The sequence below is a fragment of the Triturus cristatus genome, chromosome 9 (assembly GCF_964204655.1).
Source record: "Triturus cristatus chromosome 9, aTriCri1.1, whole genome shotgun sequence".
NCBI lineage: Eukaryota > Metazoa > Chordata > Amphibia > Caudata > Salamandridae > Triturus > Triturus cristatus.
In genome coordinates, this window is record NC_140592.1 from 805,090,466 (window position 1) to 805,667,181 (window position 576,716).

The 576,716-nt window shown below is 44.6% G+C and overlaps 1 protein-coding gene and 1 long non-coding RNA gene across 2 annotated transcripts; one reads left to right on the forward strand and one right to left on the reverse strand.

Annotated features, from left to right (window-relative positions):
• Positions 1 to 14,187: 14,187 nt before the first annotated feature.
• LOC146798872 (uncharacterized) lies at positions 14,188 to 418,613 on the forward strand. The gene is made up of 3 exons (XR_014969209.1): positions 14,188 to 14,535; positions 391,487 to 391,697; positions 416,665 to 418,613. It is a non-coding gene; the product is annotated as an uncharacterized LOC146798872 (long non-coding RNA).
• Positions 418,614 to 500,596: 81,983 nt separating this feature from the next.
• Positions 500,597 to 509,175, reverse strand: LOC146798873 (uncharacterized). The gene is made up of 2 exons (XM_085628011.1): positions 508,830 to 509,175; positions 500,597 to 503,165 (listed from the first exon to the last, which is right to left on the reverse strand). The coding sequence occupies exon 2, from the start codon at positions 502,597 to 502,599 to the stop codon at positions 501,109 to 501,111; it is 1,491 nt and encodes a 496-aa protein (XP_085484137.1). The 5' UTR covers positions 502,600 to 503,165; positions 508,830 to 509,175; the 3' UTR covers positions 500,597 to 501,108.
• Positions 509,176 to 576,716: the final 67,541 nt, after the last annotated feature.

Sequence of the window (576,716 nt, forward strand, 5' to 3'; positions counted from 1 at the left end):
TGGAAAGTTTTGGGGTGATACGTGCAGTGGGGACCGAGGGGCACGAAATAAGGGTGCATTTGTAATGTTAATTCCCATAGGAATGCCTTTTCAAAACTACAGCCCAAACCACTGGACGCAATAACACAACATTTGGTAGAAAGGTAGAGGTTGTTACGCAGATTGTGCTTTTTATTATTTGGTGCAAATCCGTTCAGTAGTTTTTGAGAAATTAAAGCCAAACTATTTGGTGATATCACCGGCCATGTATATTTCATGGAGGTTTCACGATGGTCATGGGTATGTCTCGGCTATGTTGGGGTAAATTGTGAATGCTGTGATTGTCTGGATGCAACCTGAACAGGAACTTGTGGCTGCCATTGTATTGATCGGGAACAGTTCCCAGGGCTGAAAATATCTGTGAAAGCTAACATAAGGGGTCAGGGTGGATGTACTCTGACCTCATGTTTGAGAAATGGGGGTGTTAGTGACAAAAGTTATGTGTCCAAAATGGATATTTTTGTTCACGCAGGATATTCTAGATGACGCCATGACCACCAATGTGGGTCCCCCCGTGTACCATCGCAGGGAGATTGTCGCGAATATTGGTGGAAATATAAAAAAAATATAGATTTGTACATACTTGCCAGTCACAGACTCATGTACGCACTCACAAACTTATTCAGATACTTATACACCCATTCATACACCCACTCACTCACTTATACATCCAGTCACATACCCTGTCAGATACTCATGCACCCACTCACATACCTATTCAGGTACTCATGCACCAACTTACAGACCCACTCAGAAACTCACGCACCTACTGAGAGACCCACTTATGCACACAGTCTCATAACCACTTAGAGACTCTTACACCAACTCACAGACCCCCTCAGAAACTCATGCACCCTCTTACTCACTTCACTCACCCACTTGGACACTCATGTTTCCACTCACAGCCCCAGTCATACAGTCATATAAATATTAACAAATGCAGAAAGGCACTCATGCTCCTACTCACAGATTGACTGAGAGACTCATGCAACCAATCACAGACCCATTGAGACACTGATTCACTCCTCATAGATGCACTGAGGCAGTCACGTAGTTTTTAGAGAACCATTGATAGACTGATGCACTGAAATAGTTATACAGTGAATGAGAGTCTTACTGATACAGTGATGTATGCAGTCAGAGATTCCACGGAAACAGTTATAAACTGTGTTATAGAGATATTAAGGGAGTTATACATGCTATTAAAGAGTCTTTTAGATAGTAATGTGTTTAGTGTGTTGGTTATAATCTATTTTGCAGTAGTAAGTTTTGCATGTGGTGGTGGCTATTAAATGTGTGCTTTTGTTTTGTCATTTCGCAGTGATCTCGGCTGCCGATATCATCACAGCGCTTGGCATCATCGTGAAAATGGAAAATTGGCCTTAAAGATTGTTTACTTGGTAGTTATGTGCTATTTGCGAGTACAGTTGCAAAAAGTTAATTTTTGAAACTGTTGTTTTTTTACAAATGTGTTGGTAAAATAAAGTTACATCAATCTGTTATAAACAGCTAGACTCAAACTTCATGTAAAATATGTCTATACATGTGTATTACTCTTTGTCATTTGTATTTACGACTACTGACGTCATCGCAACCTCCAGTGTAACCGCAAACAATGTCAATGCATTTTAGATGTCGTTTTCTTGAACATTAAATGAATATCTTAATAGCAAGCTAGACTCAAACTGTATGTAAAACAAGTCTATATAATGTGTTTTACACTTTGTCAAAAACACGCGGTATTCACTATGTGTCCTCGGCAATCGCAAAATTGTTGTGAAAACCAAAAATATCTTGAAATATGTTGATTAATGTACTTTGTAAATAAATAGATGACAAATACAACAATAAGTGGTGCACCATGCATATGTACTGTTCAATATCTAATTATGGGAAAACATACAAGGACATTGTAGTTATGAAATACAATTTTAAAAACCTTAGAAATACACTGGAAAAACCAACGGTTACAGGGTCATTATAGTTAGGAATTAACAATGAAAATCTTAGAAATTCAATAAAAAACAAATAAAATTTACAGGGACTTTATAGTTAGAAAATAGAATTAAGACAACTGTAGAAATTCAGTAAACAAAATCAAAGGTTACAGGGACATTATTGTTAGGCTGACATTTCACTTGTACAAAACCAGAGAAATTCAGCAGTTATAGTTACCTAAACTAACTATAACTCGCCCCCCCATGCACTGCTTATGACCTCACATATTACATCACCCATGACATGGTCAGTGACATCACTGATGACATCACTGATAACTTCTCAAATGGCATCACTGATGACATCTGAAAAGCTATCACTGATGACATCGTCCAGAGAAACACTGGCACACCCTCTTATACCCCAGAACACATTTCATAAACCCACTTCCACACAATCACTAACAAACTAATTCACAGAACCCATACAAACATTCACACATCTCGTCATGCATCCACAAAGACAATGGCACCTCAACTCACCCATAGAGCCACTAACGTTATCACAAATTCACATATAAAGCCACTCATGCACCTACTCACTCACCAATACAGCCAGTCTCAGATTCAGATATAGAGACATGGACACACTTACACACCCACTCATACACCCATACAGCTACTGGCACAGTAAATCAGTAAGCCATACACCAACTCACACATCTGCTCAGTCACCCATACAGTCACTCACACAGCAACTAACTCACCCATGCAATTACTTACAAAGCCACTCAGTTACTTATACATTTACTAATACATATATTCACTTACCTACACAGTGACTGAGAGAACCATGTACTTTCCCAAACAATCTCTCTCTCACTCACTCACTCACTCACTTACTCACTCACTCACCCATACACCCACTTACACACCCATTGATTCACCGAGACAGTCACTTATGTACCCTGTCACTCGCCCATACAGACGCTTATGTATCTGCTCAAACACCCATTTAGCCCCTCATGCACCCTCTCATTCACCAGATACAACCACTGATACACCAACTCAGTCAACTATACAGATACTCACACAGCCACTCACTCATACACGCACTGACACACCCACTCGCTCACCTATACAAAAACTCACACACCCACTATCTCATGTATACAGTCTTTTATATACCGAGTCACTCTTCTATACACCAATTACACACCCATTCTGTTACCAATACAGGCACTTCCACAGCGAGTTACCTTAGTATATATGTTTAACACTCAGTCATTTTTAGAAAACATTCACAATCACTGGATAAGGTCATCAGTGATGTCATTTCAGATGTATTCAGTGATGTCACTGACCATATCATGAGTGATGTAATACATAGGGTCATAAGCAGCGCATTGCAGGGGCATGAGTTATAGTTAGCTCAGGTAACTATATCTGCTGAATTTCTCTGGTTTTGAACAAGTGAAATGTCATCCTCACTATAATGTCCCTGCAACCTTTGGCTCTTCCAGTGAAGAAAGAAATATATATCTATATCTTTACACATCTATAGATCTATCTATCTATCTATCTATCTATCTATATATATATATATATATATATATATATATATATATATATAACAAAAGAAAACACACACTCTTCAGTGCATGAAAACAGGTCACACCAACCGTGCTTGATAAAATCCTTTATAGAAAGGCAGAAAAGCATTACACGTTTCGACTCCAACGAGTCTTAATCATATGCAAATAATACATGGGTGGGTTCGTTAGCTTTTAAAGAACGTGACTGAAAACATTGAAGAAGGACCAATGCCCACGTATTCGATTAAAAGAGGCAGTACATGACAATTCATGAAGTTTTAAATAGTTCCATTTTGCAGAGATTAATATTTACTTTTAAATTTCATTCAGATCAGTCCATCAAAAATATAGTATTTTCATACTCTTTCTCTGCACTTTAGAATGTTTCAACAGTCACCTGGACCACCACATCCATAATGCACCATTGCTGCCATTTTCAAACAAATAAATCATTCAATGTTGTTGTTGGCAAAACCTTTCACTTGCTTTCACTCTGTACCAAACACCCCAAATGACGCCTTTAAACGGACAGTTCCATATTGTGGCTGGGTGAAAAGTCACAGTTCATATCGAGGAAAAATTCCGCTACCATCCAGTTATTGTTTAGTTAATTACTTGCCTTCCAAATTCGTATTTGCAAGCACGGAGCACATAGGAAATTCCTTTCGCAGACCCTGGCTGTCAAAGAGTTCAATTTCAAAGTCGAGGCAGGCCTCTCAACGTGGCCCTTCCATCAGTACTCCGTCAGTGACCAATTAAGCAGCCGGCAGGCACTCCATTTTAGCAAATTAGGTCCGAAAAGAAACCTGACAAAGGAGTGCCTCAGCCTCTCGGGTCGGGGCCCATCATAGATGTGTCAGCCATCTTCCGTATTACAAAAGAAAACACGCACTCTTCAGTGCATGAAAACAGGCCACACCAACCGTGCTTGATAAAATCCTTTTTAGAAAGGCAGAAAAGCATTACGCGTTTCGACTCCAATGAGTCTTAATCATATGCAAATAATACATGGGTGGGTTTGTTAGCTTTTAAAGAACGTGACTGAAAACATTGAAGAAGGACCAATGCCCACGTATTCGATTAAAAGAGGCAGTACATGACAATTCATGAAGTTTTAAATAGTTCCATTTTGCAGAGATTAATATTAACTTTTAAATTTCATTCAGATCAGTCCATCAAAAATATAGTATTTTCATACTCTTTTCTCTGCACTTTAGTATGTTTCAACAGTCACCTGGACCACCACATCCATAATGCACCATTGCTGCCATTTTCAAACAAATAAATCATTCAATGTTGTTGTTGGCAAAACCTTTCACTTGCTTTCACTGTGTACCAAACACCTCAAATGACGCCTTTAAACCGACAGTTCCATGTTGTGGCTGGGTGAAAAGTCACAGTGCATATCGAGGAAAAATTCCGTTACCATCCAGTTATTGTTTAGTTAATTACTTGCCTTCCAAATTCGTATTTGCAAGCATGGAGCACATAGGAAATTCCTTTCGCGGACCCAGGCTGTCAAAGAGTTCAATTTCAAAGTCGAGGCGGGCCTCTCAACGTGGCCCTTCCATCAGTACTCCGTCAGTGACCAATTACGCAGCCGGCGGGCACTCCATTTTAGCAAATAAGCTCCGAAAAGAAACATGACAAAGGAGTGCCTCAGCCTCTCGTGTCGGGTCCCATCATAGATGTGTCAACCATCTTCCGTATTACAAAAGAAAACACGCACTCTTCAGTGCATGAAAACAGGCCACACCAACCGTGCTTGATAAAATCCTTTATAGAAAGGCAGAAAAGCATTACGCGTTTCAACTCCAACGAGTCTTAATCATATGCAAATAATACATGGGTAGGTTCGTTAGCTTTTAAAGCACGTGACTGAAAACATTGAAGAAGGACCAATGCCCACGTATTCGATTAAAAGAGGCAGTACATGACAATTCATGAAGTTTTAAATAGTTCCATTTTACAGAGATTAATATTTACTTTTAAATTTCATTCAGATCAGTCCATCAAAAATATAGTATTTTCATACTCTTTCTCTGCACTTTAGTATGTTTCAACAGTCACCTGGACCACCACATCCATAATGCACCATTGCTGCCATTTTCAAAAGAAATAAATCATTCAATGTTGTTGTTGGCAAAACCTTTCACTTGCTTTCACTGTGTACCAAACACCTCAAATGACGCCTTTAAACGGACAGTTCCATGTTGTGGCTGGGTGAAAAGTCACAGTGCATATCGAGGAAAAATTCCGCTACCATCCAGTTATTGTTTAGTTAATTACTTGCCTTCCAAATTTGTATTTGCAAGCACGGAGCACATAGGAAATTCCTTTCACGGACCCAGGCTGTCAAAGAGTTCAATTTCAAAGTCGAGGCGGGCCTCTCAACGTGGCCCTTCCATCAGTACTCCGTCAGTGACCAATTAAGCAGCCGGCCGGCACTCCATTTTAGCAAATAAGCTCCGAAAAGAAACCTGACAAAGGAGTGCCTCAGCCTCTCGGGTCGGGGCCCATCATAGATGTGTCAGCCATCTTCCGTATTACAAAAGAAAACACGCACTCTTCAGTGCATGAAAACAGGCCACACCAACTGTGCTTGATAAAATCCTTTATAGAAAGGCAGAAAAGCATTACGCGTTTCAACTCCAACGAGTCTTAATCATATGCAAATAATACATGGGTGGGTTCGTTAGCTTTTAAAGAACGTGACTGAAAACATTGAAGAAGGACCAATGCCCACGTATTCGATTAAAAGAGGCATATATATATATTCACTGAAAAAACCATAGGTTTCAGGGGCGTTATAGTTAGCTGGACATTTCCCTCGTACAAAACCATTGAAATTCCCCTGTTATAGTTAGTTCAGCTAACTATAACTCGCGCCCCCGCAATGCACTGCTGATGACGTCACATATTACATCACTCATGACATGGTCAGTGACATCACTGATGACATCATTGATGACATCTGAAATGACATCACTGATGACGTCATCCATGTGATTAAATTAGTGCATCTTCTCACACCCTTTGATATACTCAATCAAAATTTCAGACGTCCATTCTCAAAACCATAGATACTCCAATACCAATAACTACATACCCACTCATTGACTCTTAGATCTACACACACATCCACTCACTCACCTGTACAGTCACTCATACTTACAGTCACTCAGTACACGACTATCAAATGCATTTTTACACCTACATAGACACTCACACACCACCAATCATCCATAGAGGTACTCTCACACCTAGTCAGTCATGCAAATAATTAATCACACTCCCATTTACTCACCTATGCAGTTATACACACACAAGTTCACTTACTCATAAAAATAGTACCACATTCTTACGCTCTTATACAATCACTGATACAAGCACACACTCATCCATACAGCCACTCTCACAATCACACACTCTCACGTATACCCACTTATATACTCTTACACACATATATACTGCCTTTCACATATGTAGTTACTCACACATGTACCACTGAGATATACATTCAATCACTAACACACCCATACATACACTCACCCAACCATACAGTCCATCACAGATGCACTCTTAAAACCATGCACCCATAGAATCACCCACTTACACATGTATGCACAAAGTCAGACACACCCCACCCACACAAACACTCAGGCACCCATACAGATACTCAGACAACCAATCAATAACCCATAGAGACACTCATATAGCTATTCACAAAATCATGCAGCCGCTTATACACCAACAGACAGACAGATACAGACATTCACACAGTTTAGTCACTAGTCTGCAGTAAGATACATTTAATGACTCACTTATAGAGTCAGTCACGCACCTACTAAATCATCCATTCACACACCTATACACCCACTCATTCTTCCATAGGTTTTTCCCTATATATATATATTAAACATATTGAAAATTTACAGAAACACACACTCACTGGATAACGTCATCAGTGATGTCATCAGTGATGTAATTTCAGATGTCATCAGTGATGTCATCAGTGATGTCACTGACCATGTCATGAGTGATGTAATATGTAACGTCATCAGCAGTGCATTGCGGGGGCGCGAGTTATAGTTAGCTGAACTAACTATAACGGGGGAATTTCAATGGTTTTGGGAAGTGTCCAGCTAACTATAACGCCCCTGAAACCTATGGTTTTTTCAGTGAATTTCTAAGGTTTTTTAAATGCCAATTCCTAACTATAACTCCTCTGAAACCTTTGTTTTTTTTTAGTGAATTTCAAAGGTTTTTTAAGTGCTAATTCCTAACTATATCAGGCCTGAAACCTATGTTTTTTTCAGTGAATTTCAAAGGTTTTGTAAATGACAATTTTTAATGTATTAATTGTTATACTGATTTTTTTTATACTGATTTATAAACTTTTTTAAACTATTTATTTTTAGATATTTTGTTTTTTAATTACATTATAATTACATTATACATTACAATACAAAATATACTTTCTCAGAATGAATTACTTTAGTTTAAATACTTGGCAAATAGGCAACAGACTTTTAAGTACAGTAGTTACAGTTGTTGCAATGGCCAACCCAATTTCAAACACAAAGCAACATTCAGCTCAATGTGAATTTCTAGTTAAATGCAATTAGTTACTTTATGGATTACTTTTCTAACCACAGGACTGTATCCTAGATTCAGTCCTTGGACATCTCCTGTAAACAGTTGAGTAAAAGCATTTTGGTTACAGTAGTTATTTTCAAGGAATATTATTGTATTTTAAAAGTTGACACTCAGAAATTTTTTGACATACACTCACCTATGTTATCCTATGGCAGAAAATTCACTTAGCAGGTAAGTAGTGTTATCGTTACTTTTTCTTACTCAGTGGTGGATCCTGGATCCAGCACTGGCCAACCTCCTGTAAACAGTTGAAAGAATGTGTTTAAGTCATACAAACGATTTGTAGGAATATTTTTTGTTTGTGAAAATAGACACTTAGAAACTTTTCTGCTGAAAACCACACAATGGATTCCTATGGAAGAAAATACAAGTTACTGGTAAGTACGCTTAGAATTACTTTTCAGAGTCAGTGCTGGGCTAAAAGATGCAGCCCAGGGTTCTCTCCTGATTACAGGTGAGTAAATTGGCATTCGTAGTTTGGCTGATTTTAGAGGAATATTTCTACGTTTCAAAAATGGACACTTAGAACATTTTCTAGTGAAAATCACACAATGGATTCCTACGGAAGGAAATACAAGTTACTGGTAAGTACGCTTAAAATTACTTTTCAGGGTCAGTGCTGGGCTAAAAGATGCAGCCCAGGGTTCTCTCCTTATTACAGGTGAGTAAATCGGAATTCGTAGTTCGGCTGATTTTAGAGGAATATTTATACATTTCAAAAATGGACACTTAGAAAATTTTCTGGTGAAAACCACACAATGGATTCCTATGGAAGGAAATACAAGTTACTGGTAAGTACGCTTAGAATTACTTTTCAGAGTCAGTGCTGGGCTAAAAGATGCAGCCCAGGGTTCTCTCCTGATTACAGGTGAGTAAATCGGAATTCATAGTTCGGCTGATTTTAGAGGAATATTTATACATTTCAAAAATGGACACTTAGAAAATTTTCTGGTGAAAACCACGCAATGGATTCCTATGGAAGGTAATACAAGTTACTGGTTAGTACGTTTAGAATCACTTTTCAGGGTTAGTGCTGGGCTAAAAGATGCAGCCCTGGGTTCTCTCCTGATAACAGGTCAGTAAATCGGAATTCGTAGTTCGGCTGATTTTAGAGGAATATTTTTAGTTTGTGAAAATAGACACTTAGAAACTTTTCCGCTGAAAACCACACAATGGATTCCTATGGACGGAAATACAAGTTACTGGTAAATACGCTTAGATTTACTTTTCAGGGTCAGTGCTGGGCTAAAAGATGCAGCACTGGGTTCTCTCCTGATAACAGGTGAGTAAATCGGATTTCGTAGTTCGGCTGATTTTAGAGGAGTATTTCTACGTTTCAAAAATGGACACTTTGAAAATTTTCTGGTGAAAACCGCACAATGGATTCCTATGGAAGGAAATACAAGTTACTGGTAAGTACCCTTAGAATTACTTTTCAGGGTCAGTGCTGGGCTAAAAGATGCAGCCCAGGGTTCTCTCCTGATTACAGGTGAGTAAATCGAAATTTTAGAGGAATATTTGTACAATGGTGAAGGAAGGGGGCGGGGCCTGAGGTGATATGTGTGCAAACATGCCCTGTGGCGCGTTTTAAGTTGGGGAATTAATTCCTCTTCAATCCTGAGCTCCCCTGGGGGCCAACTATTCCTCCAGGTACCTCCAGTATGCGCCAGGGGGCTGCATTGCAGAGGGGTGTTCAGAGGCCACGCTCCTTTTTACAACACTCTGCAACGCAGCTCCGTGGCGCTTACTGGAGGTATCTGGTGGGCTAGTTGGTCCCCAGGGACCCTCAGGATTGAAGAGGAATTAATTCCCCAACTTAAAACGCGCAACAGGGCGTGTTTGCACACATATCACCTCAAGCCCCGCCCCCTACCTTCACCACTGTGCAAACGCGCCCCGTGGCACGTTTTAAGTTGGGGGATTAAGTTCCCATGAATCATGAGGTCCCCTGGCGGCCAACTAGCCCACCAGGTACCTCCAGTAAGTGCCACGGAGCTGCGTTGCAGAGAGGCCTTGGCCTCATTACACCTCTCTGCAACGCAGCCCCCTGGCGCATACTGGAGGTTCCTGGTGGGCTAGTTGGCCCCCAGGGACCCCCAGTATTGAAGGAGAATTCGTTCCCCCTCGGCAAACGCACCAGGGGGCGCGTTTGCAGAGTGATGAAAGGAGGGGGTGTGGCCTCCTCCCGATCCCGTTTTTTTTTTCCTATTAAGAAGGGGGGCTGTGTAGCTCCCCTTCTTTTTCTTATTTTTTGGCCTTGGGGACCCCATCCCCCAGGGCCTGCCCCCTATTTTTTATTTTTTTTTAAACTGGGGAGGGGGGCCGCGTGGCCCCCCTCCCGAGGCCTTAATTTGCCCCGGGGACCCCATCCCCCGGGGCATGGCCCTTTTTTTTATTTAGATGGGGGCTACTTTGCCCCCCTCCTGTGGCCTCTTTTGGCCCCGGGGACCCCATCCCCCGGGGCAGTTTTTTACATTTTTTTATTTTTTATTTTGGGGAGGGGAGCCGTGTGGCCCCCCTCCGGGGCCACTACTGGCCCCGGGGACACCATCCCCCGGGGCCTGGCCTCCGTTGGGGACCGTGGGGGGTCCCCAATCCCTCCACGGTCCTGCCGGCTCCCCGCCTCCTGCGGGAGCCAGCATTGCTTTTCCACATGGGGAGCAGCTAACATGCTGCTCCCCATGTGGAAAAGCAATCTGCTTTGCTATTTGGAAGAGAGAGCATGTTTCCCTGCTCTCTCTTTCAAATAGCAAAGCAGTTTGCAATGGCAGGGTGGGAGCCGCGAGGCTCCCGCCCTGCCATTGCAAACAGCAGTGTCCCGTGGGTGGGCACCCCGGGACACTGCAGAAGCCGGCCCTGGGGGGTGGCGGTCCCCAGGGCCACGACAAGGCTCCAGGAGGGGGCCCCCCTCCCACTTAAGTTAAAGCCCCGGGGGGTGGTGGTCCCCGGGGCTTGGGGGTCTGTATTGGACCCCCTACTTTAAATATGTAGTTCCCCGGGGAGGTGGCGGTCCCTGGGGCTTGTGGGGGGGCTCGAGACCCCCCACACAGGGTTTTTGAAAAAAAAAAACAAGCCCCGGGGGTTGGCGGTCCCCGGGGCTGCGGGGGGGCCATGAGCCCCCCGCACACATTAAGATAAGTCCCGGGGGTGGTGGTCCCCGGGGCTGGGGGGCCCCTCTGGGCTACCCATAACTATGAAAAATTGCCCCCGGGACTTGGCCCCCGGGGCCTAATTGTAAACAAAGTGTAGGTTTTTTTTCCTCAGTGGGAGGCGCAGACCCTACGTGCATCCCGCGATTTAAAAAAAAAATGCTTGGCCTTGGGGGCTTTTGTGGTACCCCCTGAGCAGGCCTAGGGGGTAAGGGTGTTTCTAGCCTGCCCCCTTTTCGCGTTTTGCGATGTTTTTTATTGGGGCTTCTTGGTTCTACTGAGGCACAAGATGGCTGCCAACACTTCCTGATCTGGAGTGTTGACAGCCAATTAGCATTCAGCTCGTGCACGGCAGGGTGCGCGCTGGGTGCGGGGAGGGTCCGCGGATCCTCCTCGCCCATAGATATCACTAACTTTTAACTCTAATTTTCTCAGGAATTACTGAACGGATTTACACCATTTAAGCAAAAGGCACGAGTCTGAACTGAGGACTACCTCTTTGCCAAATTTGGTGTAATTCCGTTCAGCAGTTCGGGCTGTAGCTGCGACAACAGGTCCTATGGGAAATTGCATGGGGAAAATGCGTTTTGGGACCCCCCTTTTTTCTCGGCCACCGCTTGACGAATCACCTTTCATCACTTGGCGAAACTTTCAGGGTAAGAGCGGAGCGGAGCTGGCCAAAAGTTTGGAAAATTTCGCGAAGATTCGTCAATCGGCGCCAGACATATTGAGAATAGAATGTTGCGGATTTCCTATGGAAAATAGGTCCTAACTATAACTATCTACTGGCGACTGCCAGTAGATAATATATATATATAAAGATATAGATATATACAGATATATATATATGTTTCACCAAATTTCCCACGACTGCTGCAAGTTGAAAAGCGGGACCCGGACACCAGGTAAGTGCACATTTTTTTCTTTATTAGCTGACACTCAGCATGGCAGTAAAGAGCCAGAATATCGATTTGGAAATGGTGACTTTCACTAATATCGAGTGTAAAATATCAAGATACATAAATATTGAATGCAAAAATAGCGTGGTCAAGAATATCGAGTTTAAGGTGAGAAATATAAATATCGAAGTCATTAATATCTTTTGCAAAAATATGGGGGCCCATTAGCATGGTGGGTGGATCACCACCGCCGGTTGGGCAGTGGCGATCCGCCCGCCAACACACCCCACCGGACGGCCTTTTACCCCCTGCCACATTAGCATGGCGGGGGATACCGAGACGGACGGAAAGACTGTCCGCTGCTTTTCGGACGGTAGGCAATGGTCCCCATTGCCTACCGGGTGAAAAAGGCCCATAATATGGTGGCGGTGCGGAAAAGGCCCATAATATGGTGGCGGTGCCTTGCATATGAGTATGTGGCATTTTCAATGCCTTTCCATGGCGGAGACTCTGCAGATTTCGCTTCGGGGGCCCGTTGCGGGCCCCGAGGGGGGTGGGGTGGTAGGGGCTGCATTTGGGGGGTACCTATGGTACCCCCCCAACATTGGCATGGACAAGGTGGCAGGCACCACGCAGTGACTCTCACGTTGTGCATGCCAATGCATAACATGCGTTATTGACATTGCGGCGGGTGCAGCTTACAGCACCGCCCGCTGCAATGTTAATAATGTGGGATGTAACCGCCAGGGTAGCAGTTGCATCCTGATTGCCATGGTGGAACCGCCGCACCTCTTGCGGGCGGTCCAGTTTGTCGTTGCGGTGGCCGGCACACTTTCGTAATGGATGTAAAAAATATTATTTTTTTAGTCAGTGTTATGTATGTGCTCCATTTATTTATCTAAGTATTGCATTGTTTTTTAATATATGTGTTACATTTTAGAAGTTATTAATTTTATTTTAATTAAATTTGGCGTTTTAGTTCCGTAGTGGGTTGTGGGTTTATAGGGGAATAGGGTGGGAAGTAATTTATTTATAATAAATTGAATATGACTTTTTATTTATTAGTATTTATTTATTTTGGATTTCATAGTGTTAATTGTGGGAATTAATTTATAATTAATCAATTAATATTTAGCTGTTAATTTTTATTGATCAATTAATTGGTAAATATGTTAATTGTGTAATTTTTTAGGAGTCGGTTGTGGGTTTATAGGGGAATAGTGTGGGAAGTAATTTAATTACAATTAATGTATTAATATTTTTTATTAATTCATATTTATTTATTGTATATGTTATCGGTAATTGTGAGAGTTATTTTATTATTAATTGTTTATTATTGGTTGTTAATTATTATTAACTAATTGGTAACTATGTTAATTGTCTCATTTTTTAGGAGAGGGCTGTGGGTTGATAAGGGAGTAGTGTAGAAGTAATTTATTTATAATTAATTTATTAATATTCTTTATTCATTAAGATTTATTTATTTTATATTTCATATTGTTAATTGTGGGAATTCATTTATTATTATTTATGTATTAATTAATTGTTCATTATTTTGAATTAATTGGCAATTATGTTAATTGTGTTCATTTTTAGGAGCGGGTTGTGGGTTCATATGGAAATAGGGTGGGAAGTAATTTAATTTTAATATATTTCTTAATATTTTTAATATAATATTTAATTTGTTTTTTATCGTGTTAATTTATTAATAATTATGTATATGTTTCTTGTTAATTACTATTAATTAATTAATTAATTAATTGTTAATTAAATATTTTTAATTGCGTAATGTGTTACGAAATTGGAGGATGTTGTCAGAGTCTATTCTTCTGTGGGAACATGGCGGCCGTAAGCTAAGCGGTCGCGGCGGCTGTTCCCATGTGTCTGTGTCTGGCCTCGAGCAGGTACCCCTCCAGTATGCTATAATTAAGTTATTTGAGTTATTTCCCCCTTTCTAATCCTCCTACCTCATGGCGCTTTGATTCTTTTCTTTTTCGTTTGGATTTTTATTCTGTTTTGCCCGCGCATGGCCCCTGAGCCCCGTGGAAGTGGAGGCGCAGCGGTGTTGCCTGCTTCCGGGTCCGTGTTACGGGCGGCAGAGACAGCACTGGGGATTACTCTAGTCTGAATCCCGGTGGCAATGGCGATGGAGTCGGCGTGACTGAGTCGGCTGAGCCAGTTGAGATAGCTGCTCAGGTAGGGTGCCTGGAGCCTGGTTTCGGTGAGAAGCGTATCACTGCTCTTATTGAACAACAAGGTAAGAGCTTATTTGGAGTTGGACTTTTGCAGGACTTTTATTTGAATCGCATGTGCCCTATCTACTCGAATTTCTTGCAAAGTAGAGGAGATTTCTAAGTGTATGGAGACAAGCGAGCAGCAGCATTTTGACTTTCTACCACCTAAAGCCTGCAGGTATACGCTGCATGCTAGGGCTGCTCAGCTTCACGGCAACATCGAACTCTCTCAAACCTCTCCGCCCTCTAGAGTCTCCCCCCCTGTAGTTGAAGTGCAAGTATCAGATAGACAAGCTAAGACCAAAGGAATCAGTACTGAACATGCTGTTGGTATTAAAGGAAGAGGGAGGGGCAGGGGTAGGAAAATAGCAGCCGTAAAAGTTAAAATAAGCCCCTCTTTAAAATCGTTGTATAAGGTCTTGCCCGCATCCTCTTCCACAACCTTGAGTTCAGATAAGGAAATCCCCAGCAGGTTGCAGCCTGATATTATATTAGATCCCGCCCAGTGCAGCTCTTTTGATATGACTGACTCCTTGTAATCTAACATGCAACCTCCAGATATCCCGAGCTCTCTGTGTGATGTGGTGACGTGCTCTGGGAGCCCCGGGGCCTCTGGACTTTTCAATTTTGCCATACATCCTGCAGTACGCCTTTCAATTAGGTTTACCTAGAAGGTTGGTCAATGGTTAGCGCGGCAGACCTCGATGCAGAGCACTGGTCCGGGACCAGGGTTCGATTCCCGTCGCGGCAGGGTCTCGGGCTATAAATTCCGCGGACCGGATATTCTTGCCTCAGTGCCTATTCTAATCATGGGTCCCACGCTGCAACTCTGGGCAATAGCTTGCTTAATCTCCACAACGGCTCCAACAGCGCTGGGATGCCTGGCCTTCACCATGGGGGTGCCCAGGAGTGGACACCTCACATGGAAAGCCAGGAAGGGTTCCTTCAGCGGTATGAATACAGCGCTGAGATACCCGTAGTGGTGATCGGCGCTATATAAAAAACCAAACATTTACATTTACATTTACATTTACATTTACATTTACCGCCTTAGAGGTTAGCGAGGCCTCTGAGGGCCAACAAGAACCTTTCCTTGTGACTGACGATCCAGTGATTCCTTCAGGTCCAACAGGCTCATTAGCCCCATCAGGTTCTTCTGGCTCGCTGGCAGACATTTTATTGTCTCTAAATGATGAGATGAGAAATAGGTTCACAGTCTCGGAGACAAACCAGACAGCGATCCAAGCCTCCTGCGTGGTATTAGTTCAGAAGTTGGAGGAGGTTTCATCAAGAACTGATGCATTTGAACAGGAGATACCGAAAATTAATGAGGCACTCCATACCTCAACAACGGAAATGGCTAAACTTGCTACTCAGAATAAAGAATTGAAGGAAGATCTCGAGCGTTTAGAGAACCATACCAGGAAGAATAATCTGAGACTTCTTGATGTTCCTGAAGCAATTGAAGGTGCAGATATTAGAGGGTTCATGGTCTCCCTGTTAAAAGAAACAGTGTTAAAAATACTCTCCTAATATAGATCTTACCTAGGATATACAAAGGTTACATCGTAACCCATTTAAAAGAAATCCGGCTAAACAGAAACCTAGGAAAATCTTAATCATTTTTTGAACGTATACTGTTAAGGAAGCAATCCTTTCCTTTAAAGGAAGGTCGTATAACATCAACATCCTTCTCTAGTCCATTTTCTTTTTCAATCAGATCGGATGTATCCCACATTACTGCAATAAAACAGTGGGAACTGGGTAAAAGAATGGAGGTTTTAAATAAACTGGGGGCTAAGGCTCGATTGAAGTTTCCTGCATCTCTGCGTGTCATGTGGAACAACCATATGTATATGTTTTGTTTAGCTGATGAGGTAGATTTGCTTATAGAAAAAATTAAAGGTGGGATGTAAGTTGGAGAAGGCAGTAGGTGGAGTAAGGGGGGCCCCTGGTCAGTGAGACCTGCGATAGAAGTATTAAGTTATTCACTTTTTTCTAAGGCACATGGGACAGAGGATCGAATAGGCTTTGGCCTAATAGAAGGGAGGGTTTCCTGAGGGGAGGGGGGGGTCGCAGAGGGAGTGAGAGGAGAATGGTGGTAGGTAGCACAGGGTGGGGTGCAGTTGGTAAAAATGTAAAAAACTCCTCAATCTCACATTTATTAGTCAGTTGGATATGGGTTCTACCCTCAGATGGCAGGTATCTTCCCCATGAGTAGCGAGGTTAAGTTCATTACATGGAATGTTAATGGGTTAAGGTGTCCCCGTAGACAAAGGTTCCTTCCATTCGTATCAGTCAAGGAGGTGGTTAGTGACCTTATTAGATTTTGGAGGCACAGAGTTAGCATGTGCTTCTTTCTATGGTCCCACTATTGACGACTCGGTGTATATTTGTAAACTACAATCTAATATAAGTAGTATCACACTAATAATTGGAGGCGATTTTAATGTCCTTCTTGACCCCATGAAAGATAGATCGAATCAGAGCCACTACGTGGGGGCTCCTCGAGTACGACGAGCAATGAAAAATATGTTACACGATTTAGATCTTGTGTATGTCTGGAGGATAAAGATGGGTGACAAACAGGTATTTACGTTCCATAGTAAAAAGCATGGCCACTCCTCTAGAATTGATAATGTTCTAATAGACAGGCCTAGTTCGGACAATATTACTGGCATAACTGTTTTGCCTAGTTCTGTCTCAAATCCTATTTCCTTTGTTGGAAAAAGGCATAATTTACATCCCAGGTGAACACTTAAAAGGTCTATGCTGTTAGATGCTGATATAGCTAGGGCTCTTAAATTAGCCATGGTAGACTATTTTAGAACTAATATTGGATCAACCTCAATATATTATGTCTGGGATACTTTTAAAACTAACATAAGGGGCATCCTACACAGTCTTATCTGCTCTAAAAATAGGGCAGATGCTCGGAAGCTCCAGACCCTGGAGGAGAAAATTCTTTCATTGGAGGAGGAGTGGTCTCAGATTCATCATGCAAATACTGATAGGCTCTCACAGGTCAACTGAGACTTGGGAGATGCCCGCCGGGAATATAGGGGAAGGTTAGATCATAGCTGTAGGGCACAGTGGATGTCAAAAAGTATGCAGAACTTTGAGTACGGAGAGAGGACAGGAGCACTCTTGGCGTGGAAAGCAAGAGTAGACCGCACAAAAAACAACATTTATGAATTGATCATTAATGAATGCGGAGAGTAGTCAAGTAGCATGGAGGATATGCAAGCCTGCCTTCTCTCTTTATTCTCAGAACTATATAGGGAAGAGACTGTGCCTAACACTGATACCTTTCGAAGTTGGCTGAAAGGAAAATCCCTGCCAACATTAACTAATGAGTGTCGTGAACACCTAGACACTCCAATCACTGAGAATGAAATCAGAGTCCAAAAAGGCAAGTGTAAGAATGATAAGGCTGCAGGTACCGATGCGCTCCCTAGTGAGGTTTATAAATTACTCACGGATGAATTGGTTCCGATATTGGGTATTCTATTCAACACAGTATATAGTGCGGAAGGTCAAACTCCGAGATCTTGGAAAGAAGCAACTATTGTACTCATTTTGAAACCTGGGAAGGATCCTTTAAAAGAAGATTTCTATAGACCAATCTCTCTGCTGAATGCCGATTATAAAATATTTCTGAGCGTCCTTGCAGGGAGATTCATCAGGTTGGCTCCTCAGCTAATAAATCCTGACCAGAAAGGTTTCATCCCTTGGAGATAAATTCAGGAGCACACACAGCAGTTAATCGGTAATATTGATTTGGCAATGGGGCGATCGGAACCCTTGGCTGTCCTGACATTAGACGCCAAGGCATTCAACAGAGTCTGTTGGGTATATCTCTGGGAGGTACTTTAATAAATTGTTACCAGGGTGCCTCTGCAAACATTTTGCTAAATAGCATGTTAACTTCTAGTTTTAATATCCAAAGAGGAACCAGACAGGGGTGTCCCATCTCCCCATTGTTATTCGACATCTATATAGAGCCATTGGCACAAGCCATAAGACTAGATGATTTGATCTCCCCCTTTAAATCTCAGCAATACTTGAGTAAGTTGGCTCTCGATGCTGATGATGTGTTGCTATATACCGATAATCCAGGGGTGGTTATTCCTAGGGTTGAAGTTGTGTTGGAAGAATTTGGTGCACTATCAGGGTACTTGGCAAATACTGCCAAAACTGAGGTGCTGTGTTGGAATATCGACAGTTGGGATGGCACCATGAGCAATGAGTTATATCTGGGTATTACCATTGTTAAAGATCTGGACAAAATCCCTCAGATTAATCTGAATAAGACCATAAAAGAAATGGACCGTCTATTTGCAAGATGGAAAAATCTTCCACTAACAATCTTTGGTAGGGTCAACTTGGTGAAAATGGTTATTCTACCCAAGTTGACATATTTGTTCAATGCAATCCCCCTTGAATTCCCTATATGTAAAATCCAAAGTAAGATTGGAAGTTTTATTTGGGCAAATAAGGGTGCAAGATTGTCATGGAAAAAGCTTTGACGTAGGCTCCCTAAAGGAGGGTTAGCTCTTACAGTTATTAGTTAGTATTTAGTAGCCTTCCAATTTAAAAATATCAGGATGCTTCTTGTAAAACTGGAAGAGACATCTTGGGGGAGACTACTGGGGGAAATGGTGAAGTCAGAGGGGGATGGCAGAGGCAAAGGTTTTCTCTATAAATTTGGGGCACCTAGGTTCTTCAAAGAGGTTCGTTGGAGAGTACTTAGGACAGCCCTTAGTATTTGGAATAAGGTTAGATGCAGATGGGTGATAGGGTACTATACAGATTTTGCCCCAATCTGGGACACCCTAGGGACTCTCTTATGTCTGAGGGATAGCCTTGCAATCCCAATTAAGAGGGCGGGTATTGCTATTTGTTCTGACCTTCTATCCTTGGATGGAGTGTTTCCTTGGGAGGTTTTAAGAGATAAGGTGGGAAGCGGTCTATCTAGATTTAAATACCTGCAACTAGCCTACTGTATACAGCGGAAAAGGAGGATATAAAAGGAAATTGGGAGACGGAGCAATTATTACAACGAGTATATATCAAAAGAACAGAGGTTTCTATCTGGTATAAGAAGTCTCTACAGATGGAAGATATGAACTATCCCCCGCAGTATGCAGTTTGGCAGCAGTCTGCCTTTGAGCCTGTGATTGGAGAACTGTACGAACCTTCTTTGAAGCTCCTTTATAAATATGTTAAACCGCCCAGCCTGAAAAAGAACCATTTCTTTGTTATTAACAGGCTTTATTATACACATGCAAAGATTGCCAAGTTTGCACCACTTTCCGCCCCCAAATGTCCAAGGTGTAATCTTCTTAATGCTAACGATATTCACATTTTTTATGAATGTCCTGAACGTAGAACTTTCTGGAGGGGGGTGGGGAATGTCTTAAGTGGTATCTTCAAGTTTAAACTCAAGGTTAATGTTTCCTTGGTAATATGTGGAGATGACGGATTGCTTGGGAAGAACCTCCAGCAGGTTCACAGAGGCCTGTTGTTATATTTGGTGTTAATAGCTCGAAGAGAAACATGTATAAAGTGGAAAGATACACGGCCCCCAAGTGTGAGGACTGGTTAAAAGCAGCGTTCGCCATGGCACGTCTGGGCCAGGGGGGAGAGATTGAGAGTAGTGTGAACATCTGACAGACCCGACTATCTTGGGGTAGGGAGCTGAGTCTGGTTCTGGCACAAACAAGTCCTATGATTACACCAAGCTTCCAACAAAGGGGGCTGGCCTGGGTTGACCTAAGCGAACGCAGCAGCCGTGGGGTGCTCAGATACAAATGACGGCTTCGCTTTGAGTATTGCAGATGCTCCTTGGTGAGATGAGGACAAACAAAAAAAGAAATTGGTGGTGGCATTTATAGGGGAACATTTTGGGAGGTGATTTATTTATAGTTAATTAATTATTTGTTAATTAATGATGATTAATTAATTTAAATTTAAATATGAACAATTGTGTAATAATTTTGATGGGTGAGTTGCGTTGTGGGATTTATAGTGGTAAATAGTGGGAAGTAATTGTATTCAAATTAATTAAGGATTTGTTGTTAATTGAAATTAATTTATTATTGTAAAATTAGTTATGGAAATTGTGTAAATATTTTTAGGTGTGTTTTGGTGTTTATTGGGGTAGAGGGTGTAAAGTAACTTAGCTTATATTAATTGATCATTACTTGAATATTAATATTCCTTTATTAATTGGTAATTAAATTAAATAGTGGTCCAGGGCCTCGAGTATAAACTCCCCATATGAAGATTCAATTGAATAAAGGCAATATAATATCCAGTCGTAGGATTCTTGGACCTCGCTTCATTTCTTTTTCCTGACTTTCCCTACTGTTGCACTCATTGGAGTTGGAACAGTAAATTAATACCCTCCGCTATCCAACACTTTCCCTACTGTTGAAGTTATTGGGTTTGAATAGTAATTTGTACCCTTCCGCTATCCAACACTTTTCCTACTGTTGCACTCCCTGGAGTGGGAATATTAATTTTATCAATCACAAAGGAGGGACTCTGGGCTTTTTGGACAGGTCCAGCATACGTGCCCAAACTTAATAAAGATACAGAAAGTATGCTGTTCCCAATTACGAGACATGGGAAAACTAGGGGAAACGATTTTGCATGGTCATGAGAAGTAGGAGGATGGGGATTCCTCCTCTTGGAATTTGGGGCACTTACACACCCGGCTGGGTGTCATGCTTCATGATAGGGCTGCTCCTCGTCAGGTCGGCGCTGCACTACCTGATGGCCTCCCTATGAGGGGCTCTTTGGCAGAGATCTTTTATTCCAAATTGCCGTTTGGTGCCGTGTGAGTGAGGGGCCTAACCAGTTTAGATGAGTGAGTGGAGGTGTGTAACCTGATGGAAGTTTAAAACAGGTTTGTAAGTACCAACGAAAACAATTTTAATCAATAGGTCCCCCTACCTGATTAAAATAAACAAAGACGCATGTCTGAGGTTATGTTTTCAGGTGGGGCGCTCTATTGTGTGGTCAACATGTTTCTCCCCTGGTAGTCGATCAATCTGGTGGCATTTCGTCAGGACCTTCTAAAATCAAATCTATCTACACACGGGTGATTATATGGTGTAACCTACCTCTTTAAACCAGCCTAACATATACTATGTGTAGTACCTAATAGAACATGACCAACCTGGTGAAGGAAGAAAAACACATTTTAAAATCTGAGACTTCAGTATAAACAAAAACTCTTGTGTTCCCTGTGTGACAAGCTCACAGCACACAGTGGTGATGGCTAAAAACATACACAACGTGAGTGCTGTGTAGGTGACTCTCACAGACCTCTTATCGTGAAAATTACACAGGCACCTATGGTGGAACACCACCATGGTTGCAGGAAGAAATGATGAACTCATCCCAGTCGGGTTTCTCATTTTACTTCATCAATACCCGGCAGATATCACACAAGGAATTTCCCTATGTACTTTGTGGGTTGTAGGGTAAAAGAAAAGGAGATTACAGCACAACACGTAAGATGTTGTAGGTGCTTGATTAGGTATATGGAGCAGTGAGGGTTCTTCAAACTATCAACAGTTAACGAGAGGCAGTCGTTAATGTATGTTATGTAAACAGACTCACCCAGATCATATGGTGGTCAAATAGACATGAGCTTGGTGTAAAACTTGTTTGTTAAAGTTGCCTGTGTCCTGTCAGGACAGATATTTGTGTAAATGCCACATGTTAGGTTACAATAGTCTAGAAGCATTTGGTCTGTGGCGGGGGTACTAAAGATTGTTTGGTGTGGTACAACAACTGCATAGATAATGGGTCCCAGCTAGGTGTACAAAAGCTCTTGTTGTCTCGTTAAACTGTGCATAGTGAAAATCAAACTAACGTTAGATGAGCTTGTGTGTTGCAGAGTAACTAAGAAAACCCCACCATTAGGGAGAATTACGAAGGCTCTGAGCAAAGTGTACCCGGAAAAGCACAGCATTATCGGACACAAGGTACTCACGTTTGCTGAATCAGCAACATGCTCTCTGACCTACCCACTTCTGCCGGGATCGGGAGGTACTGGGAAGGATTGTGGACCTGTTTAAATACTGCATGTGACTCAGCCTGGGTTGGCGTGAAACTCCTGATTGGCTCGCAGTGCGCACTAGACTGATAAAAGTGATAGGAGCGATCCCAGTATTCAGTGGGGGCCATCTTGGATGACGTGAAATCCTGATAATGGGAAATGCCATATTGGAGTGGGATAGGGCTTCTCTCGTGATGTGGAGTTGCTATTATGCTCCAACTAAGTCAAGTGGCAATAACTCACGTGTTGCCCTCTATTAACTTAAAATGAAGTTGCAATCCATTAGCCAAACCATATTTAAAGCAGTTAAGTAAAATGATAATAATTTTATAAAGTCATGGGAGGGAAAACGGTATTCAGTGGGGGCCATCTTGGATGACGTGAAATCCTGATCATGGGAACCGCCATGTTGGAGTGGGTCAGGGCTTCTCTCATGATGTGGAGTTGCTAATATGGTCCAGCTAAGTCTAGTGGTGATAACTCACGTGTTGCCCTATATTAAATTAAAACGAAGTTGCAATCCATTAGCCAGGCCATATTTAAAGAGGTTAGGTAAAATGATAATAACAGAGTGCACTTGGTATGTGATTAACCCCCAAGGTGTCATAGGTAGTCATGGAGAGGTTAGGTAAAATGTACCAGGACTCCAAGATAATTCCAGTGGGTTACTGTATGATGATAATAGAGTGCACTCGGTATGTGATAAACCTCCAAGGTGTCATGGTGATCTACGTGGTTGAGGGGTTATCTAACCCTCGCTCATACATGCTAAGATGTTAGTGTGCATGTTATAAAGATGGTGGGGATTCTGCATTATTGGCCTATGGGAGTCTCAAGTATTAGGTGTACTCCAGGGAATTTCCTCATTTAACCCTTGTGTATTGGTTGACAGATGGTAAACCCATCTCTGTTCTTTCATAAACAGGGCCCCCTTACTAATCTTGGGATGTGCCTCTAGTATTACCCATCGTCGGGCGTCAGGTGAATGCTGCAGTAAGTTAAAATGTGTCCACACAGGTCTGGTGGTCATACCTCTATACCTGAGGTCACATGGGCAGGTAATCATATAGATACAATTGGGTGTATTGCAGTTCGTGTGAGCGCGTACTTCTCATGTGAAGGAGCCTGAGAAAGTTATTGTTTTAGTCACTTCGGTAAATGCACATACAGTGCAGGTCCCCCAAGGGAAATGGCCCTGAACTGGCGGCAAGTCCCACAATTGCCGTTGTGAAGTCACTTTCTGTGGCTTAGGTCTCGTATGTATTAGCATATCTTTGAGATTTCTCATGCGCTGAAATACAAATCTGGGACTGTCAAGCTCCAGGGTCCCTGTTTTCAATATACCCCAATGTTTTTGATCACGTTCCTGATTCTGTTGGAATCATGTGTATAGGTGGTCACACATGTGAGAGTGTCTCTTTTTTCTTTTTCTCTAGGTTCGAGTAGAGCGTCTCGTTATTATTCCTAGCTTTTTTGGGAGAGTGCAATGTTGCGTTGAGGGGTATTCACGTCTGCTCAAATAGTTAGCCAGCAGATCTGCCTCAGTTTTATAGTCCTATAAGCTGCTCCAACTTCTTCGCAGCCTTAAAAATTGCCAAAAGGGATCTGAGTCAATTAGATATAGAACTAGTGAACCTCAGGTAAGGGTTCAAGGTATTAATCCAGTTTCAGAATTATTCTCAGGTCCTCATGTCACCTGACCAAAAAATGACAATATCATCACTAAACCTCTTCACACGAGAAGATTAGTGCGGTAGGGGTTCGAGTCATTGAAGATCAAACTCTCTTCAAAAGCTGCTATGTATAAACAGGCTACACTCGGGAAAAGGTACTACCCACAGAAGTACCTTGGGTTTGGTGGTAAAGTTGGCCCTTGAACTCAAAAAAGTTTTCCGTGAGCGCAAGTGTTGCACATTCAAAGACAAAACTGATTGGAGTGGAAGAGTCCCAGTTGGTTCCGTTGAAGACCTCCTCTATCACACCCAAGGTAGCTCACTGGGAGATGTTGCTATAGAGGGCCTCCACATCAAGGGGAACTAACAGGTTGATGTCATTAGTGTGTTGAATCTCTGTAATAAGACGTAAAACATCAACTGTATCCTTCAAGAAGGAGGGGGTTTGTTTGACTAGTGGCTGTAGAAAATAGTGACAAACTTTGGACAATGGTTCAAGTATTGAGTCAATTCCCGTGACTGTGGGTCTGCCTAGGACAGGTGAGGTGCCTTTGTGTATTTTCGTCAAGATGTAAAAATAGGGCACTTTAGGATCTTTTTTAATAAGGAAGTCTGCCTCCTTTTAGCTCAACCAGCCCTGGCCTCCTGCTGTAAAGACCATAGCTGTAATGGTTTTTGTCAGTCGTGTCATTGGGCTACTGGCAATTGGTGTATAGTATTGGCAGTTACTGAGTTGCCTCTGGCATTCCGTGTCATAGTCTAAGGTAGACACGATCATGGTTGCTCCGCCTTTGTCAGCTTGTTTAATAGTGATGGTTGTGTCATTAGCAAGGGAAAGAAGTGTCTTGGGGTGGTGCTCTTTGCTAAGTTCTTTAGTACAGCCTATTCAAAGGTGAGTACCTGTTTAGGAACCATAATACTTTTGGGAGTGAAAGTCGAAGGGTTACATAAACCTGATTCACTTGTCTTGGGCGTTGGTTTATCATGAAAGCAGGCCTTGAGGCGTACTTTGCGGAAGAAACTCTGAATTTCACATTGCTCACGATATTGATCTATTCTGGGGGTTGGTACATAACCGAGGCCTTTCCGTAGAACAATTTTTTTCAATATCTGTCAAAGCCCTTTAAGAAAGATTGACTATTAAATTCTCCTCTTGGTGTGGCTCTGAGTCTCCACAACATTCTGTTGTGGTTCTTCCCATTGTGCTCTTTTTTGTTGCTGGTTGCCTCTTCTTCGCCCGCCCCCTCTGCCCCAGCCTCTGTCTAAAAAAGTTTGGCTATTGCCAGGTGGGTTGAACTGGGGGGCCCTGGGGGAACATTGGATACTGCCAAAAGACCGGTCCCTGGTACTGTGGCACCTGGAACCCTGAGAACCCATCTCTACCTCTCCTTCTTGGGTTGTTCCCGCCCTAGCTCTCAGAACTTGAGTCACTGTTGGTGGATAAGCCCCCCCTTGTGGTGTATGAGCCTTCATCGGAAGAGTTGTTTATTCCAGGCGGAACAAAGTCTGCTTTAAGGTATGGGTACACCTTTTCTTTGTCAAACTTGCGAATATCTTTCTGTAATTTCAAAATTTTTTGCTTCATCAAGTACACCTTGTGCTCAGCAATCTCATTATTTATCTCGGTCAACTTTGATTTGAAAGCAGTGATTTGAATCGTGGTCTTAAGCACGCCTTCCGCTATTTGGATCCTTATTAGCAGGGCATCGGCTATCCTTTTAGCTGTGTTTATTATAAGAATTAATTAGTCCCTAGTGCATTTTCAAGCCACTAGGGACCATTCTTTTTTTAAAACATCATCCTCAAGGAATAGACTTGAGAAGTTTTTTACCAGTAGGTCGCTAGGGGCTATATTAGGCCTTAGATATTCTGTCATCAAGGCACCATGTAGTGTGATTTTTACCCATTCACGTTTCATGGATGTCAGGGATTGCCAGTCTTCCGACTGACTGCCTGTCGCTGAACCACTTTCCGCTCCTAGAAATGAAGGTGCTCTTGATATTTCTGCAACTATTGCATCCCCAAAGCTAACACCTTGGTTCTCCTCCATGGTATACAGGTCAAGACCCAGTGTTCAGGAGAATATCGGTCGTAGTAAGGGTAGGCAAGACCAGCAATTGCTGGGGTGCCAAGTGAGGAGTAAGAGGAAGGTGAAAGTACCTGCCCTCAATTACACGAGTAAAGTCCCAGGGAAGTTGCCCGTGCTTATAACCAATCACATAGGAGGGACTCTGGGCTTTTTGGACAGGTCCCGCACACGTGTCCAAACTTAGTAAAGATACAGAAAGTATGCTGTTCCTAATTACGAGACAAGGGAAAGCTAGGGGAACTGTTTTTGTGTGGCCATGAGAAGTAGGAGAATGGGGATTCCTCCTCTTGGAATTTGGGGCCCTCACACACCCGGCTGGGTGTCATGCTTCCTCATAGAGCTGCTCCTCATCAGGTCGGCGCTGCAATACCCGACGGGCTCCCTATTAGGGGCTCCTTGGCGGAGATCTTTTACTCTAAATTGCCGTTTGGTGCCGTGTGGGTGAGGGGCCTAACCGGTCTAGATGAGTGAGTGGAGGTATGTAACCTGTAGGAAGTTTAAAACAGGTTTGGAAGTACCAACGAAACAATTTTAATCAATAGGGCTCCCAACCTGATTAAAAGAAACAAAGGTGCATTCTGACGTTATGTCCTAGGTGGGGCGCTCTATTGGGTGGTCAACATGTTTCTCACCTGGTAGCCAATCAATCTGGAGGCGATTCGGCAGGACCTTCTTAAATCAAATCTATCTACACATAGGTAGTTATATGGTGTAATCTACCTCTTTAAACCAGCCTAATACATACTATATGTAGTACCTGATAGAACCTGACCAACCTAGTGAAGGAAAAAAAAAAAACGCATACTTTCTGTATCTTTAATAGTAATTTTATCCCCTTTGCTATCCAACACTTTCCCTACTGTTGCACTCATTGGAGTGGGAATAGTAAACTATTCCCCTCCACTATCAAACAGTATCCCTACTGTTGCACTCGCTGGAGTGGGAATAGTAATTTTTACCCCTACGCTATCAGACACTTTCCCTACTGTTGCACTCGCTGGAGTGGGAATAGTAATTTTTATCACTCCGCTATTCAACAGTGTCCCTACTGTTGCACTTGCTGGAGTGGGAATAGTACATCATTTACCCATGCTATCCAACACTTTCCCTACTGTTGCACTCACTGGAATGGGATTAGTAATTTTTACAGCAAAACACACAAGATGATGGACAGAATGTTGCACATTGGCAAAACATTCACCCTCAGTCACAGATCTGGGTTTAATCCATCGTTATTTTGCTCACACCGCCACACCAGTTCAGACATGGCCATATGCAAATCAGTCTTGACCCACGTCTGGGCATACCCTTCCCACATAGGGCGAACAGCAAAACACACAAGATGATGGACGGAATGTTGCACATTGGCAAAACACTCTCCATGCCACTGGAATAAAGCTATCCTGGCTGAAGAGGGGTGAAACCCCGAAACCGGTCCTAGGATGCTTGGTTCCAGTCCAGGGACGACCTGGCTTGTCAGTTTGGGCTGGACTGTTCCCATGAGGCACAGGGTCAAGACTGATTTGCATATGGCTGGTTTCAAACTGGAATGGCATGGTGAGCAAAAAAGCGATGGATTTAGGCCCAGATCTCTGTACTGGGGGGAATGTATGACATTGTTCTGCAGTCTGTCCATCAACTGTTGTTTTTGCATTAGTCACCCCGAGTGGGACGGGTATGCTCAGACGTGAGTCCCGTGCTCTCCATGCCACAGGAATCAAGCTATCCTGGCTGAAGAGGGGTGAAACCCCAAAACTGGTCCTAGGATGCTTGGTTCCAGCCCAGGGAGGACCTGGCTTGGCAGTTTGGGCTGGACTGTTCCCATGAGGCACAGGGTCAAGACTGATTTGCATATGGCTGCGTTCAAACTGGAATGGCATGGTGAGCAAAAAAATGATGGATTTAGGCCCAGATCTCTGTACTGGGGGGAATGTATGACATTGTTCTGCAGTCTGTCCATCAACTGTTGTTTTTGCATTAGTCACCCCGAGCGGGACGGGTATGCCTAGACGTGAGTCCGGTGCTCTCCATGCCACTGGAATCAAGCTATCCTGGCTGAAGAGGGGTGAAACCCCGAAACCGGTCCTAGGATGCTTGGTTCCAGTCCAGGGATGACCTGGCTTGGCAGTTCGGGCTGGACTGTTCCCATGAGGCACAGGGTCAAGACTGATTTGCATATGGCTGGGTTCAAACTGGAATGGCATGGTGAGCAAAAAAACGATGGATTTAGGCCCAGATCTCTGTACTGGGGAGAATGTATGACATTGTTCTGCATTCTGTCCATCAACGGTTGTTTTTGCACTAGTAATTTTTACCCCTATGCTATCCAACACTTTCCCTACTGTTGTACTCGCTGGAATGGTAATAGTACTTTTTATCCCTCCGCTATCCAACACTTTCCCTACTGTTGCACTTGCTGGAGTGGGAATATTATTTTTTTCCCCTCTGCTATCCAACACTTCCATACTGTTACACTCATTGGAGTGGGGATAGGTAATGATTTCCCCCCCCGCTATCCAACACTTTCCTTACTGTTGAACTCATTGGAGTGGGAATAGTAAATTATACCAATCCACTATCCAACATTTTCCCTACTGTTGCACTCGCTGGAGTGGGAATAGTAAATATTACCTTTACGCTACCCAACACTTTCCCTACTGTTGCACTGGCTGGAGTGGGAATAGTAATTTTTATCACTCCACTATCCAACACTTTCCCTGCTGTTGCACTCATTGGAGTGGGAATAGTAAATTATTCCACTCTGCTATCCAACACTTTCCCTACTGTTGAACTCGATGGAGTGGGAATAGTAAATTATTCCCCTCCTCTATCCAACACTTTCCCTACTGTTGCACTCGCTGGAGTGGGAATAGTAATTTTTTACCCTCCGCTATCCATCACTTACCCTACTGTTGCACTAAATGTAGTGTAAAATGTGGGTTTAAAAGATATGACATATTTTAATATTTGTATTTATATTATAATGTTTTTTTCATGTTAGAGGTGTATGTAATATATATTTATCTTTATCTTTCGAACATTTTATAATTAATTAAAATTACTATTTATGAATTATTTTTAAGTAAATATATATATTACATTTTATATGTATGCTTAATTTATTTTTAAATTACAGTTCTTACTTATAATTGTTAAAATTTAAAAATAAATTGAATTTATTTCTTAAGTAAAATGTATTATTAACATTATTTTGTATACATATTAAACAAGCATTGAAATAGCCAATAGGTCTCGCTTTTGGGACCTTCTTAGTATTTAGTTATGCAGCACAATATCCTTGGTGCAACCACATCAACTGTTGCGTAGCTAAACACTTATAAGGTCCCAAATGCGAGATCTATTGGCTATGCCAATGCTTGGTGTGGTTGTGCGTGTGGTAGTGTGTGTGTGGTTGTGTGTGTGTGTGGTTGTGTGTGTGGTTGTGTGTGTGGTTGTGGGTGTGGGTGCGGTTGTGGGTGTGGGTGTGGTTGTGGGTGTGGTGTGGATGTGTGGTTGTGTGTGGTTGTGTGTGTGGCTGTGTGTGTGGTTGTGTGTGTGGTTTTGGTTGTGTGTGTGTGTGGTTGTGTGTGTGTGTTGTTGTGTGTGTGTGTGGTGTGTGTGGTTGTGTGTGTGGTTGTGTGTGGTTGTGTGGTCGTGTGTGTGGTTGTGTGTGGTTGTGTGGTTGTGTGTGGTTGTGTGTGTGATTGTGTGTGTGTGTGGTTGTGTGTGTGGTTGTGTGTGTGTGGTTGTGTGTGTGGTTGTGTCTGTGGTTGTGGGTGTGGGTGCGGTTGTGGGTATGGGTGTGGTTGTGGGTGTGGTGTGGATGTGTTGTTGGGTGTGGTTGTGTGTGTGGCTGTGTGTGTGGTTGTGTGTGTGGTTTTGGTTGTGTGTGTGTGGTTGTGTGTGTGTGTTGTTGTGTGTGTGTGTGGTGTGTGTGGTTGTGTGTGTGGTTGTGTGTGGTTGTGTGGTCGTGTGTGTGGTTGTGTGTGGTTGTGTGGTTGTGTGTGGTTATGTGTGTGATTGTGTGTGTGTGTGGTTGTGTGTGTGGTTGTGTGTGTGTGTTGTGTGTGTGTGTGTTTGGTTGTATGTGTGGTTGTGTGTGTGTATGTGGTTATGTGTGTGTGGTTGTGGTTGTATGTGTGGTTGTGTGTGTGGTTGTGGTTGTGTATATGGTTGTGTGTGGTTGTGGTTTTGTGTGTGTGTGGTTGTGTATGTGTGATTGTGTGTGTGTGTGGTTGTGTGTGTGGTGTGTGTGGTTGTGTGTGTGGTTGTGTGGTTGTGTGTGGTTGTGTGTGTGGTTGTATGGGTGATTGTTTGTGTGTGTTTCGTTGTGTGTGTGTGTGTATGATTGTATGTGTGGTTGTATGGGTGGTTGTGTGTGTGGTTGTGTGTGTGGTTGTGTGTGTGGTTGTGTGCATGGTTGTGGTTGTGTGTATGGTTGTGTGTGGTTGTATGTGTGGTTATGTGTGTGGTTGTGTGTGTATGTGTGTGGTTGTGTGTGTGGTTATGGTTGTGTGTGTGGTTGTGTGTGTGGTTGTGGTTGTGTGTGTGGTTGTGTGTAGTTGCGGTTGTGGGTGTGATTGTGGGTGTGTGTGGATGTGTGGTTGGGTGTGGTTGTGTGTGTGTGTGTGTGTGGTTGTGTGGGTGGTTGTGGTTGTGTGTGTATGGTTGTGTGTGTGGTTGTGTGGGTGTGTGCTTGTGTGTGTTGTGTGTGGTTGTATGTGTGCGGTTGTGTGTGGCTGTGTGTATGTGGGTGTGTGTGTGGTTGTGTGTGTGGTTGTGTGTGTGGTTGTGTGTGTGGTAGTGTGTGTGGTTGTAGTTGTGTGTGTGTGCAGTTACGGGTGCGGGTGTGGTTGTGGGTGTGTGTAGATTTGTGGTTGGGTGTGGTTGTGTGTGTGGTTGTGTGTGGTTGTGGTTGTGTGTGTGTGTGTGGTTGTGTATATGTGTGGTTGTGTGTGTGTGGTTGTGTATGTGGTTGTGTGTATGGTTGTGTGTGTGGTTCTGTGTGTGTGTGTGTGGTTGTGTGTGTGGTTGTGTCAGGGGTTGTGTGTGTGTGTGTGGTTGTGTGTGTCGTTGTATGTGTGGTTGTGTGTGTGGTTGTGTGTGTGTGTGGTTGTGTGTGGTTGTGTGTGTGGTTGTGGTTGTGGTTGTGTGTGTGGTTGTGTGCGTCTGGTTGTGTGTGGTTGTGTATGTGTGTGGTTTTGTTTGTGTGTATGTGTGGTTGTGGTTGTTTGTGTGGTTGTAGTTGTGTGCGTGTGGTTGTGGGTATGGTTGTAGTTGTGTGTTTGTGTGGTTGTGGGTGTAGTTGTGTGGTTGGGTGTGGTTGTGTGTGTGTGGTTGTGTGTGCGGTTGTGGTTGTGTGTGGTTGGGTGTGTGGTTATGTGGTTGTGTGTGGTTGTGTGTGGTTGTGTGTGTGTGTGTGTGTGTGGTTGGGTACTGCCTGGGAAGCTGACTCAGCCTGGGCTGACACACATGACAGGGGGGGTGGGCTGATGCCCTTTGAGCCCTATGGGCATTGCGCGCCTGACTACCACTTGTGTCAGCGCTCAGCAACGAGGCCACATGTGGGCTGCACCAGCGCTTACATTGTTAAAATGTAAGTGCCAGGGCCCGAGGTCTTCACATCAGCTGGCACTACCCACAGTTCCTGCTACCACTGCTGAGGAATGCCAGTGACAACTTTACCTATCATCACACCAAACCAGTGGGAAATTTTGGACAATTTCAGGTCAGCGGGAAGACCTGGAAGTGCTAGTTCTGTATATGTTTTATAGAGTGCATGCATGCCACCCTGTGGTGTAATCTTATAAGTGCTGGTATTGAAAAATAAGTGCAGGCGATTGAGCTTGCTAGAGCCAAGACTCAAAGGGAAGGACATTTTTTAAAAATGCAGCACGAATTTGGAAACTAACGCTTCCAGCATGTGGACCACAGGAAAAAGAAGTGTTTGACTTAGGCTGAAAGAACCTATTGTGGCCTCACCTGTGGCGAGGTGCCACGTCGTATAAAGAAACTCTTATGGAAATATTCAATACAATGCTTACATCCCAGAAATGTCTCTCCCGTTCTGCGCCGTATAGTTGACAACTAACTTTAGATGTTCGAATCTTTCCCTGGAGCTTTGAACTTCATGCAGTGAGTGAGCAGTGAGCTGGCACTTGGAAGCCTTTCTACTCGCTACTCCTGGCATGGATGGTTTATTAGAGCTCTCAAGCGCTTAGATGCCACTCTTTCTTGAAACACGCGATATTAGGGTAATTTTTGAAAGGGCAGTAGGTGTGTTACTGCTAATGCCTAATGGAAAGGTATTTACTGACCCGTCTAAACAGTCACTTCCAATAGTAGTGAAACGACACTCCTATCCTGCAATATGGTGCAGTTCTGTCACTGATACATAACTTTCATAGTTAGCTTCATTTTATTAAATGTGTATGGTGCCTTCTCTAGTGTCACATCGAATAATACAATGTATAAAACTGTGAAGCAACAGCATTGACCTTTAAGATGGAAAGAAAGAAGAGAGATTGGTCCTTTAGGAGGGAACAGTGAGTAAAGAGGCTGAGGGCTGGTGCCTTCATGAGGAGAAGTAAAGCGGCAGCTTCAGTGCCCCCCCCCCCCCCTAGTGCCGGCACCAAGTCACAGGACATGGACAGGAAAATGATTTTACGTTGGTGAATGGGGAGTGCTCCAGCTGGAAAATTCTAATTTGCCTGGAGCTCTGAAATTACTCCTACCATTCCTGCTTGGGGGCAAGCACAGAAAAGAAGAATGTGAGACTTGCCAATAGGTGGACAGCGCGAGACAGGAGAGGCAAGGTGGCGCTGGCACATGGAATGGAGATTACGGGCAAGAGTAAAGGCCCCCAAAACTGAAGACAAGTCATAGCTCAAGAGCACCGGTGCATTTAAATGTGGTGCAGAGGATCCAACAGAGAAGCAAGAGTGGGCGAGGGGGCCAGAGACAAGGAGAAGGAGAAAGGAGTAGCAGGAGGTAAACAGATAAGAATGCCAACAAAATGATAGAACTAGACCTAAGTGTGGCTAGAGAATGAGCAGTGAGTATAAGAATGACGTAACTGTGATATATATGCATTTAATATCAATCCACACCCACACACTTATTGTATCCTTATAACAAGCAGCAACGTAGATGGTCTCGTAGAGGAGCTGGGGCTTTAGGTCTGTTGGTGGGGGGGTGGAGAAACATACACGAGGGCGACAAAGCAAGATTAAGCAACAACGGGGTGGGTGGGGGATTGAGATAATGCCAGTGCCCGGGTTAAAGTGAAAGCAGGCATCCATGTGCTGCCTGCAGTAAGAACAAGCATTGGCTGCGTGAACGAGAACAAGCATCGCGGCACTGGCGCTTTACTTTGAACATTAAAAGTAAAGCGCGGGTGCCGCGATTATAGCAAAAGTAAAGAAATAGATGTTTTTTTCTCATGCTTTACTTTTGCGAAAGTGAAAGTCATCACGGTTCTAATGACCCGTGAAACACTGCTGGCGGCCGGCTGCGCGCGTGCACGCTCGCGTGAACGCAAGTGCTAGGCCAGCCAGCAGCACTTTGAAAACTCATCTACAAAATGTCTCTCTGAGCAGCGCATGCGCGCTGACTCAGCGAGACCTAAAAAACTATATTTTTTAAACTATATTTTTTACTTCGATATTTTTAACAAATATATTTTTTACTCGATATTTTTGTACTTACCATTATGAAGAAAGGAGGTCGATATTTTTGACAATGATAATTATGAACCGATATTTCTGGAGGTCGATATTAGTGTTGTCAGCGCCAGTAGATAGTTATAGTTAGGACCTATTTTCCATAGGAAATCCGCAACATTCTATTCGGAATAACTTTGACGCCGATTGACGAATCTTTGCGAAATTTTCAAAACTTTTGGCCAGCTCCGGTCCACTCCTATCCTGAAAGTCTCGGGATGATTTGTCAAACGGGGGCCGAGAAAAAAGGGGGGTCCCAAAACGTGTTTTCCCCATGCAATTTCCCATAGGACATTTAGCCGCAGCTACAGCCTGATCTGCTGAACGGATTAACACCAAATTTGGCAAAGAGGTAGTCCTTAGTTCAGACTCATGTCTTTTGCTTAAATGGTGTAAATGCGCTCAGTAGTTGCTGAGAAAATCATAGTTAAATATATATATATATTCACTGAAAAAACCATAGGTTTCACACACGTTATAGTTAGGAATTAGCATTTAAAAAACCTTGCAAATTCACTGAAAAAACCATAGGTTTCACACAAGTTATAGTTAGGAATTAGCATTTAAAAACCTTGCAAATTCACTGAAAAAACAATAGGTTTCACACATGTTATAGTTAGCTGGACATTTCACTCGTACAAAACCATTGAAATTCCCCCGTTATAGTTAGTTCAGCTAACTATAACTCGCATGCTTGCAATCCACTGCTGATGACGTCACATCCATTTAGACACTTATTTACCCATTATTTACCCATTTATTCTTCCATTAACCTTTAGATATACATATATTAAAAATATTTATTTTTCAGAAAGACACATATTCACTGGATGATGTCATCAGTGATGTCATCAGTGATGTAATTTGAGATGTCATCAGTGATGTCATGAGTGATGTCACTGACCATGTCATGAGTGATGTAATATGTGACGTCATCAGCAGTGGATTGCGATCGCGCGAGTTATAGTTAGCTGAACTAAGTATAACGGGGGAATTTCAATGGTTTTGTACGAGTGAAATGTCCAGCTAACTATAACATGTGTGAAACCTATGGTTTTTTCAGTGAATTTGCAAGGTTTTTTAAATGCTAATTCCTAAATATAACGTGTGTGAAACCTATGGTTTTTTCAGTGAATTTGCAAGGATTTTTAAATGCTAATTCCTAACTATAACGTGTGTGAAACCTATGGTTTTTTCAGTGAATTTGCAAGGTTTTTTAAATGCTAATTTTTAACTATAACGTGTGTGAAACCTATGTTTTTTTAGTGAATTTGTAAGGTTTTTTAAATGCTAATTTATGTATGCATTATTATATTTTTTATATATTTATTTTACAATAAACTACCTATGTATATAGTTATAGATTGACTGTATCCTTTAATATGGAATGGCTCAGCTCTTTTATTTTGAATTTGGATAAAGTTGAACACCATAGTTAATATCTTCTATAAACTTATAAACAGTTTAAAATGTTTTATTTTTTTTAAGGGTTTTTCACGGTGCGCGCACCGTGCGCGCACCCCGCGATTTTTTGAAAAAAAATTCAATGTTTTTTTCACCCTTCGGGGTCCTTCAGGGACCCCCTGACAAATGCTAGGGGGTCAAGAACTCTCTACCCTGCCCCCTTTTCACGTTCTCCACCTTTCTTTTTCACTGTCACACACAAAATGGCGTCTGACACTTCCTCATTTCGACCGATTGGAATGTTGACTGACATCTAACCACCAATCAGAATTACGCTCGCGGACATGCACCGTGCACGCACGGTGCGCGCATATAGATATTTATGTACTTTTAACTGCAATTTTCTCAGGAACTACTGAACAGATCGACACCATATATGCAAAAGGCACATGCCTGACCTGAGGACTACCTCTTTGCCAAATTTCATGTAATTCTGTTCAGCCGTTCGGGCTGTACCTTCGACTAAAGGTCCTATGGGAAAATCCATGGGGAAAACGCGTTTTGGGACCCCCCTTTTTCTCAGCCCCCGCTTGACGAATCACCCCGAGACTTTCAGGGTAGGAGCTGAGCGGAGCGCCCCGTTAGTTTTGAAAAGTTCACGAAGATAAGTCAACCGGCGGCAAAGTTATTCAGAATAGAATTTTCAGATTTCCTATGGGAACTCGGTCCTAACTATAACTATCTACTGGCGACCGCCAGTAGATAATATATATATATATATATATATTCACTGAAAAAACCATAGGTTTCAGGGGTGTTATAGTTAACTGGACTTTTCACTTGTACAAAACCATTGAAATTCCCCCGTTATAGTTAGTTCAGCTAACTATAACTCTCGCGCCCGCAATGCACTGCTGATGACGTCACATATTACATCACTCATGACATGGTCAGTGACATCACTCATGACATCACTGATGACATCTCAAATGACATCACTGATGACATCACTGATGACATCATCCAGTGAATGTGTGTTTTTCTGAAAATTAAATATGTTTTATATATGTACATCTCAAGGTCGATGGAAGAATAAATGGGTAGATAAGTGTCTAAATGGATGATTTGTTTTTGAAAAATTGATTGTGTAAGTGACTGATTAAGTGTATCATAGTGAATACATGGCTTAGTGAGTAATGTTTAAATATGTAAATATCTGTATCAGTCTCTCACTTTGTGTATAAGTGGCTGCATGGGTTGGTGAGTTGCTACATGGGTGTCTATATAGGTTATTAGTTGGTTTTTTGAGTATCAGTCTGAGTGTCTGCATGGTTCGGTGGGGGGTATTACGTAGTGCATAGTTGCATGAATGAGTGACTCACTGTTTGTATGTGTTGAAGACAGCATGTGTGCAGGACTGTATTGGTGGATGAGTGTGTGTATGGGTGTGTTAGTGAGTGAATGACTGTCTCAATAGTGTCTTTATGAGTAACTACATATGTTTTAAACTAGTATATGTGACTATTGGTGTATATAAGTGAGTATATGTGATAGTGAGAGATTGAAAGAGTTCCTGTCTGAATAAGTATGTGTTTCTATAAGTGAGTGTTTAAAAGACTAAGTATGTGTAAGTTTCCGTAGAAGTAAGTGTGGTGGTGTGTGTATAACTGTATATGCAAGTAAATGTATGTTTGATTCTTTATTAGCATGAGTGACTATGTGTGTGAGTAACTCTATGGATGAGTTGCATTGTGTAACAGGATGTATAGGTGTATGAGTACATATGATGAGTGAGTACATGTATGAGTGACTGTATAGGACTGTTGGTGAATGAGTGGATGTGTATGTGGATCTTAGAATTACTGAAGAGGTTGTTGTAACTGGTATTGGTATGTCCATTGTTTTGAAAATTGTAGTCTCTATTTTTGAATGTGTGTATCAAAGGTTATATTAGGGTGAGAGGAGGTCTGCCACTCTATCACAAGGATGACGTCATCAGTGATGTCATCAGTGATGTCATTTGAGATGTCATCAGTGATGTCATGAGTGATGTCACTGACCATGTCATGAGTGATGTAATATGTGATGTCATCAGCAGTGCATTGCGGGCGCGAGAGTTATAGTTAGCTGAACTAACTATAACGGAGGAATTTCAATGGTTTTGTACAAGTGAAAAGTCCAGCTAACTATAACACCCCTGAAACCTATGGTTTTTTCAGTGAATTTCTGAGGTTTTCTAAATGCTAATTCCTAACTATAACGTGCCTGAAACCTATGGTTTTTTCGGTGAATTTCAAAGGTTTTTTAAATGCTAATTTCTAACTATGCCTACAGAGATAGGACATGTGAAGAAAGAAGCAAAAATGCACAGAAAGATAAAAAAAGAAGTGCAGAAAGAAGCAACAGAAGTCCTCAAAGACGAAGAAAAGTGCAGGAAGAAGGATAACGTGCAGAAAGAACAAAAAGAAGAGCAGAAAGAAGCCTTGTTGAAAAATCATCCTGTACTGTCAACTTTTTCAGACGGATACTGGTGGTAACTGAGTCTGACTAACCAGTCCTAGAGCCAGTGCTATGTTAAAAGACACTTAGAATACAGTGAAAACACCTACATACACTAGGGAACATTATGCGTTGGGGTCCCCCTGTGATTAGCATGACCTCCTCTGTAAGCCCCTAGTATTTAATAGGGCAGGGGGATTAAAACTACCTCTTAAAACAGGCCACAGGGCATTTTTGCACACGTTAACTTAGGCCCCGTCCCCTCCCTTCACCACTGTGTAAACACGCCCTGTGTCCGTTTTTAGTTGGGAGATTAAGTTCATTTGAATCCTGAGGGTCCCTAGGGTCCAACTAGCCCACTAGGTACCTCCAGTAAGTGCCACAGAGCTGCGTTGCAGAGAGGTGTAAAAAGTGGCACGACCTGGACCACCTCTCTGCAATGCAGCTCAGTGACACTTACTGGAAGCACTTGGTGGGCTAGTTAGCCCCCTGGGACCCTCAGTATTGAAGGGAAATTATATCCCCAATTTAAAACGTGCCATAGTGCGTGTTTGCACACGTCACCTCAGGCCCCGTCCCCTCCCTTCACCACTGTGTAAACGCGCCCTGTGGCTGTTCTAAGTTGAGAGATTAAGTCCCCTTGAATCCTAAGGGTCCTTAGGGTCACACTAGACCACTAGGTACCTCCAGTAAGCGCCACAGAGCTGCGTTGCAGAGAGGTGTAAAAAGGGGCTTGGCCTCAGAACACCTGTCTGCAGCGCAGCTCCCTGGCGCATGCTGGAGATGCCTGTTGGGCTAGTTGGCCCTCAGGGACCCTCAGTATTGAAGAGGAATTAATTCCCCAACTTACAACTCGCCAGGGGGCGCGTTTGCAGAGTGTTGCAAGGAGGGGGCGTCGCCTCCGGCACGATGCCGGTCTTTTATTTATTTTAATTTTTTAAGAAGGAGGGCTATTTTTTTGACCTCAATCCCCAGGGCCGGCCACTGTTTTTTATTATTTTAAAAAAATATATATTTATAGACACACCTAGGACATGCTCGACAAACCGTACATACCTATCACCATGACGATTTGCGTGATATTCATTAAAAGGCGACTATGCATACAATGAATCCACGTGGAATGTATTTACACCACTAGTGAAGCTCTGACATGTCTGATGCCCTACCGTGCCTAATCCTGGTAGACACCCTTGTCGTTTATTTATACAAACATGGGTAGCTATTGACGGGCACATTTAATACACATGCACACCAAGCCATTCAAAGGGGATTCGACAAAAATTCGACCAAAACTATGCAAGAAACCCCCCTCACGATTAATAAAACACACATCCACTGCCGGATGTATAATACTTTTTATTTTACTCTCTGGAAAGGGGACGAACATCACTTGAGAGTCACAGCGTGCTCCTGGCAGAGCCCAATGCTGTGTTACACGCACCATTGCCTGCTGAGTGCCACACACCTCTGTGTTGTATTCTACTAGCTAGTGCATATGCTATGACACTCTCTAGCCCATGTGCACTGTGACACCACCCCGTGAATATGTCATGCCACACTTGTCTTCGCACGGGTTATATTGCCCCATCTAACGTGCCTTCCTCGATACCTATGTTATAACGCACAGTGCTATGCCATACATATTACAATCTGGGATCCATATCTTTGTCACAGTGCATATGCAACGTTACACTCCCCAGCACATATTTTATATTACAACTTTAGAGACTAGTTAGGTTACACAACACTGCCCTGTGCATATTACACTCCAATGCGCATATCGCATAGCACGCGCTAGTGCCTGTGCTATCTCACGCTCTCCAATGAATCTGTCATTGCGCACAATGTATTGCATATTATATTTCACGCCCGGTTCATCTTATATCACACTTTTTGGTGCATAGTTTATACCATACACTATATCTAGTTTTCATTTTCAATCGTGCTCTCAGGACTATGTTTTATATAACACTGTGTTCACCTACCATTTTCACGGGCATTACATTTTGCGCTAGGGGGCGGAGGGTCAGGGGGTGTTTCTGCCAAGTGAGCCCGGAGTCACAGTCACAAACGTCCTCTTCTTCCTGAATAAAAGTGAGATTATGCTGCATACTTGTTCATATTTTAAGTAGTTTGTACAGACACACGTTTTAAAAACAATAAAGTTCCTAATACCCGCCTTCTCTGAACAGTTAGCTTGCTGCCCCATCCCCCTCCTCCCTATCCTCTGTTGTGTGAATCCATGGACTAGCCTCCTCCCTCCTGCCATGCATGGTCTGATGTGCTGCCACTGCCCTCAATTTAGTATGATGTACCAGTCCACTCCTCCTGCCCTCCATTGCCCAATTCTATGTCCCATCATTGACCTCCTGCTTAAACTCTGTGCTTAGCTTGCTGCCCCTATTCTCCTTCCCCCTGCCCTCCGATGTCTTTGTGCATGCCCCTGCTCCATCCTTTTTGCCCACCATGTTCCATGGACCTGCCACTCCTATCTACTCTGAGTGTTCTGTTGAGCTGCCACTCCCCTCCCACCTGCCTAGCATTGTCAGATGATTGTAACCTGTCCCTGCCACCTCCACCCTGCCTGTCCACATGCCATGCCCCTATCCTCTTCCTCCTGTCCACATGGTCCATTGTACTGCCACACCCTTCTGCCCTCCCTGGTCTGTTGTGCTGCAACTGCTCCTCCTGCCTGCCCCGTGTGGTCTGTTGTGAGGCCCCTTCCCCTGAACTTTCATGTCTGTGCACAGGTCCTGACCCTCCCTTCTATCCTCCATCGTCCTTTGTGCATGCCCCTGCACCCTCCTTCTTGCCCATCATAGCCATTGTGCTGCCACTAACCCTCCCACTTGCCATGCATGGTCTTCTGTGCTGTCATGGCCCCTCCCACGTTCCCTGTGTGGTCAGTTAGCTGCCCCTGACCGCCTCCCACCTTCCCTCCATGGTCTGTGTGTATGCCATCACAGTCTCACTGTTGCTCTTCATGGTGTGTCTTGCTTCTAGTGCCCATCCTGCCTGACCTCCATGGCTATCTTGCTGCTCCTGCCCTGCCCCCTTGCTCCTAGCCCTCTGTTTACATGTGCAGACCCCTACTCCCTCCCTCCTGGCTTGTCTGTTCCATTGTAATGCCCCTGATCCATCCCTCCTGCCCTTTATGGTCTGTTATGCTGCAGCTTTCTCTCCTGTCTGTCCATTATGGTCAGCTAGCTACCATTGCCTCTTGCCCCTCTGTTCTCTGTTGTCCATGTGCATGGTCCTGTCCCCTCCCTCTTGCTTTCTATGGATTGTTGTGCTGCACTCCCGTCCCGCATGCCCTGTGTGGTGTATTGTGCTGCTGCAAACCCTGATGCCTGCCCTGCAGGGTCAGTTTGGTGCACCTCTCCATGTCCCTCCTATCCTCTGTTATCCAAGTCCATGTCGCTACCCCATTTCCTTCCATGATCCAATGTACCATACTTGCGAACATTTTGAACTTGGTAAGAGGGAGATTTTGAAAAAAAACTGGGGTATTGATTTTCCCCTTTGAGTTACATTGAAAAAGAGGAGATTGTAGACAGGAGACAGATCAAATAAAGCCCATTTGAGCTTAAAAACATTGGACGTTTCCTGGCTGAATCGGGTCTGTTGGCATGTCTACCATTGCCTCTTCCTTCTGCCCACAATGGTCTATTACATTGCCACAGCCTCTCTTGCAAGTCCTGTATTGTTGGTGTGTTGCCCCTGCCCCCCTTTCCACTGCCCTCCATAGTCTGTTGTGCTGCCACGGCCCTTCCTGCCTGCTCAGTGTGGTTAAATTGTTGCCTTTGCACCCTCCTACCTGCCTTCAATTTTCAGAGTCCGTGCCCCTGGCCTCTGCCTCTCAACAGTATCCTAATGAACAACTAGATTGCTAACATTCTATATTTATTACAAAAGTGTGGAACGCCTGACGTCATCTTGATGTAATCAAAACTGTAATACCTGGAGCATTTCCTTTAGAAATTACATATATGAGAGGGTCTTATTGGCATCAAAATTATGGTTAGTGCTCTAAAAGACTAAAATAAGGACATATTTTCTGAGTTTTCAAATAGCGACAAAGCACTTTTAAATTATTTGTTATCTTTATGTTTTTTTATCCAGTTGACCACTTGATTAAATGTTGCACTTAGGGGAGAGGACGTGGTGTTACTTCCAGAACTGCAGACTTTGCAACTGGGGACCAGGTTGAAGTTTCTGCTTCAGGTCGACATTCTGTGATTCTGGTCAAATCACTTAGTCTCCGCATGTCTACAACCAAAATGAATTTGTTCTTGTGTGATGTAACCAATGCTCATGTAAAGCACTCCAATACCTGACAAGTCTGCACTATATAACACTGCAAAAACACAAAATAATAAGTGTTTTGCACACTTCTGTCATTGGGCTATATTTGGGCTACATCTGGGTGATTTTGGGCTACATTTGGGCTCTTTTGTCTCCGGTGGCCATTTTGGGAGATTTATTTGTTATGAAGTTTCCTAATTTCCTCATGTACTGCAGTCTCCTCAGTAGGAAATGCTTTCAGTTTTTTACTTTGATTCCATCATGAAGGTATTCAGATATGTCACACATTTGCCATAAATTCTGAATGTTAGCACTCTAGTTGCTCATTAGATCACTGTAGTAAAACTACTGTTCACCATGTAAGTCTGCTCCTGGTATTAAAAGTGCATGTTTCAGTCTGCATGTCAGAATTTTTTAATGAAATAGAAGAGGATTTGAGAAGTCACTCAAACTGTGCCCTCATTTTCTTTCTTCAGCATTAATCATAATTTCTATGGCAAAATGAACCCCTTCATTGTGTTCCTTTTTAAATTAAATGTTTTAAGTGTTACCAGTTTATTCCAATCAAGATGGCTTCAGGTGTGCCATACTTTTGTCATAATGAAGACAGTAAGCGCTCTAGTTGTTTTTAAGAACACTGTGACATTCTGTCATTGGGATATACTTGGGCTACATCTGGGTGATATTTGGGCTACATTTGGGCTCTTTTGTCTCTGGTGGCCATCTTGGGAGACTTATTTGTTATGAAGTTTCCTAATTTCCTCATTTACTGCAGTCTCCTCAGTAGGAAATACTTTCAGTTTTTTACTTTGATTCCATCAAGAAGGCATTCAGATGTGTCACACATTTGCCATAAATTCAGAATGTTAGCACTCTTTTTGCTCATTAGATCACTGTAGTAAAGATACTGCTCACCAGGGAAAACTGCTGCTGGTATTGAAAGGGCATGTTTCAGTCTGCATGTCAGAATTGTTTAATGAAATAGAAGAGGATTTGAGAAGTCACTCAAAATGTGCCCTAATTTTTCTTTCTGCAGCACTAATCATACTTTTTATGGAAAAATGAACCCCCTCATTTTGTTCCTTTTTAAATTAAATGTTTTAACCTCTTCTATGCCCATGAAGAGATAGTCTCGTCATGGAGCGCGGTTGCGCTGTGCCCATGACGAGACTATCTCGTCATGGACCCCGCCCGCTAATACAATGCCCGGCACAGGAGGGGGAAAGGGCGGGGCACTGAAGGGGTTAAGAGTTACCACTTTAATCCAAGCAAGATGGCTTCAGGTGTGCCATACGTTTATCATAAGTAGGACTCTTAGCGCTCTAGTTGTTCTTTGGAACACTCTGGGAAGCTGCAGTAGAACACAAAGGAATCAACTGACAGTCTCTGCCCTTGTTGGATGTACATGTTTTACTGAGAATGTCAGACTCCATTCTCACATGACTGAGAAAGATAATGTGAATTTACAGAAAATATGCTCTCAGTTTAGCTTATAGATCACCTTCCAAACCTCTGTGGGAAAAGCATGAGAAAATATTTTTCTCTCAATCATGATATCCCAGCAGAAGGCTTTTTCACATGGTGAAATCACCTTAGAACATACCACAATTACTAAAATGAGTATGGTACCATCAACAAATGATTTATAATGTAACTAAAGTCTTAAAACCTTCTATTAACTGCAATACTTTTTAATGAGGTGCTATCATGTATATTGGTCTCAAGATGGCTGCCAACACTTCTTGGATGAAGTGCTAACAGCCAATCAGATCTCAGGATGAGATGTGTGGGTAGGCTCCGCCCACATATATATATGATTTTACTTTTGATTTTCTCAGGAACTACTGAACAGATTGACACCAGACCTGCAAAAGGCACTTCCCTGACCTGAGGACTACCTCTCTGCCAAATTTCAAGTAATTCTGTTCAGCCGTTCGGGCTGCACCTTGGACTAAAGGTCCCTATGGAAAAATGCATGGGGAAAACGCGTTTTGGGACCCCCCCTTTTTCTCAGCCCCCGCTTGACGAATCCCCCCGAGACTTTCAGGGTAGGAGCGGAGCGGAGCGCCCCACCTATTTTGAGAATTTCGCGAGGATTCGTCAATCGGCGCCAAAGTTATTCCAAATAGAATGTTGCGGATTTCCTATGGAAACACGGTCCTAACTATAACTATCTACTAGCGACCGCCAGTAGATAATATATATATATATATTTATAGCAAATTCACTTAAAAAACCATAGGTTTCACACATGTTATAGTTAGCTGGACATTTCCCTCGTAAAAAAACAATGAAATTCCCCCGTTATAGTTAGTGCAGGCAACTATAACTCACGCGACCGCAATCCTCTGCTGATGATGTCAGATATTACATCACTGATTAAATATGTGTCTTTCTGAAAAATAAATATTTGTAATATATGTATAGCTAAAGATTAATGGAAGAAGACATGGGTAAATAGGTGTCTAAATACAGTGATGTAATATCTGACGTCATCAGCAGAGGATTGCGTTCGCGTGAGTTATAGTTGCCTGCACTAACTATAACGGGGGAATTTCATTGTTTTTTTACGAGGGAAATGTCCAGCAAACTATAACATGTGTGAAACCTATGGTTTTTTAAGTGAATTTGAAAGGTTTTTTAAATGCTAATTCCTAACTATAACGTGTGTGAAACCTATGGTTTTTTAAGTGAATTTGTACGTTTTTTTAAATGCTAAGTTATGTATTTATTAATATATATTTTTTTCAGGTTGTTCACCGTGCGCGCACCGTGCACGCACCGTGCGCGCGCTGTGGGTGCTCGGTGCACTTCGCGCACCGAGCACCCACGGTGCGTTGTGCGTGCCGTGCACGCACAGTGCGCGCACCCTGCGCTTTTTCGAAAAAAAAAATGTTTTTTTCATCCTTGGGGGTCCTTCAGTGACCCCGTGACAAAGGCTAGGGGGTCAGGAACTGTCCACCCTGCCCCCTTTTCACATTCTCCACCTTTGTTTTTCACTGCCTCAGACTGCGAGAGACAAAATGGCGGCCGACATTTCCTGATTTCGACCGACTGGAATGTTTACTGTCATGTAACCACCAATCAGAATTACGCTCGCGCACGTCAGCGTGCGCGTACGGTATGCTTACCGTATGCGCACGGTTCGCGCCTATAGGTATATATGTACTTTTAACTGAAATTTTCTCAGGAACTACTGAACAGATTGCCTCCAGATATTCAAAAGGCACATCCCTGACCTAAGGACTTTCTCTTTGCCAAATTTCAAATAATTCTGTTCAGCCGTTCGGGCTGTACCTTGGACTAAAGGTCCCTATGGAAAAATGCATGGGGAAAACGCATTTTGGGACCCCCCTTTTTTCTCAGCCCCCGCTTGAGTAATCACCCCGAGACTTTCAGGGTAGGAGCGGAGCGGAGCGCCCCACCTATTTTGAAAAATTTGCGAGGATTCGTCAACCGGCGCCAAAGTTATTCAAAATAGAATTTTCAGATTTCCTATGGAAACACGGTCCTAACTATAACTATCTACTGGCGACCGCCAGTAGATAATATATATCTATTATCTACTGGCGGTCGCCAGTAGATAGTTATAGTTGGGACCTATTTTCCATAGGAAATCCGCAACATTCTATTCCCAATAAGTCTGGCGCCGGTTGACAAATCCTCGCGACATTTTCCAAACTTTTGGCCAGCTCCGTTCTGCTCCTACCCTGAAAGTTTCATGGTGATTCGTCAAGCGGGGGCCGAGAAAAAAGGGGGGCCCCAAAACGCGTTTTCCCCATGCAATTTCCCATAGGATCTGTTGTCACAGCTACAGCCCGAACCGCTGAACGGAATGACACCAGGTAGTCCTCAGTTCAGACTTGTGCCTTTTGCATAAATGGTGTGAATCCGTTCAGTAGTTCCTGAGAAAATTAGATTTAAAAGTACATAAATATCTATGGCCGGGGGAGGATCTGCGGACCCTACCCGCACCGTTATCGCACCCTCCCCGAACCGAGCGCGCACCCTCCCGATCGCACGCTGAATGCTAATTGGCTGTTGAGTGTCTGTCTACATTCGAAACCATGAACTGTTGGCGGCCATTTTCTGCCTCGGTAGAAGCAAGGCTGAAGAAGCAAGGGGAATAAGTGTGTAAAACATATAAAGGGGTCAGAGTGGAAATACTCTGACCCTCTAGAGGTGCTTATGGGGGGGCCCCCTTTTTTAAAAAAAAAAAAAACGGCGAAATGCGCGCACGGTGCACGCATCCTATCGCGTTGGATGCACGGATTCTCTCGCGGTGGGTTCGCGGATCCAAGGAAAAAAAAAATGAAATTGTTGGGAGATAAAGATTAAGGTTAAGTGTTTTGTTCTTGAGTGGCTCTAAAAAGAGCCGTTGTGTTCATTCAGAGTTTTTGTTACTTATAAGTAAGTACCTATACAGAGTCTATAGTTGTTGAGGAAGACTCTGTTTCCTTCATCAGTAAAGTGTACTCCATCTCTCCTATACATCTCTTGCATATGAAAGCGCAGATTGTTATTGTAAATGGACCCCATTCTGTAGTCTCGGAGAAAAGCAGAAACAGATTTATTCACATGTTTCCTAGCTTTCTCAATCTGTGGACAAAAATGATCGGACCACTTCCATTTCTGCCTTTGGCATATGTTAGAATACACAAAGGCAGTTTTAGGGAAAAGTGAAATCAGTTCTGCAAAGGTGTCCTTCATAAGCATTTCCAGACCTACCCCAGTCAAAGTGCCTAGGTCATTGCCACCACAGTGCACTATTATGAGGTCAGGGTGTTGGATTTGCATGAAGGATTTCACCAATGGCATCAATTGGTGCCCCTTTAACCCTCTCTGTCCAATCCATTTAATGTCTACATTTGGCAAACCTAGGTCTTTGTGAATGCCTTTGTTTTCTGCATACTTTTGGCTCCAGAAAATGTAGCTGTGTCCCACAATCCACACTCTAAGCATCTTGTAAGGAGGTCTGGATGCACTCAGATGGTCTCTGTAAATGAAATAGCAGTTTGGAAAGTAAGATGTTTCTAAAATGGTGGCTAAGATGCAGTTTTGCAAAAAGAAAATAAATGATTGGTTGTTTGACAACATTCTACACTGAAAGGTAGGGTGTATATTTCTGTTTTTTAAACGCATGATTCTTATTGGTTAACAAAAACTGATTGTAAGGAAAATTATATATGTGAAGCTGATATGTTGAGAAGTCAAGCACACTTGCTGTCTTGATTAGCAACATTGTGTGTGCTGAACTTGTGACCTGTATGCTCAGTACATTGTTACATGACCTGTTTCAATGGTAACGGGCAGAAGACAGATTGGGGGAAGGGTGAAGTTTATGTGATTTGGAAAGGGTTGAAATGTTTAACCAATAGAAATGTGTGTTTGCTTTTGAATTTATGTGGGAAGGAATGTGATTTGATGTTTACATGTATATGTGTGGAAAATGAGAGGGAAACTTTGCCATTCTTTGGTTCTGCTGACAGGTGCATAGTGCAGAGATTCTGTATAAGAAAATCTGGTGTGTGACTGATATCTGGTGTGTGACTTATATACTTCTTAATCTACAAAACATCTTGAAAGGTGAGTTGTTTAATTGTGAGGGGATGTCTGTAGACTATTTTTATTTTAATCAGACTGATGTATTTCTTCTGCTAAAGTGTAGGGAGTACTTTTTTTTCTCTACAATCTTATTGACAGTGTGTGTGCATGTAGAAACCATTCTGTGATAAGCATTTGTTTTTTTCATGTGTTTGTAGACAGATAACTATGCAGTTTTTAGATTTTGGTAGAATTAGAAACCAGTCATTGTTTATGAATTTGTGAAATGAGTTAGGTTTCTGCACTAAAATGTAGTACTCCTTGTAGATGAAGAAATGTGTTTTGGTATAGTGCAAGGGATAGTGTTGTTTGTCTAGAATCACAGAGTGAGTCTGTGTGCATTTGGGAACCACTGTGAGAGAAGCATTTGGTAACATCGTGTATTTGCTGACAGATAACTCTTTTAAAACCTATCATGTTGTCAAGTTTTAGTAGCATTAGAAGCCAGTCTTTGCTTATGTGTTGATTAAATGAGTGAGGCGTTGACACAAAAGTGCAGTAGTGATCCTAGACATATTCGGGAGGTACTTCGGATTCCGAGTTAATTGGCAAAAATCACTCATATATGTTCTCCGCGGGAACCCTCCCGAACTACCTCGAGGCTGCCCCATTTCAATAGTGACTGAAGGCTTCAAATACCTCGGTATATTTATCTCCCTTGACCCTGCGACCAGATACACCCGCAACCTGGTCCCTCCCCTACAGAGGCTCAGAAGTGATATCGAGACCTGGAAGCTGCTCCCGATCTCCCTACTGGGCAAGGCAGCCCTCTTTAAAATGATGTCCCTGCCCCTTTTCCTCTATGCATTGCAAAACTCGGCCGATCCTGTCCCCAGCTCCTACTTTAAGGAAATAGAAGGGCTCCAGAGGGACCTGCTTTGGGGTGGGAGACCACGCATAGCCTTAACAAAACTCACACTCAGCTGGTATGATGGTGGAATTGGGCTGCCAGACATACAAAAATACTATTGGGCGGCACATCTCACAGCTATAAATCACAGCACTTACGGTCGCCCCGACGATCCAGGATTCCGTATGGACCGTTGGATCCTGCCCGGAGGGACCTTCACCCGAGCGCTCTATTCCAAACATAATAGGCATCCACTGACGGGCCCCACTAACCACACAGTAAAGCTATGGTTTGTCGCGAACCAATCCCTGGGCTGGACTAACAGGCTAACTCTTGCTACCCCACTGTGGGATTCCCAGCGACTGGGAGACTTGGGTGCTTCCAAAGGATTCGACAAATGGGACCTGATCGGGCTCTCTACTATTGGGGACCTTTGGGAGGCGGGCGGGTAAAACCTTTTAGCACTCTCCAAAAACAATACGCATTGGCGGCTTCTGAGCTTTTTAGATATTACCAGGTCCACCATGCATTGCACTCTGTGTTGCCCCGAGGCGGCTCCCCACCGGCTAGCTCGCCATTGGAGGATAGGCTGCTGGATGGATATCTCCCTGACAGGGCTATCTCTTTAACCTATAAAAAACTTATCAACAACATGAGCGACCCCTTGGTTCAGCTCCGGGAGAAATGGATGGGAGATGGCATTGAGCTAGATGACGAAAGCTGGCAGACTGCGGTCTCCTCCCCCAGGGAGGTCGCTATATCAGCGCGGCTCCAGTTGGTGCAGCTGAAAATCCTTCATAGAACATACATAGCGGGCCCCCAACTGGTACACATGGGTGGTCAGACGGACGGGTCCTGCAAACGGTGGTGTACCCACCGGAGCACCTTCATGCATACTCTATGGCACTGCGGGCCAATCCAAGAATTCTGGCGTAAAACACATGGTTATGAGTGAGGCGCTGGGGGTGGAGATCCAGCACGAGGCGCCCAGATGCCTCCTAAATATATGGGAGCCCACAGACCTTTCTACCGGTGCCTCACAATGGGTCACGCTAGGCTGTATGATAGCCAAAAGAAACATTGCGCAGCTCTGGGGGGCCTCACACACACCTACCATTATGAACTGGAAAAAAGACCTTGATTGGTGCATGCAGAGAGAGAAGTTTGTATACATGGCTCGAGGCTGTCCCCGTAAATGGTCTAAGATATGGTCCCCTTGGAACATATATCGTGGAAACATCTGTGCCCCCCCCTCACATGCCCGACGATGATGTCTCCCTGTCCCCGTGATTTCCATAATGTATGATTACTGTATTACTATGTATATGGAACCTTGCGATACCCCCTGTATTGACTGTCGGATACTATGCCATGTTGTCGAGTTTGTTCAATAAAAAGATTTATAAAAAAAAAAAGTGCAGTAGTGAAATATGTCGATTGTGTGCAGTTCCCTTACCACTTCTACTGTAGTGAATGAGTTTTGGTAAATTCCTAGGGATAGTGGTGCTTGTCTAGAATCACACTGTGAGTCTGTGTGCATTTTGAAACCACTGTGAGAGAAGCCTTTGGTAACATTGTGTATTTTCTGACAGATAACTCTTTTAAAACGTGTCATGTTGTCAAGTTTTAGTAGCATTTGAAGGCAGTCTTTGCTTATGCGTTTATTAAATGAGTCAGGCTTTGACACAAAAGTGCAGTCTTGAAATATGTACATTGTGTGCAGTTCCCTTACCACTTCCATAGTAGTGAATGAGTTTTGGTAAACTCCTAGGGATAGTGTTGTTTGTCTAGTATCACTCTGTGAGTCTGTGTGCATTTGGGAACCACTGTGAGAGAAGTGTTTGGTAACATTGTGTATTTGCTGACAGATAACTATTTTAAAATCTGTCATGTTGTCAGGTTTTAGTAGCATTAGAAGCCAGTCTTTGCTTATGCATTGATTAACCCCTTCTGTGCCTATGAGGAGCTGGACTCGTCATGGAGCACAGTCACGCTGTACCCATGACGAGTCCAGCTCGTCATGAGGCATTCCCTAGGGAATCCCTCTGGTGCGGGCACCAGAGGGATTCCCTTTCAACCAAAATAGCCTCGGGAGCTGGGGAAGAGCTTCCCCAGCTCCCGAGGCCCCCCCCCCTTTCACTGTAATGACGGTCGGCGCGCACGTCGCGCCGACGTCATTACAGTGAAAGTGAAACTGAAATGAGCCAAGAGGCTCATTTCAGGTTTCACTCTGTACGTGCTCAGGGGGCTATCTCAGCCCCCTGAGCAGGTAGAAATACGGGAAAGGTATCGTTGGAAAGGGGAGAATCTCCGCTTTCCAATGGTACCCCTCCCCAGTGGATCCCTGCTTGGGGATCGCCACAGGAGGGCGATCCCCAAGCAGGGATCCACCCACTAGACACCAGGGAGGGGGGAGCGGCCCCTTGGGCAAGGGCCTTTGCTCCCCCATGTAAGTTTGGCCAAACTTAGTCTTTTTGCCCCCCCTGGGGAGCATATGGGGGCATTAGCCCCCAATCTGCCCCCCCGGGGGGGCAAAAAGCCCACTAGACCCCAGGGAAGTTTTTTAGCAATGAAAATAGGGGTGGGGGCTGCCCAAAACGGGCAGGCCCATGCCCCCACCCCACCCCCCCAATTACTACAGTCTTTCTGCCCCCCCCCGGGGGCAGATGGGGCATTGGCCCCTAATCTGCCCCTTCGGGGGAGCAGAAAGCCCACTAACAACCAGGGATTCATTTCTACTTTTTTTTTAGGGTGGGGGCTGCCCGCAAGGGGCACGCCAATGCCCCCACCCACTCTCCACCATTACAGCCTTTCTGTCCCCTTTGGGGGCAGATGGGGCATCGGCCCCCAATCTGCCCCCCGGGGGGCAGAAAGCCCACTAGACCCCTGGGAAGTTTTTTAGCAATAAAAATAGGGATGGGGCTGCCCAAAACAGGCAGGCCCATGCCCCCACCCCACCCCCCCAATTACTACAGCCTTTCTGCCTGCCCGGGGGGCAGATGGGGCATTGGCCCCTAATCTGCCCCTTTGGGGGGCAGAAAGCCCACTAACAACCAGGGATTCGTTTCTACTTTTTTTTTAGGGTGGGGGCTGCCCGCAAGGGGCACGCCAATGCCTCCACCCACCCGCCACCATTACAGCCTTTCTGCCCCCCCTGTGGGGCAGATGGGGCATCGGCCCCCAATCTGCCCCCCCGGGGGGCAGAAAGCCCACTAGACCCCTGGGAAGTTTTTTAGCAATAAAAATAGGGATGGGGGCTGCCCAAAACGGGCAGGCCCATGCCCCCACCCCACCCCCCCAATTACTACAGCCTTTCTGCCCCCCCTGTGGGGCAGATGGGGCATCGGCCCCCAATCTGCCCCCCCGGGGGGCAGAAAGCCCACTAGACCCCAGGGAAGTTTTTTAGCAATGAAAATAGGGGTGGGGGCTGCCCAAAACGGGCAGGCCCATGCCCCCACCCCACCCCCCCAATTACTACAGTCTTTCTACCCCCCGGGGGCAGATGGGGCATTGGCCCCTAATCTGCCCCTTCTGGGGAGCAGAAAGCCCACTAACAACCAGGGATTCATTTCTACTTTTTTTTTAGGGTGGGGGCTGCCCGCAAGGGGCACGCCAATGCCCCCACCCACCCGCCACCATTACAGCCTTTCTGTCCCCTTTGGGGGCAGATGGGGCATCGGCCCCCAATCTGCCCCCCCGGGGGGCAGAAAGCCCACTAAACCCCTGGGAAGTTTTTTAGCAATAAAAATAGGGATGGGGCTGCCCAAAACGGGCAGGCCCATGCCCCCACCCCACCCCCCCAATTACTACAGCCTTTCTGCCCGCCCGGGGGGCAGATGGGGCATTGGCCCCTAATCTGCCCCTTTGGGGGGCAGAAAGCCCAGTAACAACCAGGGATTCGTTTCTACTTTTTTTTTAGGGTGGGGGCTGCCCGCAAGGGGCACGCCAATGCCCCCACCCACCCGCCACTATTACAGCCTTTCTGCCCCCCCTGTGGGGCAGATGGGGCACCGTTTTTATCGGGAGACCCGGGGGAACGCTGGGTGGTAGGAAATTTTTGTCAGCCTGGTGATGCCACAACTTTCCCACACAAAAATGTTTGAAAAATGTGAATTTTTCAGCTAAATTTGAGGTTTGCAGGGCATTCTGGGTAAGGAAACGTTGGGGGATCCACGCAAGCCATACCTCCCTGGAATCCTCCGAGTGTCTAGTTTTCAGAAATGTGTGGGTTTGGTAGGTTTCCCTAGGTGGCCGCCGAGCACCGGGCCAAAAACCCAAGTGACCCCCCTTGCAAAACCAGGTTGTTTGGAGATAGGCAATTTTCATGTCGCCTCACTACGTTTTGGGCCCTTGCCTGTCGCGGGTACTTGGGCCTCCCACACGAGTGAGGCACCGTTTTTATTGGGATACCCGGGGGAACGCTGGGTGGTAGAAAATTTGTGTCAGCCTTTTGATGCCACAACTTTCCCACACAAAAATGTGTGAAAAATGTGATTTTTTCAGCTAAATTTGAGGTTTGCAGGGCATTCTGGGTAAGGAAACGTTGGGGGATCCACGCAAGCCATACCTCCCTGGAACTCCCTGGGTGTCTAGTTTTCAGAAATGTGTGGGTTTGGTAGGTTCCCTAGGTGGCCGCCGAGCACCGGGCCAAAAACCCAAGTGACCCCCCTTGCAAAACCAGGTCGTTTGGAGATAGGCAATTTTCATGTCGCCTCACTACGTTTTGGGCCCTTGCCTGTCGCGGGTACTTGGGCCTCCCACACGAGTGAGGCACCGTTTTTATCGGGAGACCCGGGGGAACGCTGGGTGGTAGGAAATTTGTGTCAGCCCGGTGATGCCACAACTTTCCCACACAAAAATGTGTGAAAAATATGATTTTTTTCAGCTAAATCTGAGGTTTGCAGGTCATTCTGGGTAAGGAAACGTTGGGGGATCCACGCAAGCCATACCTCCCTGGAATCCCCCGGGTGTCTAGTTTTCAGAAATTTGTGGGTTTGGTAGGTTTCCCTAGGTGGCGGCCGAGCACCGGGCCAAAAACCCAAGTGACCCCCCTTGCAAAACCAGGTCGTTTGGAGATAGGCAATTTTCATGTCGCCTCACTACGTTTTGGGCCCTTGCCTGTCGAGGGTACTTGGGCCTCCCACACGAGTGAGGCACCGTTTTTATCGGGATACCCGGGGGAACATTGGGTGGTAGGAAATTTGTGTCAGCCTGGTGATGCCACAACTTTCCCACACAAAAATGTGTAAAAATGTGATTTTTTCAGCTAAAGTTGAGGTTTGCAGGGCATTCTGGGTAAGGAAACGTTGGGGGATCCACGCAAGCCATACCTCCCTGGAATCCCCCGGGAGTCTAGTTTTCAGAAATGTGTGGGTTTGGTAGGTTTCCCTAGGTGGCCGCCGAGCACCGGGCCAAAAACCCAAGTGACCCCCCTTGCAAAACCAGGTCGTTTGGGGATAGGCAATTTTCATTTTGCCTCACTACGTTTTGGGCCCTTGCCTGTCGCGGGTACTTGGGACTCCCACACGAGTGAGGCACCGTTTTTATCGGGAGACCCGGGGGAACGCTGGGTGGTAGGAAATTTGTGTCAGCCCGGTGATGCCACAACTTTCCCACATAAATATGTGTGAAAAAGGTGATTTTTTCAGCTAAATCTTAGGTTTGCAGGGCATTCTGAGTAAGGAACCGTTGGGGGATCCACGCAAGCCATACCTCCCGGGAATCCTCCGGGTGTCTAGTTTTCAGAAATGTGTGGGTTTGGTAGGTTTCCCTAGGTGGCCGCCGAGCACCGGCCCAAAAACCCAAGTGACCCCCCTTGCAAAACCAGGTTGTTTGGAGATAGGCAAATTTCATGTCGCCTCACTTTGTTCTGGGCCCTTGCCTGTCGCGGGTACTTGGGCCTCCCACACGAGTGAGGCACCGTTTTTATTAGGATACCCGGGGGAACGCTGGGTGGTAGGAAATTTGTGTCAGCCTTTTGATGCCACAAATTTCCCACACAAAAATGTGTGAAAAATGTGATTTTTTCAGCTAAATTTGAGGTTTGCAGGGCATTCTGGGTAAGGAAACGTTGGGGGATCCACGCAAGCCATACCTCCCTGGAATTCCCTGTGTGTCTAGTTTTCAGAAATGTGTGGGTTTGGTAGGTTTCCCTAGGTGGCCGCCGAGCACCGGGCCAAAAACCCAAGTGACCCCCCTTGCAAAACCAGGTCGTTTGGAGATAGGCAATTTTCATGTCGCCTCACTACGTTTTGGGCCCTTGCCTGTCGCGGGTACTTGGGCCTCCCACACGAGTGAGGCACCGTTTTTATCGGGAGACCCGGGGGAACGCTGGGTGGTAGGAAATTTGTGTCAGCCCGGTGATGCCACAACTTTCCCACACAAAAATGTGTGAAAAATATGATTTTTTCAGCTAAATCTGAGGTTTGCAGGTCATTCTGGGTAAGGAAACGTTGGGGGATCCACGCAAGCCATACCTCCCTGGAATCCCCCGGGTGTCTAGTTTTCAGAAATTTGTGGGTTTGGTAGGTTTCCCTAGGTGGCCGCCGAGCACCGGGCCAAAAACCCAAGTGACCCCCCTTGCAAAACCAGGTCGTTTGGGGATAGGCAATTTTCATTTTGCCTCACTACGTTTTGGGCCCTTGCCTGTCGCGGGTACTTGGGACTCCCACACGAGTGAGGCACCGTTTTTATCGGGAGACCCGGGGGAACGCTGGGTGGTAGGAAATTTGTGTCAGCCCGGTGATGCCACAACTTTCCCACATAAATATGTGTGAAAAAGGTGATTTTTTCAGCTAAATCTTAGGTTTGCAGGGCATTCTGAGTAAGGAACCGTTGGGGGATCCACGCAAGCCATACCTCCCGGGAATCCTCCGGGTGTCTAGTTTTCAGAAATGTGTGGGTTTGGTAGGTTTCCCTAGGTGGCCGCCGAGCACCGGCCCAAAAACCCAAGTGACCCCCCTTGCAAAACCAGGTTGTTTGGAGATAGGCAAATTTCATGTCGCCTCACTTTGTTCTGGGCCCTTGCCTGTCGCGGGTACTTGGGCCTCCCACACGAGTGAGGCACCGTTTTTATTAGGATACCCGGGAGAACACTGGGTGGTAGGAAATTTGTGTCAGCCTTTTGATGCCACAAATTTCCCACACAAAAATGTGTGAAAAATGTGATTTTTTCAGCTAAATTTGAGGTTTGCAGGGCATTCTGGGTAAGGAAACGTTGGGGGATCCACGCAAGCCATACCTCCCTGGAATTCCCTGTGTGTCTAGTTTTCAGAAATGTGTGGGTTTGGTAGGTTTCCCTAGGTGGCCGCCGAGCACCGGGCCCAAAACCCAAGTGACCCCCCTTGCAAAACCAGGTCGTTTGGAGATAGGCAATTTTCATGTCGCCTCACTACGTTTTGGGCCCTTGCCTGTCGCGGGTACTTGGGCCTCCCACACGAGTGAGGCACCGTTTTTATCGGGAGACCCGGGGGAACGCTGGGTGGTAGGAAATTTGTGTCAGCCCGGTGATGCCACAACTTTCCCACACAAAAATGTGTGAAAAATATGATTTTTTCAGCTAAATCTGAGGTTTGCAGGTCATTCTGGGTAAGGAAACGTTGGGGGATCCACGCAAGCCATACCTCCCTGGAATCCCCCGGGTGTCTAGTTTTCAGAAATTTGTGGGTTTGGTAGGTTTCCCTAGGTGGCCGCCGAGCACCGGGCCAAAAACCCAAGTGACCCCCCTGCAAAACCAGGTCGTTTGGAGATAGGCAAATTTCATGTCGCCTCACTTTGTTTTGGGCCCTTGCCTGTCGCGGGTACTTGGGCCTCCCACACGAGTGAGGCACCATTTTTATCGGGATACCCGGGGGAACTCTGGGTGGTAGGAAATTTGTGTCAGCCTGGTGATGCCACAACTTTCCCACACAAAAATGTGTGAAAAATGTGATTTTTTCAGCTAAATTTGAGGTTTGCAGGACATTCTGGGTAAGGAAACGTTGGGGGATCCACGCAAGCCATACCTCCCTGGAATCCCCCGGGTGTCTAGTTTTCAGAAATGTGTGGGTTTGGTAGGTTTCCCTAGGTGGCCGCCGAGCACCGGGCCAAAAACCCAAGTGACCCCCCTTGCAAAACCAGGTCGTTTGGGGATAGGCAATTTTCATTTCGCCTCACTACGTTTTGGGCCCTTGCCTGTCGCGGGTACTTGGGCCTCCCACACGAGTGAGGCAACGTTTTTATCGGGAGACCCGGGGGAACGCTGGGTGGTAGGAAATTTGTGTCAGCCCGGTGATGCCACAACTTTCCCACACAAAAATGTGTGAAAAAGGTGATTTTTTCAGCTAAATCTTAGGTTTGCAGGGCATTCTGGGTAAGGAAACATTGGGGGATCCACGCAAGCCATACCTCCCTGGCATCCCCCGGGTGTCTAGTTTTCAGAAATGTGTGGGTTTGGTAGGTTTACCTAGGTGGCCGCCGAGCACCGGGCCAAAAACCCAAGTGACCCCCCTTGCAAAACCAGGTCGTTTGGAGATAGGCAATTTTCATGTCGCCTCACTACGTTTTGGGCCCTTGCCTGTCGCGGGTACTTGGGCCTCCCATATGAGTGAGGCACCGTTTTTATCGGGAGACCCGGGGGAACGCTGGGTGGTAGGAAATTTGTGTCAGCCCGGTGATGCCACAACTTTCCCACACAAAAATGTGTGAAAAAGGTGATTTTTTCAGCTAAATTTGAGGTTTGCAGGGCATTCTGGGTAAGGAAACGTTGGGGGATCCACGCAAGCCATACCTCCCTGGAATCCCCCGGGTGTCTAGTTTTCAGAAATGTGTGGGTTTGGTAGGTTTCCCTAGATAGCCGCCAATCCCGGGGCCAAAAACTCATTGGACCCCCTTTGCAAAACCAGGTTGTTTTGTGATAGGTAATTTTGATGTCTTCTCAATTGGTTTTGGGCCCTTGCCTCACGCGGACACTAGGCCTACTCACGCAAGTGAGGTACCATTTTTCTCGTAAGACTTTGGGGAACGCGGGGTGGGTGGAAATTTGTGGATCCACGCAGATTCAGGAACTTTCCACCAGAGAAATGTGGGAAAAATTTGGTTTTTTTGACAATTTTTTAAGTTTGCAAGCGATTCTGGGTAACAGACCCTGGTGGGAGGCAGTCAAATCACCCCATGCTGGATTCCCCTGGGTGTCTAGTTTTCATAAATGTATAGGTTTGCTAGGTTTCCCAAGGTGCCCGCCGAGCTAAGGTTCAAAAACTACAGCTAGACATTTTGCCAAAAAAGGGTCATTTTTCACTGCGAAATTGAGGTGTGACCACGTTGCGTTTTGCACCGTTTCCTGTCGCGGGCACTAGGCCAACCCACAAAGTGAGGTACAGTTTTTCTCGTAAGACTTTGGGGAACGCGGGGTGGGTGGAAATTTGTGGATCCACACAGATTCCGGAACTTTCCACCACAGAAATGTGGGGAAAATGGGGGTTTTTGTCAATTTTTTAGGTTTGCAAGGGATTCTGGGTAACAGACCCTGGTGGGCGGCAGTCAAGTCACCGCATCCTGGATTCCCCTGGGTGTCTAGTTTTCAAAAAGGTATAGGCTTGCTAGGTTTCCCAAGGTGCCCGCAGAGCTAGGGTTCAAAAACTACAGCTAGACATTTTGCCAAAAAAGGGTAAATTTTCACTGCGATATTGAGATGTGACCACGTTGCGTTTTGCGCCGTTTCCTGTCGCGGGCACTATGCCTACCCACACAAGTGAGGTACCATTTTTATCGGGAGACTTAGGGTAATTCAGATTTGTAAAGGAACTGTTATTATCTATTGACTTTGGATGCATTTCTGCCTTCCAAATGAAAGATATTGTGTAAAAAAATAAGTCATTCTAAAAAATGACTGATAATTCTCATGCTAGTATGAGTATTCCCAATTTCAGAAATGTGCAAATATCTATTGTTTCTAAACTCTATATTTTGTTCCCATTTCAGAAATACATAGATGTCTTTCATACCGATTTTTCCATGTACACATTTTTACAGAATAATTTCTATTTACCCGGTACATAAGAAAAAACCATTGCAATTTGCTGTTCAGTTTTTGGCTCTGGGTTCGTCGGGTTCTTGGTGAACCTACAAGTCCTATATATCCCCACAACCAGTAATGTCCAGCGGATGTAATGGTATATTGCTTTCAAAGAGCTGTCATAATTAGACGAAGTTACAGGTGAAAACGTTGACACAAAATGCTGTTTTTTTCAACTAATGTTCAATTTATCCTATATTTAACTGTTAGTTTCTATAAGAAAACCTTGATGGATCTACACAACTGACCCCTTGCTGAATTCAGAATTTTGTCTTCTTTTTGAAAATGTATAGCTTTCCAGGATCCATTATTGCTTTTGTACCCAGTTCTGCCATTAACTGGAAGGAGGTCAAAAGCACAAAAAATAGCAAAAATAGGCTGTGTCCCAGAAAAATGCCAAAACTGTGTAAAAAATGTTGGGTTTCTGACAAAAGTCTGGTATCCCCGAAAAGCTGGGAAAATGGTGATTTCAACCCCACAAACCCTTTTTGATAACATTTGCAGGGAAAAACCCAGATGCTTTCATTTGCAGCCCGTTTTTCCCATTTTTCCAAAAAAAACCCAAATTTTTCTGTATTTTGGCTCATTTCTGTAACCACTCTAGGAGAATCCACAAACCCTGAGTACCTTTAGAATCCCCATGATGTTGGAAGAGAAGGACGCAAATTTGGCGTGGATACCTTATGTGGTCAAAAAGTTACAGGGGCCTCAGCGCGCACTACCCCAAATAGCCAAAAAAGGGCGTGGCACAGGAGAGGAAAAGGCCTGGCAGCGAAAGGGTTAAATGAGTCAGGCATTGACACTAAAGTGTAGTCTTGAAATATGTACATTGTGTGCAGTTTCATTAACACTTCCATAGTAGTGAATCAGTTTTGGTAAACTCCTAGGGATAGTGGTTGTTGTCTAGAATCACACAGTGAGTCTGTGTGCATTTGGGAACCACTGTGAGAGAAGCATTTGGTAACATCGTGTATTTGGTGGCAGATAACTGTATTAAAACCTGTCATATTGTCAAGTTTTAGTAGCATTAGAAGGCAGTCTTTGCTTATGCTTTTATTAAGTGAGTCAGGCTTTGACACAAAAGTGTAGTCCTGAAATATGTAGATTGTGTGCAGTTCCCTTACCACTTCCACAGTAGTAAATGAGTTTTGGTAAACTTCTAGGGATAGTGGTTGTTGTCTAGAATCACATAGTGAGTCTGTGTGCATTTGGGAACCACTGTGAGAGAAACATTTGGTAAGATCGTGTATTTGGTGGCAGATAACTGTTTTAAAACCTGTCATGTTGTCACGTTTTAGTAGCATTTGAAGGCAGTCTTTGCTTATGCTTTGATTAAATGAGTCAGGCTTTGACACAAAAGTGCAGTCCTGAAATATGTAGATTGTGTGCAGTTTCCTTACCACTTCCACTGTAGTGAATGAGTTTTGGTAAACTCCTAGGGATAGTGGTGCTTGTCTAGAATCACACTGTGAGTGTGTGTGCATTTGGGAATCACTGTGAGAGAAGAATTGGGTAACATCGTGTATTTTCTGACAGATAAGTCTTTTAAAACCGGTCATGTGGTCAAGTTTTAGTAGCATTAGAAGCTAGTCTTTGCTTATGCATTGATAACATGAGTCAGGGTTTGACACTAAGGTGCAGTACCATGTACTATTCTCTTCACTGTGGCAGAACTGATAATTTAAAAGTTTTACCCAGGTACTGTCCTAGCAGTAGTCTGATGATTTAGTCAGTTTCCAAGTACTTATGTTGTTAACCATTCATTACCAAATAGACTGCTTCAAATGTCTATGCAGTATGCATATAGTGTTCTAACATACTATACACTTGTCTTTTACACCTTCAATTCCCTAGTCAGTATCCACACACTTGCAGGAAACACCCTGTCACTCCCTTTGCAGTCCTCTATTGAACCATTCAGCACCATGTACTAATCCATTCACTGTGCCAAAACCCAAACACTTATAAATTCCCCAAGACACTCTCTTTCCAGTACTCTAATGATTCAGTCACTGCCTAAGTATTCATGCACTGAGCCAGGCCTTAGCACATGGACTTCTTCAAACCACTATCCACTATGCATGCAGTCTTCTAACCACCTAGACACTTGTCTTTCACACTTTCAATTCCCTAGTCACTATCCATACAGTTCAGCAAACATCCTGTCACTCCCTTTGCACTCTTCTAGTGACCCATTCAGTACCAAGTACTAATCCATTTCCTGCGCCAAAAGCCTACCACTTATAAATTCACCCAGGCACTCTCCTTGCTGTAGTCTAATCATTCAGTCAGTACCCAAGTACTCATGCAGTGAGCCAGGCCTTAGCACATGGACTGCTTTAAATGCCTATCCAGTATGCATTCAGTCCTCTTATCAGCTGCACAGTTGTCTTTCACACCTTCATTTCCCCAGTTAGTATTCAAACACTTCTAGCAAACACCCTGTTACTCACCCAGTGTGTCTCCTTATAGTACTGTAATTATTCAGTCAGTTAGCATGTAGTCTTTTAGTGAGGTATGCTTTAGGGCATGAACTGCTTCAAAGTAGTATGCACTATGCATGTAGTGTTTTAACCATCGCCACACTTGTGGTTCAGGGCTATAGTTTCTTAGTCAGTTTTTATATAAAATGTGTTTGTACAGTAATGGAATAGTGCAAATTTGAAAGTTATTAATATACATTTATTTGTGATTCTTTTTTACAGATACTGTTTTTCAATGTTAAAATAGAGAAATTATGCCAGAAAAAAAAGAAAAAGAAAAGAACAGAGACAGGACGATTATTTGAAGAAACATCAACCACAAGTATTGAATTAACAAGATAATGTGGCTAAAAGGAAAAAATCTTCTGGTAAGATCACGAAGCAATTTATTAAAAATGTTTTTAGGAGCAAACAGAATGTAGATAATGCTGGAACTTCTGAGAATTTTTCAAGTTAGAAAAAAATTCAAAATAAGAGGAAAAGTAAAAAAGCAAATGTTCAATCAAAGGAGATAAAGTATGGTAAAAGAAGGCAAAATCAGTATAAGGAATTACGCAAAAAAAGTAGTGCATAATTTGCTGAAAGATGTGAAGAAATATAAAAAGGGAGCTTTATTTTATAAAAAGAAGAAGCATATTGAAAGCATTGTGGAAAAGGCTTTTGAAGTAAAAAGGAAACTGTTTATTTTAGTGTTAAACAGAATTCGATCACTAGATAAACCAATATATGTAATGAAGGCCAAAAGTAGGAGGAAAAGAGTTATTAATAAAAAAACAAAAAATGTGATTTTTATGGGGAGAATGGAAACACAGTTCTAGTTCAGAGCCTTTTTTTAATGAAGAGAGTTACTCACTGAGCGAAAAATTATTGTATGCAGTTGACACCAGTGGTAGAGGTTATGAGGTTAGTGACGGTTGTCCAATGGAGAAAGAGAAAATGGTTGAAAGAAATGCAGAAGAAGTGATAGCTGATGAAGTTTTAGGGAGACGTGCTAAAAACCCTGTGTACACTTGGGATTGCAGTAGTGTTTGCAGTGTACGACAGGAATCTATTGAAAAATGATGTAGTTTTTGCGAGCCTATACTAAAAAAAGTGTAAAACAAAAGATTACGCTGTTGCAAGGACTAGACCCTTGCAGAGTGAGAAAACATACTGGTTTGCAAGGTCATTCTCTGGCTTGTCTTTCTAGGAAAGTTTATCAAAGTGTTTTTCACCATTTCAGAATGCTGGCAGTACATCATACTCAAATGCGAAAGTTAGTGAGAAGGTTGTATTATGCAAAAAGTCCAGCACTAAAGTTAAGTGAGTTGAACAGTGCTCTTTTGCGTGGGTCAGTATCAGATGTGAAGCAGGTCTGTGAGGATATTGAGTTTTGTTACTTTGGGCCTCAGCAAGAGAGTGAAGAAACTGACACATTAGTAGAACAAAATGTTGAAGACAATGTAGAACCCATAATTATAGAAAAATTTGAGGATGAAATCACAAAGTTTAAGGTAATTTCAGGTGAAAGGCCAAATGTTTCTTGTATTTGTTGTCGGCGAAGTCACTATAAAAATAAGACTAGGGGTGTCAATCTATATTTTAAAAGTGAAATAGAAGATAATGATAAGTGGATGGAATTTGCAACTTATTTGTTGGTAGGGGATTGTTTTGATTTGGGATGTGAGCAGCGTATTTGCAAATATTGTTATAACAAATTAGATGAGAATAAAATGCCTGCTAGAGCTGTTCATAATAATCTAGAGTTGGTTGCTATTCCTCCAGAGCTGATAGATTTAAATACGTATGAGTCTATTCTCATACAATGTGTTCACCCGTTTCAGGCTATTGTTCGTATGGAGTCCAAAACAAGTAAATTACCTCCATCAGAGTTGCAAAGAGGATTGAAAGGAAGAGTTGTGAATTTTCCATTAGATTTAAGGAAAAATATTGAAACTATTGGTGTAGATGATGCAGAAAATTAGCCACTAGTCATTCTAGTTATTGGTGTTCCTACTAAGAATAAGAAAATCTGGCAAGAGTTAGTGGATGTTAGAAAAGTGCAAAAGGCATCATTGTATCTGTTAAAAAATAATGAGTACTATAGAAATGTGTTTGTTGGAGAAGAAGAAATATATTTAGCAGAAGATATTGAAACATTAAGTGGACACATTGAAAAAGTGGACATGTCCAGATGTGAAGAGATCTATGAACATTACAGTGTACATCCACTTCATTCCAAAGAGGTGATGGGGAATACGATTGAGTTGTTACAAATAAAAAAAGCAACAGGAAGTCCCATGAGTGTATGGGAAGAGAGCTTGGAAGCTCGTTGTTTCCAGCAGTTGTTTCCAACAGGAAAAGGTGGACGATATGATGAATGTCCTGTGCAGATTCCTGCATCTGAATATCGGACAACAAGATTATATGCAGAAGATCCAAGATTTCGTCAATGTATCCCTTATATGTTTCATCTTTTGTTTGAAAGTGACTTGTCTGGAGTTTCATATGCAGTAAATCACATTTTAAAAACTGGAATGCATCTTCAAAATGTAACTGCAAAGGATTTTATGGATAAAGTGCATCAGAGATGATCATTTAGAATCTCAGTTGATTAATCTGATGGCATGTCAGCGTGGGACTAATGAATATTGGTACCGTCGACATGGAGAACTGAAATGTATGCTACGGAACTTGGGAACTTCTACATGGTTCGTTACACTAAGCTGTGCTGAGTATGCTTGGGATGATTTACTTGAATTTCTTTGAGAGGCAAATTCCAATATAAAAAATATTGAATACAAGACACCTGGAGAATTGTGCTCTTTGGATCCTGTCAATGTATGCAGATATTTCAATCATAGATTTGAAGCTATGATGTCTTTCATCTGCAATAAAAAGAATCCTCCTCTTGGAGAAGTTGTGGATTTCTTTTGGAGAAAGGAGTATCAAGCAAGAGGTGCTTCTCACATACATATGTTGTTATGGGTCAAGGACGCCCCCAAATTTGGAACAGATTCAGATGAAACTGTTTTGTCTTTCATTGAAGATTATGCTACACGTGCTCTTCCCAATAGCAGAGAAGACAAAAACTTAAAACAACAAGTCTTACGATTTCAAAGCCACAGGTGTGGAAAATACTGTCGACGAAAGTACAAGTCAAAGGATAAGTTCTATACCAAATGCCGTTTTGGATTTCCACGTCCTGTATTATCCAAAGAAAGAGTGAACAGTTTTATGTCAGCTGTACAACATACCATTACAAGAAAGTCTCCGAAAAACACATACAACTTAAGAAGAAGCGAAGAATCAAAATACATAAATGACTACAATCCAGTTATTTTATCCATGTGGAACTCTAACATGGATATTCAGTATGTTGTGGACAATTCCATTGCTGTTGCTCGATATGTAATGTCTTACATTACTAAATCAGAAAAGACTGAATTGAAAGAAATGTGGGAAGAGATTTCTCACGAGGAGACTCTAAGTAAGAAATTATACAGTTTCAGTTTGAAGATGTTATCGCATCGTGAAATTGGAGCATATGAATGTTCAGATAGGTTATCATCTGCAAGTCTATATTCCAAAAGTAAAAGAATCATTTGGGTGAGTCTAGGTCTTGCAGGAATGCGAAATCGGGTACTGAGATCTGTTCAAGAAATTGAATATTTAGCAGAAAATGATCCTGAAAGTACAGATATTTTGAAAACCAATATGTTGGACACACACTATCCAAATAAAAGAACATGTGTCTCTATGAAGTGCTGCAAAACTACACTTTTAAACGAAATACTGCAGAGAACATCAACAATGGAAAATATGCAGTGATTGGTTCCGAGGATGTCTGGTGAAACAAAGGAAAGGAAATGTAATTAATCACAGAAAACTGAGTTGCGACACTGCTGACAAAAGGGAATTTTACTATTTAGCCCTTTTGCAAATTTTCAAACCATGGCGTTCAGAACTGGAATTACTTGGAGATTTTCCCAGCTATGAAGATTCATTGAATGCTTCTAAAGATAGCATACAATGTTGTACTTTCGCAAATAATGTCAAAATGTTGAATGATGAAATTGATCAAGAAGCTATAATTGCAGCTGAGATTGCTAGAGACAGTTCTCAAGACAGTCAAAGTTCAAGATCCACTAGGACAACCAATTGTTGAAAATGAAGCAGCGATTGCAATGAATGCGGTGGAAACAGCAATGTATCAAGCACAAGAAGATGCAATACAGTTAGGAAACTTGGAAGAGCAACTAAATGTTGAACAGAAACAAATATATCAGCAAGTAAAAGAGCAGATTGACCATGGATTACTTCATGAAAAGAGAGGGTGCTCATGTACATCATTTCAACCTATCCGAATGTATGTGAGTGGTCAAGCTGGAACAGGAAAACATTTCTTAATTAAAGTAATTACAAGTTATCTGCAAAAAACAACTGAGTCGCATTTGTCTTGTGTTGTCACTGTTCCAACTGGGTTGGCAGCACATAACATTAAAGGAATTACTTTATATCGTTTACTAATGCTACCAGTAGAGCATGAGAACAAATTGGAATACCACAAGCTATCTGGAGAAGCTTGTTGTGAAGTTTCAAGAGTCCTGAAGAAAATGAAACTTCTCATTATTGATGAGGTGAGCATGGTTTCAAACTTGATGCTTGCCTTTGTGCATTTAAGAATGCAGCAAATTCTTAAAACAGAGTATGACGTGTTATTTGGAGGAAAACATGTCATAGTTTTTGGAGATCTACTGCAACTGACTCCGGTAAAAGGACAACCAGTATTTAAAACACTTGCTCATGAAGATACCAGAAAGTCTCTTGGCAGTGTTGGTAATGTGAACATTTGGAGTAATTTTGAATACAAAGAACTGATAACAAATATGCGACAGGCAAATGATGCTGAATATGGAAGTATTATTCAAGATATAAGAATTGGAATTCTTTCAAAAAAAGGGAAAGAAGCTTTGGAGAGTCGATTACTTTGCAATGTCTTTCCAAATGAAAATGTAGTTCCTGCAAAATTGTACATGGAAATTGCTAAAAATAAGTCAGTGATTTGCTTAATGCCAACACTGCATGAGTGTTCAATATTCAACGAAGAATTATTAAAACTGGAGAATGAAGAAATTGTAAAAATGGAAGCCATTGATAAAATACTGCATGAAGGAATCACTATTATTTGACTGGTAAGTTAGAAAAAAAAATATCCAAAACTGCTGGTTTAGAAAAGACACTATATGCGTGTGTAAACAGTCGGGTAATGTTAAGGCATAATTTGGATGTAGAGAAAGGTTTAGTTAATGGTTCAATGGGCAAAGTGGTGGATTTTGTGAATTATCAGAAAAAAAAAGGAATTGAATTTTTGAAAATTAAATTTGATCAGATTGAAGAAGTTAAAGAAATTGGTTGTTGTTCAGTTCGTTTTTTGCTTGTTAAAGATTTATATGTCCGTAGGAAACAATTTCCATTTTCTCTGGCATATGTAGTGACTATTAATAAATCTCAAGGATTAAGTGTAGACAGTGCATTGGTGAACATTGGATCTACTGCATTTAAAGAGGGTATGGCATATGTTGCTTTGTCGCGAGTCAGAACATTATCTGGTTTGTTTTTGATTGATTTTGATGAGACAAAGGTTACTGCAGATGCAAACTGTGTAGAAGAGTATAATAGGTTAAGAAGGGTGTATGCTCCAAATTTAGGTCAATATCCTGTATTTGAAAAGTGTGTGGTTGGTCGAAAAAGAAGGTTAGAGAATATCTGTTCCGAAGGTGTCAAGAAAAGAAAAGAACAAGATAATGTTGTGATTGCAGGTAAAAAGAAATTGGACACTGTTGGAGAGATTGTTGGTTATCAGTTTGAAAATAGTTCTGGTGTCAACTGCTATGCTAATGTAGTGGTCAATATTGTTTTTTATCTTGAAGGTTTGCAAGAACAAATTATGGACAATCGGCAAAAAAGATTTTGTTCTCTGTTGCATTCTGTTTATGAAAAATTGACAACAGATAGAAGTAAAATACAATCTGTTTCAGATGTTCGTAGTCTTTTGGATGTGTGTTCTGGTTCTACACAATTTACACAAAATATCCAACAAGATGCTCAGGATTTTTTAATGTATATGCTTACCATTTTTGAAAATGAAGGTGTAGAAATAGAAAATATTTCTGGCCTTTCTTACAAATGGGAACATTATTGTGAAAATTGCACGTATACATGTAGCACCAATGTAGACACTGAGAGATTTCTGTATTTAACATTACCAGACTGTAAATCAGTGGCTTTCAATAAATTAGTGAAAGGTGCAATTCAAAACATGGAGTGTAGCCAATGTAAATCAGAAATGTTATCCACATTATTCTTAACAAAATATGGAAAATACATAATTTTAATGATGCAACGTTGTACAGCTGACGGAAGAAAATTGGATACTTAAATAAAACAATTTGTAGCAGCATAACTATCAATATCAGCAAGGACTTTTGTAGCAATTGCAATAATTTTCCATGATGGTCCTTCCACCACATCTGGACATTACACTGCCTATCTAAAATGTGATAAAGGGTGGACACTTTGTAATGATGCCCAGTTGGTTTTCAAACAACGTTTGCCTAGTGAATTACCAAACTCCTACCTAATATTTTTAAAGCCAACGTTTTAGGAAGATAATTCACTCTCTGAGGAATTTTTTATTATAATTTAATAGGACTACCATTGGACAATTTACAGAAAGAAGAAGTGTAAAAATACCATTTGGCCTCAAGGAAAGGTATATTTTTGAATTATGGACTTTTTGGTGGTCATTTATTCGTTGATTAATTTAATACTGCAACATTTACAGTTTTTATAATTTAAAGTTATAACATTTTGTAATCTGTAAGCATTTCATATATGTGTGATTTGTATTTTCTGGTATTTTACTGAGAATAGTATGTTGTTTTTTTTTTTAACAATCTTTCTGATTGTTTTTTTTCCCACTGTTAAGTGATGAATACAATTGAAATCACTATTTTTAGTGAAATACAATATATTCTGAGAACAGCGAAAAAGGCAAACAAATTACTTTGTGGAAATTATGCTGTGTTATAAAAAATTTATTATTACATGTTCTAATCTTTTTTTTCTTTTTTTTCACAGATCCACAATTTTAAACAAGCAATTTATATGAATTTAGATTGCAATGAATATATGAAAAAAATGTATACCATTTTTTATTCCCATTATTGTGAAGGTAAGTTTAAGTAAGTCTCAATATGTAGAATGACGAGGTCTGCAAGAAGCTACAAAGTTGAAACATGTTTCTAAAAACACTCTGTTTATACGTATGTAGTTTTCAAATCTGACCATAATCAGATATCATGTGACCTGCAAAAAAAGAGATTTGAGGGGTTCATAATATTTCCCATTGTACCTATTGAAGGACCGCAATCATTTCAATCATTCTTCTTTGAACATCTTCGGAGACAAAACTCTGTTCTTACCTTCTCTCATTCGCAAGGAATTTTGAAACCGGAAATATGTCACTTTTTGTAACATAGTTATTGCGCAAGACACTTTCATATTTACAAAGAGAGGAAAAGGCACTCCATGTAAATACAACCTCATCATACACACCACTTTGCGTTAAGCAGCCGTGCAGAGAGAAGCATAGATTTGCAACATATTTATGTACATATGTTGCATCCCTGTGCTATGGAAGTACTACAGCACACTGCCGTTAAAGAGGTTACTGTGTGATGCTGCAGCACTTCCTCATAGTTCTGCACTTATAGATTCACCATATGCTACTAATGCATTCATTCAGTCAATTACGTACTACACATACATTCATCTAAACTTTCACACACTAACAAAGAAATTTAGCTCTTTTTTTAAACCAGGAAAGTTAGTTCTTACAAGAACTTTGCTTTTTCTTCTTTCTTCTTTTATTATTTTTTTATTTTTCTGAACAATTTTTAATTTTTTGGGGTTTTTCTGCAAAAAAAAACCCAGGAGAAACTAAACAATGAACTTCAGGGAACAATAAAAAAAAACAAAAAAAAATGAGCAAATGTGACTTGCCGGCGGCAGATCAGATCGATCGACTGCTCACCATAGCACAAAGTCGCACTGCACTTAGTGCAGAGCACTTTTAAAAATTGAAATTGAGGACGGATGTCCAAGGTTTGGGCTGATGGATGAACTCTTGATGTGCTCAGCTGCGATACGGTGGATGGCGCAGGAGTGTTTCTCATCCGTCGGCACTCTTCTTGTGCAAGATTGTTTGGATGAAGGGTCCTCATGTGCTTCATCATACTTGCCGTGCCGCACGAGTATTTCTTATTAGGATCCCCTCGCGACAGGACTCTTTTGCAAATCTTGACCAAGGTGGCATTGGTCTTATTCTGCCCCTCGGTAAAAGTTAAAAATTTCCACACCACTGAAGAAAAACGTTCTTTGGGTGGTGCCTCCGCCAAAAATTCATCCTCAGAAGTATGAGGTGATGCAGGTGATGCCTGCTGCCCTGAAGCCATTTTTGGATTGAAAAAAATTAGAGCTAAGTGTAAACTTAGTCTAAAAAATCTTCTTCTCTCCAAAGAGATGGTGCTCTAAAGAAGGTCAAAGAAGAATGATTGAAATGGGTGGGGTCTTTCAATAGTTAGAAGAGGAAGTGTAATGAACCAATCAAATCTCTTTTTTTGCAGGTCACATGGGATCCGCACGCCCTGCGGTGACGCAGCACGCACCCAGCGCGCATCCGTGAAATTGCATTTAAAAAAATTATAGGATTAGATGTAAAAATCTGTTAGTTTTAAGACTAGTTTAGAGTTTGTCTTCAATTAATATTCACATGAAATACATATATATATGTTTTTTTAAATGTTAAATATTTCACAGGATCCGCGTACCTACCACGTCATAGACGCAGATGACGCATCGCAGAAGCGTGTAAACGTCGCGTTACATACATCGAACGTGTCACGTATAGGCTGGGAGTCGCATACCGGTCGCATTGCGCTCGGTGCGCGGATCCAAAAACAGTGAAGAAAAAAAATATATAAAATAAAGTTTTGAACATATAGTTAAAAAAATATGTTTGAAAAACCCATTAAGTTCAAATAATATTTTTTATTTTTTAAAAGAATTAATTGAAAAAATAAGTTTAAAAAATGGTAATAAAAAAGTATTTTAAAAAAAACGTAATTAATGAAATTGACACACTGAATTTGAAAAATATACAAATCCAATCAAAGTCATTAAACATGATATCTTCAGAGATAAGTTATAGATAGGAATTAGCATTTACAAAACCTTTGAAATTCACTGAAAAAAACATAGGTTTCATGCACGTTATAGTTAGGAATTGGCATTTAAAAAGCCTTTGAAATTCACTGAAAAAATCAAAGGTTTCAGGGGTGTTATAGTTAGGAATTGGCATTTAAAAAACCTTAGAAATTCACTGAAAAAAACATAGGTTTCAGGGGTGTTATAGTTAGCTGGACATTTCCCTCATACAAAACCCTAGAAATTCCCCTGTTATAGTTAGTTCAGTTAACTATAACTCGCGTTCCCGCAATGCACTGCTGATGACGTCACATATTACATCACTCATGACATGGTCAGTGACATCACTCATGACATCACTGATGACATCTCAAATGACATCATTCTGTAGTCTCGGAGAAAAGCAGAAACAGATTTAGTCGCATGTTTCCTAGCTTTCTTAATCTGTGGACAAAAATGATCGGACCAGTTCCATTTCTGCCTTTGGCATATGTTAGAATACACAAAGGCAGTTTTAGGGAAAAGTGAAATCAGTTGTGCAAAGGTGTCCTTCATAAGCATTTCCAGACCTACCCCAGTCAAAGTGCCTAGGTCATTGCCACCACAGTGCACTATTATGAGGTCAGGGTGTTGGATTTGCATGAAGGATTTCACCAATGGCATCAATTGGTGCCACTTTAACCCTCTCTGTCCAATCCATTTAATGTCTACATTTGGCAAACCTAGATCTTTGTGAATGCCTTTGTTTTCTGCATACCTTTGGCTCCAGAAAATGTAGCTGTGTCCCACAATCCACACTGTAAGCATCTTGTAAGGAGGTCTGGATGCACTCAGATGGTCTCTGTAAATGAAATGGCAGTTTGGAAAGTAAGATGTTTCTAAAATGGTGGCTAAGATGCAATTTTGAAAAAAGACAAGAAATCATTGGTTGTTTGACAACCTTCTACACTGAAAGGTAGGGTGCATATTTCTGTTTTTTAAACGCTTGATTCTTATTGGTTAACAAAAACAGATTGTAAGGAACATTATAAGCTGATATGTTTTGAAGTCAAGGACACTTGCTGTTTTGATTAGCAACATTGTGTGTGCTGAACTTGTGACCTGTGTGCTCAGTACAGTGTTCCATGACCTGTTTCTATGGTAACGGGCAGAAGGCAGATTGGGGGAAGGGTTGAAGTTTATGTCATTTGGAAAGGGTTGAAATGTTTAACCAATAGAAATGTGTGTTTGCTTTTGAATTTATGTGGGAAGGAATGTGATTTGATGTTTACATGTATATGTGTGAAAAATGAGAGGAAACTGTTCTTTGGTTTTGCTGACAGGTGCACAGTGCAGAGATTCTGTATAAGAAAATCTGGTGTGTGACTGATATCTGGTGTGTGACTGATATACTTCTTAATCTACAAAACATCTTGAAAGGTGAATTATTTAATTGTGAGGGGATGTATGTAGACTATTTTTATTTTAATCAGACTAATGTATTTTTTCTGCTAAAGTGTAGGGAGTATGTTTTTTTCTCTACAATCTTATTGACAGTGTGTGTGCGTGTAGAAACCATTTTGTGATAAACATTTGTGTTTTTCATGTGTTTGTAGAGAGATAACTGTGCAGTTTTTATATTTTGGTAGAATTAGAAACCAGTCATTGTTTATGAATTTGTGAAATGAGTTATGTTATGTTTCTAAACTAAAATGTAGTACTACTTCTAGATGAAGAAATGTGTTTTGATATAGTGCAAGGGATAGTGTTGTTTGTCTAGAATCACACAGTGACTCTGTGTGCATTTGGGAACCACTGTGAGAGAAGCATTTGGTAATATCCTGTATTTGCTGACAGAAAACTATTTTAAAACTTGTCATGTTGTCAAGTTTTAGTAGCATTAGAAGCCAGTCTTTGCTTACGTGTTGATTAAATGAGTCAGGCATTGACACTAAAGTGCAGTCGTGAAATATGTAGATTGTGTCCAGTTCCCTTATCACTTCCAGTGTAGTGAATGAGTTTTGGTAAACTCCTAGGAATACTGGTGATTGTCTAGAATCACGCTGTGAGTCTGTGTACATTTGGAAACCACTGTCAGAGAAGCGTTTGGTAACATCGTGAATTTGCTGACAGAAAACTGTTTTGAAACCTGTTATGTTGTCAAGTTTTAGTAGCATTATAAGCCAGTCTTTGCTTATATGTTGATTAAATGAGTCAGGCATTGACACTAAAGTGCAGTCGTGAAATATGTAGATTGTGTGCAGTTCCCTTATCACTTCCAGTCTAGTGAATTAGTTTTGGTAAACTCCTAGGAATACTGGTGCTTGTCTAGAATCACACTGTGAGTCTGTGTACATTTGGGAACCACTGTCAGAGAAGCGTTTGGTAACATCGTGAATTTGCTGACAGAAAAATATTTTGAAACCTGTCATGTTGTCAAGTTTTAGTAGCATTAGAAGCCAGTGTTTGCTTATGTGTTGATTAAATGAGTCAGGCATTGACACTAAAGAGCAGTCGTGAAATATGTAGATTGTGTGCAGTTCCCTTATCACTTTCAGTGTAGTGAATGAGTCTAGGTAAACTCCTAGGAATACTGGTGCTTGTCTAGAATCACACTGTGAGTCTTTGTGCATTTGGGAACCACTGTCAGAGAAGCGTTCGGTAACAAACCGTGCATTTGCTGACAGAAAACTTTTTTGAAACCTGTCATGTTGTGAAGTTTTAGTAGCATTAGAAGCCAGTCTTTGCTTATGTGTTGATTAAATGAGTCAGGCATTGACACTAAAGTGCAGTCGTGAAATATGTAGATTGTGTGCAGTTCCCTTATCACTTCCAGTGTAGTGAATGAGTTTTGGTAAACTCCTAGGAATACTGGTGCTTGTCTAGAATCACACTGTGAGTCTGTGTACATTTGGGAACCACTGTCAGAGAAGCGTTTGGTAACATCGTGAATTTGCTGACAGAAAACTGTTTTGAAACCTGTCATGTTGTCAAGTTTTAGTAGCATTAGAAGCCAGTCTTTGCTTATGTGTTGATTAAATGAGTCAGGCATTGACACTAAAGAGCAGTCGTGAAATATGTCGATTGTGTGCAGTTCCCCTTATCACTTTCAGTGTAGTGAATGAGTCTAGGTAAACTCCTAGGAATACTGGTGCTTGTCTAGAATCACACTGTGAGTCTTTGTGCATTTGGGAACCACTGTCAGAGCAGCGTTCGGTAACAAACCGTGCATTTGCTGACAGAAAACTTTTTTGAAACCTGTCATGTTGTGAAGTTTTAGTAGCATTAGAAGCCAGTCTTTGCTTATATGTTGATTAAATGAGTCATGCCTTGACATTGATGTGCTGTACTTAAATATGTAGATTGTGTGCAGTCACCTTACCCCTTCCACAGTAGTAAATGAGTTTTGGTAAAGTCCTAGGATAGTGTTGATTGTCTAAAATCAAACTGTGATTCTGTTTGCATTTGGGTAAGGATTGTGAGAGAAGCATTTGGTAACGTCGTTTATTTACTGACAGATAACTGTTTTAAAACTTGTCAAGTTTTAGTAGCATTAGAAGCTAGTCTTTGCTTATGTGTTGATTAAATGAGTCAGGCATTGACACTAAAGTGCAGTCGTGAAATATGTAGATTGTGTGCAGTTCACTTACCTCTTCCACTGTAGTGAATGAGTTTTGGTAAACTCCTAGGGATAGTGGTGGTTGTCTAGAATCACACTGTGAGTCTGTGTGCATTTGGGAACGACTGTCAGAGAAACGTTTGGTAACATTTTGCATTTGCTGACAGAAAACTGTTTTGAAACCTGTCATGTTTAGTAGCATTAGAAGCCAGTCTTTGCTTATGTGTTGATTAAATGAGTCAGGCATTGACACTAAAGTGTAGTCGTGAAATATGTAGATTGTGTGCAGTTCCCTTATCACTTTCAGTATAGTGAATTAGTTTTGGTAAACTCCTAGGAATACTGGTGCTTGTCTAGAATCACACTGTGAGTCTGTGTGCATTTGGGAACCACTGTCAGAGAAGCGTTTGGTAACATCGTGCATTTGCTGACAGAAAACTGTTTTGAAACCTGTCATGTTGTCAAGTTTTAGTAGCATTAGAAGTTAGTCTTTGCTTATGTGTTGATTAAATGAGTCAGGCATTGACACTAAAGGGTAGTTGTGAAATATGTAGATTGTGTGCAGTTCCCTTACCTCTTCCACTGTAGTGAATGAGTTTTGGTAAACTCCTAGGGATAGTGGTGCTTGTCTAGAATCACACTGTGAGTCTGTGTGCATTTGGGAACCACTGTCAGAGAAGTGTTTGGTAAACATTTTGCATTTGCTGATAGAAAACTGTTTTGAAACCTGTCATGTTGTCAAGTTTTAGTAGCATTAGAAGCCAGTCTTTGCTTATGTGTTGATTAAATGAGTCAGGCATTGACACTAAAGTGTAGTCATGAAATATGTAGATTGTGTGCAGTTCTCATACCTCTTCCACTGTAGTGAATGAGTTTTGGTAAACTCCTAGGGATAGTGGTGCTTGTCTAGAATCACACTGTGAGTCTGTGTGCATTTGGGAACCACTGTCAGAGAAGCGTTTGGTAACATTGGGCATTTGCTGACAGAAAACTGTTTTGAAACCTGTCATGTTATCAAGGTTTAGTAGCATTAGAAGCCAGTCTTTGCTTATGTGTTGATTAAATGAGTCAGGCATTGACACTAAAGTGTAGTCGTGAAATATGTAGATTGTGTGCAGTTCCCTTATCACTTCCACTGTAGTGAATGAGTTTTGGTAAACTCCTAGGGATAGTTGTGCTTGTCTAGAATCACACTGTGAGTCTGTGTGCATTTGGGAACCACTGTCAGAGAAGCGTTTGGTAACATTGTGCATTTGCTGACAGAAAACTGTTTTGAAACCTGCCATGTTGTCAAGTTTTAGTAGCATTAGAAGCCAGTCTTTGCTTATGCGTTGATAAAATGAGTCATGCTTTGACACTAAAGTACAGTACCATGTAGTATTGTCTTTACTGCCCCAGAACTGAAATTTTAATATTTTTACCCAGGCACTGTCCTAGAAGTAGTCTGATGATTTAGTCAGTTTCTAAGTACTTATGTTGTGAACCATTCATTACCAAATAGACTGCTTCAAATGTCCATGCAGTATGCATGTAGTTCTCTAACCACCTAGACAGTTGTTTTTCACACCTTCAATTCTCTAGACAGTTTCCATACACTTCCAGGAAACACCCTATCACTCTCTTTGTAGTATTCTAGTGACCCATTCAGCACCATGTAATAATTCATTCACTGTGCCAAAACCCAAACATTTATAAATTCACCAAGACACTCTCTTTACAGTACTCTAATGATTCAGTTACTGTCTAAGTATTCATGCACTGAGACAGGACTTAGCACATGGATTGCTTCAAACCCTATGCACAATGCATGCAGTCCTTTAACCACCTAGAGATTTCTCTTTTATACTTTCAATTCCCTAGTCAATATCCATATAGTCCAGCAAACATCTTGTCACTCCCTTTGCAGTCTTTTAGTGACCTTTTTAGTACCAAGTACTAATTCATTCCCTTTGCGAAAAGTATACCAGTTATAAATTCATCCAGGCAGTCTCCTTGCTGTAGTCTAATCATTCACTCAGTACCCAAGTACTCATGCAGTGAGCCAGGCCTTAGCACATGGACTGCTTTAAATGCCTATCCAGTATGCATTCAGTTCTCTAATGAGCTACACAGTTGTCTTTCGCAGCTTCAATTCCCCAGTTAGTATTCATACACTTCTAGCAAACACCCTGTTACTCACCCAGTGTGTCTCTTTTTAGTACTGTAATCATTCAGTTAGTTAGCATGTAGTCTTTTTGTGAGGTAGGCTTTAGGGCATGAACTGCTTCAAAGTACTATGCATTATGTATGTAGTGTTTTAATCATCGTCACACTTGTGGTTCAGGGCTATAGTTTTTTAGTCTGTTTTTATATAAAATGTGTTTGTACAGTAATGGAATATTGTAAATTTGAAAGTTATTAATATACATTTATTTGTGACTCTTTTTTGCAGATACTGTTTTTCAACGTTAAAATCGAGAAAGTATGCCAGAAAAAAAAAGAAAAAGAAAAGAACAGAGACAGGAGGATTATTTGAAGAAACATCAACCACAAGTATTGAATGAAAAAGATAATGTGGCTAAAAGGAAAAAATCTTCTGGTAAGATCACGAAGCAATTTATTAAAAATGTTTGTAGGAGCAAACAGAATGTAGAGAATGCTGCAACTTCAAATAATTTTTTGAGTAAGAAAAAAAATCAAAATAAGAGGAAAAGTAAAAAAGCAAATGTACAGTTAAAGGAGATAAAGTATGGTAAAAGAAGACAAAATCAGTATAAGGAATCACACAAAAAAATATTTTACAAGAGAGTAGTGCATAATTTGCTGAAAGATATAAAGAAATATAAAAAGAGAGCTTTATTTTATAAAAAGAAGAAGCATTTTGAAAGCATTGTGGAAAAGGCTTTTGAAGTAAAAAGGAAACTGTTTATTTTAGTGTGAACAGAATTCGATCACTAGATAAATCAATATATGTAATGAAGGCCAAAAGTAGGAGGAAAAGAGTTATTAATAAAAAAAAAATTGTGATGTTTTTTGGGGAGAATGGAAACACAGTTCTAGTTCAGAGCCTTTTTTTAATGAAGAGAGTTATTCACTAAGTGAAAAATTATTGTACGCAGTTGACACCAGTGGTAGAGGTTATGAGGTTAGTGATGGTTGTCCAATGGAGAAAGAGAAAATGGTTGAAAGAAATGCAGAAGAAGTGATAGCTGATGAAGTTTTAGGGAGACGTGCTAAAAACCCTGTGTACACTTGGGATTGCAGTAGTGTTTGTAGTGTATGACAGGAATCTATTGAAAAATCATGTAGTTTTTTACGAGTCTATACTCAAAAAAGTGTAAAACAAAAGATTAAGCTGTTGCAAGGACCAGACCCTTGCAGAGTGAGAAAACATACTGGTTTGCAAGGGCATTCTCTGGCTTGTCTTTCTAGGAAAGTTTGTGAAAGTGTTTTTCACCATTTCAGAATGCTGGCAGTACATCATACTCAAATGCGGAAGTTAGTGAGAAGGTTGTATTATACAAAAAGTCCTGCGCTAAAGTTAAGTGAGTTGAACAGTGCTCTTTTGCGTGGGTCAGTTTCAGATGTGAAGCAGGTCTGTGAGGATATTGAGTTTTGTTACTTTGGGCCTCAGCAAGAGAGAGAAGAACTGACACATTAGTAGAACAAAATGTTGAAGACAATGTAGAACCTGTAATTACAGAAAAATGTGAGGATGAAATGACAAAGTTTAAGGTAATTTCAGGTGAAAGACCAAATGTTTCTTGTATTTGTTGTCGGCGAAGTCACTATAAAAAAAATCAGACTAGGGGTGTCAATCTGCATTTAAAAAGTGAAATAGAAGATAATGATAAGTGGATGGAATTTGCAACTTATTTGTTGATAGAGGATTGTTTTGATTTGGGATGTGAGCAGCGTATTTGCAAATATTGTTATAATAAATTAGATGAGAATAAAATGCCTGCTAGAGCTGTTCATAATAATCTAGAGTTGGTTGCTATTCCTCCAGAGCTGATAGATTTAAATACGTACGAGTCTATTCTGATACAATGTGTTCACCCTTTTCAGGCTATTGTTCGTATGGAGCCCAAAACAAGTAAATTACCTCCATCAGAGTTGCAAAGAGGATTGAAAGGAAGAGTTGTCTATTTACCATTAGATTTAAGGAAAAATGTTGAAACTATTGGTGTAGATCATGCAGAAAATGAGCCACTAGTCATTCTAGTTAATGGTATTCCTACTAAGAATAAGAAAATCTGGCAAGAGTTAGTGGATGTTAGAAAAGTGCAAAAGGCCTCATTGTATCTGATAAAAAATAATGAGTACTATAGAAATGTGTTTGTTGGAGAAGGAGAAATATATTTAGCAGAAGATAGTGAAACATTAAGTGGAAAAATTGAAAAAGTGGGCATGTCCAGATGTGAAGAGATGTATTAACATTACAGTGTACATCCACTTCATTCCAAAGAGGTGATGGGGATTACAATTGAGTTGTTGGAAATGAAAAAAGCAACAGGAAGTCCCATGAGTGTATGGGAAGAGAGTTTGGAAGCTCGTTGTTTCCCGCAGTTGTTTCCAACAGGAAAAGGTGGACGATGTGATGAAATTCCTGCATCTGAATATTGGACAACAAGATTATATGCAGAAGATCCAAGATTTCGACAATGTATCCCTTATATGTTTCAACTTCTGTTTGAAAGTGACGTATCTGGACTTTCATATGCAGTAAATCACATTTTAAAAACTGGAATGCATGTGCAAAATGTAACTGCAAAGGATTTTATGGATAAAGTGCATCAGAGAGATGATCATTTAGAATCTCAGTTGATTAATCTGATGGCATGTCAGCGTGGGACTAATGAATATTGGTACAGTCGATATGGAGAACTGAAATGCATGCTACGGAACTTGGGAACTCCTACATGGTTTGTTACACTAAGCTGTGCTGAGTATGCTTGGGATGATTTACTTGAATTTCTTCGAGAGGCAAATTCCAATATAAATAATATTGAATACAAGACACCTGGAGAATTGTGCTCTTTGGATCCTGTCAATGTATGCAGATATTTCAATCATAGATTTGAAGCTATGATGTCTTTCATCTGCAATAAAAAGAATCCTCCTCTTTGAGAAGTTGTGGATTTCTTTTGGAGAAAGGAGTATCAGGCAAGAGGTGCTCCTCACATACATATGTTGCTATGGGTCAAGGACGCCCCCAAATTTGGAACAGATTCAGATGAATGTGTTTTGTCTTTCATTGAAGATTATGCTACATGTGCTGTACCAAATAGCAGAGAAGACAAAAACTTAAGAGAACAAGTCTTACGATTTCAAAGCCATAGGTGTGGAAAATACTGTCGCCGAAAGTACAAGTCAAAGGATAAGTTCTATACCAAATGTCGTTTTGGATTTCCACGCCCTGTATTAGCCAAAGGAAGAGTGAACAGTTTCATGTCAGCTGTACGACATACCATCACAAGAAAGTCTCCGAAGAAAAACACCTACAACTTAAGAAGAAGCGAAGAATCGAAATACATAAATGACTACAACCCAGTTATTTTATCCATGTGGAACGCTAACATGGATATTCAGTATGTTGCGGACAATTCTATTGCTGTTGCTCGATATGGAACGTCTTACATTACTAAATCAGAAAAGACTGAATTGAAAGAAATGTGGGAAGAGATTTCTCACGAGAAGAGTCTAAGTAAGAAATTATACAGTTTCAGTTTGAAAATGTTATCGCATCGTGAAATTGGAGCATATGAATGTTCAGATCGGTTATCATCTGCAAGTCTATATTCCAAAAGTAGAAGAATCATTTGGGTGAGTCTAGGTCTTGCAGGAATGTGAAATCGGGTACTGAAATCTGTTAAAGAAATTGAATATTTAGCAGAAAATGACCCTGAAAGTACAGATATTTTGAAAACCAATATGTTGGACACATACTATCCACAGAGAAGTCATCATCTTGAGAACATGTGTCTCTATGAAGTGTTGCAAAACTACACTTTTAATCGGAATATTACAGAGAACATCAACGATGGAAAATACGGAGTGATTGGTTCTGAAGGATGTCTGGTGAAACAAAGGAAAGGAAATTTAATTAATCACAGAAAACTGAATTGCGACACTGTTGACAAAAGGGAATTTTACTATTTAGCACTTTTGCAAATGTTCAAAACATGGCGTTCTGAACTGGAATTACTTGGAGATTTTCCCAGCTATGAAGATTCATTTAATGCTTGTAAAGATAGCATACAATGCAGTGCTTTCGCAAATTATGTGAAAATGTTGAATGATGAAATTGATCAAGAAGCTACAATTGCAGCTGAGATTGCTAGAGACAGTTCTCAAGATAGTCAAAGTTCTGCTGCACTGAGTCAAGATCCACTTGGACAACCAATTGTTGAAAATGAAGCAGCGATTGCCATGAATGAGGTGGAAACAGCAATGTATCAAGCACAAGAAGATGCAATACAGTTAGGAAACTTGGAAGAGCAACTAAATGTTGAACAGAATCAAATATATCAACAAGTCAAAAAGCAGATTGACCATGGATTACTTCATGAAAAGAAAGACTGCTCATGTACATCATTTCAACCTATCCGAATGCATGTGAGTGGTCAAGCTGGAACAGGAAAGAGTTTCTTAATTAAAGTGATTACAAGTTATCTGCAAAAAAAAACAGAGTCGCATTTGTCTTGTGTTGTCACTGCTCCAACTGGGTTGGCAGCACATAACATTAAAGGAATTACTTTACATCGTTTACTTATGCTGCCAGTGGAGCATGAGAACAAATTGGAATACTACAAGCTATCTGGAGAAGCTTGTTGTGAAGTTTCAAGAGTCCTGAAGAAAATGAAACTTCTCATTATTGATGAGGTGAGCATGGTCTCAAACTTGATGCTTGCCTTTGTGCATTTAAGAATTCAGCAAATTCTTAAAACAGACTATGACGTGTTATTTGGAGGAAAACACGTCATAGTTTTTGGAGATCTACTGCAACTGACACCGGTAAAAGGACAACCGGTATTTAAAACACTTGCCCATGAAGATACCAGAAAGTCTCTTGGCTGTGTTGGTAATGTGAACATTTGGAGTAATTTTGAATACAAAGAACTGACAACAAATATGTGACAGGCAAATAATGCTGAATATGGAAGTATTCTTCAAGATATAAGAATTGGAATTCTTTCAAAAAAAGGGAAAGAAGCTTTGGAGAGTCGATTACTTTGCGATGTCTTTCCAAATGAAAATGCAGTTGCTGCAAAAATGTACGTGGAAATTGCTAAAAATAAGTCAGTGATTTGCTTAATGCCAACACTGCGTTAGTGTTCAATATTCAACGAAGAATTATTAAAATTGGAAAATGAAGAAATTGTCAAAATGGAAGCCTTCGATAAAATACTACATGAAGGAATCACTATTATTTTAACGGGTAAGTTGAGATCAAAACTAGATTATTTAGAAAAAAAAATATCTAAAACTGCTGGTTTGGAAAATACACTGTATGTGTGTGTAAACTATCGGGTAATTTTAAGGCGTAATTTGGATGTAGAGAAAGGTTTAGTTAATGGTGCGATGGGCAAAGTGGTGGATTTTGTGAATTATCAGAAAAAAGAAGGAATTGAATTTTTAAAAATTAAATTTGATCAGATTGATGAAGTTAAAGAAATTGGTCGTTGTTCAGTTCGTTTTTTGCTTGTTAAAGATTTTTATGTCCGTAGGAAACAATTTCAATTTTCTCTGGCATATGCAGTGACTATTCATAAATCTTAAGGATTAAGTGTAGACAGTGCATTGGTGAACATTGGATCTACTGTATTTAAAGAGGGTATGGCATATGTTGCTTTGTCGCGAGTCAGAACATTATCTGGTTTGTTTTTGATTGATTTTGATGAGACAAAGGTTACTGCAGATGCAAACTGTGTAAAAGAGTATAAAAGGTTAAGAAGGTTGGTCAAAAAAGAAGGTTAGAGAATATCTGTTCTGAAGGTATCAAGAAAAGAAAAGAACAAGATAATGTTGTGATTGCAGGTAAAAAGAAATTGGACACTGTTGAAGAAATTGTTGGTTATCAGTTTGAAAATAGTTCTGGTGTCAGCTGCTATGCTAATGTAGTGGTCAATGTTGTTTTTTATCTTGAAGATTTGCAAGAGCAAATTATGGAGAACCGGCAAAAAAGATTTTGTTCTCTGTTGCACTCTGTTTATGAAAAATTGACAACAGATAGAAGTAAAATACAATCTGTTTCAGATGTTCGTAGTCTTTTGGATGTGTGCTCTGGTTCTACACAATTTACACAAATTATCCAACAAGATGCTCAAGAATTTTTAATGTATATGCTTACCATTTTTAAAATGAAGGTGTAGAAATAGAAAATATTTTTGGCCTTTCTTACAAATGGGAACATCATTGTGAAAATTGCACGTATACATGTGGCACCAATGTAGACACTGAGAGATTTCTGTATTTAACATTACCAGACTGTAAATCAGTGGCTTTCAATAAATTAGTGAAAGGTGCAAATCAAAACATGAAGTGTAGCCAATGTAAATCAGAAATGTTATCCACATTATTGTTAACAAAATATGGAAAATACATAATTTTAATGATACAACGTTGTACAGCTGATGGAAGAAAATTGGATGCTTTAACAAAACAATTTGTAGCAGCACAAATATCAATATCAGGAAGGACTTTTGTAGCAATTGCAATAATTTTCCATGATGGTCCTTCCACCACATCTGGACATTACACTGCCTATCTAAAATGTGACAAAGGCTGGACACTTTGTAATGATGCCCAGTTGGTTTTCAAACAACGTTTGCTTAGGGAATTACAAAATTCCTACCTAATATTTTTGAAGCCAAAGTTTAAGGAAGCTAATTTACTCTCTGAGGAATTTATTATTATAATTTAATAGAACTACCATTGGACAGTTTACATAAAGAAGAAGTGCAAAAATAGCATTTGGCCTCAAGGAAAGGTATATTTTTGAATTTTTGACTTTTTGGTGGTCATTTATTCGGTGATTATTTTAATGTGGCAACATTTACAGTTTTTATAAGTTAAAGTTATAACATTTTGTAATCTGTAAGCATTTCATATGTGTATGATTTGTATTTTCTGGTATTTGACTGAGAATAGTATGTTGGTTTTTTTTTAACAATCTTTCTGATTGTTTTTTTTTTGCCCGCAGTTAAGTGATGAGTACCATTGAAATCACTATTTCGAGTGAAATTCAATATATTCTGAGAACAGCAAAAAAGGCAAACAAATTACTTTGTGGAAATTATGTTGTGTTGTAAAAAATGTATTATTAAGGTGCCGATTCCGATCCGTTAAAAATAATTTGTGTACGACCCGTATCCGTAGTTTTTTTACGTACGAGTCGTACAAGTACCGTACAAACGACCAAGTACGATTCGTACGTGAAAAATAACTACGAATAGCGTCGGGAAAAGTGTACGAAAGTGCGTCGGAAAGTTTTTACGTCCGAATATCGTCGTGAAAAGTGTACGAGAGTGAGCCAGACATTTTCACGTGCAAATCGTAAAATACAAGTCCGAGCGCGCAAGTATGATCCCGACCGTCCGTCCGAATACACAATCACACGTAAAAGGGCCCGTACGGAGCCAACGCAGTAGCACACATGTACATGGGTAAACTTATGCCCGTGTTCGAGCCGTACAGCCCCCCCACCCCCAAATATGTCAGCACCGTACACCACCCTGTCCGCACTGTACTCCAGCCCCGCAACTGTACGCGCCGTACCGCCCATGTACGCGCCATACCCCCCATGTACACGCCTTACCCCCCCTGTCCGCACTGTACCCCAGCCCCGCACCTGTACGTGCCGTACCCTCCCCATGTACGTGCCTTCCCCCCCATGTACGCGCTGTACCCCTGGATGTACGCGCCGAACCCCCCCATGTATGCGCCTTACCCCCGCATGTACGCGCCGTACCCCAGAAACGCATGTGTACGCACCGTACCCCCACCGCATGTACGCACCTTACCCCCCCATGTACGCGCCGTACCTCCGCATATACATGCCGTACCCCAGGGCCGCACGTGTACGCACCGTACGCCCACCGCATGTACGCACCGCACTCCAACACCGTACCCCAGCACCCTTACCCAGCATCGCGTATGTACGGATCGTACCTACGCGAAAAAGACTCTTACAGAACCAGGAGACTGTAAAACAGCACAAGGAGGGTCAATTTGACTCGCACAACACCACAAAACACGTCTACATGACAAAATACATCTCAATGACTGACCTGGCACATCCAAACAGGCAAACAGAGGCTCTAAATCACAACCACCTCTAATAACACACCCACCAAAATTCAAACACAGGCCACACCCAAAAATGGACCAATAAAAAGGGCCCACACACACAACCCATGAGCCTTTGCAACAGACCCACTGCTGCCAGACCCCACAGAGAAACAACTCTGCATTACTCATACCTTCACTACACCTTCACTCACACACCTTCACACAACCTCCTTCACAAACATCCCCCTCTTCACATTCACACACACACACACCGTCACATTCACACCCACACACCCACAACCATCCACACCCACACCCACACCCCACACCATGCCCACAGACAAGAATCCAAAGTTCACAACGGCGGAGCTGGACCTCCTTGTCAACGAAGTCATCAGAGTCGTGCCACAGCTGTTTGGAACATTGGTCAGACAGACCAGCATAGCTGAAAAATCTGCCATGTGGCAGAGGATTGTCGATAAGGTGAATACTGTTCCGCCCATCCGAAGGACCAGGCATGAATGCCAAGCCAGGTGGTACGATCTGCGCAGGGCGGTCAAGAGGAAAATGAACGAAGAATATGCCCAGAGTAACATCACTGGAGGTGGGCCGCCCCGCAGACCCGTACACTACCATCCCTGGGAGGAGAAGGTGATGGCCCTGCTACCGCCGGTGGGAGCACACGGAGTCGAAGGAGTAGCAGAGCCTGGTGAGTACACAAACAACTTACGTAACATGGGGGCAATGGGGTCCACACCACATATACACCAAATGCACGCAACTTCCCCCAAGCACTCACCGCACACAACCACACTCAAAAACCACGCTCATGCCACTAACGTCTCCATGCACCCTTCACAAATCAAGGCAAGGACATGTCCAAGGCTACAACAACCACAAACACAAGCCTGGATGTCCGGGAGGGTGGGCCCCACACAACACATTGTGAAAATGAGACGCAGACACCAATGCCCTCAGCCCATATGGCATAGGTACATACCCATGCACAGTGCACAGGGACTGGCAAAGTACTGACAAGGTAGCTGACACTTGGCCCTGCTGTATGCAGCACAAGGCCCTCCTGGGACCACTGTACACTCAAACACCAACTCCACAAGCACAGGTATCTGGCACAGGAACTCACACTCACTGTCATGCCAGCATGCACCATGAGGGGACAGACACATCACCTGGGAGACCCAATGACAACTCACACTACAAACAACAGCAGGCCCGGCCACAACCGCCCCCACAACACAAGCACACACCCCCGGGGCAGGCAACGGATTTACACACTCCCACAATGGACATGTGACACAACAAGACCATAGCCAAATAAGCATCATAGCCAACAATATACAGGTCAAACACTCAGGAGAACATCCCAATCTGTCCCCCGCAACATGCCCATCCCCAAGTGGACATTGAGAGGAATGCTAGGCACATCCAACTACCTGGAGGAACTGTGTCAACTTGAATATGTATGAAACATAGATGTGGCAATGAACACCATTAACATTGTCTCTCTCTCACACACAGGGCAACGTCGTCGATCTCCCCCCAACACTGGGGGGGAAGAATCACAGTCCCAGGCTCCGCGTGAAGATGATCCCACTGGCAGCGACGACTCTCACCACTCCGTGGATGACCCCGACCAACCTGGACCCTCTGGTGCCCAAGCCCCTGCAGCACCTGCGTCATGTACATCTGTGCCAACCACCCCCCCCCATTCCTGCCACATCTCAGGACACACCCAGGAGCCCTGCTCGCACTGAACAACAGAGCCAGTCTGACCAGGAGGGACAAGGTTCTCCGGGCACCCAGGAGGAGGCAGGCAACCCTGCAAATGCCATCCCTCAGGGGTCCCGTAGACCCGATGTGCCCACAAGGGCAGGCCAGGCTCAAGTGGGCAGGGGTGGTGGGAGTGGAGGCAGGCGGAGGCGAGAACCTGACCAGCCAGCTCAGGACAGCGGTATGTCACACATACGCTACATCTTGGACTCATACCGGCGTGACACCAGCAGCATCAACCAGGTTGTGTCGAGACTCTCAGAGATGCAGGGGTCCCTCGATGAGATAAAGAACCTGCAGGTCGAGCATCATGCCAGTCATCAACAACACCAAGGACGGATGGAGGCAAGACTGGCTGAGCTCCTGGCGGTGCACAGGGATATGAGCCAATCACTCCGTCAGATCGCCCAAAGCATGGGCAACCCGCCCTGTGCCACCAGGCATAGACCAGCACCAGACACAGGGAGGGAGGAGGAGGAGGAGGATTCGTCTGACGGAGCGTCCCAAGCATCGTCAAGGCCTGCATCTGAGGGTCCCCGGAGGAAGGTGGGTCGTCCACGGAAAAGACAGTGAGAGTCAGCGGACCATCCACATCTCCCAGGTCACCTGGCCTTGCACCTGGCCCTCTGGCGCAACAGCAGCACCTCATCCAATGACATTCTCTGCCACATGGACTTGCTGGTCACAGTCTGACCAATGATGACCAACAGTGTGCCCTGGACTCTGATGACTTCCAATGCCAAGGATACCATCTCCCCCTGTGAACTTTGGATTCTATTCCCCCAGTAGAGCACCTAATTTTATCTACCAAAACACGTACCCCACCGCAAATAAATATATTACTTTGGTCATGAGACGTTCCTGTCATTTTGCATTATTCAATGACATATGTGTGTGAAAATGTCAAACTATGCCTGAGTGTTGAACTAACTCCAGCCATCCATACCCTGGGATCAGAGTCTGGTACAGGACACACATGGGTCACAAGGTATCTTTGAATGTAGGCATGGAGCACAACACTCACCTGTGATGGCCTCTGGCTGCTGAGGGGGTGCTTGCTAAACTGTGCGGACAGACCTATTTGGGAGATTATCATCAAGGCGTAGAGGTCATGGCTCATGTGGAGGTTCCCGGGGAGGGAGTCCCAGGTATGTGTGGCCAGGTGGGAGAACAATGTCCTGTATGCCGGAGTACGGTGGATGTGAAGAACGGTGGCCAGGGCAAGGTTGGATGCATGGAGATGGCCCAACGGGATCTAGGATGACAGACGTACAAGGTTGTTATGGGGTCGGGGTTGTGGACTGCCTCCTGAGTGTGGGTGGGAAGTGTGGAGGTCATCCTGCAGCAGACAGTGATCCATTGCAGCTATCTATGGTGGACGGTGAGGTGGCTGGGTCGCAGGGTGTTGAAGCTGAGGTGTGCAGATGCACCCTGGATGTGGACAAGTTTCCTGGGAGTTTGGATGTACTTGCTCCGTAGAGGGCAGGGCAGTATTTGACATGGATGTTGTCATGGACCTGGGGGATGGTCTGTCTTTTCTTGGAGTTGATCTATCTGTGGATCATGTGCATAATGCAGAGGGCGTTGCAGCATGAGGTACAGATGCTGTGGACTAGCATGGCAAATGTGAGCGAGCCAAACATGATGCACACCATCTTGTGTGTTTGGCCACTGGGTGCTTGTGCAGGGCTCTTGCGGGTGGGACACAAACACTTGACCCAGCTGGAAGGGGACAATCCTCAGATGATCACCTCAGTCCTGTACAAGTCCAGCCTCAGGTGGCTCGTGTTCAGCCATTCATCAATGGATCTCATGCATACTTGAATGATGGAACTGCCAATGTCTGTGTCTTTGTTGAGGGTGAGGAGCACCTGGCTGTTAATGGCATACGAGCTGATGATGAGGAGCTGTGCGCATGTGATGGTGGAGAGGGGGGTCCTGGACACTCTGTAGATTGACATGCTGAGAGATGATACCGGTGCCATGTCCCAGACGATGACACCATACTACATGCTGAAGCCTTGAGTCCCACTCCCATGCCCTTGCTGGGCTACAGAGCCGGTGGGGAGTGTTAGGGACATGACCTGGTTGGTGTGACAGGGCCTGGAAGGTGGGGCAGCGCAGTGTAGGCAGTTGGAGTTGCACACTCAGCATGCAAAGGTGTCATGTGTGTGCCCAGGGTATGTCTGACAGCAGGCGTTAGATGTGCAGATGGACATAGCTCGGAGTGTGGCTGCTACATCAGACTGTAGTGTGATGTGGGTTATGCAAGGACAGGATGGTGGTGCAATGTGCACCTTGCATGTGCTGATGGTCCAGCTTTTGGCACCGCGTGGCGGCAACAGTGGCATAGACAAGCTGAGGACAGCCAAATGAATGGGTGGAGGGAGGAAGTGAGGAGCATCTTGGAGGCGTGTGTGTTGCCAAATCTGGATACTCTGTGGGCCCTTGCTGCAGGGACCGCAGCAGCAGGCGGCATCTCCTTGCAAAATGCCAGAATTTGCACACTAAGACTAGGATGTCAGAAGGACAACTGCAACAGGCGCGTGTGTAAAGTAAGGAGTGTCCAGTGTCACATGGCACACCCAGAGACAATGCATGCACAATCACCAAAGAAGCATGACACCGGATCAGGAAACTGAAGGCCGACCTGCGCACAGGAGACACACCCTCAGCAGCTGTTGATGGCCCATTGTGTGGACCAACATGCCAAAAAACATACACAACCATGTACTTCATGCCCAATAGGGAGCCTAATCCATGAGCAACTGCATGCATGTTGCTAAACTACACATGGACTCCTATGCATAATCTTCCACAACTATGCCAGATATGCCACATGCAAAGTGGCAAGAGACCTGCATTGACAGAGATGAGGCACCTTGGAGTGTGACGAACACCTTTATTAATCAGCCTCACACTAAGGGAAATGCATCAATTGGAACAGACTCACAGGTCATTTGGCTGACCATGTGTGACCTACACTGGACACCCCCTTCAACACACAGATGTGGTAAATCCTACTGAGCTGGCACACAAGTTAAGGGGTTGAGCCTAACACCCCTTGCTGCACACGGAGAGTCTGCAATTCCCCATTGAGCCTCATATGGGGATGTCCCACACTATGTCCACCATTAGCATCCCGTATGTTCCTGAGGGACGTTATACACACATTGATGCCTTCATCAGAATCCACAAACCATTAAAGATGACGGTCAGGAAGGGTGACTATCAATTCATGGGAGCAATGCAACATGTCATGTGGCCCATGGTGAGTCGACATGTATGCATGGTAACACAACATGCACAGGAGCATCCCCACATATCACAAACACGTACCACCCACAAAATGCCTTGCTGCACTCCTTACCCAAAATGACTTTTCACCATGTCTGTGCATGTAACGCAGGAGGGCAATGATGACATGAGCAGACGACAGCCGCAAGAACCTGGGGAGGACAGACACACAACAAGTCAGCGAAGAGCTAGTAATCCGCAGACATGTACATGTACTCTACAGGAATGATGTTGTCACCATGCTCTTAATAAATTTAGTGTCCCAGCTAAAATGTGTGGAATGACATCATCACTTGAATGACACATCAGAACACACCTCCAAGTCACTTAGCACACAGTCAGCTGGACACACACATTGCAACACATGCCACACAAGGCTCAAAGCGTGCACACTCAGACACAGGGACTCACCATCATGAGAAGAAGTTGCGGATAAGCTGACTCCGGATGTCCTCATCCTCATCCTCATCCTCACTTGCCCCGTGCCCAAGGCCTTCATCCTCCACGGGTGGATGATCCTGCTCATCCGGATCAAGGATGAGTGGCACGGCCTTCTCCACTGCCATGTTGTGCAACATGCAGCACACAATGAAGATTTTGTAGACCTTCACCGGGGCATATGGGAGGGCACCACCGGTCTTGTGGAGGCACCGGAATCTGCTCTTCAGGAGTCCAAACGTCCTCTCAATCACGCGCCTCGTCTGCCCATGGGTGTCATTGTACCGGTGTTCTGCGGCTGTTCTGGGGTTGCGGAGAGGCGTCATCCGCCATGGCATGTTGGGATAGCCAGAGTCCCCTACATGGAAACATCATGAGAAGAAGTGGGTCAGGAGATGCCGTAAGATACAAAGATAGTGCTAATCACAGGACTAACAGAGTATACCCACCAACAAGATATGCTCGTTCCGCGTGCAGCTGCAGCATCATTTCTGGCACCCTGCTACGCCTCATGATGTATGCATCGTGTGCGGACCCTGGAAAATGGGAACAGACATGGGAAATCAGCATGTTAGCAAGACACACCACAAGGGCATTAATGGTGTGATAATGTTTTCTGTTTCTATAGGCTACCTCCTGTGCCTGTGGTGGTACCAAAGCCACATGTGTCCCATCAATGGCCCCAATTACATGAGGCATCCCTCCCAGGGCATAGAACTCACCCTTGACACCTGTCAACTGCTCACAAGTGGGAAAATGGATGAATTCATCCAGGTGCACCAACATGGCTTCTAAAACATCATGCAGGACACGGCTGAACATTGTCTGGGACATGCCACCAACATCAGCTATGGTCAATTGAAAAGTGCCGGTGGCAAAAAAATGTAGGGCTGCCATCACCTTCATCTTGGGGGTCAGAGCTGTAGGATACCTGTGTTGTTGTTGGAGGTGTGGTGCAAGCCGGCGGGTCAAGTCCTCTATCAACTCTTGAGAGAAGCGATATCTGCGTATGCAGTCATGTTCACGCATGGCATCCAGGTCTGGCATTCGTCTGGGGAGAGGCGGTGCCCTGCAGAGATTTGGAAGGAATAACGAAGAGTGAGTACATTACCACACCAATGTCACTGAGGTGAGCACATGTTCAACAGCTAATACACATCTGCTTAATACAGAGTCTGGGCTGTGCAATACATCCTGGACACATAGGCCAGCCAGGTGATACTCCTACGAGGAGCCAGCCACAATAGTTGCATGGCAATGTTGACGTGACATGCCATTAAAATAGCTATGGGCCAGTGTAAGTGACAAGCCAGACACATTACATGAGTGACAGACATCCACATATCAGCATTTGAAGGATGTCATCTCATACAGACAGCTGGCGGGAGTCTAGACGCACAGGTCACATGTCATCTGAATAAGGACAGATAACACACATTTCCATGAAGGGGTACATGTCAAAAACTGATGACACAGACATTGAGAGAACGCAGATATTGCCTCACGTCAGGAAGTCGTCTTTGAACCATCATGACACATGTAACGTGTGAGTCCACATGTGGCATGGTGTGCGTATATGTTTGTCATGCACATATGCATACAGACACATGTTGGATGCTGCAACAGCAGATGGAGTTGACGGAACACCAACGGCAAGCTCATGGGAACACATGACACACACATGACATAGTCACATCGTGGCACGCTGGTAGTCACATGTCAGCTGTAATTATCCGTGTACCTGGCATCAGGGGACAGTTGCGGGTGTTGCTGACTGTGCCATACCAGTGATGCAGTGCTTGACATGTGTGTCCTACATGCACACATGTGCAAAGTGTGAAGGGGAAGTGTGCCACGTAGTGCCCCATCACACTTGACATGTGTAAACAGCTCATCACACATCTATTGTGCCACAACATGAGGAGAAATGTGCCACATCACTGCCTGACACACCTAGGCCCTGCACATGAAGGACTGCACTGACAATGACTTGATGTCCAGCCTTGTGCGAGTCTGAAACCTCCATTCCTTTCGTGTGCGCCTCCTATCACCAGTGTAAGCTGTGAAACGCAGTACACACGCTCTGAGGGCGTGTGTACGGGCCGTACTCACGCGTGAGTACCTGCCGTACACGCGTGAGTACGTGCCGTATCACTAGGCCCTACGGTACCCCCAACTATAGTGATAGGCATGTACTCACCCGTGTACGGGCCATACACGCGTGAGTACGTGCCGTATCACTAGGCCCTACCGTACCCCCAACTATAGTGATAGGCACGTACTCACGCGTGTACGGGCCGTACACGCGTGAGTACGTGCCGTATCACTAGGCCCTACGGTACCCCCAACTATAGTGATGGGCACGTACTCACGCATGTACGGGCCGTACACGCGTGAGTACGTGCCGTATCACTAGGCCCTACCGTACCCCCAACTACAGTGATAGGCACGTACTCACGCGTGTACGGGCCGTACACGCGTGAGTACGTGCCGTATCACTAGGCCCTACTGTACCCCCAACTATAGTGATATGCACGTACTCACGCGTGCACGGCACGTACACGCGTGAGTACGGCCCGTATCACTGTAATGATGGTGCCCTAGGGGTACGTGTGAAACGCGCCATACCTGTGTGGGGATTTGAGAATTACAATGGGGACACATGAGGGACAAGTATTAGGGACTAAATGCATGCTGGTTGTCATGGATACCGAGTTTCAAGTTCGAAATTTAACATCATGTGGTCTGGAAAAAGCAGTTGGCCACATTGTACATTCTTGCAAAGTGGTTGTTGACTTGACATGATGCTGCAAAATTGAAAGATGCTAAGGCTGTCACTGGTGTATGTTTAAAGGGATTGGAGGAAACGTTGGATGCAAATGAGTCTGACCAATCACTCTGTACTCCTGTAAATGAAATAGGCCAGCAAGGCAGATATAAGGCAGGCAGAAACCATGAGAGGGCACTTGGCTGCACAACATGTCAGTCGATACCACTGCTGCTGTATTATCTCCCTCTGGCACCATGTCAAGGACTGTGGAGAGGGCACAGCCTTTCACCCAGGAGGAGAACGAGGCCCTGCTGGATGTGATCCTCCCACGGTACCCCATGCTGTATGGTCGACCAGGGGAGCAGGTGAGTGCTGACTCCACTACCTTTGCCTGTGCACCTTAATTGTGTCTGTCACTTCTGGCATTGTGTCCAGGTGTGACAGACATGCAATATTGGTTGGAGTGTGTCCCGGGGGGGGTGGATGGCTTATGTCTCTCATGCAGGGCTTGATGTAGTTCATGTGTGCACTCCTCACTTATTGTACTTACTGTGACATTCACTGCATAGTGCATGACACATTCAGCCAGCCTAATCCTCTTGGGCATTCTTGTTCTATTGTCCTGTGGTGATTCAGTGGTCACCCCGGTGTGACAGGTGACTGCACCCACAGATGTGTGTGAGAGTAGTGTGGAGCTGTGGTGAGAGTGGTGAGAGTGTCCAAATGATGTGTACGCCCCCTGGACATTGATGTGTGTGAATGTTTCTTGTCATGTGGGTGAGTGTTTATGTGAAGTGTTGCACCACAGCTGCATGGAGGAGGCAACTGCTCAATCCATGTGATTGACAAACGTGAAAAATATAAAATCAACATCCAAGAATCAATCTAGTGTAGCGGACCAATCCCTGTCCCTAGTGGCTGTAGACACAGCTACTAATTTGGACCAGGGACTTTGCTCTAAAATTGAAGAACTCCTTGCCCTTTCTACTCGCCCTATTTTGGACAGACTGAAGCTCATTGAAGAACGTCTTAAAAAACTTGAACAAATGGCCCTGTCGAACTTGGAACTTAACCAAATGTTTAAATCAGGATTATCAACGGCCCCTACTGTACAGTTCTCATCTCCCAAGAAGCCTGTTATGGCTAAGGGTGGATCTCCTGTACCCTTGGTTCCTATTATTGAAATCCCGAAGGGCCCTTTGAGGAACAAAGGTGTGGATCCATTATATACCAACATTAATTCAGATTCTAATGACCCCAAAGATCCACCTTTGAGAGATAACTCATCTCTAAAATATAGTGCTGTTAATGATAAAGTAACACGTGATAAGACTCAGAATTTTAATGAGATAGAAAATAACCACATGCACAATAATGGGAGAGTTTTTCTGCTACCTAGTTTGGACTTGCCGCCAGAATCCGCCCCCTATGTTATTGTATTAGCGGGGGTCCCCTGTTTGACTAATACTGCCACTGAGACATTTTATGAACTAAAGAATAAAATTATCCATTGGCTTAATTGTAATCATCCACTCCCCCCCTATATACATGGAAAATTTTTGTTTGCTCGGAGAATTAGCTGGGTGGGTAGGGGCATCAAAGACATCCCAGGGGACTGTATAGTTGTGAATTTTAAAGATACCCAGACCGTAGAATATATTCTGCAGGAACGTCTATCTATGCCACACACAAGGATTCGGCCACTCCCCCTTGGGTACTTTTATGGTTTTACTCCTTACCAAATAAATAGGAATAGTTGGGAAAAGGTCGGGAGGGGCAAACTAGTTACTGACACTCAGAGATGTAGGTTGGCCACAGAGGATCGTGGATGGCTAGAGTCCTTTCCGACAAACAACAGATTTAGCGGCCTCGATCTGGTTGATTGACTGTGCCCAAAACCAAATCCCGAATCTATACGGGGGTCGACAACGGATGATAGGAATAAGCAACCTAGTGATTATAACGTTTTTCCTGGCTGCTTGACAATCGACTTGCAACCTAATCTAAAGGACAATTCCACACGTCCTTTCTATCAGTGGAGTGGGGGAGCAAAACAACCATATATCACTGATTGAAAGCCCTAGAGGAGCCTCGGCTATTAGGGACCCCTCTCAAATGTCAAATGTAAGACCACCTAAAGATCTTGATAAAACCTCTGATTTAAAACTCCTTTCCTGGAATGTGGCAGGGCTGTCCGCTAGGCTAGGGGATGCAAATTGCATACCCTTTCTACAACAATTTCCTATTATTGGTCTACAGGAATGTTGGACAGTGGATCCTATCCATACGAATGGTTATCGTACTTTCCATACACCGGCGATTAGTACGTCCAGGGGGAGAAGTAAAGGTGGCCTTTGCACTTATGTATCTAACTGTTTGCAAGATACAAAAATTATTTTTGCCCCAGTCTCGGATTTTTACCAGATTTTGACATTTATGTACGGGGGAAAACAAAATTTAATTGTGATAAATTTTTATAATAACATCCCAAAAGAAAAACGGACATCGACCTTTAATGAACTACATAAGATGCTTAATAACATTGAAGGACAACAAGTTGTTGATACCTGTGTGATCTGGATGGGTGATTTCAACGCGTTTGTATGCCCACACAGCAAACTTAATATCTGCGGGCTGGCTGAGGATGTAGATGTTCCTACAGCACATTTTTCTCATACGTCTTTGGGTAATCTTTTAAACAATTTAACATTTTGTCTGGATATGGGATTTGTTAATGATCTCTGCTCCCCCCCAGTCCCCTTTAACACCACCTTTATAGGTAGGGGCTGTAAATCAGTCATCGACTTTATGTTAATATCTAAAAGCAACTCTAGTTATATCCGCTCTTTCGAATTATGTGAGCTAGTCATGAGCGACCACCTGCCAATCAGTATGTCAATCTCCTCTTTTGGGGGTAGTGGAAAGGCTAATACTGTAGTTCAAAATGTATATAACTATAGGCTGGGTCTTGCCAGGAAGAATGGTTATGCTCTTAAATGGGATAAAGTGGAACCATCTACTTTCCTAAAAAAATTAATTCAGACTAAAGAGAGGGATTTTGATATTTGTCTTTCCGAACACGATGATCCAATTAATGTGCATGACGCTTTTACTAGTATTTCGGAGGAAATAAGAAATCTGCTCTCAAAACCTAAGAAATCAAGAGAGCTTGGAATAAAGAGATGGTTTAATAGGGAGTGCAGCAACACCCATGCCTGCCTAATGACACAGTTAAAACGAGACCCTAGGGATCTGGCTGAAGTTAGATCCGCCAGATCTGCATATCAACGTGCATTAAAAAATAGGAAAAAACTGATAAAACAGGATGCATGGCAGACTTCGCGAGAAGCCTCGCAGTCAAAAGATAATACTGCTTTTTGGAGAGCTGTAAATGCCCCTTTTTTTAAAGATAACTCTGCAGACACTATTGAGACAGCAATTACGGAAGAGGCATGGGTGACCTACTTCGGGGAGCTTTATTTAGCAGAGACCACGGAAGATCCAGGGCAGGGGCTCCATCCACCAGGCCAGGATATCGTCCCATACCCTATAAACATAGTATTCGTATTAAAAGACGTTCTGGCAGCCATTGATAAGAGCGCGGCAGGAAAGGCCCGGGCCCCGATGGGATTCCTGTTGATATCTTCAAGGCTAATACTGCCTTGTGGGCTCCCCTTTTAACAAATGTTCTAAATAGCTTTACCAAAGTAGGATTTCCTCTTACTTGGCAGGAAGCAATTGTGGTTCCGATTTTTAAAAAAGGCGACCGAAATGAGCCCAAGTGTTATAGACCGATTTCTTTACTGGACTCACTTATGAAGATCGCCGAGGAGAGTCTTACTTAATAAATTACAAGCATGGGCTGAAGATAATGGTACTCTCTCAAAGTTTCAATATGGTTTTAGGGAAGGCCTGGGAACAATAGAGCAAGGCTTGAACTTAGCTCTTTTAGTTGCCAAATATGTTGAGGCTAAAAATGAAAGCTTATTTCTAACTTTTGTAGATCTAAGCTCGGCTTTTGATTGCCTCAACCATAACAAACTTTGGTCTATACTGCAGGATATGGGGATAGACCCAAATCTTTTAATCTTTATCCGGGAACTGTATCGAGGGGCAGGCGCTTGTGTTCGTTTTTGGGGAAAAGGGGGAATGTACTTCCAAATTTGCTATAGGGAAGGGTGTGAGACAAGGCTGCATACTAGCTCCATTCTTGTTTAATCTATATATTAATTCGGTAGCCTCTCACCTCTTGGAAGACAAGCAAGATTATCCCAAAATAGGAAACTCCTTTATCCCCATCCTTCTATATGCAGACGATGCAGTGATCATGGCTCGGACCCAAGTGGGACTGCAGAGATCACTAAAAAGATTTTCAGACTATATGGGCATTAGGGGACTAAAGATCTACATAAGTAAGACCTTTAATATGTGCTGCTCCAAAAAGAAGAATACTACCTGTAAAACCGTTTTATTTAATTCGAAAATTGACACGGTAAATATTTTTTCTTACCTAGGTATCAATTTCGAAAAAAGCGGTTCGTGGTCCGTAGCAGGAGAATCAAGAAAATTGGCATTTACACGAGCAATTGGGGCAGTTAAAATTTTTGCCAATAAGGTGGGAGGACGTCCAGTATCTGCCCTACTGGATATTTATAAATCTAAATGCGTGTCTACGGCGTTATATGGCGCAGGGATTTGGGGGATAGCGAAAAATCACAGTCTACAGCTCTGTGAGAATGCTTTTCTTCGCTATCTCCTGGCAGTTCCAGGATCCACCTCCACCTTTGTTTGTCATCAAGAATTAGGCCTACGATATATTGAGGACCTTGTCAAAGTTGATCCGATTTTATTGTGGCACAAAGTGTGGTGCTCAATTGAAACAGGCCTGAATAGGGATATTATCCTGGACTGTTTAGGCCTTGAGGGGGCCTCAAAGATATCCTGGTTTGAGTACATAAAGAATTTTTGGGCGGCTATGGGTCACCAGGAATTCTTTGACGTACCAGATAGCATGGCAGGGATGTCAAGGAGGAAGCTCAAGAAACTATGCTTACATTACTTGGATGACAAACGGTCCCAATTAGAGAAATGTAAGAGCTCTGTTATGGCAAACTGCTTACTTACACAAAATCAAGGCATTCAGCCATACTTGCTGCAAGTTCCCTGTTGTTATTCCCGTATGCTATTGACTCGATTTAGGTTGGACATCTTTTTTAGATTAGTTACTTTCCCGGAGTTGAACTGTTGGTCAAAAGAACTAATTCCCTGCCCATGTGACCTGGTCTCTGTTCAATCCTCACTCCATTGTATTTTCTTTTGTAAATTTTATTCAGGCCCTAGGAAGCGAATATTAATACCTGTATTGAGAGAATGTGGCTTGAGACAATGTAGAGTGGCACTGTTAAGACTGAAAATGCTAGATGATGATCTCCTTATGTTCTCGGTGTCAATGTTTCTTAAAACCATTATTAGATTTAGGTCCTCAATGAATTAATCCTGTTATGTAATTTTAAACAGATATTTAAAGGTTAACCACTTGTAACTGTGATGTATTTATTCTGAAATATTTTAAAATTGAGCTTTTATGGTTTTTGTTTTTAAAATCGAATAAAGCTATTTGAACTTGAACTTGAAGCCGTGCTGTGTGTCTGACTTGCTGAGCTAGCCCCACACCTGTGACCCCCCCCCCCCGGCAAGTGGCACATGTGCAGAGTGAGGTTTGCATCTGCTGTTGCCAATGGCAGGTGATTGATGTGTGCCTGTGTGTGTCTGTGTACTCTGCTGAGGTTTCGTCAGTGGCCTGGGGCATGTGACTGCTTTGCGGTGCTGTCCATCAGCCTTGTGTTGCTTGGGATGCACAGTTTGTGCCATGATCAGGGATTGTTTTGCACCCCTCATGCCACCTGTGTACTTACTATGCCATGTAGTGCATTGGTGCGTCCCCAGTGGAAAAAGTCCCTATGACTAAGGTGCTATTACTTGCCAGCATACTATGCCCTGTCCAACAAATCAAAGATGTTCAAATGTGTGTCTCTGTGACATGGTGCAGGTGTAGTGATGTTGTCCCACTTTGTCATCCACACAGGTAACCGCCTACCAGAAGGGGAAGATCTGGAAGGTGGCCGTCAAGGCCGTTCAATCGGTGGAGGGTCGCAGTCGGCCCCTGCCACAAGTGAGGAAGAGATGGCAGGACATCCGGTGCTGAACCCGGAGGATCGCCCGGGTCATGCTGAAGGAGGAGGCTCCTCACAAGCATGGCGGGCGCCGGCGCCTGACCCACCAGATGAAGCGTGTCCTGGCGGTGGTCTTCCCTGACCTGGATAGGCGGATACAGGAGTTACAGCAGCAGGAAGGGAGTAGGTACATGTGTGTTTGTTGTGTGTCGCCAGCTTTTGTAGCTGCTCAGTCGCCTGGATACACTGCCAGGCTATATATGTGCAGTGCATATCCTGTTCCCCCAGGTCAACCTGTGCTATTCTTCCTCCCTTCCCCTCCTTGACATGTGTTACCTGGTCTGTGTGTTATCACTATTGCACATGGTCATCTAGGCTGCCAGTTTATCAAGGTGCACACTGCTTTCAGCATCATGTGTGGGGGTGGTCTGCCTGTTTCCTGTCCTGTTCAGTCATTTGGGGGTGCATAATTGTTGTCACTGATGCTGAGTCTCAACATAGGAGTGTGAGGGTTCAAATGAACAGACTTGCAGCATGCATTACCAATGTTGTGGCCTCAGACATGATGTGCATGAGTGGGATATATGCATAGTGCCGGGCAGTTGCTCCTGTAACAGTCAGCTCATTCCAGGACCATGGAGCAGTCTGCCCACTACAGTCCCCTGACACAGCCTGCCCTCCTACTGTGTGTCATCCAACACTGTGCACATTCACTGTGGGTTCAGCATGGCTCTGCCTCTGTGGCATTGTTCCCTGCCCTAGGTAGTATTTTTCACATGTGTGATACATTTGTCCACTGGACAGGGATACACCAGTTTGCTTGTGCATACTCACACTGGCCAGTGCCTGTGTGGCTATTCACAGCAATCTGTTGATGTTTGTTTGTGAGCAATATGTTTTGGCAGCCCTACAAGGTGATGTCGTGTTAATGAAGCTAGTTTTCAAGCACAGTTATTGTAACCCTGAATAAGAGGTGTCACTTCTTGATCGGTATCAGTCACATTGACTCAGGTATGGGTGGGTGTGTGCGGGAGGGGCGTACATGTTCAACCCTGATGTTTCATTGCCAGTTCTGACTTGTGTGTGATGATTCACAGTGCAGAAAGTCATCGTGCAGTGCCCCCGTGATGTTGGCCAGTGCTTAATGTTCATGCTTCATAGCGTGTGTCAGTGTTTGACAATCATGCATCCTGCTTGTACATTTTTGGCACCTGTGTGTGGTTCAGATGCTACACAGTTGTGACTTTGTGTGCTGACATCTGTGAGTACATTCTGGCTTGCCATGAGGGGGAACCCACAGTACAGCTAGGCTTTTTTGCTAAACAATTGCAGGCCCATTAGCTTATGCATTGTCCTGGGTGTGGACATGTGTGCCACTCCAGATGACAGTCAGTAGGTCATATGTGTAGCCAACTGTGTGATCAGGAGACAGATAGCGATGTGACAAATGACATTATTCAAGTTGTTACTCAGAGAAAATGTCCATTGGCACTCACTACACCTGTCAACATGTCTCAATGTTTCATGTATGCTTCAATGTATGCTTGACCTTGTTGTTTTGTTGTGAAGGACAATGATGTGCCTGCATGACAGATGTCTCCCAAGGAAGTTCACAAGACACCACCTTTACACTTTCCAGGGACAAGCTGGCACATTTTAAAGTAAGGCACAGTTTGAACAAAACTTGTTTGGAGTTCATACATATACATGTTCCCACAGTGTGGTAGCATTTGGGTTAGTACTTGGTTGTTGCTGATACCAACTTACGAGTGCCAAGTCAATCAGACCACCTTGGTGCCATGTATATGTACTTACTGATACGCCATTTCAGCCTAACAGTGGCTGATTTGAATGAGTCTGGCAGCTCAGACAATGACTGTGTACATGTAGTTTGGTGTGCACCTCCTTGTGTGACTTCTGCTATACAGACACATGTGTGTTGTGTTCACAGAGTGCCACATTCACACATTCTAGACATGTCCATTGTGTAAAGGGTTGTGATTCTCCAGGAGTCACAATGTATTACTTTGGGGTGTCAAAAGTACTCACAGGTCTCTGAGTGTGGGGACACCTTCTGCATTGGCATGTGGTATTTGGCCTTGGGTGCGACAATACTGTTTGGTTCACAGTGAACAAGAGGTGGCATGCCTTCATAGTCTTGCTGTGCTCAACTGATCCCAGACACTAGCTTCTCATGATCTTGTTATTTCAAGTTATTTGCTGTTGTGTCCTAATTTTCATTGTTTCCAAGTGGCATGGTGGGTCAACCAACTGGGGAGTGCAGGGCTTACATATGTGGGGAGTATCCTAGATGTTACTCATGATGCCTTTCCTGATATGCACTGTTGCCTTTTTAGTTTGGACTCATGTGTCAGATGTATACAGGTGACTGATTTTTTCCTGTCTCTTCACCTTGCCCACAGCATCATCGGAGGACACCGAGGGAGACACCGGCACGGACGTGGAGGAGGGATCGAGCAGTGGTGCTACCACTGCTGAGGAGTCGGTGGAATCTAGTGGCACGGAGGGCGAGGGGAGTGAGGCGGAGGACCTGCCCAGTACCAACACTGACTACGAGGCAGACGGGTCCGAGGCTGAGCTCCCAGAGGGGGCGGAGGCTGCTTCCACAGCTGAAAGCAGGGGTACATCTCTCGCCGCCCCCTCCATTCCCATCACCGCCCTCCCACTTGCTTGGGTCCCTTCTGTCCGTGCTAGGCCACACCGTGTCTCCTTCGTGCCAGGCCCGCACCCCCTGCCCCTGTCTCCCCTGCTGCCCTCACTGCCGAGTCTGTGGACATTCAGCGGCAGTTGCAAGTTGGGCAGACATCGATCCTGACTGTCCTCCATGGCCACACCAGACTGCTGACCCAGATGGTGTCGTACATGGAGGGCATGTCATCAGCGATGTCTGACCAACGGATGTTGCTGAGGTCCCTGGACTCGTCACTGACGGCAGTAGTGAGTCACCTGCAGCGCTGCCTCCCCCCCTACCCCGGCCCCATCCACAAGTCCCACACCCATGCCTGTCCCAAGCACACCAAGACATCCACACACACGCACCCCACCAGACACAAGCAGCACACAACCATGTAAGGGCAAGCGCACACCTCCTGACACGCACACTCAGGGGGAAGCAGGCACACCCACTGGGTCTGGGGCACACAGGCAGGCACGCAGCTACAGTCCTCGTCCACATGACTCACTCCCCAGTCCCTCCGATGTCACTTCCCTTGGCTCCCTGCCCCAGATTCGGAGAAGGAGACCTACTTTGCTGGGCTGGGCCTCAGCCCCACTAGTTCACCTGGCCGGAAACGGTCAAGGTACTCCACGGGTAGGGGAGTTAAGTCCCCCAGTCTGTCCACCACCTCCCCCAGTAGCGCTGCAACCCATCCCTCCGACCGCCCCCCCCCTCCTTGGGGCCTGTTGTTTCTCCGGGTGCAGGGGAGACGCTTGAAGAACTGGCAGAAGTGTGCAGCGCCGAGCTCACCTCCACCTTTGGCGCTGCCCCACCCCCTGTGGTGGAGTCGTCTGTCCCTGCACCCACCACACCTACCCTTCCCCCTCCTGTCCCTGCGGTGCCTGGTCCTTCCCCACATGATGCCCCCCCAGTCGCTGAACCAGAGGTTTAGTATGTGCAGGCAAGCTAGGGGAGACGCGTGGCCATGTGTCTCCCCCAAGGACTTCATATCTGGACTGGCCATTGGCCTTTGTACATAGTGTTCTTTACTACATCTTATTATTTCATGCTGAATAAAGCATTTTGTTTTCCGTTTTGAAAAATCTTGCATTTCATGTATTGATGTTGATGCTGAGGCTCCAGGAGTTGGGGTTGTGGGAATGTGTTATGTTTCATGGACATGTTATAGTCTGCATCTCATGGGGTGGAACCTGGTATCTGCGTGCCCTCACAAGGTCTCTGCAAAGAATCTTTGGTCGTGTCTGCTCATTGTCCCTAGGAGTGTTCCTTCCTCTGAGGGATGGGGAGCAAAAGGGATAGTAGTTTTGGTGTTGGGGAAAGCTAGGGGAAGTAGGTATTAGGGGGTGCTGAAGGACATGAGTTTGCGGAGGGTAGGTAACGAGAGTATGGGTAATAATGTAAACTGTTGTGGTTGCACAATATAACAACTATGTACGGGTGAAGGGGAGGGCAAATTATATCTGTGTATTGAATGCAACAAATGTGAGGAAGAAGATGTTGAGATGGAAATGGCAAATAATAAAAAAATTATAAAAAAAAAAGGAGTGTTCCTTCCTCTGTGGCACCTGACATCTCCCCTGCAGAGGGTTGCACAATCGTTGTGTTGTCCTGTGTCTACATTTACTTTGTTGGGGATGGATCCCTTCAACTCTGGCCATGCCTGCTCAGCAATGTCTCCGGCTGCATCGTCTGTGCCATCCTTGGGACTCACTGTACTTGTGTATAGAGTATTTTGCCATGCCTTCATGGAGAAATTGTCCCTTTTCCGTACAATGCATGTGTGTAATCCCAGCCTAGTACACATATAGTACTTGTTCTGCTTGGTATTTGAACACCTGACTCACAATTGTGGCCATTGTATCTGTGGGAACTCCACCCTATTCCTTCCATGACAGACAACATCTTGGTGGCTGGCCCAGCACCTGAACATTCCTATCAGTCCTGGGATGTGCGTGACAGTGTGTGTTCTCTTTGGCTCTCTTAGTTTATTAGGCAGTGACATGACTATACAGTCTTGTGGCATGATCTCAGTGTGTATTGTGCTGCATCTGACAGGGGTGGGTATGCATGTGTTATTTGTCCTCACACCCACATGTGGTGTGTCATGCAGTGGGGGAAAGACATCCATCCTCCTGGGAGTGGGACACTGCTGTCAGTGATGTGTTGTTATGGCACTATCATCATTGTCCAAAGTTAGGGATGCGTACATACACCCATGGAGTTGTGGTCATCTGATAATGATGTACACCCCCCCATGTCTCTATCCACTGCTGAGAGTCCTCTGCACCCACTCATATATGTCTGTCCACTGCTGGTATTCCTCTGCACCCACCCCCATGTCTCTTGCCACTGCTGGGAGTCCTCTGCACCCACCCCCATGTATGTGTCTACTGCTGAGAGTCCTCTGCACCCGCCCCCATGTCTCTGTCCACTGCTGCAGTTGATATGCACCCACCCCCATGTCTCTGTCCACTGCTGGGAGTCCTCTGCACCCACCCCCATGTCTGTGTCCACTGCTGGTATTCCTCTGCACCCACCCCCATGTCTCTGTCCACTGCTGGGAGTCCTCTGCACCCACCCCCATGTCTCTGTCCACTGCTGGGAGTCCTCTGCACCCACCCCCATGTCTGTGTCCACTACTGGAGTTGATATGCACCCATCCCCATGTTTCTGTCCACTGCTGGTATTCCTCTGCACCCACCCCCATGTCTGTGTCCACTGCTGGTATTCCTCTGCACCCACCCCCATGTCTCTGTCCACTGCTGGGAGTCCTCTGCACCCACTCATATATGTCTGTCCACTGCTGGGAGTCCTCTGCACCCACCCCCATGTCTCTGTCCACTGCTGGGAGTGATGGGCATCCACCCCTCACATGTCCCTGTCCACTGCTGGTATTCCTCTGCACCCACCCCCATGTCTCTGTCAACTGCTGGGAGTCCTCTGCACCCACCCCCATGTCTCTGTCCACTGCTGGGAGTCCTCTGCACCCACCCCCATGTCTGTGTCCACTGCTGGAGTTGATATGCACCCACCCCCATGTCTCTGTCCACTGCTGGTATTCCTCTGCACCCACCCCCATGTCTGTGTCCACTGCTGGTATTCCTCTGCACCCACCCCCATGTCTCTGTCCACTGCTGGGAGTCCTCTGCACCCACTCATATATGTCTGTCCACTGCTGGGAGTCCTCTGCACCCACCCCCATGTCTCTGTCCACTGTTGGGAGTACTCTGCACCCACCCCCATGTCTCTGTCCACTGCTGGGAGTGATGGGCACCCACCCCTCACATGTCCCTGTCTACTGCTGGTATTCCTCTGCACCCACCCCCATGTCTCTGTCCACTGCTGGTATTCATCTGCACCCACCCCCATGTCTCTGTCCACTGCTGGTATTCCTCTACACCCAACCCCATGTCTGTGTCCACTGCTGGGAGTCCTCTGCACCCACCCCCATGTCTCTGTCCACTGCTGGGAGTGATGGGCACCCACCCCTCACATGTCCCTGTTCACTGCTGGTATTCCTCTGCACCCACCCCCATGTCTGTGTCCACTGCTGGTATTCCTCTGCACCCACCCCATGTCTCTGTCCACTGCTGGGAGTCCTCTGCACCCACCCCCAAGTCCCTGCCCACTGCTGGTGTTCCTCTGCACCCACCCACCCACTTGCGCCCTTGCTGTGGTACACTGCTGTCCTGGGCATACACCACCCCCAATTTACAGCTGATGTGCTGCACCAAGCCGTACACCTACATCCGTGGTGTGTGTACGCCTTGTATCCATCATGTAATGGGGCTGTAGGGGTACGGGTGGTATGGCCTGTACCCATGCTCTGGGGGTGTGGGTACGGGCCATACCACCATTGTGGTGGTGCCGTAGGGGTACACGTGGTACGGCCCGTACCCATGCTCTGGGGGCATGGGTACGGGCCGTACCACCATATTGGTGGTGACGTAGGGGTATGCGTGGTACAGCCCGTACCCACGCTCTGGGGGATGTGGGTATGGGCCATACCACCATAGTGGCGGTGACGCAGGGGTACGCGTAGTACGGCCCGTACCCACACCCCCCAGAGCGCGGGTACGGGCCGTACCACCATTGTGGCGGTGACGTAGGGGTATGCGTGGTACGGCCCGTACCCACGCTCTGGGGGCGTGGGTACGGGCCATACCACCATTGTGGCGGTGACGTAGGGGTACGCGTGGTATGGCCCGTACCCACGCCCCCCAGAGCGTGGGTACGGGCCGTACCACCATTGTGGCGGTGACGTAGGGGTACGCGTGGTATGGCCCGTACCCACGCTCTGGGGGGCGTGGGTACGGGCCGTACCACCATTGTGGCAGTGATGTAGGGGTACGCGTGGTACAGCCTGTACCCACGCTCTGGGGGGTGTGGGTACAGTCCGTACACGCGTACCCCTACATCACCACTGCAATGGTGGTAAGGACCATACCCACGCTCTGAGGGGCGTGGGTACGTCCTGTACAACCATTGTGGTGGTGATGGGTACGCGTCCACTTCCGTTGTGGCGGGACGTGGGATAGGTGGACACGCCCCCGAAGTGACCAGACCATGGAGGTAATTAATGTGCAGGATATATTTGTTTTTTGTGGGGTGTGGGTTATGTTTCCTGCCCCTTGCACCCCCCCCCCCCCCCTTTGCCCCTGGGGGTTGTTCTGTCCTTCTGCGGCGTCTGTGTCGGTTTCTGAACACGAGGTCATAGGCTATGAGGGCCGGGATGACGCGTAGGTTGGGGTCCATCGTTGTCCGTCGCATACCGGTGCTCCTTCTTCGTGTCATCCTCAATTTCCCGGCAGTTTTTGGCTCCCGTAAAAAATGCTACGTGCGGAGTGACGTAGGCACGAATTGTACTTGCTGGTCCGTAAAATGCTGCCTGACTCCGTCCGGATGTCGCGTATGCGCCGTCCAGATTCAGATTATATGTATTTTTTTGCCGGTCGGTCTTTTGTATGACTCGTACGGAAATGGTATTTCTGTGCGAATCGTACTTGCGAGTTTGTAAGGTGTTTTTCCCGGGTACGAGTCGTACGGAGAAAACGCTCCTTACGGCCATTTGTACCCGGGTTTTACAGGATCGGAATCGGCACCTATAAGTTATAATTTTTATTTTCTTTTCTTTCACAGATTCAAATTTTAAAATGAACAATTTTTAAGAATTTTTATTTGAAAGAAAAATAGGCAAAAGTGAATAACATTTTTTATTCCTATTACTGTGAAGGTAAGTTTAACTAAGTCTCAATATGGAGAATGAAGAGGCCTGCAAGAATCTACAAAGTTGAAACACGTTTCTTAAAACACTTTGTTTATGTAGTTTTGAAATTTGACCATAATCAGATATCAAGTCACCTGCAAAAAAAGAGATTTGATGGGTTCATAATATTTAATCTTTTTAGCTGTTGAAGGACCGCAATTATTTCAATCATTCTTCTTTGAACATCTTTGCAGTCAAAATTCTGTGCTTACCTTCTATCATTCGCAAGGAAATTTAAAAACGGAAATATGTCACTTTTAGTAACATAGTTATTGTGTAAGATATTCTTTCATATTTTCAAAGAGAGGAAAAGGCACTCTGTGCACTTTTTATACACCATGAAAATAAAACTTCATCATGCAGATCACTTTCGGATGAAAGGGTGTTCTATAAGTGTTGTTGTGCATGATTGCACTTAATACTCATAGAACAAGACAGATGTCTAGATTTATTAGAAATCGTAAATCTCGATATGTGTGTGAATGGTGCACCATTCTACAATTGGTGTAGGAAAGCACAACAAGGAGAATTGTTTTAATTTCTCCACATTTTTATTTCTTCAATGCATGCTGAAATGTTCAGCATACATTGAAGGAGAAAAATGCATTTTCTCGTTGTTTTTGTACAGGAAGGTGTGTCTTCCTGTAGAAAAACAAACAGCACATGACACAGATATCCTTGCACTATTGTGCAAGGGTGCCTGTGTCACCACATGTCTGCAGTTTAAGCAGCCGTGCAGAGAGAAGCATAGATTTGCAACATATTTATGTACATATGTTGCATCCCTGTGCTTCGGAAGTACTACAGCACACAGCAGTTAAAGAGGTTACTGTGTGATGCTGCAGCACTTCATTTTAGTTCTGCACTTATACATTCACCACACGCTACTAATGCATTCATTCAGTCAATTACGTACCACACATACATTCATCTAAACTTTCACACACTAACAAAGAAATGTAGCTCTTTTTTTAAACCAGGAAAGTTAGTTCTCAAAAGAACTTTTTTTTTCTTCTTTCTTCTTTTATGTTTTTGGGGGGGGTTTTTGAACAATTTTGTGTTTTTTTTTGTTTTTCTGGAAAAACAAAACAAAAAAAAAATTCAGGAGAAACCAAACAATGAACTTCAGGGAACAGTAAAAAAAAACAAAACAAAAAAAAACTAGCAAATATGACTTTCCTGCTGGCGGCAGATGAGGTCGATTGACTGCTCGCCATAGCACAAAGTCTTATTGCACTTAGTGCAGAGCACTTTTAAAAATTGAAATTGAGGACGGATGTCCAAGGTTGAGTCTGAGGGATGCACTCTTGACATGCTCGGCTGCGATGAGGTGGATGGCGCAGGAGTGTCTCCCATGCGTCGGCACTCTTCACTTGCAAGATTGTTTGGATGAAGGCTCCTCATGTGCTTCATCATACTTGCCGTGCCGCAAGAGTATTTCTTGGTGGGATCCCCTCTCGATAAGACTCTTTTGCAAATCTTACATGTGACCAAGGCGGCATTGGTCTTATTCTGTCCTTCGGGAAAAGTAAAAAATTTCCACACCACTGAAGCAAAACGTTTTTTCTGTGGTTCCTCCGGCAAAAATTCATCCTCAGAGGTTTGAGCTGATGCAGGTGATGCCTGCTGCCCTGAAGCCATTTTTGGTTGCAAAAAGTTAGAACTAAGTGTATACTTAGTCTGAAAAAATCTTCTTCTGTCCAAAGGGATGGTTCTCCAAAGAAGCTCAAAGAAGAATGATTGAAATGGGTGGGGGTCTTTCAGTAGTTAGAACAGGAAGTGTAATGAACCAATCACATCTCTTCTTTTTGCAGGTCACATGGGATCCGTGCACCATGCGCTTATGCAACACGCACCCAGCGTGCATCCGCGAAATTGAATTAAAAACAAATATAGCATTAGATGTCAAAATATATTAGTTTTAAGACTAGTTTAGAGTTTGTCTTCAATTAATATTCACATGCAATACATAAATGTTAAATACTTCGCGGGATCCGCGCACCCATCGCGTCACGGACGCATATGACGTATCGCGGAAGCGCGTAAACGTCGCGTTACGTACATTGAACGTGTCGCGTATAGGCTGGGAGTCGCGTACCGGTCGCATAGCGATCGCGCACTAAACACGTACCCAACGCATACCATGCGTGGATGCTATTGCGTACGGATCATGAACGGTGCGCATAGGGTGCGCGGATCCAAAAATATTTGAAAAAATATATCTCTAAAATAAAGGTTTGCACTTATAGTTGAAAAAATATTTTTAAAAATATAAAAAAATATGTTTGAAAAACACATTAAGTTCAAATAATATTTTTTAATTTTTAAAAGAATTAATTGAAGAAATATGTTTAAAAAGTGATGATTAAAAAGTATTTAAAAAAAAAAGAAAGAAAATGACACACTGAATTTGAAAAATATAGAAATGCAATCAAAATCATTAAACATGATATCTTTAGAGATAAGTTATAGATAGGAATTAGTATTTAAAAAACCTTTGAAATTCACTGAAAAAACCGTAGGTTTCATGCATGTTATAGTTAGGAATTGGCATTTAAAAAACCTTTGAAATTCACTGAAAAAACCAAAGGTTTCAGGGGCGTTATAATTAGGAATTGGCATTTAAAAAACCTTTGAAATTCACTGAAAAAACCATAGGTTTCAGGGGCGTTATAGTTAGGAATTGGCATTTAAAAAACCTTAGAAATTCACTGAAAAAGCCATAGGTTTCAGGGGCGTTATAGTTAGCTGCACATTTCTCTCGTACAAAACCCTAGAAATTCCACTGTTATAGTTAGATCAGCTAACTATAACTCGCGCCCCCGCAATGCACTGCTGTTGCTGTCACATATTACATCACTCATGACATGGTCAGTGACATCACTGATGACATCACTGATGACATCTCAAATGACATCACTGATGACATCACTGATGACATCATCCATGTGATAAATTAGTGCATCTTCTCACACCCTACTATAACCTTTGATACACCGACTCAAAATTTCAGACGGCCATTTTGACAACCATAGATACTCCAATACCAAAAACTACTCACCCACTCATTGACTTTTAGGTCTACATACATCTCCACTCACTCACCTGTACAGTCACTCTGTGCATTTATACACCTATATAGACACTCACACACCGCCAATCATCCATTGAGGTACTGACACATCTAGTCAGTCATGCAAATAATTAATCACAGTAAAATGTACTCACCTATACAGTTAAAAACACTCAAGTTCACGTACTCATAAAAATACTAACAAATTCTGTGTCTTCCTGCAGAAAAACAAACAGCACATGACACAGATATCCTTGCACTATGGTGCATACAGCCACTCCCAAAATCACACACTCTCACATATAGATAGTTATATACTCTTACAGACATATACACTGCGTTTCACATATGTAGTTACTGACACATGTACAACTGAGATATACATTCAATCACTAACACACCCATACATACACTCACCAAACCATACAGTCTATCACAGATGCACTCTTAAAAACATGCACCCACTGAATCACCCACTCACACATCTAGCCAAAGAGTCACACACACCCTACCCACACAAACATTCAGGCACCCATACAGATACTCAGAAAACCAATCAATAACCCATATAGACACTCATATAGCTATTCACAAAACCATGCAGCCACTTAAACACCAAATAACAGACACATACAGACATTCACACAGTTTAGTCACTAGTCTGCAGTAAGATACATTTAATGACTCACTTATAGATTCAGTTACGCACCTAGAAAATCATCCATTCACACACTTGTACACCCACTTATTTTTCAACAGGCCTTTCCCTATATATATTAAACATAATAAAACTGTTCAGAAAAACATACTCAATGGATGATGTCATCAGTGATGTCATCAGTGATGTCATTTGAGATGTCATCAGTGATGTCATCAGTGATGTCACTGACCATGTCATGAGTGATGTAAAATGTGACGTCATCAGCAGTGCATTGCAGGGGTGTGAGTTATAGTTAGCTGAACTAACTATAACAGGGGAATTTCTAGGGTTTTGTACGAGAGAAATGTGCAGCTAACTATAACGCCCCTGAAACCTATGGTTTTTTCAGTGAATTTCTAAGGTTTTTTAAATGCCAATTCCTAACTATAACGCCCCTGAAACCTATGTTTTTTTCAGTGAATATATATATATATTCACTTAAAAAACCATAGGTTTCACACAGGTTATAGTTAGGTGGACATTTCACTCGTAAAAAACCAATGAAATTCCCCCGTTATAGTTAGTTCAGATAACTATAACTCGCGCCCCCGCAATGCACTGCTGATGACGTCACATAGTACATCACTCATGACATGGTCAATGGCATCACTCATGACATCACTGATGACATCATCCTTGTGATAGAGTGGCGGTCGCGCGAGTTATAGTTATCTGAACTAACTATAACGGGGAATTTCATTGTTTTTTTATGAGTGAAATGTCCACCTAACTATAACCTGTGTGAAACCTATGGTTTTTTAAGTGAATTTGCAAGGTTTTTTAAATGCTAATTCCTAACTATAACGTGTGTGAAACCTATGGTTTTTTAAGTGAATTTGTACGTTTTTTTAAATGCTAAGTTATGTATTTATTTATTTATTTTTTTCAAGGTTTTTCACCGTGCGCGCACCCCGCAATTTTTTTCAAAAATAATAAAATGTTTTTTTCACCCTTGGGGGTCCTTCTGTGACCCCCTGGCAAAGGCTAAGGGGTCAGGAACTCTCTTCCCTGCCCCCTTTTCACGTTTTCCACCTTTTTTCCACCTTTCCTTTTCAGTGCGACAGACAAAATGGCGGCCGACACTTCCTGATTTCGACCGATTCGAATGTTTACTGACATCTATCAACCAATCAGAATTTCGCTCGCACACGGCACCAAGCGCGCACCGTGCGCGCACGGTGCGCGCGTATAGATATTTATATGCGTTTAAATGCTATTTTCTCAGGAAATACTGAACAGATTGACACCAGACCTGCAAAAGGCACTTCCCTGACCTGAGGACTACCTCTCTGCCAAATTTCAAGTAATTCTGTTCAGCCGTTCGGGCTGTACCTTCGACTAAAGGTCCTATGAAAAAAGGCATGGGGAAAACGCGTTATGGGACCCCCCTTTTTTCTCGGCCCCCCCTTGACGAATCACCCCGAGACTTTCAGGGTAGGAGCTGAGCGGAGCGCCCCATTAGTTTTGAAATTTTCGCGAGGATTCGTCAACTAGCGCCAAAGTTATTCAAAATAGAATTTTCAGATTTCCTATGGAAACTCGGTCCTAACTATAACTATCTACTGGTGACCGCCAGTAGATAATATATATATATATATTCCCTGAAAAAACCATAGGTTTCAGGCACGTTATAGTTAGGAATTAGCATTTAAAAAACCTTAGAAATTCACTGAAAAAAACATAGGTTTCAGGGACATTATACTTAGCTGGACATTTCACTCATACAAAACCATTGAAATTCCCCCGTTATAGTTAGTTCAGCTAACTATAACTCGCGCAACCGCAATGCACTGCTGATGACGTCACATATTACATCACTCATGACATGGTCAGTGACATCACTCATGACATCACTCATGACATCTCAAATGACATCACTGATGACATCACTGATGACATCATCCAGTGAATGTGTGTTTTTCTGAAAATTACATATGTTTTATATATGTATATCTCAAGGTCGATGGAAGAATAAATGGGTATATAAGTGTCTAAATGGATGATTTGTCTTTGAAAAATTGATTGTATAACTGACTGATTAAGTGTATCTTAGTGAATACATGGCTTAGTGAGTAATGTTTAAATATGTAAATATCTGTATCAGTCTCTCAGTTTGTGTATATGTGGCTGCATGGGTTGGTGAGTAGCTACATGAGTGTCTATATAGGTTATTTGTTGGTTTTTTGAGTATCAGTATGAGTGTCTGAGTGTCTGTATGGTTCAGTGGGGGGTATTACGTAGTGCATAGGTGCATGAATGAGTGACTCACTGTTTGTATGTGTTGAATACAGCATGTGTGCAGGACTGTATGGGTGGATGAGTGTGTGCATGGGTGTGTTAGTGAATAAATGACTGTCTCAATAGTGTCTTTATGACTAACTACATATGTTTTATACTAGTATATGTGACTATTGGTGTATATAAGTGAGTATATGTGAGAGTGAGAGATTGAAAGAGTTCCTGTATGAATAAGTATGTGTTTCTATAAGTGATTGTTTAAAAGACTAAGTATGTGTAAGTTTCTGTAGAAGTAAGTGTGGTGGTGTGTGTATAACTGTATATGCAGGTAAATGGATGTTTGATTCTTTATTAGCATGAGTGACTATGTGTGTGAGTAACTCTATGGATGAGTGGTGTTGTGGAACAGGATGTATATGTGTATGAGTACATATGATGAGTGAGTACATGTATGAGTGACTGTATAGGACTGTTGGTGAATGAGTGGATATGTATGTGGATCTTAGAACTACTGAATAGGTTGTTGTAACTGGTATTGGTATGTCCATTGTTTTGAAAATTTTAGTTTCTATTTTTGAATGTGTGTATCAAAGGTTATATTAGGGGGAGAGGAGGTCTGCCACTCTATAACAAGGATGATGTCATCAGTGAAGTCATCAGAGATGTCATTTGAGATGTCATCAGTGATGTCATGAGTGATATCACTGACCATGTCATGAGTGATGTAATATGTGACGTCATCAGCAGTGCATTGCGGGTACGCGAGTTATAGTTAGCTGAACCAACTATAACGGGGGAATTTCAATGGTTTTGTACGAGTGAAATGTCCAGCTAACTATAAAGCCCCTTAAACCTATGGTTTTTTAAGTGAATTTCTAAGGTTTTTTTAAATGCTAATTCCTAACTATAACGTGCCTGAAGCCTATGGTTTTTTCAGTGAATTTAAAAGGTTTTTAGAATGCAAATTTCTAACTATGCCTACAGAGGTAGGACATGTGAAGAAAGAAGAAAAAATGCACAGAAAGAAAAAAAAGAAGTTCAGAAAGAAGCAACAGAAGTCCTCAAAGACGAAGAAAAGTGCAGGAAGAAGGATAACGTGCAGAAAGAACAAACAGAAGACGAGAAAGAAGCCTTGTTGCAAAATCATCCTGTACCCTCAATTTTTTCAGACGGATACTGGTGGTAACTGAGTCTGACTAACCAGTCCTAGAGCCAGTGCTATGTTAAAAGACACTCAGAATACAGTGAAAACACCTACATACACTAGGGAACACTATGCGTTGGGGTCCCCCTGTGATTAGCATGACCTCCTCTGTAAGCCCCTAGTATATAATAGGGCAGGGGATTAAAACTACCTCTTAAAACGCGCCACAGAGCGTGTTTGCACACGTCACCTCAGGCCCCGTCCCTCCCTTCCCCACTGTGTAAACACGCCCTGTGGCTGTTTTACATTGGGAGATTAAGTCCCCTTGAATCCTGAGGGTCCCTAAGGTCCAACTAGACCACTAGGTACCTCCAGTAAGCGCCACAGAGCTGCGTTGCAGAGAGATGTAAAAAGGGGCATGGCCTAGACCACCTCTCTGCAACGCAGCGCAGTGGCGCTTACTGGAAGCACCTGGTGGGCTAGTTGGCCTCCAGGGTCCCTCAGGATTGAAGGGGAATTATTTCCCCAACTTAAAACGCGCCACAGGGCTTGTTTCAACACGTTAACTCAGGCCCCGTCCCCTCCCTTCACCACTGTGTAAACACGCCCTGTGGCCGTTTTTAGTTGGGAGATTAAGTTCATTTGAATCCTGAGGGTCCCTAGGATCCAACTAGCCGACTAGGTACCTTCAGTAAGTGCCACAGAGCTGCGTTGCAGAGAGATGTAAAAAGTGGCACGGCCTGGACCACCTCTCTGCAACGCAGCTCAGTGGACCTTACTGGAAGCACCTGGTGGGCTAGTTAGCCCCCAGGGGCCCTCAGGATTGAAGGTGAATTATTTCCCCAACTTAAAACGCACCATAGGGTGTGTTTGCGCACGTCACCTCAGGCCCCGTCCCCTTCCTTCCCCACTGTGTAAACATGCCCTGTGGCCGTTTTTTAAGTTGGGAGATTAAGTCCCCTTGAATCCTGAGGGTCCCTAGGGGCAAAATAGCCCACTAGGTACGTCCAGTAAGCACCATTGCAGAGAGGTGTAAAAAGGGGCACGGCTTGCACCACCTCTCTGCAACGCAGCGCAGTGGCGCTTACTGGAAGCACCTGGTGGGCTAGTTGGCCTCCAGGGTCCCTCAGGATTGAAGGGGAATTATTTCCCCAACTTAAAACGCGCCACAGGGCTTGTTTCAACACGTTAACTCAGGCCCCGTCCCCTCCCTTCACCACTGTGTAAACACGCCCTGTGGCCGTTTTTAGTTGGGAGATTAAGTTCATTTGAATCCTGAGGGTCCCTAGGATCCAACTAGCCGACTAGGTACCTTCAGTAAGTGCCACAGAGCTGCGTTGCAGAGAGGTGTAAAAAGTGGCACGGCCTGGACCACCTCTCTGCAACGCAGCTCAGTGGACCTTACTGGAAGCACCTGGTGGGCTAGTTAGCCCCCAGGGGCCCTCAGGATTGAAGGTGAATTATTTCCCCAACTTAAAACGCACCATAGGGTGTGTTTGCGCACGTCACCTCAGGCCCCGTCCCCTTCCTTCCCCACTGTGTAAACATGCCCTGTGGCCGTTTTTTAAGTTGGGAGATTAAGTCCCCTTGAATCCTGAGGGTCCCTAGGGGCAAAATAGCCCACTAGGTACGTCCAGTAAGCACCATTGCAGAGAGGTGTAAAAAGGGGCACGGCTTGCACCACCTCTCTGCAACGCAGAGCAGTGGCGCTTACTGGAAGCACCTGGTGGGCTAGTTAGCCCCCAGGGTCCCTCAGGATTGAAGGGGAATTATTTCCCCAACTTAAAACGCACCACAGGGCATGTTTGCACACGTCACCTCGGGCCCCGTCTCCTCCCTTCACCACTGTGTAAACGCGCCCTGTGGCCGTTCTAAGTTGAGAGATTAAGTCCCCTTGAATCCTAAGGGTCCCTAGGGTTAAGCTAGCCCACTAGGTACCTCCAGTAAGCGCCACAGAGGTGTTGCATAGAGGTGTAAAAAGGGGCGTGGCCTCAGAACACCTGTCTGCAACACAGCTCCCTGGCGCATACTGGAGATACCTGTTGGGCTAGTTGGCCCTCAGGGACCCTCAGTATTGAAGGGGAATGAATTCCCCAACTTACAACTGGCCAGGGGGCGCGTATGCAGAGTGCTGCAAGGAGGGGCCGTGGCCTCCGGCGTGATGCCGGTCTTTTATTTTTTTAATTTATTTAAGAAGAAGGGCTGTGTGGCCCCCCTTCTTTTTCTAATTTATTGGCGCTGGGGACCCCATCCCCCAGGGCCTGCACCCTAATTTTTTTTGTTGAAAAAAATGTATTTAGCCGTCCCAAGGCCTTAATCGGCCCCGGGGACCACAACCCCCGGGGCCGACCTTTGCCTTTTATTATTTTAAAAAAATATATATTTATAGAAACACCTATGACATGCTGGACAAACCGTATGTACCTATCACCATCACGATTTGTGTGATATTCATTAAAAGGCGACTATGCATACAATGAATCCACGTGGAATGTATTGACACCGTTAGTGAAGCTCTGACGTGTCTGACGCCCTACCGTGCCTAATCCCGGCGCCCCCGCCGGTGGGTACTATCGAATTAGACACCCTTGTCGTTTATTTATACAAACATGGGTAGCTATTGACGGAAACATTTAATACACATGTACACCAAGCCATTCAAAGGGGATTCAAGAAAAATTCGACCAAACTATGCAAGGAACCCCCCTCACAGTTAATAAAACACTCATCCACCGCCAGATGTGTAATACTTTTTATTTTACTCTCTGGAAAGGAGACAAACCTCACTTGAGAGTCACAGCGTGCTCCTGGCTGAGCCCAATGCTGTGTTACACCCACCAGTGCCTGCCGAGTGCCACACACCTCTGTGTTGTATTCCACCAGCTAGTGCGTTTGCTATGACACTCTCTAGCCCATGTGCACTGTAACACCACCCCGTGAATATGTAATGTCACACTTGCCTTCGCACGGTTATATTGCCCCATCTAACGTGCCTTCCTCGATGCCTATGTTGTAACGCACAGCGCTATGCCATACATATTACAATCTGGGATCCATATCTTTGTCACAGTGCATATGCAACGTTACACTCCCCAGCACATATTTTATATTACAACTTTAGAGACTAGTTAGGTTACACAACACTGCCCTGTGCATATTACACTCCAAGGCGCATATCGCATAGCAGGCGCTAGTGCCTGTGCTATGTTGCGCTCTCCAATGAATCTGTCCTTGCGCACAATGTATTGCTTATTATATTTCACGCCCCGGTTTATCTTATATCACACTTTTTGGTGCATAGTTTATACCATATACTACATCTAGTTTTCATTTTCAATCGTGCTCTCAGGACTACGTTCTATATAACACTGCATCCATCTACCCTTTTCACGGGTATTACATTTTGCGATGGGGGGTGGAGGGTCAGAGGTGTTTCTGCCAAGTGAGCCCGGAGTCACAGTCTCAAACGTCCTCTTCTTCCTGAATAAAAGTGAGATTATGCTGCATACTTGTTCATATTTTAAGTAGTTCGCACAGACACACATTTTAAAAACAATAAAGTTCCTAATACCCACCTTCTCTGCTGCCCCATCCACCTCCTCTCTATCCTCTGTTGTCTGAATCCATGGACTAGCCTCCTTCCTCCTGCCATGCATGGTCTGATGTGCTGCCACTGCCCTCCATTTAGCATGATGTACCAGTCAACTCCTCCTGCCCTCCATTGCCCAATTCTATGGCCCATCATTGACCTCCTGCTTAGCCTCTGTGCTTAGCTTGCTGCCCCTATTCTCCTTCCACCTGCCCTCCGATGTCTTTGTGCATGCCCCTGCTCCATCCTTTTTGCCCACCATGTTCCATGGACCTGCCACTCCTATCTACTTTGAGTGTTCTGTTGAGCTGCCACTCCCCTCCCACCTGCCTAGCATTGTCAGATGACTGTAACCTGTCCCTGCCACCTCCACCCTGCCTGTCCACATGCCATGCCCCTATCCCCTTCCTCCTGTCCTCCATGGTCCATTTTACTGCCACACCCTTCTGTCCTCCCTGGTCTGTTGTGCTGCAACTGCTCCTCCTACCTGCCCCGCACGGTCTGTTGTGAGGCCCCTTCCCCTGAACTCTCTTGTCTGTGCCCAGGTCCTGACCCTCCCTTCTATCCTCCATAGTACTTTGTGCATGCCCCTGCACCCTCCTTCTTGCCCATCATAGCCATTGTGCTGCCACTAACCCTCCTGTTTGCCATGCATGGTCTTCTGTGCTGCCATGGCCCCTCCCACCTTCCCTGTGTGGTCAGCTAGCTGCCCCTGACCTCCGCCCACCTTCCCTCCATGGTCTGTGTGTATACCATCATAGTCTCATTGTTGCTCTCCATGGTGTGTCTTGTTTCTAGTGCCCATCCTGCCTGACCTCCATGGTTATCTAGCTGCTCCTGCCCTGCCCCCTTGCCCCCTGCCCTCTGTTTCCATGTGCAGACCCTATTCCCTCCCTCCTGGCTTGTCTGTTCCATTGTAATGCCCCTGATCCGTCCCTCCTGCCCTTTATGGTCTGTTATGCTGCAGCTTTCTCTCCTGTCTGTCCATTTTGGTCAGCTAGCTACCATTGCCTCTTTCCCCGCTGTTCTCTGTTGTCCATGTGCATGGTCCTGTCCCCTCCCTATTGCTTTCTATGGATTGTTGTGCTACACTCCCATCCCGCATGCCCTGTGTGGTGTATTGTGCTGCTGCAAACCCTGATGCCTGCCTTGTAGTTTCAGTTTGGTGCACCTCTCCATGTCCCTCCTGTCCTCTGTTATCCGAGTCCATGTCCCTACCCCAATTCCTCCTGCCTATCATGATCCAATGTACCATACTTGCAAACATTTTGAACTTGGTAAGAGGGAGATTTTGAAAAAAAAACTGGGGTATTGATTTTCCCCTTTGAGGTACATTGAAAAAGTGGAGATTGTAGACAGGAGACAGATCAAATAAAGCCCATTTGAGCTTAAACACATTGGACATTTCCTGGCAGAAACAGGTCTGTTGGCATGTATGGTTGTACTACCACTGCCTCTTCCTTCTGCCCACAATGGTCTATTATATTGCCACAGCCTCTCATGCCAGTCCTGTATTGTTGGGTTGTTGCCCCTGCCCCCTTTTCCACTGCCCTCCATAGTCTGTTGTGCTGCCACTGCCCTTCCTGCCTGCCCAGTGTGGTCAAATTGATGTCTCTGCACTCTCCTACCTGCCTTCAATTTTCAGAGTCCGTGCCCCTAGCCTCTGCCTCTCAACAGTATCCCAATGAACAACTAGATTGCTAACATTCTATATTTATTACAAAAGTGTGGAACGCCTGACGTCATCTTGATGTAATCAAAACTGTTATACCTAGAGCATTTCCTTTAGAAATTACATATATGAGAGGGTCTTATTTGCATCAAAATTTTGGTTAGTGCTCTAAAAAACTAAAATGAGGACATATTTTCTGACTTTTCAAATAGCGAAAAAGAACTTTTAAATTATTTGTAATCTTTATGTTTTTTATCCAGTTGACCACTTGATTAAATGTTGCACCTAGGGGAGAGGATGTGGTGTTACTTCCAGAGCTGCAGACTTTGCAACTGGGGAACCAGTTTGGAGTTTCTGCTTCTGCTCAACGTTCTGTGATTCTGGTCAAATCACTTAATCTCCCCATGTCTACATCCAAAATGAATTTGATCTTGTGTGATGTAACCATTGCTCATGTAAAGCACTCCAATACCTGACAAGTCTGCACTATATAAAACTGCAAATGTACAAAAAATAAGTGTTTTGCACACTTCTGTCATTGGGCTACATGTGGGCTACATCTGGGTGATATTTGTGCTGCATTTGGGCTCTTTTGTCTCTGGTGGCCATCTTGGGAGATTTATTTGTTATGAAGTTTCCTAATTTCCTTATTTACTGAAGTCTCCTCAGTAGGAAATGCTTTCAGTTTTTTACTTTGAGTCCATCAAGAAGGTATTCAGATATGTCACACATTTGCCATAAATTCTGAATGTTAGCACTCTAGTTGCTCATTTGATAACTGTAGTAAAGCTACTGCTCACAATGGAAGTCTGCTGCTGGTATTAAAAGTGCATGTTTCAGTCTGCATATCAGAATGTTTTAATGAAATAGAAGAGTATTTGGGAAGTCACTCAAAATGTGCCCTAATTTTTCTTTCTTCAGCAGTAATCATAATTTCTATGGCAAAATGAACCCCCTCATTGTGTTCCTTTTTAAATTAAATGTTTTAAGTGTTACTAGTTTATTCCAAACAAGATGGCTTTAGGTGTGCCATACTTTTGTCATAAGTAAGACAGTAAGCGCTCCAGTTGTTCTTAAGAACACTCTGGGACATTCTGTCATTGGGCTATACTTGGGCTACATCTGGGTGATATTTGGGCTACATTTGGGCTCTTTTGTCATTGGTGGCCATCTTGGGAGATTTATTTGTTATGAAGTTTCCTAATTTACTCATATACTGCAGTCTCCTCAGTAGGAAATACTTTCAGTTTTTTACTTTGGTTCCATCAAGAAGGCATTCAGATGTGTCACACATTTGCCATAAATTCTGAATGTTAGCACTCTAGTTGCTCATTAGATCACTGTAGTAAAGCTACTGCTCACCAGGGAAGTCTGCTGCTGGTATTCAAAGTGCATGTTTCAGTCTGCATGTCAGATTTTTTTGATGAAATAGAAGAGGATTTAAGAAGTCAAAATGTGCCCTAATTTTTCTTTCTGCAGCACTAATCATAATTTCTATGGCAAAAAGAACCCCCTCATTTTGTTCCTCTGTAAATTAAATGTTTTAAGTGTTACCACTTTATTCCAATCAATATGGCTTCAGATGTGCCATACTTTTGTCATAAGTAAGACTGTTAGCGCTCTAGTTGTTCTTAAGAACACTCTGGGACATTCTGTCATTGGGCTATACTTGGGCTACATCTGGGTGATATTTGGGCTACATTTGGGCTCTTTTGTCTCTGGTGGCCATTTTGGAAGACTTATTTGTTATGAAGTTTCCTAATTTCCTCATTTACTACAGTCTCCTCAGTAGGAAATACTTTCAGTTTTTCACTTTGATTCCATCAAGAAGGCATTCAGATGTGTCACATATTTGCCATGAATTCAGAATGTTAGCACTCTAGTTGCTTATTAGATCACTGTAGTAAAGCTGCTGCTCACCAGGGAAGTCTGCTGCTGGTATTGAAAGTGCATGTTTCAGTCTGCATGTCAGAATTTTTTAATGAAATAGAAGAGGATTTGAGAAGTCACTCAAAATGTGCCCTAATTTTTCTTTTTGCAGCACTAATCTTACTTTCTATGGCAAAATGAACCCCCTCATTTTGTTCCTTTTCAAATTAAATGTTTTAAGAGTTACCACTTTTATTCCAATCAAGATGGCTTCAGGTGTGCAATACGTTTGTCATAAGTAGGACTGTTAGCGCTCTAGGAAGCTGCAGTAGAACACAAAAGAATCAACTGACAGTCTCTGCCCTTGTTGGATGTACATGTTTTACTGAGAATGTCAGACTTCATTCTCACATGACTGAGAAAGATAATGTGAAATTACAGTAAATATGCTCTCAGTTTAGCTTATAGATCACCTTCCAAACCTCTGTGGGAAAAGCATGACAAAATAGTTTTCTCTCAAACATGATTCATGATATCACAGCAGAAGGCTTTTTCACATGGTAAAATCACCTTAGAACACACCACAATTCCTAAAATGAGTATGGTACCATCAACAAATGATTTATAATGTAACTAAAGTCTTAAAACCTTCTATTAACTGCAATGCTTTTTAATGAGGTGCTATCATGTATATTGGTCCCAAGATGGCTGCCAACACTTCTTGGATGAAGTACTGACAGCCAATCAGATCTCACGGTGAGATGTGTGGTTATGCTCCGCCCAGATATATCTATCTTTTTATCTCTAATTTTCTCAGGAACTACTGACCGGATTTACACCATTTAAACAAAAGGCACGAGTCTGAACTGAGGACTACCTCTGTGCCAAATTTGGTGTAATTCCGTTCAGCAGTTCGGGCTGTAGCTGCGTCAACAGGTCCTATGGGAAAATGCATAGGGAAAATGCGTTTTGGGACCCCCCTTTTTTCTCGGCCCCCGCTTGACGAATCACCGTGAAATTTTCAGGATAGGATCGGACCAGAGCTGGCCAAAAGTTTGGAAAAGTTAGCGAAGATTCGTCAATCGGCGCCAACGTTATTCCAAATAGAATGTTGCGAATTTCCTATGGAAAATAGGTCCTACCTATAACTACCTACTGGCGACTGTCAGTAGCTAATATATATATATATATATATATATATATATATATATATATATATATATATATATGTATGTATGTATGTATGTATGTATGTATGTATATATATACATATTCAGTGAAAAAACCATGGGTTTCACACACGTTATAGTTAGGAATTAGCATTTAAAAAACCTTGCAAATTCAGTGAAAAAACCATAGGTTTCACACACGTTATAGTTAGCGGACATTTCACTCATAAAAAACCAATGAAATTCCCCCGTTAGTTAGTTAGTATGTGGTGTAGGAGAGTAGAACTCTCCTACACCACACCCACACCCATTCCCCTCATTTCTGCTTGTCATCCCTTAGGAGAAGGAGCTGAGTTGTCTTTGGGATACGATGGCAGACCAGCACTCCTGTGCTGAGAGTGAGGCTAGCAGCACCACCATCAGGCAGAGAAAGAGGAAACAGAAGAGCTCTTTTATATGGGAGTATTTTACTTTTCCTGAGGGCGAGAAAAAAGTCAATGCTGCTTTGGTGACTTGTAAGCTGTGCCAGCGTGTACTTTCTAGAGGTAAGCCTAACAAGAAGTATTCCTTCGGGAATCACTCTATGTTACGACACCTTGAGGATGTACACCCTAGGACACATGCACGACATACTAGAGGAAACCCTTCAGTAAGTCGAGCAAGCACATCCACAGCAGCTCAGCCGAGTCCTTCTTCGGAAGCTCAGCAGAGCCCTTCATCTGTGGGGGCAGATTCACCTTTTTCTGGTCCTGTGGAAACTAACCATCGGTTTGCGAGGGTTACAATGCGGTGCTCATTTTGCCATGGTCTAATTGTTCATAGGGAGACCAGTCTTCCCCTCATTAACAACAAAATAGACCAGCACATTTGTCCTACCAGCTAATGTTCCCATTCTTCCTTTCCTCTGTCCCTGCATGAACACAACGGCTCTTTTAAGAGCCAACCTTACCTCTCAACTTTTTTAAATTTTTTCTTAAAAACTTTATTTTTTTTTTTTTTACCGTACGGTAAGCGTATTTTTTTTTTTTTTTTTTTTAAAACACTAAAAAACAATTACCACATTACAAGGTCCTTGAGGGATTAATAACTAAATACTGAAAATCTGTTTGAGGAGAAGTGGAAGAAAGGGACCATCTAATTTCTGACTTACCTGACCCACCCAACAATTTAATTTTTAATTAAAATTTAATTGAAATTACTTCTAAAAATGTTTTTTTTTTTCGAAAATTTTCTTTCACAATCTGAAAAAAAAGAAAAAAGTATTAATATTTAATAAATCATTATATAATACAGTACACGTATTTACATATTTTCCAAAAACAATTTTTTGCAATTTTTTTGCTGTTTTCAGAATATATTGCATCTCACTATAAATCGTGAAAGCAATTGCATTCATCACTTAACAGCGGGCAAAAAAAAAATAACAATCTCAAAGATTGTTTTAAAAAAGCCCAGAATCTCTTTTCACTTAAACATAACATTATAGAAATGCAAAATATTAAAAAAAAATATCATCTAATAACAATAACTATTTCTTTAAAATACCGTCTGACAATTTTGTTACAGAAGCATAATCACAAAAATAATATATCTCAAATAACTCCACAATACATCTGGTTACATTTCCTTTAGGCCAAATGGTAATTTTAAAATTTTTGATTAAATTTCCAATGGTAATCTAATAAAATTCCAAAATTTAAATTGTACAGATGTTACCGATTCTCTCTAAAATTTTGGTTTCCGAAAGATTAATTAGTTATTAAATAAGTCCACAATACAATTGGTTACCTTTCCTTATGGCCAAATGGTAATTTTTTTAAATCTTTTTTGATTAAATTTCCAATGGTAATCCAATAAAATTCCAAAATTTAAATTGTACAGATGTTACAGATTCTCTCCAAATTTTTGGTTTCTGAAAGATTCATTAGGAATTAAATAAGTCCACAATACAATTGGTTACCTTTCCTTTAGGCCAAATGGTTATTTGAAAAATCTTTTTATTTGAAAATTTCAATGGTAATCCAATAAAATGGTAAAATTGTTTTGTACAGATCTTGCCAATTCTCTCTAAAATTTAGGTTTCAGGAAGATTAGATAGGAATTTGCTAAATCAAAAGGCAAACGTTGCTTGAAAATCAATTGGGAATCATTACACAGTGTCCAGCCTTTTTCACATTTAAGATAAACTGTGTAATGTCCAGAAGTTACAGTAGGTCCTTCATGGAAAATTATTGCAACTGTTACAAAAGTTTTTCCTGAAATGGATAATTGCTGTCCTATAAACTTCTTTATTAAAGTATCCAATTTTGAACCATCAGCTCTACATCGTTGCATCATTAAAATTACATACTGTCCGTATTCCTTTAAAATTAACGTTGAAAACATGTCAGATTTACACTCACCGCATTCCATGCTATGATTAGCATCTTTAACTAATTTAGCAAAAGTGACTGTTTTACTGTCTGGCAATGTTAAATAAATAAACCTTTCAGAATCAACATTAGAGCCACATGTATTGAAACAGATTTCACAACTATGTTCCCATTTATAAGAGACACCAAACATATTTTCAATTTGTACCCCTTCTTCTTCCAGTACCTGAAGAAAATACATCAAGAATTCCTGTGCGTCTTGCTGTACATTTTGAGAAAACTGTGTTCGTCCTGAACATACATCTAAAAGTTTTCTAATTTCAGTAGCACTTTCTATTTGAGTTTTATCATTACTCATCTTTTGAAAAAGGAGACTCAACTCAGAACAGAATCTTTTTCTCTGATTTACTATTATCTGCTCTTGCAAACTTTCCAGATAAAATGCAACATTCAGCACTACATTAGCGTAGCAGTTGACACCAGAGCTATTTTCAAAATGACAACCTACAACCTCTTCAACATTTTCCTTTTTCTTTTTGCTTGCAATTACATCACTCCTCTTTTTTTTTCTCCTCTCTACATCCTCATTACAGATATTCTCAATTCTCCTTTTTCGAGAAACTACACGTTTCTCCAACACAGGATACTGACCTAAATGAGGAGCATAGGTTCTTCTTAATCTATTATACTCCTTTACACAGTTTGTATCAGCACTAACTTTTGAATCATCAAAGTCTATCATGAATAAACCAGATAATGTTTTCACTCGTGACAAAGCTACATAAGCCATACCTTCTTTGAACACAGTTGAACCAATGTTTACAAATGCACAATCTACAGTCAATCCTTGAGACTTGTGAATAGTTACAGCATATGCTAGAGAAAATGGAAACTGTTTCCTACGTACATATAAGTCTTTCACAAGCATGAAATGAACTGTACAACGACAAATGTCTAGACCTTCTTCTATCTGATCAAATTTTATTTTTAAACATTCAATTCCATCTTTTTTCTGGAAATTAATAAAACCCACAACTCTTCCCATAGCTCCATTTACTAAACCTTTTTCAACATCCAAATTTCTCCTTAAAAATACTCTACAGTTCATGCAAACATATAGATTTTCTAATCCAGCAGTTTTTGAAATGTTCTTCTCTAGTGAATCCAATTTATTTTTCAGGTTGCCTGTTAATGTAATAGTAATTCTTTCATGCTGAATTTTGTCCATTGCTTCCAATTTCCTAATCTCTTCCTTTTCCAATTTCAAAAGCTCCTCATTGAATATTGAGCATTTACGTACAGTTGGCATTAAGCAGATGACACTTTTCTTTTCTGCAATGTTCTTGTATATCTTCTCTGCAACTATTTCTTCATTTGGAAATAAATTATGTAGCAACCGACTCTGTAATGCTTTCGTGCCAGCTTCAGTGAGTAGTCCAATTCTGATATCTTTCAGAATACTTCCATATTCTTCATCGTTTGCTTGCCTCATATTAGTAGTAAGTTCCTTGTACTCAAAGAAGGACCAAATATTTGCATTACCAATGCTTCCCAATGACTTCTTTGTGTCTTCATGTGTCACAGTTTTAAACACTGGTTGTCCTTTAACTGGAGTAAGCTGTAGAAGATCCTCAAAAACTATGACATGTTTTCCACCAAATAACACGTCATAGTCTGTCCTTAGAATTTGCTGCATTCTTAAATGCACAAAGGCAAGCATTAAGTTTGATACCATGCTCACCTCATCAATAATGAGAACTTGCATCTTCTTCAATACTCTTGAAACTTCCAAGCATGCTTCTCTAGTTAGCTTGTGGTATTGTATTTTGTTCTCATGCTCCACTGGTAACATTAGCAAACGATGTAAGGTGATTCCTTTCATGTTATATGCTGCTAACCCAGTGGGAGCAGTAACCACACAAGACAAAGTTTAATCCGTTTTTTGCTGTAGGTAGCTTCTGATGACTTTTATTAAGAAACTTTTTCCAGTTCCAGCTTGTCCGCTTACATACATCCTGATTGGTTGAAATGATGTGCATGAGCACTCTTTTTTTTCATGTAGTAATCCGTGATCAATTTTGTTTCTGATCTCTTCATAAATTTGTTGCTGCTCTTCATTCAGTTGTCTTTCCAAATTTGGTAAGTCTATAAATTCTTCTTGAGCTTGATTCATAGCCGTTTCCACTTCAGTCATAGCTATTGCAGCTTCATTTTCAACGATTGGTTGTCCTAGGGGATCTTGACTGAGTGTTCCTGAACTTTGGCTGTCTTGAGAACTGTCTCTAGCTACTTCAGCTGCAATTGTAGTTTCCTGTTCAATTTCTTCATTTAACATTTGCACATAATTTGTGAAAGTACTGCATTCTATGCTGTCTTTGCAAGCATTAAAGGAATCTTCATAGCTTTGAAATTCTCCCAGTAGTTCGTCCTCTGTACGCCATGGTTTAAACAGCTGTAAAAGAGCCAAGTAGTAAAATTCCTTTTTGTCAGTAGTGTCGCAACTCAGCTTCCTGTGATTTATCAAACTTCCTTTTGTTTGCTTCACCAAACATCCTTCCTCACCAATGACTTTATATTTTCCATTGTTGATGTCTTCTGTGGCTTTCCGTAAATAAATGTAGTTCTGCAGCACTTCATAGAGACACATGTTCTCTAGATGAAGACTTCTCTTGGGGTAATATGTGTCCAACATGTTTGATTTCAAAATATCTGTACTTTCTGGGTCATTCTCGGCCAAATATTCAATTTCTCCAACAGATTTCAGTACCCGATTTCTCATTGCTGCAAGGCCTAAACTTGCCCAAATTATTCTTCTTGATTTCGAGTAGAGACTTGCAGAAGATAACCTATCTGAACATTCGTAGGATCCAATTTCTCGATGCGATAACATCTTCAAACTGAAACTGTACAGCTTCTTACTGACAGTCTTCTCGTGAGAAATCTCTTCCCACATTTCTTTCAATTCAGTTTTTTCTGATTTAGTAATGTAAGACGTTACATATCGAGCAACAGCAATGGAATTGTCAGCTACATACTGTATATCCATGTTAGCATTCCACATGGATAAAATGACTGGGTTGTAGTCATTTATATTTTTTGATTCTTCTTTTCTTTTAAGGTTGTAGGTATTCTTAGGTGATTTTCTTGTAATAGTATGTCTCACAGATGACATAAAACTGTTTACTCTTCCATTTGAAATAACAGGTCTAGGAAATACAAATTGACATTTAGTGTAGTATTTATCTTTGCTCTTGTATTTCCGTCGACAGTATTTTCCACACCGATGACTTTGGAAACGTAAAACTTGCTCCTTTAACTTTTTCTCTTCTGTGCTTTTTGGTATAGCACATGTTGCATATTCTTCAATGAAAGATAACACTGCTTCATCAGTATCTGTTCCAAACTTTGGGGCATCCTTGATCCACAACAGCATATGAATATGAGGAGCACCTCTTGCCTGGTACTCTTTTGTCCAAAAGAAATCCACTACTTCTCCAAGAGGTGGATTTTTTTTATTGCAGATGAAGGACATCATAGCCTCAAATCTATGATTGAAATATCTGCAAACATTAACCGGATCCAATGAGCACAGTTCTCCTGCTGTCTTGTATTCGATGTTTTTAATGTTTGAATTTGCCTCTCGTAGAACATCCAGTAAATCATCCCAAGCGTACTCAGCACAACTTAGGGTAAGGAACCATGTTGGTGTTCCTAAATTCCGTAACATGCATTTTAATTCACCATGGCGTCGGTACCAATATTCATTTGTCCCACGCTGACAAGCCATCAGATTGATCAGTTGTGTTTCCAAATGATCATCTCGGTGCTGCACTTTCTCCATAAAATCCTTAGCAGACACATTTTGTAAATGTACTCCACTTTTTAAAATGTGATTTACTGCATATGATAATGCAGACAAGTCGCTTTCAAATAAAAGATGGAACAAATAAGGAAAACTTTGTCGAAATCTGGGATCTTCTGCATATAGTCTTGTAGTTCGATACTCAGAAGCTGGAATCTGTTCTGGACGTTCATCGTATCGTCCTCCTTTTCCTGTAGGAAACAGCTGGGGAAAACATCGAGCTTCCAAGCTCTCCTCCCATACACTCACAGGAGTTCCTTTTGCTTTCTTCATCTGAAACAGATCAATATTGTCTCCGATAACTTCTTTTGAATGAAGAGGATGTATGCTAAAATGTTCATAAATTTCTTCTTCCTTTGACTTGTCCACTTTTTCAATTTGTCCAGTTGGTGTTTCTGTGTCTTCTTGTAAATCTTCTTCTTCTTCTTCTATATAAATTGTTTCATACCATTTGTTATTCCTTTTCAAATACAAATTTGCTCTTTGTACTTTCCGTACATCTACCAGCTCCTGCCAAATCTTCTTATTCTTTGTAGGTACACCATTAACCAGAATAACTAATGGTTCAGTTTCCAAAGTATCTGCATCAATAGTTTCCTTTTTTGTTTTTCAAATCCAAGGGCAAATACACCACTCTACCTTTTAAACCTCTCAGTAAATCTGAAGGAGGTAATTTACCAGTTTTGGGCTCCATACGTACTATGGTCTGGAACGGATGAACACATTGAATAAGTATAGACTCATATGTATTTAATTCAGAAAGTTCGGCAGGAATAGCATCCAATTCTAAATTATTATGTACAGCTCTGGTCGGCATTCTATTTTCTTCTAACTTGTTGTAACAGTATTTACAAATACGCTGATCTTCACCCAATTCAAAACAATTTTCAAGAAATATATATGTGGCAAAATCCTTCCACTTATAATTATCTTCATTTTCACTTTTTCTGTAGAGATCAACATTCCTGGTTTGTTTTCTATAATGAGTTCTGCGGCAACAAATACAAGTAATATTTGGTCTTTCATTTAGAGATTATTGCAAATTTTGTTATGTGATCATTAAATTTCTTACTTACAGAGGGTTCTACATTCTCTTCCACTTCTTCCTCATTTACTGTGTCCTTTTCTGCACTTTCTTGTTCTGGACCAAAGTAACAAAACTGAATTTCATCAGTAACCTTCTCTACATCTGATACCGATCCACGGAACAGAGCCCTATTCAATTCATCTAACTTTATTGCTGGACTTTTAGCAAAATACAATCGTCTCACAAACTTTCTCATTTCAGTATGATGAACAGCCAGCATCCTAAAATGATGAAAAACACTTTTACACACTTTTCTAGATAGACAAGCCAGAGAATGTCCCTGCAAACCAGTATTCTCTCTCACTCTGCATGGATCTAGACTTTGAAGCACCTTAATCTTCTGTTTAACACTTTTTTTACTATATTCTCTTAGAAACTCACCAAATTTATCAATAGATTCCTGACGCACAGTGCAAATACTACTATAATTCCAAGTGTACACTGGGGCTTTAGGACGTCTCCCCATAGCCTCATCCGCCATCACTTGTTCCTCATCTCTTGGAACCATTTTCTCCTTCTCCATTATACAACCATTTTTCACTTCATAAGCACGACCTCTGGTGTCAACTGCATGCACCAAACTATTACTTTGAAAATAACTCTCTTCATTAAAAAAATGTTCACTACTTGAACTATGCATCCATTCTCCTAAAAACACTTTACAAAAGTTTGTTCTTTTCACTAGTCTTTTCCTTTTGCTTTGTGATTTCAGTACATTGACCATTTTATCTAATGTACGCATCCTGTTCAAAATTAAAATGAATAGTTTCCTTTTTAATTCTAAAGCCTTTGCTGCAATGGCTTCAATTTCTTTTTTTCTCTTATAAAATTTAGCTTTTTTCTTATATTTCTTCACATCCTTTATCAAATCGGACATAACTCTTCTCTGAAACATTTTTCTACGAATCTCTTTAAACGCTGTTTTTCTTTTTAAGTTAATCTTTATTGTTTCTGAAGGTATATTTGCATTAACTAAATGCTCAATTTTTTCCTGTTGTTTTCTATTTAAAACATTCTTTCCAGTACAGACATTTTGTACATTTTTCCTTTTTTTGAAGATATTGTTTAAAAAATCTTTTGTCTGCTTACCAGAAGACTTTCTCTTTTTCCCAACATGAGCATCTCCAACTAACTTAGGTCCTCCAGTTGTCTTCAAATATAGATTTTTTTTGTGGTTTTTCCTTAGTCTGGATTTTGTAGGCATCTTAAATTTTGTTCACTGCTCTTCAGCAATATCTGAAAAAAACAAAAAAAAATTCCTTTATTTTATTTAAATATATTACTACATTTTTTATGATCTTTTCAAATCTTAAAATACTATGTACCCCTTTCCTACAAGTGAAAATCACAATAACACCATCACAAATTAAATATCTAAAAACAATTCCTGTGTGCACACAGAGTCATGGTTTGATATTAGTCAGAAAACGAAATTTGTTTGCCAATTGGAAAGCACACTTACTACTCTTTTTTTGGCAAGTGATAAGTACTTTTACAGTCTGACACATTTTCAATCCACTTTTCAGATTCTGAAAACAGCACATGTCCAAACAACTTTTTGAGACCAGCAACATGTGTTACCTGGGTGACTGACTACACTCCAGCAAGGGCAACCAGCCTTAGTGATGCTGAATGTATTTGCATTACTGACTGCAACCTCAAACCCCACTCGGTTGTGAATACTATGCATGATTCTACAGGATAAGCAGCTGGGTGTGTGCTAAGAGTCTGCTTCTGCAGAAAAAATAGCTCCCCCTTTCCTACTAATGCAAATGTAAAATTACCAGAGTAATACGCAATAAATCTCTGTCTATAATTCCTCTTTGCACACAGAGTCATGGTTTGAAATTAGGCAGAAAACGAAATTTCTTTGCCAATTTGAAAGCACACTTACTACTCTTTTTTTGGCAAGTGATAAGTACTTTTACAGTCTGACACATTTTGAATCCACTTTTCAGATTCTGAAAACAGCACATGTCCAAACAGCTTTTTGAGACCAGCAACATGTGTAACCTGGGTGACTGACTACGCTCCAGCAAGGGCAACCAGCCTTAGTGATGCTGAATGTATTTGCATTACTGATTGCAACCTCAAACCCCACTCGGTTGTGAATACTATGCATGATTCTACAGGATAAGCAGCTGGGTGTGTGCTAAGAGTCTGCTTCTGCAGAAAAAATAGCTCCCCCTTTCCTACTAATGCAAATGTAAAATTACCAGAGTAATACGCAATAAATCTCTGTCTATAATTCCTCTTTGCACACAGAGTCATGGTTTGAAATTAGGCAGAAAACGAAATTTCTTTACCAATTTGAAAGCACACTTACTACTCTTTTTTTGGCAAGTGATAATTACTTTTACAGTCTGACACATTTTGAATCCACTTTTCAGATTCTGAAAACAGCACATGTCCAAACAGCTTTTTGAGACCAGCAATATGTGTAACCTGGGTGACTGACTACACTCCAGCAAGGACAACCAGCCTTAGTGATGCTGAATGTATTTGCATTACTGATTGCAACCTCAAACCCCACTCGGTTGTGAATACTATGCATGATTCTACAGGATAAGCAGCTGGGTGTGTGCTAAGAGTCTGCTTCTGCAGAAAAAATAGCTCCCCCTTTCCTACTAATGCAAATGTAAAATTACCAGAGTAATACGCAATAAATCTCTGTCTATAATTCCTCTTTGCACACAGAGTCATGGTTTGAAATTAGGCAGAAAACGAAATTTCTTTACCAATTTGAAAGCACACTTACTACTCTTTTTTTTTGGCAAGTGATAATTACTTTTACAGTCTGACACATTTTGAATCCACTTTTCAGATTCTGAAAACAGCACATGTCCAAACAGCTTTTTGAGACCAGCAACATGTGTAACCTGGGTGACTGACTACACTCCAGCAAGGGCAACCAGCCTTAGTGATGCTGAATGTATTTGCATTACCGATTGCAACCTCAAACCCCACTCGGTTGTGAATACTATGCATGATTCTACAGGATAAGCAGCTGGGTGTGTGCTAAGAGTCTGCTTCTGCAGAAAAAATAGCTCCCCCTTTCCTACTAATGCAAATGTAAAATTACCAGAGTAATACGCAATAAATCTCTGTCTATAATTCCTCTTTGCACACAGAGTCATGGTTTGAAATTAGGCAGAAAACGAAATTTCTTTACCAATTTGAAAGCACACTTACTACTCTTTTTTTGGCCAGTGATAAGTACTTTTACAGTCTGACACATTTTGAATCCACTTTTCAGATTATGAAAACAGCATATGTCCAAACAGCTTTTTGAGACCAGCAACATGTGTTACCTGGGTGACTGACTACACTCCAGCAAGGGCAACCAGCCTTAGTGATGCTGAATGTATTTGCATTACTGACTGCAACCTCAAACCCCACTCGGTTGTGGATACTATGCATGATTCTACAGGATAAGCAGCTGGGTGTGTGCTAAGAGTCTGCTTCTGCAGGAAAAATAGCTCCCCCTTTCCTACTAATGCAAATGTAAAATTACCAGAGTAATACGCAATAAATCTCTGTCTATAATTCCTCTTTGCACACAGAGTCATGGTTTGAAATTAGGCAGAAAACGAAATTTCTTTGCCAATTTGAAAGCACACTTACTACTCTTTTTTTGGCAAGTGATAAGTACTTTTACAGTCTGACACATTTTGAATCCACTTTTCAGATTCTGAAAACAGCACATGTCCAAACAGCTTTTTGAGACCAGCAACATGTGTAACCTGGGTGACTGACTACACTCCAGCAAGGGCAACCAGCCTTAGTGATGCTGAATGTATTTGCATTACTGACTGCAACCTCAAACCCTAAAAGTATTCCTCATTTATACCAGTACACCTTAATTTATGGTGAAAACATAGTCCATATTATTTAACATGTTCCTTACATTTAAATTTCTCCCAAAACACAAAATGATAAACACAACTTCAACAAAAGGAATTCCAATTCTATTATTCATTTCTTAATTTACCATATACATCCCCTCTCAAACTCATAACTCACCTTTAAAATTAGTTAGTTGTGAAAGAAATGTGGCACTCAAACAGCAGATTATCAGAGCCAGGATCTCTGTTCTGTACACCTCTCTCCTCTCAGCAGAACCAGATAATGGCAATGTTTCCCTCTCTTTTTCCACACATATACATGTTAATTTCAAATCACAGTGCTTCCCCCTTTTTTTCAAATGTAATCACACATTTCTATTGGTTGAAAACCAACCCTTTTCCAAAAGTACCCTTCCCCCAACTTGACTTCTGCCGAGTACCCTTCCCCCAACTTGACTTCTGCCTGCTACCATAGCAACAGCTCATGGAACACTGCTGTGTGGAGTTAGGTCAGAAGTTCACCACACAATGTTTCATTTCCAAAGAGCAAGAGTGCTTGACTTTTCTAACCTAACAGCAAATCCATAGTACTGTTCTTTGGTAACACATTTTTCTGTACCAATACAAAACATGCTTCTATAAATTGACACATACAGCCTAGTTTTTAGTGTAGAATGGTATGAAACAGCCAATGAGTTCTTTTTATTTAAAAAAAATATGTATGCCTCCATTTCCAAACTGTGTTTCATTTCTTTTTCCCATTCTACTGAAATACACCTCCTGAGTGCATCCAGATCTCCTTTGAAGATGTTCACAGTGTGGATTGTAGGGCACAGCTATGTCTTCTGGAGTGAAAAGTATGCAGAGAAAACAGGTATGGTGAGAGACCTTGCTTTGCCAAATGTAGACATTAAATGGATTGGTCAGAGAGGGTTAAAGTGGCACCAATTGATGCCATTGGTGAAATCCTTCATGCAAATCCAACACCCTGACCTCATAATAGTGCACTGTGGTGGCAATGACCTAGGCACTTTGACTGGGGTAGGTCTGGAAATGCTTATGAAGGAGACCTTTGCACAACTGTTTTCACTTTTCCCTAAAACTGCCTTTGCGTATTCTAACATATGCCAAAGGCAAAAATGGAACTGGTCCAATCATTTTTGTCCGCAGATTGACAAAGCAAGAAAGCACGTCAACAAATCTGTTTCTGCTTTCCTCCGAGACTATGGTATGGGTTCCATTTACCACAACAACTTGCGTTACGACATGCAAGACATTTATAGAGCAGATGGTGTACACTTCACTGATGAAGGGAACAGAGTCTTCCTCTTGAACCTTAGACTCTGCATCGGTACTTACTTGTAGGTACCGAAAAACACTTCATAAACACAACGGCTCTTTTTAGAGCCCCCTAATATCTAAACACTTAAATCTGAATTTTCTTTCTTTTTTTTTTCTACCGTACGGTAAGCTTACCGTACGCGTACCCGCGATTTTTTTTTTAAATTAATAAATGTTTTTTTTGTACTTTTCTGTCCTTCTTTGACCCCCTTTCAAATGTTAGGGGGTCTGTAACTCTCTTCCTTGCCCCCTTTTCAAGTTATCCACCTTTTTTTTTCTGTGTGAAACACACGAAATGGCGGCCGACACTTCCTGATTTCGTCCGATTCGAATGTTTACAGTCATGTGACAACCAATCAGATTTGAGCTCGCGCACGGCACCGTACGCGTACGGTAAGCTTACGGTAAGCTTACGGTAAGCGCACGGAGCGAGCTTACAGATATATATATTGATTTAAATGCTATTTTCTCAGGAACTACTGAACAGATTTACACCAGACCTACAAAAGGCACTTCCTTGACCTGAGGACTACCTCTCTGCCAAATTACAAGTAATTCTGTTCAGCCGTTCGGGCTGTAGCTGTGTCTAAAGGTCCTATGGAAAAATGCATGGGGAAAATGCGTTTTGGGACCCCCCTTTTTTCTCAGCCCCCGCTTGACGAATCCCCCCGTGACTTTCAGGGTGGGAGCGGAGCGTAGCGCCCCATTAGCGCCCCATTAGTTTTGAAAATTTCGCGAGGATTCGTCGACCGGCGCCAAAGGTATTCCAAATAGAATGTTGCGGTTTTCCTATGGAAACAGGGTCCTAACTATAACTACCTACTGGCGACCGCCAGTAGGTAATATATATATATATATATATATATATATATAGGCTTATCGTTTTGTCCTGATAATCACCTAAACTATGCCCAAACTCGAATTGATCTCTATCAATTCGTACGTAAAGTTAAACTTTACAAACTACATGCATCACGTGGCAAAGTCATTCATACTAATGCCGGCACTTTGTCGCAAGAAGCTAGCTCTAGTGGTAACCAGCGATTAGCCATAGCTGATAGTCCATTTCTTTTAAACATGCAGCACTTACAAAATCCCAATGATAATATCATGAACACACAAAACCCATTTGATCCCAACAGTAATGACATCAATGAACATACACTAGGAATTGAAACCAATGTCCCTAGTCTGACTAACTTCAGAGCCCCCTCCAAATTTGTACCACAGACACCCAAAGACAACATCGACCTATTCCATGAGACGGTCAGTCAAGATCTACTCAAAATTATTGACAAACACCCACAAATCAGGAATATGAGTAAAACACATTGGGAGGCTGTATCCAGCTTACAGCAAGACAATACAATAGTGATCAAATCATCTGACAAAGGGGGGAACATTGTCGTCATGGATAGGGACAAATATATCCAAGAGGCCATGAGACAATTAAACAACCCCACATGCTATGAGAGGGTAGATAAGTCATATCTTGACATACTACTCACTAGATACCATGGGTACCTGAATGAATGGTCTGACCGAAAACTTTTGAGTTGGGATGAAAAGAAATATTTAATGAATGAAACACCCACCACACCCACCTTCTATTTACTACCCAAAGTACACAAGGATCCAATCAACCCACCTGGTCGCCCTATAGTTTCTTCCAAAAATAGCCTTCTTGAGAAAACATCAGTATACATTGACCATTTTTTGTTTCCATATGTCAAAGACCTCAATTCATATCTCAGAGACACCACAGATTTCCTTCAGAAAATTCAGAACCTGCACTGGGAAAAAGAATATTGGATGGTCTGTCTAGATGTAGAGAGCTTATATACGAGCATAAAACATACAGATGGCCTGATGGCTTGCCAATATTTCTTAAAAGCTAGAAACATTGAATTTTTGGAACACACACGGATGCTCCTACAAATGATCGAAATTTGTCTCACTGAAAATGTATTTATGTTTAATGATAAATGGTACAAACAGCTACAGGGCACCTCGATGGGTACCTGCTTCGCCCCCAGCTATGCCAATCTCATGGTTGGCTGGTGGGAGAAGCAGGTACTCTGGAGTGAAGATACTGAGCCATGGTCAAACAATATCGGACTATGGCTCAGATTCATTGATGATATTTTCTTTGTATGGGAAGGCAACGAATTGGATCTGCTTGAATTTGTAAATCATTTGAATTCTAATAACCTGAACCTTAGGTTTACCATGCAACACAGCCAACACAGTATAGATTTCCTTGACATCAAATTAACAATAGAAGATGGCATGTTAACCACTGACTTGTTCAGGAAAAAAACGGCAGGGAATTCTATCCTCCATGCAGCTAGTTGTCACCCACCTAATTTTAGGTGGAGTATACCTTACAGCGAATTTCTAAGAGCTAAACGGAACTGTAGCACCAATACACTGTATGAAAAAAATAAACTTAAAATGATAACTAGATTCAAAAACAGGGGATATCCCAGCAAGATGCTGCAAAGAGGCGCCAAAAAGGCAGATCTTTTAAGCCATAATGATGCCCTATTCTCGCCCCCTAAAAAACTGAATAAACCAGACAATACTGACACACCTGTCCGTTTTATTACAACGTTCAGTACACAGGCAGACGAGTTGAGGAAAATCTTAAAGAAAAGGTGGCATATCCTCACACAGGATCCTCTCCTCCAAACTAAGTTAGGACAGACACCAGCTATTACCTACAGAAAGACTACATCCTTAAAAGATAAACTAGTAGACAGTCATCTACAGCCTCAAAAGAAAAAAACTTGGCTAGATCAGAGAATAGGCTTTCACAAATGCAGCAAATGCAAAGCCTGTAGCCACAGTGTTAACACCAAGGAAATCACACTACCTAGACTCAAAAACAAATGGAAAATCAATAAGTCCATTTCGTGCAGCACTGAATTTGTAGTCTATGCTATTGTCTGCCCGTGTGATAAATGGTATGTAGGATCAACCACATTTCCAGTTAAGAAAAGAATTTTAGAACACTGGCGGGCCATCACCAATCACGACCATAGCTACAGTACAGCGAGACACTTTGATGAGATGCATGGGGGTGACTGGACCAAAGCTAGATACATTGGCTTAGCAACCATCCCAAAACACCCAAGAGGAGGTAATAGAATTCGAGCCCTGCGCCGTCTAGAATCACGACTGATTCTACTAGCTGGCAGCATGTTCCCACTCGGTATGAATAATGACGAAGAACTTTATGTACATTTGTGAAAATTGATATACGCTTCCTGCAACCTAACCATGAGTTTCTTTATGATATCACCCTAACGGGGTGATACAAATTTTAACTTCATTTTTATGGATTACTTTATGTGCTGTTTTGTAACTCTACCTTCTTTTCCAGAATTGTATAGCTGGTGGTACATATACCTTTATATGTGTAGAATGTGGAAATATGTTATTATGTTGAGACAATGTACACAACAAAATGCTGCTTTGATATACCAGAGGATTTATATTTCAATATTAATGATTTATTATTTTTATCTTGACAGATTGGAATACGAGGAACATAGTCACTGATAACTGGTTAAGAGCACACAAGATTCGACAATCTTGTTGAATTTTTCATTTCGACAATATCATGATTATTAAACAAATAGAACTATCACCTGCCTCACTGTTTGTCAGCATTTTAAGGTACTACACCTTCACGCCTTCCTCATTGATTATCCAGGTACTTTACCGATATTCTCCACTTTGGCCAATGCTCAACTGAGGTACTAGACCTTCACCCCTACCTGTATTGCCTGATTGAAATACTTTACTCAATCTCTCCATTTCAATCTATGCCACCTTGAAGAGGGTAAATAAACATGAATTTATTTCCTCAGCTTATATTCTGGATTATGTTTATTTACAAATGAAATAACTATATATTTGTATGTACAAAAACCAAACTTCATTGTATGATCGAACGAACACGCACAAGCCTCTGTATTGATGAATATTTCTTTTATGTTTACTATACACGCTGCGTCGTGTACACTGTACCTTTAAATTGTAAGTGAAACTCACCTAAGGTCATGTGACCAAGATCTCGGCTGAGATCGAAACGCGTCTTGTTGTCTGTCGAATAAACCCGCAGCATTGAGCAAAACCTTTGGACTGGAGTGGCTTGTTTTTCTACCCAACTTGTGGAAAATTGTTCGTGCATATATATATATATATATATATAAATATATATATATTTAGTTTCAACAAGGTCGCACTCAGGGACAGCTGAATCCTGCAGCTTGTGGCAGCATTTTTTCTCCAGACAAACCGGGAATACTCTCTCAAAGTGATGATGGAGGCCATACGCGTTTCGGAGCTGCCTGCTCCTTGTTCACGGGCAAGTGCATGCGATTAGGTGGAAAATGAAAGTAGGTACAAATAATTTGCTTTTATCGCCCCCCTGGTGGGCTTATAATTTTAATGATTTTCACACCAGCATCTGGAACTCGTAGTATCATCCGTCCATAATTAACTCCTCCAGTGGATTCCACCACCTTCGCATGTAATGTTACATCAATAAAAACTCTCCAGTGAGCCTAAGATTAAAAGCACCCCGGTTCCATTTCTTGTAAAACTGTCTCTCTGCACGTGCACAGCTAGTCTATACACAGCAGTCCACATTCCTTTCATGGCGGTGCAAATCCCACCGGCCGGGACGGGCCAGATTACATCATTTCAACAAGGTGTCCCCCTGCATAGACGCACTCAAGGACAGCCGAATTCTGTAGCTTGTGACAGCATTCTTTCGCCAGACAAACCGGGAATACTCTCTCAAAGTGATGATGGAGGCCCTACGCGTTTCGGAGCTGCCTGCTCCTTGTTCACGGGCAAGTGCATGCCATTATGCGGAAAAGGAAAAACGGTACAAATAATTTGCTTTTTTCGCCGCTAGTGGGCCTATGATTTTAATGATTTTCACACCAGCATTCTGGAACTCATAGTCCAATCTGTCCATAAATAACTCCTCCAGTGGATTCTGCCACCTTCGCATGTAATGTTACATCGACTCCTGGTGGGCCTATGATTTTAATGATTTTCACAACAACATTCTGGAACTCGTAGTACCATCTGTCCATAATTAACTCCTCCAGTGGATTCCGCCACCTTCGCATGCGAGTGAGCCTAAGATTAAAAAAACCCCGGTTCCATTTCTTGTAAAACTGTCTCTCCGCGCGTGCACAGCTAGTCTATACACAGCAGTTCACATTCCTTTCATGGCAGTGCAAATTCCCCCGGCCGGGACGGCCCAGATTATGTCATTTCAACAAGGTGTCCCCCTGCAGGGACGCACTCATTGACAGCCGAATCCTGCAGCTTGTGGCAGCATTCTTTCTCCAGACAAACCGGGAATACTCTTTCAAAGTGATGATGGAGGCCCTACGCGTTTCGGAGCTGCCTGCTCCTTGCTCACGGGCAAGTGCATGCGATTAGGCGGAAAAGGAAAGAAGTTACAAATAATTTGCTTTTTTCGCCGTTAGTGGGCCTATGATTTTAATGATTTTCACACCAGCATTCTGGAACTCATAGTCCAATCTGTCCATAAATAACTCCTCCAGTGGATTCTGCCACCTTCGCATGTAATGTTACATCAATGAAAACTCTCCAGTGAGCCTAAGATTAAGAGCATCCCGGTTCCATTTATTGTAAAACTGTCTTTCGCTTTTTGGTGGGGTGAATTGTACTTCCTATGTATAGCTTGGAACACGGACATTCCAAACAACACACTGTGAAGTCTGAATTGCAGTTGAGAAATTGTTTGATAGTTCTTAGAGTTCTAGGATCCCCTGATCTCCCCTTATAACTTGTGACTTTATTTCTATATTTGCATGCTTTACAGTGCATGCATGGATAAAATCCTACTTCAGATATTCTAGTCTTTACCTTCGGTACTGCATCATAATGGCTGTGGATTAAGTGATCTTTAAGAGAATGGCTACGTTTGTATGTAATCAAAGGATAATCTGGAATAAGATTTTTAAGCACATTATCAGTCTTAAGTATGTGCAGTTCTTTTTAAAGATGTGCACGATATCCCCAGATTTGCCATTTTAGTTGGTTATCATCCTAGCAGGTCCTTCCTGTGTGGTAGTATGAATTTTAGCTACTAATAGGTTACTTCTTTCTATTTTATCCACTCAGCCACTTGCTTGTTGTAAGGTAGAGTTAGTATACCCTCTCATTTTAAACCTCCCCAATGCTTCTTTTCTAGCTTGTTGAAAGTCTTGTTGGGTAGAGCAGTTGCGTTTTAAGCGCAAAAGCTCTCCGTATGGAATGTTTCTCATTTGACTTTTGGGGTGATGACTGGCTGCATGTAACACAGCGTTGCCTGCTGTTGGCTTTCTGTATAATCGTGTCTGTAGGGCACTTTGTTCAACTAATACTTCCAGATCTAGATGGTTCACCGATCTTTCACTAATATGAGCTGTAAACTGTAAGTTACATTCATTATTGTTCAGTGAGGTAATCTACTCCTCAGCCGAGGATTGACTCCCCTGCCAAAAATTAAAAGATCATCTATATATCTCGCCCATAATATTTTGTGATCAATCCACTGTTCATGGGGTCCCCCCAGGCCACGTGCTTCCCCCACCAGCCCATGAAGAGATTCCCGTAGCTGGGGGCGAAGCATGTGCCCATGGCGGTCCCGCGTTGTTGTTTTTACAGATTTCCTGCAAACATTTTTTTTTATTATTTAAACAGTAGGTAATCATATGGAGGAGCATCAAGTTATGTTTTTGAAATCCAAGCGATCTTCTGTTGAGGAACCATTCACAGATGTAATCCTGTCTTAGTGGTTTGTGCAGGTGTATAAGCTAGTAATGTCTACGGTAATGAGGAGTATGTCTGTTTCCTAAACAATCCCCTCTATTAACCTCAGAAAGTCCTGATTATCTCCGATGCAGGATGCCAGATCTTTTACAAGGGGAGCAAGGAAGAAATCAATATAAGTCGATGTCTTTTCTAAAAGACTATTGATTGAGGCCACAATGGGTGTTCCTGGAGGATTAGTAGAGTCCTTATGTACTTTTGGAAGTTGGTAAAAGGGTGGAATAACCAGAGATTCGCAATGCAGAAACAGAAATTTATCATGGTCTAACATTCCCTCATCTCTCCAGCCTTGTAAGAGTGCATGATAAACTCTAATGCTTCCCAAATAGTCTGCCCTCTTGACCGGCATATGGTATTCTCTGTGCTCCAGCTATCTCATGGCTTCCTTGTTATAGTGTTACAATGTTGCCTCCTTTATCGGAGGGTTTTATCTCTACAGTTGTGTCTGCTTTCAATGTCTTATGACTTCCCATTGTTTTCTGGGGATGTTATAATGCCAATTCTTTTGTTTTTTCAGTCTGTCCAAATTCCTTAAGATCTGTAAGCACTGCCTCATTGAAAAAGTCGATGGCATCAAAGAAAATGTGGAATCACACGTGATTTCTTCTCAAAGATGCTATGTCCACTAGACTGTACTATTCCCCCTTCTTCAAGTCGGGTTTTCAAGTTATTCATTTCGTCCTGTTGTTCTTTATCGGTATCCAAAGTTTCTAAGGTCATAAGAGCCTCCAGGTCATGGCCAGTTAGAAAATCAGAATCATAGTCCCCCTGATTAGATCCCCCAATCGTTGGTTCTCCTTTGGGATGGAGGGAAAAGATCTTTTGTAATTTCAGTTTTCTTATGTATCTGAACAGATCAACTCTAGTCCGTACAAACTTGTATTCTGACGTGGGGCAAAAGGTTAGGCCAAGTCGTAGGATATACATATACATACATATATATATCCAGATTTCAGGGAAAGTTGTTGTTTGTTTTAAGGGCTATAACGAATTTCAGCAGGGTCACCTGCCTTGTTCTCACAAAGAGCCACATTACGGTATTTCACTTAGGTCAGTTGGTACGGTCACATGGTAGCATAGACATAAACAACACACTTATAAATTTCAATGTTGCCATTTGATTCCTGAAGTTTGACAGTTATTTTACCTTATCCTATACATTTGTATGAACTAATATTGCACAATTTTCCATATTGCTAAATCACACACAAAACATATATATATACACATATAAATGAAATTACTGATTTAAAGATTTTGATCCTCCTAAAGACATACTTTCACATATGTATGTTTTTAAGTTTCATTTCCTTAACTTGTATTGTTTCTCATCCCTATTTTGTATATTTTTTACATAACCCTCCTATTGTTTTTCTTTTTCTTTTATTTTTATATTATTTTGCCTGCTTTATACATATATGCTTAATGCCCCTTGAAGATGTCTCATTATGTTGCACTCACTTTGTGATATGTTGGCAAAGTATTGGAGTTGTTGTGTCTCTATATATTATTGTATTTTAGATTAAACACTTTGCTTAGACTATACAGTTGTGTAGTACTGAGTGTTGAGATGTTACCTACTTAATTAAGTCATTTGCCGTGCGTGTCTATAGGCATCAATTTGTAAAACCGCTTAATGCGTGATGAACGGCAGCCTCCTTTATATTTAATTCTGACGCGATGCAGAAGTATTATTCTAAATGGTGTATGCACCTGTCTAGTGGGTGTAATTTTCCATTAAAGTGCATGGGCATGAATTTGTACCTTACTGCCTGATCTTCCACTCTGGTACTATTGGAAGACTTCAATTTGCACAGATTCGCATTAGAGTGCAGTTTTAACTGTGTAAAACGCTTAATCTCTCAGTATCCAATTGAATTCTCTTGAGTGGAATTTCGCATTTAGAGTGAAAAAATTACATACCCCCACAGTAGATTGAATTTCTCAATTGAGTTTACTCTAGATTCATACGTGCCAGTTCCTATGTGCAAAATATCTCTTGTTTTATAAAGTGCATGTGCCTTAAATACCATCACTCCTGGAGTATCGGTATAAAGTGTAAATGTCTATATATTGATTTGCTCCACTGTTTGCCCATAGCTGCCTGAACAAAAACACTTTAAACATAATATAACACTCTAATAAAAGAATAACTGTGCAATTTGCAAGGCCTCACCATAAATGTTAGGACTCCATCAGGTGCAATTTCCCATAAAAGTGCAAATGCTAATTAATATGATTATAAAAAAAAACACACTAGTTTTAATCTCATTATTCATTCTTCTGGTAATGTGTTATCGTGTAGTATCAGATGTTTCAAAGTGCAAGTGCATCAGTGCAAACCGCAACTCATATAACGCGCAAATGCATTAGCTATAAAATACTATCCGAGTGTCAACATACAGTGCAAATGCTTGTACATAATGCTTATTCAAAAGTTTCAGTGCAGTATATGCAACATCAATCATTCAAGTCCTGTCCAAAACAAAATGACGTATCTGTTCATTATTTAATCTCATAGCCTAATTATGTTACCTTATCAAAGTGCAAATATTGGTGCATGGTCTTAAAAACTAAGGGGTCTATTCCATCATCCCGGGAAATGGGATCGCCTGCTAAGGGTGCGGCGATCCCGCATGGGCAATTAGGATGTGCCTGCCACATTGGTGGGCGCATCACGCATTTTTTACATTGCGTCGGGCAGTGCTGCAAGCAGCACTCGCCTCAAGGTAAAAAATGCATGTTTTGCATTTGAATGCACAACGTGACAGGCACCGCGCGGTGCCTGCCACCTTGTGCATGCAAATGCTGGAGGGTACCATAGGTACCCCCCATGTGCACCCCCCACCCCCCAACTCCCTGGGGCCCACTACGGGCCCCCAACAGCAAAGACCGTGAGCCTTTGGCAGGACCCATCTCCGCCCGCATCATAATATGGATGGCGGTGTCTTGCATGCACCGCCACCATATCAAACATGTTTTCCGCCCAGTCGACGAGTCGACCGGCGGAAAACCGGTGGACGGGCTTTCTGTCCGCCGGGGTCCACCCGCCATCGTAATGTGGCGGGGGTAAATGGGAGGCGGGCGGTAGAGATTGGCGGGCGGATCACCACTGCCATGCGGGCGGTGGCGATCCGCCCGCCAACATAATCGGCCCCTAAGTTGTTTACGTGAAAATACATAACGATTTCATAAAAAGCCTAAAAACATTGATCAGACAGAATAAATCATTATTTCGTTTTCTTCTCATTATGAAAATGGATTAGTCAGGTTTGTGTTTTTCTTACTCAAGATGGACATGCATATCTTCTTCTGAATTCAGACCTTGAGGTGTCTTTCTATCAAACATTAAAATATATCTGGATTCAAGTTGCCTGAGCTTACTCTCACAATACCCACCTTGTCTATTTTTGGGGACTGAATCAATTACATAGTATGACAACTCATCCATATTTCCTCCCTGGGCCTCATTGATGTGACGGGCTACCGGGTATGACTTGTCCCTGTTTTTTACTGCCCTGAGGTGCCGGAGGATCCTAATATGTGCCATGTGGGTTGTACTACCAACGTAGATCTTGGGGCAAGTACACTGTTGGACATACACCACATGGTCACTCCTCCAGTTGAAAAAGCATGGGATTTTCCATGGTTTGTTCATTTATGGTAGCAGGATCTCCCTTTTGTTCACTCCATGCTTGCATGCCTTGCACTTCAAACACTTATTGAAACCTGGATTCACCCTCAACTAACTGGACACACTTACACACCCACTCATACACCCATACAGCTACTGGCACAGTAAATCAGTTAACCATACACCGACTCACACACCTGCTCTGTTACCCATACAGTCACTCACACAGCAACTAACTCACCCATACAATTACTCACACAGCCACTCAGTTACTTATACATATACTAATACATATATTCACACACCTACGCAGAGACTGAGAGAACCATGCACTTTCCCATACAGCCTCTCTCACACTAACTCCCTCACCCATACACCCACTTACACACCCATTGATGCACCAAGACAGGCATTCATGTACCTTGTCACTCGCCCATACAGACACTTATGTATCTGCTCACCCATTTAGCCCCTCATGCACCCTCTCATTCACCAGATACAACCACTGATATACCAACTCAGTCAACTATACAGATACGCACACAGCCACTCACTTACTCATACAAGCATTGACACACCCACTCGCTCACCTATACAAAAACTCACACACCCACTATCTCATGTATAAGTTCTTTTATATACCGAGTCACTCTTCTATACACCACTTACACACCCATTCAGTTACCAATACAGGCACTTCCACAGCGAGTTACCTTAGTATATATGTTTAACACTCAGTAATTTTTAGAAAACACTCACAATGACTGGATGAGGTAATCAGTGATGTCATTTCAGATGTAATCAGTGATGTCATCAGTGATGTCATTTGAGATGTCATCAGTGATGTCACTGACCATATCATGAGTGATATAATACGTGAGGTCATAAGCAGCGCATTGAGGGGCATGAATTATAGTTAGCTCAGGTAACTATATCTGCAGAATTTCTCTGGTTTTGTACAAATGAAATGTCAGCCTAACTATAACATCCCTGTAACCTTTGGTTTTTTCAGTAAAAAAAATATATACATATGTGTGTGTGTGTCCATGTGTGTGTAGGAAAGAACTTTCTTGTGTTGCCAATAACTTTGGCACCATTTGACAAAACTTTCCAAAAAAGGGGGGTCCAAGCAAAAAGCAGGGGTACCAAAACGCAAAATACCCATGCATTTTCCATAGACTTCTTTGGGCAGGGCCACAGCAAAAACTTCTGAACAAAACTAAACCAAATTTGGCAGGAAGCTAGATCTAGCAGGAATGCAGAGTCTGACATTCTCAGTAAAACATGTACCTCCATCAGGAGCAACTGTCAATTGGTTCCCCTACGTTGTACTGCAGCCTCCTAGATTGTTCTAAAGAAAAACTAGAGTGCTAACAGTCTTATATGTCAAAAGTGTGGCACATTCGAATCATCTTGATTGGAACAAACTGGTAAAACTTGGTGCAGCGCAAAACTGCCCACTCTTTACACATCACTATAACTATAATCAGAATGATATCTGACACACAAAATAAATATGCACTTTGCTTGAGAGTTTTATGTGAAACAATGATTTATGCGAACAAGTTCCTCTGACAAAACTATTGCAGAGTGCTTCTATTAAAGAAATGATTTTGATCTCAAATGTAAGAACCATCCACAATTAACAGACAGATTTGATATGAATGATTTGGAAAACAGTCATTTGATTTAATGAAAATAATCATTTTCTCTAAGTTAATGTGCTTTATTACTGACACACAGCATGTGACCTAACAGCTAGAGCGGTCAACCTCGAAGCTAGGGAACCATGTTTGAGTCTCTGCAGGTATGCTCAACATCCTGAGATTCTGGGCAAATCACTTAATCTCCAAGTGCCTAACAAAAAAATTTTTTAAATTAATGTGTCCGTCTGTAATGCAATTAGTGCTCATGTTAAGTGCTCTGATACTTTCGGGTCAAGTTTGCACTATATAGAACAAAAAAAACAATAAAATATTTCTAAACATGTGCTATGATATCTTTATAACCCTTAGTGACCTAGTTATTACTTCTCAGCTATCATAACATGTGTAGAACATGATTGCCAAAGAAAATAAAATGATCATACAATGGATGCTTTTATGTTACATGTAGGTACTTTCAAATTTAGTTTCAGTCATACTTACTGTTGCACAACTCGAGTATTCATTGTATGGTAATGCAATATGAGCTAAAAGTACTAAAGAAATTATATTCGTTTATGTTTAAGTTGTGCACATGCATATTCAATGTGCACCTTTGAGTTAATACTTTAAGTTGACTTTCACTCTAAGGGTCTGTGTTTCACCATGCTGCATTTCATAATAAACTGATTACTGTTTTTGCTAACTCGATAATTCTTGCAGGTATTCTCATGCATTGTTAGTTTAGAATAGATATATTCCTGTATTAGACATTGATGCAAAGGCTGAGAAGAAGACCTTGACGAAAAGGACATGAGAATTGAAATGTTAATGAATGGACGATTTATCCATAACATGGGTGTGTGAAAGAGATGTCACTCCATGTCTAGTGTGGGACGATTGCCGACTGCTGCAGTCCACAGCGTGTATACCCCATGGACAATGGACATTTCAGGATGCTGCAACTGAAAGGGATGTCACCTATGGACTTGTGGACTATAACTTACTGGTTGCCCTGGTGGATTAGCCAGAACTCCTATTTCCAAAAAAGGATTTCAGAACTGTCTGGAGTCTGTCCCCTAACTCTGGTAGAGTTCCTTGTTAAACCCTTTCTGCAGACCTTATGCCTAATTCCCTTGAATCTTTTTACAAACCCCTTTATGATTATCCACTGCCCTTTTAATGGACTTTATGAGGTTTAGAATTCAATGATCCTTTGGCTGATGCTTGTATATTTCTGACCCCCTGAAGACTCTTGACCGAGCTTCTGAGATGCTAAGGCTTGTTTCTCTATAGCTAATGTGATTTAGCTTAGCCTCCTACATGGAACTCTTTGATATTTGAGAAATATCTGAACCAATCAAACCATTTTACCCCTCTCGACTGTGCCTGGGATATTTAGATTGCTAATGTATAGAAGGGAGTACATAAGGTTGTTTTCAGAACATCAGATCCTGATGCTGTTAGCTTGCATTGTGAGTCTAAATTTCTTTAGGAGACCTGGTCTCCCTGTTGTAATCATGTATTCCTATAACATGTTCTTGAGAGTGATCTATTTGAATTTGATTACTAATTTGTAATAAACACCGTTGAAACTTGGCTACTGTTGGAAAGTGCCCCTTTTTTGCATGGTCGCCCCCCCCCCGCTTTTTGACTAATTTTGATTTACTTTGACTGAGTGTGCCCGCTTCCCTGCCAACCAGGTACCCAGGACCTATATTCTTTCCCCAAACTGTATTGTTGCAAAACCCATTTAGCAAATCTCTGGCCGAAAGTAGACACCTGGTAAAATGTATTATAGGTACCAAGGACACTGTGACCAGGGAAGATAGCACATGTTGTGCCGCCCATAGAGGCCCTGTACCTTAACACACACACTCCCATGGCAGGCTGCGTCTTTTTGGTGCAGAACGAAGTGGAGAGTCATCATGGCACACATTCCTGTGTGCCTTACCTACAATCCATTGCCTTGGCATATGTAAGTCACCTCTAGCTGGGTGCACGATACCAGTGGTGAGGGTACAGGCGCAAGAACCATGTACCCCTACATTGTCTAAATCAATTCTTAGACATTGTGAGTGCAGTATTACCGTTAAGAGTATATGGTATGGGAGTCTGTCATTACGAACTCCACAGCACCCTAATAGCTTTACTGGGAAATTTGGTATTTAACTTCTGAACACGTTAAACCCACACTGATGCCAGTGTGGGAGTTAATGAAGAATGCACTCAGAGGGCACCTGAGAGATGCTCCCTAAAAAAATGACCTAACACTAGTGTCCTGGATGAGTGGCTGCTCTCCAGCTGCCACCATCAGACAGGTTTCTGGACTCCTGGGTCAAGATCCTACCGCTCTTGGGGTCTTGAAACAAAGCACATCCTGGTTTCGAGGTGCCAAGCCTCCTTCCCCAGGATGGGCAGGGTCCACGAAGGAAAAGCTTCAAAGGCCTGCCGCCTTTGTGAACTATGCCTGCCATTTGTTGCTCCCAACAACTAGCCTCCACTTTAGGCAGAAGAATCAGTGGGAAAAGCAAGATAAGAAGAGAGGTGTGCCCACCTTTTCCAACCCCCACATCTCAGGAGGAAGAGGCGAGGTGATGCACATCTCTCAGTCCCCGCCATCTTACAGGTGGGGGACCCAGCCAACCAGAGAGAGGCTCATGCCCCCCTCCGCAAGTAAGGGATTCATTGGTCCCGACATGTACCTACCTTTAACGCCACTAAATTTTGTATTTAGGGGCAACCCTGCACCTTGCCTCCTCAGACCAGAGCTGCCAAGAAGAAATCAGAAGACAGAGGACCGAATAGCCATGCTGAAAGAGGAAGAGGAGGACACCCACTGACATGGTGCCAGCCCTACTGGCCTGTCCCAATCTTAGACTCCTCCAGCAGAAACCTCAGTGTGTCCTGCAGCCAGCAGCCCTCAAAACATCGGAGATCGTGCACTGCCTTCGCAGCCAAACATACTCTGCCTCCCGTTAGCACCGGACTTGCTAAAAAAGAACCGACTCTGACTCTGGCCGATTCCATGAGTCTCCATCACTTCACTCCCGGTGCCCGGTGCCCGGAGTCCGAGCCTGAGTGACCAAATGCCCTAGGGAGTTTCCCCCGGCAATCCTAGCCTGGATCTCAGTGACCCCTGAACCTCCATAAGTTCCTAAACCAAACCTGCAGCCAATAACAGAAAGAGCCCTTTAACTGCGACCGAATGCGACACCCTGACCGACTCCGTGATCGAAGCAGTCCAGATGAACCAACCGCGACCGTCTGTCGGACTCCGTATCCGAATGCTGGCAGTCACAAGACGACGACTCCCAAAGACCCCATTCGCCTGGAGCTGCTGACTGACTCTGAAGGACCCTCAACCGAATCTGCAGCCTCAGCCAAGATCGCATCCAACACCCGGCTGCCTCTCTGCTGCTGGTGGTGTAGTTCTGTTGTTGGCCATTGGGCCCTACCGTGCTGATCCCAACCCCAGTCGTTTTTTATTTCCCACACTGGTGGTCTGCTCGGCCCAGCCTTCTTGAATTTCATGGACTTTACACTGGCGACGAGTGACCTGCTTGGGGACAGGAATTGATGCCACCAGTCTCCCCATATCGAACCTACTGCCAAGTGATACTTATTTCAATTTAACTGAATCTGGAATTTCATCGTTTTGTGCACAACACGAATTGATGTCAACTTCTGTATAGAGACATCGAAACTGTACCTGTGTACCTGTTTTCATCGAAGATTGGTATCGTTAAGAGCTGCTCAACAGTCAAGCGAGGTTGTTCACTGTGTTGAGTGCCAGCGCGGAAATTTGTATGGTTCCGGTGCGAGCATACTTTGTTGATATCGACGGGAAGGACTATCGACTTTGCTGATGGATGTCTATTTTGAACTCTGTCCTCAATGAATGACAATGAATGGACATTAACGGCTGCGCTCCTGGTGTTCGCGCTGCCGTACTGTACTCGCATACTGTCGTGAGGGAAGACAGATCTTCAGAGCTGCCGTGCTGTACTCGCGTACTGATGTGAGGGGAGATTGATCTTTAAAACTCTTTAATTTTGCGCTGCAATTTTTGGGCCCTCACCAACGTTGACATTATTTTGAAAGACAATAGCCTCGTGCGCTGGACTCACCTGCACGTGTGCTGCTCTTGATTGTTTGTGGAGTCACGAAAAGCGAGCGGCAGCATCGCTGCAAACCACCCGTTTCACGTTACACCAGAGTCGTGATCGACGTCATTGCTGGCTTTTCGTCGTGTATCAGTGATACACACACTTGGACATCTACTTTGTTCCGCAACGTTTCGTTTTTACACGAATTGGGAGAAGAATATGTTTGTGTATCAGTGATACACACATTATTGGGATAACGCTGAGGACTTACAGTGAAAGTCACACATTGTTGGGATAACGCTGAAAACTTACAGTGAAAGGTTTTTGAACAACGCTAACTTTATGTTTTTATGCAATTTTTGAACAACGCTGTGGTGTTCTTCGGTGGCACGTGGGGGGTATGGGAGGCCTAGGGGCATGGGACGAATAAGGACACGACAGCAGGGGTTACTGTGTGGGCCGAAGACCTCGAGCGGTCTCGCGCCCCTTTATTTATACCGTCGGGCGTGCCCGCCCTCCGGGTGCGTGGATGCGTGAACGGCGTGCTGGAACGGGCCGGGTGGCTCCGTTACCACATCCCTCCAATCTTTCAGATACAGAGATCATTTCTCGCTGGACAGTTCAGTTCTTGCGCACACCACGCAAAGTCTCTCAGTCTCTTACTAGGGGCCGGGTTTGGCCGAAGTCCATACGGCCGACTCCGTGGAACATCTCCTCGGCCATTGGGCGCCTCGGCCTCGGCGGGGGCCCCGCCTTCTCTCTCGTTCGCCCCGGGCAGTGGGGGTGCGTTCTGTGACGGGCTTGCCGGCAATCCTGGTGAGCCGCCCCCCTCCGGGGCCTCAAACTCTTCCTCCTCCTGGTCGGTCTCGGGGACGCCAGATGTTATTCGTTTGAACCAAGACGCATTTCGCGTTACCGTCCGCGTCCCTCTCCTGGCGGACACCATGGTGCCCCGCACTCCGGTCACTTCCCACACCTCCGGTTCGAATGGGGTACGATACTTCCAATTCGGGTACCGGTCCTTCAGGATGACCCTGTCTCCCACCTGGAGACTCCTCCCCCGGGCTCTCCTCTTCAGACTGGCTTTCTCGTTGGAGGTTCGCCTTCTTCCTTGCGCCGCCTCTTGGTCTAGCGGCGTGGGCAGCCACACATGACTCGCCGGGATATTGTCCCTGGGGGCCTTCTTGAACAGAAGGTGCGCTGGCGCACACCTGGTTGTACAGTGGGGGGTCCGCCGGTAGGCACTTAGGAACTGCGAGAGGCACTGATCCGCATCTTCTCCTTGCTCGACTCCAATTCTCAGCGCCCGGTTCATCGTGCGCATGAAACGCTCCACTTCCCCATTCGCCTGGGGCCACTGCGGGGTAATCTTCCTGTGTCTGACCCCTCGAGCCGCAAGGTATTCCTGGAACTCTCGCCCTTGGAACGGGGGCCCGTTGTCCGATCGGACTTCCTCAGGCAGGCCCATCATGGCAAATATGCGATCTAGCGCCGCTCGCACCTGGCTGAACGCCGTCGATGACACTACTTCCACCACCGGGAACTTGGAGTGTGAGTCCACCACCACTAAGGTGTGTCGCCCATCCGGGAACGAACCAAAGTCTATACTCAGCTTGGACCAGGGTTCCAGACAGGGTTCCTCCGTGATCACTGGGTGAGGCGTCGGTTCCCCCCCCGTGATGTTGCACGAGTGACAGCTGCGGATGGCTTCCTCAACCAGCGCGTCCATCCGCGGGAACCACACCTTGCTCCGCAGCCTTGCCTTGGTCTTGGAGATGCCTTGATGCCCTTGATGTGCCAACCTGACCACCTCTCCTTGGAGACTCATCGGAATGACGAGGGTTGCTCCTCTCAGGACCACCCCGTGCGGCCCCTCGCTGAGTTCACTCCGCGCGTTCCACACCTGCTGTCGATATACTTTCTCCTCTTCGGTGAGGGCCTGCACTCCATCCAGGAAGTTCCGCCAGTGGTGGGTCGCCAGCGTGCGCTTCACCTTCACGAGGCAGTCGTCCAGTTCCGTGGCTTTGCCGATGTCTTCCAACGTGAGTGCCACCGGGCATGCAGCTTGCGACACTAGTCGGACGAACTCCTCCGTCTCCGCCTCCTCCGCCTGATCAGGGCGCACCAGCTCCGGGTGGCGGGACAGGAAGTCCGCTGGGTTGCTGGCCCCGGGTCGGAACACGACCTCAAATCGGTACGCTTGTAGCTGGACCGCCCATCTCTCGATCCTCGGGGGCCCTAGCCTCGCCGTGCCAGCGAAGAGCGGAACCAGGGGCTTGTGGTCGGTGACCACCCGAAAGTCGTGCCCATACAGGTAGAGATGGAAATGTTGGCAGGCCCACTTGATGGCCAGCGCCTCCCACTCGATCTGCGCGTACCTCATCTCCGTAGCCGTCAGAGCCCTGCTGGCATACGCGGTCGGGACCCATTCTTTCGCCTCCGTCTCTTGCATCAGGACTGCGCCCAGCCCCACGGGGCTCGCGTCCACCACCACCTCTGTCCGCCGGTGGGGCCTGAAGTACGCCATCACCTTGTCATCGATCAGCGCGTCCTTGACCGCTTGGAACGCCATATCTTCCTTGGCCGTCCAGGTCCACGGATGACCACTCTTCGTGAGAAGCCGGAGCGGCTCCGACAGGGACGCCAGATTGGGAATGAACCGCCCGCAGTAGGTTGCCATCCCCAGGAAGCTCCTGACCTCGGTGGCAGATGTGGGCCTCGGGGCAGCGCGGATCGCTACCGCTTTCTTCGGATCCACTCTCAGGCCTTCCCTCGAGAAGATGTAGCCGAAGAATTCGACCGACTCCTGGTAGAAGGAGCACTTGGCCTCGTGAAGGGTGAGTCCACTATCCGCCAGCCGCTGCAGCGTGTCACGCAGATGTCGATGGTGTTCTTCCAGAGTTCGTGAGAACACTAGAATGTCGTCACTTAGGTTGATGACTCCCTGGAGACCCGAGAGAGTCTCCCGTATGGCGTTTTGGAAAACTTCGGCCGCTGACGAGATTCCGAAGCTCAGCCGCTTATACCTCCGCAGGCCAACGTGGGTGGAGAAGGTGGTAATGTTGCGGCTGTCGGGGTGGAGCTCAAGCTGGTGGTACCCCGCGTTGAGGTCCAATTTTGTGAACCACTGTGCGCCGTTGAGGTCGGCCACAATATCGTCCATGGTGGGCGTGAGGTGTCTTTCGCGCTTGACTGCCTTGTTTGGGAGGCGCATGTCTACACACAGTCGGATGGCGCCGGGCTGCTTGGGTTTGGGCGCCACGACCAGGGGGGACACCCACGGGGTCGGACCCGATACTTTCTCAATCACCCCCAAGTCTTCCAATTTTTGCAACTCCTCTTCTACCTGTGGTCGCAGGAGGAATGGTATTCTCCGGTGACGCAGCGCCATGGGCCGGACCGTCGGGTCCACGTGTAGTCTGAACTGCTTTCCGCGTAGGCATCCTAGACCTTGAAACAGCATCGGAAAGTCCTTCAGTATCTCCCTTGCATGCAGATCGTGCACCTGATTTGCGAAGAATACCAGCGCCAGATCTTCGGCGGTGTGGCAGCTCAGCAGGGTGCCCCTCTTGCCTTCCGCCACGTGGAATGTCGTGGCCAACTTCCGGCCTTCGCTGACGACTTCAACGTCGATCACCCCTCGCAGAGACAGTGGCCGGTCACTGTCGTACGTGAAAATTTGGGCTTTGGAGGGTCTCAGGGGTGGGCGTGGCGACAACCTCTCATACTGGCAACTGTCCATGACGTTCACCGACGCCCCCGTGTCAATGAGAGCACTCACCGGGGACCCGGCCACCATGATGTCACACATGGGCGGCGGTCTTCTCCTCGTGCCTTCTCGGCCTACGAACGACACGAAGAAGACTTCCTCTTCTTCTCCCTCTTCATCGAACTCTGGCTTGGAGTTTTCACGCAGGGCGGCGGATTCCTCCGCGGTCAGTTGGTGTACACGCGCCGTTGCCCCCCGTGGGCCGGAAGCACCACCGCGCCCCCTTCGGCCACCTCTGCAGACCTTCGCAAAGTGGTTCGCTCGGCCACACTTCAGGCATGTCTGTCCCATCGCGACGCACCGGCCGCCAGGTGGGTGACCCAGGCCGCAGTTGCCGCACGCGCTGCCCTGTGGAGCTCTCGCGGCTCCTCGCTGTTGATTCGGTCGCTTCTGCAGCGCGTCCACTCTCTCTTCCTTGACCACTGGCGGTTTCGGGGCAGTCGCCGGCCGATTGAGGGCCGCCTCCATCGCATCCGCCCGAGCATTGGACAGCTCGTGAGACCGGCCTAGGACCAGGATGTTTTCAAGGGTGATACCTGGCTCCCGCAGGATGAGACGTCGCAACGGGACCGACCTGCACCCTTGTATGAGTTGAGCCCGAATCTCTGCCCTCTGGTCCGGCAGCACACAGGACAGCGAGAGTTTCCGCAGGCGTGCATAGAAGACGTCAATGCTTTCGTTTTCTTCCTGTCGCGCCTGGCGAAGCTTAAACCACTCGAAATCGGGGTTCGTTTGGGGATCAAAATGGCGGTTCAGGGCCCTTATGGCGCCCGCATAGTCGTCGTCGTTCCCCCGGTCCGGCAGAGTTTCGAAGAGGTCGTACAGCTCTTCACCCCCGTAGCACATGAGGAGAGATCGTTTGACCGTGTTGTCCGTCTCCCGCACTCCGACAAAATAGTGCTCCAGCCGTCCGATCCATGACCGCCACCGCACTGCCGCCGTGGAGGGGTCCGACAATCCGCTGAATGGCGGCAGCGGGGCCACCGCGCTGTGTCCAGGCGCGGCGGCCGCGGGCTGCGCGGCGGCTGCCGGCGGAGGCTGCTGCGCCGTGCCACTGCCGCTGGGGGCCGGGGTCGTCATGTTCGTCACCCTTCACTGCTCGCGCCCCCAGACCGTCGCTGCGTGGCAGGTGTCCAGGCGAGACCTCTGCTGCTGCTGGTGCTGCGCGTGGGCGAGACCTGCGCTGCTTTGGATGCTGCGCGTAGGCGAGACCTGCCGGGTATTTTTTCCGTGTGATGTGCTTTATTAGTCTCTCTCCCCCTTGGATGCTGCGCGTAGGCGAGACCTGCCGGTTTCCTGTGTTTTTTTTTTTTGTTTTTTTTTTTTCTCCTCTCTGAGATGGGCTTCAGTAGTATCACTCCCCCTCAGGCACCGCTGAGGACGCCTCTGCTGCACACTGCCTTCGGGGCCTTCCCCGGCAGAGCCAGAGCCAGCCACGAGCTCACCTGCAGAGCGCCAGCTGCCCTCCAGCGCGAGGACGCGCGCGGCGAGGTCCTCCACGTTCCGCCTCTGCGGAGTGCGCCGGGCACCCCCCCAGGCAAGTTGTTAGTGCCGGAGAGGCGAGGCGCGGGTAGGCTCCGCCCTCGTCGCCAATGTGGTGTTCTTCGGTGGCACGTGGGGGGTATGGGAGGCCTAGGGGCATGGGACGAATAAGGACACGACAGCAGGGGTTACTGTGTGGGCCGAAGACCTCGAGCGGTCTCGCGCCCCTTTATTTATACCGTCGGGCGTGCCCGCCCTCCGGGTGCGTGGATGCGTGAACGGCGTGCTGGAACGGGCCGGGTGGCTCCGTTACCACAAACGCTAACTTTATATTTCCATGTAAGGGATTATTAACAATTAATTACTTTTTTTTTTTTTTTTTACATGCACATACGTTGTTACTGTTTTTAGTTAGTGTTTGTGCTAGTTTAAAATGGCTGCGTCTAGCATGTCTCAACCGCCTCAATTTTTAAGTGATGTGGGTGACCCCCATGTTACCATGGAAAAGGTGTAATTTTCCATTAAAGTGCATGGGTATGAATTTGTACCTTACTGCCTGATCTTCCACTCTGGTACTATTGGAAGACTTCAATTTGCACAGATTCGCATTAGAGTGCAGTTTTAACTGTGTAAAACGCTTAATCTCTCAGTATCCAATTGAATTCTCTTGAGTGGAATTTCGCATTTAAAGTGAAAAAATTACATACCCCCACAGTAGATTGAATTTCTCAACTGAGTTTACTCTAGATTCATACGTGCCAGTTCATATGTGCAAAATATCTCTTGTTTTATAAAGTGCAAGTGCCTTAAATACCATCACTCCTGGAGTATCGGTATAAAGTGTAAATGTCTATATATTGATTTGCTCCACTGTTTGCCCATAGCTGCCTGAACAAAAACACTTTAAACATAATATAACACTCTCATAAAAGAATAACTGTGCAATTTGCAAGGCCTCACCATAAATGTTAGGACTCCATCAGGTGCAATTTCCCATAAAAGTGCAAATGCTAAATAATATGATTATAAAAAAAACACACTAGTTTTAATCTCATTATTCATTCTTCTGGTAATGTGTTATCGTGTAGTATCAGATGTTTCAAAGTGCAAGTGCATCAGTGCAAACCGCAACTCATATAACGCGCAAATGCATTAGCTATAAAATACTATCCGAGTGTCAACATACAGTGCAAATGCTTGTACATAATGCTTATTCAAAAGTTTCAGTGCAGTATATGCAACATCAATCATTCAAGTCCTGTCCAAAACAAAATGACCTATCTGTTCATTATTTAATCTCATAGCCTAATTATGTTACCTTATCAAGGTGCAAATATTGGTGCCTGGTCTTAAAAACTAAGGGGTCTATTCCATCATCCCGGGAAATGGGATCGCCTGCTAAGGGTGCGGCGATCCCGCATGGGCAATTAGGATGTGCCTGCCACATTGGTGGGCGCATCACGCATTTTTTACATTGCGTCGGGCAGTGCTGCAAGCAGCACTCGCCTCAAGGTAAAAAATGCATGTTGTGTATTTGAATGCACAACGTGACAGGCACCGCGCGGTGCCTGCCACCTTGTGCATGCAAATGCTGGAGAGTACCATAGGTACCCCCCATGTGCACCCCCCACCCCCCAACACCCTGGGGGCCCACTACGGGCCCCCAACAGCAAAGACCGTGAGCCTTTGGCAGGGCCGATCTCCGCCCGCATCAAAATATGGATGGCGGTGTCTTGCATGCACCGCCACCATATCAAACATGTTTTCCGCCCAGTCGACGAGTCGACCGGCGGAAAACCGGTGGACGGGCTTTCTGTCCGCCGGGGTCCACCCGCCATCGTAATGTGGCGGGGGTAAATGGGAGGCGGGCGGTAGAGATTGGCGGGCGGATCACCACTGCCATGCGGGCGGTGGCGATCCGCCCGCCAACATAATCGGCCCCTAAGTTGTTTACGTGAAAATACATAACGATTTCATAAAAAGCCTAAAAACATTGATCAGACAGAATAAATCATTAGTTCGTTTTCTTCTCATTATGAAAATGGATTAGTCAGGTTTGTGTTTTTCTTACTCAAGATGGACATGCATATCTTCTTCTGAATTCAGGCCTTGAGGTGTCTTTCTATCAAACATTAAAATATATCTGGATTCAAGTTGCCTGAGCTTACTCTCACAATACCCACCTTGTCTATTTTTGGGGACTGAATCAATTACATAGTATGACAACTCATCCATATTTCCTCCCTGGGCCTCATTGATGTAACGGGCTACCGGGTATGACTTGTCCCTGTTTTTTACTGCCCTGAGGTGCCGGAGGATCCTAATATGTGCCATGTGGGTTGTACTACCAACGTAGATCTTGGGGCAAGTACACTGTAGGACATACACCACATGGTCACTCCTCCAGTTGAAGAAGCATGGGATTTTCCATGGTTTGTTCATTTATGGTAGCAGGATCTCCCTTTTGTTCACTCCATGCTTGCATGCCTTGCACTTCAAACACTTATTGAAACCTGGATTCACCCTCAACTAACTGGACACACTTACACACCCACTCATACACCCATACAGCTACTGGCACAGTAAATCAGTTAACCATACACCAACTCACACACCTGCTCTGTTACCCATACAGTCACTCACACAGCAACTAACTCACCCATACAATTACTCACACAGCCACTCAGTTACTTATACATATACTAATACATATATTCACACACCTACGCAGAGAATGAGAGAACCATGCACTTTCCCATACAGCCTCTCTCACACTAACTCCCTCACCCATACACCCACTTACACACCCATTGATGCACCGAGACAGCCACTCATGTACCTTGTCACTCGCCCATACAGACACTTATGTATCTGCTCACCCATTTAGCCCCTCATGCACCCTCTCATTCACCAGATACAACCACTGATATACCAACTCAGTCAACTATACAGATACTCACACAGCCACTCACTTACTCATACAAGCATTGACACACCCACTCGCTCACCTATACAAAAACTCACACACCCACTATCTCATGTATAAGTTCTTTTATATACCGAGTCACTCTTCTATACACCACTTACACACCCATTCAGTTACCAATACAGGCACTTCCACAGCGAGTTACCTTAGTATATATGTTTAACACTCAGTAATTTTTAGAAAACACTCACAATGACTGGATGAGGTAATCAGTGATGTCATTTGAGATGTAATCAGTGATGTCATCAGTGATGTCATTTGAGATGTCATCAGTGATGTCACTGACCATATCATGAGTGATATAATACGTGAGGTCATAAGCAGCGCATTGAGGGGCATGAATTATAGTTAGCTCAGGTAACTATATCTGCAGAATTTCTCTGGTTTTGTACAAATGAAATGTCAGCCTAACTATAACATCCCTGTAACCTTTGGTTTTTTCAGTTAAAAAAAATATACATATGTGTGTGTGTGTCCATGTGTGAGTAGGAAATAACTTTCTTGTGTTGCCAATAACTTTGGCACCATTTGACAAAACTTTCCAAAAAAGGGGGGTCCAAGCAAAAAGCAGGGGTACCAAAACGCAAAATACCCATGCATTTTCCATAGACTTCTTTGGGAAGGGCCACAGCAAAAACCTCTGAACAAAACTAAACCAAATTTGGCAGGAAGCTAGATCTAGCAGGAATGCAGAGTCTGACATTCTCAGTAAAACATGTACCTCCATCAGGAGCAACTGTCAATTGGTTCCCCTACGTTGTACTGCAGCCTCCTAGATTGTTCTAAAGAAAAACTAGAGTGCTAACAGTCTTATATGTCAAAAGTGTGGCACATTCGAATCATCTTGTTTGGAACAAACTGGTAAAACTTGGTGCAGCGCAAAACTGAGCAAAAACCAAAGGAAATGATGGACGGAGTGTTGAACATTGCAAGCACTCACCCCCAGTCAACTGATCTGGGTTTAATCCATCACCGTTCTTTAGCCCACTCTGCCACCCCAGTTCAGACATGGCCATATGCAAATCAGTCTGACCCTGTGCCTCATGGGAACAGTCCAGCCCAAACTGCCAAGCCATGTCTTCCCTGGACCGGAAACAAGCTTCCTAGGACCGGTTTCTGGCATTTCAGCCGTCTTCAGCCAGGCTTGCTTGAATCCAGTGGCAAAGTGAGCAAGGGACTCACGTCTGAGCATACCCTGCCAACTTATGGCGAACAAAGCAAAAACCAAAGGAAATGATGGACGGAGTGTTGAACATTGCAAGCACTCACCCCCAGTCAACTGATCTGGGTTTAATCCATCACCGTTCTTTAGCCCACTCTGCCACCCCAGTTCAGACATGGCCATATGCAAATCAGTCTGACCCTGTGCCTCATGGGAACAGTCCAGCCCAAACTGCCAAGCCATGTCTTCCCTGGACCGGAAACAAGCTTCCTAGGACCGGTTTCTGGCATTTCAGCCGTCTTCAGCCAGGCTTGCTTGAATCCAGTGGCAAAGTGAGCAAGGGACTCACGTCTGAGCATACCCTGCCAACTTATGGCGAACAAAGCAAAAACCAAAGGAAATGATGGACGGAGTGTTGAACATTGCAAGCACTCACCCCCAGTCAACTGATCTGGGTTTAATCCATCACCGTTCTTTAGCCCACTCTGCCACCCCAGTTCAGACATGGCCATATGCAAATCAGTCTGACCCTGTGCCTCATGGGAACAGTCCAGCCCAAACTGCCAAGCCATGTCTTCCCTGGACCGGAAACAAGCTTCCTAGGACCGGTTTCTGGCATTTCAGCCGTCTTCAGCCAGGCTTGCTTGAATCCAGTGGCAAAGTGAGCAAGGGACTCACGTCTGAGCATACCCTGCCAACTTATGGCGAACAAAGCAAAAACCAAAGGAAATGATGGACGGAGTGTTGAACATTGCAAGCACTCACCCCCAGTCAACTGATCTGGGTTTAATCCATCACCGTTCTTTAGCCCACTCTGCCACCCCAGTTCAGACATGGCCATATGCAAATCAGTCTGACCCTGTGCCTCATGGGAACAGTCCAGCCCAAACTGCCAAGCCATGTCTTCCCTGGACCGGAAACAAGCTTCCTAGGACCGGTTTCTGGCATTTCAGCCGTCTTCAGCCAGGCTTGCTTGAATCCAGTGGCAAAGTGAGCAAGGGACTCACGTCTGAGCATACCCTGCCAACTTATGGCGAACAAAGCAAAAACCAAAGGAAATGATGGACGGAGTGTTGAACATTGCAAGCACTCACCCCCAGTCAACTGATCTGGGTTTAATCCATCACCGTTCTTTAGCCCACTCTGCCACCCCAGTTCAGACATGGCCATATGCAAATCAGTCTGACCCTGTGCCTCATGGGAACAGTCCAGCCCAAACTGCCAAGCCATGTCTTCCCTGGACCGGAAACAAGCTTCCTAGGACCGGTTTCTGGCATTTCAGCCGTCTTCAGCCAGACTTGCTTGAATCCAGTGGCAAAGTGAGCAAGGGACTCACGTCTGAGCATACCCTGCCAACTTATGGCGAACAAAGCAAAAACCAAAGGAAATGATGGACGGAGTGTTGAACATTGCAAGCACTCACCCCCAGTCAACTGATCTGGGTTTAATCCATCACCGTTCTTTAGCCCACTCTGCCACCCCAGTTCAGACATGGCCATATGCAAATCAGTCTGACCCTGTGCCTCATGGGAACAGTCCAGCCCAAACTGCCAAGCCATGTCTTCCCTGGACCGGAAACAAGCTTCCTAGGACCGGTTTCTGGCATTTCAGCCGTCTTCAGCCAGGCTTGCTTGAATCCAGTGGCAAAGTGAGCAAGGGACTCACGTCTGAGCATACCCTGCCAACTTATGGCGAACAAAGCAAAAACCAAAGGAAATGATGGACGGAGTGTTGAACATTGCAAGCACTCACCCCCAGTCAACTGATCTGGGTTTAATCCATCACCGTTCTTTAGCCCACTCTGCCACCCCAGTTCAGACATGGCCATATGCAAATCAGTCTGACCCTGTGCCTCATGGGAACAGTCCAGCCCAAACTGCCAAGCCATGTCTTCCCTGGACCGGAAACAAGCTTCCTAGGACCGGTTTCTGGCATTTCAGCCGTCTTCAGCCAGGCTTGCTTGAATCCAGTGGCAAAGTGAGCAAGGGACTCACGTCTGAGCATACCCTGCCAACTTATGGCGAACAAAGCAAAAACCAAAGGAAATGATGGACGGAGTGTTGAACATTGCAAGCACTCACCCCCAGTCAACTGATCTGGGTTTAATCCATCACCGTTCTTTAGCCCACTCTGCCACCCCAGTTCAGACATGGCCATATGCAAATCAGTCTGACCCTGTGCCTCATGGGAACAGTCCAGCCCAAACTGCCAAGCCATGTCTTCCCTGGACCGGAAACAAGCTTCCTAGGACCGGTTTCTGGCATTTCAGCCGTCTTCAGCCAGGCTTGCTTGAATCCAGTGGCAAAGTGAGCAAGGGACTCACGTCTGAGCATACCCTGCCAACTTATGGCGAACAAAGCAAAAACCAAAGGAAATGATGGACGGAGTGTTGAACATTGCAAGCACTCACCCCCAGTCAACTGATCTGGGTTTAATCCATCACCGTTCTTTAGCCCACTCTGCCACCCCAGTTCAGACATGGCCATATGCAAATCAGTCTGACCCTGTGCCTCATGGGAACAGTCCAGCCCAAACTGCCAAGCCATGTCTTCCCTGGACCGGAAACAAGCTTCCTAGGACCGGTTTCTGGCATTTCAGCCGTCTTCAGCCAGGCTTGCTTGAATCCAGTGGCAAAGTGAGCAAGGGACTCACGTCTGAGCATACCCTGCCAACTTATGGCGAACAAAGCAAAAACCAAAGGAAATGATGGACGGAGTGTTGAACATTGCAAGCACTCACCCCCAGTCAACTGATCTGGGTTTAATCCATCACCGTTCTTTAGCCCACTCTGCCACCCCAGTTCAGACATGGCCATATGCAAATCAGTCTGACCCTGTGCCTCATGGGAACAGTCCAGCCCAAACTGCCAAGCCATGTCTTCCCTGGACCGGAAACAAGCTTCCTAGGACCGGTTTCTGGCATTTCAGCCGTCTTCAGCCAGGCTTGCTTGAATCCAGTGGCAAAGTGAGCAAGGGACTCACGTCTGAGCATACCCTGCCAACTTATGGCGAACAAAGCAAAAACCAAAGGAAATGATGGACGGAGTGTTGAACATTGCAAGCACTCACCCCCAGTCAACTGATCTGGGTTTAATCCATCACCGTTCTTTAGCCCACTCTGCCACCCCAGTTCAGACATGGCCATATGCAAATCAGTCTGACCCTGTGCCTCATGGGAACAGTCCAGCCCAAACTGCCAAGCCATGTCTTCCCTGGACCGGAAACAAGCTTCCTAGGACCGGTTTCTGGCATTTCAGCCGTCTTCAGCCAGGCTTGCTTGAATCCAGTGGCAAAGTGAGCAAGGGACTCACGTCTGAGCATACCCTGCCAACTTATGGCGAACAAAGCAAAAACCAAAGGAAATGATGGACGGAGTGTTGAACATTGCAAGCACTCACCCCCAGTCAACTGATCTGGGTTTAATCCATCACCGTTCTTTAGCCCACTCTGCCACCCCAGTTCAGACATGGCCATATGCAAATCAGTCTGACCCTGTGCCTCATGGGAACAGTCCAGCCCAAACTGCCAAGCCATGTCTTCCCTGGACCGGAAACAAGCTTCCTAGGACCGGTTTCTGGCATTTCAGCCGTCTTCAGCCAGGCTTGCTTGAATCCAGTGGCAAAGTGAGCAAGGGACTCACGTCTGAGCATACCCTGCCAACTTATGGCGAACAAAGCAAAAACCAAAGGAAATGATGGACGGAGTGTTGAACATTGCAAGCACTCACCCCCAGTCAACTGATCTGGGTTTAATCCATCACCGTTCTTTAGCCCACTCTGCCACCCCAGTTCAGACATGGCCATATGCAAATCAGTCTGACCCTGTGCCTCATGGGAACAGTCCAGCCCAAACTGCCAAGCCATGTCTTCCCTGGACCGGAAACAAGCTTCCTAGGACCGGTTTCTGGCATTTCAGCCGTCTTCAGCCAGGCTTGCTTGAATCCAGTGGCAAAGTGAGCAAGGGACTCACGTCTGAGCATACCCTGCCAACTTATGGCGAACAAAGCAAAAACCAAAGGAAATGATGGACGGAGTGTTGAACATTGCAAGCACTCACCCCCAGTCAACTGATCTGGGTTTAATCCATCACCGTTCTTTAGCCCACTCTGCCACCCCAGTTCAGACATGGCCATATGCAAATCAGTCTGACCCTGTGCCTCATGGGAACAGTCCAGCCCAAACTGCCAAGCCATGTCTTCCCTGGACCGGAAACAAGCTTCCTAGGACCGGTTTCTGGCATTTCAGCCGTCTTCAGCCAGGCTTGCTTGAATCCAATGGCAAAGTGAGCAAGGGACTCACGTCTGAGCATACCCTGCCAACTTATGGCGAACAAAGCAAAAACCAAAGGAAATGATGGACGGAGTGTTGAACATTGCAAGCACTCACCCCCAGTCAACTGATCTGGGTTTAATCCATCACCGTTCTTTAGCCCACTCTGCCACCCCAGTTCAGACATGGCCATATGCAAATCAGTCTGACCCTGTGCCTCATGGGAACAGTCCAGCCCAAACTGCCAAGCCATGTCTTCCCTGGACCGGAAACAAGCTTCCTAGGACCGGTTTCTGGCATTTCAGCCGTCTTCAGCCAGGCTTGCTTGAATCCAGTGGCAAAGTGAGCAAGGGACTCACGTCTGAGCATACCCTGCCAACTTATGGCGAACAAAGCAAAAACCAAAGGAAATGATGGACGGAGTGTTGAACATTGCAAGCACTCACCCCCAGTCAACTGATCTGGGTTTAATCCATCACCGTTCTTTAGCCCACTCTGCCACCCCAGTTCAGACATGGCCATATGCAAATCAGTCTGACCCTGTGCCTCATGGGAACAGTCCAGCCCAAACTGCCAAGCCATGTCTTCCCTGGACCGGAAACAAGCTTCCTAGGACCGGTTTCTGGCATTTCAGCCGTCTTCAGCCAGGCTTGCTTGAATCCAGTGGCAAAGTGAGCAAGGGACTCACGTCTGAGCATACCCTGCCAACTTATGGCGAACAAAGCAAAAACCAAAGGAAATGATGGACGGAGTGTTGAACATTGCAAGCACTCACCCCCAGTCAACTGATCTGGGTTTAATCCATCACCGTTCTTTAGCCCACTCTGCCACCCCAGTTCAGACATGGCCATATGCAAATCAGTCTGACCCTGTGCCTCATGGGAACAGTCCAGCCCAAACTGCCAAGCCATGTCTTCCCTGGACCGGAAACAAGCTTCCTAGGACCGGTTTCTGGCATTTCAGCCGTCTTCAGCCAGGCTTGCTTGAATCCAGTGGCAAAGTGAGCAAGGGACTCACGTCTGAGCATACCCTGCCAACTTATGGCGAACAAAGCAAAAACCAAAGGAAATGATGGACGGAGTGTTGAACATTGCAAGCACTCACCCCCAGTCAACTGATCTGGGTTTAATCCATCACCGTTCTTTAGCCCACTCTGCCACCCCAGTTCAGACATGGCCATATGCAAATCAGTCTGACCCTGTGCCTCATGGGAACAGTCCAGCCCAAACTGCCAAGCCATGTCTTCCCTGGACCGGAAACAAGCTTCCTAGGACCGGTTTCTGGCATTTCAGCCGTCTTCAGCCAGGCTTGCTTGAATCCAGTGGCAAAGTGAGCAAGGGACTCACGTCTGAGCATACCCTGCCAACTTATGGCGAACAAAGCAAAAACCAAAGGAAATGATGGACGGAGTGTTGAACATTGCAAGCACTCACCCCCAGTCAACTGATCTGGGTTTAATCCATCACCGTTCTTTAGCCCACTCTGCCACCCCAGTTCAGACATGGCCATATGCAAATCAGTCTGACCCTGTGCCTCATGGGAACAGTCCAGCCCAAACTGCCAAGCCATGTCTTCCCTGGACCGGAAACAAGCTTCCTAGGACCGGTTTCTGGCATTTCAGCCGTCTTCAGCCAGGCTTGCTTGAATCCAGTGGCAAAGTGAGCAAGGGACTCACGTCTGAGCATACCCTGCCAACTTATGGCGAACAAAGCAAAAACCAAAGGAAATGATGGACGGAGTGTTGAACATTGCAAGCACTCACCCCCAGTCAACTGATCTGGGTTTAATCCATCACCGTTCTTTAGCCCACTCTGCCACCCCAGTTCAGACATGGCCATATGCAAATCAGTCTGACCCTGTGCCTCATGGGAACAGTCCAGCCCAAACTGCCAAGCCATGTCTTCCCTGGACCGGAAACAAGCTTCCTAGGACCGGTTTCTGGCATTTCAGCCGTCTTCAGCCAGGCTTGCTTGAATCCAGTGGCAAAGTGAGCAAGGGACTCACGTCTGAGCATACCCTGCCAACTTATGGCGAACAAAGCAAAAACCAAAGGAAATGATGGACGGAGTGTTGAACATTGCAAGCACTCACCCCCAGTCAACTGATCTGGGTTTAATCCATCACCGTTCTTTAGCCCACTCTGCCACCCCAGTTCAGACATGGCCATATGCAAATCAGTCTGACCCTGTGCCTCATGGGAACAGTCCAGCCCAAACTGCCAAGCCATGTCTTCCCTGGACCGGAAACAAGCTTCCTAGGACCGGTTTCTGGCATTTCAGCCGTCTTCAGCCAGGCTTGCTTGAATCCAGTGGCAAAGTGAGCAAGGGACTCACGTCTGAGCATACCCTGCCAACTTATGGCGAACAAAGCAAAAACCAAAGGAAATGATGGACGGAGTGTTGAACATTGCAAGCACTCACCCCCAGTCAACTGATCTGGGTTTAATCCATCACCGTTCTTTAGCCCACTCTGCCACCCCAGTTCAGACATGGCCATATGCAAATCAGTCTGACCCTGTGCCTCATGGGAACAGTCCAGCCCAAACTGCCAAGCCATGTCTTCCCTGGACCGGAAACAAGCTTCCTAGGACCGGTTTCTGGCATTTCAGCCGTCTTCAGCCAGGCTTGCTTGAATCCAGTGGCAAAGTGAGCAAGGGACTCACGTCTGAGCATACCCTGCCAACTTATGGCGAACAAAGCAAAAACCAAAGGAAATGATGGACGGAGTGTTGAACATTGCAAGCACTCACCCCCAGTCAACTGATCTGGGTTTAATCCATCACCGTTCTTTAGCCCACTCTGCCACCCCAGTTCAGACATGGCCATATGCAAATCAGTCTGACCCTGTGCCTCATGGGAACAGTCCAGCCCAAACTGCCAAGCCATGTCTTCCCTGGACCGGAAACAAGCTTCCTTTGGTTTTTGCTTTGTTCGCCATAAGTTGGCAGGGTATGCTCAGACGTGAGTCCCTTGCTCACTTTGCCACTGGATTCAAGCAAGCCTGGCTGAAGACGGCTGAAATGCCAGAAACCGGTCCTAGGAAGCTTGTTTCCGGTCCAGGGGAGACATGGCTTGTCAGTTCGGGCTGGACTGTTCCCATGAGGCACAGGGTCAGACTGATTTGCATATGGCCATGTCTGAACTGGGGTGGCAGAGTGGGCTAAAGAACGGTGATGGATTAAACCCAGATCAGTTGACTGGGGGTGAGTGCTTGCAATGTTCAACACTCCGTCCATCATTTCCTTTGGTTTTTGCTTTGTTCGCCATAAGTTGGCAGGGTATGCTCAGACGTGAGTCCCTTGCTCACTTTGCCACTGGATTCAAGCAAGCCTGGCTGAAGACGGCTGAAATGCCAGAAACCGGTCCTAGGAAGCTTGTTTCCGGTCCAGGGGAGACATGGCTTGTCAGTTCGGGCTGGACTGTTCCCATGAGGCACAGGGTCAGACTGATTTGCATATGGCCATGTCTGAACTGGGGTGACAGAGTGGGCTAAAGAACGGTGATGGATTAAACCCAGATCAGTTGACTGGGGGTGAGTGCTTGCAATGTTCAACACTCCGTCCATCATTTCCTTTGGTTTTTGCTTTGTTCGCCATAAGTTGGCAGGGTATGCTCAGACGTGAGTCCCTTGCTCACTTTGCCACTGGATTCAAGCAAGCCTGGCTGAAGACGGCTGAAATGCCAGAAACCGGTCCTAGGAAGCTTGTTTCCGGTCCAGGGGAGACATGGCTTGTCAGTTCGGGCTGGACTGTTCCCATGAGGCACAGGGTCAGACTGATTTGCATATGGCCATGTCTGAACTGGGGTGGCAGAGTGGGCTAAAGAACGGTGATGGATTAAACCCAGATCAGTTGACTGGGGGTGAGTGCTTGCAATGTTCAACACTCCGTCCATCATTTCCTTTGGTTTTTGCTTTGTTCGCCATAAGTTGGCAGGGTATGCTCAGACGTGAGTCCCTTGCTCACTTTGCCACTGGATTCAAGCAAGCCTGGCTGAAGACGGCTGAAATGCCAGAAACCGGTCCTAGGAAGCTTGTTTCCGGTCCAGGGGAGACATGGCTTGTCAGTTCGGGCTGGACTGTTCCCATGAGGCACAGGGTCAGACTGATTTGCATATGGCCATGTCTGAACTGGGGTGGCAGAGTGGGCTAAAGAACGGTGATGGATTAAACCCAGATCAGTTGACTGGGGGTGAGTGCTTGCAATGTTCAACACTCCGTCCATCATTTCCTTTGGTTTTTGCTTTGTTCGCCATAAGTTGGCAGGGTATGCTCAGACGTGAGTCCCTTGCTCACTTTGCCACTGGATTCAAGCAAGCCTGGCTGAAGACGGCTGAAATGCCAGAAACCGGTCCTAGGAAGCTTGTTTCCGGTCCAGGGGAGACATGGCTTGTCAGTTCGGGCTGGACTGTTCCCATGAGGCACAGGGTCAGACTGATTTGCATATGGCCATGTCTGAACTGGGGTGGCAGAGTGGGCTAAAGAACGGTGATGGATTAAACCCAGATCAGTTGACTGGGGGTGAGTGCTTGCAATGTTCAACACTCCGTCCATCATTTCCTTTGGTTTTTGCTTTGTTCGCCATAAGTTGGCAGGGTATGCTCAGACGTGAGTCCCTTGCTCACTTTGCCACTGGATTCAAGCAAGCCTGGCTGAAGACGGCTGAAATGCCAGAAACCGGTCCTAGGAAGCTTGTTTCCGGTCCAGGGGAGACATGGCTTGTCAGTTCGGGCTGGACTGTTCCCATGAGGCACAGGGTCAGACTGATTTGCATATGGCCATGTCTGAACTGGGGTGGCAGAGTGGGCTAAAGAACGGTGATGGATTAAACCCAGATCAGTTGACTGGGGGTGAGTGCTTGCAATGTTCAACACTCCGTCCATCATTTCCTTTGGTTTTTGCTTTGTTCGCCATAAGTTGGCAGGGTATGCTCAGACGTGAGTCCCTTGCTCACTTTGCCACTGGATTCAAGCAAGCCTGGCTGAAGACGGCTGAAATGCCAGAAACCGGTCCTAGGAAGCTTGTTTCCGGTCCAGGGGAGACATGGCTTGTCAGTTCGGGCTGGACTGTTCCCATGAGGCACAGGGTCAGACTGATTTGCATATGGCCATGTCTGAACTGGGGTGGCAGAGTGGGCTAAAGAACGGTGATGGATTAAACCCAGATCAGTTGACTGGGGGTGAGTGCTTGCAATGTTCAACACTCCGTCCATCATTTCCTTTGGTTTTTGCTTTGTTCGCCATAAGTTGGCAGGGTATGCTCAGACGTGAGTCCCTTGCTCACTTTGCCACTGGATTCAAGCAAGCCTGGCTGAAGACGGCTGAAATGCCAGAAACCGGTCCTAGGAAGCTTGTTTCCGGTCCAGGGGAGACATGGCTTGTCAGTTCGGGCTGGACTGTTCCCATGAGGCACAGGGTCAGACTGATTTGCATATGGCCATGTCTGAACTGGGGTGGCAGAGTGGGCTAAAGAACGGTGATGGATTAAACCCAGATCAGTTGACTGGGGGTGAGTGCTTGCAATGTTCAACACTCCGTCCATCATTTCCTTTGGTTTTTGCTTTGTTCGCCATAAGTTGGCAGGGTATGCTCAGACGTGAGTCCCTTGCTCACTTTGCCACTGGATTCAAGCAAGCCTGGCTGAAGACGGCTGAAATGCCAGAAACCGGTCCTAGGAAGCTTGTTTCCGGTCCAGGGGAGACATGGCTTGTCAGTTCGGGCTGGACTGTTCCCATGAGGCACAGGGTCAGACTGATTTGCATATGGCCATGTCTGAACTGGGGTGGCAGAGTGGGCTAAAGAACGGTGATGGATTAAACCCAGATCAGTTGACTGGGGGTGAGTGCTTGCAATGTTCAACACTCCGTCCATCATTTCCTTTGGTTTTTGCTTTGTTCGCCATAAGTTGGCAGGGTATGCTCAGACGTGAGTCCCTTGCTCACTTTGCCACTGGATTCAAGCAAGCCTGGCTGAAGACGGCTGAAATGCCAGAAACCGGTCCTAGGAAGCTTGTTTCCGGTCCAGGGGAGACATGGCTTGTCAGTTCGGGCTGGACTGTTCCCATGAGGCACAGGGTCAGACTGATTTGCATATGGCCATGTCTGAACTGGGGTGGCAGAGTGGGCTAAAGAACGGTGATGGATTAAACCCAGATCAGTTGACTGGGGGTGAGTGCTTGCAATGTTCAACACTCCGTCCATCATTTCCTTTGGTTTTTGCTTTGTTCGCCATAAGTTGGCAGGGTATGCTCAGACGTGAGTCCCTTGCTCACTTTGCCACTGGATTCAAGCAAGCCTGGCTGAAGACGGCTGAAATGCCAGAAACCGGTCCTAGGAAGCTTGTTTCCGGTCCAGGGGAGACATGGCTTGTCAGTTCGGGCTGGACTGTTCCCATGAGGCACAGGGTCAGACTGATTTGCATATGGCCATGTCTGAACTGGGGTGGCAGAGTGGGCTAAAGAACGGTGATGGATTAAACCCAGATCAGTTGACTGGGGGTGAGTGCTTGCAATGTTCAACACTCCGTCCATCATTTCCTTTGGTTTTTGCTTTGTTCGCCATAAGTTGGCAGGGTATGCTCAGACGTGAGTCCCTTGCTCACTTTGCCACTGGATTCAAGCAAGCCTGGCTGAAGACGGCTGAAATGCCAGAAACCGGTCCTAGGAAGCTTGTTTCCGGTCCAGGGGAGACATGGCTTGTCAGTTCGGGCTGGACTGTTCCCATGAGGCACAGGGTCAGACTGATTTGCATATGGCCATGTCTGAACTGGGGTGGCAGAGTGGGCTAAAGAACGGTGATGGATTAAACCCAGATCAGTTGACTGGGGGTGAGTGCTTGCAATGTTCAACACTCCGTCCATCATTTCCTTTGGTTTTTGCAGCGCAAAACTGCCCACTCTTTACACATCACTATAACTATAATCAGAATGATATCTGACACACAAAATAAATATGCACTTTGCTCGAGAGTTTTATGTGAAACAATGATTTATGCGAACAAATTCCTCTGACAAAACTATTGCAGAGTGCTTTTATTAAAGAAATGATTTTGATCTCAAATGTAAGAACCATCCACAATTAACAGACAGATTTGATATGAATGATTTGGAAAACACTCATTTGATTTAATGAAAATAATCATTTTCTCTAAGTTAATGTGCTTTATTACTGACACACAGCATGTGACCTAACAGCTAGAGCGGTCAACCTCGAAGCTAGGGAACCATGTTTGAGTCTCTGCAGGTATGCTCAACATCCTGAGATTCTGGGCAAATCACTTAATCTCCAAGTGCCTAACAAAAATTTTTTTTAAACGAATGTGTCCGTCTGTAATGCAATTAGTGCTCATGTTAAGTGCTCTGATACTTTCGGGTCAAGTTTGCACTATATAGAACAAAAAAAACAAAAAAATATTTCTAAACATGTGCTATGATATCTTTATAACCCTTAGTGACCTAGTTATAACTTCTCAGCTATCATAACATGTGTAGAACATGATTGCCAAAGAAAATAAAATGATCATACAATGGATGCTTTTATGTTACATGTAGGTACTTTCAAATTTAGTTTCAGTCATACTTACTGTTGCAAAACTCGAATATTCATTGTATGCTAATACAATATGAGCTAAAAGTACTAAAGAAATGATATTCGTTTATGTTTAAGTTGTGCACATGCATATTCAATGTGCACCTTTGATTTAATACTTTAAGTTGACTTTCACTCTAAGGGTCTGTGTTTCACCATGCTGCATTTCATAATAAACTGATTACTGTTTTTGCTAACTCGATAATTCTTGCAGGTATTCTCATGCATTGTTAGTTTAGAATAGATATATTCCTGTATTAGACATTGATGCAAAGGCTGAGAAGAAGACCTTGACGAAAAGGACATGAGAATTGAAATGTTAATGAATGGACGATTTATCCATAACATGGGTGTGTGAAAGAGATGTCACTCCATGTCTAGTGTGGGACGATTGCCGACTGCTGCAGTCCACAGCGTGTATACCCCATGGACAATGGACATTTCAGGATGCTGCAACTGAAAGGGATGTCACCTATGGACTTGTGGACTATAACTTACTGGTTGCCCTGGTGGATTGGCCAGAACTCCTATTTCCAAAAAAGGATATCAGAACTGTCTGGAGTCTGTCCCCTAACTCTGGCAGAGTTCCTTGCTAAACCCTTTCTGCAGACCTTATGCCTAATTCCCTTGAATCTTTTTACAAACCCCTTTATGATTATCCACTGCCCTTTTAATGGACTTTATGAGGTTTAGAATTCAATGATCCTTTGGCTGATGCTTGCATATTTCTGACCCCCTGAAGACTCTTGACCGAGCTTCTTAGATGCTAAGGCTTGTTTCTCTATAGCTAATGTGATTTAGCTTAGCCTCCTACATGGAACTCTTTGATGTTTGAGAAATATCTGAACCAATCAAATCATTCTACCCCTCTGGACTGTGCCTGGGATATTTAGATTGCTAATGTATAGAAGGGAGTACATAAGGTTGTTTTCAGAACATCAGATCCTGATGCTGTTAGCTTGCATTGCTCTGACTGAACTACGTGTTTGCTTTATATTGGGGAGTCTAAATTTCTTTAGGAGACCTGTTCTCTCTGTTGTAATCATGTAATCCTATAACATGTTCTTGAGAGTGATCTATTTGAATTTGATTACTAATTTGTAATAAACACCGTTGAAACTTGGCTACTGTTGGAAAGTGCCCCTTTTTTGCATGGTCGCCCCCCCCCCGCTTTTTGACTAATTTTGATTTACTTTGATTGAGTGTGCCCGCTTCCCTGCCAACCAGGTACCCAGGACCTATATTATTTCCCCAAACTGTGTTGTTGTAAAACCCAATTAGCAAATCTCTGGCCTAAAGTAGACACCTGGTAAAATGTATCATAGGGACCAAGGGCACTGTGACCAGGGAAGATAGCACATGTTGTGCCACCCATAGAGGCCCTGTACCTTAACACACACACTTCCATGGCAGGCTGCGTCTTTTTGGTGCAGAACGAAGTGGAGAGTCATCATGGCACACATTCCTGTGTGCCTTACCTACAATCCATTGCCTTGGCATATGTAAGTCACCTCTAGCTGGGAGCACTATACCAGTGGTTAGGGTACAGGCGCAAGAACCATGTACCCCTATATTGTCTAAATCAATTCTTAGACATTGTGAGTGCAGTAATACCATGAAGAGTATATGGTATGGGAGTCTGTCATTACGAACTCCACAGCACCCTAATAGCTTTACTGGGAAATTTGGTATTTAACTTCTGAACACATTAAACCCACACTGATGCCAGTGTGGGAGTTAATGAAGAATGCACTCAGAGGGCACCTGAGAGATGCTCCCTAAAAAAATGACCTAACACTAGTGTCCTGGATGAGTGGCTGCTCTCCAGCTGCCACCATCAGACAGGTTTCTGGACTCCTGGGTCGAGAGCCTACCGCTCTTGGGGTCTTGAAACAAAGCACATCCTGGTTTCGAGGTGCCAAGCCTCCTTCCCCAGGATGGGCAGGGTCCACGAAGGAAAAGCTTCAAAGGCCTGCCGTCTTTGTGAACTATGCCAGCCATTTGTTGCTCCCAACAACTAGCCTCCACTTTAGGCACAAGAATCAGTGGGAAAAGCAAGATAAGAAGAGAGGTGTGCCCACCTTTTCCAACCCCCACATCTCAGGAGGAAGAGGCGAGGTGATGCACATCTCTCAGTCCCCGCCATCTTACAGGTGGAGGGACCCAGCCAACCAGAGAGAGGCTCATGCCCCCCTCCTGCTGGAGGGTGGCATAATAGGGGGTGTACCCACCGCAAGTAAGGGATTCATTGGTCCCGACATGTACCTACCTGTAACGCCACTAAATTTTGTATTTATGGGGCAACCCTGCACCTTGCCTCCTCAGACCAGAGCCGCCAAGAAGAAATCAGAAGACAGAGGACCGAATAGCCATGCTGAAAGAGGAAGAGGAGGACACCCACTGACATGGTGCCAGCCCTACTGGCCTGTCCCAATCTTAGACTCCTCCAGCAGAAACCTCAGTGTGTCCTGCAGCCAGCAGCCCTCAAAACATCGGAGATCCTGCACTGCCTTCGCAGCCAAACAGACTCTGCCTCCCGTTAGCACCGGACTTGCTAAAAAAGAACCGACTCTGACTCTGGGCGATTCCATGAGTCTCCATCACTTCACTCCCGGTGCCCGGAGCCCGAGCCTGAGTGACCAAATGCCCTAGGGAGTTTCCCCCGGCAATCCTAGCCTGGATCTCAGTGACCCCTGAACCTCCATAAGTTCCTAAACCAAACCTGCAGCCAATAACAGAAAGAGCCCTTTAACTGCGACCGAATGCGACACCCTGACCGACTCCGTGATCGAAGCAGTCCAGATGAACCAACCGCGACCGTCTGTCGGACTCCGTATCCGAATGCTGGCAGTCACAAGACGACGACTCCCAAAGACCCCATTCGCCTGGAGCTGCTGACTGACTCTGAAGGACCCTCAACCGAATGTGCAGCCTCAGCCAAGATCCCATCCAACACCCGGCTGCCTCTCTGCTGCTGGTGGTGTAGTTCTGTTGTTGGCCATTGGGCCCTACTGTGCTGATCCCAACCCCAGTCGTTTTTTATTTCCCACACTGGTGGTCTGCTCGGCCCAGCCCCCCAGTCCTCGACCGTTCTTAGCCTGTTGGCTAATGTGTAGCACTCTGCACCCAGCCACCTCTGTGCCTCCAGTGCCCATCTGACCAAATCCTGCAAACAGACCCATTAATCCAGTTTTTTTGTGAAAGGAATGAGTGTGTATCGTGAGTAACAGTGTAAACCTGTACTGAGCTTGCAAAACTCATTATCTCCTTTTTTTTCTTCCTTTAAGAAATGCACCAGCCTAGTGTCTAGAAATACCTGAGTGCATAAAAAAAATTACTGAGAAGTAATTCCAACTATTTGCGAGTACAAAGTAATTATTCTGTGACCAAACCATTGCATTCTACTGCATTTCAATTGTGTTCAAATTGCAATTACAGCTGGAGAATGTAATTTCCCCATTGACTTCTATTGATGAAAATGCAATTTCAAGCGGGAGACAGATAAAATAAAGACATTTTTGGCTTGCAAAATCAGGAGTCTCCCACCTGAATCGGGTCTATTGGCATGTATGATACATTCCTTTGGTATAGTATATACAGAGCCATCTTCCTACAGCGACCGATTCCTATTTCTCATGGTGTGGCCAAATGGTGATTTATGAATTGTGCCACCCTAACATCCCTCGGTGCGAAAAGCAAGGTCTGTCGGAGGACCGAGCGTAAGTACCAAATGAGATAAGGCAGAAGAAGTGTGGGCCCAGAAAACATTTCATTTAGAAAGGAACAAAATGAGGCAGTCAATTCTGTCATAGAAATCATGGTTTGTGCTATAGAAAGCAAAATTAGGACACATTTTAATGAGTTCTCAAATATCTTACTCCTCTATTTCATTAAAACCTTCTGACATGCAGACTGAAACATGCACTTTTAACACCATCCGCCAACTGCCAGTTAACTTTCTGATGATCAGCAGCTTTACCACAGTGTTCTATTAATGCCAAAAGTGTGGCACTTCTGAACACCATTAGGATGGAATCAAAGTCGAAAACTGAAAGCATTTTCTACTGAGCATACTGCAGTAAATCAGGAATTAGGACGCTCCATAACAAAAAAGTCTCCCAAGATGGCCACCAGAGAGAAAAAAGAGCCCAAATATAGCACAAAGATCACCTAAATGTAGACCAATCATAGCCCAATGACAGAATTGGGCAAAACGCCTACATTTTGTTTTGCTATTTTATGTAGTGCGGACTTGACCCCAAGGTATTGGAGTACTTTACAGGAGCATCAGTAACATTCCACAAGTTCTGGACTAAGCACTCATTCTGGTTAAGAAGGCCATCATTTCTATCATTTCTAAGCTGGATGTCTGGTCCTAAGAAGCAGTGAAGGGGGGCTGAGCTGGCCTGAGATTGGGGAGCCCCCCCCCTTTTTTTGTTGCTCCCTTGTGTTTGTCTTTGTGACCACCATTGTTGAATATTCCTTAATTTGTATCGTACTGGTTTTACCCTGCTGTCTTATTTTGATTTGTTTATTGTAACGAAAAAATCGTAATAAAAAGATTAAAAAAAAATAACTGTTTCCTTACACAAGGACCCATTCATTTTATTTTTAGGCATGCGCAGATTAAGTAATTTGCTCAGAAACACTGGAACGCCAGGTATGTGGCGTAACCTGGTCCCCCTGTTACGCCACATCCTCTCTCCTAAGTGTAACAAATAATCAAGTGATCAACTGGATACAAAAAACTAAGATAGCAAATGATTTAATACCGCTTTGTTGCTATTTGAGAACTAAGAAAATGTATTCATATTTTAGTTTGCAGAGCACTAACCATAATTTCTATGGGAAAAAGACCCTCTCATTCTTATAATTTCCAAAGAAAATGCTTTAGATATTTCTGGTTTGAGTACATCAAGATGATTTCAGACATGCCACAATTTTGAAATAAATATAGAATGCACACATGCCAACATTTTAAAACAGGAAAGTGCACAGATGCCAACATTTTAGAGCAAGCAAGTGAAAGATTTTTAAAAAATAGCCAGGAGCATATATTTTCCACATTGACTTAGTTTGAAGCAGTGGCAATCTGTCTGAATCAAGCCTATTGGCATGGATAGTGACAATCTGCATTTGTTTTTGGTGGTTTAATAACATAGCTCAAACAAAAACAGAATTCTAAACTCCGATTTTTGTATGCACTATGTCAAACTGCCAAAAATTAAGGACTACATGTACATTTCTGTTCGTGATTTCCTCATAGCAAAATTTTACATTTCGCTATTAGGAAATTGCAAACATCTACATTCAACAATGTGTTTTACACTGTTTGCAATTCCCGGTAGGTCACAATTGACCTACCTCATTAATATTCCTGAAGTAGGTGCCAATTTGCGATACAATCGAAATCACTAAAAAAACAGGGATGGTGGCCAGCTGGGGACGGCAGACCACAATGTCTGTGTTTGCTTTAAATAAATCTAAGTTTTTAATGTTTTTAATGCAGCCTGTCTTCCTTAAAGGAAAATGGGATGATGTTCAAAAAGGAAAATGAAAAGTTTTTGTTACAAAGGAGAACTCCAGACAAACGTACGTTCAGGTGTCTATTTCCAGTCTCCACAGTTCCACCAACCCACCAACTTATGCAGCTACAGGTTCACACAGCCTCAACGATCTCTCTCTAGCTCCTCATGTGAGGATGCACAGCCAACATTGTAAGGCAGTCTCTCGACCAACTGAAGGGAAGTACCAACAGGGAAAAGGAGGAGGGGGGGAGGGAAGAAGGGGCACCAGGATAATAGGCATCCCATATAGTACAATTAGAATAGAATCAGGGAGAAGTAAAACAAGGAGAAACAATATTCGGCAATAGAATATAACTCATCTTCCTCCCCAAAAGCCTAAGGAAGGAAAAGAACTAAGGTAGTTTCATAACAAAGAGCCGGATTGACAAAAGTAATCTGAGACAAAATCCTAACTTTATGACTTTCGGTATTCACAAAATGCATTTGGGACTAGTAAAGTTAGGATTCCTAACTCTAGAACTCCTAAATGGAGACAAAATCCTAACTTTATGACTTTCGGTATTCACAAAAGGCATTTAGCAGTAGGAAAGTTGGGATTCCTAACTTCCTACTCCCAAATGCCTTTTGTGAATACCAATAGTCGTAAAGTTAGGATTTTGTCTCAGATTACTTTTGTCAATCGGGCCCAAAGCCTTTGAGCCATTTAAGTGTGTAACCAGTCTCTTTGTTGTACCTCATCAGTTGACTGAGGAATCTCATGGATCGCTTGCAGGAGAGGTGCTTCCGGGCGGGGTATTGTCCGGACCCAGGTATCTCGCTAGCCTGCCCATGTTCCAATTTTAACCATTCTCAAGCACTACTTTATTGTGCTTGATTTTTACCATCTTCTTGGGATGATGGAATTTGGATTCATTTTCCCCACTGTGCATGGCTCTCTTTATGGATACCAAGTCTCCTTTGGCCCATTTCTGAGGCTTAGACCCATTCTTGCAATTATAGTAAAGTTTGGACTTGGCTTGATGAGAAGTAATCTTGGCTCTCTCCGCACTAAAGTCATGCTCCACCTCTTCCCTCCTACCAATCCAGTTAGGGAAGAATTTGTTGCTGGGTTTCCTTTTTTACGGAGATAACTGTGACTTGGATGGGAGTAATATGGTAAGCCCACAACGTATACTTTAGTGCCCGTTCTACAGGCAAGTGGTTGATGCAAGCAAGTTTGATGTTCTCTTTGTTCATCCTGTTCACTCTTTCGACTAGGCCATTGGCCCGAGTACAGTAAACAGCAGTTTTGAGATGAGTAATGGCTAATTTAGATGAGAAGGTTGTCATGGCTGAAGAAGTGAACTACACCCTATTGTCAGTAAGAATGGTGGATGGAATGCCTTCCGAGGCAAACGTGTCCCGCAGAAAATCTATAATTGTCTCAGTAGTGGTTTGGTTCACCATCCTAACAACCACCCAGTGGGAGAGATAATCAGTTCATACAAAGCAACTCTTTTCATGACACCCTTTCTGTTGATAGGACCAATGATATCCAGTGCTAGTTTTTCCCATGGTTTGTCAGGGATGGAAACTGTGGACAACGGAGCCTTCTGGGTGTGTTTATTTTTGTCATTATTAGCACACACGTGGTAGTTCTTCACTTTAGTTTCTACCAATGAGTCCATGTTAGGAAACCAATAATGTTCCCTGAGACTAGATTTAGTGAAACTTCTTCCTAGGCGACCTTCATGTACGAGATCTACAATCATGTCTCTCAACCCTACTGGAGGTATTATTTTGTTGTTCCTCCAAATGCGGTCATGGTGTAGGTTGATTTCATGCCGAACTTCCCAAAATCGATTTATTTCCTAACTGGCTTCATTTCGTGCTTTAGACCAACCCTGTAAGGTGTAAGCTTTTAGTTGAATCAGGATGGTATCTTGACCTAAGGTTTCAGCCCATTCTGTCGGGCTTATGGTTGAAGAGTGGATTTCCAAGATGGGGTATTCAAGAGTTTCATAATGCTCCTCAAAGTCTAAAGGTGCTCTGGATAGGAAGTCTGCAGCTGAATTTAGATCACCCACAATAATCTCTAGTTTAAAGCAAAATCTTTCCAACCCCAATACTTATCTGGCCACCCTAGGTGTGCTATTGAGAGTACCCTTGGGATTGAACATAAATATGAGAGGCTTGTGGTCAGAATGCATGTGAATTTGATCCCCCATAGATAGAATTTAAAATGCCTGTTCGCCCAGAAACATGCTAGTGCTTCTTTCTCCACCACCGAGTAATTTTTCTCCGAGTTACTAAGGGTGCATGAGGCAAAGGCTGCAATGCGTTCTTTACCACCGATGACTTGCGAAAGCCTGGCACCAAGACCCTTGTTGCTGGCATCGGTGATAAGGATGGTTTCTCTGCAGGGGTCAAAATTGCATAAGTAAGGCACAGAGAGAATGGATCTCTTAGCTTTCTCAAAAGAAAATTGGTGCTCGTTTTGCCATATATATGGTGCATGTTTTTTTTTAAAGTTCCATGAGATTGTTTATTAAGGTGGCAAAGTTCTTCATATGTTTTGTCATGTATTCTGCGAGGTCTAAGAAGGACAGGAGTTCCTGTTTAGAAGTTGGTGCAGGAGCGTCCTCTACCGCGTCAAGTAGGCTCAACTTGGGTTTGAAGCCATCCTTAGAGATTGTGTGCCCAAGATAATCCACTGCTCCCACCCAAATTTGGCATTTTTCTTCTTTTAAGGTTAGGTCCGCCTCCTTGAAATACGAGAGAACTTGTTTTAGAGAGGCATCATACTCCTCAGGGGTGGCACCGTATATTAAAATGCCATCTTGGAAGCATAATGTCATGGATATGCCATCTGAAACATGCTGCATATTTTTTTGAACAACTGCGGAACATGAATGACCCCAGGGATGTAGTGAAGGCAGTCAATTCCCTGGACTCTGGGTGTAACTACACCTGATGGTATGCCATCGAAAGATCTAGGACACTAAAGTACGTTGCCTCCCCCCTGGAACTCAGGATCTTGTGAATGCGAGGCAATGGGTGTCTTACAATGGCGATATTTTAATTAAGATCTCTAATATCAATACATATTCTTATGTCTTCCCCGTGATCTTTCTTAGTGATAACAGCCGGGGCGGCCCACTCAGAGCAACCAATAGGCTGGATGATGCCTAGGTTTTGTAATCTGGATAAACTCTTGCTTGAGAGGTTCCCACATGAGGTGTGGTATGGGATCTTGTTTTGTGGACCACAGGAATGGCATTGGGATTTAGTTGTAACTTGTGCTGGAAGTTTTTTAGAAGGCCTGATTTGGACGTGAACATTTCAAGGAATTGATTGCTCATATCTTTTCCTGCAATGGAGTGGTCAATGGTGAGCACCTGTTCTGGGTTATTGGGGTCAAGTTTAATTCCTAATTCTTTCTGATGCTGCAAGCCAAGGAGATTTGACCCTTCTCCAACCACATAGACTTTACCCTGGGTGATTGGTCCTTGACTGTTATACAAGTTTTGAGCATGCCTCTTTAAAGAAATAGTATCCTTGATGTAACTGCTAGGGGAAATGTCAGCAAACAATACATTTCCTTCTTTAAAAATGTTCATACTCTTGAAATCAGAAACGTTAATAAATGTGAAAGGGGAACATGAATCTGCGTACACTTTAACTAGTTTGCTACTTAGACCAATTTCGCATTGAGGGTACCTAATTTGGTTGATGCCAATAGACTCATGTACTTGGAAAACAATTTTCTTCACAGATTGGGATTTTGCATCTTTGGTATTACCTACAGCATTTTGTTTATTAGAGAAGCTCCAACAAACTCTAGCTAAGTGCCCTTTTTTGTTACATTTTCCGCAAGTAGAGGACCTAGCTTGACAACTGGGATGGTTAGCCAAATGGTTATTACTACAACAGTGGTAACGTTTGAGCTTACTGACTTCCGTGTCATGAACGTGGCTGGCACTCCTTTTCGGTTTTACTTTGCATACAGTATCATCAATCGAAAGGTTGGCAATTACTGATACCTGCTCAGAGTCACTATTGGCAGGGGATTTCATTTCTTTGATGTACGGAGTGGTATGTTCAATGGATTTAGCTAATGCGATAGTGTCATGAAGATTAGGTTGTCTCTGCAAATAACTTTTCTTGTATTTTGGAATTGTTGTGGCACCTTACAAGCTGATCTCTTATGAGGGAGTCATCGAGTTACCCAAATTCACACAGTTTGCTTAACCCCCTTAAAACTGCCAGGTAACCGGTAATACTTTCTTGTTTTCCCTGGATCCTACTGAAAAACTTGTGGCGTATTTTTAATTTAAGTAGGGAGATCTCATATACATCATCTTCATCATCATCATCAGCATTGCAACCGTGTACGGGTTTGGTGAAGTGTTGAAGATTTTCCTGCCATGGGTACCCAGGTTGTGAAGCAAAATATGTATACCATCCTGGTCCCCATTTGGGGAATTTCAAGAGTACTTGAGCTGCCGCAGTTTGTATTACCTGTAGTTTCTTTATGACATAGGCCGGACTGCACATGTAAAGGGAGTTACCGTAGTCCAGGCGGGAAAGTATCAATTCTTGCACCATCATCCTATGACTCTCCAATGGCAGCCACCTCAGCGTTTTTCTCAGTGATCTGATCAGGCCAAAACAGGTCCCTGCTGTTTTCTTGGCATGGGAGTTCATTGTCAAGTCTTTATCCAGTATCATTCCTAGATTCTTTACCTTGTCTTTCGGTATAGGAGGTCCACCTAGCCAAGAAGGCCATGCAATTTGGCCCCAGAGAGATGGATTATTACCCACCACCAACACCTCTGTTTTGTCCCCGTTCAACTTAAGGAAGCTTGCCGCCATCCAGTCAGCAACCTGTTTCAAGCATGTGTTAAGTCTCCTAGGGGTGGAAGGAGTATCTGGAGTCATGGAGACAACAATATGGGAGTCGTCCACATACGACACCATGGTGAAACCATGTGCCCGATTATATCTGACAGTGGTTTCACATAGATATTGAAGAGCATAGGACTCAACGCTGAGCCCTGTGGCACTCCACATTCCACATTCATCTTTTCTGACACAAAAGTGCCTTCACTAACTTGAAAGCTTCTATTTGTTGAGAAGGTAATTAGCCACTTTTTGGCAGGCCCTGAAATCCCTGTTTCTTTCATCCTTTCTCTCTGGAATGAGTGGGAGCCGGTGTTGAGGACTGCTCTCAAGTCTAAAAGGAGTAGCGCAGCCACCACTCTTTGATCTACAGTCATTCTCATTTCTTCCTTTGCCAGTAATAAGGCTGTTTCTGTACTGCACCCAGAGCGAAAGCCCAATTGTGTTTGATGTAGCAGGTTATTGCTGTCCAGGAATTTTGAAATTTTGGGATTAGCAGTCTCTTTTGTCTTCCCCACAAAGTCCTTTAATTGGGCCTTGCGAATTGCCTGATAGTATTGTTTTTTACTTGCTTTATAGGCTTGTTTGTTTTCCTCATCATATTGATCTCTCCATTTCCTTTCTTGTCTCTTACACTCTTTTTTTAACCCCCTTAGCTCTGCAGAAAACCAGCTTACTTTTACTCTATATCGAGAAACTTTTTTGTGGTGTCTAGGTGCCACCTCTTCTCGTGTGGATACTATCCCCTCTCCCCAAAGCTAGGTAGGATGTGCACACATCTCCATCCAATCTTGGGGTGGTTTTACGCAAAGCTGTTTGCCAGCCGCTAATGTCCATTTTCGCCCATTGTCAAGTTTGCTGGGTAAAGGATTTGTTCTGTTTAGGCGGGTCATTTTTGAGGATAGTAAAATTAATTAGCAGATGATCAGACAGTACAGTTTGTAAGGGGTCATATATTTCCAAGGATAGGATGTTTGAAAAGATAGGGTCCAGTATATGGCCCTTGATGTGTGTAGATTGTTTTTCTTATTGTAGCGCTGCTAGATCGCTTTTTAATCCGTTGGCCTGTGCACACAAGCTATCATCAAAATGTATATTTAGATCCCTACCAGTGTGAAATTGGCGGTGGACAACCCATACTCTGCTATTATATCAGGGATCACCTAGACACATTTTGATGCTGGTCCTAGGGGTCGGTATACTAAAAGCCAAAAAAAGTGAAAGAAGATGAAAGTTTAAGTGAGAGGATTAAGTTATCTCTATCTGTAATCTGTAAGGAGTGATTCCAGAAATGGTCAGTTAAAGTGCAGCATACAATACGCTAAGTGAAAATGCTCCCAAATCAACATACATTTAATGTTTGCCCCTTAAAATTCTGTGTCTCAAAATGAGCCTGTCAGTCACATTCAGATGGATGGCATGTCTGCGTCATCGGCCATACTTTATTTGAGTGCACTCACTAGCTGCTAGACTGCTCACCCCGGCTTTACCTCTCTGGCACTGAACACGGCCAGTTAAAGTACAGCGTGCAAATACTTTATGTTAAAATGACTCCAAATCACCATACATTTAATTTTCCCTCCTTAAAATTCTGTGCCTCAAAATGAGCCAGTCATTTCCATCAGACGGACGGTTCGTCCTTGTCATGGCCGTACTTTATTAAGGCATGGTTGCCAACAGCTGGACCGCTCGCCCCGGCTTCACCGCTCTGGCACTGAACACGGCCAGTTAAAATGCAGCGTGAAAGTACTTTAAATTAAAATGCCCTCAGGCGGACTATTCTGATTAAGTACCAAGCCCCGTCAAAATTGAGCTACCTGTAACGGCACTTCATCTGACTATCCAAGAGGTAGCAGATTAATGCTACTGTGTAATAGATTTATAAGCCTAAAGTGCCAGTTCTTGAAGCCTCTTCTAGTTAACTGCCAGTTCCAGTGGTATTGCTCAGCGGGAACAACCAAAGTGCTAGTGCCATACAGAAGGTAAAATGATAATAATGGGGAGGGTGAGCTCTAAGATGCCAGATTTCTCATTTACAGTCCCTCAGAATTAACCTGCAACTATACTAGTGATCTCACGCTCCTCAATCTTCACCAGTGTTTTATTGGGCTGTACAAAAATCGCAAGGTTTTTTTTTTTGTTGCAAGCTTGAATTGCTTAAAAGATTATCTGGTTAAGTACTGGTCCAAAGTGCATTGATCAAAAGAAGAGATAAAATATGTCATTATCATTAGTACTTAAGATAATGAAATTTAAAGGGCGGACTCTAAAATGCCGAATTGCTACTTTACAATCTATCAATTAAGAATACTCTCCATTTGTGTTTGTGGCTGTACTTGTACTTGTGCTATTTGCCTATATAAGAACTGTGATAGGATTGCTCATGCTGTACCTATTTGTAAGTGGCCCAACCTTTGTTGTAGAGATTTCATTGTGAATGATGCTTTACCCTACATGTCCCATCTTGTTACTTAATAAAAGCTGTCCAAATCTGAATCACGTTTTCATATCACAAAGATTCAGAACCCATGCATATATGTTTATTCTCAAGACATCATCTCATATAGAGTCCACATGCTTCCACACAATTGTATGGTTACCTCAAAGGTTCACGTTCAGTTATGCATCCACATTCAGACCCCAGGGTTGCTCTGTTTCCATCAGTATGATCCATTTTAATTCCATTCTCCGCAGGTCCTGTTCTCTATCTCCACCACAGGGTTTCTTTTGGACATTCTGGATACCATAAAAGTGCAAGTTCCTTATATCTCCATAGCTCCCACAGAGGTTTAGCCACAGAGTATGTGAAGTCCCTGTTCTTTATGGCTCTTACATGCTGAAGAATGCTTAATTTAAATGCATTCACTGTGACCTCAACATATCCTTGCCCACCGGAGCACTCCGAAACACATACATAACAAACAGGGTTTCGCTTGTCATCCACTCCTTGATGATACTAAGCTAGCCATGTTGTGTCTCAAACTGGATCTTGCTGCAAGTTAAGGACAAGCTTTGCACCTTTGACACCCTCTAGAACCCCTTCTTATTTTTAGTGAGCCAATTTGCAATTGATGTTCCCCCCATTTTCTCTTCTGGTTGCATGTAACTGCTTGTAAGTCTGTCTCCTACAGAAGTTTTTTTTTCCATGTGATATTAGGGTATTCTGAGATTGAATGTTTCAGGGTATCTTCCATATTTAGGATCTGCCAGTTCTGTTTTAGGAGTTCTCTTATTTCTTGATATGATGAGTTGGATTCCATTATATTCATTATGGGTTCTTCTCCATCATTATTTGTCATGTTTTTAGGTTTAACTACCAGCAGGTCCTCCCTTTTTGTTTTTTGGACTCTCATTAATGCATCATCCAATACCTTTTTTGGGTTTCCCCTTGCTTCAAATTTCTTCTACTTGCGCCTCTAATTCTTCTATTTCAGAGCTATTCCTTCTTGCGTGGTGGAATTTTCAGTAGGGGACACTCCATTTCAGGGTGCATGGATGCCCACTATTGGCATGGAGGATGCTATTGCTGCTGGTAGCTTTCCTATGGCTACATAGTCTGCCATCCTTCAAATACACACTGATGTTGAGGTAGTGTAACTGTGTGTTACTGATCTCAAAGGTGAATTTGAGCTTTTGTGGGTTTGTATTCAGGACTCAGTGAATCCCTCAAAATCCTTTCTTTCACCTTTTCATAGCAGAAATAAGTCATCAATATAGAAGACCCACATAATGACCTGGTCCGCTTTAGCCTTGTTTTGATAATTCCACACAGTCTCTGCCTCCCACCAACCCATGGTGAGATTTGCATAGGTTGGTGCAAAGGATATCCCCATGGCTGTGCCTTCTCTTTGGTGAAAACATTCATTGTTGAATGGAAACATGTTGTGCTGGAGGTACAAATCAATCATTTCCATTATCATTCTGGTATGATATGAAGATGACACTGATCATGACTTCAAGAAATATTCAGAGGCTCTCCAACCATCTGAATTCTGGATGGAGGTGTACAGTGAAATCACATGAACTGTGGCCATCCAATAACTTGATTTCCAGAGTACGCCCTCTATCCTATTTATAAGGTCTGTGAATCCCTGAGATTGGTTCGCAATGTGGTAACATGTTGAATAATGGCAGAGATCTACAACTCTTGAAGTATTTTCAAGGAGGGCTCCAATGGAGCTTACAATGGGTCTCCATGGTGGATAGTTTTTGTCCTCATGGAATTTCTGCAGAAAGTAAATGGTGTGGGTCGTGGATGATCAGTTCTTAAGTACATATATTCATCATTATCCAACAGTTACTTTTTGTGCCAGCTTGACAATTTTTCATGGGATACTTGCATGAACTCCTTTGTGGGATCTCCTGACAGTTTCTGATAGTGCTCCATATTTCTTAATTGCCTGTTGGCTTTTGCAATGTACTGTTTTTTCTTAGGGTGACACTAGTGTCCCCTTCGTCAGAGACTATGATGATGAAACATCCTTTCACAAATCTGTGAGTGTCCACCAAGCATCTTTAGTCATATTGTGGGGTTTCTTCCCTCTTTTCGTAGATCATTTTTGTTGATCCTGCGCAGTTCCTCTATTATTATTTCCTGAAAAATATTGATGTTGTTGCCCAAAGGAAGCTGCAGGCAAAACTTTGATTTGGACTTGCACTTGTTCATGATTGGTTCGTTTGTTGCAATCCCCATAGATTCAGAAATCTGTGAATATACCATGTTTTCTATTCCCTCTTGTGTTGGTTAATCCTTTGCTTCCATAGTGAGGGAGATTACTATCCTCAGATGTGCCACATCATCCGATGTTAGTACAGATATTCTATTTCTTCATCCGTTAGATTTTTCTCTGTTCCCTTGTTTGATATTCTTTTTCTGTGAAAAGTATTTCTTTAACTTCAACTTCCTTGAAAATATGTACAAATCTACCCTGGCAGTTGACATATCCATCCTTGCCAGGGGCCAAAATGTGAGACCTTTATTCAATAAGTTGATATGTTTGTTATTCAAATGTTTGGTTGAGAGGTTTAAAACTATATTCCTGTCTGTTTCCATTATCATGTTCCTTTTACTTTGAATCCTCATCCTTTTCCTGCTCCCATTCTATCTCCTTGCTCTCCGTCTGGTGCTGGAGGATTGCCTCTCAGAGGGGCACCTCGGACTCTTCTTCTTGTTTCCATCTGATACAGCCTCATTCCACAGGAAAAATCCAACCTGGACATGGAGGTTGATGGCCCCCTGTCCGCCAAGCTGATTTCTGAGCTGTCCACATTAGTTTGGGCTGTTTCTGAGAGCATCTTCTTTTCCATGGTATGTCTGTTATACAGGTAGTAAAGTTATCTTGTGAAGGTGTAAATCCTGCCAGTGGTATAATGTGTCGTAAAAAAGTTTTTGCGTTCTTAGTCTCTATTTCCGTCTCATGTTTCTCCAATTTCTTTTCCATTGCAGACAGGGTATTACTGACTTCTTTATCTTTTGAGGGCCCCAATAATTCCTCCAGCTACTTAATGTGCACCATTGCCTTGGAGAGTTTCCTTTCTGCATGAACAATCAGTGTTTTCATTGGCCTTACAGAACATTCTGTGGTGTCCATCTGCCTCTGTTTCAGCAGATCTGGGTCTAGATCATGGGTACTCACAAACTTTCTCTCGGGGCTAAATTTACAGGGTGGTTTGTGGCCAAGGGCCGCACCAGTGGGTGCGGGGTCAGTGGGGGTGAGGGCAGGGCTAGAGCAAAAAGAAACTGTCATCATGAGGTTGAACGCAGGCCCGTGCAGCGGACGCCTTCGTCCACTGAGCCACCAAACCCAGCATACATGCATCTTTCTCTCGCTCTCTCTCTCTCTCTGTCTCCCTCCCTCTCTCTACCTCTCCGTCCCTCTCTCTGTCTCCCTCCCTCTCTCTCTCTGTCTGTCTCCCTCCCTCTCTCTATCTTGCTCTCTCTCTCTCTCTCTCTCTCTCCCTCTCTCCCTCTCTCTCTCTCTCTGTCTCCCTCTGTCTCACTCACTCACTCTGTCTCTCTGTCTCTCTCTCTCTGTCTCCCTCTCTCTCCCTCTGTCTCCCTCCCTCTCTCTCCATCTGTCTCCCTCCCTCTCTCTCCTTCTGTCTCCCTCCCTCTGTCTCCCTCTCTCTGTCTCCGTCTGTCTCCCTCTGTCTGTCTACCTCCCTCTGTCTCTCTCTATCTGTCCCGCTCCCTCTGTCTCCCTCCCTCTGTCTGTCTCTCTTTCTCTCTCTCGCTTTCTCTGTCTCCCTCCATCTGTCTCCCTCTGACTCCCCCTGACTGTCTTCCGCTGCCTCCCTCGGTCTCCCTCTGTCTCCCGCTCTCTCTGTCTTCCTTTGTTTCCCTCTTACTGTCACCCTCTCTCTCTGTCTCCCTCCCTCTCCCTCCCGCTGTCACCCTCTGTCTCCCTCCCTCTGTCTTCCTTCCTCTCCCTACCTCTCTTTCCCTCCATCTCCCTCCCTCCCTCTCCCTCCCTCTCTCTCCCTCTGTCTCCCTCCGTCTCCCTTTCCCTCTCCGGCTCTGTCGCTCTGCCTCTTTGTCTCTGTCTGTCTCAGTCCCTGCCTCTATCAGTATGTCCCTGTCTCTGCCTCTATCTGTCTGTCTGTCCCTGTCTCTGTCTGTACCTGTCTCCCTCTCTCTGTCTCCCTCTCTGTCTCTGTCTGTCTCTGCCGCTCTCTGTCTGCCCCTGTCCATGTCTCTGCCTCTATCTGCCTCTGTTTGTCCCTATCTCTGTCTGTATCTCTGTCTATCTCTGTCTCCCTCTCTCTCTCTCTCTCTCTCTCTCTCTGTGTCCCTCTCTCTTTCTGTCTCCCTCGCTCTCTACCTCTATTTCCCTCTCTCTCCCTCTCTCTCTCTCTCTCTCTCTCTCTCTCCCTCTGTCTCCCTCTGTCTCACTCACTCTCTGTCTCCCTCCCTCTCTGTCTCCTTCCCTCTCCCTCTGTCTCCCTCCCTCTGTCTCCCTCTGTCTGTCTCCGTCTGCCTCCCTCCCTCTGTCTCCCTCTCTCTGTCTAACTTCCTCTGTCTCACTCCTTCTATCTGTCTCTCTCTATCTGTCTACCTCTGTCTGTCTCCCTCCCTCTCCCTCTGTATGATGCACTCTTTCTTTGTCTCCCTCTGTCTCCCTCCCTCTGTCTCCCTCTCTCTCTATCCCTCTGCCTGTCACCCTCTGTCTCCCTCGTCTGTCTCCCTCTCTCTCTATCTCCCTCTCTCTCTGTCTTCCTCTCTCTCTGTCTCCCTCCCTCTCCCTCCCTCTGTCTCCCTTTGTCTCCCTCTGTCTGTCTCCCTCTCCCTGACTCCGTCCCTCTGCCTCACTCTGTCTCCCTCTCTCTCGTCTCCCTCTCTCTCTGTCTCCCTCCCTCTGTCTCCCTCTGTCTCCTCTCCCTCTGTCTCCCTCTCTCTCTGTCTCCCTCCCTTTCCCTCCCTCTGTCACCCTCTATCGGTCTCCCTCCCTCTGTCTGTCTCCCTCCCTCTGTCGCCCTCCTTCCTCTGTCTGTCTCCCTCTGTCTCCCTCTGTCTGTTTCCCTCTGTCTGTCTTGTCTGTCTGTCGCCCTCTGTCTCCCTCTGTCTCCATCCCTCTGTCTCCCTCCATCTGTCTCCCTCCCTCTCCCTCTGTCTGTCTCCCTCTGTCTCCCACCCTCTGTCCCCTCTCTCTCTGTCCCCTTTCTCTCTGTCTCTCTCCCTTCGTCTCCCTCCCTGTCTCCCTCCCTCTGTCTGTCTCCCTCTGTCTGTCACCCTCTGTCACCTCACCCCGAGCGTGTGGCAGACACACAGCTGCACCTGAGTACTTCACAGGTCTTTAGAAGACCATTTACTTGTTAATGAGGCTTTGTTGTATTTCACCTCTTCTTAGCGCCTCTGCATCTCCACTCTGACTACTGCTGGAATCGCCCGGCCCCCATAGAGCAAAGTGTCTCGGAGTCCGCGATGCTGCGGCGGTGTTTGCTGACACTCTTTACAAAAAAAATTAAAAACACACAGGTACAATGTCTGCAAGGTCCGCGGGCCGCCAAGGAAGGCTTGCCCATGGTCTAGATCATTTAATGTGGGAAGGAAAAACGCTTGTTATGTCCGTGTTTGAATTCTTTACTTTCCTTCGTAAACTTTTAGACTTGCATCGAATCACGTTAAACTTTAAATCACAAATTGCCCAGTTCCAGTTTTTGCTATTATCCTGATGACCTATTTCTTTTATGCAACTTTTCTTACCCAGATAGGTAGTCATTCCTTATTACCGCTGTTCTAGGTTATTACGCTACAGTGATCCGAACCTGATTCACTTAACCAATTTTCTTTTTCCCCATGTATCCTATTTCTGGGTTCCGTAACACCATAAGAAATGCAGATTCACATTTGATAATCCTCTTCCTTTGCTCCAGTTGAATGCAGGTAACGAGTGGTAAGGAGAGTTTCAACCATCCCACTGTGTCTCCTCCGAGACTCGAGTAGTTATGTCCTCCCTCCCTTTGCTGCCATGCCCCGCTCACCTTAGGTGTTTTTCATTGACCAGGCACCCTGATGCCCTGCTGATTTCAGGTCCATTATCGGACGGCGTGTTTGTATGCGATAGATGTGGATGTCGTCTGAGGCAGGATTCTTTGTCTCCATCGTTCAGCAGGCCAGAAATTAATCCTGTCTCCCTTTCGGGTACTCGCTTTGTGTGGTCTGGTCACCATATTCACTATGGCAGGAATGCGCTCCCAAATCTCCATCTCTCTTCTCATCTGAGGCCGGGACCCAAATAGACAAGCGGCATGGCTCCGGTATGTTAGCGTTTTTCTTTATTGCAATTTAATTGACATACAAGCTTATGATTGACTGACGCATTTCGGCCACAGCCTTCCACAGGGTCATAGAGTGTGTGTACAGATTGCCCTTTTTAAAGGGTACACCATCATTTCCATACCGTTCAAATTGAAAACAATTAGCAACTAGGCTGCTGACTTTAACAGTAGCTTACATTGTTCGCTGTTGCCATGATATCATTTCTCTTAACATATCTCTCTATATAATTGATTTGAACTGTTTATGAAGTAGAATGTTTAAGAAAGCTTTTCAAACACACACACACATATATGTATATTCACTGAAAAAAACATAGGTTTCACACACGTTATAGTTAGGATTTAGCATTTAAAAAACCTTGCAAATTCAGTGAAAAAACCATAGGTTTCACACACGTTATAGTTAGGGGACATTTCACTCATAAAAAACCATTGAAATTCCCCCGTTATAGTTAGTTAAGCTAACTATAACTCGCGCACCCGCAATCCACTGCTGATGACGTCACATATTACATCACTCATGACATGGTCAGTGACATCACTCATGACATCACTGATGACATCTCAAATGACATCACTGATGACATCATCCTTGTGACAGAGTGGTAGACCTCCTCTCACCCTAATATAACCTATGATACAAACATTCAAAAATAGAGACTGAAATTTTCAAAAAAATGGACATACTAATACCAGTTACAACAACCTCTTCAGTAATTCTAAGAACCACATACACATCCACTCATTCGCCAACAGTCCTGTACAGTCACTCATACATGTACTCACTCATCATATGTACTCATACACCTATACATCCTGTTACACATTGTCACTCATCCATAGAGTTACTCACACACATAGTCACTCATGCTAATAAAGAGTCAAACATCCATTTACTTGCATATTCAGTTATACACACACCTCATCAATTTCTTCTACAGAAACTTACACATACTTACTCTTTTAAATATTCACTATTAAAAAAACATAATTATTCATACAGGAACTGTTTCAATCTCTCACTCTCACACATACTCACTTATATACACCAATAGTCAAATATACTTCTTTAAAACATATTTAGTAACTCATAAAGACACTTTTGAGACAGTCATTCACTCACTAACACACCCATACACACACTCATCCAACCATACAGTCATGCACACATGCTGTCTTCAACACATACAACCAGAGAGCCAATCATACATGCACCTATGCACTACGTAATACCCCCCACCGAACCATGCAGACACTCAGACTGATACTCAAAAAACAACCTTAAATCCAATATAAACACCCATGTAGCTACTCACCAACCCAAGCAGACACTTATACACAAAGTCAGAGACTGATATAGATAATTACATATTTAAACATTACTCACTAAGCCATGTATTCACTAAGATACACTTAATCAGTCAGTAACACAATCAAATTTTCAAAAACAAATCATCCTTTTAGACATATATATTCCCATTTATTTTTCCATCGACCTTGAGATATACATATATACAATATATTTAATTTTCTGAAAAACACACATTCACAGGATGATGTCATCAGTGATGTCATTTGAGATGTCATCAGTGATGTCATGAGTGATGTCACTGACCATGTCATGAGTGATGTAATATGTGACGTCATCAGCAGTGGATTGCGGGTGCGCGAGTTATAGTTAGCTTAACTAACTATAACGGGGGAATTTCAATGGTTTTTTATGAGTGAAATGTCCCCTAACTATAACGTGTGTGAAACCTATGGTTTTTTCACTGAATTTGCAAGGTTTTTTAAATGCTAAATCCTAACTATAACGTGTGTGAAACCTATGGTTTTTTCAGTGAATTTGCAAGGTTTTTTAAATGCTAATTCCTAACTATAACGTGTGTGAAACCCATGGTTTTTTCAGTGAATTTGTATGGTTTTTTAAATGCTAATTCTTACCAATAACATGTGTGATTCCCATGTTTTTTTCATTTTTTTTTTTTACAAATACTTAAATTAAACGTGTTGTTTTTTTTTTTATTTGCAAGTGTTTTTTTTTTGTTTTTGTTTTTTTTTACTTTATATTCTCTTAAAACACTATGCTTAATTTTAAAAAATTCTGCAATATATTAATTTTTCTCATTTTTTTTTTTCCAAACAGGTAAGATATATTAGTATAACATAGAGATTCTTTTTTTCCTTTTTTTTTAAGTGCGCGTACGGTAAGCTTACGGTAAGCGTACGGTTTGCGTAATGTTAGTAAAATTTCTACTCTTTTTGCGTATGGTTACGCAATTTACGTAGCCGTGCGTACTGCGTATGGGGCGCGTAAGCGTGTACGCTACACGCGCACGTTACGCGGAAGTGTTGGGGAGTGCCTGTTATGCGCATGCGCGCGAGCGCGTGTCTTTTTTACGCGCATGCGTACTTTTACCGTAAGCGCACCGTAAGCGCTCCGTAAGCGTAACATACGCGCACGGTGGGTCATGTGATCATGAAACAAAACTTTTGATTGGTTCAAAGTAGTTTCAGTTCTAGAACTCTCCTACATCACACCCATTCCCCTCATTTCTGCTTGTGATCCCTTAGGAGAAGGAGCTGAGTTGTCTTTGGGATACGATGGCAGACCAGCACTCTTCTGCTGAGAGTGAGGCTAGCAGCACCACCATCAGGCAGAGAAAGAGGAAACAGAAGGGCTCTTTTATATGGGAGTATTTTAGTTTTCCAGAGGGTGAGAAAAAAGTCAATGCTGCTTTGGTGACTTGTAAGCTGTGCCAGCGTGTACTTTCAAGAGGTAATCCTAACAAGAAGTATTCCTTCGGGAATCACACAATGTTAAGACACCTTGAGGATGTACACCCTAGGACACATGCACGACATACTAGAGGTAACCCTTTAGTAAGTCGAGCAAGCACATCCACAGCAGCTCAGCCGAGTCCTTCTTCGGAAGCTCAGCAGAGCCCTTCATCTGTGGGGGCAGAATCACCTTTGTCTGATCCTGTGGAAACGAACCATCGGTTTGCGAGGGTTACAATGCGGTGTTCATTTTGCCATGGTCTAATTGTTCATAGGGAGACCAGTCTTCCCCTCATTAACAACAAAATAGACCAGCACATTTGTCCTACCAGCTAATGTTCCCATTCTTCCTTTCCTCTGTCCCTGCATGAACACAAGGGCTCTTTTAAGAGCCAACCTTACCTCTCAACCTCTTTTTATTTTATTTTTTAAAACTTTTTTTTTTTTTTTTACCGTACGCGTATTTTTTTTTTTTTTTAAAAACACAAAAAAACAATTACCACATTTCAAGATACTTGAGAGATTACTAACTAAATAATGTAAATCTGTTTGAGGAGAAGTGGAAGAAAGGGACCATCTAATTTCTGACTTACCTGACCCACCCAACAATTTAATTTTTATTTAAAATTTAAATTAAAATTACTTGTAAAAATGGTTGTTTTTTTTCGAAAATTTTCTTTCACAATCTGAAAAAAAAGAAAAAAGTATTAATATTTAATAAATCATTATATAACACAGTACACGTATTTACATATTTTCCAAAAACACTTTTTTGCCTTTTTTTTGCTGTTTTCAGAATATATTGCATTTCACTATAAATCGTGAAAGCAATTGCATTCATCACTTAACAGCGGGCAAAAAAAAAAATAACAATCTCAAAGATTGTTTTAAAAAAGCCCAGAATCTCTTCTCACTTAAACATAACATTATAGAAATGCAAAATATTCAAAAAAAATATCAACAAATAACAATAACTTTTTCTTTAAAATACCGTCTGACAATTTTGTTACAGAAGCATAATCACAAAAATAATATATCTCAAATAACTCCACAATACTTCTGGTTACCTTTCCTTTAGGCCAAATGGTAATTTTACAATTCTTTTTTGATTAAATTTCCAATGATAATCCAATAAAATTCCAAAATTTAAATTGGACAGATGTTACCGATTCTCCCTAAAATTTTGGTTTCCGAAAGATTAATTAGGAATTAAATAAGTCCACAATACAATTGATTACCTTTCCTTTTGGCCAAATGGTATTTTTAAAAATCTTTTTTGAAAAAATTTCCAATGGTAATCCAATAAAATTCCAAAATTTAAATTGTACAGATGTTACCGATTCTCTCTAAAATTTTTGGTTTCCGAAAGATTAATTAGGAATTAAATAAGTCCACAATACAATTGGTTACCTTTCCTTTAGGCCAAATGGTAATTTGAAAAATCTTTCTATTTGTAAATTCCTATGGTAATCCAATAAAATGGTAAAATTGTTTTGCACAGATCTTGCCAAGTCTCTCTAAAATTTAGGTTTCAGGAAGATTAGATAGGAATTTGCTAAATCAAAAGGCAAACGTTGCTTGAAAATCAATTGGGAATCATTACACAGTGTCCAGCCTTTTTCACATTTAAGATAAACTGTGTAATGTCCAGAAGTTACAGTAGGTCCTTCATGGAAAATTATTGCAACTGTTACAAAAGTTTTTCCTGAAATTGATAATTGCTGTCCTATAAACTTCTTTATTAAAGTATCCAATTTTGAACCATCAGCTTTACATCGTTGCATCATTAAAATTACATACTGTCCGTATTCCTTTAAAATTAATGTTGAAAACATGTCAGATTTACACTCACCGCATTCCATGCTGTGATTAGCATCTTTAACTAATTTAGCAAAAGTGACTGTTTTACTGTCTGGCAATGTTAAATAAATAAACCTTTCTGAATCAACATTAGACCCACATGTATTGAAACAGTTTTCACAACTATGTTCCCATTTATAAGAGACACCAAACATATTTTCAATTGGTACCCCTTCTTCTTCCAGTACCTGAAGAAAATACATCAAGAATTCCTGTGCGTCTTGCTGTACATTTTGAGAAAACTGTGTTCGTCCTGAACATACATCTAAAAGTTTTCTAATTTCAGTAGCACTTTCTATTTGAGTTTTATCATTACTCAGTTTTTGAAAAAGGAGACTCAACTCACAACAGAATCTTTTTCTCTGATTTACTATTATCTGCTCTTGCAAATTTTCCAGATAAAATGCAACATTCAGCACTACATTAGCGTAGCAGTTGACACCAGAGCTATTTTCAAAATGACAACCTACAACCTCTTCAACATTTTCATTTTTCTTTTTGCTTGCAATTACATCACTCCTCTTTTTTTTCCTCCTCTCTACATCCTCATTACAGATATTCTCAATTCTCCTTTTTCGAGAAACTACACGTTTCTCCAACACAGGATACTGACCTAAATGAGGAGCATAGGTTCTTCTTAATCTATTATACTCCTTTACACAGTTTGTATCAGCACTAACTTTTGAATCATCAAAGTCTATCATGAATAAACCAGATAATGTTTTCACTCGTGACAAAGCTACATAAGCCATACCTTCTTTGAACACAGTTGAACCAATGTTTACAAATGCACAATCTACAGTCAATCCTTGAGACTTGTGAATAGTTACAGCATATGCTAGTGAAAACGGAAACTGTTTCCTTTGTACATATAAGTCTTTCACAAGCATGAAACGAACTGTACAACGACAAATGTCTATAACTTCTTCTATCTGATCAAATTTTATTTTTAAACATTCAATTCCATCTTTTTTCTGATAATTAATAAAACCCACAACTTTACCCATAGCTCCATTTACTAAGCCTTTTTCAACATCCAAATTTCTCCTTAAAAATACTCTACAGTTCATGCAAACATATAGATTTTTTTCTAATCCAGCAGTTTTTGAAATGTTCTTCTCTAGTGAATCCAATTTATTTTTCAGTTTGCCTGTTAATGTGATAGTAATTCTTCCATCCTGAATTTTGTCCACTGCTTCCAATTTCCTAATCTCTTCCTTTTCCAATTTCAAAAGCTCCTCATTGAATATTGCGCATTCACGTAGAGTTGGCATTAAGCAGATGACACTTTTCTTTTCTGCAATGTTCTTGTATATCTTCTCAGCAAATATTTCTTCCTTTGGAAATAAATTATGTAGCAACCGACTCTGTAATTCTTTCGTGCCAGCTTCAGTGAGTAGTCCAATTCTGATATCTTTCAGAATACTTCCATATTCTTCATCGTTTGCTTGCCTCATATTAGTAGTAAGTTCCTTGTACTCAAAGAAGGACCAAATATTTGCATTACCAATGCTTCCCAATGACTTATTTGTGTCTTCATGTGTCACAGTATTAAACACTGGTTGTCCTTTAACTGGAGTAAGTTGTAGAAGATCCCCAAAAACTATGACATGTTTTCCACCAAATAACATGTCATAGTCTGTCCTTAGAATTTGCTGCATTCTTAAATGCACAAAGGCAAGCATTAAGTTTGATACCATGCTCACCTCATCAATAATGAGAACTTGCATCTTCTTCAATACTCTTGAAACTTCCAGTTAGCTTGTGGTATTGTATTTTGTTCTCATGCTCCACTGGTAACATTAGCAAACGATGTAAGGTGATTCCTTTTATGTTATATGCTGCTAACCCAGTTGGAGCAGTAACCACACAAGACAAAGTTAAATCCGTTTTTTGCTGTAGGTAGCTTCTGATGACTTTTATTAAGAAACTTTTTCCAGTTCCAGCTTGTCCGCTTACATACATCCTGATTGGATGAAATGATGTGCATGAGCACTCTTTTTTTTCATGTAGTAATCCGTGATCTATTTTGTTTCTGATCTCTTCATAAATTTGTTGCTGCTCTTCATTCAGTTGTCTTTCCAAATTTGGTAAGTCTATAAATTCTTCTTGAGCTTGATTCATAGCCGTTTCCACTTCATTCATGGCTATTGCAGCTTCATTTTCAACAATTGGTTGTCCTAGGGGATCTTGACTGAGTGTTCCTGAACTTTGGCTGTCTTGAGAACTGTCTCTAGCTATTTCAGCTGCAATTGTAGTTTCCTGTTCAATTTCTTCATTTAACATTTGCACATAATTTGTGAAAGTACTGCATTCTATGCTGTCTTTGCAAGCATTAAAGGAATCTTCATAGCTTTGAAATTCTCCCAGTAGTTCATCCTCTGTACGCCATGGTTTAAACAGCTGTAAAAGAGCCAAGTAGTAAAATTCCTTTTTGTCAGTAGTGTCGCAACTCAGCTTCCGGTGATTTATCAAACTTCCTTTTGTTTGCTTCACCAAACATCCTTCCTCACCAATGACTTTATATTTTCCATTGTTGATGTCTTCTGTGGCTTTCCGTGAATAAATGTAGTTCTGCAGCACTTCATAGAGACACATGTTCTCTAGATGAAGACTTCTCTTGGGGTAATATGTGTCCAACATGTTTGATTTCAAAATATCTGTACTTTCTGGGTCATTCTCGGCCAAATATTCAATTTCTCCAACAGATTTCAGTACCCGATTTCTCATTGCTGCAAGGCCTAAACTTGCCCAAATTATTCTTCTTGATTTCGAGTAGAGACTTGCAGAAGATAACCTATCTGAACATTCGTAGGATCCAATTTCTTGATGCGATAACATCTTTAAACTGAAACTGTACAGCTTCTTACTGACAGTCTTCTCGTGAGAAATCTCTTCCCACATTTCTTTCAATTCAGTTTTTTCTGATTTAGTAATGTAAGACGTTACATATCGAGCAACAGCAATGGAATTGTCAGCTACATACTGTATATCCATGTTAGCATTCCACATGGATAAAATGACTGGGTTGTAGTCATTTATATTTTTTGATTCTTCTTTTCTTTTAAGGTTGTAGGTATTCTTAGGTGATTTTCTTGTAATAGTATGTCTCACAGATGACATAAAACTGTTTACTCTTCCATTTGAAAGAACAGGTCTAGGAAATCCAAATCGACATTTAGTGTAGTATTTATCTTTGGTCTTGTACTTCCGTCGACAGTATTTTCCACACCGATGACTTTGGAAACGTAAAACTTGCTCTTTTAACTTTTTCTCTTCTGTGCTTTTTGGTATAGCACATGTTGCATATTCTTCAATGAAAGATAACACTGCTTCATCAGTATCTGTTCCAAACTTTGGGGCATCCTTGATCCACAACAGCATATGAATATGAGGAGCACCTCTTGCCTGGTACTCTTTTCTCCAAAAGAAATCCACTACTTCTCCAAGAGGTGGATTTTTTTTATTGCAGATGAAGGACATCATAGCCTCAAATCTATGATTGAAATATCTGCAAACATTAACCGGATCCAATGAGCACAGTTCTCCTGCTGTCTTGTATTCGATGTTTTTAATGTTTGAATTTGCCTCTCGTGGAAAATCCAGTAAATCATCCCAAGCGTACTCAGCACAGCTTAGGGTAAGGAACCATGTTGGTGTTCCTAAATTCCGTAACATGCATTTTAATTCACCATGGCGTCGGTACCAATATTCATTTGTCCCACGCTGACAAGCCATCAGATTGATCAGTTGTGTTTCCAAATGATCATCTCGTTGCTGCACTTTCTCCATAAAATCCTTAGCAGACACATTTTGTAAATGTACTCCACTTTTTAAAATGTGATTTACTGCATATGATAATGCAGACAAGTCGCTTTCAAATAAAAGATGGAACAAATAAGGAATACTTTGTCGAAATCTGGGATCTTCTGCATATAGTCTTGTAGTTCGATACTCAGAAGCTGGAATCTGTTCTGGGCGTTCATCGTATCGTCCACCTTTTCCTGTAGGAAACAGCTGGGGAAAACATCGAGCTTCCAAGCTCTCCTCCCATACACTCACAGGAGTTCCTTTTGCTTTCTTCATCTGAAACAGATCAATATTGTCTCCCATAACTTCTTTTGAATGAAGAGGATGTATGCTAAAATGTTCATAAATTTCTTCTTCCTTTGACTTATCCACTTTTTCAATTTGTCCAGTTGGTGTTTCAGTGTCTTCTTGTAAATCTTCTTCTTCTTCTTCTATATAAATTGATTCATACCATTTGTTATTCCTTTTCAAATACAAATTTGCTCTTTGTACTTTCCGTACATCTACCAGCTCCTGCCAAATCTTCTTATTCTTTGTAGGTACACCATTAACCAGAATAACTAATGGTTCAGTTTCCAAAGTATCTGCATCAATAGTTTCCATATTTTTTTTCAAATCCAAGGGCAAATACACCACTCTACCTTTTAAACCTCTCAGTAAATCTGAAGGAGGTAATTTACCAGTTTTTGGCTCCATACGTACTATGGTCTGGAACGGATGAACACATTGAATAAGTATAGACTCATATGTATTTAATTCAGAAAGTTCGGCAGGAATAGCATCCAATTGTAAATTATTATGTACAGCTCTGGTAGGCATTCTATTTTCCTCTAACTTGTTGTAACAGTATTTACAAATACGCTGATCTTCACCCAATTCAAAACAATTTTCAAGAAATATATAAGTGGCAAAATCCTTCCACTTATAATTATCTTCATTTTCACTTTTTCTGTAGAGATCAACATTCCTGGTTTGTTTTCTATAATGAGTTCTGCGGCAACAAATACAAGTAATATTTGGTCTTTCATTAGAGATTATTGCAAATTTTGTTATGTGATCATTAAATGCCTTACTTACAGAGGGTTCTACATTCTCTTCCACTTCTTCCTCATTTACTGTGTCCTTTTCTGCACTTTCTTGTTCTGGACCAAAGTAACAAAACTGAATTTCATCAGTAACCTTCTCTACATCTGATACCGATCCACGGAACAGAGCCCTATTTAATTCATCTAACTTTATTGCTGGACTTTTTGCAAAATACAACCGTCTCACAAACTTTCTCATTTCAGTATGATGAACAGCCAGCATCCTAAAATGATGAAAAACACTTTTACACACTTTTCTAGATAGACAAGCCAGAGAATGTCCCTGCAAACCAGTATTCTCTCTCACTCTACATGGATCTAGACTTTGAAGCACCTTAATCTTCTGTTTAACACTTTTTTTACTATATTCTCTAAGAAACTCACGAAATTTATTAATAGATTCCTGACGCACAGTGCAAATACTACTACAATTCCAAGTGTACACTGGGGCTTTAGGACGTCTCCCCATAGCCTCATCCGCCATCACTTGTACCTCATCTCTTGGAACCATTTTCTCCTTCTCCATTATACAACCATTTTTCACTTCATAAGCACGACCTCTGGTGTCAACTGCATGCAGCAAACTATTACTTTGAAAATAACTCTCTTCATTAAAAAAAGGTTCACTACTTGACCTATGCATCCATTCTCCTAAAAACACTTTACAAAAGTTTGTTCTTTTCACTAGTCTTTTCCTTTTGCTTTGCGATTTTAGTACATTGACCATTTTATCTAATGTACGCATCCTATTCAAAATTAAAATGAATAGTTTCCTTTTTAATTCTAAAGCCTTTGCTGCAATGGCTTCAATTTCTTTTTTTCTCTTATAAAATTTAGCTTTTTTCTTATATTTCTTCACATCCTTTATCAAATTGGACATAACTCTTCTCTGAAACATTTTTCTACGAATCTCTTTAAACGCTGTTTTTCTTTTTAAGTCAATCTTTATTGTTTCTGAAGGTACATTTGCATTAACTAAATGCTCAATTTTTTCCTGTTGTTTTCTATTTAAAACATTCTTTCCAGTACAGACATTTTGTACATTTTTCCTTTTTTTGAAGATATTGCTTAAAAAATCTTTTGTCTGCTTACCAGAAGACTTTCTCTTTTTCCCAACATGAGCATCTCCAACTAACTTAGGTCCTCCAGTTGTCTTCAAATATAGTTTTTTTTTGTGGTTTTTCCTTAGTCTGGATTTTGTAGGCATCTTAAATTTTGTTCACTGCTCTTCAGCAATACCTGAAAAAAACTGAAAAAAAATTCCTTTATTTTATTTAAATATATTACTACATTTTTTATGATCTTTTCAAATCTTAAAATACTATGTACCCCTTTTCCTACAAGTGAAAATCACAATAACACCATCACAAATTAAATATCTAAAAACAATTCCTGTGTGCACAAAGAGTCATGGTTTGAAATTAGGCAGAAAACGAAATTTCTTTGCCAATTTGAAAGCACACTTACTACTCTTTTTTTTGGCAAGTGATAAGTACTTTTACAGTCTGACACATTTTGAACCCACTTTTCAGATTCTGACAACAGCACATGTCCAAACTGCTTTTTGAGACCAGCAACATGTGTAACCTGGGTGACTGACTACACTCCAGCAAGGGCAACCAGCCTTAGTGATGCTGAATGTATTTGCATTACTGACTGCAACCTCAAACCCCACTCGGTTGTGAATACTATACATGATTCCAGAGGAAAAGCAGCTGGGTGTGTGCTAAGAGTCTGCTTCTGCAGAAAAAAATAGCTCCCCCTTTCCATCTAATGCAAATGTAAAATTACCAGAGTAATACGCAATAAATCTCTGTCTATAATTCCTCTTTGCACACAGAGTCATGGTTTGATATTAGGCAGAAAACGAAATTTCTTTGCCTATTTGAAAGCACACTTACTACTCTTTTTTTTGGCAAGTGATAAGTACTTTTACAGTCTGACACATTTTGAATGCACTTTTCAGATTCTGACAACAGCACATGTCCAAACTGCTTTTTGAGACCAGCACCATGTGTAACCTGGGTGACTGACTACACTCCAGCAAGGGCAACCAGCCTTAGTGATGCTGAATGTATTTGCATTACTGACTGCAACCTCAAACCCCACTCGGTTGTGAATACTATGCATGATTCTACAGGATAAGCAGCTGGGTGTGTGCTAAGTGTCTGCTTCTGCAGAAAAAATAGCTCCCCCTTTCCAACTAATGCAACTGTAAAATTACCAGAGTAATACGCAATAAATCTCTGCCTATAATTCCTCTTTGCACACAGAGTCATGGTTTGATATTAGTCAGAAAACGAAATTTCTTTGCCAATTAGAAAGCACACTTACTACTCTTTTTTTTGGCAAGTGATAAGTACTTTTACAGTCTGACACATTTTGAATGCACTTTTCAGATTCTGACAACAGCACATGTCCAAACTGCTTTTTGAGACCAGCAACATGTGTAACCTAGGTGACTGACTACACTCCAGCAAGGGCAACCAGCCTTAGTGATGCTGAATGTATTTGCATTACTGACTGCAACCTCAAACCCCACTCGGTTGTGAATACTATGCATGATTCTACAGGATAAGCAGCTGGGTGTGTGCTAAGAGTCTGCTTCTGCAGAAAAAATAGCTCCCCCTTTCCAACTAATGCAACTGTAAAATTACCAGAGTAATACGCAATAAATCTCTGCCTATAATTCCGCTTTGCACACAGAGTCATGGTTTGAAATTAGGCAGAAAACAAATTTCTTTTCCAATTTGACAGCACACTTACTACTCTTTTTTTTGGCAAGTGATAAGTACTTTTACAGTCTGACACATTTTGAATGCACTTTTCAGATTCTGACAACAGCACATGTCCAAACTGCTTTTTGAGACCAGCAACATGTGTAACCTGGGTGACTGACTACACTCCAGCAAGGGCAACCAGCCTTAGTGATGCTGAATGTATTTACATTACTGACTGCAACCTCAAACCCCACTCGGTTGTGAATACTATGCATGATTCTACAGGATAAGCAGCTGGGTGTGTGCTAAGAGTCTGATTCTGCAGAAAAAATAGCTCCCCCTTTCCAACTAATGCAACTGTAAAATTACCAGAGTAATAAGCAATAAATCTCTGCCTATAATTCCCCTTTGCACACAGAGTCATGGTTTGAAATTAGGCAGAAAACAAATTTATTTTCCAATTTGAAAGCACACTTACTACTCTTTTTTTTGGCAAGTGATAAGTACTTTTACAGTCTGACACATTTTGAATGCACTTTTCAGATTCTGACAACAGCACATGTCCAAACTGCTTTTTGAGACCAGCAACATGTGTAACCTGGGTGACTGACTACACTCCAGCAAGGGCAACCAGCCTTAGTGATGCTGAATGTATTTGCATTACTGACTGCAACCTCAATCCCTAAAAGTATTCCTCATTTATACCAGTACACCTTAATTTATGGTGAAAACATAGTCCATATTATTTTACATGTTCCTTACATTTTAATTTCTCCCAAAACACAAAATGATAAACACAACTTCAACAAAAGGAATTCCAAATCTATTATTCATTTCTTAATTTACCATATACATCCCCTCTCAAACTCATAACTCACCTTTAAAATTAGTTAGTTGTGAAATAAATGTGGCATTCAAACAGCAGATTATCAGAGCCAGGATCTCTGTTCTGTACACCTCTCTCATCTCAGCAGAACCAGATAATGGCAATGTTTCCCTCTCTTTTTCCACACATATACATGTAAATTTCAAATCTCAGTGCTTCCCCCTTTTTTTAAAATCTAATCACACATTTCTATTGGTTGAAAACCAACCCTTTTCCAAAAGTACCCTTCCCCCAACTTGACTTCTGCCTGCTACCATAGCAACAGCTCATGGAACACTGCTGTGTAGAGTTAGGTCAGAAGTTCACCACACAATGTTTCATTTCCAAAGAGCAAGAGTGCTTGACTTTTCAAACCTAACAGCAAATCCATAGTACTGTTCTTTGGTAACACATTTTTCTGTACCAATACAAAACATGCTTCTATAAATTGACACATGCAGCCTAGTTTTTAGTGTAGAATGGTATGAAACAGCCAATGATTTCTTTTTATTTTATAAAAATATGTATGCCTCCATTTCCAAACTGTCTTTCATTTCTTTTTCCCATTCTACTGAAATACACCTCCTGAGTGCATCCAGATCTCCTTGGAAGATGTTCACAGTGTGGATTGTAGGGCACAGCTATGTCTTCTGGAGTGAAAAGTATGCAGACAAAACAGGTATGGTGAGAGACCTTGCTTTGCCAAATGTAGACATTAAATGGATTGGTCAGAGAGGGTTAAAGTGGCACCAATTGATGCCTTTGGTGAAATCCTTCATGCAAATCCAACACCCTGACCTCATAATAGTGCACTGTGGTGGCAATGACCTAGGCACTTTGACTGGGGTAGGTCTGGAAATGCTTATGAAGGAGACCTTTGCACAACTTTTTTCACTTTTCCCTAAAACTGCCTTTGCATATTCTAACATATGCCAAAGGCAAAAATGGAACTGGTCCAATCATTTTTGTCCGCAGATTGACAAAGCAAGAAAGCACGTCAACAAATCTGTTTCTGCTTTCCTCCGAGACTATGGTATGGGTTCCATTTACCACAACAACTTGCGTTACGACATGCAAGACATTTATAGAGGAGATGGTGTACACTTCACTGATGAAGGGAACAGAGTCTTCCTCTTGAACCTTAGACTCTGCATCGGTACTTACTTGTAGGTACCACTTAAAAATCAAATCACTTCATAAACACAACAGCTCTTTTTAGAGCCCCCTAATATCTTAACACTTAAATCTGATTTTTATTTCTTTTTTTTACCGTACGCGTACGGTAAGCTCACCGTAAGCTTACCGTACGCGTACCCCGCGATTTTTTTTTTAAATTAATAAATATTTTTTTGTACTTTTCTGTCCTTCTTTGACCCCCTTTCAAATGTTAGGGGGTCTGTAACTCTCTTCCTTGCCCCCTTTTCAAGATATCTCCCTTTTTTTTTCTGTGTGAAACCCACAAAATGGCGGCCGACATTTCCTGTTTTCGTCCGATTCGAATGTTTACAGTCATGTGACAACCAATCAGAATCGCGCTCGCGCACGTCACCGTACGCGTACGGTAAGCTCACCGTAAGCTTACCGTACGCGTACCCCGCGATTTTTTTTAAAATTAATAAATGTTTTTTTTGTACTCTTCTGTCCTTCTTTGACCCCCTTTCAAATGTTAGGGGGTCTGTAACTCTCTTCCTTGCCCCCTTTTCAAGATATCTCCCTTTTTTTTCTGTGTGAAACACACGAAATGGCGGCCGACACTTCCTGATTTTGTCCGATTCGAATGTTTACAGTCATGTGACAACCAATCAGAATCGCGCTCGCGCACGTCACCGTACGCGTACGGTAAGCGCACGGTAAGCGCACGGTAAGCGCACCGTAAGCTGCCACAGATATATATATTGATTTAAATGCTATTTTCTCAGGAACTACTGAACAGATTTACACCAGACCTACAAAAGGCACTTCCTTGACCTGCGGACTTTCTCTCTGCCAAATTTCAAGTAACTCTGTTCAGCCGTTCGGGCTGTAGCTGTGTCTAAAGGTCCTATGGAAAAATGCATGGGGAAAACGCGTTTTGGGACCCCCCTTTTTTCTCAGCCCCCGCTTGACGAATCCCCCCGAGACTTTCAGAGTAGGAGCGGAGCGTAGCGCCCCATTAGTTTTGAAAATTTCGCGAGGATTCGTCGACCGGCGCCAAAGTTATTCAAAATAGAATGTTGCGCTTTTCCTATGGAAACAGGGTCCTAACTATAACTACCTACTGGCGATCGCCAGTAGGTAATATATATATATATATTTATATATTTTTTTACTGAAAAATCAAAGGTTAAAGTGACGTTATAGTAAGCGATTTCAAACTTTACATACAAAAAAACTTAGAACGCCATTTAAAAAAACAAAGGTTCAAGGGATCTTATAGTTAGGTGAAAATTTCATGTAAAGCATGCCATTTGAAAGTAACAAAACCACTGAAATTCACCAGTTGCAGTTAAGGCAAGCCTCTCTGTACCTGTCTGCACCCATCAGCGTCCTAGAGGCGACTGGCCACGCTGCCCATTTGCCACTAAGTACGATCTGTACTCTTCAATATGGGCATGATGAATTGCTTAAACTATGCACCTTTCAATCTCGCAGGGGCGCAGTGGCTAATGTTGACAATTGGGCCGACTTTCATTGCCCATCTTGCAATTGGTCCCCTCCCCGGGTCACAGGTGGACCATCTAAGGTGTCTGCCATAAGTAAAAAGGTCAACAACTTTAAAAAAATACGGAAAGCATTATAGAGCAATGCTGCTCAACACACGCTCTTTGCAAAAACATGAGGCTCAAACCCATGACCTCATGTTAGATTTGCAAGAGTTGCAATCATCTTTAAACAAGAGCTAGACTGCACTTCTATCACAGTAGACCTAATTGTGATATTTGTGATACGGAATAAGGGTTCTTCAATTAGAGTCAGTAGGGAATTTGGGGATAACTACGGATGCTATTCCAAGGAATGTTGGAGAGCAAAAAGGGTTTTAATTGAAGCTGGGAAGTCCAAGAGTTCTGAGTCGATTGGCGTGGCTAGAATGGTTTATAGGTATGCTATCAGTAACGCTAAGAAAGAGTGGGATGACAAGTTTTGGTGTGATTTGAAAATGGCCAGTGCTGGGAGGGACTCAAGGGGTTTTTGGGACCTAGTTAGGTCGAGGAACAGGCCGGTTGACTCTCTGTTAACTTGTAACATCTCTGAGGAGATGTGGTTTAACCATTTCTCCAAACTTTATTCTCTGTCCGAGGACGATGCCAGTGGGATGTTCGTCTTACCTTCTCTGAGCCCTCCCGGTTTAAGCGAAGATGTTTCTTTTACGCCCAAGGAGGTGGAGAAGGTTATTAACTCTCTTGTCCTCAACAAAGCTTCAGGCCCAGATGGGATACCGGGGGATCTGTTCCGTCTTAACCTAACGGAATGGGGGTTACTTATCTCTTCACTATTAAATGCTTCGTACTGTGGTGCAGCTCTTCCTGATTCTTGGATGGGTGCTGAGGTTGTTCCAATCTTCAAGAAGGGGGGCCGGGACGACCCAGCTAATTACCGGCGCATAAGCCTGATTGACTCTTCCCAGAAAGTGGCGGGAAGGTGGTTCTGGGGAGAGTGCTTCAGTGGGTGGATGACATGAAAATTCTCTCAGACCTACAGACTGGGTTTAGATCAGGCACCGGGACTATTGAGCAGACATTCAGACTGATGCTCTTGTATTGGAAAGTGGTTGTCCTGGGCAAAGGCAGTTTGTATCTTGCCTTTATTGATTTACGGTCTGCATTTGACCTTGTCCCTCGGGGCTGTTTGTGGAAGGTTCTGTGGGAAATGGGAATGCCCGCATATTTATTATCCTTGGTAATGAAGCTCCACACAGGAAATTTTGCACAGGTGAGGTGGGGCAAGCAGGGGGAGAAGACCGCTAGAATACCGGTGAATAGGGGTGTCCGCCAGGGTTGTGTGCTTGCTCCCACTCTGTTTACCTTGTATGTGAACGGTGTGGTGGAGCATCTTTTGGAAAATCCTACCGATTCACCATCCCTGGCAGGCAGGAGAATACCCACCTTACTATTCGCCGACGACACCCTGCTCATCTCCAAATCCCCGATGGGCTTACAAAGTCTCCTTGACAGTTTCCAAACTTTTTGCGAGAAAAGGGGTCTCCAAATTAATACAGATAAAACCAAATATTTGATCCTTAATCCTCCGAAGAAACTTGGAAAATTTCCAATTTTAAATAGGGTGCCTTTGGAAAGGGTTAAGGAGTTTGATTACATTGGCATCCGTCTTACTGATACTATGCAGTGGACTTCCCATCTCCAGAAGATGTTGCTGAGTCATAAAAGGGTGATAGGGGTTCTTCTTAAAGAACAACGATTATCCACCTCAAAACCTATCTCTCCTGTGTTGGACATCTATACAGCCAGAGGGGTTAGTGCGGCACTGTATGGTGCTGAGCTATGGGGTTTGCAGAACACTGACCTGCTAGCATGCTCAGAGATTAAGTTTCTGAAAGACTTGTTGTCCCTCCCTTATAGTACCCCAACCTTACCTTTATTCATGGATATGGGCTGCCGCTCTATTAGTGATCAGGCCAGGCTTCGCCCCTTGCTCCTCTGGGCTCGCCTATGGAGAGTCCCTGAATTAGTGAGTTATGCAGATGGGCTGAGGGAGATTTTATCGCTGCCCGTCTGGTCAAAAATTGGGTGGTTAAGGGATGTCAAATTTTTGCTGGGGGAATTGGGTCTCTGGGAGTCATGGTATTCCAGGTCTGCCCCTCCCAAATCCGCCTTGAAGAAGATTTTTTGGAATTGGGTAGTGGGTAGGAACAACTCTAACCCAAATTTATGTAAATCTTCCAGTGAATTCTTCTCGGTTAAGGATGTGTCGTTTCGGGAACCCTATCTCGACATAATTTCAAAATCCAGAGACAGGGCCTTGCATATCAAATTTAGAATTGGTGTACTACCAGTGGGAGAATTGACTGCCCGCTGGAAAATCCCGGCTCAAACTAGTCCCTTGTGTGTTTTCTGTTCGCAGAGGACTGAGTTGGTTGCCCATCTATTGTTTGAGTGCCCTGCCTACAAAGCGCCTAGATCTAGGTGGTTAAAACCACTATGTAAGGAGTTGGGTACTAGGCACTATAGGGTAGCCTTGAGAATATTGAAGTCAGATACACGGCCCCTAATTGTGTGTGGCATGGCAACGTTTTTAAGTTGGGCCTGGGTGATCAGATCAAGAAGGCTTAAATTAATTGTTTAATTGGAGGATTTTAAATTTGTGTGTTCAAGGTAACTTATTAATGTCATTCGTTTATGGTATATTTTATGGACTGTATTGTTTTGTTATGGCTTTGTTTTTTTTGTTTGTCTTTTCACCATATTGTATGTATTGCTTTTTAAGATAAGATTTTATCGAAATAAAGCCTATTGACTGACTGACTGACTGACTGCACTTCTATCACAGTAGACCTAATTGAGGGCGCAAAATGCTTAGGTTTTCGTTGTACTCTATCCCCCCGGGTAATGATTAGCGGGTATCTTGATTTACAGGCCCCCAGGGGCGCCCGGCAATTTCATTAACTCCCTCAAAGAAGTCATCACCCCTCTTGCCCTCAGATACAATCAGCTCCTCCTCCTGGGAGACTTCAACCTAAATATAGATAAACCCCTGGTTCCCTATGTAATTTCTTTGTCCGAAACAATGTCGGCATGCAGCCTGGCCCCTTATATCTCCTATTCCACACATAACATGGGCCATATTCTTGACAAGATTTTCTGCAAAATGGAACTGGATGCACATCTTCTGACCCCCATCACCTAGTCTGACCACCTCCTTATTAATTTCAAGATACCTAGCTCAGGTTCGGTTATCCCGCCCAAAGGGATAAGGATGGAATATAATTACAGAGCCTTCCACAAAATAGCCTTTTCTGTGCTGATGGAGGCCCTGGTTACTTCCGTCCCTGCGCTACTTGGTAATCCCAAACTAGATGCCCCTGCACTTGAATCCTGGCTCAGGTCCAAGATAGATGGGGTAAACCCTTTGACCTCCCACACCTCCAGCAGGACTAGTCTCTCCGCCCCTTGGTTCAATTAATCCCTCCAAGCCAGTAAAAGTGATTGTAAAGGGCTTGAAAGAAAATGGTGCATACACTACACACCTGAGGATAAGATGACCTATAAGATCGATTTAAGGTCATGCAGAAGATCACAACCTGCTGCATATGACCCAATCTGGCTTTAGGGCCAATTATAGCACAGAGACTGCCCTGTTGGAAGTGACAGAGACCTTAACGAAAAGACTTAAACTGGGGGGCAGAGACATCCTCATATTACTTGACCTGTTGGCGGCATTCAACACAGTCCATCATGAGCGACTTCTCGATAGACTGAGGAACTTTGGCATTTGTGGGAGGGCACTGGTCTGGATTACTTCTTTCCTGAAAGACAGATCTCAAGAAATATAGGTGCTCCCTTTTTCATCCCACATGCCTAGCATGAATGTAGGAGTGCCTCAGGGCTCCATCCTTATCCCTACTCTCTTATCTTATCTTAACTTATACATGTTCACTCTTGCACCCTTGGCAGAGGCCAATGGAGCTAAGATCATGTCATACACGGATGATACTCAGCTGATCTTCACCTGTGACAAGGGAGCAGACTTTGATGGGGACAAAATCAGATCTTGTCTCACGAAGGTGTTCAACTGGCTCAAGGCTAATCAGCTGAAATGCAACCCTGACAAATCTGAGATTGTCTTTTTCAGCTGGCCCTTTGTAAGCAATTGAGTCTCCGGTGACCTGAGGAGTTGTCCCCTCCCCTACTCAGCCCAAACAACGGGTCAAAATCTCGGCATCTTCATGGATAGAGCCCTCTCTATGAGGTCCCAGGTCCAGGCACTGGTAGGCACTTGTTGTGGCATGCTTTGCATGCTAAAAAAGTTCCTTCCGCTTCTCCCACCTGGCAACAGGAAAATATTGGTCCAGCCTCTGGTGACTGCTAGACTGGACAACGCCATTATCTTGTTCCTGGGCTTACCTGGTTACCTCCTCCAGCGCCTAGAAGTGGTGCAAAACCCCGCGGCCACGGCAATTCTCAGACATTAGCCCAGGTTGTATATTGCCCCTCACCTTAAGGCCCTACACTGGCTTCCAGTAAAGGAAAGGACTAATTTCAAGGCTCTTCTTGGCAAGGAGGCCAGCTATATCCATAAGTGCACTAGACACTACACACCAGCCAGACCCTCAAGCTCTTCCTCCTCTGACCTCGCCTGCTTCCCCAACGTACGCTTGACCCATATGGGGGGCAGATCTTTCAGGGTATCTGGGAGCTCAAGCGTGGAACCAACTACCGGCCTCACTGAGAGCTACTACTGATCTAACAGCTTTCAAGAAACACCTCAAAACGTGGTTGTTTAAGAACTAGTCGTGCCTCAGGGTCCTGTCACGAGTGTACCTCTAGCGCCGGGACATTCTTGTTTGAGTAGCTGTGCGCTATACAAGATCCTTTCATTCATTCATTCTATGTATTGCCACAGTCTCTCTTGTCTGTCCTACATGGTTAGTTTGTTGCTCCTGCCCCCTATCCCCTGTCCTCCTTTGTCCAGATGGAGCGTGAATCAGTTTCTCAGGGAAGAAATCTTGGTTTACCATCACACGGGCAAATTACCTCCCTTATAGGTCTCTAGTCTTAGGATGATGGATCTTTGTAGTGGTTTTAGAGAAGATCAAGAGCTGAACATCACATAAATTATAGTCACAATTTCTAATCTAATTTTCAGTCAATAAAGAGAGTTAGGTATGAGTTGAAGGGTTTTATTATTCAAATCCTTTGGTGGTCATCTTTATTAGGATACACGTTGAATTCATCAGGTTTAGTCATTGAAATGTTATTAGAAATCAATAATCAATAAGTTAGCAATAAATAAATTGTAATAAAACATATTAAACACATCCCATCAAGAAAAGAATCCCTATTCCAGGAATCAGGAGAGAGCGGTGTATGTCAGCTCCCTTAAAGGATTCTAGCTCAAGAGAGTGAGAGTGCAAGCATAACACTTTGATCTGGTACTTCAAATAGATTCTGCCATACTGAGGTGGGTATTGATTTTGTGAGTGATATTATCCATGTCTCTCCTCTGCTGCTATGGAACAAGGTTTGGCGGTCTGAAGAATTGAAACTCACAAAGGAAATTTTACAAGACTGCCTTAAGCTTGATTATTCTATGGAGATCCCATGGCTGTTGTATGTAAGGGAAACCTTTTATAAGATTGGGATGGGACATATATTCGAAAATCCTGAAATGGTTGGCAAGGAATCTAAGCTAATGATTAAAAACGCTTACTGTACCAGGTTAGGCATGTTAAGAAATAGTGAGCATGCACTATATAATAGGGGTAAGCTGCAGCAGCAGTTTTACCTATCGTATATCATGCATACCCAATGGCGTTTCTATTTGACAAGGTTCTGTCTCAGCTCTTTGCACTTTCTTTTTGCTTTCCCAAAACAAGGGGGGTGGTGTGAGAGACTACCCTCTTGCCCTTGTAATGATAAGGCCTCACAAAGCACAGTGCATCTCATCCTCTTTTGTGCTTTGTACAAAGATCCAAGAAACCGGTTTATTAAGCCTGTTTTGTTAACCCTTGGATCCCGTTACTATAAAGAGGGTTATGAGTATTTACTGTCCTTGTCATCTCCAGCTATATGCAGTGCTGTGCTTAGCTTTATTAGACTGGCACTCAATATTAGAAATCGATATTGAACAGTATTATTATTGGAAACCTTTTGTAATAGATTACTTTGTGGATTTGTATTTTAATGGAATGCACAAGCACTTCACAATATGTTTATATATGTGACCCCTTTAGCCTAAATGTATTGCAAACTCAATATGGATATATAACATGTTTTCTTTTTAAAATAATTTTATGTAATCTTTTTAAATCTATGTATACTTTTATGATTCTACTTATGAATCGAAATAAAGTTTATTGAATCGAATCGATCTACAAAGCAATTTCATAAATTAAAAATCCATCAAGCAGACCTTTCCATAAAGAGAGGTTCAAGAAACTCAGCATAGTCTCAAAACTGTGTGAGCTTCGGACCAGATAAGTGGCATGGAATAATGGTCTGGAAAAGTAGTAACCTACTTTAGAAACACGCACTATTATAGACAACACATTCTGAAGCTTTTGCCACATGTTGTTTCTTCTGTCTCCAGTCAACCACTCAGCTTTCAATGCTTTCCTGGTAACAGGTTTACTCATCTTCCTCTCACTGGACTACAATAGTTCACAAGAAGCAATGTTAAGGTTGAAACTAAGTTGTATCATATCTAAGTTCATGTGGGTCGTTTTCTCATTCAGGTCTGCTTTCTCACATATAAAACTATATTCCTAACCTTCTAATATATCAAGTTGTTTGTTTGTTAACAATGGTCTATGTAAAACATGAAACACCTCTATTAATTAAAACAAAACATTTAGCACAGCAACCATTCATATGCTTTACAAATGCAGCAGCTCCAAAGGTGAACTTCTTCATTACCTCTTTAAATGACAAAAACAAATAATGAGTTAACAATGATCTTTGTTAAAGCAGAAACATTTTGCAGATTTATATGAAAACATTCATTCAACTATTATTTATTAACAAACAACATGTTCATGGAGAGCACAAGCAATAAAACATTTATGCGTGTTTAAGCATTTCTAGCCAGGTCAATTTTTCAGTCAATGTTGCTATTGAGACCGAGTATGTGTAAAAATGGCTGCCTACTACAATTTTCTCATTTTAAAAGCATTTTATTTTCATTAAAGCTTGCACGTTAACTCTGCACATATATTATAAATAATGTTATTTTCTCAATATTATTAAAATGCACCCTGAGTCCGTTCTGCTGCCATTGCCCTTCCCTCCTGCCCAGCATGGTCAACTTGCTGCCTCTGCCCCTTACACCCTGCCCTCCATTGTCTGAGTCCGTGCCCCCGACGCCTGCCTCCCCACAATGTTCTAATGAACAACTAGGTTGCTAAAATTCTTATACATCCCAATAGACCCTATTTAGGCAGGAGACTCCCTATTTTTTAAGCAAAAATGTACTTTATTTTGGCTGTCTCCTGCCTGAAATTGCCTCTCTTTCATTAGAAGTCCCACTCCACTACCACCCAGGTGAGCTCCAACTGTAGGATTAATCGGAAGGATTATCCATCAAAGGCAACTAAATGGAAATAAAAACACTGAGTTAGAGGGTTATATCAAAGCTTTATAAAGAATTGACACCAGACTACAACTTGATGGCACAACAAAGAATTCCTGATAGTGATAACATAACAAAACATAGTAAGAGTAGTAACTTGAGCAATGGAAAGGTACTATTCAATTAAAACTAACATTATAATATCCTTGAGTCATAAAAAATGGATTCAAAGTCTGGAGTGGGCAAGCTTAGATTAGGCGTTTATGGTTATGCAACACCTGAATGAAGATGCTGCCAACTAAGGTTCTTCATCCTATATCTACAATCTGTATCACTTTTATGCACGGATGGGTAAATGGGGACAGTGTGGGCTATTGCTTAGAAGACCCTGTAGTGAGTTGGTGTTGCTCTCACCACATCAGCCCCACAAAGTTTGTGATCTATTGATGACGTGAATTAAGCCCCACCTCAATAAATCACACATGCGGGGGAATGAGGATTAGGGTTTTAATCAATAGATGTGAAAGGGGATTTAGGGAAAGGTATGACAAAGACAAACACTACATAGGGTGAATATTAATCTGGGCAATGAGCAGCACATCATTCATCATCTTTTGTGGAAGGAAATGAAGGAATGAGTATAGCACAGTACATTTAAATGCATTGCAAACAGTCCTTCTGCCCCCGAGACCCATGTTATCAGATATCTAAATGTTCTGTCTTCTAGGATGGACAAAATACAATTATGGAGGATTGAACCCACTCACCCAGTTCTCCAAATATGATTGTTAAAAGAAAAATGTTACTGTATTGCAAAATTAGGTGGCGCATGTGAATTCTCCTTAGGAATGCCCATCACTCTTGAGTGCCTGTCTGGACTGGTCCGGTAGGTAAGCAGGAGTGTTGAGCTTGGCTTTCGCCTTTCATTCTTGCAGGAGACTACAAGGCCTGTGGATTGTAAAACAGGAACTGTATTATAGAGTCAAGGAGAAGGACAGACAAAAAGTAAGCTTCATGAGGAGCATACTAAGAAGACTCGGAGGCAGAGCAAAAAGAATCAAGAGGGGGACTCAAAGTTTCACTTTTTCCACCAGTGCAACACACACATGTGCACACAGCAGCATCTAAAAAATCAATGCACCTCTCCCCATTCCACATAGCTGAGTATTAGGCTGCAGACTCATGGTTTCACTTTGAAGTCAATCACTTCTTGCTTCTAGCTGTTGATATGGTAATCCCGCTCAGAGTTCTTCCATCCTACTCCTGAGTCACAATTACTCCATCCCAGTCATGCCCTGAGCAAGAAAGATGTGTAGTCACTGCTGTTGAAGAAAAAGAAGACAAACAGAATTGCAGTATTTTGCATAGGTTTTCTTTTGTTAAATAAAGTGACTGTTCTGGTCTCTGAAGAACAGGAAAAAAAGAGAGAACCCTGCAAGTACATCTAAGTGAAAGGGCCAATTACCTCCAGGAAACAAATTATTCCCCATCATGCAGGCCGCAAACATTGCAAATCATCGCAAACAAGCTCCTAAATTACAGTTCAACACCCTCACTCACTATCTGCCACCACATAGATCATTAATCATCACTCACAATCACTCAATAATCACTTGTTGGTGCAATGGTTACCTGTTACAATCCAAGAACGGAGGTAGATACACTACCTCCCCTTTGATGCAAGCAACAGATTGAAATTTGGTAGTCTTGTAAATCAATGGATTGTCTAGGGCAGCCCACCTAGGTGATGGAAAAACCTAAGGATCACAGGAGTGGACTCTACAGGTTAATTTTCACTAAGTAAGCTTGTAAAGGTCAATCACCATCAGGTAAAAAATGATAGCCCATCATTCAGTCCCCAAACATTGCAAATGATTCACCCAAGTTCACAAATTACAGTTCAACACCCTCCTTCAGTGTCTGCCACCACATGAACCATCAATCATCACTCGAAAATACTCAATAATCACTCATGGGTGCAATGGTTACCTATTCTAATCTAATACAGCTGTATGTACACTATCTCTCTTTGATGCAAGCAGTAGATTGGAATTTGGCAGTCTTGTAAATCAAATGACCGTCTGGGGCAGCCCTCCTGGTGACAACAAAACAGAAGAATTATAGTAGTGGACCGTACAGGTTAATTTTAGCTAAGTAAGTTTGTAAAGGCCAATCACCTCCAGGGAGAAAACGATCACCTACCATTCAGGCCCCAAACATTGCAAATCATCTCACACAAGTTCCCAAATTACAGTTCAACACTAGGACCCTCACTCACTGTCTGCCACCACATGATTCATCAATCATCACTCAGAATCAATCGCTCAACATTGCAATCATTGTAGTTACTTTTTCCAATCCAGCACGGGCAGGTTAGGCAGTAGATACACAATGAATCTTTGATGCAGGCAACACATAGGAATTTTGGATTGGCACTCTTCTAAATCAACAATCTTCTGGGGCAGCCCTGCTAGTGCTAAGTAATACAAAAAAGAATATGCAGGTGATAGAGGCAGGCATTGCCTCCAATGTCATAAAGAAATTATGGAGGCTTCTTCAAAGCACACTGGTCCAACTACAATCTGTCACTATATATGACTAAAAAATAGAGGGGCGGCATAAATCTGACACTAAAATAATGTTCCACTAGATACTTTTGAAAAGATAGAAGTTCAATGAGAAAAAATGAAAAGTTCAATGGGGGCACTGGCATACTTTGTCTTGGAAGTAGAGTTTGTCCTCAAACTCAGGTTGTTCACCCAGATGTCAGCCAGCTAACACACTTGAATCTGACCAATCCACCTCCTCTGTTGTTTGAGGAAAGGTGCAATTGTGTGGTATGAAATGTTGGTTCATTTTGATCAGTCAGTCTCTCCACGTTTAGAGTTAAGAGACTTAAGCCCTGACGATTGAAACCAATACACGTCAGAGGTTGGGTCCAGTCCTTATGTTGCTATTGTCGCCAGTGTTCTGGTTGATGCCATTGTTGGCTGCTGTGAGACAAGACTGCCCTTTCTGGAAGTAGAAGGTGGCACCGCAGAACTGCGGGGAAGGCTATAAGCTCCAGTCATTCTTCTTTCAGGTCTCTAGCTTGCTCAACAATCTACCTCTTGTATTTTAAAACATCCTCTTCAGAAAAAGAAATTAAAGTGGGTTGAATTTTTTTGTACCACGTATCAAGTAGTGTGGCATAGATGTACTGTTTAGACAAGATAATTTCTTTTTCCAGCCTTCCATTACAAGTCAAGCAAAAGAGTAAGCTCTCAACCAAGGCGTGCGCTTTTGGGTTTTCATTCACACCTGTGGGGTGAACCTTTCAGACACTTTCTTTACCTCGTCCTGTAGCAGATGCACCAAGTGGATAGCTTGGCCCATCGTACTGTCCTCCTTGCTAGCTTCCCGTGTGAAAACCGCAAAAGGGAGTAGCATCTATTTCAGGCATTTGACTAGGTCTGCATCCATGGTCATAGCTTTCCCAATTGCAACTCCTCCTCTTTGAATGACATAGTCATTGATCTGTTTTCACTGCTCAAACAGATGTTATGACATGTAATAGGTCAAGTTCCAAAGTTTTGGCACCTCCTGAGTAACCCTGGGCGTAGTTCGCGAAGTAGCACTTCGCGAAGCTATGCAAAGTGCACTTCGCACTACGCGAGCTACGCGTAGCACTTCGCGAACTGCGTAGTACCTTGTTCGCACTGTGCCAGATGTCGGTTTCAGTGATTGCACAGTGCGGACAAGCAACCGGCACTGTGCAATCATTGAAAATGGCATCTTGCACAGTGCGAGCTGTAGTTTTCTGCTGCTTGAGTAGATTTTTACTCGAGCGGCAGCTTTCTCAACGCGAACTGGTAGTTTCTCATCGCGAGTGGTCGCGAGCATACGCGACCCCTCACAATGAGAAACCTGACCTCTTCGCGTTGGGAATCTCGCCGGGAGGTTTATTTTACATGCTCGCGATCGCCAACTTGATGTTGCTGATCGCGAACAAGGAAAAAGTCTCGCCGGGGTTGTCATTTTGCTTGCTCGCGGTCACCAACTTGACGTTGAGGACCGCGAGCAAGCAAAAAATGACCGCAGCACTACGCAACACTACGCTACGCGTGTTCGCACTGTGCTACGTGCAATTCACGTAGTGCGAAGTAGCACGAACTTCGCAAACTACGCGAGTGTAGCCTAGTGCTTTGCCCAGGCTTACTCCTGAGCAGGGCTTTAACTGGTGCTCTATTGGCACACTAAATAATCCGCACCTGCTATTTGGGCGAAGCTGCTGGTGGGCTGATGAAGATGTTAAAACAGGGTGGACTTAAGAAGTTTCCTGAAGCACAGATAGCCAGGGCATTGCCTCAGGTGTGTAGGAAGCTGGTTCCAGTACAGGGGAGCGAGGTAGGAAAAGGATTTTCCACCTAGTCTTGCTTTCCTAACCCTGGGGACTTGGAGAAGTAATTTGCTGCCTGACCTAAGAGTCCTTGAGGGGGAATAAGGCTTAAGCTTCCTGGAAATGTAGGATGGGGCTTTTTTATACAAGGCTTTATAGACTGTGCAGCAGACCTTAAACTTGACACACTTGCAAATTGGAAGCCGGTGGAGTTTTTGTGGCAGGGGAAGGGAAGGGGTTTTGAACCGAGAATTCGTGACGAGTCGCGCACCAGTATTCTGAACCACCTGTAACCTGTTGGGGGATGACTCATTTGCAGAGACCAGGAGAGTATTGCAGTAATCAAGACGGCTCATAACCATGGTCTGAATGAGAGTTTTTCGAGTATAGTCTGTATATATATAAAATGTATAAAAGTATAAAATGCACCCTGAGTCCGTTCTGCTGCCATTGCCCTTCCCTCCTGCCCAGCATGGTCAACTTGCTGCCTCTGCCCCTTACACCCTGCCCTCCATTGTCTGAGTCCGTGCCCCCGACGCCTGCCTCCCCACAATGTTCTAATGAACAACTAGGTTGCTAAAATTCTTATACATCCCAATAGACCCTATTTAGGCAGGAGACTCCCTATTTTTTAAGCAAAAATGTACTTTATTTTGGCTGTCTCCTGCCTGAAATTGCCTCTCTTTCATTAGAAGTCCCACTCCACTACCACCCAGGTGAGCTCCAACTGTAGGATTAATCGGAAGGATTATCCATCAAAGGCAACTAAATGGAAATAAAAACACTGAGTTAGAGGGTTATATCAAAGCTTTATAAAGAATTGACACCAGACTACAACATGATGGCACAACAAAGAATTCCTGATAGTGATAACATAACAAAACATAGTAAGAGTAGTAACTTGAGCAATGGAAAGGTACTATTCAATTAAAACTAACATTATAATATCCTTGAGTCATAAAAAATGGATTCAAAGTCTGGAGTGGGCAAGCTTAGATTAGACGTTTATGGTTATGCAACACCTGAATGAAGATGCTGCCAACTAAGGTTCTTCATCCTATATCTACAATCTGTATCACTTTTATGCACGGATGGGTAAATGGGGACAGTGTGGGCTATTGCTTAGAAGACCCTGTAGTGAGTTGGTGTTGCTCTCACCACATCAGCCCCACAAAGTTTGTGATCTATTGATGACGTGAATTAAGCCCCACCTCAATAAATCACACATGCGGGGGAATGAGGATTAGGGTTTTAATCAATAGATGTGAAAGGGGATTTAGGGAAAGGTATGACAAAGACAAACACTACATAGGGTGAATATTAATCTGGGCAATGAGCAGCACATCATTCATCATCTTTTGTGGAAGGAAATGAAGGAATGAGTATAGCACAGTACAGTTAAATGCATTGCAAACAGTCCTTCTGCCCCCGAGACCCATGTTATCCGATATCTAAATGTTCTGTCTTCTAGGATGGAAAAAATACAATTATGGAGGATTGAACCCCCTCACCCAGTTCTCCAAATATGATTGTTAAAAGAAAAATGTTACTGTATTGCAAAATTAGGTGGCGCATGTGAATTCTCCTTAGGAATGCCCATCACTCTTGAGTGCCTGTCTGGACTGGTCCGGTAGGTAAGCAGGAGTGTTGAGGTTGGTTTTCGCCTTTCATTCTTGCAGGAGACTACAAGGCCTGTGGATTGTAAAACAGGAACTGTATTATAGAGTCAAGGAGAAGGACAGACAAAAAGTAAGCTTCACGAGGAGCATACTAAGAAGACTCGGAGGCAGAGCAAAAAGAATCAAGAGGGGGACTCAAAGTTTCACTTTTTTCCACCAGTGCAACACACACATGCGCACACAGCAGCATCTAAAAAATCAATGCACCTCTCCCCATTCCACATAGCTGAGTATTAGGCTGCAGACTCATGGTTTCACTTTGAAGTCAATCACTTCTTGCTTCTAGCTGTTGATATGGTAATCCCGCTCAGAGTTCTTCCATCCTACTCCTGAGTCACAATTACTCCATCCCAGTCATGCCCTGAGCAAGATAGATGTGTAGTCACTGCTGTTGAAGAAAAAGAAGACAAACAGAATTGCAGTATTTTGCATAGGTTTTCTTTTGTTAAATAAAGTGACTGTTCTGGTCTCTGAAGAACAGGAAAAAAAGAGAGAACCCTGCAAGTACATCTAAGTGAAAGGGCCAATTACCTCCAGGAAACAAATTATTCCCCATCATGCAGGCCGCAAACATTGCAAATCATCGCAAACAAGCTCCTAAATTACAGTTCAACACCCTCACTCACTATCTGCCACCACATAGATCATTAATCATCACTCACAATCACTCAATAATCACTTGTTGGTGCAATGGTTACCTGTTACAATCCAAGAACGGAGGTAGATACACTACCTCCCCTTTGATGCAAGCAACAGATTGAAATTTGGTAGTCTTGTAAATCAATGGATTGTCTAGGGCAGCCCACCTAGGTGATGGAAAAACCTAAGGATCACAGGAGTGGACTCTACAGGTTAATTTTCACTAAGTAAGCTTGTAAAGGTCAATCACCATCAGGTAAAAAATGATAGCCCATCATTCAGTCCCCAAACATTGCAAATGATTCACCCAAGTTCACAAATTACAGTTCAACACCCTCCTTCAGTGTCTGCCACCACATGAACCATCAATCATCACTCGAAAATACTCAATAATCACTCATGGGTGCAATGGTTACCTATTCTAATCTAATACAGCTGTATGTACACTATCTCTCTTTGATGCAAGCAGTAGATTGGAATTTGGCAGTCTTGTAAATCAAATGACCGTCTGGGGCAGCCCTCCTGGTGACAACAAAACAGAAGAATTATAGTAGTGGACCGTACAGGTTAATTTTACCTAAGTAAGTTTGTAAAGGTCAATCACCTCCAGGGAGAAAACGATCACCTACCATTCAGGCCCCAAACATTGCAAATCATCTCAAACAAGTTCCCAAATTACAGTTCAACACTAGGACCCTCACTCACTGTCTGCCACCACATGATTCATCAATCATCACTCAGAATCAATCGCTCAACATTGCAATCATTGTAGTTACTTTTTCCAATCCAGCACGGGCAGGTTAGGCAGTAGATACACAATGAATCTTTGATGCAGGCAACACATAGGAATTTTGGATTGGCACTCTTCTAAATCAACAATCTTCTGGGGCAGCCCTGCTAGTGCTAAGTAATACAAAAAAGAATAGGCAGGTGATAGAGGCAGGCATTGCCTCCAATGTCATAAAGAAATTATGGAGGCTTCTTCAAAGCACACTGGTCCAACTACAATCTGTCACTATATATGACTGAAAAATAGAGGGGCGGCATAAATCCGACACTAAAATAATGTTCCACTAGATACTTTTGCAAAGATAGAAGTTCAATGAGAAAAAATGAAAAGTTCAATGGGGGCACTGGCATACTTTGTCTTGGAAGTAGAGTTTGTCCTCAAACTCAGGTTGTTCACCCAGATGTCAGCCAGCTAACACACTTGAATCTGACCAATCCACCTCCTCTGTTGTTTGAGGAAAGGTGCAATTGTGTGGTATGAAATGTTGGTTCATTTTGATCAGTCAGTCTCTCCACGTTTAGAGTTAAGAGACTTAAGCCCTGACGATTGAAACCAATACACGTCAGAGGTTGGGTCCAGTCCTTATGTTGCTATTGTCGCCAGTGTTCTGGTTGATGCCATTGTTGACTGCTGTGAGACAAGACTGCCCTTTCTGGAAGTAGAAGGTGGCACCGCAGAACTGCGGGGAAGGCTCTAAGCTCCAGTCATTCTTCTTTCAGGTCTCTAGCTTGCTCAACAATCTACCTCTTGTATTTTAAAACATCCTCTTCAGAAAAAGAAATTAAAGTGGGTTGAATTTTTTTGTACCACGGATCAAGTAGTGTGGCATAGATGTACTGTTTAGACAAGATAATTTCTTTTTCCAGCCTTCCATTACAAGTCAAGCAAAAGAGTAAGCTCTCAACCAAGGCGTGCGCTTTTGGGTTTTCATTCACACCTGTGGGGTGAACCTTTCAGACACTTTCTTTACCTCGTCCTGTAGCAGATGCACCAAGTGGATAGCTTGGCCCATCGTACTGTCCTCCTTGCTAGCTTCCCGTGTGAAAACCGCAAAAGGGAGTAGCATCTATTTCAGGCATTTGACTAGGTCTGCATCCATGGTCATAGCTTTCCCAATTGCAACTCCTCCTCTTGGAATGACATAGTCATTGATCTGTTTTCACTGCTCAAACAGATGTTATGACATGTAATAGGTCAAGTTCCAAAGTTTTGGCACCTCCTGAGTAACCCTGGGCGTAGTTCGCGAAGTAGCACTTCGCGAAGCTATGCAAAGTGCACTTCGCACTACGCGAGCTACGCGTAGCACTTCGCGAACTGCGTAGTACCTTGTTCGCACTGTGCCAGATGTCGTTTTCAATGATTGCACAGTGCGGACAAGCAACCGGCACTGTGCAATCATTGAAAATGGCATCTTGCACAGTGCGAGCTGTAGTTTTCTGCTGCTTGAGTAGATTTTTACTCGAGCGGCAGCTTTCTCAACGCGAACTGGTAGTTTCTCATCGCGAGTGGTCGCGAGCATACGCGACCCCTCACAATGAGAAACCTGACCTCTTCGCGTTGGGAATCTCGCCGGGAGGTTTATTTTCCATGCTCGCGATCGCCAACTTGATGTTGCTGATCGCGAACAAGGAAAAAGTCTCGCGGGGTTGTCATTTTGCTTGCTCGCGGTCACCAACTTGACGTTGAGGACCGCGAGCAAGCAAAAAATGACCGCAGCACTACGCAACACTACGCTACGCGTGTTCGCACTGTGCTACGTGCAATTCACGTAGTGCGAAGTAGCGCGAACTTCGCAAACTATGCGAGCGTAGCGTAGTGCTTTGCCCAGGCTTACTCCTGAGCAGGGCTTTAACTGGTGCTCTATTGGCACACTAAATAATCCGCACCTGCTATTTGGGCGAAGCTGCTGGTGGGCTGATGAAGATGTTAAAACAGGGTGGACTTAAGAAGTTTCCTGAAGCACAGATAGCCAGGGCATTGCCTCAGGTGTGTAGGAAGCTGGTTCCAGTACAGGGGAGCGAGGTAGGAAAAGGATTTTCCACCTAGTCTTGCTTTCCTAACCCTGGGGACTTGGAGAAGTAATTTGCTGCCTGACCTAAGAGTCCTTGAGGGGGAATAAGGCTTAAGCTTCCTGGAAATGTTGGATGGGGCTTTTTTATACAAGGCTTTATAGACTGTGCAGCAGACCTTAAACTTGACACACTTGCAAATTGGAAGCCAGTGGAGTTTTTGTGGCAGGGGAAGGGAAGGGGTTTTGAACCGAGAATTCGTGACGAGTCGCGCACCAGTATTCTGATCCACCTGTAACCTGTTGGGGGATGACTCATTTGCAGAGACCAGGAGAGTATTGCAGTAATCAAGACGGCTCATAACCATGGTCTGAATGAGAGTTTTTCGAGTATAGTCTGGCAGGAGAGGGAAGACTCGTCGTAGCAAGCCCAACACATAGAAGCAAGTGCTGGCAGTATGGGCAGCATGTTCCTTTAATGTTAAGGCACGATCAAGGCAAATGCCCACGTTTTTGACTAGGGTTTTGGGGTTAAGGAAGGGCCTAGAGCTGCCGGCCACCAAGTCGGGAACCATAGAGGAGGGGCATCTCCAAAAAGCATTATATCCATTTTTCCTGCGTTGAGTTGTAGAAAATTGTTTATCATGCAGTCTGCAATAGCAGTCATTCCTTCAGAAAAGGTGGACAAAGCCGATGAGGAAGATTTATTGAAGGATAAAAGAAGCTGGGTGTCATCAGCAGAAGAGATGGGCAGGAAACCACTGGACCTAAGAAGGTTGGCCAAGGGGGCAATGTAGATGTTGAACAATGTAGGGCTCAAACAAGAGTCCTGAGGAACACCCTTAGTCAGTTCCATCGTCTTAGACCGAAAAGGTCCTAGATTGATGGTCTTAGTGCGGGAGGACAGGAAGCTAGTCATCCACTGAAAGGAAGTTCCACTAAGTCCAATCTCCTTCAGTCTCCTAAGCAAAACCTGGTGTGGCACCATGTTGAACGCTGCAGAGAAGTCCAACAGCACAAGAATGGTGGAGTGGCAACTGTCTAAGGTCATTCTGATGTTTTCCGTGACCTCTAGTAGGGCCAACTCCGTACTGTAATTGGGCCTAAAACCAGATTGAGAGAGGTCCAGACAGCCACTGTTTTCGAGATAGGCGGATAGATGTTGATTGATGTAGTTTTCCAGGACTTTTCTTAAATGAGGTAATAGGGAGATGGGACGGAGATTGGAAAGTTCTTCCAGAGAGGCCTTAGGATTTTTAGGACTAGGGATGAAATGAGCCACCTTCCAAACCCGTGGAAGATGACCTCTTTTATGGAGAGGTTAAGGATAGTGCCTACTGGTGTAGAGAGTTTGTTAGAAAGGGAGGAGGCTACTTTTGCTGGGATGACATCCAGAGGAGAGCCAGATTTAACCGAACAGAGTAAGGTGGCTGCCACCTCATTTGACATAGGAGGAAAGCTATCAAGCAATTGCGAAGTGGTGAGAGCGGGTGGGGTAGGAGAGGGTGTAATCAGTTGTTGGCTCCGAGAGGGAGCGAGCTTATCATAGATAAGATCAATTTTTTTGTGAGAAGTACTGGGCGATGTCGTCACAAAGGGCTTGAGAAGCAGTCTCAGGATTTTTGCAGGCCTCTGGACTGGTGAAGGATTTCAGTATCTGAAATAGGGTTTTCGATGCGTTCTCTGCTTTAATTAGCTGATGAGTGATGAACATTTTTTGTGCTCTTTTTATATTTTTGTGATAGGAGGAGAGAGCATTCTTAAAAATATCTTTGTCCCTCGGTTCTTGGGACCTTCGTCGGCATCTCTCTGTTTTTGCATTTTCGCTTTTCAGCGCGTAGCTCAGGAGAATACCATGCTAATTGAGGGTGCCTAGCTGTATTCGAAAATGTTTTGGGGGGGGCGCAAGCAGATCAATGGTCCTAGTAACCATCAAATTGAATCTTGGTAGTCCCTCCTCAACGTGGGAGGGTTTGGCATCGATTTCCCAGGTTGGTGAGAAAGCTGCCTGGAAGCTTTCTGGGGAGATCTTATGCCATTGTCTGCTGATGCTGGAGGCGTTAGCGATAGAAGTAGCAGTCATGCTTTGGCCCTGAATAGTAAATTCAATGGATGCGTGGTCTGACCACGTCAGAGGTTGAGGGGGTTCACACCGGATACAGGAGGTGTTGGAAAAAATAATATCCAGTGTGTGACCCGCGGAGTGGGTCGGGCCATCATTGAGCTTAGTAAGGCCAAGGAGAGCTAGGTCTGAAAGGAGCAGCGATGTGTCAGGGAGTGCTTCACATTCACTGTGCACATTGAAGTCGCCCAGCAGCAGGAATTTGTTTGTTGAGATTACGTAGGGAACAATAATTTCTCCAAACTGGATTGAGAAGTCTGCCAACGGACCGGGGGGCCGGTACACTAAGGCCCCTTTCCAGCTAAGTTGTGGGTGGAAATCAATGCAGAAGACCAAGAAGTAGCCTATAACCAGGAGGGAGTGCTAAGGTGACAGCGGGGGTTGAGTGCGGCTTGAGCCAAGTCTCAGTCAGAAACCCTAAGTCTGGATTAACCGAGGTGAGTAAATCCCATATTTCTGTTGCATGTTTAGGGAGGGATCTCACATTACATAAAACACTCTTCCATTCTTTGGTGGGTTTATTTGGCTCCTTCCCAGATTCCGGGGAAGGAGGGGGAACTTTCTTAGGGGTAGGGGAAGGTAGGAAAGAGCTACCTATCGATGCTGCATTGTTAGTAATGGTGCTGCATTGGAATTGGCAGTGAATGCAAGATGAAAGGGCCTTCAGGTATTAACCGGGGCTGCGGGTTGTCCTTGATGGGACTCTCACAGGGAGTTAAAGGTCCTGTCCTTAGATCTTGTAATGCTTTGCGGGAGTAAGAAATACCTTTGAGCAATGCAGAATCCTGAGAGGAACTGGCAGGGCTCCTGGCTCCTGGTGACGTCCTGGCGCAGATGGGCTTGCCTTTGGTGTGCCGCCGGCGTGCCCGCTGCACACGCTTGCTGCGCGTCGAGCAGGGCATCCGGTTTTATGGAGGGGGAGCGCGACCACTAGAGCGCTAACCTCCCTCAGACCAGAAGTCACCTTTTCCTCCCTCCACTCAAGCGGGACAAGACCCTTGGTGGACCGGGGAGGGGAAACCGAGTCAGGGACAGCAGTGGAAAATCCAGTGCCACAATCCTTTGTGCAGTATAGGGATAAGCTGGTCCTAGCATAACACGGCTGTTGAACCGCATTGCATTTTGACCAGCGTTTTCCTAAAATCTGTCCTAAAGCTGATTGTGGGCTATTAATAAAAAAAATAAAAAAAATTGCTCGGAGCAGGTTGAATAGCAATGACTACTCTGTGGCACATTCCACAAACACTGCCTTTTCATCGTCATCCGCCTCATCATCCCATTCCATAAGTCTAAGTATTTCAGGATCTTGTCTTTTCCCTTGCCTCTCCTGTTGTCTCCTGGACTCTGCTGTGGTCCACTCCGTGTACCTATCATCACCATCAGTAGTGGTGCTTGGAGAAGATGGTGGAGTAGTACTCTTCCTTTTCCTTGCTGGAGATCTGGGAGCCAATGATTCTAAAAGAGGAGGTTCTTGGTCAGAAGGAAGCTCAACCTACTGTTTTGCTCCAACATCAGGAAAATGTACTATTGCTGGCTGGGGATGATGTCAGCATTGCTCTGCTTCCTGAAATGATTGTGTATTACTTTACAAAAGGGACAATCCAATTAAACGTCACTACTCGTCGGCGTCAACATGATTGCAGTGGCTGACTCACTGGCAGACATGGTCCTGAAGTCAGGTTGGGGTGGTGCTGTTGATGCAGGAGTGCTGCTCTCAGCTTGCTCCCCAGAGGCTGGTGAGGCAGGCACACGGCGTGGTGGTCCAAAATCAGATTGGGGCAACATGCCACTGGTGGTAAGCTTCCTCTTCTCACTGACCACTTTCTTGGAAGCATCTTTCTTTGGGTATCTTACTACAAATGGTAGTGATTGGAGGACTGACGTGTGGCTGCACAGGTCTTCTCTTTGGCTGTACTGTGGGTGATGTCCCTTCTCTTGTGCACCTAAAAGCAAACAAGCAAGAAAAACATTTAGTGTGAAACGTGGGTACTTGAGCCTACTGGCAGACTCTAACCTGGTTCCCCAACTTCAAAGTCGGCTGCTCTGGCTGTGAGGCCACATTCTCGCTGTGCAACATTTTCCTTTACAAAAGAAGAAAAATGCAAAAAATAACTAGGCTCTTACTGGAACTGTAGGCCTCCCACCACATTTAATTTTAAAAATTGAATTAATGCACAAATAAATCTGGGTGCACATCAGACCCCAACCAAACAAACAACACCCATATACAACAGTATTTGAACTTACGTGTGAAATCTCAAATATTAAGTCCTTAAAGCCAATGGTATATATGCAGCAGACAAGAAGAGTGGTTCTTCCAGCTCCAAATCCCAATGAAAAGTAACCAGGAAATGAAAAAAGCACTGGGAGGAGCCTGCTGGACAGCACCAGGGAGTAGGAGTCTCTGCGGCACTTCCTTTCTGCTAGAAAAAAAAGTTTTTAAAAATGGCTCCTCGCAAAAAACAGCAATTCCAACGACCAGTTAGAGAAGAAAATCCACTTGAAAAGCCTCTCAGCTGCCGCTTGAGCACAAAAGCTGCTCAAGTGGTGTCTTCGTGATTGGCACTACATTGGCTCCCTAATAGCCGGAAGCTGTGCAAACAAGTGTGTAGTTTTGCGCAAGCTCGCTAGCGGCCTGAGATTATTGTGGCGCTCAGGAGAGAGCGCCATTACAAATCTCAACGGCGGAAAGCTCAGTTACAGCAGTATTACTGGAACCAAGATTTAATTCTTTCATAAGTTCCCGTGCTAAAACACTACACTTGAATAGACAGCAAGATGCTAAAGATACTGAAATAATGGGACATTACTTTAGACCCATTATTGTAGCTGTATTGTAATTGCATTTATATAGTGCTTACTACCCCAGACGAGGTGTCAACGCGCTTTTTGGGCGAGTAGCACGCTACTCCAGAACCCATAAATGATTAATGGTGATTTAGTGTAGAGAAATATAAAAGTGATTTGAGTGGTGGATATGTTAGTCAGTTATTTGGATTGAGAAGGAAAGTGAAGGGATAGAAGAGGGAAAAGGGTTTGAATTTATATAGTGCTTGCTACCCCTGATGCGGTGTTGAAGCGCTTTTTTAGTGTGTAGTACGTTACTCTGGAACCCATAAAGTATTAGTGGTCAACTAGTATAGTGAGATATGAAAGTAATTTGAGTGGGGGCTATGTTAGGCAGTTATTTGGATTGATAAGTATAGAGAAGGGATAGAACAGGGAAAAGGTTTGCAAATATACAGCGCTTGCTAACCCTAAAGAAGTGTTGAAGTGCTTTTTCGGCGAGTAGCACGCTACTCCAGAACCCAGAAAGGATTAGTTTTGAATTAGTATAGTGAAATATGAAATTAATATGAGTGGTGGACATGTTAGTCTGTTATTTGGATTGAAAAGGATAGTGGAGGGATATAAGAGAAAAGGATTTAGAAATATATATATTTTGTATTTGTTTATTTTGAAGCTCATAGCAGTTGGAGGAGGCTTGGGGGTAGTTAAAGGGAGTTGCAGGGGGAAGAGTCAGAGGGAAGGGTTTAGAAAGGCTTGTATTGGGGATCGGAATAGTAAAAGGGGTATGAGATGATGCAAGGAGGGGTAGAATAGGGAAGAGTCTAGGTTATTTTGGGGATCATAGTCGTGGTATGGGGTTTGGGATGAATGAGAGAATGGAGGTAGAGGATATATTGTTAGAGGTATAGGATGAAAAATGGGATAGTGCATTGGAAAGAGTCGTAGAAAGAGGTTTGAGATTAATCAGAGTTGAGATAGAGGATATATTGAGAGAGATATAGGGTGAAAAAGAGGGTAGTGCATTGGATAATCTGAATTAGGAGAAAAGTAATAAATATATTGATCCATAAGTACATGGAAGGTATCTAGATGCATAAAGGAAGGTAGTATATGCAGATTAAAGATGCATTAAATAAACCCCGGCTTTCAAGTGTTGTTGTAATTTTAATTAATAGTATTTATTTATTTATATATATATATATATATTTTGTAAATCAATATTGAAACAATTGTAGATAAATAGTTATGATAAAAGATTTACTTATTTATGCAGTCACTTATATACATGTTGAAAACATTGAATAATGTAACATACATTATTAGGTTCATTTGTTCAGCAGAAATAATTTATATATATATATATACATATACTTAATATAAATATTCCACACTTTTATACAAAGCAATACACATATTTAGGTACATATCTTTACTACAAATAAATGCCTATATACAGTGAGATATGCTGAATATTTCTGTTTGTGTATGGTGGTTACGTGGGGAAGAGACAACTCTTGATTAATTTTATGGAGATATTGTGGTTATCCATGGATCTTATGCTGGGAGGTAAAGAGTGCCATAGTTTGGCTGCTTGAACAGAGAATGATGTGCCACCCATAATTTGTTCTTGTATCGTGGGATTTTGAATCTAGGTGCCACTCTAGAGCTGAGGTTCATTTGTTGAATTGTTGAATGTTTGTTGATTTTATCCTTATGAAGAGTGGTCCTGTTCCATGTATTGCTTTGTGGGTGATAAAAAGCATGTTGAACATGGATCTTCCGGCATTCAATGCAGGGCTTTCAAGGCAGGGGAGATGCGGTCTTGCGGTTTTATATGTAAGAGTAGTCTGGCAGCCGAGTTCTGAATCCGTTGTAGTCTTTTCATGGTCGTTGAAGGTGATCCGTGGTAAAGGCTATTGGTGTAATCGTGTTTGCACAGAACAAGGGAAATGGTAGCCTGAACCTTGTGTGAAAACCCCATATGGGGGAAGATTCATCGCAGAGTTTTTATAGTAACAAAGCTTTATCTTGCTAGTTTTTCCACTGGGCATGCATCGATAGCTTGGAGTCCATGATCATTCCAAGGTTTCTTACTTCCTTCGATACTTTAGGCGGTGTTCCCAGATCATCAGGCCACGTGGCGAGCGGGTCTTCAATCGCCACATTAGTAAGTTTTCATTTTGGAAGCATTCAATTTGAGATGTCGCTGGACACTGCTTATGAACACTGACACAACTTAACTTGTTCCTTGACAAGTGTAGAGAAGAAATTCATTGATTCTGAGGAAGACAGAAGGAGAGATCTTTTAGCTAAAGCTGCCAATCATTCAAAAGTTCTACCCTGGGCAAAGGAAGAAAGTGAACATAGAATAGTGGAAAACATTTCAGCATTGGCTCTAGATTGGCAACATAAAGGGAGATTATGACTCGCTATAAGAAAATCCACAACTAACACCAATTTTGTTGGAACGAGTACATGTGAACACACTTCTGAAGTTAGAGGAAATTGAGTTTCATATTTAGACAGAGGAGATCCTGTGTTTCCTGGAGTTTATTACATTTAGGAGAAGAGTGCTTTTTATTGGTTACCCAAGAGCTGGAATGTGTTACTAGGGAGTGGCTTTTTCAAAGATTAACCATGTGGATCAAATTGAGGACTCTACTCGAAAGAAACATGTGAGGACAAAGAGGAGAGCTAATGCCAGTGAAATAGTAGGTGTCATTTTTGGTGCATTGATTTCAACTTTAGGAGTAATACTAAACGCACACAAGATTAGCAAACTTTCTACTGTAGTTGATAAATTGGCTGCCAGTACAGGATTCCTAACCACAGACGCAGAAATGGTTGCCATTAGATCAATGGTTTTGCAGAATAGACTTGCTTTAGATGTCCTTCCCGGGAAGGAGGGTGGAGTCCGTTGGGTGTTGAAGGTTCAACAAAGTTGTACCTACATCCAAGACAAACGCAAAGACCTGAAGAAATATATTAGCAACATTACTGACTTGAAAAAAGATTTGAAGGGGTTAACTGCACCTGGTGCCTAGAAAGCAATAAGGAAAAGATTTTATGCTTTAGGATGATGGTTTGGAAACTTAGGGAGTGAAATTATTGCAGCCTTCTTTAGATCCTTAGTGATAATCGTCCTTTGTGGTTTTCTATTGTTTTTTTTAATATAAAGGGGTACAAACTCGCACAAGTGACATGGGGAGTGAAGAGAAGAAGAGCAGATATAGAATTAGAAGAGAGATGAAGTCAACTCTATGATGACATGAAAATATTGGAGGATTCCAGAAGGAAAATGACTAAGACAACAATTTTGAAACATCTAAAAAGATATTGATGTCAGTCAATCAATCATACTATAATTATAAAGTGTTGCTTGTCACCCAAGAGAGTATCCAGGTGCTGTGCTGGGGAGTCAGTTGAAGAGCCAGATTGTGGTTCCCTTCCTGAAGTGGGTCAGCGAGGGTGAAGTGCAGAGGTGGAGGGGAAGGGTGTTCCAGGACTCTGCAGCAAGGAAGGAGAAGGAGGGTCCTACGGTGCGGCAGCAGTGGATATGTAGTACCTGTGCAAGGTTGAGGTGAGAGGAGCAGAGGTTCCTGGAAGGTAGGCAGACGTTCAGGAAGTGGTTTTTGTAGTCGGGTACTTGGTCGTGGAGTGCTTCGTAAGGGTGGGTCAGGAGCTTGCATTGGCATCTTTTCTTTATGGGTAGCCAGTGGAGATCTTTCAGGTGTTGGGTGATGTGGGTTCTCTTTGGCAGGTTGAGGATCAGTCTGACTGCTGCGTTCTGGATCGTCTGGAGTCTCCTCGTGAGTTCAGTGGTGGTGCCTGTATAGAGTGCATTACCATAGTGCAGCCAGCTGGTGATGAGGGCCTGTGTCACAATTTTCCTGGTGCTGATGGGAAGCCACTTGAAGACTTTGCAGAGCATAGGGAGAGTGTGGAAGCAGGCTGAGGAGACAGCGTTGACCTACGTTTCATGGAGAGTTCGCTGTCCAGGATGATGCCGAGCTTGCGGGCGTGGTCTTTTGGAGTGGGGGCAGGTCCTAGTTCCAATGATCACCAGGAGTTGTTCCAGAGGGAAGTGTGTCTGCCGAATAAGTACTTCAGTTTTGTCCATAGTTAGCTTCAGGCACTTGTTTTACATCCAAGCTGAGACGTTCTTCATACAGTTGAGGAAACTGGTCTTCGTCGTTATGTGGTCTGCAGAGAGTGAGAAGACAAGCTGGGTTTCATCGGCGTAGGAGATGATGCTGATGTTATTAGTTCTGAAGATGTCCACTAGTGGTGTCATGTAGATGTTGAAGAGGGTTGGACTGAGGGATGAGCCTTGCCATCCTTTGGAGCACGTCGCCTCTGATTCCTATCTGAAGCAGTCGATCGATGAGTGTGTGGTGGGAGATGGTGTTGAAGGCTGCAAATAGGTCGAGTAGGATTAGGGCAGCTAATTCTCTTCTATCAAGTAGGGTGCAGATGTCATTTGTGCTGTGATCGGGTTGTCTCTGTGCTGTGGTTTGGTCTGAATTCTGATTGGGAAGGGTTCTGCAGGTTTCTCTCCAGGTGTTTGAGCAGTTGGAGGTTGATGGCCTTCTCCAGGACTTTGGCGGGAAACAGGATCAGTGAGATGGGGCGGTAGTTCTGAAGCTAACTGAGGTCTGTGGAGGGGTCTGCAGTGGGTTTCTAGAGGAGTGATCTGACCTCTGAATTTTTCCAGGCATCAGAGAAGGTGGCAGTGGCAATGGAGGTGTTGAGTTCTCAGACATTCCTATAAGTTTGCCATTTTATTATTTTTCCATTGCAAGTAAAACATGAACTAAAAGTACAAAAGGATATTACAGTTGGATTTATTGAAATGTGAACACACATACTAAATGAGCATTATTGAGCTTAATGTCTTAATGTTAGTAGTTGCTCTGAAGGCCTATATTCCACCTGCTGCATTTTCATGAACTTCATTGCCTTGCTATTTCTGCTGACTCGTTTACTTGCACGTGTTCTCAGGATCTGTTAGTTTAGAATTTACACTTTTTTGTAACTGTGTTAGATACATTACTTGGGATTGGAATGCTGAAGACGAGCACATGGGGAACCTTTGGATACAAAAAGGACCATTGTTCTTTGTTTTGAGTATGTGGCTAAGACGGTGACAAGTTTGTGAACTTATCCCCATGTTGCAGAGTGAACCATGTGAATCTATACAGAGAATGAAACAAATACAATGGACTTTTTATTGATGATGCAACTAAAGAGGAGTTGCCAATGGACTATCTATTATAAGGTATTGTTTGCCCTGGATGAAGTGGCAGAAGACTTTCTTGCTGATCACATGCTGAATTCTATTGCTAAACCCTTTTTCTGGAGTGCCTTAAACTAATGCTTATTTCGACCTATTGAAGACTCTTGACCAAGTTTCTAAAATGCTTATGTGGATATTGTTCTTACTCTTGTGTCTCATTCCTGTTGTATTCTGTAGGTTTGCTACCTTCTAAATTCTGAGCACTCTTGTGCCTAGATTTGTAATTGGATCATTTAGATTACTAATGTATAGAAAGGATGCAACCAAATTATTCACTGGACACCAGACATTAATGTTACTGTTCTGCATAGCATCAGCTGAGTTATTGGTTTGTTTAATTCTTGTTCCCCTAACTTCTTCAGGAGGCTTGGTCTTCCTGATGCTATATTGTACTTGTATAGCTTGGTCTTAAGAGTGATTTACCTTGATTTGATTGTTAACTTGTAATAAACACCCTTGAAACTGGCTACCGGTTCCTGTTCCTCATTGTGTAGCCAGATGGTTGCCTTCTTGATATAAATTTAGTTGATCAGACAAGGGATGCTAACTCTCTTTCCTATCAGTGCGACAAAGAAAGATTAATCGAAGGGACAAGTTAGTTAGTAAATAAGTGTGAGTAAGTGATACAGTAGAGGTAAATCTTCAGCATCTAGTGGGCCCTGAATGTGTGATTAAATATGCTGGTTCAAATCCAAGCCAATATATGCAGTAAAATTAGAACTTTAGTCGATATGTAAATTGATATTTTTGAAGGAAACAATCATTCTCATGGCTGTCAGTATTCCGCTGACTTCGCAACTGTTCAGCTGAGTAACTAGCTTTGTATGTGACTGCTGAGAAAACTATTCTTCATTAGTTTTAATAAAATCAACAAACAGAAGTGAAAAGGTATTTTCTTAGAAGAAGCCCACCATCAGTGTTGCTGAGTGCCAAGGTTGCTAAAAAACAAGGCTGTCTAGTCTTGATTTCATCTTGCAGGTTCTTTATCATCCCTCCTTGATCCATTTGTCACTCTTTTCATAGCTTTCACTTTCTTTTCCTCTTGCTCCTTACTCTCTTTTTTTACCCTTTTTCTTATTCAAAGGTCATGTTTACTGACTAAAAATAAGTGTTGGACCATAAAGTAAGAGCTTGTGGCCATCACCTGCACCTACTGGCTCTAATTAAGCAATGGGGTGCATAGATCCCTCTGTCCTCTTTCAGTCCTTTATGCTGTAAGGAAGCCACTCTAGATGACTTTTCAATGAAGCATTACCCTGTCCTTCACTTGTGAAAGAATAAGTGCAGAGTTTTATTCAGAATCCCACAGCCGATGCCAAATATCAAGGCTGCTTAGTCTTGATTCCACCTCATGCCTCTTTCATCCAACACCAGACACTCCCTACCCCTTTATCTCACTCTTGCATTTTCTTTTTCGATCCTGCTTTTCTCTCTTTTTCCCTTTCTCCATCTTTCCCTCTTTTGTGTTTTTCTCTCTTTGGTCTGTGTCAAAATCTGATGGGGAAAAATAAGTGCTGGGGCCCATATATTGACTATTGGTGAAGCCTATCTCCAACGAGATCTAATTAAACATTGGCATTGCCATGCATTTCCACTCTTCCAGGTGTTTTAGTGCTTCTTGATCTGGCTAAGTTCAGCTCTCTGTTGCTGCACCTTTTTCCCTTTGCAAAGATGACATTTCTGATCTGTGCTCCACAGTATGGTGGATGAGCTGGAGAAACTCAGCCTCATCTCTAACTCCGGAGGCATTCTGGCTATAGTCTTCTACAGATGGGATACTCTGGGGCATATTATAAGAAAGTGGTGGAGCGCAGGCTAGCTCCAAAATTGCTAACGCTGCGCTCCGTCACTTTAGAAACGTGAGGATGCAGCGTATTTACAATATTACGGTGCACCCCTACGTTTCTCCCTGCCTTGGCACTAAATTTAGCTGATTACCATAGTGCAAGGGTGCCTGCGTTGAGGGAATGATTGTTTATGTGCAGGAAGGTGTCTCTTCCTGCACATAAACAATCGAGAAGGGCGATTTGTAACTTCTATGTGTGCTGCAGGAAACAACCATTACAATACAGCTGTTACAACGCAGCTGCCTTTACATCGCATGCCATTACAATGCATGCCATTACAACACATGTCACCACAATGCATGCCATTACAACGCATACCATCACAACGCAAGCCATTACAATGGGGACTTTTTTTGTTTTAGGGTGGGTATGGGTTTTGGGCTACATGGGGATAATATTTCTACCCCCTACACTATCCAACACTCACCCCTACTGTTACACTCACTGGAGTGGGAATAGTCATTTTTACCCCTACATTATCCAACACTGACCCTACTGTTGCACTCACTGGAGTGTGAATAGTAACTTTTACCCCTACACTATCCAACACTTACCCCACTGTTGCCCCAAAAGTATTATGCGTTGTAATGGCATGCGTTGTAAAATCATTCATGGTAATAGTTGCTGCGATGTAAAAACTGTGTTGTAAAGGCATGCATTGTGATTGTTTACGTTGTATCGTCATATATTTGTGTGCTGCATTGTGCAACACACATAGAAATTGCAAATCGTCATTTTTTAAATGATTGTTTATGTGCAGAAAGGCACAACTTCCTCCCCATAAGCAATCCTTCATGGCAATTTGTTGTTCATATGTCTGCTAAACAATGCAGCACAACTGAAAAAGCAAAAACAAGAAGAAATAAAGCATTTCTCCTCGTTTCGCCATTTTGGCGCTGCTTCCTATTTACACCTCCCTTGTAAATAGAGGGGAAACATCAAAATTAATGGGTGTTGCAGCTGAACGCCCACTGCAACACACATTGCTCACCCCTTTCACGCTGAGTGTAGTGTGGAAGGGGGCCTTATTTACAATGTGCTGTTAGGCCACGTTAAGTCGCTTAAAGCCGCCTAGTAAATAAGGCGAAGGGTGTATCGCCACATGACTGTCACTAAAAGTGATGTTCCTGTGGTGATAGGGGGGTTGTAAATATGCCCCTCTGTTCCCAAAGAGCCTACGCTCCGACCACACAATTCAGTCCTAAATATAAATCTATCACAAATGATTATTTCAGAAGCTATTCTATAAAATATGACTTTCATTTAGATAACATTTTTGTCTCAAACTATTTGTAATCTCATAACAAGAACATCACAAAGCAATACATCATGTAGCAAGTAAAGTGCATCTGAGCCATTATTAAAAACGGATACATGCTGAAAATAATCGAGTAACCCTTAATATAAGGAAAGGATTATTTATGCAAAGTGCCCTCTCCAACTGAATTTAAAAGTGCGGCAATCAGAAACTGCAATTTAAAATAGGAGGAAGGAGGGAGGAATTTGTCTAATGCAAGCTATCAAAGAACTTATAAACAGTAACACATGTCTAAACAGTTGTACAAAAAATAGATCTTAAGGATGACAGAACTAGCAGTCTGCTCATATAGAAATCTGCTGTTTGTAAGAAGGAGAGAGGATTTTTTAAGTAGATAAAGTGATATTTTTAGCATATGTATAAACTAGCCCAATGGGATTTTTATATTCCATTGTAGAAGTGGCTAAAGCATTACAGCAAAATCTCAGGACTGGAATTACGTATACAAAATGTAAGCAGAGGTATTAAACAGAAGATTCACAACTTTCAATCATATGATTTATAGTCCTGTATGTAGGATCAAAATATCTCATTGATATTATCCAAAATAAGTTATATCATTACTTTTTCCATTCAATGGTGTGATATATATATATATATACTATCTGAGCGGGAAGTCTCTCTACTCGGTTGGAATAGTGGTGAAATCCACCAGAGCAAGTAATATAGTGTTGAAGGCACCTTTATAACTAGTAAAATGAACTAACACTGGATGTGGAAAAAGTAATTCACTGAAAAAAACATAGGTTTCAGGGGCGTTATAGTTAGCTGGACATTTCACTCGTACAAAACCATAGAAATTCCCCCGTTATAGTTAGTTCAGCTAACTATAACTCGCGCGCCCGCAATGCACTTGTCAAGAATTCCTGTCATACAAGGGAAACACGCCCTTATGTAAACAGGAGAGCTGTTACATAACTCAAGGGAAACACGCCCTTATGTAAACAGGAGAGCTGTTACATAACTCAAGGGAAACACGCCCTTATGTAAACAGGAGAGCTGTTACATAACTCAAGGGAAACACGCCCTTGTGTAAACAGGAGAGCTGTTACATAACTCAAGGAAAACACGCCCTATAAAGGGAGGAACCGGGAGGTACAAGGCTGTCGGATATTGTGTTTACACCGACGTACCTGCTTCGTGAAGAGCAGTGTTCCGGAGTGGTGCTCCAGTAAGGCAAGAACGGAGGTAGGTCGAGTCGTTACTCCCTGGGCCGTGTCTTGCCCCATCGTCACCTGTGAAGGACCCGGAAGCTCTACCGGTCAACCATTGAGCTTCGCTTTTTGACTCGGCTGAGTCCAAGCGCAGTGGCGCTTTTGCTGGTTGGAGTCGTAACTCCCAGCCCGACCAGAGACACAGGGACTGCCAGCTGTAACGCACACCAGGAGGTGTTTGCCGCGTTACAGACTCGGAAGTCCACAGGATCGATCGAGCGGCTGCTCTCGGTTCAGTCTTCTTGCTTGTGATTGGGGTATCGGTGACGCATCACCAGGAGGTGACTCCGCGTCCCGGTGCAGTCTGAGGAAGAGGTTGAGCGGCTGCTCCCTTCAGGTAGAGACCCCGGCTGGGTGTTTCCCTGACTCTTCGATTCTCCCCAACACTCTTCGTGCCCCTCACAGCCTACCGATTGGCATTGTCAGCCATTTCATTTCTGCCCTCTGTTGGCATACGCCGGGATCGGCGTATATGCAGAGGACGGTTAGGACCATCCGTGCTGTGGGCTGGTAACGTACTTAGCCTGGAGGATTCCAGTGACTATAACTTTTGTTTGTTCTTTGTATTTTATTTGCCTTCATTAAAAGAACTAACCCTTCACAAGTGGTTGCGTCCTCATTGTCGTGTCTGTTAAACGATCCTGAGACGTTCAGGGCGTTACAAAATATCCGACCTTAATAACACTAACTGTCTCCCGGTCGATAACAGACATGGCAACACTTGATGATGTGCTGGCTGCTTTAGCGGCCATGCAAGTTGAAGTGGCTGCCTCTAGGCAAGAAACAGCCGATGTAAAAGCCAGACTGGATGCTATCCAATTGGACCCGCTCACGCCCAGCACCTCCCTCACGAACCAGACCCCTGCGGTAGTAGTGGAAATGCCGGTAGCCATCCCCTTGGCAACACCAGAGAGGTACAGAGGGGATCCTAACACAGTGCAGGTATTCCTCACACAAGTGGCGCTACATTTATCGTGCAAACCAAAGGCGTTCCCCACGAGTCAGGCTCGTGTGGCTTTCCTTATATCCTATTTGGCTGGAAACGCGGCACAATGGGCCGTACCTCTGGTGATTGGGGTGCTTTTCGCGAGGAATTCCTGAAGGTATTCGACAGAAGGGCTGACTCGTACACGGCGGACCGTGAAATGCTTGAGTTGAGACAGGGATCCAACGACCTGGTGCAGTATCTCAACGCGTTCCGAAGGCTGGTTGCGGAAACCAAGTGGCCTGTTGCTAAACAGACGGCGCTCTTCCATCAAGGGCTGTGCGATGAGCTCAAGGACGCCGTGGCTCATATTGACCCTCAACCCAAGACATGTGAGGGCCTTATCAACCTGGTATTACGGCTGGAACATAGGCTCAGTGAAAGAAAGGGGGATCATGGGAGAAAAGGAAAATCCCTTCCATCCTATGTGACGGTGGGAAGTCCTGAAACTTCCACCGCATCCAAGGGAGAACCCATGGACATCAGCGCAATACGAGCGAGCCTCACAGCCACGGAGAAAGAGTCACGCCGTAAACAAGGATTGTGCCTATATTGTGGCAAAAAAGGCCACTACGTACGTGAATGCCCTGCCAAACCGAAGACGTCACGTTATCGGGCCAACCGGTCGGTAACAGCCGTGGTGGACATACCGGCGGAAAACTAGAGGACTCCAAGACCAGAGAAGGGGCATCTCGGAGTCACTCATCCATCCCTTCACTTTCCAACTCGGTCACTAAGGGACAACGACACCTGTTTATCACGGTGCACGTGGGAGTGCATGACCAGTGGATACCCGTTGTGGCCATGGTGGATTCAGGGGCCACTGGCATGTTTATGGACCACAACGAGGCATGCAGGCTAGGGCTAGTGCTTCTTCCCAAAGCAGTACCCGAAGACGTCTATGCGGTAGACGGAAGGCGATTGGTGACGGGGCCCATCGGACAGCACACGGGGGTCCTTCCGATGAGATATGGGAGGAACCATTTGGAACAAATCGATTTTAACATCATCCGAGCGCCCCAATATGGCGTCATATTGGGATTGCCGTGGCTACAGAAACACAGCCCCTTTGTGGATTGGCCAACACATCGCATCGAAATGACGTCACCGTATTGCATCCTGCATTGTGGAATAAGAACGGAATCCCTTGACGCAGATGAGAGCGGGAGTCAGACGGTGGCTACAGCGGCAGAAAAAGATGTGGCTCTCCCCCAGGCTTATCACAGTTTTGAGGATGTATTTGATGAGGTGAAGGCGGAAGTGCTACCACCACATAGACAGTTTGACTGCCAGATCGACCTGGTGCCAGGGGCCAGCGTTCCCAGCGGCAGGCTGTATGCCCTGACGGAGCCTGAAAACGTGCATCTCCGGGGGTACCTGGATAAACTCCTCAAGCTAGGATTCATCCGCCCGGCCGCCTCGCCACTCTTCTTCATCCCGAAGGCTAATGGGGAGCTGAGAGCCTGTGTGGACTTTAGGGCATTGAATGCGATAACCATAAAAAATCGGTACCCCTTGCCTCTCATCAGTGTACTTCTGGAACAGGTCAAGAAAGCTCGTATCTACACCAAGTTGGATTTGAAAGGGGCATACCATCTGGTGCGCATGAGGGACGGAGACGAGTGGAAGACCGCCTTTAAGACCAGGTTCGGCCTTTTTGAGTACCTCGTCATGCCGTTCGGTCTGTGCAACGCCCCGGCAGCCTTTCAGTACTTTTTGAATGAGGTATTCAGAGAGGAGTTGGATATCTACGTGGTCGTATATATCGACGACATCCTCATCTATTCGTCCAGTGTGGAGGAGCACGTACACCACGTCAAAGCTGTGCTCCAAAAGCTGAGGGAAAACATGCTGTTTTGTAAACTCCGCAAGTGTGACTTCCACGTCACATCCGTGGAATTCCTCGGAGTGATGCTGAGTCCAGAGGGACAGGAGATGGCAGAACGAAAGATCAAGGCGGTGAAAGAATGGCCGGTGCCCCAAAGCGTGAAGGACGTCCAAAGTTTCATTGGCTTCGCCAACTTTTACAGGCGGTTTATAGATGGATTTTCAGGAGTGGTGGCCCCAATCACACAGCTACTGAGGAAGTCCAAGGAGTTTGTCTGGTCCCCTGAAGCGAACAAAGCCTTTGAGGCCCTGAAAAGCGCCTTTGGTAAGGCGCCGGTGTTGGCTCACCCCGATCCGGATCTCCCCTACGTGGTGGAAGCGGACGCGTCGGATGTGGCGCTGGGGGCTATCTTGTCCCAACGCAACAACGACACAGGGGTGCTTCATCCCGTTGCGTACATGTCCCGCAAACTCAACGACGCCGAACGCAACTACCATATTGCGGAGAAGGAGCTTCTCGCAATCAAGGACGCCTTCACCGAATGGAGGCATTGGTTGATGGGGGCAAGACATGTGGTATCGGTGTACACGGACCATCGGAACCTACAGTTCATGACGGCCACTAGACACCTTTCTCCCAGGCAGCTGCGGTGGATGATCTTCTTTGCGGGGTTCAACTTCCGCATCACATATCGGCCGGGGACGGAAAACCGGAAGGCGGACGCCCTGTCCCGTCAATCTGCAGTTAAGGAACCATTGCCTGCAACCGAGCGTTCCATCATTTCCCCGAGGATGGTATTGGGGGTTATCCAACCGGATACTTTCCTGAGGGGAATAAAGAGAGGGATCAGGTCATTCGCATGGCGGAGGTGGCTCCTCAGTCACAGAGAATGGCAGCTGAAGGACGGGATACCCCTGAAGGGCAGGTGCCTATTGATACCCACGCCTAGGCTAAGGAAACAAGCATTCATCTGGTGCCATGACTCTCCATGCGCAGGTCATTTGGGCTTTGAAAAAACGGTGGCTAGCATGGGACGGCATTTCTGGTGGCCAACCATGAGAGTGGATGTCAGGAGGTGGGGACAGGAGTGTCCTACGTGTGCTACCATGAAGGCCGACCATGGCCGAACCCAAGGGCTCTTACATCCACTTCCGACCCCGGATAGACCATGGGATAGCATATCACTGGACTTCGTGGTGGGCCTACCGGTAGACCAGGGGATGACGTCAATACTGGTGGTGGTGGATTACTTGACGAAAATGGGGCACTTCATCCCCTGCAAGAGAGTCCCTACGGCCGGGGAATTGGCGTCACTACTCCTAAAGAATGTGGTACGACTGCATGGATTACCTGGGGTGATCGTGTCGGACCGGGGGTCGCAGTTTACTGCGCAATTCTGGAAGACTTGGTGCACTGCGCTGCATGTTAAGACCGCCCTGTCCACCAGCTACCACCCTCAAACGGACGGCCAAACCGAGCGCCTGAACCAAACGCTCAAACAGTATCTGCGATGTTTTGTGGACCAGGGCAGGGAAGAATGGGTCGACTTGCTATGGGTTGCAGAGATAGCCTATAACAACGCCACTCACAGCTCCACACAGTCATCTCCGTTCTATAGCAACTATGGCCAACATCCCAGGTTCTTGCCATTTCTACATCCGTTCAGAGAGGACAGGATTCCCGCCACAGCGGACAGGGTGGCACACATAAAAGACACGTTGATGCGCTCAAGGGCTGTCCTAATAGAGGCCAAGAGAAGATACAAGGCTGCGGCAGATAGGAAGAGAAGGCCCGGGCCACTGTACCGCACTGGAGACTACGTCTGGATATCCACAAGAAACATGAGGTTTCGAAAGAACAGTGTGTTCCATCCCAAGTACATGGGCCCCTATCGAATTACCAAGTGTATGGGTCCCGTGAACGTGAAGGTGTGCTTGCCCCAGTCATTGCGGATACACCCTGTCTTTCATGTATCATTGCTCAAACCAGCACCCTCCAAGCCGTCTGGGACACCTAGGCCGGTATGCGTGGAGTCGGAGGTGGAGTATGAAGTGTCGGGCATACGGGCGTCCAAATGGCGCAGGGGGAAGCTGTGGTACCTGGTTGCGTGGAAAGGCTATGGCCCGGAGGAGCATTCATGGGAACCGGCTGAAGGGGTTCATGCTCCGCGCTTGGTCTCCTTGTTCCATCGGCGTTTTCCTGCCAGCGCTGGACCCGTGGGGAGCCGCTGAGAGGGAGGATGTACTGTCAAGAATTCCTGTCATACAAGGGAAACACGCCCTTATGTAAACAGGAGAGCTGTTACATAACTCAAGGGAAACACGCCCTTATGTAAACAGGAGAGCTGTTACATAACTCAAGGGAAACACGCCCTTATGTAAACAGGAGAGCTGTTACATAACTCAAGGGAAACACGCCCTTATGTAAACAGGAGAGCTGTTACATAACTCAAGGAAAACACGCCCTATAAAGGGAGGAACCGGGAGGTACAAGGCTGTCGGATATTGTGTTTACACTGACGTACCTGCTTCGTGAAGAGCAGTGTTCCGGAGTGGGGCTCCAGTAAGGCAAGAACGGAGGTAGGTCGAGTCGTTACTCCCTGGGCCGTGTCTTGCCCCATCGTCACCTGTGAAGGACCCGGAAGCTCTACCGGTCAACCATTGAGCTTCGCTTTTTGACTCGGCTGAGTCCAAGCGCAGTGGCGCTTTTGCTGGTTGGAGTCGTAACTCCCAGCCCGACCAGAGACACAGGGACTGCCAGCTGTAACGCACACCAGGAGGTGTTTGCCGCGTTACAGACTCGGAAGTCCACAGGATCGATCGAGCGGCTGCTCTCGGTTCAGTCTTCTTGCTTGTGATTGGGGTATCGGTGACGCATCACCAGGAGGTGACTCCGCGTCCCGGTGCAGTCTGAGGAAGAGGTTGAGCGGCTGCTCCCTTCAGGTAGAGACCCCGGCTGGGTGTTTCCCTGACTCCTCGATTCTCCCCAACACTCTTCGTGCCCCTCACAGCCTACCGATTGGCATTGTCGGCCATTTCATTTCTGCCCTCTGTTGGCATACGCCGGGATCGGCGTATATGCAGAGGACGGTTAGGACCATCCGTGCTGTGGGCTGGTAACGTACTTAGCCTGGAGGATTCCAGTGACTATAACTTTTGTTTGTTCTTTGTATTTTATTTGCCTTCATTAAAAGAACTAACCCTTCACAAGTGGTTGCGTCCTCATTGTCGTGTCTGTTAAACGATCCTGAGACGTTCAGGGCGTTACAGCACTGCTGATGACGTCACATATTACATCACTCATGACATGGTCAGTGACATCACTCATTACATCACTGATGACATCTCAAATGACATCACTGATGACATCATCCAGTGAATGTGTGTTTTTCTGAAAATTACATATGTTTTATATATGTATATCTCAAGGTCGATGGAAGAATAAATGGGTATATAAGTGTCTAAATGGATGATTTGTTTTTGAAAAATTGATTGTATAACTGACTGATTAAGTGTATCTTAGTAAATACATGGCTTAGTGAGTAATGTTTAAATATGTAAATATTTGTATCAGTCTCTCACTTTGTGTATAAGTGGCTGCATGGGTTGGTGAGTAGCTACACGAGTGTCTATATAGGTTATTAGTCCGTTTTTTGAGTATCAGTATGAGTGTCTGAGTGTCTGTATGGTTCGGTGGGGGGTATTACGTAGTGCATAGGTGCATGAATGAGTAACTCACTGTTTGTATGTGTTGAAAACAGCATGTGTGCAGGACTGTATGGGTGGATGAGTATGTGCATGGGTGTGTTAGTGAGTGAATGACTGTCTCAATAGTGTCTTTATGAGTAACTACATATGTTTTAAACTAGTATATGTGACTATTGGTGTATATAAGTGAGTATATGTGAGATTGAGAGATTGAAAGAGTTCCTGTATGAATAAGTATGTGTTTCTATAAGTGATTGTTTAAAAGACTAAGTATGTGTACGTTTCTGTAGAAGTAAGTGTGGTGGTGTGTGTATAACTGTATATGCAAGTAAATAGATGTTTTATTCTTTATTAGCATGAGTGACTATGTGTGTGAGTAACTCTATGGATAAGTGCCGTTGTGTAACAGGATGTATAGGTGTATAAGTACATATGATGAGTGAGTACATGTATGAGTGACTGCATAGGACTGTTGGTGAATGAGTGGATGTGTATGTGGATCTTAGAATTACTGAATAGGTTGTTGTAACTGGTATTGGCATGTCCATTGTTTTGAAAATTTTAGTTTCTATTTTTGAATGTGTGTATCAAAGGTTATATTAGGGGGAGAGGAGGTCTGCCACTCTATCACAAGGATGATGTAATCAGTGATGTCATCAGTGATGTCATTTGAGATGTCATCAGTGATGTCCTGAGTGATGTCACTAACCATGTCATGAGTGATGTAATATGTGACGTTATCAGCAGTGCATTGCGGGCGCGCGAGTTATAGTTAGCTGAACTAACTATAACGGGGGAATTTCAATGGTTTTGTATGAGTGAATAGTCCAGATAACTATAACGCCCCTGAAACCTATGTTTTTTTCAGTGAATTTCTAAGGTTTTTTAAATGATAATTCCTAACTATAACGTGCCTGAAACCTATGGTTTTTTCAGTGAATTTCAAAGGTTTTTTAAATGCTAATTTCTAACTATGCCTACAGAGATAGGACATGTGAAGAAAGAAGAAAAAACGCACAGAAAGTAAAAAAAGAAATGCAGAAAGAAGCAACAGAAGTCCTCAAAAAAGAAGAAAAGTGCAGGAAGAAGGATAACGTGCAGAAAGAACAAACAGAAGAGCAGAAAGAAGCCTTGTTGCAAAATCATCCTGTACCCTCAACTTTTTCATACGGATACTGGTGGTAACTGAGTCTGACTAACCAGTCCTAGAGCCAGTGCTATGTTAAAAGACACTCAGAATACAGTGAAAACACCTACATACACTAGGGAACACTATGCATTGGGGTCCCCCTGTGATTAGCAAGACCTCCTCTGTAAGCCCCTAGTATATAATAGGGCAGGGGATCAAAACTACCTCTTAAAACGCGCCAGAGGACGTGTTTGCACACGTCACCTCAGGCCCCGTCCCCTCCCTTCACCACTGTGTAAACACGCCCTGTGGCTGTTTTTAGTTGGGAGATTAAGTTCATTTGAATCCTGAGGGACCCTAGGGTCCAACTAGCCCACTAGGTACCTCCAGTAAGCGCCACAGAGCTGCATTGCAGAGAGGTGTAAAAAGTGGCACAACCTGGACCACCTCTCTGCAACACAGCTCAGTGGCGCTTACTGGAAGCACCTGGTGGGCTAGTTAGCCCCCAGGGGCCCTCAGGATTGAAGGGGAATTATTTCCCCAACTTAAAACATGCCATAGGACGTGTTTGCACACGTCACCTCAGACCCCATCACCTCCCTTCCCCACTGTGTAAACACGCACTGTGGCCGTTTTTTACGTTGGGAGATTAAGTCCCCTTGAATCCTGAGGGTCCCTAGGGGCAAAAAAGCCCACTAGGTACATCCAGTAAGCGCCATTGCAGAGAGGTGCAAAAAGGGGCACGGCCTGCACCACCTCTCTGCAACGCAGAGCAGTGGCGCTTACTAGAAGCACCTGGTGGGCTAGTTGACCCCCAGGGTCCCTCAGGATTGAAAGGCAATTATTTCCCCAACTTAAAACACGCCACAGGGCGTGTTTGGACACGTCACCTCAGGCCCCGTCCTCTCCCTTCACCACTGTGTAAACGCGCCCTGTGGCCGTTCTAAGTTGAGAGATTAAGTCCCCTTGAATCCTAAGGGTCCCTAGGGTCAAACTAGCCCACTAGGTGCCTCCAGTAAGCACCACAGAGCAGCGTTGCATAGAGGTGTAAAAAGGGGCGTGGCCTCAGAACACCTGTCTGCAACACAGCTCCCTGGCGCATACTGGAGATACTTGTTGGGCTAGTTGGCCCTCAGGGACCCTCAGTATTGAAGGGGAATCCCCAACTTACAACTGGCTAGGGGGCGCATTTGCACAGTGCTGCACGGAGGGGGCATGGCCTCCGGCGCAATGCCGGTCTTTTATTTATTTTATTTTTTTAAGAAGGAGGGCTGTGTGGCCCCCCTTCTTTTTCTAATTTATTGGCCCTGGGGACTCCATCCCCCAGGGCCTGCACCCTAATTATTTTTGTTGAGAAAAATAAATGTGGCCCTCCCAAGGCCTTAATCGGCCCCGGGGACCCCAACCCCCGGGTCATGGCCTTTTTTTTTTTTTATTCTTTAGGAGGGGGGCTGTGTTGCCCCCCTCCTCAGGCCACTTATGGCCCCGGGGACCCCATACCCCCGGGCCGGCCTTTGTTTTTTAATATTTTAAAAATATATATATTTATAGAAACACCTAGGACATGCTGGACAAACCGTATGTACCTATCACCATGACGATTTGCGTGATATTCATTAAAATGTGACTATGCATACAATGAATCCACGTGGAATGTATTTACACTGCTAGTGAAGCTCTGACGTGTCTGACGCCTTACCGTGCCTAATCCCGGCGCCCCCGCCGGTGGGTACTCTCCAAGTAGACACCCTTGTCGTTTATTTATACAAACATGGGTAGCTATTGACGGGCACATTTAATACACACGCACACCAAGCCATTCAAAGGGGATTCGACAAAAATTCGACCAAACTATGCAAGAAACCCCCCTCACGGTTAATAAAACACACATCCACCGCCGGATGTGTAATACTTTTTATTTTAATCTCTGGAAAGGAGACGAACCTCACTTGAGAGTCACAGCGTGCTCCTGGCTGAGCCCAATGCTGTGTTACACACACCAGTGCCCGCCGAGTGGCACACACCTCTGTGTTGTATTCCACCAGCTAGTGCGTATGTTATGACACTCTCTAGCCCATGTGCACTGTAACACCGCCCGTGAATATGTCATGCCACACTTGCCTTCGCACAGGTTATATTGCCCCATCTAACGTGCCTTCCTCGATGCCTATGTTATAACGCACAGCGCTATGCCATACATATTACAATGTGGGATGCATATCTTTGTCACAGTGCATATGCAACATTACACTCCCCAGCACATATTTTATATTACAACTTTAGAGACTAGTTAGGTTACACAACACTGCCCTGTGCATATTACACTCCAAGGTGCATATCGCATAGCACGCGCTAGTGCCTGTGCTATCTCGCGCTCTCCAATTAATCTGTCATTGCGCACAATGTATTGCATATTATATTTCACGTCCCGGTTCATCTTATATCACACTTTTTGGTGCATAGTTTATACCATATACTATATCTAGTTTTCATTTTCAATCGTGCTCTCAGGACTATATTCTATATAACACTGCGTCCACCTACCCTTTTCACGGGCATTACATTTTGCGATGGGGCGTGGAGGGTCAGGGGTTGTTTCTGCCAAGTGAGCCCGGAGTCACAGTCACAAACGTCCTCTTCTTCCTGAATAAAAGTGAGATTATGCTGTATACTTGTTCATATTTTAAGTAGTTCGCACAGACACACATTTTAAAAACAATAAAGTTCCTAATACCCACCTTCTCTGAACAGTTAGCTTGCTGCTCCATCCACCTCCTCCCTATCCTCTGTTGTCTGAATGCATGGACTAGCCTCCTCCCTCCTGCCATGCATGGTCTGATGTGCTGCCACTGCCCTCCATTTAGCATGATGTACCAGTCCACTCCTCCTGCCCTCCATTGCCAAATTCTATGGCCCTTCATTGACCTCCTGCTTAGACTCTGTGCTTAGCTTGCTGCCCTATTCTCCTTCCCCCTGCCCTCCGATGTCTTTGTGCATGCCCCTGCTCCACCCTTTTTGCCCACCATGTTCCATGGACCTGCCACTCCTACCTACTCTGAGTGTTCTGTTGAGCTGCCACTCCCCTCCCACCTGCCTAGTATTGTCAGATGACTGTAACCTGTCCCTGCCACCTCCACCCTGCCTGTCCACATGCCATGCGCCTATCCCCTTCCTCCTGTCCTCCATGGTCCATTTTACTGCCACACCCTTCTGCCCTCCCTGGTCTGTTGTGCTGCAACTGCTCCTCCTGCCTGCCCCGTGCGGTCTGTTGTGAGGCCCCTTCCCCTGAACTCTCTTGACTGTGCCCAGGTCCTGACTCTCCCTTCTATCCTCCATGGTCCTTTGTGCGTGCCCCTGCACCCTCCTTCTTGCCCATCATAGCCATTGTGCTGCCACTAACCCTCCCGCTTGCCATGCATGGTCTTCTGTGCTGCCATAGCCCCTCGCACCTTCCCTGTGTGGTCAGCTAGCTGCCCCTGACCCACTCCCACCTTCCCTCCATGGTCTGTGTGTATGCCATCATAGTCTCACTGTTGCTCTCCATTGTGCGTCTTGTTTCTAGTGCCCATCCTGCCTGACCTCCATGGTCATCTTGCTGCTCCTGCCTTGCCCCCTTGCCCCCAGCCCTCTGTTTCCATGTGCAGACCCCTATTCCCTCCCTCCTGGCTTGTCTGTTCCATTGTAATGCCCCTGATCCATCCCTCCTGCCCTTTATGGTCTGTTATGCTGCAGCTTTCTCTCCTGTCTGTCCATTATGGTCAGCTAGCTACCATTGCCTCTTTCCCGTCTGTTCTCTGTTGTCCATGCGCATGGTTCTGTCTCCTCCCTTTTGCTTTCTATGGATGGTTGTGCTGCACTCCTGTCCCGCATGCCCTGTGTGGTGTATTGTGCTGCTGCAAACCCTGATGCCTGCCCTGTAGGGTCAGTTTGGTGCACCTCTCCATGTCCCTCCTGTCCTCTGTTATCCAAGTCCACGTCCCTACCCCAATTCCTCCTGCCTACCATGATCCAATGTACCATACTTGCGAACATTTTGAACTTGGTAAGAGGGAGATTTTGAAAAAAAACTGGGGTATTGATTTTCCCCTTTGAGTTACATTGAAAAAGAGGAGATTGTAGACAGGAGACAGATCAAATAAAGCCCATTTGAGATTAAAAACATTGGACATTTCCTGGCTGAAACGGGTCTGTTGGCATGTATGGTTGTACTACCACTGCCTCTTCCTTCTGCCCACAATGGTCTATTATATTGCCACAGCCTCTCTTGCCAGTCCTGTATTGTTGGTTTGTTGCCCCTGCCCACCTTTCCACTGCCCTCCATAGTCTGTTGCGCTGCCACTACCTTTCCTGCCTGCCCAGTGTGGTCAATTTGTTGCCTCTGCACTCTCCTACCTGCCTTCAATTTTCAGAGTACGTGCCCCTGGCCTCTGCCACTCAACAGTATCCCAATGAACAACTAGATTGCTAACATTCTATATTTATTACAAAAGTGTGGAACGCCTGACGTCATCTTGATGTAATCAAAACTGTAATACCTAGAGCATTTCCTTTAGAAATTACATATATGAGAGGGTCTTATTTGCATCAAAATTATGGTTAGTGGTCTTAAAAACTAAAATGAGGACATATTTTCTGAGTTTTCAAATAGCGACAAAGAACTTTTAAATTATTTGTAATCTCTATGTTTTTTTATCCAGTTGTCCACTTGATTAAATGTTGCACCTAGGGTAGAGGATGTGGTGTTACTTCAGAGCGGCAGACTTTGCAACTGGGGAACCAGGTTGGAGTTTCTGCTTCAGCTCAACATTCTGTGATTCTGGTCAAATCACTTAATCTCCCCATGTCTACAACCAAAATGAATTTGATCTTCTGTCATTGGGCTATACTTGGGCTACATCTGGGTGATATTTGGGCTACATTTGGGCTCTTTTGTCTCTGTTGGCCATCTTGGGAGATTTATTTGTTATGAAGTTTCCTAATTTCCTCATTTACTGCAGTCTCCTCAGTAGGAAATACTTTCAGTTTTTTACTTTGGTTCCATCAAGAAGGCATTCAGATGTGTCACACATTTGCCATAAATTCTGAATGTTAGCACTCTAGTTACTCATTAGATCACTGTAGTGAAGCTACTGCTCACCCGGTAAGTCTTCTGCTGGTATTCAAAGTGCACGTTTCAGTCTGCATGTCAGAATTTTGTTTATGGAATAGAAGAGGATTTGAGAAGTCAAAATGTGCACTAATTTTTCTTTCTGCAGCACTAATCATAATTTCTATGGCAAAATGAACCCCCTCATTTTGTTCCTTTGTAAATTAAATGTTTTAAGTGTTACCACTTGATTCCAATCAAGATGGCTTCAGGTGGGCCATACTTTTGTCATAAGTAAGACTGTTAGCACTCTAGTTGTTCGTTAGAACACTCTGGGACATTCTGTCATTGGGCTATACTTGGGCTACATCTGGGTGATATTTGGGCTACATTTGGGCTCTTTTGTCTCTGGTGGCCATTTTGGGAGATTTATTTGTTATGAAGTTTCCTAATTTCCTTATTTACTACAGTCTCCTCAGTAGAAAATACTTTCAGTTTTTTACTTTGATTCCATCAAGAAGGCATTCAGATGTGTCACACATTTGCCATAAATTCAGAATGTTAGCACTCTGTTTGCTTATTAGATCACTGTAGTAAAGCTACTGCTCACCAGGGAAGTCTGCTGCTGGTATTGAAAGTGCATGTTTCAGTCTGCATGTCAGAATCTTTTAATGAAATAGAAGAGGATTTGAGAAGTCACTCAAAATGTGCCCTAAATCTTCTCTCTGCAGCACTAGTCATACTTTCTATGGCTAAATGAACCCCCTCATTTTGTTCCTTTTTAAATTAAATGTTTTAAGAGTTACCACTTTATTCCTATCAAGATGGCTTCAGGTGTGCAATATGTTTGTCATAAGTAGGACTGTTAGCGCTCTAGTTGTTCTTTAGAACACTCTGGGAAGCTGCAGTAGAACACAAAGGAATCAACTGACATTCTCTGCCCTTGTTGGATGTACATGTTTTACTGAGAATGTCAGACTTCATTCTCACCTGACTGAGAAAGATAATGTGAATTTACAGAAAATATGCTCTCAGTTTAGCTTATAGATCACCTTCCAAACCTCTGTGGGAAAAGCATGAGAACATAGTTTTCTCTCAAACATGATTCATGATATCACAGCAGAAGGCTTTTTCACATGGTAAAATCACAGCTTAAACTAGCGTAACTGCGAGACCTGCATTGCAAATGCTTGTTCTCTTCTGCACACACAAAACATCAATCCTCATAGTGATGGCTAGGGACAGCTTTTAGCGCTAGTGGGGCACAATTGGGTTGCAGTTGAAGTCAGTTGAGTTTCTCTCTGTGGGGCAGTATGATGTTCAGTGGGGGAAAGGATGTGGTACTCTGCCGATGACAGAAACTGCAAGGCTCTGAGACAAATGGCTTGTGATAGCACTTTTAAGCATATTTGGGACATTTTGCAAATGGCAAAGTTTTCAGGTGAATGTATAGTGTTGACCAATAACAACTGAGGGCATGTGTGCATTGTCAATTTAAATAAATGTGGAAAAATACTAGCTGCAGCTTCGTCTTTTGCTTGTGGCAAAAATGAATGTGGATAAATACAGAAAAAATGCCTGAAAAATAAATATGGATAAATACAGACGGAAATGGCAAAAAAATAAATACCATAAAACCGGGAGCCCTATTTATAATGTAACTAAAGTCTTAAAACCTTCTATTAACTGCAATGCATTTTAATGAGGTGCTATCATGTATATTGGTCCCAAGATGGCTGCCAACACTTCTTGGATGAAGTACTGACAGCCAATCAGATCTCACGATGAGATGTGTGGTTAGGCTCCGCCCAGATATATCTATCTTTTTAACTCTAATTTTCTCAGGAACTACTGAACGGATTTACACCATTTAAGCAAAAGGCACGAGTCTGAACTGAGGACTACCTCTTTGCCAAATTTGTGTAATTCCGTTGAGCAGTTCGAGCTGTAGCTGCGTCAACAGGTCCTATGGGAAAATGCATGGGGGAAACGTGATAGGAGCGGATCGGAGCCAAAAGTTTGGAAAATTTCACGAAGATTCGTCAATCGGCGCCAACGTTATTCCAAATAGAATGTTGCGGATTTCCTATGGAAAATAGGTCCTAACTATAACTACCCACTGGCGACCACCAGTAGGTAATATATATATATATATATATATATATATTCACTGAAAAAACCATGGGTTTCAGGGGTGTTATAGTTAGCTGGACTTTTCAGTTGTACAAAACCATTGAAATTCCCCCGTTATAGTTAGTTCAGCTAACTATAACTCGCGCGCCCGCAATGCACTGCTGATGACGTCACATATTACATCACTCATGACATGGTCAGTGACATCACTCATGACATCACTGATGACATCTCAAATGACATCACTGATGACATCACTGATGACATCATCCAGTGAATGTGTGTTTTTCTGAAAATTAAATATGTTTTATATATGTATATCTCAAGGTCGATGGAAGAATAAATGGGTATATAAGTGTCTAAATGGATGATTTGTTTTTGAAAAATTGATTGTGTAACTGACTGATTAAGTGTATCATAGTGAATACATGGCTTAGTGAGTAATGTTTAAATATGTAAATATCTGTATCAGTCTCTCACTTTGTGTATAAGTGGCTGCATGGGTTGGTGAGTAGCTACATGGGTGTCTATATAGGTTATTAGTTGGTTTTTTGAGTATCAGTCTGAGTGTCTGCATGGTTCGGTGGGGGGTATTACGTAGTGCATAGGTGCATGAATGAGTGACTCACTGTTTGTATGTGTTGAACACAGCATGTGTGCAGGACTGTATGGGTGGATGAGTGTGTGTATGGGTGTGTTAGTGAGTGAATGACTGTCTCAATAGTGTCTTTATGAGTAACTACATATGTTTTAAACTAGTATATGTGACTATTGGTGTATATATGTGAGTATATGTGAGAGTGAGAGATTGAAAGAGTTCCTGTATGAATAAGTATGTGTTTCTATAAGTGATTGTTTAAAAGACTAAGTATGTGTAAGTTTCCGTAGAAGTAAGTATGGTGGTGTGTGTATAACTGTATATGCAAGTAAATGTATGTTTGATTCTTTATTAGCATGAGTGACTATGTGTGTGAGTAACTCTATGGATGAGGGGCATTGTGTAACAGGATGTATAGGTGTATGAGTACATATGATGAGTGAGTACATGTATGAGTGACTGTATAGGACTGTTGGTGAATGAGTGGATGTGTATGTGGATCTTAGAATTACTGAAGAGGTTGTTGTAACTGGTATTGGTATGTCCATTGTTTTGAAAATTTTAGTCTCTATTTTTGAATGTGTGTATCAAAGGTTATATTAGGGTGAGAGGAGGTCTGCCACTCTATCACAAGGATGATGTCATCAGTGATGTCATCAGTGATGTCATTTGAGATGTCATCAGTGATGTCATGAGTGATGTCACTGACCATGCCATGAGTGATGTAATATGTGACGTCATCAGCAGTGCATTGCGGGCGCGCGAGTTATAGTTAGCTGAACTAACTATAACGGGGGAATTTCAATGGTTTTGTACAAGTGAAAAGTCCAGCTAACTATAACACCCCTGAAACCCATGGTTTTTTCAGTGAATTTCTGAGGTTATTTAAATGCTAATTCCTAACTATAACGTGCCTGAAACCTATGGTTTTTTCTGTGAATTTCAAAGGTTTTTTAAATGCTAATTTCTAACTATGCCTACAGAGATAGGACATGTGAAGAAAGAAGAAAAAATGCACAGAAAGAAACAAAAGAAGTGCAGAAAGAAGCAACAGAAGTCCTCAAATACGAAGATAAGTGCAGGAAGAAGGATAACGTGCAGAAAGAACAAAAAGAAGAGCAGAAAGAAGCCTTGTTGCAAAATCATCCTGTACCCTCAACTTTTTCAGACAGCTACTGGTGGTAACTGAGTCTGACTAACCAGTCCTAGAGCCAGTGCTATGTTAAAAGACACTTAGAATACAGTGAAAACACCTACATACACTAGGGAACATTATGCGTTGGGGTCCCCCTGTGATTAGCATGACCTCATCTGTAAGCCCCTAGTGTATAATAGGGCATGGGGATTAAAACTACCTCTTAAAACAGGCCACAGGGCGTTTTTGCACACGTTAACTCAGGCCCCGTCCCCTCCCTTCACCACTGTGTAAACACGCCCTGTGTCCATTTTTAGTTGGGAGATTAAGTTCATTTGAATCCTGAGGGTCCCTAGGGTCCAACTAGCCCACTAGGTACCTCCAGTAAGTGCCACAGAGCTGCGTTGCAGAGAGGTGTAAAAAGTGGCACGGCCTGGACCACCTCTCTGCAATGCAGCTCAGTGGCGCTTACTGGAAGCACTTGGTGGGCTAGTTAGCCCCCAGGGGCCCTCAGTATTGAAGGGAAATTATATCCCCAATTTAAAACGTGCCATAGTGCGTGTTTGCACACGTCACCTCAGGCCCCGTCCCCTCCCTTCACCACTGTGTAAACGCGCCCTGTGGCTGTTCTAAGTTGAGAGATTAAGTCCCCCTGAATCCTAAGGGTCCCTAGGGTCAAACTAGACCACTAGGTACCTCCAGTAAGCGCCACAGAGCTGCGTTGCAGAGAGGTGTAAAAAGGGGCTTGGCCTCAGAACACCTGGCTGCAGCGCAGCTCCCTGGCGCATACTGGAGATGCCTGTTGGGGGCGCGTTTGCAGAGTGCTGCACGGAGGGGGCATGGCCTCCGGCACGATGCCAGTCTTTTATTTATTTTAGTTTTTTAAGAAGGGGGGCTGTTTGGTTCCCCTTCTTATTCTAATTTATTGGCCCTGATGACCCCATCCCCCAGGGCCAGTCTCCTAATTATATTTTTTTGACCCCAATCCCCAGGGCCGGCCACTGTTTTTTATTATTTTTAAAAAATATATATTTATAGACACACCTAGGACATGCTGGACAAACCGTACGTACCTATCACCATGACGATTTGCGTGATATTCATTAAAAGGCGACTATGCATGCAATGAATCCACGTGGAATGTATTTACACCACTAGTGAAGCTCTGACATGTCTGATGCCCTACCGTGCCTAATCCTGGTAGACACCCTTGTCGTTTATTTATACAAACATGGGTAGCTATTGACGGGCACATTTAATACACATGCACACCAAGCCATTCAAAGGGGATTCGACAAAAATTCGACCAAAACTATGCAAGAAACCCCCCCTCACGGTTAATAAAACACACATCCACTGCCGGATGTGTAATACTTTTTATTTTACTCTCTGGAAAGGGGACGAACATCACTTGAGAGTCACAGCGTGCTCCTGACAGAGCCCAATGCTGTGTTACACCCACCATTGCCTGCCGAGTGCCACACACCTCTGTGTTGTATTCCACTAGCTAGTGCATATGCTATGACACTCTCTAGCCCATGTGCACTGTAACACCACCCCGTGAATATGTCATGCCACACTTGTCTTCGCACGGGTTATATTGCCCCATCTAACGTGCCTTTCTCGATGCCTATGTTATAACGCACAGTGCTATGCCATACATATTACAATCTGGGATCCATATCTTTGTCACAGTGCATATGCAACGTTACACTCCCCAGCACATATTTTATATTACAACTTTAGAGACTAGTTAGGTTACACAACACTGCCCTGTGCATATTACACTCCAACGCGCATATCGCATAGCACGCGCTAGTGCCTGTGCTATCTCGCGCTCTCCAATGAATCTGTCATTGCGCACAATGTATTGCATATTATATTTCACGCCCGGTTCATCTTATATCACACTTTTTGGTGCATAGTTTATACCATACACTATATCTAGTTTTCATTTTCAATCGTGCTCTCAGGACTATGTTCTATATAACACTGTGTTCACCTACCCTTTTCACGGGCATTACATTTTGCGATAGGGGGTGGAGGGTCAGGGGCTGTTTCTGCCAAGTGAGCCCGGAGTCACAGTCACAAACGTCCTCTTCTTCCTGAATAAAAGTGAGATTATGCTGCATACTTGTTCATATTTTAAGTAGTTCGCACAGACACAATGTTTTAAAAACAATAAAGTTCCTAATACCCGCCTTCTCTGAACAGTTAGCTTGCTGCCCCATCCCCTTCCTCCCTATCCTCTGTTGTGTGAATCCATGGACTAGCCTCCTCCCTCCTGCCATGCATGGTCTGATGTGCTGCCACTGCCCTCAATTTAGTATGATGTACCAGTCCACTCCTCCTGCCCTCCATTGCCCAATTCTATGCCCCATCATTGACCTCCTGCTTAAACTCTGTGCTTAGCTTGCTGCCCCTATTCTCCTTCCCCCTGCCCTCCGATGTCTTTGTGCATGCCCCTGCTCCATCCTTTTTGCCCACCATGTCCCATGGACCTGCCACTCCTATCTACTCTGAGTGTTCTGTTGAGCTGCCACTCCCCTCCCACCTGCCTAGCATTGTCAGATGACTGTAACCTGTCCCTGCCACCTCCACCCTGCCTGTCCACATGCCATGCCCCTATCCTCTTCCTCCTGTCCTACATGGTCCATTGTACTGCCACACCCTTCTGCCCTCCCTGGTCTGTTGTGCTGCAACTGCTCCTCCTGCCTGCCCCGTGTGGTCTGTTGTGAGGTCCCTTCCCCTGAACTTTCTTGTCTGTGCACAGGTCCTGACCCTCCCTTCTATCCTCCATCGTCCTTTGTGCATGCCCCTCCACCCTCCTTCTTGCCCATCATAGCCATTGTGCTGCCACTAACCCTCCCACTTGCCATGCATGGTCTTCTGTGCTGCCATGGCCCCTCCCACCTTCCCTGTGTGGTCAGTTAGCTGCCCCTGACCCCCTCCCACCTTCCCTCCATGGTCTGTGTGTATGCCATCACAGTCTCACTGTTGCTCTTCATGGTGTGTCTTGCTTCTAGTGCCCATCCTGCCTGACCTCCATGGCTATCTTGCTGCTCCTGCCCTGCCCCCTTGCCCCCAGCCCTACTCCCTCCCTCCTGGCTTGTCTGTTCCATTGTAATGCCCCTGATCCGTCCCTCCTGCCCTTTATGGTCTGTTATGCTGCAGCTTTCTCTCCTGTCTGTCTATTATGGTCAGCTAGCTACCATTGCCTCTTGCCCCTCTGTTCTCTGTTGTCCATGTGCATGGTCCTGTCCCCTCCCTCTTGCTTTCTATGGATTGTTGTGCTGCACTCCCGTCCTGCATGCCCTGTGTGGTGTATTGTGCTGCTGCAAACCCTGATGCCTGCCCTGCAGGGTCAGTTTGGTGCACCTCTCCATGTCCCTCCTGTCCTCTGTTATCCAAGTCCATGTCCCTATCCCATTTCCTTCCATGATCCAATGTACCATACTTGCGAACATTTTGAACTTGGTAAGAGGGAGATTTTGAAAAAAAACTGGGGTATTGATTTTCCCCTTTGAGTTACATTGAAAAAGAGGATATTGTAGACAGGAGACAGATCAAATAAAGCCCATTTGAGCTTAAAAACATTGGACGTTTCCTGGCTGAATCGGGTCTGTTGGCATGTATGGTTGTACTACCATTGCCTCTTCCTTCTGCCCACAATGGTCTATTACATTGCCACAGCCTTGAAGGAGGGTAGATTTTGTATCACAGGGGGCCCCTGACCCGTTCTGTCCACACCTGAAGTATGAGACCCTTGTCCTTGCCCTGCCAGCTGCATTTGTAGGCCGTATTATATTGACCAGCGGGTCCTGTGTTGCTATATAATTATCCTGAGACATCCTTACCACTCAGCCAGCATAAAACCCCTGTGTAGGCCCTTCTGTTCAATATGTAGGCCTCTTTGTTAAATTGACCATAGCTCTGCAATTTTAGTGTATAGCAGTCTGAAGGCAGGTCTGCGAGGCCTTCTGATCCAAACTAGTAGCCCCCACCCTACCCGAGTGCTCCGTGCTCGGTATCAAAGTTCAACATCCCCCTGAAGCTGTCGACATACAGTAGGCTGCATCCTGGACTGGTACTTGCTTCCTGGGCAGGTTTCCCGCTTTTAAGGAAGTGGCAACCGCAGAGCGTCAAGTTAGGAGAACTGAGGAGATTTTATACATGAATATATTGAATTCCCGTACAATACCCATTATTTTCTGCTTGCTCTATGGAACTTACGATAAGCGATTGGCCTGAGAGACTGACCTTTTCACCCAGTCCATTGTCAGCATTAAGTGGGTAAATGACGAAATGTCTGGTAAAATCTGCAGACGAAGCTTTTGGGTAGCATACGTAGGTAGATGTAGCGTGCAAAGGAGCCCACAAAATGATATAAAAAGGGAGCACCCACAGATATCGACGGACTACCTCGCCGTCTGTATGTAGGTTAACAGGCAGTGCAGGTTTTCCCCAAGAGCTGGAAGCTCTTGTCTTCCTTTGCTTAAAATGTCTTGCTCTGCTTTGCTTGAAGTATCTTATTCTATTTTACCTATATGAAATGTCATGTTATGTTTAACCATTGTTCTCTTTACTTTTGCATTTAAAAGATTTTGTATTGTAATTGCAGGAATGCTTGCTCTAAGAGTAAACGTGAGTGTTCCTAGGTAACATTTTCCTTGGTGTAACTTGTTTCTCATGATGCATTTATAGATGTGTTTTCTCTCTCTCTCTGTCAGTACATTAATTGAGATACAGAGAATATTATGACAGCTGTATGATTATCTGGATTCTGTATTTTGTACTTTATGTCTCTATTCTGCGGTTTCTTTGAAGTTGCATCTTCTCATTAAACTGCCATTGTATTCTGCCTCCAATTCCATGTCTCATATGTCTGTTTTCTTCATTTTTGGAGCAAGCGTTCCTAGGCACCCCGGCTCAAATTAAGGTGCCCCTTTTGTCCCTGACTCACTCTCCTGCTCAGTTCTGTGGTGGCTCCCGGGGATCTGGGGACCGCCCCTAGCTTCCTTGACCCGTAATAGATCTTCCCTCCAACAGCCTCTCTTGCAAGTCCTGTATTGTTGGTTTGTTGCCCCTGCCCCCCTTTCCACTGCCCTCCATAGTCTGTTGTGCTTCCACGGCCCTTCCTGCCTGCTCAGTGTGGTTAAATTGTTGCCTTTGCACCCTCCTACCTGCCTTCAATTTTCAGAGTCCGTGCCCCTGGCCTCTGCCTCTCAACAGTATCCTAATGAACAACTAGATTGCTAACATTCTATATTTATTACAAAAGTGTGGAACGCCTGACATCATCTTGATGTAATCAAAACTGTAATACCTAGAGCATTTCCTTTAGAAATTACATATATGAGAGGGTCTTATTGGCATCAAAATTAAGGTTAGTGCTCTAAAAGACTAAAATAAGGACATATTTTCTGAGTTTTCAAATAGCGACAAAGCACTTTTAAATTATTTGTTATCTTTATGTTTTTTTTATCCAGTTGACCACTTGATTAAATGTTGCACTTAGGGGAGAGGATGTGGTGTTAATTCCAGAACTGCAGACTTTGCAACTGGGGAACCAGGTTGAAGTTTCTGCTTCAGCTCGACATTCTGTGATTCTGGTCAAATCACTTAGTCTCCCCATGTCTACAACCAAGATGAATTTGTTCTTGTGTGATGTAACCAATGCTCATGTAAAGCACTCCAATACCTGACAAGTCTGCACTATATAACACTGCAAAAACACAAAATAATAAGTGTTTTGCACACTTCTGTCATTGGGCTATATTTGGGCTACATCTGGGTGATTTTGGGCTACATTTGGGCTCTTTTGTCTCCGGTGGCCATCTTGGGAGATTTATTTGTTATGAAGTTTCCTAATTTCCTCATGTACTGCAGTCTCCTCAGTAGGAAATGCTTTCAGTTTTTTACTTTGATTCCATCATGAAGGTATTCAGATATGTCACACATTTGCCATAAATTCTGAATGTTAGCACTCTAGTTGCTCATTAGATCACTGTAGTAAAACTACTGCACCATGGAAGTCTGCTCCTGGTATTAAAAGTGCATGTTTCAGTCTGCATGTCAGAATTTTTTAATGAAATAGAAGAGGATTTGAGAAATCACTCAAAATGTGCCCTCATTTTCTTTCTTCAGCATTAATCATAATTTCTATGGCAAAATGAACCTCCTCATTGTGTTCCTTTTTAAATTAAATGTTTTAAGTGTTACCAGTTTATTCCAATCAAGATGGCTTCAGGAGTGCCATACTTTTGTCATAATGAAGACAGTAAGCGCTCTAGTTGTTTTTAAGAACATTCTGGGACATTCTGTCATTGGGCTATACTTGGGCTACATCTGGGTGATATTTGGGCTACATTTGGGCTCTTTTGTCTCTGGTGGCCATCTTGGGAGACTTATTTGTTATGAAGTTTCCTAATTTCCTCATTTACTGCAGTCTCCTCAGTAGGAAATACTTTCAGTTTTTTACTTTGATTCCATCAAGAAGGCATTCAGATGTGTCACACATTTGCCATAAATTCAGAATGTTAGCACTCTTTTTGCTCATTAGATCACTGTAGTAAAGCTACTGCTCACCAGGGAAAACTGCTGCTGGTATTGAAAGTGCATGTTTCAGTCTGCATGTCAGAATTTTTTAATGAAATAGAAGAGGATTTGAGAAGTCACTCAAAATGTGCCCTAATTTTTCTTTCTGCAGCACTAATCATACTTTTTATGGAAAAATGAACCCCCTCATTTCGTTCCTTTTTAAATTAAATGTTTTAAGAGTTACCACTTTAATCCAAGCAAGATGGCTTCAGGTGTGCCATACGTTTATCATAAGTAGGACTGTTAGCGCTCTAGTAGTTCTTTGGAACACTCTGGGAAGCTGCAGTAGAACACAAAGGAATCAACTGACAGTCTCTGCCCTTGTTGGATGTACATGTTTTACTGAGAATGTCAGACTTCATTCTCACATGACTGAGAAAGATAATGTGAATTTACAGAAAATAAGCTCTCAGTTTAGCCTATAGATCACCTTCCAAACCTCTGTGGTAAAAGCATGAGAAAATATTTTTCTCTCAATCATGATATCCCAGCAGAAGGCTTTTTCACATGGTGAAATCACCTTAGAACATACCACAATTCCTAAAATGAGTATGGTACCATCAACAAATGATTTATAATGTAACTAAAGTCTTAAAACCTTCTATTAACTGCAATGCTTTTTAATGAGGTGCTATCATGTATATTGGTCCCAAGATGGCTGCCAACACTTCTTGGATGAAGTGCTGACAGCCAATCAGATCTCAGGATGAGATGTGTGGTTAGGCTCCGCCCACATATATATATGCTTTTAAATGCTATTTTCTCAGGAAATACTGAACAGATTTACACCAGACCTGCAAAAGGCACTTCCTTGACCTTATGGCTACCTCTCTGCCAAATTTCAAGTAATTCTGTTCAGCCTTTCGGGCTGTAGCTGTGTCTAAAGGTCCTATGGAAAAATGCATGGGGAAAACGCGTTTTGGGACCCCCCTTTTTTCTCGGCCCCTGCTTGACGAATCCCCCCGAGACTTTCAGGGTAGGAGCGGAGCGTAGCGCCCCACCTATTTTGAAAATTACGCGAGGATTCGTCGACCGGCGCCAAAGTTATTCCAAATAGAATGTTGCGGATTTCCTATGGAAACAGGGTCCTAACTATAACTACCTACTGGCGACCGCCAGTAGGTAATATATATATATATATATATATTCAGTGAAAAAACCATAGGTTTCACACATGTTATAGTTAGCTGGACATTTTACTCGTAAAAAACCAATGAAATTGCCCCGTTATAGTTAGTTCAGCTAACTATAACTCGCGCGCCCGCAATGCACTGCTGATGACGTCACATATTACATCACTCATGACATGGTCAGTGACATCACTCATGACATCACTGATGACATCTCAAATGACATCACTGATGACATCACTGATGACATCATCCAGTGAATGTGGGTTTTTCTGAAAATTAAATATGTTTTATATATGTATATCTCAAGGTCGATGGAAGAATAAATGGGTATATAAGTGTCTAAATGGATGATTTGTTTTTGAAAAATTGATTGTGTAACTGACTGATTAAGTGTATCATAGTGAATACATGGCTTAGTGAGTAATGTTTAAATATGTAAATATCTGTATCAGTCTCTCACTTTGTGTATAAGTGGCTGCATGGGTTGGTGAGTAGCTACATGGGTGTCTATATAGGTTATTAGTTGGTTTTTTGAGTATCAGTCTGAGTGTCTGCATGGTTCGGTGGGGGTATTACGTAGTGCATAGGTGCATGAATGAGTGACTCACTGTTTGTATGTGTTGAACACAGTATGTGTGCAGGACTGTATGGGTGGATGAGTGTGTGTATGGGTGTGTTAGTGAGTGAATGACTGTCTCAATAGTGTCTTTATGAGTAACTACATATGTTTTAAACTAGTATATGTGACTATTGGTGTATATATGTGAGTATATGTGAGAGTGAGAGATTGAAAGAGTTCTTGTATGAATAAGTATGTGTTTCTATAAGTGATTGTTTAAAAGACTAAGTATGTGTAAGTTTCCGTAGAAGTAAGTGTGGTGGTGTGTGTATAACTGTATATGCAAGTAAATGTATGTTTGATTCTTTGTTAGCATGAGTGACTATGTGTGTGAGTAACTCTATGGATGAGTGGCATTGTGTAACAGGATGTATAGGTGTATGAGTACATATGATGAGTGAGTACATGTATGAGTGACTGAATTGGACTGTTGGTGAATGAGTGGATGTGTATGTGGATCTTAGAATTACTGAAAAGGTTGTTTTAACTGGTATTGGTATGTCCATTGTTTTGAACATTGTAGTTTCTATTTTTGAATGTGTGTGTCAAAGGTTATATTAGGGGAAGAGGAGGTCTGCCACTCTATCACAAGGATGATGTCATCAGTGATGTCATCAGTGATGTCATTTGAGATGTCATCAGTGATGTCATGAGTGATGTCACTGACCATGTCATGAGTGATGTAATATGTGACGTCATCAGCAGTGCATTGCGGGCGCGCGAGTTATAGTTAGCTGAACTAACTATAACGGGGCAATTTCATTGGTTTTTTACGAGTAAAATGTCCAGCTAACTATAACATGTGTGAAACCTATGGTTTTTTCACTGAATTTCTAAGGTTTTTTAAATGCTAATTCCTAACTATAACGTGTGTGAAACCTATGGTTTTTTCACTGAATTTCAAAGGTTTTTTAAATGCTAATTCCTAACTATAACGTGTGTGAAACCCATGGTTTTTTCAGTGAATTTGCAAGGTTTTTTAAATGCTAATTTTTTTTTTATTCTTCAATTTTTTCAAACATATTTTTAATTTAATTTTCTTACCTTTTATAAAGACTATGCTTTAATTTTTAAAATCCTTAAATATTTTTTTTTAATATATTTTTTAAAATAAACATGTAAAATTTATTTCCAGTTTTTTTTTTTTTTTTTTATTTTTTTTTAGTACGCGTACCGTAAGCTCACGGTAAGCGTACGGTTTACGCAACGTCCGTAATCTATCTACGCTGCTTGCGTATAGTTACGCACTTTGCGTAGCCGCGCGTACTGCGCGTGGGACGCGTGCGCGCTTACGCCACACGCGCACGTTACGCGGAAGTGCCGGGGAGTGACTGTTATGCGCATGCGCGCAAGCGCGTGTCTTTTTTACGCGCACGCGTACTTTTTGCCGTAAGCGTACCGTAAGCGTACCGTAAGCGTACGGTAGGTCATGTGATCTTGAAACACAACTTTTGATTGGTTGAAACTACTTTCAGTTCTAGAACTCTCCTACACCACACCCATTCCCCTCATTTCTGCTTGTGATCCCTTGGGAGAAGGAGCTGGTTTGTCTTTGGGATACGATGGCAGAACAGCAGAGCTCTTCTGAGAGTGAGGCTAGCACTAGCAGCACTGTCTTGAGGCAGAGATCGAGGAAACAAAAGCCTTCTTATGTTTGGGATTATTTTACTTTTCCAGAAGGCCAGCAAAAGGTGAATGCACCCTTAGTTACTTGCAGGCTGTGTAAGCGTGTACTTTCTAGAGGTAATCCTGACAGGAAGTATTCCTTTGGGAATCACACCATGAAGAGACACCTCCAGGATGTACACAGAAGGACACATGGTCATCTTTTTGGAGGTAACTCTTCAGAAAGACGAGCCAGTACATCCACAGCAGCTCAGCCTGGACCATCACCTGCAGGGCTTACTCCTTCTTCTGCAGGTCAGGTGAGCCCTTCATCTGTGGGGGGAGAATCTCCTTTTGCTGGCCCTCTGGAAATGACCCTCGATTTCGGAAGGTTGATATTCATTGCACATTTTGTAAAGATCTAATTTGCCATAGGGAGACCAGTGTTTCCCTAGTGAACAACAAAATAGATCAGCACATTTGTCGCTTTGAATAATTTTCCCATGCTTCCTTTCCTCTGTCCCTGCATGAACACAACGGTTCTTTTAAGAGCCAACCTTCTCTTTCATCTTTTTTTTACATATGTTTTTAAAAACTTTTTTTTATTTTTTTTTTACCGTACGCGTACGGTGCGCGTACTTTTTTTTTATTTTTTAAAAAAAACACTAAAAATCATTTATCACATTACATTGTCCTTGAGAGACTACAATTATTATTATTGACTTACCATACTCACTGAAAAAATATTTATTCATTTCTTTTTTTAAAAAATAGTTTTAAAAATGTTTGTAGTTTTCGAAATTTTTTTATATCTATCTGGAAAAAAAGAAAAAAGTATTAATATTTTTTAAACATTTTATAATACAGTACACATATTTACATTTTTTACCAAAAAATCTTTTTGCCTTATTTTTGCTGTTTTCAGAATATATTGCATTTCACTATAAATTGTGAAAGCAATTGCATTCATCATTTTACAGCGGGCAAAAAAAAATACCAATCACAAAGATTGTATTAAAAAAGCCCTGATTCTTTTTTTAATTAAACTTAACATTATAGAAATGCATAATATTGTAAAAAAATATCATCTAATACCAATACTTATTTCTTTAAAATACCGTCTGATATGTTTGTTTCAGAACTATAATCACAATATTATATCTCAAATAACTCCAAAATACATCTGATTTCATTTCCTTTAGGCCAAATAGTAATTTTAATTTTTTTTTTGGAATAAATTTCCAACGGAAATCCAATAAAATTCTAAAGTTTAATTTGTCCAGATCTCACCGATTCTCTGTAACATTTTGGTTCACGAAAATTTTTTGAATAATTTATTTAGTCCACAATAGAATTGGTTACTTTTCCACATGGCCAAATAGTAATTTTTTAAATCATTTTTGAAAAAATTTCCAATGGCAGTCCAATAACATTCCAAAATTTAAAATGTGCAGAAGTTACCGATAATCTCTAAATTATTGGTTTTTCAAAATTGCATTAAAAATTAAAAAAGTCCACATTACAATTGGTTATCTTTCCATTAGGCCAAATGATAATTTTAAAAATCTTTTTTTTACAAAATTGCAATGGTAATCCAGTAAAATGGTAAAATTATTTTGTCCAGATCTTGCCAAGTCTCTCTAAAATTTAGGTTTTAGGAAGATTAGATAGGAATTTGCTAAATCAAAAGGCAAACGTTGTTTGAAAATCAATTGGGAATCATTACACAGTGTCCAGCCTTTTTCACATTTTAGATAAACTGTGTAATGTCCAGAAGTAACAGTAGGTCCATCATGGAAAATTATTGCAACAGTTACAAAAGTTTTTCCTGAAATTGATAATTGCTGTCCTGTAAACTTCTTTATTAAAGTATCCAATTTTGAACCATCAGCTCTACATCGTTGCATCATTAAAATTACATACTGTCCGTATTCCTTTAAAATTAATGTTGAAAACATGTCAGAATTACACTCACCACATTTCATGCTATGATTAGCATCTTTAACTAATTTTGCAAAAGTGACTGTTTTACTCTCTGGCAATGTCAAATAAATAAACCTTTCATTATCAACAATAGAGCCACATATATTATAACAATTATCACAACTATGTTCCCATTTATAAGAGAGACCAAAAAAAATGTCAATGGGAACTCCTTCTTCTTCCACTACCTGAAGAAAATACATCAAAAATTCATGTGCATCTTGCTGTTCATTTTGAGAAAACTGTGTTCGTCCTGAACATACATCTAAAAGTTTTCTAATGTCAGTAGCACTTTCTATTTGAGTTTTATCTTTACTCAACTTTTGAAAAAGGAGACTCAGCTCTGAACAGAATCTTTTTCCCTGATTTACTATTATCTGCTCTTGCAAACTTTCCAGATAAAATGCAACATTCAGCACTACATTTGCGTAGCAGTTGACACCAGAGCTATTTTCAAAATGACATCCTACAACCTGTTCTTCATTTTCCTTTTTCTTTTTGCTTGCAATTACATCACTCCTCTTTTTTTTCCTCTTCTCTACATCTTCACTACAGATATTCTCATTTTTTCTTTTACGAGAAACTACACGTTTCTCCAACACAGGATACTGACCTAAATGAGGAGCATAGCTTCTTCTTAATCTATTATACTCCTTTACACAATTTGTATCAGCACTAACTTTTGATTCTTCAAAGTCTATCATGAATAAACCTGATAATGTTTTGACTCGTGACAAAGCAACATATGCCATACCTTCTTTGAACACAGTTGAACCAATGTTCACAAATGCACAATCTACAGTCAATCCTTGAGACTTGTGAATAGTTACAGCATATGCTAGAGAAAACGGAAACTGCTTCCTACGTACATATAAGTCTTTCACAAGCATAAAACGAACTGTACAACGACAAATATCTTTAACTTCATCTATCTGATCAAATTTTATTTTTAAACATTCAATTCCTTCTTTTTTCTGATAATTAATAAAACCCACAACTCTTCCCATCGCTCCATTAACTAAACCTTTCTCAACATCCAAATTTCTCCTTAAAAACACTCTACAGTTCATGCAAACATATAGATTTTTTTCTAATCCAGCTGTTTTGGAGATGTTCTTCTCTAGTGAGTCCAATTTATTTTTCAGTTTGCCTGTTACTGTGACAGTAATTCTTCCATCCTCAATTTTGTCCACTGCTTCCAATTTCCTGATCTCTTCCTTTTCCAATTTCAAAAGCTCCTCATTGAATATTGAGCATTCACGTAGAGTAGGCATTAAGCAGATGACACTTTTGTTTTCTGCAATGTTCTTGTATATCTTCTCTGCAACTATTTCTTCCTTTGGAAATAAATTATGTAGCAGCCGAGTCTGTAATGCTTTTTTGCCAGCTTCTGTGAGTAGTCCAATCCTGATATCTTTCAGAATACTTCCATATTCTTCATCGTTTGCTTACCTCATATTAGTTGTAAGTTCCTTGTACTCAAAGAAGGACCAAATATTTGTATTACCAATGCTTCCCAATGACTTCTTCGTGTCTTCATGTGTCACAGTATTAAACACTGGTTGTCCTTTAACTGGAGTAAGTTGCAAAAGATCTCCAAAAACTATGACGTGTTTTCCACCAAATAACACGTCATAGGTGCCGATCACAATCCGGTAAAAAATTCCCCCGTGCGACTCGTATCGGGTCTTTTTACCGTACGAATCGTACAAGTGCCGTACGAACTGGCAATCACGATTCGCATGGTAAAAAGTCCATACGAACCGCACTGGGAATCATTCCCCACACGTCCTCGGGTCGGAAAATGTGTCCGACACGTCCTCGGACGATTTACCTTACAAACGTGAAAAGCCAAGTCCGACCGAGGAATCACGATCCATCCCGTGCGTCCGAGCGTACAACCGTATGGAAAAAACACCGTCCGCACCGAACACCCATAGCAACCATGGAGACATGTGCCCGCATACGCGCCCAACACTCCCCCCAGCCCCCGTACGTCCGACACGTACCCCCCGTGTATGTATACCCCCACCCGTCTAGGTACACCCCAGTACGTTCCAGTCGAACCCCCACCCCAGTACGTGTCATACCCCCGTCAATGTACACCCCCCCACCCCTGTACGTGTCGTACCCCCGTGTACCCCCACCCCAGTACGTTCCAGTCGTACCCCCACCCCTGGACGTGTCGTACCCCCCGTGTACCTACACCCAAGTACGTTCCAGTCGTACCCCCACCCCAGGACGTGTCGTACCACCGTCAATGTACACCCCCCCACCCCTGTACGTGTCGTACCACCGTCTATGTACACCCCAGTACATTCCAGTCGTACCCCCACCCCAGTACGTGTCATACCCCCCGTGTACCTACACCCCAGTACGTTCCAGTCGTACCCCCACCCCAGTACGTGTCGTACCACCGTCAATGTACACCCCCCACCCCTGTACGTGTCGTACCCCCCGTGTACCTACACCCCAGTACGTTCCAGTCGTACCCCCACCCCAGTACGTGTCGTACCACCGTCAATGTACACCCCCCCACCCCTGTACGTGTCGTACCCCCGTGTACCCCCACCCCAGTACGTTCGAGTCGTACCCCCACCCCAGGACGTGTCGTACCCCCCCGTGTACCTACACCCAAGTACGTTCCAGTCGTACCCCCACCCCAGGACGTGTCGTACCACCGTCAATGTACACCCCCCACCCCAGTACGTGTCGTACCCCCCGTGTACCTACACCCAAGTACGTTCGAGTCGTACCCCCACCCCAGGACGTGTCGTACCCCCCCGTGTACCTACAACCAAGTACGTTCCAGTCGTACCCCCACCCCTGGACGTGTCGTACCCCCCGTGTACCTACACCCAAGTACGTTCGAGTCGTACCCCCACCCCAGGACGTGTCGTACCCCCCGTGTACCTACACCCCAGTACGTTCCAGTCGTACCCCCACCCCAGTACGTGTCCTACCCCCCGTGTACCTACACCCCAGTACGTTCCAGTCGTACCCCCACCCCAGTACGTGTCGTACCCCCCGTGTACCTACACCCCAGTACGTTCCAGTCGTACCCCCACCCCAGTACGTGTCGTACCACCGTCAATGTACACCCCCCCACCCCAGTACGTGTCGTACCCCCCGTGTACCTACACCCAAGTACGTTCGAGTCGTATCCCCACCCCAGGACGTGTCGTACCCCCCCGTGTACCTACACCCAAGTACGTTCCAGTCGTACCCCCACCCCTGGACGTGTCGTACCCCCCGTGTACCTACACCCAAGTACGTTCGAGTCGTACCCCCACCCCAGGACGTGTCATACCCCCCGTGTACCTACACCCCAGTACGTTCCAGTCGTACCCCCACCCCAGTACGTGTCGTACCCCCCGTGTACCTACACCCCAGTACGTTCCAGTCGTACCCCCACCCCAGTACGTGTCGTACCACCGTCAATGTACACCCCCCCACCCCAGTACGTGTCGTACCCCCCGTGTACCTACACCCGAGTACGTTCGAGTCGTACCCCCACCCCAGGACGTGTCGTACCCCCCCGTGTACCTACACCCAAGTACGTTCCAGTCGTACCCCCACCCCTGGACGTGTCGTACCCCCCGTGTACCTACACCCAAGTACGTTCGAGTCGTACCCCCACCCCAGGACGTGTCGTACCCCCCGTGTACCTACACCCAAGTACGTTCCAGTCGTACCCCCACCCCAGTACGTTCCTGGCGCACCCCCAACACAACCTCCTAAGTACGGAGCGCACCCCATGCCCCAACATCACAACCGCATGTACGAGTCTTACAAAGCCACACACAAGGACAAAATCGTACAACCAAATGGCCCATGTACACACCGTACACACGCTCAAAACGCACGTACACAACCAGGACAAAATAAAACAACACAAGAATACACCAGTCGAAAGGCACACAGCCACTAAACATGGCCAACAACCACTTAAATAACACAATCACTGACCTGCAACTGCCAAAAACAAACAGAGGCCCAATACACCACCACTCCTTATAACACACCCACCCAAAATTCAAAAACTGCCACACCCACCCATGGACCAATAAAAAGGGCCCACACACACAAACCATGAGCCTTTCCAACAGACTCACTGCTGCCAGACACCACAGAACCAGACTACAAGCTACACCACACCTTACACTTGCACACCTTCAAACGACCACCCTCACAAACACCCTCTCATCACATTCACACACACACACAACCATCCACACCCCCCCCCCAACATCCACCCCCCCCCCCCACACCCACACCATCCCCACCCACACCCCTCACCATGCCCACTACCAAGAATCCAAAGTTCAGTCACCGAGAGTTGGAGGTCCTTGTTGATCAAATCCTCAGAGTCGAGCCACAGATCTTTGGAACATTGGTCAGAAGCACCAGCCAGGCAGCCAAAACAGCCATGTGGCAGACCATCGTCGATGCTGTGAATGCTGTTGCGGACACCAGGAGGACCAAGCAGGATTGCCAGAACAGGTGGTACGATCTGCGGAGGAGGGTCAGAGCCAAGAGGCAGGAGGAACACGACCAGGCCAACGCCACCGGAGGAGGGCCCTCCCGCAGAGCCGTACAGTACCATCCCTGGGAGGAGAGGGTGATGGCCATACTGCCGGTGGAGGCAGTTGAAGGAGTAGAAGGACTCCGAGACCCGGGTGAGTACACAAACAACGCACCTCACATGGGGGGAACTGCAACCACAACCAAAATCAATAACAGGCACGCAACCACCACAAGCCATCGCATTACTCAACCACACTCCATGAGCAGGCACATGCCACTGCTGCCACCATGCCCCATGCACCCAGCTGGACAATGTCAAGTCACAGGCCACAGAAGACAACAACACATGACACGGTAACCCGGATGGCGGGAGGCTGGGCACCAAGAATCACATAGTGCGACTCCAAAGCAGACAACAATGCCCTCTGCCCATATGGCCTAGGTCACAGCCAGACAAACACTGTGTCCCAACACAGGAATGACTTGCCAGCAAATGGCGGACGCCTTGCATCAACACATGGGGGTGAAGGCACTGTTTTGCACATGCCAGCAGCTAATGAACAGCCAACAGTGTGAAAGAGTGGCAGCACACACCACCACAGCAGCAGCGCACAGACACACAGCAGACAAAATGGGTGCCTGGAGATCAGAAACAAACTCACATCAACAGGCCAAGGGCCACTCAAAGATCTGCTAACAGTGTGTGCCCAGGAAGCTGGGCCAAGGTGACAGAGGGTGACACACGGAGGGAGGGAGAGGGGGACACAGAGGGAGGGAGAGGGGGACAGAGAGGGAGGGAGAGGGGGACTGAGAGGGAGGGAGACGGACAGAGGGAGGAGGCTGACACACGGAGGGAGGGAGAGGGGGACACAGAGGGTGGGAGAGGGGGACTGAGAGGGAGGGAGAGGGGGACAGAGGGAGGAGGCTGACACACGGAGGGAGGGAGAGGGGGACACAGAGGGAGGGAGAGGGGGACAGAGAGGGAGGGAGAGGGGGACTGAGAGGGAGGGAGACGGACAGAGGGAGGAGGCTGACACACGGAGGGAGGGAGAGGGGGACACAGAGGGAGGGAGAGGGGGACAGAGAGGGAGGGAGAGGGGGACAGAGAGGGAGGGAGAGGGGGACAGAGAGGGAGGGAGACGGACAGAGGGAGGAGGCTGACACACGGAGGGAGGGAGAGGGGGACAGAGAGGGAGGGAGAGGGGGACAGAGAAGGAGGGAGACACAGGGAGAGCAAATCAGTCCTTTGGTGTGTGGGAATGTCTGCTCGTCAGCAGGTGGACTGCGTGCATGTAGACAAGGGTGCCCAGTGCCAGAACCCCCCCTCTTCATCATGGCAAAACGCAGGGCCATGTTACAACCTGTACACGAGCACAAGGACAGCCACCTGCATCATATGAGTGTGTGGATCCACTCCATGTGCACATGTACAGTGCTACAAGGAAGGCGCAAACGCATAGCTCGGCACACATGCACACTCCACTGCTGACTGCAGTCACACTTGACGCAGCAAGTAAGACTGTGCCACACATAGTTAAAGGGGCCAAATTGGTGCCCAAGGGACACACACATGCACAAGTGCACTGTGAGTGGAATGCAAGACAGATCCTAATTCCAAGAGGAAATGTGCCAACTTTGTAACGGATGAAACATGGATGTTGCATGGATCAAAATTAACATTGTCTCTCTCACACACAGGTCAACGTCGTGCTGCACCCCCCAACACTGGGGGGGAACACTCACAGGACCCGGATCTGCAGGAGACCGATCCCACCGGCAGCGACCACTCTCACCACTCTGCGGACCGACGTGGCCCCTCTGGTGTCCAACCACCTGCAGCACCTGCGTCAGGTACAACCGTGCCAACCACCACCCCCACTCCTGCCACATCCCAGGAGACACCCAGGATCCCTGCCCCAACACCACAATGCAGCCAGGCTCGCCAGGAGGGACACGGTGTCCCGGGCACCCAGGAGGAGGCAGGCGACAACGCCAATGCCACCCCTCAGGGGTCCCGGAGACCCCATGTGCCCACAAGTGCAGGCCAGACGCAAGTGGGCAGGGGTGGTGGGAGTGGAGAGCGGCGGAGGCGCGAGCCTGACCAGTTGGCTGGGGATCCGGTATTTTCCCATGTCCGTAACATCCTGGACTCATACCGGCAGGACACCACGGGCATGGCCCAGGTTGTGTCCGTCCTCGAGGGGATCAAGGTCCAGCAGGCCCAGCAACATGCGGAGCTAATAGCCTGTCTACAGCTACACCAACGGAGGATGGAGGACAGACAGGCTCAGCAAGTGACGGCGTCCCAGGGGATTCACGCTGAACTCCGTCGGATGGCCGACACCATGGCCGACCCTCCCTGTGCCAGAAGGCGGAGAACATCACCACCCACAGGGAGGGATCATGAGGAGGAGGAGGAAACATCCGACGGAGCATCCCAGACGTCGTCACGGCCTGCTGCTGAGGTTCCCCGCAGGAAGCCGGGTCGTCCACGGAAAGGACCGTGAGGGTGGCTGCTACATCACCATCTCCCAGGACACCTGGCCTGGCACCTGGCCCACTGGAGCAACAGCATCACAGCATCAAGAGACATTCTCTGCCACATGGCCCTGCTGGTCACTGGCTGACCAATGTTGACAAAGACTGTGGCATGGACTCTGAGGATTTCCAATGGCAAGGACACCAACTCCCCTACTGAACTTTGGATTCCCTAATCCCGGAAAGGCCCTCACTTGGCCCCCCCCCCCCAATAATAAATCACACTATTAAGAGTAGATGCCTGCTGGTAGCATTATTACCTAACATGTGTCTTGTACAGTCTAAACATGCCTGAGTCATCTGTTCACTTCAACCATCCACACCCTGGGGCCTGAGTCTGGCACAGGACACATGGGTCACAGTTTTCTAGGCAAGACAGACATGGAGCACCATACACACCCGTGATGGTCAGAACCAGCTGAGGGGGTGGCCGAACAACCGTGCTGACAGACACATTGAGTACAGCAACACTCATGCGCAGAGGTCAGGGATCCTGGCCCGTGTCCTGGGGGGCACCCAGGTACGTGTAGACAGGTGGCAGAACCATGTCCTGCAAGCTTGAGTCCGGTGGATGCAGAGAATGGGGTCATGGACAACGTTGGATGCATGGGGATGGCACATGTCACAATACCCACACAGTCATGGACATCATGCCCATTACACAGTCTCAGCACACACACACAGCTTGCATCTTGCCACTCGACACATTGACACATAGCCACAATCAGGGAATACCATGCCAGACATGCAGGATGCACCGTGCCAACACACCAGCATTGACTGAGAAGAGGCACCTTGGAGGCATAGGGACACCTTTAATAGTCATGTGTTTGGGATTGCAGAGGCAACTTGAAGTACACATGAACACATCATGTGGAGTAACATGTGGCTCCAACACTGGCACCCCCCTTCTGCAGCACAAATGCGTGATAGCCATGGAACTGGCACACAAGTGTCGGATAATAGCTAAATACCCACAGCTGCTCACGGAGAGCCTGCCATACACCATACATCCGCTGATGTGGAAGTCCCACGCCATGTCAAGACAATGTTAACCGTATGTGTCCGAGGGCAGTGTCACACACATTGATGCCTTCATCACAATCCACCATCCCATCACTGATGACTGACAACCAGGCAGCCCATCTATTCAGGTGTACCCAGCTGCATGTCGTGTCCCATGGGGATGCCACATGTCTGCAGAGGACCCAAACCCCGACCGGGGCAGTGTGCACACATCGTGAACAACTGCCACACCCAATACACCCCAGATGCATCCCTTACCCCATGGAGACTTCCAAACGTGTCCGTGCCTGTAACGCTGAGTCAGCCCACGATGCCATGTCCATGAGGAATAGCAGTGCCACAACAATGCAACCAGCAAACGGCATGCGCAGGTACCTGGGGAAGAGAGACACACAAGAAGTCAGCCACAAGAAGCACAGCCACTTGCATGTGCATTTACTCGACACATGTATGTATGACAACATGCTAGGTCACAATTATGCCTGGGGAAATACTACCATCACTGCCACCATCACTCCAGTGACACACCCACACACACCTCTGACCCACGTGCCATACATGCAGGTGGAGACACACATCACAACGCATGCCACACGGGGACCAATGCGTGCACACTCAGACCCTGGTACTCACCACTAAGCAAAGAAGTCGCGTATGAGCCGAGTCCGGATGTCCTCTTGCGGCTCCACATCCTCCACATCACTAGCCCCATTGCCAAGCCCTTCGTCCTCCACGGGTGGATGGTCCTCGTCATCTTGATCCAGGATGAGGGGCACAGCTCTTTCAACTGCCATGTTGTGCAGCATGCAGCAGACCATGAAGATCTTGCAGACCTTCGCCGGGGCATATGGGAGTGCGCCGCCGGTCTTGTGGAGGCACCGGAATCGGCTCTTCAGCATGCCAAACGTCCTCTCTATCACTCGCCTTGTCCGGCCATGGGCGGTGTTGTAGCGGAGCTGGGCCGGCGTGATGGGGTTGCGGAGAGGTGTCAGCAGCCAAGGCATGTTGGGATAGCCAGCGTCCCCTAAATGGAAAGCACATGGATATCGTTAGAACTGGCGAAGCGGTAGTGCTGCTCGGCCAAACAGAATACAGGACAGACAGACTGTACCCACCAACAACACATGCACGTTCGTTGCGCAGCTGCATCATCATATCAGGCATCCCGCTACGCCTCATGATGTAGGCATCGTGTGCTGATCCTGGAAAACGAGCACAGACATGTGAAATCACCATGTTGGACAGACACACCACAAGGGCATTGATGGAGTGGTAGTGCTTCCGATTGCGGTACGCCACCTCCCGTGCGTGTGGTGGTACCAAACCTACATGTGTCCCATCTATGGACCCAATGACATGGGGCATCCCTCCCAGGGCATAGAAACCACGCTTGACCTCAGTCATCTGTTCAGGGGTTGGGAACTTGATGAAGTCATCCAGGTGAATCAACATGGCCTCCAAGAAATCATGCAGCACACCGCTGAACATGCTCTGGGACATGCCACCAACATGAGCTATGGTATATTGGAAGGTACCCGTGGCAAGGAAATGTAGGGCAGCCATTACCTTCAGCTGGGGTGTCAGTGCCGTAGGATACCTGTGCTGCGGTTGCAGGTGTGGTGCCAGTCTCGCCGTCAGCTCCAGAATCAACGGTTGGGTGAAGCGGTAGAGCCGGATCCTGTCATTCTCCTGCATGGTGGCCAAGTCTGGAATTCTTCGGGCAACAGGAGGCGCTCTGCAGTAATTTGGAAGTGACAAGGAAGAGTGAGTGCACTACGAGAACAACTCATGTCTACTGAGCACATGTAAATCTGCCAATACACACATGCCACATAGGGAGTCAGGCATGTGCTACATGCCCAGGACACGTATGGATGCAAGGTGACACTCCTTCCAAGACCCAGCTACACACGGTGATTGAGAACCTCCCCATGCCACGCCATGGGAATAGCTGTGTCCCAGTGCAAGTGCACTGCCCGACGCAAGACAGGAGTGACATACACCCACACATCAGCAGAAGTGTGATGCTGATTGCAGAGACTGGCAGCGGAACACTTGAGCCACAGGTCACATGACATTACACTAGTCCAGCCCACACACCTTGCCATGAAGGTGCACATGTCATGACTCCCCACACATTCCTTGTGAGTTTGCTGACATGGCCTTGTCACGCTACTCCGTGTCCCTTGCATACATGTGCACCTCACATCCGGTAACACATGTGGCATGGTGTTGGGAACAGTGTGCAATGACAATCTACACACAGCCACATGTTGGTTGCTGCAACGGTTGCAGCTTTTGAGGGTGCAACAACATCAACCCGATGTAAATCCCGGACACATATATGGCATAGTCACATTGTGCACTGTGGGTAGTGATGAGTCATGTGTCATGACCCCTGTACCGGGCATCATGGGACACTTCCGTGTGTTGGTGTCCGTGCCATGCCAGTGACGCTCACCCCAAGTGCGCAGTCCCACATGCACACATGTCAAAGGAGTCAAGGGCATGCCTGGCACACATTGCACCCTCACACAGTACACATGTACACATTTCATCATACATCTGGTGCCTTCTCCACTCAGGAGGCATGTTCCACATCACAGCCTGTGACACCTGTGCCCAACACATGTGGTAATGCACAGACGATGCCTTGGTGTCCATTCCTGGACAAGTATGTCCATCCATGGACAAGTATGTCCGCCCTATTCCGACATGTGTGTCGCCTATCACCACAGTGATGTGTAAAATCCGCCGTACTGCTGCTGAGAGGGCCTGTGCATGTTCCCAAATCACTGTGGGAGTGCTGCCGTATGTGTACCCATCGTGATGGCGAGCGTAGATGCGAGTGTACGGTCCGTACCACTACGGGTACGCATACGCGTGCAGACCCATAGTGATAGTGAGCGTAGATGCGAGTGTACGGTCCGTACCACTACGGGTACGCATACGCGTGCAGACCCATAGTGAAAGTGAGCGTAGATGCGAGTGTACGGTCCGTACCACTATGGGTCTGCACGCGTATGCGTACCCGTAGTGGTACGGACCGTACACTCGCATCTACGCTCACTATCACTATGGGTCTGCACGCGTATGCGTACCCGTAGTGGTACGGACCGTACACTCGCATCTACGCTCACTATCACTATGGGTCTGCACGCGTATGCGTACCCGTAGTGGTACGGACCGTACACTCGCATCTACGCTCACTATCACTATGGGTCTGCACGCGTATGCGTACCCGTAGTGGTACGGACCGTACACTCGCATCTACGCTCACTATCACTATGGGTCTGCACGCGTATGCGTACCCGTAGTGGTACGGACCGTACACTCGCATCTACGCTCACTATCACTATGGGTCTGCACGCGTATGCGTACCCGTAGTGGTACGGACCGTACACTCGCATCTACGCTCACTATCACTATGGGTCTGCACGCGTATGCGTACCCGTAGTGGTACGGACCGTACACTTGCATCTACGCTCACTATCACTATGGGTCTGCACGCGTATGCGTACCCGTAGTGGTACGGACCGTACACTCGCATCTACGCTCACTATCACTATGGGTCTGCACGCGTATGCGTACCCGTAGTGATAGTGAGCGTAGATGCGAGTGTTCGGTCCGTACCACTACGAGTACGCATACGCGTGCAGACCAAAAGTGATGGAGAGCGTAGGCATGCATGTACGGGCCGTTGCCATGCATTTGGGGTGCCCTAGGGCCCCCACACGCACCGTACCTGTGTGTGATGCTCCAAATTACATGGGGGACAAGTATTAAGGCCTACATGCATGCTGGTTGTCATGGAGACCAAGTTCAAAATTGGAAATTGTTCTGGAAGGTGCACAGCAGAAGTCAGTTGGGATTTGTCTACTTTGTTGCAATGTGTTTGTGGGGCTGTGGAGTCCTCCCAGCAGTGCCCTGAGACAGGAGGGGTGGGGGCCTATCACTCACAGCAGTGCCCTGAGACAGGAGGGGTGTGTGCAGAGTCCTCCCAGCAGTGCCCTGAGACAGGAGGGGTGGGTGCAGAGTCCTCCCAGCAGTGCCCTGAGACAGGAGGGGTGGGTGTGGAGTCCTCACAGCAGTGCCCTGAGCCAGGAGGGGTGGGTGTGATGCACAGTGTGAGCCTAGATCATTGATTGTGACATTGCCATCATTCCACCTGTGTACCCACTGTGGCACGTACTGCTTTTTCCCTCACCAGGGGATGATGTCCCTATGACAAAGGTGCAATGCGTTGGCTGCATGACATGCCTTGTTGTTACCAGCTAATTTGTACCCATATGTCTCTCTGTGACATGTGGCTGGTGTATTGATGTGGTGTCACTTGTTCCTCCTCACAGGTAGGCGCCACTGCCAAGGAGCAGATCTGGCTGACCGCCGTCAGTGCCGTGAGGGGTGTGGATGGTCGGAGGCGGCGCCTGGCCCAGGTGAGGAAACGCTGGCAGGATATCCGGTGCTGGACGCGGAGGATTGCACGGCTCCTGCTGGGGGACTCACCTGAGAGCCACAAGAACCGCGGCCGCCGCCGTCTGAGCCACCTCCACAGGCGTGTGCTGCCGGTGGTCTTTCCAGACCTGGAGAGGCGCTTACAGGCGATGCAGCAGCCGGAAGGGGGTAGGTACATGTGTGTTTGTTGTGTGTCACCGGCATTTGTAAGGGCACAGTAGCATGAATCCACTGGCAGGGTTTAAAGGTGCTGTGCAGATCCTGTTTGGCCCAGTATAGCGCTGTGCCCCTGCCACCCTTCCCCTCCTTGCAATGTGTTCCCTGGTCTGTGTGTAGTCACTCCTTCCCAGGGTAATGTAGGCTGGCGCTTTGTCCACGGGAACAATGTCTGTAGCATCATGTGTGGGGGTGGTGTGTAACAGGTTGTGGGACCTTGCCTGTGCACTGTCAAGTTCACTGCATGTGGGTTCCATGTCAGTTGGCACTGATGCTGACTCCAGACATGGGAGTTGGTCTCTCATGTGTCATGCCTTACAGCGCGCATGTCCTATGTAGTGGCCTGTGACATGATGTGCATGACTGTGCGATACACATAGTGCAGGGATGGTGACGTGTGTTGCTGTCATTACCATTCAGTAGCATGTAGTTGCGTGCCCACTACTGTCCCCTGGGGCACCTTTTCCTCAGTGGTGTATGTGTCATCATGAACGTGGCCACTGTCAGTGTCTACAGCGTAAGTTGTGCTCTGTGCCATTGTCCCCTGTCACCATGTATATAGACGTGCTAATTTGTACAGGTGTCCACTGTGCAGCCTGACCTGATTGTCCTTCTTCATACTCACAGTTGCCAGTGCCTGTGTGTCTTGTTATACTCATCTGAGGATGGGCACTGGTACCTCATTATTTGTACAGGCGCACCTTGGCTGTTTGGCGTCCAATCTTGCTTTTTGCCTGCCCCTGTGTGTATCACCCAGACCATGAGATGTTGGTGCCACCTGTGTCTCCACAATTTGCCTCGTGTAGGGTCTTGTTGGGGCGGGCAATGCCTATGTGTTAAATCCTGATTACCACTTGCTGGGTCTGGGCAGTGTGTGATGTGCCTGGACACACACGCAATGTGCAGTGACCGAGTCATGTTGTGCATGTTTTCAGCATTACCTATGCAGCATGTGTCTCAAGTTCATGGATGTGGTCCCTGGTCATCGGTATTTTCGCAAACGCTGTGTGGTGCAGATGCAGTGCTGGATTGTCCCCAGGACCTGGGTGCTATGTCAGACTCCTTTTCCTGTGTTTCGCTATTGTCTCATGCTCTCCATGGTATTTCAGTGGCATGGTGGCTCAACCAACTGTGTGTTGCATGCCCTACATCGGTACCCTGTTCAGTAGATGTTAGGGATCTTCCTTTTCAGGCCATGCAATGTTACCTATGTAGATTGGACTCATGTGACAGATGTGTACAGGTGTCTGAATAATTTCTGTCTCTCCACCCTGCCCACAGCATCGTCGGGGGACACAGAGGGAGACATGGACACAGACCAGGCGGAGGCACCGAGCACCAGTGCCAGCCGTGACATCGGGGCTGGCACATCGAGTGGGACAGAGGCGGAGGAGAGTGTGGCCGAGGACCTGTCGACTGGCACATCAGACTACGAAGCTGACAGGTCCGGGGACGATGTCTCCGAGTGGGCGGAGGCTGCACCAGCAGCTGACAGCGGAACAACACCTCGCACCGCCCCCTCAGTTTCCACCAGCCGCCTCCCACTTGCTCGTGTCCCTTCCCAGCGTGCCCGGTCACAGCATGTCTCCTTCCTGCCAGGCACTGCGCCCCCTGCCCCTGTCTCCACTGCTGCCGCCAATGCAGAGTCTGTGGACATCCAGCGGCAACTGCAGGTTGGTCAGGCTGCGATCCTTAATGTCCTCCATGCCCACGGCAAAACCCTCACCAACATCGAGGCTTTCTTGGAGGGCATTCATTCATCGCAGGCTGACCAACGCAACTTGCTGAGGTCCATCGACTCCACACTGACTGCAGCAGTGGGTCTCCTGCAGCGCGACCTCCCCCCACCTACCCCTGCCCCATCCACACTTCCCACTCCCATGCCTGTCACACGTACACCCAGACGTCGGCATGCACCCACATCAACGGACACGGGCACCACACCAGCAGGGAAGGTCCACCGCACTCCTCCTGACACGCACACACAGGGTGAGGTAGGCACACCCACTGGGTCAGGGGGCAAACGTGTGACACGCAGCCATAGTGGGAGTCCGCATTCCACCCAGTCCACTCCCTCCAAATCCCCTCCCCTCAGCTCTCCTGGCCACATCTCCCCCAAGGACTCCTTCATGGCCGCTCTGTCCCTGAGCCCCACAGTTACACCACCACGCAAGCGGTCACGGAGGTCCCCGGTCAGGGTGGTTGAGTCTCCCCCCCTGTCTCCACCCTCCCCCGGTGGCGCTGCGACCCATCCCTCTGACCCCCCCCCTCCTTGGGGCCTGAGGTCCCTTCGGGTGCAGGGGACTCCCTGGATGACCTTGCAAAGGTGTGTAGTGCCATCCTGGCCTCCGCCTTTGGCACTGACCCACCCCCTGTGGTGGACTCCTCCATCCCTGCACCCACAACGCCGCCCCTTTGCCCTGATGTCCCTGCGGTGCCTGTTGCTCCCCCCCCCCCTGATGCCCTCACCAGTGTGGAAGACGATGCCATTTGACTGTGCAGGCAAGGTAGGGGACACGCATCCCACTGTGTCCCCCATCCAGCTGAGAATCATTGACTGCCCTATGGGCTTTGTGAAGATTGAACTGCCTGCGATCCACGGACATTGTGCTCCTGCAGAATAAAGCTTAATTTTGTTTTCATTATCACACTACTGCTATTCTGGTATTGGTGTTGGTGGGGCTGCTACATGGTTTTGGGTGGTGTGTAAGGGTTTGGGTGTGTGGGATATGTAGTAGTGTACTGCTCATTGGTGGGACCCTGTGATCTGTGTGCCATCACAAGGTGTTGGCTAACTTTCTTTGTTCATGTAGGCAGTTACTGCATGGTGCACTTGTCCAAGGGTGTATTCCTTCCTCTGTGTACCCAGCTTTCTTCCCTGCAGGGTGTTCCCAATGTTTAGCGCAGAGCTGTGTCTACATGAGCTGTGTGTGTGACGGAGCCCTTCTACTTTGGCCATGCATGCAGGGCCATGTCTCCACCTGCGACAATCGTGGCATCCTTGGTGATCACTGTACTTGTGTGTGGAGTCTGTTGACATGAGTTCATGGGGACATGTTCCCTTGTAGCCAGTATGCATGTGGATAATTCTGGCCTCACACACATGTGTTACACCCCTCCAGTCTCAGGGCACTGCTGGGAGGACTCTGCACCCACCCCTCCTGTCTCAGGGCACTGCTGGGAGGACTCCACACCCACCCCTCCTGTGTCAGGGCACTGCTGGGAGGACTCTGCACCCACCCCTCCTGTGTCAGGGCACTGCTGGGAGGACTCTGCACCCACCCCTCCTGTGTCAGGGCACTGCTGGGAGGACTCTGCACCCACCCCTCCTGTGTCAGGGCACTGCTGGGAGGACTCTGCACCCACCCCTCCTGTGTCAGGGCACTGCTGGGAGGACTCCACACCCACCCCTCCTGTCTCAGGGCACTGCTGGGAGGACTCCACACCCACCCCTCCTGTGTCAGGGCACTGCTGGGAGGACTCTGCACCCACCCCTCCTGTGTCAGGGCACTGCTGGGAGGACTCCACACCCACCCCTCCTGTCTCAGGGCACTGCTGGGAGGACTCCACACCCACCCCTCCTGTGTCTGGGCACTGCTGGGAGGACTCTGCACCCACCCCTCCTGTGTCAGGGCACTGCTGGGAGGACTCTGCACCCACCCCTCCTGTGTCAGGGCACTGCTGGGAGGACTCTGCACCCACCCCTCCTGTGTCAGGGCACTGCTGGGAGGACTCCACACCCACCACTCCTGTCTCAGGGCACTGCTGGGTGGACTCTGCACACACACCTCCGATTTCTGGATATGTGCGCTTGGCACATACACGGTGGGGTTACGCACACTGCATTAGAGGTGAGGGTACGAGTCTACTGACACTGGTGTGGTGGGGGTACGCTCCGTACGTCCGCGGGTGTGGGTACGGGTCGTACTTACACTGTTGGGCAGGGGGGTACGCTCCTTGCATTCGCCGGTGGGGGTACGGGTCGTACTTACACTGTTGGGCAGGGGGGTACGCTCCTTGCATTCGCGGGTGGGGGTACGGGTCGTACTTACACTGTTGGGCTGGGGGTACGCTCCGTACGTCCGCGGGTGGGGGTACGGGTCGTACTTACACTGTTGGGCTGGGGGTACGCTCCGTACGTCCGCGGGTGGGGGTACGGGTCGTACTTACACTGTTGGGCTGGGGGTACGCTCCGTACGTCCGCGGGTGTGGGTACGGGTCGTACTTACACTGTTGGGCAGGGGGGTACGCTCCTTGCATTCGCGGGTGGGGGTACGGGTCGTACTTACACTGTTGGGGTGGGGGGTACGCTCCTTGCATTCGCGGGTGGGGGTACGGGTCGTACTTACACTGTTGGGCTGGGGGTACGCTCCGTACGTCCGCGGGTGGGGGTACGGGTCGTACTTACACTGTTGGGCTGGGGGTACGCTCCGTACGTCCGCGGGTGGGGGTACGGGTCGTACTTACACTGTTGGGCTGGGGGTACGCTCCGTACGTCCGCGGGTGTGGGTACGGGTCGTACTTACACTGTTGGGCAGGGGGGTACGCTCCTTGCATTCGCCGGTGGGGGTACGGGTCGTACTTACACTGTTGGGCAGGGGGGTACGCTCCTTGCATTCGCGGGTGGGGGTACGGGTCGTACTTACACTGTTGGGCTGGGGGTACGCTCCGTACGTCCGCGGGTGGGGGTACGGGTCGTACTTACACTGTTGGGCTGGGGGTACGCTCCGTACGTCCGCGGGTGGGGGTACGGGTCGTACTTACACTGTTGGGCTGGGGGTACGCTCCGTACGTCCGCGGGTGGGGGTACGGGTCGTACTTACACTGTTGGGCTGGGGGTACGCTCCGTACGTCCGCGGGTGGGGATACGGGTCGTACTTACACTGTTGGGCTGGGGGTACGCTCCGTACGTCCGCGGGTGTGGGTACGGGTCGTACTTACACTGTTGGGCAGGGGGGTACGCTCCTTGCATTCGCGGGTGGGGGTACGGGTCGTACTTACACTGTTGGGGTGGGGGGTACGCTCCTTGCATTCGTGGGTGGGGGTTCGAGTCGTACTTACACTGTTGGCATGGGGGGTACGCTCCATGCATTCGTGGGTGGGGGTACGGGTCGTACTTACACTGTTGGGCAGGGGGGTACGCTCCTTGCATACGCGGGTGGGGGTACGGGTCGTACTTTCACTGTTGGGGTGGGGGGTACGCTCCTTGCATACGGGGTGGGGGTAGGGTCCGTACATATCCGTCCCCACGCTATGTGATGTTTGTGCGGCCCGTACCCAGGCCTTTGCCACGTGGGTGCGATCCGTCCCGCCATTGTTGGGGTGACGTGTGTGGGCGTGGTCCGACTCGTACCCACGCTCTTCAGGCGTGGGTACGGGACGTACCTGTCTGGTTGTGTTGCCGGTTCGCGTGGTGACGGACTTCCGTTGTGGCGGTCGCTGGATTATCAGGACACGCCCCCACCCCCTCGTGGTGACCAGGGCATGGGAGTCAGGTATGTCCAGGCCATGTGTAGTGTGTCACTCATGTGGTTGTTTTGTGGCCTGCCCTGGTAGTGCCACCCCCACCCCACCCCACTTTCCCCCCTCCCTTAGTTATTCTGACCTTCTGCGGCGTCTGCGTCGTAACCTGTAGAGGAGGTGGACTGCTATGAGGGCAGGGATGACTCGTAGGTTCGGGTCCATGTCTGTCCGTCACGTACTGGTCCTCCTTGTTCGCGTCGTCGTCTGTCCGTCGCGTACTGGTGGTCCTTGTTCGCGTCGTCCTGATTTCCCGGCAGTTTTTGGCTGCCGCAAAATATTCACCGTGCGGGGTGACGTCGGTGCGAATCGTGATTCCTGGGTCGTGAATGGCTGGCTGCGTGCGTCCCGACGTCAGGTCGGCACTTTCCCGGATCGCATTGGTAGGTGTTTTTTGTTCGGTCGGTCTTTTTTACGATTCGTACGGTAATGGTGTACCCGTGCGAATCGTAATTCCATGTTTGTATATTTTGACGACCGGGTACGCGTCGGACGGAGAATATGCTCCGTCCGACGGTTCGTACCCGGTTTTTACCGGATTGTGATCGGCACCATAGTCTGTCTTCAAAATTTGCTGCATTCTTAAATGCACAAAGGCAAGCATTAAGTTTGATACCATGCTCACCTCATCAATAATGAGAACTTGCATCTTCTTCAATACTCGTGAAACTTCCAAGGATGCTTCTCCAGTTAGCTTGTTGAATTGTATTTTGTTCTCATGCTCCACTGGTAACATTAGCAAACGATGTAAGGTGATTCCTTTTATGTTATATGCTGCTAACCCAGTTGGAGCAGTAACCACACAAGACAACGTAGAATCCGTTTTTTGCTTTAGGTAGCTTCTGATGACTTTAATTAGGAAACTTTTTCCAGTGCCAGCTTGTCCGCTTACATACATCCTGATTGGATGAAATGATGTGCATGAGCACTCTTTTTTTACATGTAGAAATCCGTGATCAATTTTGTTTTTGATCTCTTCATAAATTTGTTGCTGCTCTTGATTCAGTTGTCTTTCCAAATTTTCTAAGTCTATAAATTCTTCTTGAGCTTGATTCATAGCTGTTTCCACTTCATTCATGGCTATTGATGCTTCATTTTCAACGATTGGTTGTCCTAGGGGATCTTGACTGTGTGTTCCTGAACTTTGGCTGTCCTGAGAACTGTCTCTAGCTATTTCTGCTGCAATTGTAGTTTCCTGTTCAATTTCTTCATTTAACATTTGCAGATAAGTTGTGAATGTATTGCATTGTATGCTGTCTTTGCAAGCATTAAATGAATCCTCATAGCTTTGAAATTCTCCCAGTAGTTCATCCTCTGTACGCCATGGTTTAAACAACTGTAAAAGAGCCAAGTAGTAAAATTCTTTCTTGTCGGTAGTGTCGCAACTCAGCTTCCGGTGATTTATCAAACTTCCTTTGGTTTGCTTCACCAAACATCCTTCTTCACCAACAACTTTATATTTTCCATTATTAATGTCTTCTGCAGCTTTCCGTGAATAAATGTAGTTCTGCAACACTTCATAGAGACACATGTTCTCCAGATGATGACTTCTCTTGGGATAATATGTGTCCAACATGTTTGTTTTCAATATATCTGTACTTTCTGGGTCATTCTCGGCCAAATATTCAATTTCTCCAACAGATTTCAGTACCCGATTTCTCATTGCTGCAAGGCCTAAACTTGCCCAAATTATTCTTCTTGACTTTGAGTAGAGACTTGCAGAAGATAACCTATCTGAACATTCGTAGGATCCAATTTCTCGATGCGATAACATCTTCAAACTGAAACTGTACAGCTTCTTACTAACAGTCTTCTCGTGAGAAATCTCTTCCCACATTTCCTTCAATTCTGTTTTTTCTGATTTCGTAATGTAAGACGTTACATATCGTGCAACAGCAATGGAATTGTCAGCTACATACTGTATATCCATGTTAGCGTTCCACATGGATAAAATGACTGGGTTGTAGTCATTTATATTTTTTGATTCTTCTTTTCTTTTAAGGTTGTAGGTATTCTTAGGTGATTTTCTTGTGATAGTATGTCTCACAGCTGACATAAAACTGTTTACTCTTCCATTTGAAAGAACAGGTCTAGGAAATCCAAATCGACATTTAGTGTAGTATTTTTCTTTGCTCTTGTATTTCCGTCGACAGTATTTTCCACACCGATGACTTTGGAAACGTAAAACTTGCTCCTTTAACTTGTTCTCTTCTGTGCTTTTTGGTATACCACATGTTGCATATTCTTCAATGTAAGATAACACTGCTTCATCAGTATCTGTTCCAAACTTTGGGGCATCCTTGATCCACAACAGCATATGAATATGAGGAGCACCTCTTGCCTGGTACTCTTTTCTCCAAAAGAAATCCACTACTTCTCCAAGGGGTGGATTTTTTTTATTGCAGATGAAGGACATCATAGCCTCAAATCTATGATTGAAATATCTGCAAACATTAACCGGATCCAATGAGCACAGTTCTCCTGCTGTCTTGTATTCGATGTTTTTAATGTTTGAATTGGCCTCTCGTAGAAAATCCAGTAAATCATCCCAAGCGTACTCGGCACAGCTTAGGGTAAGGAACCATGTTGGTGTTCCTAAATTGCGTAACATGCATTTTAGTTCACCATGGCGTCGGTACCAATATTCATTTGTCCCACGCTGACAAGCCATCAGATTGATCAGTTGTGTTTCCAAATGATCATCTCGGTGCTGCACTTTCTCCATAAAATCCTTAGCAGACACATTTTGTAAATGTACTCCACTTTTTAAAATGTGATTTACTGCATAAGACAGTGCAGACAAGTCGCTTTCAAATAAAAGATGGAACAAATAAGGAATACTTTGTCGAAATCTGGGATCTTCAGCATATAGTCTTGTAGTCCGATACTCTGAAGCTGGAATCTGTTCTGGACGTTCATCGTATCGTCCTCCTTTTCCCGTAGGAAACAGCTGGGGAAAACATCGAGCTTCCAAGCTCTCCTCCCATACACTCACGGGAGTTCCTTTTGCTTTCTTCATCTGAAAGAGATCAATATTGTCTCCCATAACTTCTTTCGAATGAAGAGGATGTATGCTAAAATGTTCATAAATTTCTTCTTCCTTTGTCTTGTCTACTTTTTCAATTTGTCCAGTTGGTGTTTCTGTGTCTTCTTGAAAATCTTCGTCTTCTTCTTCTTCTTCTATATAAATTGATTCATACCATTTGTTATTTTTTTTCAAATACAAATTTGCTCTTTGTACTTTCCGCACATCTACCAGCTCCTGCCAAATCTTCTTATTCTTTGTAGGTACACCATTAACCAGAATAATTAATGGTTCAGTTTCCAAAGTATCCGCATCAATAGTTTCCATATTTTTTTTCAAATCCAAGGGCAAATACACCACTCTACCTTTTAAACCTCTCAGTAAATCTGAAGGAGGTAATTTACCAGTTTTGGGCTCCATACGTACTATTGTCTGGAACGGATGAACACATTGAATGAGTATAGACTCATATGTATTTAATTCAGAAAGTTCAGCAGGAATAGCATCCAATTCTAAATTATTATGTACAGCTCTGGTCGGCATTCTATTTTCCTCTAACTTGTTGTAACAGTATTTACAAATACGCTGATCTTCACCCAATTCAAAACAATTTTCAAGAAATATATATGTGGCAAAATCCATCCACTTATAATTATCTTCATTTTCACTCTTTCTGTAGAGATCAACATTCCTAGTTTGTTTTCTATAATGAGTTCTGCGGCAACAAATACAAGTAACATTTGGTCTTTCATTAGAGACTATTGCAAATTTTGTTATGTGATCATTAAATGTCTTACTTACAGAAGGTTCTACATTCTCTTCCACTTCTTCCTCATTTACTGTGTCCTTCTCTGCACTGTTTTGTTCAGGACCAAAGTAACAAAACTGAATTTCATCAACAACCTTCTCTACATCTGATACCGTTCCTCGGAACAGAGCCCTATTCAATTCATTTAACTTTATTGCTGGACTTTTGGCAAAATACAACCGTCTCACAAACTTTCTCATTTCAGTATGATGAACAGCCAGCATCCTAAAATGATGGAAAACACTATTGCACACTTTTCTAGATAGACAAGCCAGAGAATGACCCTGCAAACCAGTATTCTCTCTCACTCTGCATGGATCCAGACTTTGAAGCACCTTAATCTTCTGTTTTACACTTTTTTTACTATATTCTCTTAGAAACTCTCGAAATCTGTCAATAGATTCCTGACGCACAGTGCAAATACTACTACAATTCCAAGTGTACACTGGGGCTTTAGGACGTCTCCCCATTGCCTCATCTGCCATCACTTGTACCTCATCTCTTGGAACCATTATCTCCTTCTCCATTATGCAACCATTTTTTACTTCGTATGAACGACCTCTGGTGTCAACTGCATGCAGCAAACTATTACTTTGAAAATAGCTCTCTTCATTAAAAAAAGGTTCACTACTTGAACTATGCATCCACTTTCCTAAAAACACTTTACAAAAGTTTGTTCTGTTCACTACTCTTTTGCTTTTGCTTTGTGATTTCAGTACATTAACCATTTTATCTAATGTACGCATCCTATTCAAAATTAATATGAATAGTTTCCTTTTTAATTCTAATGCTTTTGCTGCAATGGCTTCAATTTCTTTTTTTCTCTTGTAATATTTTGCCTTTTGCTTATATTTCTTCACATCCTTTATCAAATTGGACATAACTCTTCTCTGAAACATTTTTCTACGTATCTCTTTAAACGCTGTTTTTCTGTTTATGTAAAACTTTTCAGTTGCAGAAGGTATATTTGCATTAACTAAATTCTCAATTTTTTGCTGTTCTCTTCGTTTTGTTACATTCTTCCCAGGACAGACATTTTGTACATTTTTCTTTGTTTTGAATATTTTTTTAAGAAATTGTTTTTTCTGCTTACCAGAAGATTTTTTCTTTTTTCCAACATGAGCATCTTCTACTAACTTTGGTCCTCCAGTTGTCTTCAAATATAGTTTTTTTTTAGCGTTTTTTGAACTCGAGATTTTGTAGGCATCTTAAATTTTGTTCACTGTTCTTCAGCAATACCTGAAAAAAACTAAAAAAAAATCCTTTATTGTATTTAAATATATTACTACATTTCTTTTCACAATAGTCACAAAACAAAATTTCTTTGCCAATTTGAATGCACACAAACTGCTCTTTTTTTTGGGCAAGTGAAAATCTCTTTTACAAACTGTCACATTATGAAACCACTTTTCAGATTTTTTAAAAAGCCCATGTCCAGAGTGCTACACTCCAGCAAGGGCAACCAGCCTTAGTGAAGCTCAATGTATTTGCATTACAGACTGAAACCTGAAAACCCCACTCGCTTCTAAATACTGTGCATGACTATACACGGCAAGCACATGGGTGTGTGCTAAGACTCTGCTTCTTCCCCCAAAAATTCACTCCCCCTTTCCATCTAATGCAACTGTGAAATCACCAGAGCAAGACGCAATAAATCTCTGCCTATAATTCCTCTATGCACACAGAGTCATGTTTTCACATTAGTCCCAAAACGAAATTTCTTTGCCATTTTTAAAGCACACTTACTGCTCTTTTTTTTTTCGGGGCAAGTGAAAATCACTTTTACAGACTGACACATTATGAAACCTTTTTTTTAAATTTATTTAATTGCACTTGTCCAAGCTGTTTTTTTCAGACCACCACCATGTGTATTCGCGGTGACTGCCTACACTCCAGCAAGGGCAACCAGCCTTAGTGATGCTGAATGTATTTGCATTACAGACTTAAACCTGAAAACCCCACTCGCTTGTAAATACTGTGCATGACTATACATGGCAAGCACATGGGTGGGTGCTAAGACTCTGCTTCTTCCCCCAAAAATTCGCTCCCCCTTTCCATCTAATGCAACTGTGAAATCACCAGAGCAAGACGCAATAAATCTCTGCCTATAATTCCTCTATGCACACAGAGTCATTTTTTCACATTAGTCCCAAAACGAAATTTCTTTGCCATTTTGAAAGCACACTTACTGCTCTTTTTTTTTCGGGCCAAGTGAAAATCACTTTTTACAATTGGAAATCACTTTTACAGACTGACACATTATAAAACCACTTTTTTTGATTTATTTAAATGCACATGTCCAAGCTGTTTTTTCAGACCACCACCATGTGTATTCTCTGTGACTGCCTACACTCCAGCAAGGGCAACCAGCCTTAGTGATGCTGAATGTATTTGCATTACAGACTTAAACCTGAAAACCCCACTCGCTTCTAAATACTGTGCATGACTATACATGGCAAGCACATAGGTGTGTGCTAAGACTCTGCTTCTTCCCCCCAAAATTCGCTCCCCCTTTCCATCTAATGCAACTGTGAAATCACCAGAGCAAGACGCAATAAATCTCTGCCTATAATTCCTCTATGCACACAGAGTCATGTTTTCACATTAGTCCCAAAACGAAATTTCTTTGCCATTTTTAAAGCACACTTACTGCTCTTTTTTTTTCGGGCCAAGTGAAAATCACTTTTTACAATTGGAAATCACTTTTACAGACTGACACATTATGAAACCTTTTTTTTTAATTTATTTAATTGCACATGTCCAAGCTGTTTTTTCAGACCACCACCATGTGTATTCTCTGTGACTGCCTACACTCCAGCAAGGGCAACCAGCCTTAGTGATGCTGAATGTATTTGCATTACAGACTTAAACCTGAAAACCCCACTCGCTTCTAAATACTGTGCATGACTATACATGGCAAGCACATGGGTGTGTGCTAAGACTCTGCTTCTTCCCCCAAAAATTCGCTCCCCTTTTCCATCTAATGCAACTGTGAAATCACCAGAGCAAGACGCAATAAATCTCTGCCTATAATTCCTCTATGCACACAGAGTCATGTTTTCACATTAGTCCCAAAACGAAATTTCTTTGCCATTTTTAAAGCACACTTACTGCTCTTTTTTTTTTCGGGGCAAGTGAAAATCACTTTTACAGACTGACACATTATGAAACCTTTTTTTTTAATTTATTTAATTGCACATGTCCAAGCTGTTTTTTCAGACCACCACCATGTGTATTCTCTGTGACTGCCTACACTCCAGCAAGGGCAACCAGCCTTAGTGATGCTGAATGTATTTGCATTACAGACTTAAACCTGAAAACCCCACTCGCTTCTAAATACTGTGCATGACTATACATGGCAAGCACATGGGTGTGTGCTAAGACTCTGCTTCTTCCCCCAAAAATTCGCCCCCCTTTCCATCTAATGCAACTGTGAAATCACCAGAGCAAGACGCAATAAATCTCTGCCTATAATTCCTCTATGCACACAGAGTCATGTTTTCACATTAGTCCCAAAACGAAATTTCTTTGCCATTTTGAAAGCACACTTACTGCTCTTTTTTTTTCGGGCCAAGTGAAAATCACTTTTTACAATTGGAAATCACTTTTACAGACTGACACATTATGAAACCACTTTTTTTGATTTATTTAAATGCACATGTCCAAGCTGTTTTTTCAGACCACCACCATGTGTATTCTCTGTGACTGCCTACACTCCAGCAAGGGCAACCAGCCTTAGTGATGCTGAATGTATTTGCATTACAGACTTAAACCTGAAAACCCCACTCGCTTCTAAATACTGTGCATGACTATACATGGCAAGCACATGAGTGTGTGCTAAGACTCTGCTTCTTCCCCCAAAAATTCGCTCCCCCTTTCCATCTAATGCAACTGTGAAATCACCAGAGCAAGACGCAATAAATCTCTGCCTATAATTCCTCTATGCACACAGAGTCATGTTTTCACATTAGTCCCAAAACGAAATTTCTTTGCCATTTTTAAAGCACACTTACTGCTCTTTTTTTTTTCGGGGCAAGTGAAAATCACTTTTACAGACTGACACATTATGAAACCTTTTTTTTTAATTTATTTAATTGCACTTGTCCAAGCTGTTTTTTTCAGACCACCACCATGTGTATTCGCGGTGACTGCCTACACTCCAGCAAGGGCAACCAGCCTTAGTGATGCTGAATGTATTTGCATTACAGACTTAAACCTGAAAACCCCACTCGCTTCTAAATACTGTGCATGACTATACATGGCAAGCACATGGGTGTGTGCTAAGACTCTGCTTCTTCCCCCAAAAATTCGCTCCCCCTTTCCATCTAATGCAACTGTGAAATCACCAGAGCAAGACGCAATAAATCTCTGCCTATAATTCCTCTATGCACACAGAGTCATTTTTTCACATTAGTCCCAAAACGAAATTTCTTTGCCATTTTGAAAGCACACTTACTGCTCTTTTTTTTTCGGGCCAAGTGAAAATCACTTTTTACAATTGGAAATCACTTTTACAGACTGACACATTATAAAACCACTTTTTTTGATTTATTTAAATGCACATGTCCAAGCTGTTTTTTCAGACCACCACCATGTGTATTCTCTGTGACTGCCTACACTCCAGCAAGGGCAACCAGCCTTAGTGATGCTGAATGTATTTGCATTACAGACTTAAACCTGAAAACCCCACTCGCTTCTAAATACTGTGCATGACTATACATGGCAAGCACATGGGTGTGTGCTAAGACTCTGCTTCTTCCCCCAAAAATTCGCTCCCCCTTTCCATCTAATGCAACTGTGAAATCACCAGAGCAAGACGCAATAAATCTCTGCCTATAATTCTTCTATGCACACAGAGTCATGTTTTCACATTAGTCCCAAAACGAAATTTCTTTGCCAATTTGAAAGCACACTTACTGCTCTTTTTTTTTTCGGGGCAAGTGTAAATCACTTTTACAGACTGACACATTATGAAACCACCATGTGTAACTACAACAAAAACAATTCCCATTTCTATTATTCATTTCTTAAGTTACCACATACATCCCCTCTCAAACTGTAAACTCACCTTTAAAATTAGTTAGTTGTGAAAGAAATGTGACACTCAAACAGCAGATTATCAGAGCCAGGATCTCTGTTGTGTTCACCTCTCTCCTCTCAGCAGAACCAGATAATGGCAAACTTTCCCTCTATTTTTCCACACATATACATGTAAGTTTCAAATCTCAGTGCTTCCCCCTTTTTTTCAAATGTAATCACACATTTCTATTGGTTGAAAACCAACCCTTTTCCAAAAGTACCCTTCCCCCAACTTGACTTCTGCCTAGTACCCTTCCCCCAACTTGACTTCTGCCTGCTACCATAGCAACAGCTCATGGAACACTGCTGTGTAGAGTTAGGTCAGAAGTTCGACACACAATGTTTCAATTCCACAGAGCAAGAGTGCTTGACTTTTCAAACCTTACAGCAAATCCATAGTACTGTTCTTTGGTTACACATTTTTTTGTACCAATACAAAACATGCTTCTATTAATTTACACATACAGCCTAGTTTTTATTCTAGAATGGTATGAAACAGCCAATCAGTTCTTTTTGTTTTGAAAAAAATATGTATGCCTCCATTTCCAAACTGTCTTTCTTTTCATATTGCCATTCTACTGAAAGACACCTCCTGAGTGCATCCAGTTCTCCTTTGAAGATGTTCACAGTGTGGATTGTAGGGCACAGCTATGTCTTCTGGAGTGAAAAGTTTGCAGAGAAAACAGGTATGGTGAGAGACCTTGCTTTGCCAAATGTAGACATTAAATGGATTGGTCAGAGAGGGTTAAAGTGGCACCAATTGATGCCATTGGTGAAATCCTTCATTCAAATCCAACACCCTGACCTCATAATAGTGCACTGTGGTGGCAATGACCTAGGCACTTTGACTGGGGTAGGTCTGGAAATGCTTATGAAGGACACCTTTGCACAACTGTTTACACTTTTCCCTAAAACTGCCTTTGTGTTTTCCAACATATGCCAAAGGCAAAAATGGAACTGGTCCAATCATTTCTGTCCGCAGATTGACAAAGCAAGAAAGCACGTCAACAAATCTGTTTCTGCTTTCCTCCGTGACTATGGTATGGGTGCCATTTACCACAACAACTTGCGTTATGACATGCAAGACATTTATAGAGGAGATGGTGTGCACTTCAATGATGAAGGGAACAGAGTCTTCCTCTTGAACCTTAGACTCTGCATCGGTACTTACTTGTAGGTACCACTAAAAAAATGACTTCATAAACACAACAGCTCTTTTTAGAGCTCCCTAATTTCTAAACTCTTAAATCTGCTTTTCATTTATTTATTTTTATTTTTTTTACCGTACGCTTACCGTAAGCTTACGGTACGCGTACCCCGTGATTTTTTTTAAAATCAATAAATGTTTTTTTTGTACTTTTCTGTCCTTCTTTGACCCCCTTACAAATGTTAGGGGGTCTGTAACTCTCCTCATTGCCCCCTTTCCTTGTTTTCTCTGTTTTTTTTCTGAGTGAAACACACAAAATGGCGGCCGCCGCTTCCTGGTTTCGGCCGATTCGAATGTTTACTAAGATCTATGGGCCAATCAGAATCTCCTTCGCGCACGCCATGTTTCTTCCGTACGCTTACCGTAAGCTTACCGTACGCGTACCCCGTGATTTTTTTTAAAAATCAATAAATGTTTGTTTTGTACTTTACAGTCCTTCTTTGACCCCCTCACAAATGTAAGGGGGTCTGTAACTCTCCTCATTGCCCCCTTTTCTTGTTTTCACTCTTTTTTTTTCAGAGTGAAACACAGAAAATGGCGGCCGCCGCTTCCTGGTTTCGGCCGATTCGAATGTTTACTAAGATCTAAGAGCCAATCAGAATCGCGCTCGCGCACGCCACCGTACGCTTACCGTAAGCGTACGGTAAGCGTACCGTAAGCGGGCTCAGATATATATATTGATTTAAAGGCTATTTTCTCAGAATCTACTGAACAGATTTACACCAAACCTACAAAAGGCACTTCCTTGACCTAGGGACTACCTCTCTGCCAAATTTTGAGTAATTCTGTTCAGCCGTTCGGGCTGTAGCTCGTTCTAAAGGTCCTATGGAAAAATGCATGGGAAAAACGCGTTTTGGGACCCCCCTTTTATCTCAGCCCCCGCTTGACGGATCCCCCCGAGACTTTCAGGGTAGGAGCGGAGCGTAGCGCCCCACCTATTTTGAGAAATTCGCGAGGATTCGTCGACCGGCGCCAAAGTTATTCAAAATAGAATGTTGAGGTTTTCCTATGGAAACGTGGTCCTAACTATAACTACCTACTGGCGACCGCCAGTAGGTAATATATATATATATATATATATATATATATATATGAAAAGAAAAGTTCCCAAACTCCAGCAAATAAGTGGAAACGGGTACAGACCACAGCACGCTGTAGAATAAGGTAAGTGCAGGTTTATTGTTCCAAGTCGATCGGCATGACGCGTTTCGGCCGCGTTACCACGGCCTTGATCACATGACACGTAAGGAACCTATCATGAAAGATATAGTGCAATGTAATAACATCCCTCTCGTTTAAACCAATGGAATTGCGGCATACAAAACAACAAACTTCAAGATAAAACAGGGTGAAAATGGAAAAGATACTAAGACTCTACATATTTCCAGGATAAATGTCCAATATTAAAGCCAATACTACCATAGTGGTAAAAATCTCGATACACCCCGATTTATATTATGCACGCATTTCCTTAAACCAACTAATTTGTGACACAAAATATAACCAATCAAATTGGAAATGGCTTCTTTAAAAACGGGAGGGACACCCCCATGAAAACTGTCAATACACATAATTAATTAAATACAGAGAGGTCATCGCGGAACACCATCTCAAAATATAACCTTCAAATCACATGACACAATTGAAATAAATTCAATGTAAACAGTTAGCTATAACCCCCTTCATTTCGTTTCCATCTCAAAATTGCTCATAATTACACATTGATATAAATATACACATATATACACATTTGCAATCATGATAATAAAACCAATATAGTTGCTCAACTGTATATGAAATAAAGTGCAAGTGCATCTGTGCAAATATCGCAAAGTATATCTTGCAAAGGTCAAAATGTTGCAAATGCAACAAATATTGGATTCTGACCTAATATAGTTGCTCAACTGTATATGAGATAAAGTGCAAGTGCATCTGTGCAAATATCGCAAAGCATATAAGGCAGAGGTCAAAATGTTGCAAATGCAGCAAATATGAGATTCTGACCTAATTAAAAGAACATTCATAAAATATTAATTTGGCCATACAGAACAGTACCTGATAAAAACAACTGTACAGGAGATAAAGTGCAAGTGCATCTGTGCAAATGTAGCATAACATGTGCAAATAGCATAACATTCTAGCAGCAAGAATAATAGGGAAACAGGAGAGGGGTTTATAACCAAATAGAATAGGTAACGTACTGAGTAGAAACCTCACTAAGACTGGGGTTACCTAGTAGAGTAAAAATGGAAGCACTTAAAAATTCATTCAACAAAACCTATAACAAGAAGACCATAGTAAAAACCTAAAAACAACCCAAAAGGGGTACAATTAGGTAAAAACCACAGTCCGAGTAAAGGTGTAAGAATGATAAAATCAAATCACCAGGAGGACTAGTACAAAAAGTGCAATAAAAGATTATGTGAAGAGACTGAGTCATCAGCTAGCACAGAGAAAAATTATTTTTACCTATGAACCTTATTCATAGGAAATTGTGCCCTGTGTTAAGGCCATTCGGCATCTTGTTGTCTAATAAAAGTATGTATTGGGTTTCTAATTGTCTGAGACGCTTTTCCTTGTTGCCCCCTCTTGGTAGTTTAGGTACTGCTTTGATCACAAAGTACTTTAAATCATTCAAATTGTTCTGGTGAACTAATTTAAAATGACGGGCCACAGGGTAGCTTGGGTCAGAGTTGACAATAGCTCGTAAATGTTGTAAAATCCGTGCTGATGCCTGTAATTTAGTGCTTCCAATATACTTTAATTTACAGGAGCATTCAAGTATGTAGACTGCATGATCAGTTTTACACGTAAAGAAACCCTTGAGAGTAATGGGAATCTGATCAAATGCACTCATGAATTCACAAGTATTTATACCAAACTTGCACGCTCGGCACGAACTGCACTTAAAGAAACCCTTCCAATTAGACAACCACGTATTGGTATTAGTGACCTCAGGACTCTTCTCACCAGGGCATCCCTCATAGAGGGTGCTCTCCTGAAAGTAATCTGAGGTAAATCAGGCACTAATTCTGACATAGTAAGATCGGTTTTCACTATGGGCCAGTTTTTATAGATCAGTTTTCTTAAATCCTTGTCCTGGGTACTAAAAGTGGTAATAAAACGAATAGGGTTAGGCTCATTACAATCACTATCAGTACTGGAGATAGATTTATGGGTAGTCGTCCTGGTAACCGAATCAAGATATTCGTTGCGGTTTGTGGTGTTGGCTTTAGCTAGTGCAGATTCCAGATCCTTTCTATTGTACCCACGAGCTAAAAATCTCTGGAGTGATTCTTCCTGACATCTACTACAATCAGATTCTGTGCTACAAATTCGCTTGATGCGGAGGAACTCACCATAGGGAATGCTTTTAAGCAAATGATATGGATGGGAGCTCTGAGCATGGAGTACAGCATTGCCAGCTGTACTCTTGCGATGTACTTTAGTCTGTATGTTATTATCATGGATATACAATTCAACATCAAGGAATTCAACATGATCAGCACTAATATGGGCAGTAAACTCAAGATTCAAATTATTCAAATTGACCAGCTTCACGAATTCATTGGCTGATTCAATTGACCCATTCCAAATAATTCAAATATCGCCGATGAACCTCCACCAACGTACGACATGTGTCAAATATACTTCACCATGGGTGCATCTGAGGACATGTTCCTCCCACCTGCCCACGTGTAAACACGCATAACTGGGGGAGAAACATGCCCCCATAGCTACGCCCTGCAGTTGCAGGTACACATCTTGATTGAACAAAAAATAGTTATTACATAAACATAACTCAATCATACGTAATAACATAATGTTGTGTTGATGGAAGATAATGTTTCTCTTCTCAAGATAAAATTTAACTGCCTGTAAACCATCGCAATGTCGTATGCTGGTGTAGAGAGAACAAATATCCATAACAATAAAAAGGTATCCATCTTGCCAAGGTGTTTTCAATACATTAGATAGAAAATGCCCCTTGTCCTTAATGTATGACAGCAGTTCCTCCACAAATTCACGCAGAAAAAAATCAACATATTTGGATATGTTCTCACACAGACTTCGTTGTGCTGAAATAATAGGCCTCCCAGGAATAGGCACTTGTTGTTTATGTACTTTAGGGATAAAATACAGGACTGCGGTAGTGGGAAACTCAATTTTCAGAAAACTATGTTCATTCTTATTCAATAAACCATCTCTTTTCCACTGTCCAAGTTCAGCATGTATGGAATCTTTCAATTTTCTAATATCATTGAAGGTAGCCTTTCTGTAACATAGTTCATCATTCAAATGGCGATAGGCTTCCTGTAGATAATCGCTCTTGGCCCACAAGACAACATTGCCTCCCTTGTCTGCTTTAGTTATTATAACTTCAGTATTGTTGTTCAATTTGTTGATTAGGGTGGAATATTGTTGCTCCTGATAATTTTGATGTTTATGTGTTTTAAGAATCTTTCTATTCAATATTTTAAGATCTTGAGTGAGACAATCACTGAATATATCCAATGCATCCTTCGGCATGAGTGGGATGAACGTGGAATTAGGACGAAATGGGCTCACAGCCGGTGAGTTACCAGTAGTACCTAAGTTGTGGAGTTGTTCTTGAGTTGGACATACAGCATCATCTGAATTACTAATAAGAGCATGTATAGTTTTGAGATGTGTCACATCGCTGGCAGGTAGTCGTATTCCAGTATTATCAGAGATTGCGATTTGCGCAGCAGTACTTGATGCCTTGTTTAATTTGAAGTGTTTTAGTAGTTTTAATTTTCTTATAAACTTAAAAACGTCAATTCGAGTTTGAACGTACCTAAAACGACTTCTAGGGCAAAATGACAATCCCATTGATAATATTTTCACCTCAGTCTTCGTAAGATTAATATTAGTCAGATTAATAACAGTATTGTCCAATATCAAATCATTATTCAATTTATCTTCTTCGTATTTCTCCATCTTCCCCTGTTGTTTCCTCCTTTTGGCTTTACGTCTTTGTTTTCTACACTCATTTCTCCGTTTGGTCCTCTCTTGGATTGAGTAGTTTGCCGCAACGTATAGCGGCGATCTTCCACTAAAAAACCAAGTTCCTCAGATGGGGAAATATTGCTTGGAATTGACGTAAGTCCTGTAATAGGTCCACTATCATCTGAACAAACACTGCTAACAACAGAGCTAAGCTCTGACTCAGATTCTGTTCCTTCAGGATGGCGCATATTGGAAGTTGATGTTGAAGTTACTTTCGATGTCAAAGCTTGCCTTTTGACATTATCGAATTTCCGTGCAAAAGTAAAAATTCTTCCAGACTCGTAGTCATTCTTATCTCTGGCAAATTTAAATATTTTACGCGCCGTAATAGATTCTTCATACTTCTGAAGTCGTAAATCAATTTCTCCCCTGCTCTTGGTGATAATTTCCTGTTGTTCATGTGTCACCAGTATCGAGTTAAGAGCGTCGATCTGTTTCAAAATCTCCTATATATATATATATATATATATTCACTGAAAAAACCATAGGTTTAACACACGTTATAGTTAGGAATTAGCATTTAAAAAACCTTGCAAATTCACTGAAAAAACCATAGGTTTCATACATGTTATAGTTAGCTGTACATTTCACTCGTAAAAAACCTATGAAATTCCCCCGTTATAGTTAGTGCAGGCAACTATAACTCACGCGACCGCAATCCTCTGCTGATGCTAATACTGTATTTAGACACTTATTTGCCCCTGTCTTCTTCCATTAAATTTTAGCTATACATATATTACAAATATTTTTTTTTCATAAAGACACATATGTCATCAGCAGAAGATTGCGGTCGCGTGAGTTATAGTTGCCTGCACTAACTATAACGGGGGAATTTCATAGGTTTTTTACGAGTGAAATGTACAGCTAACTATAACATGTATGAAACCTATGGTTTTTTCAGTGAATTTGCAAGGTTTTTTAAATGCTAATTCCTAACTATAACGTGTGTTAAACCTATGGTTTTTTCAGTGAATTTGTACGGTTTTTTAAATGCTAAGTTACTTTACGCCATTCGTGGCGTGCGCGCCCAGTTAACGCAGTTTGTTCCGTGCGCGCACGGTGCGCTTCGCGCACCGTGCGCGCACAGTGAGCACGCGGTGCGCTTCGCGCACCGCACGCCCACTTTACGCAGTTAGTGCCGTGCACGCACGGTGGTCACGCGGTGCGCTGTGCGCACCGCGTGCCCACGTTATGCGGGATGGGCCATGTTCGCACGATGCGCTTCGCGCACCGTGCGCACATGGGGGACATATTATGCGCATCTTTGTGAAATGTATTTTTTGTTAATTTCATAGTTGTGATAGGCCATGCGCAAATGGTGCCCTGCGGGCACCATTTGCACACGGGGTGGGGAGAATGTGGATAATTTTTTTTAAAAAACATTTTTGCCGTACGCGTACGGTAAGCGTAATCGGCGAATTTCCGAAAAAAAAAATTTTTTTTGGGGGGTTGTTTGGGGACCCCTATATCAATCCTGGGTGGTTAGGATCTCAAGAAACTGCCTCTTTACACATTTTTGGGCTTCGTTTTTGCTGCCCAACTCAGAGAGCGAGAGAGAAAATGGCGGCCGCCGCTTCCTGGTTTCGACCGATTCGAATGTTTACTAAGATCTAACAGCCAATCAGAATCGCGCTCGCGCACGCCACCGTACGCGTACGGTAAGCGCACCGTAAGCGCACCGTAAGCTGGCTCAGATATATATATTGGTTTAAAGGCTATTTTCTCAGAATCTACTGAACAGATTCACACCAAACCTACAAAAGGCACTTCCTTGACCTGAGGACTACCTCTCTGCCAAATTTCAAGTAATTCTGTTCAGCCGTTCGGGCTGTAGCTGTGTCTAAAGGTCCTATGGAAAAATGCATGGGAAAAACGCGTTTTGGGACCCCCCTTTTATCTCAGCCTCCGCTTGACGAATCCCCCCGAGACTTTCAGGGTAGGAGCGGAGCGTAGCGCCCCACCTATTTTGAAAAATTCGCGAGGATTCGTCGACCGGCGCCAAAGTTATTCAAAATAGAATGTTGCGGATTTCCTATGGAAACGTGGTCCTAACTATAACTACCTACTGGCGACCGCCAGTAGGTAATATCTATATCTATATCTATATCTATATCTATATCTATATCTATATATATATATATATATATATATATATATATATATATATATATATATAGATAGATATAGATATATAGATATATATATATATATTGCACAGAAGTTCTCTCCACGCTTCCACGGAAAGAAGACGAGCCACTCCAGTTTTGCAGGAAAAAAGTGTAAAGTTTATTCACACCAGAAGACGAGTTTCGGCTGACAGGCAGCCTTGGTCACATGACCCCACCTGTGAACCAGGAAGTATAAATCAAGGTTTGTTCCAGGCACGTCGCAGCGTGCATTAACAAAGAGTGAAAACAGACTTGATCGCGCTGGGAAGGTTGTTTTTTAAACAATATTGTTCGTTTTATAAAGACTGGATTAGTCAAAAAAAAAAGAGGGGGTATATAACTAAACATACATCTTCAGACCCCTGGAAACATGTCTGTAATCATAATTACAATTGTGGATTAAAAAACTCAGTATCGTCATTCTTTTGACATTGTACATCGTACTTGTGACAGTAACACTCAAAATTATACATTTGTACTTTCAGTTCATGTTTGTCATAACAATCATCAATATACTGTACGTCCTGCAGGTGGGAAATAATAGTTATATATATATATATATATCACAACAAAAAGGGGCCCCCCTGTGAGGGTGCACTCAGGAAACAGCCGAGTCCTGCAGTTTTTTGCAGCGCTCTTTATGTATATATATATGTACAAACACACACACACACTATCTCCATTTTTTCCACATACAACATGGTAATGACCACACAACGCCCAGTGTTAGTTCATTTTACTAGTTATAAAGGTGCCTTCAACAGTATATTACTTGCTCTAATGGATTTCACCACTCTTCCAACTGAGTAGAGACTTCCCGCTCAGACAGTAGAAAGTAGCTGCCTCTTTAAACAGGGACTTATGATGATATAGCTGTTCAATGACAAATGGGAGACAAAAGTACAAAATGCGAAGTAATAATTCTAATTTACAATGACACAATGCGGAGTCTTTGCCTCTTTCCTCCAATACCTCCTAAATTCTGATTGTGGTATTGGTAAAAATCTCAGGCAGAGGAACTTCTGTCTAGAGCCCCGATTATGAGTTGTACACAGAGGCGGATCCTCCGCAGTGGCGGGGGAGCGTCACCCCACTGCCTAGTTCAGAGCCAGCAAATTAAAAATAAAATGATGTTCTAGCATTGTTTTATTTTTCATTGCGGCTCTGAGCCAGTGCTGTAGGGAGGGGTGGGGCAGAGGCATGGGTGGGGGAGAAGAGTGCTATGCACACTCCCTAAGTGTGCATATGTGGTTTGGCCGGCCGTCTCAGGTCGACCAAAACACACATGCGCACTTACGTTTCTCAAGCCCGGAGGTGGGGGAATCACTGGGTCTTTGCCTGCAATGGGAGGAGGTGATAAAAACCATTTTGTCTCTGCCAGAGGGCAAGGATCCAGGCCGATGGCATTCCAGGCACTTTATTTGAATCAGAGGTGGGTCTTTGAACCCTCTAGCTTAAGCAGCATTTTAATGCTGCTGCCAGAAGGAGGCTCCCCTCTAACTGGAAATGCTCCATCATTGTTCTGATTTTCAAGAAGGGTAGCAGGGCTAACCCCGCCTGTTATCACCTCAAGTCACTGGTGGACAACGAGGTTAAGGTGTTGGGTGGGGTCTTGCTGGACCGCTTGTCTACGTGGGCAACCAACAAGAACATCCTCTCTGAAGCCCAGTATGGGTTTATGACTGAATACAGCACCGTGGCTCAGATGTTGAACCTTTTCATGTTGACTGCTAAATACACCAGGGTGAGGGAGGGAGCGGTCCATTTCGCCTTCATGGACCTAAGCTCAGCCTTTGACCGAGTCAACAGAGCTAAGCTCTGGGAGGTGCTCGGGTCCATGGGGGTCGAACTAGCCCTGCTCTCCTTTTTGCATGCTCTACATGACGGGCTTTCTTTCTCTTTGCTCTTTACATTAATGGTCTGGACACAGCCCTTCTGGGACACAGGAGTGGATGCCCCAACAGTAGGCGGTCATCATCTGCCTGTTCTTTTATATGTGTACATCGCCGTCCTAATGTCTCAAATGAATATATATCTTTACAATGAATGCGCAATAACGCATTCCATTACAACAAAGTCGTTACAACGACCGCGATGTTACACCACGAACCATTACATCGCAAGTCGTTACAACGACTTGCTGTAGGGGGAGTGCTGGACTTAGGAAGAGTGTCATTTACTATTCCTACTCCAGTTTGTGAAACAGTAGAGAAGGTTTTGGTTTGCAAATCCAACACCAGTGCGCCCCCTACAGCAAGTTGTTGAAACAACTTGTGATGTAATGGTTCGCGTTGTAGCGCATTCGATGTAAATGATGTCTCCCTTCTTGAACAGCTAAGGGTCTGCAACGTCTGTTAGATCTACTACTAATTACCTTAAATCCCACGTTATGGTGGTAGGCCCTAGGAACAACAGACCTAAAAGTTGCGTTGTCAAGGGTCACCCCATTTCCAGGGTAGAGCATTTTCTGTATTCAGGGATCCTTTTGGATTCCAGATTCTCTTGAAAACTGTTGTTGAAGAAAAATACCAGGTTTAAAGCTGCAATTAATGGAGTTGGCCTTTTGGCAAGGCACTTGGGTCATACCAATGGAGAAGCGATGCTTAAAGGTTTTAAGGCCAAGTGTCTCGCTGGCGAGCTATGGCTGCGAAATTTAGGGTCACATGTCTTGCCCTCAGCTTTAGGTCACAGAAAATGCTTTTTTGAAATGTCTTGTCAAAGTATCAATCAATCAATCAATCAAGGAATTTATATCGCGCACTACTCACCCGGAAGGGTCTCAAGGCGCTTGGGGGAGGGGGTCTGCTACTGCTCGAACAGCCAGGTCTTGAGCTGTTTCCTGAAGGCGAGGTGGTTCTGGGTCAGCCGTAGGTGGACGGTCAGGGAGTTCCATGTCTTAGCCGCCAGGTAGGAGAAGGATCTTCCCCCGGCGGTGGCTCTCTTGATGCGAGGGACGACGGCGTGGGCGAGGTTCGCGGATCGTAGCTGGCGGGTGGGCGTGTAGAAGGTCAGGCGGTCGTTGAGGTACCTTGGGCCCAGGTCGTGGAGGGATTTGTGTGCGTGGGTGAGGAGTCTGAAGGTGATCCTCATGTTGACAGGGAGCCAGTGCAGGTCTCTCAGGTGGCTTGAGATGTGGCTGCGTCGGGGTACGTCCAGGATGAGTCGGGCGGAGGCGTTCTGGATACGCTGAAGTCTTTTCTGAAGCTTGGCTGTGGTACCGGCGTAGAGGGTGTTTCCGTAGTCTAGTCTGCTGGTGACGAGGGCCTGGGTGACCGTCTTCCTGGTCTCGGTCGGGATCCATCGGAAGATCTTACGGAGTATGCGGAGGTTGAGGAAGCAAGTTGAGGAGACGGCGTTGACTTGTCTGGTCATCGATAGGGAGGAGTCAAGGATGACGCCCAAGTTGCGTGCGTGGTCCGTAGGCTTGGGTGCGGTGCCTAGGGCCGGGGGCCACCAGGAGTCGTCCCATGCGGAGGGCGACGGTCCCAGGATGAGGACTTCTGTCTTGTCCGTGTTCAGTTTCAGGAGGCTGATGTCCATCCATTTGGCGACGTCTTTCATCCCTTCGTGTAGGCTGGTTTTGGCGGTGTCGGGCTCTCTGGTGAGGGAGAGAATCAGCTGGGTGTCATCGGCGTAGGAGATGATGTTGAGGTTGTGTTGTCGTGCGATGGCAGCGAGGGGTTTCATGTAGATGTTGAAGAGAGTGGGGCTGAGCGATGATCCTTGCGGGACGCCGCAGATGACTCCGGTGGCTTCAGAGAGGAATGGAGGGAGGCGTACTCTCTGTGTTCTGCCGGAGAGGTATGAGATGATCCATTCCAGGGCCTTCCCTTGGATGCCAGTGTCGTTGAGGCGTTGGACTAGGGTGCGGTGGCAGACAGTGTCAAATGCTGCGGAGAGGTCTAGGAGGATGAGTGCCGCTGTTTCACCGTTGTCGAGCAGGGCTCGGATGTCGTCGGTGGCTGCGATGAGGGCGGTCTCGGTGCTGTGGTTGGCTAGGAATCCGGACTGTGATGGGTCGAGGGATCCGTTTGTCTCGAGGAAGGCGGTCAGTTGCTTGTTGACGATCTTCTCGATGACTTTGGCAGGGAAGGGAAGGAGCGAGATGGGGCGGAAGTTCTTGAGGTCGGTCGGGTCCGCTGTTGGTTTCTTCAGCAGTGCGCTGAGCTCGGCGTGCTTCCAGCTCTCCGGGAAGGTGGCTGTGTCGAAGGAGGTGTTGATGATGTGTCGGAGGTGGGGTGCGATGGTAGAGGCGGCCTTGTTGAAGACATGGTGGGGGCACAGGTCTGTCGGCGATCCGGAGTGGATAGTGTTCATCATGCGTGTTGTGTCTTCGGGGGTCACCTCGGTCCATGTCTGGAGGATGGCGGCGGGGTGCGTAGGTTCGACCAAAGGGTGCGGGGGTGAAACGCCGAAGCTGTTGTGGATGTTGGCGATCTTGCAGTGGAAGTACGAGGCGAGGGAGTCGCAGAGGTACTGTGAGGGAGTGATGTCGTTGTTGCCGGTGCTGGGGTTGGAGAACTCCTTGACGATGTTGAAGAGCTCCTTGCTGTCATGGGCGTTCTTGTCCAGTCGTTCCTTCAGAGATTTCTTCTTGGTGGTGCGAATGAGCTGGTGATGTCTGCGGGTGGCGAGTTTGAGGGCGGTCATGTTGTCGGTGGTCTTGTCGAGGAGCCAGGCCTTCTCGAGGGTGCGGCAGGCCTTCGTCGGTGAACCAGGGGGCCTTCTTGCTTCTGGGCCTGGTGAGTGGGTTCTTCAGTGGGGCGAGGTCGTCGGCACAGGAGGTCAGCCACTGCGTGAGGTCGAGGGCTGCTGTGTTAGGGTCCGTTGTCCTGACAGGTGGGTTCTGGCTGAGGGAGGTGGCGAGCTGGTCGACGGTGATCTTGCTCCAGTTCCTGCGGGGAACCTGCTTGGGGTGGTGGTGGACCGTGTTCTTTTCGAAGCTGAAGTGGACACAGCTGTGGTCAGTCCAGTGAAGTCCGGTGGAGTGGCTGAAGGTGACGTGCTTGCTGGATGAGAAGACGGGGTCGAGCGTGTGGCCGGCGTAGTGCGTGGGGGTGTTGACCAGTTGCTTGAGTCCGAGGGTGGCCAGGTTGTCCAGCAGGGTGGTGGTGTTGCGGTCCTTGTTGTTCTCCAGGTGGAAGTTGAGGTCCTCGAGGAGGATGTAGTCGGTGGAGGGGAGGGCGTGGGGGCTGATGAAGTCCGTGATGTCTTCGCAGAACTGTGCGCGTGGTCCCGGGGGTCTGTATATGAGGGTGCCTCTGAGGGTAGTCTTGGGGTCGGTGTGGATCTGGAAGTGCAGGTATTCGGCGGCGTTGAAAGCGTCGATGGAGTCAGTCGAGATGCGAATGGTGCTTTTGTGAACGATGGCGATGCCTCCTCCGGTCAGGTTGACGCGATCTTTCCTGATGATCTTGTAGCCGTCCGGGATGGATGTGGCGATGTCGGGGGCTGAGGAGGCGTTCATCCAGGTTTCCGTGAGGAAGGCGACGTCTGGAGATGTGGTGTCGAGGAGGTTCCAGAGTTCCACGGCGTGTCTGTGGACGGAGCGGGTGTTGATCAGGATGCACTTGAGGTGGTTGCTGCTGTCCGTCTTGGTGGGCGTGGTGCCTGTTCGGAGGCATGAGAAGTTGCAGGATCGGCAGACGAAGGGTCCATGGTTGCATCGCAGGGACGCTCTGTAGCATCCGGGGGCTCGGGCGGTTTTGAGTGCGATGAGCGTAGCGAAGTCGTAGGTCCTGCGGGGGGGCTGGCGGGCGGGGGGGCCAGGGGGTCTGGCGCTGGGCGCGGTCCAGGCGCGGACGGGCGCAGACGGGCTTACCTTTGGCGCACCTTCGGCGCTCAATCGGTGCTCCCGCTGCGCGCGTCCGCTGCGCTGTCGCTCAGGGGGCTTCATAAATCAGGAGCCGGGAGGGAGGGTCAGCTGGGAGGCGGGAGCGGGGTGGCCAATGGGCAGGGAGGGGAGGCGGGACTGCAGGCGGAGGCGGGAGCAGGAAGCAGGAGACCGGGGCAGCGGCGGCAGGAAAAACGGCACGAAAAACGGAGGGGAAGTGACCGGGCAGCGGCGGTGGTCAGCGGCCGAGGAAGGGGCAGCAGCGGCAGGCGAAGAGTGGCAGGCGGTACCTACGAGGTAGCAGGCAGAAGGCAGCGGCGTGGAGGAGGTAAGTGGCGGCAGTCACAGCGGTAGGCAGGCGCCAGGCAGGCAGGCGGCAGAGCAGTGAGGTAGGAGCGACCGGCTGTGGGGGCACAGGGAGTACCTCCTCCAAGATGCTTCACGAGGACGTGGGATCAGGGTATATAACTGACTTGATTGCCCTGCGTCCCCTGTTATTTTGGTTGTCAGTTTGGTTGAAAGAGGATTTGTCTCTTAATAGGCTTATCATTCGCAACTGTATGGCACTGAACGGTATGCTGAACATTCCATGGTTAGCTTATGTCAGGAGAACTTTTAATTCTGTGGGCCGTCTTGAGTTGTTTACTGATACTGAAGGTATAGTTAGGAGGGATATTCCATGGCTTAAACAGGCATTTTATGTAAGAGTGGCTGCTGAATGCGAGGCAGTGGTGCTTCTCAAACACTCCATGCATCATTTTATCATGGTGAAAACTGTACTTGGAATGGAACCCTATTTGTCGCTGGAGATGTCTAATTATCATCGAAGGCTACTGACATATTTTAGGTTTACATTCTTTTATCAACTTCTGGTACCTAAGGGTTCCTGTGCAAAGTCTCAGACCCTCCTCCTTGCATTGTGATGATGTGTGTCTTCCTGACCCTCCATATTGTCATGATATGCCCCAGAGTCAACCATATGCGGTTTAAATTTATCTGCCCACTCCTCTTGCTAATGATTTTCAATCAAGTGAGGCCGGCTTATCTCTTCCTGCGAATGTCAAAATCACCTACCATTTGTGTTTTATCTGGGGATAGTAATGGGAGGTGAATGTTAGTATCTGTTCTCCTTTTTTAAACGAGTGGGTATTTTCCTTTTAAGCTGGTTTTTACTCTGTGGTCGTTTTACACTGTCATAGAAGCTCTGTTGTTTCCTTTATTTATTTATTATTTGAAATGGATGTATGCTAGTGCTAATGACTCCCGGGTTATGTATTTTATGCATTTTTTGTGTGCACTTTTGTGATTTTCAGGAAAAATCTAATAATGTTTTTTAAAATGTTAATTTATGTCAAGCAGTTTAATGCACCCCTTTACCACCTTTTGTGAGTGATGTAGAGTGAAGGGGTTTGGGAGAAGAAGAGAGAGCGGGAAAGTGGTCTCGCAGATAGCTTAATTGCATGATCCCCCTGTGGCGTCGAAAGAGGTCAAGATGGTGGCAGAGGCCTGGTTGCTGATGCAGTCAACGGTCAAAAAAAATTTAATAGCTGGTAGTTTTGCTAAAAAACAGGCCAGTATTGATCAGGCAGAGTGGAATTCCACACCTGAATCCTGCTCTGACAACTTGTAATGAGTAATTCGTTTATTTATCCATCCGGCACTCTTATTAACGTTTTCTGGTAATTTCGTCTTATTTATGGTGTGCTGCTCCCTCTTTTAGTGTTTTGTCTAGGAACACTATTTATGAAACATGAAATCAGGGGAAAGTGACGTCTCTCACTTCCAAGTAGCAGGTGCGCACAATTATCCTTAGACCCGTTAAGGTCTAGTCATATTTAATCTGTTTTATAAAGAAATCCATTTAATCCATTGTGTTTATGTTCATTTCATTTATTATTCTTATTCTTCAAATTGTCACGTTTACTCATTTCTTTAGTAAAGAAATGAGTAAACGTGACAAGAGTGATAGGCCACATCTAAAAAAATTAGAGGAATCTATCGTAAGGGACTTCCCAGGACCTGAGCAGTCATCATGTGTTCTTTGGTGTTAGTGATGGTAAAGGGTTCAGCCTCAAAAGGAGCATTATACTTTCTTTTTCATTGTTGTCTGAAAAGCACTCGATCTCCTCTGGTGGTGATATCTTCTGTTAGCATATATTTCCATCTTCTGTTGGTGACCTAGGGGCCCGATTCACAAAGGCAATTTGAGACAAAACTCTAACATTATGACTTTTGTTATTCACAGAGGTCATTTATGAGTGGTATCTTTACGTCCGCAGTGGGCTGTAATCTCCAGCTTGGGCCATACTCTTCTCACCCGGGCCGTACACTCCAGTTCGGGTTGGATGAAGTGTAATGAATAGGCCAGAATTAAATTTTTTACAAAAAGGAACATTAAAGATGTGTTTTAAATGGTAGAGGAAGTCATGAAAATCAGTTTGGGAAGGGAAAAGTGTTTAGCCGGACACTACATCATATCCCAGAAAAGGCTGTTACTTTGCATCATGGTATATGCAGTCCACAATTTGCGCTCCCCTCAGTTTCAGCTGTAGTGTCAACACTAAGGGGACTACAGTCAACACTGTTAATTATTTAAATGAATAGTGTTCATTGTAACATGATTGTTGTGTTTTCATGAGGGCTACCAGTGTGCAGGTCAGTCTTTCCAACCTCATCTTCAGGCTCCTGATGACAAAAGGAGGAAGGGGACTGAAGGGGATGAGGCATGATCCAGCTATAGAATGCAGTTTATAAACACATACTCTGCAGGTTGAGGTATGCATTGTGCATATTTGAAGGGAGTAGTTCAACTATGATCCCTTCACACAGGCACAATCCATGTTATTTAGCAGACATACTGTGCATGCCTCAGCCAGCACATTATCTCTGCTAGAATGTGGCTGTTGGGACTCACATCAGCGTCTACCTGAGGCAAATGAGAAGCCACACAGCACATCGGGCATGATCTCTAGCACTATCCCAGCTTGTATAGGGCTGTACTTCCTTCCCCGAAGATTGAGGTGGGTCTTACCCTTTTCAAACATGGCCTTGCTGCTCTGTCTGGCTCCTCATTTGAAATAATGGTTTGCTGGTTCCAGCATCCAGTGAAAGATTCCTACTCTGCAGCTGCACATAGTTTCTGATCAGTAAAGGAAGCAAGGCAAGTTAAAAAAAATGTATGTGCAAGTGTGTTTATGTGTATTTGTTTATGAGTGACTGAGCGTGAATGAGATTGAGCAAGAGCGCTTGTGTGAATGTGATTGAAATTGTCAATGACAGTGAAAGTGAGTGAGAATCTGAATTTGAGAGAGTGGTCCAATAAATGAAATTGAGTGCAAAGGACTGAGTAAAGTAGTGTGAGTGTGTTAGAAGGAGTGAGTGAATGGACATTGTGAGAGGGAGTGAAACTAAGTAAGGGGTGTAGCTATCAATGGTGCAGCAGGTGCAGCTGCACCAGAGCCAGGAGTCAGTGAGTGTGAAAGGGTGAGTGTGTGTGTTTTAAAGAGTGAGAACCAATGAGTATGAGTACATTTGTGTTTGAGTAACAGTGAGTGGGATTGGGTATAAGTGAGATAGTGTGAGTTATATTGAGTGAGGGGTGATAGAGTGAATGTGAGAGGGAGTGAGTGTGAGTGAGAGAATGTGAATGAGTGTGTTTTCTTGAGTGTTTTATGGTTGTGAGTCTGCTGCTAGCCATGGCATACTCAATTTAATTGCAGTGGAACCCAAAGTAACAATCGGTCACTGGCATATTGGGAGACAAATGGGAAGCCAGCAGAACCTGATAACATTCCTCCAGAGGCACTGAAGGCAGACATTGAAACAAATGTAGACATGCTCTATGCCATGTTTGCATGGATCTGGGAAAAGAAAAAGGTGTCATCAGACTGGAAGGAGGGTTATCTCATGAAGAGCCCCAAGAAAGGTGACATGAATAACTGTGCAAACTACAGAGGGATAACTATTCTATCAACTCCAAGCAAAGTGTTCAAGAGAGTAATTCTGAATAGAATGAAGAAACAAGTCGACGCTCGGTTGCGAGACCGTCAAGCTGACTTCCACAAAGATAGATCCTGCACAGGCCAGACTGCAACACTGCGCATCATCATTGAGCAGTTGATGGAATGGAACTGCCCCCTCTGCAGAGACCCTTTGGAAACTCCTCCACCAATATGGTGTGCCATACAAACCCATAAGGAACTCTTAAAAGAGAATGACCTGCAAGATAGTCCATGGAAGAAAACTCATAGAAGACTTCCAAGTGAGGAATGTAGTCTGGCAGGGTTGTTGGCTCTTGACTTTTCTCTTCCTGCTGGCCATAGACTTGGTCCATGAAGACATCCACAGCAAGGAGGAAAAATGGGACCCAGTGGACACCTTGGACACAGCTCGATGATCCGAACTTTGCTGACAACCTGTCCCTATTCTCCCATACCCATCTGCAGATGCAAGAGAAGAATGACTATGTGGCAGCAGCATTAGCACAACTTGGCCTCAACGTCCACAGAGGAAACCCAAGATCCTGAAGGCTAACACGGCCAGCACAACAGCAGTCATTTTTGCAGGTGATTCACTCGAAGAGGTGGAGGGCTTCACCTACCAGTGATGTGTCTTATACAAGCAAAGTGGTAGAGGCGCAGATGCCAAATCAAGAATCTGCAAAGCAAGGGCTGCCTTCATTCGGCTAAAGAAGATATGGAGCTTCAAGGACCTAATGCTGCAAACCAAGATCAAGCATTTTAACACCAACTTAAAATGTGTCCTCCTGTATGGAACAGAAACTTGCAGGACAACAGTGATCACCACCAACGAAGTCCAGACCATCATCAACACCTGTCCAAATCTTCTGGCCTTACAGCATCAGCAACAAAGATCTATGGCAGCAGACTTTGTAACTTCCTGCTTATGAAGAAATCATAAAAAGATGCTGGGGCTGGAAAGTTCCCACCACCTGGCACCAAGGTCTTTAGGCTATCTACAAGGTGATGGATTACACCTGAAATCAGATTGAAAGGAGGGGTAATAGGCAATGGTAAGTAAGTAAGTAAGCAAGTACTGGCTTATTGGAGATAATTTTTGGCATAAGGAAGGGCACCCATGGCAAAATGCTGGCCCATACATACAAGAAGTGATTCTTGGCAGGGGCCCCTGTGGAAAAAGGCTGCTACTTGCATGTGGAGGAAATTCTTAGAACGGGTGCATTTGTAGCAAAATGTTGGTGCTGGGTCAATGGAGGTAATTATTTGCATTGAGGAGGGTGCCCAGAGTGCAATGCAGACCCCTAATTAATGCAATAATATTTGACATAAGCTGATACCTATAGCACGATTCTGGTGCTGGCATAGTAGAGGTAATTTCTTGCCTCAGAACGGGCAATTGGAGCTGAAGGGGCGGGATGGGTGAAGCAAACCATGATAAAATGTTGGCTTTGAAACATGAGGTAATTTTGACACACAGCCACCCACAGTATATGGGCAGTATCAGTGGCAAAATTCTGCTACTGGAATACTAGAAATAATTTTTGGCAAAAATAACGGAGTGCTGGCATTGGCACAATAAAGAAAATAACACATGAGGAGACACATTTCTGGGGGGGAATCACCAACCCCCACTGATGGACAACCCAAAAAATGTGCAAAGTTAGTGAGTTTCAGCTTTACCAATTTGGGAACTCCCCTAATAAAAATCATCAAACAAACCTCAAACGTGCAATTGAGCAACCAAGCGAGGCTATTTATTTATGTTTGCTGTTTGACATCAAGTTAATCTGTTAGCACTTCTGGAAAGTACTGATTGAAAGCGCATGGACAACATTTTAGCGAAAAGGCTCATTTGCACATTCTACACGTACTTGATGAACACGTCCGTTTGTGAAACAATTTTCAAGTAGTATGTGAATTGTTTTTGCCCGTGTTTTCAAAGAAACGTGTAAAATATTCCCTTTGCTGACATTTTAAATGCACGCGTGTACTATTGAACGTACAGCTTAGAAGTAAACACATTTACGACGTGTTTTAAACTACCTCCAGTGACATTATATTTGACATTTTGTTGGGTCAATGATTCATCTCTTTAATGTTTATTAGTGCATTTGCTGCAGTCTATTCTTCGGATCTCTTTTCGCTGACATTCTCAACGTCAAGCTTGTTTCCCCAGCACCAGCTCAGTTTCAGACTTCGCTTCTCGCCTCCAGCAGAAAAGGTACTTTTGACTGTCGGTGTTTGCCAGCAGTCTTATCCTTGCTTTCGACACGTGGAAGCATGTAGCGAAAGAGTTTCGAGGCTTTTCCAGGCGCTGGTGTTAGACTACCTAATGCATCTTCTGAAAACTGTCCAAAACCTAATGTATTCCTTATTTACAACAAAAGAAAACTCGCTGCCTGTTTCTCGGGACTTTTATTCTGTGAGCTTGGAAACTCAAACAAACTGAAACGTTCTAAATATTCAATACAATGAATCAATTATGTGACTTTTATAGGCTTGCGTGGGGCAAGCTCTGCATTGCGTGAAAATATTTTGATGTATGTAAGATGGCTGTTCCCACGCAGAATCATTACAAGTACAATGGTGTGATATGTCACGCAGTGTAGTGAAATGGTTCAATTGCACCAGCAACCTAAGCATGCTCCTACCAGGCGCAAAAACCCACGCAATTCCATCTGTATATAGAGGAATTAGCCTCAACATGTGTTGGGATTCTGATCTGTACATAGTTGCCAGGGGTCTACCTGTACAATGTCATCTGCCTGCATGGGGTAATAAGGTTCTGGAATGGAATGGAGTGGCTGGAAAAAAAGTCCAGTAAGAGAAGATCTGATAGAGGCGAAGGGCACTGTGCTGTTATGAATACATCTTATTCGTGAAATCAACATTATTGGACTTGGACTGAATTTAACAAGTGACGACGAGCTTGAGGAATACTTGTTACCCTTATAGTGCAGTGTTTTCTCCAACAGAACCCATGGAATCCTAATCGCTTGGATGTTCATATTGGAAAGGATAGTGATTGATAAGTACCTTGGACTTTGGTACCAACGTCGTGGTAATGTATAAACTTTTATCTAACTCCGTGGCTATACCCTGCTGCGCTTCATATTCATTGGACACTAAGGGCCTCATTATGTTGTCAGACGGAAAGTCTCCGCCCAACAGTCGGAATCTCCTCGACCGTGTCGAAACCCTTCAGACCGACATGGTCGGTTTACAATCCACCCAAACGATTACGATGTTCGCGGTCTGAAAGTAAACCGCACGGTTATTGTGAATCGGTTCCGACTGGCTCTTGGCGTATTATTGTCCATCGGTACCGTATCATGCACCTCCATGGACAGTGTTTCCAACCTCGTTATGGTGATGTCGATTTCTAACAGCCTTTACGAGTCGGCCCATCGGAAAGTGACTTTGGGGGGCGCTCTTAGCCACGCAGCCTACGGTTCATGGCCAAGGGGGTACGTAAGGGACCCCCCTGTAAAACCCTTCCCTGTGTGGTAGGCTCCGTGGGGTGCCTGCGACAGGGTGCAGGGTTTTCGGTAAGCACCCCATTTCCCCATAAAAGCCTGTGTTACAACCGGTTGTCGGGTGGAACACGAGCTCCCGTAGGGGACAATTGGACTCTGACCGAACAGTTTTCGGTCGCATCGTAATCGGTCGGACATAACCACAGACCGCGAGTCGGTCATTCCCGATTCGGTGTTGGGGAAAGGCTTTCCCTAGACATTGTAATGAGGCCCTAAGTCTCATATCTTATCTTACAAAAAAAGGACATCTCTAGAACTACTCTTAGTTAATTATATCAGTGTAATTGTGATTTTGTCTTTTGGGTCAATTCAAAAGTTGTTTAAGCCCATTCAAGAATTATGGCCTACTGGATTCACCAGCGCGAGGTTGTGGCACAGAATAAATACCTTGGAGGCAGCCCATGTGGCTGCACAGGTGAGTCAGCAGCGTAAAGCTGTGGCACAGTATTGTTGAGTTCCCTGTAAATGGCGTGCATGCCATCACGTGCGCTCGGTCAAGGTGCTTGTGACCGCTGTACCAGTGTTTCCATCCTTGACGGTCGTCGCGAGTCTTCTGTGTTCAATGCGCTTGTGCTGCATTTTGATTTATGGTGATCTGACAAGCTCTACAAACTACTGAAAATGGCACTACGTTTTTGGCCCTCATTTTTCTTTGGGAAAGTTTGTGTTTTCAACAAGTGCAGTTAATGTCAATTCAGCGAAAGCAGTGTAAAATTGTGGGTACAAACGTAATTTAACCACCACACCATAAACTCAAATCTCCATAATATAATTGACAACAACACAGAGTTTGGGTCCATAGAAACTCTACTTCCACTTATAAATCATAAGGTCCTCCGACAAATCTTTGCAAGAGCTAATAGGGACTCACGTAATTAGAGACGGTAAGCCAGTTCTTCATGAGGACCTCTAATAAAGAAATGCCTATCTAACAACAAAAATCAATATCCATAGCTTGACAATAATATTCATCAATAAGTAAACAAACTCAGTATAGTCATCAAGGCACTTTTATCTAATCATCAAAAAATTAATGGTCAATACACATAAACACATTAGGATTTTAAGTACAATCACAGTTTAAAGCAAAATACATCATAAATCAAATAACTGGCACAAGAAGAGAGAGTGAGAGGAGAGAAAGAATAATCATGCATTGCAATTTCAATATGCAATTTCATAACAAATACAAATCAAAATTCAGTTAAAGAGTCAGGACCGAGATGTAAAGATGAACTATGCACCGCAAACAATAGTCTGGAATAATTAACCCTTTAGCCAAAAGGTTTAAGCTTCTCAACTTAACCAACAGAGGAAGTGCATGGAAAACCAGGAGAGTTCAGTTCAGGATAGTAATAAGTTGGACCAACAACATGTCATGCCCAAGAATTGCAAAAACAATAGCCTCACGCATCCTTTTCCCATGAAGTTTTTATACCAGAAAATATTCACAATTCCATCCCTCAAATGGAGCTTACTGCACAGTTTTACATGATTCTAGTGGTTGGGATCCATGGTGTGATCGTGGAATGATCATTCTTCAGCCCAAATTGTCCGGAACCTACACGTAATACCTTTGTTCTCTGTCCATAGTTTTCTAAGAATATACAATGTACAATTTCACCTCGGAAATAGGAAACACATTTGCAACTCAACATGTCCATGCGCTCACTTCCGAGTTAGCTTGCAACAAAAATTTCACATTTATTCACAGAGAGAGAATATTCAGTCTGTAAAAAGAAATGTCAGTAATAATATATGTAACCAGGGAAATCATGTCAGCATTTTATTTCTGTTTCGAAGGAAATAATGAAAGACAAAATACATTTCTCTAGGGCCTACAATGGAAGGACATAATACGTCTTGAGGCATACATGTAAAACTTAAAAACATGTTAACTTAAAATACTTAAAGAAAGCATAAACACATAAGAATTTAATATATCTACCATTTCACTATTTTCCATAATCATAATCAAATCATATTTCAACAATGAACCGACAGTTTCGCTTTGCAGTTTCAGATTTACGTTTTAAGAAAACATAACAAAACACATTTCAGCAGAGCAATCCTTTCAAATCATATCTTGCTAGAAATCAGCCAACTCCTTATTACTTTTCACATTATTATCATAACACATTAGTAGTTTTCTCCTCTCTGTTGTAAATCTCTCAGTTTAACCAGTTTGCAACCCTTGTGCATGCTTTTACAATGCAGTTTTTTAAAAACTCTCAGTGTTCAACAAGACACAATGTTAGTCATGTTTTTTTAAGTATTTGTTAGTAATTCACATGCAATAAGCACGATTTGACCAAGCAAATCATTCTTAAATAATCACGCTCCATCACTATTATTAACAACAAATGCAGATCATTTTATGCTACAGTGATTTTCAACAAGTGCAAGTTATTTCATGCTACAGGAATTTGCACACTACATTCAATATCATAGTTCAGATTCTGGTAAAATGTGTTCAGCGATTTGCACACTGTTGTCAACAGCAACTACAGTTCTGGCATTTCCTCGTCCAGTGATCTGCACACTGTTGTCTTTAGCAGATCACATTGTATTAATTTTGTGATTTGCGCACTTGGGTTCTCAGTTATCTCCAACTTATTTATGTGAGGCTTTAAAAATAGTATATTTATCATATACATCAGTGATTATATATTTTAAATCCACACTATTACAATGCAGTTTGAGCCTCTGACGAAATTTCTCCAGAACAAAGGAGATCCACCTTATCCTTAGATGTGATGGAAAGAAGAATTTGTAACTTACATGAAAGCTATAGATGATGATGATGATGATATGTCTAATGAATGCAAGAAAAATATTCTCTTACATTGTTTAGGTTCAGAGGGACAATTGTTTTTTTGTACTTTACCACAGGTTCCTCTTGATCCAGTGGATGATACAGAAAAAGTTAATGTTTTTTTAAGAGGTGTTATTGAGACTAGAGAATAGATTAAAGCCTACTGTGTGTGTGGCGTTGAACAGATTTAAATGTTATACTACAGCACAAAGAAGTGAAGAAAATTTTGATGAATTCTTGACTGCCTTGCAAGGTTTATCGCTACATTGCAATTTTAGGGCAATAACTGATGATCAGATAATAGTTCATACGAAAAGTAGGAAGTTGGGGGAACAATTGTGGGTCATGGAGGATCCAATGTTGTAGGATGTGATCACTAAGGCACTAGAACAATCTGAGAAATGGATGAGATCTGTACATGAGTCTAAAAAAGTCAATAAGAATGCGACTGATGTTGTGTGTACCGTAGGTGTGGATAATGGTTCTAAGACTCATGGGGGAAATGTAAAACAAATATATGAGTAATATAATAGCGGTACAACTCACAGGTACAGCAGTTTGAGAGTGAAAGGTATGTTAGAAATGAAAATTCTCTTGTGGCAGCAGGGGTCATATTGCTATGTCACCTCGGTGTCCTGCTATTGGCAAGACATGTGTGAAATATGGCAGGATTGGACAATTTGCACTGGTGTGCAGGGATTTAAAATAATACAATTCAGAAAACAGAAATAAGGTTTCTCACCTGAGTAATGGGAGGTTGGAAGATGAAGGAAGAGTTGTATATGGAAGAGATTATGTAGAGGAATGTGATGGTGTAATAGGTGTGGTTTTGTCTATCTCTGATGGTGTGGCGAAAGATGTGGAAGTGGAAGTTAAGAATTCTCCTAAATGCATAGTAAGGGGCCGATTACGATGCCGTAGTAAACGGGTCCGACCCTTGGTCAGAGCCATTCCTACAGCATCGTAATCAGCTGTTCGGATTCATTTCCAACCTACCCATTTGGATTGAGTCTGAATGGCTTCCCACCGAGCCCGTCTGCCATTTGGAAAGCCTCCACGAATCCCAGGGGCGGCTCTTTCCACCTAAAGGATTACAATGTTGGATTCCAACATCCTTTCTGTGCTGGCTTTTGTGAAACAGAAAGGCTGTAAGAAGTCGACTTTGGGGGCCTGCAGCAGGCCCTCCATGGGTGCACGGCCTCCAGTTGGAGGCCAGGGGGCACTCCCTGTTGATCCCTGTACCCATGGCAGGCACCTTGAGGTGCCTTCCACTGGGTGCAGGGATTAATTGCACCTGTTCTCTTTACAATGAGAGCATGCATTTCGGTCGGAATGCATGCTCCCATTGTAAAGAATAGGAGTGCGACCGAACAGTGTTCATTTGCATCCTAATTGCTGGGTTGGGACAGACGACAGGAGGTCGGTCGATCCCCATACCGAATTGATGTCAGACGGACTCAGATCCGTCCGACATCAATATCTGGCCCTTAGTGTTAAAGGTATTGATTAAGAGTGAGTTGATGACAGATTCTGGATAAGCTTGGACAACATTTTGAGGAAGTATGGGGCATGGATAATGTAAAACCATAGGTTACAAAGAGACAGATATTCAATTTAAGGGCAGGAAGGTGTTTATAAAGTTGTATGTGGCACATTAGGGAGTAAATGTCCTGGGCTGGAAGGACCAGTGGAAGTTGAAAATAATACTTGCAAAGTGGAGAGGATCCTGAAGGGATTGTATCCAGATTTACTAAAGTGTTCAAGGAAAAGATTGGAAGGTTATTCCCATAAAATCAAGCACAAGACGGGTGCAAAGACAGTGTTACAGAAACCATGCAATGTACCCATCAATGTGAGGGAGGAGCTAAAAAGTATGTTATCGGAAATGCTGAATGAAGGTGTGATAAAGGAGATAGTCATTTGAGTGGGTGGCCCCCATAGGTTTGGCCCGTAAGGCAGACAATTCTTTGAGGCTTTGTGTGGACTTGAGAGCTGTGAATGCTAATATTGTGGTAAACTGTCACCCGTTGCCCAATATAAATGAAGTTATTTGCATGTTAGAAGGCACAAGAGTGTTCTCTATGCTAGATTTAAGGTCAGCATACCATCAGATTGAGCTGACTGAGGACTCTCATCATCTGACAGCATTTATTACACCACTGGGGTTGTTCCAATTTCAACATATGCCATTTGGATTAGCCTCTGTGCTTCACTGACAGAATGTCGAGGAAAAAATAAAGAAGAAAACAATATTGGGGAAAAAATATAGATTAAATTTCGATTTTAAAATGTATATTATTTAAAATATTAAAAATAAACATACAGTAAATTCTAACATTAATTTATAAAAATAAAATATATTTAAATGTATTTTTTAACAAACAACAAATAAACATACTTTTAAAAATGTAAACACACGCAAATATATATACACTTATATATATATGAACATACATATATAAATAAACTAATACATTAAATAATATAATTTAAAAAATCCGAAATAATGTAATATTATCAAAAATATATTTATACATATTTAAATATACCAAAAACATAAAACAATAAAAAAGAAAACCAAATTAATTTAAAATAAAACACTTGGAATTTCCTAGACCGTGTTGGAACCCTTCTGACCGACTCAGTTGGTTTACAATCTGCACAACCAATTACGATGTCGGCGGTCAGAAAGTAAACCACACAGTTTTTCTGAATCGGTCTTGACTGGCTCTTGGGGTATTCGTGTCACTCGGAACTGCATCGTGCACCTCTACGAACAGCATTTCCGACTGACTAATTACGAGCCTTTCCGAGTCGGCCTGTCCTCTATTTGGGGGCCGAGGGAGTACCTAAGGGACTCCCCTGCAAAACCTGCACTGTGTGGTAGGCACTGTGGGGTGCTAGCCACAGGGTACATGGTTTTCCACACACACATTATTCCCCCAAATGAGCCTGTGTTGTCGGGCAGAACATATAGGGAGCAATGGGACTCCGACCGAACAGTGTTCGGTCGCATCGTAATCAGTCAGGCGGAACCACCGACCGCGAGTCGGTCGGTTCCCGAATACATTGTAATGAAGCAAATAATTGTTAAAATGTCATTATAAATAATTTACAAACAAAAAATATTGACATTTGAGATGTCATCAGTGATGTCATGAGTGATGTCACTGACCATGTCATGAGTGATGCAATATGTAACGTCATCAGCAGTGCATTGCGGGGGCGCGAGTGATAGTTAGCTGAACTAACTATAACGGGGAATTCCTATGGTTTTGTACGAGTGAAATGTCCAACTAACTATAACGTATCTGAAACCCATGTTCTTTTCAGTGAATTTCTAAGGTTTTTTAATGCTAATTTCTAACTATGACGTGCCTGAAACCTATGTTTTTTTAAGTGAATTTCAAAGGTTTTTTAAATGTGAGTTTCTAACTATGCCTACAGAGGTAGGACATGTGAAGAAAGAAGAAAAAACGCACAGAAAGAAGCAGAAGAAATGCAGAAACAAGCAACAGAAGTCGACAAAGACGAAGAAAAGTGCAGGAAGAAGCAAGACATGTGCAGAAAGAACCAACAGAGGACCAGAAAGAGGCCTTGTTGTAAAATCATCCTGTGCCCACAACTTTTTCAGACGGGAACTGGTGGTAACTGACTCTGACTAACCAGGCCTAGAGCCAGTGCTATGCTAAAAGACACTTAGAATACAATGAAAACACCTACATACACTAGGGAACACTATGCATTGGGGTACCCCTGTGATTAGCATGACCTCCTCTGTAAGGCCCTTGTACATAATAGGGCAGGGGGATTAAAACGACCTCTAAGTCAGAGGTGCAGAAATATGCTACTTTAACTAGTAGTCACGTTTGCAGAGTGGTGGAGAAAGGGTGCTGGGCGTCCAACCAACGATCAGGAATTCTGCTGCGTAGGACTTACAGAGGTACCTGGAGGGATTCCTGGCCCCCAAGCTCACTCAGGACTATTTTGGACTTCATCCCCCATCCCGTAGACTACCACGAGGCACGTTTGCAGTGTGGTAGAGAAAGGGGGCCATGTCCTCCGAAGACGTTTTAGCAATCCCACTGTGTGGGATTTACTGGAGGTAACAAGAGACGTAGTTGGCCCCTAAGGACATCCTTGGGGGCCAACTTCCCAGACTATTACCTCCAGTCAGTCCCACACAGCAGCACTGGTAAGTACTCGTACCAGGCCACGTCCACTTTGCCCACCACTCTACAAACGCGGTCACTGGCACGCTCTTGGATGGGGATTGAAGTCTCCTTCACTGCTAGGGGTCCGTTAGGGGCCAAGTAGCCTACCTTTTACCTCCAGTAAGCCCCACGCAGTGGGATGGTGAGAGGTACACAAAGGTCATGCCCCCTTTCTCCACCACTCTGCAAACGCGCCCCCTGGTACGTTGTAAGTTGGGGGATTAAGTCCCCATGAATCCTGAAAGTCCCTGGGGTCCAACTAGCCCACCAGGTACCTCCAGTAAGGGCCAGAGAGCTGCGTTGCAGAGAGGTGTAAAAAGGGGTGTGGCCTGGCCCACCTCTCTGCAATGCAGCGCACTGGCACTTACTGGAGGTACCTGGTGGGGTTGTCGGCCCCCAGGGACCCTCAGGATTGAAGAGGAATTAATTGCCCAACTTAAAACGCCCCACAGGGCGTGTTTCCACACATGTCACCCCAGGCCCCGCCCCCTCCCTTCACCACTGTTCAAACGTGCCCCATGGAGCGTTTTAAGTTGGGGGATTAAGTCCCCTTGAATCCTGAGGGTCCCTGGGGTCCAACTAGCCCACCAAGTACCTCCAGTAAGCGCCACAGAGCTGTGTTGCAGAGAGGTGTAAAAAGGGGCATGGCCTGGACCACCTCTCTGCAACGCAGTGCAGTGGCACTTACTGGAAGCATCTGGTGGGCTAGTTGGCCCCCAGGGGTCCTCAGGATTGAAAGGGAATTAATTCCCCAACTTTAAACGCGCCACAGGGCGTGTTTACACACATGTCCCCTCAGGCCCCACCCTCTCCCTTTACCACTGTGCAAACGCGCCCCGTGGTGCGTTTTAATTTGGGAGATTAAGTCCCCTTAAATCCTGAGGGTACCTGGGGGCCAACTAGCCCACTAGGTACTTCCAGTAAGTGCCACAGAGCTGCGTTGCAGAGAGGTGTAAAAAGGGGCGTGGCCTGGACCATCTCTCTGCAACTCAGGCCTGTGGCGCTTACTGGAGATACCTGGTGGGCTAGTTGGCCGCCAGGGGCCCTCAGGATTGAAGGGGAATTCATTTCCCAACTTAAAATGCGCCACAGGGCGTGTTTGCACACATGTCACCTCAGGCCCCGCCCCCTCCCTTCACCACTGTGCAAACGCGCCCCGTGGTGCGTTTTAATTTGGGAGATTAAGTCCCCTTAAATCCTGAGGGTACCTGGGGGCCAACTAGCCCACTAGGTACTTCCAGTAAGTGCCACAGAGCTGCGTTGCAGAGAGGTGTAAAAAGGGGCGTGGCCTGGACCATCTCTCTGCAACTCAGGCCTGTGGCGCTTACTGGAGATACCTGGTGGGCTAGTTGGCCGCCAGGGGCCCTCAGGATTGAAGGGGAATTAATTTCCCAACTTAAAATGCGCCACAGGGCGTGTTTGCACACATGTCACCTCAGGCCCCGCCCCCTCCCTTCACCACTGTGCAAACGCGCCCCGTGGCGCATTTTGAGTTGGGGGATTAAGTCCCCTTGAATCCTGAGGGTCCCTGGGGTCCAACTAGCCCACCAGGTACCCCCAGTAAGCGCCACAGAGCTGTGTTGCAGAGAGGTGTAAAAAGGGGCGTGGCCTGGACCACCTCTCTGCAACCCAGCCCTGTGGCGCTTACTGGAGGTATCTGGTGGGCTAGTTGGCCCCCAGGGACCCCCAGCATTGAAGGGGAATTAATTCCCCACTGTAAAACATGCCACAGTTTGTTGCTAGGAGGGGGCGGGGCCTCGGCACGATCTCCATGTTTTTTATTATTTTTTTTATTTAGAAGCGGGACTGTGTGGCCCCCTTTTTTTAAACTTTTTTTTGGGCCCTGGGGACCCCATCCCCCAGGGCCTTACCCCCATTAAAAAAAAAAAATGAATGGGAAGGGGGCCGCGTGGGCCCCCCTCCCGTGGCCAATTCCAGCCCCGGGGATCCCATCCCCCGGGGCATGGCCACATAAATATTATTTTTTAATTATGGAGGGGTGCTGCGTTTCCCCCCTCCTGAGGCCTCTGTTGGCCCCGGGGACCCCATCCCCCGGGGCCGGCCTTTATTTATTTAATTATAATTTAATATTTTGGGGAGGGAGGCCATGTGGACCACCTCCCGGGCCACTTCTAGCCCCGGGGAACCAATCCCCCGGGTCTAGCCCTCTCTGATGGGGACCGTGGGGGGAGCACCAATGCCCCCACGGTGCCGCCGGCTCCCCGCGTCCTGCGGGAGCCGGCATTGGTATTCCACATGGGGAGCTGCTAACATGCAGCTCCCTTTGTGTAAAAGCAATCTGCTTTGCTTCATTGAAGCGAGAGCAGGTTTCCCTGCCCTCGCATCAATGAAGCAAAGCAGTTTGCAATGACAGGGCGGGAGCCCGGGGAGGTGACAGTCCCTGGAGTGTGTGGGGGGGGCTCAAGCCCCCCCACACAGGTGTATATTTTTTTAAATAGAATCCCTGGGGGGTTGTGGTCCCCGAGGCAGTGGGGGGGCTGTGTGCCCCCGCAATTATAATCAATAAAAGCCCTGGAGGTGGGGGTCCCCGGGGCTTGGGGGGCCTTATTGGCCCCCCACACATTAAAAATAAGAAGCCCCAGGGGTGGCGGTCCCCGGGGCTGCGGGGGGGCCATGTGCCCCCCGCAAATACTTATGGAAAGCCCCAGGGGGTGGTGGTCCCTGGGGCAATGTGGGGGGCATTGGTGCCCCCACACATTTTTTTCTGCCCACCGGACCTGGCCCACCCAGGGGCTTCAATTAAACAAAGCGCGGGAGCCCGCTCTTTGTTATTTTTTATTTTCATGGCCTGATCCGCGGATCCACCGCGCATCTCGGCATTTTAAAAAAAAATGCCTTTTTTGGCCCTGGGGGTCCTTCCTGGTTTGGAGTGTTGACAGCCAATAAGCACGAAGCTCATGATCGGGAGGGTGCGCGGATCCTCCGTCCCTCTAAATATCGAAACTTTTATTTTTGATTTTCTCAGCAACCATTTTTAAAAAGGTCGCTTTCTGAGCCAATTAGTACCTTTTCGCTAAATTTGGGGTAAATCCGTTCAGTAGTTTCTGCTATAGCCTTGCATAAAGTTTCCTATGGGACTCCATCATCGCACCCCAACTCCAGAACATCATCAACAGCTCCTTCGCATCCGCCACCTTCCCAGAGAGCTGGAAACACGCCGAGCTCAGCGCCCTCCTGAAGAAACCCACCGCGGACCCCACGGACCTCAAGAACTTCCACCCCATCTCGCTCCTCCCCTTTCCGGCCAAAGTCATTGAGAAGATCGTCAACAAACAACTCTCCGCCTTCCTCGAGACCAACGGATCCCTCGACCCCTCGCAGTCCGGCTTCTGAGCAAACCACAGCACCGAGACTGCCCTCATCGCAGCCACCGACGACATCAGGTCCCTGCTCGACAACGGGGAAACAGCTGCCCTCATCCTCCTGGACATCTCGGCAGCCTTCGACACCGTATGCCACCGCACCCTGATACAGCGCCTCAGCAACCAGAGAGTCCGCCTTCCCCCGTTCCGGTCCGTGGCCACCGAAGTCATCTGCGGCATCCCGCAAGGATCCTCGCTCAGCCCCACCCTCTTCAACGTCTACATGAGCCCCCTCACAGCCATCGCACGCCAACACAACCTCAACATCATCTCCTATGCCGACGACACCTAGCTGATCCTCTTCCTCACCAAAGACCCCACCACAGCCAGAGCCAACCTCCAGGAAGGAATGAAAGACGTCGCGGAATGGATGAAGCTCAACCGGCTGAAACTGAACTCAGATAAGACAGAAGTCCTCATCCTGGGAACATCCCCCTCCGCCTGGGATGACTCCTGGTGGCCCCCTGCCCTGGGCTCCGCTCCAAAGCCAACGGACCATGCTTGCAACCTGGGCTTCATCCTGGACTCCTCCCTCACGATGACCAAGCAAGTCAACGCCGTCTCGTCATCCTGCTTCAACACCTTGCGCATGCTCTGAAAGATCTTCCGGTGGATCCCCACCAACACCAGGAAGACGGTCACCCAGGCGCTCGTCACTAGCCGACTGGACTACAGAAACACCCTCTACGCTGGAACCACAGCCAAACTCCAGCGCATACAGAACGCCTCTGCACGACTTATCCTGGACACCCCCCGCTTCAGCCCCATCTCTCCCCAGCTGAGAGACCTGCACTGGCTCCCCATCAGCAAGAGGATCACGTTCAGACTCCTCACCCACGCACACAAGGCTCTCCACGACATGGGACCCACATACCTCAACAACCGCCTCACATTCTACACACCCACCCGCCACCTCCGCTCCGCCAGCCTCGCCCTTGCCATCGTCCCACGCATCCGCAAGACCACCGCCGGAGGAAGATCCTTCTCCTACCTGGCGGCCAAGACATGGAACTCCCTCCCCTCCCACCGACTACTGACCCAGAACCATCTCTCCTTCAGGAAACAGCTCAAGACCTGGCTCTTCGAGCAGTAGCGGATCCCCCTCCCCCCAGCGCCTTGAGACCCTAAGGGTGAGTAGCGCGCTTTACAAATTCATTGATTGATTGAAAAAGATTTTTTGACTCTTATTTTTTTAATTTCTCAGCAACTACTGAACAGATTCACACCATTTAAAAAAAGGTCTCTTTTTGAAACAAGGACTACCTTTTTACCAAATTTGGTGTCATTCCGCTCAGCAGTTCGGGCTGTAGTCGTGTCTACAGTTTCCTATGGGAAATAACATGGAGAAAACGCGTTTTGGGATCCCCCTTTTTTCTCGGCCCCCGCTTGGCGAATCACCCCGAAACTTCCAGGATAGGAGCTGACGGGAGCGTACTATACGTTTTGAAAATTTCGTGAAGATTCGTCAACCGGCGCCAAAGTTGTTGGGAAAAGAACAAACGCTTTTTGAATAGAAACAAGGTCCTAACTTTAACTACCTACTGGCGACCGCCAGTAGGTAGTAGATATATAGATATATATATACACATATATATAAATATAATAAGTACTCCCACCTAACACGACACAACAATAAAAGAATTCTTTACATCACACGAAAATAAGATTTACTACTCTAACTACAATATATACAAAATTAAGAAAAATAATAACAGTGGAAAATACTACATTTTATTATTGCCAATACAAGTAACCCAACAATAAATATTATAATTAGCAAAAACAAAATGTATATTCCCACTCCATTCAGTGCAACAGTAAGGAAAATGTGTGGATTGCGGAAGGAAAAAATGTAATATTCCCACTCCAATCAGTGCAACTGTAGGGAAAGTGTTGGATTGCGGAGGGGAAAAACATAATATTTTCCCTCCAGTCAGTGCAACAGTAGAAAAAGTGTTGGATTGGCGAGGGTTAAAATGTACTATTCCCACTCTAGTCAATGCAATAATAGGGAAAGTGTTGGATTGCGGAGGGGAAAAATTTAATATTCGCACTCCAATCAGTGCAACTGTAGGAAAAGTGTTGGATTGTGGAGGGCTAAGATTTACCATCCCCACTCCAGTCAATGCAACAGTAGGCTAAGTGTTCGATTGCGGAGGGCTAAAATTTACCATTCCCACTCCAGTCAGTGCAACAGTAGGGAAAGTGTTGAATTGCGGAGAGGTAAAATTTACTACTCCCATTCTGGTCAGTGCAAGAGTAGGGAAATTCTCAGATTGTGGAGGGGTAAAATTTACTACTCTCATTCCAGTCAGTGCAACATTGAAAACAAGTAAAATTTGGTAAACAAAATTAAAAGAATTTAAAAATAATACATAAATTAAAAAATATGTTGAATACAAAATTAGAAAAATAAAATGTTAAATTAATTTACTTCCCAGCCCATACCCTTCCAAAACACACAATCCACATCTACATTTTTAAAAAATTACTAGTACAATTAACATCATTTTTTATCAACTCAACAAATATTATTTATGAAAATGTAAATCTAAATTCATAAAATTGATTAACTTCTCACCCTTTACCCTTATAAACTCCACAACTCCAACCTAAAATGAATTTAAAAAAACAATTAATAGCACAATTAATGAATTTACAATTAACCCCTTCAGTGCCCGCCCCTTTCCCCGCCCTGTGCCGGCCGTTGCATTAGCGGGCGGGGTCTATGACGAGCTGGACTCGTCATGAGCACAGCGCAACCGCGGCCCATGACGAGTCCAGCTCGTCATGGGCACTGAAGGGGTTAAATAAATATTAGTAAATCACAAGAAACTAATAAATAAAATAAAATAGATTACTCCCCACCCTCTACCCTGTAAACCCCACAACCTAAACCTAAAAAACAAAATTAATTATCAATTAAATAATTAATAACAATTAACAATTAATTATAAAAAATAAATTACTTCCCATCCTTTAACCCTATAACTCAACATCCCCAAAAAATAACTACACAATTAACATAATCAATTAACAATAAATTAATTATTATGAATTTAAATCTAATTTTACCAAATTAAAAATAAATTGCCTTCCACCCTTTACCCCATAACCCCACCACCTACACCTAAAAAATATAATTACACAAATAGCACCATTAATTGTCAATTAGTTAATTATGATTGATTAACAATTTATTATTAATCAATTAAAAATAAATTACCTCCCACCCTTTACCCCGATAAAGGCCACAACCCCCAAAAACATTTACATAAAAAAATTAATACATTATTAACACAATTAAATATCAATAAATAATATTAACTAAAAAATAATCATTAAGGGTCTGCTTATGATGGCGGGGAGACCGCTACCGACGCTGTCAGATAGATGTTTCCCGCCTGCCATATTACAATGGTAGGTGGTGGAGACCATGCTTCCGATGAGCTCCTTGAGTCCGCCGGTGAATCAGAGGGATTCGTATTCCCTACAATGGTGGTGGTGCCTGCCAGGCACTGCCATAGGGATTACGATATCCCTTTCCACCTGCCTGTTCATGGAGGGTTTACCCGCCACAAACAGGCAGGGGGAAAGGGACTTTGGGGGCCTGTAACGGGCCCCCCTTCCCCTCTGGCCCCCAGACATGGGACCTGGGGGCACCATAGTGTCTGCCATACGGTGCAGGGATATGTAAACAGTCCCTTTTGTGCTTTGTGGCGGGTGCTGCAGACCGCAGCACCCACCACAAAGCAAAACATAGGCAATGCGACCACCTCGGTGGCGGTCGCATTGTTATTCATACTGTGAGACTACCGCCTTGTAGGCGGGCAGTCCCAAGTACGAAACAATGGCGGACGAACTGAAGTCCGTCCGCCATCGTAATCAGCCCAAAATGTATTATGATTAAATTACTTCCCACTCTATTTTCCTATAAACCCACAACCCGCTACAGAACTAAAAAACACATTTTATTAAATTATTTTCATAACAACTAAATATGTAACTAGTATAGTAAGAAACATAAACAATAATTATACAAAAAATAATGTCATATACAATAAAAATATATACTAAAAATACAACAATAATTAAAAAATGATATTTTAAATAACTATATATTGGCAAACAGTGTTATTGAATTCTATATTTTTAAAATCGATATTACTTACCTTCAAATCAATATTCTTGACAGCGATATTCTTGCACTCGATATTTCCATTCCACTATATTTGTCACTCAATATTCTTGCAGTTTGAATTTTTTTTGATTGTCTATCTCATTACTGCATCTGCGGCATCTGTCTTCTAAAGGGCCATGTTTCACCTGTTTAAGGACATGTGTTTTCAGGAGGATATATTGATATTCTCTAAGGATGAGAAGGAGTATAGTGAACATATATAGAGGTCTATTAGGATGGCGGGCAGACTCCTGTCCGCCCACCACCCTAGCGGTGCAGGTACCGGCCGCCAGTGGTGTGGCGGTCCCGGACTGCCAATTAGGATGCGACCACCACCCTGGCGGTCGCATCCCGCATATATTGCATTGAGGCGGGCGGTGCTGTAAGCAGCACCCGCCACAATGCAATATAAGCACCTTGTGTATGCCAATGTTGGGGGTACCATAGGTACCCCCCCAGTGCAGCCCCCCCACGCCCACCCGGGGGCCCATAATGGGGCCAAACAGTGAATTCCCTTATTCTCCACCATGGAAAAGCATCCAACAGCCGGCATCATAATATGGATGGCTGTGCCTGCAAGGCACCGCCACCTTATTATGGGCCTTTTCTTCCCGGTAGGCAATCGTGACGATTGCCTACCGGCAGAAAAGCGGCAGACGGTATTTCTGTCCGCCGCGGTACCCCCTGCCATGCTAATGTGGCGGGGGTAAAAGGCAATCCGACGGGGTGTTTTAGCGTGCGGATCTCCACTGCCGATAGGGCGGTGGCGATCCGCATGCCATCCTAATAGACCCCTAAGTGTTTGTGAGGTTATAAAGAGGAGTGGTCTGACATTCAGAGGGAAGAAAGGTCATTATTTTCCCAAAGCGGGTAAATATTTGGGACACAGGGTATCAAAGCGTGCTGTGATACCTAAAAAATCTCTGCTGGATGCTATCATTAAGGCTCCTGCTCTGGACAGTCGGGGGAAATTGCTATCTTTCGCAGGACCTTGCGAATCTCATAATAAGTTCATTATGAATTTTGCTACAAAATTGGAGCCCCTCAGAGAGCTTACTAGGAAAAATGTGGAAAATCTGTGGACTGAAAAGCAAATGAAGTGATCAAAAATGAGATTCCTAATGCACCCTCATTGAAACCCTTCCGGATTTGTGCACAGTGTATTGTAACAGTGGATGCAAGCATCTATGGAATTGGATCTGTGTTGTCACAAAGGTGTGGTAAGGAAACGTGGAATATCACATTTGCATCTCGTAATTTGTCTGATGCTGAAAGGAGATATGCAGTCATAGAAAAGAAACTGTTGGCATGTGTATGGACCATGGAGCATTTCCGCAAATTTATATGGGGTTCACGTTTCATCTTGAAAATGGACCACACTCCTTTGGTGGGAATCCTTTCTCCAGATGGAGGTTGGAATGCTACAACCCGTATTAGTCTATAAACTGCAGGACTATTGTTTCAAGGGGGAATATGTACCAGAACGAAGTAATGTGATGGCTGATTGTCTGTCTCATCTTCCTATGTGTGATGGGGAAGTTGATCATATAAGAATTGATAAAGATATTGTAGTTACAGTGTCAGAGTATGTGACTGATGAGCTCAAAGGGATACAGGAGGAGAAATGGATGAGATATGAAGAAGAAGACAAAGGTGCCGATTACAATCCTGTAAAAAAATTCCCCGTACGACTCGTATCCGGTCTTTTTACCGTACGAATCGTACAAGTGCCGTACAAACTGCCAATTATGATTCGCATGGGAAAAAGACCATACGAATTGCATTGGGAATCATTCCCCACACGTCCTCGGGTCGGAAAATGTGTCCGACACGTCCCCGGACGATTTACCGTACAAATGTGAAAAGTGAAGTCCGACCGTGGAATCACGATCCATCCCGTGCGTCCGATGTTACAACCGGATGGAAAAAACACCGTCCGGACCGAACACCCATAGCAAACATGGAGACATGTGCCCGCATACGCGCCGAACACCCCCCCAGCCCCCGTACGTTCGAGTCATACCCCCCGTGTATGTACACCCCCACCCGTGTATGTATACCTGTGTACGTGTCGTACCCCCGTGTATGTACACCCGTGTACGTTCGAGTCATACCCCCCCGTGAATGTACACCCGTGTACTTTCGAGTCGTACCCCCCGTGTATGTACACCCGTGTACGTGTCATACCCCCCCGTGTATGTACACCCGTGTACGTGTCGTACCCCCGTGTATGTACACCCGTGTACGTTTGAGTCGTACCCCCATGTATGTACACCCGTGTACGTGTCGTACCCCCCGTGTATGTACACCCGTGTACGTGTCGTACCCCCCGTGTATGTACACCCGTGTACGTTCGTGTCGTACCCCCCGTGTATGTACACCCATGTACGTTCGAGTCGTACCCCCACCCGTGTATGTACACCCGTGTACGTGTCGTACCCCCCGTGTATGTACACCCGTGTACATGTTGTACCCCCCGTGTATGTACACCCGTGTACGTGTCGTACCCCCCGTGTATGTACACCCGTGTACGTTCGAGTCGTACCCCCACCCGTGTATGTACACCCGTGTACGTGTCGAACCCCCCGTGTATGTACACCCATGTACGTGTCGTACCCCCTGTGTATGTACACCCGTGTACGTGTCGTACCCCCCGTGTATGTACACCCGTGTACGTTCGTGTCGTACCCCCCGTGTATGTACACCCGTGTACGTTCGAGTCGTACCCCCACCCGTGTATGTACACCCGTGTACGTGTCGTACCCCCCGTGTATGTACACCCGTGTACGTGTCGTACCCCCGTGTATGTACACCCGTGTACGTGTCGTACCCCCGTGTATGTACACCCGTGTACGTTCAAGTCGTACACCCACCCGTGTATGTACACCCGTGTACGTGTCGTACCCCCGTGTATGTACACCCGTGTACGTGTCGTACCCCCCGTGTATGTACACCCGTGTACATTCGAGTCGTACCCCCACCCGTGTATGTACACCCGTGTACGTGTCATACCCCCGTGTATGTACACCCGTGTACATGTCGTACCCCCCGTGTATGTACACCCGTGTACGTTCGAGTCGTACCCCCACCCGCGTATGCATGGAGCGTACCCCCACCCCAACATTCTAAGTACGGAGCGCACCCCAGGCCCCAACATCACCACCCTCACACAACATCGCGCATGTACGAGTCGTACCTAGCCAGACACAAGGACAGCACTGTACAACAAAATGGCCCATGTACACACCGTACACACGCTAAACACGCACGTACACAACCAGGACAAACCAAAACAACACAAGAATACACCATTCGAATGGCACAAAGCCACAAAACATGTCCAACAACCACTAAAACAACACATTCACTGACCTGCAACTGCCAAAAACCAAAACAGAGGCCCAAAACACAACCACTCCTTATAACACACCCACCCAAACTTCAAACACAGCCACACCCACCAATGGACCAATAAAAAGGGCCCACACACACAAACCATGAGCCTTTGCAACAGACTCACTGCTGCCAGACCCCACAGACAACCTACAGCACCAAACTAGAACCTTTACTACACCTTACACTTGCACACCTTCACACACACACCTTCACAAACACCTCCTCATCACATTCACACACACACCTGCACAACCACACCCACACACCCACAACCATCCACACCCCCCCCACCATCCACTCCCACACCCCTCACCATGCCCCCTAACAAGAATCCAAAGTTCACTAGCCGAGAGTTGGAGGTCCTTGTCGATGAAATCCTCAGAGTCGAGCCACAGCTCTTTGGAACCTTGGTCAGACAGACCAGCATTTCAGCAAAAACAGCCATGTGGCAGACGATCGTCGATGCTGTGAATGCTGTTGCGGACACCAGAAGGACCAAGCATGAATGCCAAGCCAGGTGGTACGATCTGCGGAGGAGGGTCCGAGCCAAAATGACCGATGAACACAACCAGGCCAACATCACTGGAGGAGGGCCGCCCCGCAGACGCGTAGAATACCATCCCTGGGAGGAGAGGGTGATGGCCATACTGCCGGTGGTGGCAGTGGACGGAGTAGATGGACTCCGAGAGCCGGGTGAGTACACAAACAACTCACCTCACATGGGGGGAACGTCATCCACAACCAAACTCACAAAAAGGCACGCAACCACCCCAAGCTATCGCATGACTCAACCACACTCCATGAACACGCACATGCCACTAGCGCCACCATGCCCCATGAACCCAGCTGGACAATGTCAAGTCACAGGCCACAGAAAACACCAACACATGACACGGTAAGCCGGATGGTGGGAGGGTGGGCCCAAAAAATCACATAGTGCTACTCAGAAGCAGACAACAATGCCCCCTGCCCATATGGCCTAGGTCATAGCCAGACAAACAGTGTGTCCCAACACAGGAATGACTTGCCAGCAAATGGCGGACGCCTTGCATCAACACATGGGGGTGACGGCACGTTCTTGCACATGACAGCAGATAATGAACAGCCAACACTGTGAAAGAGTGGCAGCACACACCACCACAGCAGCAGCGCAGACACAGACACTACACCCAATGGGTGCCTGGAAATCAGAAACAAACTCACATCAACAATCCAAGGGCCATTCAAAGATCTGCTAACAGTGTGTGCCCAGGAAGCTGGGCTGAGGTGACAGAGGGTGACACACAGAGGGAGGGAGAGGGGGACAGAGAGGGAGGGAGACACAGGGAGACGGACAGAGGGAGGAGGCTGACACACAGAGGGAGGGAGAGGGGGACAGAGAGTGAGCGAGAAAGGGACACACAGAGAGAGCAAATCAGCCTTGTGGTGTGTGGGAATGTCTGCTCGTCAGCAGGTGGACTGCGTGCATGTAGACAAGGGTGGCCAGTGCCTGAATCCCCCTCTCTTCTCCATGGCAAAACACAGGGCCATGTCACAACCTGTGCACGAGCACAACGACAGCTACCTGCATTATCTAAGTGTGTGGAACCACTCCATGTGCCCACGTACAGTGCAACACGGAAGGCGCCAATGCATAGTTCGCCACACCTGCCCACTCCACTGCTGACTGCAGTCACAATTGACGCAGCTAGTAAGACTGTGCCACACATAGGTAAAGTCGCAAAAGCTGTGCCCAAGGGACATACCCATGCACAAGTGCACTGTGAGTGGAATGCAAGACATGTCCAAATTCCCAGAGGAAATGTGCCAACTTAGAAACCAATGAAACATGGATGTTGCATGGAACAAAATTAACATTGTCTCTCTCACTCACAGGTCAACGTCGTGGATCACCCCCCAACACTGGGGAGGAAGACTCACAGGACCCGGCTCGGCGGGATGACGGAGCCACCGGCAGTGACGACTCTCACCACTCTGTGGACGAACCCGACCCCGACCACCCTGGCCCCTCTGGTGTCCAACGACCTGCAGCACCTGCATCAGGTACAACTGGGCCAACCCCCCCCCCCACTCCTGCCACATCCCAGGAGACACCCAGGATCCCTGCCCCACCACCACAATGCAGCCAGGCTGGCCAGGAGGGACACGGTGTCCCGGGCACCCAGGAGGAGACAACGCCAATGCCACCCCTCAGGGGTCCCGGAGACCCGATGTGCCCACAAGGGCAGGCCAGGTGCAAGTGGGCAGGGGTGGTGGGAGTGGAGGACGGCGGAGGCGCGAGCCTGACCAGTTGGCTGGGGAACCGGTATATTCCCATGTCCGTAACATCCTGGACACACACCGGCAGGACACCACGGGCATGGCCCATGTTGTGTCCATCCTCGAGGAGATCAAGACCCAGCAGGCCCAGCAACATGCGGAGCAACATGCCTGTCTACTGCAACACCAACGGCGGATGGAGGACAGACAGGCTGAGCTCGTGACGGTGTTCACGGGAATTCACAGTACACTCCGTCGGATGGCCGACAACATGGGCAAGCCTCCCTGTGCCAGCAGGCATAGAACATCACCACCCACAGGGAGGGATCAGGAGGAGGAGGAGGAAACATCCGATGGAGCATCCCAAACATCGTCACGGCCTGCTTCTGAGGGTCCCCGCAGGAGGGCGGGTCGTCCACGGAAAAGACCGTGAGGGTCGGCGCAACAGCACCATCTCCCAGGACACCTGGCCTGGCACCTGGCCCACTGGAGCAACAGCAGCACAGCATCACAAGACATTCTCTGCCACATGGACTTGCTGGTCACTGTCTGACCAATGTTGACAAAGACTGTGGCATGGACTCTGAGGATTTCAAATGGCAAGGACACCAACTCCCCTAGTAAACTTTGGATTCCACACACCCGGAAAGCCCCTCATGTCAACCCCCCCCCCAACCAAAATAAAAAGTCACACCATGAAGAGAAGATGCCTACTGGTTGCATTATTACCTTACATGTGTCTTGTAAAGTCTAACCATGCCTGAGTTCTCATTTGACTTCAACCATCCACACCCTGGGGCCTGAGTCTGGCACCGGACACACATGGGTCACATTGTATTAGGCAAGACAGACATGGAGCACCATACACACCCGTGATGGGCCCAACCAGCTGAGGGGGTGGCCGCACAACCGTGCCGACAGACATATTGAGTACAGCGACAGCCATGCGCAGAGGTCAGGGATCATGTGGAGTGTCCTGGGGGGCACCCAGGTATGTGTGGACAGGTGGCAGAACCATGTCCTGCAAGCTTGAGTCAGGTGGATGCAGAGAATGGTGGCCTGGCCAACGTTGGATGCATGGGGATGGCACATGCCACAATACCCACACAGTCATGGACATCATGCACAATACACAGTCTAATCCCACACAAACAGCTTGCATCTTGCTACTCGACACATAGACACATAGCCACTATCACGGAAAACCATGCCAGACATGCCGTATGCCCCATGGCAACACACCAGCATTGACTGAGAAGAGGCACCTTGGAGGCATAGGGACACCTTTATTAGTCATGCATTTGGGATTGCAGAGGCAACTCGGAGTACACATGAACAGGTCATGTGGAGTAACATGTGGGTCCAACACTGGCACCCCCCTTCTGCAGCACAAATGCGTGATAGCCATGGAACTGGCACACAAGTGTCGGCTAACAGCTAAACACCCCCTGCTGCTCACGGAGAGCCTGCCATACACCATTGATCCGCTGATGTGGAAGTCCCACACCATGTCAAGCCAATGCAAACCGTATGTGTCCGAGGGCAGTGTAACACACATTGATGCCATCATCACATTCCACAATCCCATCACTGATGACTGTCAACAAGTCTGACCATCTATTCAGGTGTACCCAGCTGCATGTCATGTGTCCCATGGTGATGCGACATGTCTGCAGAGGAACCACACATCGACAGGGGCAGTGTGCATACATCGTAAACAACTGCCACACCCAATACACCCCTGATGCATCCCTTACCCTAAGGAGACTTCCAAACTTGTCAGTGCCTGTAACGCTGAGTCAGCACACGATGACGTGTCCATGAGGAATAGCAGTGCCACAACAATGCAACCAGCAGACGGCATGCGCAAGTACCTGGGGAAGAGAGACACACAAGAAGTCAGCCACAAAAAGCACAGCCACTTGATGTGCATTTACTCGACACATGTAAGGATGACAACATGCTAGGTCACAGTTATGACTGGGGAAATACACATCACTGGCACCATCACTCCAGTGACACATCCACACACACCTCTGACTCACGTGGCATACATGCAGATGGACACACACATCGCAACACATGCCACACGGGGACCAATGCGTGCACACACAGACACTGGTACTCACCACTAAGCAAAGAAGTCACGTATGAGCCGAGTCCGGATGTCCTCCACATCACTAGCCCCATTGCCAAGCCCTTCGTCCTCCACGGGTGGATGGTCCTGATCATCTTGATCCAGGATGAGTGGCACAGCTTTCTCAACTGCCATGTTGTGCAGCATGCAGCAGACCATGAAGATTTTGCAGACCTTCGCCGGGGCATATGGGAGGGCGCCGCCGGTCTTGTGGAGGCATCGGAATCTGCTCTTCAGGAGGCCAAATGTCCTCTCTATCACACGCCTTGTCCGGCCATGGGCGGTGTTGTAGCGGAGCTGGGCCGGCGTGATAGGGTTGCGGAGAGGTGTGATCAGCCATGGCATGTTGGGATAGCCAGCGTCCCCTACATGGAAAGCACATGGACATAAGTAGGACAGGAGAAGCGGTCGTGCTGGAAGTCTACGCAAAATACAGGACTGCCAGAGTGTACCCACCAACAACACATGCTCGTTTGTTGCGCAGCTGCGTCATCATTTCAGGCACCCTGCTACGCCTCATGATGTAGGCATCGTGTGCTGATCCTGGAAAACGAGCACAGACATGTGAAATCACCATGTTGGACAGACACACCACAAGGGCATTGATGGAGTGGTAGTGCTTGCGATTCCTGTACGCTACCTCCTGTGCCTGTGGTGGTACCAAAGCCACATGTATCCCATCTATGGACCCAATGACATGGGGCATCCCTCCCAGGGCATAGAATCCACGCTTGACCCCAGTCAACATTTCAGGGGTTGGGAAATGGATGAACTCATCCAGGTGAAGCAACATGGCCTCTAAGAAATCATGCAGCACACAGCAGAACATGCTTTGGGACATGCCACCAACATGAGCTATGGTATTTTGAAAGGTACCCGTGGCAAGAAAATGTAGGGCTGCCATTACCTTCAGCTTGGGTGTCAGTGCCGTAGGATACCTGTGCAGCGGTTGCAGGTGTGGTGCCAGTCTCGCCGTCAACTCCAGAATCAACGGTTGGGGGAAGCGGTAGCACCGGATACAGTCATTCTCCCGCATGGCAGCCAAGTCCGGAATTGGTCGGGGAAGAGGCGGCGCTCTGCAGTAATTTGGAAGTGACAAGGAAGAGTGAGTGCACTACAACAACTAATTATATGTACTGAGCACATGTTAATCTGTCAATACACATATGCGACATACGGAGTCAGGTATGTGCCACATGCCCTGGACACGTATGGCTGGCAGGTGACACTCCTACCAAGACCCAGCTACACACGGAGATTGTGAACCTCCACATGCCATGGCATGGGATTAGCTGTGTCCCAGTGTAAGTGAACAGCCAGACGCAACACAGGAGTGACATACATCCACACATCAGCAGAAGTAGGATGTCGATTGCAGAGACTGGTAGCGGAACACTAGAGCCACAGGTCACATGCCATTACACTAGGACAGCCCACACACCTTGCCATGAAGGTGTACATGTGATGACTCACCACACATTCATAGAGAGGATGCAGACATGTCCTTGTTACGCTACTCCGTGTCCCATGCATACATACGCACCTCACATCCGATACCACATGTGGCCTGGTGTGCGTAACTGTGTGCCATGTCCATCCACACACAGACACATGTTGGTTGCTGCAACAGCTCATGCTTTTGAGGGAGCTCCAACATCAACCTAATGGGAACCCCCCACACATACATGACATAGACACATCATGCACCGTGGGTAGTGACATGTCTGGTGTGGTATCCCCTGTACCGGGCATCAGGGGACACTTGCGTGTGTTGTGGACCGTGCCATGCCAGTGACGCTCATCCCAAGTGTGCAGTACGACATGCACACATGTCAAAGGAGTGAAGGGCATGCATGGCACACATTGCACCGTCACACATAACATCTGTACACATCTCATCATACATCTGGTGCCTTCTCCACTCAGGAGTAATGTGCCACATCACAGCCTTTCACACCTGTGCCCCACACATGTAGTACTGGCCAGACAATGCCTTGATGTCCATCCATGGACAAGTATGTCAGCCCTATTCCTTCCTGTGTGCTGCCTGTCACCACTGTGATGTGTGAAAGGCACCGTACTTTCGCTAAGAGGGCCTGTGTCCGTTCCCTATCACTATGGGAGTGCTGCCGTATGTGTACCCATAGTGATAGTGAGCGTACGCACGCGTGTACGGTCCGTACCACTATGGGTACGCATACGCGAGCACACCCATAGTGAGACGGACCGTACATGCGTGCGTACGCTCACTATCACTATGGGTGTTCTCGCGTATGCGTACTCATAGTGGTACGGACCGTACACGCGTGCGTACGCTCACCTTCACTATGGGTGTCCTCGCGTATGCGAACTCATAGTGGTATGGACCGTACACGCGTGCGTACGCTCACCTTCACTATGGGTGTCCTCGCGTATGCGAACTCATAGTGGTACGGACCGTACACGCGTGCGTACGCTCACTTTCAGTATGGGTGTCCTCGCGTATGCGTACTCATTGTGGTACGGACCGTACACGCGTGCGTACGCTCACTTTCAGTATGGGTACGCATACGCGAGAACACCCATAGTGAAGGTGAGCGTACGCACGCGTGTACGGTCCGTACCACCATGAGTACGCATACGCGAGAACACCCATAGTGAAGGTGAGCGTACAGGCGTGTGTACGGTCCGTACCACTATGAGTACGCATACGCGGGTACACCCATAGTGAAGGTGAGCGTACGCACGCGTGTACGGTCCGTACCACCATGAGTACGCATATGCGAGAACACCCATAGTGAAGGTGAGCGTACAGGCATGTGTACGGTCCGTACCACTATGAGTACGCATACGCGAGTACACCCATAGTGAAGGTGAGCGTACGCACGTGTGTACGGTCCGTACCACCATGAGTACGCATACGCGAGAACACCCATAGTGAAAGTGAGCGTACAGGCATGTTACGGTCCGTACCACCATGAGTACGCATACGCGAGCACACCCATGGTGGTACGGACCGTACACACACGTGTACGCTCACTATCACTATGGGTGTCCTGGCGTATGCGAACTCATAGTGGTATAGACCGTACACGCGTGCGTACGCTCACTTTCAGTATGGGTGTCCTCGCGTATGCGTACTCATAGTGGTATGGACCGTACACGCGTGCGTACGCTCACTTTCAGTATGGGTACGCATACGCGAGAACACCCAAAGTGAAGGTGAGCGTACGCACGCGTGTGCGGTCCGTACCACCATGAGTACGCATACGCGAGAACACCCATAGTGAAGGTGAGCGTACAGGCGTGTGTACGGTCCGTACCACTATGAGTACGCATACGCGGGTACACCCATAGTGAAGGTGAGCGTACGCACGCGTGTACGGTCCGTACCACCATGAGTACGCATATGCGAGAACACCCATAGTGAAGGTGAGCGTACAGGCGTGTGTACGGTCCGTACCACTATGAGTACGCATACGCGAGTACACCCATAGTGAAGGTGAGCGTACGCACGCGTGTACGGTCCGTACCACCATGAGTACGCATACGCGAGAACACCCATAGTGAAAGTGAGCGTACAGGCGTGTGTACGGTCACGACCACCATGAGTACGCATACGCGAGCACACCCATGGTGGTACGGACCGTACACACGCGTGTACGCTCACTATCACTATGGGTGTTCTCGCATATGCGTACTCATAGTGGTACGGACAGTACACGCGTGCGTACGCTCACTATCACTATGGGTACGCATACGCGAGCACACCCATAGTGGTACGGACCGTACACACGCCTGTACGGGCCGTTGACATGCATTTGGGGTGCCCTAGGGCCCCGGGACGCACCGTACCTGTGTGTGGAGCTCCAAATTACATAGGGGACACATGAGGGACAAGTATTAAGGCCTACATGCATGCTGGTTGTCATGGAGACCCAGTTTAAAGTTTGAATTCATTTAAACAGGTGCACAGCAGTAGGCAGTTTGAATGAATCTACTTTGTTGCAATGTGGTTCTGGAGTTGACATCATGCTCAGGAAAAAAAACAATGAAAACCCAGTGACTGTGCTAGGTTTGAAGGGATTGGAGGAAACATAGGATGCAAATGTGAGTGACCAATCACTCTGTACTCCTGTGCATTGAACAGGCCAGCAAGGCAGATATAAGGCAGCCAGGTCCCATGAGGGAGCACTTGCCTGCACAACTTTGTATTCGACGACCCAGCTGCTGCTACTGATTCCCCGGAACCATGTCAAGGTCTGTGGAGAGGTCACAGCCTTTCACCCTGGAGGAGAACCTGGCTTTGCTGGATGTGATCCTCCCACAGTACCCCCTGCTGTATGGGCGATCAGAGTAACAGGTGAGTGCAGAGTCTACTAGCACAGACTGTGTCCCTTTTTTGTGACTGTGACTTCTGCCATTGTGTCCAGCTGTGACACACATGCTATGTACTGTAGGGGGGGTCCCAGGTGGGGGAATGCCTGATGTCTCCCAGCCAGAGCATACAGTGGTGCATGTCTGCCGTCCTCACTTGCATTGGGTTTACTGTGACAATCACTGCATGGTGCATGCCACAATCTGCCTGTCTTGTCCTCCTGGGAATGTAGCCTCTACAGTCCTCATGTGATTTTGTGGTCAGCCCAGTGTGACAGGTGACTGTACCCACAGATGTGTGTTAGTACTGTGTACCTGTGCTGAGAGTGTCCACATGATGTGTTCGTACCCTGGACATCGGTGTGTGTGTAAGTCCCCTGTCATGTGGGTGGGTGCATATGTGGAGTGTAGCACCCGGCCTGCATGAGGGATGGATATACCCTGCCCATGTGATGTGAGCAGGGAGCAGTGCTGTTTGTCTGACGTGCAGAGCCAGCCGCACACCTGTGAGCCCCCCCCCGTCTAGTGGCACATGTGCAGAGTGAGGTTTGTCGCTGCATTTGGCAATGGCAGGTGAATGTCCTGTGCCTGTGTGTGTCTATGTACTCTGCTGCGGTAGCGTCAGTGGCCTGTGGCATGTGACTGCTTTGAGGTGCTGCACATTATCCTGGTGTAGCTTGTGATGCACAGTGTGAGCATGGATCATTGATTGTGTGGTTGCCCTCATTCCACCTGTGTACTTTCAATGGCACGTACTGCTTTAGCCCTTCCCCAGAGGATCATGTGCCTATGACAAAGGTGCAATGCGTTGGATGCATACTATGCCTTGTTGTAAACAGCAATTTTGTTCAAATATGTCTCTCTGTGACATGTGCCTGGTGTATTGATGTAGTGTCACTTGTTCATCCTCACAGGTAGGCGCCTCTGCCAAGAAGCAGATATGGCTGACCGCCGTCAGTGCCGTGAGGAGTGCGGATGGGCGCAAGCGGCGCCTGCCCCAGGTGAGGAAACGCTGGCAGGATATCCGGTGCTGGACGCGGAGGATCGCACGGGTCCTGCTGGGGGACTCACCTGAGACCCATAAGAACCGCGGGCGCCGCCGTCTGACCCACATCCACAAGCGTGTGCTGGCGGTGGTCTTTCAGACTTGGACAGGTGCTTACAGGAGAAGCAGCAGCAGGAAGGGGGTAGGTACATGTGTGTTTGTTGTGTGTCACCAGCATTTGTAAGTGCACAGTTGCATGGATACACTGCCAGGGTTTAAAGGTGCTGTGCAGATCCAGTTACCCACAGAATAGCTGTGCTCTCCTGCCTCCCTTCCCCTCCTTGCAATGTGTTCCCTGGTCTGTGTGTAGTCACTCCTTCACAAGGTAATGTCGGCTGGCGCTTTCTCCACGTGAACAATGCCTGTAGCATCATGTGTGGGGGTGGTGTGTAACAGGTTTTGGGACCTTGCCTGTGCCCTGTCCAGTTCAGTACATGTGGGTTCCATGTCAGTTGGCACTGATGCTGAGTCCAGACATGGGAGTTAGTCTCTCAAGTGTAATGCCTTACAGCGCGCATGTCCTATGTTGTGGCCTGTGACATGATGTGCATGAGTGTGCGATACGCATGGTGCAGGGATGGTGGCGTGTGTTGCAGTCATTCCCATTCAGGACCATGGAGTTGTGTGGCCACTACTGTCCCCTGGGGCATATTTTCCTAGGTGTCATGTGTGTCATCACAAAACGTGGACACTCTCAGTGTCAACAGCATAGGTTGTGCTCTGTGCCATTGTCCCCTGGCGCCATGTATAATGACGTAAAATGTAGTACAAGTGTCCACTGTACAGCCTGACCTGATTTTCCTTGTTCATACTCACGGTGGCCAGTGCCTGTGTGTCTTGTTACAATCATCTGATGGTGGCCATTTGTACATGATTATTTGGACAGGCGCCCCTTGGGTATTTGGCGTCCAATCTTGCATTTATGCAGCCCCTGTGTATTTCACCCAGACTAAGAGATGTAAGTGCTTCCTGTGTCTCAACAAATTGTCTCATGTAGGGGGTGGTTGGTGCGGGCAAAGTCTACATGTCAAAACCTGAAATCTCCTTGCTAGGTCTGGCCAGTGTGTGATGTTTGTGTGGACATACACTCAAGGTGCAGTGAGCCAGTCATGGTGGGCATGTTTTCAGCAGTATCACCTATGCTGCATGTGTCTCAAGTTCATGGATATGGTCCCTGCTCATCCCTATTTTCGGCAACGCTGTGTGGTGCAGATGCAGTGCTGGATTGTCCCCAGGGTCTGGCTCCTATGTCAAACTCCATTTCATGTCATTTGCTATTGTGTCATGCTCTCCATGGATTTTCAGTGGCATGGTGGGTCAACCAACTGTGTGTTGCATGCCCTACATCTGTACCTTGTTTTGTAGGTGTTACTGATCTTTCTTTGCAGGCTATGCACTGTAACCTATGTAGATTGGACTCATGTGACATATGTATACAGGTGTGTGATTAATTGCTGTCTCTTCACCTTGCCCACAGCATCGTCGGGGGACACAGAGGGAGACATGAGCACAGACGGAGCGGAGGGACCGAGCACCAGTGCCAGCGTTGACATCGTGCCTGGCACATTGAGTGGTACAGAGGCGGAGGAGAGTGAGGCCGAGGACCTGTCCACTGGCACAACTGAATATGAAGCTGACGGGTCCGAGGATGATCTCTCCGAGTGGGCGGAGGCTGCACCAGCAGCTGACAGTGGCACAACATCGCACCCCGCCCCCTCCATTGCCATCAGCCGCCTCCCACTTGCTCGTGTCCCTTCCCAGCGTGCCCGGTCACCACATGTCTCCTTCCTGCCAGGCACCGCACCCCCTGCCCCTGTCTCCACTGCTGCCGCCAATGCTGAGTCTGTGGACATCCAGCGGCAGTTGCAGGTTGGTCAGGCTGCGATCCTTAATGTCCTCCATGGCCACAGCCAAGTGCTGCACAACATGGAGGCATACTTGGAGGGCATTTTTTCATCGCAGGCTGACCAACGCCAGTTGCTGAGGTCCATAGACTCAACACTGACTGCAGCAGTGGGTCTCCTGCAGCGCTACGTCCCACCCCCTACCCCTGCCCCATCCACACTTCCCACTCCCATGCCTGTCCCACGTACACCCAGACGTCAGCATGCACCCACCACAACAGACACAGGCACCACATCAGCAGGGAAGGTCATACGCACACCTCCTGGCACGCACACACAGGGTGAAGTAGGCACACCCACTGGGTCGGGGGGCAAACGCAAGTCATGCAGCCAGAGTGGGAGTCCGCATTCCACCCAATCCACTCCCTCCAAATCCCCTCTCCTCAGCTCTCCTGGCCACATATCCGGCAAGGACTCCTTCATGGCCGCTCTGTCCCTGAGCCCCACTGTGACACCATCCCGCAAGCGGTCCAGGGAGTCCCCGGTCAGGGTGGTTGAGTCCCCCCCCTGTCCACACCCTCCCCCAGTGGCGCTGCGACCCATCCCTCCGCCCCCCCCCTCCTTGGGGCCTGTGGTTCCTTCGGGTGCAGGGGAGACGCTGGAGGACCTTGCTAAGGTGTGCAGCGAGATCCTGGCCTCCGCCTTTGGCCCTGCCCCACCCCCTGTGGTGGAGTCCTCCATCCCTGCACCCACGACGCCTACCCTTCGCCCTCATGTCCCTGCGGTGCCTGGTCCTTCCCCCCCACATGATGCCCTCCCCGCTGTGGAAGACGAAGGAGTCTGACTGTGCAGGCAAGCTAGGGGACACGCGTCCCACTGTGTCCCCCATCCAGCTGTGACTCATGGACTGCCCTATGGGCTTTGTAAATATTGAACTTTATCCACACAAACATTTTTTGGTAATGCTGAATAAAGCCAATTTTTTTTTCCTTAGATCACTACTGCTTTTGTGGTATTGCTGTTGGTGGGGCTGCTACATGATTTTGGGTGGTGGTAATGTGTTGGGTGTGTGGGAAATGTAGTAGTGTGCTGGGCATAGGGGGGACCCTGGTATCTGTGTGCCATCACAAGGTGTTAGCTAAGTGTCTTTGTTCATGTAAGCAGTTACTGTATGGTGAAATTGTCCCAAGGTGTGTTCCTTCCTCTGTGTACCCTGACATCTTCCCTGCAGGGTGTTTCCACTATGTGGTGCTGAGCTGTGTCTACATCAGCTGGGGGTGTGAGGGACTCCTTCAACTTTGCACATGCATGCGGAGCGATGTCTCCACCTGCTTTATTCGTGGCATCCTTTGTGGTCACTGTACTTGTGTATGTAGACTGTTGCCATGACTTCATGTGGACATGTTTTCTTTTTGGCGCTATGCATGTGTATACTCCCAGCCTCGCACACATGTGGTACATGTACTGCAGGATCTTTGTGCACCTGACTGACATTTGTGGGCATTGGATCTGTGGGTACTCCACCCTTTTCTTTGCAGGGGCACTGCTGTGAGTGTTAGGCACCCACCCCTCCTGTGTCTGGGCACTGCTGGGAGGACTCGGCACCCACCCCTCCTGTCTCTGGGCACTGCTGGGAGGACTCTGCACACACCCCTCCTGTCTCTGGGCACTGCTGTGAGTGTTAGGCACCCACCCCTCCTGTCTCTGGGCACTGCTGGGAGTGTTAGGCACCCACCCCTCCTGTGTCTGGGCACTGCTGGGAGGCCTCTGCACCCACCCCTCCTGTGTCTGGGCACTGCTGTGAGTGTTAGGCACTCACCCCTCCTGTGTCTGGGCACTGCTGGGAGGACTCTGCACCCACCCCTCCTGTCTCTGGGCACTGCTGGGAGGACTCTGCACACACCCCTCCTGTCTCTGGGCACTGCTGGGAGGACTCTGCACACACCCCTCCTGTCTCTGGGCACTGCTGGGAGTGTTAGGCACCCACCCCTCCTGTGTCTGGGCACTGCTGGGAGGACTCTGCACACACCCCTCCTGTCTCTGGGCACTGCTGGGAGTGTTAGGCACACACCCCTCCTGTGTCTGGGCACTGCTGGGAGGACTCTGCACCCACCCCTCCTGTCTCTGGGCACTGCTGGGAGGACTCTGCACACACCCCTCCTGTGTCTGGGCACTGCTGGGAGGACTCTGCACACACCCCTCCTGTGTCTGGGCACTGCTGGGAGGACTCTGCACACACCCCTCCTGTCTCTGGGCACTGCTGGGAGTGTTAGGCACCCACCCCTCCTGTGTCTGGGCACTGCTGGGAGGACTCTGCACACACCCCTCCTGTCTCTGGGCACTGCTGGGAGTGTTAGCCACCCACCCTTCCTGTGTCTGGGCACTGCTGGGAGGACTCTGCACACACCCCTCCTGTCTCTGGGCACTGCTGGGAGTGTTAGGCACCCACCCCTCCTGTGTCTGGGCACTGCTGGGAGGACTCTGCACACACCCCTCCTATTTCACGATATGTACGCTTAGAACATACACGGGTGTGGGTTAGCTCCATGCATACGAGGGGGGGGTACGTGTCGTACATACACGGTTGGGGTGGGGGTACGCTCCATACATACGCGGGTGGGGGTACGCGTCGTACATACAAGGTTGGGGTGGGGGTACGGTCCGTACATACACGGTTGGGGTGGGGGTACGCTCCATACATACGCGGGTGAGGGTACGGGTCGTACATACACGGTTGGGGTGGGGGTACGCTCCATGCATACGCGGGTGAGGGTACGGGTCGTACATACACGGTTGGGGTGGGGGTACGCTCCATGCATACGCGGGTGAGGGTACGGTCCGTACATACACGGTTGGGGTGGGGGTACGCTCCATACGTCCGCGGGTGAGGGTACGGGTCGTACTTACACTGTTGGGGTGGGGGTACGCTCCATACGTACGCTGGTGTGGGTACGGGTCATACTTACACTGTTGGGGTGGGGGTACGCTCCATACGTCCGCATGTGAGGGTACGGGTCGTACTTACACTGTTGGGGTGGGGGGTATGCTCCATACGTACGCGTGTGAGGGTACGGGTCGTACTTACACTGTTGGGGTGGGGGGTACGCTCCATACGTACGCGTGTGAGGGTACGGGTCGTACTTACACTGTTGGGGTGGGGGTACGCTCCATACGTACGCGGGTGAGGGTACGGGTGGTACTTACACTGTTGGGGTGGGGGTACGCTCCATATGTACGCGTGTGAGGGTACGGGTCGTACTTACACTATTGGGGTGGGGTTACACTCCATACGTACGCGGGTGTGGGTACGGGTCGTACTTACACTGTTGGAGTGGGGGTACGCTCCATACGTCCGCGTGTGAGGGTACGGGTCGTACTTACACTGTTGGGGTGGGGGGTACGCTCCATACGTACGCGTGTGTGGGTACGGGTCGTACTTACACTGTTGGGGTGGGGGGTACGCTCCATACGTCCGCGTGTGAGGGTACGGGTCGTACTTACACTGTTGGGGTGGGGGGTACGCTCCATACGTACGCGTGTGAGGGTACGGGTCATACTTACACTGTTGGGGTGGGGGGTACGCTCCATACGTACGAGTGTGAGGGTACGGGTCGTACTTACACTGTTGGGGGGGGTACGCTCCATACGTACGCGTGTGAGGGTACGGTCCATACATATGCGTCCCCACGCTATGTGGTGCTTGTGCGGGCCGTACCCAGGCCTTTGCCACGTGGGTACAGCCGTCCCGCCATTGTTGGGATGACGTAGGTGTGGGCGTGGTACGACTCGTACCCACGCTCTTAAGGCGTGGGTACGGGACGTACCTGTATTGTTGTGTTGCCGGTTCGCGTCGTCAGGCACTTCCGTTGTGGCGGACGCTGGCTTTGCTGGACACACCCCCAACCCCCTCGTGGTGACCAGGGCCTGGGGGTCAGGTATGTCCAGGGCATGTGTGCTGTGTGACTTTGGTGGGGGTTTTTGGCCTGCCCCTGGTCCTGCCCCCCCCCTTTCCCCCCTCCCTTTGTTGTTCTGACCTTCTGCGGCATCTGCGTCCGAACCTGTAGAGGAGGTCGACTGCTATGAGGGCTGGAATGACACGTAGGTTCGGGTCCATGTCTGTCTGTCGCGTACAGGTACTCCTTGTTCGCGTCGTCCTGATTTCCCGGCAGTTTTTGGCAGCCGGAAAATATTCACCGTGCGGGATGACGTCGGTGCGAATCGTAATTCCTGATTCGTGAATGGCAGGCTGCGTGCGTCCCGACGTCACGTCGGCGCTTTCCCGGATCACATTTGTATGTTTATTTTCGTCGGTCGGGGTTTTGTACGATTCGTACGGAAATGGAGTTTCCGTGCGAATCGTAATTCCATGTTTGTATATTTTGACGACCGGGTACTCGTCGGACGGAGAATATGCTCCGTCCGACGGTTCGTACCCGGTTTTTACAGGATCGTGATCGGCACCAAAGTGTTGGGTGAAGTCAGAAAGTGCATGAGAGAAGGTTGGCCTGATAAATGGGTGTTGCCAGAGGAGATTACTCAGTTTTTTAGGATAGCTGAAGAATTGGCAATGAAGAATTACCTGATTTTCAAGAATGGCAAATGTATTCCTCCTAAGGGAATGCAAGGGGAGATTCTACGTATGGCACATGAAGGACATCCGGGAATGTCATCTAGGAAAAGGCTTATACCCCCCACTTGTTGGTGGCCAGGATTGGATAAGATGGCAGATAGACTAGTAAGGGAATGTAGGGGCACATCATCAACGAGGCGATAAAAAACTATTGCCGCTTTTGCTTCCGTTTTCGGACGAAAAGTGGCGATAATTTTATCGCCTAATCAGCAAGGTCACTCTATCGCGTGAATCCTTGCATTAGCGCCTGTATTCTGAACACACAGCTTTGCATCTCTAATGAGATGCAACGTGGGCGTTCCTGCCCTGACATAACTGGAGAAATGTCGCTAAGCGAAATTTCTTCAATTATCAATGGGCACGCTAACCTGCAGAGCGACAAGCAAAGTAGAGATAACCTTTGTTATCGCTACTTTCCTTACGCCTGCTTCAAGACTGACTTAGCCATGATATCCTATGTAAGGTGGATATCATGGCTAAGTATGCCTTGCCCTATCATCAAGCTATCGCCAAGCTTTGTGAGATTATCTCTGGATTTCCTGCGATAATCTTACATTTGGCAGTTAGCGCTTGGAATTTTATCGCTTTTGAGATAAGCGTTGCTAATAGCACGCTATCTCAGTGATAAAATTCCACGTTACCCAGCAATAATTATCCTAGTGCTAAATGCGCTTAGAGATAATTATCGCCGGTCCTTGATGATATGCCCCGTAGTGTCTTTGTGAATAGAGAAAAGATGTTGAGACCAGTACCTGCAACTCTTCAACTTGTACCTTGTCCAGATTCACTGTAGCAGAAGGTGAGTTTTGACATATCTGGACTGTTTTATACTTTGCCAGCTGATTCCCGCTATGCTTTGCTGCACATTGACTATCACTAAAAATGGGCTGGAGTAAAATTGGTACCTCATGCTACTTCAGGTGCCTTTAATGAATTTTTTAAGGAGGTCTTCGCCAAGGAATGATACCCTGAAGTGATGATTTCTGATAACGGTGCTTTTTGCGAGAGAGATGCAAAGCTTCTTCACATTCACTAACATCAAACATGTTAACACTGGCCTGCATGAACCCCAGAGGAATGGACAGGTTGAAACGTTCAATAGGGTTCTTAAAGAGTGTATTCTTTGGGCACGTGAATTTGGGGGGTTATGGGAGGATAAGCTGAGGGAAAAGTTATGGTGGTATTGCATTACTCCACAGATCACTACTGAGATTAGTGCATTCAGATTGTTGAGAGGTAGACAACCCATGTCCAAATTGTGTCCTGATGGTTCAGTAAAAAACAGGATGTGGTTCAAGTTGATATGAATATATAGGCAATAAAAGAAAGAGTGAGAAGGAAGCAAGTGAAAGTCAAGAAGATGTGTGATGAGAAGTGGAAAGCCAAGAATCATTTTTTTGGGGTTGGAGATTTGATGAGAGTACAAATACCTGGATTGGTGAGGAATGGTATGGCAAAATTTGTGAGAGACATGAAAGTGATCTAAGTTCCAAATAAGAGTGTGGTGACACAAGATGGTAAAGTCTGGAATGTGAGAAGAGTGGCAAATTGCAACCAAGACGATGGGCTTTTGCATGAGTAAAAGTGTGATGAATTCTATGTAAGAGTAAGGTTAGGAAATGATGCATCCCAATTGTTACATGAAACACCAGACTGTTGTGTCAGTGATCTGAGTGATTGTTCTGAGGGTTTGCGTATGGAGGAAGGTGCTGATAGCGAAAGATCAATCGGAGTAGAATCTCACCTCACATGTGAAAATGGGAACACGTGTGAAACGTCCTCCGATCAGATTTGAAAATTGTGTGTAAATATTGTTTTGCTTTAGTGGAGTATTTTGTCATAATTTCTTGTGTTTGCAATTTTTCTATACAAGTTTGTTTATTGTTGTTTTGCCATATTTATAAGGGAAGTATGTGTTGGGATTATGATTTGTACATAGTTGCCATGGGTGCACCTATGTAATGTCATCTGGCAGCATGAGGTAATAAAGTTCTGGAATGGAATGGAGTAGCTAGAAAAAAAGTACAGTAAGAGAAGATCTGATGGAGGCAAAGGGTACTGTGCTGTTATGAATAAATCTTCTTCATGAGATCAATATTACTGGTCTTGGAGTAAATTTGCCAACATGCTTTCCGAAATCCTTTTAGCCACGGAAATCGTTTTTTGCGTGTGAGTAAATGTCACAGTAAAACGCACAACACTGAACTCTCCAAACTCTTTAAATTTCCACACTTGCTCTACCAGTGGCATAGCTATCTGGAGGTGTGGGGGAGTGGGGTAGAGCAGTCCACCCCAGACCGCACATTTTGGGGGGGCGGCAGAGGTGAGCAAGTCATGTTTATCAACTATCACCATCTCCCTGCCCTGAGAACAAGTAGTCCGTTGGCCGCCACACAAACCCCCCTGGGAACAAGTCATCCTCCACCCTCCCCTTACCAGCACTGGGCAGCAAAATTGGGGGCCGCCCCAGGTGGCAGTAGGTATAGCTAAACCACAGTGCTCTCCACACCAACAAGACACTGCCAGACTCTCCAAAAACCGAAACCCCCAATGAAAAACATGGCCAAGCACTTTTCTGTGGTTCTGTATAGTGTGATGATGTTATGCAACGTGTTGCATGACATTCTTCATGCAATGGCACTCAAAACGGAGAGGCCTGCCAGTGCACATGAAACAATTATGCAGTTTGACACAATGGACTAGTAAAGTTAGACAGAAGAAGAATAAATAGATTACAAATATTTATTTTAATGTAAATGTCATATTAATAATTTTCTACAGATGTAAAATAATTATATTACACATCTAATTATAAAGTAAGATGTTGAATGATAAAAATTGATATTTCAAAATAAGCATTCATGATTTATATCATGGTTTACAAAATATATCTATAAATAAATTATCATTTAAGATAATGCATACATACTTGTGTAATACTAAGTGCATGCACATGTCACTGGTTTTGCTGTTCCCTTTGTGGCTACTCCCAAGACCACAGTAGTGACACTTAGGGATACATCACTCTTGCCTCTTTTGCAGAATGATTGACTGGCACTAGAGTCCTCATGGAAATGTGTATGTCCTTCCAACACTGATCAAGATGATACCTTCCCTTTGATGCATACGGGCCCAGAAGGCTGCTCAGCTGAGCACACGCCAGCGCCCTTTAGTACCCACCTTCGCTTACATGCTTAATTTGCCTCACAATCAAGAGACAACGATCAGGCTGGTGAAATGATCGCACGTACACACTCGACAAGCCACATGGCCCGACCTGCCACGCCACCTACCACTTCCAATCCATGTCCCCCCTTAGATGCAAGGAAACTAAAAATAGCCTCATGGAATGTGGAGGGCATAAGGGGAAAAACAGATTTCCCGCATTTGCGTGAGTTCATTAACTTTAGTGAGATTTGCATCCTGCAGGAAACCTGGAGCCTGACCCCCCCTTTTATTACAGGCCTCGTAACTTTTTACAAACCAGAAATTCCCTCCAAACATGGCTGCTCCTCTGGAGGGGTCCTCATTCTGATTAACATTGCACTAGACTGTGCCACTGAGGAGCTCCCTACCAACCATTGTGATATCCTCTGGGTTAGACTCAAAGGCCCACTGGTCAAGGGCATAGACATTTTTATTGTCTATGCAAGGAGCCAAAGAGCAGACAGATCACCAACCCTGGAGATCCTTGACGAGGTATTGGATGCAAAGCAGGCTTCTTACCCCTTAATCGTGGGAGGTGACTTTAATGTAAATTTCGATCCCCTTGATTTGGAAGATATCCTAGAAGGTAACAAGGAGGATAATAAGGTTGGTTCCACCCTTGGAGCTACCTCCAATAAAGAAGTGGTCACTAGCAGCCCTCCAGTTGAACTCTCTAACCCTTACATATAGGCTACAGGCTGTAAATGGAAGGACCATTTCCGACAAAAGTGGGAGAAGGACTTTTGTCGGGTTAAATGGGTCAAGCCGGATAGACTACATACTTGTGGATCTCATGTTATGGCCTATCGTATTAGACATGTCTATAACCCAGAGATGCGAGGGCGATCACAACCCCCTTAGCCTGACAATGGAGCACCCGTTGGGCGAAAAGATAAAGACAGCTCCTGCTCCCCTTGCCACAAGGGAGCTGGTTCCCTAAGATGACAAATGCTGGCTCAAATGGCCCACAATTTTGGCTGATGAACATAAACTTAGAATTCTAAAATGCGATCTTGAGAATTACCTATGGGTGCTGTTTCCCCGGACAAGCGACACAATTATACCAACTAGCTGTAGTGCTTTGCATTCCATGTTTTCTAACCACTTGGCAAGAAACTTTACTGCTTCCTTACAAAAGGCCCGCCTTAACCAGGCAAAACTGACCAAAATGACCTTATGGTTCTCAAAGGAGTGCAGATCCCTGAAAAAACAGCTTTCCAGAGCCCTAAGGCAAAAGGACATCCTGTTAATTCGGGAACTGAGGGGGCAATACAAATTGGCGCAGCACAAGGCCATGAGGGAATGGGATGAAAGGAGGTGGGAAGAACTGGGGGAATCCATCTTGCACCCAGATGCCAAGATGTTTTGGATACTCGTGGGTAAGGGCATCCATGACAGGTTTCCACCCCTGGCCAATAATATCCCAGCCAATGAGTGGCAAGAACACTTTGGAGCCCTGTACTCAATCTTTGAAAATGTTGATATTGCCACAGTCCCTGCACCAATTCAATTACCACATGATATCCTTTTCACTAGAGACGAAATATTGACCTCTTTGGATGCAATTGTACCCGCTAAAGCCACTGGGCTGTACAGCATCCCAGGAGACCTCTTCCAATCTGACAGGGAAAACTGTGAATATACATTCTGACACTGGCTAATGACATCGCAGATGGAGGGAAGATCCCAGAATCCTGGAAGGGGGCTGAAGTGATTCCCATTTTCAAAAAGGGCGACAGGTCCAACCCTTCCAATTATTGACCAATTAGCCTGATGGACTGTGTCCAGAAAGCTTTCTGTCGATCGCTCTTAGCTAAAATCTCAGATTGGATGGAAGGGAATGACATCCTCGCTTCCCTCCAAGCGAACTTTCGACAGAAAACCGGCACAGTCGATCAGGTCTTTCGCCTCCTTATGCTTCATTGGAAGGTAGTTTTGTTGGGCAAAGGGAGCTTATACATCGCATTTATAGATTTAAAATCTGCCTTTGATCTCTTTCCCAGGGATAAACTATGTTGGGTGCTCAGGGAGATGGGTATGTCATTGAGCATTCTTACACTAATTGTCAGGCTCCATGAAGAGAACTTTGCCAGGGTCAGATAGAACAGCCAGGGACAGGTCACAGACCCCATTGAAGTACAGCATCGGGTCCACCAAGGCTGTGTCCTGGCTCCAGCCTTGTTCTCACTTTATGTTATGTTATGTTATGTTATGTTAATTTGGATTTGTTAAGTGCTTAATACCAAAAAGGTCTCTAAGCGCTGAATATCAACAATGTTGTTGGTATTTTATTAGCCACCTCTGCGGAGGCCCCCTCTTTTGCTAAGCAGAGAATCGCCACCCTTCTATTCGCAGACAATACTCTTCTCCTCTCGAAGACTCCAATGGGCTTGCAGAAACTTTTAAACCAATTCAAACTCTTATGCGATAGGAGGGGGCTTGTAATTAACACATCCAAAACCAAGCTCATGCTATTGAACCCTTACAAGTCCTTCAAGTGAAAACTGTTCTTAGGTAACACTCCCCTGGAGAGAGTGAGCTCCTTTGATTACCTGGAAATTAAACTGTCAGAGAATATGGCCTGGAGGTACCATTTCAACAAGGTCTACCTCAAGTCTTCCCAGGTAACCGGGACTCTGCATTAGGAGCACTGCCTTACCTACACCAAGCCAATTGCACCGGCTTTGAAACTATATAGCTGCAAGGTTGTGAGCAGTGCTCTCTACGGTGCAGAGCTGTGGGGTATGGTAAGAGCAAGTTACCTGACAACCCTGGAGAATAAGTTCCTCAAAAGCCTGACCTCTCCCGCAGAGCACCCCCCTTTGCCCACTAATGCTCGACATGGGCATTAAACCCATTAGAGACCTAGCAAAGCTCCACCCTTTGTTGTTCTGGCAGCGGATGGTTTCCACCCCAGAAATGTCATCCTATGCTGCAGCTTTTGAGGAGGTCCGCCCTTTGTTGTTCTGGCAGCGGATGGTCTCCACCCCGGAACTGTCATCCTATGCTGCAGCTTTTGAGGAGGTCTTTGCCTTAGACACTGCGAACTAAATAGGCTGGATTGATTATATGTCAAAAGCCTTATGTCCAGCATAGGCCTCCCTGGCCATAACATTGCCTGTCCTCCAATTCACAATAGAAGACAGATTAAATCACTGTATTGGGACTGGGTCGAGCTTAAAGCATATACAGATAGCACCCAGGGTAGACTAACCCAAAAATGTTGCGACTTCAAAATCAGCTGCACCTTTGAAAGCTACCTTGATATAATTAAAGTGCGAGCTGATAGGAAGCTATGTATCCAGTTTAGGCATGGCAGCCTGCCAGTTAACTCATTTACAAACTCATAGATCACAGCAAAAGGGCTGTCCCTGTTGCCCCTGCTTGCATGAATCCATCGGCCATCTGCTTTTTGCCTGTACAGCATATGCAAAACCCAGTAAATGGTTGACTTCTATTTGTAGGCAACTTGGCACCAGAGACTTTAGAGAGGCCACGTGCAAACTGAAATCTGATGCATGACCACTATTCATGTGCGCAACTGCGAAATTTGTAGGCCACTCATGGGCGATCAGAAGGAGGGCACAGATAGCCCCCGGCCAACTATTGAGAATTGTAGACATGATCCTCTGCCTCTTTAAGCACCTTCTTGGCCATCAAACTCCAAGATGTAAATAGCAATTCTATACTTCCTGTTTATTTGCAAATCCTGGATTGTTAGCCAAATGTTTTCATTGTGATGAGTGGTTTTATAATTGATTTTAACATAATTGTGCGCTGCTCATGATTGCATTATTTTAATCAATGCACATGCGCTTTAGATAAGGGACATTCCCAAAGTTGCACATCAACTCCTCTCTGGTTGATATGATTTTCTGATGTAAGCTTGAATTGTAAGATAATTGCTCTTTTAAAAATGTTTGTGTTCGTTATTTTAACTTATATGGATTGTCATTTTTAACTGCACTGTCAAGTCTCACTATATGTACCTTCTTGTTCCCTTATTGACATGTGCGAAGTTTTCTTGAAGCTCTGTTTCTTTTATGGTATTTTACAGAAATAAAGAGTTTTTATTGAATGCTAAGTACATGCACATGTCACTGGTTTTGCTGTTTTTTTTATCCTGGCTTTTATCTACTGAAGTTGAAAATAATTTTTTGGACAAATGATAGATGTTTCAGAAAAATGTAAACAATGCTACATTCATATAAAATACAATACTCTTAGGCTGAGATGTTATACTGCTTTGTGAAGGGTTTGCATTATGTTTCTATTGCAAACACAACACAAAGGGCCTAATTGCAGTGAGACCTCGACAGCCTCCAAACTGCGAGTCTCATCACAGGTTTGACTTTGAACCGCAGCATTACAATGCAGGCGGTTGAAAGTGAAAGCAGCTGGTCATTCTGACTGGATTCGAATGCAGTCAGGGAGCCCATCGGCCAGTTGGAAGCCTGCACGTAATACCTATGGACGGTGTTTCCACCGTAGGGATTACAGTGTCGGTTTCCGACATGATTTCCATGTCGGGCTATTCGACATGGAAAGCATGTCGGAAATCGACATTGGGGCCCCTAGCAGGGCCCCCATCACCCTGCAGCCTTTGTTTGGGGACTGAGGGGGCACCTATGATGGTGTAGGGATGCACAGATTCTCCCATTTCTCTATGGGAGCTTGTGCTACCACTGATTTATGGCACAAGCTCCCATAGAGAAATGGGAGTATGCGACTGCACCATGTGTAGATGCATTGTAATGCTGCAGTCGGGACCACCGACCGGGGGTCGTTCAGTCAAGATTCCGCAGCGGTGTTGTCCGCCCAACATCTTGATAAAGGCCAAAGTGTGATATTGTGGTTTGCTGTCCAACACAAATCTTTTGGTGGATATTTCGCCAAAGTAATGGCAACACTATTGTAAAAAATGGTGGTCTTAGTTGAAGGGAGTGAGTATCCGTCTCAAATAATAGCCAAAACATTTGTCAGGGCTAATACTTAAAGTCTCGAAAATAACCTGGGCACCTGAGCTGAATCCTCTTGCACAGAGCAGGAGGGCTTAACTTAGAGACAATGTGTAAACTAATTATGCAGTACAAAAAACAGTAATAAAGTTCAAACACACAACAAGAAAAAATCCAAGCCAATTTAGAAAAAATAGAGTAAATATTAATAAACAAATTAACATCAATCCAAGAATGAAAACTGGAGTTTTTCTTTTCTAAACCAGAGCTATCAATTTTTAGCATGTAATCAAAAACATATTGCCAAAAAGTGCCACCCACTGCATCTGGATGTACTTGACTGGTACCTAGGTGCAACCACAATGGAGCGCGCATCAGATACTAAAACCAGGAACCTTTTCATTCAAAATTAGGGGCATATTTACAAGCCCCTATCACCACCATAACATCACTTTCAGTGATGAGATGGTGATAGGGGCTTTGCCCTACATACAAGGCAACATTAAGCCACCTAACGTGGCTTAACGCTGCCTTGTAAAAAAGGCACCCTTTCACGCAGTACTAAGGAGTCTATTAGAATGGCGGGCAGATCGCCCCCGCCGGGCCGGCGGTAGCCACCGCTGGCCCCTCAGGGGCGATCCGCCATCCATACCTGAATGACCCCCCGCCATATTAGTATGGCTGGGGGGCCCGCGGTGGACGGAAAGACCATCCGCTGCTTTTCAGCCGGTCGACTCGTCAACCGGGCGAAAAAGGGGCATGATATGGTGGCGGTGTCTGCAAGACACTGCCATCCATATCATGATGCAGGTGGAGAGCAGCCTTTCCATGGCGGCGTTGCTATCTGAAATTTGTATTACTTTTTGTAGTGAAAAGCGACATGAATACCTCTTGCATGCATCATTTCTGACTTCTGGTGCACAATCCCTAAGGATGAGTTGCATTTTGATGCGTTGTGCTATGACTTTGACTTTGTTATGCGTTGCGTCATGGTGAGCCTTTTTGTAACTACGGCCCATCCATGGGGCACAACTTTATTGATGCAACGCACAACACAATACGTTTTTGTATTACTGTCTTTCACTAGACAGAGCACTGCATGATTATAGGAGGAGGGATGTTGTTAACTCTACTCATGTTACTCCTAATTCCAACACATTTGTTTGGAGATTCTTTATGTGTACCCTCTATAGACCACAAATAGATTTGTCTCCTCTAGAAGCACCTGTGGCTTTTGTTTCCTGTGGATACTTTGAATGGAACTGCTTACCTTGAAGAAGTTTTACTTGGTTCTTCTTAAGGGTTGGTGCTTAAAAGGGATAGAAAAGCTAAGGGACATTTAGAAGCAGAATGGATTAGCTAGCTTAATTGGAAAAAATGAAAAAACACCGGGCACAGTGTATATGATCTATAAAACGCATGTCAACTCTAGACGGACAGATAGTCTAAACTAGAAATGCAATCATTGATACAAATAAACAGTGACGTTTTTTGTGAATTACTTATTTTTTAATATTCTGATATTTGACTCTGTGGATCCAGGTGTTAGACATTAGAATATTGGCAGTTTGTCAACAAGCCGCCAATATTCTAATGTTTAACACCTGTATCCACAGAGTCAAATATCAGATTGTATAAAAATAATAAGTGATGCATTTAGGCTATATCATGTATATTAGTAGGCATTGAATGCTATGAAACTATCAGATATATGTATTTCTTTTGCTCCATAGAAATGAACTTATGTGGTTATAAATATTATTGAGACATTTCATGTAATATGTATATCTTTTATCTATCAAAAAATTCATTTTTGTATATTTAAAAAAGAGAAATCAGAATATTAAAAAATAAGTAAGTCACAAAAAACGTCACTGTTTATTTGTATATATGATTGCATTTCTAGTTTAGACTATCTGTCCGTCTAGAGTTGACATGCGTTTTATAGATCATATACAGTGTGCCCGGTGTTTTTTCATTTTTTACAATTGAGTTATTTCCCTGCCTGGGTTTAGTATCAGTTTTGCAGGGGCCCCGTTCCTTTCCCAAATGGATTAATTAGCTTGCCATGAAAAATCTTGGTGTGTCAGGAGTAAGCACAATAGAGATATTAGCTTTTTGCAAACAATTGTGTGTATGATCTGAGAAAAGAGCAGAAAAGTAATATAGAATGATTTGCTTAGTTTCTGACCTATTGAGAACTTAAATGACATCCTCTGAGAGGAATACACTGGAATGCTGAGAAAACAAATTATATTTTTATAAACAGATCACAAGCTCAGAAAATAAGTGTTTGTAAGTCAAAATACACAGAATCACACACATTTAAAGCTGACTGGGAAACAGGTATGTTTCCCAGCTCTTCTGACTTTAGCTAAGCATAGGACAGTACTTCTTGCCTAGTAGTCAAAACTAATGCAAAACAGTGTTAAGTTTTTCGAAAATTACAGCCTGGGCCCAAAAGATATTTGAAGGAACAAAGGCCGGCTTTTTAGCTATTTAAGGCTTTGTTCCTGACATTTGGCAGTTGTTAGACCTGGCATCCTTGCTGTGGTTTTCACTGACTTTTTGCCTCTACCGCTTATATTTTTGACTGTGTGCTGGATTTCATTTTTGCTGGTTTAGATGCTTTGGGCACTTGCCCCTGGCTGATCAGTGACAAAGTGCAAGAGCTCCCTGTATAAATTTTGATTATGATTGGTTAGACAGGATTGACATACTTGATTTACTGGTAAGTCCCTAGTAAAGTGCACTGTGTGTGCCCAGGGCCTGTACATCAAATGCTACTAGTGAGTCTGCATCAATGGTTGTGCCACCCACAAAAGTGGCCTTTTCAAATGTGTCTCAGGCCAGCCACTGCAGTGTCTGCACATGCAGCTTTGAACTGCCACATTGACATGGCAAGTGCCCCCAGTTGCCAGGCCTTAATCTTTCCTTTTATTAAATGTAAGGCACCCCTAAGGTAGGCCAACGGTACCCCAATGGGCAGGGTGCAGTGTATGTGAAAGGTAGGACATGCATTGGTGTGTTTTAAATGTCCTGATAGTGAAATACTGTGTATTTCATTCTTCACTATTTAAATGACTAGCTCTCTCCTAGGCTATTAATGGAGCTACCCTGTAAAATTTAACAAGTGTATCTTCCAATTGGGAATAGCTAGAGATTTGGAATTTGGACTCTCACTCTCTGGACTCCCAATGTAATAACACACCTTTGAGTAAAGGTGGTTTTTAAAGTGTGTGTTTGAAAATGACTTTAGAGAGTGGTCATTTTCATGTTTAATCATCCTGTGTGCCTCTACCTGCTTATGGTTTCACCGTCTGGTTTTAGACTGGCTGGGGCTGTTTGTGCATTCACTCCAGAAACTCATAAAAAGGGAGCTGAGGTTTGCCCTGTATATGCTGATGAGCCATCCTGAGCTAGAATGTTAGGACGAGTTGTTGCTAGCACCTGATTAGGCTGTGGCTGTCCTTCACAATGCTGTCTCCACCCCCTTTCGTGTGGCTGGACCAGGGTGGATAGAAATGGTTTTACTGAGCAAGGGAGAATTTCTAAGCAAAGACTGAAGAGGAAAGATTAGTCTAAGTATTGGGTCCTTGACGCCAGGATTTTAGAACACTTCTGGATCAAGAGGAATCTCTGCTAAGGAGAGGAGTTGAAGAGCTGTGAGGAGGAGCACTGCCCATTTTACTGTGTGTTGCTTTGCTGGGTTGGCCTGCAGTTGATGCTTCCGCCTTAAAGAGGACAATGACTGGACTTTGCTGTGAAACCTTCATGAGAAGATTCTCCAAGGGCTTGATGTAAAGCTTGCCTCCATTTAAGGAGTCTCAGGGACACAAAGACTTCACCTACAACAACCTTGAACTCCTCTGCAGGGAGTTCTGACCTACCTTGTGGTGCCTAATCCCGTTTCTGGGCCCTTGAAGGTTGTTTTCCTGCTGCAAAGGGCAGTGTGGCTGAAAAACACACACATTGCAAGGTGTATGCAAAAATATCAACGCAGCGCCTGTGTGCGGGCTGAGAAATTGCCACAGCCTGAGCCCTGAGCACCGATTTTCTGAAGTTCGAAACTCCTGCTCCAACTCCACCTCAAGCCTGCAGTGCACCTGGAAGATTTGATGTATTTGAGGAATGAACTTCATCCAGCACATCAAGGTAGCCACCCACATAAAAGGTCATATCCTGGACCAGGTTTGGACATCCAACCTCGATGTCACTGACCTACAGATTACCCCCTGCACCTGGTCTGATCATCACTTTATCTCCTTCTCAATCCCTAACATCCTCTCCACCAAAGCCCCTCCTCAATATTCCTCAATGGCCAGGAACTGGAGCCGGGTAGATACCTCAACACTCTGCACCCTTTTAGCCACTTCCATGCCCTTTACCCCTCTGTCCAATGGCCACCCGACTTCACTGCATGCCCAGGCTGAAAACATCAATGCCTGGCTGGCCTTGGCGAGAGATAGCCTGGCTCCCATGAGAAAGCTCAAAAACATGCGGCCCCATGACGCCCAGCGATGGTTCACCAACAATCTCAAAGAAATGAAACTCGCCTTGCGCCAAACTGAACGCAAGTAGAGACAGGACTATTGCCCAATCAAAAAATCTATCTTCACATCGGCCCTCAAAGACTATAAGAGCACCATCCTCAGAGCTAAATCAGATTATTTTTCACTGAAAATCCTGCAATCAACTAACAAAGCTAAAGACATCTTCTTCATTGTGGACGAACTCGTCAAACCTGACCGCGTCACCGTTAAAACCCACCTCTTCACAATCCCTCTGTGACTCTCTCAACACTTAATTTATTGACAAAATCACCAGTATTAAAGCTAGTATCCCCAAGGCCACCCTACCCCCGATCCTGGCTGCCCTTACCGCAATCCTCTCCATCTTGATCTTTTTCCACCGATCACTCGGGAGGTCTTCTTCTCCCTCCTCAAAAGTGTCCGCTCAGGCTCCCCGACAGACAGTCATCTGCCACCTTCCCGAACCTCCCCTATCGCTCCTCAACAACTCCCTCTCCACGGGCATAGTCCCTAATCTCTTCAAGACTGCGGAAGTTACACCCATCCTAAAAAAAGTAGGCTTTGACCCTCTTGTACTCAGTAACTTCTGCCCAATATCGCTGCTACCCTTCCTGGGTAAAATTTTGGAGTCCCATGTAGCAAACTGGCTGAGCACATTTGTGGAATCCTCCCACTATTTAGACTCCCATCAAGCGGGCTTCAAGCCTGAACATTCTCCAGAGTCCATTGTTCTGGCGGTCCATGATGAACTCAGGAAGGGGGCTGATCAGAACTCCGCACAGGCACTAGTGCTCCTGGACTTGTCGGCGGCTTCCGACACCGTCGACCTCAATTTATTGGTTGATCGAGTCGAGAGCGCCGGAATCCGGGGGCTCCCGCTAAAACGGATCATTTCCTTCCTCAACAATCGCTACCAAGCGGTTTGTCTCTCCAATTTCTCCTCCGAGAAAAAAAGACTGACCTGTGTGGTCCCCCAGGGCTCTTCTCTCTCCCCTCTTCTATTCACTCTATATATTTTTCCCCTGATTTCAGATCTTCGGAAGAGAGAAGTAGTCACATTTAATTATGCTGACGACCTCCAGCTTGTCTTTACCATAGACTCGTCACCCTCCTCCATGGAGAATTTTCAATCGACCATGAATTTCATCAGCAACTGGATGAACTCCAACCAGTTAAAGCTCAACCCTGATAAGATGGAGCTGGTTCTCACAGGGACTTCAGCCAACCCTTGGAACTCTAACTTTTGGCCCCATTCCTTAGGATGCCCACCCTCCCCAGTCAGCTCGGTCAAAAGCCTAGGTATCACAATCAGTAGCGACCTCACCATGAAGGCCCAGATTAATTCGGTGGTCTGAATCTGCTTCTTCCACATGCGAAGAATTTGGAAAATTCGCAGATCCTTTTCCTCTGAAGCCCTTATCCAAGTTACCTTGGCCTTAGTAATGTCACGTATCGACTACGCCAATTCACTGTACGCCGGAATTCCTGCATACCAATCTCACCGGCTACAAATGGTACAGAATCAAGCCGCCAGGCTTGTTTACGGCCAGCCAAAATCCCACCACGCGAAACCCCTGCTTAGGAGTCTCCATTGGCTCCCAGTGACCCAGCGCTGTCTCTTCAAACTCGGCTGCCTGATCCACAGAGCCTTGTCGTTCCATGAACCTGTTTTCATTGCCACCAGAATTCAGCGATGTGCCCCCTCTCGTGAGCTACGTTCTTCCAGCTTGAATCTACTGACCCCTTGTTCATTTAAGCGTGAAAAACATGGTGGTCTAGGATTTTCGACCCTGGCGCCTCAATTCTGGAACACCCTCCCCCCCAAATTACGTCAAGTTCCCTGGTATCTTCAGTTCAGGAAATCCCTTAAGACTTGGCTCTTTTCCCAGGCCTTTAACTAATTAATTCTCACTACATCTGTCTACGCATTCCGTCTAAAGCGCCATGAAACCGCTGGTGAACGTGTGCTCAATAAATAGTTTTATCATATCATATCATGTATCACCTGTCTGCAGCTGCAGAAATCGATGCAGCGCCTCGATTGCTGCCTCATTGACCTGCAGTGCCTGGAATTCCCACGCAATGCACCTTTGTGCCAAGTTCAACACCATCAGATCCCAGATGTCCATCAGTCTGGATTTGATGCAACACTTCTCCAGCAGGAAGCAGAATTGAAGCATTGCCTCCCTGCGGACTTAGGAACCGACGCATCACTGTGTTTTCCCACACCTCGCTCATTTGCAGCTGCTTTGTTCGGTGAATTTTGACGCATCCTCAGGTACTTTGTGGAAAAAACCTGCATCCATAGTTTGCTATAGACGGAATTGCTAAAGCCTTTTTAAAGTGATATTTTCATAAGTGGGTTTTGGATTTTTATTGTTTTGGTCTTTTTTGGTTTAGATAAAGATACTTTCTTTATCTATACTGGTGTGGTGTCCTTTGGTATTGTTTTCACTGTGTTACTGTGTGCTTGGATACAACTGCTTTACAGATTGTCTCTGAGATAAGTCTGTCTGCTCATGCCAAGCTACCAAGGGGGTCAGCAGGGGATATCTAGGTGTGTTATTCCCTTATCCTGACTAGAAGGAAGGGTCCCTCCTTGGACAAGGTGCAAGCCACTGCCAACTAGAGACCTCCCATTGCAAACAACGGTGGAGATACACATGCGGGCATTGGCACTGACTTCAGATTCTTCAGATGTACTGCACTCCATGCAATTTGGATGTTTTAGGGTTATATTATTAGATTATCTATACATTTTTATTCCTTTTACAAATATTCGCAGAATGCACCTCATTATTTCATATCATTGCTATGTTAATAAATGCTTGTAAAAAATAATTTTTGTTTGGAATTTCTTGCATTTGCCAGAAACCAAATATTGCATGCTGTCCAAGAACTTGATGCCTTTGCTGATAGAACACTAGCAGGTAATTGCAGGGATGGCATTGTTCTTCCTGGTAGATCCAACTTGGTATATATTGTAGCATCTTTCAGTTGATCTAGCCGCATCAGACTTAGAAGAAGTGGGTACATGTTCTTAATAGTGTTTTTGCTATGAATACTGCACTCAATACAGAAACTCAACTCCCACTACCTTTTTGGGGTATGAAAAAGAGGAGATATTAGGTTGGTCAACTAGTGCATGATGCAGCCTGAAGGCAAATTGTCCTAGACATAGGGCTGTTGTTGCCATTTTCTTTATCTTACAAACACATACATTCTACTGTGCAGTACACAAAACTAAGTCATTAATTGAGAGTGGTGAGAACCTACCTCGCATAAAAATAATAATTCTTGTCAGAGTAAACAACAAAAGTCGCAAAATAAACTTGAGCTCACACCATGGTAGCTATGGTACAGAATAGACTGGCCTAAAATGTGTTAGGTATTTATGCAGCACAAAATAAGGAAAATTCTGAACCCTTTTAGAAAAATTGAGAATAAAATGAACAAAATGATAAAAATCCAATCAGTAGAACCAGAGTTATGAATTTGTAAGGTTTAATAATATAGTGGCAAAAGGGGTAATGCACCAACCGCAGTCATCTGGTTGAGCGAGACTGACACAATGGAAAGTTCTAAGGATGACGCGATAAAGCGTGGGTTGGATACAAGAACAAAGTTTGTTCTGTTCAAAATGTTACTTTCGCACCTAGAAACGTAGCGAGCAATGTAAAGCCTTAGGCGGAACCCCACAGTGGGCTGGAGTTGATACAAGTGGCTTGACATTGGCAGAGTGTGGCATCAAGACTAGTTGCCGTGAAAGTGTTAATTTATGCAGGAAAGGTTTGAGTGCAGATTTTCTATTTGATCAGCCCGGAGGTTCTTCAGAGTCAATCAGATCTCCACCAGTGGTGGTGCCTATGAAGCTGTCTACATCAACTCAGTAACTGTTCCAGACCAGGCAGCAGGCTGAAGCTGAGGAGGACATAGCATTGACACATTTGAGCACTGAGAGAAGAATGAAGTGTGAGCTATGGTGAAGCAGGCCCATCACTGATCCACCCTTGTTGGATCAGCAGGGCAGGTTGGTCCCAGTCTCCTAAAGTTTCTAATTTCCAGATTATAGGATTAGGCAGGAAGGAGTACACTGTGAGCACAGCGAAGGAACCGTGAGCTTTCAAACAGCACTTGGGGGTCAAGTCTAAGTTCATTAGAGGCCAGCAGCAGGGTTCAGGCCAAATGCAGTTGAACTGCAAATGCAGGAAAAATGCCTCTTGAAGCTTGGAGGTCAGCCTGATGACCCCTGGAGTCACTTCCGATGTCCTGGGTACAAAAGAGCAGGTGCACTCTTCTCAGTCCTTTACTGAATCTTCCTCAGGTCCTTCTAACTGTGTAGGAATGCATCCTCTGGCCACTTCCTAACCAATGGGGTACAAGTTCCCAGGGGGGACCCTACCCACTTTTCCAGCACATTCTGGGTGTTTTTTTGTAAACTATCCCACAGTGCTCCTCCCGCCCTAAATCCAACATGGCAGAACCTTTCTTCCTCTGTTGAGAGCTCTCTCTGCCCACCCATAGGCATGGCTATGGAAATAGGCACCCCTCCCTTGTGGGCACTCTAAATCAATTCTGGGGCAGTTCTTCCTCCTATAGGGCTTGGTCACAGCCTGACTAGAGGGGCAGTAGAGGGGACAGCCATCAGGATGCCCGGGCACAGCTAGCAGGCCACCATGTCAAGGAAAGGAAAACACCTCCCCACACCAAACACCTTTGTCCCTGTCTGGGGAGCAATTGATACCTAACTGCAGGGGAGCCATCAGCCACCAGGTGACAGTTGGAATACTTACAAAAGGCTACTGAGGCTTAAGACAAGGAAAAGGTGATTTTCTACAACACCTTTTCCTTGATGGTTAGACACAATTTACCATTAAAGTGGATTTTGTCTCGCAATTAAAATAATCCTTGACATATTGTTCTAGCTGTTAGCAAATAGAAATTAGCATTGTAAGGTTTGATAGTGTAACTCAGTGTTTCTCTCTAGGAAAGCAGTTAGCATCGCCTGAGGCTCTTTTACTGTAAGGGCACATGGAAGATTACATTTTAACATGCTTTACTTTTAAATACCATGCACTCTGCCTTATGGGCACTAATGCCTACCTTAGTGCTAACTAATTAGTGTTTAAAAGGAAGGTTGAGGTTTAAAAAAAATGATTCATTTATTTAGGTTAATTGGCAGTTTAAAACTGCTCTACCATGCGACAATGGTAGGCCTGAGGTCGGTTCTGTGGTGTCACTGCAGTGGGTAGCACAATCTGTGCTGCAGCCCACTGATGACATTTACATCCAGGCATTGGGTATATGTTGTACCATATACAAGAGACTTATTGGTAAGTTAGTTGTGCCGATCAGTTATACACATATTTTATCATGTTTAAAGTGGGAGCCCAAGTAGTTTATGACTGATTAGCAGGGGTAAAGTGTACATTTATTTATTACCAGATAAAACAGTAAAGACAAAAATCTGGAGGGATACCACAGAAAAGATGGTCACTTTCAACATAGGTCCTCCCTGGGCAGAAGGCGGGGAATGCTACCCACCTCCATATGAATTCTCATTGCAGAGGCAGAAAAACTTGGAAAGAGTATCAGCATTTGTGTGGTCATTCCGTGGGTGATATTCTACCATAAAGTCAATTTTCTGTCGGGAGATGGACCACTGCAACAGGTTATGATTCTCACTCATTATTTGCCATTTGAGGGGTATGTGAATGTCTGAACCTGGAAATGAATTCCAAACAGATACAGTCTCAGTTTCTTCGGTGCCCAGACCAATGCAAATGCCTCCCTCTCAATTTCACTCCACTTTTGTTTTCTAGGAAGTAGTCACCTGCTGATGAAGGCTACAGGTTGGTCCATGCCCTCATTGTTCAGTTTTGAGAGAACAGCCCCAATTCCATGCTCCGAAGCATCTGTCTGCACCAAGCACTCATTTGAGAAGTCAGGTGCTTTTATAACTGGTGCTGAACACATGGCTTCCTTTTACTACCACTGAGTGGCAGTAAAAATAAATGTTCTGGATTCTACGGCTGAACACCAATGTAAGAAACTGGGTTATTGTTTAAGAGGGGTGAGAACAAGCTATAATCACAATCCTTGTCAAGGTGAGACACAAAATTTGCTAAATACACCTGAGCTCAGCCCTTTGGTTGGTATGGCACAGAGCAGGCAGGATAATCATTAGAGGCAATTTGTAGAGTATGTATGCAGTACACAAACAGTAACAAAGAAAAACCACAAGAGAAAAATCTCAAACCAATTTAGAAAAATAGAAAATATTTTAATACATAAAATTACACCCAAATGACAATAATACAATCTATAGAACAGTAGCTATGAATCTCTTTCAAGTTTAAAGTAAAAAATAGCACAAAAAATTATTAAGTGCCAACCACGGTCATCTTGTTGCGCAAGACCAAGGAAAGGGTAATTATTAAGCTTGACCCAAATGGAGCACAAGTTGGATAAATAGATTAGGTTTGTCCCGGCCAAAAAGTTATCTTAGCAACGTTATGGACATTGAAATCTTTATTCAGAAGCAGGCATTAGGCTGCATTTGAGAGAAAGGGCTTGGCGTTGACGGATTCCAGTGTTGGAACTAAGTCATGGTGAAGCCGTTTCTGGTTTAGGTGACAAACGTTCTGAGTGGCAAAGCTTCATTTTCTCACCCAAGGTCTAGTTTGTATCCATATCCTGATGTTTCTTCAAGTAAAAAGTTGACAAAAAGGTTTAAAGACCTTGATATTCAGCCTCGGGTAAAGTACCTTGGGAACACCAATTGGGGGGTCAAGAGGCAATCACACATAGGCCAGCTGTAGGAGCCACACAAGGTCCAGTTTGAACTGTCCAGCTAGAAATGCAGAAGAAAGGCCTCCTAAAGCATGTTGTGTAACCCCTGTACCTCTAACAGGAGGGCAGCCTTATATACCTTGGAGTTTTTGTTTGAGGTCCTGGGTACATCAAAAGCAGGTCGGGTATCTCATGTCTTCAGACAGCAGGGCAGTTTTCTTCTGAATCTTCCTCAGATCTAGCAGTATACTTATGAAGATACTGTGTATGCCACATTTGTGCCTGGCACCAGCTTGTGGGCAGAGACATCTCTAACCAATGTGGTAAATGTTCCCAGGGGTGACACTATCCACTTTTGCAGCACTTCCTTGGTATTTTACTGTACACTCTCACACAGTGCACCTTTCTACCTAAATCCAAAATGGCAGAACCTTTTTTCCCCTGGTCACAGCTCCCTCTGCCCACCCAGAGATGTGACTGTGGAAATAAGCAATTCCTCTCCTGTGGTCACTGTAAAACAGTTTTGGGACAGCCCACCTTCTGCAGGGTTTGGAGCCCGCCTGACTAGACAGGCCTAGATATCAGCTATATCTGCCTGAGACAGGGCAGGTCTCATTTGAAGTCCTCCAAATGCCTGGGCAGAGCCCCCCCAGGCTATCCTGGCAAAGAATGGACAACACCTCCCCTCACCCAAGGCCTTTGTCTCTGTCCAGGAAGGAATTGTCACCTCACTACAAGGGAACCATTTTGCCACAGTGAAAATAGCGTTTTGCCTCTTTCACTGTAAGAACGTCTGTTACATTAAACTTATTCATATCCTACTTTTATATACCACACACACACACTACTTTTATGGACACAAAGGCTTACCTTAAGGGAGAATCACATCAGTATTCCAAAGGAAGGTGTCGGACTGTCAAGAGGGTTTATTTTGACAGGTCAAACTGGCAGTTTAAAAATGCTTTACCAGGCTACAATAGTAGGCCTGATGGCAGGTTTATAGGATCACTGCAGTGGGGAGCACAATGTGTGCTGCAGTCCACTGGTAAAATTTAACTTAAAGTCCCTTGGTATTCTGTGTAACATATATTAGAGACTTAAAGGTAATATAAATGTGCCAATTAGGTGCATACCAATTTCAACATGTGTAGGGTAGAAGCACAATCACTTTACCACTGGTTAGTAGAGGTAAAGTGTACAGAGCTCTACAGCCAGAAAAAAACAGTCAAGGTTAAAATCTGAGGAAATATTACGCAAAAGATGGTCATTTCCAACCGGCAATATCTCATATCTGGGCTGAAGACTGATACTACAATCAACATTTTTATGAAGTGGCAGAATGCTTGACTCAACTTTGTCAAATACATCACAAAATCAATAGATGTGAACAGACAAACCGTGTACTGAATTGATCCCACAAGATGGTTCTAAAACACATAAGGTCCGTTTTCAGGGCTCTGCTAGACAGCACATGCGCTGTCTCGAAGAGACATGTTGGGTTTAATCTGTTGGCTTCAACCCCCTCCCACTGGCTTCCCATATGCTCGCACCATCATCTCTATCATATTCTTTGTCACCATTTGTCCCTCACATGCGGGGTCATGCTTCATCTTGTGTTTAGCCTTTCCCTCAGATCATGGACCAAGAACTTGAAAACATCCACTGCTCCTGTTTTTACGACCATTTTAGGACCTACTTTTTTCTTTCTTCTTTTTCAGCACTCTACACAGTGCTTTTACTAGGTCTGTCTCATCCCACCCACCCTCATACCCCATCCACAGATCACCCCCTTCCTATCACTGCTTTTCCTATCATTGCTACTTTTCGTTTCCCCAACCTCCGCTCTTTCGTCACTGCTTGCTACTTCGCATCTCCCGATGGTTGAACCGTCCACAAACACCCACTGCCTGATACTGCTTTTCCCTTTGTTGCTGCGTTCCATTTTTACCACCTCCCCCTTCCCATCTCTGCTTGCTCCCTCACATATCCTGGTACTTTCCCCATCCACAAATCACCCCCGTCACTACTTTAAATCCCCATTGTAGTCTGTTTCATTCTATTGGTGGTGTTCTGCCTTTTATCGCCCTGTTAATGTATGGCTGACGTGCTGATTGGATCATGTCTGCACAGCTGCTATTACTTGACACAAGTGTATTCTCTGTTTATTTTCTGCGTGTGTGGGTACTAGGTGTGTGCTTGTTTACCCCATATGGGGTTGTTATGCAATGATGTTCTTGGCTGGAAAATCAGACCTTAAGTGAATTAGGTATGCGTTATTTTATCACAGGGTATGTCAGAGCTTCTAAAGTACCTGTCTTCTGCTGACATTGCATAACAAAATTTCTCTTGGGCAGAATGATTGAATTGTCCATGTCTCAACTTGTTGCTTCTTATTTAATAGGGTGGGAATCTATTTCTCCAAATTTCTCGTGTTTGGCACTTTCTTACTTTTTCTGCATTCACCAGTGAAGTGTTTCCGTTTGCTATTGTTGCTTAACTTGAACTCTCTTCAAAGGAGCCAGGCTCAGTCTTGATCTCATCAAGGTCTGCCTGCCCCTCAGTGTCCATGGCAAAAGTAGTCCTTTTAACGTGGTTGCTGAAGCAATGCATTTCCTCATGTTCACTACTGGAAACCAGCCTAACACTGATTCTTTCTATTTTTTAATGCAGTCTTATATAGCGCCAACACCACCTGTTACATTAGCACTAGTTTCTTTACACAAGGACACATTCATTTTTGTAGGCACAGGGAGATTGAGTGATTTGCCCAGAATCAAGGATGTTAAGCCAGTGCCGAAACTTGAACCTGGTTTCCCAGTTCCATAGTGGGCAGCTGTGGCTCTTATGCCACATCGTCTCCCTGCTCTCGGTCTCAGTTCCACATTTTGTGATCATGGCCAAATCACTTAATCCCCTCTGGCAGCCTGCAGTTGCTGTTGGTTTCCACCTCCGCCTGTCACTGCTTGCCCCATTGACGTCCATTGCACAGATTCCCTCCTCCCCGGACTGGGATATCAGTCACCGTTGTGACAGAGTGGCCCGTCTGTCAAGATCTAAATCAGACCCTTAATCTTCCTTTGGCCACCCGCATTAGCTGTTGGTTGCCTGTCAACCACCTGCCTGTCGCTGCTTGCCCCCACTAAACTTCCCTTGCACAGATCTTCTCTTCCCCCAGATTCCCTCCTCCTCTCCACTCTGCTTTTCACAGTCGTTTTTATGTGCAGTTTAAAGACCTTGATATTCAGCCTCGGGTAAAGTACCTTAGGAACACCAATTGGGGGGTCAAGAGGCAATCACACATAGGCCAGCTGTAGGAGCCACACTAGGTCCAGTTTGAACTGTCCAGCTAGAAATGCAGAAGAAAGGCCTCCTAAAGCATGTTGTGTAACCCCTGTACCTCTAACAGGAGGGCAGCCTTATATACCTTGGAGTTTTTGTTTGAGGTCCTGGGTACATCAAAAGCAGGTCGGGTATCTCATGTCTTCAGACAGCAGGGCAGTTTTCTTCTGAATCTTCCTCAGATCTAGCAGTATACTTATGAAGATACTGTGTATGCCACATTTGTGGCTGGCACCAGCTTGTGGGCAGAGACATCTCTAACCAATGTGGTAAATGTTCCCAGGGGTGACACTATCCACTTTTGCAGCACTTCCTTGGTATTTTACTGTACACTCTCACACAGTGCACCTTTCTACCTAAATCCAAAATGGCAGAACCTTTTTTCCCCTGGTCACAGATCCCTCTGCCCACCCAGAGATGTGACTGTGGAAATAAGCAATTCCTCTCCTGTGGTCACTGTAAAACAGTTTTGGGACAGCCCACCTTCTGCAGGGTTTGGCGCCCGCCTGACTAGACAGGCCTAGATATCAGCTATATCTGCCTGAGACAGGGCAGGTCTCATTTGAAGTCCTCCAAATGCCTGGGCAGAGCCCCCCAGGCTATCCTGGCAAAGAATGGACAACACCTCCCCTCACCCAAGGCCTTTGTCTCTGTCCAGGAAGGAATTGTCACCTCACTACAAGGGAACCATTTTGCCACAGTGAAATTAGCGTTTTGCCTCTTTCACTGTAAGAACGTCTGTAACATTAAACTTATTCATATCCTTATTTTATATACCACACACACACACTACTTTTATGGACACAAAGGCTTACCTTAAGGGAGAATCACATCAGTATTCCAAAGGAAGGTGTCGGACTGTCAAGAGGGTTTATTTTGACAGGTCAAACTGGCAGTTTAAAAATGCTTTACCAGGCTACAATAGTAGGCCTGATGGCAGGTTTATAGGATCACTGCAGTGGGGAGCACAATGTGTGCTGCAGTCCACTGGTAAAATTTAACTTAAAGGCCCTTGGTATTCTGTGTAACATATATTAGAGACTTAAAGGTAATATAAATGTGCCAATTAGGTGCATACCAATTTCAACATGTGTAGGGTAGAAGCACAATCACTTTACCACTGGTTAGTAGAGGTAAAGTGTACAGAGCTCTACGGCCAGAAAAAAACAGTCAAGGTTAAAATCTGAGGAAATATTACGCAAAAGATGGTCATTTCCAACCGGCAATATCTCATATCTGGGCTGAAGACTGATACTACAATCAACATTTTTATGAAGTGGCAGAATGCTTGACTCAACTTTGTCAAATACATCACAAAATCCTTAGATGTGAACAGACAAACCGTGTACTGAATTGATCCCACAAGATGGTTCTAAAACACATAAGGTCCGTTTTCAGGGCTCTGCTAGACAGCACATGCGCTGTCTCGAAGAGACATGTTGGGTTTAATCTGTTGGCTTCAACCCCCTCCCACTGGCTTCCCATATGCTCGCACCATCATCTCTATCATATTCTTTGTCACCATTTGTCCCTCACATGCGGGGTCATGCTTCATCTTGTGTTTAGCCTTTCCCTCAGATCATGGACCAAGAACTTGAAAACATCCACTGCTCCTGTTTTTACGACCATTTTAGGACCTACTTTTTTCTTTCTTCTTTTTCAGCACTCTACACAGTGCTTTTACCAGGTCTGTCTCATCCCACCCACCCTCATGCCCCATCCACAGATCACCCCCTTCCTATCACTGCTTTTCCTATCATTGCTACTTTTTGTTTCCCCAACCTCCGCCCTTTCGTCACTGCTTGCTACTTCGCATCTCCCGATGGTTGAACCGTCCACAAACACCCACTGCCTGATACTGCTTTTCCCTTTGTTGCTGCGTTCCATTTTTACCACCTCCCCCTTCCCATCTCTGCTTGCTCCCTCACATATCCTGGTACTTTCCCCATCCACAAATCACCCCCGTCACTGCTTTAAATCCCCATTGTAGTCTGTTTCATTCTATTGGTGAAGTTCTGCCTTTAATCGCCCTGTTAATGTATGGCTGACGTGCTGATTGGATCATGTCTGCACAGCTGCTATTACTTGACACAAGTGTATTCTCTGTTTATTTTCTGCGTGTGTGGGTACTAGGTGTGTGCTTGTTTACCCCATATGGGGTTGTTATGCAATGATGTTCTTGGCTGGAAAATCAGTCCTTAAGTGAATTAGGTATGCGTTATTTTATCACAGGGTATGTCAGAGCTTCTAAAGTACCTGTCTTCTGCTGACATTGCATAACAAAATTTCTCTTGGGCAGAATGATTGAATTGTCCATGTCTCAACTTGTTGCTTCTTATTTAATAGGGTGGGAATCTATTTCTCCAAATTTCTCGTGTTTGGCACTTTCTTACTTTTTCTGCATTCACCAGTGAAGTGTTTCCGTTTGCTATTGTTGCTTAACTTGAACTCTCTTCAAAGGAGCCAGGCTCAGTCTTGATCTCATCAAGGTCTGCCTGCCCCTCAGTGTCCATGGCAAAAGTAGTCCTTTTAACGTGGTTGCTGAAGCAATGCATTTCCTCATGTTCACTACTGGAAACCAGCCTAACACTGATTCTTTCTATTTTTTAATGCAGTCTTATATAGCGCCAACACCACCTGTTACATTAGCACTAGTTTCTTTACACAAGGACACATTCATTTTTGTAGGCACAGGGAGATTGAGTGATTTGCCCAGAATCAAGGATGTTAAGCCAGTGCCGAAACTTGAACCTGGTTTCCCAGTTCCATAGTGGGCAGCTGTGGCTCTTATGCCACATCGTCTCCCTGCTCTCGGTCTCAGTTCCACATTTTGTGATCATGGCCAAATCACTTAATCCCCTCTGGCAGCCTGCAGTTGCTGTTGGTTTCCACCTCCGCCTGTCACTGCTTGCCCCATTGACGTCCATTGCACAGATTCCCTCCTCCCCGGACTGGGATATCAGTCACCGTTGTGACAGAGTGGCCCGTCTGTCAAGATCTAAATCAGACCCTTAATCTTCCTTTGGCCACCCGCATTAGCTGTTGGTTGCCTGTCAACCACCTGCCTGTCGCTGCTTGCCCCCACTAAACTTCCCTTGCACAGATCTTCTCTTCCCCCAGATTCCCTCCTCCTCTCCACTCTGCTTTTCACAGTCGTTTTTATGTGCAGTTTAAAGACCTTGATATTCAGCCTCGGGTAAAGTACCTTAGGAACACCAATTGGGGGTCAAGAGGCAATCACACATAGGCCAGCTGTAGGAGCCACACTAGGTCCAGTTTGAACTGTCCAGCTAGAAATGCAGAAGAAAGGCCTCCTAAAGCATGTTGTGTAACCCCTGTACCTCTAACAGGAGGGCAGCCTTATATACCTTGGAGTTTTTGTTTGAGGTCCTGGGTACATCAAAAGCAGGTCGGGTATCTCATGTCTTCAGACAGCAGGGCAGTTTTCTTCTGAATCTTCCTCAGATCTAGCAGTATACTTATGAAGATACTGTGTATGCCACATTTGTGGCTGGCACCAGCTTGTGGGCAGAGACATCTCTAACCAATGTGGTAAATGTTCCCAGGGGTGACACTATCCACTTTTGCAGCACTTCCTTGGTATTTTACTGTACACTCTCACACAGTGCACCTTTCTACCTAAATCCAAAATGGCAGAACCTTTTTTCCCCTGGTCACAGATCCCTCTGCCCACCCAGAGATGTGACTGTGGAAATAAGCAATTCCTCTCCTGTGGTCACTGTAAAACAGTTTTGGGACAGCCCACCTTCTGCAGGGTTTGGCGCCCGCCTGACTAGACAGGCCTAGATATCAGCTATATCTGCCTGAGACAGGGCAGGTCTCATTTGAAGTCCTCCAAATGCCTGGGCAGAGCCCCCCAGGCTATCCTGGCAAAGAATGGACAACACCTCCCCTCACCCAAGGCCTTTGTCTCTGTCCAGGAAGGAATTGTCACCTCACTACAAGGGAACCATTTTGCCACAGTGAAATTAGCGTTTTGCCTCTTTCACTGTAAGAACGTCTGTAACATTAAACTTATTCATATCCTACTTTTATATACCACACACACACACTACTTTTATGGACACAAAGGCTTACCTTAAGGGAGAATCACATCAGTATTCCAAAGGAAGGTGTCGGACTGTCAAGAGGGTTTATTTTGACAGGTCAAACTGGCAGTTTAAAAATGCTTTACCAGGCTACAATAGTAGGCCTGATGGCAGGTTTATAGGATCACTGCAGTGGGGAGCACAATGTGTGCTGCAGTCCACTGGTAAAATTTAACTTAAAGGCCCTTGGTATTCTGTGTAACATATATTAGAGACTTAAAGGTAATATAAATGTGCCAATTAGGTGCATACCAATTTCAACATGTGTAGGGTAGAAGCACAATCACTTTACCACTGGTTAGTAGAGGTAAAGTGTACAGAGCTCTACGGCCAGAAAAAAACAGTCAAGGTTAAAATCTGAGGAAATATTACGCAAAAGATGGTCATTTCCAACCGGCAATATCTCATATCTGGGCTGAAGACTGATACTACAATCAACATTTTTATGAAGTGGCAGAATGCTTGACTCAACTTTGTCAAATACATCACAAAATCCTTAGATGTGAACAGACAAACCGTGTACTGAATTGATCCCACAAGATGGTTCTAAAACACATAAGGTCCGTTTTCAGGGCTCTGCTAGACAGCACATGCGCTGTCTCGAAGAGACATGTTGGGTTTAATCTGTTGGCTTCAACCCCCTCCCACTGGCTTCCCATATGCTCGCACCATCATCTCTATCATATTCTTTGTCACCATTTGTCCCTCGCATGCGGGGTCATGCTTCATCTTGTGTTTAGCCTTTCCCTCAGATCATGGACCAAGAACTTGAAAACATCCACTGCTCCTGTTTTTACGACCATTTTAGGACCTACTTTTTTCTTTCTTCTTTTTCAGCACTCTACACAGTGCTTTTACCAGGTCTGTCTCATCCCACCCACCCTCATGCCCCATCCACAGATCACCCCCTTCCTATCACTGCTTCTCCTATCATTGCTACTTTTTGTTTCCCCAACCTCCGCCCTTTCGTCACTGCTTGCTACTTCGCATCTCCCGATGGTTGAACCGTCCACAAACACCCACTGCCTGATACTGCTTTTCCCTTTGTTGCTGCGTTCCATTTTTACCACCTCCTCCTTCCCATCTCTGCTTGCTCCCTCACATTTCCTGGTACTTTCCCCATCCACAAATCACCCCCGTCACTGCTTTAAATCCCCATTGTAGTCTGTTTCATTCTATTGGTGGTGTTCTGCCTTTTATCGCCCTGTTAATGTATGGCTGACGTGCTGATTGGATCATGTCTGCACAGCTGCTATTACTTGACACAAGTGTATTCTCTGTTTATTTTCTGCGTGTGTGGGTACTAGGTGTGTGCTTATTTACCCCATATGGGGTTGTTATGCAATGATGTTCTTGGCTGGAAAATCAGACCTTAAGTGAATTAGGTATGCGTTATTTTATCACAGGGTATGTCAGAGCTTCTAAAGTACCTGTCTTCTGCTGACATTGCATAACAAAATTTCTCTTGTGCAGAATGATTGAATTGTCCATGTCTCAACTTGTTGCTTCTTATTTAATAGGGTGGGAATCTATTTCTCCAAATTTCTCGTGTTTGGCACTTTCTTACTTTTTCTGCATTCACCAGTGAAGTGTTTCCGTTTGCTATTGTTGCTTAACTTGAACTCTCTTCAAAGGAGCCAGGCTCAGTCTTGATCTCATCAAGGTCTGCCTGCCCCTCAGTGTCCATGGCAAAAGTAGTCCTTTTAACGTGGTTGCTGATGCGATGCATTTCTTTATGTTCACTACTGGAAACCAGCCTAACACTGATTCTTTCTATTTTTTAATGCAGTCTTATATAGCGCCAACACCACCTGTTACATTAGCACTAGTTTCTTTACACAAGGACACGTTCATTTTTGTAGGCACAGGGAGATTGAGTGATTTGCCCAGAATCAAGGATGTTAAGCCAGTGCCGAAACTTGAACCTGGTTTCCCAGTTCCATAGTGGGCAGCTGTGGCTCTTATGCCACATCGTCTCCCTGCTCTCGGTCTCAGTTCCACATTTTGTGATCATGGCCAAATCACTTAATCCCCTCTGGCAGCCTGCAGTTGCTGTTGGTTTCCACCTCCGCCTGTCACTGCTTGCCCCATTGACCTCCATTGCACAGATTCCCTCCTCCCCGGACTGGGATATCAGTCACCGTTGTGACAGAGTGGCCCGTCTGTCAAGATCTAAATCAGACCCTTAATCTTCCTGTGGCCGCCCGCATTAGCTGTTGGTTGCCTGTCAACCACCGGCCTGTCGCTGCTTGCCCACACTAAACTTCCCTTGCACAGATCTTCTCTTCCCCCAGATTCCCTCCTCCTCTCCACTCTGCTTTTCACAGTCGTTTTTATGTGCAGTTTTATGTAGCAGTATTGGAGCTCTTTACATTAGTGCCATTTACTGTTTTGGTGCTGTTTTATATAGCGTCAAACACCACCCAAAGGTATTGGCACACTTTACATTAGCACTAGTTACTTTACACCTGGATACATTCTTTTTTGTAGTCACAGGGAGAATGGAGCACTTTACAATAGCACCAGTTACTTTTTTGGTGCAGTTTTATATAGCTCCAAACACCATTCGATGGTATTGGCACACTTTACATTAGCATTAGTTACTTTACACCTGGATACCTTCATTTTTGTAGTCACTTCGAGAATGGAGCACTTTACATTAGCACCAGTTACTTTTTTGGTGCAGTTTTATATAGCTCCAAATACCATCCAAAGGTATTGGCGGTCTTTACATTAGCACCAGTTACTCTGCACCAGGCGACATTAATTTTTGTAGGCACAGGGAGATTAAGTGATTTGCCCAAAATCAAGTCTTATAAGATGATGCCGAAACTCGAACGCAGTTTACCAGCACCATAATCAGCAGCTCTGGCCCTTATGCCCCATCCTCTCCCGAAAGGACACCATATCATCTCCCTAGCCTCTGAATCACTTCCACATTTTGTGATTCTGAATATATCACTTATGGGCACATGCATCAAGGTAATCCTTTGCGATTACCAAACAGCAAATTTTAAGGATTCACTATTTGGTAATCGCAAATGCCTATGCATGAAGGAGCTGCAAATATTTTTGTGAATTCTTAACATTCCCTAATAGCGAATCGCAAATTGTGATTCACTATTAGGGAACGCATTCCCATTCATTCCTTTGGACCTATAGGCCCATAGGAATGAATGGGAATGCATTGGCAATTTGAGATTACCAAATTGGTAATCGCAAATGCAATGGCAAGGTTGCCACGGGGCCTAAGGCCCCTCTGATGCACCCCCAAAAATGGTTAGTGTGCACATGCATGTGTGTGTGCCACATTGCACTTTGAAAAATGCACTTTTGTGTATTTTCCAAAGGATTCACAAATTACCATCAACTTGAAACTGATGGTAATTTGCGATTCCTAAATGCAAAGTTGCATTTTTGAAATGCTACATGAATCGCATTTAGGGAATTGTAAATTGTGAATTCCCTAAATGCATTCACAAATTAGGAAATCACAAAAATTGTGATTACCTATTTTGCAAATGCAATGCCTTTGATGCATCGTAAAAGGCATTTTACTGGCCGCAAATGGGCCGATTCTGCGATTCGGCCCGTTTGTGACCTAAAATACTGGATGCATGTGCCCCTTAATCTCCCCGTTTCTAAAACACAACAAGCATTGGTAAAGCCAATTTTTTTAGCCTGCATGAAAGCTATTGTTTTTAGGTCTCGGCATGACAGCCCATGCGCTCTATCGAAGAGACTTGTTGTGTTCTATCTGCGGGCTTACAGGCCGCCCATTTCCTACCATTGGTAAACTTCAGTGTATACCATTCGTCATAGCATGCGGATGTCATGCCCTCTGCTTGTGTTTGGCACTCCTATAGCACATGGACCAAGTACATGTCTGCTAACACTTCTCCTGGTTTGCGCAGCTATTTAATATTTGTTTTAAAGCACTTCATAGAAGTACTTGTGTTTTCGGGCTGTCTCTCATCTTCACATACACACATACCACTAAAATGAATGCACGTGTACATAAACAAATGCATTTCTTAAAAAGTTGTTAAAACACAAACAGTTGTTTATTTTTTTGCAAGATCTGATGGTATTGTAGCGCTCGCTTCATATTGCCATAGCGCAAACATGAGCCAATGGTACTGGAGTGCTTTAAGTGCTCACCAGTTACATTCCACAATGACACTTTCATTTTTGTCGCTCATCCTGCTTCAATTAGGGTATATTTTCCCCTTCATGGTTCCTTCGTCCCGCCCTCTCCCGTTGTTGCATCTCCCATCTACTCATCCCCTCCTGTTTTCTTGCTTGACATGTCCCACCACTACCACCCTCGTCCCAGCTGCTTTTACTTATTTTTTCACGATCTGATGGTATTGGAGCGCTTGTTCCATCCTCCTCTAGCCATTGTGCTAACACCAGCCGATGGTATTGGAGTGCTTTAAGTGATCACCAGTTACATTATACAATGACACCGTTAGTGTCATACACAGGGGGAAGCATAAGTGATTTGCCTAGAATCACAACCTGTTCAGAAAACCCAAAATTCGAACCTGGTTCCCCAGTTCCCCTATTGGCAGCTCTGATTGTTACGCTACATCCTCGCTTCACCTAAAAGATCCTCAACTGTTTCCCACTATTACCTCAACATTTGTTCAGCAAGACTCAGAAAACACTGAACAAGCTGTGGCAAAGCTAATAGATCTCGGCCCCAGCTACTGGCCTTGTCAATGTGCATGTTTTTAGCCATATTGTCTGGAAGCACATCTGGGTGAAAGTCACTGACAAAAGATCTATATTGGGTCATAGCAGGCCAAGATATAGCACTTTTTTGTGTTAGGAGGGGCAAGACAATAAACTCAACATGAGGGGTGAAGAGACTCATGATTCTGTGATTTAAGTGACTTTGGGCCATGATGAACAGCAGATGTGCTGCTAGGCAACATGGCTAAAAGACATTCACATTGACAAGGTCAATAAATTGGGCATTGCCGAGACCTATTGGCTTTGTCAATGCTTTTTCTTCTCTGGAATGAAGGCAAGTATCTTGCAGAACACAACCTGTATTGTGAATGTTAAAAATGTTCTATTTGTGCCAGGTTGAGTACGGAAATATCAGGAAGATGTAAAGTTTTTCAATGTCATCCAATGTCTTTTACTTCCAAGTCACATCTTTCTCTGACTCTTTTTGAGCAGGCACCGATGTTTTAAGTCCTATTCTTGGTTTCAGGGGGCATTCATGCAATGATCCTCTTTTCCACAGCAAAGAAACAGATTCTGTGATTGTCTCTCTTGTTCTCTTCTTTGATAAGTGGGGCACAAACTCCTCAATCTGCATAGGTTCAGGATCATCCAATCCTCTTGAGTTTTCTGGCTTCTTTTCATGAGTCTTGATGATTTTCATGTCGCTCCATCTTTTTTTCCTCTTTTTACTTTGGTTAAATGGTGTTCCAACTAGACAACCAGATCAATTGGTTCAGTGCAGGATTTTGAGAGATCTATTATTTATGCCATGATGTCCTTTAATTCCTCCTTTAATTTCTACCCTAATTCTCTATAGAAGATAGTTGCTCTCTTCCTTTCTGACCAATCTGCCTCTGCTACAAAATGTTGCAAACATGTCTGGTATGAGACCAATCCTGATCCAGTGCTCTGGGCCAATCCTCTTACCATTTTTCATCCGATGGACCATTTCTTTACCACCTGAGAGGTGATGGGAGTTAATGTTTAATAAATCAATTTCAATTAACAGGCTGCACAGTAAGGATCAGGAAACAGTGACTATAGTTGAGTAGGTTTAATACAATTGAGCAGTCAAGTTAAGGTACACAAATCTCAGCACGCATGCTGTAAAGGTACAGAATAACAACTGGGAAACCCAAACTCCTTAAGAAGTTTAGGTGTATCAGTATAAGGCAAGCAAGAAGGTTGGTCACAGCAATACAAATTATCGATAACAAAATTTAGTGCTCAGAGAGTGGTTACTGGTTCTCTCTTCTATACATGAGTCTACGTCTACGTTAAAGCCCAAACTAAAGAAGATGGTTGTATCTAAAAGAATCTCAAAAGCTTGGGGAATTCAATAAAGGAGAAAAATAGAGCAATGCAGGAAGGTGTCAGCATTTCAGAAGCTCGGTCAAGAGTCTTTTAGGGACAGGTGAATAAGTGTTAGCCTAAGCAATGCGTAGCAAAGAATCAAGGTAGAGCAGGGAGGTCTTAACCTATCAAAGTCCAAAGGAAAGTACTTGTTTCCTCAAAAAGTGTATAGTCCAGGCATTTGCATCAGAATGTCCCAGGTAACACTCCTCTTTACGCATCATCAGGGGTTTCATTGTCTTTTTACATTTTCACGCTGTGAGCTGCAACATTAATGAAATGTCCCACACTGAACATGGGAACAACATCATCCTTGTTCACTCAGGCCATGTTACAATAATACTGATTAGAAATCTTCAGTTAACGCCCGGACTTTCCATGTTCTTTGTCAAGATCTTCTTCACAGACTCTCTCTCTATTGCTAGTACAGCATTGTACTCAACTAGCAAACCGTGTAAATTGCACCTGCAAGGAAAAAGTCCTGTAAGCAAAAAATGGAAAACAGTATTTTGTGCAGAATGGAAAACAGGCCTAATCAAGACAACTTTAAAGTATTAAATCAATTGTGCACCTTTAATATGCATGTGCACTTTCAAACACAAATAAATGTAAAATTGTCAGTACATTAAACTTGCATCAGATGTGGCCTACAGTACAATCTTGAATATGTACAACTAAGAACTACATTTCAATGAAATATATGAATCATTAGTGCACACCTAATAGATTTTTTTTTTCTAAAGTAAACATATGTTTGATAGGTAAGGATGGTTTATTCATCAAGTCTCCACTAGCGGCTCCTCCGCTAAGGCGGAGGAATGTTGCCACACTGCTCCAATGCCCCAATTTTCCTTCGTTCTTAGGTGGGGGGAGGGGAGGGCTGGGCTGGCCAGTGCAGGGGGCAGGGGATGAGTGTAAAGCACACTCTAAAGTGTGCATGATGGTTTGACCAGCCCAAGAGGCACGGTCAAACCATCATGCACATTGTGCATCTTCTCCACCTGCATTAAACAGCCTGTTGAGGAACATGCAAAGCCTTCAAGCCCCTGTCTGAGCACCGATCCACGACTCTCAGACCAATCACAACACTGCTTAAGTCAGTATTGTGATTGGACAGAGGATTCTGGGAGGCTTGGAGCTTCCTGTTGTGATGCGGATGAGACAGAGCAGAGGCGGCAGCACCCGGTGGCACCCAGGTAAGTCCATTTATTTTTATTTTTTATTCCCCCTTCCGCTCCCCCGCACCACTCCACCACACCACCCACACTAAATAGAGGCCGCTATTGCAACAACCAAGTCATGATTTGAGTTCCATAGAATAAGCTCAGTAATAAACAACAGGTAACTACATATGTCAAGTTGAGGTGATGGTATGTCATATCCTCAGCAACTTATGCAGGCAATTAAAAGCAGACGTAGCAAATCCTAGCATCCATTATGTCGACATATTTATTAAGACATTTAGAATAAATATTCAAGGGATAGTCTCCTCAAGATGAAACTACATGCAAATCTTTCTCATCTATTGCAGCTAAACTATTGTAAGTAGGAAGTAGTGTTTGAGGACACTTGTAGTCCTTAGCTCCTCTACAGGAGAATGGTGGGGTAAATTCAACATTGCAAGCAAAGTAATTAATACTAATGTGGCAAACACTCCTACATATAAGCCTCTACGTCTATTAGTATTAGGGTTAAGCACCATGAGTTCTCTGAAGTTAAACTGCTTAAATAGAAGATTTCAGCATAGTTTTCTCAGTTTGCTTCCACTTGAGCAAACAGCAAAGCAAAGTTCAAGTGTCTCTTTAGCAAAATATGTACAAAGGATCTTCGTTAGACTTCCTTAAGTCTACTCCGTGATCTTCTAGGTGACAACCTTTCGCTCCTTCAGCAGACTTAGACTTTGGTACTCTTCTTAATAGTTTCAGCAAAATCTATGAAGTTCTCTCTAATAAATACTCAGTTCAACTCAGTAATGATCACATTCAGGAAAAATTGACTCAGTCTGTTTAGTGACAATACAAATTCAAAACTCAGTTCAGCCACACAATTCAGTTCAAGGAGACTCAATTGAATGCAAATTGTTATAGCACAATGTCCAAAATGCTCTCTCCCACTCATTGATAGCTAAGTATGTCCAATCAGTTGAGGAGTACCTCCAAAACAGTACTCTAGCTCTCTTGATCTCCTTACTTGATTCTCCATCCTTGTGAATTGGGCCAGATCCTTCAGTATCTTCTGGGATAGTGTGTAGCGCACGCACGTCACACAAACTGCGTTTCCGTCTCTTCTTGGCCACCGGTCTCCAGGTACAAATCACATTACTGCTGCACTAGGCCCGTCACCAGGGTCTGAATCTGGCACAGTCAACACTACAGCAAGAGACTCTTCTGCACCAACATCAACTGTTGACTCTCTGAGACCCCACTCAGGCTGAACAAGGGCTGTCCTAGCTTCTTGCTGTTCCCCAACAACTTGACTAACCTGCTCCCTTTGTCTCACAGTACCCACCGGCACTTCAGGGACAGGTGCTGTTATATCATCAAGGGGACAAAGGGCACTGCGACTATGGGAGGAATGTACCAAGTAGGGGAGACCTCCTCACTTCACAGCTGTTGCAGTGACCAAGATAATCTGGTAGGGTTCTTGCCACCGAAGTTCCAAGTACGACGTATGCCTGTGCTTCTTCCCCATAACCCAGTTGCTGGTACTGAGGTCAGGGCACTGCCCCTGCTGAGGCAGGGCTGTAGCCTCTCCAACCGGATGAGACACAGAATGCACCACATCAGCCAGTCCTGTGCAGTGAATTATGTAATCTGTAATATCCAGGAGTGTATTCGCAGGCACAGCTGGCAGTCTCATAACTCTACCCATGATGATTTCATGGGGAGACAACCCTCCTCCTCCTATCTTGAGTACTGCGTAGGCTCATCATCAGGACCGCACAACATCTTTAGGACCTCATTATTAAAATGAGCTATGTGGTCCTACTCCAGAGAAGTCTGGCAGCCAAAACATGGAATAAAGTCCCTCAACAACAACTTAGCTAATGTGAGACTCATTTCTCCTGGTCGGGTAAGCTTTAACCCAACGCGAAAAGATACACCAATCACTAGGACGTATCCCAGTCCATTGCACACAGGCATCTTGAAGTCCAGTTTGAAGGGACCTCTTGATCTCCCAATGTGGCTCAGTGTTACTGATGTTCTTCTGTCAACATTCTGCTGTTGGCATACAACACATCTGTGACACAACCCTTCAGTCATCAGTCTGAACCTGGGGTTAAACCAAGTCTGCCTGAACAAGCACACCATGGCGTCACTCCCTACATGTGCAGGTCCATGATAATGTCTTGCCATTGGAGGTAACAAACTTTCTGGTAACACAGGTCTTCCATCTCCTGAAACCCAAATGGCATCCTCATCTCTTTTGACACAACCAGCCCTTATCCAGCCTTGCTGTTCTGCTGCTGACACTTCCACCTGTAACCTCTTAAGTTCCTCCCAAGTAGCAACAGTGGTTAACAACAAATTGCAATTTATCTCTTCCAAATTTTCATTTTGGTATTCCCCATTGAAGGTGCAAGCCTTCAGAGGACAATGCCTTGCGGTCTCTCCGCATATCTTTTGCCCACTGTGACATAGTCTGTTACATTGCGGTGTGCAGCGCACTTCACAACTGCAATCTGGGCAGGTAACTGTTAAACCTATAAAAAAATGTGGACACTCTTCCCATTTCTAATTGGGGAGCCTGAAGAGGTCATAAAGTCCTGTTTTTACCATAGCTGTCCAAAGTCATGAACAACACCAAAGCCATACTGACTATCTGGTCTGAAACACAGCATGCTCTAATAAAAGCAATACATTTGGCCCCTTGTTTCTGAAAATACTCCTTGAAGCCAGGAGACTTCAACCACACCGGAGACAGTACAGACTTCATGGGCATCTCTCAGGTTTCCTTCACGGTCTCATAAACAGGACCCATCAACAAACATCACATAATCTGATACAGGTAGTGGCACTTCTAGAATGTCAGGTCACAGCTTGGTACATGGTTCAGTAACATTCAAACAGTTCTGCTCACCTTCATCTTCAGTGACATAATTTCCAGGTACAGACAAAAGAGTGGCAGGGTTAAGTGTAGTGCATCTCCTGAAGGTAACATTCTCTGCACCAAGAATAACCTGCTCATACTTAGTGAGGTAACTGTTTGTAAGCCAAAAAACAAAGCAAAACATTTATTATAACCTTCCATTCCCAGTCCTGAGGGATGGCAGATACATTCTCTCAACCCTAAGAAGACTCGCATGCAGCCGTCATCCCATGGTACCGGATCTGACACATCAATTGCTGAGATTCTCTCTTGTGACACATTCCTCGCTCCTTTCTCAATGTGATGCCCTAGGTACAGCTGTCTTTCTTACAGTACTGCAATTTGGTGGGGCATACTTTATGTCCATTCTCAATTAAGCGGTTCAACAGAGAAATTGTGTAATGTTTGCAAGCCTCTTGCATATTTGACACCACCAATAGGTTGTCCATTTATTGAACTAGGATTGAGTGATAGGCCATCACCAGAGACTACAGATTCTTTTTAAGTATCTGGTTAAAGGTGGATGGGCTTTCTTTATACCCTTGTGGGACTCTGCTCCATACTAAAACACAGCTGTTGAGCCAGAAAGCAAAGAGGAATTGGCTATCCTCATGCAACGATATAGTGAAGAAGGCGTACCACAAGTCAATGACAGAAAAACACTCGGCCTCACATGGAATCTGAAACAAAACAACAGCTGGATTCGGGATCACATGACAACAAGGAACAATGATGGAAATGACTTTCTGCAGGTTTTGAGAAATGCGGTACTAGCCATTGGGTTTCTGTAAACCCATGATGGGTGAGTTACATGGACTCCACATAATCTCTTTCAAAATGCCTTGCTCAATCATTGAGTCAATCACAGGAGTATTCCTAGCATTTTTCTGGGGACAGATCATATTGTGGTATTCTCAGGTACTCAGCATTGAGCTTCAGTGAATTGCGGACGGATGAGACCTGTGTCTTTCCCTGAAAAACCCTAGACTTCAGGTAACACTGTGTCTCTCAGCTCTAGGGGCAACGCCTTTGGTCAACATGGGGTACAATCCGGTCTTTGACTGACAAGTTTAAAAGCAATGACTTCATCTTGCATCTGGAACTCAATACCAAATGGTGTACAGTAAACTGAACAATTCATCTTGCACAAAAGATCTTGTCCTAGCAGGTTTACAGGACTCGAGTCACACACCACAAATCAATTACTCCCCTCAAAGGACCCTATTTTGACAGGTACTGCTTCTGAAACTGGGCTAGTCGTTGGTTAATGCACAACTCCCACAAGTTGGATTCTTTTTTCCCGAGAGGGGTAGGTTGAGAACCACTGCTGTTTCACAGTAGAGCCGGTAGCACCAGTGCCGATCAGGAATGATATGGGGCAACCATTTACCTCCCCATCCAGGAATGGCCCACTCTGATCTAGCTCTAAGATTCCGCCAAGTACGCAATGTTCCCCCTCTCAGGCTCCGTCTTTGCAACAGGTATGAGCTGTTATCCTCATCTGTTTGTATCATAGAATAGGAATGGGGTTTCCATTCGAAACCTAATTTATGTTATATCTTTGAACATTTGCATTTTGTTGTTGCATTGGGGTTTGTGGAAACTGCATTACTTAAGCTTGGGGTACATTACGATTTTGGACTCTCTGGGGCTTCTTTACAAGCCCAGTGCATGGCCAGAATGTCACTTTTAATGACGTTCTGGCTGCTCACTGGTCGTACCCATATCTATGAGGCCACAAAAAGCCACCCTGAGTGGCTTTTCATGGCCTCCTTGATATGGTGTGAGGCAACGCAGTGAAAGTCTCTGAGTTGCCTCACAGTATGTGTGGGGAGATGTGACTTGGTTGTTACAGTGGGTGGGCCCATGTAAAACCTATGGCATTTGACACATTCCCAGATTCACAACAAGTTGTAAACATGGGAATGCATCAAAAGCCTATGCCTCCCCAGGGGTGGCATTAGGGTTGTTTTTGTGAGAGAAGGTGTTCCCTCACCCATAAAAAAACATGGGTTCAATGCAGATACCATTGCACCATGGTGCAAGGGTGTCTGCTTTTGCGCATGGCAGCCATTTGTGTGCCAGCACTGTGGAAGAGGACAGGAATGCACTGTATACACTGTATCTTATAGATAGGGCACAGTCCTGCCCTTTTCTTTTGACATAGGGCTGTGCGGCAGAAATGCTTGTGGCACTGCCCACGATCAAAATATAGTAAATGATGTCCTCTGTCTCTATACTTGCTGTGTCTGAGCCACATTATTTTCTTGAGATTGCACAGATCCATCATTCTGAACCTGATTCCCAGTAGCCATTTTACTAGCATTTATTCAACATTCCTGCTTCCAATGCCCCAACCTGCCACAAACATGGCTGAGATTTGACATTTTTGTGAGTCACAGCATCAATCCCTGTACTCGGATCATTCCGGACACCACTATCTCTACCTTGCGGCTGAAATCCATTACCACTTTGCATCATAGGAACTCCTTGTTGATACACTCCCTGTGTCATGCCACTCACCTGCCTCTTCTCTGCAGAAATGATGATGGGTGGCGTCTGATCAGAGAATTGTAACTGTGAATCAACTGCCTCCCCAGAAGGGAAGGGAGGTTGGGGCAAAATAACCAATAGAGAGACTTGCATGCCTTCAAGCTCAGTCACTGTCTTCTTGGAGTCGTATATACATCTCTTCTCAGTCCTAGAGAGTGATACGTGTGTAATGTAGTGTGCGGTGAGCTGTACTGCAAAGACAAGTAGAGAGGTTATTCAACAAATGAGTAGTCGTGAAATATTCCACCCCTCCTTTGACATGTGTGCTAACAGTCACTTACATGATAATGAATCTGTTTCTCAATAGACTTCCATTAATCAACTGTCACTCTCGGAGTTGTGGCAATCCTGGCAGAAGCTTTATATCATGTTTTCACCTCACACGCTAAGGTACACCTCGTTTATTCAACACTAGGCACAAGGGGGCAGTTTTATGTTTCCTGGCGCATCCCTGCAAATCAGCAGGGATGCGTCAGGAAAGATGCATCACGCAAGTTTACCCTTGCGCCACCACAGATGCGCCGCATTTACAATGCAGCGCAGCGTGGCGCAAGGCTAAACAGATGCGTGACACATCTGATGGCATAAGGGCGCGCATTGCTGGAGTCGTGTCGCAAGCACGACGCAACTCCAGCAATGCTCAGGGGCAGCCCATAACTAACATGCTGTGTCATGCCTTACACCTGCTTCAAGCAGGCGCAGGGTTTTGACGCAGCAGCGTTGGAAAAGTGACTCAGTGAAATCTTGTAGATTCCACTGTGTCACTTTTCCGAGGCTTTTTCTGACGGAGCGCCCACCCTGCATACATTAAACCTGATGCAGGTTTACTGAAGCGCAGGGCTTTACAACGTGACGCATCTCCCTAGATGCGTCACGTTGTAAATAAGGCGCAACATGGCGCATGATTTACGCCACCGCTGCGTCACAGAAGTGACTTAACGGCGGCATAAATGTCTCGCAAGCGGCTTGTAAATCTGCCCCCAGGTGTGCAAGAATGTCACTGGGCGCTAATACCAAGGCCACGGTATGTGCACAAATACCTGCAATGTCTCAATGTTTAAGAGTTTTCCTATTTTCTGATTTTCAGCATCATAAAAACAAGTCTTAGGTTGATAGTCTTTCAGTTAGAGCACTAACCTTAAGGATGGTACTCAATCATGTTTTCTCCATTTAGGTGCGGCGCACTAGGTTTGGTGTTTGTTGCATCACCAGATTTGCAGGGCAGAAGATATCCACAGCATCAGGGATTCACAGGAGAACCGTGCGGCATTGCATGGAAGGAGTTTTCTGTGTCGCTGGATTTTCAGGGGAGATGTCTACACCGTCAGTAATTCGCAGGAGGGCCACAATGCAGAAGAAGCTCAACGAGACGTGGATACATTCAGGTGAGCGGGTTTACTGAAGAGGATCTGTCCTCTTCAACCAATGGGTAGGCCAAGCACTGTATCGTGGTTTGACTGTAGTCTAACTACCGATTGCAAATTCTGATGTCAGCCCAAATATACCCATAGTCATCTGCCTATGAGTCAGACCAAATATCCCCACAGTCATGGGCCTATGATGCATTCCAAATATCCCCCATAGCCATGTACCCATGAGCCAGCCCAAATATCACCATAGTCATGATAAGTCGGCCTAAAGGCCAGGGGGGATGTCACTGTTTGTACTTTGGTGTTTTATGACTCAGTGGCCTAGGACCTGGGTGATATCTACCATGCAAAGAATGCTGTCAAACCTATGAGTCCCATGAACCGTCAGACATGTGCTCAAACTGCAAGCCCCCCACACACAAGGTACAGTAAGAGTGAGGCCACAAGGAAGTCAGGATCATGACACCCTGCATGGGACCAATATTCCCAACAAACTGCTAATTCTGACCTCGTGTAGCCCTCATTTGTGCTACCATTAATTTTCCCTTCCATTTCTTGTTTTTCATTTCCAATTCATCACTGCAGTATTTAGCATATCTCAATATATTTAATCAATGGACTTGCTCTGCCAGCAAATCAAAATGCTGGTGAATCATGGAACTAACCTCAGGCCTCAATCCATACACAAATGTGTACACAAAATGCCCCATGTATTTTGCCTCAATAGTCTCTGTCCTACTAAACTTCTTAAATGCCTGTAACAATCTCTCATAATAAGCATGTGTTGACTCTTTAGACTCTTGAGTTGTTCTGTCAATCATGACCATATCAATCTCTTTAGGAGATATTTTCGATTTAAAAAATGCAATCACCTGATTATACTTTTACATTACCACTGGCGACGTAGTGTGTAATACAGGCTCCCTCAATGCATCCTTCTCGGGCTAATCAAAAGCAACTTTGCATTCACCCCACAAGTCGCCGGGAACCACAATTTCAAATAAGGTATTCAAATCCTTCCACAGAACTTTGGAATTGTTTACAAACTGATCAGCCTGTCTGTACCATCTACGGGGTTCTCTCTCAATTCCGGATATTCATTTATGAATGATGCAAGACCAGTCCTGCTCCAAAGTATGTGGACATACTCTCCACCAGGCACTTCTTACATGGAAAGCATGTGTTTAACCTCCTTCTCCTCCTCTGTTCTCGACGGAGGTAGATCTAATCTAACTTTCTTCTGTTATTTTTTCTTTGCCTAGCTACCTTCCCATCTATCAAGCTCACTCCATTATCGAACACAGGCAATTAATTCCTTGATCTGTAATTTAATTCCCGATGGCCACATGTTACCAAGATCCCTGTCATTAAAACTTAAACTGTAATTTCTTTGTAAGGCATCAGATTTCTGCAAGGCAAGTTCATATCTGTGAGCCAATTCAGATAATCTTTCATGAGTTTGTCCTGCACGTATAGTAATATCTTTACTCATGAGAAATAGCGCATCATCTCGGTAAACATTTAATTGGGACAAGTCAATTCCAAGTATCATTTCTTCTAATTCTATTTTCAGTTTAGCCACATCTATTGTCTTTTCCATCTGTATGAGTATTCTTCCCACTTGTTCCAGGATTCCCACTACCAGTTGGGGTGTCTATACCCTTGAACCAGTCATCAAGTTCTCTGGCATTAAGACTAGGTTGTTCTGCTGGGGTATTAAGAATTATCTCTCCACTAAAGGGCCCACTAGTTGCATTGGGTGGTAAGTTCAAAAGAGACATGTAAGAATTTGGCATTCCCATAGATATTTCTGTCCTGGGGGTACAGTAATTACCATTTGGAAGCACATTCATGTTGAGCATGAAAAAGGGTGTGATCTGAGGGAAAGCCTACTAGTTGGGTCAAACTCTGCCTGATTCAATGCAGGGCCTGCACTAGTTGCACATGGTATTCAACCCTGTGTCAGAACCATGAGAATTTGAGGAATTGGTCTCAATGGATCACTAGTACTGGAAGTACTCTTTCCAGTCAGAACAGCCCATGTATGTGTAGTATTTTCTGCTAATCCAAATTCATACAAAGGAACCACAGGACCAATCATAAAATGAATGGTCAATGGATCTGGAGCATTTAGAGCAATTGAATTTGAAGGGGCTGTCATTACTGAATGATCTCCCATTGAGTTAGAATCTTACTAGTGCCATAGGCACATCAAAAGTCTCACCAGTAGGTACATTACTTGCTCTCCAGTTTAGGCCACATTGTATGGGAGTGGATGGTTTAACAATAATTAGTTGATAAAACCCTCATTTGAATCACTATCACTGTCCTGAGCTACGTTCTCTAATTTCTAATTTCTAATTTAAAACATTTATAAAGCGCAGCGTGCACCGAACGGTTTCTTGGCGCTAGTGGAGGGTATTGGCAACAGAGGCAAAGTAGGAGCCTGTGGTAGAGCAGGGGGGGAAGGTTACACAGGGAAGGCCTGTTTAAAAAGAAACGTTTTTAGTTCCTTGCGGAAGGACACATAATGGGTAGCCGCCCGGAGATGGTCAGGGAGGGAGTTCCAGAGAGTGGGGGCCAAGGTAGAGAAGTTGGTCCCTCCCCACTTTTTACGTCTGAAACGTGGGATTTGAAGGAGGGACTTGGAAGAAGAGCGAAGCTCTCTGGTGGGAATGTATTCTTTTAATAATGAAGAAATAAAGGCGGGGGCAGTGCCTTGACGGGCCTGGAAAACCGTGCAGGCGGTTTTCAAAAGGGAGCGTTCCTTGACAGGAAGCCAGTGGAGCTCCCTGAGAAGGGGTGTGGAGTGGTGGTAGCGTGGGAGACCAAAGACCAACCGAGCAGCCTGGTTTTGGACCATCTGGAGCCTCCTCAGGCTGTATGCTGGTATGCCGTTGTAGAGGGCGTTGGCGTAGTCCAGCCGTGATATTACCAATGCGGCCATGATCATTTTGAGTGCCTGGGGGGAAAAGAAGCGAGAGACAGTGCGGATAATTCGGAGGGTGAGGAAGCAGGAGGAGACTACAGAGCTGATTTGAGAGTGGAGGGTAAGCTGATTGTTCATTTTAACCCCCAATGTTTTGACCGTGATAGAAGGAATAGGGGCGGGACCAAGGGAGGAGGGCCAGAAGAGAGAGTTCCAGGGACTGGAAGAACCCCCGGTGAGAACCAACTCGGTTTTATCCGGGTTCAACTTGAGATGGTTGTGGTTCATCCAGTCCCTGATGAATGTCATGGTGGACTGGAAGCTACAGACAGAGAAGGGAGAGGAGGATAAGTCAAAGATGAGCTGGAGGTCATCCGCGTAATTGTACACGGTAACCTCCAGCTGCTGAAGAGCGAAAATGAGGGGAGAGATATAGAGATTGAATAGTAAGGGAGACAGAGAGGAGCCCTGGGGAACACCACAAGTGACGGGGAGTGGGGTGGTTGTGAAGTCTCCCAGCCAGACTGCCTGGTTACGGTCCCTCAGGAAGGAGGAAAGCCACACCAGGGCTGATCCCTCAATTCCAGCCGCCTTGACACGGGACAGTAAGATGGTGTGGTCGACCGTGTCAAATGCGGCGGAGAGATCGAGGAGTACCAGCGCCTGGTGTTTGTTATGATCCATACCCTTCCTGAGGTTGTCAAGGACTGATACCACGACTGATTCAGTCGAGTGCCTGGGTCGGAAGCCAGCCTGGCGGGAAGCCAGTCCCCCATTGGCCTCTACGTGGGCGCTGAATACCGCAGTGACATGGCGCTCCAGCACCTTGCCCAGATAGGGCAGCAGGGAAATGGGGCGGTAATTGGCTGAGATGGACGGATCAGCGCCAGGCTTCTTTAAGATGGGCACTATGGTAGCTGATTTGAGCGCAGGGGTCACTACTCCCTGCGCTAGAGAGCTATTGAGGAAAGTGATGGGGGGTTCAGGGCAAGAGGAGTAAATTTGTTGCAGGATTCGCGCCGGACAGATGTCTGCCGGGGAACCAGACTTAACTTTGGGGAGTATCTCCAGAAATACCTCCTCAGTGAGGGGAGGGATGGAGGTAAGATGATTTTGGACAGTAGGAGGAGAGGGATCAACAAAGGCAGACGAGGGGGGGGGGGATGTTGGCCTTGATGGTAGCGATCTTGTCGAGAAAGTAAGTGTTAATTTGGTTGCATAGAGGCTGGGATGGGGGGATTTGGGGTGAAGCTCTGTCGGAATAGGCCAGGTCATTCACTATACCGAAAATTTCCCTGGGTTTATTCTCAGCTGACATTATTTTTGATGAAAAATAGGAGGTTTTGGCGGCAAGGATTGCAGTCTTGTATTCGCCAAGTGATGTAAGATAGAGGATTTTGAATGAGGGGCAGTAATTTTTTCTCCAGTGCCTCTCTGCCTGTCGAACAGACAGTTTTAGCTCTTTTAGGTGGTCATTGAACCACCTGTTCGACTCCTTGGGTCGCCGGACGGAAATGCGACGCAAGGGAGCCACTGAGTCACAACCTCTAGCCAACCAAGCATTAATAGTGTTGGCTTGAGAGTCAGACGGAAGACCAGAGAGGGTCGGAGTAGAGTTCCGAAGGTGAGAGGTCAGTGTGGGAAAATCAACTCTGTTCCAATTCCGCGCCCAGGTATTTTTGGCGTGTAGGACTTTGGATACCGGGTTGAGAGAGATGGAGAAAGAAATAAGGGCATGATCGGACCAAAGACAAGGAGAGACCGTCACCGGGGAAACTGGAAGGTTGAGGGACCAAACCTGGTCAAGTATGTGACCGTGAGAGTGAGTGGGGACAGAGATGTGTGACACAAAATTCAGAGATAGAAGAGACTCCGTGAATTCTTTCGAGGCAGTGCACTCAGAAGGGTCCGAGGGCCAGTAATTGAAATCCCCTAACACCAAGACCGAAGTGTAGTTAACCACCATATTGGCCAGCATGTCTTGAAATGCCGGCAAAAGCAGAGGGGAAGACTGGGGAGGGCGGTACATTAGAAGACAAGTAATGGGGGGGGAGAAGACGAGGGAGCGGACTGTAAGGAATTCGGTGGAGGGAATGGGGGGAGAGGGAAGGGTTTGAAAATTCAAATCCGACCGGGCGATTAACGTCACACCACCGCCAACCCTACCCGCCGGGCGGTCGGCGCGTAAGGCAACGTAGGGAGGGGGGAGGGTAGCCAAGAGAATGGGGAGGGAGGAATCACAGAACCAGGTTTCGGTCAAGAGCAGTAAGTCAGGCTTCTCAGAATCGAGCAGGACAAAGAGCTCATGATGGTGCTTGACCGCTGACCTGGTGTTGAGTAAGAGAACAGATAAGGATGGAGTAGAAGGAAGGGGGTCAGTCGGGGAAGGGCATTGTGGCGGAGAGGCGGGCAGGGAGGACGGCGATGTAGGAATGGGAGAAGGGACAAGCCCTAGTGAGACAATGTGCCTGCGCACGGATTCTGAGAGTGGCCAGTGACCTTGGAGGGTGGTAAGCTCTTCAGAAGAGTATGAGATAAAATTGGCATGGAGTCGTGCCCCTAGCCCCGTCCGGCCGCGGACGGGCGCAGACGGGCTTGCCTTAGGCGCGCCTTCGGCGCGCAAACGGCGCGCCCGCTGCGCACGTCCGCTGCACGTTCTGTAGATGCACATTTGAAATAGGAGGCCTCAAGGGCGGAAAGAGGGCGTGGCCAGGAGGTGGGCGTGGCCAACGGCGAGGGACGCCGGTGCAAGGGGTCACGTGAGCGCTAGATCCGCTCCGTGATGCCCAAAGTGAAAAGTGCTTGATAAGGTGTCTAAATAAGGTTTAAAATCACATAAAATCAAATAAGCTCACAAACAGCGTCTACTCCCGGCTTTTCGCCTCAGGAGACAAACCCAACCGAGCGCTAGAAGATCGGCGCTTATGAAGGGCGGAAAGAAGGCGTGGCCAGGAGGTGGGCGTGGCCAACGGCGAGGGACGCCGGTGCAAGGGGTCACGTGAGCGCTAGATCCGCTCCGTGATGCCCAAAGTGCAAAGTGCTTGATAAGGTGTCTAAATAAGGTTTAAAATCACATAAAATCAAATAAGCTCACAAACAGCGTCTACTCCCGGCTTTTCGCCTCAGGAGACAAACCCAACCGAGCGCTAGAAGATCGGCGCTTATGAAGGGCGGAAAGAGGGCGTGGCCAGGAGGTGGGCGTGGCCAACGGCGAGGGACGCCGGTGCAAGGGGTCACGTGAGCACTAGATCCGCTTCGTGATGCCCAAAGTGCAAAGTGCTTGATAAGGTGTCTAAATAAGGTTTAAAATCACATAAAATCAAATAAGCTCACAAACAGCGTCTACTCCCGGCTTTTCGCCTCAGGAGACAAACCCTCTGTCTCATCTGTCTCTTTCTTCTTTTTCTTATCCTTGCATTTTCTTTTCCCCTCTTCCTCACTCGTTAATGCAGGGTATAATCTTCCTCCCCTAATCATGTCACTTTCCCCTGCTTTCTGTTCTGCATCCCATCTAGCATCCGCACAAGTGTGAATGGATTCCTGACGCTTCCTTGAAATCTCTCTCTCTCTGCCTAAGATGAGCTGTATGGTCCCAGGCATTAAGTGTTTTGTATTGTGTAGGACTAGGAGGTGGTTTCATGTAAAAAAGTGGCCTCCTTAAAGGCTCAATAATTCTCAAATTAAATGTGCTACAACGAGGAAATGTCAAATGACCACCTTCCTCAGTGATTTTATACCATTGTGAGAGTCAAATACATGCATGAAGACCCACTTCTATCACCATAGTATGACCTGGCGTAACTTCAGGTGGGGGTTCTTCCTTCTTAATAACAGGGAGAGCCACATCTCCCTTCATTAGGCTTTGTAGTGCTTCATTTTTGATTAAAAAAATAAGCAGAATTCACAAACTACTTTTTGTTTAAAATAGGAAAGGATATTTTACCCACAATTTTCTGTTCAGCAATCACGACCAATGCCAGAGTGACCATCCATGATATATCCAACTAATATGCTGCACACTGTGACGTTTTTCACTCCTTGCAGCAGCTCACAATTCTTGAGTGCGTTCTCTCAGCAATTTACACACAAAACACATGCAAGCAACTTCATCAACTAACTTTGTCTGCTCCTCTAATTACATGAAAGATTAAATCACACAAGAATCAGTTCGGAGCTACATTTCTGACCTATCCTGACATTCACTTCAAATGAAACTTTGACCAGTGCTATCACACTCTGATTGATACAGTTGTTCTTTGAGCACCAAGATCAACTATACTACCACACCTCACATTCACGCAAAGATAAACTCCCTATGTCAATTATGCTGTTGACAACCTCTCACGACTAGCACCACAACACAGAAGACAACTATACCCAGTGTCTTCCACACTGATATCTTAACTTTTATCTATCTATGCCAGGATCTTAGGCCATGACGGACCTGATAACCACTTGAACTTCTCTGCACTAAGCACCACATGCACACATCAACCTAAAACATCTCCGCAGAACACCACACAATCACGGCAAAACCTAGGCAATTGCAACACACAACCCTATTAACGCTTACAACAAGCTGCTACAATTTGTTCCCAAACTCCATCAATTCATCAAATCATGGTACGAGCGAACCATGGGCTTTATGGGTTTGGACTGGGCCAGTTTCTGAATGAGACACCCTAAACTCCCTCACTTCAGTGAAAGACCTTCCAACATGCTCCCAAGTTGATCTACCACTCTGGACCAACCATCTTACCATTTTTTCTTCGCTGCCTGAGAGGTGATGGGAGTTTACGTTTAATCAATCAATATCATATAACAGTGTAACCCACTTGGCTGCTCAATAAGGACCAGGAATCAGTGACTATAGCTAAGAAGATTTATTACAAATTAGCAGTCAAGTTATGGTACACCAATCTCAGCATAATGCTGGAAAGGTACAGAATAACAACTGGGAAACTCAAACTCTTAAAGAAGTTTAGGAATTCCAGTATAAGGCAAACTAGAAGTTCAGTCACAGCAATACAAATGTTCAATAACAAGATTTGGTGCTCAGAGAACAGTTTCTGATTCTCTCTTATATACATGAGTAAAACCTAAAATCGTCTAAGTTAAAGTCCAAACTAACGAGGATGGATGTATCTAAAAGAATCTCAAAAGTTAGGGAAATTCTATAAAAGAGAAAATAGAGCAATGTGGGAAGGTTTCAGCATTTCAAAAGCTCAGTCAAAAGTAAGCCTGGGAGGAGTTTGCGGAGTTCCGATATATGGAACCCAGTGAAATGACAAAAAAACTTTGCCACGCTACGCAAAGTTCCACGAGGGGCTGGGGGCTTTAGGGTAATGCCGTTCGAAGTGATTTTGAGCACTGGGTGTTTGTCCCACACTGTAAACTCATTGCGAATGACAATATTGTGCAGCACAAGAGGGCGCAGCTTCCTTTCTGCTGCTCAAGTAGATTTTCTACTCGAGTGACAGCTTTCTCAACACAAACGGAAGGTTTCTCATTGTGAGTGGTCGCGACCTGCCGTGACCACTCGCATTGAGAAATCTGACCAACTGCGTTCAGAAATCTCACCAGGTGGTGGATTTTCCTCGCTCGCCAACTTGACGTTGACTAGTACGAGCAAGGAAAAAGCTCTGCTCCGCAAGTTTTTGGGAACTCCACATGGTCCGCGGAAAGAGCGGAGTTCACTGCCCAGGGTTATTAAAGAGTCTTTTAGGGACTTTTAGTTAGCCTAAGCCACACTTAGCAAAGACTGAAGGGAAAGCATAGAGGTCTAAACCTCTCAAAGTCCAAAAGAAAGTACTTGTGTCCTCAAACAGTGTGTACTCCTATATTTGCACCAAAATGTCCCAGGTAACACCTCTCTGTACGCATCATCAGGGGTTCTTTTGTCCTTTTTGTCCTTTTCCATTCTCACGTTGTACGCTGCAGTATTTACGAATTGCCCCACACAATATGGGAACAACATTGTCCTTGTTCACATATTGCAATAATGCAAAATAGAACTCTTCAGTTAACGCTCTGTTTCTCCATGTTCTTTATCAAGGTCTACTTCTCAGGCTCCCTCTTTATTGCTAGTGCAGCACTGCATCTATTCTCAACTAACAAACCATGTGAATTGCACCTGCAAGGAAAAAGTCATGGAAGCAAAAAATGGAAAACAGTATCTTATGCAGAATAGAAAGCAGGCCTAATCAGGAGAACTTTAAAGTATTAAATCAATGGTGCACCTTTAATATGCGTGTGCACTCTCAAACACAAATTAATATAAAAGTGTCAGTACATTAGATTTACATCACATGAGGTATACATTAAAATATTGAATATGTACGTGTATTTATGTCTAAGAACTACATTTTAATGAAATATATGAAACATTAGTGAACATTATATAAATCATAATCATTTCTAAAGTAAACTTGTGTTTAATAGGTAAGGATGGTTTAATCGTCATGTCTCCAAAGAATATATCATTTAATACGATTAAGTCACACAGGGTATGAATGAAGTCTCTACTTCTACAGTGACTGCACTTTAAGAATGATGTCTTTAATAATGATGTCAAGTGCACCACTTCACATTAGTGTTTAGGACACACAAGAATCATGTGCTAAGTGCACGTTTATGTTATGTATATGGAACGTGTAAGGGTGGTTCTAAAATTACGCTTCTCTAGGATCCAGCTGCCTTTTCTAAAATTCAGAATCTCATTATACATTGCGGAGTGTGTTTACTGAAAAGTTCCTTCAACTCTTCCTCTGGTAATTGTACAGTAATGGATTGCCCCATTCAACTAAAGGGATTGACCAAGACGATGCTTCTCCCCTGACCAAATAAAGCAAAAGTTACCTTGGACTGTTCATTGCTGAACGCCATTGGTCGACCTAGAAAATGCAGCTGACTTTGATTGAGAACAATAGAAATCTTATTTACATCCCCAGAGATCCATTCCAGTAGGGTGGGAAGTACTTTTGTAGGAGTCACAACCTGAATGTTGGAGTCTGTGCTGCGAGCATCACTTTTCTTTGGAAAAGGGTTGGTGAGTGAAAGTGTTGGAATGGTCAATATAGTATTGGACAAGGGTCAGTATGCATGGTTAAAAGGGGTAAGTTGTGCCTGCAGGTTGTCCAACTGTTCTCAGTGCAGCTATGGTGTCTCGTAACCTTACCCATTCTAGGCAGAGGAAAGAGTTATCATTCTGTAAGCTATTTCACATGTTGGCCAAATAAATCAAGGTCACCACTGTCAATCCATACCATCAAGGCAATATGACACTCATGGGCTTCCTTTCTTTCTGAGATCACATGGTGTCGTTTCAGGACCTGTACGAGAAACATTAATCCACCATTGCTTCTCTCACTTGCACCTTCTATCACAAAATATCATGGGGCAGGCAACACATGAGTGAGGCAAAGGGGAATGGGACAGAGGGAGAGTAAACATGCCTCTTGTAGTGCTTGGTGCACCCACAATATATAGATCATCTCCCCCTGCCTGTTCATGTCCACTGTGCTTGATGTGATATATTGGATGTAAAATCGCTATGGTCAAAAAGCAATAGGATATACAGCAAACCCTACTACACTAAGCATCAGTTTACATTTAAACACTCAACTTTGAAGCTTCATGCCTGGTTGTATACCTGCAATTGAAGCGTATGCTTTCCCTTTTGTAAACCGTGGAGTACAGTACTAGATATCAATGGATATTCAATTGTGATGTGAATAAAATAAAGACAAGCTTAGCACATGCCTGTTAAAGCTACTACTGAAATAATATTAACAAAAAATTATCCAGAAAATTTCACAAATGCTAGTACACACTCACTATGGAAGGTTTTGGAATTCCTGTTGCCTTTAAACATTGTCATGTATTTAGGTACAAACTGAGAGCGCTGCAGTTCTGAAACACTTCTTGGTGAAACCCATAACCTTGGCAGTTCTGGAATCTCAACTAAATATAATCTGAATGAAAGTGTAAAAATAGCAAGAATCAAATGAATCTTCTATCGGTCATAAGTAATTTACAACTTGCACAGAACCAAGAGAGATTTTTTTGGGGAGGGGGAGATTGTCTGGCTCAAAGATGGCCACGGCTTAGGATAGCTTTGAGAGCCCACTAACATATCCCTAATCATCCTGCTTCCCTTAGCGCAAATTACCCTATTTGCCCCTTGCCTGGGAGCACAGACTGCACAGAGTGATGATAGAGGTTGCAAACCTGAGCGAAAATGGTGGCGAGAAAGCAGAAGACAGGGGCCTGACTCTCGGCCTGAAGGGCGGTGTCTGACCGGGAAGCCATGTGGCAAGCTTGGACTCTGGAGCGGTTCCGCAGGAGAAACTGCTGTGGACCCCTTTGAGATAACCCGCCAGCGGATATCTAAGTAGAGGCGGACCCCCTGAGACAAAGCCACAGGTGCCCCTGAAGGCCAACGAGACACCGGGGCGCCACATAGCAAACATCGCAAACCGGCGATTCGGAGACAAGAAGACGCTGCAATAGGGTGGGCGGCGAGCCCGTTTGTAGGCCCCCTGAGGCCTTCCCAGTGGACAACAACGTGCCCCCCCGCCTAAAAGTGAGGCCTAGGAGGCCTAGCCTATATCACTGGCCTAAATTGGTGCCTCGCACCCCACTGAACAGAGGCTTCATACAGCTAAGGCCCTTACAGGCACAGAAGAAAGCAACGTAGTCGAGAGGGGGGCCTGCAACCCGAGCCGAGAGAAGATGCTGAAAGGTAGGGGGGCACTGCGGGAGAGTGGGGACATGCGGTGAGCCCATTCCTGTGACTGTGACCCCCACGGACCTCCTGGTGGCCTGTGAGGTGCCCCCCCAATTACTGTGAGAACTGGGAGGCCTAGCCTGGCCCTTTGGCCTACAATAGTAACTTGAGCACCCCTCCACAACATCTAGGTATAGTGAAGGCTCTAATGATAACAGAAGAGATGACGCAGTCAAAGAGCAGGGACTACTGCCCAAACCACAGTCAAGGTAACCCGCGTAGGACGGGGGTGACTGGGGAGCCCCTTAGGAAGACCTGCACACCTTGGAACCCTGAACAATTCTTACTATCCACAAGATCCTGAAAGCTTGACCCACGGGGTACACATACAGGGCGAAGAAAGCTGACGGGACAGAGCACTTGCACCCTTGCAGTGAGGGGTGCTGGCCGCTCCTGTGGAAGAAGGAAGTTGATCAAAGCCCTATTGCCGCACCCACTTCACTGGAACCACGGCAGAGTACCTTACAAAGTTGACACAACGGGGGCCAGAAGCAAGCACTCAGAAGCACCATTAACTGGGACTTCAAGCGACATCAAAGTGAGCTTAGCGGTGGAAAGGGAGGGGCACCCCTCTTACTAAACAGCAGCCCATTCACGCTCTCCTCATGGGGAGAATGGAAAAGTCCCGATCCAAGCTACAATTCAAACCACGAAAAAAAACAGGCAGAAAGACACAGAGAAAAACACCTCAGAATCAGGGTCGAAGGTGGGGGACTCGGCTACAGATTCAGATCTAAAGCAAATACTGTCAACTATGCAACGCAGCCTAACCAAGATAGATGGGAAGATTGACACTCTCATGTTTCATATGGATAGGATGTCTGAACGCCTAGACAAACACACAGAGTGGCTGGACTGGGTGGAGAAAAGGGTCTTGGATGCGGAAGACGCACTGAATTTGAATCTGCTTTCAACCACCAGAATAGATAAACAGCTGCTCAGTGTACAAGTGAAGGCGGACGATTTGGAGGCGCGCTCCAGAAGGAATAATGTTCATATAGTCGGGATTGTGGAGTCCATTAATATTCAGAATTTGGAACTGTTTGTGGAGAAACTGCTGGTAACACTGCTGGGCAGGGACACATTCTCAGACATTTTAATTATTGAACAGGAACACCGATCTCAAACCATCATTGCAAGGGTACTTAATGATATGGACATAGATGTGGTTCTTCAGAAGGCCAGAGAGCTAGAAGCCTTGAGATATGAAGGAATGGATGTATCCAATAATCCAGACTTCAGTCAGTAGGTGCAAGAGGCATGTCGCCAATATCTACTGATGAAGTGGTTTCTCAGGGAACTCAACCTAGAGTACAACATGGTGTACCCGGCAAAACTGAGGATACGTGCAGATGGAAAGGCACACATCTTTACTGAACCCAAGCAGGCCTACAATTTTTGACAAAGCAAGAAGGCGAGAGGCTTCAGGGGGGATCCCCGAGGTCCCAGGTGGTGCAGAGCGGTGCCTCTCCGGATCCAAAGGAATAATGATCCACGATGCAAGCTGTGCTGATGGAGACAGGTAGTGGGTACCACGCAGTGGAGGTCACTTGAGGGAGGGAGGAAGTGAGGACTAAGGTGTGAAATGCCTAAACTTGGCCAGTGGGCACTAGCACTGCTGATGAACAGGGACAATGGAGGTACCCACTGCCTTTTCATTTGAACAAGACGCTTTAAATCTAATTGAGGCAACCCACCTGGTTAGCACTTAACAATGATTGATTAAGGAACAGTCTGCCATGACTGGATATCAGGGAAGGGGTTTCTGTGGGGTTTTCCCCCATCCTTATCCCATTACCTGGCTGCGAGACAAAAATGTTGCGGTATGAAGGAGGGAGGCGAGGGGGGTGCGGATCAACGGTACAGCGAGGGGCAGACACTGATATGCAACAAACTGGGGAAGCATAATTTGTTCCTTCAGACACAGGCCTGACCAGCGAAGTGCTAGTTAGACTGCCGGCAACATCTTCCCCCGTGTGTATAACACCTGAAGTTATTGAAGCTATTTGCTGTTTTGGCCTAGAGGTGTGCTTAGTTCTTGAAGGGAGGGTGGGATTTATCTCTATTATACTAGGTTGGGAAAGGCATAGCATGGGAGGAGGGTTTAGGGATGCATGTTCAAATTCTACATCGAGGGGTACGTACACATAAGACCAAGAAAAAGAACCACACTACACAGGAGTCAGATGCGTTAGATCAAGAAACTAAACCCCACAGCTTTGAACCTGAGAACAATGAGTAAAAAAATAAGGCTCTGGACGTGGAATGTCTGAGGTCCTAATGACCATAGAAAACTGCACAAAGTAGTGGCCCCCCTTAAATGACATCAGGTGGATGTGGCGATGATCCAGGCCCCAAAATGCGATACTGTCCACAAGACGACAACAGGGTCAGTTCCAGGCTGCGGGCTTCACCTCACATGCAAGAGGCTTCCTTACTTGGGTAAATCCTAAATCAGGCCTCACTGCTAGATGCTGAAACAGATCCCAATGGCAAATTTGTCTTTACGCGATGCCACAGAGAAGGATTTAGCACAATGCTGGTTAACATAGATGGCCCAAATCACGATGACCTGTAATTTTATCATGCGCTGGTGGGCCGCTTACTAAAAGTGTCAGACCTCCCGCAAATATGGGATGCGGACTTCAATTGTATATTAGATCCAGTGCACCATAGATCCAAGGGTAAACGTAGATGGCTGACTGCGGCTCCAGTAGCAATAAAAGACATTATGGATCATCTAGGGCTGATTGATGTATGGAGGCAGCACGCTAATGACACCACAGGAATCACACACTATTCAGCGCCGCCCGACACACATACTAGAATTGATTACTGGCTGACATCTAGGAGTCTCCTTCTGCAAATTGAATTCCTGCATGCCCCTCCCAAGAACCTACTCTAATCAATCTCCTGTGCAGCTAGATCTAGAAATTCCAGCAGAGCGCTTTGCCGCGATTAAATGGAGGTTCCCCTCTTTTTCTCTGCTAGACACGGTTTTCCATGCGGAAATTGATACATTCATAGAGCTCTACCGTGAGGACAATATAGGATCAGTTGATTCATTCCTGACAGTATGGCAAGCCTTCAAGGTATACATACAAGGAATGGCCATATCAAAAAACGCTGTGATTTTGTGCCCTATTCGAGGCAGACTCATAAGATTGGAAACAGAAAACCTTGCCTGGAGAGGGAGTACCTGCAAACTAGAGATAGGTTGTGGCTAGTTGAGATTAAACAGACTCTTAAGGAGTATCATGACACAGCAGACAGCGAAGTCAAGCATCTAGGTAAATATGCTACTGCGCGGACATACAGGGAGGGTGAACGCCCAGGGGCCATACTAGTGAATCTTCAACATCCCAAGAGAGACAACAACACTGTGGTAGAAATAATGAATGAGGATGACTTGCGGGTCCATGATGCGAAGGAGATAGCGGAAAGGTTTAGTAGGTACTACACAGCCAATATAGGTCCAAGATAGCATAAGATGATATGGTCATGGTAGACTACTTGACACATATACAGATGGCATGGCTCACAGACATGCATAGAGAACACCTTATGGCACCACTAGAACCTAGAGAGATATGAGCTTCGCAGGCGTCTATGCGAGCAGGATCTGCACCTGGCGTGGATGACTTAACAGTAGCCTTTTACAAAGCCTATAAAGACCTACTCATACCTCATCTGGTCATTCTATTCGAGGAGATGGTAACGCATAACAAGATGCTCCAATCAACGAGAGAAACTATAATTGTCACCATCCTCAACCCCGGAAATCCCCAACTGACTGCTCATCATGCAGGACTCTGTCATTCCTAAATGTGTACACAAAACTCTTTGCTAAAGTATTTGCAATTCACATAGCCCCCCTGATCCCGATGCTAGTAGGCGCAGAGCAGGCTGACTTTGTTCCGGGTCACAATTTAACCCTCAACCTTAGAACTGTCTTTGGCATTATCCAGCATATTAACCATGAAGTTAGGGCGGTTGCGGTATTCTTAGATGCTGAGAAAGCGTTTGATTCGGTTGAATGGCCATTTAATGAAGCGGTACGACGTTGCATCGGGGTTGGTGAGATCTTTTGTCCAGCTAGTTAAAGTATTATATGAAGCCCTGGTAGCGCGAATTAGGCTGGAGAATAGAGTCACACCCCTAATTTCCAACTCCAGAGGCACTCGCCAGGGATGAACCCTTTCCCCATTGTTTTATGCACTAGTTGTCTAACCTCTACTGTGCGCATTAAGCGAGTATCACAGGCATAGAGGCGTGCGCTTCCCCAGCTATCAACTAATTGCTTCAGCATACGCTGATGACATGCTTTCAAATGTGAGCGAACCTGAGATTCACCTTACTCCGGTCCTCACACAGGGGATCAGATTTGGGCAGTTGTCTGGTTTAAAAATGAATTGGACCAAATCTCTAAATTACCCGTTAACCCCAATGACAGTCCCCGTGCAACTGGAATTTCCACTGCAATGGGCCACGGAGTCGGTCTGCTATTTGGGCATACAAGTACACACTGACTCAGCAGTAGTACTGACAGACAACTATGCGAAATCTATGGGAAAGCTTGAGTGAGATATAACTAAATGGATAAGATTGCCACTCTCGTTGCTGGGACGAATTCTTCTCCCGGTGCATATATTCACCAAACTCAGGTCGCTCCTGATCAAGTTGGCCTGGGCAGGCAAACAACCCTGGGTTAAGTGGAAAACGCTTACACTTCCATACTCTATGGGGGGACTTCATGCTCCAGATTTGGTATTATATTACAGGGCAGGACTAAGTTCATACGCACACGCCTGGATAGACGGCTCACAGGACCTCCCGCATCCACATATAGAAAAAGAAGCTGCCGACCGAATCACATTACCGATAATAATTTTGAATGCAACGTCCAGAACGCACAGCATTTTAGACTCCCTTAACTCTACTATAGATGCATGGCAAATTTATTAGATAGACAAGCTGAAGTGCTCATGTACTCTCCCCGGATACCAATAGAATGATGCACCTGGCTTACGACGGGGGAGGATAGGGATATATCCAAAGCCTTGAAGAGAGTGGGCATTGATGAAGTAGGTGATTTATTCAAAGAGGGCGAACTAGGCAAGTGGGAAGAGATCACAGAAGAAGGACAGGCGCATTCGCTGCTAGAGCAATACCATATTTGTTTTGCTAGTCTTAAAGGCATTGATCCCTCAATTTCTGCACAACCACCACAAGCCCTATTGTGAAGAGCATAATTAAAATTGTGGCTAAATGCACGATCACTATAAAAGAAACAGAACGGCTTACTTACTATAGAGGAGAGGCATATATCCCATATGGCACTGAATCAATCAAAAAGGATGCCATAAATGCCCAAGTAGTGCACATTAATATTTTAGACTTAGCAATCAAGAATTAAAAATAAGTGCTAAGTTACAAACTTGTCTGTAAGTATTTACTTGGGCAGCATGTTGAGTGGAATGCTGGAGCATTGATATGGAAGTCAAGATTCTAATCAACAAAACCCAAGAATCAGGGTTAAAAGCAGAAAATTGAAAGCAATAAAAATTCAGGTCAAGGTGATTTGTGAAGAAAGCTATTTTTTTTCTTCACATGCCAAAAGCATTATGACAAAATGTTTTTAGTCCTGAAGGGAAACCGATTCCCCAGGGAAAGGAACAATGGCACCACAGACGTCAACGACTGGGTGCGACTGAGTTCTACTGACTGATTTTGCCCTGCAAGAGTGTATAATGAATAAATGAAAAAGTTGCACCTATATAAGAAGATTTCATCAGAACTATGCTAAAATACTATTTAAATATGTGTATAGGAAAGTAATTGGAATGTAATTTAAATGGGTCAAATTTGTGGGGGAGCGATTGCCATGCAAAAAGAATTAGGCCGATTGAGTCGTGGCTTTTTCGGTGGTCTTCCCACTTGCCGGTTAGGGGGTCTGCCTGCTCTATTTAGATGTTAGCGGGTCCATAGATGAAAGACCACTGCGGTACTGCCGTCACCAGCAGGTAATCTCAACCCCGCAGGATAGGCAATAGCGGATGTCGAAGGGAGGGCCACCAGTTTCACAGCCAGGCCATTCCTGATGTGCCTTTCTGCTGACGTGACTGTGGCGGTAAAACCTCCACACCTGAGTTGGCAGAATGGAAGGGATGTGAGGCAGAAACTCACCTTTTCTCACTTTCACACTTCCTGTGCCACCATGGATCCGATCTTCAAAGTCCTTCCGCTGTTGCTTGATGATTAACAAAACCAACACCGTTTTGGTCACAATCAATGGTAAACTCCACTTTTACCTGTTGCCTATTGACTTGTCTGGTAACATTTGTGCAGGACTCGTGTTTTTTAAAAAAATCTCTCTTACAAGCAACACCATATCAATGTGTAATGCATACGTCAGTAATGTTGACGTTTAAAGAAATTAAAGAAACACACCTGTATGATCACACTGAATGTATACACTTGGTGCAAGCTGCCTTAAAACAAAATGGACACTTGCACAAAAAAGGACATCCAAATAAAAATCTAAAAGTCACCACATGTGCGTTTAAAGAAATGTTTAAAATTCCCACATCAAAAACATATTCAACACACATCGTATGGATTAATTGCACTAGAGAAGGTGTAACCTTTACTTTAGAAATTAACAATAAAATCAATGTCAGTCACAAATTAGAAGTATTCAACATTTATATCCATGTACCATTTACCCTTTTCTAGTGCAAGTTCTGTACTGTATCCAATTTCAATAGTCACAAAAGTGTTCATACTGATCTGCAGTCAACATGAAACAAAGACACTTGTACTAACATATCCCCCAAAAATTGTAACATCAATTAGTTGGTGTGAGTGGCTATTACTATCATGAATGTTTGCACCTAAATACAAATGACCATCACATACTATGTTAACCAGTGTATGCACTTAGCAAAGTAGACATTAAAAAATCAGTTGTTTTTCCTGCCGTCATTGTAAAGAGAAATAAGTACTTCACATTTTACTCAGAAACATTGCCAAGAATCAAACAATTGCTAAGGAAAATGAATGCAAGGACTAATTTGTGTGGTTTTATTCCGCAAAATGAGATAAGGCTCTGAAAATAATATCCAAGGCAAATGGCAGTCATTAAAGTCCAACATTGTGCACTGTTGTATAGTGGCACAAAGTTGGATCCAATTCACTGCCGAGGGGATCCTCCTCAGGAAGGAGCATCTAGTGGACAGAGCAGGCACCTCAAAGAGCTTACATGGGATGGGTGCCCTTGGGTTTGGAAGGGGGCATTTTGAGAGGGGTACTCTTGAGTTTGGTTGGGGTGACTCGGGATGTGGAAGGGGAATATTTGAGTTTGCTAGGGGTGGTTTGGAATGTGGAAGCAGTGGTTTGCGGTGTTGAAGGGGTAGATTTGCTTTTGCTAGGCATGGGTTGGTATGTGGAGGGGTGGGTTGGCATGAGGAAGGGGCAGAACTGCATTTGCTAGGGGTGGGTTGTGGTTTGGAAGGTGTTAGGGCAAGGGTAAAAAAGACATCTTCTATGGAAAAATGGGTAGGGTGTTCGGCAGAAAGTTGGGTTGGGGAGGGAGAGGGAGTGGTAGTGTCTTATGTGCATGTGTCTGTTGAGGGCGCAGCTGCCTGTGTATCTGGTGTATGTTGTGTACTTTTAGGTGTGTCTTGCTTACTAGTGTCTGTTGTTTACTTGAGTGTTGGTGTTTCAGTGTTTGGGGTGTGTATTCTAAGACGTGTGTGTGTGGATGGGTGTGCTGTGAAGGTGCTGGGTGTGAGTGTGGTACATGTGGGTGTAGTGGTTGCTGCTGAGTCTGTGAGTGTCCTGATGGTGCAGGTGGTGCACATGTATGTGGTGATGGCTGCAGTGTCTGTGAATGTGTGTGGTGGTGGTTCTGGTGTCTTTGGTTGTGCTGGTGGTAGGGAGTGCATACGAGTGTGGTGGTAGTTGCAGCATCCGTGGACGTGCTGGATATGGCTGTGGTGCATGTGGGTGTGGTGGCAGATGCAGTATCCATGGAGGTGATGGGTGTGGTTGAGATTCTTGTGGGTGTGGTGGTGGCTGCAGTGTTTGTGAATGTGCTGGTGGGTGGTACATGTTGGTGTGACAGTAGCTGTTGTGTCTGTATGTTTGGTTGTGCACCTGTGTGTTTTTTGTGATGTTTGTGTTTCTGTGTGGGTGTGCTGCTTGTGTCTGTTTTAGTGGGTGCATGCAAAGGTGTGAGTGTGAGTGTGACAGGTCTGGGAATTGGAAATTTGGATGGGGAATGGGCGAGAGGTAGGGCACAAGGTTGGGATGGTTGGGAGGCTGGGGTCAGTGCGGAGGCTAGACCTTGTTGCAATTAGTAGCCAAGCCCCTGGATTGCATTCTGTAGTGCAGTCTAGCCTACAGAGACGTTCTGGAGAAAGTCAATAGCCTCCTCACTCTGAGCAGCTGGAAGAACAGGGTAGGGGGTGAGGAACCAGGAGTAAAGGAGACGTTACCCCTTTAAGGGGGGGTGGGTTTTACCCACTGAGAAGCAAGAGGAAAGGTGGAGGTGGCACTCTGGGTGGCGGGCAAGGATGCATGTGGTTGACTTCCTGTTGGGTCCAACACCACTAGGGCGTGCTCACTGGAGGAGACCTCTGAAGAAGATGTTGAGGAGCTTTACGCTTCCATTGGATTCCCTTCACTGGTTTCCTCAGTGGTGTCCGCACTGAAAACACAGTGGCCAGCTGCTTCCCTGCCTACATTGGTAACTTCTCCTTCACCTGCTCCTGATGATGCTGAAATGACATCTACAATAGTTTTATTAATAGTTTTATTGCATCTGTGTAGCGAGAACTGACTGTGACCTTTGATCACAAGACAGTTCACAGGTTTTCAGATTTCACCTGCTTCAAGGCTCTCATACTTTGGTTCTACATTAGCATACGTTCTGCATATAGGCAACATTGTCAGAAAACATTTGGTCACATTTATGTCATTCCCCATAATAGCTACTATATCATGTATGACCTTGTTTCTCATTCATTATTATATCTCTCCAGGAACTGTTTCAAACCTCTGAATGGCTGGCCTTTGTAGTTTAGAATAGTTAACTGATGTCACCAAAAACCCTATCAGCCAAAAATACCTTTGTATAGTGTTCACAAGGCCCTAAAATCTGCATAATTTTGATGCTCAATAAGTCAAATGTGAATATGTGTGTCAACAAATACTGCAATGTTGTACCAATATTAACATAAACTGAACGCAGGTTATCCCTGTTTGGACATTTCACAATTGTTGCACGTATTTCACGTCAATAAAGTATATGTCAAATGTCAAAAATCATAAATGAATTCTGTACCGAAGTAGTTTAGCAATGTATCACATACTATGTAAAAACCTGTGCTGTTGAAGACAGTAAGAAACGAATATTTGGGTGGATTGACAAATGGCTTCTACAGCATAAGTAAATATGTAGCCCTTGATACATATCTAATCCACTTCAGTACAGAGTACAGACCAAACACATTTTCACATTTGACTCCTGAATATCTTTGGTTATTTGAAGTTTGTATTACCATTGTGAAATTGCTTCACAAAATATGCCGACTTTCACTTTCAGCAACAATTGATACATCACAGTAATTGTTACATACATTGATTCATATATACATTTTTACTTCAAAGATTGAAATTTTATCAAAATATGCAACATGTTGCACTTTGATGCATTTCTACAATTGCCTAATGAGTCATGAGTTGGACCTGATTCTAAGTTTTCCTGATTGATACTCCTACATATATATGATGGAAATTCCATCTTCCAAAATCCCTTTAAGGTTTCCATCTTTCTACACCATTGATTTTTTATCTGGAGGTGACATTTGGAAATGGTTTGGGGTATGCGTTGCGGTCACCAATGTGTACACATTCCTGTCTGTGTTTCAACAAATAATGTATGCTTATCACAATTATTTGTCCAGAAACAGACTGGATTACACACATATGTGTTAAGGAGTAAGACATCATGCAAATCTGCCACTTATAACATGTTTTAAACACTATTTCTGATGCTAAACACAATTTGAATATGTGTTTTTTCCAAAATGCAGCTATTAATTCTAATGTCACTAGTCATTTTGGATCACATTCTCACTCTTGTTTGTTTGGACCCTAACTTACTAATATGACATTTGGTACATCCACTGTATCATAATTGCCTAGTATGCTATGTCACATTTAATAGGGCTTCCATTACATTATCCACAATGAAGGAGCATCACACCTGACACAATAAAGACTATTGGCCTGTTTGGTACACCTGCTCCTCATGACATCAAAGAACCTGATACATAAGTGGAATTTAGGCAACAGTGTGTCTGCACAGAACAGTCTTTTGGATGTGAAGAGGAAACAGGTAGGATCCTTTCCAACAAATTAATAGACAAAACACATCATCATACACATTATGTAAAACGAACACCTTCAAGAACTCTTCTTGTGCGTTGGACATGGGTCACACTTAATGTTGATGGGAAAAAGAACTGACTGTTACAAAACATTAGTCATGTAACATGTGAAACTCTAATAAGAACTTACCACCTTATTGCTGCTGTTGAGCCCTCAACTGCCCATCAAGCTCCGGATAGGCCACTGCAAGAATGCAGGCCATTAGGGGGAGTCAGGGTGTGGCACACACGCTTCCCATGTTGGGTGGACTACCCAACCTGGAGTTCGGCGGACTTCCTTGTCCAGTGTTGTAGGTCCTTCCACCTCTTGTAGAGTCCAAGGGTCCATACCTTCCTGGCAATGGCCTTCCAAATGTCCCGTTTCTGATGGGCGTTGACCTGTATGGATACAAGGAGTGAAAGAAAAAACAATGGTTTTGTGACTGCTTGTCTGTACTCTTGTAACCAAATTTCTCTACATCTATCAATAGCATGACTCATAAGTTTGCATACAACATGTGTATTTTCACATGCTGACCAAAACAAATAATACACACTTTTGTAGTGACCTGTTGACTACCCTCATCCCATGTCATGGCCTAAACTCACTAATCCAGGCCTTTGACATCATCTAGCCCACGAGGCTCCTACATATCCTGTGATGTGACCTACTTATGATCAGTGCAAAAGATTGTGAACTACTGAAGGCTAAACATAAATACTTATGGATAGTGAATACTGGCTACTGTGAGTCAAGGGCCTGTAGTTTGGACATGACACACTTTGAAATGGGAGTAAAATGAAATGAAGCATTAGCTTAAGGAGTTGGGTAACTCTTCCCTTCAACTAGCATCAATTTAAAAGCATTCAGGGCCATATTTTTTTAAGCACATCTCAAAATTTGACCTGGCAAGGTCATATGTCTATGACAGATGTACCTCAGTGCTTCAGTTGTTTGTCTATGTGACTCAACCTCAGCCTGTTCCAGTATTTTGACTGAGCACTGCTCATTCTCAGGCCTTGTTAAACTTATTTGCAGCCTGATGATCATGATGTCACAGGGACACAGCCTTCTCTGCACTCTTACATGAAACAATTACCTTATGCCCATCCAATAAATGTCTTTAAGGCTATGAACTACTCTGAAGGTGTCTGGCAGCTACTGGTAGCTCCCATACAACTGTTTGGAGAGCCCTGAACGAGGCTGAGCAATCTGTGGGACGATACCCATAGCTAAACTCATTTGTATTTGGTCTGTACAAAAAATATTTTTATGTACAGCAATAAGGAGTATATAATGTGTTTTTAATTTCCATGGCGTGAGTTTTCAATGTATCATGTGTAATTCAAACATATACATAGATATATCTCTACATACACACCTTTTAGAATCTAGGGCTTTAAACACACAACACATACTAATGTTGTTGTTTTTTAACATTGAAAAGTGCTTAGAAATCACCAACATCATTGTCCTATATAAGGAATCAAATATAGGCCTGGGCGTAGTTCGCGAAGTAGCACTTCGCGAAGCTACGCAAAGTGAAGTTCGCACTACGCGGGCTACGCGTAGCACTTCGCGAACTGCGTAGTACCTTGTTCGCACTGTGCCAGATGTCGTTTTCAATGATTGCACAGTGCGGACAAGCAACCGGCACTGTGCAATCATTGACAATGGCATCTTGCACAGTGCGAGCTGTAGTTTTCTGCTGCTCGAGTAGATTTTTACTCGAGCTTCAGCTTTCTCAACACGAACTGGTAGTTTCTCATCGCGAGCATACGCGACCACTCGCAATGAGAAGCCTGACCTCCTCGCGTTGGGAATCTCGCCGGGAGGTTTATTTTCCATGCTCGCGATCGCCAACTTGAAGTTGCTGATCGCGAACAAGGAAAAAGTCTCGGCGGGATGTCATTTTGCTTGCTCGCGGTCGCCAACTTGACGTTGAGGACCGCGAGCAAGCAAAAAATGACCGCAGCACTACGCAACACTACGCTACGCGTGTTCGCACTGTGCTACGTGCAGTTCGCGTAGTGCGAAGTAGCGCGAACTTCGCAAACTACGCGAGCGTAGCGTAGTGCTTTGCCCAGGCTTAATCAAATATATGACACTTCACATCACTAACTACACTTCACTCAGGACATCAAAGGGACATTGTCGCCTGTGTTAATGGAAAACAACAGTTAGACAGATTCACATATACATATCAGACATGTACCTGTTCCACTGGTGAGCCACAGAGCTGGTCATACATGTACGCAGTCTTCAGCTGAGACGGACACATCCATTGTCCTTTGTAAGTGGCTTTCATTATTGTTAGCCTATGGATGTGTCTGTCATGGAGTTTACCGCACACTACACTGTCAACTTCTGTCATGTCCGTCTGATTGCAAATATCCTATCAGTGAGGTCCGGCACCCGCCAATTTTAGAAGTTTAAAATAGTGCTTGTCACTGTTAAGTGTGTCACCACCGCTCAAAATGGGGGCTAGTTTGTTTACATATTCAAACTTTAATGGACACTTATTGCTTTAAAAAAAATATATTTGTAGTGTGCTATTGTGCTGAAATGTGATATTTGCACTCTATTGTTTACACCTCCGTTGACGGTAAAAAATACTTTTGAAATGTAGTATTAACACATTTTATTTTTATTTTAAACTTATTCTAGGCTATAAATGTCATTTGTGAAGAATAAAGTACAACAGGCAAATGTTTGTTTAAAAGATGCAGCAAAAACATATATATGTTTTAGAACTACATGACTTTAATGTTAATTATCAAATATGTGGCTGTGGAAAATGTGAAAAATGTTCAAATGTTTTTCTAATGCAGACATTTGAAAACCTAGGAGAGTAAGGAGAAGACAGCCTTGGGTGCACTGCCTATTTCCAGGCCATGCCACCATGGAATATAATCAAGAAGAAGGAATATAATCAAGAAGTTCAGATTGAACAGGCCAACTATATTGGATGTATTTCATCAGCTGGAGCCAGATCTTCAGTCTCATAACAGAAATCCCACATCTATTACACCAATTGTCAAACTCATGGCAGTACTCCATTTTGTGGCCACGGGATCCTTCCACTACACTGTGACAGTATCTGGTGGATTGTCACAACCAATTTCCAGTAGTGTGCTACAAGAAGTTCTTTCTTCAATGATTAGACACATAACCAGCTTCATCCAGTTTGCATGGCAGCAGGATTTAGCCAATGTGAAGGGAGACTTTTACAGTTTGCCTAATACATGTGGTTGGAGCAATTAATGGCACAGATACTGCCTTAGTGCCACCACATGCCAGAGAACAGTTCTAACAAAATCGGAAACTCTTCCATTCAATCAACGTGCAAGTTGTCTGCTTACCAGATTTGTACATCACACGCGCCTGTTTGCTTTTCCCCATCTCTGCCCAAGATTCGTTTGTACTACGGAACAGTTCAACACCCCTGCAAATGACAGAACTTGGACCTGAGAAGGCCTGGCTTGTTGATCAGTATAATTTTGCATAATATTGTTTGGGGAATTTCCAGTTGAGAGTTGAAATTGCATTACATTTTTTGACACTTTTTTATCTTCCATCTAGGAGAGTCAGCTTACCCTAACCGACAATGGTTGTTGGCATTGCTGAAGAATCCAGCAATGCTGGGGAAGTCCACTTCAATGAGGCACAAGGAAGAACATGGTGGCCAGTGGAGTACGTTTTTGGGCTCCAAAAGGCCAGATTTTGTTGTCTGGACAAAACTGCTTGAGCCCGCCTCTACTTACCTGATAACGTGTGCCAAATCATAGTGGCCTGCTGCATGCTCCACAACATCCCCCATGACGGAACATACCTTACATCACAGAGGATGGAGACCATGAAGACCCACCATGTGAGGATCCTGAAATGTCAAATGAAGATGATAGTGGTAAAGAGGAAGGAGTTAACTTACGTCAAGATGTCATTGACAACTTCTTCTCATGAATGTAAGTATATCTTTACATGTTATCACTTTGATCTTTACACCAATTGTTAATGTGATGAAGGGAGAACCTTCATTAGATGTTTACAGGTAGAACCTTCATTAGATGTTTACATTGAGGAAGATATTTGGGTTTTACATTATCTGAAGATGTTTCAAAACAAGAATAGTAACTCTTCTGTTATAGCTTGGATTCCTCCAGAAGATTGTCCAAATCTTTCTTTTGAACTGGAGGTGATAGAGCTTGCCCTCTTGCAAACATCTTCTCTGAATGCTGCCGGCCAAGATAGGGTTCCTGCTGATATTTTTCTTTTAAACAAATTAATGTGGGCTCCACTGCTGATTAATGTTTTTAACGCTACAGCTAAAACAGGTCTGCTGCCCTCCTGGAAACAATCTTTAATTATCCCTGTTTTTAAGAAGGTGGATGGCCATAATCCAAACAATTTTTGAATTTAACACTGCTAGCCGCAAAATATACAATAACAAAGAAGGGTCAATTATGCATGATCTTCATGGATTTGTCTGCAGCTTTTGATTCTGTGGCACACAGTAAACTATGGTCCATTATGGAAGACATGGGAGTGGAGTCCAAAATAATTGTATTCATAGGACAATTGTATACGGGAGCAACACTATGGGAAACAGAGTGAATGTTCAAAGCCTTTTAATATAGAAAAAGTTATAAGGCAGGAATGTGCTATGCCCCCTTTTTATTTACTCTTTATACCAACAAGCTAAATGAGGTTCTGATGGAAACTGGAATGGATACCTCTATCGTTGAATCTCTCAGGCTCCCTGTTCCTCTCTATGCGGATTGCGCAATTTTACTAGTGAGAACATCAATGGCTTTGCAGATTCTCATAGAGAAGTATACTTCATTTATGGCGGATTGGACTTATATGTATATTAAGCAAAACCTTTGTAATGGTTGTTGGTGATGATTCAAAGAAGTGGGTGTAGTTCTCAATAGGGTAAAAAAGAATAGAACGGGTGGAGAACTTTATGTACCTAGAAGTTCTCTTCGATTCCAGATTAAACTGGAATAACATGATAGCAAATAGAGCAAACCTTATGGAGAAAAGGATAGCTGCTATATTGCGTTTTTCAAAAAAGCTATGCTCTAAATCAGTCCAAGAAATGGTAAATATTTATCTAGCTAAAGCTGTATCTATTGCAGCCTAAGGGGCAGCAATCTGGGGTATGGATGATGTCACTTTATTGCAACGCATAGAGGATGGTTTGTGTAAGAGGCTATTCTCGGTGCCACATTCTTGTTCCAATTATGTCTGTCAAACAGAATTGTGGCTACCGTATATTACTGATACTATTAGATTGTCCCCCTTACTATTGTGGCTCTCAATATGAAAAAGAGTCTCAGTTGAATTAAATCAATCAGTGTTAAAAGACATACTGAAATTAGAGCATGTCAATAGAATCTCATGAATGTGGTATGTGAGCTCAACTCTAATTTCTTTACGGTTAGATAAACTCTTTGATACTCCAAGCTTATGTAGAAAATTTCCGCAATCAATACTCAAGGAGATTTTTGGGGCAAAAAGCACAAGTAATAGGAGGGAGAGCAACTTGGGGAAAAGCACTTTAAAGGCATATCTGAAACTGCCTCCTGGATGTATGGCTTCAGCTCTTATTTGAAATTTGTTAAGAATCCACAGCATTGTTTTATTTTAACTATATTTTGTTTAAATTATATCCCGCTCATTTTAGGCAATCCTGCAAAACTGTATTCTATCACCCAGCTCCCCTTATGCCCACGTGATGGAAACTCCACATAGACAACTTTGCACATTCCATTCTTTTGCTCTTTCTATATTCAGGAGCGGAAAAAGCTTATCGCCCTACTATTGCGAAGATTTTGCTTGAAACATCATCGTGTAGCCTTATCATTCATTCAACAATCAGAAAACCTGTATGCTTGCTATGTAGTTGCATCATTTTTATGTGCTGTTATAAAGAATCCAGAGTCATTCCAACAAGTTTTAAATAGTGTTTATAGTCTTAGAAACATGTGATCAATTGATGAAGATGGATTTTATATGAACTGCATATTGTATTTCAAGTCTAAAGAATTGGATATTTGAAGCCTGTATTAATGCTTGGATAATTCTCACTGGACAAAAACATTTTAAACACCGTGAATAATTATGTATTGCTAAGGATGATTTTAACTGCTTTTTAATATGTACTTTTATGTATTTTAAGTAATGCGAAAAAAGTTTATGATTATGATGATGATATGATGATGAGAGAAGCATGTGCTGGTAATTTGTTAGGAAGGGCAAGTTCAGGGAAATTCAGGCCAAATGTGTTTTGACACATTGACTACTGTGTTCAGTTACAATTTCTTATCTCTGATTGTTTTGTGAAACTGTTCCCTCCAAAGGTTGACTCTGTAATGTGTCTACTATGTCATGTTTGATTGGTAACCTTTTTGTTTTGATCTGCTTAAGGTTCCTTCACCATGTCATCTTCATTTGGACATTTCAGAGCTGTTACATTTACAGGTATATGGTGCTGTTTCAAAGTACAAAGGGAACATGGGTTGATTCTGGGATAGACAGACACAGACTTTGGGTTTACAAATTCTGAATAAAGGAAACTTGCATGGTGATTGAATGGAAGATTTGAAGATTACATTGGGCTTGTTCTCTGTCATGAGTTGGCACTAAGGCAATCTGTGTGCCATGCTTAGCCCAAGCCACATGTTGTAGTGGAGCCAAATCATGCTAATCTCACATTAAATTGGCAAAATCCTCATTGAGTGTAAAATGTATGTAGCTGTTGATGTGTCTCATCAATATAGGACATGCTTCTTGTGGCACACCACTGAAACTTCTGTTGTGACATTCCACCAGATATTGGAACAGTGGATTGGTTTGATCCTGTGTCTACAAAATATAGTACTTCCATGCTTTTGTCTACTGGTGTCCTTATGTGAGCCAGAAGATCTGGCTCCAGTTGATGGCATGAATCAATGATAATTTGCCTGTTCAATCTGATTGTTTTGGATATATTCCCTTCTTCCATGTTGGCGAGGTCTGGAACTGGAAATGTGAAAACAGGCACTGAGTGTTAGTATCATGTATGGATTGTTATGTTAGTGAAATTTTGATAGACAATTATTGGTCAAATGGAATAAACATAGTAGTAGATGATTTAATGGTATTTTTGTTTGGAAGTCATGGTTGGGAATTTGAGAAAAACATTTCCTCCTTGCAAAATATCTATGTTTACACAATAATTGTAAAGTTATGATGGTAGGAAACAAATGCATTGATAGAGTTGAGATATACAACCCCAGTCTATGAGTTTTTGAGTTGTGAATTTATTGAACTAAACATGAATAAATTAAACAGGGTGAAAATCAAAAAGGAAACCAAAAAGTGAAGAAGTCTGGCATGGTGAATGAAACCATAGTTGAAGAGTCAGAATTGTTTGAAGTCCAATGGCCAAAACACGACTGGAATCAGAAACGTAAATGTGTCCACAAATAGTCCACAGAGTGAATGGTAGTCACACACTGAAGGAAATTAGGGTTGGGATTTCTTACTGGTGGTGGAAGAGGTTTTGCCATCCTCACCTCCTGATCATCTGGGTGGACGTCCCTTCCGGCAGGTGAGGGGGGCTTCACAGTTGCAGGGCCTGGGATGGCTGCAGGTGGTTCTTCAGGTGGCAGGGCCTCCCTTCCTGTGGAAGATGTAGATGTGTCAGATGTTGTAGGTCCACAGGAAGGGGTAGATGGTGCTGGGAAAGCCCTGAAAATAGAGTTTCAAATTTCCTGTGGCACCCCAGTCAGGGAGCCCATATTAGAGTTGTGAGCCTCCATCTGATAATTGTGCTCCCTCTGCAACTGCTTCATCTCCCAGATCTTGGTGAGTACATGCCCCATCATGTCTTGGGATGGATGATATTCTGCCAAGACTTAGTTGATGGTGGACTTGGTAAAAGTGACCCCAGTGACCTCACTATGCTAGTCCACAGAATCCTCCCACAACCCCTAATCCCATTACCCTGTGCCTTTGGCCCAGTTTGCCTCATCCAATTGTGTCCTGGGTGAGCTGGGGATGGTGGTGCTGTGGTCTCAACATTACCTAGGATGGGGGGACACACGATTGGTGTTACATTGGTAGGAACACCTGATGTAGAGGCTTTGGTTAGCTGAGGTGTTACAGGTAGGGTGGGCGGTGTCAGTGTGGGCCCAGTAAAATTCACTGGAGCCATCTGCCCAGGCTAAGCAGATGGACCAAGATCCTCATCGTCATCGAGATTACCGGGAGTGTTGTCCTCACTGAAGGTTTGATCCTGGGCTGAAGTGGAGGTCTCTTCAGAGGACGATTCTGTGGCACGTGCTCTGGCAGTTGGACCTATTGAAGTGGTAAAGGTATGTATTATACATCCAAATCTTTTGAGACAAACAACGTATGTTAGGAAAATATGTGCAGAATAGATTGGCAACAGCTGAGTTGAGAACAAACAGGACAACGAGGTTTAGTGAGACTTTGTAAAGTGTAAATTACCAAACTCCACTCCACCTGCCACGCCTTCATAATATAGGATCTGCAAGACCCTCTCCTCCCAGAGAATGAGTTGTATTGGGGGCCTGGGAGAACCACCACCTGTCCTGTTGGCCTCCAGGTGATGCTTGGAGGCCAGGGAATACACCATCCCCCGCAGGTTGTCTTACCTCTTTCCAATTTCCTCTTGTGTGCGTGGGTTGTTTGCTACAGCATTTACTCTGTTGACTATTCTGGTTCACATTTGCATTTTCTGAGATGGTGTGGATTTTGGAATTCGCCTCCAAACAATTGTGACTCTACTCTAATGAGTTCATCCACCATGACTGACAAGTCCCTCTCAGTAAAACTGAGATTTTTGGGGCCTGGCATTGTGCAAAGAAATATGAAGAAATAAAAAAATGTACCTCAAGGACTCAAATGGAAGAAGATGAAGGGACAAGGAAAAGGGAAAAGCAGCAATATAACTTCACTTAACCCCTTCGCTGCCAGGCCTTTTCCCCCTCCTGTGCCACGCCCTTTTTTGGCTATTTGGGGTAGTGTGCGCTGAGGCCCCTGTAACTTTTTGACCACACAAGGTATCCACGCCAAATTTGCGTCCTTTTCTTCCAACATCATGGGGATTCTGAAGGTACACAGGGTTTGTGGATTCCCCTGGAGGGGTCACAGAAATGAGCCAAAATACAGAAAAATTTAGTTTTTTGGGGTGAAAATGGGAAAAAACGGGCTGCAAATGAAAGCATCTGGGTTTTCCCCTGCAAGTGTTATCAAAAAAGGGTTTGTGGGGCTGAAATCACCATTTTCCCAGCTTTTAGGGGATACCAGACTTTTGTCAGAAACCCAACATTTTTTACACAGTTTTGGCATTTTTCTGGGACATAGCCTATTTTTGCTATTTTTTGTGCTTTCGACCTCCTCCCAGTTAATGGTAGAAATGGGTACAAAAGCAATAATGGATCCCGTGTGGGAGGCCCAAGTACCCGCGACAGGCAAGGGCCCAAAACGTAGTGAGCCGCACTACGTTTAGGACCCTTGCCTTTTGAGGCGCACTATGTTTTGGACCCTTGCCTGTCGCGGGTACTTGGGCCTCCCACATGAGTGAGGCACCGTTTTTATCGGGAGACCCGGGGGAACGCTGGGTGGTAGGAAATTTGTGTCAGCCCGGTGATGCCACAACTTTCCCACACAAAAATGTGTGAAAAAGGTGATTTTTTCAGCTACATTTGAGGTTTGCAGGGCATTCTGGGTAAGGAAACGTTGGGGGATCCACGCAAGCCATACCTCCCTGGAATCCCCCGGGTGTGTAGTTTTCAGAAATGTGTGGGTTTGGTAGGTTCCTCTAGGTGGCCGCCGAGCACCGGGCCAAAAACCCAGGTGACCCCCCCTTGCAAAACCAGGTCGTTTTGAGGTAGGCACTTTTCATGTCGCCTCAATACGTTGTGGGCCCTTGCCTGTCGCGGGTACTTGGGCCTCCCACACGAGTGAGGCACCGTTTTTATCGGGAGACCCGGGGGAACGCTGGGTGGTAGAAAATTTGTGTCAGCCCGGTAATGCCACAACTTTCCCACACAAAAATGTGTGAAAAAGGTGATTTTTTCAGCTAAATTTGAGGTTTGCAGGGCATTCTGGGTAAGGAAACGTTGGGGGATCCATGCAAACCATACCTCCCTGGAATCCCCCGGGTGTCTAGTTTTCAGACGTGCCTAGCGCAGTTGGCACGTAGGCAAACCTAGCAAACCTGTACATTCTTTAAAACTAGACACCGAGGGGAATCCTGGATGGGGTGACTTCACTGGCTCTCACCAGGTTCTGTTACCCAGAATCCATTGCAAACCTAAAAATGTGTCCAAAATAACACATTTTCCTCACATTTCTGTGGTGGAAAGTTCTGGAATCTGCGCGGGTCCACAAAATTCCACCCACCCTGCATTCCCCAAAGTCTTCAGAGAAAAATGGTACCTCACTTGCGTGGGTAGGCCTAGTGCCCGCGTCAGGCAAGGGCCCAAAACCTGTTGAGGAGACATCAAAATGACCTATCACAAAACAACCTTGTTTTGCAAAGGGGGTCCTATGAGTTTTTGGCCCCGGGCTTAGCGGCCACCTAGGGAAACCTACCAAGCCCACACATTTCTGAAAACTAGACACCCGGGGGATTCCACGGAGGTATGACTTGCGTGGATCCCCCAACGTTTCCTTACCCAGAATGCCCTGCAAACCTCAAATTTAGCTCAAATTACTGTCACTACAAACATTTAAAACAACAACCTAAATATTAATAAATATTGTCTGGTCTGATGAGATTCTTGAGCCCATCGGATCCATAGTAGTCAGTATCACCGACCCCAACCCATCCACATGCCATCCTAATGTGGTGGGTGGAAAATATGGTTATGATGGCGATTGAGACCACCACCGACGGGCTGTTGGTGGCGGTCCCACTGTCATCGTAATCAGGCCCTAAGTATTAAAAAAATTAACCCCGGGCGTAGCACTACGCTTCGCCCACGTAGTGTACGTAGCGCTGCCTGCTTCGCATTTTCCGAAGTAGGCGAAGCAGGGCAGCGCTACGCACACGCCGAGGGCGAAGCGTAGCTGCCTGCCACCCGCCACCCACCTCCCGCCTGCCCTCTGTTTAATAATATCAGCAATGAAAAATAAATTAAAGTAAAGCGACTTACCGTAAGCGCGGCGTCTCCGGGGCTCCCTCTTTCTCGTTTCTAATTTCTTCTGGCAAATGCGCATGCGCGGACAACCGCGCATGCGCATTTCTTGCGAGAAATGCGCATGCGCGGGCGTCCGCGCATGCGCATTTGTCAGAAGAAATTAGAAACGAAGAAGAGGGAGACCCGGAGACGCCGCGCTTAAGGTAAGTCTCTTTACTTTAATTTATTTTACATTGCTGATATTATTTAAAAGGAGGGCGGGCGGGAGGTGGGTGGCACGTAGTGGGGCTACGCGAAGTGCGTAGTGTGCGTAGATTTGGGCACACTACGTGCTGCTTCACGTAGCCCCACTACGCCCACTACGCCCACCCTTAAAAAAAATTACAAACACTGCAAGATGAGGAAACCCTGACAGATTCTCTCACCAAATCATTCAAGAAAAACTATATACATCACAACAACTACCTAACCAAGGGTATCTGTTAACAATGAATATATATATATATATATATATATTACCTACTGGCGGTCGCCAGTAGGTAGTTATAGTTAGGACCACGTTTCCATAGGAAATCCGCAACATTCTATTTTGAATAACTTTGGCGCCGGTCGACGAATCCTCGCGAATTTTTCAAAATAGGTGGGGCGCTACGCTCCGCTCCTACCCTGAAAGTCTCGGGGGGATTCGTCAAGCGGGGGCTGAGATAAAAGGGGGGTCCCAAAACGCGTTTTTCCCATGCATTTTTCCATAGGACCTTTAGACAGGGCTACAGCCCGAACGGCTGAACAGAATTTAATGAAATTTGGCTGAGAGGTAGTCCCCAGGTCAAGGAAGTGCCTTTTGTAGGTTTGGTGTAAATCTGTTCAGTAGATTCTGAGAAAATAGCCTTTAAATCAATATATATATCTGAGCCAGCTTACGGTGCGCTTACGGTACGCTTACCGTACGCGTACGGTGGTGTGCGCGAGCGCGATTCTGATTGGCTCTTAGATCTTAGTAAACATTCGAATCGGCCGAAACCAGGAAGCGCCGGCCGCCATTTTCTCTCTCGCACTGAGAGTGTGGAATAAAACACAAAGCCCAAAAACATGTAAAGGGGCTGTTTTGGATGCTCCAAAACACCTAGCCATGTTGAGGGAGTCCCCAAAGATCCCCCAAGGCCAAAAACAGAATTTTTATTTTTTCGCTAATTTCGCCGATTACGCTTACCGTACGCGTACGGTAAAAAAATTTCAAAAAAAAAAATAATCCACATTCTACCTACCCCGTGTGCAAATGGTGCCCGAAGGGCACCATTTCTGCATGGCTTACGTTGCTTATGCAAATGTAAAATATTACGTTTCAAAACGAAGTGCATCATATGTCCTCCATGTGCGCACGGTGCGCGAAGCGCATCGTGCGTAAATGGCCCATCTAGCGTAACGTGGGCACGCGGTGCGTGTAGCGCACCACGTGCCCACCGTGCGTGCACGGCACTAACTGCGTAAAGTGGGCGCGCGGTGCGCAAAGCACACCGCGTGCTCACTGTGCGCGCACGGTGCGCGAAGCGCACCGTGCGCGCACGGAACGAACTGCGTTAAGTGGGCGCGCACGCCACGAATGGCGTAAAGTAACTTAGCATTTAAAAAACCGTACAAATTCACTGAAAAAACCATAGGTTTCGCACACGTTATAGTTAGGAATTAGCATTTAAAAAACCTTGCAAATTCACTGAAAAAACCATAGGTTTCACACATGTTATAGTTAGCGGAAATTTTACTGATAAAAAACCAATGAAATTCCCCCGTTATAGTTAGTGCAGGCAACTATAACTCACGCGACCGCAATCTTCTGCTGATGACATATGTGTCTTTATGAAAAAAAAATATTTGTAATATATGTATAGCTAAAAATTTATGGAAGAAGACATGGGCAAATAAGTGTCTAAAAACAGTATTAGCATCAGCAGAGGATTGCGGTCGCGTGAGTTATAGTTGCCTGCACTAACTATAACGGGGGAATTTCATTGGTTTTTTATCAGTAAAATTTCCGCTAACTATAACATGTGTGAAACCTATGGTTTTTTCAGTGAATTATATATATATATATTCACAGAAAAAACCATAGGTTTCAGGCACGTTATAGTTAGGAATTAGCATTTAAAAAACCTCAGAAATTCACTGAAAAAACCATAGGTTTCAGGGGTGTTATAGTTAGCTGGACTTTTCACTTATACAAAACCATTGAAATTCCCCCGTTATAGTTAGTTCAGCTAACTATAACTCGCGCGCCCGCAATGCACTGCTGATGACGTCACATATTACATCACTCATGACATGGTCAGTGACATCACTCATGACATCACTGATGACATCTCAAATGACATCACTGATGACATCACTGATGACATCATCCAGTGAATGTGTGTTTTTCTGAAAATTAAATATGTTTTATATATGTATATCTCAAGGTCGATGGAAGAATAAATGGGTATATAAGTGTCTAAATGGATGATTTATTTTTGAAAAATTGATTGTGTAACTGACTGATTAAGTGTATCATAGTGAATACATGGCTTAGTGAGTAATGTTTAAATATGTAAATATCTGTATCAGTCTCTCACTTTGTGTATAAGTGGCTGCATGGGTTGGTGAGTAGCTACATGGGTGTCTATATAGGTTATTAGTTGTTTTTTTGAGTATCAGTCTGAGTGTCTGCATGGTTCGGTGGGGGTATTACGTAGTGCATAGGTGCATGAATGAGTGACTCACTGTTTGTATGTGTTGAACACAGCATGTGTGCAGGACTGTATGGGTGGATGAGTGTGTGTATGGGTGTGTTAGTGAGTGAATGACTGTCTCAATAGTGTCTTTATGAGTAACTACATATGTTTTAAACTAGTATATGTGACTATTGGTGTATATAAGTGAGTATATGTGAGAGTGAGAGATTGAAAGAGTTCCTGTATGAATAAGTATGTGTTTCTATAAGTGATTGTTTAAAAGACTAAGTATGTGTAAGTTTCCGTAGAAGTAAGTGTGGTGGTGTGTGTATAACTGTATATGCAATTAAATGTATGTTTGATTCTTTATTAGCATGAGTGACTATGTGTGTGAGTAACTCTATGGATGAGTGGCATTGTGTAACAGGATGTAGAGGTGTATGAGTAAATATGATGAGTGAGTACATGTATGAGTGACTGTATAGGACTGTTGGTGAATGAGTGGATTGAGAGGTTGTTGTAACTGGTATTGGTATGTCCATTACTTTGAAAATTTTAGTCTCTATTTTTGAATGTGTGTATAAAAGGTTATATTAGAGTGAGAGGAGGTCTGCCACTCTATCACAAGGATGATGTCATCAGTGATGTCATCAGTGATGTCATTTGAGATGTCATCAGTGATGTCATGAGTGATGTCACTGACCATGTCATGAATGATGTAATATTTGACGTCATCAGCAGTGCATTGCGGGCGCGCGAGTTATAGTTAGCTGAACTAACTATACGGGGGAATTTCAATGGTATTGTACAAGTGAAAAGTCCAGCTAACTATAACACCCCTGAAACCTATGGTTTCTTCAGTGAATTTCTGAGGTTTTTTAAATGCTAATTCCTAACTATAACGTGCCTGAAACCTATGGTTTTTTCTGTGAATTTCAAAGGTTTTTTAAATGCTAATTTCTAACTGTGCCTACAGAGATAGGACATGTGAAGAAAGAAGAATAAATGCACAGAAAGAAAAAAAAGAAGTGCAGAAAGAAGCAACAGAAGTCCTCAAAGATGAAGAAGAGTGCAGGAAGAAGGATAACGTGCAGAAAGAACAAAAAGAAGAGCAGAAAGAAGCCTTGTTGCAAAATCATCCTGTACCCTCAACTTTTTCAGACGGATACTGGTGGTAACTGAGTCTGACTAACCAGTCCTAGAGCCAGTGCTATGTTAAAAGACACTTAGAATACAGTGAAAACACCTACATACACTAGGGAACATTATGCGTTGGGGTCCCCCTGTGATTAGCATGACCTCCTCTGTAAGCCCCTAGTATATAATAGGGCAGGGGGATTAAAACTACCTCTTAAAACAGGCCACAGGGCGTTTTTGCACATGTTAACTCAGGCCCCGTCCCCTCCCTTCACCACTGTGTAAACACGCCCTGTGTCCGTTTTTAGTTGGGAGATTAAGTTCATTTGAATCCTGAGGGTCCCTAGGGTCCAACTAGCCCACTAGGTACCTCCAGTAAGTGCCACAGAGCTGCGTTGCAGAGAGGTGTAAAAAGTGGCATGGCCTGGACCACCTCTCTGCAATGCAGCTCAGTGGCGCTTACTGGAAGCACTTGGTGGGCTAGTTAGCCCCCAGGGGCCCTCAGTATTGAAGGGAAATTATATCCCCAATTTAAAACGTGCCATAGTGCGTGTTTGCACACGTCACCTCAGGCCCCGTCCCCTCCCTTCACCACTGTGTAAACACGCCCTGTGGCTGTTCTAAGTTGAGAGATTAAGTCCCCTTGAATCCTAAGGGTCCCTAGGGTCAAACTAGACCACTAGGTACCTCCAGTAAGCGCCACAGAGCTGCGTTGCAGAGAGGTGTAAAAAGGGGCTTGGCCTCAGAACACCTGTCTGCAGCGCAGCTCCCTGGCGCATACTGAAGATGCCTGTTGGGCTAGTTGGCCCTCAGGGACCCTCAGTATTGAAGAGGAATTAATTCCCCAACTTACAACTCGCCAGGGGGCGCGTTTGCAGAGTGCTGCAAGGAGGGGGCATGGCCTCCGGCACGATGCCAGTCTTTTATTTATTTTAATTTTTTAAGAAGGGGGGCTGTGTGGTTCCCCTTCTTATTCTAATTTATTGGCCCTGATGACCCCATCCCCCAGGGCCTGTCTCCTAATTATATTTTTTTGACCCCAATCCCCAGGGCCGGCCACTGTTTTTTATTATTTTTAAAAAATATATATTTATAGACACACCTAGGACATGCTGGACAAACCGTACGTACCTATCACCATGACGATTTGCGTGATATTCATTAAAAGGCGACTATGCATACAATGAATCCACGTGGAATGTATTTACACCACTAGTGAAGCTCCGACATGTCTGATGCCCTACCGTGCCTAATCCCGGTAGACACCCTTGTCGTTTATTTATACAAACATGGGTAGCTATTAACAGGACCAGACTACTTGGACCGGTCGCTCCGCTGGGGTAGGGTTAACGTTGTGATCCGACTTGCAAACCGACACTAGATTTCAGTGTTGGCGGCGACCGGTACCATTATGGCCCGGCACGGATTGAAGGAGGGTTAAGCATTGCTAACCCCTGTTGATACCAAGTTACCAACCACCCCCACACATTTTTTAGGGTGCTGTAAAGGTGGCCGCTTCTTCACTGTACGCGTTGGGTGACCACCACCAAAAAATGTGGAGGTAGTACATCACTAGGTCCTGAGGAATTGCCATCAACCTTGATAAATAGGCAAGAAACATGTCGACCTCTTTTTAGCGTATCACTACACAACATTAAGTGACGATACGCGTTATACTCATTTTAACTAGGGAAGTAGCCATACTCATTAAAATATTTTTGGATTGGACTATTTTTCCCTATTTTAACGCACTCAACACCTTCACTTGTACCGACACTAGGACCCTCACTTGCACTTCACCTATCGGCTCCGGAAAAAAGATCTCCGAGAAGTAGGCCCCTTAACGGGTGCCTGATCGGGCATTGCAGCGCCGGCCCGAGTAGGAGCAGACCCGATGATGAAGCAAGACACCTACTTGTCAGGTGTGTGAGGGTCTTTTTCCAATAAGGAGATCACTCTCCTATTTTCCATTGGTTTCAACCATACAGTTAGCATTTTTCATTTCTCATCTTTTGATAGGAACTTCATACTCAGTGTTTAAATATAGCTATTTACGGGCATATTTAATACATATGCACACCAAGCCATTCAAAGGGGATTCGACAAAAATTCGACCAAAACTATGCAAGAAACCCCCCTCACGGTTAATAAAACACACATCCACTGCCGGATGTGTAATCCTTTTTATTTTACTCTCTGGAAAGGGGACGAACATCACTTGAGAGTCACAGCGCGCTCCTGGCAGAGCCCAATGCTGTGTTACACCCACCATTGCCTGCCGAGTGCCACACACCTCTGTGTTGTATTCCTCTAGCTAGTGCATATACTATGACACTCTCTAGCCCATGTGCACTGTAACACCACCCCGTGAATATGTCATGCCACACTTGTCTTCGCACGGGTTATATTGCCCCATCTAACGTGCCTTCCTCGATGCCTATGTTATAACGCACAGTGCTATGCCATACATATTACAATCTGGGATCCATATCTTTGTCACAGTGCATATGCAACGTTACACTCCCCAGCACATATTTTATATTACAACTTTAGAGACTAGTTAGGTTACACAACACTGCCCTGTGCATATTACACTCCAAGGCGCATATCGCATAGCACGCGCTAGTGCCTGTGCTATCTCGCGCTCTCCAATGAATCTGTCATTGCGCACAATGTATTGCATATTATATTTCACGCCCAGTTCATCTTATATCACACTTTTTGGTGCATAGTTTATACCATACACTATATCTAGTTTTAATTTCAATCATGCTCTCAGGACTATGTTCTATATAACACTGTGTTCACCTACCCTTTTCACGGGCATTACATTTTGCGATAGGGGGTGGAGGGTCAGGGGGTGTTTCTGCCAAGTGAGCCCGGAGTCACAGTCACAAACGTCCTCTTCTTCCTGAATAAAAGTGAGATTATGCTGCATACTTGTTCATATTTTAAGTAGTTCGCACAAACACACGTTTTAAAAACAATAAAGTTCCTAATACCCGCCTTCTCTGAACAGTTAGCTTGCTGCCCCATCCCCCTCCTCCCTATCCTCTGTTGTGTGAATCCATGGACTAGCCTCCTCCCTCCTGGCATGCATGGGCTGATGTGCTGCCACTGCCCTCAATTTAGTATGATGTACCAGTCCACTCCTCCTTCCCTCCATTGCCCAATTCTATGCCCCATCATTGACCTCCTGCTTAAACTCTGTGCTTAGCTTGCTGCCCCTATTCTCCTTCCCCCTGCCCTCCGATGTCTTTGTGCATGCCCCTGCTCCATCCTTTTTGCCCACCATGTTCCATGGACCTGCCACTCCTATCTACTCTGAGTGTTCTGTTGAGTTGCCACTCCCCTCCCACTTGCCTAGCATTGTCAGATGACTGTAACCTGTCCCTGCCACCTCCACCCTGCCTGTCCACATGCCATGCCCCTATCCTCTTCCTCCTGTCCTACATGGTCCATTGTACTGCCACACCCTTCTGCCCTCCCTGGTCTGTTGTGCTGCAACTGCTCCTCCTGTCTGCCCCGTGCGGTCTGTTGTGAGGCCCCTTCCCCTGAACTTTCTTGTCTGTGCACAGGTCCTGACCCTCCCTTCTATCCTCCATTGTCCTTTGTGCATGCCCCTGCACCCTCCTTCTTGCCCATCATAGCCATTGTGCTGCCACTAACCCTCCCACTTGCCATGCATGGTCTTCTGTGCTGCCATGGCCCCTCCCACCTTCCCTGTGTGGTCAGTTAGCTGCCCCTGACCCCCTCCCACCTTCCCTCCATGGTCTGTGTGTATGCCATCACAGTCTCACTGTTGCTCTTCATGGTGTGTCTTGCTTCTAGTGCCCATCCTGCCTGACCTCCATGGCTATCTTGCTGCTCCTGCCCTGCCCCCTTGCCCCCAGCCCTCTGTTTACATGTGCAGACCCCTACTCCCTCCCTCCTGGCTGGCCTATTCCATTGTAATGCCCCTGATCCGTCCCTCCTGCCCTTTATGGTCTGTTATGCTGCAGCTTTCTCTCCTGTCTGTCCATTATGGTCAGCTAGCTACCATTGCCTCTTGCCCCTCTGTTCTCTGTTGTCCATGTGCATGGTCCTGTCCCCTCCCTCTTGCTTTCTATGGATTGTTGTGCTGCACTCCCGTCCCGCATGCCCTGTGTGGTGTATTGTGCTGCTGCAAACCCTGATGCCTGCCCTGCAGGGTCAGTTTGGTGCACCTCTCCATGTCCCTCCTGTCCTCTGTTATCCAAGTCCATGTCCCTACCCCATTTCCTTCCATGATCCAATGTACCATACTTGCGAACATTTTGAACTTGGTAAGAGGGAGATTTTGAAAAAAAACTGGGGTATTGATTTTCCCCTTTGAGTTACATTGAAAAAGAGGAGATTGTAGACAGGAGACAGATCAAATAAAGCCAATTTGAGCTTAAAAACATTGGACGTTTCCTGGCTGAATCGGGTCTGTTGGCAGACTACTGTTCACCATGGAAGTCTGCTCCTGGTATTAAAAGTGCATGTTTCAGTCTGCATGTCAGAATTTTTTAATGAAATAGAAGAGGATTTGAGAAGTCACTCAAAATGTGCCCTCATTTTCTTTCTTCAGCATTAATCATAATTTCTATGGCAAAATGAACCCCCTCACTGTGTTCCTTTTTAAATTAAATGTTTTAAGTGTTACCAGTTTATTCCAATCAAGATGGCTTCAGGTGTGCCATACTTTTGTCATAATGAAGACAGTAAGCGCTCTAGTTGTTTTTAAGAACACTCTGGGACATTCTGTCATTGGGCTATACTTGGGCTACATCTGGGTGATATTTGGGCTACATTTGGGCTCTTTTGTCTCTGGTGGCCATCTTGGGAGACTTATTTATTATGAAGTTTCCTAATTTCCTCATTTACTGCAATCTCCTCAGTAGGAAATACTTTCAGTTTTTTACTTTGATTCCATCAAGAAGGCATTCAGATGTGTCACACATTTGCCATAAATTCAGAATGTTAGCACTCTTTTTGCTCATTAGATCACTGTAGTAAAGCTACTGCTCACCAGGGAAAACTGCTGCTGGTATTGAAAGTGCATGTTTCAGTCTGCATGTCAGAATTTTTTAATGAAATAGAAGAGGATTTGAGAAGTCACTCAAAATGTGCCCTAATTTTTCTTTCTGCAGCACTAATCATACTTTTTATGGAAAAATGAACCCCCTCATTTTGTTCCTTTTTAAATTAAATGTTTTAAGAGTTACCACTTTAATCCAAGCAAGATGGCTTCAGGTGTGCCATACGTTTATCATAAGTAGGACTGTTAGCGCTCTAGTAGTTCTTTGGAACAGTCTGGGAAGCTGCAGTAGAACACAAAGGAATCAACTGACAGTCTCTGCCCTTGTTGGATGTACATGTTTTACTGAGAATGTCAGACTTCATTCTCACATGACTGAGAAAGATAATGTGAATTTACAGAAAATAAGCTCTCAGTTTAGCTTATAGATCACCTTCCAAACCTCTGTGGGAAAAGCATGAGAAAATATTTTTCTCTCAATAATGATATCCCAGCAGAAGGCTTTTTCACATGATGAAATCACCTTAGAACATACTACAATTCCTAAAATGAGTATGGTACCATCAACAAATGATTTATAATGTAACTAAAGTCTTAAAGCCTTCTATTAACTGCAATGCTTTTTAATTAGGTGCTATCATGTATATTGGTCCCAAGATGGCTGCCAACACTTCTTGGATGAAGTGCTGACAGCCAATCAGATCTCAGGATGAGATGTGTGGTTAGGCTCCGCCCACATATATATATATGATTTTACTTTTGATTTTCTCAGGAACTACTGAACAGATTGACACCAGACCTGCAAAAGGCACTTCCCTGACCTGAGGACTACCTCTCTGCAAAATTTCAAGTAATTCTGTTCAGCCGTTCGGGCTGTACCTTCGACTAAAGGTCCTATGGAAAAATGCATGGGGAAAACGCGTTTTGGGACCCCCCTTTTTTCTCGGCCCCCGCTTGACGAATCACCCTGAGACTTTCAGGGTAGGAGCTGAGCGGAGCGCCCCATTAGTTTTGAAAATTTCGCGAAGATTCGTCAACCGGCGCCAAAGTTATTCAAAATAGAATTTTGAGATTTCCTATGGAAACACGGTCCTAACCATAACTATCTACTGGCGACCGCCAGTAGATAATATATATATATATATATTCACTGAAAAAACCATAGGTTTCATGCACGTTATAGTTAGGAATTGGCATTTAAAAAACCTTTGAAATTCTCTGAAAAAACCATAGGTTTCAGGGGAGTTATAGTTAGGAATTGACATTTAAAAAACCTTAGAGATTCACTGAAAAAACCATAGGTTTCAGGGACGTTATAGTTAGCTGGACATTTCCCTCGTACAAAACCCTAGACATTCCCCTGTTATAGTTAGTTCAGCTAACTATAACTCGCGCCCTCGCAATGCACTGCTGATGACGTCACATATTACATCACTCATGACATGGTCAGTGACATCACTGATGACATCACTGATGTCGAGGGAAATGTCCAGCTAACTATAATGCCCCTGAAACCTATGGTTTTTTCAGTGAATTTCTAAGGTTTTTTAAATGCCAATTCCTAACTATAACGTGCATGAAACCTATGGTTTTTTAAATGCTAATTCCTATCTATAACTTATCTCTGAAGATATCATGAAAAGCATTCTTTTTTAAAAGTAGGGTGCACATTAGTTTTGTGGAAAAGCATCTTTGTGATTGGTTAAGAAAAAGCAGTTTCAACGTGGAGTACATATCAAAGGATAACATTTGCTCAGATCAACCACACCTGCTACTTGCATGTGGAAGGCAATGTTCGAACTTAAAACAATCATCAACTTTTAACCTGCACGTGTCGTTAAATATGCAAGAAAATGTTACAAAAAAATATCGTTAAGTTTTAAAAAATTGATGAACTTTTAACCTGCACGTGCTGTGGAATGTTCTAGAAAGTGTGTTGATAGAATACGTTGCACTTCTGACTTCTATGTGTTGTTGAATATTAAAAAAACTGTTCATATGGAAAATTAAAAAGAAACCAATAGAGAAGTTTTGAAACCTAAAAGAATCAAGGAACTATTCTAATTTATTCTTTACATGTATTTATGTGTGCAGCAACAAAATTATAGACACAACAGCACTAGGAAGAGGAAGAAGCAGGGAGTGGGGGGAGGGGGGGAGATGGGCAGAATGGCACACATGCACAATTAAGTACAACACACATATAGACTAACAATGGCCAAAATGAAACACACCAACAAGCAGCACAAGTCACACAACCCGCCAACATCACACCACTGAACGAGCATAGAAGTGAAAACCACGCTGCATTCATACAGGATGTGTACAAAGGCCAGTCGTTGGTGTTGTGGGATGTCTGCGACCGTGGTCATCATGGATGAGATGCCCAGCATGTGGCACATGGTCGAGTTCACTGTGTGTTATGTTGCCAAACGGCTGCACCTCCCTCCCACGAGCCCCCACACTTTTGTACGGTGCGCTGTTGTATCTCGTGCACTCATACGGCACACCATTGTAATGCCTATTTGCGCATGTCCTGCTACATTCCAACTACAACATCACAGTGCCGTTTGGAGGTGGTGCCTGCCAGTTTACAACATCAACTGCTGCGGCTCTTGTAGCAGGCCACACCAGAACACAGAGACACACTTACCGCACTTCCTGTACACGGACATGTCCGAGACACCCCGTTCCCCTTGCCAGATAGGCACACCCCTGCACTGACCTGTGAACCCCAGACCAGCACACGCCAGTTGTGCATGCAGGAGGATGCGTGCGTAGCTACACATCCAGGCTCACTGCCAACGCTGAGGTGACAGCACACTGTGATGTTGCAGGGCTCGTGCCTATCATGCTAAGACAATGACCACAGGGACACACTTACTAAGATGTGGGTTTGGGGGGCATTGGCGGTCCTGGAGTTGTTGAGATGAGTCTTCTGGCCCTCATGAGTATCCCTGTATCATGCTCATTGACTCTATGGTACCTGTGGGTGTTCTGGTGTGGCTCTTGGCTGTGTTCCCTTTCATGGTGCAGGTAGTTGTCCTGCTTAACACCAGCAGAAAGCAGGTGTAAAATCCCTGGTGCTAACGTGTCTTATCGCCGGAATTTGTTTCGCATTGCAATTGGTGTGAAAGTTGTGATGTGATTTTTTTCGTGTGCCGAACAATATACGAATTGAGCAGTGTATCTCATCAAGATCCAGCACCTGGACTGTTCCCATGAGGCACAGGGTCAAGACTGATTTGCATATGGCCATTTCTGAACTGGGGTGGCGTGGTGGGCAAAAGAACGATGGATTTAACCCAGATCTCTTGACTGGGGGAGAATGTCTGCATTGTCAGCATTCCGTCCATCATTTGTTTGTTGTAACGCTTTTCGCCCTAAGTGGGATGGGTATTCCCAGACGTGGGACCCGTGCTCACTACGCCACTGGAGTCAAGCTATCCTGGCTGATGACGGCTGATAGCCAGAAACCGGTCCTAGGATGCTTGATTCCGGTCCAGGGAAGACATGGCTTGGCAGTTCGGGCTGGACTGTTCCCATGAGGCACAGGGTCAAGACTGATTTGCATATGGCCATGTCTGAACTGGGGTGGCGTGGTGGGCAAAAGAACGATGGATTTAACCCAGATCTCTTGACTGGGGGAGAATGTCTGCATTGTCAGCATTCCGTCCATCATTTGTTTGTTGTAACGCTTTTCGCCCTAAGTGGGATGGGTATTCCCAGACGTGGGACCCGTGCTCACTACGCCACTGGAGTCAAGCTATCCTGGCTGATGACGGCTGATAGCCAGAAACCGGTCCTAGGATGCTTGATTCCGGTCCAGGGAAGACATGGCTTGGCAGTTCGGGCTGGACTGTTCCCATGAGGCACAGGGTCAAGACTGATTTGCATATGGCCATGTCTGAACTGGGGTGGCGTGGTGGGCAAAAGAACGATGGATTTAACCCAGATCTCTTGACTGGGGGAGAATGTCTGCATTGTCAGCATTCCGTCCATCATTTGTTTATTGTAATGTTGTCCTGCTTAACACCAGCAGAAAGCAGGTGTAAAATCCCTGGTGCTAACGTGTCTTATCGCCGGAATTTGTTTCGCATTGCAATTGGTGTGAAAGTTGTGATGTGATTTTTTTCGTGTGCCGAACAATATACGAACTGAGCAGTGTATCTCATCAAGATCCAGCACCTGACGCACTATTCCCAATCAATATAAATACAATGAGATTTCTTAATAGATTTTGTGTGTACACTGTAAGTGCAATTCAATACAGGATTTTAGTATTTAGACTAAATCGGAAAGGTGCACCTCGTGTCTTTTTGCACGGGAACGGCTACTCTCCATTTAATTATCAGCACTTTAACGGAAGTAAAGTTGAGATAAATCTAACACACTATTCAGAAGTTGGTGCAAACTGCAGATATCACCAGTATTCCAGCGATAAGTGCCCCAAAATTTAACACCATGGTGGACTCCATCAAATAACAGTAATAAGAACAAGAAAGAGTCACACAGCAGTTAAGAGAACAACCAAAAACGTTATTAATTTTTTTTTCAAACTTTCTTTTTTATAATAATAAATATACAAACGAAAAACTATTTTCAAACTTTATTTTTTTATTAACATATATATGAACAATAAACTAATAAACAAAATGTAACAACAATAATAAAAAACAACAAGGCGGAACACTACTGTGGGACAATGGATGTCGACGACAGACCTGGAAAATAAGAAAGATTGTTAAAAAATAACAACATGGTATTCTCAACAAAATACCACAAGAAACAAATCACAAATATATAAAATGCATACAGCTAACAAAATTTTATAAGTTTAACTTACAAAAACTGTAAATGTTGCCGCTTTAAAATATTTACCGAATCTGAAGAAAATGTTTTGCAGAAGGCACCACACCAACAACGTTTTTCTTCAGTGGTGAGGAAATTTTTTACTTTTTCCAAGGAGCAAACAAAGACCAATGCCACCTTCGTCACTCGCAAGATTTGCCAAAGAGTTCTGTTACGAGGAGATCCTAACAAAAAATACTCGTGCGGCACTGCAAGTATGATGAAACACCTAAGGACCCTTCATCCAAACAATCTTGCACGAGAAGAGTGCAAACAGATGAGAAACACTCCTGTTCTGTATCTGTAAAAAAGAATCACAAATACATGTATATTAATAACTTTCAAATTTATACTATTCCATTACTGTACAAACACATTTTATATAAAAACTGACTATGAAACTATAGCCCTGAACCACAAGTGTGACGATCATTAAAACACTACATGCATAGTGCATGCTACTTTGAAGCAGTTCATGCCCTAAAGCCTACCTCACTAAAAGACTACATGCTAACTGACTAAATGATTACAGTACTATAAGGAGACACACTGGGTGACTCACAGGGTGTTTGCTAGAAGAGTATGAATACTAACTAGGGAACAGAAGGTGTGAAACACAACTGTGTAGGTGATTAGAGGACTGCATCCATACTGCATAGGCATTTAAAGCAGTCCATGTGCTAAGGCCTGACTTACTGCATGACTACTTGGGTACTGACTGAATGATTATCGTACAGCAAGGAGAGTGCCTAGGTGAATTTATAAGTGCTAGGCTTTTCGCACAGGGAATAGATTAGTACTTGGTACTGAATGGGTCACTAGAGGAGTGCAAAGGCAGTGACAAGTGCTGGACTGCATGGATACTGACTAGGAAATTGAAAGTGTGAAAGACAAGTGTCTAGGTGGTTAGAAGACTGCATGCATAGTGCATAGGGGTTTGAAGCAGTCCATGTGCTAAGGCCTGGCTCAGTGTATGAATACTTAGGCACTGACTGAATGATTAGAGTACTGCAAAGATAGTATCTTGGTGAATTTATAAGTGTTTGGGTTTTAGCACAGTGAATGGATTAGTACATGGTGCTGAATGGGTCACTAGAGGACTGCAAAGAGAGTGACAGGGTATTTCCTGGAAGTGTATGGATACTGACTAGGGAATGGAAGGTGTGAAAGACAATTGTGTGGGTGGTTAGAGGACTGCATACATAGAGGATAAGGGTTTGAAGCAGTCCATATACTAAGGCCTGGGACACTGGATGAGTACTTGGGTAGTGACTGAATGATTAGAGTACTGCAAGGAGAGTGCCTGGGTGAATTTATTAGGGTTTGGCGCTGTGAATGGATTAGTACATGATGCTGAATGGGTCACTAGAGGAGTGCAACGGCAGTGACAGGGTGTTTGCTGGAAGTGAATGGATACTGACTGGGGATTGAAGGTGTGAAAGACAAGTGTGTAGGTGGTTAGAGGACTGCATGCATAGTGGATATGGGTTTGACGTAGTCCATGTGCTAAGACCTGGCTCAGTGCATGAATACTTAGGCAGTGACTGAATCATTAGAGTACTGGAAAGAGAGTGTCTAGGTGAATTTATAAGTGTTTGAGTTTTGGCACAGTCAATGGATTAGTACATGCTGTTGAATGGGTCTCTAGAGGACTGCAAAGGAAGTGACAGGATGTTTCCTGGAAGTGTATGGATACTGACTAGGGAATTGAAGGTGTAAAAGACAAGTGTATAGTATGTCAGAACACTTTTATTTGAAGCAATCTATTTGGTACTTAGAAACTGACTAAATAATCAGACTACTTCTAGGACAGTGCTTAGGTAAAACTTTTAAATTTTCAGTTCTGCCACAGTGAACAAAATAGTACATGGTACTGCACCTTAGTGTCAAACCCTGACTCATTTTATCAATGCATAAGCAAAGACTAGCTTCTAATGCTACTAAAACTTGACAACATGAGAGGTTTTAAATTAGTTATCTGTCAGCAAATACACAATGTTACCAAATGCTTCTCTCACAGTGGTTCTCAAATGCACACAGACTCACAGTGTAATTCTAGACAACAACCACTATACCTAGGAGTTTACCAAAAATCATTCACTACTGTGGAAGTGGTAAGCGAACTGCACACAATCTTCATATTTCAGGACTGCACTTTTGTGTCAAAGCCTGACTCATTTAATCAAAGCATAAGCAAAGACTGGCTTCTAATGCTACTAAAACTTCACAACATGACCGGTTTTAAAACAGGTATATGTCAGCAAATACACGATGTTACCAAATGCTTCTCTCACAATCCTTACCCAAATGCACACAGACTCACAGTGTGATTTTAGACAAGCAACACTATCCTAGGAGTTTACCAAAACTCATTCACTACTCTGGAAGAGTTAATGGTACTGCACACAATCTACATATTTAAGCACACCACATCAGTGTCAAAGCATGACTCATTTAATCAACGCATAAGCAAAGACTGGATTCTAATCCTACTAAAACTTCACAACATGACAGGTTTTAAAACAGTTATCTGTCAGCAAATACATGATGTTACCAAATGCTTCTCTCACAGTGATCCCAAATACACACTAACTCACAGTGTGATTCTAGACAAGCACCACTATCCCTATGAGTTTACCAAAACTCATTCACTACAGTGCAAGTGGTAAGGGAACTGCACACAATCTACATATTTCACAACTGAAATTTACTGTCAATGCCTCACTCATTTAATGAAAGCATAAGCCATAACTGTCTTCTATTGCTACTAAAACTTGACAACCTGACTGGTTTTAAAACAGTTATCTGTCAGCAAATACACAATACTACCAAATGCTACTCTCACAGTGGTTCCCAAATGCACACAGACTCACTGTGTGATTCTAGACAAACAACACTATCCCTTGCACTATATCAAAACACATTTCTTCATCTAGAAGTAGTACTACATTTTAGTATAGAAACATAACATAACTCATTTCACAAATTCATAAACAATGACTGGTTTCTAATTCTACCAAAATATAAAAACTGCACAGTTATCTGTCTACAAACACATGAAAAACACAAATGCCTATCACAGAATGGTTTTGACATGCACACACATTGTAGAGAAAAAAAGTACTCCCTACACTTTAGCAGGAAAAATACATTACTCTGATTAAAATCAAAATAGTCTACATACATCCCCTCACAATTAATTAACTCATTTTTCAAGTTCTTTTGTAGATTAAGGAGTATATCAATCACTCACCATATTTTCTTTTACAGAATCTCTGCACCGTGCACCTCTCAGCAAAAGCAAAGAATGAAAAAGTTTCCCTTTCATTTCCCCCACATATACATGTAAACATCAAATCACAATCCTTCGCACATAAACTCAAAAGCAAACACACATTTCTATTGGTTAAACATTTCAACCCTTTCCAACTGAAATACATTTCAACCCTTCCCCCAATCTGCCTTCTGCCTGTTACCATAGAAACAGCTCATGGAACACTGCACTGAGCTCACAGGTCACAAGTTCAGCACACAATGTTCCTACACAAGGCAGGAAGTGTGCTTGACATTTCAACATATCAGCTTATCATATATAATGTTCCTTACAATCTGTTTTTGTTAACCAATAACAATCATACCTTTAAAAAACAAAAATATACACCCTACCTTTCAGTGTAGAAAGTTGTTATACAACCAATGATTTCTTGTTGTTTTTCAAAAAACGTTGCCGTGGATCCGCGCACCCACCGCGAGAGAATCCGTGGATCCAACGCGATAGGATGCGTGCACCGTGCGCGCATTTCGCCGCTTTAAAAAACAAAAAAGAATGGGGGCTACAGGGGGTCCTTCTGGGACCCCCTAAGCAGATCTAGAGGGTCAGAGTATTTCCACTCTGCCCCCTTTATATCTTTTACACACTTATTCCCCTTCCATCTTCAGCCTCGCTTCTACCGAGGCAGAAAATGTCTGCCAACACTTCCTGGTTTTCGAATGTAGAGAGACACTCGACAGCCAATTAGCATTCAGCGCGTGATCGGGAGGGTGCGCGCTCCGTTCGGGGAGGGTGCGCTTACGGTGCGGGTACGGTCCGCGGATCCTCCCCGGCCATAGATATCACTAACTTTTTTACCCTAATTTTCTCAGGAACTACTGAACAGATTCACACCAAATATGCAAAAGGCACGAGTCCGAACTGAGGACTACCTCTTTGCCAAATTTGGTGTCATTCCGTTCAGCGGTTCGGGCTGTAGCTGCGACAACAGATCCTATGGGAAATTGCATGGGGAAAATGTATTTTGGGACCCCCCTTTTTTCTCGGCCCCCACTTCACGGATCACCGCAAAACTTTCAGGGAAGGAGTGGAGCGGAGCTGGCCAAAAGTTTGGAGAATTTCGCGAAGATTCGTCAATCGGCGCCAAAGATATTCCCAATAGAATGTTGCGGATTTCCTATGGAAAATAGGTCCTAACTATAACTATCTACTGGCGACCGCCAGTAGATAATATATATATATATATATATATATAACAGCCAAAGTCCTGGAACAATCCAATGGGATCCAAAAAAAAGCAGGTACGGGCCACTTCGTGGAAAATAATTTCTTTTTATTGACGGTGCAGATTAAAGTGCATAGTGCGTTGAGATTTCAAGCAAGTGCTCAGCTCAGCCTGACGCGTTTCGACTGCCCACGGCAGTCTTGATCACATGACGCGCAGGACCAATCAATGACTTTATATAAGCTGACCAATTACATAACCGCTTAGACAATTGCCACCACAGTTTACTAATGAACATAAACATGGGACTGCGATTTAAACTATACAGATATTACATATGAACTCAATATATTTGCCAAACTTTGTTAAATGCAAAAAAGTTTTCACCTAGATATGCATAAGACATGTAATTATAATCATCCAATTGGAACATAGTGTTCTTATTTGAATAACATTCCACAATAAATATAGAATTCTATTATCAATAATTGTAAACCGAATAATTTTTCAATGAGAACATAGTGTTCATTTGTCTTACAATTCACAACTGATCAATTTCTCTTAAATAGAAACCATTATAACTCCTGTCAATATTTATATCAGTAGGTATAAAGCATTTTAGTTGGCATCTAATAATTGATATATTTGCCCATGTATAATTATATATGTACAATACATCTTTAAATAACCAGTTCCTTAAAAAATATATTTGGCATACTAAGCGGTAATTATAAGGACTAGTGCAAAATAGTGCAAAACCCATTGCTAATAATAAAGTGCATAAAAAGTAAACTTATATATCTAAAGATTTGATAAATGTAAAATACATAGCAGCTTGTAGTTGACGTTTCCAAGTTTTTCCATGTTTCAATACTCTAAAGTGCAATGTTCATGCAGATACACGCAACATTTTCTCCAAAACATTCTTATCGATGGCATCTGATAAAATGAGGAAGTCAAGAATATTTTCAAATTAGAATTTAAATACATATCTAAAGATGTTAAAACTACTAAATAGTCATATAAAGTGCATAAGTTTGTAAACATCAATAATTGATCAAGAATTAGCAGACACAAACCACACATAATTGCACAACTTTAAAAAGATGTCTAAAATGAATAAAATCTGGGAGCTTAAAACCAACACTAAAATCCAATAAAACCAAACAAAGTCTAGGAACCTGGACAGAAAATGGTAAAATTAAGGATAAAACGTCAGTTCAAAAGCAAACCAGGAACTCATTAATTCCTCAACATCCTTGAATTAAAATAATTCATTATAAAAAGTTATGCAAATCCTCATTGTTGTTAAGCCCATTTGGCATCTTAGTATCTAATAACATAATAAATTCAGACTCCACTTGTCTCAATCTTTTCTCCCTATTTCCACCTCTGATGTTTTTCGATATTGCACTGATGACATAATAACTAAGGTCATTGAGGTTATTCTTGTGTACCAATTTTAAATGTCTCGCTACAGGATATGTAGGATCGGAATTCACCACGGCTCTAAGATGTTGAAGAATCCTATTAAAGACTTGCAACTTCGTACTGCCCACATATAATAAATGGCAAGTGCATTCTAAAACATAGATTGCATACTCAGTTCTGCAAGTCAGGTGTCCTTTTATTTTCACTGGATCAGGACTAAATGCTGTGACATATTCTGAGACATTTTTTCCGAACTTACAAGCGCGACAAGAATTGCACTTAAAAAAGCCATTTCTGGCCATTAACCAAGTATTGGAAGTCACCACCTCTGGACTGTTTTTGACTAAAGCATCCCTCATTGAGGGTGCCCTTCTAAATGTCAATAGGGGAAGTTCTGGCAGAATTTGAGACATGGTAATATCTGTCCTAACTATTGGCCAATTTTTATATAAAATTCTACGAATCTGTCTTTCTTGTCTACAATAGTTAGTTATCAATCTGATGTTACTTATTGATTCCGAGATAGTAGAGTCAATATCATTAGTACTTAGCCTTGTCAGTTCTTGGGCCTTAGGAGCAATGTGTTGATAAGCAACCAGAGCTGTACTATTTGCCTTGTCTCGAGCTGTATACAGATCAGAGGCCTTATAACCTCTCCTTAGAAATCTTTCAAATGTCTCATTTTGACAGGTTTTCAAATCTTCCTCATGGCTGCAAATCCGTTTAGTTCTTAAAAATTCCCCATAGGGGATACTGCGAATCAGATGGCGGGGATGAGAACTCTTAGCATGTAGTACAGAGTTCCCGGCTGTTACTTTTCTGTGCATTTTAGTGTGTAGTGTGTCCTCTTTAATAAAGATTTCAACGTCCAAAAATTGTACTGCAATATTGCTTATATCTGAAGTAAACCTAAGATTCAATGTGTTTTTATTAATTTCTTCTACAAAGATGTTAGCTGACTCTCTGGTTCCTTTCCAAATTAAAAAAACATCATCGATAAATCTCCACCAATGGAGCACATGCTGTTCAAACATAATTTTGTGGGTGGCCATCAAAACATGCTCCTCCCACCAGCCCACATGTAAACATGCGTAACTGGGGGAGAAGCATGCTCCCATGGCCACACCGCGCAGCTGTTGAAATACTTCCTTATTGAAAAGAAAATAATTGTTGGTTAAACAAGTGGCAATCATTTTTATAATCATTTTGTTATGCTCATACATATGTATACTTCTTTTGTCCAAATTATAACGAACTGCATTTATACCATCACTATGGTTGATGCTAGTATACAATGAACAAATGTCCATCACTATTAAATGACAATCATTTTCCCATTTGACATTTTTTAATTTAGTTAGAAAATGTCCAGTGTCCCTTATGTATGAAGGCAAGCTTTCCACAAATTTATGTAAAAAATAATCTATATATTTGGACATGGCTTCCAGTAAACTTTTTTTGTGCAGATATAATTGGTCTGCCTGGAACTGGTGTTATATTTTTGTGTACTTTAGGGATAAAGTATAAAAAGGGAGTCATAGGGTGGTCATTTTTCAAAAAATTATATTAATTTTTAGTCAATAAGCCCACTCGTTTCCACTGCAAAAGTTCAGCAAATATATAGTCTTTTATTTGACGTAATTCCTGAAAGCTGGCTTTCTTATAACAGCTGGCATCATTCAAATGACGCCCTGCTTCCTCCATATAAAGGGGTCTAGGCCACAGAACAAAATTGCCGCCCTTGTCCACTTTATTTATAATGACTTCCGTATGCTTTTGTAGCTTATGAATAAGTTTAAAATATTGCAATTCAGAGTAGTTGTTGCGTCTTTTCTGTTTAAGAACATTGCAATTCAATTTTTTAAGATCTTCAATTATACAGTCACTGAAAACATCAATCGCGTCTCTAGGCATCATGGGAATAAATGTAGACGGAGGCTTGAATGGACTGATCGCTGGAATATTGTATATGATACCTGCTTCATTAAGATCTTCTTGTGTAGAGTTCCCTATGGGGTTATTATCATTTGTTAGCGAATGTACTGCCAACAATGTGCCTACATCTGAAGCTTGCAGATTTGTGTGTAATCCTTGCGGCGCTCTAGTTTGTGCTGCAATATTCACTGCGCTTTTGAGATGGAAATGTTTTTTCAATTTTAACTTGCGGATAAACTTAAACACATCCACTCTTGTTTGTGTGTATTTAAAACAATTAGTTGGACAGAAAGACAAGCCTAAGGATCACAGTTGTTGTTCAGCAATTGATAACCTTATCTCTGATAAATTGATTACAGTATTGTCCACAGTCTCACCATTTACCTTATTTACTTTCGATTGTTGTAATTCTTCTTGCCTCTTCCTCTGTAGTTTCCTTTTCCGCCTCTGTTTCCTCTGTTGGTTCTTTCTACTTCCTGACCCGTTGTCTGGTTTCGTGGTCTCAGAGTTTGCCGGCGGTCTTCGACTAAAAAAGATAATTCTTCTCCCGGAGCAAAATTAGTGGGAATTTGTAAAGTTATATATATATATATGTGAACCTCAATTCTGCTATTTTATAGTGCAGTTTTGAGTGTGCGTTGAAGCAACATTATTTTGATGCCAAGTGCATTGGAAAATAGGAAGGTATGAATCACTTCTCGTAATTTGTATACTAAATGTTGCTAAAACTGTGGATCAAATGAGTGTTAGTTGACAAAGTTGCGTAAGAACATATTGATCATGCAGGATGGTCCACCTCTGGACTGTATGCCAAAGCTAGATATGTGGAAATTAGCTTTGGTCAGCTTGACTTTGTGTATGTTCATATTATGCAACAGACATTATTAATAATGTTGCATTTTAAGATAAATGAGAGACTGGAAAATATGTGTTGACAGTTTCAATATGATCCTATTGAGTCAGAAATGTATAAAAAGGTAATGCTGTGATGTGGTCTGAGAGAGCGTCCTGCGAAACAGCTTGTTTTCGTATCTCTCCCACTCAAGTGTATTTGTAATAAATGCTGTTTAACTTAGATGCTGTGCTGAACTCATTTCTCATCAGGCAGTACTCCATGGGAACAAAATTATGCTGAGAGATATGGCGACCACAAAGGGACTCGATTGAAGGTAATACAGTTTTGGCAAACATCACCATGGCTGGGAAGGACCGAAGAGAGGCAGACAACTGAAGGGTGCACTGCAATGAAGGGGAACACAATCCCACAGCCCCAGTCCAAGTACTAATCCATCATACTTCTCAACACGATGATTGCCTCAGCCAGGGTCCCTGCCTGAACTGCTCCTTTTTGCACAGATGTTTCTAGCACAGCACAAGCGACATTTGATCTGGTGAGATTGTTGCTGATTGACAATGTTATGGTTATAATGATGCATCCTGAATAATGTTTTGGCACGCATCAATACAGAGCTGAGTGCACCTGAATGAGTAATGATTAGGATTAGTGGCTATGCAAATAACAGATTGAAGTCTTGTTTTACTGTTTCTGTTGTTTATGCGTACACTAGGCCTGGGCAGTGAACTTCACTCCGTTCGTGAGGTTTACTGAGTTTTCTGCACTCCGCACCCCACGGTGCTCGCGGAGTGCAGTAAACTACGCTTCGCGATGTGCAGCGGAGTTTTTTCCCCACTCGTGATCGCGAACAGTAAGTTCGCGATCGCGAATATACCGTTTGCAAGCGCGAGCTGCCTGCTCGGGTAGAATTTCTACCTGAGCGTCAGGAATACCACCACAAACTGCAGTTCGCACAGCACTCCACACGAAACTTCACAGAGTTTTTTTGCAACTTCGTGGAGTTTCGCATAGCAAAACTCCACAAACTACACCCAGCCTGGTGTACACCACACGTATCCAGAGAAAGGTAAGTAGTGTGAACACTGCCTTTGTGACATTTATGATTTATGGTTACAGACGTCTTTAGGAGAGACAATATGTAGGGGAGAGACTAATGTTAAGTATCTTATTCTGTATTGCAATAGAGAAATTAGTTATTATGCTGTTGAATACAAGTACAAAGAAGGAGGAAACCAGTACGCTTGCCCCCCTAGGAAATATGTGTTGACAGTTTTAATATGATCCTATTGAGACAGAAATGTATAAAAAGGTGATGTGTTCTGAGAGTGTCCTGCGAAACACCTTTTTGTAGCATCGCTCCCACTCTGGTGTATTTCTAATAAATGCTTGTATAACTTGGATGCTGTGCTGGACTAATTTCTCTTCAGGCAGTACTCTATGGGAACAAAATTATGCTGACACATCATTATGATGCCGGACGGTCAGACCCCCTACCGCTATTGCGTAGTACAGAAGTGGGCCCAACTGCCAACATCGTAATGCGATGGTTGGTCAGAAGAGGTGTCGGTGGTCGGATGGCCACCGACAGCCTGTCAGTGACCCGACCGCCCGACATCCAAATCAGGCACCAAGTAAGTAAAGCATATACTTAAACTAAAATGTATTTGTTAACCCCTTCGCTGCCAGGCCTTTTCTCCCCCCCGTGTCACACCCTTTTTCGGCTATTTGGGGTAGTTTGTGCTTAGGCCCCCATAACTTTTACTCACATAAGGCATACACACCGAATTGGCGACCTTTTCTTCCAACATGCTGAGGATTCTAAAGGTACCCAGGGTTTACGGATTCCCCTGGTTGGGATTGAGAAATTAGCCAAAATACAGCAAAAGTTTGGGTTTTTGGAGAAAAATGGAAAAAAGTGCTGCAGAAGAAAGCAGCTGTTTGTTTCCCTGCAAATGGTATCAACAAAGGGTTTATGGTGCTAACATCACCATCCTCCTAGCTTTCATGAACAGGCGGACTTTTGTCAGAAAACCCAAATTTTCTGCACAGTTTTGGCATTTTACTGGGACATAGAATATTTGCACTACTTTTGTGCTTTCAACGTCCTTCTAGTTAGTGGGGGAAATGGGGATGAAACCAATAATTGATTCTGGATAGCTATACATTTCTAAAACAGTAGACAAAATTCTGAATTCAGCAAGGGGTAATTTGTGTACATCCTTCAAGGTTTTCCTATAGAAAGTAATAGTTGAAATAAAATAATTTTGAAATGTAGTTGGTTGAAAAAACAGCCATTTGTGCCTACATTTTCAGCTGTAACTTCTTCTAGTTCGGGTAGATTTTTAACATCGTAATACTGTTACATCTGATGGACCCTTCTGGTTGTGAAGATATATGAAGCTTGTAGGTTCACCAAGCTCCCGAGGTACTCAGGGACAATAACTGAGTTTCACCTGGCAATGGTTTTTCATTGTGCACCTGATATACAGTAATTCATTTGGTAAAATATAAAGAGTGAAAAATAGGTATCAAGGAAACCTATGTACATCTGAAATAGGAACAAGATATGGAGTTTAGAGGCAGTGGCTATTTGTGGCTATATGTGCATTTCTGAATTTGTGGGTACCCATATTAGCATGTGAATTAGAGGGTATTGTTCAAAATGACTTCTTCTTTATACACTCTCTTACATTTGGAAGGCAGAAATGCATAGAAAAACAAAGGGTAATAATACTTGTTCTACTATTCTGTGTTCCTCAAAGTCTAAAAACGATACCTCATTGTGTGGGTAGGCCTAGTGTCTGTGACAGGAAATGGCCCAAAGCTAAGGTGGATACATCACATGTTTCCAGTGAAAACTGACCCTTTTTTTGCAATGTGCCTAGCTGTGGATTTTGGGCCCTAGCTCAGCCTGCACCTAAGGAAACCTAGCAAACCTGTACATTTTTTAAAAACTATACACTCAGGGGAATCCAGGAAGGGGTGTCTTCTGTGGCTCTCACCTGGTTCTTTTACCCAGAATGCCTTACAAACATCAAACTTTGGGAAAACACCCACATTTTATTCACATTTCTGTCGTGGAAAGCTCTAGAATCTGCGGAGAGACACAGACTTCCACCCAGCAAGCATTTTCACAAGTCTGTCAATAAAAATGGTTCCTCACTTGTGTGGATAGGCCTAGTGCCTGCAACAGGAAATGGCCCAAAATGTATTGTGAAGACGTCAAAACTATTTTTCACAAAACAACCAGGTTTTGCAAAGGAGTCACCTACGTTTTGGTTCCCGAGCTCGACGGCCATCTAGGGAAACCTCCGAAACCCAGACATTTCTAAAAACTAAACACCCAGGGGAGTCCAGGGAGGTATAGCTTGCGTGGGTCCTCCAATGTTTTTTTACCCAGAATCCCCTGCAAAACTCAAATTTAGCTTAAAAAACATATTTTCCTCTTGTTTCTGTGTGGGAAAATTGTGGGATCACCAGGCCAACATGAATTTCCGGCCACCCAGTATTCCCCCAGGTCTCCACACAAGCCATACCTCACTGGACTCCTCCGGGTGTTGGTAGGTTTCCCTAGATGGCTGCTTAACAGGGACGTTGGTGCCCCTCTTGCAAAACCGGGTCGCTTTGTAATACATAATTCTGATGTCTCCACAATATGTTTTGGGCCCTTCCCTGTCGCGAGTACTTGGCCCACCCACACAAGTGAGGTACCATTTTTATCGGGAGACCTGTGGGAGCGCTGAGTGGTAGGAAATTGATTTTGCCCTGTTGATCCCAGAGAAACGTGATGAAAATGTGATTTCTTTAGCTAGATATGAAGTTTGCAGGTGATTCTGGGTAAGAAAACTTTCGAGGATCCAAGCAAACCATACCTCCCTGGATTCCTCCAGGTGTCTAGTTTTCAGAAATGTTTGGGCTTGGTAGGTTTCCCTGAATGGCCGCCGAGCCTAGAACCAAAACACAGGTGGCCACCTTTCAAAACCAGGTCGCTTTGTGATCAAAGTTTTTGATGTCGCCATAATAAGTTTTGGGCCCTTTCCTGTCGCGGGCACTTGGCCCACCCACACAAGTGAGGTATCATTTTTATTGGGAAACCTGTGAGAATGCTGGGTGGTAGGAAATTTGTGCAAGCCCAGTGATTCAACAACTTTCCCACACAGAAACATGGGAAAAATGTAATTTCTTTAGCTAAATTTGAGGTTTGCAGGTGATTCTGGGTAGGAAACCTTTGGGGGATCCACGTAAACCATGCCTCCCTGGACTCCTCTGGGTGTCTGGTTTTCAGAAATGTTTGGGTTTGGTAGGTTTCCCCAGATGGCAGCTGAGCTCGGGACCACAAATGCAGGTGCCTACCTTGCAAAAACAAGTGTTTTGTCATAGATAGGGGGCACCTGTGTTTTTCATCCGGTGCTCGGCGGCCATCTAGGTAAGCCTACCAAACCATACATTTCTGAAAACTAAACACCCAGGGGAGTCCAAGGATGTATGGCCTGTGTGAATCTCCCAATGTTTTTTTACCCACAATCCCCTGCAAACCTCTAATGTAGCTAAAATGTCACATTTCTCTTACATTTCTGTGTGGGAAGGTTGTGAGATCACCGCATCAGAACAAATTTCCCACTACCCAGCGTTCCCCTTAGTCTCCCAATAAAAATGGTACCTCACTTGTGTGGGTTGCCAAAGCAGTGTCAGCCTATAAAAGTATGAGAAAAATTGCCCTTCTGGACACACTTTGGTTGCCCCTCAGTTTTTCATTTTATAAATTTTTAGGTTCTCTGCTTTGGGCACCCACACAAGTAAGGTATCATTTTTTTAAGGAGACTGAGGGAAACGCTGGGTGGTGGGAAATTTCTGCCAGTGCAGTGATCGGACAAAACGGTTCCACACAGAAATGTGAGGACAGTGTAAATTGTTAGCTACATTTTAGGTTTGCAGGAGATTTGGGTAATAAAATGCTGGAGGATCTAAGCAGGCTATCCATGCACACCGCCAGCCAAGCACCATGCAAGAACATCACCAGATAAGTGACAGTCCACGCACATTGCCAGCCAAGTAACAGGCCATGCACACCACCAGACATGTGACATCCATGCAGACCGCTAGCCAAGCGACAGTCCACCCAGACTGCCAGCCAAGCTTTAGTACACACACACTTCCAGCTAAGCACAAGTCCACATATACCCCCAGCGAAAATGCTGGTGCACACACTGCCAGCCAAGCACCAGTAAACAAAGACCATCACCGAATTCCAGTTCTCACACACACAGAAACTTTCGCTAGTATCTAGTGGTTTTCTACCCCTCTTGGGAGCAGATGTGCCTACAAATATTGCTCATCCACCCCCAAGGTGGGCAGAAGCAGCCAAAATGCATTCAGAAAAAAAGGGGAGCAACCCTTGCCTAATGGGCCGCTCCCTGACATGCCCATAAACATATCTCTGGTGCCTTGTGGGCTTTCTGCCCTGCGAAAGCAAAAAGACTGTGGCAATTTTTGGTAGGGGTTGGGGCATTATAGTGCCCATTTAGGGCAGCCCCTAACTACTAAAAACAAAACAATCCCTGGTGTCTAGTAGATTTTCTGCCCCCCCCCCTGGGGCAGATCGGGGGTAATATCCCCTATCTGCCTCCTGGATGCGAGCAGCAAGACTGTCTCTTTTGTGTTGTGGGGTGGGGCATTGGCATGCCCGTTGTGGACAGCCCACACCCCTCTTTTATTAAAAAAGCGATTATCAATGGTGCCTAGTGGGTTTTCTGTCCCCCGAGGGGGTAGAAAGAAACTGGTAGTTTTTTAGGAGGGGTGGGGGCACAATAGTGACCATTTAGGGCAGCCCTCACCCCTAAGTGCTTAAAAAAATCACTGATGTCTAGTGTGCTTTCTGCCCCCCTGGGGGGCAGGTTGGAGGCTACTGCCCTCAGGGGGTCAAAAAGACTGAATATGCCCAAATTAATATGGGCGGAGCAAAGGCACTTCCCCAAGGGGCTGCTACCCACTCCATGGTGTCTAGTGGTGGATCCCTGCTTGAGGAATGCCCTCCTGTGGTGATCCCCAAGCAGGTATCCACTATGGAAGGAAACCATTGGAAAGGAGAGACTATCCCCTTTCCAATGATACCTCCCTCATGTGTTTCGGTGCTCAGGGGGCTGAGATAGCCCCATGAGCATCGAAGCCGTGAAATTGAAACAAGCCAATCGGCTCGTTTCAGTTTCAGTTTCAATGTAATGACGTCAGCGCGCCATGCAAGCGATCGTCAATACAGTGAAAAAAAAAATACTTTGGAGGTTGGGGAAGCTCTTCCCCATCTCTTGAGGCTATAAAAAAAAAAAAAGGAAATCCCTCTTCTGTTTACAGTAGAGGGATTAGGCGGTCGTGTGGCAAGGACATATAACGGTTATGTCCTTGGCACACCAACACCACAGCCAAGGACGTAAACATTACATCCTCGGCATTGAAAGGGATAATAAACCTAAAAATGTCAATCAGCAACTAATTAATAAAATACACTCAAACTTCTATCTCTTTACATAGACTTACTGAAAGACAAAACTACGACTTGAAAAATCGATAAATTGCCAGAAAAATATGACTGCCGCAAAGCAAAAAAATGAAAAAAGAAAGGAAGTTTACATAAATTATTATGAAATTGTAAACTTACCTATATAGCGCGTAAAAATCCTACAAAAAAGAAACACCTGCTCCACATCAGAACACACCCAACAGAAAAGTAGCAAAACTGTGTGAAAAATATTAACAGAACATGTATAAAAGCATGGAAAACAGAAATAATTACATTATACATGTAAATAACAAACATACAAACTTTAAAATATTGTATATATTTATACTATTAAATTAATTTCAGATACACTTACAGAGGCAGCAACATACATCACTTCTCAGAAAGGAAAGCAGTCACTAAATCACGTGGGCTACACCTACAGGTAAGAAAGTGCAACAACGAAAACTCTAAACTGGAAATCTACCAAATATTATTCTAATGAATGCTATGGGAGGACAACAATAAAAGAAAATGATGTAATTCATATAGGAGAGCACAACCACCCCCCAAATGTGACAGAAATAGAAGTAAGGGAGATTTTACAAGGTATAATTAAACATAAAATAGATAGCTACAACCCACCAAAAATACCCATAGACTTTCTGCAGCTATGATTCTAACCATTTTAAAATTCACCCCCACACAATCACACAAGTCTGTTACTATCATTTCAATCAAAACATATGGAGACACTTCAAAAAATCTGCACTAGGACCCTGATTATGAGTTTGGCAGTCTGACCACCGAACTGCCACTGCAGTGGTCGGGAGTACATCTCCAAGCCAGCGGCATCCAAACCGCTGTATTTGTGAGATCTCCACTGCGCTGGTGGTGTTGTGTCACTGGTGTCACGGTGATGGAATGCTTCGGCTCATATAGAGTCTGTAGTATATGCCGCCGCTGTGGCAGAACCACTTGCATGTGGGTGCACTGTGTACCATGCACCATGTCGCACATGGCACACAGTGCATGCACAACAGTGCAAACAGAAGCGGGCACAACATGTGCCTCTATGCACCCCCCATGAGCTAAAAACCACTAGGGTCCTGTTTGAGGGCTCCTTTTCATGGCTTTTCCCAGAACTTTTCATTGCGGAGTCCCTGTGATGAAAAGCTTATCAGAAATGCAGGTTGTAATCTGTGGCAGACCACCGCTTTCCCCCTGGCCCCCTGTCGGGATTCAGGATCCTGCCAATGGCAATGGTCTTGTGTCGAGCTGGTGGCCGCCCGACCCCAAACTCGTAATCAGACCACTGAGGTTGCGATGGTCGGACTGCCACCGCGGTTATGGTGGACTTGGGACCTCTGTACTCATAATAAGACCCTTAACCATAAAACTAGAAATAGCATAATATAATTTAAGAGAACATAACGATACATTAAGAATTACGATGCCAGTCGGACCTCATTCCACGGTCCTGTCTGAGGTGGTCAGTCTGTCGAAAGCCTTTTCGGAAGCAGTCGTTCTGATGCCAGATTACGATGCATGCATCATGTACTCTGACTGACTTCTGAAAGACCGCCAACTCCAACAGCTTTTCTCCTACTCACAAGATGCCGGTCGGAGACAAACTGCATACACAAAACTGTACAGTGATCTATGACTGCAGTACGATTACGATGTGTTTCCAATGAAGCGACCTTGGCGGTCTGACCCTCTGCCATGAGCCGTCAGAAAAAAGGGAAAAGGGGTGACCACTCCTCTGATTCCCCATCGCCACTGCAGACTCTGGTGTGGATCTCTTCCTCCAGGTCCCACATACACCTCAGCAGCTGGATCCCCGAAGTGGACGGTTCTGTGGGCAGCGGAATTGAGGTAAGTTCTCATGTGGCATGTATCCCCATTGACTAGACTGTGCATATATCATCACACTGCAGCAATGGTGTACATGGTGCACTAGGCATGTCCTCACATGTGCCATGCATGTGTGTACAACTGCACATTTTCCCTGTGCATTTGTACCCATTTACAGCGACATGTCCAGGGAGTGGGGCACCACCGACGATGAGAACTCCGCAGTAGCAGTGGGTGCATTGTAATACGGTGGTTCGAGCTTTCCCGGACTCGGCAGTCAAAATCAGACTGCAGCTGCGGCGATCCCCCAGAAGGTCCGACTGGCATCATAATCAGGCCCTTTGATAGTGTACAAAAACCCAAAACTACTAACTAGTGAAAAACAGTACTATTGATACTTCAAAATATACCCAAAAACCACAAAAAACTATAACTAACATGTAGACCTGCCCCTTAACTCTCCCCTACTGTCAAAACCCTTAAAGAATAATTGAAAAAGGACTTGCTTGTTTCGACAAACAGCAGTACTTTACTGCAACCTGGTTCTGGGAAACTAGACTAAAAATAACACAAATAGATTATAAAATAGAGCTTGCAGCTAAAAAATGGCTGTTAAATTTAACTAAAACAATGGACTATCTCCCCATAGAAATGAATGGGAAATAATGTAAAAAATGTTGAATACATGTATTAAAAATGTAGAACATGTCAAAAAATGTTGTTTAAAAATGTAAAAAAATTGTAAAGTATAAACAAAATAATAGCATTAAGTATATGTAATTATTTAAGATATATTGTAAAAAGTATATGTTTAAAATATGTTGAAAACATGAATGTAAAACAATGTAATAAATTATAAAAAACTGTTGAAAATTTAAAATAAATGTGGAAAATATGCAAGATGCAATATTGATTAAATATACTGTAATTTTGTTTTATAAACAAATTTAAAAAAAGGATTTACTCAACTTTATATAAATGTTTATTTTAAAGTTTATATATGTATATCTAAATATTTATATATATATTTTTAATGTAAAATTATACAATAAATAAAACTTGAAAACATAGATAAAATGACAAAAATGTGTTATTTGTCTTTATTCTGAAAAAACATGTAAGTAATAATATTATTACCTTAACACATACAAAAAGTTAGCTATTGTTTTATTATATTTCTAAGCACCCACAAAATTAATAAAAATAAAATATTGACACTTAAAAAAGTGTTAGATGCTAAAAGGGCGAAATTTACTATTCTCACTTCAGCCTAACCATACCGGGGGAAGGTGTTGAGCAGTAAAGGGGTGATATTTACTATTCCCACTCCAATTTAAGCATATTGACAGAAGGTGTAGAACACTAAAGGGGTGACATTTATTATTCCCACTCCAGTTTAACAATATTTGGGGATGGGGTTCACCTCTAAAGAAGTGGCGTTAACTATTCTCACTCCAAACTATTCTAAGTCTATTTGAAGAGGATGCTAGACACTAAAGAGCTAATATTTACTATGTGCACTTCAATAGAGAATTTTTTTAAGAATGCAAATACAAAATAACTATTTTATATACACAATCAATACTCCACACAATGTCTTAACCATAAAATACAATATTATTAAACCTTAAAACATACTATCTACAACTACAGACATATATACACATTTAAACATCAGAATATAAAAGATACTAATTGATATAAACATACAAACTTTACTACCATTCCTAAACTGTATACCATAAGAAGTTAAATAAAATCCTAATCCTAAATTAAAAATCATAGATTTAAAATATCATTTTTATAGCCCCGAGAACCTCAAAGGTGATTTGCTGTGCTTTACAAATGTAATATTATATAATATTAAATTAGAATATATTCCAGAATATTTTTAAATTGGGAAACTTCTAAAATAAATAATGTATAATTATTTTACTTTACAATGCATTTTTAAATAATTGTATTTTGTAAATTATTTTAATAAACGTATTTTTAATCATAAATTCTGTCACACTTAATAAGAATAATACATATTTGAAATATTATAAAATTCAAAAGAATACAAAAAATTAAGATAACAAAATAAATTATAAAAAATGTAAATATGTATTTGCATTTCATTTCAATCTCTTCACCCTCATCCCCTAAAAACCCAATATCCTGCTGAAAAAAAGGTATAAAAACATTATTCATATACATGAATACAACTAAAATTATACATTTCAACAATTTTATAACTCAGAAATGGTCTTAATAAAACACAAATAAAAATAATTAGCAAACATATGCAATTAAACAAACAGCAATAAATTACATACAAATGAACACTTACAAACTATATTACATACATTGACATTTTCTACATCGATAATGTTTACAGCCATATTCAAAACAGCACCATAAATAATATTTTTACCTTTGAAATTCCTGTTGATGATGTTCCTGTAATCCCGATATTCTTGACACAATATTTATGTATCACAATATTTTTTTTCTGATATTTTGCCCAAATACCTCCCTTTGCAGGCCACCATCCATCATGATGAGGCGCAATTTGTGACCTACCTAATGAACATTAATTAAGTATGCTGCATTGGAATTCAGCCTGATTCCTTATTTTGCAAATCAACCTGTAAATTCATAGGCTGGGTGACAAAATAAGTTTTTCCTCGCAGAAAGACTGGTTGCAAATGTCCTTAGTTCATCTGGCTCTAAGGTACTGGATCTTTTATGCAATTCAAGAAGGTGAGCAGATACTACAGACAAGGATATTAGCAGACACTTCAAACCCATCATGTGTTCGATGTGCTGCAAATTCTGACTTATCTCTCAAGCCATTTATGATGATGAGACAGCATTGCAGAGATTATTAGAATAAAAGAGTGGATGTTAAAACTGTCCTGGGACTACTACTGCTTAAAATATTGTTTTAATATATTTTATTGTTTTATTAAACATGACTATCTGTAAAACAAAAAAATATAGAAACAAAATAATTTTAAATCAACATTGCAGTACTAGCTTGCAGCCTTACAAACAGCTAGTATATTCTGAGCAAAGGCCGCTACGTTTACACTCATGTACAACACATTTAAAAACACAGATTCACCTAATGGGCAGGAGGAGAGACGGGGCGTGGCCAAGATGGCGGCGAGGTAGGACGCAGGATTCGGAGCTCCTGCCCGCCGCCCGCCGAAACCAGCATCTGAGAGCTTCAGGGAGACCCGTGGCCGTCTGCAGATCACGGCGAGGGGCTGCCCCGGGGACCCGCTGGCTCCGACTAGAACGGGAGGCGACCACAGTTGGCTACGGCTGGAGATGGTGCCCTGAGAGGCGACTCGGCCTGCGGTCGCCGGTCCCCGGCGGAGGCTTCACCAACGCGGAGGCCCGAGTGAGGCCTGCCGAGGCCAGCTACCCCGATCCCAGCCTTTGCCTGGGGGCCTGATCGCGGGCCGCCCCCACCGAGCGTCGGAGACTGCGGAGGCCCGGGTGGCGAGTAGGGGTGGCCCTGGACGGCGGAGCGGCTTCTGAGGCTGGCGCTGGAGCGGGACCCCTCTCTGTCCCGAGCGGTCGACGGGCGGACCGGTGCTGGGGGCTGCCCGGCGCTGGGGAGAGCTGCGACTGGAGCGCCGGCGGCTGGACGCGGACCGGGACCGGCTGGGGAGCTCTGCGGGATCCGGACCCGAGTATCTGCTCCCCTTCCTGGACCTGAACGGAGAGACTGGCTGCGACGCCCGGGGAGTGTGGAGGCCTGCCTGTTCGCCCGGTGCGCGTGGGCTCGCGGAGGCGGCTCGGAAGGCGGTGAGTCGCAGGAGCGCCGAGGCAGGAGCACGGTGAGAGCCAGGGAGGCCCGGTGGGTGCCCGGACTTGGAACATTGGGGGGTGACGGCGGAGGTGCGCCCCGGGGGCTGAGGGTACCGCCGGGATCAGCCAGTGGCATAGACAGTGGGCCCCGTTCGGGCACTGGCCTGCGGGCGCACGTGGCTCCCCTCCCCCCCGTGGCCTTTGCTGGGAGACGTGCCTACCCAGTTGACACCCCCTCCGAGACACTGCCACCAGACCCGAGGGGCGACGGCGGGAGATAGCCTGCGACTGGTTTGGGAACTTACCTGCCGTTACTAGTCTCCACCTCCCTGCGCTCCCTGATCCCCGGCGGCGACACCGACGCGCCCCCTCGGCGCTGGTCACTTTGTGGGACACTACGCTATGCCAGTCTCCAAGGCGAGGAAATCAAAGCCTCTGAAGGACATATTTGGGCGCCCTCAGCCTGTCCCCAGCAATCAAGGCGCGGATTCCCAGATGGCGACCCTGCAGCGTTCTCCCGGCGCTGGGGAGGAGCCGGTCACCAAGGCGTTCATGGAATCCCTCTTCCAGACTCTGCGGGCTGATCTACAGACAGTGAAGGCTGACCTCACTGCAGAGATAAAAGACATTCGCAGGGATGTGGAGGAGGTGGGGGAGCGAGTGGCGGCGTTGGAGGAGAGGAGCGACGCCACTGTGTCAGACATGAGCACGATCCAACAAGAACTCCTCCGCCTGCGAGACCAGCAGCTAGATGTTCAGACCCACCTCGAGGACCTGGAGAATAGGTCCCGCAGGCATAACATCCGAATTCGCGGAGTGAAACCCACGGACGACAACACGGACCTCCATGACTTCGTCGTGGGCCTCTTCCGCCACATCCTGGCAGTGCCGGATGACACGGAGATCGTCCTGGACAGGGCACACAGGGTCGGTCCGCCCCGAGCGCCCAACAGCCCCCCAGCGGACATACTGGTGTGCGTCCAAGACTTTAAAACCAAAGAAGCTATCCTCGCGAAAGCAAGGACCCTCCACCCCGTCTCCTATAAGGGGCACTCTCCGGTGCTCTACCAGGACCTAGCCCTGATCACTTTGCAACGCCGACGGCAGTTCCGCCCTGTCACGGATCATCTCCGGCAGCGGGGCATTCCATACTCGTGGGGGCACCCATTCCGCATCATCTTCCGTCTCGATGGCAAACTTCACCAGCTACGTTCGCTCTCCGAGGCCTGCGGAGTGCTGGACTTGGTGCCACCGGACGGGGAGGAGGACAGTCGAGCTGCGGACCCGGAGCCGGGGCCCTCGGCGTCGGGATGGCGGCGGCAAGGAGGGCGCAGACGGGGCTGGAAGCCTAACAAAACAGACATAGCTAAGAGTCAGCGGGACGCTCTGGCCTCGGCGACGGACGCGCTGGCCGGGCTGCCGGCGGGGGCTGAGTGAGCTCTGGCCACTTGTAGCTACATGCACTTGACCCAGGGGTCTCCGGCGGGAGGCGGGCGGCGGGGGGCACCGATACTCCCCCTCTTGGTCACACTATGGTCCCCACATTGACGCCCTCCTGGCTCTGCCAAGGTGATGAACAATCTTACCAGATCATGACTTTGTTGTTGGGTTTTGTTTTTGTTGTTATTATTGATATATTTGTTCTGCAAGGGGTTTTGGGGTTTTTCTTTCGATATGGGTTCCCTCGTCCGCTCTCCCCTGTTGCACCCCTCCAGATGCTGCACAAGGTCTTAGAGGGTTTTAGTGGCCACCCACACCTGCTTAGGATAGTTAGCGCCCTTCAGCGATTCCGCCTTGCTCACCGGACCGTAGATGCCACACACCCCCCTTAAGGTTCTTACGCTCAACGTGCGGGGGCTGAATAATCCCGTCAAACGAAAGGCAGTCCTTAGTTACCTGGAACATTCGAAAGCGGACATCTGCCTTCTACAGGAAACTCATCTACTGGCTAAGGACCACCACAGATTGAAATCCCGAGCCTTCCCAACACAGATGTTTTCCTCTGCCAACTCCAAGACAGCTGGGGTGGCCATTTTGGTTTCCCGCTCCTTCACAGGCAGGGTCTTACACAAGGGGGCGGAGATCAGGGGTCGACTCCTCACCTATCAATTCTCACTGGGGGGGGTGACTCTGGATGTTGGCTCCATCTATGCACCTAATGAAGGGCAGATTGCATTCCTCCTCAACGCTCTTGACGATGCGGCCGCCGCTTCGGGCCGCTGTCTGCTGCTGGGCGGTGATCTTAATATTGTCTTTGACAACGCATTGGACCGGTCCGGTCAGAGAACTGGTCAGGCGGGTGTCCTCTCGGCTGCCGGGCGAGCTTGTCTCCGTGATCTGGGACTGTCAGACCTGTGGCGCCACTTTCATCCTTCTAGTCGGGGCTACTCCTTCTACTCGGGGGCACACAAAACGTATGCACGCTTAGACTACTTCCTTAGTTCCTCATCACTTCAGGCCCACGCATTGAGCACTGACATCCTACCGGCCTCCCTCTCCGATCACTCCCCAGTTCTGGCCACCTTCCAGCTCCCGCCATCCCTGCAACCTCTCCGACATTTTCGCCTGCGCGATACACTGCTACACCACCCCTCGACTATTGAACAGCTCCAGAAAGCCATCTCGAACTTCCTTACTCTCAATGCTAACCCGGATACGACTCTAGCGACACAGTGGTTGGCGTTGAAGGCTGTCCTGAGGGGGGAATTTATAGCCATCTCCTCTGCCCAGAACCGCGAGCGCAGCCGCAAGCGGGCGGAACTTTCCCAGCGCGTCTCAGAGCTTGAACAAATGCACCAGAGGACCGGTGCTTCCCGGGCCTGGCGGCAGCTCTGCATAGAAAGAAAGCAACTCGCTGCCTTGGATCAGGACAGGGCCGAGTCCGCCGCGATCAGGCTTCGACACGCATACTACACGGGAGGGGATAGGTGCGGCCGCCTGCTGGCAAACAAACTGCGGGAGACCAGACAAAGGCAGGGAGTCCGCGAGATCCGGACATTAGGGGGGGAACCCGTAACTGACGACGCCGATATAGCGGAGGCATTCCGCGACTTCTATGCGGGCCTCTATTCCGGAGAGCCCCTCGAGACTCAGGCCTGCGCTGATTATATTGCGGGGGCCCACATGCCTTCCCTGCCTTCTGTGCAGGTGGATCTCTTGGAGAAGGATATCCGAGTGGAGGAAGTTGTCTCGGCGATCTCCCGCCTTAAGTTGGGTAAATCGCCGGGCCCAGACGGCTACACAGCTGCCTTTTATAAGACCTTTTGCAACCAAGTAGCCCCTCTCCTGACGAGTTTATTCAACACCTTCGATCAAGCGGGATCCATCCCGAGTGAAATGCTAGAGGCCGCGATAGTCGTTATCCCCAAATCTGGGAAGGATCGGACAGCTTGCAGCGCCTACAGGCCCATCTCCCTGTTGAACATAGACATTAAACTGTACACTGGCATTCTCGCGGCCCGGCTGGCGCCGCATATGGCCTACCTGGTTGAACCGGATCAGGCGGGCTTTATTCCACAGCGGCAGACAAGCGACAACACTAAGCGCATCCTGCATCTGATCGAAAAGGCATCCCGTACGCAAGGGGAATACATGCTCTTGGCCATTGACGCGGAGAAGGCCTTCGACAGGGTGCACTGGCCATACCTCGAGATGGTTCTGGAGAGCGCCGGGCTTGGGGAGAAGCTACGCACCAGGATCTTAAACTGCTACCGCTCCCCTATGGCGACGGTCCGGGTGAATGGCTATACCTCCTCCCGCTTCCCCATTGGGAGGGGTACCAGGCAGGGGTGCCCCTTGTCACCCCTCCTGTTCGCGCTCTATATGGAACCCCTGGCTTCAAGGGTGCGGAGGCATCCCCTCATCACGGGGATTAAATTTGGAGGCGACACCCATACCATTAGCCTCTACGCGGATGATATACTGCTTTCCCTATCCAATCTCAGCTCTTCGCGCTCTTTTCATCGAACTGTACGGCTTTGCGCGGGGATCAGGGTTCAAAATCAATTTGAAGAAATCCATGGCGCTTGACGTCTCGCTCTCCTCCACACCCTGGCCCATATTCAGGCAGAGCATACTCTGAGCTGGGCAGCTGCCTCGATCCCCTATTTAGGCATTCACCTGGCTCCGACCCTTCAGGCCACCGCAGACCTTAACTACTCTAATCTCCGCTCCCGTATTCGATCGGAACTGCGCAGATGGAAAACTTATACGCTCTCCTGGCTAGGCAGGATTGCGGCCATCAAGATGACGGTCCTCCCGCAGGTCTTGTACCTCTTCCAGACTCTTCCCCTGCGCCCACCGACCGGCTGGCTCCAACAGACCCAGACGGACCTGGCGCGCTTTATCTGGCATGGTCGTAAGCCCCGATTCCGACATGCAGTGGCGACTCTCCCGCCGGAGCGGGGGGGGGTGGGGGTGCCCGACCTCCAACTATACTACCATGCTGCTCAGCTTATATACTTGGTGGAATGGCACCAATTGGAATCAGAGAAACACTGGCTGTTTCAAGACCAAGCGGTAGCGGCCAGACCGCTGCAGGGCATCCCCTTCCTTCGTAAGCAGCATAGACCGCCCAATCTCTATGCCTCCTACATCACGGGCACGGTGCTGGAATCCTGGGATCGCACTAACCTTGCCCACCGACTGACCTCCTTTCCGTCACCGCTCACCCCAATATTCGACAATCCAGAGTTCCGCCCTGGTGCGGACGCCCAGGCCTTTCGCGCCTGGCGCTCCTCCTCTTGTAGGTCCCTGGGTTATCTTTTCGATTTTGACGGCATAATCAAGTTCCAGCAACTCAAGGAGCATTATGGCCTCCCGGAATCAGAGCGCATGCCATATTTACAAGTCCGACACTGGGCACTCCACCAACAGGTTAGGCCCCAGGCGCAGCGTCTCCTGACCCCTTATGAAAAATGGCTGATGACGCGCACGTCCAATAAGAAAATAATCTCTGACCTCTACAAAATGCTTCTGGACTCCACCGCACACACATATAACGCAGGCCGGGCTCGGTGGGAAAGGGACCTGGGCAGATCCTTAAGCCACAAGGAATGGGACGGTATCTACCATAGAGCGCGGCACTCCGCATACCACATGGGTCTCACGGAGACTCTAACCAAAATTGCCACTTACTGGTATTATACGCCAGAACGCTTGCATCGCTTTGACCCTCGCCGGAGCGCGCTGTGTTGGAGGAACTGTGGAGAGGTGGGCACCCTAGTGCACGTTCTATGGAGCTGTGCCTGTATACAACCATACTGGTCCCAGGTTCTGGACGACATTGACCTGCACTTTGAGACAGAGCTACCGCGCTTCCCCGCGTACATTCTTTTGGGCTTGCCCAACCCATTGACGTACCCACTCAAATCCCGGAGGGGTAGGCTGATGGCCATCGCCTTAGGCGCAGCGACACAAAACATATTGATACACTGGCGCTCAGCCCAGCTCCCGACACACTCTGGATGGCTCCAGAGACTCTGGGGGGTGTTGGGTATGGAGAAACTCACACTCACTTTAGCGGGCAGAGGAACCGAATTCCCAGAGTTGTGGAGGCCCTTCCTCACCCTACTGGTGTCTGAATTCCGTGAGCTGACCTGTCCCCGCTATCTGCGGTTACTACGCCTAGCAGACACCCAGATTCCGAAGGATACTTCCCAGAATCGCCGCAAGCGGCGGCGTTGATCCTTTAGAGGCTGCCCCTCACTTGACCAGGTGTAGCGGACGAGGGAAAGGGAGGGGGGAGGTAGCATTGAGGTTTTGTATGATTTTATTATTATTTTTATAATTTTCTGTCCTCTGTTTATGTTTACCACCCGTAGTTTAGCTACGTCTGACGACCCAGTTGCCTCAATGGTATTGTGCCTCTAGAATCGAGGGTGGTTGTTGTTCAATGTTTGCTTGAAATCAATAAAGAGATTTAAACCATAATGGGCAGGAGGAGATATTAATCGTTGTCTAATTCTTCAGATGGACTTCTCGGTCTATCAAACAATGGTCTTTAGTCCCCGATTTCTTCCATTTGTTTATAGTCAGTTCTAACTGTGGCCGCATGTTAATCCTCAGCTAATGAATTTCCCTCCTGTTCCTGGGACACGCTGACCGTGATGTACCGTCCTGCTCAGCCGCGGCCCGTGGAGGGAGTTCCGTGGGGCGGTAAGGCGGGGCGGGGGAGGGGCAGGGTGGGGGGTTCTAAAAACCGGAATATGGATAATTGCAGGTAAGTAAACAATTAAATAAATACGAGTTTCGTAGCGCGCGCTGCGTAGCGCGCGCTGAATCGCAAAATGCAATGCAGCGCGCGCTACGAAATTCGTTTTATTTATTTAATTGTTTACTTACCTGCAATTATCCATATTCCGGTTTTTAGAAACCCCACCCTGCCCCTCCCCCGCCCCGCCTTACCGCCCCACGGAACTCCCTCCACGGGCCGTGGCTGAGCAGGACGGTACATCACGGTGAGCGTGTCCCAGGAACAGGAGGGAAATTCATTATTCACTCTCAATGAAACACATAAGGATAACCAATTCTCACAAAAACCAAAACATTTGTAACATTTTAATTTACTCAAAGTACTGCAGCTTGACTCCTGAAACGAGGCAAGAAGCCGAAAAACACAGCAAGAAAAAGTAAATTTTCATGTGAGTGTAAGTCAACTGATGTGTATATTAGCTATGGCTAACTTAACATGAATATCAGCCTTTATGGGGCTGATTCACAAAGGTAAACTGAGGCGAAAGTCTAACTTTATGGCTTTTGGTGTTCACAAAGGGCATTTACTACCCGTAAATGCCCTTTGTAAATGCCAAAAGTTGAACTTTATGGCTTTTGGTATTCACAAAGGGCATTTACGAGTAGTAAATGCCCTTTGTGAATACCAAAATTCGTAAAGTAAGACTTTGGTCTTATTTTACCTTTGTGAATCGGGCCCTATATCTTTATATATATGGTGCAAGTTGATATATGTTATGAAAAATAGTGAAAGAGCATCAGGAATTGTGTCACATCAGAATGGATGGGGACTAGCCAATGTGGTGATTGTTTGTAGAGTACCCAACACCGTGGAGAAAAAGAAGTCTGTGACCCATATTCCAATTTTGAGTCCAAGTGACGTGAGGATAAATAGACAATTAATTCATTATGGTTCGTCTATAGCTTCAAAACAACATAAAAGAAAGGTACATGAAAATCAGGTTTACATGTAAAACAATGGTCAAGCAGAAAGAAAATCATAACCAGTTACATATATTGATGTAGAATCACTTGCAATGGAGTTTTTTTCGAATTCACTAACATATTTCATGTGTAGGAGTAACAATTCATTCAGTGGACTTGTCTTTTACAAATGCTGGGAGGCAAGAGAGTGCATGACCTCGCACCATTTGCAATTAACTGCTGCTCAGGGTTTCGAAACTGCACATGGCGGCACGAAATAAATGTCCTCTTCCTCGAAGAATACCTGAAACATATGAGCTGCTTGGTTAGTCATAAAGAAAGCTTAATTGACTGGTACATATCCCTATGGCGAGCCTGTGCCTTAGATCACAATCTATTCAGAAGAAAATGACCCTGCCTTGATTACTTATTCAGGCAAAAGATGAAGTCTCTGACCTGCAAAATCCGGCATTTTCTATGTAATTGAAAATCATCCTGCGTAATTGAATAGCTTTTATACAGTTTCAATTTTTGATACTATAGTGAAGTTGATGGTATTTACTTAGGTGGTTCTGCCTAATCATTTTTGTCAGAGTAAAATAGCGCTATTACTGACAGAACAATTTCTTGTCAAATAAGCCTATTTAACAAATGAGTTTTTGGATTACAGTATGGAGCGAAACACATGCTAAAGTGTCCATAGCGTAATGGCTCGGAGTCTTGGAGAGTGGCGGCGCTGTGCGCTTAAAATGAGCAATCGGACAGCCTGTCAGTGCCTGACAGTGACGGTTGACCTGACGTTTTACTCCTGAGGAGAGAAAAGAATAATGTCGGATGAGCGTTGCCTCGAGAGCTGAGGGAAAGAAATATATGTAGCAGATAACTTCCAGTCTTCAGAGCATGAAAATGCACTGGTGCGTCTGCAAATCTTAACTCTGCGTCAGTTAGGCGCTTTATTCGTTATTAATGACTATGGGGCTGAATCTGAGATCGGCGGTCCGACAGCTGGACACCCGCTGCAGCGGAAGGGAAAACTGAAACTCCTTCTAGTCAGCCGCATCCTGATCGCCGCATTTGGAGTTGACCACCTGGCAGGCTGTGTTGCAGCAGCATGCTGCGGCTCACAGAGTGAGCCTGAAGGCAATGCCGCCGCACTGCAGCGCCTGTACTATTGAGCATGCACTGCTGCCATCACCATGTCGCTCATGGCACACACTGTGTGCACAGCAATGTAGCCACAGCCTGTGGTGGTTGCCATTAGCGGCTCCTGGAGGGAGTGCTGTGGGGCGGTGGGACAGGGGAGGAGAAGGTTAGGGGGTAGTAAACTACGGAATACAGCCGAACGGAGGTAAGTAAACAAATAAATAAATAAAACGAATTTCGCTGCTCACGCTGCATTGCATTTGGCAATACAGCGCACGCAATGAAATTCGTTTTACTTATTCAAAGTTTACTTACCTCGGTTCAGCCGTATGCCGTCGTTTACTACCTTTCACCCTGCTCCTCCCCTGCCCCGCCCCGCAGCTCTCCCTCCAGGAGCCGCTACTGGTGGTTCCTCTGCTAAGGCAGAGGAGCGTTGCCCCATTGCTGCAAAGCAGTAAAAGAAAGACAAATACAATTATAATAACTCAAGGTTATTACCATTGTATTTGTTCATGCTGCACAGCTTTGCGGGTGAGCAGAGAAGAACTGGTTTGCCCACTCCAAGTGCGCAATGACTATTTGGCCCATCATGCGCACTTCCCATGTTCTCCATGCAGGCTGCATTCCCTGGCTGAGCATCGATCCACATAGCTCAGACGAATATTAACGCTGCATTGCAGTATTCTAATTAACTTAGGAGAGGGAGCTTGGCTGCTTCCTGTTCTGGCCCTGGAAATGAGAGAATTAGACTACGTACGGTGCGGCAGAGCGGTGAAAAGTTGAGTTTTTCTACTTTTTTTTTATCCCAATCTCCCCCCTAACCCCCCCTGCCCTCCCCGACACTCCTGACCCGTGCTGGCCACTACTAGGCACAGCCTCAATGCCCAATTGCCTAAAATGCCAGGGTCCCTGTTTGGGGCACCTTCCCTGCCTTTCTGCCAACCTTTTCCTGGCAAGGTCAGAATAGGCACAGCGGTGTCAGCATCGGCACTACCTCCATTCCCCACCACTTTCCCCACAGCCACTGCTGCGGAATCTAGGATTCTGGCAGTGGTGGTGGCAGCGGTCTTGTGTCGATCCAACCACCAAGGTCAGAATTGAGCATACAAACCTCTGAGGAGGTGGTGGCTGGACCGTCACAGCAGGTGCACCGGTCTTGGGTCCACAGTACCCGTAATCAGGCCCATAGGAATACTATAAGAAAAATAGGTACATTTATATTTGGACAAAGCATTTGTCATCTGCATTGACCAAAGGCATGTAACAATAATATTTCTGGGTACGTCTTCAGGGCAAATTGGAAAAGAAGATTAGATCACTCCTACAGGAGGTAATCAAAGTTTATACGATGGGGGCTGAAAATCTCCTATCCAGTTTCTTAACGTCCATATAGAGTTATCTTTTCTATATATGGGATGTCCAAAACCTTGATTTTTTTTCAAGAGTTTTTTTGGTGCAGCTTTTGGTCGTGACTAGCATATCACGATCGGATCGTTTCTTTTATCAAATTTCTGAGTGGATCATCTCCTTTCATTAATTTTATTGAACAAAAATTCTTCAAAAAAACTCTTGAAAAAAAATCAAGGTTTTGGACATCCCATATATAGAAAAGATAACTCTATATGGACGTTAAGAAACTGGATAGGAGATTTTCAGCCCCCATCGTATAAACTTTGATTACCTCCTGTAGGAGTGATCTAATCTTCTTTTACAATTTGCCCTGAAGAAGTCCTGTTTCAGGACGAAACGCGTCGGCTGTATCGCACTGTATTGTCCATTGAACTTGGAATAAAGAGACTAAAATCGAGGAATACTCTGTCTTCTTGAATTGAATTTGACCTATATACATTGTTATTATTGGATTATTCTATAAATGTGTGGTGCATCTTAGCTTTTGTTTTATTCATTTGATTATGTTCCCCAGGGAACTAGCATTGTAACAATGGGTGCTATTCAGAATGCACACATCCCCTTAATCTATATGTGATAACACTTCATTGAGGGAAAGATATTAAAGGGTGACATTAACATCAGGTGCTATCAAACTAGAAGGTCCCATTGTTAGTTCCATTGGTATTTTGTTATTTCTGGGTACGTTTTCAACACAGAATCTGAATCATATATGCGTCTTCTGCCTCATGTAGATTCTGAGAATGGATTTTGACTCGCAGAAATTCCATTTGACCCACTGAAATAGAGTTGGCACCTTGGTTTACCCACAGTCCCTCCAGTGGCGTACCATGGATGCCAGGGCTTCTACTACAGGGAAGCAACTTGAACCCCCATGTGGGGCTGGACTGGGAATTAGAAGTAGCCCTGACAAATGTTGTAGGAATGAGTAGGAAAGTTAAGCAATTTCCAAAGTTCAGTGGATCCCTCAGGCCTCTGAGCTTCGGTGACACTGCACCTGCTGCACGATTAACTGACTAAGGACTCAAGGGGATGGGAGCCAAGGGGGTAGCTCAGTATCACAGAACAGCACAAACCCGGGATAAGCAAGCGCTGTGTGTCTGTAAAATATATGCAGGTTCCACTCTCCTATGACGGCAATTCACAGCATTTTATTCTACATTCTGTAAAACAAAATATATTTAGGTTTCAGGTGCGTTATGTAGTAAGAGTTGATTGTGCTGCTCATCAATAGATGACAATTATCACTTTTTAGGTCAGACTTACGGACTATAAAACCAGTTGCAAAAACAAATGTCTTTTAAAGTTTGTGAAGGCAGATACTAATTAGTGATTGACACGCACTCTTTAAACCCCTTTGCATTTGTTATTGGATTTACAGTGTGTTTGGCAACCAGTAGTCTTTCCAGTTCCAACATCAAACCAGCCCCCACATGCTCTAAAACTAGCTCCCACTCTTACAGCCTTCCGGGAAATGCCCGGTGCTTGATAGTGTCAGTCCGGCCTGTTTGGTATTAAACACAGCCACTGATAGGGGTGCAGTGAGCTCCCCCCTTACTCCTCCCCCCACACACACACATGGCCCTGGACCACAGTACAAGTTGCACATTTAATATCTACATCAATTAGTCCATCACTAGTCATTCCTGGACTGGGAACAGAAAGATGATTTGGAGATATATTCATTTTTTTTTAAGCAATATAATAATTTTCTTTATGCTATCAAAGTGCTTATTTGTTTACCAATCATGGTGATAGCCCTTCAATATAGCTTCGAAACTTCCATTGGAAATTATGTGTTTATAAGTTAAACCTTTAACAATAGTTTTTTCCATTTATCATGCTGCAACTGGGGTATTGAATGATCTCAAAATATCATCATATTACTGAGTAAAAACATTGTACATGACAAATATATTATTGGATTTATAAATGTTTAAATGATTCACTCTAAAATTATAGATGACTGCAGTCGATAGGCATTCATGAATTTCACATAAGAGAGTGAAATTAATATTTTCAAAATGAGGCTACTACCAAACTTGCTTTATAGTTTCCCTGGTATGCCCCTCCCTACCCCACATAACAAAAGTGATTTGAATCAGGCTTATAAATTATTTAGTGACTTTCTTTGGGGAACAGGTAGCTAAGTCAAGCTTTTGTGGCATGTCCTTAAATGACTATATACAAAGAGGCAAACCAGGAGTGCATTTAGATCCAGTATATGTGGTCCTAAGAAGGTACAGTATCACGACAAGGGGGTATGCAGACCCTTTTAGAGAGATACAAGGATGACAGGTCAGTAATAGGCAGAGGAATCAGCGAGGTGGGAGTCTGATTGCTCAGGAGCAAAAACCCTCTCACATCCAAGATTTGAGACTTCCTTTTTTTTTAGTTTAAAGTAGGTTTATTTGTTCTGAAAATAAGACATAATGCAATAAACAAAGAATTATACATATGCATGGAATAATACAGCGAAAATAATTGGGAAAGGGGGAGGGAGGTAAAGAAAGAAAAGACAGGGGGATAGAAGAAAGAAAAGAAGGGGGAGGGGGTAGAACATCCATATTAGGAATTATATGCAAAAAAACAACAGTTATGCATAAAAGTTCTATAACTATAAGGTAAACTTTAATTAAAACAGTAGTAATTGAAAAATCTGTGGGATTTTGGTACTTCTTCAATGCAGGTGTTATGGGCAGATAGCTTTTTAGCTGAAACATTTAAGAACTCGGAAACGGGCATCCAAAGTATCTCTCTTTTAATAGCACGCGAGATTGGGTGTATATAGGCTCTATCTAATCTATGATCATAGCAAACGCTATACCACCATGCTTGAAAAGATTCCGCAGAGGCATCTTTCCATGACTTAGTGATCTGTTGAAATGCACTGAAATAGAGTTGGCACCTTGGTTTATCCACAGTCCCTCCAGTGGCGTACCATGGATGCCAGGGCTTCTACTACAGGGAAGCAACTTGAACCCCCATGTGGGGCTGGACTGGGAATTAGAAGTAGCCCTGACAAATGTTGTCAGATCAGACCCCATACTTTGTGTAGCAGGCAACCGCAGCAAGCAGGCCCTTCCCCTGCAAGCCAGTTCCATACATTTATAAATGCACAAATTAAACAGATAAAACATCATTGCATTGCAGAGGGCCCTCTCGAGCCTCAGGTAGTGGCCTAGCGATGGCCCTGGCGCAAGTAAGGAAAATAGGCTCCTGAGTAGGAAAGTTAAGCAATTTCCAAAGTTCAGTGGATCCCTCAGGCCTCTGAGCTTCGGTGACACTGCACCTGCTGCACGATTAACTGACTAAGGACTCAAGGGGATGGGAGCCAAGGAGGTAGCTCAGTATCACAGGACAGCACAAACCCGGGATAAGCAAGCGCTATGTGTCTGTAAAATATATGCAGGTTCCACTCTCCTATGACGGCAATTCACAGCATTTTATTCTACATTCTGTAAAACAAAATATATTTAGGTTTCAGGTGCGTTATGTAGTAAGAGTTGATCGTGCTGCTCATCAATAGATGACAATTATCACTTTTTAGGTCAGACTTACGGACTATAAAACCAGTTGCAAAAACAAATGCCTTTTAAAGTTTGTGAAGGCAGATACTAATTAGTGATTGACACGCACTCTTTAAACCCCTTTGCATTTGTTATTGGTTTTACAGTGTGTTTGGCAACCAGTAGTCTTTCCAGTTCCAACATCAAACCAGCCCCCACATGCTCTAAAACTAGCTCCCACTCTTACAGCCTTCCGGGAAATGCCCGGTGCTTGATAGTGCCAGTCCGGCCTGTTTGGTATTAAACACAGCCACTGATAGGGGTGCAGTGAGCTCCCCCCTTACTCCTCCCCCCACACACACACATGGCCCTGGACCACAGTACAAGCTGCACATTTAATATCTACATCAATTAGTCCATCACCAGTCATTCCTGGACTGGGAACAGAAAGATGATTTGGAGACATATTCATCTTTTTTTTTAAGCAATATAATAATTTTCTTTATGCTATCAAAGTGCTTATTTGTTTACCAATCATGGTGATAGCCCTTCAATATAGCTTTGAAACTTCCATTGGAAATTATGTGTTTATAAGTTAAACCTTTAACAATAGTTTTTTCCATTTATCATGCTGCAACTAGGGTATTGAATGATCTCAAAATATCATCATATTACTGAGTATAAACATTGTACATGACATATATATTATTGGATTTATAAACATTTAAATGATTCACTCTAAAATTATAGATGACTGCAGTTGATAGGCATTCATGAATGTCACATAAGAGAGTGAAATTAATATTATCAAGATGAGGCTACTACCAAACTTGCTTTATAGTTTCCCTGGTGTGCTCCTCCCTACCCCACATAACAAAAGTAATTTGAATCTGGCTTATAAATTATTTAGTGACTTTCTTTGGGGAACAGGTAGCTAAGTCAAGCTTTTGTGGTATATCCTTAAATGACTATATACAAAGAGGTGAACCAGGAGTGCATTTAGATCCAGTACATGTGGTCCTAAGAAGGTACAGTATCACGACAAGGGGGTATGCAGACCCTTTTAGAGAGATACAAGAATGACTGGTCAGTAATAGGCAGAGGAATCAGCGAGGTGGGAGTCTGATTGCTCAGGAGCAAAAACCCTCTCACATCCAAGATTTGAGACTTCCTTATTTTTTTTAGTTTAAAGGAGGTTTATTTGTTCTGAAAATAAGACATAATGCAATAAACAAAGAATTATGCATATGCATGGAATAATACAGCAAAAATAATTGGGAAAGGGGGAGGGAGGTAAAGCAAGAAAAGACAGGGGGAAAAAAGAAAGAAAAGAAGGGGGAGGGGGTAAACATCCATATTAGGAATTATATGCAAAAAAACAACAGTTATGCATAAAAGTTCTATAACTATAAGGTAAACTTTAATTAAAACAGTAGTAATTGAAAAATCTAGAGGATTTGGGTACTTCTTCAATGCAGGTGTTATGTGCTGATAGCTTTTTAGCTGAAACATTTAAGAACTCGGTAACGGGCATCTAAAGTATCTCTCTTTTAATAGCACGCAAGATTGGGTGTACATAGGTTCTATCTAATCTATGATCATAGCAAACGCTATGCCACCATGCTTGAAAAGATTCAGCAGAGGCATCTTTCCATGACTTAGTGATCTGTTGAAATGCAACAGCTATGAGTAGATCAATAATGTAAAAAGAGGACCAAACTTCAGAGACGCTGCCTAGAAAAATATGTAAAAAAGAAAATGGAATATGGGAATGACAAATTGTATTAATTTGCTGCCAGACTTGGGTCCAGAAAGTATGAATTGCTGGGCAGTCAAATGGTATTAATTTGCCGCCAGACTTGGGTCCAGAAAGTATGAATTGCTGGGCAGTCAAAAAGCATATGCTTGAGGTCTGCCCAAGGAGTGTTACATGACCAACAGGTAGAGGAGATGCCAGGGTCAATCTTATGTAGTTTAGCTGGAGTGATTAGGAGTCTATTATAAATAAAAAATAACGTTTGAGTAGCGTTAGTTGCTCTAAAAGATTTTCTTATTTTAGTCCAAATTTGATTCCACATTGGAATAGGGAAGGATTTACCCAAATCAGATTCCCAACTACGTTCCAAGTCAGATTTATCAAGAGAAATAGGAATATCCATGAATTTTTCTGTATATTAGAGAAGCCAAAGGAGAGTTACTTAAAAATGATGTGGTAATAGGAGTTGAGGGGGTAGGAGCATGAGATGTGATTAAAGAATTGTAAGAAGCCTGGGCAACTGCTGTTAAAGATATATATTTAGAATGATATGAAGAGGGAAGGGAAAAATGGGATTGCAATACTGAGAAGGGTATACAAATACCATCTTGAAAAAGTTGGCAAGTCCATTTGAGACCATAGGATAGACACTCTTTCCAGAAAATATACTTATTGTGAAGTTTAAAATGTTTATTATACCAAATTGATGAATTTATAAATTGCGTACGCTCATCTAGAACAGATGAGAAAAGTGTCTGGAAAATGTTTTGCGCATTTTTAAGGATAGGGAGAGATAATGATAAGGGTACATGAGAAAGAGAAATATATTCTTCGAAGGAAAAAGGATGAAAAAAGGCTCTTTCAATGTATACCCACAATGGGTAAAGATTAGTATCAGTTCCACTCTCAGACAATAAAAAGGAGGAATGTTTAAGAAAAAATGAGGTGTAGTAGGCATAAACAATCTTGAAAATTAACACCACCGATGGGCTTAGGCTTTTTAAGTTTACTGAGAGACATTCTAGGTGGTTTATAATGCCACAACAATTTTGAAAGAATGCTATATAGAAAGATTTAGGAATATTAATGGGAATATTGGATAGATAGAACAGTATCACTGAAACAAGCATAATTTTTATAGAATCAAGTCTACCCCACCAGGATAAAAATAAGGGATGCCAACGTGAAGTAGAAGTGATTAAAGATGTTTGTAGCTCTTTTAGGTTTAAAGCAACAGTATCTTTAATAGAGGAAGTAAACCAAATTCCAAGATATTTTATTTTAACTGTGTTCCAATGAAAAGAAGAAGATAAGAAGTCAGCATGAAAACAGAGCGTGTCCAGTGGGAGGATCTCACATTTGTCGGCATTGTCGGCATTGAGCTTATAACCTGAAACAAGAGCAAAGTCAGTCACTTCTGATAAGAATGTTGGTAAGGAGGATTGTGGGTTTGAAATAAATAATAAAATGTCATCCGCGCATACTGAGAACTTTAACTGGTTAACTCCACAAGAGAAAACAGCGATGTTTGTGTTCGACCAAATTTTTATTAAAAAAGGCTCTAGGGAAAGGATAAATAAAAGTGGAGATAATGGGTAGCCTTGCCGCACTCCTCGATGAAGAGGAAAAGAAGGGGATACAAGACCATTAGCTAGAATAAGGGACCTGGAAGAGGAATAGAGTAAAGAGACATAATTCATGAATTTTGGGCCAAACCCAAAACAAACAAGGGTTGCGAAAATGAAGGACCAACTGCCCCTATCAAAAGCTTTTTCGGCATATAATGAGATTGCTCCTAACTAATTTTTATACGATTTAGATTTACTTAGGACATTAAAAAACAATCTAGGATTATTCGATAAATGACGTCCTTTAATGAAACCACATTGTTCCTTTCCAGTCAACTGGGGCAGAAAAGAGTCTAGACGAAGGGCAAGGATTTTGGCAAATATTTTATAATCTAAATTAATTAAGGAAATGGGCCTGTAATTCTTACAGAGTGTGTGGTCTTTGTTATCTTTTGGGAGCAAACAAATCGACGCTTCCTGAAAAGATCCTTCCAATTTTTTAATAGATTTAAAATATGCAAATAAGTGATGTAATTTGGGGAGAAGGAGTAGGGATAAGTGCAAATGGAATTCAATGGTAAAGCCATCAGGGCCAGGAGCTTTCCCTTTTTTAATAGTTTGAATAGCATTAAGAATATCAGTAGTTTGAATATCTTTTTCCAAAGAAGAAAAATCTACATTAAGAGCTGAAGGTGGAGGAATAGAGGATAGATATCGAGTAATATCAGACTGCTGAGAGGGAACTTCAGGAGTATAAAGCTGTTGATAAAAATTTGAAAATTCTAGAAGAATATCTTCATTTTTATGGACTGTAGTATTAGTTGAAGTTAAAATAGATTCAATTTAGTTGCGTTCTTTTTTGATCTTGAGATAATTGGCAAGAAGATTACCAGCCTTATTTTGTGCGCTATAATATTTAGCAATAGATTTAAGTAAATATAAGTTAGCAGATTCAGTGGAGAGTTTATTAAAAGTAAATTTGGCTTTAATAAGTTCACTCAAGTCAGAAGGGGCTTTTGTGGAGTAATAAGAATGCTCTAAATGCTTAATACGTGAATTAAGCGAACGTATGGTTTGGGCGGATGCTCTCCTCTTTTGAGTTACAAATGAAATAATAAAATCCCTTGAAGCAGCTTGAAAGTGTCCCAAATAAGAGGAGGAGAGGTATGAGGAGATTAATTTTCTAAAAAGAAAGTGTCTAACGTCACGCAAGATTGTCTCCAATGTGGATAAGATCGCTATGTCCCACAGGGTAAATCAGTACTCTAAGGCACGGCTAGATTGACAACCTGATCTACAGCAACCGATTGATGATATCATGTGGAAATTTCCACTTTAAGTACCTTAATAGGGGGTATTACACCCCGGAGAGATTACATAGATATGGGTTAAGGGATACTTCCGCCTGCGATAGATGCACGGAACCAACGGCCGACTTTATACACATGGCCTGGTTTTGCCCAAGGGTACACAAGTTCTTGATTATTAACGAGCTGGCGAAAAGAACAGATTCAGAGCTTCCCCCGGATCCAGCCCTGGCCCTGCTGGATTATTCCCAAAAAATCCCGCAAGGAAGGCGCAGACTGGTTGATATGGGTCTTCTCTTGGCGAAGCGTAGAGTAGCGATCAAGTGGCTTCGCGGCCCCACCCCTACTATAGAACAGTGGTCATATGATATGCTTTACTGTTGCACACAGACGGAGAATTTCAGTGAACTTTTTCTCCCCAGGAGCCGCCCAAAAAACGTCTGGGGACTCTATATGACATATATATCTACCAGGGGAGTGGAAAAGTCTGAGACTGATGGCGATATGCCGCCTCAAGCCCACGCACCACCTGTGGTCTGATCCCCCTTGTGACTTTATCAGGCGGACTCAATGATTGTAGAACCGGGGCCCTTCCTACATAGAGGTTTCTAAAGCTCTGCTCAGGGGTGGTTAAAAGCGACAACATCACGGACACCAGTATACTCTATGGTACTTATTCATAATGGCATGCCGAAATATAATTGATCTGTTTGTATGCTATCTATTCAATTGTACTCCATGTGCATGCCTTACAGTGGTCAGGAAGTCGCAATTCGCTTCTTGTATGTTCTGTAAAAACCTGAAAAATAAAGAATAAAAAAAAAAAAAAAAAAGTGTCTGCGAATTTCTGAAAAGCAGGTGTAAATTTAGGGTCTAATAGAAGGGCATTATTAAATCTCCATCTCCTACTTCATTCAATGGGGGGGAGTAAGTCTAAACCCAAGGATACAGGAGCATGGTCAGAGATTAATATAGATCCTATGTCTGAATGGGAAATATGTTGAGTAAGGGCTTTCAAAATAAATAAATAATCTATACGGGATTGTGAGGAGTGAACTGGTGAAAAGAACATATATTCTTGGAGAGTGGGGTGACATAGTCTCCAAGTATCAAGAAGGGATCTTTGAGTTATAGTAGACTTAAATTGAGTATGCACGGAAGAGGGGATACATTTAGATTTGGAGCATCTATATAGGAAGGGGTCCATAACCATATTACAATCTCCACCCAATATTAAATAATCATCAGTATATACCATTAATTTAGATAAAATCTGAGGCCAAAGGAGCTTATCTGGAGTGGTAGGTGCATATAAATAAAAAATAGTTAGAGGAATGTTATTAACTAGTAAGGAAACTGAAACCCATCTACCTTCAGAATCAGCATCCTGATGTATAAGTTGAATATCTAAACGTTTATGGAAAAGGATAGCTACACCATTACGTTTGCTTGAACCCGGTGATGCATAAACCTGACCCACCCATTGGCATTGAAGCTTGGTAATTTCTTTACTTGTTATTTGAATTTCTTGTAATAAAACTATATCACCTTTTAATCCAGCAATCTGCGATAAAACCCGTTGAAGTTTTATGGGGGAACCCAAACCTTTAACATTCCAGGATATAACTTTTAACGACATTTATATAAACAAAAAGTTTAAGAAAACTTAATATGAATTGCAAATAGTTAAATACAATAATGCATCATAAATACAACTTCCAATAAGAAGAACCCAAGAAGAAAAGCATTATGCATAGGAGAGATACGAAGTAGGAAAGAATATCATAGTAAAACAAAAAAAATGAGTAATAATGAAAAGAAAAGAAGAAGGTCAGTGAATGAAATATAGAGGAAGAAATGGATGAGAAGAAAAACGTAGAATCTGTGTGAAAAGAGGTGAAGACAAAGCAAATAAGGAAAATGGAAGAATGGAAATAGAATGGAAAAAAGGCAATACAAAAAAAAAGAATAATAGGAAAACGAAAGCAAAAAGACATACCACCAACATATAATGAACATGGGGGTGGTGGAACCACATAAGGAAGACCGTACAATCAAGCGGAAAGCTCCAAGACGAAGACGAGGAAGGGAGACATCCTCCAGGCGGGAAAAGGGGATCAAATAGCAGAGGGCCATGATAAACTGCACCTGACATTGAAAAGCGAAAGGACTGATTATAAGAGATACAGCAAACAACAATAAGAACAAAACATCAATACGAATGAAATGTGTAAAATGCAGATATGTAACACACTACAAGAAAAACAATCAAAACATCGATGAACACGGAATCTCCATGTTGTCTTCTCTGCAGGTATCCAAGAACTGTTGCAGGCGAGCTGGATCTTCATAGGCAGTGGTTTTGTTACTTTCATAAGGCAAGGATGGAACAGACCATATCTAGCATTCATGTTTCAAAGAGCAGGTCTCATGTCCAAACATTTCTTCCATCGGTCTGCTGTTGCCTTGGCATAATCCTGAGCGAAGAACAGATTGGATCCCTGCCATGAGATTTTTCCTTTGAGTCTGGCAGCCTGTAGAATTTTAAGTAAATCAGTCTACTCCAAAAAATATAAGATAACGCCTCTTGGCTGAGGAAGATGATGATCTTGGGTTTTGACCCAAGCAATGAGCTCTTTGAATATTCAGTTTTGGAGTCTCGGGAAGACCCAGGAGATTCGGAAGGAAAGATTGAAAAAAGGAGAGAGGATCCGTACCCTCAAGACCCTCCGCAAGGCCATAAATGCACAGGTTATTACACCTATTACGGTTTTCCAAATTCTCCACTTGCTGTTTAAGGTGTGAAATCTCCAAATGTAAAGAAGGGACTTGATTAGTAACAGCTTGAATAGAGTCCACTCGTTGTTCCAGGTGAGTAACTTTTTGATCCGTGTCAGACCATTTGTTTTCAAGACTTTGGAGACGAGTATTTGTATCCTCCATATAAGGCTTGAGAGCACGAATTTCCTCCAAAAGCAATTCCATAGATAGTGCTGTCGAAGAATTGGAAGGAGAAGGTGGGTCTTTTTTAACACGTTTGACTGCTATGGACGATGAGGCAGCAGGTATTTTAGAGGTTTGCTTGGATGCATTGCAGGGTACAGTGGACGTCATACCTCCGATGGGTGTAGAACCAGAATCCAGCTTTTCCATGTTTTCTTGTAAAATGCTGAAGGGGTTGCAATCCTCCAATAAAGAAGAATTAGCAGAAATAACACTACCACGGGAGGAGCGTGCTTTTGCCATAAGATAAACCAAGCAGGAGCACCCCACATCAAAAGAGGCTGATTGAGGTAAGTATTATTGTCCAAAGCTGTCAGGAGCTGAGAAGAAAATAATTCTCTGTGACAGGGTATTTCCTCACTAAGGGCCATATGTAGGTGGCCTAACATTTACCACTTCATAAATACCGAATTTTACCGATTCGGTATTTATGAAGTGGTAAATGCTATATAGGTAATCCATCGGTAATATTTACCGATTCGGAATGGGTCGGTAATTTAGAATCGGTATTTACCGATTCGGTAATGGTAACTGGCTTCCGATTGATTCCTATGGGCCAGGAGGCCCATAGGAATCAATGGGAAGCCAATTACCATTACCGAATCGGTAAATACCGATTCGGTAATGGGGGGAGCACAATCAAGGGTGGCAGGGTGTCACAGTGACACCCTGTTGCACCCCTGATTCCTGCATGTGTGCACATGTGGCACACATACATGCCCTAAGGGCATGTATGTCTGCCACATTGCACACTTCAAAGTGCAAAGGACTGCTTTTTTACAGCTATTCGTCATTTACCACCAACTTTTAGTTGGTGGTAAATAACAAATCCCCACAACAACCACACACTCCCCCTACATATCATTTCAGGATTCGGTATTTACCGAATCGGTAATTTTACCGATTCGGTAAATTACCGAATCCTGAAATGTGCCCCCTACATACCAAAAGCCTGAATACCGGTCGGTAACGGGATATTTACCGAAAATCGGCCGTTACCGACCGGTATTGGGCTTCCTACATATGGCCCTAAATGTTAAGCACTATAAGCCATACATGAGGGAAACAGGAGACAAAAAGTCACACTGTGAAGAAATGCTCAGGTTTACTAGTCAGTAGAGGGCAGAAGGCATATGTAGCAGATATTCCAATAAAGTGAGTCTTAAAAGAGCTCAAGCGGTAAAAAGTTCATGACTGGCCGAAAAAACGACATGTGGAGAAAGTCCGGTCATCAAAATTGAAACAAAATGGCAGCCGCAAATATCGGTGTGGGGACAGCCAGTGAGGGAAAAAGTAAGTTAGTGCTCACCATGGACGATGAAAAATAGCCCAAAATGTGCCGCTGAAGAAATATGCATCTGAAGGGTCCAGGGAACACGAAACACCGCCAGGAGAGAACTCGTCCACTCACGTCGTCACGGAGCTCTGCGGCAGAGCGGCCATCTTCACTGGTGCCGAAGTCGCGCCCCCTTGGAGACACATTCTTGATAGTGATCCCATGATGTAGTATTGCGTGCAGTGTGTTCCGTTGAGTTAGATGGAATGTAACTGACACAATCCCTTGGCCAGGTACTGTGATGCATATATGGTAGAGTGGTGAACAGTCTGGAGTCTGGCTTGCTCTGTCCGTTTGTGATTGGTACTGTTAGGGAGTAAAACTTTGGAAACTGTATGGCATTCAGCTCTGAGCTCGTCATCTGAGAGAGTGGTTCATGTAGTCTGTTATGTAGTGTTGATGGTATTAATTTGAGATAGGGCGCACTGTTTAGTTAGAAATGTTGCAAATGGAAACAAACCATTTGATTTATATTTGTCTTCTGAAAGACACTGGGGGGCATATCTACACGGAAATGGTGCAGCGTTGCGCTGCAGCAACTTTTGCACCAACAGGTCATTTAAAAACACGGGGATGCACCATATTAACAACAATATGGCGTACCCCTGTTTCCCTTGCGCTGGTGCTAAAAATAACTGCCTAGCACCAACACAGACACCCTTGCGCATAGTTCAAGGGTGCTTGTGTTGCAGCAAATGATTGTTTATGTGCAGGAAGGTGTCCCTTCCTGCACATGAACAATCAATAATGAAGATTTGCTACTTTTATGTGTGTTGCTATCTGCAGCACACAAAGAAGTAGCAAATCACCATTATTTAATGGTTGTTTATGTACAGGAAGGCGTTTTGCTCTTTCTCAGAGTTGCTGTGACATGGAAGCTTTTCCATGAACGAGATACTTGGAGCACTAGGTTTGTCAAGCCCATGAAGTATAGAAAATAGAAGAGAGACAGGATTTCAATTGAATAACCTACAATCATGTCCCTTTCTGACTGTGGAGCCGGAAGGCCCATCTTTATCCTATCCTCCACCGCTTGCACTGGTGGCCCTAGTGTGTCCCCCACTTCGTCCTGATGAAGACCCTACTGTAAGGATACCATTTGCCTACATACAATCCCAGTCTCGAAACACCAACAGCTATAGTTTGTGTTTACCTTTGTGGATAACAGTGATAGATTCACGTATCCCCATCTGTTCTAACATTATGGTGTTGTAAATAGGTTAAGCCTTGGATAAGGCTGGATTGGCTAATTTCAGGATTTAGATGTATATATTGTTCACTGCCCTCCTTCTCTCACTTACGGCACTTACCCTTCCTCCCTGTTGGGGCACCTCTTTATAATTATATGTAACGGATGTTACGTTTGTGAATATGGGATTACAGGTGCCACATGAATAAAATATGTTCAATATGAATAATATTGTTCGCTTTAACAGGTGTTGTTGATGTTTATATTTCTTTTTTCAAATTTGTGTCCACTGGAGCCATTCTTTTTTGTACTTTCTCAAAAATGCAGCGCACAAACAAGGAGAAATAAAAGTATTTGTCCTCATTCGCCAATCTAACACCTGCTTTTGCATAGCATTAGCTTTTGGCACTGCCTCAGATTTACAGATCCTTGCAAATCTGGGGCAGCATCAAAAAGCAATTGGTGCTGCGGTGGAATGCTAACAGCAACACCAATTGTACGCTGTTGGACTTGGCCCAATCAACGTATCGCTTTGTTTTTCGACACTTCCCATTGCTGCGGCTGTTCAGCTTGGTGAATTTTGTCGCACCAACAAGTACTTTGCAAGAAATCACGCATCCATGGTTTTCTACGGGCTCAGTTGCTAAAACCTTTTTAAAGTCATTTTTCGTAATACTTATATGTTGCATTTTTGTTGTTTTGGTCTTGTTAAGTTTAAATAAAGATATTTTATTTTTCTAAACCGGTATGGGGTCCATTTGTGGTGTTATCACTGTGTTACTATGAGTGTTGGAACAAATACTTTACACATTGCCTCTGGGATAAGCCTGTCTGCTCATGCCAAGCTACCAAGGGGGTGAGCAGGGGTTATCTAGAGTGTGTATCCCCCTTACCCTGGCCTAACGGCTAGTGCCTTTGACCTCGAATCTGGGGAAGTGGGTTCGAGTCACGGCAATGACTCTGAACATCCTGTGATTCTGGGCAAATCACGTAATCTCCCTGTGCCTAACAAAAATGAATGTGTCCTCATGTAATGCAACTGGTGCTATGTAAAGTGCTCTGATACCTGATTTGGGTCAAGTTCGTGCTATATAAAACTCTGTAACTAAAAAAACTAGAGACACCCATTTCTAACATAACCCTTTTCACACAGAAAACTGAGTGAAAGGGTACTAAATTTACAAAGCTTAACGGCAATTTGTAAATATGGAGCAAGGCACTGCACAAATGGAACATTGTAAAAAGTGACGTACCGGTGGCGCAACCCCCTTGTAAATATGCCCCCGGATGCGGTGAACGCCCAAGCTCTAGTTGAGTTCGTTCTGTTTTGCTAGTACTGTTCATCTGAGGTGCAGGTGTATTTCAGTGTTACATGTGTTAGGTAGCTTGTGTAATCGGTGCTAAATTTTCATTTAGTGCTTCCGAGAAGCAACATGTTACCATCTCTATAGAATACGGTGCAATGTTGGATGGATAGAGTTTAATATTTGTGAAGATAAAGTGTTCTGCTCTTTTGGTTGTCTTTCAAGTTGGAGTTTAGGATAATGCTACGCCTCATGTGTTTGACTATGATATACTACCATGGAGCATCAATAACGGTTCTGTTGTTTTTTTGTGTTGGTGCGTTTGCCAGTGCATTACAGTGTAAATGGCTTCACATGTATTTGTTGTCCTTGCACAGTTGGGATAAGGGATAAGTGATCTAGGGCCATATGTAGGAAGCCAAATACCGGTCGGTAACGGCCGATTTTCGGTAAATATCCCGTTACCGACCGGTATTTAGGCTTTTGCTATGTAGGGGGCATATTTCAGGATTCGGTAATTTACCGAATCGGTAAAATTACCGAATCGGTAATTTTACCGATTCGGTAAATACCAAATCCTGAAATGATATGTAGGGGGAGTGTCTCGTCGGTGTGTGGATTCGTTATTTACCACCAACTAAAAGTTGATGGTAAATGACGAATACCTGTAAAAAAGCATTATTGTGCTATTTGAAATGTGCAATGTGGCAGAAATACATGCCCTTAGGGCATGTATGTGCGCCACATGTGCACACATGCACGAATCAGGGGTGCAACAGGGTGTCAATGTGACACCCTGCCACCCATGATGATGCCTCCCCTGTTACCGATTCGGTATTTACCGAATCGGTAATGGCAACTGGCTTCCCATTCATTCCTATGGGCCTCCAGGCCCATAGGAATGAATGGGAAGCCAGTTGCCATTACCGATTCGGTAAATACCGATTCTTAAATACCGACATTTACCGAATCGGTAATAATTTACCTACATTACATTTACCGATTCATAAATACCGAATCGGTAAAATTCGGTATTTAAGAATCGGTAAATATAATTTACCTACATATGGCCCCTAGTTTTTTAAACTTGTCGAAGTGAAATATTACGTCATAGTTGTTTCAGGAGCTGAGTATGCGTTACTTTCTTTGTGTTTAGTGTTGATTTTGGGATGGTTTGATGTCTCAGGTAGGTTTGTAATATTGTGTTATAGTTTTAACCTCTCATGTCAGTGTAAGTCATTTTAGGGTGTTATGGTGCTATTTCCTTTGCACTTACTGTTGGTGGGAAACCAAACTTCTTATGTTGGATGTACAAAAAATGTGGAGAAATTAGGGGCCTCATGTAGGTAGCCAAATACCGGTCGGTAACGGCCGATTTTCGGTAATTATACCGTTACCGACCGGTATTTTGGCTTTTGGTATGTAGGGGGTGAATTTCTGTATTCGGAATTCACCGAATCGGTAAAATTACCGAATCGGTAATTTTACCGATTCGGTAAATTCCGAATACAGAAATCAGATGTAGGGGGACTGTGTGGGTGTTGTTGGGAGTCGGTATTTACCACCAACTAATAGTTGGTGGTAAATAAAGTATGGATGAGTAAAAGCATGTAAAAGCGCTTAGAAGTGTGCACATGTGGCAGACATACATGCCCTTAGGGCATGTATGTGTGCCACATGTGCACACATGGCCGAATCAGGGGTGCAACAGGGTGTCAATGTGACACCCTGCCACCCTTGCATGTTCTCCCCCATTACCGAATCGGTATTTACCGATTCGGTAATGAGGCATACCTTCCCCTCAATGGGAAGGTATGCCTCATTACCGAATTGGTAAATACCGATTCGGTAATTACCGACTCACTCCGATTCGGTAACATTTACCGAATTTTTACCTACATACACTTTACCGATTCTTAAATACCGATTCGGTATGATTCGGTATTTTAGAATCGGTAAAGTGTATGCCACCTACATGAGGCCCTAAGTGTCTATCACTTGTACCTCCCTCTTTCAAGATTAGAAGCTTTGATGGGGAAACTCGTTTTAAAGAAAAAACATAGGGGCATATTTACAATGAAATGGTGGAGCGTTGCACTGCAGCAAATTTTGCAGCGCCGAGCTCCATCATTTCCAAAATGAAGGGATGTGCCATTAATACAGCCAGGCCTGTGTTTTCCCTAGTTCTGGTGCTAAAAATAGCGACATAGCACAAACACAGGCATCCTTGCGCCATAGTACAAGGGTGTCTGCGTTGCAGGGAATTATTGTTTATGTGCAGGAAAACAATCAATATTGGCGATTTGTTATTTCGATGTGTGCTGTATTCTGCAGCATACATAGAAGTAGCAAATCATCATTATTTAATGATTGTTTATATGCAGGAAGGGACACCTTCCTGCACATAAACAATCATTAATGGCGTTTTGCTATTTCTATGTGTGCTGCAGAATGCAACACACATAAGAAAAGCAAAAATTAGGCCTTGTTGCACCATTCTAACGCCTACTATTGCATGGCATTTGTTTTTGGCGCTGCCTCAGACTTAGAGATCCTTGTAAGTTTAGAGTAGCATCAAAAGACGGTGGCGCAATCCTCTTGTAAATATGCCCCATAGAAAGAGGGATACTCACTGATTAATCATTGATCAAGTCTTTTCAAACCCTGAGGGGGAGACTTAAGAAAAACCCTTGATGAGAGAACAATGGGGCTCATTATGATAACAGCAGTCGGACCGCTGCCCGCTATCACGTTGGTTAGGATACCGACCGACAAGCAGGCAGTTGTCCCTCTGCCCAATTAGGATGAGACCGCCGTGCTGGCAATTCGAAAAGTGCTATTTTACATTGCAGCTTGTGCTGAAGCCCAGGAAAAGGGCCACTGCACAAGCTGCAGTGTAAAAGAGCAATTTGTGCACATTCATGCCCCGTGTGCAAGGCACCATGTGGTGCCTGGCACACGGTGCATGAATGTACATTGGGGCACCACATGTGCCCTATAGCCACTTTACAGTGGCCCGTGAGGGCCCTGCTCTAGGGCCCCAAAGTATGTTTCCAAAAGCGTTTTCAGGCCGCTCGGACCCAATGAAAAGGCTGTTGGAAAGGGACATCGTAATCCCTACGGCGGTGCCTGCACAGGCACTGCCTCCACGCTAGGGATAGGATTCTGACCGCCGCCCCAATGGGATACTAGATCCTGTCAGAGGCAGCAGTCTTTCCCCCTACCTCTGCATTCGGACCACCAGCAACCAAAGGCCTGTCTGTCAGTGGGACCTCCACCAAAGGCCTATCGGTGACTGTCCCACTGACATTGTATTCAAGCCCAATGTTTTGGGTATGCTCTAAAGAGAAAATGGAACAGTTTGAATGACCACAATGTCTGGGATAGATTGTTCCATATTTGAAATGTGATTTTCTTTCTTCTGTTTTTATTGAGATAAATCAAGAGTCTTTTTGAGTGTCTTATTAAAATGAAGGGTAATATCCAAGTCATTGGTGATGTATGAAACAACTATATGAACTAAAAGTCCAGAGTTTAGGCCACATATGATGTAACACTTTTACACTTACTTCCAGATGTGTTTCTTGATGTGGGAAAGTGGGTCAAATCACCAGCAAAGGGTTCAGATGCTCTGGTTTGCCTCTTGGGGTCTGGGACTACAACTCCCACAATGCACCTGATCAGCGTATGGAGCTTTTTACAAAAGTTGCTCCAAACACCTGGAACTTCTTCCTTAACTTCCTCTTGTGCGTTCAAAGTGTCCAAAATACCACTCCAAGGGCCTAGACGCTATGAGATGGTTGTTGGGATATTGGGACTATGTTTCCCACAATGCAACTCGCCAAATCCTTAAAAGTCCACGGGACGCACTCCTGATGGATTCCTCTTGGTGGAGATGATGCTGGTGGAGCTATTTTAACCTGTTGCTTTCATGGAGTCCACTCCTGTCGCTTTGAAAGCAATGCAAAGTCCTTAGGGCTGTAGTTCCAAATATGTAGCAGGTGCAGCCATAGAGAGTGCAATCCTTTGGGTGCAGGCCAAGATTCCAGTTGGGCATTCCTTCTTCTGTAGTGCCAGGCAGTGAACTCTTGTAGCTCTTCTGTACCTGCTGCTTTCAGCAAGTCCCTTCTCAATCAATTTTAAGCAAGGCAAAGTGCTTAGGGCTGTAGTTCTAAAGTTGCAGCAGGTGCAGCAAGTGCAGTCCTTATGAGTGCAGTCCTGTTGGGGTGCAGACCAGTGGTTCCAGCAAGGCAGGGATCTGAGTAGCCCTGCAGCTCTCCCATATTTATTCAGTGTTCCTGGGCATCAAGAAAGGGTGCATCCCTGACCAATGGGATGCAGTATGCCACTCTCAGGTATGACTACTTCCTTCAAAGTGTGGCATATTCTTGTCCCAGAAAAGACTATTCTTCCAAATTCCAAAATGAAGAAACTCTCTCCTGGAGGGTTAGATCTGGCTATGTTATCCCACTGGTGTGGATAAGAGTCTCTGGCACTCCCCTTCCGGCCCCTTCACTAATATAATGACAGAGGCCCCTGTGTGGCTGGGGGTGCAGGATGTGGGGGTAAGCCTGTGTTGCCCTAAACTGTCATTCTCCCTTTAAAGACCAGTTTGGCTACTCCACCCACATCCTGCCTTGTGCTCTTCAGCTTGCAGTTCTCCTCCCACAGGAAATACTTTGTCTCTAGTCAGGCCACTTCACGCCTCATTAAGACAGCTTGGCTCAGCTTAGTAGAGGCTGGCTCATCCGTAGAGGGCTGCTAGAAGGCTGGATTTTGGCTAACAGAAAAGAAAGTTCAATAACTTATTTTCTGTGATAGGTATAATAACAGTGGCAAGTTGTTGGATTTATTCTAACTATCATTTTGATACTTTGAAGTAACTTTATAGCTCATTTTTTTCAATAGTTATACTTTTAATAAACTATTCTTATGTTAGTCTACGGAGACATTGTGCTACAACGGGAAAAAAATGAAATTGCCAGTTTTTCCCTCACCAGGGTATATAAAACATCTTTTATAATGTCTCTGCTTATAGCAGCAAGGCACCCAACCCCTGGTGCACCTAGGGGAGACCTTAGGGATGACATATCCAAAAATTAAGTAGTTTACTATTTTGAGAGTACCTTTCATTGCAAAGTTGAATTTAAGAGCAGCCTGCAAGGCAGGGCTGTCTTTTAAAATGTCAGCAGAAACCACAGTAGTGCACACTTCCGTGCATTAAATATACTGGGCCTATAAACCTACATACCCTACTATATACTAGGGACTCCCAGGTAGGTTGTCAGTACCAACTGTAATTATACCTAATTACCGTGTACTTTTAATCAGAGCCCAGGCCATGGCTCTGGTTAGCAGAGCCCAGGGCTCAATCAGAGCCAGATAACCAGCATTTAGTGGTCAAAATAGGTGGGGGGGGCACCAGGCAGGTCCTAGTTTCTCTCATAGGCCTATCTTTTTATCTGCTCTGACTGCAGAGTCTTTCCAATTTTAAACTTACTATTAAAATGCAGTTTTGTAAATATTTAAAAAATGTATACTTACACACACATTTAAGTTTACCTTTGGAAAACAGACCCAAAGGGGGATATTCTCAAGAACGTGTGATAACCATTGCAAAATTAGCTTATCGCAACTCTTCACATCGCAGTCTATCACTGGAAAATAACTTAACGTGGCATTCTCAAGCCGGCGGCACCATGCGATAGTCCCATGATAACGCGTCAAATGCCCGCGCTAAAGTCAACGTGACTCCGCAAAATGCGAAATACCAACACGAAAAAAGTTGCTATGCCCCAATCGCGATACAAAAATCAGCGACAGGCCTGTAATTCCCACGCATCATGCGGGAAAATGCACTATGAAAGCAAAAAAAATAAAAAATCAAACTGCGTAGCACCATGGATGCACCTGGACCGAGTGCAGAGGACAACCCGAACTCCACAAGCCCCACAGAGGACCAGCCAGGAACCCCGTGTTCCGGGAAGGGCAAGGAGAAGAGGAAGAGGAAGACGGGGTTCAGTCCGCAGGAAGACCGGATCATCGGCACCTCCACTGCGTCATTGGCAACACAAACGGAAATATGGTAGTCCATCGTCACCAACGTGAATGCAGTCGGAGTATCGAGGAGGTCAATGGAGGAGGACAAGAGGCGCTGTCATGAAGTGCACAGCCAAACCAAGGAGAAACTTGCTGCCAACAGGAAGGCAGTAAAGGGGACTGGAGGTGGGAGTACTGCGCCACAGGAGGAGCTGGATGAGCTGGAGGAAATGGTGGCCACAGTCATCAGTGTGGAGATGGTGCAAGGAGTTGGGGGTCTGGACAAAGCTCTATATGACCTGACCCAACAGCAACAGGGTGAGTAACGACCAGGGACTGGGGGGATGGAGAGAGATGGGCACAATGGCACACAGGCACAATCATGTGCAGCACACTGCACACCCACAATGAGTGTGGAACATGTCCCTGATACACTTGGCACGCTGCAGCACACATAGAAACACCAAGTAGGCCCCCGTCCACAATGTGCACAAATGGGCCCCCTCCATATCACTAATGCCACAACCTACCCATGTACATGTTCTGAATGCAGAAAAGCAGCGGCTCTGTGAGCCACACGGACAATGCAAGTGACACTGCGTGACAGATAGAATGGTTGCAGTCACAATACATGACATGGTGCACGAGACGACTTTGAGGTGGCTGAGTGTGGACCACATCCGTAAAGGAGCAGGTCACACTCTGACACATCCACGTGCACCTACAACCCATGATGTCAAAAACACATCTGCAGACAAACAATGCACAAGAGTACAAAATATGTCCAAAAGCACAACTGACCCAAGTCGCAAACATCCCAGCACCCGAAAAGCACACAAGTCAAAGGCACACCGACTCAAAGTGATAAGGGGCTACCAAATCAGAGCTGCAGGTGCGACTCACCAACAATGCAGCACACACACATAGCAATCACAGTACATCAACATTGACAACAATGTTGTACAAAGTGCCACCCTTACACCACAGGACAGAGAACACAACTGGTGCCGCTCGTGCGTAGAAACTGGCCAATCACATCTGGCATGGCATGACACTGTGAGATGATAATGTACGAGTACAACCAAACATCTGTCATGTAGTCGAAATGTCCACTGTCTCCCATCAAATAGCCAGCTTCACCAAAACAGCCAAAATGAACATTGTCATGCAGTCTGAATTTAAACATCTCCAATGCGTGAACATACATGGAACACACTGTTAACCTGCATCTCCCTGTTAAATTTGCCAAGGGACAATCAACACCTCCTGCAAAGCAGACCACACATCTCTACAGTGATGATGAAGAGGACATCCTGCACATTTGCTCAGACACCCTCCAACGGCTCTTGGACAGCCTCTGCACCCCACCCCCAGAAGTAGGGCAGCCCAGCTGCATCGCGGCGACCCCACGCCCTGCACAGACCACACAGCAGGAAGCACACACCACAACGGCTGACTCACAGGACCCCCAAGACCAACAGATGGAATTCCAATGCCATTTGTTAGGGTGCCAGGAGAAGATGGCTGATCAGCTGCGGGTGGGGTTCGACCTCATGGCAGCTAAACTCGATGCCATATGTGGGTGTCTGAGTCCCATCAGGGACCACTTACAGTCTCTAACGGACACCCACTGTCCACACCATGCTCACCAACAATCCTTGGCTGACGTCGCTGGGGCCATTACACGGATACAAAAACTGTCTAGTCAGACAGGCTCCAGTGATGACAGCACAGAGTTGGCACAGATGCGGGGGGCAATGGAGACCATGGAGCCGATGCAGGCTGGAAGTAGGGCTGCCACGGCTGAAGACCAGCGAGATGTAGCTGGGATCTTCCATGCCTTACAGATCCTCATCTTGCCATTGCTGCCACTGAGCCTGTCACAGATAACTGCTGCAGGAACCTCGACACACACATCTCCGGACCCTGACGTGTCATTGGCACACTGTGATGCAGCCCTATCACCTTCACACCCTGATATGGCAGTGGCCCACAGTGATGCAGCCATAACACCACCACACACACCTGAAACACCGGACACAGAAGACATCTCAGAGGCGTAAAATGTGGAGGGTAATGACTGTGCGAGGAAGGAGGTAGTAGCATCCGTACCCGCCACATGGCCTGTCCCTGCCTGGTTCAGCCCTATGCATCATTCCTTGGAACAACACCTCCCACTGTCCCCCGGAAAACTCTGCGTCATTCACCTGGACCCCAACATGGCCTGCCATATCTGCTCTGGTACCAATGACACAGCAATCCAGCTGCGGACTGAACTCTTCCTCTTCAGATTAACTTTGCATTCCCCCAAGGACTCTGGTTGGCCCACCACTGGGCAACCACGTTATGTGGGCTTGAACTGGCCATGTACCGCTCCAGCTCCGACTCTCCCCAGAATGTGAATAAAACATTCCAAATCACACAGATGTGTCATGTCTATGTTCACTCATGTATACAAGTATGGATGAATGAAGGACATTGATTGCACAAAAAGGTACACCCTGGTAAATGTCATCAATGTGCATGTTCGACCCTGACCCACATGGCCAATTAGATGACTGTGAAGGTGTTAACTAGCTGTGGCCTCATTGCTCATGAACAACAATCTCGCAACCCCCCAACGTAGCCCCACGTCCATGTATTATATTGGACTGTGTGTAGAAATGTCAAAATCTGTAGCACGCCTGAAGTAGTGTCCCCCATCGCATGTGGCTACAGAACATCTCTTCGCATGACCTACTCACACACATCAGTGTGGACACAGCCCGTTTTAATGGATCACATTGATCCACATGGCAAGCAGTTGGACACCATACTCACATTGCTAGAGACACGTAAGAGCACAGGTCTACCAGCAACTATCCCAAACACAATGTCTGGCTCACAGAGGTGGAGCTGCCAATTGGGATTCACCACCAATGTACATGCGGCAGTCTGTCCCTCCCTGTGTACGGATAATGCTCATTGAGGCACACGATTTGTCATACTAATCAACACTCATCACAGTTGTACACTGGTGAAGTTCAGTAGACTTTATTAGCATGTGCGTGTCAGTACGGGCAAGGAAAGGGCCACAACAGGCAGACAAATGCTTAAGACACTTACAGGCAGAATGGGAAAGTGTCGAGGTGCAAGAAATGGGGAGGCAAAAATTAACACATATCCTTACGGATGGCAACGGTCACAGCCCACCTTGCCTTGCTGGTCGAGTCATGTGATGTTTGGTGTCTGCTCATTGCCCCGTGTCAGGGGACACGACTCACAGCCCATGGGATCTGCATGGAGTTGTACCACCGGACTGCCACGACTGTGTGCTATGTTGACAGTGAGCAGGTGAAAGGGACCAACAAGGTCACATGTCGTGCTACATTGCCATGTATGTCAGTTTAGGAATGCTGCCAAACAACGCTGTGTAGCTTCACCCATGGGGCTGCATCACCTTGCACAGGTGTGTAACAACACGCGTAGTTGCACGCACTTGCATTCTGAGTCCGGGCGAATGCAGACATGTCTACTGTTGTTCTGGGATATCTTACCATTCCTCCATGCAAACATGGTGTTGGGACCTGTGCTCGGGGTGTCAATCAGTTGTGGCTGCAGGAAGGTAGTTACACGTCCACGAATGCGAGCGCAGCTTCATAGGCAATCATTTCCCGATGTACGTTGTTCTTGAGTTCAAGGAACACGAGAGAGAGCCAATCCATTAACTGGTCCGGACACATGTGCTCCGTCCACGCAATTTCACCAATCTGCAACACAGCCCAATAGGGGAGCACCTCGATGTGGTCACTTCACACGATGACTTGTGCAATCTTCAATCCACTACTACCAGCACATACGCCACACATCAGGACATCCCATGCACGGGTATCCCAGTTGCACTCCTGTTCGTGGGCCAACAGGGGCCGCACACACAAGTCATAATCCAGTTCAGCTACTGTTGTTTTGGATAGGCACACATCCATGGGCCACCCAACTGTGCATGATCGACAGTGGAACAAGGGATGGACGCATGTGACATACGCAAGCCAGAAACTCAGCCGGTAACTGATTCGCAAAACTGCCATCGGCAGTGCTCCCAACAGATGCAGCATTCGTGCACGGTACAGTTATACGTGACAGGGGTTTTGCATGTGCCCCGGATTGCCTGCCATTGCGTTTGTTGGTCTCGTACCACCGGCACTCCTCAGACCGGCGGCAGTTCTGTGGACGATATGCCACAGCTCGGAGCGATGGATCATATGTGTGTTCATTTGGATGTATGGGTTGTTTTTTACCAATGTGTCAGGGGCATCCCGCAGGTGGAGCTCGAGCAGGGGCAAGTGTGTGTGGGGTGTGGACACGTTGGTCTTTCATTAGCGCAATTCATGGTGTGGTAGTTGTCAGAGTCTGGTATGTAATCTCACTCAGGAGGTGCCGGGCACATTGAAGACCAAGGTTGGAGGTTCGGATGTCCTTCCACCTTGTGTATTGAGACAAAGGAGCTTTTATGCCTAATTTTAGTCTGACTACTGCTTGCATTTCTGAAATGTGATGTGGCCTTCGCGCTGAAATTGATGCCAGGCCTTAGATTTAGGGTGCACCAATTGCGAAACACACGCAACAGTTGCCATGTATGAGCCAAGGGCCCGATTGTCCTTGCGCTCCTTTTTCAGTCACTCTCTCTCTTTCTCTGTCCTTTGATGAGTGCCTGACACACCTTCTTATCTTGGATATTGTCTTACAGGCTGTCACTTACAGATTGTCCAGGGATGATCCACCATGACTCTTCCAAATAGTTGCTTGGAGGCAAATTTGATTGTGATACTTTGTTTGGACTTTCATTGTTGAATGATTGATTCTGCTTTTTCTGTACTCACATGGCTGTTAGTTGTTGTGATTCTGCGGCATCAGGCGAATGATTTTGTTCATGATTTCGTGACGTTGATGTGCAATCTCTTGGTCCAGGGGAGGTGGGGGTGCCCGGGGTAGGACCCCAAGGGGGTGGGGGGTAGTCGGGGTGTGGGTGGTGGTGGGTGTTGTGGCCCTCTTGGGGGTCCGAGCTGCATGATCGTTAGCTCCATGGCATCTGTTGTTCTTCAGGTGTGGCTCTGGGCTGGGCTCCCTTTCCTGGTGCAGGTTGTAGTCCGACTTTGCACCAGGTCAGAGCAGGTGTTAATTCCCTGCTGCTAACACCCCATATCACCCGCGATAGCAGCCGCAAAAAACATCGCCACAGAGGACCCACGCAACTATCGCTAATGAGATGCAGAGTGGGCGTTCCCATGCCAAAAGCCGCGACAACATCACACCACAACATTCGCAACGACCAGCCACGTCGGCGATAAAAACACAAAACAGGCGATAAGGCGCGTTAGCACCAGGAAATCTACACCTGCTCTGACCTGGTGTAAAGTCGCACGGCAGCCTGCACCACAAAAGGGAGACCAGCCCAGGGCCTCACCGGAAGGGCAACAGAAGTCATGGAGCCACCCATCATGCGGCCCGGACACCCAAGAGGGCCACAACACCCTCCGACACCACACCCAGGCCCGCAGCACACCCCCCGGGACCACCCACAACCCCGGACTAAGAAACTGCACACCAACACCACGAATCCCAATACAAACATTTTCCCTGATGACGCACAAGCAGGAAAATCAACAGACGTGTGGCCAGGAAATGGAGACTGAGTCAAACAGCAATGCAATCGCTAACACAAAACACCTTACAAACAAAAGCCGAGATAACCCTTAGGATGAGTCCTAGCGGCTCCTCACTGGACAATCCGTAGCACGCAGCCTGGAAGACCAAATCCAAGAGAAGAATGTGTGCCATGGGCCCAACAAAGGAAAGAGAAGGAGGGAACGAGGGAGAGAGTGAGATTGCACAAGCAACGCAAGGCCTCTCGGGCACCTGGCTCCAATGCCAACATGTGTGAGCGTATCGCCATCCGTACACTATGAGCCCCAGGCCGTGTCGCAATCGAAGCGCCAAAGCAACATCACATTCCGAAAACACAAGTAGTTGTCAGACAAACATCAGGGATGAAAGCTCCATTGTTCCAATGCAGAAGGCGGGTAGACACCTGCACCTCTGACCTTGGTCCAGAACACGCCTGGAACACCCTGAGAGAGATGCCATGGCAGACGGGGATGACTCCCACACCATGCATTCCGCAAATGAACTATCCGACTCATCCACACCACACACACAGAAGTCCCTGTCTTGGTACCCCCGCATGGGATGCCCTTGACACTCACCAAAACAGCAACCCGCTCTCCTCAACGTTTACCACATATTCTAATCATTGCTCAGAGCTGTGGCATATCCTCCAAACAACTGCCGTAGTTCAGAAGAGTGCCGGTTCTACGAGACGCACCAACGTAATGGCAGGCCATATCGGGCACATGCACAACACCCGGCACGTGGAACAGTACCGTGCACGCATGCTGCATTTACTGGGCGCAGTGCAACTGGCAGTGCTGCGGATCAGTTACCGGCTCAGCTTCTGCATTGCCTACGTCATCTGCATCCAGTCCTGGTTCCACTGCCGAACATGCACATTCGAGAGTCCCATGGATGTCTGCCTATCCAACACAACTGTTGATGAATTGGACTATGACTTGTGTCTGTGCCCCCTGTTGGATCACGAAAAGGAGTGTAACCGAGACAGCAGTGCATGGGAGGCCCTGACATACTGCGTATGTATTGGTAGTTGTGCATGGGAGATTGCACAATTCTTATGTGCAGTGACCACATCGAGGCGCTCCCCTATTGGACTGTGTTGCGGATTGGTGAAACGGCATGGGCTGAGCACACCTGCCTGGACCACTTAATGGATTGGCTCACCCTGGGATTCCTTGAACACGACAACGACGTACTATTGGAACACATTGCACATGAAGCTGTACGGGCTTTCATGGATGAGTAACTACGTTCCTGCAGCCACATCCGACTGTCACCCACAGCACATGTCCCAACTACTTGTTGCATCATGGGGATTGCTCACACATCCCACCACAACAGAGGACACGTCTACCTTCGTCCGGGCTCTGGATGCATGTGCGTGGAACAACGCGGGTGTACACACACCTGTGCAAGGTGATGCAGGTCCATGCTCGGTTCAACACAGCGTCGCTTGGCAACATTGCCAATACGGACACAGTACTGGGGGAGAGCAGAAACACATGGCAATGTAGCATGACATGTGAACCTGTCAGACCCTCACACCTGATCACTGTCAGCAGAACAGACAATCGGCGCACTCCGGAGGCAGAGCACTATGCAGATCCCATGGGCAGTGAGTCGTTCCCCCTCACACGGGGCAATGGGCAGACGCCAAACAACACATGACTCCTCCAGCAAGGCAAGGTGGGCTGAGAGCATTGCTATCCATGATGAATGTTGCCCATTTTAGCCCCAACATTTTCTGAACCTCGACATGTACCCATGCTGCGTGTAAGTGTCTTAAGCATGTCCCTGCCTGTTGTGGCTTTTGCCTCGTCCGTACTGACACGCACATGCCCATAAAGTCTATGCATCTCCACTGGTGTCTAACTGTGAGGTGTGTTGTTTGGATTGTTCACTCGTGTGCCACAATGAGCATCGTTAATACACAGGGAGGAACTGACTGACCCATGTGCAATGGGGGTGTGTCCCTTTGGCAAGCTCCACCTCTGTGAGCCAGACATTGTTTTTGGATAGGTGCTGGACGCCATGTGCACTTACGTGACATTCAGCAATGTGAGTATGGTGTCCAACCTCTGACCATGTGGATCAATGTCAAATATCACTACAGAATGTGTGTGAGTAAGTTTGCGACGTGAACCTCTGGTGTCACATGTGCTGTAGGACACCACTCCTGGCCTGCTTTTGTTTGGGTCAGTCCTACACACAGCCCTATTCAATACATGGACATGTGCCTATGTTGGGGGTTGTGAGATTGTTGCTGATGTGCAATGGGGACACAGCTAGTACTCACCTTCACAGTCATCCAATTGGCCATGTGTCTCAGGGATACACATGCGCATAGATGTCAGTTACCAGGGTGTACCTTCATTTGCAATCATTGTACCTACATCCAGCCATACCTCCATACGTGAGTGAACATAGTGATGACACATCTGTGTGATTTAGAAGGTTTTATTCACATTCAGGTGATTGACGGAGCTGGGGCTGTACATGGCCATCCAAGCCCACATCACATGAAAGCCCAGTGGTGTGCCAACCAGAGTCCTTTGGGGATTTCACAGTGATTGGGAAGAGGGAGAGTGCAGTCCGCAGCAGGATAGCTGTGTAATTGGCCAGCGGTGAAGAAATGGCAGTCCGTGTCGTGGTCCGGGGGAAAGTCACAGAGTGTTTGGGGGTCACTATGAGGTGTTTCCCAGGCCATGATACATAGGTCATAACCAGGCAGGGAGAGGCCATACGGCAGTGATGGCTGCTACTGCCTCCTTCATCACACAGTAGCTCACATCCCCTTCTTTCTCCCCTGATACGGGTTCTGTGTCCGGTGTGTCTGGTGTGTGTGGCAGGGTGATGGCTGCATCACTGTGTGCCACTGACACATCAGACTGCGAAGGTGATGGGGCAGCATCACTGTGTGCCATGGACACATCAGGGGTCGGAGCTGTGTGTGTCGATGTTCCCGCTGCAGTCATCTGGGAACGGCTCAGTGGCAGCAATGGCAAGATGAAGTACTGCAGGGCACTGAAGTCCCCAGCTACTACTCGCTAGTGTCCATCCGTGTCAGACATCCTTCCAGCCTGCATCTGCTCCATGGTCTCCATTGACCTCCGCATCTGTCCCAACTCTGTGCTGTCATGGCTGGTGACTGTCTGCCCACCAGTTCTTGTGTACGATTCATGGCACCAGCGAGGTCAGCCAAGGTCTGTGGCGGAGCATGGTGCGGACAGGGGGTGTCCGTAAGGGACTGTACGTGGTCCCTGATGGGACTCAGACACCCATGTATTGCATCGAGTTTGGCTGCCATGAGCTCGAAACCCACCCACAGCTGTTCAGCCAACTCCACTTGGGAAGACCACACACGGTGTATGTGCTCCATGTATTGGTCGGGGGGTCCTGGGAGACAGCTGTGGTGGTGTGTGTTTTCTGATGTGTGGTCTGTGCAGGTGGTGGGGTCACCTCGAGGCAGCTGGCCTGCCCTGCCCCTGGGGATGAGGTGAGGAGGCTGTCCATTATCTGTTGGAGGGTGTCTTGACATATGTGCAGGTTGCCCTCTTTATCATCAATGAAGGGAAGTGTGGTGTGCTCTGCAGGAGGTGTTATTTGTCCCTCTGCAATGTAAAGTGGAGATGCAGGTTAACAGAGTTACACATGTATGTTGTAGATTTGCAGATGTTTACATTCAGACTGCATGCCAATGTACATTGTGACTGTTTTGGGGAGCTGACTATTTGATGGCAGTCAGTGTGTTTTCCGAATACATGACGGATGTGTGGTAGTACCCGTTCATTATCATCACACTGTGTCAGGCAATGCCAGATGTGAGTGGACAGTTAGTACACACGAGCGGAACCTGTTGTGAGCCCTGTCCTGTGGTGTTGGTGTTGCACATTGTACCACATTGCTGTTGTTGCTGATGTCCTGTGATTGCTATGTGTGTGTGCTGCATTGTGGGGGAGTTGCCCCTGCAGCTCTGATTTTGTGTGGCCTTCTCCGTTTGAGGCGGAGTGCCTTTGAATTGTGTGCTTTTTGGGGCCTGATTTGCGTTTGACTTGGGTCATATGTGCTCTCTGACAGATTTTGTGGCCTGGTGCATTGTTCGTCTGCTGCGTGTATTGTACAGGATGAGTTGTGGGTGCTCGTGGACATGTCAGAGTGTAACGTGCCCCTTTAGGGATGTGATCAGCACTGGGCTACCTCTATGTCGATTCGTGGGCCATGTCATTTTTTTGGGCTGCTGCCATGCTATCGGACATGCAGTGCTACTTGCATAGTCAGTGTGGGTCACAGAGTCGCTGCTTTGCTGGATTCAGCACATGTGCATGGTTCGGTTGTGAGATTGATGATAGGGGGGCCCTTTGTGCACATTGTGGATGGGGGCCTACTTCGCGTTTCTATGTGTGCTGCAGTGTGCCAAGGCAATCAGGTACATGTTCCACGGTCCACGGTCATTAAGGGTGTGCAGTGTGCTACGCATACTTGTGCATGTGTGCTATTGTACCCATCTTCCCCATCACCCTGTTGTTGAATACAAGCCCCAGCTAGGCCCGCAAGAGACAAAGGTTCGCTCTTCTGTAACGCAATCTACAAGGAAGTTGGCACGGAAACTGCAAAATACAAAGACAATGTTTATTAACCCTTAAGGGTGGTCCTACAGTCCACACAACACTCTTCAGTATTGCAAGGAGTAGCACAAAGAACTTACATACACAGTCCCCTTATATACACAACAGAGGGGCTCATGAGTGGGTGGATAGCACATGAAGTCAAAGAACATTACCATTTAGGGTCATTCTCGATTCTAAATCAATACATGGGCGGAGCTAACACACTCCTTGAGCCCGCGAAAACACATGGTCAAGCAGAACTAATTATAACAGACGTGGTCAGTTCTGGGCATGCGCCAAATGGACAAGAGGACTATTTATAAACTGTTGCTAGGCAGATTACAAGAGCAACTAACACAGAGGTCGGACTCTCCTCATGGCGAACACGTGGCAGCACGTCAATACAAAATGGAGTCCAGACTTCGGCCAACATACTGAAGAGAACACGATAAAGGGAAACATTAATGTTTTCAGTGAATGCTTAATCACGATCTGCCTTAATTTACAACAGACGACCCTTTCAGCATTTACTGAAGACATCCGGCTTCCAGGAATAATCATCGTATATATCAATTATCATCATTCCTTTAACCTCTTTAGCTAGACCCTTCTGGCGAGCAACTTCGGCAATAGCTTTCTTATCTGGAATGCAGAATGAAATGCATACAGAACAGCATAATGGTCCACATTGAATACACATACAGAGAAAAAACAGAATTGCTATGATAATACAGAGGCCAGTTAGAACCTTCCAACCCCAGGCAGTAACCAACGCCCAAAACCATCCAGAAAAGGACCATGTGCCGTTTTCCGTGTGGATTTCGGCGGCTATTTTATGCAACTTATTGATGGCGTTATAAACGGATGGCGTATGATCAGGGATAAACACACAACAGCTACTTCCTATAATTTTACAAGCTCCTCCTCGATCAGCTAACATCACATCTAATACCATACGATTCTGCAATGCAACTATTCTGGTGATTTGTAGTTCTTCCGTAAGATTCCCAAGAGCAGCAGCGGTCTGATTAGTCACAGCTTCTACCACTCTCGTTAATCTTCGGATCTTTCTACTATTCAAAGCAGCTCCGACAAAGAAGAACAGTCCCAAGTTGAAATCAATATACTGTTGCAAGCTAGTGTCCGTCTGATCTACTTCATTAATTGATAAAGTACGTTTATATCTATTTACAGTCACATTATTCAGCAATTTCAGATCTTTGTGATACGATGCAGGTGCTAGGAATACAGGGGGTAATAGGAATGATACATAGCATACCCCAGACCACCCAGCTGGCAAACGGTAATAACCTTTATTTCCACATACAAAATAGGTATTATGGGATGCTAGGAAGGTGCTGTTGTTTAGCCCGTCAATATTTAATACCTTTATACAATCACTGACACCAACAGGAATAAAACCCACACTCTGGACACATAGGTCCGCTTGGGCTTGTGCCACTTGGATTACAAACTTATCCTTCCCCATAGTGTCTCTAGTGTTTGTGAAGATATAGGGAATGGATTCATTGTCCGGTCGGTACTCTTCCCATTCCCAAATTGTTCCATTCGCTTGTGGGTATCCACTTCTGTCCTGATGACATTCTTTATTAAGTCTGAACAGCAATCGTCCCACTGTTGGTTTCCGAGTTGCAAACAGCAAAGTGTACCATGCTCTACAAGAGCCATTGTGAGAGAAAGGAAGTGGTATGAATGGCGTACCTCCTTTCTTCTGATGAGCTGGCATCATCCCACATATCCAACAGTTCGTAGCGTTCGTAGCAACGTGGGTATGATGCAGCATCTGGATAAAAGTGTTGTTCAAATAGGACTGTCGATGCTTCAACTCCTGATATGGCAATGTATAAAAGTAGTGCTCCGCAGGCACTGGAGTCGTCAACACAAGTGTCTCTCGGGCTGGAGTGGCCTCCTCCACAAACCATGTTGTTATGCCAACAATAGCTATTGTTAGCATGAACCCCAACGCACAAAGTATTTTCTTCTTCTCCATGTCAAAGGAAACAATACCCTACTAACTTCCTGAAACTAAAAGTCTGTCAGAACTCTTCCCCTTGGGCAGCGGTTGATTTCTTCACCAACGGGCCAAGACGGGTGTCGCTACACTAATGCAGGGCTGATCCCCCCCCCTTGCCACAGCGGCTCTCCGTTTCACTAACCCAAGGGCCGTTCTGACAGTATGTCCCGGTACTAAAGATCTCACTTCCTTGGTCGCAGATGATATCGTCTTCCTCCAGAAGTCGTGTGGTCCGAAAAGAGCTCCTCAGTTTCGTTTGGCTTTGCAGCACGGCCTGTCTCTGCTGCCAGGACTTCTCGTTGATCGGTCAGCACGGCAGTCTCCACCAATCCGGGCGGCACCTTCCGACAGTGCAGGGAATGGATCCAGTTCTTCTTGTTCGAGACTCGTACTGCCGTCCTCGTCGCAAGAAGAACTTGCTCAGGTCCGGTCCATCGGGGCTCCAGACTATTCGACCTGTCGAAGACCTTGATCATCACCTGGTCTCCGGGCCGCAGACCATGTCCTTCGCCAGTAGACCGATCAGGGAGCGCCTCTCGGACCTGTTGATGAATAGAAACCAAGTTATCCGTTAACTGTGCCAGATAATCACTCATCATCACACAAGGTACATCATACACAGCCTTAGGCCTTGGTGGACCCCAAATGTTCATTGGTCGTCCAAATACAACCTCGTAGGGCGTAAGGCCGGTTCGAGAGTGTGGCACCGACCTAATTGACAATAATGCCAGTGGTAAGGCGTCTGGCCAAGTCAAAGATGTTGAAGCTTGAATTTTGGCAATCTTAAGCTTCAGTGTACCATTATACTTCTCGACCAGTCCTGCAGACTGAGGGTGGAACACGGCATGGAACTTCTGAGTGATGCCTAGGCCCTTCAAGACATACTTTATAACATCCGCTACAAAGTGAGGGCCATTATCACTCCACAGAAGCCTACAGACGCCATATCGAGGGAAAAACTCTTTCAGTAATAGCTTCGCTGTAGTCATCGCAGTATTGTCTTTCGCAGGGTACGCCTCAACCCATTTACTAAAGGCGCACACCACTACTAGAACATACTTCAAATTATTACAGCGCTCAAGCTGGATGTAATCCATCTGCAGAACCTCAAAGGGTGCAGTGGGCGTCGCAAATCCTCCTGCTGGAGTTCGCGTGCCTTTCCCTGGGTTATACTTCAGACAGATCATACAGGTCTGTACCACCCTCTTTGCTGTGCTAGCAATCTCTGGATGCTCCCAGACTTGGGTAAGCAATTTCACAATTGCGGAAGCTCCAACATGTGCTAGCCCATGTGCCATTTGAACCATAGGTTGTACGAAAGCCGTGGGTAACTTCCATCTATCCATCTGTTTATTTCTCCAACAACCCTCGTCATCCAACTCTCCCTCGCTAGCCCATTGCTCCCGCTCCTTTTCAGAAGCGGTCCTTTGTATTTCTCGCACTTCTTCCTTTGCATCACGCCATCTCTCCATCTGTGATTTCACTACATACATGGCAGTAGCACCAGGCTGCATCGCAGTCTCCCGTGCCACTCGGTCTGCTAACGCATTCCCTTCTCCAACTTTATCAACTACTTTCCTATGGGCGCTACATTTAACAATAGCAATTTTCTTCGGGTACGTCAATGCAGTTAAAAGATTATGAACTAACTCCCCATGCATTATCTGTACCCCATGTGACGTTAGAAACCCTCTCTCCTTCCAGAGTATGCCGAAATCGTGCGCTACTCCGAAGGCATAGCGGCTGTCTGTGTAAACATTCACACACAATCCTGTACTGAGCTCACATGCTCGTGTTAACGCTATTAGTTCTGCTGCTTGAGCTGACTTCTGTGGTATGCGTGCTGTCTCCACTATCGTTTGTAACGTGGTAATTGCATACGCTGCTGAAGTCGTACCATCTGGTAGCTTCAGACATGACCCATCTACCCATAGTTCTCCATCTACCTCTGAAAAGGGCGTATCCTGGAGATCGATACGACCCTTTGTCTGTTCCTCAGTCACAAGAATACAATCATGCGCTTTCTGCGCCTCCGGCTGGGTCTCGGGGTATGGCAACAATGTGGCCGGGTTTAATGTCACGCACCTTTTCAACGTAATATGAGGAGCCAAAAGCGTCAACTCATATCCCGTTAAACGGGCACTGGTCAAATGCTGTGTCCTTGTTTGGTTAAGCAGGGCATCAACAGCATGGGGAACTAACACCAACAGTTTATGGGATAACACAATTCCTTCACTCTGCCGTATTGACACAGCTGTCGCCGCAACCGAGCGAAAACACCCTGGTAATGCTCGGGCGACAGGATCAAGCACAGCCGAAAAGTATGCACACGGGCGCTGCTTGTCGCCGTGCATCTGCACTAAAACTGATAATGCACATCCATCTTTCTCATGCACATACAATGAAAAGGGTTTTGCATAATCAGGGGTCCCTAACACTGGTGCTGAACAAAGGGCCTGTCTTAGTTGCTGGAAAGCAGCGTCACACTCGTCTGACCAGGGGATCGGGATGGGCGTGTCTTTTGTCAAGAGCGCTAGTAATGGCTTAGCTATGTGTGAAAACCCCAATATCCACTGTCTACAAAAAGAAACAAGACCCAAAAATGCACGCACATCCTTCTGCGTGGATGGTCTCGGTGTGTCCAAAATTACTTGGATACGATCTGGTGTGAGTGCACGCCCCTCCTTAGACAAAAGGTGACCCAGATAAGTCACCTTTGGTCTACAGAATTGCAATTTCTTCCTAGAGACCTTATGATTGTGGGACGCTAAAAAAGAAAGTAAGGCTATCGTACTTTTCTCACACAACTCCAGGGTGTCAGCCGCCAACAGGATGTCATCAACATATTGAATGAGGGCGACCCCCTCGAGTAAAGCAAAGGAATCCAACTGTCGCTTCAAAGCCTGACTGTAAATACTAGGGCTTTCTGTGTAGCCCTGGGGAATTCTACAAAAGCGATAAGATCTATTGTTTAATGTGAACCCAAAGAGAAATCGGCTATCAGGGTGGATGGGAATAGAAAAGAAGGCATTTTTCAAATCAATCACTGAGAACACGGTCGCCGTAGGCGGGACCAGGGTGAGCAACGTCGTGATATCAGAAACCACCGGGTACTGAGGTATCACGATCTTGTTAACCTCTCTCAAATCAATAATGAACCGATAGACCTTGGCATCCGTGTCCTTTTTCAGAATAGGGAGAATCGGACTGTTACAGATATTGTAGGGAACCTCTTCCACTACTCCTACTGCGATCAAATCTTGCACAATCTGTATGAGAGCTTCCTCGCCCTCCTGGGAAATGCGATACTGCGGGAGGCGTGGTAGCACCGCCCCCTCCTGAACACTAATGTGGACCGGAGGAATCACCATTTGTCCCACATCCGTGTCCGAAGTCGCCCATAAAGCGCGGGGGAGGGTAGCCAACAAAGCCTCCTCTGAGATCGTACACATCCGCTCGGATCGGAGGCAATTGTCATTTAGAATCACTCTCACACCCTCGGGGGAACAGCGAATCGTAGCCCTAAAGTGTTTTAACATGTCAAGGCCCATAATGTTATCCGGTGTATACGGGGCAAGCAAAAATGAACAGGGTGCAGAGAAACAATCAACCTGAAATGCAAGGGGCTGCGAAAGAGGGCTGCGGGAGAGCGCACCGTCAAACCCTACCGATGTAACCATTGAGCCGGATGGGGGAGCCCCTGGAGCCAGGTACCTAGATAATGCACTACGTGTCGCTCCTGTATCCACTAGGAACTGATCAGTAGAACCTAAAACCTCAGCCGATACATAAGGACCCGTCTGATCGACCGGCACCTCAACTGCTTCAGACCCCCATCCAACGCATTCCTATGCATGCTGAGAATCATGATACCCCGAATGATCGGCGTCTGATACATGATACTGGTGCTGACGATCGAACACATTTGAGCTATCCCGGTGCTGCCCCGCAGTGTCGAAACGGACATTATCATTAGAATTTCCTCTAAAGTTTGAGAAACCCCCTCTACCTCTCTGGCCACCCGGGGTGTGCCCCTGCCGCGAAGCATGCAACGCTGGGCACTCCCTGGCCCAATGGCCCAACTGTTTACAGTACGCACATTGGTTTCTATTCAAATCAGATCGGCCCGAAGGGGGACCATAAGATCCGCCCCTGCCCCTATTATTAGTATTACCCCGGCGGGGCGGGCCATATACTTGTGCTAACATTACTTTTGTTTTGAGATCTTTCGATTTCTTCTCCTCCTGGCCCTTCGCCTCTTGCTCCTGACGCTCATAATACTGGGCGATGGTCAGAAGGGCCGTCGGTGTCGCGGAGGACCAAGAACTCTCACTCGCTTTTAACCGGGCCGCAACTGCCGGCAGCAGATTAGCCACATATTTGTCCGCAAAAAGGTGGCGGCCTGTGTCGTCGGTAAGCGACTGACCACTAAAGTCATGGAACGTTTCTTCAAAGCGCGTGAAGAAATCTGCCACTGACTCATCAACCTTCTGCTTACATGCCGCCAACATATTCCAATCAATCTTTTTAGGAGGGATTATTGTTTTTAATTTAGCGACAATAGCAGCAGGAAGATCTAAAATACTCTGAGGTGGTTTCTGTGCGGGCTTCCGCTCCCTATCCTCATCCTCAAGGTCAGACCACCGGGCCTTAAAAGCAACTATATCATCCACCTTTCGGACAGATCGCCACGTGTCTGGTGGTAAAATAAGGCCAAAGAACAAGTCTATATCCGCTAGGGTCATAATGCAGGAATTCAAGGCCCCCTCAACTTCTTCATAGAAGGCCGCTGGATTCTTGCGGGGGTCAGGTAATGCATTCTTTAACGCCATAACATCGGCTCTATGCCATGGAGTATAAACCCAATTATACACAAAATATCCCCTAGCATCGGCAGAGTTAGTGTCCGAGCTAGTCCCTGCTCCTTTCGGAGGGACATACAAAGGTGCCGCCTCTCGCATTGGTTTAACATGCACTATGTCATCCTTATCTGACTGGGAGGTGGATGAATGGCCCCCTGCTGCAACCGAATCCTGCTGCTCCTCCTCAGCTCGGTGACGTGCTTTCTCTCTAAGCGCCAGCACTTCGTCCCGCAAGGCGAACAGTCGTCGAGCCGCCTCTGGAGCCTTAGGGGGAGAAAAAACACCGTCATGTAATGCTTTAACCTCCGAGGTCACCTCTGCAGGCTCAAAAACACCGGAATATTTTCGGAAAGCAGCAATTACGTCGTCAGCAAAATGAGACAAAAAATACACCCTCTCTCTATCTTGCCATGACCCCCAAGTTTGAAATAAGTCCTCTATGGACATCCTGCCCTTGAGTGCACGAAAGGAAAGTTTCCGAAGGTCAGCCATGTTCTCGGCCGATAGCATGGACCGCGTGTCTACCTTACCCGAGGCTGGGCCAGAATCTTGCGGCCGTGGAGCAGATGCGCCAACATAAGGGGGCGGAGAGCGATCTAGTAGATAAAAATCATCATCAGGATTATTAAGGACAGGATAAAGCGGCTGGCGAACGACATATTGACCCGAAACTTGGAGCCTACGCTCTTTCTCGTGTTTCTCCGCCTGCTCTTTGTCCTCCCGACTCTTCGCTTCTTCTGCTCGCACATGATCATTCTTTCGTTGCTCTTTATCAAACAGCGCTTTCTCACGTTTCTCTCGCTCACGCACTTCCTTCACCCATAACCGCACACACTCAAACATATCCTGACGAGCACGACGCTTACACAGACACTGTTCCACATACTCAATCTTACGCATATCAAATGATCCATACAACGGCCATCGCAACTCAGGATCCTTCCTAGTATATTTCCTCCACAATGTGCTGTACATTATGGAAGAAAGACCATGTTTCACATACATATCCCTATTAGGAGTCCCCTCTGGGGGGGCTGGAGCAGATTCCTCGAGGTTCAACCGGCTTCCAAAGCAGCAACCCCACTTACGGAGTGCGCTAAAAGCAGGCATGCTAAAAATAATGCAAAATATGCAATATTATCAAAATAAAATGGCACTTAATCGTTGCGCCGTTCCAAGTTTACACAGCTCCGGAGAAATTTCTCCACATTACCTGCCTATATGTGTTGCAACGCATATATTTCACAAAGACAAATTCAAAATATGACTAGTCATCACAAATCAAACTCAAATAGCCAACCCAGGCTTCAAAACTCGGAGCAAGTACCGTACAACGGTTCTTACCAATCAAGAGTCCAGGTTCCAACTGCCAAGCTCCACAATCGCCCAAACGGCTCTCACGGCAGGACCGACAGAAGAGGTCTCAGTCGATGACCGGCGCCACCCAGACGGTCAGCTCGGAAGGGAAGGAAGAAAAACCTCGGGATGCCAGGGCTAAGACGCCGCTGGCAGTGATCACGTCCCCGGCCAAATTCCTCACCTTCGTCGCGACCAGTCCTTCGAGCATCCGAGTCGCCGATGAGCCCCACGTGACGGGCGCCAATTGTTGAATACAAGCCCCAGCTAGGCCCGCAAGAGACAAAGGTTCGCTCTTCTGTAACGCAATCTACAAGGAAGTTGGCACGGAAACTGCAAAATACAAAGACAATGTTTATTAACCCTTAAGGGTGGTCCTACAGTCCACACAACACTCTTCAGTATTGCAAGGAGTAGCACAAAGAACTTACATACACAGTCCCCTTATATACACAACAGAGGGGCTCATGAGTGGGTGGATAGCACATGAAGTCAAAGAACATTACCATTTAGGGTCATTCTCGATTCTAAATCAATACATGGGCGGAGCTAACACACTCCTTGAGCCCGCGAAAACACATGGTCAAGCAGAACTAATTATAACAGACGTGGTCAGTTCTGGGCATGCGCCAAATGGACAAGAGGACTATTTATAAACTGTTGCTAGGCAGATTACAAGAGCAACTAACACAGAGGTCGGACTCTCCTCATGGCGAACACGTGGCAGCACGTCAATACAAAATGGAGTCCAGACTTCGGCCAACATACTGAAGAGAACACGATAAAGGGAAACATTAATGTTTTCAGTGAATGCTTAATCACGATCTGCCTTAATTTACAACACTGTTGCTGTTGGGTCAGGTCGTATTGTGCTGTGTCCAGGCCCCCCAATCCTGCCTCCGTGTCCTCACTGCTGACTGTGGCCACCATTTGCTCCAGCTCATCCAGCTCCTCCTGTGTCGCAGGAGGCCCACCTCCAGTCGCCGTTGCTGCCTCCCTGTTGGCGGCGAGCTTATGTTTGGTCTGCCTTTTCAGATCATGCCAGTGCCTCTTGACCTCCTCCAGTGACCTCCTCGACACTCCGACTGCATTGACGTTGGTAATGTTGGCCTGCCATATTTCGGTTTGGGTTGCCAGTGCCGCAGTAGAGGTGCCGAACAGTTGTTGTTGGTGTTCGGTCATCTCCGTGACGAGGATCTGGTCTTCCTGCGGACTGAAACCCGCCTTCCTCTTCCTCCTGTCCTTGCACTTCCACAAACGTGGGGTTCCTGGCTGGTCCTCCATGGGGCTTGTGGTGTTTGGCTTGTCCTCTGCACTGTGTCCGGGTGCATCCATGTTGCTGCGCAGTTTCAATAGTTTTTTGTTGTTTTTTTTCCTTGCTTTTATGGTGCTTTTTCCCACCAGACTCGTGGGATTTGCAGGCCTGTGGCTGGTCTTCGCTGATTTGTGTACCACGATTGGCCTCATCGCATGATTTTTCGCGTTTCGCATTTTTGCAGCGTGGCATTGATTTTGTTGCTGACATTTGACGCGTTATCTGGTGGCTATCGCATGGTACCGCCATGTTGTGAATTCCACGTTGACACGGGGTTATTTTCACACGATGGGCTGCGATATTGAAAGTTGCGTTATTCTACTCTTGTGGTAGTTATCACACGTTCTTGTGAATATACCCCAATGTTTTGAATACATGAAATATGGGGTGTGAACTACTGCTTGAACATGCATCATTTTTGATGCCAACCATAAGGTGATTATTTTGTTGAAATTTAAGACCTGTCCATTGAACTAAGCTCCAATACCACTTGACATTTCAGAAGTAGCTGTGTAGTGTGACAAAATAGTTTAGGGGTAGAGCAATCATGCCTAATGTCAGAGAAAATGCTTTTGCTTTACTGTCACCTCTAACTGCTTCCTTGCTCCACCACCTCCTCAGCCAAAAAATCCAGAAGCTCACATTACAATTTAGAAAGGGCCCAAAGCTCCACAGATCAGCAATCCATCCTCTCTGCAGCATGAATTTGTGTAGGGGAACCCCTTTACATGCAGTGTTGCCTTATATACTAACATGACTTTCCTACTGAACTCAGAGTAACATCTTAAGTGGGAAAGGCCAATTATAGATATTTAAAAAGGTAAGGCTTTAGAGTGGGACAACATTAAAGTGTTTAATGAACCTCAACAGAAACCAACACATCTAAGCTGGCAATATTCCCTACAGTCTTGATCATATTCATCTGAGAAAAGTAAAAGAGATAAATATGACACTTTATTACAGTTTTGGCATTTAATTGAGCCCTTTACATTTTGTAAAACAAGTCATTTTAAACGAAATTTCACCCGTATTAGCTGCAATTCTCACCTCATGCTGTTTTCTTGTTTCCTGTGTTTCCACAAACTGATTGAAAAGTAAAAAATCATATCCTAAATATGCAAATAGTACAGAAAACCAGCCATAGGGTGTTGCTGTAAAATACGAAAGTTTAAGAACTATGGGGCTGATTACGATGCAGGTCGGACTGACCATCATACCGCTGTGGCCGGAGTCAGATTCTGACCACCGAGGCTGTGAAGTGACTCCTAACGTATTACGATAGTAGCAGGCCAAACCACCAACCACTGAGGTCAGAATGTTCTCTGTATGGGTCTCTGCCGTTGGAGTAGCCTTCGCATTGGCAGCGGCAGTTGGAAATCTTGCAGATAGGGACTCTGACGCCGTCAGGGCTGTGGTACAACTGCCGAGCAGATTACAATTAAACCCATGTACTGGTGATCCTTGTTGGCTGTTTCACGGCGGTGCTAGACTGCCGCTCTACTGCTTCTGTGAAGCACCACAACAGTGCACATTGGATACAGAATAAAACAACACAGATGATGGCCATAGCCGAAGTGGACACACCTGCAAATCGCACTATAAAATACACCCCATTCTAGACCATGATTCTTTGCCTCTGTACTGCATTAGTGGTCACATAAGGCAGCCCTTTTCACACAGTCGCATCACACACTCTCCAAAGACGTTGTTTCCACTCTTTTCCACACATTTCCTCATCTTCAAGGCATTTTTCATTTACTTCACACTCAGTCACTTTTTTTAATTAACATGTCAAGGCCCAAAAACCCACATTTTTCTTACAGCGAGTTGTCAGTGATAGAGGATAAATCATCAGAGTAGAGCCACTCAATTTTGGAACCCAAGTCCAACAAACGTCAATCACTAAGAAGAGTGAAATGTGGGACAGGCTAGTCAATAAAATGAATGCTGTAGGTACCACCCTGCGTACAAAGGAGGACATCAGGAAGAGGTGGCATGACCTCAGGCAGAGAATGAAGAACCTGGCCTCCAGACACCACCTGCCAGCCCAGAAGACTGGAGTTGGTGCTCCTGGCCCACCTTTAGATCCATACCCTAGGAGGAGAAGGCGCACACAATCCTGTATTCTGAGGACTTGACAGGAATATCTGTGGAAGTGGAGACTGGTGAGTAACATACCACCAACTGTCATAACATATCACTGTTCTCTTTGCACACATCTCAGCACTTGCTATCGTGTTTCTCATCTACTTTTCCTATATGCAGTAGCCAAAGTATCATAGATGTGTGTCTGTCAGTTACAATCAGTAGCCCTGCACATAAGTTCACATGTATCAACCTCCATTACATCCCAAATGTGGTAATGCTGTCTGTAAGTTCACTACCATCAAATCATCCCAGGACCAGAATATGTGTAAATGTCTAACAAAGTGTAGGGGATGAGAGAATGAAATGACTACAACTACCATGATGCTCTGTTGCTTGAACATTTAAACACCACTGTTGTTTGTCCTTCCTCAATTGTCAGCCATGTCTCCACTGATCCCCGGGTCATATGGTCTGTGCACCTTACACACAATGCCCTGCTCAGGCACGTTTATCTACTCAGCCTGAACTTCTCCTGGGCTCCATAAATGAAAAGAGTGACACCATTTCAAGTTTTGACCTGAAATATCAGTAAGGCAGGAAGGTAATCCAGCTGATTTGAAATGGATGGTGACCCATTGACACTGCACAGCACACATTATTACCAATGCTAAATCTACTAAAATGTTGTCTGTATTCCTGTATTATACACACCTAGGACTTGTAATTTACAATTAAGCATGTAACTTCAACACTGTGTTGGATTCAAATTATTTGGAGATGGCATGTCCATCCCTCATGTCAACATAAAGTGTATACGTATAGAAAATGATCAGGCCAATACCACTTCATGTAATAGATGTCTCCAAATGCCTTGCAAATGAGTCAAATGCAATGGGGAAAGTTCACATTGTAAACCTCCACCCTTCTTGTCCCTCAGAGGCCTGATCTCACTGTGTACCAAATGATGTGGATGTACATACCACACTTACAACAATAACAATCTACTCTATGTCTGAACAGGTCGATCCGGCACAACATCTGGCCAGTCTCAGGACACCGCCCAGACTTCACTTCCCCACTCCCCTCAGATTAGGCCTCCAGTGATGCAGAATCTCCTGGAAACATGGAGGACAAACCTGGCCCATCTCAACAGCCTGGGCAGACGGCAACAGTGAGTCTCACTGTGCCCACAACCACATCTCCCACCCCAGCTGCAACATCTCAGCTGACCTCTGCCTCAACAACCCATGGGCCACACATGGGCTGCAATATCTCCTGCACCACAGTCACAATTCCAGAGATGAGGATTGAAAACTCTCAGGCCTGTGGGGGCAGGGTTGGTGGTAGGGCAAATGTGGGCCCCCAAATTGAGGCCACTGATGTGCAAGCTGATATCACCCAATGCCTGGGAGCTTAGGAGGGATACCAAGGAGTGATGTGGCAGGTGCTTGAGGAACTCTGGGAGTTGAAGAAGCTGCAGAGGCCATAGACCAGAGGCTGGACACCCACAACAACAGCATGGACCAACTCATAGGGGTCCTGAGGGACACCAACACCATACTCGGCAGGGTTTCCCCCCACCTACCCCTTTCTGTGGTCCATCAACATCTGTCCCTTCTACATCTGTGGCAGCCACAGAAAGGGAGGCCATGTCTGAGGAAGAATCCTCACACACCCCTGAACCTGCAGCAGTGGACCCCCGTGAGAAGAGATGCCCAAAAGAAATGTAGGAGGCTCCGATGGCAAGGCACCCACCACAGCCAGGAAGAGACATCATATAAATGTTCACTTTGTTGACAATTCCTGTACACGTTTCCATTTCTGATGGTAGGAGTATGTTAGACTTTGGACTTCAGACAATGTGGTTCCTACAACAATGGTTTAATCCACCAACACTGACTACTACACTCTTGTTGTCACTATTTTTCGGTATATTGTTTGTTTTTGTTTCACCTTGCGCACCGTAATAAATTCACTTGTACCAAAATCATTAGCTCATGTAGCATCATTCACATTTAGCAAGTTCTGAAGTTATTCCCTTGTGATTTACCACATGTATGTAGAAGCTACTTGTGTAAGCATGTACATGTGGAATATCAACAATGTGCAACTGAGTATCACAATTATGTCACCCCAACACAGACTCCTGACATCTTTATTCCATAGTTCTAACCTTAGGCAGGCATAAGATCAACAACAGAGGTAAATATTAATTACTGACTTGATCTGTGTCAATGACCACAAATCTCATGTGTGTAGACCTCAACAACATGGTTGGAGGGGATGCATCAGACAATGCCAAAAAGATTAGGCAAATGGCTATTGGTTAATAGAATCAGCTGGAGCTACATCGACAACCTCCAACATCATTGAAAACAAGAAACCAAAACATGGCCGGACAACAGTTTCTGTTCCAAGTTTCATTTAAATCCAGTGTTCCTGCATTTGGTGGAACATCACAAACATATATCAGTGGTGTGCCACAAGCACTGTAGCCTGAAATGATAAGACACTGCAACAGGTACACCCAGTTCATACACATTGAGGACTATTTGGCCCAACAGCCACATAATGTTGGAGAAGATGATGGAACACATATTGCAATAGAACCACCACACAACAGGGAACAAGTTCAATGGAGTCTTAGCAGCTTTCATCCTATTGCTGTGCAAGCTGGCTTGGTACCGGAGTAGAACACCAAACGTCTGTGCCAGACATTCCCAGGAACAATCCATGTCCACTTTGTACTTCAAAACAGCATCATATAACTGCTGATGTCACAAATCTGAAATGTCAAAATGAAGATGACATGGTGAAGGCACCTACAAGAGAACAAAACAAAGAGATTAGCTAGGAAGCCATATATATGACAACAATTACAGTCAACTTCTGTAGTACACAGAACATGGGTAAATACCACCTGCACAAAGCAACATCAACAACATGTGCATGTGTCAAGACCTTCCTCCAAAAACAGTCATGCATAGAGTTTTCCACAACTGTAGATACCTAACATGTATCCATGAACGTCCTCCTCACAGCATCACAACAACAGTGTAACGAGGCGAAACCAACTGTGGAGAACCCCCTCAGAACAGCAAAGGTGATCGACACCCTTTCCCCTCTTCTCTCTCGCCAGCAACCGGAGTGGACTCCCTCGGGCCCGCAGTTCCCCTTCACAGCCGAAGAAAAGGGACACCGCTCCTTTAATTGGGAAGGCCTATCGCTCAACCCTGCCCCCAGCAGTGACGACGACGAGGGATGGGCTGAAATACCCGGAAATGCGCTATCACAGGTGTGTGCTGACACCGGAGGACGAGAGGGGGCCACAGCGGAGCGGAGGAGGGGGAAGCAGTACAGGACGGTGGACGGAGAGGAGAAAGGAAGCGAACGGGATATCGAGGAGAAGTCGACTACGAGTCATCGAAGCCAGGAGGCCAACGACCCTGTGAGCCGCCCAGCCACGTTCCCGGAGGAGCGTGGCTCTCGCAGGTACGCGAGCGCTTCACGGGCTGGGTGGGGAACAAGGGGTGCCTCCTGTAGCAGCGTAAGGGGACCTCAGAGCATGTACACGTGATACCCTGGTGATGTCCCGGTAATAACCACCCCACACGAAAAGCATTATCTTGAGCACTGAGTGATCCCTCACCCCCCTTCCCTCCGGTCTTTAACTAAAAGATAACAGGCCACTGACCTTTGGAACCCTTTCTGTTTCTCTTCCCGGGATCATCGGTACTACGCCGCCACCCAAGGACCAAGCCAGCTGAAACTGGAACAATACCCTGGGAGGAGGAGGACGGCAGGAAGGAAGGAACCCCGAGGGAGCAAGAAAGAGACTCCACTACCATATTACTGACCCACTCCTATACGCCGACGTGTGCACAAAACAATAAAAATCCTTGAAGCACCAAAACGGTCTCCAGTAGTATCTACCCGCTCACAAGTGGTGGAGAATGCGGGCAACCTAGACGCCATCTGCACTGAGACGATGGAATCGCTAATTCAACACCTGGTGAAGGGCCAGGACCAACTGAGTTGGGTGGTGGAACAGCAGCTGACATCCGCCCAGGCCGACAGGGAAACCTTCAAAACCACGGTGTCGGCCCAATGGGAGGGACTGCATGAGATGCTAAAGACCCAGGGGATCCATACCAAAACGGACCCGTGATGCACTGCCCCGGGGCCTTCCGGAATCTCACTCCAGAAATATACGGTGGGGGAAGACCCAGATGCGTTTCTGCTCAATTTCGAGCGTGTTGCTAGGGCTTGTATTTGGCCCATAGACAAATGGCCGTTCTTTTTGGCCCCTTTGCTCACAGGGGATGCCCAAGCTGCCTATCAGGTGGCCAACCCGGGCGGTTCTACGCCCTATGGAGAGATCAAGACGGTGATCCTTGACCACCTAGGATTGGATGCTGAGGAATATCGGGTACGATTTCGTAAAGAACGAGGCACGCCCGGAGAGAATCCAAAGACTTTGTTCTTCCGGTTAAAGACGGCTGCCGATAAATGGCTGACCCCTGCCAACAGTACGAAAGAGGAAATAATGGACCGAATCTATCTGGAACAGTTTCTGGAGGCCCTACCATATAATACCCAAAAATGGTTACGCCAACACTCCCGTCTCACCACCGAACAAGCCATGGATATGGCTGCCACATATGCTCGTGCCCAGCCTAAACAACTGGCTTGTGAAAAAGAAAAGTTAAACCGTCCCATAGGGAGCAGATACGAGCGAAAAACCCGTCCAGAGCCCTCAAAGATCCCGCCCCCCCCCCCCAGAGACCAGTAGTGCCATCGTTCCGAGGACCTCAGTGCTTCGAATGTGGCGCCTGGGGGCACATAGCCCGACTGTGCCCCCAATGGAAGACGTCAGAAGAACCTATGGAGATCGGTTACGTCCCCAAAAGCATCCTACATACCGCCGAGTTGGGGAGTGCATTCCATATAAGTGTACGGGTGAACGGGACAACCATAAAGGCCTTACTAGACTCAGGTTGCCGACAGTCTGTTATACAGGCCGAACATGTAAAGCCCAACCAGTTCCTCTCTGACACCACGGTGCACGTAAGATGTGTACACGGAGATGTCAAGCCTTATCCTGTCGCCATCATACCCCTGGGTTTGCCCGACGGAACACAGTGTTTCGTCAGGGTGGGGGTGTTGGAATCCCTCCCTGAAGACCTTATACTGGGAACTGATAACCCCAAGTTTTTAGAATTATTCACGGGCAAATTACAACAACAGACCGTAGCCGGAGACTTGGGACGGGTCCCATGTTCCCCTCTCCCTACCCTGACAACCCCGAGCCATGGATATTAGACAGAAGCTTCAGGTTTGCACAGGCGAACGTTGCTTCATTGGTTAACGCATGGGAACAGGCCCACCGAGAACAAGACAACCCCAACCCATCCTTTCCTCGTTTTTTGATAAAAGAGGGGTTGTTGTATAGACATGGGAATAGGAACAACCCCATCAGCTGTTAGACCCGACGGCATTTAGAGAGCAGATCATGTTTTTTTCACACTCCCATTTAACAGCAGGACACATAGGAAGCGAAAAAACCACACAGAATGTAGTGCGCCACTTCTTCTGGCCCGGGGTATAAAAGGATATAAAGTCTCACTGCCAGGCCTGTGATGTGTGTCAAAAGGGGAACACCCACCGTCCCCCTGCAGTACCTCTCCAACCTCTCCCAATCATAGGAACCCCTTTTGAAAGAGTTGGGATGGATCTGATAGGACCTCTTCCTAGAACCCGACGGGGAAACTAATACGCCCTTGTAATAGTCGATTACGCCACCAGGTTCCAAGAAGCATTCCCGTTGAGGTCCCCTACCACCCCCCTCATTGCGGAACGGTTTCTGGAACTGTTTTCTAGAGTGGGGTTCCCCAAAGAGATCCTATCGGATCAAGGGACTCCGTTCGTCTCCCGTCTTATGAAAGAGGTGTGTGGGCTATTACAACTACGACAAATCCGGACCTCGGTCTACCATCCCCAAACCGACGGACTAGTAGAGAGATATAATGGAACCCTGAAAGCCACTTTGAAGAAAATGCTGATGGTGAACGGAAAAGAATGGGATCAGCTTTTGCCCTTGGCGCTGTATGTTATACTGGGACAGAGACAGAGCAGCCTCGGATGTTCTTCATTCGAGATGCTATATGGACGACAACCGAGGTCTCTCTTGGAGATGACCAAAGAAGCGTGGGAGAAGGAAGAAGGGGAACAGGAACGGGGAATGTTAGAGTGCACGAAAGCCCTAAAATCCAAGTTCGGGAAATTGAGAGATCTCGCATATTCCTCTCTGGAGAAAAGCCAAACGAAACAGAAAACATGTTACAACCGAGGGAGACGGTGGAGAAGACTGAACATCGGGGAGTGGGCTCTGGTTCTCCTTCCCTCATCCACAAAAAAGTTTCAAGCGGAATGGAAGGGGCCATATAAAGTGGTGGGGACCATAGGGAAAACTAGCTACCAACTCCAAGTAAATGCACGGAAGGTCCAAACCTACCACATAAACCTATTGAAAAAATGGATAGGACCCCCGCCAAAGGCAGCGCACCTAACCCTACCGACGCTTACCCCCTCCCACTCCACTCTGGCCGACTTAGTGGTAAACGAAGACCTAACAGATCCTGAAAAAGAAGACCTCCGGGAAACCTTATCGGCCTTCGCCAATCTCTTTTCGGATCAGCCAGGCAAAACCACCCTGACAGAACATCGGATCAACACGACCCCGGGAAAGACCATTTAACAGCGGCCCTACCGGATACCAGCGGCCAAGAGGGCAGCCGTCCAAAAAGAAGTAGAGTCCATGTTGAAGTTGGGGGTTATACGACCCTCCAGGAGTGAATGGTCCTCCCCCATCGTTATGGTACCAAAACCAGACGGGAGTACGAGATTCTGCATGGATTTTAGAGCCCTGAATGAGATCTCCTTGTTTGACGCCTATCCCATCCCACGTATAGATGAGTTAATAGAGAAACTGGGAGAAGCAAAATTTATTACAACTTTGGACCTGACCAAGGGATACTGGCAGGTACCATTGCGTGAAGATTACACGGAGCCCCCGCAACATTCCAACGCCTCATGAACACCGTTCTTCGTAACTACCAGTCGTTTTCATCAGCATACCTCGATGATATCGTGATCTTTAGCCCCGACTGGGAACACCATCTACAACATCTCCAAACCGTGTTAGGGGCCCTACAAAAAGCGGGGTTACACGTCAATTCCAAAAAGTCACGGGTGGGGTATCACAAGGTGAAGTATCTCGGATACGTGTTGGGTCACGGCATGATAGAGCCCCAAATAGAAAAGGTCAGAGCGATAGCTGAAACCCCATTTCCCAGCACCAAGAAAGACATGAGAGCCTTCCTAGGGCTAGTGGGGTATTACCGCCGCTTCATTCCACAGTTCTCGGAGATAGCTGCCCCCCTCACGGACACCCTCAAACAAGAAGTCCGATCTCGTATCCTCCTAACTCCCTCCCCGTAATGTGGAAAGCTTTCAACGCCCTGAAACGAGTGATCACAACCAGTCCAGTGTTGTCCTCACCGGACTTCACCCGCCCCATTATTCTCCATACCGATGCCTCAGATTACGGGATAGGGGCTGTCCTCTCCCAAACCGACCAGGGGGGTACTGACCATCCCATCCTCTATATCAGTAGAAAACTGTTTCCCCGGGAGCTAAAGTACCCTACGGTTGAAAAAGAATGCTTGGGAATTAAATGGGCTGTAGATAAGCTGAGATATTATCTAGAGGGCCGTCCCTTCACCCTTTACACCGATCACGCTCCCCTGCAGTGGATGAGCCGCAACATCTCCCTAAACCCGAGAGTAATGCGATGGTTCCTCTCCCTCCAACCATTCGCTTTCACGATCAAACATCGGAAAGGCACAGAGAACGGGAGCGCGGATTATCTCTCTCGCTATCCTCTCCCCAAACAGGAGATTCCTAGGGGGGAGGTGTGTAACGAGGCGAAACCAACCGTGGAGAACCCCCTCAGAACAGCAAAGGTGATCGACACCCTTTCCCCTCTTCTCTCTCGCCAGCAACCGGAGTGGACTCCCTCGGGCCACAGTTCCTCTTTACAGCCGAAGAAAAGGGACACCGCTCCTTTAATTGGGAAGGCCTATCGCTCAACCCTGCCCCCAGCAGTGACGACGACGAGGGATGGGCTGAAATACTCGGAAATGCGCTAGCACAGGTGTGTGCTGACACCGGAGGACGAGAGGGGGCGACAGCGGAGCGGAGGAGGAGGAAGCAGTACAGGACGGCGGACGGAGAGGAGAAAGGAAGCGAACGGGATATCGAGGAGAAGTCGACTACGAGTCATCGAAGCCAGGAGGCCAACGACCCCGTGAGCCGCCCAGCCACGTTCCCGGAGGAGCGTGGCTCTCGCAGGTATGCGAGCGCTTCACGGGCTGGGTGGGGAACAAGGGGCGCCGCCTGTAGCAGCGTAAGGGGACCTCAGAGCATGTACTCATGATACCCTGGTGATGTCCCGGTAATAACCCACCCCGAGCACCACCCCACACGAAAAGCATTATCTTGAGCACTGAGTGATCCCTCACCCCCCTTCCCTCCGGTCTTTAACTAAAAGATAACAGGCCACTGACCTTTGGAACCCTTTCTGTTTCTCTTCCCGGGATCATCGGTACTACGCCGCCACCCGAGGACCGAGCCAGCCCAAATTGGAACAATACCCTGGGAGGAGGAGGATGGCAGGAAGGAAGGAACCCCGAGGGAGCGAGAAAGAGACTCCACTACCATATTACCGACCCACTCCTATACGCCGACGTGTGCACAAAACAATAAAAATCCTTGAAGCACCAAAACGGTCTCCAGTAGTATCTACCCGCTCACAAACAGTCACTGTAAAAGTCAAAGGCATGACATCTTGCAGCATACTTACACTCATGAGACGTTGTTGAGCTCTTGACCCATGTCAACTCCTTTCTCTTCAATACTATCATCATCATTTGGCATTTCAGGATCCTCACCCAGTGGTTCCTGTTGGTCCCCATCCTCTGCAATGAGAGGGATGTTCTATTATGGTGCCAAGTTGTGGAGCATGCAGCAGGCCATGGTGATCTGACACACCTTTCTGGGTGAGTAGAGGAGGGCTCCCCCCAGTCCTGTCCAGACATATGAATCTGGCCTTCAGGAGCCCAAAAGCCCACTCTGCTGGCCGCTGTGTTCTTCCATGGGCCTCATTGAAGTGGACTTCCCCTGGCTTTGTCGGATTCCTCAGCAAGGTCCACAACCATGGGTGGTTGGGGTACGCTGAGTCTCCTAGATGGAAGACAGACATATGTGGAATAATTAGTCACACACTTTGAGAAGATACTTCCTGATATCACACATTAAGGTTGGACACATCATACTCACCAACAAGCCAGGTCCTCTTTGGTAGTAGTTGTGACATCGGATGGGGTATGATGCTGTTCAGCAGTACAAAGGAGTCAATGGCAAATCCTGGGAATTTGGCACAGATGTGAGAGAGGCATAAACCCAATAAACAAACCACTTGCACGTTGATAGAATGGAAGTGCGTCCTTTTCTTATAAACCTGTTCTCTGACTTTCAGTGGTACTAAGGCAATATGTGTGCCATCAATAGATCCAACCACATGTGGGATGCGACCAAATCCATAAAAGTCACCCTTCACATTGCCCAAATCTTCTGGGGAACTAAATGAAACTGTCCATGTGTCTCATCATTGCTGAAAAAACAACACATAGTACACCACTGAACATAGGTTGTGACATTCCACCTGATAAAGCCATAGTGTACTGAAATGAACCTGTGGCCAGGAAATGCAGCGCTGCCATGAGGTTCACCACTGGTGTTCGGGATGTGGGATAGTTCCTATAAGGATGTAAACAAGGCTCTGTTGGACTTGGCCCTTTTTGGCAGGTTCACCCCTAAACTTTCTGCCTTAGCTCTAACATGGTATTGGTGGTTTTAGGCCTCTGGGCACTTTAGCACTGTGGCCCAGTGTAAAGTGCGTGCGCTCTCTGTGTGCATTTGGTGAAATTGGCCTGCCCTCCCATAGGAATGCATTGGGGATTCCCTGATCAGTGTGTGCCAGTGGTAATTCCTGTTATGAGAGGAGCAGTGTGGTCGAGTTAGGTATGTATGAAATTGTTAGAATAAATGCTGCGCAATGATGTGCGCAGATTTATTATGACTATGGGAGAAATGCCACTTTTTAGAAGTGTAATGTATCAGCTACGATGCACTTTGGTCAATACTTCTGATTCGATTTAAGAATAGTATACAAATTAATCTGTGTGGTTGTGCTGTCTTTGCAGTGGTTCTACCTGACCACTAATTCTGAAAGGAAAGTATATCTAAGACATCTGGTCCTAGACAAAGACTGCACTACCAAAAAACACTCTACCTAGAGTGTGTTCAATGTTATGCTGCGTTCTGTTGAAAACAATTATAAGGTAATTTCATCAAGTAAACAATATAAACGTGCTGCAGTTAACTAATATACATGTACATAAACATAATGATGTGGTTTCAATCCAGCGTTGTTCAATGCTTCTTTTATTGAAAAGCACGATTCATTGATGAGCCATGAACTTCATGTTACGTTGCATTATAATGCAGACTTGAAGATTATTGATCCCAATGCATTTCGGGTGTGACATACACCCTTCGTCAGGGGAAATCTACAACAAGCACATGTACAATGAATTAAAAAATCAATCGACTTAATCTAATTATATAATTACCGGCCTCTTATTTAAGTACGCACATTTGATTTAACACAGGGACCAGTCGTACAACAACTGAGACAGTTGGAGTACTTAATGTGACGTGAGATTAACCAACGTCTTCACGCCACCACTTTGGTGCAGTATCAGAAGGCCAGCAGGATTCCCAGGGGTTTGAGACTTCCACTGAAACCAATGATGTTCAAAATGAACAAAAAATTCATGGACAAATGGTATTCCATCTTAAACAAGTGCTCTTTAGATTTAATCCTTTTAATAGTAGAAGAACTATCACGTGTTTTGGTGGGATTAGAACAAGAGATTCAAGAACTACATGATTCTCTTGAATTACATATGACAGGTGAGGAATGGACAGTAGCCTTGGATGATATTAATAAAAAGCTAGATAATTATGCCAAGGAAATTCATGAACGCAAAGTACGCAAGTTTAGACGCGACACAATAGACTACAAGTTAGAGTAAGTGTATTCATGGGCAGAGATATACGCACAAAAACGCGCATACCAAAAACCTGGCACTACGTCCTCAGAAGAGAGTTTAGTATCGATTAGTGAAACCAGAACGACACGTCCACCAGTACCAACAACTATAGATACTACACAAATAGAAACACCCTCCACATTTAAGGTCTCTTTTTTAGTGACAAGTTCAGCAGCAAACCATGCACCTACGGGTCAAACAACAGCAAAACCAGACACAGCAAAACCCGCAGAGGTCACGGAAAGTTCAAAGCAAACAAATGTCGGTCGCAGACAGAAGAAGCACTAGTAGTAAATATTTCACAAACACCACTTACCAAGACACAAACCTCGGTTCTTAATAAAGGTATATCATTTGTGCCTACGTTTCAAGCTAAGACGCTAGACACGGAGATAGACTTGTACAAATTTGTCAGGAAACTAAGACTCAGATACTTCGTTGCCAATTTAGAACCCACTACAGTTCATCAACCTGAATACAGAGAATTCAGACCTAAGAGTAGTTTTGTTGCTCCCACTTCACACAAAGTGATAGACTCTTTTGAGGTCTTGGTGAAAAGAGACTTGACTCAACTATCTTTAGAAACCAATAAACGTCACAATTTAACACCCACAGACAGAAAGGCACTCAAATCCCTGAAATCTAATGAGTCCTTTGTTTTCTATCCAGCGGACAAAGGAGGAGCCTTAGTGGTAATGGACCGTAGTTACTACGAGTCAAAAGTAGAAACAATGCTTTCAGACGAAACAACATATCTTCCTCTTAACCATGATCCCACAAAAGAGTTTCAGGATTCTCTGTGGCAAATGTTATCATATGCACTAGACATGAAATGGATCACAGAGAAAACACGTGATTACTTATACACCAAGTTCACACGCAGGCCTACAATTTACATGTTGCTTAAGATACACAAAAATGTGGAAGATCCGCCTTTTCGTCCTATAGTATCAGTATGTAGTTCCGTTCATGAACCATTAGGTCAGTATATTGATACAGTTTTGCAACCATTTGTACAGTCAAGACACTACACATTTCCTAAAACTGATCAGGGATCTCCAACTGCCACCAATGAAGGAGATCTGGTTAGGTACTGTGGATGTGGTATCATTGTATATCATTGTATACCTCAATACCGCATTCTGAGGGAATTGGGGCCATTGAGTGGACATTACTGCAACAGGAGGATATACCAGCCAACAAGGTTTTTCTCTTGCAATTGTGACAGTTCAGTTTATTTAACAGCTACTTCAGCTGGAAAGAGAGGTTCTTTTTGCAAACCAATGGTACTTCTATGGGTTTTGCAGGAGCGCCGAGCCATGCAAATATTTTCATGATGAAATTTGAGCAGGAACATGTTTTGAATGAACCTTCCTGGGCTGACCGGTTGATCATGTATCGTAGATACATAGATGATATTTTCGTCATCTGGCAGGGATCTAAACACATACTCGAAACCAAACTAAGGGACTTGAACAGCATAAATCCGAGAGTCCAATTCACCTATACACTCGATACACAAAAGATCTCTTATTTGGATGTTTGCTTAGAAGTGAATGGTACAAACATAAGCACCTCGGTATATAAGAAGTCAACAGACCGCAACAACACAGTTCACTACAGTAGCTTCCACCCTGACACTCTCAAGAAACACTTACCGTTCTCACAATTTTTGAGGATGAAACGTATTTCATCCAATGAAAATCAATACGCACAAGCGTTGGCTGAATCTAAAAATAATTTTTGGGACCGAGGATATCCTAGTGAGGTGATCGAAACCTCCGCCAGACGAGCAGAAGAGATTTCTAGAGAGGCGCTTTTAGAGAAAAAAATGAAACCACAACTTAGACGAGAGGTCTATGTATCAACATTTTCCACCCAGTCAGCAGCAATCAGGAGGATTATCCTGCGACTTTGGGCTATACTACAAACAGAACCAGACTTTAAAGAACTCTTTCAAAATCCTCCAATATTTGCGTACAGAAGATCCAATAACCTTCGTGAGATACTAAACAAAAAATCATCTAGACCCAGAGAACAGCACAAGGGTGTGCAAAAATGCTTTAATTGCTCGCACTGTAACAATGTTCTCACAGGATCTTCTATATCACATCCATGGTCAGGAAAACTGATAGCCCTCAAGTTTACAGGCAATTGCAACACTCAGAATGTCATTTATTTAATTAGATGCCCCTGTTCACTCCACTATGTGGGAAAAGCAGAAAGATCTTTAACCCCTTGTATGCCCATGACGAGCAGGACTCGTCATGGAGCACAGTCGCGCTGTGCCCATGACGAGTCCAGCTCGTCATGAGGCATTCCCTAGGGAATCCCTCTGGTGCGGGCACCAGAGGGATTCCCTTTAAACCAAAATAGCCTCGGGAGCTGGGGAAGAGCTTCCCCAGCTCCCCAGCTCCCGAGGCCCCCCACCCCTTTCACTGTAATGACGATCGGCGCGCACGTCGCGCCAACGTCATTACAGTGAAAGTGAAACTGAAATGAGCCAAGAGGCTCATTTCAGGTTTTACTTTGTGCGTGCTCAGGGGGCTATCTCAGCCCCCTGAGCACATAGAAAGACGGGAGGGGTATCGTTGGAAAGGGGAGACTCCCTGCTTGGGGATTGCCACAGGAGGGCGAGCCCCAAGAAGGGATCCACCCACTAAACACCAGGGAGGGGGGAGCGGCCCTTTGGGCAAGGGCCTTTGCTACCCCCAATTAATTTGGGCATTATTTAGTCTATTTGACCCCCTGGGGGGCAGATGGGGGCAGTAGCCCCCAATCTGCCCCCCGGGGGGGCAAAAAGACCACTAGACACCAGGGAATTTTATAAAAAACAACAATAGGGGTGGGGGCTGCCCGAAACGGGCAGGCCCATGCCCCCACCCCACCCCCCAATAATCACAGTCTTTCTGCCCCCCGGGGGGCAGATGGGGCATTGGCCCCTAATCTGCCCCTTTGGGGGGGCAGAAAGCCCACTATACACCAGGGATTTTTTTAGCGCAATTGTTTTTAGGGTGTGGGCTGCCCGAAACGGGCACACCAATGCCCCCACCCTCCCCCCCACAAAAATGACAGTCTTTCTGCCCCCCAGGAGGCAGATGGGAGCTGTAGCCCCCAATATGGCCCCCCCTGGGGGCGCAGAATGCCCACTACAAACCATGGATTTTTTTGTTTTATTAGTGTAGGGGTAGGGGCTCCCCAAAATGGGCATGACAATACCCCACCCCACCCCCAGAGAAATTACAGTCTTTCTGCCCCCCCAGGAGGGCAGATGGTGGCAGTGGCCCCTGATCTGCCCCCTGGGGGGGGCAGAAAGCCCACTAGGCGCCAGCGAGTATGCAGGCTTTTTTATGCGTGGGGGTGGGGGCTGCCCAAAATGGTCATACCAATGTCCCCACCCCCACAAAAAATAGCCACAGTCTTTCTGCCCCTTTAGGGGCATATCAGGATGAAACCCCCTTCCCCGATTCCCCCCCCAGGGCGGCAGAAGCCCACTGGGCTCTGAATTTTTTTTAGCAATGTGCATACCTGTGGATTTTGGGCCCTAGCGCAGTTGGCACGTAGGCAAACCTAGCAAACCTGTACATTCTTTAAAACTAGGCACCAAGGGGAATCCTGGATGGGGTGACTTCACTGGCTCTCACCAGGTTCTGTTACCCAAAATCCATTGCAAACCTAAAAATGTGTCCAAAATAACACATTTTCCTTAAATTTCTGTGGTGGAAAGTTCTGAAATCTGCGTGGGTCCAAAATATTCCACCCACCCTGCGTTCCCCAAAGTCTTCAGAGAAAAATGGTACCTCACTTGCGTGGGTAGGCCTAGTGCCCGCGTCAGGCAAGGGCCCAAAACCTATTGAGGAGACATCAAAATTACCTATCACAAAACAACCTGGTTTTGCAAAGGGGGTCCTATGAGTTTTTGGCCCCGGGCTTGGCGGCCACCTAGGGAAACCTACCAAACCCACACATTTCTGAAAACTAGACACCCGGGGGATTCCAGGGAGGTATGGCTTGCGTGGATCCCCCAACGTTTCCTTACCCAGAATGCCCTGCAAACCTCAAATTTAGCTGAAAAAATCACCTTTTTCACACATTTTTGTGTGGTAAAGTTGTGGCATCACCGGGCTGACACAAATTTCCTACCACCCAGCGTTCCCCCGGGTCTCCCGATAAAAACGGTGCCTCACTCATGTGGGAGGCCCAAGTACCCGCGACAAGCAAAGGCCCAAAACGTATTGAGGCGACATGAAAATTGCCTACCTCAAAACTACCTGGTTTTGCAAGGGGGGTCACCTGGGTTTTTGGCCCGGTGCTCAGCGGCCACCTAGGGGAACCTACCAAACCCACACATTTCTGAAAACTAAACACCGGGGGGATTCCAGGGAGGTATGGCTTGCGTGGATCCCCCAACGTTTCCTTACCCAGAATGCCCTGCAAACCTCAAATTTAGCTGAAAAATGCATCTTTTTCACACATTTGTGTGTGGGAAAGTTGTGGCATCACCGGGCTGACACACATTTCCTACCACCCAGCGTTCCCCCGGGTCTCCCGATAAAAACGGTGCCTCACTCGTGTGGGAGGCCCAAGTACCCGCGACAGGCAAAGGCCCAAAACGTATTGAGGCGACATGAAAATTGCCTACCTCAAAACGACCTGGTTTTGCAAGGGGGGTCACCTGGGTTTTTGGCCCGGTGCTCGGCGGCCACCTAGGGGAACCTACCAAACCCACATATTTCTGAAAACTAGACACCCGGGGATTCCAGGGAGGTATGGTTTGCGTGGATCCCCCAATGTTTCATTACCCAGAATGCCCTGCAAACCTCAAATTTAGCTGAAAAAATAACCTTTTTCACACATTTTTGTGTGGGAAAGTTGTGGCATCACCGGGCTCACACAAATTTCCTACCACCCGGCGTTCCCCCGGGTCTCCCGATAAAAACGGTGCCTCACTCGTGTGGGAGGCCCAAGTACCCACGACAGGCAAGGGCCCAAAACGTATTGAGGCGACATGAAAATTGCCTACATCAAAACGACCTGGTTTTGCAAGGGGGGTCACCTGGGTTTTTGTCCCGGTGCTCGGCGGCCACCTAAGGGAACCTACCAAACCCACACATTTCTGAAAACTAGACACCGGGGGGATTCCAGGGAGGTATGGCTTGCGTGGATCCCCCAACGTTTCCTTACCCAGAATGCCCTGCAAACCTCAAATTTAGCTGAAAAATTCACCTTTTTCACACATTTTTGTGTGGGAAAGTTGTGGCATCACCGGGCTGACACACATTTCCTACCACCCAGCGTTCCCCCGGGTCTCCCGATAAAAACGGTGCCTGACTCGTGTGGGAGGCCCAAGTACCCGCGACAGGCAAAGGCCCAAAACATATTGAGGCGACATGAAAATTGCCTACCTCAAAACAACCTGGTTTTGCAAGGGGGGTCACCTGGGTTTTTGGCCCGGTGCTCGGCGGTCACCTAGGGGAACCTACCAAACCCACACATTTCTGAAAACTAGACACCCGGGGGATTCCAAGGAGGTATGGCTTGCGTGGATCCCCCAACGTTTCCTTACCCAGAAGGCCCTGCAAACCTCAAATTTAGCTGAAAAAATAACCTTTTTCACACATTTTTGTGTGGGAAAGTTGTGGCATCACCGGGCCGACACAAATTTCCTTCCACCTAGCGTTCCCCCGGGTCTCCCGATAAAAACAGTGCCTCACTCGTGTGGGAGGCCCAAGTACCCGCGACAGGCAAGGGCCCAAAACGTAGTGAGGCGACATGAAAATTGCCTACCTCAAAACGACCTGGTTTTGCAAGGGGGGTCACCTGGGTTTTTAGCCCGGTGCTCGGCGGCCACCTAGGGGAACCTACCAAACCCACACATTTCTGAAAACTAGACACCTGGGGGATTCCAGGGAGGTATGGCTTGCATGGATCCCCCAACGTTTCCTTACCCAGAATGCCCTGCAAACCTCAAATTTAGCTTAAAAAATCACCTTTTCACACATTTTTGTGTGGGAAAGTTGTGGCATCACTGGGCTGACACAAATTTCCTACCACCCAGCGTTCCCCCGGGTCTCCCGATAAAAACGGTGCCTCACTCATGTGGGAGGCCCAAGTACCCGCGACAGGCAAGGGCCCAAAACGTAGTGAGGCGACATGAAAATTGCCTACCTCAAAACGACCTGGTTTTGCAAGGGGGGTCACCTGGGTTTTTGGCCCAGTGCTCGGCGGCCACCTAGGGGAACCTACCAAACCCACACATTTCTGAAAACTAGACACCCGGTGGATTCCAGGGAGGTATGGCTTGCGTGGGTCCCCCAACGTTTCCTTACCCAGAATGCCCTGCAAACCTCAAATTTAGCTTAAAAAATCACCTTTTTCACACATTTTTGTGTGGGAAAGTTGTGGCATCACCGGGCTGACACAAATTTCCTACAACTCAGCGTTCCCCCGGGTCTCCCGATAAAAACGGTGCCTCACTCGTGTTGGAGGCCCAAGTTTTGGGCCCTTGCCTATCGCGGGTACTTGGGGCCTCCCACACGAGTGAGGCACCGTTTTTATCGGGAGACCCGGGGGAACGCTGGGTGGTAGGAAATGTGTGTTCTGGGAAAATGGTGATTTCAGCCCCACAAACCCTTTTTTGATAACACTTGCAGGGAAAAACCCAGATGCTTCCCAAAAAAACTAAATTTTGCTGTATTTTGGCTCATTTCTGTGACCCCTCCAGGGAGAACCACAAACCCTGAGTACCCTCAGAATCCCCATGATGTTGGAAGAAAAGGACGCAAATTTGGCGTGGATACCTTATGTGGTCAAAAAGTTACAGGGGCCTCAAATAGCCAAAAAAGGGCGTGGCACAGGAGGGGGAAAAGGCCTGGCAGCGAAGGGGTTAAGGACAAGAATTACAGAACCCAAGAGCAGGATAAGAACGCACACATTAAGTTCACCATTAGCAACCCATTAGATGGCAGCACAACATTCTATAGCTCAACTCCGATTTACCATTTTAGAGGTAGTAAAACAGCATGACCAAAGTTATCATGCAGAGAGAAACCTTTTGGATTAAATATCTGAATACCCTCATTCCTAATGGTCTCAACGATAAACTAGAACTTTCATGTTTCCTGTAGAGGGTCTCTTGGTCTGCACCTGACTTTTGACAGATTGGCTATTTGACGCAATAGTTGTAATCTCAACATTGTGACCTGGTTTTAGTTTGATTTACAATTGTTTGATTGTCCACATTCAGCAGTTATGATTGATGTGCGCAATATAGAATCCCCAAGACAATTAATATTCTTGTAACAGTGTTTGCACAAATAAGATATATTCACATGGGACAACTATTTGGCATGTTTTATGTGAGTCATTTGCTCCTCGTAGCTAGCAATTATACCAGTATGAGTAACTGTACAACTACTTCAATACAATTTTGTCATTAATGATCTGTACAAAGACATGCATACATGCCATGTATAGGATGTTTAACTACTGATAGGGATTCATAATAATCAATGTCTAATATCATTTCTAGTAGGATATGATGACAGCACATACAAACTGTATGAAATTTAGTATCACTGTCAATTCCGAATAATTTGTTGAAATTATTGCCATTTGCATCCTATGTATAATTTGAGCACTTCGATTTTTGTTCTCAGTTTCTTCCATTTTATTTGTATTCACTACTTTTGGGTGACTCCACTGCTCGAAATCGAGATATTCTTATTTCTACACATAAACAAATTGGGCCGCCGAGCATGTCTTTTGAACACACACATTAGTCCTATGTCTGTGTTTAACATTCTGCGCGCGTACACTCAGGTGACAGAGAGCTATAAGTAAGATAGAACGTAGTGGAAGACGTTTACACGTTCATCACCAAGACCGCAACGCATGAGGTTCTCAACGCAGTTACTCAGTAAGTTTTGTGCCAGTACGATGGATTCATGTAACGGGGAGTATTGACCCCTGTTTTCAATTCTGGTCATGCTCATGCTTATTTATGCTTATTTCTGTTCATTTTCGGTGCAGTGAGAATTCGATGTTCACGAGCACCCCTATTCTAATGCTTACCAGTTGATCTTGAAGTTGTAAGGTGAGACACACCTACTTGAGTCACACTGGCGATAAGGGACAAGGGTGATATAGACTTTTATTGTGGAATTACAGTGAGTCTTGTACATTTCTTGACAGGATAATTCTGGGCGTTTTTTCTACACAGAACAATGACTTGTCTTGGTGTCCGTTTTAGGTAATGGCAGGTGAGACTGGTATTTTTTTGGCAGACTAGTAATTGTCCATTATCACATCTATAGTTGGAGAACTTTGACATTGAGTTCCATAACTTGCAGATATTCCATGCGCTAACCGAAGTCTAGCAGTACTAGAATTACAGCAACGGTTGGATGAGTGAGAGAAGGTACCACTATTAGGATTTGACTTGGGCACAATCAATACAGATACGGCACAGTGCACTCTCACACTAGCTATACTGATTGTCTCTTCGTTCACCGGAATGGGCAGAATGGGCACTATCTTATTCACTCTCTGTGTTTTCTTTTTTCACTCGAAATTTCCTTTCATCTTTCCAGATTTCTTGACCTTTGGTTTCTTCTACCAGGCTTGTTTTCTAAGACACAACTATTCATTCCATTACGATGTTATTCACCAAGATGTTTTTGTGCAGTGCACTTGATATTTTCAGCTTTGTATCATACTCTTAAATTTCTCGTTTTTCCCGGTAAATAAGAGGCCGGTAATTATATAATTCAATGAAGTCGATTGATTTTTTAATTCATTGTACATATGCTTGTTGTAGATTTCCCCTGACGAAGGGTGTATGTCACACCCGAAATGCATTGGGATCAATAATATTCAAGTATGTATTATAATGCAACTTAACATGAAGTTCATGGCGCATCAATGAATCGTGCTTTTGAATAAAAGAAGCATTGAACAACGCTGGATTGAAACCACGTCATTATGTTTATGTACATGTATATTAGTTAACTGCACCACGTTTATATCGTTTACTTGATGAAATTACCTTATAATTGTTTTCAACAGAACGCAGCATAACATTGAACACACTCTAGGTAGAGTGTTTTTTGGTAGTGCAGTCTTTGTCTAGGACCAGATGTCTTAAATATACTTTACTTTTTAGAAGTTGTCATTTCTGTGTGCTATGTGTCTGCTTGCCTGATGTGAATTGAATGTCTGTCTTGTGAGTGACAGGGGCTGGAAGGTGTGTGTTGCTCCAGGAGTGGCAGGGTGAGTCAGCGCTGGGCTAAATAGGACATCTGTTCTGGAAGTAGTGGGAGGAGTAATCCCCTGACTCTGAATCGGAGTGTGCCTGCCCTGTACAATGCTGGCTCCGCCCCCTGTGGTGTGTCTGATCACCTAGCTCCACCTGACAAAGGGGAAAAGGGGCTTGCATAACAAAGTGCTCCAAATCCCCCCTGAACCAGTTGCATCTGGTTCCCCCATGCCCTGCACTAACAGACAAAGAGAATGTTGGTATAAGTAGAGGGGCTGCGACCCCATGAAAGGGTCATTTCTTGGTCTGGTGCTGGTCCTGATCCTGCTGGGGCGTGCTGCTACTGGGGTCCAGGTGGAAACGCAATGAGGGCTTGCCTCCCTGGGCCCAGCTATGCCCCAGGGACCTTTCGCTGCATTTTGCGACCTGAGAGACCTTTTAAGACTTCTGGCTGCATGAAGCATCTTGTGAGCGCTATATTTTCCAGGGAGAGAGGAGCAGGTATTTGGGGGCTGAACCGCAGCGCGAAGCTGCAGTTAGAGGGAATCCTGATGTGGGGATTCCCCCGCAGTTTCTGCCTTCTTCAGTGGGAGCCTACCCCACATTGTGACTGCCTAGCGGGAACCAATCCCGCTTTATGATTCCTTAAAATCGCAGGTGTCCACCCCGCGTTATATGGCCTTTGCAGGTGCCCACCTCTCTGATGTGTGTTATTTGATTTATAGAGGGTGCCCACCCCGCGTTTCACTGCCGAAGAAATCATCTCCCGGCTGCAGCAGCACGACCAGGAAGTCAGGCACGTCTGCCTGGCCTTGGGCGGAGCCTGCGTCCGGCAAACCGGTAGTCCGGAGCCTCGCGGGCTCCATATGGAAGTCCCGGGTTCCAGGAGGGGGCCCGGGTGAAGTCAGGGATCACGGCTGGGATGAAGTCCCGGAGGTCGGCATGCCTGCGCGGGGCTCTAGTGTGTGAGGGAGAGCCCCACAGTGCCTGCAGCAGGAAGCCAGGAGCAGCCCAGATCTGTCCCTGCCAGGCTCCCATGTCTGCAGAGAGCCCTGTATGCCTGAAGAGGTGCCCGAGTGGTGGACCCGAGCGGAGCTCCCATGGCCGGAGAGTCCCGCACGTCTGGCCAGAGAAGCGAAGAGAGGAGATGGAGACTCCAGGGATCCAGAACAGCCCCGGTGAATGGGGGCTGCAGAAGGCACGTGGGGGGACAGAGTGTTTTAGTCCCAGGAGGAGCCCAGTGAACGGGGCTCCTCAGGCACACTTAGTGCCAGTGCTTATTTCTTGAGCAGCCCCGCCTGGCAGAGGTCCGCTCCAATGTCAGGGCACATTTGTTTGAAGCGCACCAGGGGGGCCGGGGGGGGAAAAGGTGCCAGGACCCCTTCACTGTCTGTTTATCCCAGCTGCCCCGCTTGCAGAGGGCAGCTGCACTGAAGGGCGATTTTCTTTCTAGAAGGCCCAGTGGGGGTCCAGAGGCACAGTGGTGCCCGTGGATTGATGGCAGATCCCAGCTGTCCTGCGAGAGTGCAGGCAGCTGCAATGATGGGGGCAGAGTTAATTAGAGAGACCCAGTGGGGCTCCGAGGGCACAGTCGTGCCAGGGCCCATTTGATGTTCACAGCTGCATGGCAATTAGCTTCAGCTGCACCGTTTAGGTCTGCGCAATGGCGCACTTTGTGATGTTGCTGCATTGAAAGCCACAAGCCCTGACTTTGTTGGACATAGTGCATTTGAGCCCCTTTGAGAAGGCCGGTTGGACAGGGGGACTGTGAGGTTTGTAGGGCACCAGGCCCTAATGTGATTTATGTGGTGCTAGGAAATGTGATTCATGTACTATGATTTACGCACCTTGTTTTATGTTATGTTATGTTAAAATATTCTTATATAGCGCCTATCACCACTGGTCTCTAAGCGCTGACACAGAAAGAACATAACCTACTATCACCTAGATCACTAGCCGTCCCCCATTACTTAGGATGGAGGTGTAGTCTTTTTAAACAGATAGGTCTTCAGGTTCTTCCTGAAGGACAACAGCTGCGGGTCTACCTTCAGGCTAGCCGGTAACTCATTCCACAATTGCGGAAGAAGTACAGATAGTGCCCTGCCTCCTTTAGATTTTAGCTTAAATCTGGGTTGGATAAGATTGGAGGCCATACCCGAGCGCAATGTTCTGCCTGGAATATACTTCCTCAGGCGCTGTTTAATATATTCTGGGGCTTTGCCGAAGATTGCCTTATGAGCTATGCAGAGGTTCTTAAACTGCACTCTAAGCTTGATGGGCAGCCAGTGCAACTTCCGAAGGAGTGGAGCTGCGTGCGAATTCCTGGGAAGAGAATAGATCAGCCTAGCTGCATCATTCTGTACAACCTGTAGTTTCCTCAGCAGCTTCTGCGGCAAGCCAAGAAGTAGAGCATTGCCATAGTCTAGCCTCGAGATGACAGTGGCGGACACAATAGATTGCAAAGTGGGGGCTGAAAGGATAGGTGTTAATTTGCGCAGTTGCCTCAGCACCCCCGTGCAGGAACCCACCACCGCCGAGACCTGAGGGGCCATAGAAAGGTCGGCATCAATCTTCAGTCCCAGACTTTTGACCACCCTGCCGGGAGGAGGTGTAATACCGAGTTCAGGAGGCCAGAACAAGTTGCACCAAGGATTGACTCGATTTGTGATGACCAACACCTCTGTTTTTTCCGCATTTACTTTCAGAAGGTTATTGGTCATCCAGTTGACAGTGAATCGGAGTACGTTCCTTACTGATTCCTGTGCTTCCATTGAGTCTTCCAGCTGGACCAAAAGCTGAGTGTCATCAGCATAGTTAAAAATTTGACAGTTCCGATGCATTAGCTCCTCCACCAAAGGTTGAAGGTAGATGTTGAAAAGCAGAGGAGAGAGAGCGGACCCTTGGGGTACGCCCCAGGTCACATCATTTGCCTCAGATAGCTGGTCTCCCAGTTGCACCCTCTGGGTTCTACCCGACAGAAAGGATTGAAGCCACTTAAGCGCTTGTCCTGTAATACCCAGCTTTGCGATACGGTCAAATAAGATGGTATGACTGACCGTATCGAATGCTGCTGACAAGTCCAATAGAATCAGGGCACAAGGCTGTTTATTATCCGCCCTGATTCTCAACTCATCAGTGATAGCAGCCATTACTAGCTCTGTGCTATGCTGGGCCGAAAGCCCGCCTGCCTGGTATGGAGTAAACCATGCTCCTCCAGGTAGCTAGCCAGTGTGTTCAAGACATGCTTCTCCAGGAGTTTGCCCAAGAAAGGCAGTTGCGAGATAGGCCTATAGTTCTTTAAGGCCTTGGTATCTGCACCTGCTTCCTTTAAGAGTGGAGAGACCCTGGCTTCCTTCAGCTGAGCTGGGAGATAACCCCCCTCTAATGATTTATTCAGAAGGTTCATCAGCTGAGTCTGAATGCCCGGCAGGGCCATTTTGAAAATTCTCGGAGGGCAGGGATCCGTACTGGACCCTGACTTGATTTGGCCGACAAGCACGGCCAGGCTCTCCTCATTAATACACGGGAAATTTTCCAGTGTCCCTGTCAACTCCCGACTAGCAGGGCGAGGTGGCAACGGGGGAACAACTGGGAGCTCCGTGATATCCCTGATAATGTCCTGAACTTTTTGGAGGAAGAATCTTTGAAAGATATCGCAATCAGGTTGGTCACTGGCAGGAGGTGACCCATCCAGCTGCGTAAGTTCCCTTAAAATTACAAAGGTCTCCCTTTGTTTATTAGTAGCCCCTCTAATTCTATTCTCATAGTAAGCTGACTTCCTGGCCAGGATCTCCGCCTTGTATTCAGAAAGAGACTTTTTGAAGTGTCTAACTCCGTTGTACCATAGTTGAGTCTCCACCTTCTTTCCGCCTTACGAAGGGCTTGTGTTTTTTTGTCTAAGTGAGGCATCGAACCACAGTGCTCCCTTTCCTTTTGCTCTGGTCTTCTCCAGCCGCTCGGGGCCAGTTTGTCCAGAGTGACACGGATCCAGGACATAAAGGCTGTAGTGTCAGAGTCTAGATTCGACTCCCTCCCTTTAGGGGGTGAAGTGGAAAGCAACATGGAGAGTAGGGACTCGGCTTCTATCTTCTTCCAGGACCGGACCTTTCGCCACAATTGACTGGACGCAGTGGGTAAGGGATCTCCAGGAACCCCACACTTGATCAGGAAATGATCTGACCAAATACAGGGGCTGACTTCAGTAATTTCTGTCTGGGGTATGCCTCTACTGTGATTTATCCTAGTGAGATTATTCTCTACTGTGAGTTATGCATAGTGTATTTATGCTAGTGAGATTATTCTCTACTGAGAGTTATGCATAATGTGTTTATGCTGGTGAGGTTGGCGCAGAATGTATTTCACACCTAAATGTGATACTGTGCATAATATGGATTATGTTACAGGATGATGCGGACTACAGTGTTTGCCAGTTATTACTGGTTGTGTTCTACTTTTATGATATTTTCTACATTTACTAAGTTCACTTTGTGATGGTTCTGACAGTGGTCTAAGTGGCTTTGTCATGTGTATATAATCCCCTGTAAATATTGCCTAGTGCCAGGTGGCACAGTGTATATTGTGTGATTACTATTCTATACAGTTTCTTTTGTAGTGTGCCTGGTATGTTGTTGCTGTGTGTGTTTTGCGCAAACGCTTTACAAATTGCCTCCGGGATAAGCCTGACTGCTTGTGCCAAGCTACCAAGGGGGTGAGCAGAGGTTATCTTTGGCGTGTAACTCCCTTGCCCTGACTAGAGTGGTGGTTTCTGCCTGGCTTTGGCGCAAGCCTTAGCCAACCAGAGATCATATTTCTAACAGGCTCAAACTGGTTACATAGATCTTGTATTTTCTACCTATTGAGACAGGACTTCCTGATGACTCTTCTATAGTTTGAAGGTCTGGAAATGACTGGTATACTGGAGCCTGTCGTCTCTTCCCTCTTCCATGGTATTTATATGTGTGAGGTTTACAGACAAATGGATATTGTTCACAATGTCCACACTGACATTTACCAAGACACACTCAAAAGTCATGTGACCACACATGCCAGCATATGTGAGTAGTACACAGCAATTCACATCATAATTGTATAACATGCAACAGCATACTTAGCAACTCCTTGAATGAGGAAAGTGGAATAGATGCTTAAAATGTTTCTTCTTGATATATTTCCATCAGTGACCACTGTTGTAGAAGAGGCCATTCCAGGCGGAAAACAAACAGCATACATGGTAACCCTGGGCGTAGTGGGCATAGCGGGGCTACGCGGAGGGCCACGGAGTTGCAAACAAACTCAGTGGAACTCCGTGGAGCTCCGCTACGCCACCAGCGTCCACCCTCCTTTTAACTAAGTAAACATTAATTAAAAATACATTTAAAAGTTTTAAAGCCACTTACCTCTGTACTGTGGCGTCCCCGGGCTTCCCTTCTCCTCTTCCTCGCCGTATCGTAATCCTTGTGAAAAATGCGCATATGCGGGCGCATGCGCAGTTCTCACAAGAATTATCGATAGGACGAGGAAGAGGAGGAGGGCAGCCCGGGGACGCCGCAGTACAGACGTAAGTGGTTTTAGAACTTTAAAATGTATTTTTAATTAATGTTTACTTAGTTGTTAAAAGGAGGGTGGAGGTGGGTGGCGTAGCGGAGCTCCACTGAGTTCCACTGAGTTTGTTTGCAGCTCCGTGGACCTCTACGTGCCCACGCTAGCATATTTCTTGCGAGAAATGCGCATGCACGGACGCGTGCGAATGCACAGTTTTCACAAGGATTATCGATAGGGCGAGGAAGAGGAGGAAGGCAGTCCGGGGACCCCGCAGTACAGAGGTAAGTGGTTTTAAAACTTTTAAATGTATTTTTAATTAATGTTTACTTAGTTGTTAATAGTGTGGGTGGAGGCGGGGGCATGCCAACTCCGCTCCGCCCATGGAGTGTGTGGAGATTTGCTTTCTTCGTGTTCTCCACAGAATGGGGAGAAGGCAAATCTCCACACACTCCACAGGCGGAATGAAGGTCTCTGCCCGGGGTTAATACATAGTTACAATGACTTACCAGATAAATAAGGAAGTAACCCAGATGAATCTGATTGATTTGCCATTACTGCAAGTTCCACCTATCAACCCCAATCTGGACTCCACATGTGTCTGTTTCAGCGCTGCGCACATCATACAAACTCAATTGTATGGTGGACACCTTCATGTTGTGGAGTCTGCAATGCACTGCGTTGATCTGGTTCATGGACAGTAATGTACAACACTGACGTTTGAGTATTTGGATAGGCAGAGGAATGGTTGCATACAACAGGTGACATGTTTCAACATAATTTATCTGGTGGAGAAGCATGTAGAATACTGTTTTCTATGAGGTTTTAAAAAATGACATGGCGAAGTCTGACCTCGCTATTGGGACATGCTCATTCGCCGACCTCCGGTTAATTTAAACCGTGTGGTATGCGGCTTCCTCCATAGGCTAACGGTGGATAATGTGACCGCTGCGTACCAAGGGCTGTGTCCGTCTACATGGGAGACCGCGTATTTGGATGCCTGACCTCGCTAATGGGACAGGCTCATTCGGGGACTGCTGGCTGATTTAAACCGCGTGGTAGGCAGCTCGCTTAATGGCGGTCACAGCCATAGGCTAACGTTGGATTATGTGACCACCGCAGTTCAATGGCTGTGGCTGTCTACACAGAAGACGTCCTTTGTGGCATATGTGTTTGTGCAAATCACTTGCCTTCAGACACTGCTGCTTACATAACCTCCTCATCGTCAGCTGCTGTTTGCCATCTCCAGTAGCTGTCATGTCGTTCTGTACAGAGAGCAGGACCCCTGCATTCACTCCAGAGGAGCTGGAGACCCTTGTGAAGGAGGTCCTCCCCCCTGTATCACCAGCTCTATGGCTCACCAGAGGAGCAGGAGAGTACTGCTGATACATTCTGTAGTCTGCTACAAAAATGCAATACCATCTGCCACAATGTGGTTCAGAGTATCAGACTGACATCAGAGTTTCGTAAGTCAGATAATGTGTATCCTTCATAGAACAATCACTAAATTGATGTGTAATCAGTCTTCAATCCTACATCGGTTGCATGCACATATCTATGCATGTAAACCTGTTTTGTTGCCTATGAGGAATTTGCTATACAGTTAATGACAGATGTGCTTATTAATGTATAGTTCTTACACCCTAACTTGTGTATGTTTTCTGTAAGCAGCATGTGAGGATGATGTGAGATATGTGTACAGTCCCACATATCACTCAACACACATGAGGGCTCACCAAACTGTTGTCTGGTAGATACCAATACCTCACAGACCCCTTTGGAGTGACCCACAATAGTCATGTCATACATAGGGTGTTCCCAAGATGTACTGTTAAATATGGATTATGTGGGCATATGATGGTCATGTGGAAACATTATGCTCAGCCGGCAGAGAGCAAACCCTGACAATGAGTTGTGCCCTGTATGGTCCATGGCCCAGGCTGTAGCTGAGATGATGTGGCTAGGTAACTGATGCACATAGTACTTTCCCTGTAGTTCCACTAATCTTCAGATGTGGCCTAAATTAGTGTCACAGGACCATGAGTTGGCCTAAATGCACCTAGTATTACTACAGTTGGTGTAGTGCATGATAGCATCCCCAGACCCGGGACTACTGTCCATGGACCCACATTGACACTGTGTGTCGTTGCTGTAGGACAGGCCCCTTACCCCCACATGTCAGCTATATGACTGTCCTATGACTGACTCTATCATTGTACAGGAACATTGCTCATTTGAAACATGTACACTGCAGGCAGTTGTTTACATCTGGAGTGCAGCTCAAAAGTGCATCACCAGCTGTAAGCATGACCAATCAGGCAGGATGTACAATGGTATGTTGGGGTCATCCCATATACAGTGCCACATAGGGCATATGGTTTGTCCCATGATGGCAGGACTTCCCACACAAAAACATTTAGATGTGTCTGATGTCCAATTGAATAAATCACATGCCCACTGACCCTCAGAGTGGGAGCTCTCAGTGATACTCATGCCAGCCATTTCATTGTGACCCAAACCTTTACATTTTGTCAGTGCAATGGTAGCAGTGATGTCTTGTCCTGTATGAATAAAGTAATTTATCCAGACTGTTCAGGTGTCTGTTCAGTGATGCACTAGTACTGTACCATTCAGGAGGACTCAATGGTGTGCTGTGTAACATGATAACTAATTTCAGAGAATATGTTGTGTGGCCCAGGGCTATGTCAGAAAGCTGGCCTAGTCAGTATGGGCAAAATCAGGACTGAGGGTAGTCTTCAGATGAATTTATTAGTGTGTAGTAATGCTTTTGGTGTTGCTCAGCATGTGCACCTCATACATGTAGTGTGTGGACTATTGATTGATGGCTAAGCTAGCTGTCTACAACCTATGTGTCACCCTAACAGATAACTTATATCTTTCATGTCTTCTCAGTCTCTGCATCTATTGCATCCATACAGGTCAATGCCCATCAGAAGGTATCTTTATGGAAAGCCATCCCCCGGAAGGTGCGAACCCTGGGGATCACTAATCTGCACAAAGTTCACTGCAGGAAAACATGGGATGACCTGAGACGCTGCACCCGCAAGATCATTGAAGTCCAGCTGGGGCTGTCTTCCGCAGGCAGAGGAGGCATGCGTCGGACCCTGAGCCCTCAATGTCTGCATACTGGCTGAGGCCTATCCGGACCTGATGGGCTGTTAAGAGCCCAACAGCAGCTATGAGGGGGTGAGTATTGGCCTGAGTGTAATATTCTGCATGACCATCTATATTTTGCGACAGGCAGCTATTTCCCCATCAAGCTTGAAAGTGACTCATGTCTCACGAAATGGGAGAGTTGTTGCATGTGTACGTCTGGTAGTAAGTGCATGGTGATAACTGTAGACTATTGTCCCTGTGAAGAGGAACTAAGCAGCGTTCTGTCAAATGGCAGTTTCCAGAGTTGAACAGCCACATGGCTGCATAATGTCACTGATTACCTACATTATCATTTGCTGGCATGTGTGACAGTCGTCCCAAACAGGCCAATTGTCACCCTTGTGACTGGAGTGATGCTCTGTCACTACTGTGTCTCATGTGATGGGGGACCACTTAATTGTGGCATGACATACAATGCACTCTGGATGCAGACATTGAGAACTACTTCCCCTTGATAAGTGGGGAATGTACACTATCATAAGGTGGCTAACATTACTGGTGCCATCTCATTTGATGCCTACATGCTGGCATGTGTACCTTTATGTGTTGTACAGTCATATGTAGAACTGTCCCATACAATATGTGAGGGTCTATAAAGTCTTCAGTCTTATTACATCACATTTGTATGTGTTGGCCAATGTGTACATGACAATTGTATTCTGTGATGGGTATACAGAATAGATGTAACCACATACAGGGGTGTGTAGACATGGGTGGGTGAGTCACAGATACCCAATCACATTGATGGATGTCATTAGGTAGGTGGAATTGTTCAAGCAATGACACACATGGTTGGAAGACTTCCAATACTATCTGGCAATGTGAGTTTGCATGTCATTGAGAAGGCTGCATTCAGTTAGTAGAGATGCACATGTGCATCTGTGAAGGGTCCTTCTGTGGTTGGTCACATGGATGAGGGAGTGAATGTGCTGACATGTTGGGCTCATATGTGTCTGTGTCAGCATTCAGTACTACATTGGTTTTTGTGTATGCGAGACAAGGTAGGTACAGAAAATTACCTTACCTTTTGGACACGAGTAAGCCCTCTTTATGGACTGGATATTTTCTAACCCTCATGCACTTTGGGCGTTCTAATGGCATTGACATTTGCAATGTGAAAAAGGTGTGCTCGCATGAACCAATCTTAACTGGTCATGGTCCGAGGCAGACTCATGTACAATGTTCATTTGTGCTGAAATCACACACCACTAGGCACAACATTCTCTCCCTTCAACTCTATTGTACTACATGTGACACCTAGCTAAGCTACTCATGTGCAGCTTTCAACTGGATCATCTGGCAGTGGAAAGATGTGAAAGTGTCGCTTGGGATGTGTGAACAGTGTGAAATAAGCACTGTCATGCCACCTTCTTCTTGATAGTCACATATTGCTGCAATTTAGCTACAGCAGGTACCCACAGATCTACATGTTATGTGTTGGTACAGTTGACCATTTGCCGATTGCAGGGCCTTGTGTGGATAGGTAATAATGCATATCATATGGACATCCATTTTGATGGCACCATGTAAATATGATATGCTACAAGGGCCTAGGTTGACAGGGTGAATTTGTTATCTAAAATAAAACATTTGGTTTTGCAGACCTTTGTCCTGCCATTGCTACTGATAGTAATTGTTCTTATTGGATGATGTGGGAAGTGTGACTACAGTTGTGTTTGTTTCATCATGATGGCTGCTCATTTTGCAGTGGTAAGTATAGTCAGACCTTGGGACACGTTACAGAGTTACAGAGACCGAGGGTCAATGTTCAATGGATGTATTTGTGGGATGAGTTCCAACAGGGGCAGACATTGCACTGGGTGGTATCTGCTATGTTAAGAATTACAGCTTGCCTTGGCTAATGCTCACATCTTTCGACTTGCAGTACTACGGCGATAGCAACCTCTAAACAAATAATCATGCGGGGACATCTTGCCAATAAATACACATATCATGGAAAACAGGACGTGGGGGGTTAGAAAGGAAAGTGGAAAGCATGAGTAGTGCCAGTTGTGTAGCATGGCATGAGGTGGTCCAAGGCCTGATGGTGCTGAGACAGGTCTCATCGGACCCACCATTGTTTCCGCTCGCCCTCAGGGTGAGACATAAATTGAACTCTGCAGCACAACCACCTTCCACTGCTGCAGATGTAGCTGCAAAGAGACTCGTAATAGACCATTCGCAGTCTCCTCATGTCAGAACTGAAGTATCGCCATACTCCTATGCAATCAAACCACAGTTGTTGTTGCAATATCTAATGTAACTAACAACCATTGGCAAATCCAATAGCTCTGGCATGTTTAGGTACAATGTAACTTGTTGTATCACATATCTGGATGATAGGCAATGACAGAAGTAGTAGCATACCATACATGTGGAACACTATGCCAATCACAGAAGTACAGATTATGTGCTTGTAAGCCACGCCCTTGTGAGACACCCCCCCCCCCCCGGTGTCTCACACCCCTTTTTTTCCAGCTCAGACGAGGTGGTTGGATTGCCACCGTCGGCTCATCGGAAAAGCATATGGCAATTGGGTCGGTGGTTTGTAAGGCGGTATGCTCTCTGGCTGTTTCCATTGGTCTTTTACGACACCAACGTGGTCATACTTCCTGATGGAGCCAGAGTATGGGGGCAGTTGGAAATCTATGTATTCAAATGCATCGTAATACGCCGGTCAGAGCGACTGCTTCTGTATCACAGTGGTCCGGCCACCTCCAACAGGACCATGGACGCCAGTCCGACCAGCATTGTAATGAGGCCCTATGTACCTCAACCAGTTCCTTCATCCACTTAATCCCACCAAATGGCAAACATTGATGTCATCAGTGATGTCATGAGTGATGTCACTGACCATGTCATGAGTGATGTAATATGTGACGTCATCAGTAGTGCATTGCGGGCACGCGAGTTATAGTTAGCTGAACTAACTATAACGGGGGAATTTCTATGGTTTTGTACGAGTGAAAAGTCCAGCTAACTATAACGCCCCTGAAACCTATGGTTTTTTCAGTAAATTTCTAAGGTTTTTTAAATGCTGATTCCTAGCTATAACGTGCCTGAAACCTATGTTTTTTTCAGTGAATTTCAAAGGTTTTTTAAATGCTAATTTCTAGCTATGCCTACAGAGATAGGACATGTGAAGAAAGAAGGAAAAACGCACAGAAAGAAAAAAAAGAAATGCAGAAAGAAGCAACAGAAGTCCTCAAAGACAAAGAAAAGTGCAGGAAGAAGTATAACGTGCAGAAAGAACAAACAGAAGAGCAGAAACAAGCCTTGTTGCAAAATCATCCTGTACCCTCAACTTTTTCAGACGGATACTGGTGGTAACTGAGTCTGACTAACCAGTCCTAGAGCCAGTGCTATGTTAAAAGACACTCAGAATACAGTGAAAACACCTACATACACTAGGGCACACTATGTGTTGGGGTCCCCCTGTGATTAGCATGACCTCCTCTGTAAGCCCCTAGTATATAATAGGGCAGGGGATTAAAACTACCTCTTAAAACGCACCACAGGGCGTGTTTGAACACGTCACCTCATGCCCCGTCCCCTCCCTTCCCCACTGTGTAAACACGCCCTGTAGCCGTTTTAAGTTGGGAGATTAAGTCCCCATGAATCCTGAGGGTCCCTAGGGTCCAACTAGACCACTAGGTACCTCCAGTAAGCGCCACAGAGCTGCGTTGCATGGAGGTGTAAAAAGGGGCGTGGCCTCAGAACACCTGTCTGCAACGCAGCTCCCTGGCGCATACTGGAGATACCTGTTGGGCAGGGACCCTCAGTATTGAAGGGGAATTAATTCCTCAACTTACAACTGGCCAGGGGGCGCGTTTGCAGAGTGCTGCAAGGAGGGGGCGTGGCCTCCGGCGCGATGCCGGTCTTTTATTTATTTATTTTTAAGAAGGAGGGCTGTGTGGCCCCCTTTCTTTTTCTAATTTATTAGCCCTGGGGACCCCATCCCCCTGGCCTGCACCCAAATTTTTTTTGTTGAAAAAAATTAATTTGGCCCTCCCAAGGCCTTAATCGGCCCCGGGGACCCCAACCCCCAGGTCATGGCCTTTTTTTAATTTTTTTATTCTTTAGGAGGGGGGCTGTGCTGCCCCCCTCCTCAGGCCACTTATGGCCCCGGGGAAACCACCCCCCGGGGCCGGCCTTTGTTTTTTATTTATTTAAAAAAATATATATTTATAGAAACACCTAGGACATGCTGGACAAACCGTATGTACCTATCACCATGACGATTTGCGTGATATTCATTGAAAGGCGACTATGCATACAATGAATCCACGTAGAATGTATTCACACCGCTAGTGAAGCTCTGACATGTCTGACACCCTACCGTGCCTAATCCCGGCGCCCCCGCTGGTGGGTACTCTCCAAGTAGACACCCTTGTCGTTTATTTATACAAACATGGGTAGCTATTGACGGGCACATTTAATACACATGCACACCAAGCCATTCAAAGGGGATTCGACAAAAATTCTACCAAACTATGCAAGAAACCCCCTCACGGTTAATAAAACACACATCCACCGCCGGATGTGTAATACTTTTTATTTTACTCTCTGGAAAGGAGACAAACCTCACTTGAGAGTCACAGCGTGCTCGCTCCTGGCTGAGCCCAATGCTGTGTTACACCCACCAGTGCCCGCCGAGTGCCACACACCTCTGTGTTGTATTCCACCAGCTAGTGCGTATGCTATGACACTCTCTAGCCCATGTGCACTGTAACACCACCCCGTGAATATGTCATGCCACACTTGCCTTGTTATATTGTCCCATCTAACGTGCCTTCCTCGATGCCTATGTTATAAAGCACAGCGCTATGCCATACATATTACAATCTGGGATCCATATCTTTGTCACAGTGCATATGCAATGTTACACTACCCAGCACATATTTTATATTACAACTTTAGAGACTACTTAGGTTACACAACACTGCCCTGTGCATATTACACTCCAAGGCGCATATCACATAGCAAGCGCTAGTGCCTGTGCTATCTCGCGCTCTCCAATGAATCTGTCATTGCGCACAATGTATTGCATATTATATTTCACGCCCCGGTTCATCTTATATCACACTTTTTGGTGCATAGTTTATACCATATACTATACCTAGTTTTCATTTTCAATCCTGCTCTCAGGACTATGTTCTATCACTGCGTCCACCTACCCTTTTCACGGGCATTACATTTTGCGATGGGGGGTGGAGGGTCAGGGGATGTTTCTGCCAAGTGACCCCGGAGTCACAGTCCCAAACGTCCTCTTCTTCCTGAATAAAAGTGAGATTAGGCTGCATTCTTGTTCATATTTTAAGTAGTTCGCACAGACACACATTTTAAAAACAGTAAAGTTCCTAATACCCACCTTCTCTGAACAGTTAGCTTGCTGCCCCATCCACCTCCTCCCTATCCTCTGTTGTCTGAATCCATGGACTAGCCTCCTCCCTCCTGCCATGCATGGTCTGATGTGCTGCCACTGCTCTGCATTTAGCATGATATACCAGTCCACTCATCCTGCCCTCCATTGCCCAAATCTATGGCCCATCATTGACCTCCTGCTTAGCCTCTGTGCTTTGCTTGCTGCCCCTATTCTCGTTCCCCCTGCCCTCCGATGTCTTTGTGCATGCCCCTGCTCCATCCTTTTTGACCACCATGTTCCATGGACCTGCCACTCCTATCTACTCTGAGTGTTCTGTTGAGTTGCCACTCCCCTACCACCTGCCTAGCATTGTCAGATGACTGTAACCTGTCCCTGCCACCTCCACCCTGCCTGTCCACATGCCATGCCCCTGTCCCCTTCCTCCTGTCCTCCATGGTCCATTTTACTGTCACACCCTTCTGCCCTCCCTGGTCTGTTGTGCTGCAACTGCTCCTCCTGCCTGCCCCGCGCGGTCTGCTGTGAGGCCCCTTCCCCTGAACTCTCTTGTCTGTGCCCAGGTCCTGACCCTCCCTTCTATCCTCCATGGTCCTTTGTGCATGCCCCTGCACCCTCCTTCTTGCCCATCATAGCCATTGTGCTGCCACTAACCCTCCCGCTTGCCATGCATGGTCTTCTGTGCTGCCATGGCCCCTCCCACCTTCCCTGTGTGGTCAGCTAGCTGCTACTGACCCCCTCCCACCTTCCCTCCATGGTCTGTGTGCATGCCATCATAGTCTCACTGTTGCTCTCCATGGTGTGTCTTGTTTCTAGTGCCCATCCTGCCTGACCTCCATGGTCATCTTGCTGCTCCTGCCCTGCCCACTTGCCCCCAACCCTCTGTTTCCATGTGCAGACCCCTATTCCCTCCCTCCTGGCTTGTCGGTTCCATTGTAATGCCCCTGATCCGTCCCTCCTGCCTTTTATGGTCTGTTATGCTGCAGCTTTCTCTCCTTTCTGTCCATTATGGTCAGCTAGCTACCATTGCCTCTTTCCCCCCTGTTGTCTGTTGTCCATGTGCATGGTCCTGTCCCCTCCCTATTGCTTTCTATGGATTGTTGTGCTGCACTCCCGTCCCGCATGCCCTGTGTGGTGTATTGTGCTGCTGCAAACCCTGATGCCTGCCCTGTAGGGTCAGTTTGGTGCACCTCTCAATGTCCCTCCTGTCCTCTGTTATCCGAGTCCATGTCCCTACCCCAATTCCTCCTGCCTACCATGATCCAATGTACCATACTTGCGAACATTTTGAACTTGGTAAGAGGGAGATTTTGAAATAAAACTGGGGTATTGATTTTCCCCTTTGAGTTACATTGAAAAAGAGAAGATTGTAGACAGGAAACAGATCAAGTAAAGCTCATTTGAGCTTAAAAACATTGGACATTTCCTGGCTGAAACGGGTCTGTTGGCATGTATGGTTGTATGACCGCTGCCTCTTCCTTCTGCCCACAATGGTCTATTATATTGCCCCAGCCTCTCTTGCCAGTCCTGTATTGTTGGTTTGTTGCCCCTGCCCCCCTTTCCACTGCCCTCCATAGTCTGTTGTGCTGCCACTGCCCTTCCTGCCTGCCTAGTGTGGTCAAATTGTTGCCTCTGCACTCTCCTACCTGCCTTCAATTTTCAGAGTCCGTGCCCCTGGCCTCTGCCTCTCAACAGTATCCCAATGAACAACTAGATTGCTAACATTCTATATTTATTACAAAAGTGTGGAATGCCTGACGTCATCTTGATGTAATCAAAACTGTAATGCCTAGAGCATTTCCTTTAGAAATTACATATATGAGAGGGTCTTATTTGCATCAAAATTATGGTTAGTGCTCTAAAAAACTAAAATGAGGACATATTTTCTGAGTTTTCAAGTAGCGACAAAGAACTTTTAAATTATTTGTAATCTTAGTTTTTTTATCCAGTTGACCACTTGATTAAATGTTGCATCCAAGGGGAGAGGGTGTGGTGTTACTTCCAGAGCTGCAGACTTTGCAACTGGGGAACCAGGTTGGAGTTTCTGCTTCAGCTCAACATTCTGTGATTCTGGTCAAATCACTTAATCTCCCCATGTCTACAACTAAAATGAATTTGATCTTGTGTGATGTAACCAATGTTCATGTAAAGCACTCCAATACCTGACAAGTCTGCACTATATAAAACTGCAAATACACAACAAATAAGTGTTTTGCACACTTCTGTCATTGGGCTACATTTGGGCTACATCTGGGTGATATTTGGGCTACATTTGGGCTCTTTTGTCTCTGGTGGCCATTTTAGGAGATGTATTTGTTATGAAGTTTCCTAATTTTCTCATTTACTGCAGTCTCCTCAGTAGGGAATGCTTTCAGGTTTTTACTTTGATTCCATCAAGAAGGTATTCAGATATGTCACACATTTGCCATAAATTCTGAATGTTAGCACTCTAGTTGCTCATTAGATCACTGTAGTAAAGCTAATGCTCACCACGGAAGTCTGCTGCTAGTATTAGAAGTGCATGTTTCAGTCTGCATATCAGAATTGAAATAGAAGAGGATTTGAGAAGTCACTCAAAATGTGCCCTAAGTTTTCTTTCTTCAGCACTAATCATAATTTCTATGGCAAAATGAACCCCCTCATTGTGTTCCTTTTTAAATTAAATGTTTTAAGTGTTACCAGTTCATTCCAATCAAGATGGCTTCAGGTGTGCCATACTTTTGTCATAAGTAAGACAGTAAGCGCTCTACTTGTTCTTAAGAACACTCTGGGACATTCTGTCATTGGGCTATACTTGGGCTACATCTGGGTGATATTTGGGCTACATTTGGGCTCTTTTGTCTCTGGTGGCCATCTTGGGAGATTTATTTGTTATGAAGTTTCCTAATTTCCTCATTTACTGCAGTCTCCTCAGTAGGAAATACTTTCAGTTTTTTACTTTGATTCCATCAAGAAGGCATTCAGATGTGTCACACATTTTCCATAAATTCTGAATGTTAGCACTCTAGTTGCTCATTAGATCACTGTAGTAAAGCTACTGCTCACCAGGCAAGTCTGCTGCTGGTATTCAAAGTGCATGTGTCAGTCTGCATGTCAGAATGTTTTTATGAAATAAAAGAGGATTTCAGAAGTCAAAATGTGCCCTAGTTTTTCTTTCTGCAGCACTAATCATAATTTATATGGCAAAATGAACCCCCTCATTTTGTTCCTTTGTAAATTAAATGTTTTAAGTGTTACCACTTTATTCCAATCAAGATGGCTTCAGGTGTGCCATACTTTTGTCATAAGTAAGACTGTTAGCGCTCTAGTTGTTGTTTAGAGCACTCTGGGAAGCTGCAGTAGAACACAAAGGAATCAACTGACAGTCTCTGCCCTTGTTGGATGTACATGTTTTACTGAGAATGTCAGACTTCATTCTTACATGACTGAGAAAGATAATTTGAATTTACAGAAAATATGCTCTCAGTTTAGCTTATAGATCACCTTCCAAACCTCTGTGGGAAAAGTATGAGAAAATGGTTTTCTCTCAAACATGGTTCGTGATATCACAGCAGAAGGCTTTTTCACATGGTAAAATCACCTTAGAACACACCACAATTCCTAAAATGAGTATGGTACCATCAACAAATGATTTATAATGTAACTAAAGTCTTAAAACCTTCTATTAACTGCAATGCTTTTTAATGAGGTGCTATCATGTATATTGGTCCCAAGATGGCTGCCAACACTTCTTGGATGAAGTACTGACAGCCAATCAGATCTCACGATGAGATGTGTGGTTAGGCTCCTCCCAGATATGTATATGATTTTACTTTTGATTTTCTCAGGAACTACTGAACAGATTGACACCATATATGCAAAAGGCACATGCCTGACCTGAGGACTACCTCTTTGCCAAATTTCAAGTAATTCTGTTCAGCCGTTCGGGCTGTACCTTGGACTAAAGGTCCCTATGGAAAATTGCATGGGGAAAACGCGTTTTGGGACCCCCCTTTTTTCTCAGCCCCCGCTTGACTAATCCCCCCGAGACTTTCAGGGTAGGAGCGGAGCACCCCACCTATTTTGAAAATTTCGCGAGGATTCGTCAACCGGCGCCAAAGTTATTCCAAATAGAATGCTGCGGATTTCCTATGGAAACACGGTCCTAACTATAACTATCTACTGGCGACCGCCAGTAGATAATATATATATATATATATTATATATATATATATATATATATATATATATATATATTATCTACTGGCGGTCGCCAGTAGATAGTTATAGTTAGGACCGTGTTTCCATAGGAAATCTCAAAATTCTATTTTGAATAACTTTGGCGCCGGTTGACGAATCCTCGCGAAATTTTCAAAACTAATGGGGCGCTACGCTCCGCTCCTACCCTGAAAGTCTCGGGGGGATTTGTCAAGCGGGGGCTGAGAAAAAAGGGGGGTCCCAAAACGCGTTTTCCCCATGCATTTTTCCATAGGACCTTTAGTCCGAGCTACAGCCCGAACGGCTGAAGAGAATTATGTGAAATTTGGCAGAGAGGTAGCCCTCAGGTCAGGCATGTGCCTTTTGAAGGTCTTGTGTAAATCTGTTCAGTATTTCCTGAGAAAATAGCATTTAAATCAATATATATATCTATGGGCGCGCTCCGTGCGCTTACGGTAAGCTTACCGTACGCGTACGGTGCCGTGCGCGAGCGCGATTCTGATTGGTTGTTAGATCTTAGTAAACATTCGAATTGGTCGAAACCAGGAAGTGTCGGCCGCCATTTTGTCTCTCGCAGTCTGAGGGGGTGAAAAACAAAGGTGGATAACGTGAAAAGGGGGCAGGCTGGACAGTTCCTGACCCCCTAGCCTTTGTCAGGGGGTCTCAGAAGGACCCCCAAGGGCAAAAAATTAATTGTAATTTTTTTTTCAAAAAATCGCCGAATGCGTGCAGCGTACGCGCACGGCGTAAACGGAGAAATTCCGCGAGGAAAAATTCCGCGAACTTCGCGTAATTACGCGTACCGTGCGCGCACGGCAAAAAAAGTTTTTTCAAAAAGGAAAGCCTAAAAAAAATTTTTAAAAATTGTGAGGTAAGGTTGGCTCTTAAAAGAGCCGTTGGGTTAATACAGGGATGGAGGAAAGAAAGAATGGGAATATTATGAGCGTCTACAAACGTGCTGGTCTATCTTATTGTTAATAAGGGGAACACTGGTCTCCCCAAAAACAATAAGACCAGAACACGTTATACACCTCATTACAACCCTCCCAAATCGAGGGTTAACGTCCAGAGGAGCAGAAGAAGGTGATGCTCCCACCTCAGAGGAAGGGCTCAGCTGAGCTGCCGATGATGTACTCGGCTGAGCTTCTGAGGTTGGGCTCTGGTGACTTACTGAAGAGTTTTCTCCAGTATGTCGAGCAAAGGTCCTGGGATGTCTATCCCTAAGGTGTCTCATCATAGAGTGATTTCCAAAGGAATACTTCTTCCTTGGATTTCCTCTAGATAAAACACGGTCACAAAGTGTGCAAGTGACCAATGGAGCATTGACCTTTTTCTCCCCCTCTGGAAAAGTAAAATACTCCCATACAAAAGAATTCTTTTGTTTCCTCCTTCCCTGGATGATGGTGGTTCTGCTAGCCTCACTCTCAGAAGAGGTCTGCTGTTCTGCCATTGTATCTCAATGTCAATTCAGCTCCTTCTCCTAGGGGATCTCAAGCAGTAATGAGGGGAATGGGTGTGGTGTGGGAAGTTTCTGGAACTGAAAGTAGTTTCAACCAATGAAAAGTGTTCTTTGTGGATCACATGACCTACCGTGCGCGCTCCGTAAGCTTACGGTACGCGCTCGCAAACAAGTACGCATGCGCAAACGTGACGCTTACGGAGCGCTTACGGAGCGCGTACGTAAGACGCACTCGCGCATGCGCATTACACGCCCCTGCGTAACCGCGACGTTGCTTCCGCGTGTACGCGTACGTCACGTACGTATCACGTAAGCGCGCTGTACTTATGACGTGCGGAGCGCGTAGCGTCAGCTTACCGTACGCGCATCCTATCACGTAAGCGCACCGTACTTATGACGTACGGAGCGCGTAGCGTCAGCTTACCGTACGCGCACGGAAAAAAATGCATAAAAAAAAAAATTTAACCATTCCATAATGCAGGATATAGTACATATATTATTTTATACATAGGTTTACAAATAATCTCCCAAAAAAATGTCCATTTAAAAAACCGTACAAATTCACTGAAAAAACCATAGGTTTCACACACGTTATAGTTAGGAATTAGCATTTAAAAAACCTTGCAAATTCACTGAAAAAACCATAGGTTTCACACATGTTATAGTTAGCTGGACATTTCACTCATAAAAAACCAATGAAATTCCCCCGTTATAGTTAGTGCAGGCAACTATAACTCACGCGACCGCAATCCTCTGCTGATGACGTCAGATATTACATCACTGATGACATATGTGTCTTTCTGAAAAATAAATATTTGTAATATATGTATAGCTAAAGAATAATGGAAGAAGACATGGGTAAATAAGTGTCTAAATACAGTGATGTAATATCTGACGTCATCAGCAGAGGATTGCGGTCGCGTGAGTTATAGTTGCCTGCACTAACTATAACGGGGGAATATAACGGGGGCTAACTATAACATGTGTGAAACCTATGGTTTTTTCAGTGAATTTGCAAGGTTTTTTAAATGCTAATTCCTAACTATAACGTGTGTGAAACCTATGGTTTTTTCAGTGAATATATATATATATATATATATATATTTCCAAAAAAGCCTCCGAGCAAAGGAGCATTACACCCTACAGGGCGGCCTCAGAACACCGGGCATGGAGCAGCCCGACCGTTTCCCATCTGTTAAAGCACCACATGAGGCCCAATACCGGATTTAAGGTATTTATTCACAGGCATGGCTACGCAAGTATCTCTTATCCCTTACGCGTTTCGGCATCTGCCTTGGTCACAGGGGGAGAAAGTAATTTGCACAGTGCTTTGTGCGCGCTTTTTAAACTTCAAAAACTCACGTGACAGGCATACAAAATACAAACCCCATGATGCATTGCACTGATAGTTAAAGTTCGTATAACATCGAAATAGATTGTATTTTTCTTCAAGTGTCCAATTATTTACAGTGCATGTTTCAATCTTGGTGGGTTAAATGACTCACATTGCCACGTGGATTCCTTCTGTTTGCATGGTGCTTGAATTCCATGATTGTCTGCGAGAAAAGCCTTCAAATCGGCACGATCAGAAAGAGAGAGTCCCCCCCTCTCTGAATCCCTTCCTTCAGCCACAGTGTTTTTTTGCTGAAATAGCATTCCTTGATTAAGGTCACGGTGGGGAGTGGGTCATGCTCCAGATTAGAAATTTCCAAAAAAGCCTCCGAGCAAAGGAGCAATACACCCTACAGGGCGGCCTCAGAACACCGGGCACGGAGCAGCCCGACCGTTTCCCATCTGTTAAAGCACCACATGAGGCCCAATACCGGATTGAAGGTATTTATTCACAGGCATAGCTACGCAAATATCTCTTATCCCTTACGCGTTTCGGCATCTGCCTTGGTCACAGGGGGAGAAAGTCATTTGCACAGTGCTTTGTGCGCGCTTTTTAAACTTCAAAAAGTCACGTGACAGGCATACAAAATACAAACCCCATGATGCATTGCACTGATAGTTAAAGTTCGTATAACATCGAAATAGATTGTATTTTTCTTCAAGTGTCCAATTATTTACAGTGCATGTTTCAATCTTGGTGGGTTAAATGACTCACATTGCCACGTGGATTCCTTCTGTTTGCATGGTGCTTGAATTCCATGATTGTCTGCGAGAAAAGCCTTCAAATCGGCACGATCAGAAAGAGAGTCCCCCTCTCTCTGAATCCCTTCCTTCAGCCACAGTGTTTTTTTGCTGAAATAGCATTCCTTGATTAAGGTCACGGTGGGGAGTGGGTCATGCTCCAGATTAGAAATTTCCAAAAAAGCCCCTGAGCAAAGGAGCAATACACCCTACAGGGCGGCCTCAGAACACCGGGCACGGAGCAGCCCGACCGTTTCCCATCTGTTGAAGCACCACATGAGGCCCAATACCGGATTGAAGGTATTTATTCACAGGCATAGCTACGCAAATATCTCTCATCCCTTACGCGTTTCGGCATCTGCCTTGGTCACAGGGGGAGAAAGTCATTTGCACAGTGCTTTGTGCGCGCTTTTTAAACTTCAAAAAGTCACGTGACAGGCATACAAAATACAAACCCCATGATGCATTGCACTGATAGTTAAAGTTCGTATAACATCAAAATAGATTGTATTTTTCTTCAAGTGTCCAATTATTTACAGTGCATGTTTCAATCTTGGTGGGTTAAATGACTCACATTGCCACGTGGATTCCTTCTGTTTGCATGGTGCTTGAATTCCATGATTGTCTGCGAGAAAAGCCTTCAAATCGGCACGATCAGAAAGAGAGAGTCCCCCTCTCTCTGAATCCCTTCCTTCAGCCACAGTGTTTTTTTTGCTGAAATAGCATTCCTTGATTAAGGTCACGGTGGGGAGTGGGTCATGCTCCAGATTAGAAATTTCCAAAAAAGCCTCCGAGCAAAGGAGCATATATATATATTTATTCACTGAAAAAACCATAGGTTTCACACACGTTATAGTTAGGAATTAGCACTTAAAAAACCTTGCAAATTCACTGAAAAAACCATAGGTTTCACACATGTTATAGTTAGCTGGACATTTCACTCGTACAAAACCATTGAAATTCCCCCGTTATAGTTAGTTCAGCTAACTATAACTCGCGCGACCGCAATCCACTGCTGATGACGTCACATATTACATCACTCATGACATGGTCAGTGACATAACTCATGACATCACTGATGACATCTCAAATGACAGCTGCTGAACAGCTACTCGAGTGAAATCTTACTTGAAAATGGCAGAACAGCAGTCAACTTCAGGGAGTGAGGAGGAGACCTTTGTGGAAGCACCAAGAAAGAGCAAACAAAAACACTCTTTCATCTGGAATTATTTCACATTTCCAGAGGGCCAAAAGAAGGTGAATGCGCCAAAGGTGACATGCACTATTTGCGGAAGTGTCCTATCTAGAGGAGGTCCGAGCAAGAAATACTCCTTTAGTATTTATTCCATGCTGAGGCACTTCAAAACAGTGCATCCTATACGCTATGCTCGAGAAACAACTAGAGCCCTAAGGGACAACCCTCCAGCTGCTCAGCCGAGCACATCATCTGCGGCCGCAGATTCACCGTGCACCAGGCCACTGGACATCCGCCCCCTTTTCCAGAAGGTGCACATACATTGAAATGTGTGCAATGCTGTTATTTGCTACGGTGAGAGCAGCATAATTGAAAACAGAATACAGCAGCACACATGCTCCAGCCCATAAGTTTTTTTAATTTTTTTTTTTGTTCCTGTTGAACAGTTTTTCATTACCAGTTTTTTTTTTGGCTCTAAAATTTTTTTTAAAAAACTACAAAATTGTTAAAAAAAACAATACAAAACAAAAAAGACAAAAAAAACAGTTCTTTTCAGAACTCACTTCACTTCTCCAATATTCCTAATATACTGTGTTGTAATTTTATTGAATGAATGTGTAGTGTATACATGAATGATTGTAATGATTGAAATGACTGAGTGAAGAAGAGGAAAGGACAGACAGAATGAGTGAGAAAAGGAAAGTATGATCAGTCATGAAAGGGAAGTGAAAGACTGACTGCAACAAAAGGACTAAGGGTAGAGGATACAGGTAAGAAGAGTGAATGAGTAAGGGAGTGGCAGTGAGTAATGGAGAGTGATGGAGGGGAAGTGAGAAAAGGGGAGTAAGGGACGGAGATAGGAAAAGGGAGTTATAGATGAAGCGGATGAAGTACAGCAGGGTAAAGGGATTGAAAGTAAGAGAAGTGGAGTGATGGTAAGATAAGGGGTATGAGGATTAGAAAAGGGGGTAAGGGAAAGTGAGAGATGGGGAGTGAGGGGATGGAGGGATTTAGGAAACTGGAGTGAGAGAAAGGGAGTCAGGATTTCAATGAGCAAAGGAGAGTGAGGGAGAGTGAAGGAAAGAATGCGAAAAGATGAAGGGGTGTGAGATACAGACAGGAGGAAGTGAAGTAGGAGAATAGGAGTGACTATGAGTAAAGGATAGTGACAGTTAGGGAAGGTGAGGGAAGGAGAATGACGGAGAAGGTTAAAAAATTAACATAGATGGAAAATGAGTGATGGAGAGAGGAGGAGTGGTAGAAACAAAGGGGCAGATTTATGTTAGACTTGCGCAACTTTTACGCCGTCGTTGCGTCACTTTTGTGACGCAACGGCGGCGTAAACCCTGCGCCACGTTGCGCCCTATTTACATCGTGACGCATCTATGGAGATGCGTCACGGTGTACAGCCCTGCGCCACATTAAACCTGCGTCAGGTTTAATGTATGCAGGGTGGGCGTTCCAGCGGAAAAAGCCTCGGAAAAGTGATGTAGTGAAATCTACAAGATTTCACTCAGTCACTTTTCCGACGCTGCTGCGTCAAAACCTTGCGCCTGCTTGAAGCAGGCGTAAGGCATGACGCAGCATGTTAGGTATGGGCAGCCCCTAAACATTGCTGGAGTTGCGTCGTGCTTGCGACACGACTCCAGCAATGCACCGCCCTTACGCCATCAGATGCGTCACGCATCTGTTTATCCTTGCCCCACGATGCGCTGCATTGTAAATGCAGCGCATCTGTGGTGGCGCAAGGGTAAACTTGCGTGACGCATCTTTCCTGGCGCATCCCTGCTGATTTGCAGGGATGCGCCAGGAAACATAAATCTGCCCCAGAGATGTTAAGGAAATTAAGGGTAAGACAGACAAAGGGAGAGAGACAGAAACAGAGACAGAGAGCAAGGAAATGAGAAGGAGTAAGGCAGTTAGAATGACTGAGACATATGGAGACAGGGAGAGAAACATGGTTGAAAAAATAGTGATGGAGGCAGTAAACCTAGGGGAGTAGTAGAGAAGGAGTGAGGGAGTTACGAAAGAGCAGTAAAGGAAGAAGAGAGAGGGAAGGGAAATGAGAAAAGCAGAGTGAGGAGAAGTGAAGAAAAAGGAGCATGAAAGTGAAGGGGTGAGAAATACAGATATTTTAAACTTACTTGACCAACAAAATAACTTAATTAGAAATAAATGGGTTTTTTTAATTACAAGAAAAATGGATTCAATTTCCTAAATTTTCTTTCTCGATCTGAAAAAAAAGAAAAAAAGTAGTAATATTTAACAATACATTTTAGAATACAGTACACATATTTTCATATTTAACAAAGTAATTTTTTGCCCTTTTTTTGCTGTTTTCAAAATATATTGAATTTCGCTGAAAATAGTGATATCAATTGCATTCATCACTTAACAGCGGGCAAAAAAATAAACAATCTGAAAGATTGTTTAAAAAAGCCCTGAATCTATCCTCAGTAAAACATACCTTGATAGAAATGTAACATATATATTAAAAATATCTTCTAAGAACAATAACTATTTGCAATAAAAAATGTCTGTAAATATTGTTGCTTAAGCACATACACCAAAATATTATCTGTCAAAGAAGTCCACAATAGAAACATTTACCTTTCCATGAGGCCAAATGGTAATTTTTAAATCCTTTTTTGGTGAAATATCCAATGATAATCCTATAAAATCGAAATAATGGTTTCTTCAGATGCTGCAATTTGTATCTAAAATTTTGGTTTCAGAAAAATTAAGTAGGAATTTGGTAATTCTGCAGGCAAACGTTGCTTGAAAATCAATTGAGAATCATTACACAGTGTCCAACCTTTTTCACATTTTAGATAAACTGTGTAATGACCAGAAGTTATAGAAGGTCCATCATGGAAAATTATTGCAACTGCAACAAAAGTCTTTCCTGATATTGATAATTGATTTCCTACAAACTTCTTTATTAAAGTGTCCAATTTTGTTCCATCAGCTCTACAACGTTGCATCATTAAAATTATATACTGTCCATATTTCTTTAAAAATAACGTTGATAACATTTCTGATTTACATTGAGAACATTCCATGTTGTGATTTGCATCTTTAACTAATTTACTAAAAGTCACTGATTTACTCTCTGGTAATGTTAAATGTATGAACCTTTCAGAATCAACATTAGTGCTGCATGTGTTCATACAGTTTTCACAACAATGTTCCCATTTATAAGAGAGACCAAACATATTTTCTATTTCTACCCCTTCATCTTCCAGTACCATAAGCATATACATTAAGAATTCCTGTGCATCTTGCTGGACATTTTGAGTAAACTGTGTACATCCAGAACATACATCTAAAAGATTTCTAACATCAGAAGCACTTTCTATTCTAGTTTTATCATTACTCAACTTCTCATAAAGGAAACTCAGCAGAGAACAAAATCTTTTTTCATGATTTAGTATTATCTACTCTTGCAAACTTTCAAGATAAAATACAACATTCAGCACTACATTAGCATAGCAGTTGACACCATAGCTATTTTCAAAATGACAACCAACAACCTCTTCAACATTGTCCTTTTTCTTTTTGCTTGCAATCACATCACTCTCCTTTTGTTTTCTGTTCTGTACATCCTCATTACAGATATTCTCAATTCTCCTTTTCCAACAAACAACACGTTTTTCAAACACAGGATACTGACCTAAATGAGGACCATAGCTTCTTCTTAATCTATTATACTCCTTTACACAATTTGCATCAGCACTAACTTTTGAGTCATCAAAGTCTATCATGAATAAACCAGATAATTTTTTCACTCGTGACAAAGCAACATATGCCATACCTTCTTTAAACACACTAGATCCAATGTTTACAAAAGCACTATCTACAGTTAATCCTTGAGATTTGTGAATAGTTACAGCATATGCTAGAGAAAACGGAAACTGCTTCCTAAGTACATATAAGTCTTTCACAAGCAAAAAACGAACTGAACAACGACTAATGTCTTTAACCTCTTCAATCTGATCAAATTTTATTTTTAAACATTCAATTCCAACTTTTTTCTGGTAATTAACAAAACCCACAACTTTACCCATAGCTCCATTCACTAAACCTTTTTCTACATTCAAATTACGTCTTGAAATTACTCGACAGTTCCTACATACATAAAGATTCTTTTCTAAACCAGCTGTTTTCGATATGTTTTTCTCTAGAGAATCCAATTTAGTTTTCAATTTGCCTGTCAATATAATAGTTATTCCTTCATGCTGTATTTTATCCACGGCTTCCATTTTCATAATCTCTTCATTTTCCAATTTCAAAAGTTCTTCATTGAATATAGAGCATTCATGTAGTGTTGGCATTAAGCAGATTACAGTATTTTTTTCTGCAATTTCCTAGTGTATTTTCTCTGGAACTATTTGTTCTGTTGGAAACAAATTACATAGCAATCAACTCTGTAAAGCTTTTCTGCCATGTTCTGTGAGTAGTCCAATTCTGATATCTTTGAGAATACTTGCATAATCATCATCATTTGCTTGTCCCATATTGGTAATGAGTTCTTTGTACTCAAAGTATGACCAAATATTCACATTACCTATACTTCCTAATGACTTTTTCGTGTCTTCATGTGCAAGAGTATTAAATACTGGTTGTCCTTTAACTGGAGTGAGCTGCAGTAGATCCCCAAAAACTATAACATGTTTTCCTCCAAATAACAATTCATAGTCTGTCTTTAGAATTTGCTGCATTCTTAAATGCACAAAGGCAAGCATTAAGTTTGATACCATGCTTACCTCATCAATAATGAGAACTTTCATTTTCTTCAACACTCTTGAAACTTCAAAACATGCTTCTCCTGTTAGCTTGTGGTATTCTATTTTGTTCTCACGCTCTACTGGTAACATTAGCAAACTATGTAAGGTAATTCCTTTTATGTTATATGCTGCTAACCCAGTTGGAGCAGTAACAACACAAGACAAAGTTGAATCAGTTTTTTACTGTAGGTAGCTTCTAATTACTTTAATTAAGAAACTTTTTCCAGTTCCAGCTTGTCCACTCACATACATTCTGATAGGTTCAAATGATGTACATAAGCACTCTTTATTTTCATGTAGTAATCCATGATCAATTTGTTTTGTGACTTCTTCATAAATTTGTTGTTGTTCATCATTCAGTTGTTGTTCCAAATTTGGTAAGTCTATTAAATCTTCCTGAGCTTGATTCATAGCTGTTTCCACTTCAGCCATGGCTATTGCAGCTTCATTTTCTACGATTGGTTGTCCTAGGGGATCTTGACTGAGCGTACCAGAACTTTGACTGTCTTGAGAACTGTCTCTAGCTACTTCAGCTGCAATTGTAGCTTCTTTTTCAATTTCTTCATTTAACATTTGTACATAATTTGTGAAAGTACTGCATTCTATGCTATCTTTACATGCATTAAAGGAATCTTCATAGCTCTGAAAATCTCCAAGTAATTCATCCTCTGAACGCCATGGTTTAAACAGCTGTAAAAGTGCTAAGTAGTAAAATTCCTTTTTGTCAGTAGTGTCGCAACTCAGCTTCCTGTGATTAATCAAACTTCCTTTTGTTTGTTTCACCAAACATCCTTTCTCACCAATGACTTTATATTTTCCATTGTTGATGTCTTCTGTAGCATTCCGTGTAAAAATGTAGTTCTGCAGCACTTCATAGAGACACATGTTCTCAAGATGATGACTTCTGTTTGGGTAATATGTGTCCAACATATTTGTTTTCAAAATGTCTGTACTTTCTGGTTCGTTCTCTGCTAAATATTCAATTTCTCGAATAGATTTCAGTACCCGATTTCGCATTCCTGCAAGGCCTAAACTTACCCAAATTATTCTTCTGGATTTGGAGTACAGACATGCAGATGATAACCTATCTGAGCATTCGTATGACTCAATTTCTCGATGCAATAACATCTTTAAACTGAAACTGTATAGCTTTTTACTGACAGTCTTCTCGTGAGAAATCTCTTCCCACATTTCTTTCAATTCCGTTTTCTCAGATTTAGTGATGTAAGATGTGACATACCGAGCAACAGCAATAGAATTGTCAGCTACATACTGAATATCCATGTTAGCATTCCACATGGATAAAATGACTGGGTTGTAGTCATTTATATATTTTGACTCTTCTTTTCTTCTTAGGTTGTAGGTATTTTTCTGAGATTTTCTTGTAATGGTATGTCGCACAGCTGACATAAAACTGCTTACTCTTCCTTTTGAAAGAACAGGTCGTGGAAATCCAAATCGACATTTTGTGTAGAATTTATCTTTACTGTTGTACTTTCGTCGACAGTATTTTCCACACCTGATGAGTTTGGAAACGTAAAACTTGCTCTTTTTAGGTTTTTTTCTTTTGTGCTTTTAGGTATAGCACATGTTGCATATTCCTCAATGAAAGATAAAACTGCATCATCAGAATCTGTTCCAAATTTTGGGGCATCCTTGATCCACAACAGCATATGAATATAAGGAGCACCTCTTGCTTGGTACTCTTGTCTCCAAAAGAAATCCACAACTTCTCCAAGAGGTGGATTTTTTTTATTGCAGATGAAGGACATCATAGCCTCAAATCTATGATTGAAATATCTGCAAACATTAACCGGATCCAATGAGCACAATTCTCCTGCTGTCTTGTATTGGATGTTTTCAATATTTGAATTTGCCTCTCGAAGAAAATCCAGTAAATCATCCCAAGCGTACACAGCACAGCTTAGGGTAAGGAACCATGTAGGAGTTCCTAAATTCCGTAACATACATTTCAATTCTCCATGGTGTCGGTACCAATATTCATTAGTTCCACGCTGACAAGCCATCAGATTAATCAATTGAGATTCCAAATGATCATCTCGCTGTTGCACTTTGTTCATAAAATCCTTTGCAGACACATTATGTAGATGTACTCCAGTTTTAAAAATGTGATTTACTGCATAAGATAGTGCAGACAAGTCACTTTCAAATAAAAGATGGAACAAATAAGGAATACTTTGACGAAATCTTGGATCTTCTGCATATAATCTTGTAGTCCGATACTCAGAAACAGGAATCTGTACTGGACGTTCATCATATCGTCCACCTTTTCCTGTAGGAAACAGCTGGGGAAAACAACGAGCTTCCAAGCTCTCCTCAAATACACTCATGGGAGTTCCTTTTGCTTTTTTTCATCTGAAACAGATCAATAGTGTTTCCCATAACTTCGTTAGAATGAAGAGGATGTATGCTGAAATGGTCATAAATTTCTTCTTCTTTTGACTTATCCACTTTTTCAATTTGCCCAGTTGGTATTCCTGTGTCTGCTAGTAAAACTTCTTCATCTTCATCCATATAAATTGATTCATAGTACTAATTATTTCTTTTCAAATATAAATTTGCTCTTTGTACTTTTCGTACATCTACTAGCTCTGCCAAATTTTCTTATTCTTTGTAGGTACACCATTAACCAGAATAACTAATGGTTCAGTTTCCAAACTATCTGCATCAATTGTTTCAATATTTTTTTTCAAATCTAATGGCAAATAGACAACTCTTCCTTTTAAACCTCTTTGTAAATCTGAAGGAGGTAATTTACCTGTTTTGGGCTCCATACGAACTATAGTCTGAAACGGATGGACACATTGAATGAGTATAGACTCATACGTATTTAAATCACTAAGTTCTGCAGGAATATCAACCAATTCTAAATTATTATGAACAGCTCTAGCTGGCATTTTATTTTCTTCTAACTTGTTATAACAGTATTTACAAATACGCTGATCTTCACCCAAATCAAAACAATTTTCCAAAAACAAATATGTAGCAAAATCCTTCCACTCATAATTATTTTTTTTTTCACTTTTTTTATAGAGATCAACATTCCTTGTTTGAGTTTTATAATGGCTTCTCTGGCAACAAATACAAGTAATATTTTGTCTTTCATTAGAGAGGATAGTAAATATTGTAATTTGATCTAACATTTTTACTAACAGTGGGTTCTACATTCTCTTCCACATTTTCTTCAATAACTGTGTCATTTCCTGCACTTTCTTGTTCTGGGCCAAAGTAACAAAACTGAATATCATCAGTAACCTTCTCTACATCTGATACAGATCCACGCAACAGAGCACTATTCAACTCATTTAACTTTAGTGCTGGACTTTTAGCAAAATACAATCTTCTCACAAACTTTCTCATTTCAGTATGATGTACTGCCAGCATCCTAAAATGGTGAAAAACACTTTGACAAACTTTCCTAGAAAGGCAAGCCAAAGAATGTCCTTGCAAACCAGTATTCTTTCTCACTCTGCATGGATCTAGTCTTTGAAGCACCTTAATCTTCTGTTTAACACTTTTTTTACTATATTCTTCTAGAAAGTCACGTAATTTATCAATAGATTCTTGTCGTACAGTACAAATACTACTACAATTCCAAGTGTACACTGGGGATTTAGGACGTTTCCCCATAACCTCATCAGCTAACACTTCTTCCTCATTTCTTGGAACCATTTTCTCCTTTTCCATTACACAACCATCTTTAACTTCATAACTTCGACCACTGGTGTCAACTGTATGCAGCAAACTATTACTTTGAAGATAACTCTCTTCATTAAAAAATTTCACTACTCTTTTCCTTTTGCTTTTTGACTTCATTACATTGACTATTTTATCTAATGTACGGATCCTGTTCAAAATTAAAATGAATAGTTTTCTTTTTAATTCCAAAGCCTTTGCAACAATTGATTCAATATGTTTCTTTTTCTTATAAACTATTGCTTTCTTCCTATATTTTTTCCCATCCTTTAGCAAATTGAACACCACTCTTCTCTGAAACATTTTTTCACGAATGTTTTGAAATTCTGTTTTTCTTTTTAAGTCATTCTTTCTTGCTTCTGATTGTACATTAGCATTTAGTAATTTCTTTCTATTGTGTTGTTGTTTTCTTCTTGAAACACTATTTGCAGTGGATATACTTATAACATTTTTTCTATGTTTGAGGATATTTTTTAAAAAAATCCTTAGTCTGCTTACCAGAAGACTTTTTCTTTTTTTCAACATGAGGTTCTTCAACTAATTTCTGTTGTCCAGTTGTCATCAAATATAGATATTTTTGCTGTTCTTTTCTCTTTCTTGATTTTATAGGCATGTTTAATTTATTTCACTGTTGTTCAGCAATACCCAAAGGAAACTAAAAAAAAGATACCTTTATGTAATTTAAATATATTACTTTTTTTTTTAGCTTTTCAAATCCTATTATATGAGCTGCCCCCTTCCTACGAGTGCAAGTCTTACAGAACAAGAGCAACACAAATTAAATCTCTGACAACAATTCCTGTGTTCAGACAGACTCATGGTGTGATTCTAGGCAGAAAACGATATTTTATTGGCAATTTCAAAGCACATTTACTACTGTGGTAGAGCAAGTGATAATTACTGTAACAGCCTGACACATTTTCCTTATAGTTTAGAGAGGCAGAAAAGAGCACATGTCCTAACAGCTACTTGAGACCATGAGCATGTGGAACCTGGGTGAGTGATTAGACTAGAGCAAAGGAAATGAGCCTTGGTGATGTTGAATGTGTTAGCGTTGCCCACTGCTATCTGAAATACCACACAGTGCTGAATAGTAAGCATGAGAGTGCAGGAGAAGCAGCTGCATGTGTGCTAAGAGTGTGTTTCTGGAGACTGTGTATTGTCAGGTGCAAGAGAGATCTGCATGGACGCTTGCACAACTGCATGAAGACTGCAGAGATGTATGTAAGATCACCTGTGGTAAGGGTTAATTGGAGTTTTGAACATGTAGGAACTACCTCACCCATTGCAGGAGTGGAAGGAAAATCTACCCTGTTGTTTTCAAATGTGTTAGCATGTGCCTCTCATCTGTGAGATGGTGATGTGTGCTGTATGCTAACCATCACAGTTCAAGAAAACAAGCTGCCCCTTTCCTACGAGTGCAAGCCTTACAGAACAAGAGCAACACGAATTAAATCTCTGACAACAATTCCTGTGTGCACACAGACTCATGGTGTGATTCTAGGCAGAAAACAATATTTGATTGGCAATTTCAAAGCACATTTACTACTGTGGTAGAGCAAGTGATAATTACTGTAACAGCCTGACACATTTTCATTATAGTTTAGAGAGGCAGAAAAGAGCACATGTCCTAACAGCTACTTGAGACCATGAGCGTGTGGAACCTGGGTGAGTGATTAGACTAGAGCAAAGGAAATGAGCCTTGGTGATGTTGAATGTGTTAGCGTTCCACACTGCTATCTGAAATACCACACAGTGCTGAATAGTAAGCATGGGAGTGCAGGAGAAGCAGCTGCCTGTGTGCTAAGAGTGTGTTTCTGGTGACTGTGTATTGTCAGGTGCAAGAGAGATCTGCATGGACGCTTGCACAACTGCATGAAGACTGCAGAGATGTATGTAAGATCACCTGTGGTAAGGGTTAATTGGAGTTTTGAACATGTAGGAACTACCTCACCCATTGCAGGAGTGGAAGGAAAATCTACCCTGTTGTTTTCAAATGTGTTAGCATTTGCCTCTCATCTGTGAGATGGTGATGTGTGCTGTATGCTAACCATCACAGTTCAAGAAAACAAGCTGCCCCTTTCCTACGAGTGCAAGTCTTACAGAACAAGAGCAACACGAATTAAATCTCTGACAACAATTCCTGTGTGCACACAGACTCATGGTGTGATTCTAGGCAGAAAACAATATTTGATTGGCAATTTCAAAGCACATTTACTACTGTGGTAGAGCAAGTGATAATTACTGTAACAGCCTGACACATTTTCCTTATAGTTTAGAGAGGTAGAAAAGAGCACATGTCCTAACAGCTACTTGTGACCATGAGCATGTGGAACCTGGGTGAGTGATTAGACTAGAGCAAAAGAAATGAGCCTTGGTGATGTTGAATGTGTTAGCGTTACACACTGCTATCTGAAATACCACACAGTGCTGAATAGTAAGCATGGGAGTGCAGGAGAAACAGCTGCCTGTGTGCTAAGAATGTGTTTCTGGAGACTGTGTATTGTGAGGTGCAAGAGAGATCTGCATGGACGCTTACACAACTGCATGAAGATTGCAGAGATGTATGTAAGATCACCTGTGGTAAGGGTTAATTGGAGTTTTGAACATGTAGGAACTACCTCACCCATTGCAGGAGTGGAAGGAAAATCTACCCTGTTGTTTTCAAATGTGTTACCATTTGCCTCTCATCTGTGAGATAGTAATTTGTGCTGAATGCTAACCATCACAGTTCAAGAAAACAAGCTGCCCCTTTCCTACGAGTACAAGTCTTACAGAACAAGAGCAACACGAATTAAATCTCTGACAACAATTCCTGTGTGCACACAGACTCATGGTGTGATTCTAGGCAGAAAACAATATTTGATTGGCAATTTCAAAGCACATTTACTACTGTGGTAGAGCAAGTGATAATTACTGTAACAGCCTGACACATTTTCCTTATAGTTTAGAGAGGCAGAAAAGAGCACATGTCCTAACAGCTACTTGAGACCATGAGCATGTGGAACCTGGGTGAGTGATTAGACTAGAGCAAAAGAAATGAGCCTTGGTGATGTTGAATGTGTTAGCGTTACACACTGCTATCTGAAATACCACACAGTGCTGAATAGTAAGCATGGGAGTGCAGGAGAAACAGCTGCCTGTGTGCTAAGAGTGTGTTTCTGGAGACTGTGTATTGTCAGGTGCAAGAGAGATCTGCATGGACGCTTACACAACTGCATGAAGATTGCAGAGATGTATGTAAGATCACCTGTGGTAAGGGTTAATTGGAGTTTTGAACATGTAGGAACTACCTCGCCCATTGCAGGAGTGGAAGGAAAATCTACCCTGTTGTTTTCAAATGTGTTACCATTTGCCTCTCCTCTGTGAGATAGTGATTTGTGCTGAATGCTAACCATCACAGTTCAAGAAAACAAGCTGCCCCTTTCCTACGAGTGCAAGTCTTACAGAACAAGAGCAACACAAATTAAATCTCTGACAACAATTCCTGTGTGCACACAGACTCATGGTGTGATTCTAGGGAGAAAACAATATTTGATTGGCAATTTCAAAGCACATTTACTACTGTGGTAGAGCAAGTGATAATTACTGTAACAGCCTGACACATTTTCCTTATAGTTTAGAGAGGTAGAAAAGAGCACATGTCCTAACAGCTACTTGTGACCATGAGCATGTGGAACCTGGGTGAGTGATTAGACTAGAGCAAAAGAAATGAGCCTTGGTGATGTTGAATGTGTTAGCGTTACACACTGCTATCTGAAATACCACACAGTGCTGAATAGTAAGCATGGGAGTGCAGGAGAAACAGCTGCCTGTGTGCTAAGAATGTGTTTCTGGAGACTGTGTATTGTGAGGTGCAAGAGAGATCTGCATGGACGCTTACACAACTGCATGAAGATTGCAGAGATGTATGTAAGATCACCTGTGGTAAGGGTTAATTGGAGTTTTGAACATGTAGGAACTACCTCACCCATTGCAGGAGTGGAAGGAAAATCGACCGTGTTGTTTTCAAATGTGTTACCATTTGCCTCTCATCTGTGAGATAGTAATTTGTGCTGAATGCTAACCATCACAGTTCAAGAAAACAAGCTGCCCCTTTCCTACGAGTGCAAGTCTTACAGAACAAGAGCAACACGAATTAAATCTCTGATAACAATTCCTGTGTGCACACAGACTCATGGTGTGATTCTAGGCAGAAAACGATATTTGATTGGCAATTTCAAAGCACATTTACTACTGTGGTAGAGCAAGTGATAATTACTGTAACAGCCTGACACATTTTCCTTATAGTTTAGAGAGGCAGAAAAGAGCACATGTCCTAACAGCTACTTGAGACCATGAGCATGTGGAACCTGGGTGAGTGATTAGACTAGAGCAAAGGAAATGAGCCTTGGTGATGTTGAATGTGTTAGCGTTACACACTGCTATCTGAAATACCACACAGTGCTGAATAGTAAGCATGGGAGTGCAGGAGAAACAGCTGCCTGTGTGCTAAGAGTGTGTTTCTGGAGACTGTGTATTGTCAGGTGCAAGAGAGATCTGCATGGACGCTTACACAACTGCATGAAGACTGCAGAGATGTATGTAAGATCACCTGTGGTAAGGGTTAATTGGAGTTTTGAACATGTAGGAACTACCTCACCCATTGCAGGAGTGGAAGGAAAATCTACCCTGTTGTTTTCAAATGTGTTAGCATTTGTCTCTCATCTGTGAGATAGTGATTTGTGCTGAATGCTAACCATCACAGTTCAAGAAAACAAGCTGCCCCTTTCCTACGAGTGCAAGTCTTACAGAACAAGAGCAACACAAATTAAATCTCTGACAACAATTCCTGTGTGCATGCTGGAGCAGGGTTTTCTGTTGAAAATTTATCGGGTTTTAAGCTCCAGTTTTGTCTATAAATTGTGACTAAAATTATTAATCTATAATCGATAATTATTGGTTTTGTGTGAAAACTTTGATTAACCAACATAACTAACTAGAGAAACTACACGTGGGAATGCATATATGTTGCTTAATAATGATGTGCAGGTTTAATTAAATGAATGTTGTTAAGTGTTGTTTGTTTAAAAGCACAAAACGCTTTTGAATAACGTGTACTAATGCTTTATTGTGTTGCAAAAGGCTAGATAATTACATATACATAAGGGTATTAGTGGGGTTAACACTGTTTTATCATTATGCTGTGGTAACGTTGTTTTGTGTCTCTTTTAATTAAGATGGTCTGTTTTGGCCTGTAACAAGATGGCTGCCGTTTACAGCCTGCACTCGAGTGAATGTGAAAATGTCAGAAGGCCTTGCTGAACATGGTTGACAGTCACCTGACCATGGCTTCTGCTGGAGTTTTGAAAGTTTCCGTGATGACAGCGACTCCAGGCAAGCATCCAAATGTCCTTGGAGGAAAAGAAAGCCACAATGAACTTTGTGATTACAGCGGTGGCTTCACTATGGTTCCAAGGAAATGCGTTCATGAAAGTAACTTTTGCAAAACTCGAGTTTCCTTCTTCCGTCTTTTTATTTTTGTGATTTTTCTGAGCGGAGGTTCTTACAAATGTTGCGATGCAACATCCTTTCCTGCTCGTCTTGCTTGGAGATTCAATGAACATTTAGAATTTTTTATGTTGCTTTATTTTGTAAGTTATATTATAAATATTGTTAGACTAGGGAGGGTCTAAGGCCACTTCTTCTCAAACCTGCGTTGGTGAGGATCGATGCTGTGAGGACGGCGACTCGGGAGACTTTACTGAGAGACCTGTCCTGACCCATTTATGACATTTAGCTAGATTAGGTAACTATGAGATTAATGATTTTACTAATGATTGACTTTCATTTGAACTAATTTTAGATAAAATATCATTTATGAATTACTGGGTTGGTGATTATTTCTTGTCGATTATTGAGTACTCTAATGTGATTATTTTTGTTTAGATCATGACTCAGGACAGTAACAAACTGATCGCATTGGCCTTACTGTAGATACAGGGTGTTTTAGGAGTTTCCTCTCTCCATGTTTAGTGCTGATAGAGTAATCGAGCGTATGTTAGTGAAATGGGCCCAAGTGTGTGATGAGTGCGTGTGCGTGTGTCTGTGAAAATACTCTATCCGTGGAAGTAGGGAGAATTTGTATGCCCTGATATGCAGCAATTTCCTGGTAGCAGAGTAATGGTTTTGATTATTGTCTTGATCTGATTAGATTGCTTGTACATTGGCTTTTGATTCATTGATTTATTGATTGATGTTGGTATATGTACTAATACTATATGTTGAAGTCGTCGTGTTGAGTTTTACGTAGTGCTTCTGGAACTTGGGAGCTGATGGCAGTTCCGTAGTAGGGCAGAGGGAAGTGTATGCTGCTCTCGGGAAAAACGGGATTGTTGGTCCTGTACGTATGCAGGAGAAACGTGTGACAATTGAAGTTGCGCGTCACATTGTCTGGGTTCGGAATCAGTGACATCGTCGTGTGTTACTATTAGGGATATATTTTCGGTATAAAAGGAGTGCGTATGGTAGCAAAGGTTATCTGTGAAACTCTGGTCTTAAGTCCCAGGGATCCGTAAGGTTTGCCGTTAAAGCTTACCGCTGGAGAAGTAATAGGTATTCCCTGAGCTTGTCTGAAGGACTGGGCAGAGGTAAACACTGCTTGGTTAACGTATGTTATAATTCTGTAGTAGGGCAGACTGTTTGCTGTTCTCGGAAAAAGCAGGATTCTGTGTGTATGTACTACATTTTCTTGTATGAAAGTGCGTGAATGTATGAGCATTTAATTGATTGTAAGACTCTTTGGAGCAGTCCTAGAGGAAACAGTTAATGGATGCATGTTAGAAGGGCAGAGTAGAGGGATGTGCTACTGTGTCAAAGAAAGCAGTAATTCCGTAGGGGAACAGAAGTGAGTGCTGGTTCAGGGAAAAACGGGATTCTTGTAAAACGGATTTTCTTTACTGTTCTGTGGTTAGCGAAGCAGACAATGGAGATGTTTTAATGTTGTAACTAATAGATTTTGTGGAAATTTAAAATGAAGTCTACTGAGGGGATTTTTTGTAAAGGAGGGGTAGACGAGTGACAGGAGACAGAGCAGAAGCTGCAGTCAGCGACTGGTGACGTCATAGAGACCGCGCTCTGATTGGGTAGTGGATCAGAACAGTGCTCGCGCTGGGATTGGTGCGTTGGTGTGAGCCGCGCAGGGAGTGGAAGGAGTACAGGGTGACGTAGACGCTCCAGGATTGGTGCGTTGGTGTGAGTCGCGCTGTTATTGGACAAAAGATTGTACCGTACCGTTGTGTTACGGAAGGGATTAGAAAGTTTTGGTAAACGCTAAAATGTATTACCAAGAAGAGAAAAAGAAGAAATCCTTGTTCCGTAAATTAAAAAGATGGTTCGACAAGGATAAGGATATTAAAACAAGAGAAGGTGAATTATTACCTCCAACGAAAACGCCTGCATCCTTTATGGCTGCGAAATATGGGTATCATACCTGTATATGGTTAGACAATTGGGTAAGATACACTAGGGAGGATGGTGTTTTGGCTTTCCCGGAACATGGTTCATTTAATATGGCCGTGTTGAGAAATTTACGGGAAAAGATGTTGTGTCTTGACCCAAGACCAAGGCCGACACAATTTGAGGCGTTGGTGGAATGGGAAGATGAAGTACATGAGCGAGAAAAACAGAGGTCTGGAGGCAACTATAGGTATATGTTTGGGAGGAAATATGATCGAGAAACTCATCATGATCGAATGAGGAGATGGCGAGATGCTAGCATGACAGAAGGATTATATCCTATGAGGGCAATTGAAGAGAAGGAAGAAAGAACGGAAACAAGAGGGGTACCTGAAGCAGAAGTGAAAAGGTATAGAGTTAATGATTATGAGGATGAGGTCTTGGATGACATGATTTACAAGAGACCACCTCCATATAGACCAGAACCAGAAGAGAGCACACCAGTTGCTACTCCAATAAGAGATACTTTGCGTATCATTGAGACAGAAGTTGTGACACCTGATTTAAAAAGTGGTAGCTCTTTCAGAGAAAAAGAGAGAGAGAATCGATGTGGTGATGAGAATACGAGAGAATTAGCTAGAACTACATCTGAACTGACTGAAAAGATTAGAGAGCTGACGAAGAATTTGGAAGCTGTTACGGTGCCTGTAACCATAGGTCCGGTTATGCCTATTTTTGATAAGCAGAGGACGGGTGAGAATGGTTTGATGGTTCCATATGTAGGGAATAAATTAACAAGTTTGGCTGGTCCTTCAGGAGAGTCAGGAATAAGGACAGAAAATAATGATTTGAGACAAACAAGACGTGACACATGTAGTGGAGGATTAGAGGTGCAGTTTAATTCAAGATTGGATACTAGTGATACTAGTAGTTCAGGGATGCCGATTTTGAAACCACAAAGGATGCCAGAGAAAATGGGTGCAGTGAAAAAGTCTACAGAAATAACAGCTGAAGATTTGAATGATTGGTTGAAAGTTCTTCAAAAGAAGGATAAAGATTCACAGGCAATTGATGTAGCCAGGTTACGCATGGAATTGGAGGAGCTTGTTGCAGGGACAATTTCTACAGACATACTCAAAACCCATCATGAAGGAGAGTTATTATTTATGTGCAAAAGAATCACTTGGAGGGTTAAGAATACACATGAAAGGTTGAGAACAATAGCGAGTGAACAGGGAGTTGACATGGATAAGGTGAAAGTTTTGCAGAAGCCTTACAGGGTGGATTTCACTGATAAGGATATTGAAAATCTAAATGGTGCTGGCAGAACAGGACAGATTAAGGAAATGATTGCCTTATTGCGAAAATGGGGTGATGTAGAAAGATGGAAGGATAGGTGGTACAAGAAAAGGGAAGAATCAGTGGACAGGACTTATTCGGCATTTCCTGTGCGTGAAAAAGAGAAAATAGTGGATGCTTATCCTATGAGAGAAATACCTGGAGGAGGATATGTACATGTTCCATGGACAAGACAGGATATTTTATCATTTACAAATGATTTCCCTCGACTGAGAGAAAAGCCCGTCGGGTGGTATAGGCAGGTAGACAGATTTGTGAAATTGTCGAAGGTGCTGTGGATTGACCTGAATAGTCTGTTTGATATAATTGTTCCAGCAGACTTGTGGGCTGAGTGTAAAATAGTAGTGAGTTGGCCTACTGAGGAATATCCAAGAGATCAGAAAACAGGAGCACCAGATCCAGAGGTAATGAAAAAATATGATCAGGTAATTGTATTCCTGAAAAATAAAGTACCTCCAAAAGAGACAGACTGGGTTAAGATAGATCGAACACATCAGGAAGCAAAAGAATCAGTTCATGCTTTTTACGAAAGGCTGATACTGGCTTTCAAACAATTCAGTGGGGATGAACACTTGGGTGACAAGGATTTGAGTCATTTTGTATACAGATTTGTATATGGCCTGAGACCTGAGATTAGTGAGAGAATTCGTGAGCATACAGTGGACTGGCAGAGTAAGAAAATAGATGAGATCCTGAGACATGCAAAGTACTTCAGTGATGAGATTGAAGCAAAACAAAGAAAGCTGAAAGAAAAGGCAATGTGGGCACAGGTGAAAGTTGCGGAAAGACAAGAAGCACAGTTAGTGGAACAGGCAAATAATCCAGGGAATAGGCCCAGATATGTGGGGAAAGGAAAGGGGAATTTAGAAGAGGCGAAGAAAAAGTTCCCGTGCCACAACTGTGGTCAACTGGGACACTGGAGATCCGAGTGTACCAATCCACCATTAGTGAATAATGAAAGTAAATCATTAAATCAACAGGTGCAGACTGAGGGGTGTAAACAACAGCAGCAACAGCAGAAGGTTGTTAAACAGCAGAGTCAAGAGCCAAGACCGCCCTTGCCGCAGAATAGAGGGTCCCAAAAGTACAATCAGGATTCGGGATTCTACAATGATGAGCAGGTAAACAAACAAAGGCGTTCTAACCCGGTACAACAGTATTTGTTAAAGAATGAAGGGAGTGAGTCTGAAGGTGATTATTGATGCTGCCGAAGAGAGGAGGAAGAGTACATACTTGGTGCAACTCTAGAAATAGACCAGGCAGGACCATTTGTAGATGGGAAAATAAATGAAGAAGGTGTTACTTTTTTAGTAGACACAGGAGCAACGAGATCAACTGTCAGGTCAGCAGATATTAGAAATCTTTCTCTCTCGGATGAAGCAATCCAAGTAGTTGGTGTAGCTAATACACAAATCAAGACACGTCTTACTGAACCAGTAAGGGTAAGAATAGGGAAGTTTTCAGACATGCACAGATTTGTGGTCTGTGACACTAGTCCAGTGAACTTGTTAGGTAGGGACCTGTTGTGCAAGATGAATTGTACAATTTTCTGTACACCGGATGGAATAGCTTTTGAAACACCAGATGAGGATGTTTTGTACCGGATGACTCTAGATAATAGAGAGAGTGAGATGGTTGGTGCATATGCTGTGTTCAATCCAGAGGATTTGCCTCAAGAACTGAGAGACACAGTGAAAACAACAGTTTGGGATTTTACTGGAGAAGATGTGGGATTGATGAATAATGTAGATCCTGTGAAAATTACAGTGAAAGAGGGAATTACTTATCCTAACATTCCTCAGATCAAGATGACACCAGAAATAATTGAAGGAATAACTCCTATTATTGAGAAAATGATTCAGCAAGGAGTTTTGAGAGAACTACTGAGTAGCCCGTGTAATTCACCGATAATGGGGCTAAAAAAACCGAATGGGAAGTTCAGGATTGTACAAGATTTGAGAAAGGTTAACAAAATTGTGGTGGCATGTTGTCCCATTGTGCCAAATCCGTCAGTGATTTTGTATCAGATTCCACATGATGCTGAGTGGTACACAGTGATTGATTTGTGTCATGCTTTCTTTTCGATACCATTGCATCATGACAGCCAGCCGATTTTTGCATTTAGGTTTGGCCAGCGTATTTTAGCATGGTGTCGAATCCCACAGGGGTACACAGAGAGTCCTTCAATATTCAATCAGTTATTGAAAAAATCATTGGAGAGTTTGATCATGCCTGAAAGCTCAGTGCTAGTGCAGTATATTGATGACCTACTTGTGGCATCAAAGACACGTGAAGCTTGTGAAGTAGATACCATAGCTTTATTGAATCATCTGGCAGATGGAGGGTTAAAAGTATCTCCAGCCAAATTGCAATTTTGCAAGAAAGAGGTGCATTATCTTGGACACAATATTGAAAAGGGTCTGAGAAAGGTGACTGATGACAGGATCAAAATTATCAGGGGAATGAGAGCCCCAATGACCCAGAGAGAAGTGAGGATGTTTCTGGGGATGGTGGGTTATTGTTGTCAGTGGATTAGTAACTTCTCCCTGATAGCAAAGCCACTGATTAAGCTGACAAAAAGTGAGGTGAAAGATCCATTAGAACTGGATGGAGAACAAAGGGCAGCATTTGAGGAGTTGAAGAGCAGAATGTGTGAAGCCCCTGCTTTGGGAATGCCAGACTATGAAAAAGAGTTTGAGTTGTACTGCAGTGAGAGAAATGGATGTGCACTTTCAGTGTTAATCCAGAAGCATGGACAACTGAGAAGGCCTATTGCGTACTTCTCATCAACACTTGACCCTGTAGCTGTGGGTTTTCCAGGTTGTATGAAATCAGTAGCTGCTACATGCAGAAGCTTGGAACAGAGTGAGGGTATAATAATGGGATATCCTGTAAGGGTATTCGTACCTCATAATGTGGCAATTCTTTTGACAAGAAGCAGAACTCAATATATGTCACATAGTCGGCTGACTAAATATGAAAAAGTCATTCTGGGAGCATCAAATGTGACTCTTGAGAGATGTGTGAATGTGAATCCAGCAACATTATTGCCAGATACTGAAAATGTGGGTGTAAAGAACGAAGATGATCATAATTGCTTGGATGTGCTTGATTACTGTACAAAGCCGAGACCAGACATAAGAGATCTTCCATTGCCTGAAAGTGACCATGTGCTGTTTGTGGATGGATCATGTCTGAGGAATGATGATGGTGTGCTGAGTGCAGCATATGCAGTGTGCAAAGTTTCAGAAGTTATGGAAGCTTCACCATTGAAAGGAGTGAAGTCTGCTCAAGTTGCTGAATTGGTGGCATTGACGAAAGCTTGCAAGATTGGGAAGAATCTGAGAGTGACTGTAATGACTGATAGTCAGTACGGATTTGGAGTCGTGCATGATTTTGGCCAGCTTTGGCTACAGAGAGGTTTCTTGACGTCGAGTGGGACTCCAATAAAGAATGCTGAAGTGATTGGGAAATTACTTGAGGCGATACAGCTGCCTAAAGAATTAGCAGTTGTAAAATGTGCTGCTCATGGACAAGGAGATGATTTTGTAACCCTTGGAAATCGTTTCGCAAACGACATTGCACAGTATTGTGCTAAAA

Bases quoted from the DNA above. Each gene is read 5' to 3' on its own strand.
- LOC146798873 (XM_085628011.1), bottom strand. From the start codon at position 502,599: ATGGAGAAGAAGAAAATACTTTGTGCGTTGGGGTTCATGCTAACAATA.